At 44.5% G+C, this 554,378-nt stretch overlaps 13 protein-coding genes and 2 long non-coding RNA genes across 50 annotated transcripts; 9 read left to right on the top strand and 6 right to left on the bottom strand.

The window, feature by feature from the left end:
• Window positions 1–4,186: 4,186 nt before the first annotated feature.
• On the top strand, window positions 4,187–29,116 carry SAG (S-antigen visual arrestin). 2 transcript variants are annotated; one of them, XM_048864988.2, is made up of 16 exons: window positions 4,187–4,308; window positions 4,414–4,565; window positions 5,586–5,752; window positions 6,352–6,412; window positions 6,521–6,565; window positions 6,929–7,122; window positions 9,700–9,759; window positions 10,743–10,810; window positions 10,995–11,130; window positions 11,567–11,651; window positions 13,340–13,412; window positions 16,610–16,747; window positions 17,079–17,156; window positions 18,942–18,965; window positions 19,426–19,490; window positions 28,677–29,116. In XM_048864988.2, exons 3-16 carry the CDS (start codon window positions 5,642–5,644, stop codon window positions 28,880–28,882), a joined length of 1,344 nt encoding a protein of 447 aa, XP_048720945.1. In that variant the 5' UTR covers window positions 4,187–4,308; window positions 4,414–4,565; window positions 5,586–5,641; the 3' UTR covers window positions 28,883–29,116. The 2 variants fall into 2 exon arrangements, with proteins under 2 accessions (XP_048720945.1, XP_048720946.1); XM_048864989.2 differs by lacking the exon at window positions 18,942–18,965 and having other exon boundaries at window positions 4,188–4,308.
• A 7,350-nt stretch (window positions 29,117–36,466) lies between these two features.
• On the top strand, window positions 36,467–118,127 carry DGKD (diacylglycerol kinase delta). Of its 5 annotated transcripts, none has more exons than XM_048863914.2 (30): window positions 36,467–36,628; window positions 58,301–58,411; window positions 59,514–59,594; window positions 82,801–82,905; window positions 83,476–83,608; window positions 84,505–84,611; window positions 85,311–85,436; window positions 87,477–87,579; window positions 88,098–88,260; window positions 90,102–90,210; window positions 90,968–91,107; window positions 92,255–92,339; window positions 93,000–93,094; window positions 93,202–93,301; window positions 93,464–93,737; window positions 96,204–96,365; window positions 97,809–97,937; window positions 99,280–99,376; window positions 100,539–100,649; window positions 101,403–101,496; window positions 102,848–102,955; window positions 104,325–104,438; window positions 104,939–105,073; window positions 108,404–108,555; window positions 109,690–109,801; window positions 109,951–110,043; window positions 110,429–110,548; window positions 110,868–110,985; window positions 112,333–112,463; window positions 113,693–118,127. In XM_048863914.2, exons 2-30 carry the CDS (start codon window positions 58,319–58,321, stop codon window positions 113,780–113,782), a joined length of 3,480 nt encoding a protein of 1,159 aa, XP_048719871.1. In that variant the 5' UTR covers window positions 36,467–36,628; window positions 58,301–58,318; the 3' UTR covers window positions 113,783–118,127. The 5 variants fall into 5 exon arrangements, with proteins under 5 accessions (XP_048719871.1, XP_048719870.1, XP_048719875.1 ...); XM_048863913.2 differs by having other exon boundaries at window positions 36,468–36,628; window positions 101,400–101,496; XM_048863919.2 differs by lacking the exon at window positions 36,467–36,628 and adding an exon at window positions 57,408–57,426 and having other exon boundaries at window positions 101,400–101,496.
• Window positions 118,128–127,086: 8,959 nt separating this feature from the next.
• Window positions 127,087–146,375, top strand: LOC125643034 (vitamin K-dependent protein C-like). Its single transcript, XM_048865097.2, has 8 exons — window positions 127,087–127,863; window positions 130,134–130,294; window positions 132,075–132,099; window positions 132,739–132,849; window positions 133,627–133,770; window positions 142,845–142,954; window positions 143,977–144,094; window positions 145,709–146,375. Exons 1-8 carry the CDS (start codon window positions 127,794–127,796, stop codon window positions 146,275–146,277), a joined length of 1,308 nt encoding a protein of 435 aa, XP_048721054.1. The 5' UTR covers window positions 127,087–127,793; the 3' UTR covers window positions 146,278–146,375.
• A 5,984-nt stretch (window positions 146,376–152,359) lies between these two features.
• On the top strand, window positions 152,360–165,510 carry LOC125642799 (coagulation factor IX-like). The gene is made up of 7 exons (XM_048864606.2): window positions 152,360–152,548; window positions 156,271–156,295; window positions 156,471–156,584; window positions 158,975–159,109; window positions 159,791–160,458; window positions 163,075–163,192; window positions 164,865–165,510. Exons 1-7 carry the CDS (start codon window positions 152,360–152,362, stop codon window positions 165,437–165,439), a joined length of 1,824 nt encoding a protein of 607 aa, XP_048720563.2. The 3' UTR covers window positions 165,440–165,510.
• A 3,024-nt stretch (window positions 165,511–168,534) lies between these two features.
• Window positions 168,535–198,943, bottom strand: IWS1 (interacts with SUPT6H, CTD assembly factor 1). 3 transcript variants are annotated; one of them, XM_048863805.2, is made up of 15 exons: window positions 198,711–198,943; window positions 195,507–195,622; window positions 185,205–186,267; window positions 182,715–182,910; window positions 181,736–181,793; window positions 181,025–181,125; window positions 179,515–179,665; window positions 177,665–177,747; window positions 176,584–176,713; window positions 175,216–175,333; window positions 174,113–174,224; window positions 172,614–172,670; window positions 172,261–172,372; window positions 171,476–171,636; window positions 168,727–168,930 (listed from the first exon to the last, which is right to left on the bottom strand). In XM_048863805.2, exons 1-14 carry the CDS (start codon window positions 198,742–198,744, stop codon window positions 171,508–171,510), a joined length of 2,460 nt encoding a protein of 819 aa, XP_048719762.2. In that variant the 5' UTR covers window positions 198,745–198,943; the 3' UTR covers window positions 168,727–168,930; window positions 171,476–171,507. The 3 variants fall into 3 exon arrangements, with proteins under 3 accessions (XP_048719761.2, XP_048719763.2, XP_048719762.2); XM_048863804.2 differs by lacking the exon at window positions 171,476–171,636 and having other exon boundaries at window positions 168,535–168,930; window positions 198,711–198,941; XM_048863806.2 differs by lacking the exons at window positions 171,476–171,636; window positions 198,711–198,943 and adding an exon at window positions 190,960–190,987 and having other exon boundaries at window positions 168,535–168,930; window positions 195,507–195,609.
• Window positions 198,944–199,092: 149 nt separating this feature from the next.
• MYO7B (myosin VIIB) lies at window positions 199,093–296,299 on the top strand. 7 transcript variants are annotated; one of them, XM_075132260.1, is made up of 49 exons: window positions 199,093–199,602; window positions 217,092–217,134; window positions 219,219–219,332; window positions 220,724–220,876; window positions 222,547–222,731; window positions 223,858–223,979; window positions 225,633–225,775; window positions 225,870–225,983; window positions 228,763–228,916; window positions 230,506–230,582; window positions 230,945–231,064; window positions 231,300–231,442; window positions 232,777–232,987; window positions 236,172–236,307; window positions 236,575–236,735; window positions 243,021–243,158; window positions 246,222–246,374; window positions 246,927–247,025; window positions 247,565–247,659; window positions 248,975–249,059; window positions 249,578–249,796; window positions 251,116–251,223; window positions 252,369–252,548; window positions 254,584–254,793; window positions 256,021–256,191; window positions 259,232–259,312; window positions 261,964–262,091; window positions 264,138–264,264; window positions 265,751–265,870; window positions 266,555–266,728; window positions 267,678–267,905; window positions 268,386–268,553; window positions 269,334–269,451; window positions 269,558–269,684; window positions 270,265–270,434; window positions 271,015–271,199; window positions 273,125–273,252; window positions 273,847–274,004; window positions 274,803–274,956; window positions 278,912–279,067; window positions 284,501–284,606; window positions 285,100–285,213; window positions 287,068–287,155; window positions 288,341–288,447; window positions 288,773–288,958; window positions 290,141–290,257; window positions 291,158–291,295; window positions 292,439–292,558; window positions 294,415–296,299. In XM_075132260.1, exons 2-49 carry the CDS (start codon window positions 217,117–217,119, stop codon window positions 294,502–294,504), a joined length of 6,597 nt encoding a protein of 2,198 aa, XP_074988361.1. In that variant the 5' UTR covers window positions 199,093–199,602; window positions 217,092–217,116; the 3' UTR covers window positions 294,505–296,299. The 7 variants fall into 7 exon arrangements, with proteins under 7 accessions (XP_074988361.1, XP_048720699.2, XP_074988362.1 ...); XM_048864742.2 differs by having other exon boundaries at window positions 216,958–217,134; XM_075132261.1 differs by having other exon boundaries at window positions 199,094–199,602; window positions 216,958–217,134; window positions 291,212–291,295.
• A 1,044-nt stretch (window positions 296,300–297,343) lies between these two features.
• On the bottom strand, window positions 297,344–353,951 carry LIMS2 (LIM zinc finger domain containing 2). Of its 4 annotated transcripts, XM_048863534.2 has the most exons (11): window positions 353,731–353,951; window positions 336,610–336,831; window positions 328,255–328,414; window positions 325,528–325,594; window positions 325,083–325,203; window positions 308,762–308,911; window positions 307,987–308,137; window positions 306,137–306,229; window positions 304,891–304,939; window positions 304,643–304,718; window positions 297,344–301,531 (listed from the first exon to the last, which is right to left on the bottom strand). In XM_048863534.2, the coding sequence occupies exons 3-11, from the start codon at window positions 328,408–328,410 to the stop codon at window positions 301,384–301,386; spliced, it is 1,011 nt and encodes a 336-aa protein (XP_048719491.1). In that variant the 5' UTR covers window positions 328,411–328,414; window positions 336,610–336,831; window positions 353,731–353,951; the 3' UTR covers window positions 297,344–301,383. The 4 variants fall into 4 exon arrangements, with proteins under 4 accessions (XP_048719491.1, XP_048719490.1, XP_048719489.1 ...); XM_048863533.2 differs by lacking the exon at window positions 336,610–336,831 and having other exon boundaries at window positions 353,731–353,923; XM_048863532.2 differs by lacking the exons at window positions 336,610–336,831; window positions 353,731–353,951 and adding an exon at window positions 342,503–343,296.
• On the top strand, window positions 310,860–324,679 carry GPR17 (G protein-coupled receptor 17). 3 transcript variants are annotated; one of them, XR_012669912.1, is made up of 3 exons: window positions 310,860–311,259; window positions 315,340–315,468; window positions 317,070–317,256. XR_012669912.1 is itself a non-coding variant. In XM_048863536.2 (3 exons), the coding sequence occupies exon 3, from the start codon at window positions 321,751–321,753 to the stop codon at window positions 322,765–322,767; it is 1,017 nt and encodes a 338-aa protein (XP_048719493.1). In that variant the 5' UTR covers window positions 310,898–311,259; window positions 315,340–315,468; window positions 321,717–321,750; the 3' UTR covers window positions 322,768–324,679. The 3 variants fall into 3 exon arrangements, 2 of the variants coding, with proteins under 2 accessions (XP_048719493.1, XP_048719494.1); XM_048863536.2 differs by lacking the exon at window positions 317,070–317,256 and adding an exon at window positions 321,717–324,679 and having other exon boundaries at window positions 310,898–311,259; XM_048863537.2 differs by lacking the exons at window positions 315,340–315,468; window positions 317,070–317,256 and adding an exon at window positions 321,717–324,679 and having other exon boundaries at window positions 310,898–311,259.
• Window positions 353,952–363,260: 9,309 nt separating the features above from the next.
• On the top strand, window positions 363,261–366,726 carry SFT2D3 (SFT2 domain containing 3). Its single transcript, XM_048865122.2, has one exon. The coding sequence runs from the start codon at window positions 363,388–363,390 to the stop codon at window positions 364,030–364,032; it is 645 nt and encodes a 214-aa protein (XP_048721079.1). The 5' UTR covers window positions 363,261–363,387; the 3' UTR covers window positions 364,033–366,726.
• Window positions 366,727–371,712: 4,986 nt separating this feature from the next.
• Window positions 371,713–470,335, bottom strand: WDR33 (WD repeat domain 33). 6 transcript variants are annotated; one of them, XM_048865114.2, is made up of 22 exons: window positions 470,133–470,335; window positions 437,784–438,008; window positions 432,620–432,688; window positions 432,033–432,137; window positions 431,177–431,272; window positions 430,518–430,669; window positions 428,606–428,703; window positions 392,377–392,503; window positions 391,737–391,891; window positions 391,528–391,606; window positions 390,840–390,950; window positions 389,947–390,041; window positions 389,015–389,101; window positions 388,570–388,709; window positions 388,177–388,329; window positions 386,640–387,698; window positions 383,565–383,667; window positions 382,857–383,307; window positions 378,748–378,914; window positions 378,539–378,631; window positions 374,227–374,412; window positions 371,713–373,133 (listed from the first exon to the last, which is right to left on the bottom strand). In XM_048865114.2, the coding sequence occupies exons 2-22, from the start codon at window positions 437,985–437,987 to the stop codon at window positions 372,904–372,906; spliced, it is 3,960 nt and encodes a 1,319-aa protein (XP_048721071.1). In that variant the 5' UTR covers window positions 437,988–438,008; window positions 470,133–470,335; the 3' UTR covers window positions 371,713–372,903. The 6 variants fall into 6 exon arrangements, with proteins under 6 accessions (XP_048721071.1, XP_074988357.1, XP_048721073.1 ...); XM_075132256.1 differs by lacking the exon at window positions 382,857–383,307; XM_048865116.2 differs by lacking the exons at window positions 371,713–373,133; window positions 374,227–374,412; window positions 378,539–378,631; window positions 378,748–378,914 and adding an exon at window positions 380,434–382,762.
• Window positions 470,336–470,374: 39 nt separating this feature from the next.
• LOC142073190 (uncharacterized) lies at window positions 470,375–473,139 on the top strand. The gene is made up of 2 exons (XR_012669911.1): window positions 470,375–471,825; window positions 472,473–473,139. It is a non-coding gene; the product is annotated as an uncharacterized LOC142073190 (long non-coding RNA).
• A 4,014-nt stretch (window positions 473,140–477,153) lies between these two features.
• On the bottom strand, window positions 477,154–482,063 carry POLR2D (RNA polymerase II subunit D). The gene is made up of 4 exons (XM_048865123.2): window positions 481,904–482,063; window positions 479,812–479,992; window positions 478,261–478,356; window positions 477,154–477,773 (listed from the first exon to the last, which is right to left on the bottom strand). The coding sequence occupies exons 1-4, from the start codon at window positions 481,974–481,976 to the stop codon at window positions 477,695–477,697; spliced, it is 429 nt and encodes a 142-aa protein (XP_048721080.1). The 5' UTR covers window positions 481,977–482,063; the 3' UTR covers window positions 477,154–477,694.
• An 11,462-nt stretch (window positions 482,064–493,525) lies between these two features.
• AMMECR1L (AMMECR1 like) lies at window positions 493,526–511,631 on the bottom strand. Its single transcript, XM_048865210.2, has 8 exons — window positions 511,411–511,631; window positions 509,801–509,907; window positions 506,360–506,804; window positions 501,308–501,418; window positions 500,598–500,712; window positions 499,759–499,849; window positions 498,642–498,738; window positions 493,526–497,051 (listed from the first exon to the last, which is right to left on the bottom strand). The coding sequence occupies exons 3-8, from the start codon at window positions 506,764–506,766 to the stop codon at window positions 496,940–496,942; spliced, it is 933 nt and encodes a 310-aa protein (XP_048721167.1). The 5' UTR covers window positions 506,767–506,804; window positions 509,801–509,907; window positions 511,411–511,631; the 3' UTR covers window positions 493,526–496,939.
• Window positions 511,632–511,776: 145 nt separating this feature from the next.
• Window positions 511,777–516,668, top strand: LOC142073189 (uncharacterized). The gene is made up of 2 exons (XR_012669910.1): window positions 511,777–512,842; window positions 515,093–516,668. It is a non-coding gene; the product is annotated as an uncharacterized LOC142073189 (long non-coding RNA).
• A 533-nt stretch (window positions 516,669–517,201) lies between these two features.
• On the bottom strand, window positions 517,202–553,576 carry SAP130 (Sin3A associated protein 130). 13 transcript variants are annotated; one of them, XM_048865209.2, is made up of 21 exons: window positions 553,453–553,576; window positions 552,230–552,347; window positions 550,471–550,709; window positions 549,316–549,474; window positions 544,257–544,368; window positions 535,772–535,896; window positions 534,622–534,746; window positions 533,657–533,807; window positions 533,143–533,233; window positions 532,764–532,868; window positions 531,988–532,129; window positions 531,595–531,716; window positions 529,707–530,009; window positions 528,426–528,603; window positions 525,537–525,641; window positions 523,487–523,848; window positions 522,428–522,676; window positions 521,938–522,063; window positions 519,256–519,359; window positions 518,323–518,436; window positions 517,202–518,124 (listed from the first exon to the last, which is right to left on the bottom strand). In XM_048865209.2, the coding sequence occupies exons 2-21, from the start codon at window positions 552,339–552,341 to the stop codon at window positions 517,966–517,968; spliced, it is 3,183 nt and encodes a 1,060-aa protein (XP_048721166.1). In that variant the 5' UTR covers window positions 552,342–552,347; window positions 553,453–553,576; the 3' UTR covers window positions 517,202–517,965. The 13 variants fall into 13 exon arrangements, with proteins under 13 accessions (XP_048721166.1, XP_074988348.1, XP_074988347.1 ...); XM_075132247.1 differs by having other exon boundaries at window positions 522,428–522,673; XM_075132246.1 differs by having other exon boundaries at window positions 528,426–528,600.
• Window positions 553,577–554,378: the final 802 nt, after the last annotated feature.

Genomic DNA, 554,378 nt, shown 5'->3' with positions numbered 1-554,378 from the left:
GGGGGCTGGAGGAGGGGGGTGGGAAGAAGTGGAGCAAGGGGGACATCGGGGAAGGGGGTGGGACCTTGGGGCGGAGCGGGGTTGGAGCACCCACTGGAGGGAAAAGTCAGCGTCTGTGCTGGACAGATCTCTCCGGTGGGTATCTGTTGTCTGAGAGCCCGATTTACCTCGTATCAAGAACGTGGCCATGAAACTGAAGTTACAGGATCCAGTGTCACACTGTTTTAAAGCTTCTAGCATTGGGGACTGGCCATGTGGCAAGGCTTGAAAGGTTGATGTATACTTGGTGTGGGATGAATTACTGAATTCAAGAACTCCCCATCAGTTACTAGTTTCTCAGACACTTTCTGCTGTGAAATGTCTGTTCCTCCCTTATTGCTTGGATCATTACATTGCCCCTCAGTCTCCCAACATGGTCTTAAAAATGTGGATAAAGACTGTCTAGACTAGGGGTGGCCAACCTGTGGCTTCGGAGCCGCATGCGGCTCTTCAGAAGTTAATATGTGGCTCCTTGTATAGGCACCGACTCCGGGGCTGGAGCAACAGGTGCCAGCTTTCCGATGTGCCAGGTGGTGCTCACTGCTCAACCCCTGGCTCTGCCAGAGGCCCTGCCCCCACTCCACCCTTTCCCGCCCCCTCCCCTGAGCCTGCCGTGCCCTCGCTCCTCCCCCTCCTGCCCTCAGAGCCTCCTGCACCTGAAACAGCTGATAAGGAGGGGGAGGTGCTGATGGGCGGGGCTGCCGGTGCGTGGGATGCACTGGGAGCAGGGTGGTGAGCTGATGGGGGGGGGGGGGGGGCGCTGCTGACGTATTACTGTGGCTCTTCGGCAGTGTACACTGGTAAATTCTGGCTCCTTCTCAGGCTCAGGTTGGCCACCCCAGTCTATACACTCAACACTAAAGTAACTCCCTGTGCCAACACTGGAGTAATGGAGCAAAGCCTTCACCTCCTTTGGTTATATTGGACAAACTACTTGTACAGTTAAGAAGCTTCCTTGGCCAATCACCTCCTGTTTTGGTGTGGAAAGAAACTCCGCTGATGGTCCTGACTCTTAAAGGCAGAGCAAAGATGACAAAAACAGAGTTGCATTTCTACTGACAATTAAGGTAAAAGCCCCTTTGGATTTTAGAGGCACATTTTTCTTTCAGTCTGTTGTCCGCTCCCTGAAGCTTCCTGCAGTAAAGTGTGCATCTCCAGGTCCTTCTAAGAGGGCATCTGCCCAGTGCCCTGCTGACCTCAGGGGTATTGCAGATAAAGCAGATCGCTAAGTGATGAGTCAGTGCAATGAAAGATTACCAGGGGATTAACTCTACCCTAATAAGAACTGCAGGCTGTGGTGGGGAGGATCAGGAAGGGTTTAAGATATTATAATTTAAGTTGGCATATTTGTATTTTTCTACAACATACCCAGTAACTGGGTTTGAGGTTCTGATGCCAGAAAATGTTTTGCTTGTTGGATGCTACTAAGTAAATTAACATCAAACCCATATAAAAATGAGGTAAGAATAGGTCAAAACGTCTAAAATTCTAAAAAGATACACACCTCATAAACAACTATGTATCTGTAAATCAAGTGACCAACTCCACTCTTCTGCATTCCCCTTGTGTGCAAGTCCTGTTTAATTAGTTGAGGTTGTACCTCTGCTTTCTGTGTCGTGTGCACTCAGTTATCTTCCAAACAACTGCTATTTCCAAAGACAGGCCAAGAATTCTGGTCCAGTGAAGCAGACCTGACAGAGACAGTGACTGCTAATAGCCTCTCGCGTATCAGCTATACTTTCAGTTAACTCGGGAACAGACAGTTTGCCCTTGCTTTTCATTTTAGGGGGATCCTTAGTGGATTTTTCACCACTCTTATTACGGTGGCTTTAAAGAGCAGGATGTAGTGGGATCTACTTTGCTTTCTTGGAGAAATTTGTCATCTTCCAATTCAGACTCTGAAGACCAGGGAGGAGCCATTTCACATCCCTCTGAGGAGGCAGCTGCAGCTTTCTGGAGTCCTTTTGGAGGCTTAATGTCCTTACTCTTGCCTCTCTATTTGGGAGTCAGGTGAGTCCATGCCCAAGGGAAACTGACTATGGACCCAGTCAGGAAAGGAAAAATGTATATGAAATGGGCACTGCCATCAACAAAGAACAGCTCCCCTAGCCTGTAACCCTTTGCTGCAATGCCATGCTAGAAGAGGCAGCGTCTTCAGCAGAAATAACTGGGAGCAGGGAGGTGAAGAGAATCTTGAGTTGCTGGAAAGGGGGTGGAATTGGGTCTTCCTGTCACCGGGATTAGTCGATACCTCTGCTTGCCTTGCCTTTATCATCCTCTTTAGCAAGAAGTAGAGGAGCCAGACAGGGTTCTGTCAGATTCATGTTCTGCCTCCTTGCCAAGAGGGGGGATGACTGAGCTCCATGGTGCCCTCTTCCCCAAAAGCCTTGTGGTGGAGGCAGCAGAGGAGAAAGGGAGAGAACAAAGTTGGTGGGGAGAGTTGCCTGGTTCTCTGTTCTAGAAGGTGACAGGGTCTTCCCAGAGGTTCTGACTGCAGACTGGTTTTGCACTCCACCTGAAATGAACCCACAGGCTCTGAGAAACACTGCAGGAACAGAGCTACCAGCAAGTCCACTCATCCCCATCTGGCATTTCTTCTGGTTGAATAGGCTTTTCTGGTGGGTAGTTGCCTCCTCAGCTCAAACTTGAGTGAAATATGTCTGCTCTGCACACCACGCCACTGGAAATAAACAGCTGGCTCTGCCTTACTGGCACAGTTATGGGAGATTGTCTCCCTGGAATAGCTCTGCTCTCTTCAGACATACATGCTCCTAGAAGTATGTGGGAAGGGTGGAACCACCTCAGAGCTGTTCCTAAAATGTCCATCGTTGCAGTAGTGCACTCAGGTCTCATTCAGCATCAGGGCCTTGTGCTAGCTACTCCACAAAAGTAAATGAAGGCCCTGTCTCTGTTGTGAAGTGCTGGTGATCATTTCCCAACCCCACCACACCCTGAGTGCTGACCAGGGAAGCTCTCAACAAGAGTAGCTTGCTCCCAGCCTGTTCTGTGACAGAGTGGTGAGTGCTAGACCTGGGGAAACACCTCTGGTCTCTACCCTATAAATGTTTGCTCAAATAAAAATAGAATTGAGGGGTGCAGGCATTTTTACTTTCCCCAAATATTCTCATCAAGTTCTTATGGACAGGAGGGGTGGGATTTATCTAAAGGATTTGGTGGCACAGTCCCAGGTAAACCTCTTGGGCACTTGTGAAAATCCCACCTGTGGATGTTTGCAGCAGCTACTAACTCTAAGCAAATGTGGGTGAATATTCACAAACTTTGACTTTTTGAGTGCTTACTGGAACCCTGATTGCAAGAGTTTAATTCAGTTGGGGAATGGAAAGAAGGCCGGGGATCTCTCCAGTGAAAACTAACGTCCCATCAAAGTATCAAACACAGCTGCTTTTGAAATATTTACAAGCCATGAATTACCCACAAATTATTCACAAAAAGAACAGGAGGACTTGTGGCACCTTAGAGACTAACAAATTTATCTGAGCATAAACTTTCGTGGGCTACAGCTCACTTCATCAGAGGCATCTGATGAAGTGAGCTGTAGCTCACAAAAGCTTATGCTCAGATAAATTTGTTAGTCTCTAAGGTACCACAAGTCCTCCTGTTCTTTTTGCGGATACAGACTAACACAGCTGCTACTCTGAAACCACAAATTATTGTGTGAACAAAATCAAATTGAAATTCAAGAAAAGCAAAAGCTATTTTCAGACCCTTCATGAGCGGAAAAAAGCTAAATTGATCAAATTGCTCATCTCTATTGTACATCTTTAAACATGTATTGAGCATGTGTAATTTCCTCTTTATAAACCAATTGAAGAAAACAGTGGGTGGGCCACCAACATAAACTATTGTACAATGTGCCCGAGGGATATCAGTGACACAACAATAGATAAGCTTTGTGTTAACTCTACAGTTCAATTGTGGAAATAACATATCTAATGATAATGTACTTGCAACTCTTAGAATAGCTTGTATTTATAGAGATTTGTTCTAATGCTTGCAAGTTCAATGTCGCACAAATAGTCCTTTGTTTAGCTCCTTATTAGGCTGCATGATTTGCAGCCCCAATAGAGAAAGAGATGGAGAAAGAGCTTTAGAATAAAGCTGCTTTCCATAACCCTCCTGCTCCATATAAATCTGTACTGACTTTACACCCAATGAATCTGGTAGGATGGCACTGTAGACTCTTGAAGATCTGGGGTCCCGTAAGTAATAGCCAGCACTGCTGACCTAGCTGATCTGTTCTTAATCCAGGTACAATATTTGCTGCTTGAAGGGGATTGGTTTTTGAAAATCTGGGCATAAGAACCAGAAACCCATTTTCATTTCAGGCTACATATTGCCCTCCTTTTTCACCAGCAGGCTAGTGAGTCACTCCCACAGACAGGGAAGAGCTGCAGGACCTGGCTGCCTGGAAAATTTACCTTTGTTCAGTGGTTTAGAAGGAGTTATTTTATTGCTCTGGGAACTTTCTCCTCTGGTGGCTGCTGTGGAATTTGGAGCACTGCAAGGTATTTAAAGATACTGCTGTTTCTTTCCCTAGTTTCCTCTTTCTCAAATCCTCTGGCTCACGTGTTCCCCCGAGGAATTCCATACTACTCTTAGAAAAGCTGCTCCCACTTTGGCAAAGGTGGGGAATGTTTTAATTTTTCTCTCTTTAATCCTGGTCTTCCAAAATACTTCCTTCAATGAACTGATTCCAAAGGTGAAGAGAAGGACCAGCTTTTTCTTGGAGGGAGTCAGAAACTAATTTCTGAGTGTCTGTGTTGTGTAAGTTCCTAATAAATGTCATGCCATATTGTAAAGATTCACAGGGTAATGTAAGAAGCAGAAGTGGTTGAAAAATAGATGACATCTGCAAGCATTTTCGTTTTCTGTAATGCCCAGTTTAATTTTCAAAAGGATTTTTTTGAAACTGAACTTTCTGAGAAGTTGAAAGGTTTAAATTTTTGAAATAAATAATCCTATCATGTGACTAAGATCAATCAAAATAGGCAATACTGAAAAAGGGAAACTGAACCCCACCATGCACCTACTGAACAATCAAAAAGCTAAATAGTTTTGCTTTGAATTTTCTAACAAACTTTTAAAAAATGGAAACTTTGCAATTTTTTCTCCCTACTGTATGGGGTGGTTTGTTTTGTTTTTTTTGTTTTTGTTTTTTTAAAAAAAATCCAGTTTGAGTTAAAAGGTCAAATTTAAAAAAAAAAAATCTGATCAGGTGTTTCGCCTGCTTCTGCTTGTGCTTATTTATCTTACTCTCCACCCCCACCCCAAAAGCCATCTGTGTGAGAATTTAGCTTCATAACTCCCATTGGTAGCTTGAAAAGTGAACTTTTCATTTAAGCTTCCAATTTAATGCAGAGGGAAAGGGTAAAATAAAAGGGAAACCATCCCCTAGCACCAGAGTTGACTTGAGTTTTCAGAGGGAATAGTCTGTTTTAACCAACCAATGTAGTGCATTAAGATTTTGGATCCTATTCAACATGCCTATAATCTCATTCATCTTCTCTTTTTGACACTTGTTCAAGGATCTCTTGCTGTCAGAAGGCTTTGTTCTTTCCCAGTGTCCCACCCATCTGTGGAAATGAGCTGTGCTGAGTCTCATAAGGTGGCTACTCTTTCCTCAATTTCTCTGAAGAACGCCAGTCCCCCTCAATCACATGTTGTCTACAAGAAGATGTCCCGTGATAAAGCTGTAAGTAGCACAGTAATTGGCATGCATACCCACCAGGTTGAGCCATGGGTGGACAGGGCCACTGCCTTGCTTACCTGGGGATCTATTTATGGAACACTTGTCTTCACCCCACTTCTTTTGAAAATAATTTGATTTATACTCACGCCCTAGTGGTTGGCTATGTTACAGAATTGATAAAGTGGACTACCTGCATGTTAACATAATGACCGATCTTACATAGGATGGCAACGCCTCTCCCAACCACCTCATTGGACGTCTCTCTGTTAGCTGCCCAGATGTCTAAATCAAGACCGACTCGCCATCTTTCCAGTTTGAGGCAAAAGTCCTTCACTGCACAGCTCCTGTGCGGCAGACACAAGGAATTGTGTCGTGCTTTTGGAGTTTGGTCCTGCAACGTGCTGAGCCCTTTACCCTGATCCAGTTAAATACTGAAGCTCATGAATAGTCCTGATAATTTCAACGGAAACTACTCATGTGCTTAATTTTTTTTAAGCATATGCTTAAAAGTTATTTTGCTCAATTGGGCTAAAGTGCTCAGCTCTTGGCAGGATTGATGCCCTGGCTGGTCTTGCCCCATCTGCATTGTCTGCTTCCTACAGGTGACTATCTACCTGGGAAAACGAGACTTCATTGACCACATAGATGGTGTGGAACCTGTAGGTAAGTCCAGACACAAGCTCTTCTTATAGGTTTTTTTGACTTAATAAACCTCAATTATTTTCCCCCCATACTGCTTAACATTTACTATTTTCTATTTCTCCTTTCTAGATGGTGTCTTGTTAGTGGATCCCGAGATCATCAAGGGGAAGAAGGGTTTGATGTTTTAAATGATTTCAGAGTTTGCTACCTCTTCAGTGATCTCTCACTGCAAAGCAAGGATCTCTCCTGCTTTCAGGGCTCTAATTGGCTTACGCAAAATTCACCTCATCCTGGGGAGAGAACTTCCGGTTGTTGGACATGCTGTTTGAATATGGTCCAAGACTTCAGTCTCATTACAAAACAAACTTAAGATCTTTGCTATATTATGAATTGGAACCAGGGCCAGGGGGAGGGACACAACAGTGTTGTAACTGTTTTCCTGGACTCCATAATTGTAACACAGATGGTCTCTAAGTCTCAAAATCTCTGAATTGGCTGCTCACTGAAAGTGTAATCTACTGTGTATGTTCTTTCCAGTGTATGTGACTCTGACCTGTGCTTTCCGGTATGGCCAAGAAGACATTGATGTGATGGGTCTGACCTTCCGAAAGGATCTTTTTTTCTCTAGGATACAGTTGTATCCACCAGTGGAGAAATGGGAATCTCTCTCCCAATTGCAGGAATGTCTGATGAAGAAGCTGGGGAACAATGCTTACCCTTTTGTTTTAACAGTAAGTGGCTCACATGAGCCTCTGACCCACTTCTACTTGACTCTTATTATCCAGCCTGTCAGCACTCCATGATAATCTGAAGAGGAGATTAATGTTACCTAAAACTCTAACTTTGAGTCAGAGGTTAGATGGCAACCATTATTTACCACCCCAAGTGTGCTAAGGATTTAACAAACTGGAGGGGTTCTGACTGCGCACAAAAAAATTCCTTATACAGGGAACCATAATGACTTTATGACAATAAAAGCCCTTAATGTTTCCACCTATGTATCTCGCTCCCCTATTGCCAGAATATTTGCTTATACTACTGCCTTGTGTACTCATGAGGATGTGTCTATGCCTTGAGTTGTGGAACTGATTTGCAAAAAACCCTACGTTTTGCTGGAATAATTATTAAAATGAGTTAATACAATTATTGCTTATATTTGGGTAGCACCCAAAAGTCCAGCTGGGTTTAGTGGCCCCATTATGCTCGGCATTGTATAAGCACAGATCAGAGACAGCCCCCGAGGTCTTACAGTCTCAAGACACGCATGGTCAAGAATAGGGGATGTGGCTACAACACAGAAGCAAATGAATCTGGTGGCAAATTGGCCCAGCTTTATTAGTTGCAATGATTACAAATATTTTACTGGGGTGGGATATGAGAGAGAGGAAGGAAAGAAGGGAAGTGACCACTTGATACCTGCGTGGCTATGGGCAGCGGGCTGGATTTTGGACGTTCCACAGCAGACATGCGTCTTGAGGGGTATGGAAAAAGGTAAGGAAGTGGCTGTACGGCTTTTAGTGGGGAACTTTTCCTGTGCTTGTGGGGCAGCATATGAAAAAGCATGCGATTCAAAGAAGTTGGCCAGTGGAGGAAAAGGCTGGGAATGCTTGGAGAGGGAGGGCAAGGGTTGGCAGTGAGGTAGGCTTCTAGTTCTGTGAAGTGGGGTCAGACTGAGTTATGAAGAAGTTACGAGAAGTTTGTATTTGATGTGGAGGTGAGTCAGAGGCGGGCCTCAGAGGGCTGACATGGTCAGAGTGACTAGCCAAGAAGGCGATCTTAGCAGCAGCATTCTGAATAGAGTTGGGGGGAGCAGAGAATCCATGCCAGAAAGGAGAAGACTGCAGTAGTCAGGATGTGAAGTAATGTGGGCTTGGACAAGAGTTTTGGCTGTGTGGACAAGAGAAGGGGCTGGAGTTTGGAGATGCTGTGTGGAGAAAGCAGTCAGATGTAGAAATGGCCTGAATGTTGCTCCGGTGAGAGAGCAGAGTCGAAGGTGACACCCAGGTTACAGGCCTCAGTGGCAGTCAGATACTTAACCTGGCTGCTACCACTTCTTCTGTGGCCATTTTTCAGGATGCCCAGCTCCTTCCCTCTGCCTAGTCTGTCAGCACTTCTACCCCAGCCTTATCCTCCCACCTGCTATCTCCCCAGACACCATTGCTAGCCTGCTCCCAAGCTTCTTCATGCACGTCTGGCCCAGAGACTCCGTGAAGTCCCCTCAGAATGTCGCTGTGCAATCTTCTTCTACCAGCCTGTCTAGGTGCTTATACTGGTGCTTATCACTGTATCATCAGAACGTCTTAGATACCACTTTGATAGGTGCTATAGAAAACACTAACATGAGTAGATCTACAGCCCGTATGTCTGCTTCCTCTTCTTACCCCAGAGACATCCCGTCCCCTTCACTCTGCCTTAGAGACCATAGTATCTAGTGGAATCCCATTTAGAATCTGCCATATGCTGATACTGTAGCAAATAGGCTTTCAACTGTCTCTGCAAAGTCTAGGCTTGTGACATGTCTACTAACCATTCAAAGACAAAATGGAGACCTCCACCAAGCTCAGACTGTTGGGATTTCTAGAGTGGCACAGGTGGTAGAACTTCCAGGCCATGTCGTTCCAGCGGGGCAGAGCTGGAGCCTTTCATCACAAGCTCACGTCCTGCCCAGGCCAAAAGCGACTGAGCGCTCTTACTCTCTGCTGGCTGTTCTAGTGATCTCAGTCCAGTTCCCCATGGACAGATGTCCTCAAACACTATCTTTGGCCTCGTTAGTTCAGTCTCTGTGCCCATGTGACCCTTACATGAATCTACTATCTTTCACTCACTCCCCTGAAATGGAAGCAGAATTATCCCCTGGGTAGGGCACTGGACTGGAAGTCAGGAGTCCTGGGTTCTAATCCTGGGGCTCTGCTACCAATTTGTCTGACTTTGGGCAATCATTTCCCCTTTCTGATCCTTTGTTTCTCCTCCCACCCTTTGTCTTATCTATTTAAATTAGAAGTCCCTGCCCCATGGAGCTTACATGTGTGTAGTGCCTAGAACAATGGGGCCTCTCTCTCAGCTGGGCTCTCTAGGCACTATTGGAATACAATTAACAATGTCAGTGGTCCTCCAGTGCCTGGTTGGGGCACTTGGGCAGGGTAATGTGGGGACGCTTGCCTTGATGCTGCTCAGGCTTGTCTTTTATGGAGAACTAATGGGCTGTGCTGTCTCAGGCTGTCACTCATGCACCTATCACGAGCGCTGTATCATTTTAGGAGCAATAGAGTTGGGGATCTGGATAATTTTTCTGGTTTTTTTTTCCTCAGTTTCCAGACTATCTGCCCTGTTCAGTTTCCCTGCAACCAGCCCCTAATGATGTCGGGAAGGTGAGACCAACAGAGTTTCATATATTCAGTACTTCTACTGGGGAAGAAATTCCCAGGAAAGAGCAAGAGATGCATATTTGGCTCAAATATTTTGAGAGCAAGAACTAGGTAACACAGAAGTTGATGTACTTTCCATCACTGGAGATGTGGAATTGTGCCATCTTGTGAACCACCCAACAGGAAATAAGCCAGAGTGGGATGGAGTCAGAGGCATTTTGAGTATCCAGTCTCATTTAGTAACCGATCAATAGCAGTATAACAGTTGGGGGCGGAAAGCATTTCACTGAAACCTGAGACTCCATTTCCTTCAGAATACTACAGAAGATGGAGGTTGGCCACAAATGAAATAAGTGTGGTGTCAGACAAGCTTGTGTTAAATATTCACTCACATCACACACACTCTCACTCAAGTGTCTGAAATCTAATGCCTTTTTTTAGACCAAGTGCCAAGATCTCCCATTAATTTAAAATATATATGGCAGAAACTTGTGTTACGTGTTTGGGTAAAAAAACAAACCCTGTTAAGAGTAACTAGGTAACAAGAGCAGTTACTCAAGGATAATGCATTTTAAAATATTGGATACTTGTCCAAACAACTAGATTGGACTTATGAAAAAGTGATGCAGAAGGTGTTGGGCAGACACTGGAGGTCACAGGGATACATTGTATGTCTGCTTAACAATAGAAATATGTTAGCAAAAGGTTTCACAAATCTTTAAAGAGAGAACTAAATGGGACTGATGTTAGTCATTTTAGAAACACAGGACAGGTGGCTAATCTTTAAGAAACATGGGACATGTTGCTCGGAGTGAGTCGATAGCACTTGCCTCACTAGGAAACATAATAGGCTTGGAAGTGTCAGTTGTCAAGTTCAGGAAGATTTTTCCAAACCCTGGGTGTTACATCTGCAGAGTTTCTTGTATAGGAAGGCTGCTAACCACTTAACAAATTTCACAGCTTCTCTCTCTCTTTCTCTGTGGCAGTGCTGCGGGGTGGACTTTGAGGTGAAAGCTTTCTGTACAGAGAACGTGGAAGAGCGAATTCCCAAAAGGTAACAGAATGTGTGTGGAATCAGGACAGTCTCTTGGCGCTGGTTCAGCTCTGCTCTAGGTATTGGTGTTCAGATCCTTCCATTGGAAATGTTCTGAAAGGGATGTGAATGCAGGTGAACAACCACTCCAGTGAAGTAGGAGGGTCTGCTCTGTGTAACTGCAGTTCTGTTTGCTGCTCCTCAGGAATTTTGTACGCCTGTTGATCCGTAAAGTACAGTTTGCCCCAGAAGAACCAGGACCCCAACCTCAAGCTGAGACCACCTGGCAGTTTTTCATGTCCAGCAAGCCACTGCACCTGAGAGCACGTCTAAGTAAAGAGGTGAGCAGCCTGCCCCGGAGAGCTTCATCTGCTCATTGCTCAGAAGCAAATATCTCCTTCGCTGCCCCAAAACCCCCTCCCTGAGACATTCGCACCTGGATTCAGTTTGTTCTGACTTGCTCTAACATTCAAGTGCTTTGACACCATTTCTCTCAGTCGCTGCTGTCAGCAATAGCCGGGAATGGAGTGCGTGAGCTCTTTCACTGGTGCTCTGCTTCACAATTCGATAGTGACTGACTACTGAAGTCAGTGGAATGACTCCCATTGGTTTCAGTGGGCTTCGGCTCAGGCCGTAGGCACGGAGGCTGTATGTACCTGGAGTAGTTGATGCCCCATCATCAGTCCACAGGGGGACTAGAATTGTATTTTTTTTTAGATTGTACAAGCCCTTCTGCTAGGTTATGCGCCAAGTGCTGAGCCCATCTGACTCTTCCAGGTGTTTTACCATGGCGAGCCCATTCCTGTCACTGTCACCGTGACCAACAATACAGAGAAAACAGTGAAGAAGATCAGAGTGCTGGGTACGTTTTTGCTGTTGTCCTTAATCCCGTGGGGGCTACGCAGCGTGGGGTTTGTGTTTTCATCCTGTCGTCAGAGCTGGAACCTATTAGTGTCCCTCACTTAAACAGACGTGGGGTCACCCTGCTCCATCCCATTGCCCTGTCAGTGTCCCTATGCTGCTCCAATGCCTCTGCTGCCTTTCAGGCCCATCACTGATACAAGCAAAATGACAGCTGGCAAGAGGGTTCTTGTTATGGGAGACTGCCCATCTTAGAGCACTGAAGGGGTCCCCCCCTTCTCCCTGAGGAAGGGCAAAGGCAGGATATTGAGGTTCAGTTCCAGTACTGCTTGGCTTTAGGTGTTACCATAATACAAATTAAAGGCCACAACTAAAATTAAAACCCCATTGTATTGGGCCATCTACGAACACCTAGTGAGAGAGAGACACACAAAGGATAGGATAGGAAACAAAGGCGCAAGGAGGGCAAATGACTTGCCCAAGGCCAGGCAACGGGTCGGTGGCAGAGCTGGCAGTAGAAAGCAGGTCTCCAGAGTCCCAGTCCAGTGCTTTAAATCATGCTGCCTCCTGTGTGGGAAGGTGATGGGCTTAAATATGTGAGATGCAGAGGTTGCGTGAGCAGCAGGACACTTTGAGGTTGCCAACAGGGAATTGTCATTGAATGTGGTTATTTCTAGTGAGGTTATGTTGGGATCAGTTCTGGGCCTGGCACTGTTCAATGTTTTTATCAGTGATCCGGAAGTATGTATAACATCACTGCTGATAAAATTTGCAGACAACACACAGGTTGGCAGAATGGTAAATGGTGCAGACAGGGCAGTCCTACAGAGTGACTTGGTAAGCTGGGCCATTCAAACAAAATGTGTTTTCATACAGACAAATGCCATGTCGTTCATCAAGGAACAAAGAATTCAGGCCATACCTACAGAATAGGTGACTATATCCAGGGAAGCAGTGATTCTGTAAAGGAGTTTAGGGATCATAGTGGACAAGCAACTCAGCGTGATCTCCCAGTGCGATACTGCGACAAAAAAGATGAATCTGATCCTTGGCCGTATAAACGGGATGAGTGAGTAGGAAGAGGGTGGTGATTTTACCCCTGCATACAGCACTGGGGAGACTGATACTGGAACACTGCATCCAGTTCTAGTGTCACGTTTTAAAGAGGATGTTGAAAAATTGGGGAGGGTGCAGAAGATAGACACAAATGATATGAGGGCTGGGTAGAAAATGCCTTACAGTGAAAGACTTAAAGAACTCAATCTGTTTGTTATCCAAAAGATCAAGAGGTGATTGACTGTGATCTCCACAGGGAGAAAATACCATTTATCTAAAGCCAGACAAATTCAAATTAGAAATAAGGTGTAAATTTTTACCAGTGAGGATGATTAACCATTGGAACAAACTACTAAGGAAAGTGGTGAATTCTCCATCTTTTGATGGCTTCAGGGCCCTGTGCCTTTCTGGAATATGTGTTTTAGTCAAACATACATTATTGAACCCAATATGAGGGTAACTGGGTAAAATTCTAGAGCTTGTGTTATATGGGAGGTCTGTGAATTGTATGTGCCCTACCTGCTGTCCCTGTTTGTTCCTTCTTGAGAAGGGTAGTCGTTTACGTTGTTTATATGCTGTGTCTGTATCATTGATTCTGTCCCCTCACTCCTGTTTTTGTTCTCTCTCTCTTAGTGGAGCAAGTTGCCAATGTGGTTTTGTACTCAAGTGACTATTACACGAAGGCGGTAGCAATGGAGGAGGTGCAGTGAGTATCTGATTGTCCTGCTTTCCCTTCTCTACCCTACTCACTCATTTCCTTCGCTCCCTTTTTAAGTATCTTCTCTCACCAGAAATTAGAGGCTCTCAGCTATGGTCTGGAGCTAGTTTCCTGGTGCAGCCCTGCCACCCCTCAGACTAAGGGGACGCTGACAGAGGTCAGCTATCATGTTTTCGATGATCAGCCCCATTCTCTCTCTCTCTCTCTCCACCCCATGCCCTGGATGAAAACAGTTCACTTGATACACTGAGAATTCTCTTGCCCGCTGTAGTTTTGTTTGAAACAATGGAAAAGACACGAGATGGGCAGTGGCGTAGCCAGGTGCAAAAAACAGGGGGAGTGGAGATTAAAAAAAAATAAAATAAAAAGGCATCACCCCCGGTACTCACCCAGCAGCGCTCCAGGTCTTCAGTAGCACTTCGGCGTCGGGCCCTTCACTCGCTTGGGTCTTCGGCATTGAAGGACCCCCCCCAGCCACTGCAATGCCGCCGAAGACCGGAGCGAGTGAAGGGCCCAATGCCGAAGTGCTGCTGAAGACCCGGAGTGCCACCGGGTGAGTACCGGGGGTGGCGCCTTTTTTATCTCCGCTCCCCCCGACCCACCGCCGAAGACCCGGAGTGCCGCCGGGGGAGTAAAATGTAAAAGGCGCCAAGTAATTAAAAAGGCGCCACTTCTGCCCAGCTACATTCAGATGGGAGTCTCCTCTCCCACCAGCCAGGGACTGCCCCAGCCCTCCACTCAGGGATCTGAAAGACGGGATATTCCAATGCATAAGAACAGCCATACTGGGTCAGACCAATGGTCCACCTAGCCCAGTATCCTGTCTTCCAATAGTGGCCAGTGCCAGGTGCTTCAGAGGGAATGAACAGAACAGGTAATCACCAAGTGATCCATCCCTAGCTTCTGGCAAACAGAAGCAAGGGACACTCAGACCGTAGTGTTGCATCCCTGCCCATCCTGGCTAATAGCTATTGATGGACCTGTCCTCCAGGAACTTCTCTAGTTCTTTTTTGAACCCTGTTATAGTTTTGGCCTTCACAACATCCTCTGGCAACAAGTTCTATAGGTTGACTGTGATAAGAGCATAAATCCATCCCATCCATCTTTAAAGGAGTTTCAAAATGATAACTTGTAATTGTCACCCTGGGCTATGGCTGGCTTACAGATCACTCTTCTGAGAGTCACAACAGCTATGCCACATCCTGCACTGAAACTGCCAGACAATCCCATTCAAGGGGGCTGTTTTATTTTATTAAATTAGTTATAGGCTTTCAAAACTGTGGGGCACATCCCCAAAATACCTGCTTAACTGAATAACTTTAATTGAGCCTTCAGAATTGAGTGTCAGGTCAATGAAATGCATTAAATATATGCATTTATATATATATTTTAAAATAAATATTTTATTTTAAATAAATATAAATATTCTTAAAATAGCAGTCTGTATATATTTACCCGGTTTTCAATGTGTAGTTAAGATCACAGTAGCTGTGTAGCTATTACTAGTGAGTGAGATTTTATTAGACCAACAATTATAACATTCTAATAACATTCTAATAACATTCTAGCCTGAGCTAACCATAAAACAGTCCCTTCTAGTAGTGGGTGAATTTCCAGGAAAACAGGACTTGATTCTGCCTTTGGTTATGAATAAAGTTCCCAGAGAGGGCAGAAATGGGCCCACAGCTGCTATGTATATTGAGCTGTACCTTTTGTTTTTGATTCCGTATCTATTATTTTTATATCTATTGTTTAAAAAAAACAAACACCATGTTCGTGTCTTTAAGTAATTTTAAAATCCCCAAACCTAACAATCTGCACCAAGTCCACCAGTGTATCCTTGCCAGATAGCCCAGATAAAGTAACCAACTGGATCTTGGCGCACAGCCTGCTGACCTACCTAAATGCCAGTCCTTGGCCTGCTTGCCCGCTCAACCAGTGCTTGATGGGGGAAAAATGAGCTTTGCAGTCCTGAATTAGTGCTCCACTCTACACAAAACAGACTAACACATGAGTTGTGTAAGGCTCCAGGCTGTAAGCCTAAATGGTCTATTCAGTAATGTAGAAGGGGCTGGTACCAAGGGGGTAGAGGGCTGAGTAATTAAAGAGAAAAGCAGAGTTGTTGCCTTGAGTGATTTATCGATTTGATCTGAGATTAAATACTGTAACTTATTTTGCTTGTATTTCATTCACACTGGGAGCTTGTTTGTGGTTACTTTACATGATTGTGAGACTTAAGAAACTCCGTTTACTTTACTTATCCAATAGGTGACTTGTTGATGGCCTACATGGGGAGCGGTAGAAGGATCTCTAGTCTAGCTGAAAACCCACGGCAGAGAGTCTGAGTCCGGGTCAGCTGACTCAGACTAGGGCTACAGGGCTAAAAATAGCAGCGTAGACATTCCAGCTTGGGCTGGAGTCTGGGATATGAACCACCCCCCTCGCTTGCCAGGTTTCAGAGCCTCGGTTCCAGCACAAGTGGAAATTGCTATTTTTAGCCCCATAGCGCAAGTCTGAGACCGAGTCAGTTGACTCCGACTGAGACTCACTGCTGCAGGGTTTTTGTGGTTTTGTTTTTGCAGTGTAGACGTATCCACTGGTCCACAAGTTGCAATGGCTGGAAGTGGAAGCTAAACAAATTCAGGCTAGAAATAAAGATGCAAAATTTTAACAGTGAGGGTAACTAACCCTTGGAACAACTTACCAAGGAGGGTGGAGGATCCTCCTTCGCCTGAAGTCTTTCAATCAAGATTGGATGTGTTTCTAAAAGATATGGGGTAATGCCACCAGAAATCAATGGCTTGAAAAATAATTGGATGAAATTGAATTTCCTTTGTGTGGCAGGAGATCAGACTAGATCATAATGGTCCCTCTGGCCTTAATGTGTGAAAACCAGATAAATGATTATGGTATTGAAACCACTTGCTCAGTTTTCAGGAATGCTTTGAAGTTTGCTTTGCTAGTGTGCATTGGGTCTGGCCTGAATGTTGGATTTTCTGCTCTTGGTTGTAGATCAAGCCAGACATAGCTTTGTTTTTAAGGCTTTTTTTTTTCCTGGAAAGTATTGGGCAGTTGGTGCCTGGCTCTGCAATCATCTGTTCTGAAATTCCCATAACCAGATCTGTTCTTCAACTGAATGTGTTTCTCTCTCCTCCTCCTCCTCCCCCCCCCCCATCCACTCTAAGGGAGAAAGTGCAGCCAAATAGTACCATCACCAAGACATTGATACTTCTGCCCTTGCTGGCAAATAACCGTGACAAACGGGGCATAGCACTGGATGGAAAGTTAAAGGATGAAGACACAAACTTGGCTTCCAGTACCATGTGAGTCCTATTCTGAAGGGTACCAACCGATAGAGAGTACCAAAGAGGAAGGGAGGGTAGAGAGAGAATATCCTATAATATCACATTCAGTTTTGCATATAGGTCAAGTTGGAAGAGTGACTTATATTCATTCAGGCTGGGATCTATTTCACCTTGGTGTGTGCCCCAGGCTATATTTCCAGGTGTGGAAGGGTATCCACTGTCCCAAGGTCTCTCTCAATATGTTTAATACCTGAGAATGGGATGTGCTCACTTGGCTGCTTGATTCTAGCCATGTGCTGATAGTGCACTGTGTAGTTCCCACTCTGACTTTTCTTTTTCTTTCCTGTAGTATTAAGGATGGGATTGACAAGACGGTGCTGGGGATTCTGGTTGCCTACAAGGTGAAGGTGAAGCTCGTTGTCTCAGGGTAAGAGCAATGCACTTCGTATCTGTATAGACTAGAGATGGAAAATGTGCCTGTTTTGTAGAGGACAGTCCACAGTTAGGAGAAAGGGGTAGGGTGACCAGATGTCCCAATTTTATAGGGACAGTCCCGATTTTGGGGTCTTTTTCTTATATAGGCTCCTATTACCCCCCACCCCACCCCCCATGTCCTGATTTTTTACACTTGCTATCTGGTCCCCCTAAAAGGGGGTGCAGTTTAGAACATGCTGTCTTGAGGTTGGAAGCCTCTAGGCAATGTCATCTCACTTGGCCAGCCCTAAATTCTTCCCAATCTGTAAGGGGAGAACTTTCCTCAGATGCTAGATGCCCTTGCAGCTCAATTCTGAGTGTAGACTCCTCTCCGATTTTGAAAATGTGTTGTTTTTTTTATGCTGTAAGAATGCAAATAAAGCTTCAATCAAAAATGTACCTCCAAGTCTTCACTTGCCTACTGCACAAGGCTGAGATGCACACCCTTGGGCCCAAACATGCTGTGGTCCAGACCTTCTACCCACTGAGCTTACTGGGAAATTCTGGTGTTATCCCCCACTACTTAGCTTTATGGGGGACGTTCAGCTTCCTGATATCAGTGGCAATATGGAAGGGGACAAGAATAACTCTCAGCTGGTGGGAAGTGTTGATTTGCATTTGCATTCAGCATCACCGGATTCTCTGTGTCTCGATCTTGTTATAATCTAAATCAGGATCAATGGTTTGGCTTGTACTTGTGATAAAATAAGTGTTGCCTTGCATGGTCTCCTGGCTTGTGTTTTAATCCATCCTGTGGATTTAGGGGGCAGCTGTGAATGGAGCCTTGTGAACATTTGCTGTTTGAGGTTCAAAACCCCCTTCCCTCCATCCACAGGATGGATTTGACAAAGAAACACTTATTTATAAGTATCACCTAATCTGATTCTTTACCGTCTGATTTCTTATTCTTGCTTGCATAATTTCTTTGAAGCAGAGATGTTTATATTTGAGCATTGCATTGTGCGGGAGAAGAGAGAAAAGACATGGGAGGGTGTGGGGAAAGGACCAGTGGGAACTGAATTCAGTGGAGATGCTGCTATAACTCAGTGGTTCATAAACTCATCGAACTACTAAAGATCTGATGGACAACTCTCCTCTCATTCCAAATCCCACCACCCCTTTCCTACAGCAACTGCAGCACTTGATTATACCTCCCCCCACCTCCCCCCAAAAAAATATTGAGACGGTGTTAAGGAGATGAGGAAAATGAACTCTCTGCAATATAATGGGATGAGGCTTCCTGGTGGTGCCCACTCCGCCATTTGTGTGTGCTTTTTCTTTCCCACCCTAGTGATAGGATTTTATGTTAATATGGAATCTTTCTTCCGTGCCTGCAGTCCTTACTGCTCTAATTTCTCTAGCTCACTTTGGTTCACTCGTGATCATAGCTGAACTTACACAGAAGAAACACCCAGCCAAGATGGACATTAAGTAACGATGCAGGGTGCGGAGATGCGCTTTGGGTTTCTCTAATTTTATTGGCCTAAAGAACCTCTTGAAAGCCTTAGGATCCTGGACTGTGCTCCAGTAAGCAGGAAATATCTGTGTGGAAGCTTGGCAGATGGGCCACCTGGAAGTGCTCCAGACCATCAGAGACCCACCGTCTAGAGCCATTGTGCTAGATGACTGAAGAGAGAATAGGGCATGGCTGGTTAGCTGGAAGCTTTGTCTTGTTTGGATGTATTCATGGAGCAAAGGGCACATTACAAGCACGTTTTTTGTTTTTCTGTTTACTTAGCATGCTGGGAGATCTCACCTCCAGGTAAAGCTGCTACGTTTTCTGCCTTTCCAAACGACACAATCAAGGCCATGACACTTTGCCTCCTATCCCCACCCCCCGCATAAATTAAAAACCCCTTAACCTGTTAGGTCAAAGGACTCTGAATACTCCAGTGTGATAAAGATGTCTATGCTTTAGTTACGTGCACGGCCTCTAGAAAGGAGCAAAACAACTAATTTAGGACTAAGCGCAGGCCTTGTGCTAGAACCAATGGTAGAGGACAGCAATGGCTGCAGTTGGGTTTTGAGCAAGCAAATCTGAACTTGGTGGTTTTGGTTTTTGTGGGGGTGGGGAGCTTTGAATGTAGCTGAGTTTTAGAGATGGGTGGAACTGGACTTCACATCTAGTAGACATGGGTAGATCGTACTGGGGAGGTGTAGGCTTGACTAAAACAGGAGTTAATGGGCATGTAGGTATGATGCATTCTCTTCTCTCCCCAAAGTGAAGTCAGCACAGAGCTTCCATTCCGTCTCATGCACCCCAAGCCTGAGGAGCCGAACATAAGAGGTCAGTAATGCCACATTCCCTACCTTACACCATGTGTCGCAGTCTCTTGCATATTATGATGCCCGCTATGAATGCCTTGATTCCTGCTATAGGGGAAACCTCAAAATAACATCAGAATGGCCATACTGGGTCAGACCAATGGTCCATCTAGCCCAATATCCTGTCTTCCAACAATGGATAGTGCCCAATGCTTCACAGGGAATTAACAGAACAGGGCTGTTAATGAGTAATCCAATCTCTGTTGTCCAGTCCCAGCTTCTGGCAGTCAGAGGTTTAGCAACCCCCAGAGCATGGGGTTATGTCCATGACTATCTTGGCTAATAGCTATTGATGGACCTACCCTCCATAAACTTATCTAATTCTTTTTTGATCCCAGTTATACTTTTGGCATCACAACATCCCGGGGCATCAAGCTCCACAGGTTGACTGTGTGTTGGGTGAAGAAATACTTCCTTGTTCGTTTTTAAACCTGCCTCCTTTAATTTTCATTGAATGATCCCTGGTTCTTGTGTCAAGGGATGGGGTACATAACATGTCCCTATTCACTTTCTCCACATCAGTCATGATTTTATAGACCTCTATTGTATTAAACCCCTCCTCCCCCAGCAGAAGAATCTCTTCCCGAGCAGGGAAGAGACCTGAACTGAGTGTGCTGTGCCAGATAATCTCAAAACATATGTAATGGACAGGTGGGTGCTGAGGTAATATTATGTTAAACTCTATTATTCTCCCCCCACACCTTTCCTGCACTTCAGCTTTACCTTTTTGCTGAAGCACAGGTCAGAGTTCTGTCTCTTCCAAAATGTTCAGAAAGCATAACACAGAGTTAGACCTCAGGGCTATTGTATGTAAAACCTTGAATATAGTTAACAGTCTCTAGTCAGCTTCAAAGAGAGAGAGTATCATACAGTTTCTTAGTAATCAAACACTTAATACACACAAACATTGTAAATAGCATTTGGAATACTTATGAATAACTTTTAAACAAAAGCTATCGGATAGTAAAGTCATAACGCTTTGATATCTACTGTTGAAAAGTGCTGTATAAGAGCTAGATATTAGACAAACTTCTCCACTTTGTTACTTTTACACATTGAAATGCAAGATTGCAATATTTACATAACACTCACAATTCTCTGTTTTAGCCTGCACACACACACACACACGCATCCCCTCTGATTTTCTTTCAGAGATGATTTCTCAGGCTTTATAGTATGGCCATAATATGTAGTGTGTGTCACCTGGACTGTTCAGAGCTTGAGGAGAATGGCAGTCTCGCTCCGCTTTCCAAATGTGTCACAGCCTTGTCAGCAAACAAGTCTGGGATTCTTATAGCTAGCAGCATTCCAGTCCTTGGATTAATAGTTGACTGGTTTCAGTCGCTGGTAAAACAGAAATCTGTAGCCTGTATCCAGAGTGGTACAAGCCCTCAAAGCAGACACCATCTCTTGGTCAATCAGCTACTGAGCTCGCAGGGCTGTCTTCAACTCCTTTATTTATAACCTTTCTCCCATGAGCTCTGATTGGCTCAGCTCTCAGATGGCGCCTATGTGAGGAACCTGCAAACTGCTTGTCCTAAATGGAACCTTCCTATACCACTTCTGAAACAGGAACTGAGCCTATCTAATGACTGACACACCTTATTGTTGGATGCTTCTAGGCCCTTCTAGCTGAGTTGCCCTGCCCTCTGCATATGTGAAGAGACAGTATTCAAAGAAAAATCCCTTGCTCCTCCACTGCTTCTCTCCCTGTCTTTGGGCACATAAAATAAATAACTAAATGCCCAAAGCTAAAGCATGGGTTACGTGCAATCCTGCTGTGCCCAAGAACATAGCCATTGCTCTTGGGGATGGTGCAAGAACTACAGGACAAGTTTATCAAAGAGGTAAAGCCAAGTCAAATGAGCAAACCAACCCTGATGTACTGAAAGAAAAGGGTCAGAGGCGGGCAAAAGAGAAGGGTTCTGTAGAGATGGGCATTTTGTCCTAAACTGTAACCCCCACTTGAAAGGGACAGACATGAATCCTGTTGTCTTTAATTTGCTTTGAATTAGAGCAGGACATTGGTACCGAGGGAGAGAAGAAACAGATATCAGGGCACAGACTAAAGGTCCTATCCATGTTAATTTTGCCCTTGTTAGGAAGTGAAACTCAATTCCAGCTAACATGGCTCTGGATAGGGTGTAATGTTTCCCTAGCACTGTTCAAGGCTGGGTTGTGACCTGGTCTTAAAACAGTGATCTAATTTTTAAAAACATATTTGTACCAAAGCCATGCCCAGCCAAGGCAGCCAGCACACTGTGAACTAAAGGAGTTTCTAAAACTGTTTCTCAAACTAGATTTCCCTTTGATGGGAATCTTAAACTGCATGACAGAGAAGGAAAAAATGCCACACCAAATTCGTAGGCAGAACTATAACTAGCGAGACACCTAGTGGCCATAAAAGTATATGGCAGGATATGTTGAATAAATAAGACGGGAGCTCAGTATTATAACTCCATGATAAGAAGTTGAGCCACCAAATCAAAACAAAAAACTAAAGCATTTGAACTAAATGCTTGCTCCAAAGCAGTGTTAAGGAGACACATGGCTCCACAAAGATATGAGAAACCCAAAACTCCAGGCTTCGCACGTTGACTTCAGGGGAGGGAATGAGTAACAAACGGTTTGTTACTCCTCAAGCAAGCAGATTAAAGAAGACAGTGTTGCCAACTGTTGTGACTCTATCATCATGAGTGTTGTCATGTTTTGGAGTCTTTCTTAAAAGCCTCAATGGCTGGAATCAAGAGCACATGAGAATCTCACCTTTCATTTACAATATTTCTAACTGTCATGGCTGTAGAGAAAAGCTTGAAAATATTTGCAAGTATAACCTGAGGGCTCAAAGCAGGAGGCAAATCAAAAGAACCCAAAATCTCATGGATATCTTTTTTTTTTTTTTTTAATTGCATGATTTTTGGTGAGGGGCATGGTGTGATTTTTTTTTTTTTTGAACGCTTGCTGTCAGCAAAGCCCTCTTCTACTTCCCCACACTTCAGGCAGATAATTTTGGCAGAAGAATGTAGAGTATCAGGAGAAATGGAGGGCAGGCAGATATCACATCTAACCAGATGCAGAATGCTTCAAATTAGGACCACTTCCACGTTTTCAAGAAGTTGGCACATACACTCTCTCAATGCATGTGTGTATAAAATATAAAAATAGGACACCTTCTCGCACACACGTGGAGCAGGAGGGGGAGAAGACGTTATAAGGGACATTGTGCCAACCTTGTATTTGTAATAAACTTGCTAATTTTGGAAAATTTCCATTGCTGATCATCATTTCAATAGAATATCATAGGGGTTTTTAAACTAAAGATTGCTTTACAGAAATCAGAACTGTTTTTTTCCTTCTCCCCTCTTGATGTTTATAAGGGTCTTCCCAGCAAGGGAGAAACTGATTAACTTTGCAGAGGAAACAGTGGAAATGACTGGAGATCTTCAAGGGTAACATTTTTCAAATGTCTAAGTGATTAAGGAGCCAAAGTATCATTGAAAATCCATGGGATTTTTCAGCTTCAGTCATGTAGGGCACAATTTTTGAAAATGCCTAAGTCCCATTGTCTTAGGAGACCCTGAAAGCATTTTTGAAAGCAAAACAAAGCTCTTAAATCATCTAGGTACTTTTGTAAACGTTACCCATATTGCTATCAAATGCACAATGTAAACAAACAGGGGTTGGGGGTGGGAACACTTACTAACTTTTCAGTTCTAGTGACTTCAGTAGATATATTTTCAGACATAATTGGTTTTTTTTGTTTGTTTAGTTCACTATATTCCTTTTTAATTATTCCCCAAACACGTTTCCACAACTAAGGGTTTGTCTTCACCGCAGTGTTGGGTTAAGACATAACTTGTGTTATCCCTAACCCGCTTCCTGTCCACAAATACATCTGTAGCTCTAGTTAAAGGGTGCTTTAAACTCAAGCTAGCTGGCCCGTCTGGGTGTGGGTTGATGTTTGAGTGCGGCTAATGTTCAAGCTAATAATGCAGTGACCTGTTACAGGCTCCAGCTACTGTTTGCACAACTTTTCAGATGCTAAGCCAATTGCTTTGTGTAGCTTGCCTGTCATTTTGCACTGTGGCCATTCTTACTTGAGCTAGGCTAACTTGACTGTACTAATTCAGGCTAGATGTTGCAGTCAAGATGAGCCCTAAATGTAACAAACAGTGAGCACATCTGTATGTATACCATGGCTAACACTGGGAATCAAATCTGATTTGTTATAAAATAGAGCTCTAGGTGGACTTGAACTCCTGTGGACTGAGATGCTTGGGACTAGATTATCCGACTGGGAGACGGTAATACTTTGTCCTACTGTGCATGAGCTTTGGGCCTGATCCCAGCAAAGATACTTCTTTCTTGATACCTAATTTACTCCTGTAATTCAAATAGAATGGGAACTGAAGATTACAGGTTTGATTGATGCTGATAGCTGTGGTGTCTGTTTGTAGCTACAGTTCATTACATAAGCATGTGTGTGCACATGCCCGCATGTTCAAACACTCAGCAACCTAACAATGGAAGTAGGCCTGGTGCCTCTATGGGAAAACACTAATGCCAGAGCCATGGAATCTTCCTCTTACTTCAGTCCAGTCTCAGACAGAGTATAGATCTTTTTTTCTCTGCCTTTAAAAGGATACATTGGAAATTCAGGATTGCAAAACATCCCTCTCAAACACTCCTCCGCCACATGTTCTTACCAAAGAAGCAGCCCACATATCATTTGCTAAATCATAGCCATCTCCAACAGTTCATTTTTAGGTTATCATACAGATGAAAATAGCAGATTTCCTATAACTTAATAACAGGACAGACTTGCCAGTAATTGTGTGGGGAACCCTAAAAGCAGTTAATTGGGGGAAGAAATGCCTTCACTTCAAAAAGGAAAACACAATGAACAAAATAAAATCCCTTTGAAACCTGCATAGCAGATTTTGAAACACAACATGAGTGTCCCAAAATAGAGAATAAAACCTACCAAATTAAGATGGTAAACTAAAAATCTTTCCAGATCCTGCAGTTTCTGGCTTCCTGTGTTATCTCTAATCACTATTCCTGTTAGTCATTTCATGCTTTTGATTTGTAATAGTGATTCCACCAGTTTTTCACTGAACTCTGAGAAAAAAGATGTGCTTCGTTAGTTCCAAATTAGATGTTGTTTCATTAAGTGGATCAAAAGTTAATTGCATAGACTGAGCTATAGCAAACAGTGTTTAGGGAATCTTGAAGCACCAGGAGACAGACTAATTCTTTTAGCTGATTTGTGCAGCTCCTAAGAGGGCTAGATAAAGGTGTTTATGAGTGGGGACTTTGAGATCAGTTGTCATCCTCATCTTTTCTGTTCCCTTCATTATTGCTGATGAACTAAAAGTTACCAATTTGTCTGTTGTGCCTCCCTACTTACTTTGCTGTCTCTCTTTTGGGGGGGGGGGCAGGATGCAGTTGAGAAGCAGGAAGGAGATCACCTTATAAAGCCAAAAATATAGTGGGATTAAAATGCCAGAGGAGAAAATCATATTAAGATGCCCTCAGTGGGCTGGGCTAAACTAATGCCACCTCTATTTCCCCATCACCACCCAAAAAATCCACCCAGGATTATACAGGGTCAGAGTAAATAGAATGTATCCAGTATCAGCATGTTTACTTGTGCAGGGATGAATTGAGCCTAGGGAATCTCAAACAGGCAGGCAAAGTGTGAAGCAGAGGAAGCAGTCGAGGATTCGGTCTCTTTTCTCTCACCACATTTTCTACTGGTCCGTGCTGGCACAGCTCCATTGAAATAAATGGAGCTGTGCTGAGTTGCATCAGCAGATTTTGTCCCTTAAATGTGTGTGTACGTTATCTTTGAAGCATTTGTTACAACGCTGTTTTAAAAGTTAAAAGCGGAAGTGGAGGGCTATTGCTAACTATTGTCTCCTTTTTTTATTTCTGTGCCTGGAGGACGGACAGGAACTGATTACTACCTTTCCTTTCTCAGATTTCTGTATAGTCTGTGTCTGGGATTTCTCCTACAGTGTGTACACATTGGTTGCATCTCTTTAAATCTTATTTCACACCTGTAATACACTTAGCTACATTGTAACTTTCAAAAATTACTATTTTTGAAGACTTAAAAATACACTTGAAAAAAAATATAAACAGGCCCCGCCACCTCTCCCCAAAAGCTAGGAGAGGATAAAATCAGGCTTATAATAGAAATTACCATCTGTCCCAACTTTAATTCTATAGAGTCACTGCTCTGATTCTATAATGCAAGCTTATAGAAAACTTTCCACACCATGTGATGAAATACTATTTTCTGTCCTATGAGACAACCCCCCCCCCCCCCAAAAAAAAAAAAAAACCCCAAACCCAAAACCCTGAAAGGCCAAGTTGTATTTATTTAGACATTGGATAGTTGCAAGAAATTGCATAGCCTTGTTCAGGCTCTTGAGAACTTTAGCTACATGATAATTGTACATGAACTGCGAAGCAGAGAGAGACGTTGCATCGAGGCAAGAAGAGTGTTGGCCTCTAGCTAATGAGCCTGTGGGAAGAAAAGGCTGCTTTAAGCTAAAATTAGTATAATTGCGTCTTTCGGAGCATAATCGAACCTAGCACCGTGTCATGGGCGTTATGGTGCTGCATATAGCACAGCACCTACCTATGTAACTCGTCTCCTGACAAACTCTAAATCTGACTAAAACAGTGCGTGTTTCCCCCTACCCATTATACAAAAATTGACTGCATACTGCACTTATGGATACCACTAAGCTTCGCCCACATCAGTGATGTCATTGTTTCCTTAGTAACTATCATACTTCAAATGGGAGAAAAGGCAAAAGACTGTATTTAAAGAAAGAATGTTAACACCGTTGATTCAAAAGCAAAATGGTGTGTGATGGCACTTCTGAAAGTATTGCTCTAAATATTTAATTTCCAACTCATTTCAATTGAGCTTGGACCATTGGATAAGATTCCTACATCCCAGATTTCTTAATGGAGTCAATGGGTACAGTAAATGATCCTCTGAGTATGGAATACAAACACAGACCCGTGCTTTAAAAAAGGATCCACTAATTTTAGGCGGTTCTGTTTACGGGTGCTGGGTCTGACGCACTTTAAAGGCCTGGTTTTCAGAAGTGCTGAGAATCATCCATTCACTGACTTCAGCTGGAGTTGTGGGTGCTTAACGCCCCTGGGAGTCTAGAGCTCAGGGTCCTGAGTTTGGCACCAAGTTACTAAGACACCCAGAAACACTGACCTCTTCTGGGACAGTCTGGCCTAGCTGGCTGCAATTAAGCTCAGGGGAAGGGGTGGGTGATGCAGCTGTCACTGGGTGAGCTAAAAAGAAAAGGAGTACTTGTGGCACCTTAGAGACTAACCAATTTATTTGAGCATAAGCTTTCGTGAGCTAAAGTGACCAGAAAAGCAGACCCCAAAACCACCCCCCTCCACCACCACAACACAGTACACTCTGCTTAATCACTACTTTATGGAGAGACCTCTGAGGGCACCAAGTTAGCCAAAGGGAAGCAAGCGGCTAGGAATACTGCCTCACTGTGAAAGCGTAGGCTAAAATCCCATTATGTGAATGCATTTGGCTAGTGCCAAAGAGTTATGTGTAAGATTTAAGCAAGTGTAAAATTCTGAGCTCTGCTCTCTAAAATAAAAGCTGCCAAATAAAGAAAAGAGCTGAAATGTGGTCCCTACCACTTTGTCTTCTGTACAGCGATTTAATTGACTTAATGCTTATTAATGGCTTCTTCCCTGTTCAGGCTGGCTAGTTAAATAAGAGTGACAGACCAATTAAGAGAAATATCATGTCACAAAGCAGTATCACCTCTGCTTGGTGCTAATAGGTGAGCACGCCTTTCGCAGCAGTTGTTCCTAGCAAGCCAACGTGGGAAGTTCTTTTTTAGCTCCTTAGCCCCTTTGATGTCTGAGCTCTGCTGATGGAATATGTTGCAACTAAGAGCTTCAGTTCCATATTACTCTGTTTCAAGTAATTATACCGGAATAAAGTCTCTTATTCCGGACCGAGGGCAGATCTACACTATGGGGCACAGTCTAAGTTATGCAACTCCAGCTACGTTAATAGCTTAGGTTGACTTTTTGCAGTGTCTACACTGCACTGGGTCGACGGGAGAAACTCTCCCATTGACTTACCTACTGCTTCTCGTTCCGGTGGAGTGCTGGAGTTGACGGGAGAGCGAGCGGCGATCGATTTAGCGGGTCTTTGGCCCCCCGGTGGATTGATCGCTGCGCGTTGATCCCCTGGTAAGTGGAGACCAGCCCTGAGCGTCCACATGGGGAGTTATACCGGTATAGCCTTAGCTATGGTATAATTACTCTGCTGTATCTATGCCAGTCAGTTTCCACATGTAAACAGGCCCTAAAGTGATTTAATTTTGCTTCATCCGGGCACCAATATTTTATGCACTGAGATAAAGTTTATGACATAAGGCTTTTCTGGGTTGCTCCTCAAGCTCCAGGAAAAAAACACCACTTCCTGAACCAGTTATCTTTTTGTCTCTTCTTCTTTTGTGAGATTCCTGTTAGCTTTAGAGTAAACTCCTATTCTAACCCTCTGCTGTGTCTCCTCTTTCTTCTTTTATGCATGCTTGTAATTACAGTGATGGAGAGGTATGAAGCTTCTTTTTAATATTGTCCCGCTGGTCATCCCTCCTGGGGGATTAAAGCATCTGAAATTCCCCTAGTCTTGTCCAGAAACATAATGTAGAATGAGCAGGATAAGACTGATTCCACAGGTTAATTCTAGTAGTCTGTAAAAGCCCTTCCCATTTCCAAGGTGTCCAGCTGGAGACTATGCTATTCAGCCGGGAAGGACATGTTATAGCATTTAGTAAACTTCCATGGCTACTATCCTGACTAGTGTAGAAAACAGCTGTTGACTGCTGTCCTAGCTACCTCAACAGGGCTGGGCTGTAGGCATGTGATCCAAAGCCCATTGAAGTCAATGGAAAGACACCCATTGATTTCAGGGGGCTTTGGTTCAGGACTTAAGGCACCACTGGTGAAGTCGGAGGGCATTGCACGTAAAGGGAAGAGAGAAGTGACAATGAAGGGCTCCAAGTGGAAAACTGAGCTCAGTACTATGGGGGTATGCAGTTTTGAAAGGCCTGTCTTTCCTTCATTTCAGTGCCCAGGATGAAAACCTGGTATTTGAGGAGTTTTCTCGTCAACAGCTGCAAGATTTGGATGAAGATGAGAACAAGGCTGTTTCTCCAAATGATGAGTGACTGTGAGAACAGGCTTCTGGAGGAGCTACGGGGTCTGATGGTAGTTACAAACATGTTAGGATGTAGTTTTTTGTTTGTATTAAACTGCCAGGTATTGCTGTTGTAATGTGATCTCTCTAGGTGCGCTGTCAGCAGCAGGGATCGAACTCTGGAACAGTGGATCTAAAGCATGATCCTCTCCTGCCTGGACTAAAAGACCTGGCTTTGTTAGCCAAAGGATGTAGCAGACTCAAACTTCTGTGGTTCAGCCACTAGAGGTGAACAGAGAGGATGAGTCAATGTTTATTTACGATGCTACCAAATAAAAAGGATAGGTGGTTACACCACTTATTAAAGCCAAGCTGATGATGTGTCTGTAGTGTCTGAATTTTCTCCTAGTTTGCTTAGCCTAATGTTAGATCAAAGAGCCACTGACTCAAAAGTTCTGGTTATCCTGACCAACAAACTGCTTGTGTAATCTGAGCAAGGGGAGGAATGGTTTGAAGGGTTACCTAGCCAGTCCTTGGTGATCTGCCAGACCCCTTCAATGGCTTATAAGAAGCTGCTTTTTTTCTTTTCTTTTGATCACTTTTACATCTAAATTCTGTCAAGTTCATTGAATAAGATTTGCATTGTGGATCCAGCCCCTGTCATAAAGCATGCAGTTTGCTCCCCTTTCTGAAGGACTGCGATCTAGCACTAGCAAAATCTGATAATGTTTTGTGATCTCATGATTGTTGCTACAATCTTGTTTTTAAACTGACAACCAGAGCTGTGTCTCTAGTCAGCAGTATATTTTGTAAAACTTATTCTGCACTGCTTGTAATGCTGTGCCACACTGCTCATTTAACGAGGTGGAAAACAGCCACCTTAGTAAAGATGGATGAGCAATCTGCATTTTGCATTAAACCAGAGGTTTTACCCCATTGACCAAAACTCCTGCACACAAACAGGAATTGACATAACAGATCAGACCAGTAGTCCAGTACACTGTCTGACGGTGACTAGTATTGGATGCTTCCGAGGCAGGTACAATAAAACCCAAAGCTGGACAATTACGTAATAATTTTTCCCATGGGCAGGTTTCTTCCTAACATCCATCTGTTAGAGACTGGCTTGTGTGCCCTAAAGCGTGAGTGTATTCTTCCAAACTTTAGATTTTTTTAAAGATACTATCTGTTGTTTCTCTGCATGGTTTCATTATCCATATAACTGTCTAAACATTTCTTGAATCTTGCTGAACTCTTGGCCTCAGTGATAACTTGAGGCAATGAGTTCTACTGGCTAACTGCTTTGTGTGTATATATAGAAATATCCTTTTTGGTTCTAAATATGGTGCCTGTCAATTTAATCAAATGTCACTGTACCAGGGTGCCTTGCCCATTAAGAGCTCAAAGGTGAGGCCACCTAACCCCAGTTACTAAGAAAGCACACAGGAGCAAGGGTTACCTGATTCCCCTATAAAGAGCAACAAGAAGAAGCCAGGCTGCTAGTCCTGCACAGGGAGAGTGAGTTCGTTCCCAAGAAGAACAGACTGGCAGATAGAAGCTGCTGGAGTGAGCAGGTGTCGGCAGAGAAACCTGGGGAGCAGGGAAATGGACTGGAGAACTTTGTTGAATGTTTTGTTAATTTAACAAACCAGAACCAGAGAAGGGCTGTGAAGGGACAAAAGGGTTTGTGATTTACTGAAAAAGCCCCTTGAAGGGGGAAACTGAGGCATGGGGCTATCCCAGAGGCTAGGTGGGAGGTGCTTGGGAGACCGTCCAATGACAGTCTGCAATTTAATTTCTCCCTCCACCATGACCATGTCCTGTATGGTGATCTCAGATTCACTAATATGGATCTCTGCTTCCCACTCCAGGAATGGGAAGATAGCTGAACTAAAACCCAGATAACGGGGAAGACCCTGTGGAACAGCAGTGGAAACAGAGGCTGTTGAAGTCCTTTTCCTCATCAATAGGCAGTATTTTTCATGAAAGCCAGCTCTGAGTAGGCGTCATTCTCAACCTGATCCAAATACACTGTACGTGCTGGATGAGGTCAAAGTTGCCCTCTTCCTGGGTTTGGCTTTCTATGGTGGTGATAACAGAACGTAAACCTGCACTTCAGCTTTCTCCCCAAGCCAGGCTATTCCTAGGGCTTCCTGTGTGGCCTCCTTACATCTTCCCTTAGTTCCTTGAGCAGAGGTTGCTGCCATTGCTCATCTGTATTCTGGTGGAGTTAACAAGCCCATTTATCACAATAGCTCACAAAAGATCTGAGCAGCTTTGTGCAGGGTTCTAATGTGCTCTAACAGGCTGGGTTAAAAGAAGAGCCCAGGTACTCCTGTACCCCTACAGGATCAAATACACCTGCCATCCATGCATTATATAGGCAGGCTTTCCTGAGGCCTCTTGCGAGATTGCTGGAGAGTGTTTTATTTCTGTGTTGTCTAATGCTAACAACACTACTGAAGAATGGTGTGTAGAAAGACTGAGTCAGAAAAGCATAGCTTTAGATTGAAAAATACAATGCAACTTGGTGTCAGGAACCAGCTTTCACCCTGAGTAGGTGGGAGAGAGGAAAAGCAAACTGGTTGCTATTAATTAGTGGTGTCTGATATACAGGATGCTGATGTCAGAGCTGAAGGGAGGGCAGGAGACTAAGATTTTGCAAAATAAAGGAAAGTACCTATAGCAGGCTGCTTCTACTGTTGCTACCTTGGAAGAAAAGAAAAAACAGTGTTAATCTGTGTTGTTGTGCCTAGAAATTCAGTTAGATTGTAGTGGAAGAGTTTAGGAGTGGAAATGGCCGCAAGGGAATGACAGAGGTGGGTGACAGTCTTACTTATTTTTCAGTTAAAATGTGTCTGGCCACAGACAAAAGCCTGAATAGATGAGCACTTCATCCTTTCCTGAAGGACAACACTTTGATGCATTGGACTAAGAGGAGAAACACATTTTAGAGGCAAGAGCGTACTGAGCATGCTGTGTCTCCCCCCTCTCCTGGGAGACTGCACTCTAGTCTGAGGACTGTTACTATGTATGCACCAGCTGATCTCAATAGTTAGAATGGTGCAGAAGTAGAGAAGTACTCTAAGGTAGCCCAGACACAACCCCTCTAGGGCTCTATAGATCAAAGTCAACCTTTTGAGCCATACACAGGAGAAAATCAGTCAATGCTGCTAGCACAGCACACATGTAATCAACACAACCCTAGCTGAAGCTTAATTGCTTGTTAATTGTTGATGATGTGCATGGTGCTTTATGGAAACAGATAAAGAGTTCTTCCAAGGGAATCTTCAAACCTCCACAGAGAATAGTGTGATACTCCATTCTTGAGGGCACACAGGAATAGAGGGTTTGGACAAGGCTTTGGCCTACATGAGTAAACACTCTGGTTACTGCAGCTACCTGGAAACCAGGGGCAATTCTGGCATATCTTGGTGACAAATGTCAGGTGCATTCATTAACAGGCAAGAACTGATCTCTTCCTTGTCATATTCTCTAGAGATTGCTGCTCCCTCAACCCCAGCACTTCCTCACTCTTCTCTGAAATTATCTCCAGTCAATTCACTTTCCTCTAGAAGAGGTGGGAACGAAGAGACCCAATTGCTATCTCTGGCTCTGCGACTTACCTTCTTAGGCACCTTTCTGTGCCTCTGTTTCCCCTCCGACCCTTTGCTTGTCTTGTTTGTTTAGACTGTAAGTCTTTCAGGGGAGGGACAATCTTTTACTCTGTGTCTGAACACAATGGAGCCCTGTTCTCAGTTGGGGCCTCTAGGCATTACTGTATGATAAATATTAATTTATGCCCCTGTCTTAGTCACATGCTGTGTAAGCAAAAGTACCACTCCAGTTCAGTCTGATGAAGGAGCTGAGTGGTATCAATACACTACTTGTGTTGAAGACTACACAGTCTTGCAAGAGAGAGGCAAGCTCCTTGCAGAAACTTACACACAAGCTAGCATCTCACACATCAGTCAAGTAACTGTTTTGCCCAGTCTACCCGTGGAATTTCTCAACAGAAAGAACAAAGCCAGTGTAACTGTTCTACCTACTTCTCCCTCCCCTGCACAAAAACCTGCAGATTATCAAAAATCCTGAACAATCTCATTTGATTGTTTAATTTTTCCCCAAAGTCATTCATGCAGCCAATTTACAAAGCCATTCTCTTTTAGGTGGCAGTAATTCTTTGCTCCTGTATATTATTAATACTGCTGATTAAAAAATGTTGAAAGCCTGATGCCCCATTATTTTGAGCAAAACCTTATTTTGTAATAATGTGTATTTAAATTTAATGTTTTAAAACCATTCAGAACCCAGCACAGGTTACTCTCCCACCTTTGACTATATGGGAAATCATGCAGGGGTCTTGTTCAATAGGCTATAAAGATTGTGACCTTGTTATGCCGGGGGGGGGGGTGAACCCTAAAGATCAGCAGTTTTGTCTCAAGTTAGGGATGAGACAAATGTATGCCCCTATTCATTAAGCATGCCCTGCCAATAGAGCATAACCTAATGAATGTCCCTTGATGTCTGTTCAAGCTTTGTGTAGATGAGCGAGGGGCTGAGATGGCGGGGCTGAGCATGTTCTCTCAATTTTTCTTTGCAATTGCTGACAACCCAGTGCTGTATTCCCAATCAGTGGTCATATACAGATGCTTGTAGGTCCTGCACTGGAATTGGAAAGAGTAAAGCCTCCCTGGTCACCAGTAGTGGGTGGAAGCTGTAGGGAGGGTGAGAAATGTAGAAGCAGAAATGTGTATCATAGTGGGAGAATATGCTGTTTATTGGTTTAGTGAGTCAAAACACTGCCAACCTGATCAGCTCTGGAAGCAACAGATCTCAAGGCAATTTTTCTTCGATTCCCATCTGTCAGCACAATGGCAACAGTGGGGCCAAATGAAGGCTTTCCACCACTTTCTACCTTGTACCTGCTTCACAGCTTCATTCATCTTTCTGTTCTGTCATTCCAAACCATTGATGGGACTTTACTGGTCTTCGCCTTACATCTATCCTTTGTCTAAAAGGTACAGTTCTCTAAAAGGTGCCTAAACCTGGTTCCACTTTCTATTGTGTAGTGTTTCCAACTCGTGATTTTAGTGTAAGTTGCACACAGTATTTGGTGATTTTTCTTAGCACCTCAGTTCCTAGAATCTTCTGAGTAGGTAAAAATCTTTCATCTAAAAAAAATATTCTAGCCCCCATGCCTATGGAGAAAAGCTTGAAAACCAGAAAGTCAATAAAACCCCATTATTAGTTTAAAAAATATCTCATGAGCTTTAAGTCAATCATCGTATGTTAGGACCCGACTCGTGATTTTTGATTACTTAAGGCTGGAAATAGATATCAGGGTTGTGGACTCCAGAAGTTCAAAAACCATTAATTAGACCCCCCCCAACACAAGGGTTTTAAAAGATACTGTGGATTTTGATCTGGTTTGATATTCTGACCTTCCCCTGCCCACCCATGTGTGTGTGACTGTTAGTGTTGCCCACTTTCCAAACTGTAAAGAGTGTGGTCATTCTGGGCCTCGCAGAGTCTCCTCTTCCTTTTGCAGGCTGGGGAAGGGGGTTGCAGTTCCAGGGCTGCTCATCCCCCTCTGCCCCTTCCCAGGCTTGGTGTTGCAGGGACGGAGGGAGCAGGTTGACCCTCTTACCAACTCTCCTGATTTCTTCTTCCTGCATTAGGGGATTTCACCCAGCCCCTCCCACCTCCTGAGCAGCTTCAGCCCTCTCCTGTACTTCAGCCCTGCTGGGGGAGGGAGCCCCCTGATTGGCTGTCTGCCTCCCTGCCCTGCCTCCTGGGGAAGAGCAGCCAATCAGAGCTGTAGCAGAGGCCAGACTGAGCTCTACTCCATCCCTCCATGAGCTTGCACAGGAGTGCGGGGAGGAGGGAGAGAAAGAGTCCTGTAGCTTGGGGTGGTGCTGCCCCCTTCTCCCCCCTCCCCTCCTGTGAGCCACAGGTCATCTCCTCTGCTCCTCCCCCGCTACAATATCTGGGCTGGGCAGGGGCCAAGGTGAGTAGGGAACCTGCTGCAGCCCCCCGGCCTGGGGAGGTGGGTGAAGAGCCCCAGGAAGAGCAGAGGGGAGGCTGGGGAGATGAATTGAGGGGGCTGGGGAACAATGGGGAGTGAACTGAGGGGGCCAGTTGGATGGGGATGGCCTCTCCCTTTTGCACGCATATGGCATCTGGAAAGCAACATTCTATAGCTGCAGTTGTAGGTCCATAAGCCATTTCGAGGCCTCCCCTCTGACACTGTGGATATCATCCAGTTCGCCTTTGAATCCATATTTGGGGCACTGTGTTATAATGTGTTTGATGGTTTGGATGTTCACACCACAGTTGCATGGAGGGGAGTCTTTGATGTTCCACTTGTGCATCAAGTAGCAGCATCTTCCATACTTTGTTGGATGTGCTTCAGTGTGGTCCAAAGTCCGCGTGGCAAGTCAAAACTGGGCCAGCGCCTTGTTGGCTCAATAATAATGTGCTTATTTTGAATGGTAGGTGAGGTCCAGATGCTTTGCCATTCTCTGGTCAGATCTAGAGACATGAGGTGGTCACGTGTGGTTCATGATGGTTTTTGCAATTTCAGGTATTGTTGAGGTATGTTAGCCATAGCCTGCCAGATGGGAAGTACTGGGTAGTCTTCAAACCATTTAAGATCTCATCCCGTGGCTACATCTTGATGGATAGCTTGAGGTCTGATGTTTGCTAATATAGAAAGCCACTGTGTTGATTTTGAAGTTCCCATGATAATTTGCATGGTGTAATTCAGCTGCCCATCCACAAGATGGGTCTGGTACCTTCTTGCCCATACCAGTGCAGTGATGTCAAGAGGGCTTTTCCAATTCTCGGTCTCTATACTCATAGTTGTGGAGTAGCTCTGGTCTCTCTACAGTCCATCAAGGAGGCCCGGGGGGTGGTCTTCTGTGCGATGGAGATTGGGAACGCAGTGAAAGAGTCAAACGTCTTCGGCGCTGGGGGAACGTGGGAGATTGTATTGTTCAGTCTTAGTGAAAGGTTTCAGAGTAGCAGCCATGTTAGTCTGTATCCACAAAAAGAACAGGAGTACTTGTGGCATCTTAGAGACTAACATATTTATTTGAGCAAAAAATAAATAAAACATAAATTTGTTAGTCTCTAAGGTGCCCCAAGTCCTCCTTTTTTTAGTCATAGTGAAAGTGGCTCAGGCCAGTACGGCGCCGGTTTTGACTAGAGAACTGGGATCTGAATGCCACTGTGGGTCAGCACTGTGTGTGCTGGTGATGGGAAGTCATTGAGGATGGCCGGCTACGGGGGTATGGGTGTGCCTGTCTCATCCGTGGAGATGAAGGTCAGAGGCGGGGGGAAGGAGGGCTGCTCAGAGGGAGCGGGGGGCGAATGCGGGGGCTGAACGGAGGGGCTGGGGGTGAGAGCTCCTGAGGGGGGACAGATTCCCCTCAGCCAATGTGCGGGGGAGGGGTCAGTGCTGATGCCCCCCCCCCCCCCCCCCACGCGTTGAGCCCCCAGGAGACAGACCAGGGCACCACAGAAGCTTACCCGACGTGAGCACACGCGCTGGGCCTGCGCTCTTCTCGCAGCCCGCGATGTGGGGGTGGGAGGGGGGTCTCCCGGCTGGACCTTGCAGGCTCCGCCTCTGCCCGCCAGGGGGCGCGTCACAGACACGTTCGCGCCGGCCGCTAGGGGGCGCGGGGCGGCCCCGCGCCTCAGCCTGCAGCATGGCGGCGGCGGGCGCCTCGCGGCCCCAGGCCGGGGTCGCTGCTGCCGCTGCCGCTGCCGCCGCCGCCGCCGCGGCGGAGGAGTCGTCGGACAGCGAGCCGGAGCAGGAGCCGGGCTCGCCGCACAAGCTCATCCGCAAGGTCTCCACATCCGGCCAGATTCGCCAGAAGGTGCGTGCGGCGGGGGCGGGGGGCCCGCGGGCCGGGCCTCAGGCTGCCGCCGCGCTGGGCCGGCTCTGACCGAAGAGCCCGGAGCCCGGCCTCGGCACTGCCCCGGCTCCGCGACCCAGGCTGTGCCCCCGGTCAGGCTGTGCCCCTCATCCCCCTGGGTCAGGCTGTGCCCCTCCCCTCCCATAGCCCCTGGGTCAGACTGTGCCCCTCATCCTCCTGGGTCAGACTGTGGCCCTCCTCTCCCATAGCCCCTGGGTCAGACTGTGCCCCGCCACTCCCATAGCCCCTGGGTCAGACTGTGTCCCCTCCATATCTACTAGTCAGATTGTGTCCCTCATCCCCAATCAGACTGTGCCCCAACTCCTACAACCCCATGTCAGACTGTGCCCCCCACTCCCATGCCCCCAGTTAGACTGTGCCCCTCTGATTGTGCTCCTCACCCCCATACTTGCCAGTCAGACTGTGCCCCCATCAGATTGTGCATCTCATCTTGTCAGACTGTGCCCAGACTCCTACAACCCCGTGTCAGACTGTTCCCCACATCAGACTGTTCCCCACCGCCACTCCCAGGCCCCTTGTCAGACTGTGCCCTGCACTCCCCATACTCATGGGCCAGACAGACTCTGCCTCTTCCACATCCAGGTTCCCTAGCCAGACTGTGCCCCTCACTTCTCACATGCCCAAACCCACATCTGCTCCCGGTCAGACTGTGTCCCCCCCATCCCTCCACTCCAGCTCCCCCCACCCCCCGACTGTGCTTCTCCTTCCTCCATTCCCTCTCCCATCTCCACCTTGTTATATTTCCTTGATCAGGCTGCATCCCCTCATCTCCTGGTGGTGGTTGTGAGGGTGCTAGGCTGTCATTAGGCTCAGTGGCAGCATTTTGCCCGCTTTAGAAGAACTCTCATTGCACCTCTGCTATGGTGCCACCCCAAGGTAGAAGACATGGAGGCCCCCTTAGGTCAGGGATAAGAACAGTCCTAGGGGAGTGTTGATTCTTGTGTCGCAGCTGTTTGGCTTCTCCCTATAGCTTTGTGAAGTCCTCTTTGTTCCTTGAGGTTTTACATATTGTTTTACTGCCTAGAAATAACAGGGCAAACATCCTTTCACCCCTGCTGTTCTCTCCAGAGGGTCAGCACAGTACTGACTGGGATGTTGGAGGCTTGTTTGTGATGCAGGGTTTTTTTTCCTGGGGCTGGAGAGCAGATGTATCTTGTCAGAGCCATCTCATAAATAGTCTTCATGTACACCCAGTTCTGGTGATGACTCTGCCCCTGACGTTGTTGCCCTCTTCTCACATGTGGGCGTTCTCATCATTCTGCTCAAGATCATTACACTGGTCCCAGTTCTGAGCTTCTCCTCTTTTAGTGAAGGATAGTCATTTGTGAGGGCTCTTTAATCATCATTTCAGCACATATGCTGGAGTCTGGTGCTGGAGACCCTGTGTCACTTCTTCATTTGAAACCATTGAGACCAATGGTGTTCTTCTCAGTGTGGGGGAGATGGTTCTTTAGCTGTGACAATACAGGAGGAAGTCTACCAAACTTCAAAACCCTAAGCATTCTGAGCAGATCCCAGCCACGCTCTGCAAACAGGTGGTTATATTTCAGCTGTCAGTCTGTTTTAAAGATAACGGACTTTCTAGATCCTCTACTACACCTGAAGGGTTGGATGTTTGAAATTCTTCCCACAGAAGGCCGGATGAGCCCTGCGTTCTCTTAATAGTGCCTGCAGCTGGAATCCCCTGTGGATAGGGAGGAAGGATGCAGAAGTCACACTACTGGATATGGCTTTAGTATCTGTGCATTGTGGCAAGTAATAAAAACAAGGACAAAGCCTTTTACAATACTGGAATGGGAACCTTCCCCTCCCTAACCACAAGGCACTTGAGATACCAAGGTTATAGGTGCCTTTGCAGCAGTTCAGATAAAACTGAATTCTTCCCTACGTCCCTACTTAGTCACTTGTCATGTTTTACATCATTTCCTACGTCAGTGTGGCTGGAAAAAGTCTAAACCAGCTACTTGTGCTATGTGAACATAAACAAGGATTATAAACAGAAATTGTCTATAGCCATTAAGCCTCCCTTATTTTAATCTGCAGAAGACCTTTAGCTGCTAAACAATGTCAAGTTCTCCAAGCAACCCTGAATATTACAACATTAAGGATTGCTTCATTCTGCTGCTTTCCCTCATTTTATTTAATCATTTCTGCTTCATGCACTTCCCTTCTACATGCTGTGTCAGGATGTCCCAAGGAAGGGGGAGAAGAGCCAGACAAGACTGGTGTGTGGGGAGCCACAGTTGTGGCTAGTTTTATGAATAAGTCAGGCAGCCTGGAGATAAGGAGCTGTTTATTTTTACAAAGATGGACTTAAATTTTCCACTGGGCATTTTTAGTTATTGAATAATATAGGGCAGGCTACCAAAGGGTTCAGGAGCTCAGTACAACTCACAAAATGACAGATGAATGCTTCCAGTGCACCCTGAGGATGTATATCTCTGCTAACCACACCTTTAGCTGCAGTTGCCTCAAGGCTGTTCTTACAGTTGATTGTACAGCTAAATCATCTGAGGAGTTTATGGGGTTGTGGCCGGTAGGGGGCCTCTTCACCATAACATTGCAAGTGTGAGGCGTTTACAACTAAGCCTGCCAGTCAGTTCCTCTGCATTTACTTGTTCATTACAGTAAATATCAAATATTCCAGGGATATGTTTTGTTTCCTGTACTGCTGCATCTGCAAGATTGTTTTCCCCTTTCTTCAGATTAAAAAGGACTTCTGACTTACAGGTGTATAAACTTTCATTTCAACTATTTCCAAACCTGCATGATGATTAAGTGCTCTTGACTGAACTGTATACCCCTAGCCATAGCAAGTGTTGTTGGTTAGTTTAATGTGGTGTTGGTTGTGATTTTTAGTCTCAAATGCCAGGCCTGAAATAGACACATACTAGCTAGAAGCCATGAGAGAAAGCCACTCCGAAGGGTACAAGCATAGCAAATTGGTGAGAGAATCAATGCTGTCTTTCCCTCCTGCAGCTGCTGGAAATAAAAATAGGTCTAGAAGCAGGACCTTGTCTACGCTAGTCATTGCTAACACTGGTTCACTGAGACCTTTAGGATACCAGTAAGAAATAAACTAATCCTAGGTTGTTTCTACACTGCCACTTTCAGCGCTAAAACTTTTGTCCTTCAGGGGTGTGAAAAAACACACCCCTGACTGACAAAAGTTGTAGTGCTGATATATGCCAGTATTGACCGCGCTATGATAAAGCTCCCACTGCTCGTTCGGGGTGGGGTTTCTTTTTATCGCTGGGAGAGTTCTCCCCTGGCTATAAAGTGTGTCTACGCTGCCCACGTCACAGTGCTCCCGCGGCCGTGCTGTGACATACCCCTAGTGCACAGAGCTTAACAGTAACAGAAGCGGCACAAACCTTGTCTTCTGCTTCTAAGGACATGGCTACACTTGTGAGTTAGAGCGCATTAAAGCAGCCCCGGGCGCCATAACTCATGACGCGTCCACACTGGCAAGGCACGTAGGGCACCCGGACTCCGTGGCTGGAGTGCTCCTGGTAATTCTCCTTGATGAGAAGCATAATGCTTGATGCACCCTGGCTGGAGTGCTGCGGTGCCAGTGTGGACGCCCTGGTCTATTAATGCGCTCTGATTGGCCTCCAGAAGTGTCCCACAATACCTGTTCTAGCCACTCTGGTCATCACTTTGAACTCTACTGCCCTGCCCTCAGGTGACCAACCATCAGACCGGCCCTTTAAATTCTCTGGGAATTTTTAAAATCCCCTTCCTGTTTGGTCAGCAAGGCGTGGAGTGCTCTCAGTGAATCCTTCCAGGTGACCATGCCTCCACGTGCCAGGCAATCCCCAGTATGGAGCAATGGCGAGGTGCTGGACCTCATCAGTGTTTGGGGGGAGGAAGCTGTCCAGTCCCAGTTGCACTCCAGCTGTAGGAATTACGATACCTTTGGGTAGATATCAAGGGCCATGACAGGGACGCACTGTAGTGCGGGTTAAAGTGAAGGAGATGCAGAATGCCTACCACAAAGCCTGTGAGGCAAACCGCCAGTCCGGTGCCACCCCCATGACCTGCCGTTTCTACAAAGAGCTGGACGCAATACTTGGGGGTGACCCCACCTCCACTCCGAAGATCACCACGGACACTTCAGAGTCCTGTTCAACAAGGCAGGAGGAGGAGGAAAGCGGGAGCGAGAGTGCTGAGGAGGAGGGGGACAGCCCAGCATCCCTAGAGGCATGAAGCCGGGAGCTGTTCTCAAGCCAGGAGGAAGGTAGCCAGTTGCAGCGGCCAGCGCTTGGAGAAGAACAAACACCAGAGGAGGTGCCCGGTAAGTGGCTTTTATTTTGGGAAGGAAGTTGTTCGGTACGGGCTCTTGGGGCGAGGAGGGTTAGGGCTGCATGCATGCATAGATGCAGACTAGGGCGTTGATGTGCTCTCTCACATTGCGGTAATTGGCCTCAGTGATCTCTTCAAAGGTCTCATGCAGAAGCTGGGCAATCCGCTTGTGCAGGTTCCCTGGCAGAGTTACTGTGCTCCTTGTCCCAGTAAGACTAACACGTCCGCTCCACTGTGCCGTGAGGGGCAGAAGGACCACTGCTGCACACAAGCAAGCTGCATATGGGCCAGGGCGGAGGCAACATTGTCATAGAAGATCCTCCCTTGCTTCCCAGATCACCCTCAGCAGCGAGATATCTTCCAGGACAAACTCCTGTGAAAAATGTGGGGACAGTGTTCAGTATAGGGGCTCCCTGCAGCTGTTGGCTCTCCCTAAGGCACAGAACTCCAGAGAACAGTATGGTCATGAAACAATCAGTTGCCCTGTGCTTACTTACAATTTTGGGGCTCCTGTGGGTTATGTGCGCTCACTTTGGGCCGGGCAATTTCTGCTATTGTGTAGACTGTGCTTGTCTGCTTTAAGTATGGCTGAATCATTTCTCTGTCTGGTGTGAACAATGCTGCCTCTGTTAAGTGTTGCATTTTGGCTTTACAGATGCAACCTTGAGATCTCAGCCGTCCTTGTTATCAATGGCCGAAAGACTCCAAAGAATTAGGAAGCGGCCACGTAGAAGCAAAGAGGACATGCTGCATAAAGTAATGCAACAGTCCCTTAATGAAAATGAAAAAGCGCAGGAGTGGCGGGAGAGTGAAAGGAGGGTCTGCCAGCAGAATGTGGATTGCTGGCACCAAAGCATGGAACGCCTGCTAAGCATTATGGCGCGCCAAGCGGACTCAATATAGGCGCTCGTAGCAATGCAGGCGGAGCACTTCCGTGCCTTCCCCCCCCCTCAGCCCTTGTCCCAAAACTCTTCCCTTGTGCCCCCATATCACCTCCAACCCACTTTTCCCAACATCTGGGTTCTTATCGCCACCAGCTGCCTCCAACACCTGTAGCTTCACCACCCAGCACTGCAAACTATGACCCTTACTCACTGCATTCAACCCCATCACCATGCAGTATAGCCATCCTGAAGTGCAGCACTCATTGCACAGCACTCCAGACAGGAAGGCTGAGTATGGTAACAGGACATAGGCAAATCTGTGATTGTACCGTTCCCCACCCCACCCCTTTGCCCTTTCTGTTTCCCAAGCTGTTCTGTTTCTTTTCAATAAATTAATTTTCTTTTCAATAAATGGATTTTTTTGGCTTTGAAAACATTCTTTATTATTGTATTAAGTAAAAGATATCTTAACCCAGGAAAGCAACAGGCACTGCAAGTCAGTTTAGCAAACACAGATTCCTACTAACATTGGAACCACTGCACTTCACTCCTGTGCAGGGCACCAAACATTACTGGTGGCTTTCAGTCAAAATTGCTCCCTCAAGGCATCCCTATTCCTTGCAGCCCCACGCTGGGCCCCTCTAATAGCCCTGTTGAATCTCTGGCTGTTCAGATTCAGCCTCCAGGTGTTGAACCTCCAAGGTCCATGCCTTAGTGAATCTTTCACCCTTCCCTTCACAAATGTTATGGAGGTACATCTTCCCATACAGAGAGCGCCAGCGGCCCTTTAAACCACCAAAAGTACACTCCACAGTCATTCTGCACCAACTCAGCCTGTTCTTGAACCGCTCCTTGTTGCTGTCAAGGCTCTCTGTGTAGGGTTTCATGAGCCACAGCATTAAAGGGTAAGCCGTGGATCACAATGGGCATTTCGACTCCCGCTACAGTGATCTTCTGGTCTGGGAAGAAAGTCCCGGCTTGCAGCTTCCTGAATAGGTCTGTGCACCTTTCCAGACCAGCCTGCATTAATGTCACATGATGATCCACAAGCGCCTGGAGAACCATAGAGAAATACCCCTTCCAATTTATGTACTTGGAGGCTAGGTGGGCTGGTGCCAGAATTGGAATATACATGCCATCTATCGCCCCTCCGTAGTTAGGGAAACCCATTTGTGCAAAGCTAGCCGTAATGTCATGCACATTACCCAGAGTGACAGTTCTTCTGAGCAGGATGCGATTAATGGCCCTGCAAACTTGCATCAACACTTTTCCAGTGGTCGACTTTCCCACTCCAAACTGGTTAGCGACTGATAGGTAGTTGTCTGGAGTTGCCAGCTTCCAGATTGCAATAGCCATCCGCTTCTCCACCATCAGGGCAGCTCTCAATCTTGTGTCCTTGCACTGCAGGGTGGGGGTGAGCTCATCACACAGTCCCATGAAAGTGGCTTTTCTCATCCGAAAGTCTTGCAGCCACTGCTCGTCATCCCAGACTTCCATGGCGATGTGATCCCACCACTCAGTGCTTGTTTCCCGAACCCAAAAGCGGCGTTCCACTGCGGTGAACATGTTCATGAATGCCACAAGCAATCTTGTGTCATATGCGTTATGCAAATCGACATCATCATTGAATTCCTCACTGCCAGTTTGTAGCTTAAGGAGTAACTCAACTGCCATTCGTGACGTGCTGGTGAGACCCATCAGCATATTCCTCAGCCCTTCGGGATCCATTCCTGCAGACGAAAGGGAAGACAGAGTGTGCAGTACAAAAAAATTGAAAGATGGTGCCAAATGTGGACGGAAGCACAGAGATTGCTGGGATGAGAAGCGACGCATCATGGGGTGTTGGACAGGACCCAGAATGTCCCGCATCCTCCCCCCCCCCCTTCCCACAAGCCACAGCGCCAGAATGGGAAGAGGTGCTCTGTGGAATAGCTGCCCATAATGCACCGCTTCCAATGCTGCTGCAAGTGCCGCAAATGTGGCCATGCCAGTGCGCTAGCAGCTGAAAGTGTGAACACACTGCAGCGCTCTCCTAGAGCTGGTTTAACTCACAGCGCTCTACATCTGCAAGTGTAGCCATGCCCTAAGACACTCTCCAAAGAACAGAGGAGCGGGGGTTGGAGAGAGACTTCTCTTCACCTTTGTATGAGTTTTCAGAGCAGCTGGAGGAAACTGACAAGACATTGATAAGTTTCTCTGTTTCAGTGCATGATGGACAGCAGTGAAAGTGACCAAAAGAAGGTCATTTTAACTCCACTACTGTCACCCAGTGGGCAGAGAAAGATTCTTATTGACTTCTGGCAAGCAAATTTTTCAAGCTTTGTTCAACTGAGATAAGACATGGGGAAATGAAGCAGTTTACTACAGGTATCATATGTGGTATTATGGTAAGAAATAACACATTTCATCAATGTTCAGTGTAAAAGAAATATCTAACATTCTGGAGGATTGTGTGTTTGAAGAGTTTGTTGTTTAGCTCACTTACTGTTCTGTTTTTCTCCACTGCAGTGTGTAGAGCGGTGGTTCTCAAACTGGGGGTTGGGACCCCTCAGAGGGTCGTGAGATTATTACATGGTGGGTCGCAAGCTATCAACCTCCACCCCAAAGCCCGTTTTGTCTCCAGCATTTATAATGGTGTTAAATATATAAAAAGTGTTTTTCATTTATAAGGGGGGTCACGTTCAGAGGCTTGCTATGTGAAAGGGGTCACCAGTAAAAAAGTTTGAGAGCCACTGGTGTAGAGCACCTCTCAATACATTTGCCTTGTGGCCACCTACCAATAGGACTAGAAGAAAATCTTATAGAGGCATTTCATGTCAGAAACTGGAGTGGCTTCATGCCACAATCTAGGTAGGAACTAGGAACCATATATCTAAACAGCACATGTTTGTTATGAAGGATTTAGATTGGGATTAGTACTACAGTAAAACTAGTTTCAGAGTAGCAGCCGTGTTAGTCTGTATCCACAAAAAGAAAAGGAGTACTTGTGCCACCTTAGAGACTAATTTCAGAGGAACAGCCGTGTTAGTCTGTATTCGCAAAAAGAAAAGGAGTACTTGTGGCACCTTAGAGACTAACCAATTTATTTGAGCATGAGCCACAAGTACTCCTTTTCTTTTTTCTTAGAGACTAACAAATTTATTTGAGCATAAGCTTTCGTGAGCTACATCATTGCATCCGATGAAGTGAGCTTGCAACCTAAACCAGACAGCCTGAGCACAAATTTCTAAGAATGGGGAGCCAGTAACCTACGTGGATAACAGCACAGGTCAGGTCAATGCGTCACTCAGCACTGAGCAAGGAGAATAGAGCTCTTAGTACCTGTTTAATTGGTGTGACTGTAGCTATGCCCTTTAAATCAAGCGTACATTAGCTGTTACCCATGCCCTCCACCCGTTAGTTTGTTCATGTCCTTTAAGCTTCATCTGTACTGATGACTTTGGGGAAACATATCACTAATGCATTGCCCTTGGCACAAGCAATAAGAACTTGTCTTACTGCTGGAGATCTGTGAATGCTGTGTGAGAGTAACAGCTGTTACTTCCTTTAAAATAAAAAACAGAAACCCACACACACTTGCAGCTTTTTCATTCTTTCTAACTGTATTTCAGGTTCCAGGAACTAGAGAGCCAACATTAAACCTTTGTATAGTTTGAGGACAAAGATTTACTTAAGACTACATTGCCGAAAATTACATTTTGGAATAAATATACCCTCAAAAGTAGAGACAGTGTACTAAACACTACTTACATCTGCCTGTAGCTAATAATAAAAATCTAGTTTTTAAAAAAAGCTACCTCAGCCAGTTGCACAGTTTCCTTTTTACCAAAGCCTACAATTAACACCAGATTATAAATCAAAATCTTAAAAGCTTAACCCTACATCATCAGTTTAGAAAAGTTAGTAGCAAGTCATTTCATAGAGCAGGGTTAATTTTCTTTCTCTAATTACAAATCTAACTTGATTATTTCTAAAACAGAAGGTTCTACACCAGGTATCTAAAAGAAAATAGAAGTGAGATAATGGATTTTTGTAGTCCCTGTTTCTCTGAAAGTTTAGGCTCTATATACATTACATAGTATAATAGCAGCCACAGAAGTTTCAGAATGAAATGAAATTCAAGCAAAACATACTCCTCTCTATCCTTGCTTTATAAAAGTCTTTTTAGTTTCAACTTTATTTACTTTAAATATTTTAACTTTTCATATTAAATTATTAGTTGCCCTTTTTCTCCCTGAGAGGTTGCTGGTTCTTGTTTCACTATAAGAGTTTACGTAAAAGCTTTTGCAGAAGAATCCTCTCAGGACTTCAGCTTGTTTGTATGCCCTAATGGCTAATTATAATAATTGACAGGTTTCAGAGTAACAGCCGTGTTAGTCTGTATTTGCAAAAAGAAAAGGAGTACTTGTGGCACCTTAGAGACTAACCAATTTATTTGAGCATAAGCTTTCGTGAGCTACAGCTCACTTCATTGGATGCATTACCTTAGAGACTAACCAATTTATTTGAGCATAAGCTTTCGTGAGCTACAGCTCACTTCATTGGATGCATTTGCATCCAATGAAGTGAGCTGTAGCTCACGAAAGCTTATGCTCAAATAAATTGGTTAGTCTCTAAGGTGCCACAAGTACTCCTTTTCTTTTTATAATAGTTGATTAACCCATTGCTTTCAGATGACAGGTTTCAGAGTAGCAGCCCTGTTAGTCTAGTTTAGTCTCTCTGCAGTTTCACCAGTGAAACTTAATGAACTGGGGTCTCTCAAGTACAAATGTAGTGCCCTGATCACAGGCCGCCTTCCTCTTATATTGTTCACTCACTATTTCTTAGAAAGACTGTGCAGGAATGAGGTTTGGGTGGCTGGGAAGAGTCCATTGCTTTTAAAATTGCTATCTCATGAGGAAGGTCTATCTGCATTCTGCTTTTTTGAGATCTACAGGTCTTATTTTAAAAAATGTCTCAGTGATCAATATTTTGGGGTCCCTGGCTAAACCAATGTTCTCTTCTTCTGCTGGTACTGTGGATGCAAGTTAACAAATCAGAGCTATGTTGATTTCCCTTGAAGTTGCTGTTGCAGAGATCAAGGTGTTTTGAGGTGATCAGAGGTATTTTGAGCTTTCTGAAAGCGCATTACAAACAGTGAAAAATTTAAAAAAAATGTTTTAAAGGCAACTTGTAAGTAAATGAGAAAAAATGGACTTAAAAGCACAAGTTGATACATAAATACTGAACAGCTTTTGATAAAAACAGTTGTTACAAAGTAACAGAGATCAAAAATTTACAAGATCCTTTCAGTACTAAGTACATGTCTGAATTACACCTTACTCATGGGTGTAGTCTCATTGCAGTCAATAGGACAACTATGTGGAGTAAAATGAGCAGGATTTGGCCCTAAATCTATCAGCTACTGAAGAAGGCTGCTGCAATATTGAAGAAACCCTGGTGTGCAGTGAGGATGTTACACTAGTCTCCTTGCCCCTCCAGATACTTATTGAGGGGAATCAGAACTCCTGTCTCCCTCCCTCCTTGGGATATGACTCTTTTGTCTTTCCTCTATTCTAGTAGTTCTCAACTTTTTCACGTCACCATACCAGGACTTGCCCACTGACCCTTCCTTCCCACTTGGCCAAGACAGCCCCGCCCGCTCCTCTCTTATTTAGCAGAAGGGGAAGTGCTGGATGGTTGTGACTTTGAGGTCAAGAACCCTTGCTCTGTTCCTGGATGTGCTTTCGTCTTGTGTGTTCATTATTCCTGTATCAAAGGGAGCATGGAATGTTCCTGTGATCAATGCACTACTCATTCTAAAAGCGGGCAGAATGAGAGGAGTGACAGGCAGGCCTGGTGGAAAAAAGCATTCTTGGGCAATAATTTGACTTGCCTCTGATGAATGCATTTTTTGAGCCCTAGTAATGCAATCATGTTTTAGTGCTGGAGCTTTCCAGATTTGGTGCTGTAGGAGAACTAAGGTAATGTTGCCAGGTTGCAGTATAATAGAGGCAATGCAATTGTTTGTTAGTACTGGAGGTTCTTATATGCTTTGATAGTCATGTTCCAGAGCTGAAGTTTTCATGAGAGAGAGAGAGTGCACTTTGTTGCTGTGCTGCAGTGTTGTAGAGGTAATGGAGTTCTTGCAGCCTAATAACACAAGGAATGTTTTAGCATGTTTTATGTATTGTGTAAGATGGTCGAAGATACAATATATCTCATGTTTGATCTAAGTCTACATAGCTCACACTAAAGGATTAGGACCCTTTTAAATCTCTCTTCTATACACTAGTGTTCAGATAACATTTAAGCCACTGTTTTTGGCTTTAGACATGTCTCTACATGGATTTGAGCTCTTATCTTTCAGCTTTGCTGTAGCTGCTGGGTTGATCTGAACTTTATGTACATATATCCTCTGATAAATGTGTTTTGGAAAGATGCTTGGAGCCTGTGGAAGGTATAAAAGGGTTTAAGCAGTAGCACTACCAGGAGTTGTTCAGCTACTAACCCATCCTGTGTCAGGCTGTGGTGATGTGCTTTTCGTTCTCTTTGTTGTAAGAGGCTGACCGGAATATTCATCTATTTTAATGGCTTTGCTGGAAGCTCTCTGATTGGGCTTGTCTTATAAGGGAGCTGAGTGACTGATGTGTTGGCATGTAAGTTTTCCTTTCCCATACAGATGCAACATTTCCCATATTTCCTGACTGTTAATCTATTCCCATCTGATTTAAGAGCGCTGTCCCTCTGTGTCGGCGGGAGAGTGTCTTCTGCCAACATAGCGCTGTCCACACCAGCACTTTTGTCGATGAAACTTTTGTAAGTCGGGGATGTGTTGTTGTTTTTTTCACACCTCTGACCAACAGAAGTTTTACCGACAAAAGTGTTAGTGTAGACAAAGCCTAAGTGACTTGTTCAAGAGGTACAAGATGGGTGAGATAATAGCTCTTATTGGACCAACTTGTGTTGGTGAGAGAGACAAGCTTTCGAGCTGCACAGAGCTCTTTTCAGGTCTGGCATGGCATTCTGAGTGTCAAAGCTAAATGCAAGGTGGAACAGATTGTTTAGCATAAATAGTTAGCACACATTATAAAAAGAAAAGGAGTACTTGTGGCACCTTAGAGACTAACCAATTTATTTGAGCATAAGCTTTCGTGAGCTACAGCTCGCTTCATCGGAAAGCTTATGCGCAAATAAATTTGTTAGTCTCTAAGCTGCCACAAGTACTCCTTTTCTTTTTGCGAATTCAGACTAACACGGCTGCTACTCTGAAACCTGTCACATATTGTAAGTGACAATTCAAGGTAGAGTGACCTGTGAACACCTGTGCATTCATAGGACAAAACAAAACAAAAAGATGGGTTAGTGGGTTACAGATTGTTGTAATAAGCATGGGTGGCGGGTGGACACCCCCTTCAGGGAGGCTAGCCCCGTGGGCTCGCCCCTGAGCACCCCATTCCCCATGGCTGGAAAAGCCCTGGATCCACCGGAAACTCAAGTCTCCCCTTCCCCGCTGCTGGAGGAGCCCCATGCTGGCCCCAGCCGTGCCAGCTTGAGCAGCCCCAGACTGGCCCCAGCCGTCCCGGACTGGCCCCAGCATCCCGAGCCGCCCTGGACCGGCCCCAGCAGCCCCAACCCCTGGGCCAGCCCAGACAGCCCCGGGCTGGCCCAGCCCAAGACGTGCTGACCGGAGAATGGGAAGGGTGGCATGCCTCCCCCAGCCACCCAACAGAAGAATATTGAGCTTTTTATATGCGCCACACAGGTTTTGGGGGGACTGAGGAGGTGGTATCTGCTACTCAGTTTCCTGAGTTTATCAGTAATCTCTCTGGTAATAAGCCACATCTCAGTATAAGAACTGGGAACAGAGCTGAGGCGTCCTAACTGAGGGCATGTCTACAGTACAAAATTAAGTTGACCTAAGTTACATCGACTTACAGCCACCACAAAAATTAAACTGTGCATGTCCTCACTACGCTCCTTATGTCGGCAGTGCGCATGCTCGCCAGCAGTGTTTGTACCAATTTAACTATCAGTGTGGGGCATTGTGGGACGGCATATGAAAGGCAGCAACAGTCAATGTAAGCAACATACTGTCTACACTGAGACTGAGTTGATCTAACTACATCGACTGAAGCACTGTGCTCGCGGAGATGGCATTATTAATTCAGTGTAGTGAGCGAGCTACATTGGTGGGAGCTTCATTTTAGTATAGACAGAGTTAGGTTGATGTAAGCTGCCTTATGTCAACCTAACTCTGTAATGTAGATCAGTGTTCCCTTTAATTTTTTATGTCCATGTGTGGAATGAATTTTGTTATGTGCACCAATATGGAGGTGATGTGTGGTGGGGGTAGGGCCGAGGGGTTTGGAGTGTGGGAAAGGGGCTCAGGGCTGGGACAGAGGGTTGGTGTGCGGGGGGGGGTGAAGGCTCTGCGGGGGGCCAGGGATGAGGGGATAGGGGAGCAGGAGAGGGCTCAGGGTTGTGCTGGGGGGGGTGGGCTGGCTCTGGCTGGGGGTGCAGTCTCTGGGGTGGGGCCAGGGATGAGGGGATTGTGGTATGGGGGGGAGCTCAGGGCTAGGGCAGAGGGTTGGGATGTAGCGGGGTATGGGCTCTGGGGTGGGGCCGGGGGTGTGGGGGGGGGCTCAGGACTGGGGCAGAGGGTTGGGGTGCGCAGGGGTGTCACGTTATTGACTTGAACTGGGACCATATAGAACATGGTTGCAACCAAGGTCCCGTAGTGGCACCAAATCTTGTATAAAGGGGGTCAAATAAGGTGTTTAAGACAAGGTTATGGTTTGCTGGTTATGATTATGCAATCTGAATGCCAGTATTATTTTTGTATTTAAAGTTATAAGTATTGGCTCTATACTGTCTGTATTTCAAACTTGTGCTATGCTTCTGGGTGACACCCCAGACAAGTTGGTGGCAGCTCTACCTAGCCTGCTTGATGGCCCATTAAGGACCATCAGATATACAATTGACCCATTGAGAGAAGGCAGACATGCCTTGTGACTCTGCAAGGTATGGAGAGACATGCCTATGGACAGAACTTGAGGTTTTTCCATGCCATGCCTTGTCTTTGGAACAAAGAAAGAAAGACCACATGGCATGAGAATATAAAAAGCTGCTGCAGCTCCTCCATCTTGTCTTCATACCTCTGGAGGAACTTTGCTACACTGAAGCTTTGAACCAAGGACTGAAAGCTGTCCCAGCTGTGGATGTACTCCAGAGACTTGATTTGAACCTGCAGTTTATTCTATCACTGCTGCAAGCCTGAACCAAGAACTTTGCCATTACTGTATGTAATTGATTCCATTTAACCAATTCTAGCTCTCATCTAGATTTTTTTCCTTTTATGAATAAACCTTTAGATTTTAGATTCTAAAGGTTTGGCAACAGCATGATTTGTGGGTAAGATTTGATTTGTATATTGACCTGGGTTTGCAGCTTGGTCCTTTGGGATTGAGAGAACCTTTTTTCTTTTACTGGGGTATTGGTTTTCATAACCGTTCATCCCAATAACGAGTGGCACTGGTGGAGATACTGGGAAACTGGAGTGTCTAAGGGAATTGCTTGTGTGACTTGTGGTTAGCCAGTGGGGTGAGACCAAAATCTGCTCTGTTTGGCTGGCTTGGTTTGCCTTAGAGGTGGGAAAACCCCAGCCTTGGGCTGTAACTGCCCTGCTTGAAGCAGTTTGTCCTGAATTGGCACTCAGTTGGATCCTGCCAGGACCAGCATTGTTACAAGGTGGGTGGGCTCTGGGGTGGGGTCGGGGATGAGGGGTTTGGGATGCAGGCTGCCCCGGGGCTGCAGTGGGGAGAGAAGACTCCCCCAGCTTTCTCTAGCCACAGCAGTTCAGGGTCGGGTGAGAGGTGCCTCTTCCCGGCTGTGGCAGCTCTGGCTGGGCTGGGCTGGGCTGGGCTGGGAAAGTGGCACCTCTCCCTGGTTGCTGCAGCTCCAGTGGGGTGGGGCTGGGCAGGGCTGGGGGAGGGGAGCCTCTTCCCCCCTGCACGGCCCTTATAGCCTGCCATGCGGCCATGCAGCTCAGAAGGAACTTAGGTGTAGACCAGGGCTCGGTGTCCCTCCTTTAACCATTAGATCACATTTCTTTCTACTTTACTAATTTTCCATATGTGTGTTTAAGTGCCCAAAGCAGTATCTTTGATCATTTCTTTCATTTACCAGGTAGGTAAGGCTCACTTGTCTGAGGTACAACAAAGGCTCGCCTCTAGTTCTGCGGTATGATATCTGATTTTAATAATAGATTACATATTTTGGTTAGCAGCTCAGCCATCTCATGTTAGTTTCTTGAAAACTCTTGGCTGGATACAATCTAGTCCTAGTGGCAACAGCAATGAGACCATTGGAGAGGGAAGCTGGCAGAGGTAATCAGATTGTAGTAATCAGCTGTAGCTCACGAAAGCTCATGCTCAAATAAATTGGTTAGTCTCTAAGGTGCCACAAGTACTCCTTTTCTTTTTAGTAATCAGGTAGTAATCTGACAGCATTTTTCTTGACAAAATATTTGACTCATGCAGTGCATATTCATTATCTTAATGATTGGCTGAACTATGACTGTTGTTTTCAGCTGTAAAGGTGTCAAGCTTCCTAAAAACTCAGTTAAAGCAAGTGAATTTGCTCCTTTATAGACCATGTCTACACTAGGAATTTTATGAAGAAATACTACCCCATTGATACAGCTAAACTGGTGGGAACTTTTTAGTGAAATTCCCTAGTGTTGCCAAAGCTGACAAGAGATCAAAGAACCCTTGCTCAAGGGATTTCAGTTCTTACTCATCTTTTAACTATTATTCTTTTTATTTATTTACTTGTTTAGGACCAGCACCGTGGTTAAAGTTGCACAATACATAAAAATAAAGGCAGTCCATGCCCTGAAGCTCTTACATTCTAAAGACAAACACATGGAATATGCAGAAAAGTCCAGGTGTTGGGAGTACTTGTTTGGGTTGTGGGGTCTTCTAGCTGTCTAATCACATCCTTCAACATTGTATGTGAGGATATCTGCTTTGTATGTCATTATTTTAAACTGTCAGTCTGTTGCAGGAACATTCTTACATTGCCCCTAACTAAATCACCAGGGCTTACTTGATAAAACTAACAACAAATCAGGGTAAATTAAATATGAGGGAATACTCTGCCCTTCACACTTTATAGGCAGCCTGTGGAATCCTGCCACAAGATGTCAGAGAGCCAGATATTGTAGCTGGACTGAAAATAGAACCCAAATAATCTTATGACCAATGTAGTTATTCCTCAGAGGATACAAGTAATGAAATTCCATTTTACTTCAGAGCATCAGCTGATGACCACAGTGGCTTAAAAGGATTCCCCACAATGTACAGCACTGAACAATAGGCCACATTCTTTTTTCTTTTTTTCCCCCCTACCTTACTCGGAAACAGTTGGTTACTAACTACAGTTGTCTGGTCAGTGTAGATCAGTAGTTCTCAACCAGGGATATGTGTACTCCTGGGGGTAAGCAGAGTTCTTCCAGGGGGTACATCACCTCATCTAGATACTTGCTTAATTCAGTGGTTCTCAACCTCTTTACTATTGTGGGCTGCATATGTGGCCCACAATGTCAAATCCAATACTACCTCCATGGCCCTGAGGATGTCACATAGGCCGCAGCTCTGCTGACTGGGCTGCAAGTGGCTCACAGGCTGCAGGTTGAGAACCACTGCTGTAGATCCGTAGTTAACAAGCTTTTTAAAAAGTTCTGGTGTGTTTGTGATGGGGGAAAGAAATGATTACCTCAGCTTCTTAGGGCATGTCTACACTACAAATTTAAGTCAATCTATATTAGGTCAGCTTACAGCCAGTGGTTTTTCATGTCCACACTACCCTCCTTCTGTCGGTGATGCATGTCCTCACCAGGAGTGCTTTCACTGACTTAAGAGGAGCAGTGTGAGGGGCTGAGATCCTGGACTCTCAGCTCCTTGCGGAGCTCCTCATTGGGAGCCCAGCCCAGGCTCTCAACTCCACTTCTGCTGGGAGCCTGGGTACTGCTGCCAGGGCTCTCAGCTCCACATGGAGCTCCATACCAGGAGAACAGCTGCGTCCCCGCTCCCCACGGGGATCCTGGCAGCCATCCAGGCTCCAGGAGTAGGGAGCCTGGGTGACAGCCAGGCTCAGAGCTGGGAGCCTGGATCAGAGCCAGGAGTCCGGGGGGGAGAGGAGGAGCCAGGCTCTGGCTGGAGCCCCCCCCCCACCCTCCCTGAGGTAACAGCCCGAGCTGTGAGGTGGATGTGGGGTTCACACCAGAGAGCCTATGAGCCTTTCTTGTCAGTTTCACAGCTCCAGCACTTAGTTGTTCAATTGACAAGAATGACAGTAAACAGCCAATGTAAGTAACGCAACATCTGCATGGACTGTTGCGTTGCCCTAACTACACCAACATAAACCCTATGCCTCTCGTGGAGGTGGAGTTATTATGACGGTGTAGCAGGGCAGTTAGGTCAGCGGGAGCAAGGCTGTAGTGTGGACACGGTCACAATTGGGTCAACGTAAGCTGCCTTACATCGACCTAGCTCTGTAGCATAGACCAGGTGTTAGTTTATCTTCATTAAATGTCTTCTTGCTGACAGGGCGTGGCCCTCTCTCCAGCAAACTTTACTCACTGGCATTCCACTGTCAGTGGAGAGGGACTGTAAAATGAAAACAGTACAAAAAAAGCAGCAGTCTGAAAAGTTTTATAAAGTCATCTTGATCTTATCGCCAGCCCTTTCCGCCCAAACCCACCAAACTTTTTACTGAGCTGTCTGTTTGCCTATAAATAGAACAGCTCTCATGCAGAGATGGGCAGCGCTAAACCAGAGGCTCATTCTCTCCCGAGCCGTGTGTGTGAGAAAGAGCAAGAACCGTGTGGGGTTCTCGCTGGCCTTTCATGTCTGAGTTATGTAGCGCTGAGGTTTTCTGTAGTTATACACTAGAGTGACATAAACTGCTTCTTAAGGGGGGGGTGAGGTGACCACTCTGTAGGGTATTTTTTTCTTTTTTAAAAAAGAGCTTGATTTAAAGGAGGAGATGGAGGAGTGCACGTCTCTTGCAGAGGTGAGTGATGTCCATGGAGGTGAGGGAGCATCCTGATCAGATTGCGGGCGGGATGTGAGCAGCAGTACAGAAGGTAGAAGGAGTGAGCGGAACAAAATGGGATTTTGAGAAAAAGCAGAGATGCCGTTCTGTTACAGACTAACTTGTACTTTGACTGCAGGCTGGGGAAGAGTTCAAGCCAGCCAGGAAGCTGTGGGCTGAGCCTGGAAGGCTCAGATTCTGGCTGCTCTCAAAGCAGGTGTGTCTTAGAACAAGGAGCACTGGAAGAAGAGGTTGAAATAACCCACTTGGTGTGTTCTGGTTTCTGTTGGCATCATTTAAGCAGGCCTCCTGCTTGAGTGCTGACACTGGAATCTCTGGGATTTACTTCCAGGGATCCTTTAGATGATTAGTCTCATTCTCTCCCAGACACCAAACTCAGAGCCTGGCATTGTTTGGTATCTGTCCCGTCCCTGTCCCCGTCCTCCTGGACTGGAAAAGATTATTCCTTGTTTCTGTCAGAATCCCAAGAATCTCTCCCCTCTCGCCATCTTTCCATGCGCCCTCCCCCCCCCCTCTCCCTCCCTCCCTTCCCCACCCCCCCCAAATACTTCTGACCAAGAAGGACTGCAGAGGACTTTTGGCAAAGTCTGTCAGATGTTGCTCCCTTATCTGTCCATCTTAAGTATTTATATGGCCCCCAATATCTGAGCACCTTTCCATATTTAATGTATTTATCCTCACAACACCCCTGTGAGGCAGGGCAGTGCTATCCTCTTTTTACAGGTGGGGAACAACGAGACTAAGTTACTTGCCCAAGGTCACACAGGGAACTGTGGTGGGGCAGGCGATTAAATCCAGGTCTTGAAGGTCTTAGGCTAGCACCCTACTTCTAGATCACCCTTCCTCCTAAGCATCTAAAGATGGGAGTGATTCTAGCTACTCCCTCTCCTAGGGATGTCCAGCCCCTCTTGCAATGGGGGGGTCAGACCAGGGTCAGTAACTGAACACAGATTTCCTGCACAGCGCTACATAGCACCACCTCTAAGCCAGCCCTCCGGTCTTGTTTCTGAGCTTCTCTGTAGTGTACTGAGCTGATGAGGAGCCACGGCATTCAAACTGCCATGAAATTTTGAATAGTCCTGGTCTTTCTAATCTTGTGTATTCCTCCGGCATATATTGCCATTGTGACATGTGGAAGATGGATTTCCAGAATGTCTTTTGGCCCCCCTTTTTTAGGGAGCATGGAGCTGAGACGGAAGAGGGGTGCCTTCCTCATCAGTTAGGGCTTTGTCTTTAGTTTTACAATTTTTGGTTACTTTTAGTGCTCAAGAAAATACAGATTCTGGTCTTGCTGGCTGGAATGAGGTTAGGCACTGTCAGTGAATCAGCTAGTATCTCAATCAATAGCTGAGTCTGTTAGGGTGGAGCTGTTGAGGGAAAAGAGCACTAGTGGCCAGGCCTCAGCCTTGCGGGAGTACTTGGGCCTACAAGCCAGCATCTCCTGGTTTGTAGATAGTGGAGGATGGGCCTGTGGCAGAGTGGAGTTATGCTTGCCTGTACATTCTCCAGCTCGACATAGAAGCGCTGCAGCGGTACAGGCTGGGGTGGGGATTTAGATGGGCTTAGCGGTAGAGACACCTCTTCAACCTCAAATAGAGATGATGGGGAGGTATTGATGAGCTCGTTGGCAAGAAACCACTCTTCTCCTCTCCTTCCAGTGGTAGAAGGGCACTATTGAACACAGTGGTTGGGCTGGACGTATGGAGGAGCCCACTCTTGTCCCACAGGGTTTTCATTGAGAGTATTAAGAGCAGTGTGCTGCCACCCACCCCATTATCACTTTCTAGTTTGAGGTTAGCTTGACCCAAGGCTATGGAGGCGTGTACTGGGTCATACTGACGTTTCTTGTAGTCAGTACTCTCTTTCCAAGGGCTTTTTGAGAAAACTTGGGCTTTGCGTTTGGCAAAGGCCAGTTTGCAGAAAGTATTAAAATCTGCAGCTGTTTCAGAAAGCAAGGGCCCACATTACAGCTTTACACAGCAGATTAAGCACTTTAAAAAGCAACTTTAGTGCCCTTGTAAGGATTTGTAAAAAAAAAAGCATTAAATCCTTGGAACAATACAAGAGTATTTTTCCACCAGCTCTCTGATGTATTTCACATCAGTGTAGTAGCTTGTCAGCAACTATGCAGTGAGGGTAAGGTTTATGTCTTAATTGATACTCATCAGTTGACCTGACTCTTTAAGCCTGTGTTTCGCTGAGATCCCTAGTATGTTAAATGTGTGTCATTTTCCTAGCCTACAGTTAGAGAATAACCTGTCATACAGCATTACCAAAGCATTTGTTCTTTGTCTCTTACTTGGGTGTTATGCGATAGGACTCTGTCACTGACAGATTTGCGTTACTGGAGAATATGTTTCTGTTGGAGGAGAGGAAAGAGTTCTGGAGCATTGAGACCCCACACTATGGCTGTTGCTGTTCCGAAGCACTGGCAGCATATATGCACAGCCAGTAAGATAATGTTGAAATCTTGATGCTAAATTTTTTGCTTTTTTCTATTTTAAAGATAGAACCTGGAGGTTATTTTAATGTAGCTCTTGCTATCCGGGATCTGCCCTTTGCTGGAGTAACAGATGTATTTGTTGATGTAAGATGAAATGAATGTGGACTAAATATATCTGTGTAGCCTTCATATGCATAGTATGTGAATGAGTGTATGGGGTGTGTCTACGCTTGTGTGTCATTCTAGCTATGGAGCAATGAAAAAAAAACAGAGCAGTGTGCGTAGAGAGTTTTGGCAGTTCAGCCCTGGGAAATGGCAGCCAGCCAGAGAGCACTGAGGCAGTGCCAAGAATATCTGAAAAATGCCAAATGCTGAAGCTGGAGACTTTTCCTGCCTTGCTGTTGCTTCTCTCTTCACCCCTGTATGCCTGCAGATTACCTCCTGTACTAGTTAAATGCTGATGGCCTCACATGGCAGGAATGAACAGGCCTGGTGTAACCAGGTGTGTGTGTTCATAGTCACTCTAAGATCACAGGATTCTGATTGGACATGGCTGGAGTGTGATCCAGTGAGTATGGCTGTTATACATGCTGCATCACAGTTACACCTAGAGAAGATCACCTGAACATATCTAGGATCTGTATCCCTGTAAAATCATAACATCATAGTGTCAGGGCTTGAATGCCACCCCAGGATGTGTTACGTTTTCTGTTACAGTCCAAAACGTTGATAAAATCACCTGCTCAATTGAATGAATTTGTGAAGTGTTTCCAGCAGAGGGTGCTAAGAATATTGATATAAATCTGAGTAGTCGTCTTGTGGTGTGTATTGGAGAGGGTTGTGTGTAAATAAAATTTCACCCTGTATTTTCTTGGCTTCTAGACTGTCATAAAAGAGGGGATGCTGATGAAACAGACCAGCTCATTCCAGCGCTGGAAGAGGCGATATTTCAAACTGCGAGGACGAACACTCTACTACGCAAAAACTGCAAAGGTGAGGTGCTGAGTGTGCATCTGAGCCAGAGGAAAGGGCTGCTGGGAGGATGGAGGTGTGTGGGTGTATGTGAGCAGTGAGCCCTCGATCCAGGAGAGAGCAGCGGCCTTTGAGGTGTCTGTCCGTAGGCTTTATCACAACAGAAGCCTCCATTTACTCAGCTGCACAGTTTGAAATACCATGCTCCTTTGTGTTTAAAACACAATGGATTTTTGGGAATCCAGCAATGATGCTGTGTGTCAGACCTACCTCTCCATCCTCTATAGTTGGGACTGAGCTAAAACCCAATAGGAACTGAAGTAGGTGGGAGAAAATGTGGATGAAGGGAAGACCTGGGAAACCTAGAATTTGCCATATTAGTGATCTAGAGCAGTGGTTCTCAAAGGCGGTCCGCCGCTTGTGCAGGGAAAGCCCTTGCCGGGCCAGACTGGTTTGTTTATCTGCTGTGTCCGCAGGTTCGGCCGATCGTGGCGCCCACTGGCCGCGGTTTGCCACTCCAGGCCAATGGGGGCTGCAGGAAGAGCGGCCAGCACGTCCCTTGATCGCGCCGCTTCCCGCAGCCCCCATTGGCCTGGAGCGGTGAACCACGGCCAGTGGGATCCGCGATCAGCCGAACCTGTGTACGCGGCAGGTAAACCAGTGCGGTGCGGCCCGGCAGGGGCTTTCCCTGCACAAGCGGTGGACCGGCTTTGAGAACCACTGACCTAGAGCTCTGTGTAAGCTCAAAAGCTTGTCTCTCTCTAAAACAGAAGTTGGTCCAATAAAAGATATTACCTCACTCGCCTTGTCAGTATCTTGACTGACCGTAGCTATTCTTTAGGGTTTTTAATCTTACTCCTTCATAAGTACTACATTTACAGTAACAACGACAAAATGTAACTATGCCGTGAAAGTGATCCCTGAACGTTAACTGAGAAGGGAAGCTGGGGCAAATGTGGGCACTGGTGCATTCATGGAACTGTTCTTGTGAGTCCAATTTCATACTGTCAGTCCGAGACCCTTTCAAAACAGATCCCTACTGGAGAGTATGGGGCTGATATTTATATAGGAATCCCATTGGGGATGTTTCTTACACACCTGTTTTTTGTTGTTTTTTCCTCAGTCGATAATTTTTGATGAGGTTGATCTGACAGATGCCAGTGTGGCAGAATCTAGCACTAAGAATGTCAACAACAGCTTCACGGTAGGATTTATCAGACCACTTCCATCCTCCCTCCATTTCTCCTTCTCCTCACTTTCTAAATCTGAAGATTCTGTCTGGTTAGAAAAGCTCTCAGCTCCACTCATGGCGCCCTCACTGGGGGAAGTCTAACAGTGCTGTTCACCCATTGTTGAAATGGCAGCTGCTTTACTAACCAAGCCATAAGAAGATGCTGGAAGGTGGTACATGGTTTGGTTTGTGGCAGAGAGATTCCATTATTGCCTGCTGAGGGTTTCAGTGGTTTCTACCTTATGGTATACGCAACTGAATGTTCCTGTTTAATGCAGTGTATGATGAGTGCAGCATTATGGCTAGATTTTTGTGCAGAAAAGTCAAGAAATATAAATGTATGTTCCCCACAGCAATTGTAAATCATCCCCCTCCATACATGAAATATTTTGGATGACTGGGTATGCTGTTAAACCTATGTCTTTAAAGATACACTCTTGTTAAACACGTGTTTATTGGGCCTCTCTAATACTGTTCATTTATATAACAGGACAGCATAATTCCCTCTGCGGTAGGAATTATGGGTGAAGTTCTGTGGCATGTGCTTTGCAGGAGATCAGATTAAATGAACGTAGTGGTCCTTTACTGCCTTAGAATGTGTGAATCTATACATGTGCCATGGCCAAATTACAAATTGTAGATATAAACCCCTAGGGAGAGGAGGAACTAAAAGGGATCCTACAAGTTCACAAAGAGCTGCATACTGATGTGTATAGTGGGAGTAGAGCAAGATAAGAGATAGTTAAAGTAAGGTTGCAGAACTGGGGCTAGTTCTGTGTATGCCTTTGACAGAGGATCCTGGCAATAGGTATTAGCCTTATCCCAAGTTGTAGCCCTTTGATCAGATGGATCTGGACAAAGTGGCTATGGCATAAACCCTAGAATCTGGTTAAATTCCAGCATTTTCTCATAGAAGGCATCTTCCAGTCTGGTACTCAAAGGCTAAGAAAAGGCCTTGCTGAGTCTGAGAGTGAGTACCCACACTACTCTCCAGGGTCCAGTGATCTCTATACAGGACAGGAAATCAGGAACCCTTGAGTTCTAATCCCAGCACTGACACATATTCTCCCTGTGGCTGTGGGAAATCACCAATGCCTGCCTCAGCTTCCCCTTCTATAAATCAGAATAATTTTACAGGCAAAAACTCTAGTGAGGATTATTTACAATGTGTACAGTGCTCGGGTAATGCAAGCTTTGTAGATGTGCTAACATTGTTACTGTATTAGTTGTGGTAATTTGGGAACCTCTCTCATTTCTGCCAGGGGCAATGGATGTATTGTGGGGAGGCAAAGGGAAGCATCATGTTGCTTATACAACTTCCTGCATCTGAGCACAGCCGTGAAGGAGGAATCACTTCCAGGACAGAGGCACCAGGCCATGCTACTCCCCTGCCTTTCCTAGGGGGCTGAGAGAACAGGAGAATTAGATTGGTTCTCAGGAAACAGCAAATGGTGCTCAGTCTCTCTGGCTCCTGTTTCATGGCTGCTCAGGTAGTCTGTAGGAAAATATCTGGCCTCTGTGGCTTTCTGTCTGTTCTGTCTATCGAGATTTCATACATGGATTTGACTGTGGTCCACCCTGAGCTATAAAAACTACTCTGCTAATCAAAAGGTTCTGTAGTTGTTATACTGTTTGGTCTGCCACATCACTGCAGTCATTTCTTTGCATTCCTCAGAGCCCTACAATTTTCTCCAGTTCTGTTTGTGAGTGCTCTCTGATTTCCCTTCTGCATCTTCCCAGCTCTCTTTCCCTCCCAAATACAGAGTTTTTGATCCATATTAAAAGTGCACTTAAGAGAGAACTTTTTCCTGGTTTTTCAAAGCAAAGAGGTTCACTAATAAGTGTTGGTTTAGATCCGAGATATCAAACATCTAGTGTTACCTAACAAAGGCAGTTGTCCTTGCATTTCAGAGGTTCCGTTTGTCTTTACTGCTCTCACTTTCTTTAATGGAAAGTTTAATTTCTGACCTGGCAAAGACTGGCCCTTCTCTGAGAAAAGCAGCTCCAATGTCCAAGCAGTTGTGCTGCTTAATGGATAAATACTGCACTTTTCAGACTAGCAGTTGACTTAGTTCAGGAGATGGGTCCAACTCTTAGTTAGTATTGCCTCTGCTCCTAAATCTACTGACCACGTCACCTACCCTTAATACTTAAAAGGTTGCCATCTTCTTGAATTTAGTCAGGATGACCTGTTTCTTTACACTACATCTGGTCTCCAAGCTGGCTAGAGCTCAGCACCTTACTCTGTCCTCCTGTCTTACAAAGAGTGGTACAGTTAGAGGCACTAAAGAGTGGATCAGCTGTATGAGAGCTGCATGAATGACACTATTTGGTAGGAGGAAGCATGGGAGCTAATGAAGGAGATGGCAAGCAGGGAGGAGATGCAAAAAACACAGGGCAGGAGTGACTGGAGTAGGAGGAGAAGTTGGGGAAGAGGTTGTGAGGAAAGAGGGGACAGAACACTGGGAGGAAGGGAAACAAAGCAAGGAGGAAAAGAAGCAAGAAAGAGAGTGGAAGGAGTGATACCTGGTGTGAAGAGAAGCCACAGGATCAGGAGAGATCAGGCAGTCAGGAGAAGTACCTGAAGATTAAGGGCTTTGTCTACACCAACATTTAATTTACAGCAAGCTGGGATGTGAAACTACCCCCACATTAGCTTGCCACAGACTGTCTGTGTGGACCCTGCTGCAGTGCATTAACAGTTTGCTAATTCGCTTTGATCTAGTCATCTTTGAAATGGGACTAGATCAAAGTGAACTAACAAACTGTTAATGCACTGAAGCAGGGTCCACAAGGACACTTAGTCCATGGCAGACTATGGTGTAGATTTACATCCCAGCTCACTGCAAACTAAATGTTCATATAGACAAGCCCTAAGATAACTAGCACAACAGATCTTGGTTCCATTTTGGGAGGAGAGTGGCTTGATTTGGTTTTAGCCCAAGGAACATGTAGCACCTGTAAATCAGGGAAATGGGCAGAAGAAGGGAAGATGTTTTTAAATGCTGGGAATTGTAAAATGATACGTTTGGGGAGAGGCAATGAGAACAAAGAATGCTTGTGTGAATGGATTCGGATTAGATGCGGCAGAGATGATGTTTAGAAACACAATGCAGGTAGGATCACAGTGCTTGGCAGCAGCCCAGGGCCAACAGGGTGATCTGTTGCAGAAATAAAGGAATAAAATTCAGATATAAAGATATTGATAAGTCTTTTATATAAGACATTGGTAATATCTGGCAGCTGATTTCTTTGCTGTGGAGAGGTAGTTAAAAGGGAGAAATACAAGGATTTAGAGCAAGAAAAGGGTATAACATGATTTTATTTATTTACTTATCTTATTTAGATTTCTTTAGTGTACGTCTCCCAAGTTTGAACTGGAGATAGCAGTTAGGATGCGTATTTGAAAACATTCCAATCCCAGATTTGGCTGCTGAGCCATGTGGTGTGATGGGAGCAGTTAACAAATGCTTTTTAAAGGAAAGCCCAGGGCTGAAATAAAAAAATCTATTGTGTATTTCCTGAAGAGTAAAATGTACCTGACATAACAAGGGACGGACTAGATGGGCCATTGGATCTTTCCAGCCACAGATCCTGTGTCACTTTCAGCCAACAGCTCTGGAACTGGTTTTCCAGTTGTTTCTAGCAGACATTCTTCTCTGGCATCTGTCTGGACTTTCACCCAACTTCTGCTTCTAGTGACCTTTACGCAGATTTCAACATCAATTCATCGTCTCAGTTTACTCAGAGCCTTGCGATTCTGCATGAGAAAGTTCCCAGATGTTAGCTGTGGCAGACATGGTGTGTGTGGAGAGCCTTAGTGGTTTGATTCCCCTGTATTGATACGGTCCTGAAAGCTGCTGTTTGCAGCTGATGCACAGACACAGCACACAGCGGGGCTGCCAGTAGCCTTCCTCTTGACCCCTCCTCTGCTGTCAAAGTCTGCTTTGTTGAAGAGGTGGAGCTTGAACTCCTGGACGCCTCCATAAACTCCTCTCCACCCCCTCTCCGTTGGGATGTACCTCTCAGCTCTGGCATAAGACAGGAAACAGCATATTATTACACTCAGCACCTCCCTCCTGACTTCACTGCCAGCAGAAGCAAATCTGTCCCAGCTCCTCCTTAAGCACACAGCTAAACAGCTTGTGGTGAGGAGTGGAACAGAACTCCAAGAGAGTGGCTTCAGAGAGGAATAATCCTATTAATTTTATATCAAACAATCAATTTTGTTTGTTCTGAGATGGAGGAGACATGGTCAGGACCCTCTAGTTTAGAAAAGGATTGAATATGGGTCTTCAGCTTTAGGACCAGAAGAGTGAACGGGGTTTGTTGGACTGGACATCAACAAAGACATCACCTGCTCCTGAACAACCAGCCACCAGGAATACAGATTCTTTGGAGTAAGTGTATTTCAGGCTCTCTGGCTTGTAAAGTGAATTAATTATAGTCTCCTCTTCTGTGCTGATGCATATGTAAAAGTTATATAGAACTGTAATGGATGTGCAAAAGTGAGTTGTTGCCTGTGGTGCAGTTGGAAGTACATCCTATTTTGTAACTGATGAGTCCCCTGAACCAGGGTCACAGGGCAAGAAGAAGCATGGTAACTCAGGTTGGAGGACTACCTTACTCCAGTGGAGTATTCTCATTTTCTCTTATTGGTATGGGGAGAAGAGACGTAGATTTGCTGTAGATTTCAGAAAGACGTGTATGGAATTGCTTGCACTCACGAATGAGAGCATGTTTTTTCTTGTGAGAGGGAGAGTACATAGGACATTGTCCTTCTCCAGCCATTCCTCTCTGGAAGCATATGAGATAGTAACAAGAGGCAAATGTGGCTATCTTCTCGCTATTTTACACTATCTTCATCAGGCAAGTAAGATGACAGCACCTGCCTGGTGAAGTGGTATGGAAATGGATGTTTTACCCTGAAAGTGAATGTATCTGCTGTACTGTCCCAGAATAACCTGGACTCTGCCACTGCAGAGTAGCTGGTGTTAATGTTTTTGCTGAAGAAGCTTGCCCTTGAATGAAGGATTACTCAGAACTGTTGCAGCTAGCTATCAGGCTGGGAGTCAGCTCACAGTTTGTTGGCTCGTTAGCTGGGTGTCTGTAAGGCTGGAGCAAGAGGAACCAGGATCAAAGGTTACTTGAGCTGGTTTGAAATGTAAGCACCAAGGAAGAACATGTTGTTTGTTTTTATCAGGAGACGAAATATAGGAACTTCTGTTGTAAGCTCTTTGCAGGAAGTCAGACTCAGCCCTCGAGACCAGGGTCAGACGTGAGTGTGTCAGGATAGAGCAGAGAATTCCTTGTGGTCTGCAACTTCCTTGGACTCCCCAAGATGTCAGATCCTACTTCAATCCCTCCCTACACAGACAGGGTCATGAATAATGTGCTTCTGGGAATAACCAGTCTTGTTGTATATGGGAGGGGAATCTCCCATCTCCAATTCCTCAGCACACAGACAAGCTTAGGACAGTATGCTTCAGGGAGTAAGCTGGCTCTTCAGGGTAATGGGGATGAAGGCACAGAGCAGGGGAGGAGAGTTTCCCTATTCCAATACATACTCCATAACATACACAGTGACATGCTTCAGGACGCCACCAAACTTAGTGGGGAGGTTGCCCCCAACCCCACCACTCTACACAAACAGTGTGCATTAGGGAGGTATTGGGCTCTGGTACGGTGGGCATTGGAAAGGGACCAGCTGTATAGTCTCACAAACAGAGGGAGAGATTCCCCCATCTTCTCCCTGTCAAAGTATCTTCTATAAACAGGACAAGATCACAATGCAGTTTGAGTAACCAGGCTCCTGGATGGATTGTTGTCATTTCCACTCCTGCATGCATACACAATTTAAAAAATTGTACATACTCTGCTGATACATTTAATATCTATAGTAATATTGGTTGCTTTCAGATTTTCCTCTCTCTCAGAGTTATAAGAACTGAAAATAAGGCTGCAGACTAGAACTGCTGTCTTCATTTTAACTAACAAGAGTGTCACTGCTTTTCCCTCTCATTCAGTGCAGGCCTGTCCCCAGTTCCTATTATATTTGCTCCAGTTTCTAAATACTCTATTGCTTTAGTTATTTGCACACCAGTCCTCAGTAAAAAAAATTTCTGCTTGAGACAGGCCCTTGGTAAACAGACATTTCTGACTCAGTGCTAGCCTATGAAAAGAATCTTTTAGAAATCCTTTTCTTGTCTAGGATTCCAGGACTTTTAATCTGGTCTCTTGCTGGAACTGGTTGTTAGTCTGCTCACACAGGACATGCAGAAGTGGAGAGAAGCCATCTAAGTGAGGTCTTGTGGAGCATTGCATCAAATACAGAGGAAAGAGCGGAAAGGTCCGTATAAGAAGTTGCACTGCTGAGATTAGTGATTCTTCTTCAGATTACAAGAGCACCCAAAAATGTGCTAGGTGTTCTCAGACTGATGAAGATGCTGTTTGGAAGAGGTGAAATGTGACTACACATCTCTGACAAAGGGGGCACGATAGATAGGGAGTTGTAAAGTGAAGGAGAAAGCTTTGAGAATGTTTGTTTGTAAAGGGATTTTATTCCCCTACAAGGAAGTTGATTGGTATGGAATTAGCACCTGTTTCTGTCCGTGTGCCTGAACACTAGCAGCTTTTGTTTTCTACTTTGTTTGCTCTTTGGTAACCTTAGTGCATTATATCCTGTGTTTAATCTACCTTCCTGAGTGAGTTTACAAACTCTCTGCCTATCCCTGAACAGCAGGAAAAGGCAAGAAGATTCTGGGGGCACTAGAAGCCATTTCAGAACGTGGCAGATGTAATTTTGAACTGGAGTTGCAGTAGAAGAAAAGGGCTTCTTGTGCAGATGCATACTCTTGTCTACAACCAGGAAAAGGACCTGCTGCTGACAGTTATCAGCAAAGGATCTCCTCTCGTTCCCCCCTCTACTGATGTTCAAAATGGTTTAATGGCTATTGTAGACAGAACAAAACTATCCTGAACTCCGTGACGCTAAGTGTGGTGAGCCACTCGGTTTGTCATGCTTTCAGTAATGATGCTGAAAACAGTGTACTTCCTTTCGTGCTAACAGCTAACCTGTTTTCAACACTACTTACATGAGGGGTTGTGGGGAGCTATTGCTAACAGTAAACTGTCAGCAACAGATCATTTTCCTACTGTAGGCAAGGTCTTGTCCTGCTCAGTTGTAGATTTTATTAGCTGCTAGCCATGACAGGTATTACACCACCAAGACAGCAGCTATAATAAAGGGGAGCATTGACTTGTCCCTCAGTTCATGATTATTTGCTTCTGGGTGAATGACTTGGAAGCTTTCTCTGAAATGTCTTTAACTTCCCAACTGCACCTTTATTTCAGAATTATGTAGTTCCATTTGGGAACATTTTTTCTGAAAGGACTTTGTTCTGTGGAAGTACAAAGGGAAGAAAGGGCCTTTTCCCAGTGCTATATGGAATAAGTGTGTAGGCAGAGATTTTCACCATATGAACTGACTGAGTTTTTTACCCGCTGACCAGTGATGAGGACCTTTCGACACACTTCCTTTCTGATTATAGGAGTCCTGGAATCTACCCTTGTCTGTGCTCATTCCGCTGACTGCCAGGAACAGGAATGCCTCTTGTTTAGGAACAGAGCTTCTAGAGGCATTTAGGAATGTGACCCTGGGATGAAAGATGGTCATTTTCCCAGAGAATGCTCTGTCTTGTCAGCTTTCCCACTCCAGCATCAGGGAAGAAGATGAGACATCATGATGTAGAATAAACAAAAATTAAACTTTATCTGGAGACATGTTGTGCCAACAAATACTATCAAAGGCAGGGGGCTGGTGCATTTATTGCATGTAGGCCTAACAGTTCTGGTATATATCATAAGAGAAACACATCTAGTTAATTGAATCTAGTCCCAGAAAGTGCAACACAGTGTATTGTATTTATCCCTCTGTGCGCTAGTCTAGCCTGAAATCTGCCAATTCAGAGTTAAGTCTAAGAGCTGTGTAGAATCATAGAGGATTAGGGTTGGAAGAGACCTCAGGAGGTCATCTAGTCCAACTCCCTTCTCAAAGCAGGACCAACATCAACTAAATCATCCCAGCCAGGGCTTTGTCAAGCCGGGCCTTAAAAACCTCTAAGTCCAGGGTCATAGTACCAAGGATGCTGCAGGTTAGGATTCAGGTACCTAGGGAGAGCAGCTCCACAAAAAAATCTTATTGCTCAGACTTTAGCAGGGTCTTTAAAATATTAACTCATCTTTTATCAGATGGAAATGAAAGGTAGTTTCCATAAGTGGAAACTATCCAATTGTCAGGAAAAGCTGTTTTCACTATAAAAATAACTACATTTCTCTGTGAAAGTGGTGAGTTCTGTCTGGGATGAAGAATGTTCAGTGTGGCATCTGGAGTTGAGGGGAGAGGTATGGCAGAATTAGGCTGTGAATGCTATTTGGGAACATTCCCAAACATAGGTAGTTTCATAAAGCTCTAATTCACGGAACTCTCTTGGAGCACAGCACTGGATCATCAGGGTTTGGGTGCATTGGCAGAGCTGTGTGAAGGGTGCACTGTAAAGCAGGACAGAGGCACATTGACAGAGATGTGTGGAGGAAGCCATGCTTCAATCCCTCATCTTCTGAAGCATGAATATTTAACAGAATTCACCTCTTGCTTCCCAAAAGAGAGAGTCTTGCCTAAATTGTGCCATGTTATCCCAGCCTGTAGAATTGTGATCTTGGCCTCCAATTTAGTTGTCTAATTGACATTAATGAGATACACTGTGACAGTTTGGGGAAGCCGTTTATTTACAGCTTATGAATTCTGGCTGATTCATGAAATTGCTGTATCATTGAATAGCTCAGTGGATGTGGCGTCAGCCCTGTGCCATCAGGAATGGTGGCATGTTCCAGACCAGGGACAAGAATAGCTCCCATTCAGATGGGAGCACATTAGGACATTAGGATGGCCACACTGGATGTGAAAACAGTTGTTTCCAGCTTCTTTGCAGTGGGCTGGGGTTTGAAGCAGAGGATTTTCACAAGAAAAGGGAAACAATGAAACTTGGCATTAGTGCTAGTCTTTAAAAACCACAGAGGCTGAGAAAGAGGAACAAAAGGAGTGTGCTTGTGTAGCACAAAGATCCTTTTTGGACTGCAGGACCAGCCAAGGAAGAAGGAAGCTGGTTGCTGTGGGATAGGGGAGGAGAGCGAGATGCACACACTGCATGATTCAAAGGAAAAGCCGTGGGCAGGAGTGAGGATCCTGGACACCCTAGGTAATGGTGACCGAATCCCAAAGAGTGCTCGAGGGATGAGAAGACTGAGGCAGGGAAGGTAGTATAGATGTTATGTTGTTTTATTTGGCTCTGTAGATTTCTTGTGCTGTCTTGTCGCTATTGGGGTACTCTGGGGAGTATAGATCAGCTGGACCTTGAGGTCCCGTTTCTGTGAAGGAATGATGTAGTCTATGCCCGGGGAGTGTGCCGGCGAGGTCAAAGAAAGAGACAGTGCAGGGCACTTACTCAGAACAAAGGAAGCTTAAGAGCGCACAGGTCCAGTTCTGCAGTACCCAAACACAGCAGCCTACTGAGTTACCAGGGCTGTGACACATGCTCCTAATCTGAAGTGTAAATTGCTAATCCAAGGCTGAAGTTTATGCTTCTGCTTCCTTTTTCATTGCCTGCTCTATGAATTAACGTATTCATTGAAGGAACAGGAGTTCCTTTAGCCATGCTTAATCCACTTTATACCTTGGTTTAGCAGCATGTCAAGCAGAGAATCTGCCATACACCAGGGAACTCCTTATAGTCAGTCCCATCAATACTGTGCATTATGAGCTTTAGCAGCAGCGTGCTTGAAATATTTTAGTCCTGATGAGTTACTGGTCTTGCTGGTAAACATAACTAGCTGCTTTTAGGTTTGTCATTATTCACTTCACAACTGTAGCTGCTCCAGGAGCTGTAGCTGATAAGTGGCTGGACCACTGTAATATTAGAATCATAGAATATTAGGGTTGGAAGAGACCTCAGGAGGTCATCTAGTCCAATCCCCTTGCTCAAAGCAGAACCAACCTCAACTAAATCATCCCAGCCAGGGCTTTGACAAGCCAGGCCTTAAAAACCTCTAAGGATGGCGATTCCACCACCTCCCTAGGTAACCCATTCCAGTGCTTCACCACCCTCATAGTGAAATAGTGTTTCCTAATATCCAACCTAGACCTCCTGCACTGCAACTGGATACCACTGCTTCTTGTTCTGTCATCTGCCACTGCTGAGAACAGCCGAGCTCCATCCTCTTTGGAACCCCTTAAGGTAGTAAAGGCTGCTATCAAATCCCCCCTCACTCTTCTGCAGACTAAATAGCCCCAGTTCCCTCAGCCTCTCCTCGTAAGTCATGTGCCCCAACCCCCTAATCATTTTCATTGCCCTCTTTTGGATTCTCTCCAATTTGTCCACATCCCTTCTGTAGTGGGGGGACCAAAACTGGATACAATACTCCAGGTGTGGCCTCACCAGTGCAAATAGAGAGGAATAATCACTTCCCTCGATCTGCTGGCAATGCTCCTACTAATACAGTCCAATATGCCGTTGGCCTTCTTGGCAACAAGGGCGCACTGTTGACTCATATCCAGCTTCTCATCTACTATAATCCCCAGGTCCTTTTCTGCAGAACTGCTGCTTTGCCAGTCGGTCCCCAGCCTGTAGCGGTGCATGGGATTCTTCCTTCCTAAGTGCAGGACTCTGCACTTGTCCTTGTTCAATCTCATCAGATTTTTTTTGGCCCAATCCTCCAATTTGTCTAGGTCACTGTGGACCCTATCCCTAACCTCCAGCATATCTACCTCTCCCCCCAGTTTAGTGTCATCTGTAAACTTACTGAGGGTGCAATTCATCCCATCATCCAGATCATTAATAAAAATGTCGAACAAAACCGGCCCCAGGACAGACCCCTGGGACACTCCACTTGATACTGGCTGCCAACTAGACATTGAGCTGTTGATCACTACCCATTAAGCCCGACAATCTAGCCAGCTTTCTATCCACCTTATAGTCCACTCATCCAATCCATACTTCTTTAACTTGCTAGCAAGAATATTGTGGGAGACCGTGTCAAAAGCTTTGCTAAGGTCAAGATATATCACGTCCACCTCTTTCTCCATATCCACAGAGCCAGTTATCTCATCATAGAAGGCAATCAGGTTGGTCAGGCATGACTTGCCCTTGGTGAATCCATGTTGACTGTTTCTGATCACCTTCCTCTCCTCCAAGTGCTTCAAAATGGGATTCCATGATGATCTACTCCATGATTTTGCCAGGGACTGAAGTGAGGCTGACTGGTCTGTAGTTCCCTGGGTTCTCTTTCTTCCCTTTTTTAAATATGGGCACTATATTTGCCTTTTTCCAGTCGTCTGGGACCTATCCACATCCCTTCATTGAATGTCAGGGGTATGTGAGGAGGACAGCCTGGCCTACTATACAAAGCAAAGACACTAGCTGCCTCCTGTGCATGGACATTCACCTGAGCTGTGCTATTGCCGATCAAGTGAAGATCTTTACTTGCATCAGCATAACTTCCTTGCTCGCCGCCTCCACCGTTTATATTTTTTCTGGCTGCTGGTTCTCGATCCTCCAAGCAATAAGGAATTCTGCTCTCCCTTTGCACATTAAACCGCTAGCTATTTTGAATATGCTAGGAGCTCTTGGGGCTCATAAAATTGTGTGCAGGGCTGCATGTTTGAACAGGATGTAGCAAAAGGAAGCAGCCAAAATTATCAGGTCCTGTCATACGCCCACTCTTGGCTACCTTCAACGGTATATCGCACCAGGACAGCTATATTTAGCAGAATCATTTCATGTTCCTCTATCACTCCTTTTGTGTCTTTCACAACCAGCTCTGTGATTGGGCCAGAGTGTTAACTTGTTTTTCTGTCTCATGTGGTCACTGAGCTCACCAGATCCACTCTGATAGAGCAGAATCATACTGTGTTTGGCCAAAGTTGCCACTTCAGCTCTGAGAAGTTTCTGGGCAGCCAGGAAATACTGGGGAAGGACCCTAATGAAGAAGTCAATGGGTAAGGACTCCTTTGAGGGAAGCAAGGTCAGAGAAGGACGATTAGGCTTCACTCTCACTGCTGGGAGGAAATATTGAAGTGGCTCAGAATAAGAAAACACAAAAAAATTGAAATGTAGCAGGATTTCTTTTTACATTTTGGTCTAAGGCAGGGAATCCGTATTGGGTTAGCTTTCTAATCTGGAGGTTCACAGTTGTTCACTGGGGACTGACATCCAGGGGAGTCCAGTCTGTTTTTTAATGTGAAATTAGAGATTTTCCTCACTTGGCTCCATCATTTGCCAGCTGGCCTCACTCGAAAAGTCAGTTGAGTTAAACTGGTGATAACTTTGGACAGAGCAGAATCATGGTGACCTAACTGGTATCATCAGCCAGAAGGGAGATGGCAAACCTGGTTGGAGGATGGACTTCTTGGTGAAAAGGTACAGGAGATGATGCTGAGTCCTTGAGAAGTGTTAGGGTAGTGTCAGCATCTAGCCTCAGGGAAGCTATGGGTGTGGGCTCAGAGCTCAAGCTAGAGCCCCTACACTGCTGTTTTAGTGGCATAGCATGAGCCCAAGTCTGTACCCAGGTTCTGAGATTTGCTGCTGCTGATTTTAAAACCCAGTGTAGACGTACCATTTGGCACTGGCTTCAGTCAATGATTTTGAATAGGATGGCTTGAAGAACAGGTTTTCTGTGATGGGATTGAGATGCCTCAGCTGGAAGTGTCTGCAAAGACTCACTGGAGAATCTGTGAATCTTCTTGATTGCACAGGAGTAGTTGACCGAACTGCTATGATTCCATCAAGTGACACACTTATCGGGGTTTCTGTAGACAGTGTGATGACATTCTTTGTGGTATTGGTAAACTAAATTGAGTCCTGCCTGAAGTGAATAAGAGTTTCTCTCCCTCCAACATCCTTAAGCCTTTTCTGTCATTCCCATTCATTCTGATGACTCGAGAATGAATGGCACATTCCTTGCCACTACTGATTAACTCTGATGCCATGGTACCTTGGGCCTTAATAGGCAATTGCTTTATGTACCAGCAGTGTTGTTATAGACTGTCTTTTAATGCTAGCTAAGGGAGATGAATCTAGGCGTACAGTTCCCATTTTAGGGACCAAACCTGAGATTCATATGCCAGAAAGCTCCACAGCACTCGGGCTAAAAAGCAACCGCATCAGTATTTGGCATTCCCTTTTTAGGAAGAGCAAGCTGGTTTAATTTACATAATAGTTCACATCATGATAAACCTTTGAGCCACTTCAGGGTCTGACTACTCAGAGTTCTGCCAACCTCAAAATAGGCCAAAAAACACAAGGGTTATTAATAATCTCAGGATTCTGTTTGTTCTGTCTTCTGATTTTTTATTTTTTTAAACTGTGAGGCAATCCCCTCCCTCATTCAAAGTGAATCAGTCCCTTGTTTTTGTGCTATCCCATTATATGAGAACAAGAGGTCACTGGATGACATTACTGCATGGTAAATTTAGAACAAATAAAAGGAAATGCTATTCACATAGTGCGGCATCATCCTGTGGAATTTGCGTTCCAGGGTGTTAGTCAAAAACTGGAACTGGAATTTAAAAAAATAGTCGGACCATTAACATTTGTAGCGATGTCTGCCAAGAGAGGGGTAACCAAATCTCATACATCAGTGTGTTAGCTGATCACTGCCATGGTGAGAAATGGATGTATGTGATTCCCTGATTAGAAAGGTGCATTTTTTGGGGGTGGATGGCCACTGCCGCCTTTTGAAGAATCAGAAATTAGCCACTTCTGGCAGCAGGATATCAGGCTGGATAATCAGCAGTCTGATGCAGATTGGCACACTGTATGTCTTCTCTCCCTCCCTCCCCCCCATTAACAAGGAAGGGAGAGGCCTTTACCCTCCCTTCAGTGTGTTGTGGGGGGCAGTGGGGGCTGCTCTACACTTAAAACTTAGGGCATAGCTATGGCATTCAGGGGCATGAAAAATCCACAGCCCTGAGCACCACAGCTCTGCAGTCCTATCTCCCCAGTGTAGATGCAGTTAGGTCAACGGAAGTATTTTGTCAACCTAGTTATCATTGCTTGACGGGGTGGAGTTCCTACAATGACAGAAGAACCCCTGCCATTGCCATTGTGTGTCTGCACTACGGCGGTTACAGTGTCATAGCTGTGGTTCCGTAGCTATGTCACTGTAATCCCAGTAGTATAGACAAGCCATGTGTGTATGTGGCAAAGAGGAGGAGAGAGTGAGTTAGTGAGTTTCAGGTTGAAATGTCAAGCTTAAATGTGCACATACAAATGTTTGAGGATGGGGCCTTCCTCCCACTTGCCTTCTTGGACCCTTTTTTCCCCCCACACCACTCTCCTCTTCACACTTTCCTCAGTGGGGACAGTTTTTCCATCAAGTTCAGTGCTCCCTGTTCCACCAAGAGCAGTCCTGTGATTTGCCTACTCCCCCTGCCTGCGTGTTAGCACTGTAACACTATAAGTGCTGCAATGGCACTGTTGCGATGGAAGGAGGTTTTTCATCACTGTAGTAAATGCACCCCTTGAGAAGAGGAGGCTAGGTCAAGGGAAGAATTCTTCCACCAACCTAACAGTGTCTACAGCTGAACTACGTATCTTATGCATGTGAATTTTTCACACCCCAAGTGACATAGCTAGGTTGACCTAAGTTTTAGGTGTAGACCAGGTGGATGTTAGTAGATGATCATCATGTTAGTAGATGATCATTCAGGATTCTGGTGTACTAGGCAATGTAAGAGCAATTAGGTGCCTAATGAGTGGTATACGCCTTCCTGTAAGGTATCTGGCATTAGCCACTAGGAGAGACAGGTTACATATAGGACTAGATGAACCGTTGGCCTATTCTGATAGGGAAATACCTCTGTTGTGTTTTCTGGGTTCCTATTTGTCACCAATATTGTTTAAATATAATCTTGTTCACTGTTTCACAGCTGATAGTTATATCAAAACTAGGTCTTCATACTCCTTTTACAGGAATTATTAGACAAAGCTGCTACAGTTAAAATCTGTAACGAAGTTTTACAAAAATCTTGAATATCACCCGATTTCTACTTAAACTGGAAGTTGTCTTTGAGATTCTTGGTTTGGAAGCAAGCATTTTAGACTCATTCAGTCAGTTCACATTGCTGAGGACATCAAGAATCTCAAGATAAATGTGTCTCTGGAGCTGTTATTAAGTTGGGAATTTTGCTGTCTGAAATCTATTTACAACTTTGTCCTCACTTCTTGGCTTGTAGTTGTGTGCCAGACTTCTAGTTTCAGGTCTGTGATTTCTTGGCTAGCAGAATAAGATATGAAAATACCTTTAATTAATTAATTATTGTAGCATCTAGAAATCCCTGTCATGGACCAGGACCCCATATTGCTGGGTGCTATATAAACACAGAACCCAATTTTTTGTCTCCTAAGATGTAAATTTCTCTGTCCCAATGACAGGTTTCAGAGGAACAGCCGTGTTAGTCTGTATTCGCAAAAAGAAAAGGAGTACTTGTGGCACCTTAGAGACTAACCAATTTATTTGAGCATGAACTTTCGTGAGCTACAGCTCACTTCATCAGATGTATACCGTGGAAACTGCAGCAGACTTTATATACACACAGAGAATATGAAACAATACCTCCTCCCACCCCACTGTCCTGCTGGTAATAGCTTATCTAAAGTGATCAACAGGTGGGCCATTTCCAGCACAAATCCAGGTTTTCTCACCCTCCACCCCCCCACACAAATTCACTCTCCTGCTGGTGCTAGCCCATCCAAAGTGACAACTCTTTACATAATCAAGTCAGGCTATTTCCTGCATAGATCCAGGTTTTCTCACATCCCCCTAACCAATTTATTTGAGCATGAGCTTTTCGTGAGAAAACCTGGATCTATGCAGGAAATAGCCTGACTTGATTATGTAAAGAGTTGTCACTTTGGATGGGCTAGCACCAGCAGGAGAGTGAATTTGTGTGGGGGGGTGGAGGGTGAGAAAACCTGGATTTGTGCTGGAAATGGCCCACCTGTTGATCACTTTAGATAAGCTATTACCAGCAGGACAGTGGGGTGGGAGGAGGTATTGTTTCATATTCTCTGTGTGTATATAAAGTCTGCTGCAGTTTCCACGGTATACATCTGATGAAGTGAGCTGTAGCTCACGAAAGCTCATGCTCAAATAAATTGGTTAGTCTCTAAGGTGCCACAAGTACTCCTTTTCTTTCTGTCCCAATGCTGGCTTTTGGCATTTTATCATGGCTGCATTATATCACAGAATCATAGAATATCAGGGTTGGAAGGGACCTCAGGAGGTCCTCTAGTCCAACCCCCTGCTCAAAGCAGGACCAATCCCCAATTTTTGCCCCAGATCCCTAAATGGCCCCCTCAAGGATTGAACTCACAACCTGGGTTTAGCAGGCCACTGCTCAAACCACTGAGCTATCCCTCCCCCCAAAACGTTGGGGTTTTTTTGCAATGCCTCATGGGGCATGTACAGCATCACATGATGCAGGTTTCTCAATCCCATTGTTCCATGGGCATCCTACTAAATTGCCAGCTGCTTTTCAACTGAAGTTGGAGGGAGGGAGAGTGTGTGACAGGGAGCATGTGTGTATGGCAGGGGGACAGACAGTGTGTGTTGCGGGAGAGTGAGTGTGTTGGCATGCTGTCTCATAAATTCAGACAGCCGCCGGAAGCAACCTGTCCTGAGATGGGGGAGGAGGAAACCCCGACATCAGCCCCTGCCTCACACTCACGCTCACACACACTCTCACACACACACACTCTTCATTGGACCAGTTCTCTGTGGAGATGCAGGAAGTTTGAGACCCCAGAATTGAACCTTTACCAAAAGCAAAAACAACGAGGAGCCCTGTGACACCTTAAAGACTAACAGATTTATTTGGGCATAAGCTTTCGTGGGTAAAAAACCCACTTCTTCAGATGCATGGAGTGAAAATTACAGATACAGGCATAAATATATATTGGCACATGACGACAAGGGAGTTACCTTACAAGTGGAGAGGCCAATTGAAGGCCAATTTACTCATGTAGTCCACTCCCAATAATTGATGAGGAGGTGTCAATACCAAGAGAGGGAAAATTGCTTTTGTAGTGAGCCAGCCACTCTCAGTCCCTATTCAAGCCCAAATTGATGGTATTAAGTATGCAAATGAATTGTAGTTGAGCAGTTTCTCTTTGAAGTCTGTTTTTGAAGTATTTTTGTTGAAGTATGGCTACATTTAAATCTGTTATTGAGTGTCCAGGGAGATTGAAGTGTTCTCTTATTGGCTTTTGTATGTTACCATACCTGATGTCTGATTTGTGTCCATTTATCCTTTTACATAGAGACTGTCCGGTTTGGCCAATGTACATGGTAGAGAGGCATTGCTGGCACATGATGGTATATATCACATTAGTAGATCTGCAAGTGAATGAGCCTCTGATGGTGTGGCTGGGTCCTATGATGGTGTCGCTAGAGTAGATATGGGGACAGAGAAGGCAACGGGGTTTGTTACAGGGATTAGTTCCTGGGTTAGTGTTTCTGTGGTGTGGTGTGTAGTTGCTGGTGAGTATTTGCTTCCGGTTGGGGGGGCTGTCTGTTACCAGCAGCTTCAAAGTTTCTGTCTACTGGGCCAATATTTCAGATTCTTGTTCTTTTAAGAGGATACAAAAAAATTGATACTAGATATTTTGATGATACTGGATAGATTTCATGATTCTAAGGAAAGGAAGGAATAAAAGCAGCAGAATAAGGACAATGGATTTCAAAAAAGGTAGGATTCCAGGGGAAGAAAATCTAAGGGAAAAAGGAGTTCAGGAGAGCTTGCAGTTTTTCAAGGAGACAATATTAAAGGCAAAACTGTAAACTATCCCAGTGCAAACGAAAGGTAGACAGAATAGTGAGAAGCCAATATGGGACATAAAAGGCAATAAGAAGAGGTTCTTCAAGTACATTAGGAGCAAGAGAAAGATGAAGGAAAGTGTAGGTCTCCTTCTTAGCAGGAAAGGACAGCTAATAATGGATGACATCAAGAAGGCTGAGGTGTTTAATGCCTGTTTTGCTTCAGTCTTCACTAAGAAGGTTAACTGTGATCAGATACTTAACACAATTAATATTAACAACAAGGGGGAAGGAACAGGTTAAAGAATATTTAGGTAAGCTATATGTATTCAAATCAGCAGGGCCTGATAAAGTTCATCCTAGGTTACATAAAGAACCAGCTGAATCACTCATGGAACTTTTAGCAATTATCTTTGAGAACTTATAGAGGAAGGTGAAGTCCTAGAGGAATATACTGGGCATGTGTAGTCTTGAGAAAAGAAGACTGAGGTGGACCTGATAAATCTTCAAATACGTTAAGGGCTGTTATAAAGAGGATGGTGATCAGTTGTTTTCCACGTCCACCTTGGAAGGTAGGACAAGAAGTAATCTGTAGCAAGAGAGATAGATATTGGGAAAACTATCTAACTGTAAGGGTACTTAAGCTTTGGAATAGGCTTCCAAGGGAGGTTGTGAAACTCCTATCAGTGGAGGTTTTTAAGAACAAGTTGGATAAACACCTGTCAGGGATGGTTTAAATTTACTTGGTCTTAGAGCAGGGGACTGGACTTGATGACCTCTCAAGGTCCCTTCCAGCCTGACATTTCTGTGATTTTACTTTTTTTTTTTTAATTTAAAAAAGGAAAGAAACGTCCAAGTATTGCACTTCTCCAGCATGGGTGACTGTACCAGTCATGTCTTTACTTTCCACTCGTTTGAAAGGATGTTCATGGCAGTAAGGCTGCAAGTTTAATGTATGTAGAGTCAATATTTTATTATTTTTACAGTGGCCCCAGAAGTGTACAGGGTGCTTTACAGAATAAACAGGAAATAAGGTCCCTGCCCTGAAATCTGGCAGTTGCAAAGTGACAGAGGGATATTTTAAGATGTCTGTATCTTCTGCAGCTGTGGTGGAGATTACCCGTTCAGCTACTCTTGTGTCCATGCTCATCCTTGCATGTTTTATATGTGTGGTCTTTTATAAACTCCACACTGCTTCTAACAGCAGTCTGGAAATGGTGGCCAGCATTTCTGTAGTCTTAGGGTGTGTCTTCACAGCACAGTTAGTTCAAGTTGCAACTCATTTTTTACCTCTAACTTGACTACCATCCACATCCAAAACTGTCTATCTCGATGTAAGTGGTGTTTTAGGCTCAAGCTAACCGGCCTGTAAGGAATGGAAGGGGGCAGGAGGTAGGTGCAGGAGCAGATATGGGGTTTGTGGGGCCATGAGCCAGAGCAAGTAGGGGGCCCTCCCTACCCCTTCTGCCTGCAGCCCCCCTGCGGCCACCCCCACCGGCACTCCTGCTGGGGAGTAAGGTCGGGGCGCAGCATGGGGACTTGCCCTGCCCGCCTGGTGCTCCTGTGGGGGAAAACCCCATGCCCCAACCCTGCTCCCAGGCAGGAGCACCAAGTGGGTTGGGGCATGGGGGAACCTGTTTTTCTGTGGGCCCCCCAATTGGCTGGGGCTCTTGGGCATGGGCCCCGTCGGCCCAGTGGCTATTGTGCCACTGGGTAGGTGGGCTGTAGCTTCAGCTAGTAACGCAGTGAGGATGCAACAACTCAAGTTACAACTCCCCAGAAGCTAGTCAAATCAACATGTAACAAATGTTGTTTTGAAGCATAGTTGCTCTCAGTCTGGCTTGGCTAGCTGAACTGCAGCCGTTCAGCGAACAGTGCTGTGAAGACACACCCTCAAAAAGGTTTGAAGAATTTCTCTTGACAGTTACCTTCCTATCTATGGCAGGGTTCACTGTGGCCTAGGCTCCAGTTGGGGGCAAGAAGGAAGGCTCCTTTGGCTTTCTATTCTAGAGTCATCCTTAACAGACTGGGGTAATTAAAAAAAAAAACAAGGAGCCAAGGAAGGATTTGTCTTTAAAAATGAAGAATCACTTTAAACTAGGGCTCTGTTCTAACTAACACTTAAGCATTGCTTTAACTTACGTGAGTAGTCCCGTTCACATCAATGGGACTTTCTATGTGAATAAAGTTAAACTAGTGTTCAAGTATTTGCAAGATCAGGGTGTAAGTGAACAGATCAGATGGGGTGAGGCACAGGGATAGAGACATACACAAACGGGAGAGTGCTAGGAGAATGACAAACCAAGGTGGAAGAGCTGCACTGGTGGTTATGGGGCAGGGCATTTTAGTTTGTAACTGATTTGGGGACTACGTGGCTGTGTAGAGAACAGGCTCAGCCCCTAAAGGAGGAAAAATCTTTTATTTTTCTCTTGTGACCCCTTCTGGCTGGCTGAAGGAGGAGTGTTGACAGGTTAGAAAGAGAGCCACTTTTGCTCTTTTTTGGCCAGAAGGAAGGTTTTGCTGCAATGTGTTAAGGTGAGAGGAAGAAGCAGGTGTGGGGCCCCCAAAGAATCCATTTCCACCCACCAAAATAGGAAATGGGCCATAAAGAAAAAGGGAGAAGAGTGAAACAAGTAGAGTGGAGAGGGGGGAAATGCCAAGAACTACAACGAGAGTGAGTGGGAGGAAAAAAATGAGTGAAATCTGAAGGGCAGAGGATATTGCTTTAATATGGGAGGAGAAATATGTGTTTTTCCTCTAGCTCTTAATCTGCTTAATTCTGGGAGGAAATCCTTTTGCCCCATTTGAAAACATGGCTGGAGTTCTCCTTACAGGTCAATTTACCCTGGTTCTCAATTATAGCTAGTTGTATTCCTATCCAGGTGCCATGTTATTTAATTGTTTAATTTCACAGCACCAAAAAAAATTAACACTTTTTATATGCACGTTTGAAAAAAATGGAACCACTCTTGGTCAGTCTTTACTGAAATCACTAACCCTAGCCTGAGCCCCCTTAAGGGTTTCTTCTGGACCAGGTGTTATTGACCATTCCACTCTCTCAACAAGAGAGTTCTTGCAGAAATTAAATCTAAGATTTCACATTCTCTATACAGATGGTCCATGCTTAAATGTGACTGTTATTTCTTCCTCCAGTAATGATTTAGCCATTTGCAGGGATATACAGTATTAGGTTTTTCAGAATGTGACTTTGTCTAGTAAATTTTATGATTAAACATGGATAAAGCAGCAGCAAATGTGCTAGATTCACTGAACTTTTCCAGCTAAATCTTCTTTCTCTCCCATGCTGCTTTAGACACAGATGCTATTGTGAAAAGTCTCTAGGGCAAATTTGAGGGCTATATTGAATTACAGTTTTTTAGGTTTGTTATGGAGTAACATTAAAGTTGAGAGTAGCCCACAATTATCAGCTTGTTTTTGACATGCACACATTCCTTATCTTAACCCAAACAAAACCATTCTGTCAGGTGTGATCTTAGAATTTTTATGGAAAGTTTGAGGTAAATCAAATCAGGCTTTCTGGGGATAAGAGGGTTAAACAATATGATGATCTCAATTTTGGAATATTTTCCTAATTTTTAAACTTATTTTCACTTGTCCCAACTCCAAAATGGGTTGATTAATCTATAATCTGTTGGTTTTAGCAAGAATTTACATTTGGGAGTGCTGTTCTCAGAATGATTATTAAGAACAGTTTCTGCATACATTATGAGCATTGCAGAGTTTTGTGACGAAGTGGGGATTTTCTCTTGTTATGTAGTATGTGAGCTATGTGAGTCTTACTGTTTTGCATGAGTACTGTGTGCGTCTCAGTTTCCCTGTGTGCTATACCAATGCCTAGGTTGTGGGAATAAGGGTGTGTGACTTTGGCTGAGACCCTCTGGGGCAAGTGAGGGTGCTCCAGCTGTCTGCACCAGGTGCACTTCGTAACCTAAGACCCAGGAGGGGGATGCGACCAGGTGACTCTTTTGCCCAGGGAAGCGAGACAAAGACCAGGAGGAGGAACAACGGGGGTGTCGGAGGTCAGATCACTGGTAGCTGGGCAATCTGTTTGGGGAACTGAAAGAGGGGAAGTCCAGGGCGTCTGACCGGGGATTCCTCAAGATGGACGTGGCTGAAAGTCACTGATTTCTGTGCTAGCAAGCTGTGTTCTACGCTGTGTTCCTGTCAGCTAATAAGTCCTTAGTTTACATGCTGGCTGAGAGTCATCGCTGACTGGGGAGTTGAGGTGCAGGGCCCTCTGGCTTCCCCAGGAGCCCAACCCGGGCGGACTCGCTTTGGGAAGCGCACAATGTGGAAAGGGATGCTGAATGCTCTAAGGTCAGATCCAGGAAGGTCAAAGCTGTGTAAGCTTCTTGCCCTGGTGACAGTATGCTCAGAGAGAGGAGGCATGCTACACCAGAGTCCGTGACAAGTTTATAAACTCCATGTGGCCGCAAATCAGGTGGCCATGATGGAAGAAGCAGCAGGAGAGAAACCACATGGAGTGGAGGGCCTGGAACAGTTTATCAGTAAGAGTCAGACAGTCAGTTAGGTTGCTTTACAACTTTCACAGTCACTGATGTGATGAAAGTGTGCATTGTTGTAGTATAGGATCGTATCCTGGTTTTGAGGTTTTTTCCCCACTTAAGTAATTGAGAGTTACAGCCTTAACTCCAGTGTACCACATATTTTGCATAGGAATGTTAACTGGTAGAAGTCATGTTGCCATCTAAACAAAATAAAATAGAAATTGGTTTAATATTGTTCAAATTAATATGAAAAATTCCATCAAATGTTAATTTTTTTAAAAACCTCATGCAATATCCATGCAGTTAATATGTTGACATTGCTGTTGTATCATTGATTTCTGTATTGTGTTGTTCTTTGGATGGCTCTCCACTGCGATTCTGATGAAGTGAGCTGTAGCTCACGAAAGCTCATGCTCAAATAAATTGGTTAGTCTCTAAGGTGCCACAAGTACTCCTTTTCTTTTTGCGAATACAGACTAACACGGCTGTTCATCTGAAACCTCTCAAACTATAGTTATTAATGAATTCAGGAGTCAAAATAGGAACAAAAAACTCTTCATCTCTGTAAACCCCACGGAAAGAGAGCGTTGGCCTCAGAGCAAGCAATACCATTAAAGTGTCATTGATCTTTGCTCAGAGATACACAGCTGCTTTCTGTGGCTGTCCTCAGAAGCAGTGATATTTCATGTGATAAAGGTTGTTCTTATTCCATGTTCCCTGTTCTTCCTGTCTTCCTGACAGCCCTGGAACTCACCATAGTGATTTCTCTGTCCTGTCAGGTTATCACCCCGTGTCGGAAACTCATCCTCTGTGCGGATAACAGAAAAGAGATGGAAGATTGGATTGCAGCACTGAAAACTATACAGAACCGTGAGCATTTTGAGGTAATGGAAGAATCCTCTTATTTACCAGCTGTGTTTTGTGCAGTTCCTCCCAAATAGCATCTGTTTACGGGCTTGACCCAGTGCCAATTAATGGGTGTCATTTCATTGACTTCAGTGGGCATTGGATCAGATTTTATATACAAAACCTCCAAACTGCTGCCTGTTTACAACTCCCTCTTACAGTGACTTTTGTACTCTGTACACTCCCCTCTCGGTGAGTGTTAGAACACTTACCACAGGATAGGTAGGTACAGAACACATACCTCGCACCCCTGGTCTTCAACTGTTTGGTGTCAGCCTACTACCATTGCCCTGACTCGTCACACCTGCTCAGGATTCAGCCTACTGCAACTGCAGTGTATCCAGGTGCTTGGTCTGTAGCAACCTAACTCCTTGTCCTTCTGTGTGCTTAGCCTGCCTAGTGTGTTAACTGCACAAAGCCTGCCCTCTCCCTACCCCCCAGAAAAGATTGTGCTATTTTTGCCTTTTCTGTCTGTTATGTTTGAGTTTCTCTCTTAGGAAAACTCTCAAGCTCCACCTTAGGGTTTACTGTACTGTATTTATTTTAAGTCTACGCAGTACAGTATGGACCATTTCTCAGGGATGCATAACTGGTACGCCTGCTCACATGCTCGGCCAACGTATTGCAACGTGTGCCGGGAGGCATTATCTGGGGTCACGTCGCATGGACTCTCATGTGAAGGTAAAAGCACTTTATTGTCTCTCACTCAGGGCATATTGCCATGATAACTCACTACTGTATTCCAGAGATGGTTTAAAACAATGAAACTGTTGTTTACTGTCTACAAAATGGGCTAGAAGAAAAGTGACACCGAACACTCAGAAAGCTACAGAATATGTAAGAATGGAACTCTTATGGTCTTGATCCTGCATTCCTTTTGCTCTCAGATTCCTGTTGGCTTCCTGGGGAATTTTCTGGGTGCATAACGAATGCAGGATCTGGTCCTGAGAGGGTTGTAGGAAGATGACTGTGTGTGTAGTTTTAATGCTGGTTCTTATGTTGTTGGATCTGGCAGTGGTGTGGTGAAACACTTATTTTTGATCTGCCAAAATCATTGCTATAGAATATTAGAATTTTTCAAATCTGAAGTGTGAAAGTATCTATTTTTGAAGAATCAGATTGAAAGTGTATTTTGTATTATTCACAGCAGCAAGTGCATGTCAGTGTTTGAATCTCAGGAGGTTAATCTTTCTCAGCTTTGGTATAGGAGACATTCACAGCTTCTTGCGGCTCATACTTCTAGTGTGGAGAAGGTTACATCTGTGATTTGTAAAGGGGTGCAAGCATATTTTACTGTACATATCATGTCAGATTTAACAAAATGGGATAAATTAACCCATTTACAATCCAGCGGTGAAAATGAGGAGCAAGAGTTAGCAGCTAGAGCAAAATAGAGTTTTTTAACGAACTCAGTACATTAAGCTCTGATAGTTTTGCCATTGCTAACAAGGCAGAGGGTGCTCTCTTTTGGAGCAGACATTTGAAGCTCTGTGTTTCACTGCTTAGTCATCCTTTATGCTCATACTGTCACATCATGTGTTCAGTGGCAGGATTAATTTCTTTTTGTTCCTCTTTAGTATGCAAGTTTAAAGCTCACAAACGGTGCGCTGTCCGGGCAACCAACAACTGCAAATGGACGACACTGGCGTCTATTGGGAAGGATATAATTGAAGATGAAGATGGGGTATGTATTGGCCTAGACCATGTCCACTCTGGGTTGGAATAGCTGGAACTATAGAGTCTACTTTGCATATGTCCCTCCACACATGCTGCTTTTGAGACATCAGGGTGAAATTACTGGAAGCAGTTGAAGCCTTCTTTCCCCAAGTGCTGATGTGGAAAAATTAGATGGAACTGCATTGCCTGGGGCTGGCAAATACTCTGTACAATTAACTGTCCTGTGGAAACAACCAACTTTGTCTTTAAATGCAAATGGTATGTAAAGCCACTTGTTGTCAAAAAGTGATGTTCTTTATGAAAGAGCCTTCCGTTATTACGCATGTGTTATATTGATAGGATTCCCTGATGGCCAGAGACCTGTAGTTATGGACCATCAGAACATGGTGCTTTGAGGTTGAGTAGTTAAGGGTGAGGTTCCCTATGTCTCAGTCTTGGGAAAGGAAGGATGGTTAGGACTTGGAAGACCTGGATTCAAGTTCCTGCTCCACCACAGACTTCCTTTGTGACCTTGGGCAAATCACTTAGCCTGTCTGTGCCTCAGTCCCATGTAAGTGCTTAAGATAGATAAATAGGTATTTCCTAGAGAGTGCCCTTGCTGACCTCAAGCATCACATGTGTGCGTGTCTCATTGCTACACCATGTCTTATATTCTTAGAGTTGTAGTCTGGAATCTCACAGTGGTCCCTCTGTGGTTGGTTTGCAGATTTCAATGCCACACCAGTGGCTGGAAGGAAACCTCCCCGTGAGTGCCAAATGCATGGTGTGTGATAAAACATGTGGCAGCGTTTTGCGCTTACAAGACTGGCGCTGCCTCTGGTGCAAAGCCATGGTGAGCTGAGTGAACGTGGTGTACCTCTGTAATAGTGTCATCTCCTCACTGCTCAGTGTACACATGCCTGTGTGCTCTGTTACCGCCGTTTGTGTGAAGCGACAGTTCAGGCCAAGTTCTCATTCAAATGTATCCACGTTCTTCTCCATGTCATAGGTGGCCTGCAAAGGGTAAGAAGTAAGGCTTGTGCCTAGTTGCTTCACTGGGGTGTATATATAAGGCCTGAAAAGATTTTTCACACCAAAAATACTCTGGGATTTTTTTTCTGCCTGTGCGTTCCCTTAGAAATACCTGGATTGTGATGTCTGTCCATCGTCCTTTTACCAGAGGTCTTTCGTGAAGGAATCTACAGTGTATAGGGCATGTCCTTGGCCCTTAGCTGCAGTGGGTGGAGATGATGAATCTTTAACAAACCACTGTTTATAGCTGAGTAGGTATTAACAGAAACAAACAACAAAGCAGGGAGCTTTAAATCACTTCAATAAAAAACATTTCCCCTCCCAATTCAACAGGTTTCACTTGCTTAATATCTATGACATCATAAATCCTGCTAGTTTTCCAGTTGGTTATAGGGGTATTAAGGAAAAAAGGCAGTACATGAATTTCTCATGTTAATAAATAAATAAATAAATAAATAAAAGAAATTAAAAACAAAATAACCCTTATGCCGGGCCTTCTCTGTACGTCAGAAAGGAGCAAAAAGGTCATTAGCCTAATTTCTGTTTACCTGTGCAGGGCACTTTATCACCCTCCTTTCTTTCTTATCTTACCCCACACCACGTCAGTTGCACCTACATTGTGTATTCACCCTACTTCCTCCCATCTCTCTGCTTTTCCATTCTCTGTGTTCCTTCTTTCTCTGCTCCTTTTTCTTTCCCAACTTTTCATTTTATTCCTACTTTCTGTGTCCCCTCTTGGGCCAAAATGTTGAAAACTGGGTGCCTGAAGTGAGACTTCTAAATCCAGATTTAGGCACCTAACTGAGAGGCCTGATTTCCAAAAATGTTGAGCACCCAGCTGTTCTCACTGAGGTGTGTGAAGTTATACCAAGGATTAACTTGGCCCTGTGGGTCCCAACCTTGTTATCATGTGCTCTGAGTGCCAAGTGCCCATCTCAAAAGGAAAGGCAGCGTGTATAAACACTGAGGAAAGTTAGCAGAAGAGGTGAATGAATTGTGAACCCAGTTTGCTGCGTGGGGTGTATCTACACTGCAGCTAGGATTGATCTGCCTAGCCCAAGTAGACAGACTCTCATAGAATCATAGAATATCAGGGTTGGAAGGGACCTCAAAAGGTCATCTAGTCCAACCCCCTGCTTGAAGTAGGACCAATCCCCAATTTTTGCCCCAGATCCCTAAATGGCCCCCTCAAGGATTGAACTCACAACCCTGGGTTTAGCAGGCCAATGCTCAAACCACTGAGCTATCCCTCCCCCATTATCAGAGCTTGAGCTGGCGTGCTAAAAATAGAACTGTGGACATTGCGCTCCTGCAGAAACTTGGACTAGTCAAAAGAGCTCAAACCCAAGGGAACAATGCGCTTGAAAGCCCAAGCTGCAACATCTGCAGTGCTAATTTTAGCACACTAGCTCAAGCCCTGCTAGCGTGAGTCTTGCTCGCAGCTGCAGGGTAGACATACCCTGGGGTTTGTCTACTCAGGACACTGAGGAAAGTTAAGACAGTTAACTAAAGGTGTGAAGTTAATGTGCATAAGTGAAAATGCTTTAAACCTGTGTTTAATGTAGCTTATGAATTAAGGCAACTTTACTTCTGAATGAGTGTCCACATGGTTTTCATGCATTTTAATTTATGTTCATTAACTTCACACCTGTAGTTAAGTTGCCTAAGTCCTCATGTAGACAAGCCTTTAGACTGCTTTCTTTAAAATATCTTTGGTCACTTCATACTGTTGATTCCAATTTCTTTAGATGACCGCCCCCTTTCCTGGCTGTTTCAAGTCCTGTTTTCAAAGTGGGATGGGTTTCTGCATTGTGGAACAGGACCTAGAAGGAGCTGGCTGAATACAGTTTTATTATTTCAGGTACACACAACCTGTAAAGACTTGTTACCAACTAAGTGCCCCCTCGGCCTCTGTAAAGTATCTGTCATCCCTCCCACGGCTCTGAACAGCATTGATTCAGATGGTAAGTATCCACTAACATCTTCCCCTCTCTCTTTCAGTTACAGGCCTTTCAACTAGATCTTTTTACCCCAAGGCCCTGAACTGAATTCTGCTAAAATTTCAAGTAAATCCCAAACTGGAGGTTTTGACTGAACCATGGGAATGAATAACCTCATCAGCACTGAGTTCCTTGGGCTGTTTATTTTGATATTGCATTCAGTTTATTTGCTATTGGCCCAAAAGTTTGCTGCAGCTGTTGGTTGTTCATACGGCAAAATGCAAGTTTGGGAAGCTGGCAATTTGAGCATCTGGCTAGAAGAACTGCAACATTTGACCTCAAGATTGGTGGCAGGTGGTTCATGCTGGATTCAGTGCTGTGTCCATTTGGCATTTACTCTGCATATGTCAGCACCTCAGAGAAAGTATTAACTTCTTCATCCCTGTGCTTGGAGAACGTTACTCCTGGGTGTGAAGTTGTTTCTTTCTTTCCCCCTCCCCTAGTGCAGCTTCATCTTTTCTGTGTTCCTTCTTCCCACTCAGGGTTCTGGAAAGCCACTTGTCCCCCATCCTGCACAAGCCCCTTGCTGGTCTTTGTCAACTCAAAAAGTGGAGACAACCAGGGTGTAAAATTCCTAAGAAGATTCAAACAGCTGCTGAATCCGGCACAGGTCTTTGACCTTATGAATGGAGGACCTCACCTTGGGTAGGGAAATATTCTCCGAATGAGCAGATTCCTTGTAAATACCAAAAAAACCCCAGCAATGATTGACTCTTTGATTTGAAATCTCTTCTCTCCCCCCCCACACCCCACCCCCAAAAAAAAATCTAGCAAGGGTACTATTCCTCAGAGAGAACTGTATATATGCAGAATGTGGAAGGGCTTTCGCTAGCTGTTTTTGAGTTATTGATCAGCCAAAACCAGATCTTAATGTTGAAATGCATAATTTCCATTCTCTAATAACTGCAAAACAGCTGAAGGATTTCCCTGAGATTCCAGAAGCTCTTCTCTGGGAGGAGACCAAGCATGGAAAGCTTCAGCCCCAAAAAGCAAGTTATGTGAAGACAGGCTTCTAAGAGCCATCCTGATCTAACTGTTGTTCTTGCATTTGCTATGATGAGAAATGGGATTTTGTAGATGGCACTCGGATGCTGTCAAAGTGAGCTGTATAGAAATAGCTGCAAATAAAAATGATATCCACAGAATAAACTTTGACCTCCACCCTGACCACTAAGTCATTGCTCCTGGGCTGTTTCTAACATCTCGAGCCTCGTTCACATGGGTGAATGCCTTTTTAATGAAAAAAAGCCCATCACACGTGTTTCCTTTTCTATTCCCCCAATATGGCTTGAATAAAAGCAGGAATTTCCAACCATACTGAATTGGGGTCCAAGATACTGAATTGGGCATCCACTCCTGGACCATGACCATTTTAAAATCTAATAGCTCATGAACTATTGTAGCAACCATAGACATTTTGTTCACCTTAGCAGTTTGCAAGATATTGGACCTGAAACTGAAGCACCCTGATTGATGGAAAAGTTATATTAGATCATTTTTAGAGGGTTATAAAATTAAATAGTACTAGTTATTTCCTCTCTCTGCCTGTATGGTTGGATCTGTGGTATAAAGGCACACATTTTCAAAGGGGAGGGATATGAAAAATAGTATCAAATAATTTTCTCAAACTTTTAAAATGGCTTTTTTGTAGAAAAAGAAAGTGGCAACAACAAAATAAATGATGATGTGGTATAATGTTCATTGAGTAATTTCCAACTCATGCCAGTCAAACCGTGCACCACAACATGCCATCATTTATGACAGCATTTTCTCAATGCAGTGGTGATTGTTAACAGTAATATGATTTTTCTGTAGTGCTGTAACAAATTTATTTAGTACAGGCAATACCCTTGGAGGCTTTACAGTAAGAATCACAGACAGCTTTTAAAAAAGGTTGATTTTTAGGCCTAATATTCTGAACAGTGTCCATACTAGCCCAGATGAATGGGAAAGTTACACTTTTCTTGGTGATGAGTTGTTTTCCTGGTTGGAAATCAGACAAGGCAGCAGAGCAATGATTTACAGACTACTTTTGCGACAGAATTTTGAGGTTTAATCTCCTGTTCCTGAACTCTTACATGTACTGAATCCCCATTCTTGCAATCTTGCTTTAATTGGCATGGTTCTGAATATGGAGGCATTGAATTCAGAACAATCCAAGCCATGACAAATAACCTAACTGTATACAGAACATCAGAAATCTGCAGACAGGAATTAATTCATCAGATTATCAGCCGCCAAATATTTGTTTCCTCTGCTGTTGAGAGTAAAGTAGGCTGATGTATTAAAATAGCTGTATTTGTACTTCCTTTTTACAATGAAGAATTCAGATTTACCTGAAATCTAGCAGTGACTCGTGTTCATTGAAAAAACAGTCTAGTCAAAGCTACCAAGCAAAGTTTGTAACCCAGACTGAAATAGCTAATCACTCCTGTTTCTTTAGTAGCACATTATTCTTCCCATCTTTTTTTTTTTTTCTCCTGTAGTTTACGTTTATTCCAGAAATTTGACACTTTCCGGATTCTGGTTTGTGGTGGGGATGGAAGTGTTGGATGGGTTCTGTCCGAAATTGACAGCCTCAATCTTCACAAACAGGTACCTGCCCACAGGGCTTGTTCATGTGTAAGAATGAAGAACAGACAACCACGGGTGAAGAGGACTCTGATCAGACAGAAATACAGTTGTGCCAGGAGTGAAGCAACTAAAAGCTTCCCATAGCTGGTGCTACTGCTGAATGGGGCACCCCTCACAGTCAGTGCTCCTACACAGTTTCCTCCTGTGACAGCCAGCGATTGGAGTAGCTCTGAGCATTCGCTCGGTCTGTGCTCCTACACCATTCCCTACATAGATTTCTGCCAGGAGAAAGCTGGGACTAGCTCCCAAAAGGCCAGCGCTCCTATGCCAGTCCCTCTAATAATTCTAGGAGAGGATGTGAGTCCCTTTGGTATCAGAGTCCAGGAATAGCTAAATACTTTCCCAAAGTGAGTGTTATGTGTGCTGTGTTAATTCTGGAGATTTTCTCCTGGAGATCCCTGTGCCATTCCGTTAGGAAAGGCAATAGCACCCCCTGGTGTAAAATGAGAACATTTGAGCTCTGCCCAGCTGTTGAAAGGTTTTCTTTGTAGTGAATAGGTCAGGAGTATCACTGGAATCTATTCCCCTCTCAGTTCACAGCTTTTTCTGGTTGTGGTCAGCACTAGCTGGCATCCTCTTTATCTTATGACTAGTTTTCTCTCAGGGATTGATCTAGTTTGGGAATCAGTGAGGTTCTTCTCAGTGTTATTTTTGGATCAATGGGGCTTGTGTTTTCTCTTTTGGATATCCATATTGGTGGTCTTTTCTTCTGGTGCAGTGCCAGTTGGGAGTGCTGCCCCTGGGTACAGGAAATGACTTGGCCCGGGTGCTAGGATGGGGATCTGCATGTGATGACGACACCCAGCTACCACAGATCCTGGAGAAGTTGGAGAGGGCCAGTACCAAAATGCTGGACAGGTGAGTGTCAGCCCAACCACAACATCCATATCTCTGACTCAAGTTCTACCAACGGAGTGTGTGCTAAGCTCTGTTCTGAGACATCAGCCTCCCAGGACAGTCCTACCATTCCTGACTCTTATCTGCCTGAATTACTGTCTAGTTTCACCAATGGTTTCCTGTTATACTTCTGCCCCCAATTGTTATCAGGGCAAGGCATTCTTACATTGCTTATTATCCCTGCAGAATAATCATACCAAGGAGATATTGTGCAATATAGAAGTGACTAGTAACACGTGGCAGGAGAGAGGCCTCCCCTTACTGCCCAGCGTTACACATTCATCAATGATGATTGTAAAATGAGTTCAGTGGTTTCAACCTACTCCCAAACCACTACAAAGTTTGTTATGGATGATCAGAGGAGATCTAAGGCTGCAATAAACTCATAGTAGTTAGATATGGCAAGGATGTTATGTTATTTTGTACATCCGCTTCCCTATCCTGCGGTATAGTCTTGAGCATTATGTCATGTCTTGAAGTTGGGTGGTGGAGTTCGATAGCATAGTGAAATTGACAAGGTCCACAATCTCTGAACTCCAAAAATCTTCTCAGTGTAACTTGGCTGCATTACAGTCCGTGATTTTGACATCAGGTGTTCACTCAGGATTTGAAATAGCTATTTCATGTCTGAATCAAAAAGTAAAACTGAAAGCTGAAGTGGACATCTGTACTGCTAGTGTTTATTTCTAGATCAAGCTGACACTTAAAAAATATATCTGCAGCAGCCTTTGAGACTTGCGCCATGGAAATTCTCATGGCAAAACCTGCAGATTTTTTCTGTTAGAGAAGGTGGGGGTAACGAATAGGGAATACTAGGGACGTCGGGATGGAAAGGGATGTTTGTTTGGAGGGTATCACTCCTTCCCTTCCCCCAGTTCAAACCCCTTTACAAGTGACCTGCTGTGACACTAAGCACCCCTGTATGTGACACATGCATCTATAGGAATGCGGTCTTTTTTTTTTATTCTGAATGCACATGTGCATTGCCTTTCATTCAGGTCATATAAAGAGCCCTTTCATTCTGTCTTAGTCCCCGGTTGTTTGTATTTCTCATGACGAGGAGGCTATCAGCTTGGTAGTAATAGTTGCAATGGTTTCATTTCAATAGGTGGAGCATCATGGTGTATGAAACCAAACTCCCTCGTCAGTCATCGACTTGCACAGTCACTGAAGATTTCAGTGAGGATTCTGAGGTACTTAGCCAGCTGCAGAGGGCTGAAGACTGGGAGGGAATTCAGCTGTGGATGGGCTCAAACCAGACAAGGGAGCAGGCTATGGAGAAGAGAATTTAAATGAAGTGGGCTTGGGCTCTACATCAGAGGGGTGACCTGCTGTAGAGAAGGATGGGAATTGGACTGCCGAAAGCAATAGACTCCTAAGGAGGCATGATAGGAGATAGGGTGCTGCAGAAATGGGGACACTTCCGTATTAGGCAAGTGAAGGGCTGTAGAGGAAGACAGGTTGGGTTGGAAGTTATATTGGCTTTTCTGTACACTACCATACAAGGCAGCATGCTGTAGGGGCTGCTGAAAACTGCATGGCATTCTCAGAAGTCATAAAAACCAGTGTTTTCTATTCCCAAGTGGATGGTGCTGAGCCCCAATTCTGTGACAAGTTGACAAGCTGGTAGAAATTCGTTCCCTAATCAGACACTGGTCTGGCGTGACTGTGATCTGTACCATAGAGCTCTCAGAGGAAACCCAAAGAAAGTAGAGTGAATAGAAATCACAGCCCTGCACCTTGGGGTGCACTATGGGAAGCCCAAGTGTAACACAGCATATGGGAACCCTGGCCATGGGTCTAGGTACACCATGGGAACAGTAATCTAACAGCTTGTTTCTGGCTGTCGCCAGGTGCAGAAGATTCTCTTCTATGAAGATTCTGTGGCTGCTCATTTGTCCAAAATCTTGACTTCTGACCAACACTCTGTGGTCATCTCCTCAGCCAAGTGAGTATTTCCAGGAGAGCCCATTGAAGGGGATCAAAGGGAAAAAGTTACTCTGAGAATGGTGGGCAAACCTGTGAATGACTGTCTTGCCTGCCTTCTTTGCCTAGGGTGCTTTGTGAGACAGTGAAGGATTTCGTGGCTCGAGTAGGGAAGGCCTATGAGAAAGCGACGGAAAGCTTGGAGGAGTCAGAGGTCATGGCCAGGAAGGTATGTTGGGAAAAGAGCACTTCAATGTAGAAAGGAATGAGAGAAAACCACTCTGCTGTCAGAGAGACCCAGCTGGTGCGTGTACAGCAGCAATCCAACAGGCAGGGGGCTGCCCAGTTCCACTGGTATGGTCGTGCACAAACCTTCTGCTTTAACCTGCAGTGCTCTGTCCTGAAGGAGAAGCTGGACTCCCTTTTGAAGACATTAAATGACGAATCTCAAGCCTCTTCATCTCTATCAAACCCACCTCCCACCATTGCAGAGGAGACAGAAGATGGTGATGGATCTGGCAGTGCTTGTGATTCTTCTAGTGACCACTCCATGGGATCATCATGCACTGCCCGTCCCCAGATATTCCGGCCTAGAGAGCAGCTAATGTTGAGAGCCAACAGCCTGAAAAAAGCCATTCGTCAGATTATAGAGCATGCAGAAAAAGGTAAGAGGTGGGTAATTCTGCCTGCAGTTCATTATCTGCTCTTGGGACATGTACGTTGCCTTTCCTCCAGGGAGGAGCAAGATTCGTGATTTAACAGCAACATTCCTGATCTGTATGACAATCTTCCAGTAAGCCTGTATGCATTTTTTCCCATACAAAGAAGGGTTCCTACGGGATTGACCTTCCACCCCTAGGCCACCAGTTAGAAAATCTTTGCCATCATACGGCTGTTCAGTGCTATTCTCAATCTGGCCCTTGTTAAAGGGCCCACATCAAAGGCATATAGCAAGAGTCCTAGCCTCTCCATCTTCCTGTCGCACTGAAGGACCCGCCTCTTCGGTAAAGCATTCCCTAAAGAACCAGAACAAAACCAAACCTGGCAGCTGGGCACCTTCTCCATCTCTTCAGACTTAGCATTTCTCCTCTGTCGGTGGTGGGGACTGGCGTAAATCAGCACCGCCTGGACAGCGTTTGTCTTCCCCCTCAGGGTTTATTTATCAGTATAGCCAAGGCAGGCCTCAGGGCAGGCCCAAGGAGCACTTCTCCACTGAATAAAAGAAACAAATTCACAACACAAAATAAAAGGGGGATACCTTTCCTTGCCCCCTCTCTGCGGGTTGGGGGGTATTGTCCTGTTGTTGGCTTCAGGGTGCCAGGTTGGTTGTTTTCCCCCATAGAGGGGAGAGCAGCCTCTCACCCTGGAGAAGCCTTTCTCCCTGCTGCCACTGGCCGTGCCTCAGCTTGTCTCCCCCTCCGCTGCCCCCCAGAGGTTTTGAAAAGTCACAGGAAGCCCTTAATTGGATCCATGTGTCTCTAGTTGAGCTAAGGTAACCTCTATTCAGCTTGTAGGGAAGGGCCTTTATCATTCATGGGCTAATATACCTGCCTTCCATCATTCTCTTACAGCTCTCCAGCCTAACGTGGTCCCACAGCACACTCCAAGGTAGAAGGCAACAATTAAACCAAAGAGTAGAATGGCAAATTGGCTGGCCTGCTGTTTTCCGCAGTCCATGTACAATGTGTAAATACTTCCAGGGGAGGTGCTTTAGAAATACTTTAGATAGATTGGATCTAAAACCTAAAATCATGATTGGCTTTTAATTGGCACCTGGACTGACTGTTTCATACTCAGTAGGCCCACTGTGTGCTCACTGGCCCTTTGTGGCCCAGCTCCAGTGAGACACGCCAGCTTCTATGCCTGTGACCCATTCCCCTCTCGCTGCCTCCCCTCAGCTCCAAGTTCCAGTCTCTTCGAAAGTGTCAAGGAGGAAATCCTGGTTGAACTGAGAAGGACATATGTACTGGTGTATTACAGAAGGGAGAGAAAAGCATAAAAGTCAGAGATTTAAAGTCTCTGCACACTTAAATGAGTACAACCGTAAGCAACCTTAGACTTGGCAGTAAGCCTGAAGTTGCAAATCATTGAAATATTACCTGGATTTACAACAGTGTAATAGTCTGGCAGTGATCTCTGTCCTTTGTCAGAGGAATAAGAACGGATGGGGACAGGTTGTGTCTGTGAAAGAACAAGGCTGTTAGTTCCATCCAGAGGAGGTTTTGATTTCTACGAGTAATACATTACCATTTGATTTCACCATCCCGTGAACAAATGAGTTCCGTTGCCTTTTGTGAACGTATTTGCTTAAGTCCTCTGTGCCGTTTCATTTCCAAACACGCACATTTAATTCCTTCCTTCTTTTTTATTGGTTTGTGACCAAGCCCTCTTTTCTCCACATGATACTAGTGTTGGTGGCCATTTCAAATGGCCTATTTTATTGTCACGGTCTGGGCTGAGCAAACAGAAATCTGACATGCACATCAGTTAGCATCTTTCTGTTTGGCTAGCAATTCCAGGGAACACCTCATGCAAATAAAGGCAGGTCCTTTACTTGTAGCATAGCTCAAATGAGAAATAGGTCCTTAGGAAGTATAAATACGGTTATGGCAAGCATTAAAGTTGGGCAAATTTTTTCACAGCCCATCAAAGCTCTCTTGATGGTGGTCTCAGCAGAGAGACCAAGAAATGAGTGGGCCTGGAGACTGAAGTACCCTCACCCCAACAGCTGAGTCCTCCAGGTCAGAGCTGAGTCATGTTAAATGATGTGGAAAAGTCAGTCTGCATTGTCACGGCCATTCACTGATAGATGAATGCAGCACCGTCAGAACCCTCATCCTATTGTCATTTAAATCAGAGAGAGATTTGTCATTAACATCAATGGGAGTTGAATCAGGCTTATAATTTGGTATCTTTCATGAAAACTAATGTGTTGGGTTTTTCTTTAAGTAAGGAGTTCTGTGGATTGCCCCAGTCAAGACCCTGAGGCAACTCTTTGGATTAATTCTGGTGTGGGAATAGAATTTTGGGGGTAGTATTGTATTTCCTTGCTGTGTGCCAGCCTGCCCCCTTCCCTCTGTATTCTCATGACAGAGTTGTAAGATACATGTCTGATTTCTCTCTCTGTCCAGCTGTGGATGAGCAGAATGCCCAGACACAGGAGCAGGAGGGTTTCATCCTGGGGCTTTCCACTGCTGAGGAGGGAAAGGAGCTGAGGAACGAGGATAAAACCTCCCTGCAGCCATTGCACAGTGACAACTATGGAGTTCCCAAAGGGAGGAGTCATCGGAAAGGTACTAGTCACTGTCGGGCAGCCCAGGTTCCTGCAATTGGACAAGCACTAGGGCTCCCGTTTCCATAGGAGCTTTAGAATATTTCTGTGCCCATCCCTTCTTGGAACCTGTTTTCCTCCAGGGTGATAGTTCTGTAACCTCAGCTCAGAGGCCTCACATCTTCTCCATGCTTAAATCCTTTTGCCAAACAGTCTCCTTCCTGCTCAGAGAGGAACCTCTCTCAGATCTCTGAGGGTTTGGTCTTGATCTTAGTGTTCATTTTGTAACACCCAAGAGCTTCATTAGGCTTATTCTGACTGCAGCAGCCAGTCTTCTCAGTGCTGTCAGCTTGCCATGCTCTCAGGTGTCCACTCCACTTCCCTGACATTTTCTTACTGGACCCCTGCCTTCCTGCCACAGATACTAGAGCAGGGGTGGGCAAACTTTTTGGCCCGAGGGCCACATCGGGGTGCGAAACTGTATGGAGGGCCAGGTAGGGAAGGCTGTACCTCCCCAAACAGCCTGGCCCCCGCCCCCTCCCACTTCCCGCCCCCTGACTGCACCCCCTCAGAACCCCCAACCCATCCAACCCCCCCTGCTCCTTGTCCCCTGACCACCCCCTCCCGGAACCCCCTGCCCCTAACCGCCCCCCCACCCCCGGGACTCCACCCCCCATCAACCATCCCCTGCCCCCTCCCGAACCTCCACCCCATCCAACTATCCCCTGCTCCCTGTCCCGTGACTGCCCCCCGGGAACCCCTGCCCCTTATCCAACCCCCCGGCCCTCTTACTATGCTGCTCAGAGCATCATGACTGACAGATACACCACCCGGCCAGAGCTAGACACGCTGCCACTCTGCCCTGCAGGAGCGCGCAGCCCCACTGCCCAGAGCACTGCCTGTGCGGCGGCATGGCTGCGGGGAGGGGGGACAGTGGGGGAGGGGCTGGGGGCTAGCCTCCCTGGCCGGGAGCTATGGGGCCGGACAGGACGGTCCCGTGGGCCATAGTTTACCCACCTCTGTACTAGAGCAAGGAACCAGCTTATAATCACTGTTAAGTGAGAAAATTGTAAGAGAGCCCTATTCACTCTAAATACATTCAGAACTGAACTGTGTCTGTGGACTAGCCAATACCCATCATCTGTTTTCTTCTTCAACTGAAACCAGACCTCTCTCATCTCCATTCCTAGTATTAGTTCAAGGTATTTCTGTTCCTCACTGCTGGTACCAAGTGTTTGTGTGTCTGTCTGTTGCACTTGGGCCACACCTTTTTGTCTCTTCATGACTCTGGTTCTGTCTCTTTGTATAACTGTGCTTTGTATTGTCTGGAATGTGTTGATGTTGAGTGACTGGTAATTTTACCTTCTGTCCCCTGTTCCTTACTGCTTGTGCAGTGCTGGTGTTGTGCTTGTTTGAGCAATACACAATGTTTGTCAATTGCAGTGTTTTGTGTTGTATTTTGTAGTGTCCAAATCTCCTTGTGAAAGGCTAATAAACAAAGGAAGTTTGTCGCTGGGCAGCTCTGCATCTCTTCCTCCCCAGACAGGAAACCGGGACAACCTGCCAATGCTCAACACAAAGATCCTTTACTCGAGTGAGTGTCTCACCCACCCCTTCCCATTCAGGCAGCCTGCTGAGCTGGGGTAACAACAGCATAGCCTCAGCTCTCCAGCCGAGGGCATGAAATGTTTGTCTGATAGCCGTTCTTGTAGATAAACCGTTGCAAGAGCCAAGTTGGAGAGTAATCTGTTTGCAGGTTACTTTCCAACAGGCTTGAATAGTGAAGATGTTGGGAAAAGATTAGAATCACCCCCAGTTGAGACCAAGACACAGATTTAATGGCTGCAGTATAGAGACAGGATTTAGGTCTTGATGATTGCACAAAGGTAACAACCTCATAAGCTTAACAGGAGGTTGATGCAATGGTAAAATAAGTGTAAAATTCTCAATACAATGCTGGAGTCTGAGTTCAAGAGAGGCCTGAGAGTGAAGGGTGGTCCTTCCAAGTCAAGGCCGAAGTCACTGGCAGTACTTTCTGTCTCCCTTGTTCCCATCTCAGAGATCCTGCAGCTATTTCTATCCCTTGGTGTTCTTAACAGGTCACTCGCTGTTAACTTTAACCCCACAAATCCTGACTTGTTTGTTTACATTGGTGTGTTCTTGTCCAGAAAGAGTCGGGGTCACTTTCTCCCTGACTAAACCTGGCACGTTTTTGTTGCCAGCTGATAATGTGGGGAGCAAGATGCAAAAGCTCCTGAACAGAGTGGTGTGCAGCCTTGAACCGCACTTCTGTCCCCTCAGTCTAGTCAGGCAGAGACCCGGCTGCGCTCCTTGCCCCAGCAGCAGAAGAGAGCTATTGCAGTAAGATCACTTCTGTCCCGTCTTCCCCAGGCATGGACCCTACCACACCCAAACCAGCAGAGAGACTTATGCACTCCCTTCTCACCTCCTTTACAGCTCGATTGCTAACTGCATCTTGCTGGAGGGTAGAAGAATGCTCTGGGGCCCTCCTTGGTGCTGGGGGCTATACAAATGGAGACACATGGCCTTTTTAATTTGCCTTTTTCCTTTAAAAAAGAAAAGGCAAAAGTGGATTCCCCACCATAAAGGGGTGTGTGTGGAATCTCTTTTTTCCAGAAAGAGCCAAAAATAATGACAGCCCTTTTCTGGCCCATTGTAATGTTTTGATCCCAAGTAGAAGAATTAACACCTATGTTTGGACCCAGTGCTGGTTAGGGTTGAGCCCTGAAACTAGTACTTTTCAGATGTCTGATTTTATTGTTTTTCCAGTGGGGGTATATGTCTCTCATCTCTGTCCTCTTGGCTCTGGGAGTAAATAACAGTTCTTTGCCCAATGTTAACATGCTCTGTCCTCCATATTTAATAAACTCCATGAGATGCCCTACATACTATTCCCTCTTTATTTTCTCCCCCAGATATTCGTGCTGGTATGTCTGGTTCTCTGCCTGGGAGTTCTGTCATCAGCCGATTGTTGATCAGTGCAGATCCCTTTAACTCTGAGCCAGAAAACCTGTGAGTATGCAGAGGAGCTAGACGGGAATGCATGGTTCCAGATGAACCTCTGTGTCCCTACATTGTGGTGAGGGAAGAGGGTTGGTTTTGAGAGTTAATTGGGGACTTAGGCGGCGCCGGGAAGAAGAGATGTGTAAATCAGCCCTCCCATGCTGGATGTCAGTTATCAAGATGTATGGACCTGAGGAGTAAATGCAGAAGATATGTGGCTTCTAGTGAGAGAATCTAACCAAGGCCAGTCTCCTCCCAGGACCTGTGGATATGAGGGAGTGTCTCCCTCTCCCAGTTAGAGTGATATGGGCAAGGTCCAGCTAGCTGTTCAACAAGCTAGACCTGAATTCTCCAATAAGGTCCCTTCGATTCTGCAGCAGTCTGTAAAGTCTGCAGCAGCTTCATGCAAACACAAAAATGACACATTTTTCACTGACTGAGCTGTGAAAGTGACAAATGCAATGCCCCTATGGTGTTTGTCCCCAGAGTAAATCACATTCATTTGTCTGTGACCCTAAATTTTCGATCGGTGTGCTGCAGATGGTTGTATTGGCTATGTCTGACGAAGCTGTACGGAGGGAAAACTGAACGGTTCGGCTGTGGCTAACGGGATGTTTGGGCCTTTTGGTGTCCAGAAAGGGAGTGGGAAAGGGGTTGGAATTGTGAGATAAACCCATTTTTTGGATGTTTCCAATCAAATATTTAGCAATAAAATAGATAAGTATAGACATCTAAATCATCATCATTAGGTTCCACCCCACTGAGCTGAGCAGTTGACCACACTGAGTTATTGTTTCAGGCTCTGCTGAATCATGCAGATACCACCTTGTCAGTTACACTTTGCCCACATTTGTGAGATTTTCTTCACAGCCATAAGGGATAGAAATGTAACATTTTCCAAATGAAATCGTAGACTCTTGAGCTCAGTTCTGTGGCACAGGAGTGGATTCAACTGCAGAGTCCATGGTTAGGGATTATCAGAATTTACAGGTCCTTTGACCCCCACACAGTCTGTCCAGACTGCTCTTTATGAAGTTTCTTATGGAGTAGTCGAATCAGCTCTCACTAGAGTACAGAAGATCCTGCTGGCCTCCTCCTCTTTTTTTCAACCATTTGTGTGTCAGGAGATGTGGATCGCTTTAACAAAAATTGTTTTTCTTTAACTTGGCAGAGAGTGTTACACAGAGAAGTGTGTCATGAATAATTATTTTGGAATTGGATTGGATGCAAAGATCTCTCTGGACTTCAACAACAAACGTGATGAGCACCCAGAGAAGTGCAGGTAGGTCAGTTCTTTGGGAGGCAGATTTTGGTCTTTGTGGTCTACAGTGATTGCATCAGAAGTAATTACAGTTTATAATCTACTATGACACCTTGAAGCTGGTCATCTGAAACCGGCATGAGTAGTTTCACCTTGATTACTTCCTAATTCAAGACATTGTAGATAACATGGGAGATCCAAGTAGCTAGCTCTGATATGGATTGGATGCAGTGGTTCAGGCATTTACTTCATGACCTCACTAGTAGCCTTTCTCATATGGCTGCTTTTTAGCTTCGAAAGAATTGTGTCCCAACTCCAAATGCCATGGAACTCCATTCTAAGCCCGCACCCTGCCCTATATATCAGGCCTGTAGTTCTACGGTCTTCAGGATACCTGTATAAAGACAGGGTCCTTCAAACAACCTGCGGTTAATGGGTTTTCTCTGTCCTGAGCAACATTCAGCAACACCCTTAGCTCAGTGATGTGTGTGACTGATTGCATCTCCCTCTTGGGAGCATCTGCACATATTTCTGACAGCTCATGTTAGTGAATCATCCCTAATTCCTGTTTCATTTTTTTCCAAGGGCAGCCTCTTTTCAGAATACAAAGGATGGCAATTTCCAGTGCTGCTTTCTTCTGAAAGAGGAGGACTCCTATTTTTAGGGGGTTGGGAGGTATCATTGAAATAATCTTTTCTCACAATCAGACAGTAAATGACGGTGCTTCATGCTGACTGTTGTATCTCTTGTACCTTTGTTTGTCCCTCTAAGAAGTCGTACTAAAAACATGATGTGGTATGGAGTGCTCGGGACCAAGGAGCTGCTACACAGAACATACAAGAACTTGGAGCAAAAAGTCTTGCTGGAGGTGAGAAAGAAAATGTTGTTATGTGGTTAAATGTCTCCTTCTCCCATCCCAGTCAATTTTTATTTTTTTGCTTCTGATTGCGACATTTATTTTAGCATCATTTATCAGTCTTTAATTGAATACATGAAGCCCTTCCAGCATCTCCGTCAGTCACCTTGAATCTGACCCAACCTGTTGATTCCAGAGGAATATTTCCATTTTCAGTCCTTGGGATTCCCCACCCCGCTGCACTGTTAGCCTATATCAACCCTCAGCCTGATGAAAGTAGCCTTTGCTGGTACTAGGAAGATATTTCCATTCTTGTGATAGGAAATTACATTGTTTTAGAAAATGTTGACTAACACGCTGTTGAGCAAAGACCCTCAGCATAGGACAAGGGTTGTTGTGTTTGACATTGTATCTCCTGTAAACACCATTGTCCTTATCTATTCTGGTTGTCTAACATCGTATTAGTTAAGACATGTTCTACGGGGGTCAGATTGGGGAAGAAAATGGTGATATTTTTCCAGGCTTCCCCCAAAACATTAGCTCCATCCATATGAGTTGTCAAAATGCAACGCCACTCACAGCAAATTGTGCAGATGTTCAAAGTGAGATCGCAATGCCATTGGCTCCACCAGGCTCTCTCAGCTGGACCCCCCCCCCCCACACACACACACACCTTGGGGCTTAAATGTGTCCATGAGCTCTGCTACATTTCTAGAGCATGGCTCATGCTTGATTAGAGGGAAGAAGGGGTGGTATCTCCCAAACAGTACCTGCATATGTCACCAGAATGAAACAGCACTCACAGAAAATTGTGCCCCTTCCCCTTCTTTCTTACCTGAGGAATGAAGTAATTAATGTTGCCATTGAAACTGTCATCAATAGGCATTGAGAGTTAACATCTCAGTGAGATGAATGGGGCTCTTCTTCACCCCAAGAGCTATTATTCCTGTCTGCATCAAATACTCTTGGCTCATAGTTTTGCGTGCTATTTTTGCCACCATACTGGCTGGAGACTCGCTTTCTCTTTTTAAATAAAAGCTGAGATTCTGGAGAGCAAGCCAGTCACTGAGAGAAGTGCCGGGATAGCATATGGGCATGTACCAGCTATTTGAGCCCTGATGTTATACCATGATGTAATTTCCTGGTGTAGACAAGGCCAGTAGTCCTGGGAACTCATCCAGTTATGCAGGCAGTATGCTTCAGTGCCAGCCCAGTGAGTGTGCCCTCGACAGTATCTGGAAAATGTTCTGCTCTCTTCAGCAGTCTGCCTAGTGATGACTGAGTAATCTGGAGATGCTTTAAAATTGCTGCCTGCTAACATCAGCACAGCTATAAATGTGACATTATCTTCTATTCTGTGCAGTGTGATGGGCGTCCGATCCCTTTGCCCAGTCTTCAGGGGATCGCTGTACTCAACATTCCCAGCTATGCTGGAGGCACTAACTTCTGGGGAGGCACCAAAGAAGATGATGTGAGTATTCCTTGAAGGTGGCAAATGGGAATGCAACAAATTTCTTCAGTATTTACTGTTGAGTGCACCATTAGCACCTGAGATCTGACGGTTGGAACAAGAGCATATCTGGCTGAGGTTTCTCTGTGAAATGTGTGGGTACTGTGACAGGGCAAGGCCAGATGTCTATAGAAAAATAGTGGGAGATAGATATATTAGCTCCAGGCTAAACAAATCCCTGGTACCAGGTTAAGTGAAATGGAAGCTGCTCCAGGTCAATTAACACCCCTTGGGCCAATTAAGAACTTTCCAGAAGGCAGGGAGAATGCTAGGTTGATTGGGACACCTGAAGCCAATCAGGGGCTGGCTGAAACTAGTTAAAAGCCTCCCAGTTAGTCAGGTGGGTGTGCATGTCAGGAGCTGTGGGAGGAAGTTGCACTGTTGGAGAGACTGAATAGTACACACCATATCAGGCGTAAGGAAGGAGGCTCTGAGGTAAGGGTGAAGTGGAGCTTGAGGAAGTGAGGGCTGCTGTGGGGGAAGTAGCCCAGGGAATTGTACATGTCATGTTTCTAAAAGGTCAGCTACCATAGCTGATACTATTAGGGTCCCTGGGCTGGAGCCCGGAGTAGAGGGTGGGCCCGGGCTCCCCCCCACCTTTGCCCCTGATTAATCACTGAGACTGGGAGACAACAGAGATTGTGCAAGGAAGGATAACTTCTCCTCACCTCCCTTGCTGGCTTCTGATGAAAATGGCTCAGTAGACTGTGACCCTTGTCTCTAGAGAAAGAAGGGTTACATGGAGGGTCACAGTGAGCCTCTGAGGCTAGCGAAATCCGCCAGGAAACACGGGACCCACGGAAGCAAGGACAGAGCTTTGTCACAGTACCCAAAAGTCAAACTTCAGCAATTTGTCAGCCACAGGGGTTCAGACTGGAGTTAGATCTTATTCCAATCCTTCTGACTTTCATGAAACGCAATAGATGAGCTCTGAGATGCCACCCTGTTCCTCTCCACTCAAAAGGCCTGCTCTAAAGCCAATTTAAGCTAAGGGTAGTCTTTCCATAAACTTCAGTGGGCTTTGCATGAGGCACCAAAATTTTGACCTTCAAACAATGGAGATAATCAAGTGTAAGAATAATGTTGTATAGAGGCTTGTGTGCAGAAATGATCCTTTAGCTGCTTTTTGGAAGCCCACTGGGAATACTGCGGCTACGTTTTCTCCTTCCTGGATCACTTCAGAATCCACATTGTAGCATCATCGTTAATTATGTAGCGAATAAACAGCAAAAGAGAAAGTCACAAATGTCCATTCATGGGAGGGAAGGAAGCTTTTTCTAACACAGAGAAATATGTGAATTGAATTCTCTCTCCCCTTGTGTCTCCTTAGACATTTACAGCCCCTTCCTTTGATGACAAGATCTTGGAGGTGGTAGCCGTGTTTGGTAGCATGCAGATGGCAGTATCACGAGTGATTAATCTACAGCATCACCGGATTGCACAGGTATCTGTTGCTTTTGTGAGCTCCTTGGCTAACCTTATGCCTCCCCCACCCAGAACACTTGGTTTGAAGGCTGTGATGTGTTTCTGCTTGCTGTCAGTCCCAACAGGGCAGAGAATGCAAAGCCTGTGGCTCTTAGATTCCCCTAGTCCTGATGTGGGGGCCTGCAGGGATCAGGGCTAGTAGCTTCAGATGGTATCGAGCATGGGGTGGTTTTCCACTGTTTGCTGTGATCTGGATAGATTGTGGCAGTTGAAACACTGACTAGAACAGCAGTCCATCAGATAACCCAAGGCATGATGTACCAGATGCCAGGGCCCCAAGGGAGTTTGCCCTGCACAGGAAGAACTGTGTGTGTGAATCAGGTGGTCCAGCCCCACCAGCAGCAGTTAGAACAAGGCTGTCGGACACAGGGAAACGTTTTGAGAGGAAATGTATACAACGCCTCTTGTCTTTTGGTAACTTTTATTTTGGGACCCATTTAATACATTCATTTCTCGCAGTGCCGGACTGTGAAGATAGCAATCCTGGGAGATGAGGGAGTGCCTGTACAAGTGGACGGAGAAGCCTGGATTCAACCCCCTGGTTATATTTGGATTGTTCATAAGAACAGGGCACAGACGCTAACTAGAGACAGGGTAAGAGTAACCCTGCAGTACAGTACATGTACAAGAGAGACATTCTTTAACACCATATATACCCCAGAGAGGAATGCAATAACCTGAAAGACTGTAGAGAGACACATACATATCAGGTGTGCAGTATATACTCTTACATACACACACATACACTGTTAAAAGAATATTGGTAAGTTTTCAAAATCAAACATTCAGAAAACAGGAAATGCTAGAATTTAGATTGGCCATGCCACCTTACCTTGGCCCCCTTGTGTGTATGCATACTGTCTTTAATGACATGATCACATACTATTTTTTCTGCAGGACGCCTGCCTCATTCTGTGCACTGGATGCATGAGACTCAATTAATGAAGAGCTATTCAATGTTTTGTTTTCTCCTCGTTGTTCAGTGTGTGGTTCCAGGCCTTATTGGGCAAGCGAAGCAAGGTCCTACACTCAACTGAAAGGCATTTCTCTGTCTGTAACATGATAATATTTGAATGCTGCACCTGATCAATTCCAGAATTTGAGGGAATGTTCTAGGCATCATTGTCCAGAACACCAGTGATTTGGAGGAAAACTGGAAGGAGGAAATGAGCCCCTGGCATCTGGTTAGCAGACTCAGCAGTTTGAGCCAGCCAGCTCTGACACTGACTATAGACCATTGAGGCCAGCCATTGACACCTTCCAGCGTAAGAAAACTCCCCATGTGAGCTCTGCCCATCCTCTCAATAGGGATTAAAATTTTGACTTCCTGAATGTTTTCTATCCCTGATGAAAATAAAAGATATAAGAATGGGGGGATGGGGAGCACATAGAAGTCCTAGGCTGTGGGGAGAATGGGGGACCCTAGTATGGGGGAAAAGGCAATGGAGGGGGCAAACACATCCCCTGGTGTGGGGGGCACACAGTGCTCATGACATGGTGGGGAAGGGTGTGTTGGGAGAACCGGGGAATGACGGCACACAAAACCAGTGGGATGGGGGAAGGAGGAATGGGTTGCCCAGAGCCCCTGGCATGGGAAGACAGTGGGGGACAATGATAAGGGGGAAGGGGACAGTGAAGAAATGGGGGGCACACAGAACCTCTGGCAGGGGTGGAATGGGGGGCACATAGAGCCCCAGGCATGTGACAGATGGGGGGTGCACAGAGCCCCTGGCATTGTGGGGGAGAGAATGGGGGATTATGGTATGGGGGAGGGGAACATAGCGGACACACAAAGCCCCTGGCATATGGGGGCAAAAGTGGTTGCAGAGAGTCCCTTAAATAGAGGGAGAGGGGAGAGTGGCACACGGGGAGGCTCTGGGGAGAGTGGAAGAGTGCCTGGAGTCCCTGGTGTCTGTGATGATCTTGGCCTACAGCAGCAACAAAGTGGGTGACCCTTTTGTTCACTGCACACTACTCACACCCTGCTCTGAAGAGAGAAGTGTCAGTTTCCTCATGGGATTTTCTATGGTGCATACCACTTGAGAGCTCACAAACATTAATCATTCTATCTTCATAGCACCCCCTCAAGGTGAGAGGGTCTCATCCCTGTTTTACAGCTGGGAGCACAGGCATGGAGAGAGTACAGTCAAAAGTGTCCATTCATTTTGGGTGCCCAATTTGAGACACCTGGGGCCTGATTTTTCTTCAGACTGCTTAGCATTTGTAGCACTTTCTATGCTCAAAGCCCTGTTCCCACTGTCTTCAGTTGCAGTTCTGAGTGCTCAACCCTTCTGCAAAGCAGACTCCAAGGTACCAAGTTGGTCACTCAGAAAATGAGGAGAACACTGTTAGTGGTCATCTATGAAAAGTTTTGTTTAAGTGAGTTGCCCAGCATCAGCTAAGAACTCTGTGGCAAAGAGAGGGCTAGAATTCAGTTCTCCAGAGTGACATTCAGCTCCCTTAACTGTGAAACTGTCCTTTCTCTTCCTGCAGTCCCTTGTTTCATTCTGTACACACTTTCCAACTTCTGCAACAAATGAAGTAGGGGGCCTACAGACAAGTCTTCTTTTCTACACAATCCTGCGTCATTCCCAGAGCAGGCCCATCTTGTGCACTGAATGAAGCAGAGAAATGGTCCTGTGGAAAATTAGTATGTGATCATGTAATTAAAGGCTGTATCATAATACATATACACAAGGGAGGGCAAACTAAGGTGGTACAGGCAACCTTAATTCTAACTTCTGAATGCTTGACTTTTCATGTTCTTTTAACGTAGTTTTGTGTGTGTAATTTCCTGGGGTTTTTTTTGGTTTTTTTTTAAAAGCAAACTGGAAAAACTGTTCTAGTATTTGACACCTACATGAGTCATCAGCAGGGTTGGAAACTTCAGATTCATCACCTAGACCTCTGCCATTTGAGCTAACAGAGTAACTGATAGCAATAGTAGGTTGTCATCCTCTGTATGGACCAGCACGAGAGGGAGATGGACAGACAGTTTGGTAGTGGGTTTCATAGGTATTAGTTGACAGCAGAGAAACGGTGAAACTCCGTCTTGGGTTCCATTCCAGGCTCTGGATGGGAGTGTATTCTAGTGGGCCCTGACTCTTCTGCTCATTCTCCTGAACTTGATCCCTTCTGCCCAATCGCCTCCAACCTGTCCCAGGCCTGTCTCCAGCCTCCACCCTAGCCCCCTTGAATACCCTACCCCCTGAGGTCATGTTCTAGCCCCACATTTTTAGCCTTTTTCCATGCTGCCTTGCCAGCAAGGGTGGGGTCACTCCCTGCTCTCCATTCTGATGCCTGGCCCCAGGGAAAGCCCTGCTCATCCCCAAGTTGGAGTATGCCCAGTGTGGATGGAATCTTCAAGGACTTCACCTGTCAAGCTCTAGCAAGTTTCTACTGAGCATGCGCGAACTGTAGTTTTTAAAAGGCTTATAACTTGGCCAAATCTGTGTGGATTTTCATGGGGAAAGCCAAATGCCCGTTCCTTACATAAAGGCCACCCATTGCCAAATTTCAAGTCCCTGCTCCAAAGCATGAGGATGCTAAAGCTTCTCTAAGAAAAGGTGACCACAATTTTTTGACATTGCCAAAACAATGCCATTTTCCCCTGAACTCATTCTCAGGAACATCTGAACTGTTTGGACTGAAATTTTCCAACACAGAAAAAAAAGTAATGAGCCTGAGCCAAACGTCCAGCATGGGAAATTTCAGCCCAAATGTTTGTCACAGTTGTAGGCAACTGAAAACAGAAGGGTCTTATAACGGGGTGTGTCAAGCAACCTTCATAATTGGTGGTGCTGCCAGCCCTGCCTGTAATACAGGCACACATAGGCCCTGTGGGAAGGCTGGTGGAGTAAACGTTGAAATGCTTTCTCTGGGAGATTTGCAAGGTAATTTTGTGTGCATTTTCCTTGTTTGTAGGCATTTGAGAGCACCCTAAAGTCCTGGGAAGATAAACAGAAGTGTGAGTTGCCCCGGCCCTCCTCTTTCTCCCTGCACCCGGAGATCATGTCTGAAGAAGAATCCACCCAGATTAACCAGTTTGGTCAAGCAGCAGGAGCTCTGATTCATAGGTGAGACCCGCTTCTCTTTTCCTGGGGCTCACAGCCCTGCTCTGGCATCTTGTTCCTCTGGGCTCATGAGGCCCCCTCCTGGCTTCTGAGTGTGGTGCTCGTTGTCACACTCCCTTTCCTTCCAGAGCTGTCTGTCTTGTCCGATCACCTGCAGTGCTGTCTGTATCCTTGGAAATAGCCTAGAGCAATGTATAATTTCATCCGCTCACTGCACTACCGTAGCTGCACCAGAATTTAAATCTACAAAGTGAAGTTTTTTCAGTCACTGTGGACCAAATTCAGTCCTGGCACAAACAAGCACAGCTCCCTTTGTTCTTTCTTTCAGGCTGAGGTTAATTTTATATTTTTAAAGAACGTGGGGACTTAGATTCATCTGTTGTTCTAGCCCTAGATGTTGCCAGTGAATTTGTCAGAAATGAAACAGCTGCTTCTCAGGGAAGAAGCCCGACTTGCTGGGGACCTTTAACCCAGAGCCACAGCAGAGATTGGTGAAAGAGGACTTCCATACCAATCCGCACACTTGCACTCCTTTTGCAGGTGTCCTGCTCACTGCTCTTAGCATTTAGGAGAAAATGCACAGAGTGGAACACCACAGAAGTCTTCTGTGAACTACCCTGTGCATAGCGGCTGCTAAAATCACAACCTACGTGTAGTATAGGGCCATATTTTAAACTCTAGCCCTGAGTTGTGCTTTGCAAAAAAGAATGTGCACATGTGGAGTTGTGTGCACATGCCCTGCACTGGTGTAAGTAATTGCATGTGTATATTCATTTTCAGGCACAATTTAGTGCCAAAGCGTACAAATTAGTGTATTCTTTCAAAAATCCCTTTAGACATACAAGTACAGGTACTGCAATCAGCTCAGCTGTCCTTGGGCTGCTCTTTCTTGCTTATGACTTGGTAAAACGTGCCAGGGTTAGACTTGTGCTACTTTTATAAGATCATATAAAAAGGATGCCTCGTTTGCCTTGCCCTATCCATGGCAGATCACCTGGATGGGAACTGATCTGCCAGAGTTCAGATTACCTACACGAGCACTGCCATGCTGCTATGTCCATAGCCTCAGCACCCAGAATGGCATTGGAATAGAAAAGAATGAGGATCAGCTGACATGGTCTGTGTTTCTCTCCACAGCATTCGGGAAATAGCCCAGTCCTATCAAGACATGGAACAGGAACTTGCTCATGCAGTCAATGCCAGCTCCAAATCTATGGACAAAGTATATGCCAAATCCAAATCGACAGAGGTACTGCTAGGCAGCTTGTTTCTTAAGCTTTGCCGCAATTTTGTGACTGTTTTCTGCTTTGTTCTTGTTCGCTTCTCTGAGACTCCTTTCCCTCTAGCCATTTGACTGCTGTGTTTTCTGGCCCTTACACATGTTTGTTGTTGCCACAGGGTCTGAACTGCAGCCTGGTTGTAGAGATGGTGAATAATGTTAAAGCCCTGCATAGTGAGACAGAGCTTCTGCTGGCTGGCAAGATGGCACTGGTAAGGAAGGATAAACAGGAGGGAATGGCTTGGAGGTATTTTCCCTCAGTCTGTTCTCTTACTGTGGCCATGGCATGAAGACAAGATCTTGCTGGCCTCTGAACTCTTTTGGCTTTGTAACAAGTCAGTGCAAACTTTACCAGGGGGATTTAAACAAATTGTGCCATCCATTGCCTCCATAGTTTGGTAACGTTATGCATTATATAACAAGATCAGGCTGGTTAGCTCTGAGCTCTGGTTCCTTGAGAGGGAGGAAACTTAATATGGTCTAGAAGGGAATGTCTTGATATGTGGTTTCTTTAAAAATATCTTGAAGGAGATAACATGCTCTGCATTCCACTTCGTGGTTCTGAATGCTGTTTGCCTTTGGTTCTGTCTGATGCAGCAGCTGGATCCTCCACAGAAGGAGCAGCTCCTAGCAGCCCTGACAGACATGGACCTTCAGCTGAGGAAGCTAGCAGACATCCCTTGGCTATGGCAACTCATGGAGCCCAGCGATGAAGAGGTAATAACTCTCAAACACAGGAGCAAAACAGTTTCCCTAGGTGCTGTCCTCGTTAGTTAGCTCTGCTCATCTTGCTTCAGTGACTTCCTGTGGGTAGGTCACAGGTGTGAGACAGAATCAGTTCAGGAGAAAACTCCATGAAGTTACTGCCAGAGGTCCCTGGGTTGACATGGAGCTGACCATTTTTCTTCCCCTTCCTGACCATGAGATTGGAAGCTCTTTCCTCTCTACAAGGACTGAGCTGAACTAGGTACTAGGTTCATCAGATGGTATGGATTTGAGACGTAAGTTTCATTGATTTCCCTGTGTGTTTCTGCAGAACCAGATGCTGGATTATTCCAAACGCAGCCGCAGTGGCAAATTTCGGCTGGTGACCAAGTTTAAAAAGGAGAAAAACAACAAGAATAAGGAGACTCGTAGCAGCATGGGACTGCCTGGTACCAACTGGCTGTGTATTCACTCTGTGTGCCCCTACATCTCCTGTTTGTACACACACACTCTTCCCCTCCTCTGCCTGTGTCTCCATTTTGTGTCTTTCTCTTTCCTCTGTTTTTCCTTTCATGTACTTTTACTCACACATTACACTCACATTCTGTTTAGTGTGTTTCTTTTTCACTTAGCAAAGTAGCTTTTTTTCTGTGCGCTCTCTCTGAACCATAACACCCTGCACTGAGCGGATAGTCCCAAAGACTAACTGATGGCACCCTCCGAAGAGGTCCACCAAGACTTGGACTGTTCTCTGGAATATTTTGGGAGGGCTGCGGGAGTGGACTTGAGGGTCTTCGGCTTTTAGCTATCAAAATGACTGTGGGGCCCAAGTCCGCGTAACTCCAATCCTCCCATTGCTGATGCTCCCTGATGTGGTTAATGATGTTTCTCTCATTGATTCGCCCCCAGGGTTTAATCAAGTCTCATGTCTAATTGGCTGGGGATCCTGCATCACCACTGGTGCACCTTGAGCTCTAATCCTATTGGTCAGTATGATAAAAACTGGCCCATGAAATCAACAAATTGACTGGTATCAGAACACTTTCTCTCCAATTGTGTTAGTTGATTTTTGGTTTATATTCTACCTATGAAAACTCTCTACCACAAAAATTTGAGAGTACTACTTGTTCTGTGGGTATTGTCCTCTCCCATGGAATTGTGGGTCCTGTCACTCTTTCCTCCATGACCTCTCTTTCCGCTGGGATCGTGGGGACTTTTCTTTCTCTTATTTAGAGACTAGTCTGGAAGCTGGAGGTCCTCCTGTGTTCATTGCCAGTCCTCCCTCCCACATCAGAGGGAGATTTTACCATCTTGTCTAGAAAGCACTTGATGAGCCATGAACGTAGAAGGAACCTATGTAATGTAAGTGCCAGTATGCACTGTTTACTCAAAAAGAACAATAGAAAGTTAACCTGTGTCTGATTCTCTCCTAAACATTTTGCATGGCTGTTTTGTTTTTTAAATGGAGGGAAACTGAGTTTCTTATTAGACATGGTGGTAAAGTTTCAGTCACAGCAAGGTAGTGACTGGACATGGACATAAACAGACCCCCATGGTTCATTGCATCTAGTCTCTTCTTAAGAGAATGGCTCTGATTTTAATCTGACCTCCTTCTTTGTTTGGGATTGTAGCTCCTGTTGTCAGTCCTCCTCTCCCTCATTTGGGGTTGTGATGCTGCTTGACGTTCTCCCTTGGCTTTCCTTTTGGTTTTGGATACTGTTGGTGTTCTTTCTCACTCTCTCTTTCCTCTGGGCTTCTGGGTACTCAATGCACTCCTGCTTTTCCATCTCCGACAGTTCAGCTCTGGGGAACGGAGGAGGTTGCGGCCTGGCTTGAGCATCTCAGTCTTTGTGAGTATAAGGATATCTTCATCCGGCATGACGTCCGGGGCTCTGAGCTCCTGCATCTCGAACGGCGGGACCTCAAGGTACTTTCAAGATCAGCTCATCAGAAATAGCCAGCTGCATCTGCATGGCCTTCTGTGCTGAATGTGCTTGGAAATGGCCTGCATACCATCCATTCCCCGTGGCTTTGGCTAGATGAATGGGTTCATCATGGCCTCATTTTACTCTTTTCTCAGGTCACCTAATTAAAATGTATAGTAGGAAGCTAGCATAAATAGTCAGCCATTAGCCCATAGGGCAACAGTCCAACTCTTTCCCAGTTTCCTAAAGTTGTGGTCCAATCCAACACCCAAACTAGTCATTGTTGTTGAGAATCTCTTTATTTTGAAGCACTGTGGAGCAGAAGGATTTCAATGTTCAGCTCACTCTCACTCCTTTACAGAATCAGTCATGATTTGGGCTAGTTGGAGTTGAGTGTATGGCTATATTTGAGGGCCTGCAGATCATTGCATTTGCTTTTAAAAAGAAACAATCATAGTCTTAGATGAGACAGTTGGACAGAGACTTGTTACTTATATTGCTTGTTGAATAGCCAGTCATATCCTTAGAGAAGAGAAAACAGTACCGCAGACCCACTCTGCAAAACTTCACAGCGCTTCTCCCATCATCAGAAGAAGCTTTTTCTGGGAAGGGAAGTTATGAAGATCGGTGACTGATTATGTGACTTGCACGTGATACAAGAGTATTTGTGGCCCATGAGTTATGTGTGATAAATGAATGTCCATAGTATTTTAATTTGTGACTTGCCTTGTGTTCTGTGTGTACAGTGATTAATGTGATATACGAGTGATAATATGACTCCTGTGCATGATCTCTAACTATTTTCTGTGATTTCTGTGCATGGTATCTGAGTGTTCCTATAGTTATTCTGTGTGATCTGTGCCTAGTTGTGTTCTTTACCTATGTGTTTTGTGGCTGGCTGCTGACTTAGTTCCCTGGGATATATATAGTCCTTTCTGCACATGGTTTGATCTCCTGGCTAGCCATGTACTTTGCATCTGCGGCTGGCTACGTGGTTTGCAGTTGTAGCTAGTCCCGGCTTTATTCCAGTTCTGTGATTGTTGGTTACTTTGTCTTGCTCTGATAGGCATTCAATGCTTGGTTTAAGCATTCATATGACTGTAAGGCTTGTAATCTTTCTATATGGTTTCCTTCTGTTTTTCACGATCGACTGATTAGTTCGTAACTGTTGATTGGCTGCCTAGCTTTTTTTTTTCTGTGATCTAAGATGTGTTTTCCTCTTTTCTTCCAGGACCTGGGAGTGACCAAAGTGGGTCACATGAAGAGGATATTACACGGGATCAAGGAGCTGAGCCGGAATACTCTTGTCAGCGAGGTTTAGCCTCTGTTTTCACAGCCTGTGTCTACCATTCCCCCTAACTTCTGCACAGCATTCACCTCCCAGAGCAGCTATGCTCAAAACTGTTGCTGTTCAGAGTTCATATCAGCGAGTCATGGTGCTACCTTTTTTCATGTGGGGTACAGTTGCATCCAGAAAGAGGCACCTTATCTGTTGATGGGGGTGGAGCCTCCCAGAAGAGAACTCATCAACCATTTGAAAAACCCTGTCCTTTGACATGGAAAGTCTTAGTTCTGGTGACAATGCAGGACAACTGACAATTGCAACACAGCTACCTTTAGTGTGTGATTTCATCATATTGGAATTATTCAGGGCAAAAGATGTATTGGCCAGTCGTAGTCTTTTCAGATCCGAGACTCCCACTGGTCTGTATGTGACAGCTGTATCTGATAATGCTCAAATGGGGCAACGCTTGTCCTTTTGACCTAGTGGAGCCCCCTTCTGGATACATCCTTCAATTGCATGTGACCTGCAAGAGAAGCTCAAAGCCAGTGCAAGTCTTCCCTTGCAGTGATTCTCTCTGTGTCACTTATGCCTTGCAACAAACAATGCATGTGGTTACAGCCTTTTGCACCAGCCTACAGTCTCACCCTAGGCCTGTGTCTGTCATTCTTCTTCAGCCAATCATGGTGGTGCAGCCAAATTCACAGCCATTGCAGTTAGGTGAAAATTCCAGCCAGTCACAGAGGACATTCTCTGGCTAGCCCCTTATCCCTTGACAATAGAGCAAAAATAGTACAGGCAGTTCACTTATTAAATCACCCATTCAGGATTCTTTAGGAGACTTGGGGGGAAGAGCCACTCAGGGCAGGAGGGGTAAATTAGCCAAATGGAATCCAGAAACAATTCAACCTACCTTGTTAGCGGAGCAGCATGTCAGGCACCAGATTGGAGCCAGTTAGGAATGGCTTCTTTTCAGGTCAGTGCCACTTCCATGGCCACAAGTGAATGGACCTGTGGCTTTAATTTATATCCAAGGGCAAAAACACTCCCCTCTCTTGAAGGCTACGAAGCTATCATTGAAACTTACATCTTTTCCCCTATTTAAGTCTTTGCGCTGCTGTTCCCTCCCTGGTCTCTCTCAAGCTGCCTTGTTCCCTCACAACAGTGCTGGCGGATGCCAAAGGAAACAGGGTCACTTACTCTTCATGGTACTGTATCTGCTACTAAGAGAGCCATGTGCCTTGGAACATTGAGGGATTTTGTAGAAGCATCTGGGGTTAGTGTTACATGGCAGAGGAGTATCATGTTGAAAAGTGATGCCCCTTTGGCAACTAGCCTCTGATGCCAGCATGTGGAAGATGGGAAAATCAGCACTTCTGAATCAGAGGTTATAGACTGCTTCCAGATTTCTGTTTTATTGACTAACCTCCGTCAAGTGACTGGCGAAGCCCAAAGCCCAGCGGACCTAGTTCAGTTGATGTGATTATCATTGGGGAGAGGGCTTGCTGGCAGTTAGCACCAAAAAGCTGGAAAAAGGGGAGGACTTTTTCATTACATCTCTTGTATGTGTTTATTTTTTTAAATGAATGGCACTTGGCTGACCCTGCCTGTAGGCAGGGAAATGGGCACATACACAGTGGCACACAATTTAATTTCTGAGGGCAACTTATTTTTCCTGTTCTTCATAAGGCTTTTTTTAAAACTGCCTTAGCGCCGTATAGTTAACTGAACCTGCGGTGTCAGACATGATGTTTTATGTGATGGGAGACTATGAGCCAATTTCAGCCCTTGTGCAAACTCCTTTGAATTCAAGAGAATTACCCCAAGGGTTATTTGGGTCTTGTTTTCTCTCCAGTTCTTGTCTCCCTACACATCTCCGTTTCGAACAGAGGACATTGAGGTTTGCTTATGCAGAGTGGAGAGAAGGCTACACTTGCTTGATTCCCATAGCAAAACACCTGATATAAACCATTGTAGTGAGGGAGCAGAGAGAGGAAATTTTGCAGCTCTGCTCCAAGAGCTTTTCCCTCCTTACTCTTCACTAGCATCCCTTTCCACAGTGATTTTTTTTCTTTTTTAGTACAAAGCCCTCTTACTGCATTGGATCCCCTAATGTATTGAACAAGTAAGAATCATAGACAATTTTATTTCCCAAAGTTCTCTTCCAGCTGCTTTCATTTGCTTGTTTGGATGCTGATCAAGGCCTGTGTGAGTGTTAGGAAAACCCACTGGTAAGCAGAGCCGTGGGACATAATGAAGAATATTGCTGCACTTTTTCATTCTTACTGATGCCTGCTTCGTGGTATTTGCAAGTGTGTGTGTATTGGTAGTAGTGTATACACACACAGGTAGGAGAACACCGCAGGGAAGAGAAGTACCATGTGTGGAGGAAGATGCAGCAAGGAAAGAGGGGATTTCTCTCTTTTTGCTCAGGTTGTGAAAGAACCACAATTCTTGCTAGCTATGCTTCTTTAAAATTCTTGCTGACTGTGCTTCTTTAAGATGTCTCATGGTTAGAAGAACAGTGTGTGCTTACCATGCTTGCATTACTTAGTTCTGGATGGATTCAGTTCTTGCCTCAGTAGGATTCAGTTCTTGCCTCAATAGGAACAGTTCCTCTGTATTTTTTTTTTCCTAATCAGACTGATGGTGAGATCCTAGCAGGTCCCCTCCTGTCCAAACATACTACTTAGAACTACATCTTATCCTAGGAGTACTAAAGGTCACTGGTTTATCTGCTTTTGGCAATGTGTCCATTTAGTCAAGGAGTTAAACTCTGCACTCTTTATTTCCCTCTGTGTACCCCAATATATTTCTTTTCATTGGTGAATTTTCTGAATACGCTTATAGCAATGTCACTCTCCATTGCATTAGATATCCTCCAGCAGCATCCCATGGGGATGGAGACACACATTCTGCCTCCTTTTGAGAGTTAGAGAATGGGATCTTATATTTAACCGGAGTGCCTTTGGCTGTGCATGAGGTACATATCTAAAGAAAGGGTGTACCACAGTTCCACTGGGAATAATGCCATCTCTCTATAGCTCAGACCCTTGGTCTAAAATGGGAGCACTGGTGTCAAACATCAGTGAAAGATGTCTCCATGCCTTTGGTTGGTCAGACTGAGGTTCTAGCCTACCTATTCAGAGTTGTCCCTCTGGTATCTGATAAGCTTTTCTGTGGGAGAGAAAATGGCTTGGACAACTCAGGAAAACCAGACTGAAAAAAATGTCACTGCTGCTTGCCAAAAACAAAACTCTCCTGCTCTGTCAAGCAAAACACCCACTTGGGAGAAGTTAGAACTTCACAGGTCTCTTGTACAAGTTCAGTCTTGTAATTAAAATGCTACTAGTGTCAAGGCCTCAGGTCACCTTCTGCCTCGTCACTCCACTCTCCTGGCAATGATTTAGGAGGGGAGGAGCAGTGTTTTACTGTGGCAAATTGGGCATGTGGTTTCTGTTACCAGTAATGGAAGTTCAGTGCCTTGTTTACCAGACATTGCAGTGGAAATTTACTCCTTGGTGGCAGATCCTGCCCTGTCACCCTATTCAGCCCCATTCAGTTTTTGAGGTTGCATGCAGTATGAGTTAGAACAGGATTTGCCCACAAGCTGATCAGGAATGTCCTAGTGTGGGCCTCCTCGGGGAGGGAAGGGTTTTAATTTATAACATGGTCTTACCTGTTTTGCTGGAGTTCCTTTACAGTGTTTAGATTATAAGCGTTTGACCAAGAACAGCATGTGCCAGCTGTTCAGTGTAGGTGCATTGTGTTATTTATTCTGTTTAGCTCTAGTGGAGACTTGTGTTCTGTCAGACCATGAAGACTTGGTCAGTATAGATTTCAGTAGAGGGATCCCTTCTCTAGAAAAGCGCCTCTGCAGCTAGGAACCTCACAGACTGTACAGAACCGCTTAGTCCCAGAATTCCTTGGACTGCTCCCGACTCCTATCCAAAGCTTCTCTTGTTATTTTAGTATTATTTAAAGATGCATATATGAGCTGTGTGATAAAGTGAAAGACTGTTTACACAAAAAAAATTTGTATCTTCAGAAACGTGTACTGTAAAAAAGAAAGATGAAAAATAATATTGTTTATAAGGCTGTCAGCAGTAATCACGTGTCCGTATCGCTGCCTACCAACTGTTATTCCTCAGGGGTGTCCACACCATTCCTGTGATCCTGTCAAAACATAGGGAAGCACCTGGATCCCTGTACAGTTTTGGAAAGAAGGTTTTGTGCCTTAAGAATGGGATCTGCTCCCCTCCTATTTATTATCGTAATTTATACAGTGATTGCCATGGAAACGCCTCTTGTATTTTATGTACATAGTTTGCTGTTGATTGTTGTAAATAAGTTGTTCTTGTATATAAAGCTAACCTGTTTCTGATCTTCCGGAAAAGAATTCCTCTGTTGTTATCTTCATCATGCAAGTGGGCTACAACATCCACTTATTGCCTCTTTCCCAACAAGAAGCTCTGCTTTGGGACGACGATTTTATCCTGAATAGCATCAAAAGCTCAGAGGTTCAAAGCTGCTTCTGGGGTGGGGTGGGGTGGGAGGGAGTGGGGGCGTTATTATCAAGGAAGTGAAGAGATCATAGCTCTGATTGGTGTACATTAATTTATAGCTGTTCCTCATCACACTGGCTTAATCAATGTGTGCAGGAGGAAGTATTTATTTGAACTTTATTAGACAAGTTTCTATAGCCAGAAGTGTAAAGAGAAAAAAAATATTTCAAATGCATTGGTTCTAACACTGCAAATGCTACTGCATAGTTTCCATGCATATAAGACTAGGGTGACCAGATGTCCCAATATTTGGGGCTTTTTCTTATATAGGTGCCAATTACCCCCCACCCCCTGTCCCGATTTTTCACACTTGCTATCTGGTCACCCTATATAAGACCCACTGCTAGAATGGGCATAGATCCCCTTGGGAATTTGAGAGGAATTTAGGTCCCCTTTCAAGTGCCAGCTGTATTTATTTTTAGTGACTAAGAGAAATTCCAACACCTTCCTAAACATGAGAGGTTATTCCCCTCCTGTGATCTAGTATCTAGTATGCATCAAATTTTTTGAATTCTTAGCTGCTGTTGTAACTCTTATCTCCAAACTTGATCACACAGGCTCCTGGATCATCAGCATGTTACGGACACAGTTTCTAGACTCAGGAGATAAGTGAAAATGTATTTGTAAAGGAAGTAATATACTCTCTTCCCAGGAAATGTAGAAGTCAGTTGCAATCAAAAGTACACAGTGAATCTGTAAACTTCAAACCTAAAAGTTTAGAGGGATTTGAGTGAGAAATGCCATAGGCCACACTCTAACTCCATTCTCCTTCTAACTGTGTAATCAGATAATGATCAATGCGTTTGTAAGACTAAGAACCTTGCAACAAGTTATTCCTGACCTCAGGGCACAGTTCTTACAGTTTAACAACATTTCAAAGTAAGTGGAAACTCAGTAATATTTGTTTGAATAAATTATGAATATTTTCAGATGGAAAACAGAGCTTCACATGCAAGAATTACAGAGTGATGAAAGTTGCTGGAGCCCTTCCACTGAAAAGGAGGAATAATTTTAATGCATTGGGGATGTTAGAAATCCTAGCAGTTGTGTAGCCCTTGTGCTAAATAGAAATGGTTAGCCACCACATTATGTTGTATTCCATCCACTAACCTCCGAAGTCTTAACAACAGGGAAGAAAACGAAGATTTTAATATAAGTATGCACCCACTTACCCCCAGATCAGAATAGCATCCTAAGAGCCATTCTCTTCAGTGGAAATGCACCACTTACCCCAGGTCTGAGTCTAGGTCACTGTGCAGTAAATAGTGCTATAGAAAGAGCTATCAAAGAAGACAAACATCAGCAGAGATGAACCAGATGAGTTACCACTTAGCTAAACTATTAAGACAAACACATTTTTAGGTTAGTTCATCTCTTACTTTGGATTGCAGAAGCTTTATATCCATATCTCTGCCATGTGCAGCCGTGGTCACATCAGGGATAATGGGCCACTTTCAGCACTGCTCTGACTCCACTGATATGGCTGAACATGGCCCAGCGGATTTCTTCAGTGTGAACTGGGGAAGGCCCTTAATGTTCTGAAGCAACAATGGGTTTTCTGTCATTCAATCATCTCTACCCACCTCTCCTCATCCCACACACCTTCTCTCTCACTTGGTGTGAAAAATGGGGAGAGGGAAAGCCCTGGAGATCCTTCTTCACCCTGCAGTGTTGGCAGCATTGGAAGCAGACTGGTTTAGAGGGCACCAGAAGTGACTGAGGGAAGGGAAGTGGCTCCCCACATCCCAGCACTCAGAAGGGTGCTCTTCTATGAGAAAGGCATCTGCTGTGGGCAGTGTCCGCTGGCGTATTGTGTAGCCAGGCACCCATGTCTTAGTGGGAGCTCCAGTAGAAAGGCTTGAGGCCTTCATTCCCGAGTGGGCAGATGGAGGCAGTGCTGATAACAGCAGTTACGTTAGTGAGTTGGCATGGTGTATTTTCCCCATTGTAATTATACATTGCATTTCTCTAGCAGCTTCCAGCGAAAGAGTTCAAAAGATTTACAAACTTCCTAAGCAGCCTGCAAGGTAGGTAACTATTACTATCCCCACAACAAGTGGGCAGATGGGAGACATATCTACATGTGTGTGATTGGGTGCACTACTCACCACTGGACAGCACCTCCTCACTGTTCTAGGGATTCGCTCTGTGAGGCCAACACCCATTCTGTTGATTGCACCCCATATCTCTGTCTCTCCCAGTCTGCAGCCCCTCTCTCACCCCAGGAGCTGCTGCTGCCTCTTTGTGACTCGGTCCTCTGGCCAGGTCACTAAGCAGTGCCCCTTTCTGGGGTATCCAAGCGCTTCCGCACCAACAGTCTCAGGCAGCCTTCTCCAGCACTGCCCTGATGACCCAGTGACCAGCAGGGGAACCCCAGGCCCACTCCAGGTTCCAGTTCGGGACCCTATAACTGGCAACTGTGGTCTGCTTTCCCTGTTGCTTCTTCCCTGGACTACTTCTTACAGCTTCTAGTCCCTGTTCTCCCATGGTGTACCAGCTCAAACTTCCCTCCTCCCAGGGAGTGACTGCAGACTATTTCTCTGCAGCCCTTTCCTGGCGCCAGCTTCCTAACTTTATAAACCCAGCCCAACTCCTCTCTCAGCTCAACTTCATCTGCCAGTTAGGCCATAGCATGCCCTGGCATTCCTCCAGGTGCAGCCTATAGGTTAATTGGCCTAATTTAACCTGTTGGGCCTTGTGTGGCATGGGCACTCCATCACAATGGTGGGGGGAAAGACAGCAGGGAACCCATATTGGCTGACTCAGGACATACTGCATGACTCAGCATTTTCCTCAAGTGGCAAGAAGAGGAAGAGGGGGTGGTTTGTCAGGGAAATCTGGTGGTGGTTTTTAGCAGTGGGTCCATACAATGGATGACCAGTCTTGTGAGGGGATGAGTCAGGTTGGAGTGGATAGCTAAGTATCGGTGGTGTGGCTATTAGTCTCTTAGTTCTGTGCACTTGTTAATATCTATCAGCAGCTACAGCCTTGTAGAACAAATATCCATGAATCAACTGAGTGTGAGGCTGGGACTGGAGTGTCATATAACCAACTTACTCCCTGCACAGCATCTAAATGCTCTTCTTCTGGTATGAACATGAGTGCTAGAATCAAAGCCATGACCTGCTGGAGTTCTCAGCCACAAGAGAATGAACAATTTCTGCCCTGCCTCCCTACTAGGTACATTCTCTGAAGGGGCAGTCGTAGGATCCTGTGGACATGCTGCTCTGCTCCTGTATGAGCTGTATCAGCACTTGGCTTGTAAAAGTAACCTGTGAGGGGAAAGGTGTTCGTGCCTTTTGCTTGATCATGGGTAAAGAAGCCCTGAGAGGGCTGTGGGGTTTGTTGTACATTGCAAATTCAGGTCTTGTTTACAAGTACTGGACTGGGACTCAGGAGAGCTGGGTTCTACTCCTGCTCTGCCTCTGGCCCTCTGAGTGACCTTAGGCAAGTCACTTTCCCCCAGTTTCCTCATCTGTAAAATGGGGATAATGACATTGACATCTCATGTAAAACACTTTGAGATATGCTGATGGAAAGTGCTAAATAAGAACGAGCCATTATTATTACCCTGTACCTCCTTAGACTAGATGACTAGAACACAGGATACCAAGAAGAATCATGCAAGTGAAACCTGATTAATTGAGGGGGAAAGGGATTCTTAGACTGTTGAACATTTTTTATTTTACTCAAGTCCCTGAGTGTAGCGGGTGGTCACCCACTCCAGCTCCAAAGGGGTTAAAAGCCAGCCCTTGGAGGGATGGGGCTGGGAGCCTTAGGCTGGGCTGATTGGGAGACAGCCTCAGCTGTGGCCACGCCCCAAACAGTCTCAGCTGACCCTATAAAAGGGCTCTCCAGGGAAATCTTTAGTAAAAGGAGAAAGACTCTCTGTAGCTTCTGAGAGGGAGGGACCTGGCTGCAGGGACTTAAGTAGAGTACCTAGATTGGAGCAGGGCTGGGGAAGGGCCTGAGGAGCTGGGGAGCTCCAGCCAGGAATCCCCAGGCTGCGGCCTAGTATTAGGCCCAACAGGTACTGGGGTTGCAGGGGACAGCCCAAGGCTAGCCAGAGGCAGCAGGTACAAACCCAACCTTGCCTGTGATGAGTGGCTTATACTGCAGTCTGCCCGAGGGCACGGGGGCTAGCTGGTGACTGGCAGTAGCTGACGATGGAGGCGAGGTAGGGATAGAGGGTAGGGGTTCCCCGGGGAGGGGAGACCCTGCAAGTGAGGGGTTTCTGCCAGGGGGCAGCACCCTGGTGTACAAGGGGCACCGGGTCCGGGAGGGACATGGGGGCCCGGGGTAAGTGGGACACTGGCCTGCAGAGGGCACTCCAAGGCTGGAAGTAGAGCTAATTCCCAAGACACCAGCAGGAGGCGCTGCAGGGGTGAGTCCCACACGCTTACAGTGAGAAACGCTGAGACAGAAAAGATGTCTTTGGTAAAGATTCAGAATCCTACCCCTCCCATAAAGGACTGAGAGAGACTCTTGAGCCACATTTTGAGAACTCTCAGGAGTCCTCCAGAAAAACCAGGGAAGACCAGACTTGATATTCTTAGTGCAAAAGCACCGAAAGAAAAGGAAGTGTAAAGGAAAATAAACCTCTCAGCTCTCTTTATGCAACAGAGCCCGAACCCATCATTTGCCTTTGCAGATCAGCTTCGTGAAGGGATGGTTTTGAGCTGAGAAATCTTATGATCCATAATCCTTTTCACTTTACAGGATTGTTTTCCTCTGTGATGTCTATTTCTAATGCCTTTATCTATTTGTAATATCTTCTGAATGTGATCTCTCGCTACAGTATTATTTAATTTTTGCTGTGGATCCTCTCTTTCCTGTCAGTCTGCCAAAGATCCATATCTTTATTCCCCTTTATCTTCTTCTCATCCTGAGTTCAAACTTTAGTTAACCATCCTTCTGACCAAGAGGGACAGGAAATAGTTCGTTAGGAGCCCACCTGTATCATTTCTTGTGACTCAAGCCATTCTGTCTGGCCCTTGAGCTTGAGCAGTGTTGCCTACTCATCATGATTTTATCGCAGATCATGAAATATTTGGTGTGTTTTCTTAAATCTTCAGCTCCTGGGGGTCATGTGATTACCAATCAAATGCAGGTTTCCTTCACGGTAACACAGAGCACTGTCTATAGGCAATTAGTCCAGCTCCATGTACTATATTGCTGTTTGCTGAGTGGACAAACCTGATACAGTAGTTAAAGTAATACAATAGTATTATTTATAAGCCTCTGTTTTCATTTGCTCTTAACTTTCTGGACATTCCCCCACCCTAAATCCTCCATGTATAGTCTCAGCTGAAAGTTTTTGTTTTTTGAATGGAAACTTCGAGGAAAATCTTTGCTGGGACAGTTGAAAAAAATAACTTTTTCAACTTTTAACTGCCATTTTTTCACACAACTCCAAAAATGACTGATCCTTGAACCGTGAACCTTGGCATGCAAAGAGTGTTTGTTCTGGAGAATGCCCATGACTAGGTTCAGAAAAATTGAGTGAATAACCGTTATAAGCCATTGAAAAATCATGTCTGAGCATATTCAGTGGCCATCAAATGAATTTATTTTTTTGGGACCCAGTGAAGCCCCACCTCTTTCTGACGTGGCAATGACATGGTCTCTTATCTCAGACCCAGTAGGATGAGCTGCTGTGGGGACAATTAGCATGGACAGTCCCACCCAGCATGCTGCAGACCCTAGAAAAGCTGCCTTATGGTGACCTGCAAAGGGTGGGCATGGGGGGAATTGGTTTGTGTTCTCTTTTGGGTCGCTAGGATTCATGAAGAGGCATGGAAGGTTTTTCTGATTTATTTATTTAACATTAGAATTTCCAATTTTTTCCTGCCCTGGGCCAATATTCTGGCTGGAGAACTGGCAAAACGCCATCCCAAGAGCTGGCAGACTGAGCATGGGAGAGGGAAAGGTATTGCTGCTCAGACTGTTTAGAGGGGACACAAAAGGGATTTTCGAAACATGGGCTTGTGTCTCATTTTGCTGCTTTATGACACACACGTTTTTTTTTTTAAAAAAGCAAACCCTAAATCATAGAATTTTTTAGTGTCCCCCCCCCCCCACCACCATTTGTTTCCGTATGTTAGAAATAACAGGAATGTCAATCTGCTCTTCTCTGGTTGTACCCAAGGACTTCAAGGAAGGCTCGGAGAGGCTTACTGTGAGCGCTAGGGCCTTAGGTTCCAGGGGCAAGGGTGTTTGTCCTGAATGTTAATTAGCCATTGGAATGAAATAACTGTTAAGAAAACCCAAGAGTTTTAATCAGCCAGACTAAAAATCCCTTTCCCTCACTCCCGGTTTGGCTGGTGTTACTGTTTCACAAGGTCTGCAGCTGTAACAGGCTCCTGCAATCCAGACCGCATATGACTTTCTAACATAAAGCAGAAAAAAAATCTCTTACTATCCCTCCTTCCCCCTCTGGTCCCCCCAAAATAAAGGCAACCAACCAAAACCCTCTAAAGAAACTAACCCTTTCAGGTCACCTTTATACATTGGAAAGAAGAAAAAAAGTGCAAGCAACCCCTACTTATTAATCCACCAGTCACCACTAAGGATGGCTTCCAGCCACACCATGTGATTAAAACGCAGTTACTTTGTATCATTCCAGTATTTTCATAGGAGACTATGGTGGTTGTGCACCCAGCTGCCACTAAAATTAAATGAGATTTAGGCCTCTAACCTTCTTTGAAATATCCCACCCAAAGTGTTCCCCCCACTTCCCAGGTCATGCTTTACATGACCGTTTAAGCAGGCTGTCTTCTGGCTTTGCACGATCAATGGATAGGATGTGGTCAAAATTCAAACAGCAGAAATACTGAATTCAACATCATAAACCCAGATACCAAAAAGACAGTTGGAGAGATGTCCACACCAAATAAGTTGTGTTAAAATAAAAAAGGGCTATTTTTCAACTATCAGATTAATTAAACGCAAAACCAAAAAACCCTACGGTCATGCAATAGTACATGTAGTATATGCATCTGGCATATTTTTTGTAAGGTAGTACAGGTACCTTGATTTTTACCATGCTTTTCTCTTCCAACAAAGACCCACCCAACTTCTGGGTAATGTAGTCCAACAGGTACTTGATACACTGTTGTTTTTTGTTTGTATTATTGTAACACCTAGAAGCCCCAGTCATGGACCAGAACCCATCGTGCCAGATGCTGCACAAATGAACAAAGACAGTCAAGTATTAGAACTGTCACTACAAGGAGAGCCCAGAATGTTTTCAATGCTGATCCAGGGCCATTGAAATTAATCAGTCTTTCCATCAGAGGAGTCAGATCAGGAAATTGCACTTGTTACTGTGTCCCATTAGGGACAACAGAAATTTTGAAAAATCAGGGAATGCAAAGGTTAAGGTTCTGGCCGTAGGGTTAACTCAGCCCCTTGCCAGGTATGTGTTGTCTCTGTTGGTTTTGTGCAGCTATTGTTTGATGTTAAATGTATCCCATAAAATGGAAATTACAACTAAACAGTCTAGGCTTCCTTGAATGCCTCTAATGGTACTAACCATCCTGGCTATCTTTGCACCCTCTTTCTTGAGTCCTATGCAGACTAGACTTGCCACCTGACCAGGTTTTCCCAGGGTTGTCTCTTTTTGGACATAGCTGTTCCAGGCAACCTGTCCAGTGTTATCGGCTCAGGCTCATCCCAGATGTCCCAGGTTTCTGCATCTCAGAGGTGGCACACTAATGGCATCCTGGTTTTAGGTAGAGAAAGGCTCAGCTGAAAACTTTGGCCCCCTATCCTGCAGTCAGAGCTACACAGATGGACCCTTAAACCTGCCTGGAGTCCCAGTGAAGTCAGTGTAACTCTGCCCAGGTTCAACGGCCTGCTGCATGGATCCAATTGCAGGGCCAGGGCTTTTGTATCCCGATCTGAATCACCCCAAATACCAGGAGGATGTTTGGAGTTGGGATTTGGGATCAGACCCACTCAGATCTTAGGGATTCCTCCATCCCTTCTTGAGTCAGCAGAGTCTGCTTTCCCTTTGGTGGTCCCTGGGGACTGGAAGCTCCTCTCCCACTGTAGCCATCAGCCCCTTCCTCCCCACTTTTGAACCACAGCTGAACATGAACAGTTTTCAGAGGATTTTATTATTACAGCTACTGGTGCGACCACATCTGGGACCGTTTTGCTTCCCTTTTTGCATACTTAGGATCTCTCCACTGTTTTATAATACAGATTTTATTGGAAAGATGAAATACGACAGCGGGACAAACACATACAGTTACATGCAGTTTTCCTGGTCCCAGAGAGAAGATCAATCTCTCAAATTACCTAACCTAAATTGGAATAAAAATGATCATTTTTGGTCCTCCTGAAAGGAGGACATTTAAAAAAAAAACAGGGGTGATGGGTGTAGTATTGTGGTTCTGATTGTGTGTGTGTGTGTATTTTGTAATATATTTATTATGGAATTATAGCAAACATCTCGCTCCTGATCACATCAGTGAGGGTGAAGTGGGGAGGATGATGTGATGTTTAATCACAGAATGGGAGTTCCTAAGGGTGATGCTGGCACTGGCATGGGAATCTATGCATTCAGAGCTCTTCCTTCCAGGATGGCAGAAGTGCATGTTACGGCACTCTAGTGACCCCATGTGGCTATAAGGAGTCGGCGCTAGCCTCCTCAGCTCAAAAGGTGGTCCCGTTGTAGGGTGGGGACTGTCCAGGTGAGAAGAAAGTCGGAGAATACTAACGCACTTGCCCCCATGTAGAATAATACCGAGAACAAGACCCACCCAGTGTGGAGAAGGCAGTGGACCCTTATCTGCAGGCATTAGGATTCACCAAGAAGTAGGTTTCTCAGTTCTGCCATGGTTGCATTTACCACCATCAGCTTCAAGTGGATCTTACCTGTCAGTGGCAAAAAATAAAGCAACAGGAAGCCCAGACGTAAACAGCTCAGACCCCCAGAGGGGCCATTTTACTCATGTTCCTGGGAGCAGGGAATTGTCCCAGGAGCTGTACCCTATTTGTTGACTGACTGAAAGTAAGGCCCATGTGGCTTGAGTAAATATTTGAAGTTAGGGATTAACTAGCCTCCACCAGGGCTCATGGCAGAAGAGCAGAGAGCTGTGATTCAAACTGGTCGATCAGTAAGTGCTTCCAAAGTATTATACCCTGCTCGATTTAAGAGGGAGGCTTGTTTGGCAAATCCTGAATCTGGGAAGGGAAAAGGAGAAAGAAGACGTATGTGGGGACGCTGATGATGGTATGAAGGGAACTAGTGGAACTGTTAGGATGGACTTTAACGATCCACTGCTTTTGATTTGCACTCCGGCTGAGGAGCAAGTCGGCCTTTCAGGTGGGCTCCAGCTGCCTGGAAAACAAAGGAGGGAACAGTCTGATCTGCTGCCTAGCTAGAAATTCCTCCAGCTCGGGGAGTGCATTGGGCCCTGCCGGGGCATGCGCTTTCATTCCTCCCCTTTAATCCCCTAGGTGTGCCATTCTGCACTATGTGGAGGCTCTGTACTCTTTGGGTGTTGGTGGCTGCCTGCTCTGTGCACCGTGGACATGGGGCCTCAGGTAAGTTCCACTCAGAGTTTCTCCCTGTACTAACTAGTCTCCTTTGGTGCTATCCTGGTGCAGCTACCACTGTGGTATCCATGGGGAGAGCACTGTTGCAGAAAGGCCACTGCATTGCTGCCATCATGTGTAATCCTGCCCAGAGCAGGCTGAGATGACGTGGCAGTTAAAACCCTGAGTCCGGCATATGCTGCGATCCCCACCGCTGGCTGTGGTGGAGCTGCCCCAGGGACGGGGCAGCAGCCCAGTGACTGGTAACGCTGACAGAACAGCTATCCTAGTGCAAGGAGCCCTCACAGGGTCAGATAAGGCTCATCCTGCTGATAAAGGTAATGTCCTTCTGTGAGGGAACCCTGTCGATTTCAACCAGAGCCCTACTTCAGACCCTTCCCAGTCAAAGGCAAAACCAGACAAGAACCACAAACCTAACACTGCATGAAACTTACACAGAGAGGACACTGCATGTACACACACCAGTGTATGGCCCATGGAAAGCCATGTGAGAACATGGAGGACTCATGCCTGCTGCCTCTGTAATGCAGGTATAGGGTATGTCTACACAGCAACTAGATGTGCATGACTGGCCCAGGCCAGCTAATTGGGGTTCACGGGATGGACTGTGGGGCTGTTTCATTGCTTCAGGACCCTGTGAGGTGGGAGGGGGATCCAGCCCAAGCCTGGAAGTCTACACAGCAATGAAACAGCCCTGCAGCCCAACCCCCGCCAGTCTGAATCAGCTGGCACAGGCCAGCTGTTGGTTTTTCTCTGCTTTGTAAACATACCCACGTTGACCAGTGTGTCTTCACCTCCTGGCAGGTTAGTAAGCACAGCCCCACTCCATCCCCAAGTACTGTGCAAGACGCACCCACCCAGCAATACATGGCTGCTCAGACCATACTGGGAGGCCCCATGGCAATGAAGCCGCTGCCTCTGCTGCATCTCTCAGACTCCTGCAAAAGAACTAACAGAAAAGGGACCTTAGCACTATCACACAGATGTACAAGCCTACCACCCACCTGCCTGCTTAACTTCCCAGGCCGCTCCATTACCCAGCTCTCTCCCCCTGTGCCCTGTGACCCTGACTGTCTGAGAGGAGGTGGGAGGGATGGCTTGGCCTCACAGTCAAGTAGTATTTCCTGCCTCTGAAACCAGTTAGATCACTCCTATCTCAGCTTCTTACTAGAGAAACAAGGCGGGGGAGGTCATATCTGTTACTGGACCTTTGGTTGCTGAGGAAGAGAAGCTTTCAAGCTACACAGAGCTCTTCTTCATGCTGTTGTCTTCAGGACCCAAAGAAGAGCTCTGTGTAGCTCGAAAGCATGTCTCTTTCACCATCAGAAGTTGGTCCAATAAAAGACATTAACTCACCTGCTTTGTCTTTCTAATATCCTGAGACCAACACAGCGACAACAACACTAAGCTTCTTACTGTGAGGCAAATACGAAAAAGAATTGTTTAGTTGAAACAAGCAAGTAAACCGACTGCAACGAAACATCAACTAGGAATAGACCCCAGGCCTCTTGCCTTCTGGAGACCCTCCAGCCAAAGGAAGCTGTGCTTCTTGCAATATGCTCCAGGCCACCAGAGTCAGTTGGACAGTGCTCCAGCATGGCATCTGCAGTGGGTGGGTGCAGCACTGCTCCTCACGGCACATTCGTAGCAATTTGTGCAGGAGTGAACCCTCTTGAAACATCCACTGAAACAAGCCAGACCTGTGAACGGGTGAAAATGGAGGGGTACCAGTGCCATGCATTGTGGGATAGGTGCAACAGGCTAAAGGCCCTGCAATACTTGTAAGGCAGGACTGTGCATTGACAGGAGGCAGAACTATACTCAAAACAGGCTAATTAGTGCGACTGCAAAGCACTTGCTAATTACACTGTGCAGTCCCAGTGGTTCCATTACCAGTTATTCAGTTCCTTAATGGAAATGCCACGGGCCTGTCCTTCAGTCTGTTCTTGAATATTTCTACCCCAGCCGTCTTCCCACTGCCCACCTGAACATGTTCTCTGAGCAGTACCACACCAGGGCCAATGTTCTCTGGAAACTTCACGGATTCTATGTCCCTCTGGGTTTTTGAGTGTCCAGCTTCAGACCTTCTGGGCCTGACTTTTAGAGGTGCTCCTGTGCTCTTGGGCACCTCTAAAAACCAGGCAGAAGGTGTCTTAAGCTGGAGATAATAAATAAGTGAATATCTCTGAAAGGGGCTGCAAACTAAGATTTGGTGCCATGCATGAGCCCCGTGTTGGTTCTCCTCTCTCGGCTTCAAGTATTTTACAGCAGCAAAGATGCAAACCAAATCCTGAAAATCCAGAAGCGGGCAAACACTTTTCTGGAGGAGCTCAAGCCAGGCTCTTTGGAGCGAGAATGTATTGAGGAGCAGTGTGACCTGGAGGAGGCCCATGAGATATTTGAGACCAGGGAAACAACTGTAAGTCGTTCCCCTAAAGCTGGATGTGAGAATGAATTAACCAGTGAAACGCTGATTTTGGGAACGTATTCCCATCAGGAGCATCATGAAAGCGTCCCTTAAATATCCCTCCTCTCTCTTAGGGTCAGAGCCCCTGCTTGTGTGGATGTGCAGCACTCCACTGATAGCAATGGAGCTGTGTCGATTTACACCAGCGGAGGATCTGGCCCTTAGTCTCTATTTATTCATCGTGGGTCTGGTTGTAAAAACAAAAGCCAGCCCTGTCTCCCGTGTGTGTGCTGGCAGGTCTCCCCTGGCCATTGTAGTCTTTTCCTGTCTGCCTCCTGCCCCAGCTCTCCTGCAGCCAGCCTTTCCTAAAGCCATCTTCCTTTCCCCTGCCAGCCCCACGCACGGAGCCCGTCTGCCCCTGCTTGACTCCCTCCATTGGCTTCTTGTCTATTACCACAGCACATTCAGGCTCCTCTTCCCCTAAGAGGCCTTTGGAATCTTGCCCCACTGACATAGAATCATAGAATATCAGGGTTGGAAGGGACCCCAGAAGGTCATCTAGTCCAACCCCCTGCTCGAAGCAGGACCAATTCCCAGTTAAATCATCCCAGCCAGGGCTTTGTCAAGCCTGACCTTAAAAACCTCTAAGGAAGGAGATTCTACCACCTCGCTAGGTAACGCATTCCAGTGTTTCACCACCCTCTTAGTGAAAAAGTTTTTCCTAATATCCAATCTAAACCTCCCCCACTGCAACATCTTGCTATTTACTGTCACTTCTCTCTGAACTTTTCCTCTTTGCCCATTCCCAGCTTCTACATGTCATCCGGCAGCCTCTGCCAGGCGCCATCTCCTCTCTCTTCTTTCAAATCCCTCCTGACAGCTGCCTTTCATTTAAATCACTTTCTCCTTCTGTGTGCTCCTGCTTCCTGTACTATTCACCTCATCCAGGGTTCAGCGTATTATCTTGCTAGTATGGTAAGCTCTCTGGGGCAGAGACTGCCTCTAGCTGTGTGAATGCATGGCAGCGAGCATGGTGAGGCCCACATCTCAGTGTCCTGTGAGCTTTATTGGCAATAACACAAGGGAGACTGTATGGTAACAACATGTAGCCATTACCAAAGTGGGTGGGATTCGAGCCAATCACCTAGAAGAAGAGGTTTCACTGTCTGGTGAATGGTCTGTCTTTTTGCCTGGCTGGGCACTGCTTGTAATTGTACACCAGAAATACAGGGGACTTACCCAGTCAGCGGTTGCCTCCTGATAGCAAAGAAGCTGATGCAGATTGAGGGAGGTAAGGGGCACAGCTGGGCCCATCACTGAGATGGCTCGGTCCTCCCAGGCCCACCAGAATCAAACACACACCCAGGACCAGCCAGCATCAATGTCCCTGAGCTCTCAGTAGTATGTAAGATGTGTGTGCTGGGATGGGGGGCCAGTGAGGGGGTTGGCTACTGGCGGTGGTGTGTGTGGGGAAAAGGCTGGTTGGGATTGATGTGGTACAGTGTACTGGGCTGACGAGTGGTTGGGGGCAGGTGGGGAGGTGTGATGAGTGGAAGAGCGGGACCTGCACGAGGGAGGTGGTATGACTACTGTGCCTTGTGTTTGCAGCATCACATCCTAGCCTGCCACCCAGCCAGGTAATTGATTCTTATTACTGCTGTGTCAAAGGGAAGGACACTAGAGCTATTAGCTGGAGACCTGAATTGCACTCCTCCAAGGCAGAGAGACAGTTAAAGTTCATTCGTTAGAACAGTCTGCTTCCAGCCCTAACCCCTTTTATGTTTCTCCACAGCTAAACTTTTGGACTAAGTATGTTGGTAAGTAAGGCAAAGTTTCCAATTCCATGCCTCTCCCTCTCCCCCGCCCCCATGCAGCAGGTACCTCTTCATCCTTGCAGCCATGTTCTGTATATTAATTCTCTGTCATTCATTCCAGCTTTTACGTGTTTGCAAAGTCTGTGTTCTCATGTCACAGTGTGTATCCCCAGCTACCACATGGACTGTAGGGGCAGATTCCAAACACCTCTATGCCTGTTTCCGTATCCTCTCCTAGAGCCAAGCCGCTGGTCAAAGTTGATGGGGGATCATTCCTAATCCCAGTGATGACTGTAGACCTCCCTGGTGCACACAAAGGATGAACTCCACCATTGCTTCCTAGTTCTAAGAAAACCAACCCATGCCCCTCTGCACTCAGTGCCTGCTGCCCTCCTTCCTGCCCCCAGCACACATGCCCTACCGATGTAACTCAGAACCCATCATATTGTCCTTGTGCCTCTGGAGCAACTATACAACAGGCAAAAAAAAAAAAAAGCACCATAAAGCTCCATTGAGCTCGCAAAGCCCAGTTGCTGAGCTGATGTGGGATGGTTGGGACTGAAGAGGTCAGCTGTAGTTAATCTCTGGCCTGTGAGAGATGGTAGGTTTCATGATCTGGATTTCCCTGCATGTGTATTTCAGATGGAGATCAGTGTTTATCCAATCCTTGTTTCAATGGGACCTGTCTGGACAATATTGGACAATTTAACTGCATTTGCAACCAAGGCTGGGAGGGACGCCTGTGCCAACATGGTAAAGCTGGCTTCAATCCACCATTTTAATATTAGAAATAAAACTCGGGGGAAGGGGCGGGGAGTACCTCTGCCTGTATAGGGAAACCAACACTTCTGTCATTGCAGAACCTGTCTGCTTCTGATACTGTGTCTCTCTATTTCATGGCCTGCCAGGGGATTGTTGTTTTCTAAAATAGCATAAAACTGATCTATAATCATGGGAGAGGTCTAAGTCTCTCGCCAATGAAAATATTCCTGTAAAACAGGGTCTGCCACAACTGCTAAAGCTGTCAGCAAAACAAGAAAGGATGGATTTTGTTTGCAAGATAGTGAAAAAATGCCACAATCCAATGCAGAGATGAGCAAATTCTGAGCTGAACTATTGCAGCCTGAACTTGGAGGCTGGATCGTTTTAAAAGAGCTGATTTTCTTCCCCAGCGAACTGCTGACCAGTGTATGCAGTAGACTCATGCTCAGTGGCAAGGAAGAGAATTATCAGACCTTCAGTCTACTTCCCCAACACACTCCTTGGTATCATGCCCCTGGCCTCTCCCCCAGCACTCCCAGCGGCCAGCCGCATTCTCAATCTGCTACAAACGCCACAAAGTCAGAAGCAGAAGCTGGAATCCAAATCCATCAACTGCTATTCCCTCAAATCAAGACACTGGACAATTACTTCTCACAGTGCACCTATTCCAGTTTCAAAGGGGAACATCAAGTCCCACGCTGACCTTACCATCAGGTGACTCCTAAGCCTTCTAACCTTGCATCTCTTTTCCCCTTCCCTGTTTCGCAGAGGCCAACTACACCAACTGCTCCACTTACAATGGGGGATGTGAACATTTCTGTCATGAGGATCCGAAGCAGAGCCAGCGCCGCTATTGCAGCTGTGCCTCAGGGTATCAGCTGATGGACGACCATTCCAAGTGTGAGCCTGTTGGTAAGAAGGAAGGGTGGGGTGGGAGGACACCCACAATTCTGATTTTGTACAGTGTTCCTCAAACAAAAGAATGGGGGGCACATTTCAGAAAAGAAGTGGAAGAACCATATGCAACACAGTTTCTAATAGTTCCAGTGCATCTATCCCATGCAGAGTGATTTTCTCCTTGGGATTTTTCCACTTCTTCTTCAAGTGATGGTCCCTATTGTATTCCACCAACGGTTATACGCATGCACCATGCGACCCGAGCCAGAGATTTGGAAAGGAGTAATTATCCGTTGGTCCGTGCATTCTCCCTTGTTCTGCCTTATGGTTTCGTCTGAGGTGATAAAGGGAGGGATGTACTGTCCATGCCCTCAGTTCCTTCTCACTGCCGCATGGTCCAAGTCAGAGCCTCTCTTGTTCTCTCATCTCTTGTGATGCGCTTTCTAAAACACAGAAAAAAAACTGTTTTATACTTCTGTATGCTTAGTATTGTTGTTGTTTTGCAGTGGGTTAGTGATAGTTTTCAGGATTTTGGGATGCCATTTTAAAGGTCTCCCGCTTCCCCCCCACACACACACACCCTCCCCAGGCCTGAGTACTGGATTACGTCAAAGATACCAGGGTTCAAGATCTGCACCTCCTGCCCTCGCTCGTTCTCGGTCAGTGATGAGCACCAATGCTGCTCTACTGCTTGGGAGAAGCCCACATTGCATCGAGCCGTATGCAGGAAGGCCGGGCTCTCCACCTCAAGAAGCACTTTGTGGAAATCACAATGAGGCCACAGTTGGATCCAGACTGGGGAACTCCCCCTGTACGTGTGACGAAGTGGGACTGTTCTTAATGTTTCCTCTGAATAGTGTGGGGGTACCTCAGTTTCCCCCAGGCAGTTCTTAAGTATCTAGGGGGTGGAGTAAGGGTGTATGATCATTGCAGAGCCCTAGAGGGCAGGTGTGTGCAGGAGTCTGGACACCGAGAATGGCCGACACCCTGTTTCCTGGCAACTGATGCCCTGGGCCCTTCCCCCCCTGCAAGGTGAGAGCTGAAGGGTTGGAGAACAAAGGAATCAGGTGACCTCCTGGCCCGGGAAAGGAACAAAGCCCAGAGGAGGAGGGGCTGGAGGGAGTTTCAGTTTGGGGCTGGCTGGGACATGGAGTGAAGTGCAGACGTGGTTGTCTGGCTCACTGCCCCCCAAAATGGACCCAGCTGAGGGGTCCCGTTCTCTGCACCTGCAAGCTCTGTTTTAGACCATGTTCCTGTCGTCTAATAAACCTCCTGTTTTACTGGCTGGCTGAGAGTCACGTCTGACTGCGAAGTTGGGGTGCAGGACCCTCTGGCTTCCCCAGGAGCCCCGCCTGAGCGGACTCGCTGGGGGAAGCGCACGGAGGGGCAGAGGATGCTGAATGCTCCGAGGTCAGACCCAGGAAGGTGGAAGCTGTGTGAGCTGCGTGTCCTGAAGACAGGCTGCTCACAGAAAGGCGACTACCCCAGAGTCCTGACTGACTTCATGGGGAGCAGTTCCAGAGCATCGCCCAGGGACTCCGTGACAACTGGTGGCAGCGGTGGGATGTACTGCACCCCGTGGATGGTGCTTCCTGCAGTAAGTGACTGGGGAGCAGTAACACGAAGGGGGATTGCCGAGGACTAGGCCTGCTGAAGGCTCAGAGAGGAGCGGTTTCGGGGGGCGGTTAACCCCTGGGAGTGTGTGACCAGCGAGAAGGACTGTGCAGTAGCAGGGTTCCCCTGGGGATTGCAGCGAGCAGTCCAAGGGGCGGAGGAGCCTGCAGCTCGACCCTGGCAAAGAGGTGGTGACCTCGAGAAGGGCTGGCACACTAGGGGTTCTCCCTGGAAACCGTGGGGAGCTGAGAACACACGGGCCTGTGAGTCCACAACAACTTGGGAGGAGCGGAGTGATGGCCTGTCCCCGTCTCCTTAAGAAGGACATTGTAACCCTGTGCAAAAAGAGAGGGTTAAGCGTTGGAAAGTTCACCAAAGCAGAGTTAATTGTGCAGCTGGAGGAGGATGACTGCTCTAAGGAACAGATTCCTGACCCCAACTGGGGCTATAGCAGGATCTGGGAGCAGCTGGAGCGGGAGCCAGACATCGCCAAGACTCCTGTCTCCGACCAGACGAGGGTCTTCACGATCGGGTTCCCCATCGGGGGATCGAGACGGACGGGATTGGAGCTGAGTCTGAGAGAGCAAGAGGACTGTGAGAGACAGCGAGAGCCCGAGAAAGAGCTGCAGAAGCAGCAGCAGCATGAACTGGCGGTGGGGGAGCGGAGAGGCCTAGGGGACCCCTCAGGGGTGAGTGGGGATAGACCCCGGGGGGCCAGTTCCACAGGGAACCTCGAGACTAAATTGCTGCCCCTGGTTAAGGGGGGGGTGTGTGGATGCCCACCTCACTGCCTTTGAGCAGGCTGGCGATTTGAACCAAGGGGACCCTGCGGAAAAGCCCCGGTGTCTAGCTCCCTTGCTGGGTCCCAAGGCCATAGACTCCGTCAGCCAGATGGGTGGGGAGGTGGACAGGCTCCCACTCCTGACCCCAACCTATATGTCTGTGTGGAGTTTCCTGGGGCCAGGCCCCCCGGACCTCCAGTGGGAGCAGAAGGTGATGGTCAATGGGGAGACATTCTTGGGGTGGCCAAAGGGCATGGGCTGCATAAACCTTCCCACATGCGGCCTGCGAGTGCTATCGACCACCCCTGACCTAAGGGAGGGTGTGAAACTGGAAGGGCCTGGTGTAACTCCTACCAAGGAATGGGAGAGATGCTGGGGCATCCATGGGAACGTTGGTGGCTTCGAACTTCCCCAGGTCACCGGCTAAAGTGACCCCGCTCAGTTCGATCTCGAAGGGGGGAGAGATGTGACGAAGTGGGACTGTTCTTAATGTTTCCTCTGAATAGTGTGGGGGTACCTCAGTTTCCCCCAGGCAGTTCTTAAGTATCTAGGGGGTGGAGTAAGGGTGTATGATCATTGCAGAGCCCTAGAGGGCAGGTGTGTGCAGGAGTCTGGACACCGAGAATGGCCGACACCCTGTTTCCTGGCAACTGATGCCCTGGGCCCTTCCCCCCCTGCAAGGTGAGAGCTGAAGGGTTGGAGAACAAAGGAATCAGGTGACCTCCTGGCCCGGGAAAGGAACAAAGCCCAGAGGAGGAGGGGCTGGAGGGAGTTTCAGTTTGGGGCTGGCTGGGACATGGAGTGAAGTGCAGACGTGGTTGTCTGGCTCACTGCCCCCCAAAATGGACCCAGCTGAGGGGTCCCGTTCTCTGCACCTGCAAGCTCTGTTTTAGACCATGTTCCTGTCGTCTAATAAACCTCCTGTTTTACTGGCTGGCTGAGAGTCACGTCTGACTGCGAAGTTGGGGTGCAGGACCCTCTGGCTTCCCCAGGAGCCCCGCCTGAGCGGACTCGCTGGGGGAAGCGCACGGAGGGGCAGAGGATGCTGAATGCTCCGAGGTCAGACCCAGGAAGGTGGAAGCTGTGTGAGCTGCGTGTCCTGAAGACAGGCTGCTCACAGAAAGGCGACTACCCCAGAGTCCTGACTGACTTCATGGGGAGCAGTTCCAGAGCATCGCCCAGGGACTCCGTGACAGTACGTCAGCCTGAGCAGTTGAGGAGCACACCTCCTACCGCAGAGACCCAGTCTGGTTCTGTTGGTACCTAGTCATGAGGCAAAGAAGTATGTGCATAAGCATGGCAGTAAATCTTCCTCTAGGCCCAGGAAGGACACTGCCTCATCCACAAGTTCTAGTCACAGAAAACGGCATGTTTCATATCTCACAAGAATGACAAGAAATTGCACAGAACACTGGTCCTGTCCACCGAGCCGTGTACCCCTTCCAGATCAGCACCGCTGAAGTCAAAGGAACCCTCAGTTCAAAGGCAGGCCTCTGTTCCAGCTCCAGTTCTGACTGTGGAGTATATACTGTTGATGCCCAGGAGGCTTGAGTTGGCCCCCGAGCCTCATGAACTCTTGGCTTTGGAGGAGGTGACATTGCCACATCTTCAGGTTCAGTCTCCACCTAAGGGGGTGGGCTGTCCTACTTTGGACTTACCTCCTTCAGGCTGTGTTCCCACCCACTTCCCTACAGTTCCGCGATTTGAACCAGGCTCTGACTTTTTGGCATTGGAGGACTCGGACAAAGAGCAGGGTCCGCCCCTCCCGTACTGAAGTTTCTGACGAGTCAGTGGCAGTGCCCTTCCTATCCACAACAAAGAAGACTGGTACACCACTACTTGGGGCCCTCCACAGCAACCATCAAATCTGCCTTGTTGGCCATACTGGGGGCCCCAGCCCCAGTACCTACCTTCAGAACCTTCCCACTCAGCTTGAAAGGAGTCCCCCATCTTGCCTCTTCGACCATCATTGAGTAGGTGCTCAGAATTCCAATACTGGGAGGAAGAACCGCTTAGCCCAACTCCGACGGTACCACCAGAACTGGAGCAGTTCCCTTCCTTGTTCCTGGATGCACAGTGTCTTCGACTCCCTCCTTGTCCCCAGACTATCACCAGTTCCAGGACCTGTTAAACAAGATGGCTGAACACCTCCACATCCCACTGGAGGAGGTCCAGGACAAACTGCACCAGCTGCTTGACATCTTGCATGCCTCGGTACCGACCAGAGTAACTGACCATTCTGCAACCAGCCCAGACTGTCTAGCACACTCCAGCCACTTATGTACTCACCCCCAAGGAGGTGAAGAAGAGGTACTATATGCCCGCGAAGAGGTCTGAGTTTCTGTTCTCTCACCTCCCACCCAATTCCCTTGTCATGCAGGTGGCAATGGAGTGAACCTGGCAACAACACCCATGCTCTACCCTGGCAGACAAGGAGGACAAGTGACTGGATCTTCTGGATCACAAGGTCTTCTCCTCTGCCAGCCTTCAATTTGGAATCTCAAATTACTTGGACCTATTCGCTAAATATTACTTCCTTACCTCCGGAAAGTTGGTGGATTTTGCAGACAAGCTCCCCAAGAAAGATCATGCCTGCTTCCAGTCTATGTTACAGGAGGGGAAACTGGTCACGAGGACGACACTTCAGGCTGCAGTGGATGTGGCAAACACTTCTTCAGTGCACAATGGCTATGGGGATCGTCACGTGAAGCGCATGGTGGCTACTTCATCAGATTTCCCAAGGGAAGTCCAACACGCCACAGAGGACCTCCCTTTCGATGAGTCTAATCTCTTCAATGAGAGGACTGAGGATTCCCCTCTACTCCCTCAAGGACTCCAGAGCCACTGTACAATCACTGGGTATCTACATACCAGCACCCAAGCACAAGATCTACCACCTACGACCAACACAACGATTCAGAGCTTCTCAATCCTTCTATCAGTGGCCCAGTGAGCCTACTCACAAATGACAGAAGATCCAATAGCCCCATCCTCTCAGTTCATTGTCATAGCCTTCAGCATCTCATACTCAGTCTTTGCAGAAGTGATATTTCTGAATGAATCTTGTGACCCACCAACCACCTTGCCTCATGCCATACACTCAACCCACCCCCTTTGCGGGGCATCTAGCACTCTCTCACCAGCATGGAGTGCGATAACAATGGACAAGTGGGTCCTGGATGTCATTCAACGTGGCTATACGATTGAGTTCATGACACTACATCACCCTTGTCCTCCGGCCTCGCCTCAGGGATCACTCTTATGACAGTATCCTCGCCCTAGAAGTGGACTCCCTACTCCAAATGGGAGTGATAAAACCCGTTCCTATGACCTATTAGGGCACAAGGTTCTATTCCTTCTAGTTCCCAAGAAGAAGGGTGGGTGGAGACCGATCTTAGATCTCCGTCATCTCAACCACTTCATACACAAGTCAAAGTTTCATATTTTCACCCTAGCAGCCATCATACCTTCACTAGAAAAAGACATGTGGTTTATGGCTCTCGATATGCAGGATGCTTACTTTCATGTAGATATCCGTCCTACCCACAGACATTTCTTGAGATTCACAGCAGGCCTTCAATACTTCCAATACAGGTTTCTACCATTCAGACTTACCACTGCTCCACAGGCTTTCACTGAAGTTTTCTCTGTGATGGTGGCCCACCGTCAGCATCAAGGGGTTGTTATGTTACCTTATCTCAAAAACTGGTTGATAGCAGTGTGATCCAAAGGGGGACTTGAGCCTTGACCTCCATGCTGCTCACACTCCTCTCCTCCCTGCGGGTGAATGTAAACATCGAAAAATAGATTTTGGATCCTACACAGGCTCTTGAATTCATTGGGGCCTGCATCAGTGCAGTCTCAGCACATGCCTGCCTACCTACTGGAGGAAGGGTTCCAGACGCTACAAGAACTGATTACCAATGTGGTCTCTGGTCCTTCTGTTCCATCCAGGACTTGCCTTTCCCTTCTTGGTGGCCTGCATGTACATTACTGCCATCACTCACCTTCGCTTTCACTGCTTGCAGCTGTGGCTCCAGAAGGCCTATACTCCAATACACGGTATTATGGACTTCCTACTGACAGTTCCCCCTGGGATTCTTTCCTCTCTCCAATGGTGGAAGGACCCTGGTCAGATCTGCACCAGGATGCCCTTCCTCCTGTTCTCCCCAAGCACGACGATGATCACAGGCACGTCACTCATTGGATGGGGCACCCACATGGGTGAGCACATGATACAGGGGACTTGGAGTACTTGGGAATCCTGGATGCACATTAACATCCTGGAACTTTGGCCAATGCAGAGAGCATGTCGCACATTTCTCCCATCCATTCACTCCCATCATGTTCTCATCATGTCAGACAACACCACGTCAGACAACACCACCACCCTTTACTACATCAAGAAACAAGTGGGCACGAGGTCGTCAGCACTCTGTGTGGAAGCTGTTCATCTTCAGGATTGGTGTGTTACCCACAAGACACTGTTGTCGGCAGCATATCTTCCCAGGACTCAGGATGTAATTGCATACTCTCTCAGCAGGAAATTCACTGCTGACCATGAATGGGAGCTCTATGACACCAAGGCCACAGACATTTTCAACTACTGGGGGACTCTGACCATGGACCTCTTCACCTTCCACACCAACAGCAAATGCACTGGGGAGCAGGGGGGCACCTTGGCAACCTTTACCAAGAAGATACCCTAGTCATCTGCTGGTTGGACCAGGTCAATTATGCCTTTCCTCCCCTACTGCTCCTGCCGCATGTCCTACACAAGATCTGACAGGAGAGAGCAACAGTCATTCTGATCGCCTCATTCTAGTCTCACCAGTTTTTGTTTCTCCTCCTTCTCACATGTCAGCACATCCCCCATTTCCACTGCCAGCTTTCCTGGGACTCCTCACACAAAATGGCAGCAGGATCAGACATCCCAATTCGCGGACACTTCATCTACGAGCTTGGTTTTTGGATGGGCATTTTCGCTAGAGTGAGAATGTTTGTCTGCAATACAAGACATCTTCTCATGTAGCAGAAAAGACTCCATGAGGTGGTCCTATAGAGCCAAGTGGAAGCATTTCACCTCATGGGCCCAGCAGGGGGGTGTTTCCCCTAAGAATGTAGGCACTCCTCTTCTTCTGGACTACCTCCTGTCCCTGAAGGCATCAGGACTCACTCTCAACTCCATCAAGGTGCATGTAGCCACTATTGGTGCTCTCCACCCCCCTGTCTTTATCACCTCAGACAAACCAAATCTCCCCTTGACTACCAGGGTTTGGAAGGGCCTGCTCCAGACTTATCCAGCCGTTCACCCCATTGCTCCCCAACGGGACCTCAACCTTGTTGTCTGGGTGTTTGACGAAATCTCTATTTGAACCTATGGCTTCCTGCTCCCTGTCACTCCTTTCCATGAAGGTTGCCTTTCGGGTAGCTATTACTTCTGTAAGAAGGGTAGCTGAACTGGGGGCCATGATAGACTCTCCCTTTACCACGTTCCATAAGGACAAGATTTCCCTGCACTTGCATCCCAAGTTTCTGCCAAAGGTTGTATCCTGCTTTCATCTCAACCATCCTATACACTTACCTGCTTTCTTCCTGAAGCCTCACACCTCAATGGAGGAATGGCACCTTCGCTCCCTTGACATCTGCAGAGCCCTGGCCTTCTACTTGCAGAGGACAAGATCATTCAGGACGTCCCCTAGACTCTTTATCGCTCTAACAGAAGGGACTAAGGGGCAAACAATCTCCACTCTGACTATCTCGAAGTGGGTTTTGGGGTGCATTACACTCTGCTATCTGTTATTGGGACTGTCTCCACCCATTGGGGTATGAGCCCATTCCACGAGAGCCCATTCTACTACGGTCGTGCTTCATGACATACCACTTACAGACATATGTAGGGGGGCCATGTGGAGTTTGGTACATACCTTCTCTTCCCATTGCACCTTAGTGTGAGACTGGAACGGTTGCCTTGTTTGGCATGCCTGTTCTCCATTCCACGGTTCCAACATCTTCCTCCACTGTCCTCCTAACTAGGTACTACTTGTTAATCACCCTCAGTGGAATACAATAGAGACCATCACTTGAAGAAGAAGAGGAGGTTACTTACCTGTAACTGGAGGTTCTTTGAGATGTGTGGTCCCTATCTGTGTTTCAACGCACTCACCTTCCCCACTGCTGCAGATCTGTTCAATTTGCTGTGGAGAAGGAACTGAGGGCACGGTCAGTCTGTCCTGCCCTTTATCATCTCAGACAAAACCATAAGGTAGAGCAAGGGCACATGCATGGATCAACGAATACTACTGCTTTTAAAATCTCTGGCTCCGGACACATGGCGCATGTGTATAACCCTCAGTGGTACACAGATAGGGATCACACATCTTGAAGAACCTCCAGGTACAGGTAAATAAGCTCCTTTTATTGGAATTAGAAATCAATCATGTATCTCTGTGTTAGGAACTCCTCACATAGTCAAACTCCACCAGAGGATCGGGGAATTTCCCCCACAGCGAAACAATGAGGGAATGCAGAGAAGCCATTGAGAGCATCTCGCAGAAGCAAGGAGACAGGGTGAGGGTTTTTTGGAACAGTAGTGAGTTAGAGAGTTTCTTGTTTAATAAGCTGACTGTGATAAGTGATTGTGTTGAATTGGCTGGATTTTGCTGGTTGACCTCTGTGATTTATCTCTTGTAGTGGAGTTCCCCTGCGGAAGGGTGAAGGCAGATCACATGGAGCTCAAATCAGGTGTCCAAATTCGACTCATTTCAGGGAAAAGGGGAAGAAAAGGAGACAGCCCCTGGCAGGTGAGAGATAAATAATCTTTCGTGGTGGAGCTTTCAGTCTGTATCCAGAACTGCTTCGTATGCACAGGAAAGCACTTCGGTCACAAACGATGGGACTACCACGTGCTAAGCTTCCCCTTGCTTTAGACTTTCCAAGGCCAAGTCAAAAGTTGGAGCGCCGAAGCGAATGTAACTTTTGCTGTATTTTGTTAGCCTTACCACTCTTTGCCAAGCTACTAACCATTCCAATGCAAGCAGCATCAGGATGTACCTGCCTGTGGTGTCCCACCAAGCTGGGGACAGCCACTTCTCGAACGTATTGAATGCCTCCTGCAGCACACTCTGGCTACCGTAGTACCATCCCTCCCGGTAGCGTCTGAACGAAATCTTTGTTGGTTTAGGACAGCTTTGTTTTTATAAATGTAAAACAAGCCTTGCCAGGCATCGGTTAGAGTTACAGAGCATGCTTTAGTCTAACAGAATATACCAGAGCTCTACAGAGCATGCTGGGGGCTCTCAGAGGAAGGATCCGCCGTACGGACCCTACCAGGCCATTAGAGAAAGTGTTGTTCTGCCAGCCTGAGTCTCATGCACACTAAGATCCCTGTACACCACCGTGGCAGCACAAAGAGCTCTTAGCAAAAACGAGAATCAGCCCAAGACATTTTACTCACTTCAGCACACGGTGGTAGTTGGGCTAAACCGTCTCTTGCTTGAGTTGCGAGTCTCCAGAACTCAGAAGGACCAGAATGCTTCCAACTGCTGGTCCGCAGCATCTCCTGAGCAGTGAGCCCAGTCAGCAAGAAACATGAAAACTGATTTAGATGGAACGCTTAAAACCCAAACCTTCATTCCACGCGGACTGTAGATATCTTGTTAGGATGCTTCTGTCCACCAAACGAGGAACTTTGACCTCTGCTAATGTCACGTGCTCTGGCACCTGAAGGTGCAGTGTAGACGGCTGCATGGAGAAGGAATGTATCATATCCTACATGTCTGAGCTGGATCCTGTGGTGCTGTACTTCTCTATTTCTTTGTTTCAGACCATGCTGCTAGATGGCAGGGGAAAGTTTAAATGCGGAGGTGTTCTCATCCATCCCTCCTGGGTTCTAACGGCAGCACACTGCGTTGAGGACAAAGGGAGGTTCAAAGTAAGACTTGGTATGGAAAAAAGACCAGCCCCTGTGCTACCCTCTTTTAATATATTACATTCTAATTCAGGATCCTTTTGGGAGAAGGATGCCAGATTATAGAGGGAGCATGTCATTCTGCATGTAGAACTGGGTTGGCTAGGCAGCCCGTCATACCTAGCTGAGATTTACAAAATATATTAATAAACCCATCTGATTTCATTTGAGCAGCTAAGAGCCTGCCTAAGAACTAAGTGGGCTGATACATTGTGAGCACTCCTGCTCTGATTGTGATACAAAGTGATACAAAGTGCTCTGATTGTGATACTAAGTGGGCTGATGCATTGTGAGCACTCCTTTTCTGATCTACCACTCTGATCATGTCTTTGAGCCCCTTCACTGTCTCTCTTTTCTCCATTGCATCAAAGGCAATCTTCTTGTCCTTTCCTTTAAGGCCCTTCACAGTTTGGGCCCTCCCTGCTCATCTGCTGTTGTATCTCATTGTGTTGCCCCTAGCTGCCTCCACTCTGTGCCAACAGTGAAAAACTCTCTCGCATGCCCCTTCACTCTGTCTTCCATGTAGCCCTTTAGGTATGGAACTGTCCTCCTGGAACTGTCCATAAAGTCACTACACTGGGGTGATGAAGTTTCAAGTGGCCAATGGGTGTGCAGCACAATGACAATTGTTAAGTCTTAGGTGGTCATGGATTTCTTACAATACATATCCCAGCTTCTAGGATGGACTAGTCCAGAAAGTCAGTCCCTAATAGCATAGGCGCTGACTCTGTGGGTGCTCTGGGGCTGGAGCACCCATGGGGAAAAATTGGTGGGTGCTCTGCACCCACCGGCAGCTCCCCTCCCCGCCCCTGCTCACCTCTGCTATGCCTCCTTCCCTGAGCGTACCACCGCTCCGCTTCTCCCCCTAGCTCCCAGTGCTTGCCACGTGAAACAGCTGTTTTGTGACGGCAAGCACTGGGAGAGAGGGGGGAAGGGGCGTGCTCTGAGAAGAGGCGGGGCTGGCGCGGGGATTTGGGGAAGGGGTCCAATAGGAGCAGGGAGGGGGCAGAGTTGGGGTGGGGACTTTGGGGAAGGGGTTGGAATGGGGTGGGGCAGGGGCGGGGCGAAGCGCCCACCAGTGCCTGGAAAAGTTGGTGCCTATGCCTAATAGCCTTTATGTCAGGGAGTTCAACCAATCAGCCACTAACCACACGTCCAAGAACTCGTACAAGTGTATTGCTTTTGCTGTGCTATAAGCATGTTCCCCCCAACTGTTATGCTGGGTCCCACGAAAGTACCCCACAAGAAATTCTCTCCAGTTGTACAATTGCCATTGTAATATGGACACTCTAGGGTAACACAGAAGAGTTTCAGTGTCTTCATTGTGTTGATATATTTATGCAGTGCTGCATAATATGTGCATGGTACTTTATAGGTAAATCAAAAGATGATGTCCCTGCCCTGTGGAGTAAGGAGTGGGAGGCCAGTTAAATATAACCCTGTTAAGATAGAACAGGGTAACTTGAGCAAACTCATATTTTAAGAAAACAGGGACAAATCTGAGCACTCAATGTATTTTAGTCCTAATGTGGTTTGATGCAGGGGGTGGGGCTGTCAGGAGCCCAGTAACACCTCATTGCTCTTCCAGGGGAATACCACCGTCTGCGGAATGAGGAAACGGAGCAAACCATTACGGTTGACAAGCTAGTGAGCCATGAAAACTACAGCAAGGAGACCTCCGATAATGACATAGCCATGCTGCATCTGGCTCAGCCCATGATTTTCAACAAATTTGTGCTCCCTGTTTGTCTTCCCACCAAGAAACTAGCAGACCAAGAGCTGACGGCGAATGGGAAGCAGATGGTGGTGACTGGCTGGGGGAGCAAAAGTGACGTCTCCTCAAATTACTCTATTGTTCTCAGTTACATCGAAATTCCCATGGTCCCACGGAATGAGTGTGTCCAAGCTATGAGGCATGACATCTCTGAGAACATGCTGTGTGCAGGGATTATTGGAGACAAGCAGGATGCCTGTGGTGGGGACAGTGGAGGCCCCATGATCACTAAGTTCAAGAACACTTGGTTCCTAGTGGGACTGGTGAGCTGGGGAGAAGGTTGTGGGAAAATGGAGAAGTTTGGAGTCTACACCAAAGTCAGCCAATACCTGGAGTGGATCCACCAGCAAATTAAAACAATGGACAACTCATCTAAGGGCTGATTCTCATTAAGAGGAATTGGGACCATTGTGGCCATATGCTAATGACAATACACAGTACAATGTGCTGTCATGTCTTCTGGTATTAAAGCTAGAGTATATAAAGCAAGAATATGTTAACTGTGTGTACTCTTTTCCTTGCTATTTTCCCCATCTTAGGTAGTTATTTGTTTATTTGTAGGGACACCAGTTGTGACTCAGGGCCCCAGTGTGCTAAGTATTATACAATTACATGTCGACAAGATGGGACCTGACCCAAAGAGCTTGCAATCCGAGTATGAGACAAAATATATGATGTTATGCACCAGCCTGCAATTGACTTATCTAGTCACCTGAGCTGTTTGGGAGCTGAGGTGCAAGGTTGAGAATTTTTGTCCTTATGAGTTGAACAGTCCAGATGAACATAACAGTGATTCACATTCAAGCAATATAAGACTAAGGTGTACAAAGCAGCATAGGGAAATTGGAGAACTGACTCCTATTCGGCTGGGCACTTAAACCGCTTGGGTTAGTTTTGAAAAATCTCTAAATGTTCTATGCCTAACGTGTTTTCTTAAAATTAAAGTGTAAGTGGGAGTTTGGTTTTTCCATATGCCAGCTTAAGGGGAAATTATTTCAGTTTTAAAAGGCAAGATTTAAAGAGGTACTTTCTCACTAGGGAAACAGGAAATGATAGCATGGATAACTCTATCATCGTTAACCCAGGTTACGGTTTCAGTCTTACGTGGCACATTTACTAGTTTTTCACAATTTTCAGCTTGCTCCCTCACAGTCAATCCAGTCTTTCAACTCAGTGCTGTCATTATAACATTGCTGCATCCACTCGCTCATCCGTGTCTTCTCCCAGAGTTCACACTTCGTGAGCTCAGTGAGACTTCCCCTCAGACTCAGTTACTTGCAAATTCAGGCAACGATACTGCTCCCATCGGAGCCAATGGATATTCTGCTGTTGACTCTAAAAGGAGCAGGAGAAGAGCTTTAATTCCTAACTTTTACAACACGTCCAGATGAACGATGCACATATGATTCCCTTGTTTCGCAATTATCGGACAAAACCACACGTATTTTGTTAATGCCCCTTAGTTGGTGTAGAGATTGCAACCAGTTCTGTTACTTTATTTATAGATCTGTGTAATCAGTAAGAATCATAGATTCATAGATACTAAGGTCAGAAGGGACCATTATGATCATCTAGTCTGATCTCCTGCGCAATGCAGGCCACAGAATCTCACCCATCCACTCCTGAAAAACCTCACCTACATCTGAGCTATTGAAGTACTCAAATCATGGTTTAAAGACTTCAAGGAGCAGAGAATCCTCCAGCAAGTGACCTGTGCCCCATGCTACAGAGGAAGGTGAAAAACCTCCAGGGCCTCTTCCAATCTGCCCTGGAGGAAAATTCCTTCCCGACCCCAAATATGGCGATCAGCTAAACCCTGAGCACATGGGCAAGATTCACCAGCCAGATACCCAGGAAAGAATTTTCTATAGTAACTCAGATCCCACCCCATCTAACATCCCATCACAGGCCATTGGTCCTATTTACCATGAATATTTAAAGATCAATTAATTACCAAAATCATGTTATCCCATCATACCATCTCCTCCATAAACTTACTGAGTTTAATCTTAAAGCCAGATAGATCTTTTGCCCCCACTGCTTCCCTTGGAAGGCTATTCCAAAACTTCACTCCTCTGATGGTTAAAAACCTTTGTCTAATTTCAAGTCTAAACTTCCTGGTGGCCAGTTTGTATCCATTTGTTCTTGTGTCCACATTGGTACTGAGCTTAAATAATTCCTCTCCCTCTCCGGTATTTATCCCTCTGATATATTTATAGAGAGCAATCATATCTCCCCTCAACCTTCTTTTAGTTAGGCTAAACAAGCCAGGCTCCTTGAGTCTCCTTTCATAAGACAAGTTTTCCATTCCTCGGATCATCCTAGTAGCCATCACAAAATGGACTCATAGCCAAACTAAAATTAAACATAATCACATTTTTTAGGCTGTGCCTTCGTCCCTAAACCTGGTAAAATAAATGTTACTGCAGAGAGTAAAGATGAGCCTTCAAGAAATCAAACAATTCAGGCACTGTGGTAAATGATGATAGCATCTCACCCACCCTTCCCAGCTTGGATCAGGGAATGTGGTGATCCAATTGTAACGCACATGTTGTTGTAAGAAATCTAATCCCCATTCAGCAATACACTTTTTTTAATGCATGTAAGTAGTCGCATTGATTTCAGTGGGACTGCTCACATACTTAAAGTTAAGCATGTGCTTAAATGCTTACCTGAAGCAGGTCCAGTGGAATGCTAGGGAAGGGTAAGTGCTTGGTGCTGTCCTCTGAAACACACTCGCTCTTTTCGCAGTGTGTTTCGTTTGGGACTAGAATTAAGGCAGAAGGAGTAACAAAGGATATTAATGCAGGATTATGTTTCTTGATAGGAAAGCATTTGCAAGAAATTGAACCCCCGCGACCTTTGCACCTGAGAGTATTGGGGCTGCTACCTTCTGAGCTAGAGGGAAGGATCTGCCTTGTCTATTAATACTAACCTAGTCAAAGCTTCTAAGCCAAGGTTCCAACTAAAGGCAGCAAACATGAATAGCCATGGTTATCACAGAGCAACATTTGCCAGCAAATGGCTCCTCTGAATCCCGCTGCCCACACACAAATCTGAGGATCACCCATTGCAGTAAATATTTACAGAGCTGAAAGGTTCATGGGTCATTCAAACCAGGTGATACCAATGCACCGCCAAAATACGGGATTTCAGAAGCCCTCCCACAAAAGCATAAATGATACAACCAAAACCCTCCACAAGAAGCACGCTGCAGAGAAACAGCCTTTAGTGCAGGATTTAAAGATGGAACGAAACATTTTTGCTTTACAGTGCAAGTTGGCTCCATGGACGAAGGGCTTTGCTTTCTCTGTCAATATTTGTGATAGGTTAATGATCAACCTCTAGGCCCCCATCTCTGTCTTTGGTGTTCATCCAAATATTACTTCTAGTGCTCTAAAACGGTAAGTGTTTATAATTACAGCGCTTTCAAAATGTGAATGTATTCTGGGCCCTAGCTTTTAGAAGGGGCTGTCGGTGTCCCAAAGCAGTCCGCACTGACCCACTCGCAAGGTTCCCTGGTGTTTGATGACCGTGTGAAGAAATCCCGTCATCCCTTCTCAGAATCCTTACTGGCAGGTGTGTGTTGCTCTCCTGTGGGCTTGCATTGGTGGGTGGCTTGCTGTGTAAAAGTCTAGCATATGGATGTCACTTGACAAGCCCATCAGGAGCTCTGCAGCAGGCTTGACTAGCCAATGTGTTAACCAGATCTGGGTGTGAGGTTCGCCACAGAACTGGTTTCTGCTCAGTTTGGGTCTGATCCAAAGCCTGTTGAAATCAATCAGTGTCTTTCCATGGACTTGGCTCAGGTTCTTTATCCTCTGCAACTTTCCTACGCTCTTTCAGTCTGCGCACTTTGCCTTGTGAGCGGAGCATTTGGCTTCTTATCACAACGTGCATCATCAGTCACTTGGAGAGAGAATACAAATGAGGTCAGATGAATAAGACTAACAAAACCTAGTTTTTCTCTGCATTGCCGCCTCCTTTTTTCCCTTGAGTCCATTTTCCCTCTCTCTTTCACTATATGCTGCTCTCTGCTTGTTTTTGTCCAGGATCTGTCTACTTCATTCTCCTTTTCTCCCAGCAGGTGACCATCTGTAAACCAGAGGATTCTGCATGGCCACGAAAATGGCTAGAGGTTCCTTACTTGTGACATTTCTCTTACTAATGTGTTCCATCTACAGCAGCTGGTCAGTTTCATTTTCAGGTAGGAACTTCTGAACTACCTGTTAACTTCACTTTCTCCCACCGAGAGCCTGCATTTAAAATTACACTGCACCCATTTTCTGAGCACAGAATCTTGAAGGTTCAGTAGGCAAGAGGCACTTCTTGAAATGCACAGGAGAAAAATGAGAATTAATTTATGGTTATTCATGAACTCACCATATCTGGGCTTCCTACCTGAGGTCCAATAACCTCCTTGTGTTGCTGGACTTATGGGATCCAATGAGTTATGCACAGAGGACCAAAGTTGGGCACCTAAATCCGTGTTTTAGGAACCTGTGGTGATTTAATATTACTACTTTGCTCTTCTGTAGTGCTTTTCCTACGTAGCCCTCAAAGCGCTTCACAAAGGCAGGTATCATTAACCCCCTTTTGTAGAGCTGTAATGAGAAATGAAGTGACCTGCCAAAATACACAAGTCAGCTGGGAACAGAATGCAGGTCTCCTGACTCTCAGCCCAGTACATTATCCTCTGGACCCCACAATGCCTCCTGACAAAGGACCCAATCCTGCAACTTGAACGGCAAAGGAAACAAAAAGCCTCATGCATCTGATTGCAGGATCAGGGACATACGTCAGCATTTAAGTGCTTCAAATTGTATTTAAGTGGCTACCTTCAGACAGCTAGGTTGAAAATTTAGCCCAGAGAGACTCCCAGCTGAGACAAGCTTTGGACAGCTCCTCCTGGCTCAGTGAGCGGGAAGTTCCCTTTCACTCATCCAGTGAAACTGCTGATTACGATTCCTACGGTTTGGGGGATTTCTTTTAAGATGAGCTAATAATAACAATCCAATTTCTTTCGTTGGGTTCTAGGATTCCAGGGCTAGTCATTTACCTACTCAGGAATTGTATTATTGTCTGACACAGCAGAGGTGCAGTGATATGATTGCTTAGCTATAGGAGACTGAAAACTGCGTAACAACTTCTGATATTGGTCCCCCATTTCGCCAGGGCCACTGTTCAACAGGAGAGTGACAAGAGACCCTGTGAAATTCAGAAATGCCAAACCAAATGTTGGACATTTGATTGATAGTCTGTACAGAATGTTTTAGCCAAAATGGGAAGAGAGTGAAGGATAGGTGGGAAACTTTTCACAATGCTGCAGGAAGCCACGTGGTAGCAGTTTTCTTTTACGGTGTTGCCTATAGGCCCTGATGTTCTCACAATGGTGTGGAAGTAGATAAAGGGAATTTGGATGCAGGCCTCTGAAATGAGCGGGAGTCAGGCTAACTCTAGCTTTAATAACGCAAGATTTCTAGAAGCGGGGATTGTGCGAAGCGAGTGGGAAAAGTATTGCGAGAGAGGCTGTTGTGACCTCGTAGTAGATAAGAATAGAATGTAGACTATAAGAGAAATTGTTGAGAAAAATAAGATATCATGAAGGAATATGTATAACCAATATGCAGCTGGTGCTCATTATTGTCTGTAATAAAGGTATAAATGCTTCCTCTAATTGTTTATCTTTAGCGAGGCCTGCCTAGGTGGGGGAAACCCTGTGTCCTAGTGCGCACTCTCCCTCTGTGCAATTGCTTGAGAAAATAAAGTGTATCTGACTTGCTGCACCCAACCTGAGAGTGAGAACTGTGTTTTTCTCTGACAAAGGCGATTGTAAGCAATAGCTAAGCAGGTGGAGGTGATGTATTGTAGACTTTCCTCCACTGCTATGTTCTGTCAGAAGCTTTTTTTTTTTTGTCCAAAGTTGCTTTACACTGGAAGAAATGTTCTGCCAAAAAGCATTAGAACAGGGGAAGATGGGTATGCTTTATTGAGAGATATATTCAGGGTGTTCTCTTTCATTTCTTCCGAGTTTTCCGCTTCATCTCTGAGGTGACACAGCAGAGGGACTGAACGTTCTGTTTTTATATCTTGGACATAAAATATTTAGATAAATTTTATTTATTTCATTTGGACACAATAAATCCTTGATTAACTGAGACCTGCCTAACACTATGCCTGGTCATTAGCACAAATAAATGAACTTTAACCCAACGTCATGAATTTTGAGGCTGGCTCCTTTTATATGACGTAGTCTTTTAATCCACTGAAATATTATTCAGCTGATCACCACCTAGGGGAATACTGACTCTTCGTTGGGGCATAGACAATCTGAGTAAAGTTGTCCTTAAGTCTGTTTTGATTTTTTGAAAGTTGTCTCCTCCACTGTGTTGTTTCGCCAAGTTAAAGCATAAATTACTCATCTCTAGCCTAAAGATGAAGCTTTGGCTTCCTGTGACAGCATTAATGGTCGGATCCAATTTTGTTTTCATAGTGTTTGTGAGAAAAGAAGAAGCACACCAGGTGCTGAAGATCCGTAAACGCTCTAACCAGTTCCTGGAGGAGATTCACCCAGGGAACTTGGAGAGAGAATGCATTGAGGAAACCTGCTCCTTCGAGGAGGCAAAGGAGATTTTCCAATCGCAGGAGAAAACAGTGAGGCATTTCACTTCAGAAAAAGCAACGAGCAATAGCTGATCAGTGGGGAGATACAAGGAAGTGTTCTTACTCATTGATATGAGTAGGGCTCCGTGTTTGAGGTTGCAGAAGCCATGGATTCTGTGACTTTCCGTGACCTCTGTGACTTCTGCAGTGGCTGGTGTGACTGACCCGAGGGCTGCCCAAGCAGCTGGCTCTGGGGCCAGTTGCTCAGGTGGCCCCAGGGACAGCCACACCAGCCGCTGCTGTAGCAGCCCCACAGCCAGCCACTCAGGTGGCCCCCTAGCCAGATGCCCTGGAGCCGCTGCTGGGGCGGCCCCAGGGCCAGCCGTTGCTTGGGCAGCCCCGGGCGGCTGGCCCCAGGAAATGCCCACGCAGTGGCCGGTGCGGCTGGCCCCAGGGGTCGCCTGAGCAGCAGTCTTTGGGGCAGTCAGAGCAGCTGTTTCTCAGTGGACCCTGGCAGCTGGTGCTGCTGGCCCCACGCCCCCATTGCCAGTGGCCCCTGGGGCTCTGCTCCCCCACCCCCCAAATACGCCCTAGCAGCGGCTCCTTTAAGATTTAGTCAGGGGTATTTATAGTATGTCATGGACAGGTCACAGGCCATGAATTTTTGTTTATTGCTCGTGCTCTGTCCATGACTTTTACTAAAAATACCCATGACTGAATCGTTACCTTAGGTATGATTAGGCCCTACCAAATTCACGGTCCATATTGGTTAATTTCACAGTCATGGGATTTTAAAACTCATAAACTTCATGATTTCAGCTATTTAAATCTGAAATTTCACAGTGTTGTAATTTGTAGGGGTCCTGACACACAAACGAATTGAGGATGGGGGTTGCAAGGTTACTGTGGGGGGTTGTGGAACTGCTACCCTTACTTCTGTGCTGCTGCTCACGGTCAGGGCAGAGGGCTGGACATCTGGAGAGGGTCGGCCACTCCTGGAGCGGCTCTGCAGCCAACCGATTGGGCGGCCCCCCAGCCAGATGCCAGCAACAACACAGAAGTAAGGGTGGGTGGCATGGTATGGTATTGCCACACTTACTTGTGCGCTGCTGCTGGCAGGGGGCACTGCCTTCAGAGCTTGGCGTCCGGCCAACAGCTGCCACTCTCCGGCTACCCAGCTTTGAAGGCAGCGCAGAAGTAAGGGTGGCAACAGCATGATTCCCCATAAAATAATCTTGTGACCATCCCCCCGGAATTCCCTTTTGGGTCAGGACCCCCAATTTGAGAAACGCTAGTCTCCCCCATGAAATCTGTGTATTATAGGGTAAAAGCAGACAAAAGACCAGATTTCACGGTCGGAGACCAGATTTCATGGTCCGTGACACATTTTCCATGGCCGTGAATTTGGTAGGGTCCTACATATGATAACCCACAAGACCAAAGGCCACCAGAATGCTAGTGGTAGAAAAAAATTATGATTTTGATCATTATTATTCTCTAATTCCAAAAATGTAATTAAGCATAAAACAAACAACCCAGAAATTTATGTAACCTTAACAAGAGAGCACAGACAGGCTATGATGTCCTATTCCTCCATTTCTAAGGAACAGGAGTTTTTACTCAAGGTTTCAGATGAATTGCAAAGCATCGAATAAGGTGCCAAGAAGGCTGGTTGAGTAATTCAGTGCTACTGAAGCATGCCATGAAGGAAATCAAGATTTTCAAAGGCAACAGGTGATTTTTTGGATGTCCCACTTGAGACGTGTTGAAGGATGATTCTCAGTGGGTGGATGTGGAGCATTGTCAGGACATTGGGTCCCTTTAAAGTGCCTGAGGTTGGGTACTCAAAACTACGAATCAACTTTGAAAATCTTAGCCAATGTCAACACTGTCCTTGCTGATTCTGGAGATCCCACCAGCTTATTTCAGATGTGGGGGGTTGGGGAGGCCTCACCACCCCAGATATAGGAAATAAATAAAGGAGGTACAGGCTCTGTCAAGACCAGAAATGGGCAAGCTAGCACTTAACAAAGAGAAGTACAATTATTTTCAATCAGCTGACTGGGTGGTTACCTGTTAAACTCTTTAATAGAATCTTATTTGAGAGCCCCAGATGATAAATTAAGAGACTGGAACAGGGGTCGGCAACCTTTCAGAAGTGGTGTGCCGAGTCTTCATTTATTCACTTTAATTTAAGGTTTCGCGTGCCAGTAATATGTTTTAACGTTTTTAGAAGGTCTCTCTCTATAAGTCTACATATTATATAACTAAACTATTGTCACTTGTAAAGTAAACAAGGTTTTCAAAATGTTTAAGAAGCTTCATTTAAAATTAAATTAAAATGCTGATCTTACGCCGCCGGCCCGCTCAGACCGCTCCCAGCCTGGGGTTCCGTTCACCTAGGCCGGCAGCGGACTGAGTGAGGCCTGCAGCCAGGACCCTGGCTGGCGAGGGGCAGGCAGCCAGAACCCCGGACCGGCAGCAGGCTGAGAGGAGCCGGCGGCCAGGACCCCAGACCGGCAGTGGGCTGAGCGGCCCCACTCAGCCTGCTGCCATCTGGGATCATGGACCTGCCCACATAGAGCGGGTACGTACCTTCTCCCTGGTTCTAGCCCATTCTCTTCCTCTCTCTCTGCACTGAGCTGAGGGTGGGAGTGCACTGAGAACAGGACTGGGGGTGAAGGAGCAGGCTGGGGGTTGGGGTGTCGGGTCTGGCCAGGAGCTAGACTGAGGAAGGGGGCTCAGGGTTGGGGCAGGAGGTTTGGGTGTGGAGTGCTTACCTGTGCAGCTCCCATTTGGTGCAAGGGGTGCAGGTGGGAATGTGGGGGGGGGGGTGGGTGCAGAAGCTCCCGTTTGGTGCTCAGGATGGGGGTGGGAATGTGGCAGGTGCAAGAGTGAGGGCAGGGGACTGTGGGTGTGTGAGGAGGATGCAGGAGTTAGGGCTGAGGGCATGTGAGGGGGGTGCAGGAGTCAGGGCACTGGGTGGGGGGGGGGCTGGGTATGTGTGGGGGTGCTGGAGTCAGGGCTGGGGTTGTGGGGGGGTGCAGGGGTCAGGGCAGAGGGCTGGGGGTGTGGGCTAGGGTCATGGGGGTGCTCCCAGCCCCCTGCCCAGAGTGGCTCACGGCAGGTGGCTGGAGGGGATATGCCCTGATTCCACCCCCCTCCCCCAAGACCACATCCCCACTCTTCTCCGCCTTCTCCCTGGGCTGCGGCTCCTGCTCCCTTGCAAGGGCCATCAGCTGATCGGAGGCAGGGAGGGAGAGGAGGAGGGGCAGGAACCCAGCACATTGGTGGAAGAGGCTGGGGAGGGGGGAGCTTGCCTGCAAGGCGGGGGGGCGGAGAAGAGCAGGACAGGGCGGGCAGGATTTTTAATGGCATGCTGCTGCCAGTCTGGGGTCCCGGGCTAGAAGATCAGAAGTTTCAGTCTCTGAACACAGGAATTAGGACTCTCGGCTACTGGCAAGATAAAAAAGGAAAATCTTTGGAAAAATCCTTATGCCTTTCTATGTGGTATTTTCCAAAGCAAAAGCAAGAAAAATAATCTGTCACTCGCTACCTGGTTAGCTACTAGTTTAACCAGTTAACTGTCACTTTGGCCCAGTGGTTAACTGGCTAGCGAAAGAGGTGCTCTCAGCAGCTAAGGGTGAACCCACAGCCACAATATAGATTAGTTAAGGAAAAATGCTACAAGAACCATTATTTCCTAAAGTCAGTAGGTAATGTGTCTTGCCCTATTAACTAATGTTTTCCTCTCTTGTGATTATTTCTTGCAGATGGAGTTTTGGTTTGATTACAAAGGTAGGACCGGGGGAGATTTTTTTACCTGTTTCCTACTCTGCTGTTAGTTGCCACAAGTCAGTGTGGAGAGACGACCCAGACAGAATGTGTGTCCGCTTCCTCATGCCAGGCCTTTGCTAAGTCACGGAACTGTATGTGACAAGGTAGCACAATGTGCGTCTCTTCTTCCAAACAGATTTAAATCCCTGCAAAGAGAATCCCTGTAAGAACGGTGGCATCTGCAAACAGAAACACTACGATTATTTCTGTATCTGTCCCCCACTGTTCGGAGGAAAGAAGTGTGAAATAGGTGAGTGTGGAAATGCACATAGGCATTCTACTGAAGAAAGGATGAAGGGTGAAATTCACCCTAGGTCCTTGCGCTGGCTATCTGCGCAGGGCTGAATTTCACCTATAACGAAGACATTAATATTAACCCCATTGGTCTGATTGATACACAGCTCCTCCGGTGCCCTAATACCACAGAAACACAAGCTGTATCCCAGAGCTGCGTGCACTGGGGCTCCGGGATCTTAGTAATCAGCTTCATCAAATGCATCAGACCCGCTAGCCAAAGTTCAGTGTACAATACCAACATGTGCTAAGTTCCTGTTACGTGAGCCATTCGAGAACAAAATGGTGGCACTGTTGCCTTTAAAAAAAAAAAAAAAAACTTCTGATTCCTTCCCCTCTGAAACACCGTCTACAGTCTGCAAGAAAGAACATGGCAGGAAATTACTGCCCAGAATAACTAGAAGTGGGAACTAAGAAAAATTACGAATGACTCTTTCTTTGTCCATAATGATCTCCCCAATGAACTTACATTTGCCAAATGCATCTCATTACAGCTACGTTGCTATTATGTATTATCTTTTCAAGTGAATTGTCATAAACATAGAGATAAGGGCAGCTGTACTGAATCACTTTACCTGTAAGGGATTAAGAAGCTCAAATAACCTGGTTGGCACCTGACCAGAAGGGCCAATAAGGAAAGCAAATACTTTTAAATCAGGGTGAGGGGGTGGGAGGTTGTGTTTGTGCTCTCTTTGTTTTGTTCCCTCTCTGGATGGAGAGACAAGCCAAGCAGTGACAACATCTCCTTAAAACATACCTGGAATAATTCATCTAAAAATTACAGAAATTGTAAGTGAGGAAATGCGTTAGATTATCTTTTGTTTTAGCTTGTAAATTTTCCCTATGCTAAGAGCAGTTTTATTCCTGTTTTTTGTAACTGTGAAGTTGAGTCCAGAGGGGAGTCCTCTGTGTTTTAATTTTTATTACCCTGTAAAGTTACCTTCCATCCTGATTTTGCAGGTGTGATTCTTTTACTTTTTTCTTTATAATAAAGTTCTTCTTTTAAGAACCTGATAGGGCACTAAAATCAAAAGATAAAGGGTCTGGTCTGTACTTAAATTAAAGGCAATTGTTTGGTATATTATTCTCAAGTCTCCCCTGGAAAGGAGGTGAAGGGGTTCGGGGGAATAGGGACTCCAAATGACCCTTTCCTGAATTTTTGTGTGAATCACTTGGTGGTGGCAGCGATACTGTTCAAGAACAAGGGAAGGAATTTGTGCCTTGGGGAAGTTTTTAACCTAAACTGGTAGAATATAAGCTTAGGGGTCTTTCATGCGGGTCCCCACATCTGTACCCCAGAGTTCAAAGTGGGGAGGGAACCCTGACATGGTGGCAGAGGTATGTTTTCAGGAGACAATGTCCCTGCTTGGCTTCTCTCTCTGTCCAGATTTAAAAGTATCTTCTTTCCTTATTGGTCCTTCTGGTCAGTTGCAAACCAGGTTATTTGAGCTTCTTAACCCCTTACAGGTAAAGCAATTCAGTACAGCTGTCCTTATCTCTATGTTTATAACATGCACCAATATGTTCAGCACCTCCCAGAAACAAGTGAAGGCCTGCTCCCTGCCCCCAGGCGCTTACACATTCACCGCAGAAGGGAGATAGATAGTACTGTAAGCTCTTCAGGGCAGGGTGAATGGGAGCTGCGAAGCTGCTGCTGGGGGCAGCGCGCAGAGATTCCCTGAACGCCCCTCGCCTAGGGGCCACAGGGGTACATTGGTGACCTGGTGCTTGCGGCTTCAGCCCCAGGGGGGCGCACCGAGGCTCAGGGACCGGTGTCCGGCCTGCGGCGTGGAGACTTGCCACAGGCCAGATGAAAAGAAGCAGCGGGCCATATCTGGCCCGCGGGGCCCCCCTCAGCCTGAGGCCCTGAGCTGCAGCCCCTAAAGCCCCTGCGTTAATCCAGCCCTGCCTCTCACTCTGTCAGGATAACACCTAGCACAGTGGGGCCCCAATCCTCTTGCAGTGTCTAGGTGTTACTGTAATACAATAATAAACAGGCAAGGGGAGGGAAAGGGTTAAGACAGTGTGTGTCAAAATCACACACACATCTTGGCCGTTTAGTTTAATTGTGGGGTGTGGTTTTTCTTCTGTCCCGCCGCCCCCTCCTGCCAGTAGATCTAATAGCGTAGAGCTGTATTTCTTCTCTGCCGTCAGCTCCATGTGTTTGTTACAGCCCTGCTGCCGAGACGCTGATGTGCTACTGGGCCTTTTCCTCAAAATAAGTGAAGTTTCAGAGCGGTAGCCGTGTTAGTCTGTATCAGCAAAAACAACGAGGAGTCCTTGTGGCACCTTAGAGACTAACAAAGCTAACAATAAGCGAAGTGCTTCAATGTCTTTCCCCTGCAGAGAAGTTTGAATGCTGGTACAAGAATGGCGGCTGCTGGCAGTATTGCCAAGATACCGCACACTCCCTTCGTGTGGTGTGCTCCTGTGCAGAGGGTTATGCCCTGGGTGATGATGGAAAGAGGTGTACGCAATCAGGTAATGGCTCCGGGACTCTGAGTTACTTAGGCTGAAGAGCAGGACAGGTTTACAGCCACTGCCCTTCCCTCTTCACTGGGTTGCCCACTTGCCCTTGGACTGTCACATGCACCAATGAATCTATGGGAAAAACTGGTTGCTGTGATGTGGAATTGAAGTATACTCATTTACCCATGGAAACACCAGCAAGCCTGGAAAATCTGGCTTTTTCTCCACTCTGTTCGTTCCACTCCCTTTACTGAAGGCAAACCCTGATCTCAAAGCCCAAATATTCCCCTTGGACTTTCAGGCTCCGCCAACATTACCTCAGCAAGGAGGAATTCCTGGGCAAAGGAAAAGGAGATTACTCCGCACTGTGCCATGTAGTGCAGGGAGAACACCACTGACTCAGTGGACAGACAGGGAGCTTGGGGAGGTGCCAGACACAGCTGCTCACAGTACAATGAGTAAAAGCACTTGGCATGAGTAACGGGGTTCCTAGAGCCTAGGAACCAGTGGAGGCAATGTGTATGATCTATCAGGAGTTGATACCCATTGTACGTCTCTTCACGTGCATTTGGATGACGGGAAGGATTAATGGGTGGTCAATGGTTCATCTTCAGACAGCTGAAGAGGAGCAGAATTAGCTTAGGGATCAAAACTTGACACTGAAACCCAAAGGCTGTTTTTCTTATTTTTCAGCTCAGTTTCCCTGTGGGCTGATTAAAAGATCCATGCGTGCTTTGGAGGAAGTTGTCCCTGGGCTCACTGGGATGGCAGAGGGGCGAGCCCCCAGGTTCAACGGGAAGGTGAAGAGGGGTGCCCCCGGGCTCAATGAGTCGGCAGAGGGGGACGCCCCTGGGCTCAATGAGTCGGTGGAGGGGGGCACCCTCAAGCTCAACGGGATGGCAGAGGGGGCCACCCCCAGTCTCAATGAGTCAGCAGAGGGGGGCATTCCTGGGCTCAACCGGATGGCAGAGGGGGGCATCCCCAAACTCAATGAGTCAGCAGAGGGGGGCGCCCCCAGGCTCCATGAGTTGGTGGAGGGGGGTGCCCCCCAGCTCAATGGGTCAACAGAGTGGGAGGCCCCCAGGCTCAATGGGTCGGCAGAGGGGGGCACCCATGGGCTCAACCAGATGACAGAGGAGGGCACCCCCAAACTCAATGAAACAGCAAAGCAGGGTGCCCCTGGGCTCAATGGGTCGGCGGATGGGCAGAATGTGCATGATGGCCTCAATCAAACTGAAGCTGAAGGAAACCTGACAGATAGAGATCTACACAGCTGGACAAAAGTCTACCAAACTGCAGAGCATGATGATACCAGGATCACTGGGGGATCTTTCTGCCATCGTGGCCACTGTCCCTGGCAGGTAACATTTCTCTTGCATATTGATTCATTAACACCACATCTCCTTCCCTTATTGCTGCTCACTCTGTGCCCCAGCCAGGACCTCATCAAGGTTTTGCCAAGTATCCCTGTTCAGGGCCAAACAGAACCGCATAGATCCTCAGTGTATCTCCGCAGCTTCTTTTCTGGTGGCCCACACTGTAGTTACCTCATTCATTAGTGTACATGGGATCCTAAATATAGTCTATCTTATAGCTCCTCTTCTTGCAGTACAGCCAACCAATCGTCTTCAGTCTCCAACATGTCCTTCACCTTTGTTTACTTACTTACCCAATGGTCAGGGGCAAATATTCTCATGAATCAATGTTCAGATTTTAACTTCTACATCATCTGCTTGGTATGTGGCTGTGTTTCTGCTCCATGCATCCTGCCTAATAGGATCATCGTCTCTCATCAGCAGAAAAGGCACTTACTTTTTAGATACTGAGTTTTTCACAGACCTTTATATTCACTCATGATGCTTCTCTTTATTTCATTTTCCTATCTTATAACAGCATGTGGCAGTTAGCCCAGGGAGCAAGACTCCCAAGCCTTTCCTATCCATTGTGATTTTGGCCATATTTGTAATTAAAATGAGTTTGGCCTTCTCCATATTTGTTCTTCATCTGTATTTCTTATTTTACCCAGCAGTGTTCACTGCTTCTAGAACTTTCAGGTGTTTTTGGCAAGATGACAATGTCACCTGAAGTTCTTCTGGATCCCTTATTATTTTCAGAGCAATAGATTAGTCAAGAGGGTTTCCCTTTGAAGGTGTCTGGCAGTACGTTACAAATAGATGAAACGTTTCATTTAGTATTTCCTTGTCGACCTCTCTACTGCCAACCTGATCTCTTCACCCACTTTATCAAGCTGAAGTACCTCTTGATTAGTTAGGTACATATGATTTAACATACTTCCTTCTACTCTCATCTAAGGGCTTCCTCCAGCTCCCATTAAATCCAATGAAAATTGACTTCAGACTCTCTCATGGGCTTAAGGTTGCCTAACTCTCTTCCAGCAAAATAAAGTAATATATGATGGCTCATTGATCCATGAATGAAAAGTTGCATCTAAATCAATGTGGGAAGTCCAGAAAGGCTGTACTCCTTTCATTAGTTGATGGCTAAAGATTTTTTTCTGCTATTAACACTCAATTGATGCTCTATATTTAGTGAGCTGCAGCGTATTTTCCTTTTTCTGAATGCACACCATTGTTGTAGTGGTCTATCTTTACAATATTGTACCTTTGCTTTCTTTTGACCCTTTTGTGAATAATTTCCCTCCTAGGTCTAATACAGAATCCAAGGTAGTGCTATCCCTTGCTTCATTGTCCTTTGCCACTTTTGTGTTTACATTTTACTTTATATTTTAACAGTACAATAACCGGGCCTGAGTCTCGGCTCTTTTACACAGATGTAAGATGTAACTCCAGTGACTTGTGTGACATTACTTCTGTTCCAAAGCACTGTAAAAGAGTTCAGAATCAGGGCCAAAATTTATAAGCATCAAGCTCACAAAAGTCATGAAATACCAAACATTTAGGTTTAATGCTAATCTTTAATCTTGTTCACATATAGCTATGCCTTTAATGTGTAGTACCGCTTTATTTTATAGCTTGTTCCCTTTTTTATTTCTTTACAATACTGTATTTAAAAAGGGCATGAAAGTTTGTTGTTTTTCCCACCAAAAAGTCATTTCTTCCCCATCACCTCTTTAATTTTAACTTTAAAAATATGAGGAATATCAAATCTGGTTTCCTTTAGCTTTGGTGAAGGCCTTATTAACAATTTCAGGGAATGTGTGTTTTGATCTTTCTCAGCTTAAAGGGTTTATGGTGTTGAGTCTTTAGCAAAGCCAGCACTCCATTCAGGGTAGACAACACCTGAACATCTAATATTAAAAAGAGGGACCTGGGGAGATATCCGCCCCCTTGCCCCTCCCACTTTTACCCTTTATAGCTCATCCTGAAGTCCAATATCATTTTTCCTTGCCCTTTTTTTGTGTGTGGTTTTGCACAACTTTATAAATCTGGAGACCTGAGAGATGCTGGCTCGGTGGCTCCAATTCCCACTGACCTAAAATTGCGGGTGCTCAGGATCAGTTCCTCTTCATTATTTCTAATACTTCTGTTTCTTGTCTTGGCCTGTAACTTTTGCTCTTCTTGTGCAGCTTCATATTCAGCATTTTTTAAACTTGGCACTGTTTGGATATTATAGTCTTTTGGCACTGACCTTGCTTTCTTTTGTTCTAGCATCTTCCAAAGCTTTGCAGCCAGTGCTGGAGCTCACATTAGATTTGTTTTCCAAGACTGACATTTCCACTTTGGTTATCGCCTTCTGCTTGAATTTCTATCCTGGTCTGTTGATTATTCTGCTCTGTTCTTACAATCTTATCACTTTCCATAATTACACTCCTTAGACACATCATCCCTAGTGACATCACACTGATTAATTCCGAACACCCGTGTAGTATTTGGGATTTAGCCCTAATCATTTTCATCCTCTGCATCATAAAGTTAGTAGTAGTTTCTAGGGAACTACTACAGTACATTGAAATAAGTCCTGTTGAATGTGCTCTTGCTCTTGTTTTTTCACTGTAGGTATTTGTCCGAAATAGCAGGGGTTATGGTTTCTGTGGAGGGAGTTTAATCAGCAGCCGCTGGGTCGTCACTGCTGCCCACTGCCTTGAGATTGTTAAACCACATCATGTTACGATAGGTGAGTGAACTGGAAAAGTCTCCACGCTCCCGGAGGCGCTATGAAAGCATGAGTCTGCTCTGAAAAGTGACTAGAAAGGCATCGGGGGTGTTCCAGTTCCTTGACTCTCACTGCTCAGTTTATAAATAGAAAGATTTTTTTTTTCCAACTCCCAGCCCTGCAAACGCAGGCTCTGCTGTGACCATGGTAATAGAACCGGCTAGCAGGAACTGAGTTACTTTCAGCTTCAGGTTTCCGCAGTTAGCTGACAGGGCAAGCCTGTGGTTACCAGAGTCACTGATAAAACAAATCTCAGCCCAAGTTTGGCTGTTCGTAGGGTTTCCTGCAGGACCTTCTAGTGTGTGCACCTAGTTCCCTCTGAGCAGAACATCCTAGTTTCTCTTATGTTCTATCATGGTGGAAGTAACAAGTCACATCTGCCTCACCAAATCAGCAGAACTTACTTAGCAACTGTATGCAGGATTCTGATTCCCTTCAGCAGGAATGGGTGAACTGGATGATGAGGAAGAAAGTGGTTCTGTAGGTGAGGCACTGGACTGGGACAGGTGAGACTTGGGTTTAATTCCCAGCTTTGCCAAAGACTTCTTGGGCAAGTCACTTAATCCAGTGGTTCTCAAACTGTGGGTCGGGACCCCAGAGTGGGTCGTGGCCCTGTTTTAATTGAGTTGCCAGGGCTGGCTTAGACTTGCTGGGGCCTGGGGCCAAAGCCGAAGGGTTTCAGCCCTAGGTGGTGGGGCTCAGGTTACAGGCCCCCTGCCTGGGGCTGGAGCCCTTGGGCTTTGGCTTTGCACCTCCCCTCCCCCCACCCAGGGCAGAGTGGGCTCAGGCTTCAGTCCCCCGTCCTGGGGTCGTGTAGTAATTTTTGTTGGGGGTCACAGTGCAATGAAGTTTGAGAACCCCTGACTTAATCTATGCTGTGCCTCAATTCTTCCTATATAAAATGAGGATAGTACTTCCCTCCCTTACAGCATGTTATATGGATAAATCCACTACTGGTTGTATTAGGAGTCATGAAAATTCCTAATTAGAAGAGCCCTGTATCCCTCTGAAGAGTCAAGCCACCATACTAAGGCTAGTGAGTTTTTCTTTCCTCTTGAATTGGAATAATGTTTTCTTGGAGAAGAAACTGGTTACTGTGAATACCTGCAGCACTGAAAACTTTAATCAGTATCCTCTTCTCTTTATCTATCTATACACAACTAGACATAAAATAAGATGTGAAATTTCAAAGGACAAGTGACTTTCATTATCTACTTTGAGCAGGCTTGTGTCTCCATGCAAATTAACAAAAGGTCCAGTGTTCATTCTAATAAACCAGCTAGTTCTAGTTCCAACCAGCTTTGAGCCTGTTGTTAAATTATGGTGGGTGTTTTAAAATGCATCTAAATTCTTCATAAGCATGGTAGTACAGACCCAATAAACTCTCACACTAAACAATTTCAGATAGTGCCCCTGACCCTCTGCGGGTCATAGATCTTGTCATGCCAAATTATAAAGTAGTAGCAATGCTGGCTTTAGACTGTAACCTCCATATTTAGGTTCATGGGTGTTGTAACCTATTTTGATTTAATTTGGGAGGCTAAAGCATTAATCTACTACCATAGCTGCTCCCCCCATGAAACTCTTACACAAGGGATTTAGAATTCTTTAACATCTTTGTTTTCAATTGCAGGAGACTTTGACAAACACCAGAGAGAAGTGAAAGAACAAAAGATCGAAGTGCAACAGAGCTGGATACATCCACACTATGACTCAGATAACTATAATGGTGACATTGCTTTGCTCTACTTGAGCAGCGATGTTGTATTTAATGAGTATGTACTCCCCATTTGCCTTCCCAATCCTAACCTGGCAACCCTGCTGACTGTGGAAGGGACTAGGGGGATGGTGAGTGGATGGGGTTCCACACATCACAGGGGTCCTGGAACACGCTTCCTCATGAAAGTCAAGCTGCCCATAGTAAGCATGGAAACGTGTAGACAGTCAACAGCGAAGCTCATTACAGATAACATGTTCTGTGCAGGCTATGCTGCCAAAGCCCAGGATGCCTGTAAAGGAGACAGTGGAGGCCCCTTTGCTGTCTCTTACCACAACACTTGGTACCTGCTAGGGATAGTCAGTTGGGGTGAGGGCTGTGCTGAAGAAAGGAAATATGGTGCATATACGCGGGTAGCCAACTATGTACCATGGATAAAGGAGTTGGTTGAAAATCTAGCTGATGCAGGAGGATTTTTACCTTCATTCTAATGAGGACCATTTCTAAAACATCAGAAATGCTACCAGTAATAAAACTGGAAATTTTACAATAGCTTTAACTTAAAAAATGTAGTTTATTCAATATGAAGCTAAATATAGTCTATTCAGTATTCCTTGTTCTCCTAATAAATGTAATACAGTATTTGCTGCTCCTGAGACTTTTGTAATACAAACCACTGCCCTAGAAATGTTGAAAGTGGAGTGTTTAACAGCTTTAGGGATTGTGTTGTCTTTATTTTGCCATGGAAGGAAATAACTTTGTTCTCCAGCTATTCCACTCAAAGTACATTAACTGTTAAAAGACTCAGGACAGTTCACTATGTTGACAGTGGTGTAGGTGAGTTAATCACTTTACAGTATGATTGTTATCTGCAATGTGGAGGCTTCAGAATTCATCAAGTTGTCTAATGATAAGACAGAGGTGGAGTTTGAGTGAAGGAACCATATTAATATCATGTTAGCTTTATGGTAATCAGGAAAATAAGGTGAAAAACTTTAAATTGCCATTTTATTCTAAAGGGAGTTGAAACTTTTTATGTAGCAAAGGCCTGGACGTTTAACCCAGTAAGAAGGGAGAGGAACAAACAGAATATAGTAACTACGGTAGTGGAAAACTTAGAATTCCCAGTAGTAGCAATTATTCAAACTAACAACATGCAGTAAAGCAGGTTTAATCATCTTACTGCTCATGTGATGTCCTTTGATATTTCTTGCAAGGCATTTAAGCACATTAGACTCTAAACTACTGTCCAGCAGCAGTTACCTACAATGGATCAAAAACAGAACATATCCTGGAGCCAGCTTTTACTGTTGGTATTTCCCTTTTACACATTCTAGCAAAAACGATGTAAGAAAGGGAAAAAAGTGTCACTAGCACCATAGCGAAAGGCACTCCACCCCTAGACAATGGATCATTCTATGATTCTATAGGGTGTAACATTCAAGTTAGATGGTTGTTTGCAGCAGCTGATGCAAGATTAGTGGTTTTCTGAGTGAGTCTGATAGACTCGTGGGAGCAGGAGATGGGGTAAAAAAACCAGATGAGCTCTTTTATTGTGAAAATGTACGTGCTGTACACAATTGATTTTGCTGTCAGACATGAAATAGTGGTGAACAACCTTGGAAAACCCAGTAATGCTATGAGAAACAACTTTTCTAACAGTCTAAAAGCCAAAGGGGGCAGGGGGAAGAGGACCAAGTCAGCCCTCCCTCGGCAGGAGTTTAGCTTTCAGGGTTTCTTTTAAAAAATTGTCACAGCGTTTCACATAAAAATACAGGTGAAACAAAACATTACTTTAGAAGAAGATTGTTAATTCTGAAATCTCCTCTCACCCAGCAGGAATGTTACCACAGTATGTTAAAGAACTTCACACTCCTGTGTCCTTGGGTTCAAATATCATCAAACAGCACCCTTGTGCAGTATTTGAAAGTGATGGAGAAGAATTCCTTCCTCCTTTAATTTTTTTTAAGGCCTTATGAGACCAAACATTCAAATTTACTATTCAATTTTCAGAGTTACAAAAATAGGAGTACAAATTAATAGAAATCTGTGTCCCTTTGCCCACACTCCTCAAAGCATTCAACCTCTAATTGTCACTTGCTCGGGGGAGAATCAAATGCAACTTTAAAGATTATTTAATACCCACGAAAGTCTGTTCATTGCAGGAAAGGCAATCAACTCTTGGGGCAGTTAAGTGGAAGTACGTACAATCTGCAATTTTAAATTTCAACCCTCCCCTATGTGGGTAGTAGCAGACTGCTTCATTCAACCATGAAGCAAATACCCCTAAAGTACTGGCAAAAAACTCATGCATCAATGACACAGGAAAAATCCCAGCAGTTGAAAAAGGAAGTTCCAACACATAAGGGCCAAATTTAGCCCTGACACAAACTGTGCAACTTCATAGGTTTCCATAGAGTTGCATACACTTATGTAGCAGAAATGGAATTTGGCTGCACCTTTTCCAAGGAATTTTTAAACTAAATCTATTTTCAGCATCCCATAAGAAGGATGTAGTTGAACAGACTGTACAGAAAGCCATGCAAGTCAATGCAACAGTCTACAACTCAAATTCAAATAATAGGCTCTAGATCAGAGTCCATGGGTTTGCTTCTCTGTGACATTGTCAGGTACCTGCTACTTCTCACATCAGGCCTTCCTTTATTTTTTATGCCCATGGGCCAAGCTCAGTTTCAGAGGGAACAAACTTGAAGAGAAAGCATCCAGTGGCCAGGATCTCATTTTTTCCAACAGAAGCCACAGCATGCTAAGTGTTTTCTCCATACAAAAGGCAACCAAACTCCTGCCTCAGGAAACTCACTGTGTATCCACTCTGATTGCACAGAGATTTTTATGTGCTTACTTGGAAAGATCATTGTTTTCTCACTGAACTCCAAACCTCCTGCAGGGACCAGAACCCTCTCTCTCTCTCAGCCCCAGTTCTGCAGACACCAAGAACAGCTTCAGAGATTGAGGTACACAAGTCCACTCTAGTTTTTTTGCAGCAAAGAAGAAATAGCAGCATGATCATCTAAGGGTTTTATGGGCCATTTAGTAAAGAAAATATTGAGCACACTTGCTCTCCTAAAGATTCACCCTTATACCTCAGGTTTTAAGACCACAAAAGTAACCGAACTAAGGCCAATTTTCTTTCGTTAAGATGACATCGTACTTCACTGCTCATCAACTACAGCCATTTGCTCTGTATCATTCACCCTTAAAGATTTTGCCTTCATCTTTTATCAGTGATGACTAGCGATTTTTAAATGCTGTGCAATCTTAGGTCAACCAATCATTTTAGTCACTGGCAGTTTCAGCTCTACAAAGCCCCAAATTTTTAGACCTGCACACAAGTCTCATCTTCTTGGGGTCTAAACCATGTGATGAAAAATTACTAGGGGGAGACAGCTACAGCTCTCCAAAGGCAGAGTAGGTAATTAAACTAAACTAAAGGAAAAAATGGAAGAGCAAGATGGTATGAACAGAATTCACAATTACTAAGTGAATGCTTGTTCCTAGGTATTTACTGCCTTGGCCTGGATGTCCCCTCACCCCACCCCTTTGACCAATCAACAGACACCCCCCAAAAAACAGACGGATATTTTATTGTCTAAAGTGGGCAGCAGTACACAAGTATTTGATCTGTACAAAGGACACAACAGAACAAATTTAAATACAGTCAGGAGGAAAAAGTTCCAGGATTCACAATCCTCAGACAACATTTTATATCAGAAGCTGAACAAACAATTTAAAGATACACTAAAAAAACAATTTGTTAAAAAATTTCAAGGTCTCCAAAGAGTCTGTGGGTGCAGATCTCTCAGCAGAGATCAGAGTATTCTGTGAAGGGTCACAATGGCATCTTATTGCCTTCAATACTGATTTTCACTGCGTGGGCTGATCTGCTTTTTTTCCTGATATCTGTGAACTTCCGCATCTGTTTGTCCAGTCGACTTACCCCTTTCTTAGAGGTGCCTTGGTACTAAAAAAATAATTAAAAAACTTAGTTACCACTTAAAAAAACAAGAAAACCCAGAGCTTCAAGAAAGATGAAGCATGCATTCTTAAGTCTTCCAGCACCTGTTGCCCTGTAATGAGGGGTCTGATAAAGTTCCAGAAAAATTCCAAAAGGTTTTTTTGGGACAGAGGAATCCCACAAGTATATGCACTGCAAACACACACAGCACACAATAAAAGCTTTCAGAATAAGGAAAGTAAAGTGGCCACTTCATTGTCCACATGCTAGCTAAATGCACAATTTAGAATAGTTCTTAAAAACTGCATTAAACAATCTAGTGCAGAGGTTCTCACAACAAAATCTTAGGTGGCCTCAGAGTGTGGCCACCAACTCTTGCTGGTGGCCGCTCTGACAATTTTTCCTAAAATACTTTATTAACTTTAGGAAAAACAAATAAATATGCACATATATATGTCCAAATCATTGTAATCTATTTATGTAGGGTTTCTATTCCTTACTGGACCTAAACAGAATAGAAACACAAATAAGGTGCTTTGCCTGTTTTGCTTTTTTTGTTTAAGACTTTCTAGCTAGTAAGTCTGCCTTTGTGAAAAGTGATATCTGTGTATTTGTTAATATCACTTTTCACAGCAGACTTACTCATCCCCAGCAAGCTGGGGGACAAATTAAATCCTGGATGGGGAGGTAGGTAAGGAGGCAGGTGGGCCTGGATTGGGGGTGGAGGAGGCAGTGGGGGTCAGGGCAATGGGGAGGTGAGTCCAGGTCTGGAGCCCCGCTGCACGAGTGGGGGCTGGAGGAGGCAGCGGGAACTTGGGGCAACGTCAGGGTGAGCCTGGGGCCAGAGCCCAAAGCCCTGTGGCTGGGAGACAGAACCTGCTGCCCACCCACCACCCCAGGGCTGAAGCCCAAGCCCCACCACCCCCAGGAAGGTGGGGAAACTCACACTGGTCACCTGGCTCCAGAAGGGGGCAGGGACCAATCCCTGCTGGCGACCCTGGGGGAGAGGCTGCTGCTTTGCCCCCCATCACCCACCACCCAGGAGACTGTGGCCGCAAGAAAAGCCCCTGGTGACCGCATTTGAGAAAAGCTGATCTAGTGCCAGAAGTACATTTCATCACAGCTTCATAAACTGCAGGTTTCCTGGTGGTGGCTGATGTGAGGACATGACCACACTTGGTGATAATTGGTGATTCTACAGATCACTGTAATAGGCACCAACAAGACTGGAGAATACTGGGAAATGTAACTGAAAAGGAGAAAAAATGCCTGAGAAAAACTGACCACAAAGTATTACTATTACAAGTGTGCTTGCATTTCATTTCTCTATTTTGACTATTTGCAACCGTAAGGCTGAGATGCAGCAGCAGGTAAGTTATTTTGCACAAACAGACTATAAAGGCTCTGTACAACAGCAAGGCCCTTCCAGTCAATAAGCAAGATTTCCTGGAAGGGATGAGTATTCAGAATGTATTACAACACAACGTGCAGTAATAAAAAATTATGGAGACTCAGGAAAAGAAAAGGGTTTGGGAGATCTGATAGAAACATCTCTTCAGAAGCTCAGCTTTTACTCGCTGGGAATCCAAATGCTATTCAGTCCATAATCAGGTTCGGACTATTAGTAGGGTAGCAGCTCTCCAACTCCTGGATCCAGACAGACATTCTATCCACAATACAGAGAGAAAACTGATTCCCGACTGGAATTACATGCAGGGCTTCTCTGCTTTTTCATTTATTTTCTACAATAATTTTTTAAAAAGTGAAATCGGAAGCTCAAGAATGGCAGGGCTATTCCAGCATTATTTGCACGATCTTTTCTAGCCACCAATTTCTGCCATTCCTGCTCAAAGAACTGGAATATAGAAACTAAGTTGTCAAAAGAAATTCTGGTTAATATTTACTGGTTGTTCTCTCTCCACCACAGATTCTCAGCAGAGGATCAGTCTTCGCCCAGTCCTCAGAAGATTTTTTTGCCTTATACTGTCACTTACTCCTTAAGGCCTTGCAACACAAATAACTTGGGAGGCCAAAAAGGGTTGAAGGGTTTCTTCTTTTGGATCTTGTTCACACTACTAAAAACTCAGCCACAGAGGTTATTATGGAGTAGCAATGAGGTACTAAAGTAAGGGCTAAAAACGCTAGTTCTGTGTCATTTCCTCAGTAACTATCTGTTTAAATTAAATTGGAGGCTCTAATTAAAACATGAACATGTTTTACAATGCCACACCTGCTCATCTCAGATTACTCAAAGGTTGGTTCCTTTTTATTTAGATGCCTACCAAAGGTATTTTTGTAGGCAGGTATTTTAAATAATACCTGCCATCAGGGCATGTGGAAATTGTAATGGCAGGATCATGGCAGAAGTTATATGCTACATCAGATTATTTTCTGCATCAATTTGCACAATTGTAGGTCACAGTTCAGACATTACAGAGATTAAAAGAGACAAGCTTCCTATGTGCAGGTTAGTGAATTCACACTACTTCCATTGGATGTGCAGACTGCCAACTGGAGCACATGCACTGTTCATACCTCCCTTAAAAGATACCTCTAAAACTTGGGGAAGGCAGAGTGTCAGGGCTATAGGGGCATCCTGTTGCCTTCAATGCTGAATTTGATGGCCCGATGCACGTTGCTGAGTCGTTTCTGTTCAGCAAATCGTCTCTTGTGCTTTTCCAAGCGACTAATACCTTTTTTAACAGTCCCAGGCTAGAAACAACATCTCAATTAATGAAAGGAAGGAAAAATGATGACAGCAGAATTTAATGATCTCTCCTTCCTCTTACATTTGATTTGCCATATGCAGACACTGACATCTCTATGAATTAACCTGTACAAGATAAATGGATGAACCAAGGTGGAATTCATGGGCCTCATTTAGTGGCAGAATGTTAATACTTACCAAGTGTTTGATTCCTCATAGCTCTGGGAAAACCAACAGGAAGGCCAAGATACTAAAACTTGGGAGGGGGTAAGAGGTGTTATAGTAAGAGATGTTGACTCCAAGATGGTCTAGGAGCAATGGGTTTGCAGTCACAGCCTTAACCTGAATATAAATAGCTTGTTCCTCTCTGTCAGTTATTGATTTTCATTTGATGTTATATGAGATAAGGAACCATTTAATAGGATTTAGAGAGTCCACCTATGACCAGCACTTATGGTCCCTTAGACTACAATAGATGTTTAACAGTAAAGTGGTGCACAAGGACCAATGGCACCTGAAATAATATAGCAGTGATTAAAGGATCAATTGATTCTCAGTCTTAACCACAGAGTTTCTAGATACAGAATCAGCATAAGAGACTAATTTCTTCCCTTTGCTTTGTGGCTTACCCTGGAAGATTCCATTTCTACATTCCACTTGGGTCTGACCACATAATCCTTGTTGGAGGGCATTGGAACCCTTGCACGAGCACAAAATCCAGGATCACCAGGTCTAAGAGCTCTGCGGGAACAAAAGAAAGTATATATGTTAAACAGATCACTCTCACACAGAGATATACAATCAATACAATGTCTTCAATCAGCTGTATTTTCTGTCACCTTTAAAAACACAAAGCAACACCACTTCAAGCATCTGCATTTCCATTACAAAACAAACAGCTGCACTGAAGAGTCTACAGATAGTCTTGTCATCATTGCTAGGATGCTGCCCCAAAAAAAAAAAAAAGAGAGAGAGAACTTACTTTTCTTCTCCTGTTAACACCTTCTCCAGGTCTCTGCGAGGGGTCTGACCGCCAGAACTGTACAGACAAAGCAGAATGTTACAGCTGCAGACAAATACAGGGTTTCCTCCATAGGACAAAGACCACCTATCATATCAGCCTCTCCTCCATGTATTCAAAATATTTGAGGTTGCTCTGGAGATGTATCTATGAACTATACAAGAAAATAACTCCCCCCTCCCCCAATTAAAATAAGATCCAACAGCTCAAACAGAACACAAACCAACCTAAAGGAGTGCTACAAAGGCAAACCCCATAACTCTTGGGCAAATTCACTCCAAATAAAAAGGGACCAAGTCTATTTAAAAAAAGTCTTCACAGATACAAAAAGTTTGCAGAACAAAGGAGGAGGCCAAAACCATAAACAAGAGTAAGTCTGCAAAAACAAGTGGTGGCTTGTAACTTAGGCTGACCCAACTGCCAGATGATGGCAAAGCAAGAAGCAATTACTCAACTTCTTAGAGCCAAGATTATGAATAGCAATATTTACCAATACTAAGTCCTTCAACCATACTCTTTGGCATGCTGGCACTCAGTCTAGATCATGGAGAGCAGGCATAACCAACACCACTGCTACTCTCAAGGAACCAGAGCAACCACTTGGTGAATTTCAAGTAAAGAGTGCTATAGCAACACATTACAGGAATTAACCTGCATGGGATTCCTGGTTGTGATAGCAGCAACAGAACGATTATCACGTCTGTCTGAGAAAAGGAGTAGATTTTCTGGATAGATTAAAATAACAGCAACTTGACTACTGTCACACATGGGGCTTCATGCTGAGAGAATAGTCAGGAGGGCCCCAAACTTAGAAAGGAAAACCTCTGTTCATTATCCAGTGTAGAAAATCTTGCAACACATTTTAAATTGGACAAGGGTAAAGACAACAGCAATCTACTAAGGGGGAAGGATTGCTTAGAGCAGGGGTGGCCAACCTGAGCCTGAGAAGGAGTCAGAATTTACCAATGTACATTGCCAAAGAGCCACAATAATAAGTCAGCATCCCCACATCAACCCCACCGATCAGCACTTCCCTCTCTCTCCCTCCCTCCCCACACCTCCCGATCAGCTGTTTTGTGGCATGCAGGAGGCTGGGGGAGAAGGAGGAGGAGTGAGGGCATGGCAGGCTCAGGGGAGGGCATGGGAAGGGGTGGAGTGGGGGCAGGGCCTATGGCAGAGCAAGGGGTTAAGCACTGAGCACCCCCCTGCCACATTGGAAAGTTGGCACCTGTAGCTCCAGCCCTGGAGTCGGTGCGTATACAAGGAGCCACATATTAACTTCTGAAGAGCCACATGTGGCTCTGGAGCCACAGGATGCCACCCTGGCTTAGAGGAAGCCTGCAGGTTTCCCCTAACACTTCATCTAGCAAGTTATCTGATCTACCATATTGGTCAGATTTCCTAAACAGAGTCTCAGATTCACAACATTCTTTTTGTCCATCCATATTTACAACTCCTACCTGCTCAATCGCCTTCGCTGAGGCATCTGTTCCAAATCCCTCTGCTCCCTTTCCTCCCTTGTCATTCCTTTGTAGTTTGAGGTAAGGCCAAAGATGGGTCGAGACCATTCATCTGTAAAAAGAAACATTTCAATGCAGAAACAGTATCACTGGGCACCTACGTTTTACCGGCAGGGAAGTTCAATGGGTCTAAATGCAACTTGCAACACCTTAAGGCAAGTGTTTGTGCTGCTTGTCTTTTTAACAAATAGGGTTTTAACCACTTTTAGTGTCTCATATATGTCAGAACAAAGTGACTTCTGAAACCCAACCTATTTGATTATAAAGTGAGTTCTTGCCCATCTAGAGGGCTTTGGAAGAAGTATTTAGTGTCATGAGTGTCAAGGAATTACAACGCGTCATAGCAGATGTGGTTTCAGATAATTAAGTCTAAGATTTTGTCATGGATACTTCTAGTGAAAAAGTCACAGACAGGTCCTGGACAATAAAGAAAAATGTACAGAAACGGTGACCTGTCCCTGACTTACTAAAAATATCCATGATAAAATGGGAAGGGCCTTGGCAGCTGCGAGGTGGCTGGGAGCTGCGGGGTCCCCCCTGTCCTGCTGGCCGGAGGGGTGCGGGGTCCCCCAAGCCCTGCTGGGCGGAGAGGTGCGGAGAAGCGCGCTGCCACAGGTGGCGGGGTTGCCTCACAGCTCCTTGCCACTGTGGGAGGTGGCAGGACCATGCAGCTCCCAGCTGCCGGGGCTGAAGTCATGGAGGTCTTTGGGAGTCATGGATTCTGTGACTTCTGTGACCGCTGTGGCAAAATCTTAGCCTTAAAGATAAGGTATACCTGTTCTGCTCCATACAGACTATAACTTACAGTCCTTCAGGTTTTATAATAAAAACAAAGACTAAACGTAACACAATGTCTTGTCAGAGATTTGAACATGTAAAGCAATGTTATAGATATTAATCTACAATCATATAGATTCTCTTATATCACCAGTTCAATTTGCTCTACATAGAAGATAAAATCAGTGTGTGGAGGAAACAGAGGTTAAACGCTAAAATGAGACCTCCATGAGCAGACATGGTGTCGTAGGGGGAGATTTACGTACTGATTAGCTTCCCTGCCATGTCCTTGTTGGGTCTTGACTCCTTGGGGTGCTTGTAGAGGTACATCACAGCTCGCCCAATTCCACTGTGCTTCAGGGTCTCTTGGCTCACACTAGGCAGCTGGAGGACAGAAAGATATTCAGTAAACCAGGAATGATCTGATCTTATTGGGGCCAGATAGTAATAAAACTAAGCCCAATAGTTAGCTATACAAAACTGAAAGCAGAGTATATATATTGTTACTAACTTGCTATTGTCATCATAGCTATAAAAGCACTCCAGAGACCTTTTTTAATCAAACAGCAGTCTTGGAACTGCAGTCTACCTCTAAACAATTAAAGGTTGTTCTTATTTCTCTCGACATTTGGCATGTTAACTTACCCTGACAATTTTTCTTACAAATATTAACTTTGTTTCTTAAATAAAGTGGTCTGAAGTTCCTAAAAGAAAATACTCTTTTGTTAAGAACCCGCGATCATATTAATCTGGCTCTGAAGCAATAGTTTGTTGATCATGACAAAAAGATCTCTCTGTGGGTTGTTTCTCTCAGTTTTATGGCCAGGGATTAGTATAATTACTTGTTTAATAGAGTAAATAAGGGAAAAATTAAAAACAGTGATCAGGATTAAAGAACTGAAGTTTCCTAGCTGCCCTCATGCCAAGCTTTGTTCAGCCAGACAACATTTATATGAGATAGGAAAAATCTCTTACAGCAAACTCAACATTTGTTTCTGAGTTTGCTCCTCCCTAGGCCTCCCACTATGGTCAGTTGATAGCAGCATCCATACTGCATCTCACTACTACCTGCACATGCCATTTCCTGAAATGTATATTCTGGGTTAAAAGTTCATGAAGGCTCATCAGTAAGGCTGCAAATCTGTCACGGAGGTCAGGGAAGTGCAACAGCCGGTGCAGCTTGCCTGAGCTGCTCAGGCAGCCCCCTGGCCAGCCGCACCAACTGCTGCTAGGGCAGTCTCAGGCTACCGCGCCTGCGCGCCCACCCCCCTGTAGCAGCAGCAGTAGTTTGGGTGGAGGTGGGGGGGTCTCAGGGCTGGGGCGCGGAGGGGTGTGAGGGCTTGGGGTGGGTAGGGAGCCTGCCAGCCCCCTTCCCCCTCTCCTTCCTCCCCCACTGCAGCGGGGGTCCTGGGCCACCCCTTGCCCCAGAACACCCAAGTTTTAGTCAGGGGTATATAGTACAAGTCATGGACAGGTCACGGACCATGAACTTTTCTGTACTGCCCATGACCTGTCCATGACTTTTACTAAAAATACCCATGACTAAAACGTAGCCTTACTCATCACTAATGAACAGATTCAACATGCAGGGTGCAAGTCAGTCGAAGGCAAACAGCTAGGCACCAGCTTCTAACCTCTTGCAGGATCTTCAAGAGCTCCTCACGTATCTTTAGTGCTGGTAGACTCCGATCTGGAAGAGGGGAAAGCCACTCTTTGATGGCCGACATCACACCACTGTCAATGAAAGTTTCCTTAAGATCCTGTCTGGAAAGTTTAGAATAAAGGAAGGTCAGAGTTTCAGGAACAGCTATGTCCTACTTCAGAGAACTGCTGAATTCAAGCTCTAAAAAACACCTACTCCTCTTGCTGCACAGACACATCCACTTACAAGACTTGGGCCTTGCTCCTGGTTTCTCCACAACAGAGACTACTCTATAGTGGCTCCCGAATACAGGGAAAGTGACCCCTTCAACCTCCTCTTACTCCAAAACTTATGACATAAGCCAGTGGTTCTCAACCAGGGGTCCAGGGCCCACTGGGAAAGCCACGAGCTAGGTTTCAGGGGGTCTGCCAAGCAAGGCTGGCATTAGACTTGCTGGGGCCCAGGGCAGAAAGATGAAGCCCCGCCCTGAGCCCTGCCACCTGGGGCTGACACTGAAGCCTGAGCAACTAAGCTTTGCAGGGTCCCGTGGCATGTGGTCCCTGGCAACTGCCCTAATTGCTACCCCTGGCTTTTATATGGAGAAAAACAGCTGTTGTGGCACAGTGGGCCATGGAGTTTTTATAGTATATTGGGGGGCCCTAAGAAAGAAAAAGGTTGAGAACCCCTGACATAAGCTACAGAACTAAAGGAAATACTTGTTCCAAACAGCAACTGAGATCTATAAAACTACTCAAACTATTGAAAGAAATCAAAGCTATCAAGCATCTCAGCAAAGATTAAATAGGGGAAAGCCAGGCAGCCATTACTTCACAGCACGTGGTTTCTATACATTGTATCCTCAGCATGGCAACACATTTTAAATCATTTCAAGATAAGGGATTTTTTTTTTTAAATTATCTTTCTGAAAAGCCACTTAACTCCAGCACATTGTAGCTAGAACAGAAAGGAATCTGGTTTTTTTAGCACACACTCAGCATCACCAGAGAGTTAATATATGTAGCCTTCCCAATATTCCGCAGGAGAGTAAGTAACGGGGAGAATCAAACACTTACTTTTTAAGGTGCATAACTACAGTTGGTAGCAAAGTTAACTTTTTTAGTGCTGGTTTCTTCTGTGTATTCAGCTGTCTATCTTCCTGTGGGGAGTTCATGAAGAGAGAATTTCAAAGTAAGTCATTCAAAAGAAGAGTACAGTAGCAATAAACCCCAACTCTTCAGACATTCATAGCAAAATGATTTGCCTTTTCTTGCAGTAACATGGCTATCTGGGAAACGATATTAACCCTTGAAGGAGGACAATTCACTAATTGAGATGTACCCAAACCCCAGTTGTGGAGCAACTCTTGACTTCATGTGGCCGTAAAACCTGCTTTAAAGAAAGATTTCTCTAAGGAGTCTCAAACTTTGGTAGTCAACGTTTTCCTTAAAAGATGGTAAATATGAAAGGGGAAATTCCCAGAAAAATGAATCACTTTTTCTGCTTCAGTTCCATTGTAATTCCAGAACCTAATTTAGAGTTTTGTAACAAGTTCTGCACATTATACATGGGTAGCCAATCTCTAGAGCTATTTAATAAAAGACACAAAACGTCCTACTCAAATAATACATTAGTTATATAAAATGTAAGTATAAAGGCAACAAAAAACATAAGACAACACACATGTGTTCTATGTAAAGAGCTAATTTAACCTAGAAGTTTTGGGCAAAGCACAACACATTACATTACTAAATTTACCACCACCCAGACACATGCTTGGGTACTTCAGAAAACCAACAGAAAGATGTGGTCCCAGTTCCAAAGGGCTTATTATCAAAGGCTTTGATCCTAAAAAGATTTGTGCCAAGGGCCTGACTTCACACATGCAAAGAAATCCCATTACAGTCAACAGACCTGTGCCTTGGTCACCTCTCATGTTGACTAATACAACAACTTCCTTTCCCACCTCTTACTCTCAAGACTATCCAACATGCTGGAATTGAAAATCTTCTTTCCAATGTTCCAACCTTATCACTCCATTTGAGACACTTCACTGGCATCTTATCCTTACCATCAAGGCTCTACACAGATTTCTTCTACATTTCATTTCTCATCTTCCGGACTTTTCCCTCTCACGTCTGCACCTCCTGTTTCTTTCAGTCTCACTTTCTCAATGTGATTCACTGCCTTTTCCGCCATCTTGTAAGCCTAGAAAAGTCTCCTCCTTCTCATGTTTCAAACGACTTAATTCCTTCCCTAAAACTTCTTTGGTTACCTTTACAATCTCTACACTACATATCCTCCCTAGAGTACAACCTTACATAGATACTCAGAGCCAAAAATGGCAACAAAAATACACTAAATATGCATAATCTGCTTTCCTTGAGAAAGGATGCAGCCATCAGCTGTTCCTTTCCCATAATTCTGATGTGTTGCCATCATCTACCATGGTGTGCTGTTATTAGCAATGCTGTAGGTAATCTAAAGAAGGTTTCAACCCCAATAAGCTTATCTAGAAGAGCAAACACACAAATGGTGCTATATATTCAAGTAATGTTATAATAAAATTAACATCGATTGAAACTTGAGAAATACATTGAGTATCCAAGGTAGCAGACATAAAAAAAACAAGTAAATACATAAAACTCTAGACATAACTGGCTTAACAAAGTTAAACAATTTTTAGTAGTTAGACCATAAGCACCAGTTTTATTCTAATTTTCAACAGCAGAAAACTTTGAAATTCAGATAAGCAAAAGGATTCTTTGATGCAATAGTAAAGTATTTGGATATTGAAACTTTCAGCTGTTCGCAGCGTACTACTACTGAACATAAGATTGCTTCTTATATTATGCTGAAAACAATTACTTTCCCAGTGAGCAGAAAGGGAACTTAACCAATATTCCTGGCACATGAGAAAACTCACCTCTGCAGCTTCATTCATTTTAACAATCATAGCACTGACTACATCATCTGCATCACTAATAAATGTCCCACCATCACGGTTTCGTCTGCGCTTGCCACTCATGCTCTTCTTTCTTTGTAGCATCATCTCAAAATCCGACATGAAGTCCATACTGAAATGCAGGAAAAGAGTTTACTAAAAGTGTGATTAGGAGCCTTCCCCTTTCTTTTCTCTACCTGCAGGTAACAGTTTTGCACACTTTTATAATGCAATCCATCCAAGGATCTCCAAGTGCTCTACAAACACTGAACAAGCCTCATTATGTCCTTGTGAGGTAGACAATATCCATACCACATAGTGTGAAAAACTGGCAGAGAAAGAGGCTAAGTGATTTCCATGGTCTCACAGAAATCTTTGTGAAAACTGTATTAGCTTTCTTCTTCTGAAATACAGTTTTCCACTAAGCTTATGCATATTTCTCTCTCTCAAACTCCCAAGGAAGGGAGATATTATAAAAATTGTACTGTATTCTATGGGTTTGGTGTGGTTACATTTAGCAGGGTTTCTCACAGGATGGGTAAACAAAGATTGTGAGTGATAAGCGATCCAACATCGACAAAATCTACAGTAAGAACCTTACGATTGTTGAAACAACCAAAGAACATACACGTACAAAGTCCAGAGTTCAAATCTGCTAAGATTACAAGTGAAAGTAGGAATATTAACCTAGTCCTCACCACAAATTTTTGTCAGCCTTCTCAAGACACTACACAGCTATATTGGCCACTTTTGAACAGAAGATGCCATTTTTGAACAGAATGTAAATGGTATAGAACTGGATTCCTGTGAATTGTGGAAAGGCTACATTGGAGAGAGGTGTGTAGTCGATCCTTATCCTATGCACTGGTTTATAGTCAGGAAATAAATCCCATTTTGCTCACCTGCCCATAGCAGCAGTATGAAACTGACAAGGATCCATTTCACTCTGCTGTACTTGTAGGGGAAAGGCTCTATGCTGCAGCAGCTGCAACACAGATGTGGTGCTCTGTTACTAGAGGAGAAATATGCAAAAGCATAGGAAGGAAGAGGAAACATACTGATTGTATCTCCTTCAACACCTCATCACCTGAACTAGTAGAATATCACACCTATGCCTCCAATGTTCCTACATGTAGAACTTCACCAGTGGGCCATCAAAAACTGAGAATGAACTGATTAGATGTCAGTTTCACTCAGCTTCTGATGGGGAACTATCCTCCTCAGGAACAGCACATGTGGTCTGCTATGGGCTCAGAAGTCACTGACAAAAGCAGGTTAGAAAAGGAAAAGAAAGAGGAGCTGATTTGGTGGCCTAGTGGCAAAACATGTTACTTGAATGAGGTCCCTGGCCTTTCTAAGCCAGCAGGCAGCCCATTCAGCCTCTGAGGATCCCTGTCACATGAAATCACATGCTGGATGGTGGGAAGGGGGATATATAGTTGTCTGAAAGAAAATAAAATTAACCCATTGCCATGTCTACACATGGACTTACTGTTTCCCTCTTTTGATGTTGTCATCAGAGTCTGAATCATCTGCTGTCTCTTTCATCTCTGCCTCGGCTTTCTCTTCTTCCAAATCCTCCTGGTTAAAACCCTGGTGGTAAAGTCAGTGCAAGTCAATGTGGGGAGTTATTTTTGTATATTTACTCACATCTTCTCAATTTACACAATACATGCACTCTCTTTTTACTGTTCTCTTCTTCATGCTAGTCTCTAAACCCAGGCCAACGCTTTTCTCATCTACAACAAGGATTCTTACACAGACAGTACTCTCCAAACAGCAAGGGCTGACAAGACCACCTAATTCATGAACTGCCTCAATGAATCTGAGACAGACTCAGGGCTTGTCTACACATGAAAGTTATTCTGGAATAAGGTAAAGTGTGAATTTAAAGTGGAATAACTGCTCTGGATTAACACAACATACAGACAAGCTTCTAAAACAATGGGTAGCTATAATGCTGGCCAATGCTGTCTCATTGTTTCCTTGTGCTCCCCCATTGGTCTATCTGTATCCACCTGATGACCTGGCTTATACTTAAGATTGTAAACTGCTTCAGGCAAGGACTGTCTTTTTGTTCTATTTATACAGCACCTAGCACAATGGGGTCCTGGTCCATGACTGGGGTTCCTAGGCTCCTAAAATATAAATTAATAATAATAAAACTGAACCAGATCCATTGTCCAGGGGTTTACATACTTACTGTAAATTCCTCCTCCTCTTCATCACCAGATTCACCAAATATATCTGCAATCAGGTTCCTGCAAAAGTAATAGTAATATGCTTATATTCTCCATTTCTAACAGATAACCCAAGAATAATATGACAATGACTAGAACAAAGCTTGCTGGGCAATTACTAATGTAATTGTCGGAATATCAGAAACCTATAAAAAAACCTAACGTGATCTTCCTGTGGACATTCATACTGTTATTGGGACTCATCCCTTTTTATTTGAGGCAAACCCCACTGTTCATTAACCTATAACAGGGGCAGGCAAACTTTTTGGCCTGAGGGCCGCCTCAGGTTTCCAAAATTGTATGGAGGGCCAGTTAGGGGAGGCTGTGCCTCCCCCAAACAGCCAAGCATGGCCCAGCCCCCTATCCGACCCCCCCCACTTCTCGCCCCCTGATGGCCCCCCTGGGACTCCTGCTCCATCCAACCCCCCCGTTCCCTGACAGCCCCCCGGGGACCCCTGCCCTATCCACCCCCCCTGCTGTCGGTCCCCTGACCGCCCCCGGACCTCCCGCCCCTAACTGCCCCCCAACACACAATCCAACCTCCCCTCTCCTTCCTGACTGCCCCCCCCGGGGCCCCTGCCCCCATTCAACCCCCACCCTCTGACTGCCCCAACCCCTATCCACGCCCCTGACCACGCCCCAAACTCCCCTGCCCCCTTACCGCGCTGCCTGGAGCACCGGTGGCTGGCAGCGCCACTGCACCAGGACATGCAGCTGCGCCGTGCAGCACAGAGCACCGAGTCAGGCCGGGCTCTGCAGCCCCACCGCCCAGAGCATTGTGCCGGCGGCAGGCGAGGTGAGGCTGAGGGGGGACAATAGGGGAGGGGCCGGGGGCTAGCCTCCTGGGCCAGGAGCTTAGGGGCCGGGCAGGACGGTCCTGCAGGCCGTAGTTTGCCCACCTCTGCCCTATAGGAATTCACATTTAGAAAGAAACTTACTTACTCTTGTTCATTTCCTGATTCACTATCACTCCCAAAAAGATCCTTCTCTTCTTTTTTCTTTCCAGCGCTGTCCTTGCTCTCCTCCTCTTCTTCACTATCTGATGCTACAGCATTCTTTTTTCTTTTATCAGATTTCTCTGATGCATCGCTATCAGAGTCTTCCACATCTGAGATGATGCGTCCTTTCTTTGCAGCTTCTAACACACAGGAACATATTACAGGACACATAGTGACTAAGTTGGCTCAAAGACAAGTGGTCCTCCCAGCTAGCTACCTTGTGGCAAGAAAAACTACTAGACAAGGGAGAGAAATGGAAACTTCCCAATTCTTCTTTGACAGCACTCTTTTTTTTGGTGGCATTCCTAACCATGTCATCACTGATACTAATTTTTAAAACATAAGCTTCACTAAAAAGTATTTATATACTCCTGCATGTCTTCTCTAAAGGGAGGCTGTCATCTTCAAATCTAGCAAATTCAATAAATAAAGTGATTTTAGATGCTACACTTAACCTAGAGCCCTCCTGACAATTTTTGTAGTTTTACCATCATTTTCCTATTTTCAAAATTTTGTTTTTCTCTCTCCCATTGTGTGAAAAACCCACCCAGAGAGGAGGAAACTGTCTATACAAGGATAACAGTGAAAGTGACTTTATTCAAAGTGCTGTCAAATGCATGGAGTGAACACATTGCAAAAAAACCCAAAAAACTTTTCTCTAATCTCTTATAGTTCCAGTAAAGCTGTGTTACTTGTAAATTAGAAATAAAAATTAAGAGAACAGTACAATTTTTAGCAAATGTTCCTTTTGAGTACAGTTATCTAAAAACTGCTTGGTGGAGTTTCATATTTATTATCTCTCATTTAATCCTATGTGAAAGCTACTTAATTTTCAAGGAAAAAATTTTCTTTCTGCAAGTCTTGAACACTCAGTTTGGAGTCTAGAAGTTAGATTCTCTCTTGCTCATGTAACACCAACAATAAAAATTCTGTAAGAAGGTGCTGTTTTTACAAAGCCACTTTTCAGGGTAGAATCATTCTTGAAGAAAGTGTATGAAAAAAATATCAACTGGCATATTGTTTAGTGGTTCATAGATTAGCAGGCTACATACATCAAGAAAAGGAGTTGCTGCCCCCAGCAACTGCTCCTACATAGAACAGGGTTTCCAGAGAGATCAATCTGAAGACAGGGCGCTGTCAACCCCAGGCAGTTAGCTACTGTCATAAATATCAAGGGAAGGGTAAACCCCTTTGAAATCCCTCCTGGCCAGGGGAAAGCTCCTCTCACCTGTAAAGGGTTAAGAAGCTAAAGGTAACCTCGCTGGCACCTGACCAAAATGACCAATGAGGAGACAAGATACTTTCAAAAGCTGGGAGGAGGGAGAGAAACAAAGGGTCTGTGTGTCTGTCTATAGTCTGTCTTTGTCGGGGATAGACCAGGAATGGAGTCTTAGAACTTTTAGTAAGTAATCTAGCTAGGTATGTGTTAGATTATGATGTCTTTAAATGGCTGACAAAAGAATTGTGCTGAATAGAATAACTATTTCTGTCTGTGTATCTTTTTTGTAACTTAAGGTTTTGCGTAGAGGGGATCTCTATGTTTTTGAATCTAATTACCCTGTAGGATATCTACCATCCTGATTTTACGGGGGGGATTTCTTCATTTCTATTTACTTCTATTTTTATTAAAAGTCTTCTTGTAAGAAACTGAATGCTTTTTCATTGTTCTCAGATCCAAGGGTTTGGGTCTGTGGTCACCTATGCAAATTGGTGAGGCTTTTTATCCAACATTTCCCAGGAAAGGGGGGGTGCAAGTGTTGGGAGGATTGTTCATTGTTCTTAAGATCCAAGGGTCTGGGTCTGTAGTCACCTAGGCAAATTGGTGAGGCTTTTTACCAAACCTTGTCCAGGAAGTGGGGTGCAAGGTTTTGGGAAGTATTTTGGGGGGAAGGACGCGTCCAAACAGCTCTTCCCCAGTAACCAGTATTAGTTTGGTGGTGGTAGCGGCCAGTCCAAGGACAACGGGTGGAATATTTTGTACCTTGGGGAAGTTTTGACCTAAGCTGGTAAAGATAAGCTTAGGAGGTTTTTCATGCAGGTCCCCACATCTGTACCCTAGAGTTCAGAGTGGGGGAGGAACCTTGACAGCTACATTGAATTCCTATGTGAAAAATGGACACTGAAAATAAATATTCAAAAGACTTCTGAGTAAGTTCACACCTAACAATATAGGCTGAACATCTATTTTATCTGGGGATCTCAAGCAATATAGTTAATAAAGAGGTGGGAAAAGAAAATACGCTAGAATGAACTTTTCCAGCAAACGGTTTGGAAGCATTTAGTGTATACCTTCCCTCTCCAAGATATGTAGCCACAACTTATGAGTTTAAATTATTATTTAAACCAAAATTTGATCCTTGGAGAAAGAGCTAGTTATCCATTACCCAACTGTTGCTCATATAGTTCTGATGGAAGTAAGTTAGTATTTCCTTACGTGTTTTCTCCTCATCCTCGCTGTCAGAAAAGACTGCTGCTTTCCTCTTGACTCCCTTGTCCTCATCTCTCTCCTCATCTCCATCGCTGTCTGTTATTTTCCGTCTCTTAGGACCTTCCCCCTCACTGTCAGATGCATGAAATCCTTCTCCTGCCTGCTCGCTATCTGAACGCCGAGAGTCATTCTGCATTGCCTCTTTCCCATTCCCGTCACTGTCATCAGACTCTATTTTTTGTTTGCGTCTGGGAACATCTTCAATCTCAGAGTCACTTGCAGGATGTTTCTGAGGCTCTTCGTTCTCAGAGTCACTAGCATGAACTTTTTGGGGCTCCTCATTTTCGGAATCGCTGGCTGCATGTGTCGGGGGCTCCTCATTTTCGGAATCGCTGGCTGCATGTGTCGAGGGCTCCTCATTTTCGGAATCGCTGGCTGCATGTGTCGGGGGCTCCTCATTTTCAGAATCGCTGGCTGCATGTGTCGGGGGCTCCTCATTTTCAGAATCGCTGGCTGCATGTTTCGGGGGCTCCTCATTTTCAGAATCGCTGGCTGCATGTTTTGGGGGCTCCTCATTTTCGGAATCGCTAGCTGCATGTTTTGAGAGCTCCTCATTTTCAGAGTCACTAGCTGTATGTTTCAAGGGCTCCTCATTTTCAGAGTCACTAGCTGTATGTTTTGGGGGTTCCTCATTTTCAGAGTCACTAGCATGACCTTTTTGATGATCCTCATTTTCTGACTCACTATTCAGATTCTTATGGGGATCCTCATTTTCAGAATCGCTATTGTGAATTTTTTGAGGTTCTTCATTTTCAGAGTCACTTGCATGGTGATTTAAGGCATCCTCATTTTCAGAGTCACTTATATGATGAATTGGATGGTCCTCAATATCAGAATCACTGTCTTTGTCCCCATGAGCCCCTTCATTTTCTGAATCACTGGCATTGTGATTTGGAGGGTCCTCATTTTCAGAATCACTATCTTTTTGCCTTGGGGTGTCTTCATTTTCAGAGTCTGTCATGTGATGGCCTCTAGTTTCGCCATCATCTTCCCCATCACTTTGTTCATTCTGGAAAAGAAAAACAATCCCAGACAATTGTAAGTTAAGAAGCACAGTAACACAAAGAATAACTTTCCATTTGCTTAAGTGTGGCAACCTAAAAATATTTTAAACACAGAAATAAACAGACTATTATATCACAGCGCTCCTCCATCAAATGAGTCAAAGTGATGAAAACATTAAAAGAAGATCCGCATGAGAATTCTGTCCACTTTATTGTCCAATAATCTATTTAAGCCAAGATTTACAAAAATAGTGACTTTGAATACCAAGCCTGAGACACTTTAAGGGGCCTGATTATCAAAGGATGCACACACAGCACTTTCAGAAAATCAAGCTCATAAGGTGTTTTAGTTTGGGCTCCCAAATACTGAGCCATCCAAAATCACTAATCACCTTTGAAAATCTTGGCCTTAAGATTGTAAACTCCCAAAGAAGGGATTGTGTTGTTTGTATAGAATAACATAACATGTACAGTTACTGTTATTCTTTATATTATAACATATTGCAAAGGGGGAAAAATGGGTTTGTGCGTTGTTCTTTAGGGCTTGTCTACACTACAGGGGGAGATCAATCTAAGTTACACAACTTCAGCTATGTGAATAGCGTAGCTGAAGTCGACGTACTTAGATCTATTTACTGTGGGGTCCACACTATGCGATGTCGACTGGAGATGCTCTCCTGTTGACTCCCCTTGTGCTTCTCGTTCAGGTGGAGTACAGGAGTCAATGGGAGAGCGATTGGCGGTCCATTTAGCGTGTCTAGAGGCGCTAAATCGACCGCCGATGCATCGACGCTTCAAACCCCTGGTAAGTATAGACAAGCCCCTAGAATGTATAAAGAAGGCCTGAATTTTACTTTATTTTTAATCCTGCTTGCTGTGTTATATTAGAAATTCAGGTATTGTCTGCTCTGGAGAATTATGACTGGAGATCCACTGAATGGATATGTCAAGAGGGTGAAAGCTTAACAACAGAGAAGAGACTTTTAATCAAACTTTTAACAGTAGTTTCTGTTTATTTTTATTAACATGTTTAATTTCAATGACTAATGAACATTTTGGGGAAAGGACATCTTTTTTAAAAGATTCAACACCTCTGCTCTTTCAATGAAGCAGTGAGCTAACAATATGTCTCCTCAGATATCCAGGAGATCACTTAGCAAAAAACAAAGATGACCAAAGCTGACATTACTGATACTTAACTTAAGAAGTAAAACAAGCCATTTTTAAACCAATCCTATCAGGTCTTTTGTATGTCACAAATAAATGAAAAATGTCACACACCCAATTTTTTAAAAAAAAATCTTTTGAATATGAATGCTGGTAAGAAGGTCTAACGTTTTAATTGATCCTGGATGGAAAAAGAAAGTTTATATAATCCATTTTCCCACCAGGATAAAAACTGAATATTAAATTTTCCTGTTAAAAAACCCCACCATTATCATCCACGCCTTCAGAGAGACTTTTCAGTCTTCAATTCCCTAGATATTATCCAATTCAATAGTTCAGCATATCAAACTTCCAATGCCAGAATAAGCTTGTCCCCTCCCAAACAGAGAATATAGCACAGTAAAAATAACTCAGTTGTTCTTTCTACAGCACTGATTCAAGTGGGACATCTCCACTTCTCACTAAGTTTTTTTCTCTTGCCTAGTCTAAACTTTTTCTTCCTTAGCTTTAGGCTCCATGCTCTACCATCTTTACAAAATTACTAACTTCTCTCTTTTGTTTATTTACCATGAACATATTTATAGACATATCTCCCCCCACATCCTCACTTGGCTATGAGTTTAACTCCCTTGGGAAGCTGCATTCCTTATTCACCTATTTCTTCTATATGCATTTTTCCCCGCAACTGAGAATGGCATACAATATTTCAGATGCATTTACGTCAGAGTTAAACTGAAGAGCACTGTTAATTTCCAGTTTTACTTAAAATTCTCTCATGTACATACACTTGAAATTTGATCATGATTTTAGCAACTACTGTCTCCAGATTCATGATAGCTAAAAAAGCAATGCTGTTTACTATTCAGTCTTAGATCCCAGGTTTCAAGTGATGCATTTATTTCTAACTAGTCCAAAGATATTATCTGCTAAATTCCACCACAGCTGCAGACACAAGGAAGCAGCAAGATAGAACTACATGATCTTAAAGCATGCATGTGACCAAATGCATCTTCAAAATGTTACTGAATGTTACTCATGTAAAATCTCTCAGCACCACCACAAAAGCAAGCTAACATTCTCTCTTTTTTTTGGTTCTCTCTCCCTGTAACATTGGAGGCCATTTGAATCTCATGATGATGATGTTAATATTCTAAGTAGTTCCCAATTTCTATGTTTATAAGAAACTACAGTGCACAATTAGAGAATATATTAATTTTCAAAAAAAAAATTCATTATAAAGGTAGAAGAAAATCCTCCAGCAGCCTGGGACAAGTAGTTCTGCTTGACCACAGTACTAACCACCTCCCACAAGTCACTGCAGGTTCCCTCTGGAACTAGCTAATCATAACACTGATTCTCTTCCCCTCCACTGCAAGGTACCTCTTAAGTAATGTACTAGAAACATGTCAAGTACATCTACAGATTATTGCTGCACTTGGCATGCTTTCTCTCAACACATTATTGAACAGGAAGTTACAATCAAGAAGAAAGCTGCAGCTGAGGAAGAGAAAGGTTAAGAATACCTGTGACTGTCAGCGGTGTAATCAAGAATGTCAGGATGGAATCTACAGAGTGAATGCTGGTCAGTGCTGTAGGTTGGGAGGATTAGAGGAACTTCTGGTCACCTTCTGGTAGAAGAGCCTTGTACCTTCCCACCCACCCTCCTAAAGTTATTTTTTTTTTTTATTTAATTTCATTGAACTGTACATTATGAAACCAGGAATTGCTCATGCCAGCAGTAGCATGAGATTTTTCTGGGAAGGGAAACAGCAGCAGAGGTACAAATATTAATGTTTAAGTCCTTTATCTTACAATCTGCCAGGGCTGGAAACTCTTTGGGGGATATGTAATGAGAAAGTAAAACAATTTGATCCCTGAGTCAATAGCGTTAGCTGTAGGCAACTGGTTTATCTTTCAGAATACACTAGAAAGATCTTGGTAACTTGGTATTCATATTAGTTGGTAAGAAATCAAAACGGAACAATCACGCAGAGACATTAATAGCATATTTTAGAAATCACACTGCAATAGCAAATCATAGCAATTCCAGCAGCATTAATGTTGTTTCCATAGGATGCAACATATCTCTCTAAGCCTGTGACAGACTGACAGTAAGCATCAGGTCATTCCTGAGAATGAAGAGGAGCTAACATCCTATTCAGCCTATATGATGTTTGATGTAGGAATTGTCTTTAATTTTGTTTGTTGAGAGCTCAGCAACATGGGGCCTCACACAATCCTGATTAAAGCCTCTGGGCCCTACCTTCCTACAAATAAATAATAGGCACTCTAAAGACCTGTTTCAAAGAATACAATAGAAAACACACAAGTAACTATATGGGCTGAAAAGCATTTATGAATAAAACAGTTTATGAAAGTCCGTCTTGGAGTACATAGTTTATATGTGTAACATTAAGAATGTGACTTTGTAGAGATATTATTTTAGTTAAATAACTAAATATAATGAACTAGAAAATGAAGCAAGAAAGAAGGTTGGGATCTAAGCCTTGTGAGACAGTTATTTTACTAGTTCGTCTCTAAAAATTTGTTCAGAAGAAATTATGCAACACATGTGCATTTAATATCAGAAGTTTTCTATTTTTCTTTTCCAAATACTTAGTTCAAAGAAAAGATCAGACAATGTCAATGATAGGTAGGTCTCAGATAGTTGTTCCCCACCCTATTTTTTGCTCTAATTCCTTTGCTTTCTTTTCTTCCTTCTCTTTATCTATGAACTTTTTACTTGAGATGTCCTTAATTATATCTTTTTTTAGCTGAAAGAATTCAACAGCAGCAGACTTTAGTACAGTACACTGTAACAAATGTATTAAAATCAAATTTACAGTTTTAATCCTCTATGTAAAACATTAACAGATTAGTAAATAAAGTATTGGATCAATGCATAAAGTTAAAAAGTTAGCCACCCCGTATGATCCCATGAATTACTACACCAAAGTTTATATAATCATCAAATGGTGATCGGGCAATTAATTTTGATTTAAAAATCCAAGGTAAATAAAATGTTTTCCATAAAATCCTAGAATCCCAATTCTGCAACTGAATATGCAGAGATGGATCCTTACACCCACAGGGCCCCACTGCAGTCAGTAAGGCTCCATATGGGCCTGGTCACAGGATCTGGCCCCTTAAATCATACCAACACTGTAAATTTGATTTAATATGCATTACTGTACTAAAATTGTGTTATCTAATTCTATTTAGCTAAAACAGAACTGATAAGGACATCAAAGAAAACATTTATAGATAAAGTGGGATGGGGGAAGGAAAGCCAGGAAAGAATTGTAGAAAGGAAAAACCCCCACATACCTGAGACCCACAAACCTAAGACCTACATAAATAAATCCTCAAGAGCCCTCTTTTCTTTAAGTTAAGAACCTGGAAAAGAAATTTGAAAATTTAAAGAAGTTTAAAAAGTTAGTTTTTAAAAAAATCTAATTGAATTCTAATTTAGAGACGAAATAGTAATTAAAAAGACTTATCTGATTAGGCTTTCTCAAAGGTTTTAGTACCCTTGAATGTCATTCTTCCCACATTTTCCTATGGATGAAAAAAATAAGAGGACATAAGAAAACAAATTCAGAAAGGAGAATATGGTGAATCACTGAAAGTCATTCCTTTTGGGGGACGGTTCTAGTGTGTTCTAATTTAAACTACAACTCTAACCTTGACTTGTAGGAAATCTGGAAATTACTGTACCTTAAGATTTGGCATGCAAAGTTAACACTTTTTAAAATATATTTGTGGTTTTTAAGATTACCCAAATATCTATAAAATCTAGTGTTGGGGTCTTGTTTGAAATTAATTGGACTGATTATTTTATCCATTTTCAAATACAGAGGAGTCTCCAAACAAGCCAGAGTGTACCTACCCCTTACATCAGTGTCACCAACCGGTCGATCCTAGAGGATCTCCCTGTCGATCGTGATCTCCGGCGGTGCAATGTGGCTGCCTCTAAGGAAGACTCCCTGCCAACGCTGGACCCATGCCACTGCCAGAAGCGGCCAGTGCAGCTCTGCAGAACAGGGGTTTCCCTCTGCGTGCTGCTCCTGCCTGCAAGCACCACCCCCGCAGCTCCCATTGGCCAGGAGAGCCTTGCGGTGAGTGCTTGCAGAGAGGAGCAGTGCACAGAGCCACACCACTGCCCCCCCGGGGCCACAGGGGCGCATTGGCCCCTTTCAGGACAGTATGGAGCCGAGGTAGATAGGCAGCCTGCCTTAGCCTTGCTGTGCCCATTGCCAACCAGAAGCCGCCAGAGATAAGTGCTGCCTGGAGGGAGGCCGCACCCCAACCCCCATCCCTGAGCCAGCACCCCATACCCCCCCTGCACCCTGAACCCCACCCTGACCCCCCTTCCAGAGCCAGCACCCCAAGACCCCTCCTGCACCTCAACACTTTGCCCCAGCCCAGAGCCTCCTCCCAGAGCCAGCATCCTGCACCCCAACATTCTGAACCAGCCCTGACCCCCCTCCCAGAGCCAGCACCCTATACCCCATCCTGCAGCCCAACACTGCCCCAGCCCGCAGTCCCCTCATGCATCCAAACTCCCGCCCAGAGCCCACACCCTGCACACCCTCCTGAACCCCAACCCCCTGCCCCAGGTTCAGCCCAGAGCCCCCTCCCACACTGCGAACCCCTTGGCCCCAGCCCAGAGCCTGCTGAACTCCAACCCCCTGCCCCAGCCTGGTGAAAGTGAGTGAGGGTGGGGGAGAGCAAGCGACGGAAAGAGGGGGGGATGGAATGAGCGGGGTGGGGCTTTGGGGAAGGGGTGGGGCCTCTGGGAAGGTGCAGGGTAGATCCTGGGTTGCCCTTAGATTCCAAAAGTGATCTTGGGTGTAAAAAGGTTGGAGACCACTGCCTTACATACTACATATCCCTTACATACTGTCATGCACATGTACAACAAGGTCAGTTAAGAGTGATGATAGCTCCCTAATGTTAGTATTCTCAAATGTTTTTAATAGCAGTGAATATGTGAAAAAATTCTGTCTGTTAATGCAAAGGACAGTCTGAAAGCAATTGCTTGTGTATTTAAACCAGATCTCAAATGACCATAAATGCAGTATGTAACAGTAATGCCTCACAAGAATATACAAGAGTTTGAATGATTAACTCAACCCTCATACATCAGATGAAATGCTAATGGCCCCAAGTTGCCAATGTTATCTTCCCTGATCAGACTGGTAATTCTTTTGTTTTGCAATTCCTGTCATATTCTGAAACTATTCATTCCCTAAAACACTACCTGATCTCCATCCTGCACCTACTGAAGCAATCCCTCTGAGATCCTATCATCTCACTTATGCTAAGAAAATTGCTCCTACACAGGGTCACCCCTCAAGCTTCCCCAGTCCCACAGAAGACACCTAATCACATTTCTGATCTGGCTTCTTCTACTGCAAGAACTTACTTTTTTTCCATACAGGGCATTCTAAATTTAAAATTTGAATTTAAGTAAATTAAAAAAAATTATATTTCATGTTGTTAATAAAAATACTTTGTTCTATTTTCTCTTTCCAACATTTGGGGTTTTAATAAAATATAGCACAAATAGCTCTTCTGCGAGAACAAAATAGGCTTGCATGCTAAGCTACATAAAAGAGTGAAGGCTTTCAGTTTGTTACAGTGTACCACATTAAGAATTTAAACAGTTTGTACGGCGTAATATACATCCAGAGACAACCACGTCATGTAGTGTCAACCTGGAACACAGAACCAACTTACACAAGAAAGTTACTGCACACAAGCAGATATCCAAATTGTAATTAAGGCATTTCACAACAAGTGTGAATAGGTCCTTCTTCACATCATTGACTAGGAAAAGACAGAATTTCATAGGCCCAGATTATACCATATCATGATGGAAGCCACAGGAAGGTGAGAAAACTTTGCAAAGAAATCCTTGTTGAGATTCCTTCATAAATGTCCTGTCAGGTGATGGGGAGAGGGGAAGGGATGGGGAAATCCTCTGCAGCCCATGGTAAACTTACTCTTTAATCTGGTAGATCCCATGGGATGTGCATGAAAGCGCAGTATCCCTGCAGCAGTTCTGGCAGTGCTTCCCCCTCCACATCCCACTCCAAAACTCCAGTCATAGTACATTAAGTCCACCCCATCCCACTCCTGTACCATCCTGACTCTACCCCCTTTCCCGGTAAGGATTCCAGACTACATGAGGAACCATCCATACCATGAACTGCAAGGAGGAGAACAGAGGCACCTGTACTCTTCCCACATGGATGAGCTTTTTGACGTAGAAAAACATCACAACACACCCAAAATAGTGAAGATGTATTTTCCTCATGCCCTTTCTGTAATTTAATGTGTTTGTTCTGGGATTTTTTTCCCCAAGAAAATTTACTCCTGTACTGACAAACTTCAGCATAAACATGCAAAATTTTATGCTGAGCTACAAATCCCTGAAAAACAGCATTTATCATTTCAAATATATTTGACATTATTTGCAGCTATGTTCATGAGTTGTGATGTCTGTAAGGATATTTCTAAAGCATCCTTGCAAAACTATCATGAAACTTTTACTCCTAGGGGAATTTTGTGCCACTGCACGTGTGCAGAATTCATGTCCCACACAGATTTCTTTGCTTCCCTGCAGAAAATGACAGGGAAGCAAAGGGAAGCTACAAGAGTGGTCACAAGCCTCTCACCAACAGCACAGGCACACCGTTTTGGGCGCCCGGAACAGCCAGTGGAGATATAAATCACTGCCCGGGGGCGGGGGAGGAAAGGGGGGTAGGGGAGACAGACGGACACATGCTGGAGATGCCCTACCCTGCTCCAGGCTCAGCTGCTAGTCCCAGCTGGGCTGGGACAGGACAAGACTTTCTCTTGCCCTGCAAGGAGCGGCCAGGGCAGGGTCACACCCACCCCCGGAAACCTTTCCGGCTGCAGGAAGCTCTGCCCCTCCTCCCCTTGCTTTTTGCTGGCATCCCTCCTCAGCTGAAGGAGGAGGAGTCACTATATGGGGAACTGCTCTCCTGTCTGCCCAACCCCAGTGTATCCAGACCCCCCACATATCCAGACCCCCGCCGAGCCTCAGCTGCCTGTATCCAGAACTCCCCCACTGAGCCCCACCCTCCCTGCATCTGGATTCCCCCACCCCTACACCCAGGCCACCCCCTGCTGAGCCCCTCCCCTCGAACCTCTGCCTGGATCACCCTGAAGAGGCCCTTGCACCCAGACCTCCACCCCACAAAGCCCACTCCCCCAGCACCAGGATCCCTATGCATTCCCCCACACCCAGACCATCTCGCTGAATCCCAACCCCTTCACCTGGATCTCCTGCAGAGTCCCATTCCATCTGCACCCAGAACTCCCCCCTCCAGGCTGCCTGCACCCATATTGCCCCGCACAGAACTCTCTCGCTCCACACCTGAATCCCCTTACACTAATTGCCTCCAGACTTGGAGCCTGCTGGGCTGAGCCTGCTTGCCGCACACCTTGATCAGGAGCCAGGGCTGGGCGTGCGTGTGAGACTGTCCCTCTCGCTTACTGTCTTGGTGCAACTGGCGTGGAGGGGCAGGGCTCCAGGGTGTTCCTGGGGTAGGCCTGGCCCTTGCGCTATGTCAGGGTTGGATGCAGCCTCACTGCTAAGTCCGTATCCTGGGAAGGGGCGGGGAGGGGCTGCAAGGTGCTCTCCCACCTCTGTGCAGCCAGTGGCCTGTGCTCCCCACTGCCATGCTGGAGCCTCCACATTTATTTATTGACAAATAAAATATGCAGAATTTTGCAGAATTTTAAAATACGGTGTTCAGAATTTTTTTTTTTTGGGTGCAGAATTCCCTCAGGAGTAAACTTTACTAGCTCAAGCACAGAATCTATTCTTTTATCATGATAAGAAAACTATTATCCTACTCACTTGCTAAAAAATTACATCCCCTGGCTGTCTAGGCAAGTAAATTTTACAAGATTACTCTAAGGGTCTGGTTTAAGGAACCCAATATAAAATTAATCTCCATTAAGAGTAAGGCCCTCTCTCATTTAAACTCAGGCTACAGAAAGTCATGTTTTTATTTGATCAAACCAAACATTTCACTGGTACCTCTGAATGATGCCCTAAGCTTTCATTGTCTGATCCAGAATGCTGATCATTTACATCATCTTCAACGTCAGACCCTGAATCTCGCTCATCTTGTACTGGGGTGGCTCCACCATCATCTGCACCAAATTAAAAAAAAAGTAAGATTCATTAACATCTTTCAATATCTATAAAATATGAGCTTTTTGACATTTTTGCAAATCAGAGAACCAACAGGCAAGACTCTCAACCAGAACTTCCAGTTCCAGAATTAAAACAATAGATACTGTTAAAAGACAGAAAAATACATCAGCAAGTAGTGGATTTCAGAGCATACAACCAGAAGCTACAGTACACTACCAGTTAAATGACAAAAGAATAAAATTTGCTGCTTTTATAGCAGTGCCTTTATCGGTTGCGACTCCCATCATCTACATTCTTAAAATGAATCACTTTAGATTATCTCCAGAACAAAATTTATCAGGAAAATTTGAGGTAGAGGCAAATCCGCCACTGTGATCCTCACTACTCTTAGAGACACAGGCCATAGAAACTTACAGCATAACAATGTGACCAACAGGCTCATGTGATCATCAAAAATACTATGTGTATCATAAAATCAATCATTTAATATTCAGTCACACTTAAGTAGACCTGTCACAGACCTAATGATGTTAATTACCTGCATGCTTTAGGGCTGAACTGCAGTTTTTGTACTACAACAACTACTGTTTAGAAACAGATGTAGTTAAAATGGTAAAACTCCCATGACCAGAGCACAATCAGCCCATATGACAGCTGCAGCCCATATGACATCCTCAGGGCCACCCAAGTAGTATATATATCAGGGGTCTCAAACACACAGCCCGCGAGGTTCTTTTGTGTGGCCCGCCAAGCTCCCTGCGTCCCCCCGTCCTGGTGTATCTCCAGGCCAGGGGTGGACAAACTACAGCCCGCAGGCCGAATCCAGCCGCAGGATCGCCCCCTGGCTCCCCGTGGCGCACCGAACCCTGCACCCTGACCCCCTGCTGCACCCCGACCCCCTGCCCTGAGCCCCCTGCCGCACCCTGCACAATGACCCCCTGCTGCACCCCACACTCCCTGCCCTGAGCCCCCTGCCGTACCCTGCACCCCTCCTACACCCCCTGGGGGCTGGGAGGGGGTGGAGACTTCGGGGAAGGGGTTGGAATGGGGGTGGGGCAGGGGTGGGAAGAGGCGGAGTGGGGGCGGAGGCAGCGAAGGGGGGGGTGTCAGTGATGAGGCCATTGGGCCAATGCACTAGTCTTCATATGGCCCTCGTGGTCATTTGAGTTTGAGACCCCTGATATATATTGCATGGATGCAGCCCACATATAACACAGAGAGCTGCACATGCAGCCCACAATGGAAAATAGGTTGAGAACCGTTACTCTAGACTAACCACAATTATACTATATACACCAGTAGCTGCAGACACACTAGAGAGTTGTACCATACAAGAACTGCACAAAAGTGACATGTGGTCAAGCCCTCAACCATGGCTGTCTTAACAGCCAAAAAGGGTGCTTTCTTCCATTATATCAGCACAATCGAATTACTTTAACACAATTTCAAAGTCATCTTAATACTCATTAATATGCAGGCTAACACATTTGATAGCAAGTTAGTTGGTTGTGCTGTATCCTAGGGAGGAGTCTAGGACACAATATAGCCACCTAACTTCAAACATGCTGGCCTACACATTAGGTCCTGTCTATACTAGGAAAAAGGTGTCTTTTTAAAATGCAATAGTTAACGTATTTTAAGAGTCTAGCAGAGATAGGACAAGCTGTATTTTTAACAAGTATTAGTTCACCTCAACCAGCTAACGTGTTAGAACTACAACTTGCCCTGACTGCACCAGGATTTTAAAACATATAAGCTATCATCTTTTAGAAGCACCCCCATTTTTCCATGGCAGACATGCCATTAATGAGAATCTAGAGGAATTTTTAACTGTGTGAAAATAACCTGACCGAGCTGACATTTGAAAACCCTTCTTTTTTGCTCACCGAACCAGGACCTTAAATCATTTGAGCTGATCAAGCTATAGCCTGCTAGGCTTCATCTAGACTAAGATTAGAGATGTTAAGCATATTAGCCAACAGTGCTAATTAACAAGTTTTAAAAATCTATTATGGACAAGGCACAAGCTAAACTAGTTGAGTTAAATTCTAGTACCTACCATGTGTTAAAATGTGCTAATGTCAACGTTAAATCCTAGCTAATGCAAGACCTCTTGCTAGCTCAGCTGAGTTAACCTGGTTGAAGATGACATCCTCAATAACCTAGACAATCTACAATAATTCACCAGACAGTGTGATGTATGCATCATTTTGAGACTAAGATATCTTTGAAGACAGTTGTGGAGGTTCTATTAGATAAGTCAGAAACATCTACGTGTAATAAACAAATGGGATACTTTGTTTGGAAAGAACTTTTTGGGGGGTGGGAGAGAAAGCTTAATGACCTGATTCTCAGAGATCCTGAGCTTCCATAACTCCTCCTGATTTAAAAATGGTAAGTGATAGTAATGAGAACTTTACATAGTAATCGCTTTGGCTTTTGATAGCATCTCTCAACCACATGCTTAATTTGTCTCACCCATATTGGTCAACACCAAGCATGTCCATTTCCAAGCAATACAAAATAATCCGTCACCACTCAGCCTGTCACCCACGCACCTCGGCCCAAAACAGACCTGTTGCCGCTCAGCTCAACACCCCAGGCATCGCCTCCCAAAGACAACCCCAGCCTTTCACCCAGGCCCTCCCAGCCAGGACAGCCCTCATCAGCACCCAGGGTGTCACCCAGTTCCCCACCAAGGACAACCCTGTCAGCACCCCAGGGTGTCACCCAGCTTGTTGCCCCCAAGAGAGCCCCCCCGCATCAGCCTCCAGCCTGCCTCCCAGCCCCCCGGAGCCCGCCTGTCACCGAGGCGGAGCCCGCCTGTCACCGAGGCAGAGCCACGAGCGCACTCTTGGGACATGCCGCCCCTTACACCCCGCTCCTCTCTCCCCAGCCCAGGCGACCCCGCGCTCGGCCCACAGACAAGCCGTGCGGAGACAGGAGTCCAGCCCTCGGGTCGGAGGGGCCTGACCGCGCTGCCCGGGAAAAGGGGTGAGAATCTCTCCCCTGAAGGAGCTGCCCTGGGCCAGGAGCCGCCAGCCCAACCCTCCACCCCCCAAAACGGTGCCTCTCGCCCCGCACCTGACTGGTCCCCGCCGTAGTACTCCGCCTCCATCGCGGGCCTCCGGCCCCCGCCTCCCTCTCAGGGCTCGCAGGCTGCTGGTGGAGGGGGCGGGGCAGGGCCCCAACTTCGCGGCCTAGTACTGGGGACCTGCCGCTCCGACCCCCGCGCCGCGTACAATCAAATCCCTGGCGCTTCCTACTGCTGCGGGCCCAAAATGGCGCCTCCCCCACACCCTCACAGACAGCTCGCGCGCATGCGCTGCGACGACCAGTGGGGTCAGAGGGCAATGCACCACGCTGCTGTCGCGAGAGGTCAGGCAGAGAGAAGTCTCGCGGCGCTTTGGAGGCGCACGCGATACTCATTGCTAGCCGCGCCCAGCGACGAGGGGGCGCTCGCTCTGTCAGGGCCAACTCAGCGGGAGGGTGGAGTCGGGCTAGAGCCGCCTTCATCCACCCCCTTGAGCCTGGGCCTGGCGGAGACCAGGGCCCCACTGAGCGCCCCGGGAGCGGGTCGCCCCCAGGGAACAGGCAGGGGCCCACCCCAGCAGGCCCCTCAGGGGACAGTACAGGGCATGTCTGGCCCCCGGGTGCGGCCCGTGACAGCGAGCCCGGCCCCTCCTGTGTGTGACACGGAGCAGAGACCAAACTAACCCTGAACGACATAATCGGCATCGTTTATCTCTGTGGATGAATACATCGTTCTGTGACACACCCCAGCTCGCCCGTGTCCTATTGCCGTGATTCTCAACCAGGGGCCCCTAGCGATCTTCCCGGGGTACATCAACTCATCTAGCTGTTTGCCTGCTTTTACAACAGGCTGCATAAAAAAACACTACCGAAGTCCGTACAAACTAAAATTTCACAGGGACAATGGTTTGTTTATACTGCTCTATATACTATACACTGAAAGGTAAAGTACAGTATTTATATTCCGATTGATTGTTTAAATTATATGGTAAAAACGAGAAAGTCAGCAATGTCTCAATATTAGTGTGCTGTGACACTTCTATCTGATTTTGTAAGCAAGTAGTTTTGAAGTGAGGTGAAACTTGGGGGTATGTAAGACAAAGCAGACTCCTGAAAAGGATATAGTAGTCTGGAGAGGTTGAGAGCCACTGCCCTGTTGCACTAAAGGCTGCTAATATGAATAAGTAACGGGTGTATATGTATAAATGGCAAAATACCTCTGAGGTCAACCCAGGTTATGCACCTATGCAGCACTTAGATCCAAACAGGAAACAGCAGAAGGGTAATTAATATGCATTCTTCCATCCTCCAGTCCCATCCGAAACACCATATCCAAAGCGTGCCCAGGCTTGTAAGTGGAGTCTACCAACTACCTGGGACCATCCAGTGATTTTTACAGCAGCCCTGAAAATCTAAAGCAAAGCAAAAGAATCACCATCTGGGTGGGTGCTGGAAACCCAAGAATTATAGGCATTGATGAACTCACTTCCACTATAGCAGGGTTCTCAAACGGGGGGTCAGGACATGGGGGGTCACGAGCTTTCGGCTTCCACCCCAAACCCCGCTTTGCATCCAGCTTTTATAATGCTGTTAAATACATAAAAAAGTGTTTTTAATTTATAAAGGGGGGGGGGGTTGCACTCAGAGGATTGCTATTTGAAAGGGGTCACCAGTACAAAAGTTTGAGAACCACCGCACAATAGTATGGAATCTAATTAGCCCAGCAAGGGCCTCTGTAGTGGAGCAGGTTGACATGAACATCAACACCAATCCTATCCTATCATCGTCCTAGGCCTCACACATCAGATGGAGACACTCAGTTTTAAATAGATTTGAGGTTAGATGCACTCTGGCTCTCAGCAGCCTTGGTTATACTGCAGGGTGACCCCAAAACACTGCCAGTCCTGGATATTCCTCAGAAATGTATGTCTTTTACCGCCCAGCCCTCTCCGAGAAAGTATAAATGTTTTAAGTCCATTATTCCTTAAATGGGATAATATGCCCGCTTATTATCTCAAATAGTTATTCAGACACTTTAAACACACTGCATTAGAGAAAACAATAAAACAGGTTTATTATCTACAAAGAGATTTTAAGTAAGTAGAAGCAATGAGGTTATAGAAATGGTTACAAGAAAAATGAAGATAAAAGATAAAATGTTTACTAATGTCTAACAGATGTTTACTATGTATGTCAGATTCAAGCAAAGTTTCTCACCACATGCTTTCAGCAGTTTTACTGACCAAACGAAACCCTGTAGGTCAGGACCCCTCCCCCAGAGTCCAACGAATGCTTCCTTTGTCACTTCAGGTGCAGTGAATGTGATGGGCAGAGAGAGAGGTCCCTTGGGGTGCTTGTCCCTCCTTTTTATAGTTTCAGTCTCCCTCTTGAAAAACATTTCCAGCTGGGGACTAGGAGACAAAGAGTCTATGCAGACAGATGTTCCCTGCTGGCTTTTTCTCACCTGTTTGAGCTTTCTTTGTTTCCATCCCTGCTTAATGACTCTGTTTACTGTTTCAATCCAAATTAAGGCAAAAACAAAAGAATGTGTGGAGGACAGACCTGCCGACTTTTGCCTGCGCAGGGCCGTGGGGTTTGGAACATGTGATAACAACATCATACAGGGAAATCTTATAACTTCACATACAGTGTTGCCACACATTTTACCAGGACAGTAGTGACCAGCAAATTATGAGTTTTCAGTGATGCCTTACAAGACATGTCTTGTACAAAAATTATTACAATATAGGGTATAGGGTACAGTATAGGGTATGAAGAGGCATATGTTTTGTCACAGCCCCCTAGGAAACCTGTCATACAATGAGATGAGATTTCCTCTCCACTGGACAATGTTCTGGAAGCTTATACTATGGAGCTGGGCATTATGGACATGCCTAAGGAAGAGGTGAATGACTATTTTGCAGCATCTGTAGATTACCTGTAGTTGGTGCATTTATATCCATGAACATCCTCTGAGTTGAAGGGATGAATGTCTCTCAGGATACATCCTGCTCCTGCTGCCATACCACAGCTTGCCAGCTGTTGTGCCACTCTCTCATTGGCTGGTCAACAGATGTCCCTCCCTGCCCTTTGCAAAAAGCCACATGGACTTCTTCCTTCTCTGTGAGCAATCTGCATAGCTGCAGAAAAATTTGTCACTTCCAATGAGTTGCTACCTCACTGCATAGTTGTACGTCAATTCCAATAAGATATTAACTGTGTTACAGCTCTGTGTGTATAGTATTTGCATGCCTATTTGTGTGTGCATGTATGTTTGTGCCTTACAAGCTAGAGCTTGCCCCTCAATTGCCCGTAATATATGCTTCTAATGCTCTGTTGGCTGCATTCCAACGGGAAGGATGGAGAGACACTCAGACCATAATGGGATTGCACAGCAGGGGAGCATGACCTGCCTTCTAACAGCCAGAGTAAGAAGCCCCACATTGTGTGAGTGGAGGAGTGCAAGGCCACGGATCCAAAAGCCTCCTGGATCTGCTTTTCAGCCCAACAGCATGAAGTGGCTGGAGTGAAATAAACCTTCCCTAAGAGACAGGATGCTCAAGAAAATCAGGGGATGTATTTGAAAGTCCTTTGCTGGTATGTACTTTTCTTTTTCAGTCAGCTTTTCGTCTTTACAATGTGCCTTTAGACTTAACTACAGACATCAGTGATTTACAGCTACAAATCTGCTTAGGTAAAGGGAGGAGGTTAATGGGCAGTTACCAAAGGCTCAGGTTTCTGGATGAGCAGTAAGCGTTTAGTTGTTACACCCAGAGCCACAGCTCTTCAGAAACCCCAGAAATGTGATTGGGACTAACCTGAACCTATGCTCAGCATCTGGGATTCTGTGATATGGAAATGCTGAGGCCTGTGTGACTTATCCAAAGACAGAGAGGAAATGACAGCACTAGTGCCATGTGCTATTTAAACCCTCTGATCCAGAGAGAAATCTCTTAAGTAGGGAACTGCTGGGAAGAAACAGTTTCGTCAATGGATGTGCCTACTGATCTATTGTTCTCCAAAGCGGCAGGATTATTGTCACCTGGATTACACAGATTTTAACTTGTCACATTTCTGACCATTTATTCATCAATATTGACCAAACTGTCAAAATTATTACCATGTCTCTGCTTAACTTTGTCACCACAAATTACATCTATAAATGTGTCTGAGTACTGCAGAGTCCCATAATCATCAATGTGCTGAGCAATTAACATGTCCACTCACTGCAGGGCAGTCCTAGACAAATTCCTCTTGCCTCTCCACATCTGTTTACTAAACTGTGTGCAATCTCCCAAAGAACAACTTTCACACCCACTCATAGACATTTATACTGCAGGGTCCCTTAGCAAACAGCCCTCCCGCCACAATCCATGCTTTACAGAGCCCCTTGTAGGTGCTTCTCCTTGGTATGTCTGCACTTGAGCAGTCTGGCCTATGTTTTTTGTGATCCCTTTGTGCTATGCTTGCTGTGCTAATCCACAGTGGTGCTGCATCACACTTTCAGTATGTACTTCAGATTTATTATGATGACGACAACACTTCCTACAAGCGTGCAGTTTGTTTTCATAGGATCACTCAGTCTTGCATGGGCGGCAAGTAGCATAGGTAGAGGAAGGCTATGCCTCCCCAAACAGCCTTGTGTTGCCCTGTCCATGCTCTGCCCTGAAGCTCCCTCCTCTGCCTGCTTCAAGTTCTCTTCTTGCTGTTCTGTGGCCCAGAGCCTGGGGCATGCAGGCTGGGGCCAGTGTGCACAAGGCCGGGAGTTGGGTTCATGCCTTTCTGCCCGTCCGTCTTCCCAGGTCTGAGGGTGCTCGGGCTGTGCCGCCTGCCCAGCACTCCAGAGCTGTGGCCACTCCGGCCACACCACCTGCCCGGTACTCTGGGGCCACTCCGGCCATGCCACCTGCCCGGTGCTCCGGGGCTGGATCCGTGCTGCCCATCTGCCAGGGGCGCACTGGGCGGACTGGAGGCCGCGCGGCGGGTTGGTGGTGCTGCAGACAAGGGGAGGGGCAGGGCCTTAGGCAGGTTGGAGGGGTTGGGTATTAAAACCCAAACATAACAGAATGGATGGAATTTTATCACAAGATATGAAGCTGCAGTGCTTCAAATGTTTCTTGCTGTGGTTCTTTGAAAGATTGCACCTACAGTATAGGTATTTGAATGTGGAACTACCGTAAAACCCACCAGAGTGCATATATCATACAGCAAGGTCTTTCTGTTTTTATTAACTCCCCACCCTCCCAGAAATGCATCTGGGAAACTAGAAACTAGAATAAAAGGTATAAATATATTACAGTAGAGCTGTCACAGATGCTTAGGAATTCCAGTAAGTTACAGTTTACGAAGGGTATACAGAATAGTCAATAGCAAGGAAAGCTAAGGAATAGTTAATCCACCGCATGCAATGTTCTAGGCTATACACTCACATCTGTAGGACGACTGAACCTTCAGTGCTCATCCATGCTGTTTTGTATTTATCACTCATGTACAAAATTTGATGGCATTTATATAGTAGCTGGCCATTTGGCTTTTACAGTCAGGATAAATGCTGCTTAGTAAGAAACTTCAGTAACAACCCCCCCCCCCGAACTCCAGTTTGTCACCTAGGTAGCAGTTTATACAGCTTTAAAGCTAGTGAAAGAACGCATTCTAATATGAAACTTTGTATGTGAAAGTTCATTCTGGAGTGGGTCTCTAAATTGGTATTGACGTAGCTGTGGTGGATGCTAGAAAGAATATGGCAATAGTTATTTGACTAGGTCCAATGGCATGGGACTAAGTGCTAAACCAATTTGAATCTGGTCAAAATTCAGACATAGTACCTCAAATTACATGAGACCAGATCCTCAGCTGGTTTAAATCAGCATGGCTGCTTAGAGCTTCTCTAACTTATGTGGTCTAATAATGTTCCCAAGGGTCCTTTATGCTGGCTGGGGATCACCGGAATACAGGCTAATCTGGTGTAGTGCAACTGCCAGTGTGGAGCTTCCACACTGCCTATTTAGGGCAGCTCTGTGGTCCCTTAGTGCTTCAGCAGCACTGCAAAGGATTTCTTTCCACCAAGGCTAGGATCTGGCCTGTAGAATTTACTATAGACGAAGTGCAACACTTCAGCGCTCATCTCTTGATGAATAAATAAGTTGCAAAATTGTCTTGATGTAACCAACCTAAAGTAAAAGTGTTAGTTCTTCCAACTCTTTCCAGGTGTGTTTGTGCCATAATGGCCTTGCATGAGGCTCCAGTAGAGGACAGGCAATGCAGAACTCTTAGTACAGCATCTCTCATTCCTGACTGTCCAATTGCAGCTGATCGTTAGCTAGGTACTCCCTCTGTAGAATTCACTTTGTTTCAATACATTCTCAGCACAGATCATGGAAAATGTAAATTGTTCAGACTAATTTACCACCCCATTCTCATTCCCTGTTGATTGTAAACCCAATGTCTGACGTCAGCTGCTATGGGACTTCACCGGCAGATGATGGCAGACAGAAATGCTAGTACAACTTTAACAATTCCCTGTTTAAAGAGAAAGTTTTAATCGTGTGTATCCTTAGAGAGAGGCATCAGCATATTGATATACAGGGCAGACTCATCACCTTGAGATTGTACAGTCTTTACTAGTGTAATCATGACAGTCCTAACTTTTCTTGCATTTGCAACATTGTGGCAAATGACAATACTTATAATATTAACCTGGCAACTAGAGGCAGCTGCTGAAACATCCTGACTCGTAGGTTCTTGCTCTGGCTGGAGAAATCCTGAATCTGTCTCCAAAATTGCTCATGTCTGGGACACATCCCTTTTTCCTTCCCAGCTGTCATGCCTGCTACTGGAATAGTAACAGTACTCCCTGGAGTGCAGTGCTGGGTATAAGTCGCAAAGCCCAGATGCACCCAAACTCCAGTGGGAGGTGTCGGCATGAAGGTGCACCCCCCCGATTCTGATCAAGGATAGTCACTCTTTAGTTGCAGCCTCGCATCCCTTCCTCCCATGTTCCCCGCCCCAGCACAAGATTCCTCAGCACAGTTAGGAGACTGAGGCTTGCTTTCCATCCTAGGATGTTTGTGCTCCAGGGAGCAGACAAGGGACCCCACGGGGAACAAATGACCCCAAAGGAAGAGGACAGGCAGTCCCAGCCAGCAGGAGAACCTCTCCTCTGCCGGCCACTAAGAGAGGTACTGAGGAAGAGACACCTGCTACCCCACCTGGTTCCAGTGAGAGAAGTGCAATGGGAGTGGAAGGGGAGAAGAGCTCCCTGGATCCAGTGGGAGAAGCAGCCCTCTAGATCCCTCTTTCTCTAGTGAGGGAGGTCAGGGGGTGGATGGAGACCCACTCAACAGTGTCCCTTCCTCAGTGTGAGAAGCTGCCATGGGGACCAGAGAGCAGATGCTGAGTTCTAACAGTAACTTCCTCCATTTCCTCCACTGGCCACACAGAATACAGCAGGCAGCAATAAAGCAGCCAGCGTAGCCTAGGGCCCTGCTATTTCCCTCCAGCCTTACCATGGCATGCCCAGCCACCATTCTGTAGCTGTGGAGCGGGGCAAGAGAAGTAGGTGTCATGATCAGTGTAATCAGGGATGGCTTCATAAGCCAGGGAAGCTGTGAGTAGGTAGGCTGAGCCTCGGAGAGTCCCAGTGGGGCTGGAGAGACCCCATTAAGAGAGGGAGAATGTGCCATTCTGTTCACATCAGGAAAAAGAAGTTCTTAAATTCTGAAAACCTTTTGCCTGGTTACCCAACATAAACATCAACGATCTGGCTTTGGCAATGGACATAGGCTTGCATTGCAATAGTGCTACCCTTTGTGGTGCACATACTCTGTGGACTGATGGGGAGGGGAGCACAGAATGGGCACGTCGGTATCAGCTGTAGCACCAGCATAGTTCAGGCAGCTCAACTGTTCAAACCATCTGTGATCTAAAGGGCATTCTGCACATTGATCACGCTTCCCTTGTGGTATTTTACACATCTACATGTACCTCAACCTCACCAGCTCTCCCTGCGTGCCCAACCCCAAATGTATGTCCCCTGACCAGCAAGGTTTGCTAGTTTCCACACTGTCATGTGCCAGCAATGCCCCTCTGCCATGTACATTGGCCAGACCGGACAGTCTCTAAGCAAAAGGATAAATGGACACAAATCAGATGTCAAGAATTACAACATTCAAAAACCAGTTGGAGAACACTTCAACCTCCCTGGACACTCAATTACAGACCTAAAAGTCGCAATTATTCAACAAAAAAAACTTCAAAAACAGACTCCAGCGAGAAACAGCAGAACCGGAATTAATCTGGAAACTGGACACCATTAAATTAGGCTTGAATAAAGACTGGGAGTGGATGAGTCATTACACTAACTAAACACTATTTCCCCGTGCTAATTTTCCCCCTACTGTTACTCACACCTTCTTGTCAACTGTTTGAAATGGGCCATCCTAATTATCAGTACAAAAGTTTTTTTTCTCCTGCTGATAATAGCCCACCTTAATCAATTGGTCTTTTAAGAGCTGGTAATGGCAACCCGCATTTTTTCCATGTTCTCTGTATATATACCTTTGTACTGTATTTTCCACTACATGCATCTGATGAAGTGGGCTTTAGCCCACGAAAGCTTATGCTCAAATAAATTTGTTAGTCTCTAAGGTGCCACAAGTACTCCTCGTTCTTTCTGCTGATACAGACTAATATGGCTACCACTTTGAAAACTGCCATTTGTGACTCTCTTCATGATGAGCCATGCTCTCCCCTTGGTTGTCTTGTGTTTCCAGTGCTACTGGGAGCTTCCCACAGAGCTGGAAAAGGTCTCCTCCTAATGAAGTGTTACAGCTGTAGCTCCTCATCTCATGTCTCCAGCACAGCCCTGTTCCACCAGTGATTGGTTGAGGGTCAGACACAAAAGTCTGTAGCTGGTATAAACTGGTGGAGAGCAGGGCCTGGAACAGTTTCTACCTGGGGAAGGGTTGGTTTGTCTGAGCATCTCTCCAGCAGGTGCAGCAAAAAACAACCACCCATGGCTGTTGTTCTTGGTCTGTGGTAGCCCCCTGTCTGTGCTGGAATGTCCTCCACTGTTACCTCTGACCCCAGCAGCCATTTGCAAAGGTGGGCATCACTGTCCAGGGGCAATGCATTGGAGAGAAGCTTAGCTGTCCCCCAGTTTATGGGAAGGGGAGGGTGCATTGGCATTACTACTGGGATACTCTGTGTGGCCAATATTGATGGCTCCATCTTTCACTCCAGCCTCTGGCTAGCAGGAATCCAATTAATGTTAAGTCAAGCCCTCTCCAGCTTCTGAAAGCAGGAGCAGGACCATTAGCATGTTTTCTCTCTCTTTCCTCCACCTACCCCAAGCCTCTTGGCTGCTGTGAAGAAAGTTAGAAGGGGGAGACCACAGAACAGAGCTCCCTACTCCTCTGCTGGAAGCAGGAGAGCTCCCTCTTCTGCTCCAGCTGCTGCAGTGAGAGTTTTCCTCTCATTTCAAGCTATTTAACCAGTAGATGTGTGTCTGCTACTCTACCCACTCCCAGTTTCTTGGTTGTCATGATTTGGCAAGGAGCAGGGGTCTCTCCTCTACTCAACATTTCCCCCATTTCTTGGCTCCTGAGATGTGGGTTGACTCTGCTGCTTCTATTCCCTGACTCCATTTTGGGTCTTTTTCATCTATGAATAGCTCCAGCGCCTGTCTCTGCTGCTGCTCTGAGCAGTCCCAAGCAAAAGGCCTGATTCATATCACTTTTCAGAACCTTGTGGGCAGCACTAATAGCACCAGTGAAAACCAACAAGGCGCTGCTTGCTTTTCACTGTGCTGCAGCTTGGAAAAATGATGAGCAGCAACATGGGCACTGTTGCTGTCTGCAGCCTTAGGAAGGCAGCACAGAGGAAGTTGATGCCTTCTTTCTCCCATGCCCCCATTTACTGGGGAAAGTGCTCCACTGATCAGGGGAAGTGGCTGAGTGGATTTTTAAGCCCTGCATTTTTAATAACCAAAGTCCATCTCTGAAAAAGATTTTTTAAATTCAGAGGGGATTCTCCTTTCAGTCACACTTGTGTAAATCCGGAGTATTGTCCGTTGCGGCCATATAGATTTACACTGGTTTGAGAGGACATAAGATTCTGAGTCTTTAAGGTGTATATGGGAAGCTGTCCTCGTGGCTGGATGGACTGGAGCTCCTAAAGGCTGGATTCTCCTCAATGGCAGTCTTTGTCCTCTTGTATGATGGAACTCTATCTCTCTTCTAGCCAAGCCTCAGAAACTAGACACTTGACTTCCTTGCTCCTATTCTGGGGCTTTCTCCTCTTGTCACCAGAAGAGGAGGTACAGTAAGGCCTACAGGGAATCCAGTCCCTTGCAAAGAAGTACCACTGAGGAGTGTCAGTGGGGAAGAAGGCCCGGCAGATGGACCTGAGATCTTCCCCTCCCCCAGTTTGTATTCTACAGCCTCCTGAACTCCATCCCCAGCCCCTCACAAAGCCAAAGAACTGCCTAACCCCTTAATACACTTTTCTTCCTTTAGGCGCAGTGACTTCTGGGTGGAAATCAAAATGCCCCTTTTTGCATCTTGATTATGGGTAATGACAGCCTGAAAGGATTATTTTTCAGCCACGTCTTGACTTCTGCGTTGTTGCTGGAGGGCTCCTTGGCAGACTGGGGCGGTAGTGAGATGACATTTAATGAGACAAGAGATTGAAAACTGAGCAATCAAGAGGGCTCGGACTTTGAAATCAAACTGTTCACATTTCAGGGCGGGGCTGGAAGGAGGATAACACCTATCTAAACATCGGAATCCAGGGCCACTGAATCTTTCACAGGGATACTTGTTCTCCCAGGTGTTTGTCAGGCATTTGATTACATTGATATATAACAAAACAAGAGTGTTTTAAATAAACTGACTAAAAATCCCTTCCCCTTTACCAGGCTGCACAGGCATAAACCTCAGTTACTCCCTCACAGTGGCTGGTAAGGGATGTCTTGAGTTTATTTTCCATTCTTGAGCTCTGTGGCCTATGAAGCAGGAGAATCAGGCCCAAGCCTTTCCCTTTGGGATGCCTTTCAGGAGTCTGACAGGAGCCACATGCAGTGGAGAGGCTAAAGTTTAAAGCTCAGGCAAGCATTACGAATGAGAGCGATTGACCTCACCGGTGCCTGGAATCCCTGGTGTGGAAATGGAATAAATGCTGAACTGGGGGCAAAGTCCCATAATAAATAACTGTGAAAGGCACTTCAGTTACTTCCTCCTTTTTGCCACGGAGGGCTGACACGCAGGGCGGGATTCTCAATGGCTCCACCACCAACTTCATCTCCCTTTTCTTTCCCACTCTGCTATCCGTGAGAGAGAAGAAACACAGCAGAATCAGGCAAACAGCAAAATCTTCCGTGTGAACAGGTACCTCCCATCCTTTTCGGTACCATTCAGACTCTGATTTAGAGGGTTAGCTTGCTCAGGTGAGAAGAGCAGCAAAGACATGCACTGCAAAAAGCAATACAAGCAAGGAGTGGGGAGAGCATTTGCTATTAATACTGGGTAAAAGAAGAAATTTTACTCTTGAATTTGAATCTGAAATCCATAAAAATTAAGAGGCTTCCCAAGAAAATTCCTGATGAGACTCGAAGAGAGAAAGGGTAGATCATAACTAGATGCCACTGGAGAGGCAATTTTCATGTTGGTGTGGGGAAAGATTTCTGGGGAGGTAGGGAGTGGAAGTAGTTGCAGGAAGCGCAACTAAAAGATGGACAGAGGGAGCCCATTCAAACCAAGAAGTAAAAGGGAAGGAGAATAACTGTTGCACTTGTGTCCAAGATCATGAAAATGAGTTCCTGATAGTGCTGAATAAGCTAGGGTGTTATGATGTTACAGATCAGTTGGGGACCAGGACTGGTACAACTGGTAGCTGCAAGCTGTCATTTACTGAAGTTTATATTCATATTTTTCTGGATTCATGAGTTCTGCAGATTTGATAACTAGCTATAATTATTCCAGTTTATAATGGTTATAAACCTCTAGCAAATCAGTATTAGTGTTGCAATAGTGACTGGTATAGTTCAGGATGAGATTCCTCTTTGCATTCTGATTTCAGTTATGACATTTTAAAATCTTTTGAGCTGAAATGCACATTCTAGGCTTTGAACTATAACCTTCTTATTGGAAAAGTTGCATATATATAATAGTTAAGATAGACAAACATATTGTTGGGGAAGAGGAAATATTTTTCAGCTATTAAGGACATTTTTCAGACTTTTTCGGCATTTAAAAAAAGGAGCTTTCTAAACTTCAAACTTAGCATGTACTTAATGATGACGTGATCTGCCTTGTTTGGGGGATTAAATGTACTTTTGAAATAATAAAGGTGTAGCCTTTAGACATCATTTGCAAAGCAGGCACACTCCGTTATTTTCTTTGACTTCACAAAATGCTTCCAAGTACAGTTTTCCAAATATCTGTAGATGTAAATTTTATCGACTACGGTCTCAATTCTGCAACCACATACACACATCCTTAGCTAGATGCACTGTGAATAGCCCTTGGAAGTAACTGGGGCTATTTGCTGTGTGCAGAGTTAAGCATGCGCTTAAGGGGGGGCTTTGCAGTATCCACAGACCACATGGCTCATCCCTGCGCAGGCATCCCCATGCAGCCTATTGCTTTATATCGGGGGTGGCCAACCCTAGCCTGAGAAGGAGCCAAAGTTTACCAATGTACCTTGCCAAAGAGCCACAGTAATACATCAACAGCCCCACATCAGCGCCTCTCCCTCCCTCCCAATCAGCTGTTTTGTGGCATGCAGGAGGCTCTGGGGGGAAAGGGTGAGGAGCAAGGGCATGGCAGGCTCAGGGGAAGGTGCGGGAAGAGGTGGAGTGGGGGTGGGGCCTGCAGAGCCAGGGGTTGAGCAGTGAGCACCCCCTGGCACACTGGAAAGTTGGCACTTGTAGCTCCAGCCCCAGAGTCGATGCCTATACAAGGAGCCGCATATTAACTTCTGAAGAACCCCATGTGGCTCCAGAGCCACAGGTTGGTCACCCCAGCTTTATATGGTAGCTTTTATTGTCTCCAGCTATCTTACTCCATAAAGGGGCTTAATTGCGCCTTTCATTTATCTGGAAAGAAAGGTGGTTAGCACACCCATTGGCTTAACCGGGCCTGAGATTGATGGCAGCCATTAACAGCTTCTAGCATAATACTGTTCAAGGAATAGCAGTGAGTTGCTTGAAAGAAGGTGGTGGCACCTATCCTGATTTCTGTCATCGTAAAGGATCACAAAGCTTTCTTTTAACACTGAACAAGAATTATATTAGAATAAGGGGGAAAAAACAAAACAAAACAAAAAAGTATCATCCCTAAAGCTACATTCTCTCTGTTTCACTGTAGAGTTTCTGTGGCACCTTAGAGACTAACCAGTTTATTTGAACATAAGCTTTCGTGAGCTACAGCTCACTTCATCGGATGCATACTGTGGAAAATACAGTGAGGAGATTTATATACGCACAGAACATGAAAAAATGGGTGTTATCATACACACTGTAAGAAGAGTGATCACACTACAAAAGGTTCCCCTCCCCACCCCCGCTCTCCTGCTGGTAATAGCTCATCTTAAGTGATCAATCTGCTTACAGTGTGTATGATAACACCCATTTTTTCATGTTCTGTGTGTATATAAATCTCTTCACTGTATTTTCCACTGAATGCATCCGATGAAGTGAGCTGTAGCTCACAAAAGCTTATGCTCAAATAGATTGGTTAGTCTCTAAGGTGCCAAAAGTACTCCTTTTATTTTTATTTATGGCGAGTAGCACCTTATTCTGTGACTTCACTGGGGCTACTCCTGGAATACAACACCATTCAGCAAATGTAGAATTATCAGACTCTGGTTCTTAATGATATTTTGTAGTGCATATGCATGGTTCATTTTTGCTTAAACTTTCTAGAAAGATACATTTTGTGGAGCGAAGACCAAGCCAAAGAGCAGAATTTTTCAAATAGCACTGAGAAAGTGAAGTTTTAAGATTATGTTTACACTTCACTTAACGATGCCATAGCATGTACAACCAGACAAATGGGTTTTCTTTTGTTTCAGCTGAGGATGTTACAGGTAGGAAGTTTTGGAGTAGTTCGGGGTGAGCTCCAAAGATCAATTTTTGGTCCTGTGTTGTTTACTCGTTCTGTTAATGATTTACTTGAGGTGTGCCATCAAATCAATATTTACCTGAATGCAAATGATGCTGTATTTCCTGATTGAGCTCTAACCAAGCAGCAAGTTGACAAATCCTTTTGGGATGTATAAAAAAGTGGACTGTCCTCTAGCATGTACCTTTTTCCTCTCCTGCAGCCCCTCCTGATGGTCGATCTGATTCTCCTCTTCTCATGAGTTGGCCCTCCAGCCAGATCACTTTAAAGCAGTGGTTCTCAAACTTTTGTACTGGTGACCCCTTTCAGATACCAAGCCTCTGAGTGCGACCCCCCCCTTATAAATTAAAAACACTTTTTAATATATTAAACACCATTATAAATGCTGGCAGCAAAGCAGGATTTGGGGTGGAGGCTGACAGCTCATGATCCCCCATGTAATAACCTCATGACCCCTGAGGGGTCTTGACCCCAAGTTTGAGAACCCCTGTTTTAAAGCCTCTCCCTGTCCAGGGTATCAACATCCCAAACAGATCATGTCCCACACACTGTTGGTCATCCAGACATCTTCCACCTCTCCAGGGCTCCTCTTCCATTCCCTCCTCTCTCAGAGTAACAGCCCTAAGGTCTCTCCCTGGAGTCTTGTAACCAAACTTAAAAAGCAAAACACAAACTGCAACAAAAGAAATTTCTGTCCCCTCCCTTAGGCAGAAACTTTTAATCCATCTCAGGTCCTTCCAGCCCTCCATTCTTCTGCAGAACGCTGACTCTCAGGAGTTATCTTCCTCTAGTCTAGTCTCTACACGGGATCCTCCACTCCCATCTACCCACGAGGTTACCTGCCTGTCAGTTTGCCTTCTCTCAGGCTGACTCCAGGCATCTCCTTCACGCCTGCTGTCATCTCCTATCAGGGCATATCCCAGAGTGTAAACCTCCCTCCTGAAACACCTCTTTAGTTGAGCACCTCCTTGGGTTTCTTCCCTGGAAGCCCAGGTCCTGCCCTTTTGTCAGGGCTCATGGCCAGAGCGTATTCCAACCTGGTAGCTTCTCTGTATCTCTCCAGGTTCTACTCAGAGCAGGTCTGCAGAATTCTTTCCCTCTCTCACTTCAGCCACCTTCTGACCTGAGCTTCCTCTTCCTTTTTTTTTTTTTTTTAATAGAAACCATCCTGCTCCTCCTCAGCTGGGCTTCATCTTTGATTAGGCCTGTCCCATACTCCAGGTGCAATCAGGTGTGTTAATTGGCCTCTCAGGCCCACATTAACCCTATAATCACCTGAATAGGGTAAAACAACCCCTCACAGGATGATGTCCTGAGACAGCTTTTTTCAATAATTCATCCTAAGTGGCAGCAAAAATGGAATATAGTATTTTGGTTCTAGAGTCAGATGTTTCCAAATGGGAGAAAATATATTGCAAATATTTCATTAGTATAATAAACCCTGAAATGAAACATCTTCTTTCTAAGGGTGTCCTGGAACAACCAGAAAGAGGCAGCACCGGGATAGGGGAGCTCCTGTGGGTGGATTGAAAGGAGGTGAGAGAGAGTGTGGTTTTTCACACAGACACACAATGGTGAGAGACCTGTGAGAATGTGGGACCGAGGCTGGCATTTGGTGGATATTGTTAGGGACTAGAGAGGGTTCACAGGCAAAGGTGGCACTTGTAGCCTGCTCTGGAGGTCCCTTGTAGCCAGGGCTTAAATTCTCAAAGATTATTTACCAGAACCCCCCCATTCGGGGGTCCAGGCTTTAGCACCACAGGAGAAGCGGGGGCGCCGGGGCTTAAGGCTTCAGCCCTGCAAGAGGTGCTGGGCCTCTCACAGGTTTGAAAATATTTACCAGAGTTCTGCTATGCTGGGCTCCAGCTAAATTTACGCCCTGCCTTGTAGCAGTGGAACCCGTTCAATGTCTACCTGGGGGTTTGGGCAACATAGAGCTGGGAATATGATGGCCTGAGGATCGAATGGCTTCAGGTGACATTCCCACCCTGCTCCAAATAAAACCCATACATATAGGGCTTCCTAGGGTTCAGCTTCACAGGTAACTTGACTAATGAAAACAGAATATCCACCTCAACTTCAGCCTGCTGGATCCGAGGGCCTTCCTGTAATTTCCCCTACCTCCCTCTGACCAGAGGGTCAAGCTTCTCTCCCTTTCTACCCTGTCAGAGGTAACAAGCTATACATGCTGTGATGAGTCCGCAGAATTTACTTATCAGCTTTACTCAGGGGGTAGCTCCTGTTAATAGGGCTAATTTGTTGACCTAACAAAAAAGTGCCCCCAATCTCTGTGTGTGGTTGTAGATCTTGCCACCCTGTTCCAGTGGGCTTGGGTCCTGTTGTGGTGAACTGGGGGAGACTAAGCAAAAGAAAGCCGTTATTAAGCTTAGGTCAAGGCAAAATGGACTCCTCAGGTACACAGAGCATCAGCTGGCAGGGACATTGCTCTTTGACTCATGCTGTTTAGTATAGGATCAGGTTTCAGAGTAGCAGCCGTGTTAGTCTGTATTCGCAAAAAGAAAAGGAGTACTTGTGGCACCTTAGAGACTAACCAATTTATTTGAGCATAAGCTTTCGTGAGCTACAGCTCACTTCATCGGATGCATCGGATGCATCCGATGAAGTGAGCTGTAGCTCACGAAAGCTTATGCTCAAATAAATTGGTTAGTCTCTAAGGTGCCACAAGTACTCCTTTTTTTTTTTTTTTTTTTTGTATAAGATCAGTGACTAATAATACCACCCATGATCAAGTGATGGATGACACCCCCAACTTTGCATATGTAACTGCCTCGGCTGGTCCCTGGCTGCTCCCTCCCCTTTGTTTGCTGAGTCATCTTCGCAAACCAGATAATCTGTCCACCAAACGACTGTCAATTATGTTCATTGTTTTTTTATATGATTTGTGTAATGGAGGCTTGGGATCGAACTCTACCCATATCCCTAATTTCTGACGTAATGTAAGGAATGGAGAGTCCGGGCTGCATTAAGTTTTAGTTCCTCCAGCAATTGTTTCAGGAGATAACACAGACATCTGATCTTGGAAGTTGAAAAGCTTTAGAAGTTGAAAAGCCTTCCAGCTCATCTGCTAAACGGATGTATTTGGCCTCTGTAAGTCAGCGCTATTTTCTTGTGAATGATCTTAGAGATCCCAGATCATATTAAAATGTGGTTTGGGGTGTATTTTCTAGAGATGGTCCCAAACCAAAACACTCAAACTCTGGAAAACTTCAAACCTAGTTCTAAAGTCAGACTTTGCAGCCCAGACCCAGCTCAAACAGTTTCTGAAAAGCTTTGTCCATGATTTCCCTGTGCATATCGAAAGGACACTGGACTAAATCTCAGTGTAGCAAGTAAGGTAACCCACAGATCATGTTTATCCCTGAAATTGCTTCAAGAGTCCAATTGCAGGGAAAGGTGTATGCATTTGTGCTTATTTAGTCTGTGGTTCTTTGGTTGTCCCAGGTCTCATGGCCTAAATAATATAATCATTTATGTTAAAGCAAAGGGAGCAGATTCAATAGGGCCTGCACACTCAACAAACAAGGCAATCCTTTGGACTCTTGTCACCAACACTGTCCTCTCAACTGTGGCCTCAATGCTTTTGTTTGTTTTCTGGGGGATTCTCCACTTTGCAACTGGAACCCTCAAACACTCTTCATTTTCCCTCCTTCACAATCCTTCTCAAAGCCCTTCACTGCAGCCACAGATGAGGAAGGCTGTATATGGATCTCTGCTTTTATATGCGTGTTGTGCCAGACCTAGTGGGCAGACTGCATTGGGCAGCTTAGCAAGATAGAAAATAAATCTGGGTCACTGGGCTGACCACTCACGGGAATTGAGCCACTAGGTCACTGGACCAACTGAATGCAAATAACGGTATAGTTTACGTGATGTCTTGTTATTGGGGGTTAAATTTAAGTTTGACTCTCTGCCTATAAACTTTTTTGGCATTAGCTTAAGAGAATTCTGTTAAAAAAACAAACCAACAACATTCCACAGTGATGCCTTCTGTGTTAGTCTACCTCTTGGGTTATGTGGTAGAACTCAGGATAGCCTGTAAGTCAATCTGTGCATTGCGCTGTGTTGAGGATTCTTGCCTTCAGGTATATGGTTTATATTGTTTCCACATTTTGTGTATACTTTTAATGATCACTTTTCCTTTCTTTAATCCTATGCAGACTCATAAAGATATTACGTTTTTGGTTTTTAAGCGGAGAGTCCTGCCCGTGCCCCTCTTTTGACAGTGTTTTGATCTGTTCTTATCCCTGAGCTCTCCTGTAGTCTAAGTCTGTTCTTCTCTTCGTGAGCACAGGCTGTATGTGGGACTGTGAGGCAGGATGGTGGTTCTCAGAAAGGTAAGTCAGATGCTTTGCTCTGGTGTACTGGTTAGTCTAGAGCAGTGGTTCTCAACCAGGGATATGTGTACCCCTGAGGATACACACAGGTCTTCCAGGGGGTACATCAACTTATCTAGATATTTGCCTAGTTTTACCACAGGCTACATAAAAAGCACTAGTGAAGTCAGTACAAACTAAAATTCCATACAGACAATGACTTGTTTATACTGCTCTATATACTATACACTGAAATGTAAGCACAATATTTATATTCCAGTTGATTTATTTCATAACTATACGGTAAAAGTGAGACAGTAAGCAATGTCTCAGTAATAGTGTGTTGTGATACTTCTGTATCCTTATGTCTGATTTTGTAAGCAAGTAGTTTTTAAGTGAAGTGAAGGTTGGAGGTATGCAAGATAGATCAGACTCCTGAAAGGGGTACAGTAGTCTGGGAAGGTTGAGAACCACCGGTCTAGTGGGGGATGTTGCAGAAAGAGGTGAAAAGAAGTCCATGGGAACTTAACGCATTTCACTTCAGAAGTAAAAGCAACAAAGAGCCAATATCAACTAAGCATCAAACAACATCTTCCCAAACAAAATTACAGAGACACAACTGGTTCTGTTTATTGGGCATAATGGTTATTTTGGGCAAGCTTGTAGTATCCTTGCTCATGCTGAGTTGGTGCCTTACACCACGAGCACTTCCACTGAAACCAATGCAGCTCCTTGAGAGGTAAGGTTCCCTTCACCGTGAGTAAGGGTTCTGTTTGCAGATGGTATGCTCCACTGGCTGGTGCAGAATTTATTGCAATAGTGCTTTACAACTGTTTGTCTTTTAATGTAAACCAATAACATATTTTAAGAGGGAAAAAAACCAACGAGGTTTAAATTACTCCATGGTAGTAAATGTTTTGGAACCAACTTGGAATAATATGCAACAGAGCCAGATCCTCAACAGGTGTAGCTCCATTGAAGTGGATGGAGCTATGCCAGTTTCCCCAGCGGAGAATCTGGCCTATAGTCTTTATTCTACTTGCAGCCAAGTTTTGACCATTGGCATAAAACCGGTTAGGCCAGATGTGGCTGATCCTGTGTGGGCACATGGGATAGTGGAGGGGAAAGTGCAAAGGATCCCGCTCTACCTTGCAAGAGGCTGCAGTGATCTTGGTCTTTGCATTCTGTGGACGCAAGGGCTGGGGGAGTGTTAGCACCACTAGCCGTGCAAGATACTCCAAAGGGGATGTAGTGCAGGATGGAGGGATTCATCATGCCTGGCAAACAGCAGCCAGTGCTGTCTGGAGCATTAGCTATACCTCTCTAAAGGAAGTGTAGAGTCATCTCGGAGTATGCTTCCCTCCTGAGGCACCATAGGCATTCTGCCTGCCTGTTTGCTCTGTAGACAGAATACTGGCTGGAGCTGCCCCAGGTGTGGTCCTTCATTGATGCCAAGGTAGGAATTTTGCCTGAATAAGGAGTGCAGGATTTGTCCCCAGGGAAGGAGCTGATAAATGTGCTAATGTTTCCATGTGCAGATTATTCAATTGATCGTTGAGGGAATGTGCAATTAGAACTTACTATCACAAATCTCTGAAAATGACCAGGATGTCTAGTCAACCCATCAGCGTTATCTTGTCTGAAGATGCCCTCCTACCACTTTTCCAATACTGCTTTGTCTTTCAATGTTTTTAAGTAGCAGAAATAATAATAAATGCACATACAGACTATATCTCATTTGAGAATATCAAAGCACTTTGTGGACAGTCGCTGAGCCTCAGAACTTCTCTGTGACGTAATGTAGTTAGATAAGCAGTGTCATTGTTATAACTTCTGTGCCATTTCCGCCTATAAAATGGCTATCCCAAATGACTTGTCCAAAGTCACATAGCAGGTCAGTGGCAGAGCTGGGATTAGAACCTAGGAGTCCTGACTTCCTAACCTGCTTTAACCACTAGATAACGCTTCGTCCAGGCAATAGGCACTGGGCCAGTTAAGCAAATGTAAAAGAAATCCCAGTTATTAAAACCAGGAGATATATGCTAAGAGTTAGTTGGATCCTAGATGTAAAGCAGTACTTAACAGTAGCACTTCCTTCTCGCCAGGGTGATCATGTATGGCTGGAATCCTTGTCCAACAGTGAATACAATGTCCCTATTGGGGCAGTTGTGAAGATCTCTGACTCAGGACAGATCTTGGTGGAGGATGATGAAGGCAAGGTAGGCTACGTTATAACTTCCTCAGCAGAACATACTTAAGTTTTATGTAACATGGTGAAGAACAAGAGATGGGCCTGAACCAAGCCACAGATCTATTCCTGAACGTTTTGGAGTTCTAGGGTGAAATCCAGATCCCCTTTAAGTCAGCTGGGCCAGGATTTCACCCTTGGAATCTACACCCGGATACAGAACTGGCTGTTGTGGCTAGCCTCTTTCATTATAATGGGCCAAATCAAAATTCTGGATATCCAAACACCCTCTAACTTTAGTGGAGTTCAGAATCTGATCTGGATGTCATGATTCAGGGCCAGTCTAGTGTATGGCCCATCAGAACACTACAGAACTGCAAGAATCAGGCAGTAGTACTTGCCAGAGGCAAGACATGGGACTTGATGAGCCAATGGTCTGGTCCTATCTCCAAGCCTGTATTTCTGGGAGGTTATAGTCTCCGTGTAATCCACAGCAGCTGAATTTGCCACAGCGAGTACTTCTTGTCCCACATTTGCTGGAGAATTGTGCTCCAGCATCTAAGTTCTCATTCCATTTCTAGCCCTCATGATTGTGCAGAGAACACTGAGAATAAGAACTGAGCACAAACTGATGCAGTGTTGTGTTCCTGCACCTGCAGCTGGCTTGCAAGGATAGCTCTGGAAGGTGTGAATGGCTCCATTCATCTCAAGGGATTGTTGACTCTCAAACATAAAGATGACACTTTAAATGGCATACTGTTAACTGTTTCACTGCTGATCTTTTTTAAAAATCAGAAACATCCAATGCCTGTGCTTATCCTACAAGCCCAAGCTTCTTCCCACCCCTTCCTGATACCCAACGCCCAGCTGTCCCCATCCCAGCTCCCAAACCTCAGGTTTCCTCTCAACAGTTTTTACGATGCCGTTATGCTTTGTCAATACCCAAATCTGCAGCAAAACTGAAAATGTGGGGACAGCGTGAAATCACTAACTGAATTTAATATCAGGATGTGGGCTACTGAACTGATGGTTTTATTCCTTTCCATATTTCAATTAAAAACTTCCATATTTTTAATTTAAGTGTAGCTGCCACAGAAATTCCACTGGAGCATAAGAGAATCCAGGGCTGGCTCACCTAGGTCCAGCTTGCCACAGGATCTTGACTATATTCCTCACCTGTAATGTCCTATCTTGATTCAAGCATTGCATGCTGGGTCATAGTCTCAGTGGGCTGCACCTATGTATTAAAGATAAAGCTGCTGCAATCTGCTCTGGGTTATGCCAGCTAAACCCACACTGTGCTAGTGTGAGTTACACTCAGGTTTTCTCCACGGCAACATGGCTCCCTCCTTTGGATGCCCCTGAGCTAATGTACAAAATCCCAGATGATTAATTAAAAGCTGTTGTGTTGTTCTATTTAAGGAACATTGGATCACTGCCCGGAACATCAATGCTGTGCGTCCCATGCATCCCACCTCTGCACAAGGGGTGGAAGACATGATACGCCTCGGGGACCTGAATGAAGCAGGCATAGTGCATAACCTCCTTATCCGCCATCAGGAGCACAAAATCTATGTGAGTGCCAAGACAAATGGGCAAATCTCAGTCAAGAATAAGAAACGAAAAACAGCACACTTCTGTCAGGGGGACAATTTGTCAGCCAAGGGGCAGCCTCTGACACAAGGCAGCCTGGTTTCCTTTGCCAAATATTGGACTGAGAGAGCCTTAGTGTCTCAGCAGTTCTGAAATTCTCCCTTTTCTTCTCTATAACTGATCTCATCCTAGCACCTTGACTGCAAGGACAAGAGCGGGCACCAGACTTTGAAATCATGGAGTGACTCGACAGCGAGATGCATGGACAGCAAGAGAGCTGCCTTTTAGTTTTCTGCCTAAAGTGAAAGTTACCAGTGGTGACTCTCTGACTGTCAATCCAGACATTAAGACAGATATCAGGTCTGTGGTACAGCATGCAGTTAGGAAATCAACATACACTCTGCTAGGCTAATTTCAATATTCACCTGAGGAAATAAACTATTAGTCCAACCAGATGCTCTATTTGTTATTGTTGGCAATGGTATGATCTGGCTTGTCTTTAGGTTCAATTTGATCTTTATTTAATTGTGATGCAATGAAATACATTGAGAGGAATGTTGGTCTTGTGTTTAAGGCACTGCCTTGGGACTCAGGAGATGTGGTTTCATTTTCTGGCTTTGCCACAGACTTCGTGTGTAACCCTGGGTAACTTAACCCACTTAATTTCTCTGTGCCTTACTTCCCTATCTAGAAAACAAGGATATAGTTACTTAGTTTCTCCCACACTTTGCTCTGCTTGTCTGTTTGGATTGTAAACTTTACAGGGCAGGGGCTGTTTTACAACATGTTTATGCAGTGCCCAGGCAGTGCCAAATCAAGCCCTGATTTTAATAGGTGCTACACTACTATAGCAAATGTAACAATGTAAAGTAAATGTAACAATGTAACCATTACAATAATAAACCCTGGCAGTCATATTTTGAAGCTCTTGTATGTAATCATGTTGCATTTATATACTGTAATGCCTTTCATCCAAATGGATCCCATTTGGCACTTTATAAACTTTACCAAGTTTTGACACTATATACACACAGACACATTTCAGTGATAGGCAAAATAACTGGGGTATGCGCGCGCGCGCACACGCACACACACACACACACACACACACACACACTCTCTCTCTCTCTCTCTCTCTCTCTCTTATTTTGCCTACCCCTGAAGTGCAGCCACATCTGGGGTAGAATACAACAGCTGTTTAACATCACTTAGCAACATTTCACAACAGTTAATGGTAAGAAACGAAAAATACCATATCTGGTTGAGCTAACAGAGATTTTAACCACAGTGTAATTAACTGAGCTGGAATTTGGCCAGGCGATCATGGTTAGTATCTCTTCTTTTGCAAAAAGCACCAGTGGGATCCTTAATGGACCAGTATTGATCAGGAGCACAGCATTGTGTCTCATTTGAATGACCCTATGTCCAGTAGCATAGTGCCCAGTTCAATACTGATTCAGAGGGAAGAGTGCAATCTACTGAGTCATCAACCCACAAGTTTCTGCAGCACCCGGGGTTTTCCCTAAGAGTTCCTTATCCTTTCCCGAACCTGCTTAGCTTATGAGCTCTAACGAGAGCAGAGCCCAGGGTGGCTATGGCTGTGTTCTGCTGTGTCTGGATTTGATGTTATGGGTAACTCTCTCCTCTTTCAGACCTACACAGGCTCTATCTTGGTCGCAGTGAATCCATACCAGGTGTTGCCACTCTACACAATGGAACAGATCCAACTCTACAGTAACAAGCGAATTGGGGAGCTGCCTCCCCATGTCTTTGCCATCGCAGACAACTGTTATTTCAATATGAAGAGGAATAAGAGAGACCAGTGCTGTGTTATCAGGTAACTGGATGAGTGGGTGGGACTAGTGGTGGTAGGTTTACCACCGGGATTGGATAGAGAAGGGTTCCCAAAGTGTCTGGAGAGGTGACAATCTCTTCAGTCCTTTGGGGAGGCATAGATAACACCAGGGAAAATGAGAAGAGAACATTTGCTTTTTTGCTGTGTCATTTTCAGTTAGGACTCAGAAATATTTAGTCCTGAACGTGCATTTATGTATCCACGTGACTGTATAATGTGTGTCCAAGCATGTCAACTATGTTTGCCCAAATGGGTGCATACATAACATTTTCATGCACAGCTTCAGAGACAGGGCTGATTTCACCCTGCATATTTGTGCTGTAATTTTTGTATTTGGACCCTTACTGGAAATATTTTGCAAGAAAAAGGGATCAAGAGACTGCTCCCTTGCACATGTTTATATTTCCAAAACCCATCATTTCCCCTCCAAGCCCTCTGAGTGCAGCAGGACATTCTACACAAATAGTCTCTTTATAAATAGATGGAAAATGGGAAGCCTGAGTACATTGTCCATAGCAGGGAAGGTACCTTTTTTACCTTTGGAAGGTAGCCATTATGTTTGAAGATTGAATTTAACTTTCTGAAAGGAGAGATTGTCTCTGAGAAGGTTAATCTCCCCTCCTAAAACAAGACAAGAGAAACGTTATCTTTTTCCTACAAAGGTATTCCCTGTACTTGTTTTCTGTTCATATTTTGTGCAAGGAGCTGGATAATCTCAATGCAATGATGTCTCTTGCTAGCAGAGGAGATACTGGGAACACGAAGTTAACATACTAAAACCAGCACAGATAGTACAATAAGGTACTAAAGATGAAAGGCCAAATTTTCCCTCTTCTTCACGCTGGGGCCAATCCACTGGCATCAGTGAATTTGCACTTGTGTAACTGATGGAACAGTTTAGCCCTTAACATTTTAGTATGCAGAATAGCTTCAATTCAGTGAAAGAGACATTGAAAGGTAAGCCTCTTACTCTCTACATGAGACTCAGGACAGTCCCATAGTATGGAGAAGATCTGTGAATTTTTACCCTGGTCTGCCATTTTTTCCACTGTAGCAGAGAAAAAGAAACCGAGACACTGATTTACCACTTGTATGTTTTGGATTCCAGTGGAGAATCTGGAGCCGGGAAGACTGAAAGCACTAAGCTGATACTGCAGTTTTTAGCTGCTGTCAGTGGCCAGCATTCCTGGATTGAGCAGCAGATTCTGGAGGCCAACCCCATTCTGGAAGGTAGGTTATGTAGCCAAGACGCCTGATTCACCATAACACCAGTGATTTTGATGGATTTATGCCAGTGTAAAGCTGGAGTAATGCAGTAATGTCTCAGTGCCACTGTGCACTGTCTCAGTAATGTCTCAGTGCACAGCAGCTGAACTCCTTAAAGCCTCAATGATGTAGTGGTTGACCAAGGAATCTACAAGGAATTTTGGCAAAGTCTGCAGAGAGTTTTCCCCAAAATCTGTGTGGTTCATCTGAGATTTTGCCCCAGATCTGCAGGGTTTTTGACTCAACCCTATTCCCATATGTTAAAACTAGATATTCTAAGACACAGGGAGAGTCGTTCAGCATTTTTTAAAAGCTCGATCTATCGGTTTTATCCAAGAGAATATTAAGCAGTGACTTCATCATGGTGTATAAGTACCTACACATGGAAAAGTTTTCAGATTAGTCTTCAATCTAGCAGACACAGGCATAACAAGATCCAGCCATTAGCTAGAAGCTTAAGCTAGGTAAATTCAGGCTAGGAATAAGGTGCAAATTTTTAACAATGAGGGTAATTAACCATTGGAACAGGTTATTTGGAGCGATGGGTTCTTAAAATCAAGACTGGATGTCTTTCCAAACTATATGTTCTAGCTCAACCACAAGATATGGGCTTGATGGAGGGTGTAATCCAATGGCCTGTGTTATGCAGGAAGTCAGGCTAGATGATCAAAATGTTCCTTTCTGCTTTTAAAATATGTGACTGAATAGGATTTCTGGAGTGAGCTGCTCATGTTAGTTGAGTTTTACTGGATAGTCCTCTGCTTTGTAGATGAGAACTCTGTAAATGTTTCTTTCACCTGCATTTTTAGGACAAGTGCCAAGTGTCTCAATTTCCTGAGTCATTGAAAGGCAGTCTAATGATGGGCCTGGCTGCTTTGTGGCATTTCAGTGCCATGTGAGATGGCTAGTTTGCCTGCTCAATCCCTGTGTCTACCTCTGCAGACAAAAAAAAGGCTTGCATGGGCTCCTAAGTGAGTCCCGTACAGCATTCTCAGCTCAGGGAGAGTCTCCACAGGGATGAGGTCAGGGATTGCTTCCCTAGGGAGGCACAAAAGTTTCTGTGGGTGTGGGGCACTGAATTGGGAACCTGTGGCAAGGTTTTGATGGTTGGGGTTGGGAAGGGCTTATTCAAGGTGTGACAGGCTTGGTGTCAGGGTAGTGCTAGTCTAAGCAATTGTGGGAGGGATTTGGGAACAGGAAGGGGTCGTGCTGGGGAAAGATGGGGAAGTTATGGTGAGAGGTAGGCATGCACTTGCGCTAGTCTGTAGGAAGGTGTTTGGCTGAGGGAGACTGTATCTTCCCACAGGATCTTCCCACAGCTTTGCAGCCTCCCTGCTTCCCATGCAGAGAGATCTGGTGTCCCCTCCCTACCTACATGAGAAATTTACGCCCATTTGCTCTCATGCACAGCTGTCTGCCTCTCTGTTCAGCTGAGTGTAGGATGGAGTCTGGGGCCTGTCATTCCCAGTGTGAGTCAGATCACACAGCACTGGAATCTGGAGCTCACCAGGTGAAATGCCAGCAGCAAGACCAGGTAGTCTGAAAGTGAAGTTGCCATGCCCTAAGCAGGAGTAAACCCAGTGTCTGTCTCTGTCCTACACTTCTTCCCCTCACCAGCCTTTGGAAATGCCAAGACAATTCGAAACGACAACTCAAGCCGCTTTGGGAAATACATCGACATCCACTTCAACCAAAGCAGCGTGATCGAAGGAGCCCGGATAGAGCAGTTCCTTCTGGAGAAGTCCCGGGTTTGTCGGCAGGTAAGGGTTAATCTGGGAGTCAGTGCTAACTCTACTCCTGTTTTATGACACCGCACTGACAGGCCTGTCCCCTGGGGTACTTCTCTCATTCCAGGCTCCGGAGGAGAGGAACTATCACATATTTTACTGCATGCTAATGGGGATGAATCTGGAGCAGAAGAAGATGTTGAACCTGGGCACTGCTTCAGAGTACACCTACCTCACCATGGTAAGATGCACCTCCCTCTGCTGCCATCTCCTTGAGCACGGGGTTCCTCATGCTGGGCCGCTCTCACGTGTCACAGCAAAAGCAAGTGCAAGAGGGCTGGTTCTCACATAGAAATGGCCATGCCTAGAGTGAAAGAAGAATTAACAGTAAGGATGTTGTGGGCTCAGCTGCAGTGTCCTCTAAGCTTTTATTGTACAGTATCCATCACTGGGTGCAAGCTATGGCCATTAGAAGCTATCCATCAAGAGCAGCCTTAAGAAAGACCAATAGCATCTTCAGTTGGCTCCTCAGTGCCCGCCTTTGCACTGCAGTCCAGTTTCGGGTAACTGTCATTGATCTCCCAGCAGGGAGAACACAAGGCCTGGATGTATTTTTCAGAGAAAAGGAATTAACAGGTACAAAATGTTCCTTTATTTCACAGCTGAAGCAACACCAGTAGCCATGGTTCTTATCTGTAGTGGGCCTTGCAGAAATAACTCAGTAATGTGGTTCTCTCTCTAATCTGGGCTAGTTAATGTAAACTTCCCAGTCTGTGTTTATGTTTTCCAGAGAGTTTCCCTTGTTGGATGTGGGGATTCATCTTGCGGGAGACCGCTGAAAGTACTGAGTGGCTTAACAGCACCACCACCATTGACTTTCAGTGGGATTTGTGCTTCTACGCAGTTTTGGAAATCCCACCCCTAGTCTGGCCAAGTTCTTCACGCTAAAAACATGAGCTGAGCTGCTTTGCTCTGTGACTTGGACAAAAACGAGGAAAGGAGGAATTAGGGCCCAGTCCTGCCCCTGCTGAAGCCAGCAGGATTCATGCCACAAACTTCAGTGGGAGCAGGGTTGGGCACCCAAAAAAAAAAAAGCTGCTCAGGCTAGTGGAGGCTTTTGTAACCGTAGGCCTGAATGTTTACAGAAAGCTGTGGAACTCTGTGTTAAAGGATGGGAAGAATCTCATTAGCTAGAACATGCCTGCAGCTCCTCTCGGCCATTCGCATGCACTACTGCTATGGGCTCAAATGATGCTGCCCCTAAAGGAAAGTGCCCCGTGTGCCATTGGCCCAGCGAGTGGGAGCAGATTCCCCAGCTCGTTAATTATAGGAATGGAATGACTGAGGACAAAGTGATAACGTGGTCAGCGCTTATTACAGCAGTGCAAGCGCTGTGTATTCCATGAAGGGCTGAAGTCCTTTTAGCTCAGTGATGAGTGCTGTAAAATATTTAGATAGGCAAATTAGACCCTGCTCTCACGGTTTTTGTTTTGCTCAGCTATTGGTACGAATAGCTATTCTTAGTGCTATAAATAGAAAAGCACATAAGGACACTTCACTCTTCCTGCTGCCACAGCACTGCATTGCCCAGGACTCACTGACCCAGCAGACATGCCCTACAATATGGGCCAGCCCTTAATGAGTTATTTATATGGAAGGTAGCAAAGGGCAGAGCCCTGAGCTGTGCCAGGCAGACGATTGCTGGAGACCTTTCTCATGTTGTTTTTGGATTGTGCCACTCAGTGTCTTGTGCTAGATTCTAGTGTTCTGATTTTGCAAAGGTATTTTCTACCACTGTCCCAACCCTGCCTGTCTTTATTTCTCAAACTGGGGGTTACTGACTAGTGCCAGGGGATGTTTGTACAGGGCAGAGGAGAGCTACAACAGGGGCAGGGAAAGAGACGTGACCTCAAATCTGCCCTAAGAAACACTGCAAATGTATCCCATGGTGACAGATAAAGCAGTGGGTGGACTGCTGAAAGTTAGGTCTTCTCTTTCACTGCTCCAGAGCAGCCTTTAATGTAGCTGGTTGTTGAAGCAGCCCCTGGCCTAAGCTTCTCTCTCCTCTTCCCATGTTACTCAGCTCAGCCATGGAAGCATGTGCTGTTTGACCTCAGAGACCCACTAATGGATGGCTCATCCCACTACTGACAGAAAGGTGTGTAGCCAAGTGTTTGACTACACTCACGGTTCACTCATAAAAATATTCAGGAAAGCCAAATGCATTGTCTAAAGACAACACAGCACAACATGAAAAGGAAACATCTATTCTATACCCTTCTTCCAGAAAACCATTCTTATCCCACAGCATGTTCACCATACACAGTAGGTGTGGTTCAAAGAGCCATCCTCAAACTTCCTTCTGTTTATATTGTGCACGTGTGCCAGCTAACAGCCCCCTCTATTCACTTTAAGTCTAACCCACTTGTTAGCTAGGTTTGTCCTTGGTAGCTCTCTATACTTTCCCATATCTCGTTTTGAATGCTGCATTCCAAGTGCTGATGGGCCATGGAAGTACACCCTCCCTGTACTTGGCACACAGTTTATTCATGCATCTCTGCTTTGACACGTTTCCTATGTTCTAATGCCAAAGCTGACTTCAGTTTTGCAAAGTGGTGTACAAGGCTTGACATGGGTGAACAGAACTGTGGAAAGAGCATAAGCCATTTAGTTAACATAACTTCTCCCACCACCCATGTACATAATGTATATTATATTAGTATCATGCACATCATACCTATTCATGTGGTGTATACTATGCCTAACAGATGCATATTGGCTAACACCACTCCAAGCAATGTGTCACCTTCTTTTGAGTGGGAGCGAAGAAAGAAACTACCATGGAAAAGGGAAATTAAAAAATAAAATAAAATACAAGAGTTTGTATCTTGGGTCTGTATCGAGCAGCCCACGGGGCAGTTCTGTTATATATGTTTTGTTCTACAGCCTAGAGGCTGCTATGCTAGGTCTGTATTAGTACCCAGACGGTTCCCCTGTCCCATGAATGTGCTGTCATGCAGGGTGCCTGCACTTCTTGTGATGGCCGTAATGATGCAAAGGAATATGCTCACATCCGCTCTGCTATGAAGATCCTCATGTTCTCAGATTCTGAGCACTGGGACATCAGCAAGCTGCTGGCTGCTATTCTGCACCTGGGGAATGTCGAGTTTGAAGGTAAACACAGCACTGCTTGCAGCTAGGTCTTCCCTTCGTCTCAATGTTTAAAGTCTGTGGATCACTATCTGCCTTCTTGTCTAAAGGCCAGCTTGTGGCTGTCTGCCAAACAGATGTGGATGGCGAGTGGGGGTGTTGGAAGGGCAGCAGCTGCAGACAATAGAAGTACTGGTGGGTGAGCCAACTGAATTCTGTTCTGAGAGGTGACCCTGTTACTGTTTCCTGGGGGGAGGGGTGAGAAAGCCTGGATTTGTGCTGGAAATGGCCCACCTTGATTACCATGCACATTGTAGGGAGAGTGGTCACTTTGGATGAGCTATTACCAGCAGGAGAGTGAGTTTGTGTGTGTATGGGGGTGGGGGGGGTGAGAAAACCTGGATTTGTGCAGGAAATGGCCCACCTTGATTATCATACACATTGTGAAGAGAGTGGTTACTTTGGATGGGCTGTTACCAGCAGGAGAGTGAGTTTGTGTTGGGGGGGGGGCAGAGGGTGAGAAAACCTGGATTTGTGCTGGAAATGGCCCAACTTGACGATCACTTTAGATAAGCTATTACCAGCAGGACAGTGTGGTGGGAGGGGGTATTGTTTCATGGTCTCTGTGTGTATATAATGTCTTCTGCAGTTTCCACTGTATGCATCCGATGAAGTGAGCTATAGCTCACGAAAGCTCATGCTCAAATAAATTGGTTAGTCTCTAAGGTGCCACAAGTACTCCTTTTCTTTTTGCGAATACAGACTAACACGGCTGTTACTCTGAAACCTGTTACTATTCTCACTGTGAGACAAGGTTGGCAGGCCATAAAGAGGTCCCCTCACACGCACTGAGGCATTAAATAACACCGTGCCCTGGCACGAATGATAATGAAAAGGACTCTGTGTGCTAGGGGGAAAGGAGAGGCTGAGGGCACCTCTTCACTGGCAACGTTGTAGTCGTGGCAGAGCGCTGGCTTGTGTAGTCGTGGCAGAGCGCTGGGAGAGAGTTCTCCCAGCTCTCTAAACAAACCACCTCCACAAGGGGCGTAGCTACCAGCACTGGGAGTGCGGCTCCCAGCATTGGTGCACTGTCTACACTGCCACTTTACAGCACTGAAGCTTGCAGGGCTCAGGGGGGTGTTTTTTCACACCCCTGAGTGAAAAGGTTGCAGCGCTGTAAAGTGCCAGTGTAGACAAGCCCTGAGTCAGGGTTATGTGGAAACTCAGAATTCTCTGAGTTGGGTTTGATTCAAATTGCAGCCTTAGCATTGCACTGAATGCATTCTGTAGGTGACTCTTACGTCCTCTGTTCCGTGAGATCTGATTAATCTCTTAGCTTGGGAGCTTCTCAGGGCAATGGCTTTCTCACTGGGGCCAGGTCTACACTACAGACTGCCAGCAGAGCTATGCTGGTCAGCGGTGTGGATTAACTAAACTGCTAACACTCTGCTGGTGTGGACATGGCCTGTGTTTCTATACAGTGCTCTGCCCGAGATCCTGCTCCTGGCTTTGGATAGTACAGTAATACAAACAGTAACAATACAGCCATGCACCATAGTGGTAGTGACTTGTACTGTGTGTGTATACTGAGCTTTGCGGTTTCCTCTTCCCAGCTGCTGTGTATGATCATTTGGACTGCTCTGATGTGCTGGATTCTTCACACTTTTCTGTAGCAACCAAACTGCTTGAGGTACTGGATTCTCGTCTTCTCTCACTAGCTCTCTGGTTTGTTCCCCCTTCTGGGAGGGTGGATTGTTGGCACATGTGCTTCTGTTGAGGGATTGTTTATGGTGTTTTCCTTTTGTGCTGTGTCCCCTTGTCGCTGCTAATGCTCACAGTGTTGCCCCTCCAAACTGAGAGATCTTTCCCGATATAAGCCCCAGGAACAGCTATTTTTTTCTGTGACAGTAGGCCACAGTACCGGTCAGACAGCATGTCTCTGCTTTCCCCACTTCTATCTTAGTCTCTTTTTCCTGAGTCAGACTCTGCCCATCTTTGCCAGGTCTGCTTTATCTACATCGGATGACCCAGCTGCAATGATTATTCCTATAGGTGGACTCTGGAGAACTGCAAAACAGCCTTACAAACCACTCGATCATCATCCGAGGAGAGAGCGTGTCCATGCCCCTGAGCATTGTCCAGGCTGCTGATGGGAGAGACGCCTTTGTGAAGGTAAAGGAGTTCACCCCCTCCAAGTGTGCATTGCACTGATGTTTTTCAAAGAGTGGGAATGCTTTCAGAGCTGTGTCTACAGACTCTCTCAGGGCCTGGTTCTGCAAACACTTATCACTGGGCCCTAGATCTTGCTACACTGAGCGTGCATGTTGGCTTCATTCAGCACAGCAAGCACTAGGCCGACTAGGGTTTGCATTATTGGGCTCTTACCTCCTTTTTAACTCTTCCACAGGGGATCTATGGCCATCTCTTCTTGTGGATAGTAAATAAGATCAATGCTGCAATTTTCAGCCCACCTTCTCAGGATTCTAAAAGTTCCCGCAGGTCCATTGGGCTTCTGGACATCTTTGGTTTTGAAAACTTTAACACCAACAGGTAGGATGTTCCAGATTCATTTCCGTCAGGGAAGGTGACAAATAGCAGACATAAAGGTAGGGAACAAATGAATTAATTTGCTCATTCATTGTCGTCTTCGCGCTCAAAGTAAAGATAGTGTTTGCTTCCATCACTGAATTTTCCTAGCGATGATCATGATGCACATCCCTGTGCTGACTTTTCCTGCCACACAGATGCCATTACCTCTGCTGAGCTATGTTGCACGGGACAGGGGTTCTCCAACTTCATCATAGCATGAACCACATCTTAATGGAGATCATGTTGTGGATACCTCAGGTTCCTATTCCCTGCATGCTTTCCTCTTGCCCAGTCCTCTCCTGTACATGGTTTCAGGCGCTTGATTTCCCTGCTCCTGTGGACATGCTGCCCAGATGCCTCTTCCTCCCTGACATAATGCCGATTGTCTCTTTCCCATCTCTCCTGGACATTCCTCTCCCACTGGTGGCTTCAGGCCCCAAGAGCAGCTTCTGTTTCCTCTTAGATAGTAGTGGCCCCAATGGAGGCAGCTAGACTCGCTCTTCCTCCTTGTGTCCAGCTCCTTCTATGGGCACTGAGGCTCTTTGGCAGGGAACCAGCAGGACACAAGGAGGAGAGCCAGCACCATATAACCAGCCAGCTTTCCACAGACCATCAGCAAATGCTGTGCAGACCATGAACCACAGGTGGTCTGCATATTAATGTACCAAAGATGCTACACCTGGGAAAAAGCCCAGGGAGCATGTGATCAGTATCACATTTCTGTATGCTACCTTTAATGGAATATGTGATAAATCTGTCTATAGTATGATGGTGCCTAAAGGTCACAATCCAGATCAGGGCCTCATGGTGTGCAGACACACCAGCACACAAAATCCTTGCCCCCAATTATTTACAAGACCAGATGCAAGATGCGTGAGTGACAAACAAAAGGAGGGAAGGTGGCAGAGAGGACAAGAGTAAGAGGAATCCGATCACACACCTATACAGGTTAGCTAAGCACATACAGGCTAGCTAGGCACACAACCAGGAAGCTCCTATGGGTCTCTGTAAAAACAAAACAAAACATAAAATGAAACAATCTGTCCTGCCAGCTGCACACTATATGAAGAAGGAGTCCATTGCATGTGGGTTGTTGGGCATGGTGACATGTGCCCAGATAGAACAACATACACCAGGTGTGTTCGTTAACAGTATGAAATGGTATCACCTAAACTGTAACAGTGTTCCCTGTGTGCATGTATCAAATATAGAGTGTCAGATAATACTGTCCAGTGAAAGTGATGGTACCAGGTAACATGGAGATGACAGTGGGTCCTCATGCTGTTCCCCTGCAGCTTTGAGCAGCTCTGTATTAACTTTGCCAACGAGCACCTTCAGCAGTTCTTTGTCCGCCATGTCTTCAAGCTGGAGCAGGAGGAATACCTTGCTGAGCACATCTCCTGGAGCCACATTGACTTCACAGACAACCACCAGGCTTTGGAAGTGATTGCACTCAAACCCATGAACATTGTCTCCCTCATTGATGAGGAAAGCAAGTTCCCTAAGGTGAGAGCCTTATTCTATCTGGTCTCTTGGCTTCACACAGAGGGCAGCTGCCTAGGAAGCTCTTCTGGAGGGACTGTGAGCTGGTAAGACCCAGTGAGAGTCATTTCCCCACAGAAGTCCCTTCACTACCTTTAATGTCCTCTCCAGTTGCAACCCAAAGGGGAAAGTCCATGAGATTAAAACTCTTGTGCACACTGTAGATGGTTCCCTGGTTGACTGTGTGCTGGACTGTGCTTACAGCTGGGAGGAGTTGCTGCTCCGGAATTCTTCAGGGCCAGAATAATTTGTGGCCCTTATAGACTCATAGATTCCAAGGCCAGAAGAGATTACTGTAATCATCTAGTCTGACCTCCTGTATAGCACAGGCCATAGAACTTCCCTGAAATAATTCCTAGAGAAGATCTTTTAGAAAAATATCCAAACTTTATGTAAAAATTATCATTACAAGACAATTGAGAATCCATGACAACCTTTAGTAAATTGTTCCAATGGTAAATTACCTTAATTGTTAAAATGTATGCCTTATTTCCAGTCTGAATTTGTCTAGCTTCAACTTCCAGCCATTGGATCATGTTATACCTTTCTCTTTTAGATTGAAAAGCCCATTATTATATATTTGTTCCCCAGGTAGATACTTATAGACTGTAATCAAGTCACACCTTAATCTTTTCTTTGTTAAGATAAATAGTTGAGCTCTTTGCGTCTATCATTATACAGCATGTTTTCTAATCCTTTAATCATTCTTGTGGCTCTTCTCTGAACCCTCTCCAATTTATCAACATCCTTCTTGAATTGTGGACACTAGAACTGGACACAGTATTCCAGCAGTGGTCACCCCAGTGCCAAATATAGAGGTAAAATAACCTCTGTATTCCTTCTCAGTATTCCCCTGTTTATGCATTCCAGGGTCACATTAACTCTTTTGGCCACAGCGTTACACTGGGAGCTCATGTTTGGCTGATTATCCACCACAACCCCCAAAGCTTTTTCAGAGTCACTGCTTCCCAGGATAGAGAGTCCCCTATCCTGTAGATATGGCCTACATTCTTTGTTCCTAGAGGTATGCATTTACATTTAGCCAAATAAAAAGCATATTGTTTGCTTGCACGCAGTTTACTAAGCGATCCAGATCACTCTGAATCAGTGACCTGTCCTCTTCATTATTTACCACTCTCCCAATTTTTGTATCATCTGAAAACTTCAGCAGTGATGATTTTATGCTTTCTTTCAGGTCACTAATAAAAACATTAATGAGTGTAGGGCCAAGAACAAATCCATGCGGGACCCCTCTGGAAACTCACCCACTCAATGACAATTCCCCATTTACAATTACATTTTAAGACTTATCAGTTAGCCAGTTTTTAATCCATTTAATGTGTGCCATGTTAATTTTATATCGTTCCAGTTTTTTTAAACATGTCATGCCTTATAGAAATCTAAGTATATTATGTCAACCCTTTTACCTTTATCAACCAAATCTGTAATCTCATCAAAAAAGAAATCAAGTTAATCTGACAGGATCTATTTTCCATAAAGCCATGGTGATTTGCATTAATTATCTTACCTTCCTTTAATTCTTTATTAATCAAGTCCCATATCAGCTGCTCCATTATCTTGCCAGGGATTGCAGTCAGGCGACCAGCCTATAATTACCCAGGTCATTCCATTTAACCTTTTAAAAAAATGTTACATTAGCTTTCTTTCAGTCTTCTGGTTCCTCAGTTCTCCAAGACTTATTGAAAATCAACTTTCACAGTCCAGCAAGCTCTTCAACCAACTCTTCTAAAATTCTTGGATGCAAGTTATCTGAACCAGATTTTTAAAATGTCTAACTGTAGTAGCTTCTGTTTAACATCCTCCAGAGATGCTAGTGGAATGGGAAGAGTGTTATCATCACCATAGGATGAGACTATAGCATCTGTTTTCTCCCCAAATACAGAACAGACATATTTATTGAAGACTTCTGCCTTTTCTGTATTATTATTGATAATTCTACTATTTCCACATAGTAGTGGACCAATACCATTGTCAGGATTCTTTTTTATCCTATTATATTTAAAAGACTCCTTCCTATTGTCATGCTGGCCATAGCTGCCTCCTTGTGTCTCTTTGCTTCCCTTATCAATTTTCTACAAGTCCTAATTTCTGATTTATATTCATTACTATTAACATCCCCTTCCTTCCATTTGTTATAATATAACAGATATATGTATCTGCCTTCACTTCCACTCTAAACCAAGTTATTTTTTTAACCAGCCTTCACCCTCAGTTTTGGCTTTTTGGGCATCTAGTAAGGTAGTCTTAAATAATGCAGCTGTGCCAGGTGGTAAGAGCACAGAGGCTGGAGAGCATCCCCCATGCTCTCTGCATGCTCCAGGAAAGGGATAATCACAACTGCAGTCCCTGCACTCAGAAGAGCAAAGGGTTTGCTCCCCCTTTATTATCTCAAGGGCCCATGGCACTTCAAAGAACACAGCCCTGCCCATTCTACATGCTGTTTGCCACCCAAAGGAGGAGGAAGCTGTTGAGGCATCCCTTTAACAACAGGATTATCCTAGTGGTTCTTTTCCCCTCCCTGATTAATTGTAATGAAAACGATATGCTTAATGACAAGCACCCAGCTGACTGCCATTCAACCAAACTCATCTGTTGAGCTTCCCATAGATTGGCTATGCAGCAGAATCCTGTCTGTAACCTCCAGAGATGCATAAGGGCCAGGGGAAGGAGAGCAGTGCCAGCCTCATGGAGGGCCTCTGTGCCACTGAGCCTGTGCTGGGCAGGAAGGCTCAAAGAGGCCAGGGGAACATGCTCTCAAGCAACTCTTACTGCCTCTTGCACAGCTTTGGGGAGCCCCAAGCAGCTGCAGGTGACCACAGTGCAGTCAGCGGGGGTGACTCCCTGGCCCCAGGGTAGCAGGACACACTCACTGGTGCTGTGAAGTGCCAGTGGATACTCTATCTAGGCCCTGTCTTTGTATTTGAGAGTGCTAGGATGGTGCCCTACTGCTAGATCCAGCTCCTAACAACATTGTCCCTCCCTCCCACTCCAGCGCAATCACCCAATGCAGGTCCAGATTTAACCCTTTGTTATCTCGGAGCACTATTTTTTTTGCTCGCACTGTAGAGGCCAGTGCTTGCAGAGAGAATCTGCTTCACCCCTGGCTCTTGGTTGTGTTTGTTCCTAGGGCACTGATGCCACTCTGCTAAACAAAATCAATTCCCATCATGGCAAAAGCAAAATCTACATCCCACCGAGGAGCGTCCATGACACCAAATTTGGTATCAACCACTTTGCTGGGATTGTCTATTACCAGTCAAAAGGTGAGAACACTTCAAGTACAAGCATGGTCCTCCTCAGAAGCAAAGAGAGGAGAGTGCCTGTCCCCTGAGACAGCTGCCCCATGGGTCATTGTCATCTCCCTGCTGCTAGATTACACGCAGCCTCCTGCTTGCCAAGCAGAAGTAATGAAGGCAAGAGGATTCATTTAAATTGAGGTGCAAGTTACTGTAAATTAGGTTTATTTTTGAGTAGCAGCCTGGGACCAGAGCCAGCGCAGATGATGAGGTTATTTTATTTCTGACCCACAGGTTTCCTGGAGAAGAATCGTGACATGCTCAGCTCCAACATAATGCAATTGGTTTACTCTTCCAAAAACAAATTCCTGAGGCAGATCTTCCAGGTGGAAACAACTGTGGCTACCCTAGGCCGTGGAAGCATAAGACATCTCAGAGCTGAGCATACCCTCAAGGTTGGCTTTCTTCCACTTGATTACAAAAAGATCTGGAGTGTGCTTGATTATCTTCAGCCTTCTGAATGGTCTCACATTCTGTCTGCAGACGCTTCTGTCTTTCCCTTGAGCAATTTGTGCACTGGTAGAACAGCTTGCGTGATCAACTGGAGTCCTGAATTATTGCCATAAACTGCTGTGATGTCAACCCAAAACTCAGAGTAACAGGGGGCCTTAGGACTTCCTCTCCCTGAATGGCCCATGCGGAGGCTACATTCAGGCTTGCATCAAAGCATTTGAGCTGTGCTGCTCAGACAGCAAACTGACAAGTCTATATTGAGTCTGCCTCAGCTGTGCCTGGCTTTCTGTCTGAAGGTAGATGCCAGCTGAAATCGTCTAAGCGTGCACATGTTCATCACTATAGTATTTGAGTGCCTGTGTGTGTGTGTGTGTGTGTGAGTAGGTCTGAGTGGAGGTGGTATGGAGAAAATCATGACTAAAGGCATGCCTTGTAAACCCAGAAGCTCCTTTTAATTGAAGCAAGCCGTGACCAGGAGGCACCATGGTAGAGTGAATACAACTCTAGGAGCAGGCAGACAAGTGGCAATTCATTAAAAAATTCTCTATCTAAAGTCCCAGGATAGCTTGTTGGGAACCTCAGAACTTCATGTGGGATCATTTAAGAGTATCACAGGAAGTGATCTGGGAGTGGAACATTGTGCAATCCAGGCATTGTGCATGGGATCATTCAGATAGCCAATCCAGAATAAAATATGAGTCCTGTGAACTACAGCCTAAGATCCCTGTCCCAGATACTGTTATATTGGATAGCAAGGTTGTAATAGGGTGCACTCACCTCTCACGAGTGCCCCTGTTTGAGTGTGTGTTTTTTCTCAATTTTCTCCACTCATGGTGCCCCGTTGGCTACTGTAGTTGTCAGGCAGGTCTGGCCGAGTCTCTCACAGTCCATGTACAAAACCAAACAAATCCATTCTGGGGTACACAATCCAAAATGTCCCCCATGTCCTGCACCCTCCCTCAGTCTTTCACCAGCCCAACAGGGCCCATCACTGTACCCTCGCTTGGTCCAGCTAGGTTGCAAGGCTCCCACTCTGGAACTGAGCAGTGCCCTGAGGGCTTTTTTCCTGGGGTCACCTTGCCTCTACTTGAGTCCTCAGTGACCCCAGCTTTCCTGCTGAGCCACCCTTCTTGGACTCAGTTTGCTGACCACAGCTCCCCACTGAGTCAGTCCCAGTGCAGCCCTCTTCCCTGGGATGTCACAGCTCTAATTCCCTTCCTTAGGGTACAGCCACTTCCCTTAGTGGTTGGGCGGGGACCCGGTCCCACCCACTGCTCCGGGTCCCAACCCAGGGACCCTTTAATCCTTTTGCTGCATCCCTTTACTAATTGCTGCTCTATGTTTCCCTGGACCATTTCCCTATAGTCCGTCTTAGTTGAGTCGCAGCAGCCAGCCAGAAGCTGCTTCCTCACTCCCCCAGTCCCTGCCAGTAACTACCTGCTTGGTCCCAGCAGCCAGCCAGAAGCTATTCTCAGGCTCCCCCAGTCCCTGCCAGTAACTAATCCAGTGTTTCTCAAATGCGGCCACCAGGAGCTTTTCTTGCAGCCAGAGCCTCCCAGGGCTGTGATGGGGTGGGGGTGGGTGGCAAAATGGTGGCCCTTTCCCCTCTCTGTTGCTCCTGGATGCACTGCCTTGATGTTGATTGCTGGGACTGCCAGCAGGGGTTGGGCTCTGCCTCCTTCTGGAGACATCTGGAGCACAACACTGGAGGAGCAGGCAGCCAGTGAATTCCCCACCTTCCCAGGGCAGTGGGGCTCAGGTTTTGGGCCTCAGCTCTGGGGCGGTGGGGCAGCAGGTTCTGGCCGAGGAACTTTGGGCTCCAGCTCTGGACTCTGGCTGTGTAACAGCAGGTCCCAGGCTCTGGCCGTGGGGCTTCAGGCTCCAGTCCCCCGCTGCCTCCCACAACCCCTCACCCACCAAACCTCATTGCCTCTGACCCCTGCTGCCTCCCCTGACCCCACATCCAGGGCTTAATGTGTCCCTAGGCTTGGCAGGGCTGAGTAAGTCTGCTGTGAAACAAGATACTTGCATGTTTGTTAATATCATGTTTCACAACAGACTTACTAACTAGCAATAAATAAATTACAGTGATTTGGACGTGTGTGTGTGCATATTTAGTTGTTTTTCCTAAAGCTAATTAAGTATTTTAGGGGAAAGTGTGAGAGCGGTCATGAGCAAGCGTTGGTGGCCGCAGTCTGAGGCCATCAAAACATTTGTCCTGAGAACCCCTGAATTAATCTGTCCAGCCCCTGCAGCCAGCCAGGAGCACGTCTTGCTCTCCTAGGCCCTGCCAGCAGGTTAAACTCACTCTGTAATGGCCCTATAGCTCCTTTCATATGACCCTGCTGGGCCCTGATAGGCTGCTCCTTGCAGCCTCTTTCCTGATTGGCTGCTGCCCACGTAGCCTCTCTAGGCAACTTGGAGGACCCCCTCCATTGCCCTTTTCTGGGGTGGGGTGTGACAGAGCCACAAGGCAGCAGGGCCTACTCCACCCCATCACAAAGATATTTCCCTAAGTAAGAGACTGAGTAGTCTGTGTACTTGGCACTCTTATCGCAGTGCAGCCTACAAAAAGGGCATGGCTAAGCAGATTGCGAACTGATCATGGCCTTTCCCCCACTGTACAGTGCTCCTTGGATGGGCCTGAGGGACCTCATGTCTGCGCCTTCCAAAAGGCAATGTAAGCCACTCCTCATCACCCTCCCTCCACACCCCGCGAGGTTGGCTGCTTGCCTCTGGCCACTGACGCTAACTTAGCTCTGCCTCATGGCCCAGGTGCAGTGTGCGAGTCTTTAAAATTCACGATTGCAAAGTTACCTTAGAGACGTGTATCTAAGGGTGTAAAAATGGGGCAGGATTTTATTGTATGAAGTGAGAAGCAAAGAGTGGTTACCAACGTACCCAGCAAGAGTGGGGGAGGGCAGAGTTCAGTTTACATGCTTCTCCTTAACTGTCACATTTCTTAACTTTAGAGTGTTTAAGCAACCTCAGGTCTCAGAGTAGCAGCCGTGTTAGTCTATATCCGGAAAAAAGAACAGGAGTACTTGTGGCACCTTAGAGACTAACAAATTTATTAGAGCATAAGCTTTCATGAGCTACAGCATCCGATGAAGTGGACTGTAGCCCAGGAAAGCTTATGCTCAAATACATTTGTTCATCTCTAAGGTGCCACTCCTGTTCTTTTAAGCAACCTCAGCATTGCCTGAAGGTATTTTATCTTTTACTTTTCATATTAGGTAGGTTTCCTGCCTGGGGTGGATAGCAAATCATCCTCCTAGCTTGCTGTAATGCTTGTTATCTATCTGCTCCCCTGGCTCCATTTCCTGATTCTGTCCTCTGATGTCCTTTCTTCCTCCGTCTCTGTCCCGCTCTGGCTTTCTGCAATCCAGAGCATCGTCTGCCTCTGCTCAGGTAAATAGCTTGAGGGAAGATGGAAGTGAACAGTGGAATAAGCAGCAAAGGGCAAGCTGGAGTGGCATCTGTGTAGAGAATAACCTTGTGATTAAGAATTGGGTTTATTTGCACTGCTTTAGTGGTTTCTTGTCTCCTCAAAAAGCCTGTGTTATTTGAAACTTTTTCTTTGGAGCATGCATGGGAAATGCAATGGCTCATCTGTGAGGAAAGAGATGTTTTTCCAGTGGGGATGCATGGCTCAATTCAAAGCCCACGTACATGAGTGGAAAGACTCCCATTAACTTCCATGGGCTTTGTATCAGGCCCATACTTTGGAGCCTGGGAAGTAAAGGCTGTAGAGAGGAATGGTGGGTTAATGGCTCCATGGGACTTTGCTGTCCTGAGTTGATAGAACTGCTCCTCGAGATCACTGGGAGAGAAACCACAATCCTATTCCTGGCAACAACGTCCTTAATTGTGTAGCCACATGAGACCATCAGGATACAGGTGTCAGATCTCTCTGTGGCTGTCTTACTGACTTATTGAGGTAGAAGATGGACTGCTAAAATGTGGGAATATCCAATGTTAATTAGGCTCATGTACTGTAGTTATTTTAGCTGTTCTGATCAGATGCCTACTAGCTTTAAGTGAATAATCTGTGTTGTAGCTGCTCTAAGGCAGTGGTTTTCAAACTGTGGGTCATGACCCGGTACTGGGTTGCAGAATGTAAGGCACTGGGTCGCGGCGGCTCTGGTCAGCCCCACCGACCAGGCTGTTAAAAGTTCCATCAACGGTGCTGCCTGGATAAGGCAGGCTAGTCCCTACCTGTTCCAACACCATGCTGCACCCCAGAAGTGGCCAGCACCAGGTCCAGCTCCTAGGCGGGGGGGCCATGGGGTGATGCGTGCTGCCCCTGCCCCGAGCACCAGCTCCGCCCACCCATTGGCCGGGGGCGGTGTCTGCAGGCAAGAGCCACCCACCTACGAGCCAGACCTGCTGCTCGCCGCTTCTGGGTGCAGTGTGGTCAGTAGTGCCAGGGTAGGCAGGAAGCCTGCCTTAGCACCGCTGCTGACCGGGAGTCGCCGGAGGTAAGCCTGCGCCCCAACCCTGCACCCCAATCCTCTGCCCCAGCCCTGAGCCCCCCCAAACCCAGAGCCCCTTCCTGAACCCCAAACTCCTCATCCCTGGCTCCATCCCAGAGCCTGCACCCCCATTCCAGAGCCTTGACCCCCCCTTGCACCCCAACCCCCTACCCCATCCCAGAGTCCCCTCCCACACCCTGAACCGCTCATTCCCAGACCCACCCCACAGCCCTCACCCCCACACCCCAACCCTCTGCACCTGCCCTGAGCTCCTCCCACACCCCAAACCCCTCATCCTGAGTTCCGTTGGGTCATGGGTATCAACAATTTTCTTCAACTGGGTCACCAGAAAAATTTTTTGAAAACCACTGCTCTAAGGCACACTGAGGAAATATTTTCCAAAAGTACATGTGTTTGGCCACGGGAGGGCAGTGTTGATCCATAGGTAAAGCTGTGGAAGTGCTCAGTGTTAGATGTTGAAGTGTGAATGTTTAGAGAGGAATGACAATCAGAATGGATTTGCGTAAGTGTAATAGCAACATGGGCCAATGGAGTGTGTGGTTCCCCTGTGTCAAAGAAACCTTGTGTCACATAGTTATTAGCTCCTTGCTCTGAAGAAGCCCTGTACTAAAACAAAACAAAACAAAACAAACAAATGCAATAGAACCCTGCTGTAGGTAGGATAGGACAAGAAGCAATGGGCTTAAATTGCAGCAAGGGCAGTTTAGGTTGGACATTAGGAAAAACCTCCTAACTGTCAGAGTGGTTAAGCACTGGAATAAATTGCCTAGGGAGGTTGTAGAATCTCCATCATTGGGGATTTTTAAGAGCAGGTTGGACAAACACCTGTCAGGTGTTAGATAATACTTAGTCCTGCCTTGAGTGCAGGGGACTGGACTATATGACCTCTCAAGGTCCCTTCAGTTCTATGATTCTGATTTGCACAGAGTGTCACTGTAATGGAATGTGCAGTTTAAACACAATGGAAAGCTGAGATTAACTCCTACTACAATGCTCTGTCTAACAAAGAGTGTGGAAAATTCTGCTCCCACTTAGGCGGGTGAAAACTTGCAGTAACTAAAGTAAAGGTGTGTTTCCACTGGAGTTGCACCAGTGGAACAGAGAGCAGAATTCAGCACAGTTGCTATAAGCATAAGAACTCTGTATTTATGACCATATGCAGATCAGCTCTTAACTTTTCACTATGTATTCTGTGTATTTGTACCATTTCACTATTTACAATAGCAATAACGACCTTGGAGTTAGACTTCTGTAGCTAATGGCTGACTGGGAAGCCATGGGCCCTTAGCCTGGGCAGCTGGGCATGAACTGCCAGGTAATACCTAGCTTGGAGGTCAGTATTGCTTACGTACATGCTGTTTCCTATCAAGCTCACAAGCACACACATATTAATTACCATTGCAATAATAACCTGGTATATGCCAAGACAGGTCCTATAATATACCCAGAACTTGTCCGCAGAGAAGGATCCTGGCCCTTGGTACGCATGATGGGTAGGACTTTGCCACTCCCATACACACTGAGCAGCACTTTACTCATGTGAGTAATCCCAGTGAGTGCCGGGGGATTACTGGCATGAGTAAGTACAGCGTAGAGTAAGGATGGCAGATGGGTACAGAAACAGAAATTAGGGGCCTGGCAGAAAATGTGTTTCTCTTTCCAGGAACACGCAGCGACGTTATTAGTAGGCCCAAGGGAGATAAGAATCATGTATGTGCTTATTCTCTCCAGGGCTTGGATACCAACAAACGCCTGTCTACATTAGGTGGTCAATTCAAACAGTCTCTGGAGCAGCTGATGAAAATCCTGGGGAACTGCCAGCCGTACTTCATTCGCTGTATCAAACCCAATGACTACAAGAAGCCTTTGGTAATACTTCAAAAATACTAGATCAACGTCTTACCCGCAGTAATGTTTGTGTTTAGGGGGAAAGTGACTTAACAGAAATCCTCAGTTGCTGTATAGCATCTTGTATTTCCACCTTAACTAAGAATAGCTGGAGTTCTAAGGTGGCTGTAATAAAAAAGGCAACAGTATAGAGTGACTTTAATTTTAAATGGACCCTGCAAAAGGTTTTGGAGTGATGTATTGCAAAACCAGGAATGAGGAATATACTGAAACATGTTATAAAAGCCTCCCTTGTACCTAAAAAACAGATAATTGGGAGGGTTTTAACTAACAACAAATAGGGAAAGGGAAAAAAATATAACTATGGGGCCAAAAGTGATCATACTGAGAGACAAAGGTGCTGGTGTTTAAAGTGGAGAAGGGCCATCTGAGCAGAGTCACAAGGGAAGAGCGAAGGTCTTGCAGTTAAGACACTGGACTGGGACTCAGGAGATCAAGACCCGGTTCTGCCGTAGACTCCCTGTGTGACCTTGGGCAAGTAACTTCATCTGTCCATGCCTCAGTTCCTTCGTTTGAATTGGGGACAATAGCACTGCCTTACCTCAGCTGGTGTGCTAAGAGAATAAAAGAAAGTCAACAGAGGGGAAGTGCTCAAAGATTGCAGTGATGTGGCTATAGAAGAACCTAGATCAAATGGTATTAAGTTCTATGTTGCAAGGTGCAGCACCACCAAGGTACAATTACCTGCCAAGCTAGGAATTGATGATGGGATCGTCCTTACCAGAACCTCCCAAGCAGCCAAAGGACAGACTACATTTGAAATGCATTCTAGGGCTTTGTATTCATGATCTTGCATCTTTGCAAAAACCTGCATCAACCTGCTGTGGGCAACTAGGACCTGGCCCAAAGCCCACCAAGATCAGTGAGAGTCTTCCTAAGGACTTCAGTGGGCTTTGGACCAAGCCTCTAGTGACCAGTGTTTGCAGATGTAAATTCAGGGGGTGGATTGAGCTCCTTTGACAAATGTGTGTCCACCTTAGTTTTGGAAACAAAGGGCCAACTCCTCAGCTGCTATAAATCAGCACTGCTCCATTGAAGTCAATGGAGTGATGTCAGCTTGTATCTGCTGAGGATCTGGCTCAGAAACAGAGAAATACTAATTTTAAAAAAAGAATTGGCCATGTGTTGACTCACACGCTAGCTGCACTGTGGTTTCCTGAATAGAGCACATCATTTTGGATAGGCCGAGTCTTCTCTTGCAAACTGCCACGTGCTTTCAATTCCCATTGACTTCAGCGGGCATTAAGGATGCTCAGAACCCCATGAGAGGTGCTCAGTGCCTGGCCGAATTGAGCCCATAGAGTAGTCTAATCATATCAGACCAGATCCAACTCCCTTTTTAAGTTTGTGGGAAGACCCCCATTATTTCAGGGGGAGATAGACTGGGTCCTCACCTCCAACAGGGACAGGGCTCAGGTTGCAATGAAACAATAATGGAACGACTTTTCCATACTGCCGTGCAGACCAAGGCCCTGACCCTGCCAACTTATGCCCATGCTTACCTGTTAGTATGTGACTAGTCCCACGCAGGTCACTGAGACTACTTGCCTGCTTAAAGTGGGTCAGCCTAGGCAGGATCGGATCCTATGGCATAACTGATGTCACTTGGAGGGTGTATCCCTGTCTTTCATCCAGTAGCCCTGAAAAGTTACTGTGCACCTCTCAGCCAGCACATGTCCCACCACAGCAGATGTAGCCACAAGTAAGCATGCCAGTGCCAGTGGTATGTTTCTATTTTCTCAGTCTCTGTTTGATATGAACAGAAAAACAACTACAGAGGACTGTAGAAAAAAAAAAAAAGCACTCTGTCCACTCTCAACTGTTCAAAGTAGCTGGCAAATATCTCTTCACTGGTACCTGATGGTCTGTTCATATTTACAGCAGGCAAGGATTCTGAAATCCTGTCCTTTATCTGCCCACTGGGGCTGGCTGTCATTATTCAGGATGTGAGGAAGTTCACTTTTTAAAGTAACCTCTTTATAGCCCTGATCTTAACACTTCGCAGTTCATGAAATCCTGCCCTTCCCCTCCCTTAGTCTCTGTGGCTTGTAGAAAAGGCCCTTTAAGGGGTTACACTTTCCAAAGTGACAGTTTAAAAACAGACTATGCACAAAAACTATAGCACTAGACCACACTACGTGAGGCCTGAGGCTCCAGGGTCTTACCGCTTGTGCCATCACTGACACTTGTGCAAAGGGAGAGTACAACCCTATTGGGCTGATTCGGTAGCATTCAACAGCCACTTGTAGAGGTGTCAGTGACTAACAGGTGGAAGTCTGCAGTGAATCTGGCTTGGTTTGTGTCATCTTGGTTTCTTTCAGCCCTTGTGCTTGCGGTAGAGATGTTAAGCACTCTTGGTGGAAGTTTCAGGGATGTCCAGATTTTACATTTGCTTGCTCAGATTAGGTCTTGCCTTCATAATTACCCATTTCATACACCTGTCTGGCAATCTGAATGCCAAGGTATGGGATGTCCTATGTACATGCTCACCTTTGAGCACTGGGCCCACAGTATGATGGATTACTTTAAGGTGTGGATTTTTAAAGGACCTCACCCTAACCTCTAATTTTGTTCTTTTGATAAAATGCAGGCACAATTTTGCAGGTGTAGTTTCTGATCTGTAGATATCTGCTGGTTTGTGGGATCAGTTAGGAAGTCAGACCACTAAGTGTCACAAATGTTCCTGCATTTGCTACCTACAAAAGTATACCCACAATTTCTCATGGGTCTAAAAGTGCAGATCTGGAATTGGAAATGGCCTTTAAAAAAATCAGACCCAAAGTAAATAGATCATTTCTGCTGCTGGCGTGTGCAAATATGCAGCTCCACAGAAGTCCCTTTCTTACACCAGCAATGGATTTGATGCATTGACTTATATAAAAAAGGCAATTAAAAAAAGAGAGTAGTATCTCATTTTGAAACCATCCTGGTATCTGCGGGACGGAGTCAGCAGATGCTCTCTAAGGAATGTTACATGAACAATTTGTTTCTGTGATAAGTTTCTTCATGTGTCTGTCCTTTCAGTTGTTTGATCGGGAGCTGTGTATCCGACAGCTGCGCTATTCGGGAATGATGGAAACCATTCGGATTAGGAAGGCTGGCTACCCAATTCGCTACAGCTTTGCAGAGTTCTTTGAGAGATACAGAGTCCTGCTGCCAGTGTCCGCTCGAGAACAGGTGTGTCCACAGGAACTTGATTAATGCTAACTGGACTTTTCCTGATGGGGCACTGAGGGTAATATAGTCTCAGTTAGATTTTAAGCCTAAAATGGTCTCAGCTCACTGCTCACATGTACTGGATCACATGGCTAACCAGGGTTTAAATGCTTCTATTCTTCATGTTCCCTTTAGCTCATGCTTTTAGATCCAGTGGTCCTGGGTTCAGTTTCTGCAAACATCCCAACCAAGTGCATCATTCCAGATCTAAAGCACTTTCATTCTCTGCACCCTCATTTCTGAGATCTCTCTGTGCTGAGAAATTAACATGCCCCTGGCTTTGGATACCAGGACTTCTCAGAACAAAAACTAACATTCCTCTAGCTCTCAGTTCTGGAGCCGTTTAAACCTGAGCCATTTATACTCTTGGCACTCTCAATCCTAGGCCTCTCAGACCTCCTAAATTTCTGTTCTTTATGCTTTGAAATGCCAGGTCCATAGATGTTTAGATCCTGCAACTTCTGTATTTCTAACCAAGTCCCGATCAGTGACAATGATTTTTTCCCCTATCAGCTGCAGGATGATGCTCATCGGTGCTGCATTTACATTTCTGAGATGGTTCTAGGAAAAGATGAAGACTGGAAAATTGGAAGAACCAAGATTTTCCTCAAAGTAAGTAAAAAAGGCCATTTGCTACCTCTTAAGGTTAAAAAAAAAATGTGGGTGTGTCATCGGAAAGCTTGAATTCCCAGTTAAGGAGAACTAAGTCAGCAATCCTGAGTTCTAATGTGAATGCTATCCTCCTCTCCGAGTCCAGCTCTTTGGCTCTCTATACAATGTAGTTCAGTAGGTATCGTTGTGCCACCAAATGGCTCATCCCATAAGAGATTCACTCACCCACTCCCATTTCCCATTTGTGCAGAGGACCAGCGCACTGCACTTCATAACTCCCTGCTCAGGCCCTGAAGGTACAGAGCATGTTATAGTGTGGGCATACTGTACGCCTGCAGATGGCTACAAGCAAGAACAGTGTGGCCAGGTGCTGCATAAACTTCCTCCTCCAGTTCCGACAATGCACATTGATGCCAACTCGCAGCACACCTGCAAGTTCTGGGTCTCTTCAGCACAGATGCTGCCCTTTGTGTCAAGTTTCTGGTGGTTCTGTGTTGAAACCGTTAAATCAATGTATATTTGTGACCTCTTTTTAACAGGATTATCACGATATGGTATTGGAGGTGCAGCGAGACAAGGCGCTCACTGAAAAGGCCATTCTGATCCAGAAGGTGCTGAGGGGATTCAAGGACAGGTGAGTGCTTTTAAAGAGCACGAGAGTTCGTAGTTGTATAAATTCTCACAGACTATTCTCCTCCTTGGGGTGCAGTATAACATAAGTAAAGCACGGTCTATATCAATCCGCAGCTTTCATTGGCCTTCAATTAGACTCCTCAGGCACTCAGATAATATACTGATGGGGCCATATAAATAGATGGGCAAAGATTTTGCTCATAGATTTGTTATGTTTTCTGTTTCATTTTATCTTACAAAATCCAGTGGTGGTGTACATGGCACCCCGCATGTTTGTGAAAGAATGATCAATAAATCCGCCTGGAAGGAGGATTTGCATTTATCAGTTTTTAGTAAACAATGGGCTAAGTCTCAGTGCATGAAATTCCACTGCAGTCAGTGTCCTCTTTTAATCTGTTTTAACCCTATCTTAATTTTAATTTTAACCCTATTCAGTTCTTCTCCCTGCCAGTGTAGAATTGTTCCCTGTAGTTATGGTTCCTAATGTTTTGTCCAGTTCAGTTTAAAAAGACAATGTATGTCGAGTTTACTTACATACTAGCACACAGCCATCCTCAGCTGCTCAGATTCCTTAAAGGTTTGAGTTATCACTTAATCTAACTCTGGCCAATCAAAGTGTGTTTTAGGGAAGAGTTCTAACTGTGTTCGGGAATGCGTCCATCCGTGAATGTGTAATACGGGTGTCATCCACCCTGCATTTACTGGGAGAGTGATCACTGTAGGAAGTTTGCAAAACTCATCTGAATAAGCAAACATTATCAGTAAAAACTCGAGTTCTAAGCATATGGTGATCAGACACATAGGGTTAACTTATCTAGGTTTGATTTCTGGAAACTGGACTACGTTTTCAGCTGTCACATCTCCAGTGGATTTCACGGAGCTACTCCAGCAAAGCACGTGGCCTGGAGTTACTGCTGAGAACATTACTGGAGCATCATGGGTCAATCAATAGGGATTACTGGTACTTTCCCTAGACTCTCCTCCTCTCCATTAGCAAGTGGATACAGAGTGCATGTGACAGGATTTTGGATATCTTGTCTAATTCATTCTGCTGCTTTACTTGCGCTGAGAAGCAGGGTGAATCTCTCACTGGTGCTATGCAAGGGGTCAGGCTAGATGATCAGAATGGTCCCTCCTGGGCTTACCATCTGTTAGCATGGGGTGCAGGCGGACAGGATGTTGTGACTGAGAGGGCTAAGTATGGGCTAAGAGGGGAGAGCCACTGCTTCATTCCTGCCCCTCGCCCTGGTCTGTTGTATAAGATATGGCAGGACTGCCTAGCAGAGTAACCTATTTCTTCACCCATCTGCTTTTAGGAAGCAGTTTCTAAAACAGAGGCAGGCTGCTGTGAAGCTGCAGGCGGCTTGGAGGGGTTATTACGGCAGGAAGAATTTCCGACTGGTAAGCGAGTGGGGTCTGGCCTTGAGAGGGTGTGAATACTGTGCTGTACATGGCGGGAGTTCAGAGTGGCTGCTCAGCAATGAGAGAGAATGGGCAGTGGGGTGGTGTATGGAGAAGAGGGGTTAAGCCCAACAAGGAGCACCTTAACCCTTGTTGAACCCAAGACACACCCTCTTATTAGTAAAGCAGTTACCCCTACCTAATCCCAGGAAGGCCATTTTCTTCCATTCAGTTCTCTTCAGTCCTGTTCTCTCCTTCCTTTGCCTCTGTTTCCTGGGATTAATGTCATTCCCTACATTCAATAGGCCATGATCTTCAAAACCCACTTTAAAGAACACTGCACTGGCAGGAAATAAAGCATTCACTCCAGTGGTAATTTCCAGTAGCTGTGTCAGTTGTCCTGAGTCTTTGTCCAGGGTAGCTACAGAACTTGTTATCCTCTATCCAGCCCAACACAGTCCTGGCCTTGTTTGCATCAAGCCTAACTGCTTCCACTCATTCTTCTCCACGTTCTGCAGATCCTGCTGGGCTTCGAGCGCCTGCAGGCCCTCTTCCGGAGCCGGCTACTTGCTAAGCAGTATGAAACAGCCCGGGCCAGTGTGATTAAGTTTCAGGCCCTGTGCCGAGGTTACCTGATGCGTCAGAAGACGGCAGAGCAGATGAAGGCTGTGTGCGTTATACAGGCATATGCCAGGGGTATGTTTGCTCGTAGGAGTTTCCAGAGGATGAAGAGAGAGGTATGTGTGCACAGTCATCTCTGAAACATGATATTGCTTCTAGAATGCTTTGATAAGCATGGGGAGCAGCAAGCTTCTATAGGTAGCCAGTCCCCATTGTGATAACATAGTGTCCCCAGATGAGTTCTTAAGGCATCACCATAGAGTTGACTGTAGGATGTTCTCTTTGGTGTAGAATCCTAGAGTTAGCATGATGATGGTTCTCCAGGGTCTTGACAGGTATGAGAGCAGGGTCTTCAACATGCAGATCTCATGTCTGTCTGTCATCCGTGCTTATTAAATTAGGGGATTTGCAGAGGTGGGACAAAATCACTTGGGGAAATTGCAAAAAAAATAAAATGCATTTTGTTTTAAAAACCAAAGAGAGTTCAGGAATATTTCTGTGTGGGAGGCATGAAGGGAGAACAAAAATATCTTATATGATAATATGTTCCAGTAACTTCTGAAGAGGTAAATCAGTTTCTGTAACAGGGCCTGATATGGTCTTTTACAGAAATCAGACTGTATTGCTTTCTGGAATGAGATATACACTGCCATGGACAAAACTCCTTAATTATTATTCATATTTCAATAGCACCTAGGCACCCAGTCATGGGCCAGGTCCCCATTGTGCTAGGCACTGTACAAATACAACAAAGACTGTCTGCCTGTCTCCATCTATAGATTTTCTAACATGCCTATTATCAAATGTCATATACATAGATAGGAGATGGACTTCGACTTTGACCCCACTCTCCTCCAATTCTCTCATTCAGCCACTGCTCCTTGCCAAGGGCCAAATGCATACCTAGAGGGAAAGATTTGGTGTTTTCTCTTCTTCCTTCTCTCACTTATTCCCAAGCAAGATCATCAGGGCAACCCCTTCCCCACATCCTTCCTGGAGGAAGTGTTCAGGCTTAGAGTGAACTCAAAGTCAGTGCACTTTCTCTTACTGTCAGGGACCTCCTTACAAAAATTTGTAAAGGGGGCTGGGTGGCCAAATGAACCTTCAGTACTTGCCTCTTGCAGAAGACAGCAAGATCCCTTGTTGAGGAGCCCCAGTTAACCTCCTGGGCATTTCTTTCATTTGAATATCGGCCCCTTTTCAAACTATAGAATTGAAAAGGCAAAAGTTCTCTTCTGAAATAGTTTTCTTACATCCAAATGGTACTAGTTTATATGGGCCCTGTTGCCAAAGACAGCCAATCTACAGCTGAGCAGCCACTGAGGGATATTACTAAAATCTTGGGATGGCAGCCATCCCTGCTTCTCAGATGATGGTAGAATGTAGCCAGCAAAGCAGGGTAGAGATGTTCATAGAGTGTTACTGTTCCCTGCAGCACCAGCATAGACTAGAAGCCAGAAGGCTATGCTTAGAAGAGGAGAAGCGCCTCATCCAAATCGTCGGGCCAATGAGAGCAAAGCAAGAAGCCATGAAGCTAGAAAAGGTAGGAATCAGGATTTGGAGGGATGAATGCAGAATTCTCATGTGTGCTCACAGACACCCCACTCCACCAAACATACACACGTGGACTTGCTTAACTCTCCACACACACGCATATGCATTGGGCTGCATTTTCAAAAAGTAACAACATGCAGGAACAGTTGTGACCTCCCTTGTGTATGCAAAGAAAGAACTGTGCAAGCAAGTCAGACATGCTTATCTGCCTGCACATTTCCCCAGATTGCTCATGCAAGTCTATCTGCAGCAATGTACTGGCACATTTGTCCAGATTGCCCATGCCAATGTGTTACCAAATATTTAAAGTCACACTCTTCTCTTAAGAGTTTGGGATTCTGTGCTTTCCCTGTAGCAGCTATTGACACCACTGCCCCTTACAGTTGCATTGTTTTTAGGCTAAGATTTTTAAAACAAAACTAATTAATGAGCACCAACTGTCAGGCTCCTGGGCCATACGACTTTAGACTTCCAGTATTTAGAATCTTGGGCTTAGTTTCTTATCTCATCCGCTATTACGCATCAGTAAGTGAAGGAGAACTGACTTTCTGATATTTTCTTTTGTAATGTTCCATAATCCATCCAATATAATCTGTTGGTCATTTGGGATCTGAAACTATGTCCCCCCCTGCAGAAGCTTTGCTGTTTACAGGAACAGGTGGAAACATGGGAAGCTGTGGACTTCGTGGCCTTCTACAACTGCAGAAACAAAAGTGACTTTTTGTGAAGTTGGAAAAGAGAAAAATGTTGGGCCCAATTCTGATTTCATTTAACCCCAGTATTAGATTGGTGTGAATTACTGACTCCTGAATTATCCCAATGTGAGTGGGATCAGAGTCAGACTGCTGTTAATTTTGGCTTTATGCCCCACTTCCAGCATGTACTTCAATTTTTTATATCCAAGGCTGTGTCAATCCTGGATGTAGCTCTCCAGTGCAGATGCATCACTCCAGTGTGACTCACCAGTACAAGCACCATTTTGCGCTGGTGCATTGTGTCTACATTGGGAGTTTGCATATGTCGAGCTACATCTGTGTAGTTACATCAGTGTAAATGTCCCAAATCTAGATAAGCCTTCAGTTCTAGCTAAATACCCTTCTAGTTAATCTTAATGTGTCTTTTGTGTGTTTAAAGGAGCACCTGGCTATCCTGGAGAGGGAGGAGGAGGAGGAGAAGCAAAGGAAATGCAATGCTCTCTCCAACAAGCCACCACCTTATGATGTGATCAGCGATCAGGAAATGGTGGATAAAGTGTTTGGTTTTCTGCCTGCTGTGATTGGAGGCCAAGAAGGGCAGGCTCCTCTGGGATTTGAGGTAAAGAGCAGCAAAGACATGATGGGCCAGATTCATGCCTGGTGTAATGTCCTTGACTTTGCTGAAGTTGCACCAAGGATAAATTTGGCTCAGCCAGCTTCTATAAGGTGAAAACGTGAGCACTGGAAGAGACCAGAAGAGAAGAGCTAAGTGGATCCACTCTCGAGTCACATGATCTCATGCACTTGGCATCCTGGGGAAGCTCAGTAGTAGCTCAATTAGCATAAGCTTCTGTCTCGTACAGGGCTTGAGAGCTCTGAGCCTCCTGAGGTCACAGAATGCCAGTTCCTTTCCTCTGGCAGACCCTAGAAAACCCATGCCAGCCTCTTCATTCTGTATCAGTCTCTTTTATTCTGCTTCCAGGGCCCGTTTGTCTGTAATTTTCTTGTTAGTCTTTTACAGTACATTCGTGCATTTCTTGTGGATTTAGTAGCTTTCTGTTTGAAAACGAGAGTAAGGTTGAGAGTGGACCTGATATATAGAACTGTGTAGCCTGTGTGATAGCATCAGTTAGTGTTTTATCTGGGGACAGATCTTGTTTTACACACAGTACCTAGGTCATGGGGAGGATGTTCCAGAAATGTCCAACATATTATCCATGCCCAGTGAAACATGCCTTGGAGCCTCTCCAGCTTGATAATTTGTTGCCTTGGAAAGGAATGTAATTTGGCAGGACATGGGATCTGCTTCTGGATATCACCTTGAGCTGTCAGGTCCAGGGAGAAATTGCAAAGGATACTTCTAGCCACATGAAGGAAAGCTAAGGCCTGGTCTACACTAGAAAATTAGGTTGGTTTAACTACATGGGTATCGGGTGTGAAAAAATCCACACCCCTGAGAGGTGTCATTAAGGCAATCTAAATCCCCGTGTAGACAGCACTTCCCCTGACCTAGCTACCACCTCTCAGGGAGGTGGATTAGATATGCCAAGGGAGAACCCCTCCTACTGGCATAGGTGGTGTCTATACTGAGGTGCTAGAGTGGTGCAGCTGTGTCGCTGTAGTGTGTTAAGTGCAGGTAAGCCCTAAATCCTACTTAACAGGCATAGGACTCTCTCCCCAGCATTTTGTTGACAAATCTGATCGTTGCTGGGAGGCCAGACTGTGCTTTGAAGTCCCTAGTTCTGCAACATTGTTGAGGTTAGGTCCAGTCTTCTGCTGAGCGTCCTCTGCCTCAAGAAAGCCAATTTCATCTCTGCAAGAGGAAACATCAGGAGGACTTGAGGAAGTGCAGTCACTTGGGAGGGTTTAATGCTGGAAGGTCCTTCTTCCAACATGCTTTCTTAGCCTTGGGCTCCTTGGGGTTAGCTCTTCCAGGACCCATCAGTTGCCAAGTACCCCAGTCAGCTGATTGCTCAGGATAAAGTAATTTGCGGTCATTGCCATTCATTTCAGAGGATGAGGCTTCCAGGTTTCTGATGAGTGATGGAAGACTCCAGTGTTAGCTGCACCAACCGCCTTAGGTCACCAGTCTGAATGAAGCATGCTTGGGGTGCACTGTTTTGGAGATCCCTACAGTTCTTAATGTCATGAAGTTAAAGCACTTGAGGTTTCTGAAAGCTTCAGTGCTGAACCATGTAGGACACTGTCCCAAGGCTAAGTCTCTAGCACTGCAGGAGTACAGGGAACAGAGGAAAGACTTTGGAGTTGCAGAAGGGGTCTGTGGTCCCAGTGGAATGGAGTGGGAGGAGGCAGGTGGATTAGAATGAGCAGATAAATCTCTAGGTCAGTGTAGAGTGAGGGCTAGCAGGAAAGATAGGATAATGAGATAGAGCCTAGCTTTCCCAATGAGCAGACACCATAGTGTTTCCAGGCCACCTGGGATCCCAGGCTGAATGCACTTAGTGACAGTTAAATCTCCAAGAGCAGGACAGGCACAGCTCCCAGTGCCTACTGCTGGCTGATGGTAGTAGATATTAACTGAGAGGCACCTGGCTGGGACCCCAAAGGCTCTTTCTGGCAAAGCCGGGAGGCAGAAAATAACTATACAGGACATGAGGAGAAAGGAAATGGGCTCTTGTCTGTGTTCTGTGCAGGACTTGGAAGCAAAGGCAGGCAAGCTGGACGAGGTGGACCTGGACATGATTCCCATGAGCATGGAGCTGGAAGAGGAAGTTGATGACCTGGCAGAGTACACGTTTCCAAAGTTTGCAGCCACTTACTTCCAAGGATCCTCTACGCACATGCACATCCGGAGGCCGCTGCGTCACCCGCTGCTCTACCACGATGAGAAAGATGATGTCTTGGTATCATGTTCCTTCTTTGCAGTGCCCCTGCCTGCCTTTCCTCTCCTCCAACAGGCCTGTCATTCCCTGACCAGGGGCTGTGGGCAGGGGAGACTCTAGAGCCAGAGATACTCCTGAGCACTACAATGGAACTAGTAATTTCCATGTTCCCTGAAGGCTGCTCGCCTGCAAGTCTTTGCTTCCCACTGGCAGGTGCTGCTTACAGCCCAGTGCTGGCTGCGCAGGAGAGATTCCTGCCACTCACTCAGTCAGCTGACACAAGGTGCCCTGATGTAATCGCTTCTCCACCTTTATTCTACCAAGGAAAACACTCAGGGGTAGCCCTGGCCACTCCTGCTCAGGATAGGGGAGGGGAAGAAGGGGCTTTAGGCTTTCCCTTCACTTAGCTGCTGTTGGGGCTTCTGGTTTTTGAGGTGAAGTTGAGGGGGAGCGGAGGTCCATGCCTTCCCATCATCCTGCTGTTGCTGCTCCTGCTGAGGAATGAGGAGTTCTGGGATTCCCTTACTTAGCATAGGGCAGCCTTAGAAAACCAAGGTCCCCATCCTGCAAGAGATTTGATGTCACTCCCTTGCAGGTTTGGGTCCTAAGGGCTCTTGGGAAAGCTGAATGCTGGCTGCCAGTCACTGAGTAAGTTCAGACTCCAGCTCAGCTAATGTTTCTGTACCACTTGCCAGCCCCATCCTGCACCCTCCCCAATATTCAAAAAACTGCCTCACCACAGCAGCTGTTTGAGGGCTTTAGCAATAATACAGCTAGTCTAAGGGCTTGTCTACACTTAAACACTGTAGCACTTCAGTGAAGACACTACCTACTCTTACGGGAGGGGTTCTCCTGAGAGGTAGATCAGTGGGAGAACTGTCTCCATCAGGGGTTAGGTTGGTTTAACTGCAACGCTCAGGGGTGTGGATTTGTCCCATCCCTGAGCGATGTAGTTATATACCCTAATTTCCTACTTTCGACTGGACCTAACATTCCCTCCAGAGCCACCTGAAGCTTCACATGCTGTCCTTTCTGCATTGGGGATACACGAATATTGCTCATACATGACATGAGAGTATGGACACTTCCCATGTGAATGATATGGAGCACAGGATTTTACCTGCCTGAACAGTGGGGGCGGGAAACGAGAAGTCCTACCCGTATGTGCATGTGTGGCTCTCTATGAGCAGTGGGGAGCCTGGAGTTCTCCATATCTGTCTGACTCCGCATCAATCTCCTGCCTTTCAGGCTTCCTTGGCTGTGTGGAATATCATCCTACGGTTCATGGGCGAACTCCCAGAGCCAGCAATGTTTGCTAAGAACACCAACAGCAAGAGCAGCTCTGTGATGACGCAAATCTATGACACGCTTGGCAAGAAAAACCAGATCCAGCTAATGGTCCACAACACTCCAGAACTGGTAAGAGGGAGAAGCCTTTATTTTCAGACTCTTCCCCCTGCTATTGTGCTGCTGTTCTGAGTGGTGAGAACCACAAAGGAACACTTGAAGGCTTTAGCACTCCTGCATTTAACACATACCAATAGCCTTCTCTGCAGAAAGCCAGCCTCACTGGAGGAAACCGTAGCCAGTTCTGGCAGCCAAGGTGAAAACATTCACGTACCAGTAGCAGAGCTTAAACACTCTGCCCACTGGGTGGAGAGCCTCAATTTGAGACAACCCCTATGCATTATGGGCCAGATTTTCAAGCATTCAGCATCCTCACTGTGATGTGGATGGCCAGGTTTTCAAAAGAACTTTGCGCCCAATGGACTGAACACTGGAAAATCTGACCCTGTGTTTAAAGAGACTATTTAGAATATTTTTACTAGCAGTTTTAATAGCATCTTAGAATTTTTTTAACTAGTTATTGTAATTTTACTTCTTCCCAAGCGGTTATAGCTAGAAACAGCCTTTTTCTCCATCTTGAGCCTGTCTCGAGAGATCCCTATAGGAGTCATGTCGGCCCTCTGCAAGTGGCACCTACAGTATGGCTCGGCACAGGCAATGCAAGTGGAGAACAACCAACACTGGTAATAAGCTTTTTTCTCTTGAATTGAAGATGGCCTCAGCATTATTGGATGTAAGCACTCTAGCCCTCACAGATGAAAAGAGCAGCTTATGCTAGTGACCTACAAGAAAAGTTTGGGCACAGCAGTTGTGGTCTGCTCTGCATAAGAAATTACCTATTGTAAGGTTTTCTATAGAAGAGTCTCTCAACCTATCCAGACTACCCTGTATCCCTTTCAGGAGTCTGATTTGTCTTGCATACCTAACGTTTCACCTCACTTAAAAACTACTTGCTTACAAAAATCAGACATAAAAATACAAGGGTCACAGCCCACTGCTACTGAAAAATTGCTGACTTTTTTTTTAAGCCATACAATTATAAAATAAATTGCAATATAAATATTGTACCTACATTTCAATGTATAGTGTATAAAGCAATATAAACAAGCCATTGTATGAAATTTTAGTTTGTACTGACTTCACTAGTGCTTTTAATGTAGCCTGTTGTAAAATTAAGCAAATATCTAGATGAGGTGATGTACCCCCTGGAAGACCTCTGTGTACCCCCAGGGGTATGCATACCCCTGGTTGAGAACCACTCTCACATCAGAGTAGTGTCTAAGCAGTTAGATGAACCTTTGGTGACCTACAAGTGATAGAAGTAAGGGCTGTTTGCCATAACTTCCTCTTCACGTTCCTGTAGGAACTTGTACCTTTAATTATGGCTAAGCGAAATCATGCAGCTAGCAGTGCTTAGTTAGAGCCCCAGGGGACCAATAAGGGGGTCTGTCAATGGGTAGGCTTACTGCTGGTGCATCCTGTTGTGGCACAGCAGGCTCTCCTCAGTTGGTGCCCCTCTCTTCTTACTCCTCAGCCCCCTGTTGGGGTCAAGTATGGTCCCACCCCTTTTGGGGTAAACTCAGTCCCGAATGTCTACAGCCCAGCAGCTTCATGCCTGGTTTTCAGCCTGACTACGGGCTTGAGTCCTTTCAATTCTTTATCTCCAGGGCATTCACAAATTACCTTTGACAGGGGGCTGGTAGGGGAACCAAGGCTCTCCCTCTACTCTAGGCTCCAGCCTTGGGACCCTGTAATAAACATCAGGTCTGCCTCTTCAGACCCACTGCTTCCTGCCTGGGCTGCTTCCTCCCACAGCCTGTCTCTAGGCCATTCTACCAGCCCCTCCTCTGCAGATCCCAAAAGGAAAAGCCCCATAGTTGTGAGGAACAAGGTATATGTAAGAATCCCTTGCCAGGCCTACCTATCCCTAGGGAGGCTCTAATGCCTAGCAGAGTCAGTCACCCTCCAGCCCCAGCCAGGCCTTCCTTCAGGCAGTCCTTGGGTAGGCTCTGGCCCCACCAGGCCTTCTTTCAAGGGCTTAGCATAAGAGGCCTCTTCTCTTCCCAGCCAGCTCCTGACTGAGCTGGGCTACCCTTTTAACTCCTCCCTCCAGGCTTGGCACTGCTCCCAGGTGAAGTGGGACACGGCTAATTGAACCCACATGCTCTCATTAACTCCTTTCCACCTAGTGTGGGTTTTGTACTCCCTATCCCAGGGTCAAAGAGGGTCTTGCATTTAACATAGTCCTTGGAAGCCGCCCCTAGGGGAATGGAGCAAATGGAAGGTTGTGGCCTGGTTGGGGAGTGAATCCAGGACTGGCTGAGCTCACAGAGAACTAAAGTTAATGATGCAGATACCCTGCAATGTAAAACATCCTGATTTTTGCCTGGAAACTAGTTCAGAGTTCATCAGGGTGGCAGAGTCCTGATGAAGACACATTCTACTTCCATTGTTCAATACACAGTTTAAAATATTGCGAAGGAGATGGTGGAGGCTAATGGGATTTCAAAAGTGTCAAGCCCTGGCATAACTGTTCTATTTTGTTAGTCTCTAAGATGACACAAGTCCTCCTTTTCTTTTGATCTACTTTTGAAGTTAATGGTAAAACTCCGAGTGGGAGCAGAGTTAAGCCAATGCTGACCACTTCTGAAAATCACACCCTGAATGGCTGCTCCTAAGAATGTTACCTAGATTTTTCAGACCAAGCCATTGTACCTGAATTCCTGTTTGTGAACAGTTAACTGAATTGCTGAAGAACTATTGTGATCTCAAGATATTAATACTTTTCTATTCTTTTTTTAAAAAACCACATAGGCCCAGTAGAATGCAGAAAGAATGAAACACAATAGTTCAGGTCCTCAGCTGACACAAATCACAGTAGCTCCACTGAAGTCAATTGACACCAGCTAAGATTCTGGCACAGTATTTCTATAACACATTGTTAGAAAGCTGTCACTCCAGAGGCCCAGACACTGGAGAGAAGGTGCTTTGGTTGATGATTCCCTTCACATAGTTCAGCATTTTTCCCCCTGCTCTCCATTCCTTAATTCACTGGTCTCTACTGCGCTTTGGGCATTGAACTAGTTTTCTGTCATGACCGTGTCTATTTTAGGGAGACTACAGAAGAGATAACAGAGTCTCCAAGGGGATTTCCTCCGTGAAGCTGAAACGTTCCTCAAAGTTGACAGGAAAGGTAAGAGGCAGACATCAATGTAGCTTTCCCCATGTATCTTTGCCAGGCCTCCTGCCTCCCCATGCTGACAAGCACTATGGGCTGCCTGTCCCTGGGCTAAAAATTCTCTCCCCAGGCAGCTCCAGGGCCAGCTGTTCCCTGTGTATGGAACTCCTGCTCTGCTACTTTCCACTGAGGTTATTTATATCCTGACAGGTCCCCCTTCCTCCAGCCCTGCCAGCCCTTCCTGCTCCTGTTGAAGGGCGGCTCTTCTGCACAGTGAGCCCCGCATTATTAATAGTTGTATTATATAGGGTGCCTAAAGGCCTCGCTCTGGGCTCCATTGTGCTATGTGCTGCACAGATACAGTGAGTGTTCTACCTTCAACAGCTTACAGTCCTCCCCTGCCTCCTCTTAGGCAATTCCTCCAGAGCAGAGGCTGTGCGTCCTTTTCCACTCAGTGAGGAAATCTTTCCCTCCCATGCACCTTTGAACAATCCCCAGGCCCTATTGTGCTTACACTAGGTGGTTCAAATTTAGATTTTCTCCAGTCCTTTTCTGAAGGACAATCTCTCCCCCAGTTCTCGCTCAGAGATGTCTTAGCCTCTTCTAATCCTTGCAACTGGGAGATTCCAGGCTGAGCTTCCTACCCTTCCAGAGCAAGGACAGGCCTTTCTTGCACCAGGACATTGAACTAGAGCTGGTTGAAAAACAACAAATATCATAAAAATGTCCAAATTGTTTCTATTTTGCAGTGTTTAAAATGAACCCGTACCCATTTTTCACCACTTTTCTGATTGAAATTTGCATTGATAGTGTTACTGAAAATTGCCATTTACCAGTTTTCAGTAAATGAAAAAAAAATTGATATGTTTGATAGAAAATGTGGTGAAAAGCTTCACACACAAAATAAATGTAGAAAACCAAAGTTATTTGCACTATTTGTCATTGTTTGTGAAAAGACCATTTTTTCAAGAAAAAAAATTGAAAAATTTCAACCAACTTTATTGTTAACACTGTTCAGAAGGGAAGGACACCACCCCACCCCCAGACACACACAGTTTGGTATGACTAATACGAAGTCCTGTGTTCTATTTTCCCATTCCCAGTGTTCAGGCTTCAGATGAGAAGGTGATGCTAGTATTTCATTTTACTTATTTTAGACAAACTACTCTTTGAAAGAGAATGACTAGGGACAGCAGTCCTTAGGCCAGTCACAATGTCTGAACAGCTCTACTGAGCACATAACATAGTGTAGCGCATTGGCTTTGGGTGCATGAATGAAGAAAGGAGGCTGCTTGCTAGTGCATGGTTCACTGAAAGGATAAGGGACCTATCACTAACACCAGCTAGAAGAGTTCTGCTTTGGGGAGGGATAGCTCAGTGGTTTGAGCATTGGCCTGCTGAACCCAGGGTTGTGAGTTCAATCCTTGAGGGGGCCATTTAGGGATCTGGGGCAAAAATTGGGGATTGGTCCTGCTTTGAGCAGGGGGTTGGACTAGATGACCTCCTGAGGTCCCTTACAACCCTGATATTCTATGATTTGGCACTAGAGGGAAAGGTTTCTGCGGTGGAAAATGAAGGAGCAGCTTTCTGGCTCTTCAGAGATGTTCTTTAATAACTGTCTCAGTTGATGCAGAACATAGATCCTTTATATCTATCTAGATCAGGGGTGGGCACACTTTTTGGCTCGAGGGCCACATTGGGGTGCAAAACTGTATGGAGGGCCGGGTAGGGAAGGCTGTGCCTCCCCAAACAGCCTGGCCCCCCTCCCACTATCCGACACCTCCCACTTCCCGCCCCCTGACTGCCCCCCTCAGAACCCTTGATCCATCCAACCCCCCCTGCTCCTTGTCCCCTGACCGCCCCCTCCTGGGATCCCCGCTCCTAACTGCCCCCCCAGGACCCCACCCCCTATCCAACCCACCTGCTCCTTGTCCCCTGACTGCCCCCCAGAACCCCTTGCCCCTTATCCAACCCCCTGGCCCCGGCCCAGCGCCCTTACCATACTGCTCAGAGCAGCATGTCTGGCAGCCACACCATGCGGTTGGAGCCAGACACGCTGCCGCACTGCCCTGCATGAGTGCGCAGCGCCACTGCCCAGAACACTGCCCGCACGGCTGTGGGGGAGGGAGTAACAGCAGGGGAGGGGCCGGGGGCTAGCCTCCCGGGCCAGGAGCTCAGGGGCCGGGTAGGGTTGGTCCCGCGGGCCGGAGTTTGCCCACCTCTGGTCTAGATGTTTACAGAATACTCATCACTATAGTATATGAGTGCAACAGGGACTTCATGCTATTGCAGAGCCAAAGGTCACAGTAGAGCTAAGTAGAACCAGCTAGTCGATGAGGGTAATGCTGCAGCAATAAGAAAAGGAGTACTTGTGGCACCTTAGAGACTAACAAATTTATTTGAGCATAAGCTTTCGTGAGCTATAGTACTCCTTTTCTTTTGGTGAATAGAGACTAACACGGCTGCTACTCTGAAAGCTGCAGCAATAGATATTTTGGATTATTTTACATTGAAATAATGATGCTCTGGTCAGCTCTCAGCTGTCACTGGGTTATGCTGGGAATGTTTTGGCTGTAGAGATACAGTAGAGGCATCTATTCCTGGACCCAGTTGCAACTGACTAGTACAAAAGAAGAGCTACTGAGAATCCTGCCTTTCTGTTTCAGGTGGTGAGCCAGCTGAACAGTAGGGAGGAGCTAATCCAGGAGCAGAGCACAATCTTGGATAGACCGATGTCCAACCTTGAAAAAGTGCACTTCATTATCGGCAATGCAATCCTGCGCCCTGCCATCAGGTATGGAACTTGCACCTGTCATCAAAGGCCAGCCACCCACAGCTACAAAACCATCCAGAGCTCTCTTTCCAAATCCTGCTATCAACTCCCATTAACTGAGGAGTTGGGGCTCAATTCATCTCTGAGGAAGTCTGTCTGTCTGTCCAGAGTAACCAGCTACTCCCAAGAGGTTCTCTCACCACTGTCTGCTGGAACCGCCTTCCTCCCTGCCTGCCTGTCCTGCCATTTTTGATGAGATCAGTGTCCATCTTACTGGTTCTCTCACCTATATCAACCTCTATCGCTGAACATCTCAGGGGTATGCAGTAGGGCCTGCTTTTGTGCTGTGGCCTGCCAAAAGCTCAAATGTCCGATGCAACACCAGGTTTAGAAAATCTGACCTAAGAGGAAAGGTTGAAAGAATTGGGCATGTTTAGTCTAGCGAAGGGGGGGACATGCCAGGAGTTTCAAATATGTAAATGGCTGTTATAAAGAGAACTCCGATTAATTGTTCTCCATGTCCACCAAAAGCAGGCCAAGTAGTAATTGGCTTAATTAGCATCAAGGGGGATTTAAATTAGATGTCAGGAAAAACATTCTAACTCTGAATGGCGGTTAAGTACTGAATAGGCTTCCAAGGTACATTGTGGAATCCCCATCACCGGAGATATAAGAACACATTAGACAAACAGCTGCCAGGGATGGCCTAGGTTTACTTGGTCCTGCCTCAGCGCAGGAGGCTGGACTAGATGACCACACAAGGTCCTTTCCATCCCTACATTTCTATGTTTTTTATTATTCTTCTTCACCCTAACTTGGGCTGGGCTGTCTTGGGCTGGGCTGATCCTTTGACTTCAATCGACATACTCCTGGGACAGATCCTCAGCTGGTATAAATTATCTTCAATGGAGCTATTATAGTTTATGCTAGCTGAAAATTGGCCCCCAATGTCCTTGTTTCATACGCTTCCTGCCTATGATCCCAGTGGTTGGGCAGAGCTCCTCTGCCCTGTGTTCTGTGTCCATGTTTCTATCCAGGGAACTAAGTTATTTTAAGAGAGATTTTTAATGTTGCTTCTCTTTTCCCCACTGAAATGTTCATTAGTGCTTTTTGCCCATGCTTCCACTATGCTCTTGCTAGCTTGCATTTTCACAGGTTGCACACTGCCATACTAGTTAACTCCAACATTAGCCATGATTTCTCTGAAAGCTTATTTAAAATCCCAACTACTAGACTCTCTCCCTTGTGTTCTTTCATGATGCCAAGGTGACAACTATCCTGCTTGTTTATATAGAGCCATTCTAAAATAATCTACGCTTTCCCTGGGTCTCTGTCCATGGTGGTCAAAGCCTGCACATTCATGCCTGACGTTTCTGTAGACAATGGAGTGCTTGCCCCCTGGGAGCTGGACTGAAACTCCCAAACTCATTTCATATAAGCCACCAAAAGCTGTTGAATGGTAACAGCCTTTGGTCACAGTCAGACTGGACTGGACATAGAATATCAGGGTTGGAAGGGACCTCAGGAGGTCATCTAGTCCAATGTCCTGCTCAAAGCGGGACCAATCTCCAATTTTTACCCCAGATCCCTAAATGGTCCCCTCAAGGATTGAACTCACAACCCTGGGTTTAACAGGCCAATGCTCAAACCACTGAGCTATCCCTTTCCCCTTTGGACATACAACATCCATGGGGACAAGGCACTGTAGGATTAACTTCCTTGTGCAAGAGGCACTGAACTGAGATTCAGAACATCCTGGCTTCCTGTGTGACTTGGGCAAGTCAGTCACTCTCTCTGTGCCTCAGATCCCTACCTGTGAGATTGGATGATGATACAGTAATAGTTCCTACCTCCGAGCTATCGGGAGGCTGGATTTCTGAATGAGGGGGAGGTGCCTTGAGCACCGTGGAAAAGGAACTAAATAAAATATACTGAGCTGACACAGAGGTAATTTTAAAGAGCTGAAATGGTCAGTCTGAATGCTGCAGGGATCCATCAAGCCACAGTTTGACGGCATAATGTCCATCATTCTCTTTGACAGTGTGATCAGCATGTGTCTTGTTACAGAGATGAGATTTACTGCCAGATCTGCAAGCAGCTCTCTGGAAACAACAACAAGAGCAGTCGAGCTCGAGGCTGGATCCTCCTCTCGCTTTGCCTGGGCTGTTTCCCTCCCTCAGACAAGTTTGTGAAGGTATCGTGCCCTCATTTCCTGGACCAGGTCTGGGGGCTTGTTTGTTGTTGTATTTGGCTACAATATGTAGAATTAACTGGTTGCTATAGCGACTGGTGGTAGGATGGAGGCAGAAACTCCCCCACATCGTTACTCCCCCACATCAATACATAAATCTCCCGTATTGTACCCTTCACCCTCCTTCAGACGTAAATACATGAGCCAGAGACTCAGATGCTGCATAGACTTCAGTGCTCTGACTTCATTTGAGTTACTCCAGGTTGCTTCAGAAGCGCTATACCAATTTACACCTGCTGAGGATCTGACCCATACTATACATGTTACAGGCATTTGTAATGCGACGGGAGGGGAATAGTTAGAAGTAAAGATCAGTAGCAACTCCCTCACCACAGATTACTCTGCAAGTGTTCCTCCCCTCTCTCTCTGCAAAGCCAAAGACCCAGCCCAAACGGAATGTATGGGGCATGGCCAAGACGCGTACATCCCTGCTGTCATTCCATTGATGGCAGTGGGGCCTGATTCTGATCTCATCCACTTGCACAGTGGTGTAATTCCACTGCCTACTTCAATGGCGTTATTAGTGATTTAGGGGAGAGATCCAAATCAGGCCCAGTTACCGCAGGGATGAATTCAACACAACAGGCCTGATTCTGATCTCTTGCTGGTGCAACATAAGAGTAGCTCATTTGAAGTTAAATAAGTAAGTGAGATTGAGTCAGGTCTACTGGCTCCAAAAGTTTCTTTACAGCCCACAGTTGATTACAATGGAGCCTATTTTAGCATCCTGCTCTTCCAATGATTGGTCCCTGATCCTTCAGAGGAAGGTAAAACACCGTAATACCCCTGGCCAGTTGTTCCAGGCTGCATGTTGGAACGGAAATAGTGCCTTTCCTGATTTACAGGGATATGAGCACTCTGCCCCCTGAAGCATGAGGTTTGCAGGAGGCTTCTAGACTGACCTGTGGATTCAGATAACAGGCCAAATTTCCAGAGAGAGTCCTGAGGTCCATGTGCAATTAAGCACCCATGTTTGCATGTGTAGTTACTGCAATTCTGTGCAAACAGTAGGACTGCATGGACAAAGGATGCCCTTGGTATCATGCAGTCGCCAGGCAGGCGCCTGCATTTGCAATAATACTTCCATATCACAGAGTGAGCAATTGGCACAGATCTTACTCCCTGTTGAGGGTTTAGCTCTGCATATCACTACAGATCCTTCTAGTTCAAAATTCCTTGAACTTCATTGAATTGACATGCTAGTGTAAGCTCTGCAAGAGTTGAAGATTGATTTCTCCATAGAAATCTTAATGGATGACTAAGTAGTATGATTAGAAAATGCCAAGAAACCCAGTGCAATGCATTGGCAAGTTGGTTTGGGAAGAGCTATTATAGGATCAGGCTGATCTGATCTACTGGCCCTTGTGAGACACCAGTTCTTTAGCAACATCTGCATTTCCTAATTGTCTCTTATGTTTTGTACATCCAGTACCTGCTGAATTTCATCTGCAATGGGCCCACAGGCTACGCGCCGTATTGTGCTGAGCGGTTGAAGCGCACCTATACCAATGGAGCGCGGACTGAACCTCCCAGCTGGCTGGAGCTACAGGTAGTTTCTCTCTCATCAGCGGGTTCTCAGTTACATATCTGTGTGTTCATGTTGAATGGTATTTACTTGTCTTCACTGGCTGATCTTTCCAAGTCCAGGAACTGAAAGACAGTAAACCTGCTCTGGCTATGCTGTTAGACATGCCCAGTTGTAGTCACTCCTTGCCAGGTGGACTAACAAAATCAGGACTTTGTCATAATGCATCAGATCCATAAGATGGGTGACCAGTTGTGTGCTGCTGCATTTGCTGTCCTTTTGATGAAGCTGCAAGATGGGTGTGGAGCTGGTTTTTATTCTCTTTTCCTTTGTATGGGCCCTGCAGACTGAGGCCAGGCCTACACTAAAAAGTTAGGTCGACCCAGCTACATTGCTCAGGGGTGTGAAAAGTCCTCAAATGCAAGTATTCTTCTGTCAAACTAGATACTGCCTCTGGGGGAGATGGATTAACTACAGCAAGGGGAGAGCCTCTCCCATCGCTGTAGTGAGTGTCTACACTGATGCACTACCGCAGCATTTCTAGTGAAGACGTAACCTCACTTAATGAGCTGAGATCTCGAACGTGATTGTGATCATGGTGTAAAGTTGGTGCAGAGAGAGCTCTTAAATCTAAATGACTCCTCCATTCTCCTTGGGAAAGTGGGGTCTGCCTCTGATTCTTCTCATTCACTTAATTCTGGCTAACAGGCAACAAAGCAGAAGAAACCCATTGTATTTAATGTCACCTTGATGAATGGCCAAAGCATCACGGTTCCTGCAGATTCAGCCTCCATTGCCAAAGAGATCTGCCAGTTGGTAGCTGATAAAATGACGCTGAAGGACACGTTTGGTTTTTCACTCTACATTGCTGTGTATGACAAGGTAAAGTATTGAAATCCATCCTGAAATCCTCAAACTCCTCCCCAGGAATGGCCTCTAATAACCCTCCAGAAGCTCCTCCCAAGGGAATGACCTCGAATAGTCCTCCACAAGCTCCACACTGGGAATCTCCTCTAATATCTGTCCCACCTGGCTGAGGACTCCCTTACAGCACTGGTTCTACTCTCTTGCTTTTTGTCACTTCCAACGGCTGACAGTTCCCCTCCATTTGCCCTGCTCGGGCATTCTTGTTTTCCATCATAGATATTCCCCTCTCACTGCTGTCAGTACTTCTCAGCCCTACACAGGGGAGAGTTCCATTTTCCACGCTCCAAATCCTAGGAGCTGCTGATGCATTTTGCCATCAGTGGGCGCTTAACCCAAACTTTGGAACAGTTGCCTGCAGTCCCCATGAGGCACAGCCCTGTAATTCACATGCTGTCACTCTGCACATCCTTTCCCCCTATATTGTTATGCTAATGAAGTACTGGCTTAGAGCAGCATGTGGTCTGGGTGCTCAGAGTTGGGCTCTAAACTCAATGGGCTGAACTCAGAAGTGACACCATTGTGTAAAATAAACCACCAATGCAAGTGCAGGTAAGTGGGTGTATGCTAAACCCTGAGGGGGCAGAGGTGCATGGCTGTAGCAGGAAAAGCAAAAAGATGGGTGTATGATAAAGCAGTCCTACTCCTGGACCCCCGTACCTTTACCTTCCTGGTTGTTTTTCCAGACACCACCCTGCCCTTCCATGCCCTGGTGTGTAAGTTACACCCACTTACTAGTGTGTAACTTGCCCAGTCCCATCCAGGACCCCTCTGAACTAGCCCACCATATGAACTGATGTGTCTGGGACATCTTCGTTGTTAGCAGACAGGGGCGTGCTAGTCTATTGTCACTCACTAAATTACAAATCAGACCTTTCCCTGAAACGGATTATCCCTCTGCTCTTAGGTTTGGTCACTGGGTAGCGGCCGGGATCATGTCATGGATGCCATCTCCCAGTGCGAGCAGCTGGTGAAGGAGCAGGGTGCCCATGAACGCAACACCCCATGGCGCCTCTACTTTCGGAAAGAGATCTTCACTCCCTGGCACAACTCGAAGGAAGATCCAGTCAGCACGGAGCTCATTTACCACCAGATCATTCGCGGGATCCGGTTTGGAGAATACCGCTGTGAGAAGGTGGGGTTCCTGACTGCCCTTTGCATGGGGGCAGTAGGACATAGGGGCTTCCAAAGGGGATAAGCAGAGGAGGGCAGGCTGATGGAGGTGTGTCCAACCACCCTCTCAACAGGCACTTTTCCAAAAGACGGTGCCAGCAGCCTGGCCAGAGTATGATCTAAGGTAAGCTGCATCTGCCAGCTCACGTTGGATGCTACACACACGCCCTGAGGAGTTGCTTGGGTTCTATTTTAATATGGACTTGATTGTCCTGCTTGGCACTGTGACCGCATCCTAGGTCACTCTCTTCCTACTGTATTGCTGCCTACGGCAGCCATGCTGAGAGCAGAAAAATGACTGTTGCTATACTGACTCCAGACCGTGTAGTGTTGGATCAGAATACCCAGCTCTTGTATAGCATGTCTCGTCAGTAGATCTCAAAGGGTGGTAGGACTCAGCTATGACTTTCCAGGCTTCATTTAACTAGCTGAATTGTTGCAGGAGGAGGATTTGGTGGAAGTAGGAGCAAAATATTGCTACATTCAGTTTGGGGACTCCATCCACAATGAGCTGGTCCAGAAGCTACTCCAGGACTTCATCCCAGCCAAGCTGCTGAAGTCAAAGCCCCAGGAGAAGTGGGTGAGCCTCATAACGTATGCACATGCCAAGGTACGGACCTCGCATAACACTGTGAATTGATCTTGAGCCTCCAAGACCCTGTGTTAAGCTCCAGCTTCTACTTCTTTAATTAATGAATTCCATTTATAACATGCCCATTGGTGTGAGGTGTCCCAAGGAGCAGTAGTGAGAGGAGCACTGGCTGGTGCCTAAAGATTTGTCAGAGAGCAGTAAGAAGCATCTCCATGCATGTGCCCTGCATGGTTCATTAGGGAGGAGCAGGAAGAGGGGCCATGCTGTCTCCTCTGGGAGCAGAAAGAGGCAGTACAGTTTATTTCTGCAGCCACTCAGGGGGTTTCTTAAAGAGTCACCACTGGTGGCTGCTATGGCGATTGATTCAGAGTAGACGCAACATGGGATGGTTGGCGTTCATGCATATTACGCTCCCTGTTCTATTGGCAAGATGGATTATACTGATTAATTGTATTAGTATTTCTATGACACCCACTGTGTGTTAAACCCTTGACAGACAACTAAGGAGATGAGATCCCAGTCCAGGGGAGCTTAGAATCCAAATAGCTGCCTGTGCCATTAGCCGTGTCTGAATGGGACAGCTCGGGTCCATGGAGACTGCCTGGGGTTTGATTTTTTGCAGATGAAATTGGGCCCAATCCTGCAAATTGCTGAACTCCCTAAGAAGTCCAGGGAGTTGAGGACTCTCTGCACCTTGCAGCGTTGGTCCTGTTCCTTGTGTGTCTTTGGATGTTGCTCTTCAGTATGTGTACCCTGGATCTGCATAAAAGAAGCCATGGCCTTGTTTTTGTGTTGTAGGCCCCATACACACAGGACCGGCTTTCCCCTCAGAGCGTGAAGGAGCAGCTAGTGGATTTTGCCCGTTTTCAGTGGCCTTTGCTCTTTTCTAGGTTCTTTGAAGTCACCAGATTTTCAGGTAACATCAGCAGTGAGTGGGTAAGGGGATGGGTAAGGGGATAGGAACAGGATAAAGAGAGAAGGGCTGAACAATATCTATAAATGGGCTATTTCTGCCTTTCCAGGGCCCAGTCTGCCCAAGAACCACTTCATAGTAGCCATTAACTGGAAAGGGATCTGCTTCCTAGATGAGTCAGAAAAGCGGCTCCTCGATCTGTCCTTCCCAGAAATCACTGGAATACACACCAACAGGTTAGTCCCCTGGATTGGCATGATCCAGAGAAAACAGCTGCCTCTCAGCTTAGACTCAGCCAACGGCTCTCCATGGAGGATGGAGATTCTCTTCCCCTCGCTCGCCGAGAAAGGTGGTTGTTCTGAGTCTGGGTCAGCATCCATCCTTGGGACACGTTCAGAGAGTTTCTGAATGAATGAACTTCCCCAGTCAGTCCAGGGAAAGATCATCCTTCCAGGTCAGGACTGAGGTGCATTAGTGTGAGGGAAGCCTTACATTGAATTAATTCACTGCTCACTCCAGGAGACGGATGCTCCTCAGTGCCTAGAATGAGGTAACTTTGCGGAGACACATGGGGCAGCTGAACCAACATGTGATGCTCTCAAGAGAGAGTGAGCCAGAGTTTCACTCACTACTTTCGAGAAGTTGAGTCAGGAGCTCCTAACTCCTGTTAGTGCTAATGCATGCCCAGGAAGTTCCTGCCCCTGTGGGGAGGCTTTGCCTGCCTTGAGCTGCAGATAGAGGGCTGTGTATGGATGTAGCAAAAAGGTGATACAAGCTTTGCAGATGTTCCAGTAACAAACCACTCTGGATCCACAGGGCAGTGAAGTCTTTTGGGCAGAGCTGCACTCTCATCACGCTGCGGGCAGAGGAGTTTGTCCTGACGTCTGTCCACAGCATTGTCATCGCGGAGCTAGTGGTCCTGTTTCTGGAAGGACTGAAGAAGAGGTCCCAGTATGCTGTGGCCATGCAGGAGAGCAAGCAGCAAGGTTAGTCTGACAAGCCTTCTCTTGGGCAGGAAGAAGTCTTGTGACCCCCAGTAAGCACTCAAAAGAGCTAAAAGAGAAGCAGGAAAGCTCAAGGAGACAGAAACTTTACTCCAGGAAGAGTCAGTAATGATCACCACAATGAGCCAGCATGTCAGGCACCATGGTTCAGGCCTCCCTGAAATCAACAAATCGACCTTCCTTCCCCCTTCGCTGCTGTTTGCTTCTCTTGGACACTGCATAGTCCAGGAACTCCACCTGCCACATTCACTTAATTCTCATTCGTGAGCTCTTTTCCCTGCATCATTGGCAGTCTGAGGGACCATTCTGCTCCCATCACAATCAATGTAAGTTTTGCTATTGACCTCAGTGGGAGCAGGCACAGGCTGCCAGAGGAAGTGTCAGTGTTTGCTCTAAAAAGTGCTATTGTATGATCAGCCATTGTTACACAAATTGCTTCCTACTGGTAACTGAGCCCAGGCCTTGCAAACTCATTTTACTTGTCTTTATGATTGAAATCCCCTGTATTTTCTTCTGACATTATAAAGCCTGAATAGGATACTATAGCTCTCTTTGTTTCCAGGGGACCCTGCCATTCTGCCCTTCAAGAAGGGGGACTTGCTGATTCTGACCCAGGACAAAGGGCTGGAAGGAAATCATGGTGACTGGGCCTATGCTCAAAATGAAAGGACTGCCAAGATGGGGATTGTGTCTTTAGAAGCAATCTATATCATCCCTTCCATTGCAAAACCATCTAGCCAAGTGCTGGTAAGGAGCATGTGCTGGGGACACAGACAATAATAGAATGGTCTCCAGGCCTTGCAGACCCAGGGGTGAATGGCATGACAGTACTGAATGCGACTGTTCATTGGAATATGAGTGGTCCTCCCAACTTAGACCAGGTTGATGCCTTTCATAGGAGCAACAAATGAGTCAGAATTAATGCAAAAACAAAGACAAAACAAACAAAACCCTTAGTCCAACAGTGAGGATGAGATTTCAGTTGCACAAAAGGCATAAGTTTCCAGATGATGGCACATATAGCAGCCATAACTCCGTGCCCTCTGTCTTTGTATGACTTTATACAGTTAATGGTAACATAGGTGCTGACTTCCACTGTTCCCTGTGGGTGCTCGACCCCACCCCTGGCTCCCCGTGCCCCACCCCCATTCCACCCCTTTCTCCCAAGTCCCTGCCCCTGCCCGCCTCTTCTCCGCCTCCTCCCCTGAGCGTGCCGTGTCCCCGCTCCTCCCCCCTGGAAAGTCCGAAGTGCCGCCAAACAGCTGTTTGGCAGCGGAAAGTGCTGGGAGGTAGGCGGAGGAGCAGGGACGTGGAGAAGAGGCGGGGCAGGGGCGGGGACTTGTGTGTGCAGTTGAATTCCCAGACTTTTGTGCTGAATGTTGGATTAATGCCATGATTTGGGCTATTTCTGCCTTTTATAAAAAACCAAAACAAACCCCAAAGCCCCAGCGCATTTTTCGGAACTATTTGTTGCAAATACAGTCAGTGGATTTACTTAGTTGACGGGTCCCATCTTGCTGCAGGCTGGCTGATTGGAAATACAGGTCTACAAACAGATGGGAGCCGCTCCCATCTCAGAACATTGTGTTAAAGGAACACACCTAACAGGCACCGAGCACAAGTTTCACCCTAATCACCATCTTCCCACTGATGAATTGGCTATCCCAGTTTTAGAGAGTTGCTATATTTTGTACTGTACAAGAGGATTAAAGGGGACTGTTATGGGGCACACTTAACGCTGGGGCACCCGCTCCTGGCTGTTCTGGGGATTAGCTCCTTCCAGCACCCCCTTCTGCTGCTCGTTCACGTGCCCTGCCATCTTTGTCTGCAACTCAGGATGCTCTCTTCATGGCTTGCTCTTTGTGACTTGGCCCTCCAGCTAGGTTAATATGGGCCTCCCCTTCCAGGATAGCAGACTCCTATTGGACAACTGTCCCATGCAGGCTTTGTTCCACTGCCCAGCCTGTGCCACTTCCCCAGTGGCTGGTAGGGGAACCCAGGGAACCTATGTCTAGCAACTGTGGACTGCTTTTTCCAAGATCCTGTTGCTGTATTCCTGGACTCCTGCCTACATCTTCTGGCTTCTCCCTCTCTGGATTTACCAACCCAAACTCCCTCCTCCCAGGAAGTAACTACAGACTACTTAATTCCATAGCCCCAAACACACCTCCCTTCTCCGAGGCAGGGAGGAAGTAAGCACAGACTACTTCCCCTGAAGCCCCTTTCTGCTCCCCATTTCCTGGCTTTATACCAATCCCATCTGTTCCTTCTCAGCTGGGCTCCATTATCAACCAACCTTTCAATCCCTGGTTCCTCACCAGATGCAGTCTATCAGGTTAATTAACCTAATTTAACCTGCTCTGACTTGTGCACAGGAGGACTCCCCATCCCAGGGACCTACTGAAAGATGAATCAGACAAAAAGGAGGTGGATTTCTAATGAGTGCTGTGCTGGCATTAATCAAGACTGACTCCAGCACTTGCTGTCTGTGTTTGGGTCTACCTAAGAATGTAAATCGGCTGCTTTCTTGAGCCTCTGCAGATTCCCAACGCTATTGCAGCAGAGAATAATTGAGCGTGGTGTACAATGCCATTTGTGTGTATCCAGTGATAATAATGTCAAAATGTTTGCACAGAGCCCTGTAATAGTGTGAAGTCTCTGTGTATTTCCAGAGCTTGCTGATGATGTCACCCGATCAGAGGAGGTTGGCATCACTGAATTCCCGCACGGAGGAGGCGGAGGAAGAGGAAGTGAAAGTGAAGCCCTACACGCTTGAGGAGTTTTCCTATGAGTACTTCAGGTAAAGCTCCCTGTACCTGGAGAGACTGCTCAGAGCATGACTCTGGAAAAAGGGTTCATGTCTGACTGATTGAAACAAACCCTTTAACCCTATCATGGGGGTAGCAATGATTCCATGGCGGAACACACCTCTGAGCTACGTTTCCTCTTACTTGTAATGAAGCTGACAGTGGAGTGACTCCAACTAGGTGGAGATTCTGACCCAGGAACTCCTAGTGGCGCCTATCTGCAGGGTGGCCAGACTAGGATGGTCTGAACTGTAATTCTCTTCCTTCCACATAACACTATTTCTAGCTCCAGGATTTGCCATGTAACTAACACAGAACTGGGACATGCAGTGTCCTCTCGGGTCCCAGCAGAAGGAGGAAAAATAGTTTTTCAAAACCTCTGATGTCTTCTGTGCTTTCCTTCTGCTGATATCTACAAGGATGTGCGGTCACAGTGCATTCCCAGGCCCTGGCAGCCCCATCTACAGTACTAGCTCATCACTCTGGCATAGAGCATGGTCACAGATCAGTTTTCACAGTGCTAGCTTCCTGTTTAATGTTACTACTGATCTAACAGGTCAGAATGAACTATTTCTGTTTCCATTCAGGGTTCCTGAAAAGGAGTCCATCAGCAAGGCTGTCCTCCACAAATCTCGCGGGCGCAGCCAGCTGTGGGCACTCTCCAAGGAACCCCTGAAGCAGCCCTTACTGAGGAAGGTGTGTGCAGATCCAGAACTTCGGGACCTTGCTTGCCAGGCTTTCATTGATATCCTTTCATCTCCCCCTCAGCTGGGCGGAGCTGTGTTACTGGTAGGGCAATGGAAAAGCTGCCAGCAGTGATCCATGTCTGTTTCACTTCCTTTAGTCTCATATCCCAGCCATTGTAAATGGGGGGGAGGTAGCTATGTAGAGCACATGGGGTTAAGAGAGTGCCATCTTTCCCGCAAAGGGAAAAACTGCTCTACTCTACGGCTCAACAGCCCCACCATGGTCCACCACATAGGGTACATCCCGAGGGTCCATCCACCTAAGAGGATCTTGAGGTAGCTGCTGCTAGAATGCACATACAATTTGCCAGCAATTAAGTAATTCCGGTTAGAAAGCATGTGGCTTCCTGCATGATTCCAGAGCTTCTGAACTGTTGGGTGTCCTCCTGCAAGGGTCAGGCAGCTAAAGCCACAGGAGTCATGCAACTGAAAGGACGGTGCTTGTGGAGAAGGTACAAGGAACAGAACAGGGTTCCTCTCACCAATACACACCAGGAGTCTCCCAAGAACCCCTGTGGAATAATCCCAGGAGAGGCATTCTGGTAGAGAGGGTGACAAATCCATGCAGTTAATGGTGACTGTAAAAGCAAGCACAGGTCCTAACTTGGTGGTGGCTATGCTGGGAAGAGAAGGGGTAGGTTCCAGTGGGAGGCACAGCCAGGGGATATGACTGGGCCTCATGTATCTATTGCTTGACTGGCAATGAAGTGACGCCCAGCACCATGGCCAGGATTTGCCCCAAGTCTCTGCTGATTATGTGTCTGTCCCATGCGGACAGTCCTTAACTGTGCCTTCACCCATCATGAAGTTCATGGGGGACTACCCCTCAAAACAGGCACGGTCCTCCGTGGAGCTCACTGACCAGATATTTGTGGCAGCTATCCAGGAGGAGGTGCTGCGGGATGAGATCTATTGTCAGATCATGAAACAGCTGACCGAGAACAGCAACAGGTACCAGGCCCGTGTGCATCTGGCCCCATCCTCCAGTACATGACGGGTGATTCCAATCCAAGATCTGGGGAGCTGCAGCGAGCTGGAATTCTTGCAGCAGCTGTAGTGGGAGGGAATGTCTGCAGGAGCAGTACCCTATAAGAAGGGTGCGATGGGCACCCTCCCCTCTCAGCACTATTGGCTGGTGCTTGTGGGGAGCAGATGTGACTGTGGCCCCATCCCTTCTTGAGATGCTAGCACTGTCTGCAGGTTTACTCCCTCGGAGACTGTGGCTGTCTGTGCAGGGGAGTGAGAGGGGAGCCTTTTCCCCTCAGTGCTGGCTATGTAGCTGTGAATGGAGATATGTGGGTCTTGTGTGCCTTTATAACCATTATATTAGAGAATAGGTTGTCCCCCTCCGCCTTCCCATCCAGCCCCCCACCAAGTTTAGCTTCCCTGCTGTAAGGGTCATGTTAGCACACGGTTGTCACTGGATCTTCTGTTGGCTTCCCCTCATTCTGATTGTTATGTATTACTTTACAGCGCCTTGCAGAATAGATGAATGGCACAGGCTCCCTGCCCAAAGAGCTTGCAGTGGAGTCTCAGACAGGACTCAGGGCAACAAGACAGCAGAGTGGGGCAAGGTGGGAAGGATGGGTCACAGCACTAAGGTTTTGTCATGCTGACTCACTTTGTGGAGTCAGGACAGAAACAGGTCCTAAAGGAGTGAGGGGATTTGAATGAGGAGGGGTCTCCTGGTCCAGGGAGGACATTCCACGTGCAGGGAGCTGCAGGAAACAAGGTATGGAGAAGTCTGTGCAACAAAGCAGCAAGAGATTCACTGAGTCTGGCATCATTAGCAGAGCAGGGTGGGCAGAGGCAATACACCTGGGGCCAGACTGTCAAGAGAGCTCAGCTCCCATTTAGGCATCAGAGTTAGTGGCTAGGTTTTCCAAAGAGATCTACATGGTGAGCTGCTGGGGGCGGAGCAGGTTTGAGAACAAGGCCCCATGAGATGTGAAAGCAGCCCCCAAGCATAAGACCCAGCAGCTTCCTGTCCCAGAGAGAGTGGCTCAGGAGGCTGTTGTATAAAACAAATCAACAAGATTAATACATGTGAGAGCAACACATGGTTACATTCCTTGTCTGGCAGGGAGAGACTCTTACTGCTACTGTTTCCTCTAGTAGCAGTCAGCAATGATGGGTCAGAATCACGTTCCAGTGTGATAAGTGGAATGTACGAACATAGGCAAGAATAACCATTTCAGAACAAACAAATACACAGCATGCACTAGAGATGGTTTGCTATCTTGGGGCAGGGATTTGCCTACACCTCATTGTCATGTAAATAGCTTGTAAGTCTAAACTGTTTCTAGGTTAACATTTGGCCTCACAGTTATAACCACTGGTGACATTCCATGGATCACAGCCAGTACCACAGTGTTATTGTGGTTTCTAGAACTGCAGGCTGTCAAGACAACACATTACACCTAGACCCCGCACCATGGCAGTCCATCCAGGCAGGCTGGGCACAACTCCCTTCAGAGCTCATTGGTGCCACTTAGAACACTGCTCATAAAGGATTTAAAAATTACACAAGGCATAATGATCAAACCAGATCACTTTGGAAGGGAGCAAGGCAGCATGATCTAGTGGTTAGAGGATGAAACAGGCAGGTAGGAGTTCTAGGTTCTCTTCTTGACTGCATCTGGCTTGCAGCGTGACAATGAGCAAGTCTCTGAATCAAGCTGTGCCTCAGTTTCCCCATCTTTAAAATTGTAGTTAGAGTTACCTATTTCTCAGGGGTGTCGTATGGCTCAATCTCATAGAAAGGATTGCTATACAAGTGCAAAGTATTATTATTATTAATTATTTCACCAACAAACAGGGTTTGTCAGCCTGCAGCGTTGCATCAGTGCACCAGACAGAACTGACTCTTCCATCTGGGCATGTGCTTTACCATGATGGTGCTGCAAGTGGAATGGTGGTGTACTTTGCATACAAATAGCTGTATAATGGTGTAGGAGTGGGTGGCTGTCCCTCCCTGTCAATCTCAAAGGCCACACCCCCTCACTCTCAGGTCCCTCTCTAGGCAAGGATTATTGGGAGATTTAGCAGTCTCTAAAGCTCTGGCCCTCTAGGCAGGGCCAAGTGGCAGGTAGTCCAGGGCTCTGGCTGCAGGCAGGGCACCGTGCCACACAGCTAGGGGCTCATGCAGATGGCAGACAAATGCAGGCCTCTTGGCCTAAGATGGGGAAGTTACCACCCCTGGGATGGGGTTTCAGGGAGTAGGGGAACCCCAGCCCACCCTACTCCACTGGGTCAATGGGGATCCTACCGCAACACACTGACCAGTACTTAGGTAATACCACAACCAGAGTAGAGTCTGGTGTCCCTGAGCTACTTCCTACACTCTTCTCATGCTGTACCTGTGCGTTGGGGTTGTCCTCAGTCTCCCTGGGATACACTGCTAACGGCAGTCCCAGCAACTTCTCAGCATCCCTGGCATCAGGCAGTGCCTCTGGGTCCTCAGTGTTGTTAAGGTCTCTCTCAGGCTCGAGCCCCAGCAGCAAGCAAGAGGCATCCACCTCCTCCAGTGATTCCAGCCCAACTGAGCTAGAGGGCCCGCCCTTTATACTTCCTGTCCCACCCCTCTGCTTCTGGTGGGGCAGTTGTGGGTGTCCTGGCTCCATTCATGAGGGAATGGGCAGGGTTCCCTCCTTGTCAGTCTCAAAGACCACATTCTCTCATTACAAATGGTATTAATGCAGGATTTCTAATCATGATACCAGTGCAGTTCCTCCTTCATTCCACCACTTTAGCCCTAGTGATTATCCACTGTGTCACTGGGGTGGAAATAACAATCCCTAAAACATGGCTATTTGAGCATATTTTCATTGGAACAGCAAGGGAAACAAATGTTATATCCTTCCCAGACTGGTGCACTATGGACCAAATTCTGCCCTCATTTACATGGGTGTAAAGTCAGAAACATTTATTACTGAAGATTCTCCAGATTTATACTGGTGTAGCTGCAATCAAAATCTGGCCCTCAGAAAAGTGACTGTGTAAAAGGGTCAGATCTACTTCCTACACTGACCAAACTGGCTCATGACTTAGCAGTTCAGAGCCATCACTGTGACTGGAATCTGTTCTGCTTCTGGCCTCAGCAACAGAGTTCCAGCTGCAGAACCATTATTACTGGTGATGCTGCACAAGCCAGAAGACCCCACAGTGACTAACAGTTTGCAGGGCTGGAGATTAGATATACATGAATTGAGCAAATTTGATCGAGAGTCACTGGGAGATAATTATGGAACCCCATCATGCCATTTATACCATCCCTTTTCAGAGTAGAATTGTATGTTCAGAAAAATCAACTGCAAGGCGAGTGCCTGCAGAAGTGCTGGAACAATTTGTGTAGTGGGGGTGCTGAGAGCTACTGAACCAAACTGTAAACCCTGCGTATAATAGAAACTACTTCAAGCCAGGGGGTGCTGCAGCACCCCCAGCAGTCCTAGTTCCAGCACCTATGCATTCCTTTGTTATGGGCAATGGGGCGCAGCTGGCGGAAGATGAATGCAAACAATCTGCTACAAAAAATACTTAACACGATCCAAATAAATGTGAGTTGGTAGCACTGCATGAACATGAGCACCCAATGGCTTTGCAGGAGAAGGCCCCAGGGATTCAGCTGCCACAATAGTCTTGAAGCTGGAGCTCATTATTATTCATGAGATTTTCAACTGTCATGAATAATTCATCAGCCTGGATTTAGCATGATCTTCTCTGCCATTGTACAGCAATAGCCTGCTGGGTTCTGCATGCAGGCTCTGGTGATTTGCTCCTCTTACTGGGAGTGACACAGTGCTCTATTGTGGGGCCATATTTCTACACAGGGCTTCTCTTTTCTGTAGCTATTGCATGGTTTGAGGAGGATCCATCAGACACTAGCTCTGCTGTTTTGTGTTTGCAGGTACAGTGTGAACAGTGGCTGGCAGTTACTCTGGCTCTGCACCGGCCTCTTCCCTCCCAGCAAATCATTGCTGAAACATGCCCAGAAGTTCATCGAGACTCGTCAGAAAGAGACCCTGGCTCTGGACTGCAGCCGGAGAATTCAGAGGGTAATGAGGTAAACAACTGACAACCACACGAGCTCAAAAATCATGAGTCAGGCCCCCAACATCCTGAGATGGGGTTAAAAATCATAAGAGGTTGGGTTTTTTTAAATGACAATTTTGGGTTTTTTCTTTGCCTTCTGAATTCAGAGCCATTAGGGAGCACACAAGTCACATTCACAACCATGAGGGCTAGAAGCTTTTAAATGGAAGCTGAGATTCTCACAGAATCACATGACTCCAGGAGCTGAGGCTTTATGAAAAACACCAAATATTGTGAGACTTTTGATAAAATTGCAAGAGTGGACAACACTGAGATCCCCTTTTAGGATTCCCCGCATCATACAGGAATCATTCCACCCTTCACCTGGAAATGAGGATGTGTTTTGATTCTGTGGTATCCAGACAGTAAACTCAGTGTATGCCCCCTCCTCCTTTGCAGGTAAAATGTTGGGTTAAATTCATTATGCTGAGACTCCAGTGAAGCTGATGGAGTCACACAGTGTGTAAATATGGCTCTGTGAACCAGAACCGTGCTGAGAAAAGCAGCAACATCTGAGTGGGGCTCCTGGCAGCATACATCCTGCTCAGTAGAGACGCTAGATGCACCAGTATCTTGCACTCTGCCTGGTCATCTACACCAATGCAATTCTCATTCTCACTGGGTTGTGTTACAGTTACACCCATTCTGCACTGGTCTGAGTGACATGGGGGCAGAGCAATGGGGTATCAGGCTCACAATACCTCTGGTGTACTGACGGGGCAGGGTGCTTAGGTGTACAGCAGGTACAGAAATACTGCTCTGCAGCCAAAAGCTGATGCATTGTGAGGGGGAAGCAGGGCTAAGATCATGCCCTGCTTCACCCTGACATGCCCCTTAGCATGGAGCATTGTTGTCAGCATTGGTCTGCTTCCCTTAGTGCTCCAGAGCACTAGCAACCTAATGTGGACTGCCATGTGTGCATGCGTCTGTCCTCTGCCTCTCAGCCCCTCGGAAAAACCACAAGAGCTGAGAGCAAAGCCCACATACAACAAGCGGGAGGGATTGAAATCCTCTTTTGGTTGGTGTCATGAATGTGACGAGGGCCTATCACAGAAACTGAAGTGGCTGGTAGGATCATGTTAGCTGAGGGGGAAGGTCTCACTGGTTTCCTCTAGAGCTGCTCTGAGTTACTCGACCTGTCTCTGCAGTGAGTTGGTGCTGTGGCATCAGTGTCAATCAGGTCTATAGCTTGACACGTCTGCATTCCATGTTATATGAACATATGTAAGTTTAATTGTCATACTGTCTGGAGCGACTCATGACTGTGAGTGCCTACCTGAGGGCAGACTGTCAAAAGCAGGGCAAGACACCCCAATCTGATGTGATGTTCTATAATTAGATTACACCAAGCCAGTAACAAATGTGACCTCCTGGGTCACTATAACAGTCTTACCATGGAGTCTCTCCAGTCTATCTTGCCACCCGGACAAATTTAACTTAGTGATGAATGGTCACTTACACCAAAACAATCACACCACATTCAGGTTGCTTCCAGTCCCAAGAGACCAGTCACTGACCAACTGTGCCAACAGATCAACTGGTATCTAGATCCTACACCAAAGAGAACGCCTGTAGCCAATCCTGTAATAAACTAGCTAAAGGGTTATTAACTAGGAAAAAGAAATGAGTTATTTACAGGTTAAAGCAAGCAAATATATACACACCAATGAGTTACTGTCTAAATACAAGAGGGCCAGAGTTGTAACTTGTCAATTCAAAGTATCTTTCAGGGCGGACCCAAGATGCAGCCCTTGGGGAGCTCTGGCTTCCGTTTAGAGTTTCTGGCCTTGTCAGAATTCAAACAGCCAAAAAGATGAAAAATTTTCCTGTGACTTTATTTCCTTCATTCAGCTTCCAAGTCCTCAGGATGAGCTTCTGTGCACGTAGCATTTTCCAGATGCAATAGGGCCATTAACCAATCCTTTGTATTGCACGCTCCTGGATGGCCCATCTGATTTTGACAGTCCTTCTAGCTGGGCAGAGGGGAGAAAGGGGTTCACAAGCTCAGAGCAAATATTTTCGAAGTTGTAACACATTTCCTTATAGCACAGAATACTGACATTGCAAGTGAGATTAATGCATGCAGCAACTTACAAGCATTTCATAGAGTCTGAACACTAACTACATTCTTATATGACTATTTCCTATTTTGAGCAAAACAAACAGATAGGGGAACGAGTCTGGTCTCCAGCTATGCGTTTGTTACTTCTTAGCAAATGGCTGCGGCCTGGGCAAGAGCTGGCGCCTGGCCTGCCAGTGTCACAGACAGCTTCCCCCTTTCCCGGCTGGTGTGAGCTCCTTACGTGCTCCAGCCCCAGTTCATCCTGACCCTGGTTGTTCCAGCTGTTTGTTCCAAAGAGACTTTCTTCCTGACTGTTTCTCCCTTCCAGCTCGTCTTCCCCCCGTGTCTAGTCCCTTCCCCCTACCTTCCCTGGCCCAGACTCGGTCGGAATGCTAACTTGGCTGCTTTGCCCGCTCTCAGTGGGTGGCATTGTACAGTTAGGGGAAACGCCACTGCAAAGTGAATTTGCCTTTAAATTGCCTGATTGACACCAGGGCAGGAAAGCTATTCATTGCCTTGTCTTCTGAGGGACTGAAAGTCTCCTGCCTCCCCCCATAGTGTGCCGTCCTTCCCCAGGGCACTGCTCAGCTAGACAGAGTTTCTTTAGCGGGAAAAGCAGCTTTTTATTAAATGAAGATGGCCTCCATTAAGTTGCCCAGAGAGTGGGGTGGGAGGGGTACCAGAGCATGTATGTTTCAGAGGCTGTTTTTTCTCCTCATATTAAAGATGGCCAGACACTTCCTCCCTCCCTATGGCCTGTCTGCTCTGTCAGTGCTGATTCTTCTCCCACCAGCCCACAGGGAAGGTGGGCTTCCTAAGACTCCCCTAAACTCTGGGGAGGTGGAGCCAAACTGGGCTTCTGGGACTATCTCTGGTCCTCCAGGGCAGCATCTTCATGCCATGGCTCCTGGATGGGGAAAACCAGCACCGGCATCCCAGTGGGTGCTCGGGGTACCTTTCCTCCCCACCTAGGGTTACCATACATCCAGGTTTTCCCAAACATTGCCTCTTGTTTGATCCTCCACACTCTGTCTCAGTGCATTTTTCAAATAAGAGGTAATATCCGGGTGTTTTGCAGAGCAGACATGGTAGCTCAGAAAGAGCCTCCTCATTGGTCCTTCCCAGTGATGAGCTGCCAAAATCTTAACAACCGGTTCCCTCCTCACCCCATGAGGGGGTTGTGGCCCACCCCTGCCCCCTGGGACTCGTGCCCCATCAAACCCCCCACGTTCCTTGACACCCCCCCCTCCCCGGGACCCCTGCCCCGTCCATCCCCCTCCCCTGTCCCCTGACTGCCCCCAGAACTGGGCAGGAGGGTCTCGTGGGCCACCGTAGTGGGTGCCCACCCTGCCCCTAAGAGCCAGAGGTACCTGCTGGAAGGCGAGGTGGGGAGTCCCGGTGGTGTTTACCTGGGGCGGCTCCCAGGAAACATCCGACAGGTCCCTCTGGCTCCTAGGGGCAGGGTAGCGTAGCTAGGGGGGGAGCAGGGGGAGCGGCCACTCCCCCCACTGATCACATCAAAAGTGGCGCCTTAGGCACCGACTCCGTGCAGAGCACCCACCAGCAGTTCCCCGCCCTGCCCCGCGCCCGGCCCCAACTCACTTCACTTCTGCCTCCTCCCCTGAATGCGCCGCCCCGCTCTGCTTCTCCGCCCCCGGCTACCCATGAGTCAGCTGTTCGCGCGGGAAGCCTGGGAGGGCTGAAAAGCAAGCGGCGGCTTCGCCCTCAGGCCCAGGGAGGCAAAGGCAGAGGCGAGCTGGGGCGGGGAGTGGTTCCCCTGCACCCCCTGGGTTACCTGCTGTGGTGCGGGCGGCCCTCCTCACACACACCCCCCGCCCCAGCTCACCTCTGCTCCGCCTCCGCGGGCCTGAGGGCGAAGCCGCCGCTTGCTTCTCAGCCCTCCCAGGCTTCCCGCACGAACAGCTGATTTGCGGGAAGCCGGGGTGGGGGGGCGGAGAAGCAGAGAGGGGGCAACACATTCAGGGGAGGAGGCAGAGCGGAGGTGAGCTGGGGCTGGGCGCGGGAAGCTGCCCAGCCCTGGAGCACCCATGGAGTCGGCGCCTAAAACACCACTTTTGGCCGGTTGTTAAATTTAGAAGCCTTTTTAGAATTTAGAGCCCTCGCAGGACAACCGGTTCTAAAAGGGCTTCTAAATTTAACAACCGGTTCTAGCGAACCGGTGCGAACCGGCTCCAGCTCACCCCTGGTCCTGCCCCTTCATCCGCAACTGAGTGGTTCCTATCCACCCAGGCTCCAGCTCTCAGCAGGGAGGTGCTAACTAACGGCTGGTGCTGAGTCCCTGGGTCTGTACCAGCTGCCCTGCCACCATGACAGACAGCGATACTGCCCCCCCGCACCTCGAGAGAGGCCCCAGATACCCCTCCCAGTACTCACACTGAGAATGACTGAATCCTGGTGAGCTGAACAGGGTCACCTATCAACAGCAGTGCTGTTAAGCAAATGTTAGGTTCGGTTTTCCCCTCCCTAACGGAAATTCACATTACTAAATTAGAAGAAATGAGGTTATAAAAACAACCAAATAACTCTGTATGCTGGGTCAGAGGCGAGGCCAAATTCTTCTCTAAGTCACTGTGGGTCCCCCCCATCCCACGCCTCCCCATTGATCTGGCTGGCCACAGCAAGCCTGGTCTGCCCCACTTCTCCCCCTACCTGAGCTACTCCACAAAGTGCAGGAAACAGAGAAAATAGCAGCACCCTAAAATAATGGGCTAGCTTTGTCCCTCCTGTGCCTCTGTGGAGGTCTGGACTGAGTCAGACCCATCTCCCCTTACCTTAAAGTGTAGCTCTACCTGTAGTGTGACTGTGTGAAACTGGCATTGTGGAATACACTTCCACACCAACCCTGCTCAGTTGACAGGTAAAAACATAATGCTTCTAACAGCCCTTCCAAGCTGGGGGCTTGCTGGCACCTGCATCATCAGCTGTATTAAAGATTCTGCATCGGAATCTCAGTTAAAATTCTGTTGACAATACGTGAAGCGGAATAGAATCTAGCTCTCTCGCCATCTTCTCGCAAACAGGAGGAAAAAATTATGTTAGCCATTAAAGACAGGAGCTACAATGCTGAATACACACAAATGCCATTTTTATCTAGCCACTTTTCAGAGTAGAATGGCTTTTTAATGGATGTTCCAATCAACCCGCACATCCTTGCCCTGTTAATATATGTAACGTGCTTTAGGGCCCGAGGTGCAATGGGAACGTCTCCTTTTGCAAAGCCAGAGTGCTGGGGTCTCTGCGTCAGATTAATCTCACTCTGCAGCTCCCCAGGGGGATGAGTGAATGCCCAGCTCTGAAGTGCCTTGGGTTGTTGTTTTCCAGGAATGGCGCTCGGAAGTGGGCTCCCCATAACGTGGAGGTGGAGGCCATCCAGCAGAACATCACCAAGATCTCACACAAGGTTTGCTTCCCTAACAATACAGAGCAGGTGAGAACTCCCTCCTTCTCCTACCCTTGACTTCTTTGATTCATGTAGGGCCACTTTTCAATGGAATATGGTGCTGCTCTGTGCAGAACGGTGGCTGAATTGCACTCTTTGTTTGGTTCATAAGATCCACCTAGATCAGTGGTGGGCAACCTGCGGTCCACGGGCTGCACGCAGCCCATCAGGGTAATCCGCTGGCAGGTTACGAGACAGTTTGTTTACATTGACCATCTGCAGGCACGGCTGCCCACAGCTCCCAGTGACCGGGAATGGCGAACCGCGGCCACTGAGAGCTGCAGGGGGCCGTGCCTGCAGTCGGTCAATGTAAACAAACTGTCTGATGGCCCGCCAGCGGATTACTCTGATGGGCCACAGGTAGCTCACCACTGGCCTAGACCCACAGAGAGTTCTGAATTGTCAGCACAGCTGAATCCGTTGGCTCTAAGCACCCCTTTCTTCCCAGTCGCATTCCATCAGGGCTTCTGTTATGTTTTAGGTGTTTGAGGTGGGGACAAACACCAGAATCCGGAACCTGTGTCAGACCATTGCCTCCAAACTGCAGCTGAGCTCCTGGGAAGGATTCAGCCTCTTTGTCAAGATCGCAGACAAGGTAACTCTGCTCCGATGTGCTAGGATGGAGCGTGGCAGGGAAGCCTCCCTGAGGTAGCCCCCTTGGCTGCCAGGAGCCGGGGCCACAAATAAGGGAGCAGATTATTGCTACTTTCCCCTTTACTCTGGGGACATGAGCTGCAGAGACAAGAACTTCCAGGGCATAATGCTGCATCTTAATTCACAACTAACAGTTTCACTAATGACTTGGCTAATGGAGTGGAGAATATGCTAATAAAATTTGCAGATGACACCCAGCTGGGAAAGGTTGCAAGCGCTTTGGAGGATGGGATTAGAATTCACAGTGATCTTGACAAATTAGAGAATTGGTCTGAAATCAACAAGATGAAATTCAATAAAGCCAAGTGCAAAGTACTTCACTTTGGAAGGAAAAAAATCAAATGCACAGCTGAAAAATGGGGAATAGCTGGCTAGGCAGTGATACTGCTGAAAAGGGTAACAGAGGTAGCAGGGGATCACAAATTGAATATGAGTCAATGTGCAATTACAAAAAAGGCTAATATCATTGTGGGGCATATTAACCGAAGTGCCATATGTAAAACACAGGAGGTTTACTCCTGCTTTACTCAGCACTGTCCTGCTTTACTCAGCACTGGTGAGGCCTTAGCTGGAGTAGTGTCCAGTTCTGGGCACCACATTTTAGGGGACAAGTTGGAGAGATTCCAGAAGAGAACCAAAAAAAAAAAAATGATGAAAGGTTTAGAAAACCTGACCTATGAGGAAAGGCTAAAAAGACTGGGCATGTTTAGTCTGGAGCGAAGAGGATGGAGGGGGGAGCTGATAAGTCTTCAAATATATGAAGGGCTGTTATACAGAGGATGGTGATCAATTGTTCTCCATGTCCCCTGAAGGTAGTAATGGGCTTTCTCTGCAGCAAGGGAGATTGAGGTTAGATATTAGGAAAAACTCTCTAACTATAAGGATAGTTAAGCACTAGAATAGATTTCCAAAGGAGAATGTGCAAGCCCCCATCATTGGAGGTTTAAGAATAGGTTGGACAAACACCTATCAAGGATGGTCTGGGTTTACTTGGTCCTGCCTCAGCACAGGAGGCTGTCCTTGAAGGCCTTCCGATGTCCCTTCCAGCCCTATGTTTCCATGACTATATGAAGGTGCATGGTGGTTTGGGATCTGTGGTCTCTGTGGGTAACATCCCTATGTGAAGATGAGTAGTTGGGGACAGAAGGGGAGACTATTGAGGGCCACACTTGGCCCTTAGGCTGCTCCTTGGCCACCACTCCAGTATCAGGAGGGGAAAGATCACTTACTGCACACTGCTGGGTTCAGATCTTTTCCATGCTTAGGGTCGGACCCTGTGAGGTGTTGGCCTGTAACTCCAGTTGGCTTCCATTGTGATGGTGGGTGCTCAATACCTCCCTTGAATAAGCTTATCCCCCAAAAGCCCCTCCATCTCAAGCTGAAGCCAGGCTGTTGGCACTGGCAGTCCAGCAGGTGTTCCCTCTCCTTCTGGTGCCATTTGATCTTTGTGCACCAGGAGGAATAGATCGTCTGCAAAGCGCTGAGCTCCAGGAGAGAGGAGCCCTGTGTCTGCCAATACTGCAGCAGCAGGAGTTAGCTGAGAACAGGGTAGGCAGCTTCTATCTGTGTTAAGGGCAAGCAGCCAGGGAGGAGGGAAGAAAAGAATGGCAACAGAGTAAAACTCCAGGGAGGGAAGGACACTTCCATTAGCCTTCCTCCTACTCTCCCCCAAATCTCTCCTCTCATTTCCCTTTGCCTCTGATCCTTCCCCTCCATGTCTGTGCTCTCGTCCGTACTGTTGGCAGGGACTCTGGGTGATGCAATTTCCTTCCTCCCATTGCTCTGCGTCTTTCAGGTAATCAGTCAGAATGAAGCCGACTACTTCTTTGACTCCTTACGGCAGGTGACTGACTGGACTCGGAAGAACAAGCCAGGGAAAGATGGTAAGGAAAGGGATCTACTCTTGGTAGCTGTGTTCATCTTTGGCAGAGCAGTGGGTGCAAAGCAGGATCTATTCATCCTTTGTGAACGTCTGATTGGTGGACTGGTAAAACCCATTTCTGGCATGGTGTTCGTGTGCACCGTTGGTGTCGCTTGCCACGGTACTAGGAACCAGCTGACCTGGAGCAGCAAGGACAGGGCTGTTAAAGACTGTGTGGGGGGGGGGTAGCTGTGGCTGATGTTGATACATTTGAGTTTCTGCATCTGTAACGTGCTGACTCGTGGATCTGATGATTGCAAGTCACAGTCTGCGACTCGTGCATTGCCAGACCCGATGTCATCAGGTACACGCATCAAACATTACACAGACTCTCAATATAATTCAGTTCCTTGCTTCATTAGCAGCTTGTTACGTGGATTATTCTGGCAGCCAATTTAATATCTGAGCCCATGTTATCTTGTTGTATTGTTTAGGGAAAGCATTTATGGGGTTAAATCTGATTATAATTGTCCCCCTCCCCCACCTAAACTTGTAATTCGAAATTTGGGTTCAACTCAAATTCCACCCACTTTTCTTGCTAATTTCTCCAAAGAACTAGGGTCAAAATTGCCAAATGTGGCCACTGACTCTCAGTTGCTCATTTGGAGACACCTGGGAGACACCTGTTTGGAGACACCCATTGTCTGAAGCGCCGAGCAGCCAAGCCTGTTGAGTTGGAGTTACCAGGAGATGTGCCTGCTAGCACTTCGGAACATCAGGCCGGAGGGATCAAATACAGGCACCTAAAATCAGCATCTCCTCTCGCAAAGGCAGCTGCCAGTGAATGCTTGGTAGGAGAGGTGGCAGGAATTGCTCACTGTGATGGGCTAGGATCCTGGCATAACACACACAGCCACGAAGCTCTGGCGTTTCTTGCCGCTCCATGTGGGACAGTCATTCCCTTCCCTCCATCACATCAGCTTGCTCCCATTGTAAACCTACAGCGACTGACTGCAACAATAGCGGAGGCTTCATCTGCCAGTAACTTTAATGTTATTTCTAAAAATAAATCAAACCTACAAAGTACGGTAGCCCTGAGCCATGTGGACCCATCAGAACTGGGCCCAGGGGACAGAAGCATTGACTCAAAAGGGCTACAGTTCCTAAGAGGATGACGTGGGGAGCACTGACAATGTTGTTCCTGTAGGGGTTGCTGTGGCTGTGACTTACCAGGTGTACTTCATGAGGAAGCTATGGCTGACTGTAACTCCTGGGAAAGACCTGAAGGCTGACTCCATCTTTCATTACCACCAGGTAACTACATCTCTAGGGAATGGCCAGGAAGGGAACTTATATCATGCAGTGTGATCAGGGCGATACAGGGGAGAACCTGATTCTGCCAGAGTATTTATTTCTCCATCTCAGACAGGACAGCCACCATCATAGGTCCAGGGTCACACACAGATTTTAAAACACATAATCAATTTGGCATCTGTCAATATCAAGTTACCCTTCAGGGCTGGCCTTTTGCTGGGGGCTTGATCTGTGAGGCAAGCATCTCCATTTCACAGTCTCTGCCTGGCCTGGCCTGTATTGGCTCCAGACCATTCTGCACAGATTCACTGCTTGTGCCTTCCAGGAGCTGCCCAAGTATCTGCGAGGATATCACAAGTGCTCCAAAGAGGAAGCTGTCCAGATAGCAGGGCTGATTTATAAGGTCCGTTTTGACAAGGACCGATCACAGCAGGCAGCCATCCCCAAGATGCTGAAGGAGTTGGTGCCAGACAATCTGATCCGAGCGATGCCTCTGGAGGAGTGGAAGAAGGTAAAAGTCCCATCACATGTGCTTGAGGCAGCCAGCCGGTCCTGCACCTCACGCTGCTGCGGCTACTCTTTTACATGCCCAGCTCACGGAGAGCTAGCACAAGGACAGCTCCTCAAGCTGGGAGTCAGGCTGCCAGCTCAAAGTGCAGCCAGACCCTCTGTTCCTGTTTATAGCCAGATTTTGCATCCTCTCTAAAATAATCCTCTGACACGTGCGTATCTGCAGAGCTGCTAAGCTGAGCTGTGCAGTCCTCTTGGAGACCACCCCAGACCTCTCCATTTTCTGTGTCCACCATGGCTGGATGGACGGACAGACAAGGACACAGTTAGGAAATATCACTGGATTTGAGGGTTAACTTCATCCACATCAAAGCCGGTTCACATAACCAGCCTTTCATGGGTAGCCAGTTATCGTGTAGCAGCCAGAGGCAGTATACACACCTCTGCGCAATTCAGAACAAACAGGACAAAGACCCTTCTTCCCCACCAGGCAGAGAGAAGGGTTGGACAGATGCTTGGCAGGGAATCAGAGGGTGTATGCATTGACAGGAGGTGCCAGGGCACAGCTTGTCCTACACATTTGTATAGGACAGGTGAGACTTGCTCATGGAGGCAACAGTTCCCGTGTCTGACTCCCACCCTGACTCAGCCGCCCCTCTGGGGCACCCGCTTCTGCAGGGTCTCCTCCATCCCCCTAGAGAGAGGACAGACAGGAACTGTTAGGAGCTCCCCCTCCCTACATGAGCTTCACTTTCTCTGCCCCAGGCCCAGGGGAGGAGGAGAGCTGGGAGCCCTGGGTGGAGTTTTCCACTGTGCTGCCTGGAGGCCCAGCTGGGGAACCTGCTGGGCCAGGTGACCTTCACTCAGGCTCCCTCAGGCCTGGTGAGGAGCTACTGGTCTGGGAGGATCTTCAGTTCCCATTGCTGGAGTTCAGGGCAGGAACCTGTGTAAGAGGAGCTGCTCGGAGATTTCCACCTTCCTTCCTTATAGCAGCTGCAGGAGACCCCAGGGCTCCCTCTTCCTGCAGGCATAGGTGCCCCTTGCTGCCTTGGGGTGATGTGGCCAAGTGACTGATCCTGCAGTGTGATGGGTGAGTGCATGTCTGCAGGACAAACCCTGGGTGGGGGAAAGCCTGTCTCCACTCTCTCTCTCACTGGGGTGTACATGTCCCTTTTCTATACAGAATATCATCGGCGCCTACAGCAAACATGAGGGCAAAACGGTGGACGAGGCCAAGGTTGCCTTCTTGAAGCTGATCCACCGGTGGCCCACATTTGGGTCGGCTTTCTTCGAAGTGAAGGTGTGTCTAGGCGGCTTCTCATTCCGCGTGCACTAATGGTTCTGCCAGGGGAGCACCAGGTGGGGTGCTATCATCTGCCAAATGGGAAGCTATTCCAGCCCCTACCCCTCCTGCGAGAGAGGGGGAAGAGACTGTGAGAACACATTAGTGAGGGAAAGCAAAACTCATTTCCTTCCACGTGGCGAGGTTCGTGGTCCCTGCCCTCTCGTGGGAGCAAGTCAGTGGTCTAGTTCCAGCTCCTGGGGAAGCTCTGGCTCATGAGTCTCCTCTGTCCTGTTCACCACTCTCCTTGTCCAGTGAAAGATAATTGTCACAGGGGGCCATGGTGGCACAGGGAGAGGTGCCCCCTCAGGTATCCAGGGCCACTCCCCATGGGGGTGCTTGAACTGAACTCTTGTGTTTGGTAGGAACCAGTGCAGAGAGGAGCGTGTTCAGTGAATAGGGTTGGCTGCTGCATTATATATTCTTTGGAGCCCCTTTGTAGGTGCCTCCCTAACCTGAATGCAGTGTTCTGGGTCCTGCTGCCCTCAACCTAATGCAGCCAGATGCCATCTATTCCTTTCCTCCCCAGCAGCAGTGCACACTACTAACCTTTTCACGCCGCAGCCCCCCTCCAACGTCCCATCATCCCCCCAGCTTGGCTCTCAACTCATCTTGGTTTGTGCAGTGCCAGGAAGGGTGCGCCACAAACCAAAGTGAGAGAACTACTGCCTGATAGCCCAGAGCTAGCAAATGAGATCTGCCTTTAAACAGCTGTTGTGCGAGTCTTCAGTATGGTCTTAGAACAGTCACTCTTGGCAACGGTTACATGGCACTTTCCGAGCTTGTTGCCTCCGTGTTAATTTGATAGAGACAGTAAACAACAGTGGGGAAAGTTGAATGTCTCTCTGCGATTAATAGGAATCGTCATTCACGTCTCCACAAACACACTCTTATTTTGTTCCTGATCACCAGCAAACCTCCGAGCCAAATTTCCCAGACATCATACAGATTGCAGTCAACAAGCAAGGAGTCTCACTAATACACCCCAAGACCAAGGTAAGAGTCACTTCTCCAGTGCCTGGGGGATGCTGCAGTCTGGCTCTCTGGGAAATGCAGGCCACCTCACCTTGAGAGCTCTGACGAGGGATCCCCTCACTGGCTGGGCCCATTAAGGAACAAGGGATAGGACTTTCTACCTGGATCTTAGGAGGAGACAAACAGAGCCCCTATCCATTTGCTCTGGGAAACTGAAGGATGGGTGGTGCCCAAAATCACCGCTTGGGATTAGAGCTGCTGTTCCAAAATAATTCGGGCAATTGCTACAAGCAATCTCTGCCAGGGAAAGGAAAGGCCTCATGGCAGCTGTAAAGAGGAGTGGTGGCAAGAAGGATATGTAATGAGGAAGGAGCAATCCCCAACTGAAGGAGTTCGGCCAAGTGGATGGAGCAGATGGTAGGGAACCAGCTTTAGGGAATTAGTGGCAGGAAAGCTGAGTTGTCTACAGAACAGCAAATATCTAGGATGGAAAGAGACAGGTAATCAGGCTGTAAGCCTGTCAGTGTAGTTAGTTCTGTCAAGCCTGCAGAACAGGGCCATGTCTACACTGCAACAGAAGACCTGTGGCTGGCCCCGCGCAGGTGATTTGGGATGCAGGGCTATAAAATTGCATTGTAGATGCTTGGGCTGGAGCAAAGGCTCAGAGACCCCCATGTAGGGGAAGGGTCCCAGAGCCTGGGCTGCAGCCCAAACCCAAACATCTTCACCGCAACTTTATAGCCCCGCTGCCTGAGCCCAGTTCAGCTGACCTGGACCAGCTGCAATGTAAACATTCACAATAAGAATTTATAGGGTATGTCATCATGTTGCTTTTACAAAAAATAAAGCCACTGGTATATCCAATGGCTTAATGGCTACTAACGTAAGCAGCAGCATGGCATGGGAAAGGCTAACAGTGAACAACTGCCTTCCAGAAACCCAGAACCTCAGGGCTGAGCTGCTCTGTGCAGGTAGGGAGGGTTATGCTGTGCTGCTGTTTGGGGCATGAGCAGAATTCAACAGCTGTGTGACAGTCCCTAACAGAAGGCACTAGGAGATGAAAGGATACACTTGCCTTACTGGAGCGCTTTTTCTAACCCGGCACAATCTGTTTCCCTTCCAAACTGTTGCAGTTTGGTTATTTATGTCTCTTTCTACCTGCAGGACATCTTAACAGTTTACCCCTTTAATAAAATCTCCAACTGGAGCAGTGGGAGCACATACTTCCACATGACAATTGGGAACCTAGTGCGGGGAAGCCGGATTCTGTGCGAGACATCTCTGGTGAGGAGCCTCACTGTCCCTTCCATGTTCCCCTCCTCAGTTTTCCCTTTCTTCTTATGTCTATAAGCATCACAGATACCTGGTGTAAGGATGCTGATGTACATGAAAACAGCCAGATAAAGGATACAGTATAACAGGGCCAACTTTGTTCTGTCTCTTAGGCCACAAATTACAGAGACCTTTTGCTGGTTCAACACCCTGGGCTGTTCATTTACAGTTGCATCCCACCATCTTCACAGGATACCCAAGACCTTTCCCAAGCAGAGGAGAGCTAGCTCTCGCTCTCTCACCGCCTGCTTCCCCCCTGTGCTCTTCCTTCCTGTGCCCATTTGTGGGCTCTTGGCTAATGGCTTAATTGGCCTTTCTTCCCTGCCCTGCCCACAAATTAGCCACCGCCTTGCATAGTCAGCTCCAATCTACTTTGCCTGATTGGGGCAGCTGTGAAGAGCGCTGACTCAGGCCTTTATACCTAGCACTCTGTCACAAGCACACAGCTTCCTGCCATGACTGGCTTTAGGATTGATGGAGGCGACAAGAGCTCTCTTCCCACAGGAATTGTTCTTCCAGCTTTACTGACCAGCCGTCTTGCACGTCAGAAGCAGATTGCTGCTCTGTGGCACCAGCTGCAGTGGAAGAGCGAGTGATGGGTTGAAACCAAAGTGAAGGGAAAAAAGTAGTACTTGTCCCCGCTCTGCCGGCAAACCAAGCTTCCCCTCCCTGAGGCTCCACTCACCTAGCGCTCTGCAATACAATTACAGCCCCTTGCTTTTCACAAATATAAAATAAAATGAAAGAAAACCCCTCCTCCTGCAATGGCGGCTCCTGGCCCGGGGGCTGGGCCAAGCTCCCCACTTGCATTGTGACCTGATGCACAGAGTTGCAGTGATGCTCAGGTTTGGCCTAGTCAAGCCTCCACTGGGACCGGGGAGGGCAGCTGGGACAAATTTGAGTGAGTGGTATTGTGACCCCTGCCCAGGGCCTCCTGGTGAAAATGTCGTAACAAAAATCCTGAAAAGTGATTTATAAAAAGAATTATAAATAAAAAGAATTTCATGGGATTCTAAATATGATCTTCCTTTTCTGGCATGCTTTGATCAGCAGCAAAATGGTTAGCAGTGCTGAGATCTTGTCATTAGATTTCAGAGTCAATGAGCCACTTAAAATCAGTGGCTCTCAAACTCTTGTACTGGTGACCCTTTTCACGTAGCAAGCCTCTGAGTGCAACCCCCCACCCTTATAAATTAAACACACTTTTTAATATATTTAACACCATTATAAATGCTGGAGGCAAAGCAAGGTTTGGGGGGGAGGTTGACAGCTTGCAACCCCCCATGTAATAACCTCGTGATCCCCTGAGGGGTCCCAACCCCCAGTTTGAGAACCCTTGACTTAAATGAGTGGGGCAGTCTCATTTCTCCCAGAAGTCTTGTTTCAGGCTGTCTGCAAGACTCATAAACCAAGGCAGACGTGCCTTCCTAAGGGCTCGTATTGTTAAGGTTACCTTTGCAAACATAAGAACTAGTGACTTGTATATGAAAGCTGAGATTCTGAAACACAAGATGGCAGCCGACAGTGTAAAACATTGGTTTGCTGAACCACTACAGACCGACCCTGTTTGATCACTAGACCAGGGACCAAATGGCTTCCTGCACTGTAGGTAGCACTGCTTTCAATAGCGCTGCTGGGGTACCTGAGGACACACCAGCAGGAGCCATGGAAAAGAATGATCTGAACAATGTTAGGCACTGGGAGAGGAGGTACAGAGGGCACACAGCTTGGGGAATAACTCTCGATGCCAGCTGGCACCCTCTAGAGTCCTTTTCAAGAGACTAAGTTAAAGTTTCTCTCTTCTGCAGGGTTACAAAATGGATGACCTGTTGACATCCTATGTACAGCTGCTAATGAACGCTGTGAACAAGCAGAGGAATCCCCGCCTCCCTGCATGAGGGTAGAAGCCTGCGATTCATGCCTGTGCCAAACAGCCTCCATTTCATATCCCAGAGCAAAACCCATTTTAACACTGGTCCTGCCAATTAATCCTCTGATCATACCCACTCTTCAGTAAGCCACACTGGTGAAGTACCACTACGGGGGAAGCACGAATGAGGACACATTTTAAGCTCTCCTCGCCTAGACCCAGTGGACAAATTCAATATGGTTTATAAATGTCACAGCATTTTCCTGGATTTCAACCTGGGCACAGCCCTCAATTAATACATGAAAAAGCAGTCTGAAAACCTCTTCGGATCTACTATGGTGTCCTCCATTCTGACAGGGACCTGTCCCTCCAATTCCTTCCTTCTGGCAACGTAAGGGCACATCATTCAGTATACTCCCACCAACTACATAAGCTACCTGAGTCTCTGGCAAAGAGAGAGATAATGTTACTTTTTCAACACAACGGAGAGGTTCCAAGAGTGGAGGAAAAGCCAAAACATTTCAGCAAAGCGTTCAGTGGTAGGAACACAGAGAGAAATTCTTCAAAAAGGGAGGTGCTGCTTTTCTTCAGTCTTCTAGCATTAGAATACTTGCTGCCAGTCCCAGTAATAGCCACCCTATTCTGCAATTATGGGAGAAACTGCATCGTCCTGGACAGTTCAGGCTGGTAAGGTATACTGGGCTTTGCAGAAGGAAAGAACCGTTTCTGCTATAACATGGTTGTTGTCTGCTGTCTTGTTGCCTTAGAGAAATTGTGAGCTAGTTCACTTTCTTTTGTGTCCCCTTTGGTAGCTGCACCTGAGTGTCCCCCAGGCTTCCTTTCTCATAAGGAAACAGCAGAGTGCTCCCCACTATGCATGAACACACACTGATTCGGGCTGTTATTAAGGACTGATTCTGCACCCTTATACTGACATAGCTCCATCTATAAATACTACTCAATGTGAGTCAGGGTTACACAGGATTGATTCTATAACAGACCTCTTTTGAAAGTGTCATTTTCCTGCTCTATAGATGTGCTCCTAGCATGGAGTTATGTAGACATTCTTTCAGGAGACAGAATGCCAGTTGGTTCATTTTATTGGTTTTCATTTTTCTTGATCTTTCTCCGACTTCCTGTTTGGCAGACAGCTTGAATGGCAAAGCCTGTTTCAGAGTTTGTTCATCACATGCTCCTCCATAGCCACAACTCCTGTCAGCAAGAGAGAACTCTCTCACAATAAGAACTGCTCAGAGTTCAAAAAGCCTGGGAGGTAACCTTGCCCCTACACTACTTTCTAGTACTAGAAGAGCAAATACTTGTCCTTCCCAAATCAGAAGAGCCCTCCTGTGACCACAGTAGCATGTGGTGCTTTTAGTGCATTTACACCAAGTTCCTTGAGGCATGGTTTAACGGTGCTGGAAAAGCCGTGCTGTTGAATCTCTCGTTCTAGTTTGCCAATGTATGGACAATGGGCTTCATTGTCCCCTGGACGTGTGCGTGCAACACAGCCATTAATGGAAAGATTGTACATGCACTGCAGGGAGAATAGGGTCTCAATATCTCTATGCATCTAAATGAGTGCCACACTTTTCAGAATAGTTGATCTTTTTGTGACCAGTCAGATATTCCCAATGCAATGTCCATTGCCAGCAATGGATGCTTTGAGACTACCAATGTCAAGGTGTTAATGCTGGCATCATACTTTTGAATTCAATTTAATTAGATATAGTATCTGAGAAATGTTTTATACATTGACTCCGTACTGAAATCTTTGCAGCCAAACTATTCTGTTTCAGATAAATAAACTGTTGCAGATCAGTGATGACGATGTGGTTTCTTTCTTCCACAAGTCTGGTGAGTGCTCTCCCAACCTCAGTATAATCTGAAAACCTCTCCAATAACTTATACTACCTCTGCATTACTACAGCGTACCATTCACCACTGACATCTAGAGTCCAACCTAGCTACATGGCATGTGTCAGACACAACAGCAGTGCCTCCACACACTACAGCATTGATGAATACGTCACCCTTTAACCAGCACTGATGGAAAATGTTTCAGCAAAACATTCTTGTCATAGACTCACCTGCCTGGAGCGCCTCCTCATGGCAAGACACAGCACTGCAGCCCCTCCACCTCACCTTCCTCCTCCAGACTTTGGTGCTCTGTGTGGTGACTTAGTCCTCCAGCCAGGTCACACAAGAGTCCCATCCCTTCTTTGTAACAACGTCTCAACTCAAAACATACAGGAATGAAAATCCTGAGCTCAATCTTCTGCAGATTCTTCGCTCATCTCCCAGGCTCTGCAGAGTTCTTCACTCAATTACTGAGCAAGGCCTCCCAGGGCTTTCTCCCTGGAGGCCCAGCTTCTCCTGAGCGGTTAACTCTCAGGGCTTTTTCCCTGGAGTCTCTCTCTGCTCCCAGACCTGCTGTAGGAGTCTTCTTCTCTCCAACTGCCCTCTCCCTTCAGGGTCAATCCCAGGCTAGATACCTCCTGCAGGTCCCTCTGTAGTTCCTTTCCCAGAGAGGAAGTTCCAAACTCCTCCCTTCTGGATCTCCTCCCCCTATTGCTCTGCACTCCGTTCTTTATAGGAACCACCCAGCCTGGTTCTCCCCCACCTGGTCTAATCCTTAATTACCTGTCTCCCTTTCAGGTGCCACAGAACAGGCTAACTGTCCTTGCCAATGTGGGGTTTATAATATCATCACAATTCTGAAATAGGAATGTGTCCGATCCTTGGAGTTATTGAGTGATTCACCCTGGGTCATATCAGAGGTGTAGATCCAAAGGACTCAGGTTTTACTGTACAGTACGCATATACAACAGTTTTTATATTTTAATCTTTAGTGTGACGATTTAAAATGTATTGCAGTTAACTTTATTACAAGAACATACATAACAGGTGCAGATTATAATATTTTAGTCCAGCAGTCACAGATTTTGGTTAGATATCACAAACTCAGAAGTACAAAAGTACAAAACAAGAAATCCGCAGTCTGCAGAATACATGCCATGTAATAGGGAGTGGGCTTGTCCCTTTAGTATTAATACATTTCTTCATTCATTCTATAGAATCCTTAGCACTAAGAGTGCTTTACAAACTAAGAACTGAACACCTCTTAGAACAACTGCTTTAGTCACAGATTTATCTGCGAACCAATGCCTCCTCTGATATACGTTTCAAATGGACACTTAACCTCTTCAGTCCCAGCAGTCCGCATCATCCAATACAAAACATTTGGCATTGGAAACTCCGAGCATGGAAGGTTAAACAATTTTTGCTAATGCTGTGTGGATCACTGTGAGGGTAAGCACCAGGACCCAAATCTTAGAGAAAATATATAGCAGTTTGTTTTGTAATAAGGAAAGATATTAGGGAAGTGATTAATATTCCCCTTGAATAGGAGTAAGCTGCACATATCGCAGTTGCTAAAAGCATTTCCGTCTTCAAGTGTAGTCAGTGAGCATTAGTGATTTATTTTAAATATGTATATAAATATAGGTTTAAAACTGTGAAAGTATACAATGGACAGCAGCTTTCGGTAAGTAATACAAGGTTAGTCTTTTGAACCAAATTCATCATTGATATAACTGATATGCACTGAGGATAATGGAGTGACAGCAAGAATGAATTTGACTTTCTGAATTTAGAGCAAAGGTAAACGCACATATCTTAGTCTTAACATAGCTTTCTATGAAGGAGAGTCTCTCCTGACTCCAGCATTATGAAGAACACACAGGTATTAGCAAATCCATCATACCAAAAGACTCTACCCTAAAGAAGTCCACAGATCCTATCACATCTACTTTACATCCTATGCCATTTACTTTTTCAAAGGTGGAATCTGGGGGAAGATGAATGTTTCCAAGCTGTTGTGTAGTTATTTCCCAGAACTCTCTTGATTGCTCAGTCTCTCAAATCTGATATCGTAACTCTGTAGACAACCATGTGCTCTACAAAGCAGAACTCTAGTGAAAGATCTGTCAGATTAACAGTTTGAAAGAGACACTTTAAGACATTTGATTATCCATATATTATAAAGCTCAGGGTCAATGGGTGTCTTTTCCTTTAAGTAAAAGTACGAGCAAGCCCTGGCCTAATCTACTGAATTTCAAATATTAGGAAATAAGAGTCCTCACTGTATCTCTTCTCATAGTACAAAGATATTCACATTCGTCTTTACATGCACATGTTTAACCATGTATTTGCATTTTCCATTGCTAAACTCAAGAGTGGCCTCTGCAGGAAACACAGCTGACAAGATTTGAGCTGGTCTGGAAGACAACTACTGTCCATGAAGGACTCAATTTTTGCATATTAACAAGAACATATAATGCCATCTTCCCCGGAAATTCTTTTGAACTAGGACTGGTGAATCAGCTGAAAATACCCAGCTGCCCAGATTCAGCACTGGGCTCCTTCCTGTGACCAAGGGCATGGGGAAAGGAGCTGCATGCTCCAGGCTAGGAAGAATCAGCATAATGAATTGTGACTGCTCATGGGCCTGAGGTGCCTGTGCTTTAGTTCTTCAACCAAACTCTAGAGAGACTAAGCGACATAGTGGACTGGTCCCAGCAGTGGCCACTTAAGATTGCCTTCAGTTGAGCAGTTCCTTGTGCCCCTCCCTGAAGGATAGGCCAAGGGCTACAGAAGAACAAGAGCTGTCCTCAAGTGCTATTAAACTGTGACAAAAATAATACTGTCTAGGTTATTGTGCAGATTGATAGTCACGGTGGAAGACAGACAAGCTCTCTCATTAGATCAGAGAGTCCATCCCTTCGTAAGTGCTATAGCGGAAGCGGTGCACAGAAGGCGTTAAAATAGTTATGATAGCTTACTACAGCAGAAAGTAAAGCAGCCAAAGGCAGTTGGTATTAGGAAAGCAGCTAACTAACCAGGAGTCTTGCACAGGGAGTCCTTTCTGCACTAGCCTTTTCCCCTAACATTTCTCACCATTGCTATCTCTGGTACAGCTTCACTCGTGGCAGCAACAGCAAGTGCTCTAGTGTAGAGCAGCCACCAGCATTTTAGCCACTAGGTTGTGTGAGTTTGCTCTAAGCAGCATTAGACAACAGGGGATCTGTGTGGTGTTGCTTTACACCCGGGCTCATTGGCCCAGCTGTGGGTATAGCCTAAAGCTTATTGAGCTGGTAACCTATCCACTCTGCAGCAAGGGGACAGGCTAAATCACTCAAGTGTTGACAGTCCTCCAATGCTTTCCCACAATTCCTCTCCTGCACCCAGAACAGACAAGTTCTCCCATTATACACTGGGAAAGAATCAGAGAGTGGTTCAGCTTACTGCAGTGCTAGGAACCATGGGGTATCATGTGCCTCCGGAAATCCTAACATCTCAGACAGGTGACTGCAGCACCACTGAGTTAATAGTAACTTGGGTAGGGCTCTGCAGTGTGGCCTCTTACACGTGAGCTAGGCTAAGCAGGGCATCAATCACCCAAGTTAATGCTGCAGTGAAGACATGCCCAAGGAGGTTAAAACACCAGAAGCTGTTTAGTGCCCTGTCTACATAACAGCACCCACTGGTGCTACCACCAAAGAAGTTGCATCAGTAAAAGCAAAGGTGCAAAATGGTACCGTGGACACAGCTAGCGTCTTACTACAGGATTCCCAGATGTGAGTCTGAAGGCTCCTTTGGTTCACTCGAACGGTCCTAGAGCCCAGGCTCCAGCCGAACCCCAGAAGTCTACACTGTAATTAAACAGCCCCAAAGCCCAGGCCCCATTATCCCAAGTCAGCTGGTACAGGCCAGCCATGGGTTTCTAATTGCAGTGTAGACATACACTGAGAGTCACGGAAACTGAGCTGAGAAGGTAGTCTTTCCATTCAAACAAAGGGAAAAAGCTTGGCTCAGACTGAAGTTTTTAACAGTTACCAGATCTGCCAACTGGGTTTTGTTATGCCAAACAGTAACCACACCTCCAGTCATATTGCAGGTACTGTAGAGGGTAATGGCAGGTGTGTCAGTGGGTAGGGTATAATGTCACACTGGGCAATTTCAAGCCCTGGGAATCAGTGATCTAATGGAGAACTGGCAAGTAAACATTGAATATTAGTTCCTGGCATCCCCTGCCTTCACCCTCGCACTACATATCCCCCTTCAATTGTAAGGGAATTGAATACTTTTGAGAAGTATCAAACTGACAGCCTCAGAGAGTGAAACTTCTGTGCACTGCCCAGACACTATACTCCCACTCTGGCATAGAGTGAGGTGAGTAGGTAGCATAGATTCTGTGCCCATTCACTCCTTCCCTTGCCTAGAGAAAATGGCAACAAGGGTGTCAAGAAGGGCGATTGCTGCGGCAGTTTTGTGATGTGGATATTTGTTCACCGGGAATCTAGACACAGACCAGCTCATTTTGGACATACCAAACACTTATCAGATGGTGGTAATTTTGGGCCACATTCAGAACAATGTCCTATAGGTGAAAAGCTCTGTGTACAAGGCATTTAAGGAATCCTTGATACTTATAACTGGTGTTGAACAATCTGCACGTTTCACCATCTGATATTTAAACTACTGTTCTTTCCAGATTCCTCAGGCTACAGAAGAGAGAACTTCAGCTCCATGTAGAAACGATGAAGGACAGAAAAACAATGGTGTACATCTGATCAATGGCAGAATAATGCCAGTTAACTACCATACCCATTGCTCTGCCCCACCCCCTCAGCAGAGGCCAAACTCCCCATGCAGTCAATGTTAATTTGCAACTGCCTGAGTAAAGCGACATTCAGGGTGAAAGCTGCAGTGACAAAAACTGGAGGAGGTACTATTTGTCTGTGGTTTGTTTCAGACATTCTTAACAGCTCCCTTTGTGATTAGTAGCTGCTGCAAGTTGCAGTCTGTGAGGATAAGAGTGCAGTCAGCAGAATGACAGACCCGTTTAAGCAGAGTTTAAATCCACAGCTTTGGGATGCGATTTCTTGGAGGCCAGCTCAGACAGCTTTTTCAGACGTTTCTTCAGCTCCAGAGGGAATTTCTCATAGCATTTCTTGCACACAGGCTTCATGTCAAACTCCACAAACTTGTTCCTTTCAAAGAAACACTGAGCTATTAAAAACAGCACTTGCAAAACTACATTCATGGCTTAATGTTCAGTAATCGTGTGTGTGTGTGTGTGTGTGTGTGTGTGTGTGTGTGCGCGCGCTTGCTTTCTACTGAACGTATAAAACCCCTCATTTCAACACACACATGCCAATCTTGCCAGTATGTTCACATATCAGAATTTAATGCACACGTGTGGCAGTGTTCATACCAAGTTAGGTGCCCAGCTGTGTGAACACAGATACATATGGACTGATGACTGGAGATCAGGTCCACATGTTTACCAATTATGAAATGTCCATGGAACACTTTGTGATTGGCTCTTAGCAACACTTCTGCGTGGCTGCTTTCCAAAACTTGGGGGCAGCAGCTTTGCATTGGCAACAGGAAAACATTTTGATTCTTCACACTCCTCCCCTCTGTGCTGCCAAGTGCACCTCAGCCTGCTATGAATGCCCCTTACTAGCTAGTACCAGGGTGGAAGCACATTAATTTTCCCTGTACATCAATCCACAGTGCTTTTCTTCTGTTGCAGCTCAATGGCTTTCCTATGCTTGCTACTTCATAGAAATCATAGAATCGTAGAACTAGAAGGGATCTCGAGAGGTCATATAGTCCAGTCCCCTGCACTCAAGGCAGGACTAAGTATTATCTAGACCATCCCTGACAGGTATTTGTCCAACCTGCTCTTAAAAATCCCCAATGATGGAGATTCCACAACCTCCCTAGGCAATTTATTCCAGTGCTTAACCACTCTGACAGTTAGGAATTTTTTCCTAATGTCCAACCTAAACCACCCTTGCTGCAATTTAAGCCCATTGCTTCTTATCCTATCCTCAGAAGTTAAGAACCATTTTTCTCCCTCCTCCTTGTAACAACCTTTTATGTACTTGAAAACTGTCATCATGTCCCCCCTCAGTCTTCTCTTCTTCAGACTAAACAAACCCAATTTTTTCAATCTTCCCTCATAGGTCATGTTTTCTGGACCTTTAATCATTTTTGTTGCTCTTCTCTGGACTTTCTCCAATTTGCCCACATCTTTCCTGAAATGTGGCACCCAGAACTGGGCACAATACTCTAGTTGAGGCCTAATCAGCACAGAGTAGAGCGGAAGAATTACTTCTTGTGTCTTGCTTCCAATACTCCTGCTAATACATCCCAGAAGGATGTTCGCTTTTTTTTGCAACAGTGTTATAATGTTGACTCATATTTAACTTGTGATCCGCTATGACCCCCAGATCCCTTTCCGCAGTACTCCTTCCTAGGCAGTCATTTCCCATTTTGTATGTGTGCAAGTGATTGTCCCTTCCTAAGTGGAGTAGTTTGCATTTGTCCTTATTGAATTTCATCCTATTTACTTCAGACCATTTCTCCAGTTTGTCCAGATCATTTTGAATTTTAATCCTATCCTCCAAAGCACTTGCAACCCCTCCCAGCTTGGTATCGTCCGCAAATTTTATGAGTGTACTCTCTATGCCATTATCTAAATCATTGATGAAGATATTGAACAGAACTGGACCCTGAACCAATCACTGTGGGACCCCACTCATTATGCCCTTCCAGCATGACTGTGAACCACTGATAACCACTCTCTGGGAACGATTTTCCAACCAGTTATGCACCCACCTTATAGTAGCTCCATCTAGGTTGCATTTCCCTAGTTTGTTTATGAGAAGGTCATGTGAGACAGTATCAAAAGCCTTACTAAAGTCAAGATATACCACATCTACTGCTTCCCCCCTATTCATAAGGCTTGTTACACTGTCAAAGAAAGCTATCAGGTTTATTCTTGACAAATCCATGCTGACTGTTATTTATCACCTTATTATCTTTCAAATTCTCAACCAGTTCTTCCCTATTTGTCAAAATCAAATCTAGAACAACCTCCCCCCAGTAGCTTTCTCTTTCTCCAAAACATTCCAAGAACTTGTTGGATAATCTGTGCCCTGCTGTGTTATTTGGCTCCTTTACTACCCCACTCAGTTGCACAAGTGTCTCTCACAAGGCAGATAAGGACTCAAGCAGCCATGAACTTCAGTGGGTCACAATCAGACAGCGATCTAGCTATCACAAATGGTGACTGCAGCAGAATCAGGCAACTGCATTCATTTGGTTGGCAAAAATCAAGAAGTGCAATTTCACTAGCAGAGTCAGTGTCCCAGACACTCGAGTCACAATTAGTCTAGAACCAACTCAGTCTGAGACTTGCCATTCCTTATCCCCCAATAGCCTCATATTCCCAGACTTCCTGCCATTCAGCTTCCACCAAGTTTACTGTGGTTAATGTTGCTCCTTTAAGCAGCAGCAAGGGGAGTTCACTGCAAGGTGGCCCACTCCCAGGAATGTGCCCACCCTCCATTAATCCAGGGATGGGAAAAGAAGGGAAGGCTGTCTCTGAGATAAGCACAGACAAACTAATTTTCTAGATGCTTGAACTAACTTTGCCACTGTGTTTCCTAAGTCCCAGTTCTTACAAGTGACCTATAATATTATCTTAAAGCATGCCCTATATGTAGTATGCTTTTAATGCCTCAAACATTAAACACTATGCTGAGTGGGTACCTCTGGAATCATGCTGGCTGGTGCGACAGCCCTGGGATGTCCAATGCTGCATGTCAGTTACCAAACAGCCCAGTTGGAGCATGGAACTGGGGGCTCAGAGCAGTGTCATTTTATTATGGAGTGAGACTTCGCTAAGCGTTTTTAATCAGTATAAAAGAATAAAGAATTTAAAAACACTTTCCAAAACCCACATTCTATAATGAAAACACCATTTCCTTGAGCCCTAAGGGTCAGTTCCTTGATAACTGAGGCATGTTCGGCCATCAAAGCAGAGCTGGGGTGATATCAGAGGCCCTGAAACTAGGAAAGGGGCATTTAAAGTTAGTTTGTATTCATTGTCCCTGTGCCACTTACTATTTGGGGCATTTAGCACACAACTCTTTGAAAATGGGCTCAGTTACCTTTCAATAGGCTACCTTTCTAGGGGAAAGCTGTACGTACTGCAGGAGAGGATGCTACTCTACAGCTGCAGGTTGCCAGCACCATTCCCCCAGGCTGATGAAAGAGTTATCCTAGGTCTGCAAGTGTCTACTTACTTCAGTGTGAGCTTGATGTTGCAGGTGGAGCAGGAGAAGCAGTTCACACACCAAGCCTTGTTGAGAGCTGATACCACTGCACAAAATAAGAGAAAACAACCAGATTATCTAGTCTCAGAGTCCTATCCCAATTCAGTGAGCCAAGATGTAAAAAGAAACATTGGAACCTTGCAACTGCAGGACTGCAGCAGCTGCACTGAGAAACAGAATGGGAGAGTGACCCAAAATAAGGAGAGAACAAATCTTACCGTCCCCCTCGATCACGTGACTGCAGTTGTAGCAGACATCTCCGAAGAGCTGCATGCAGAAGGAATAAAATGGGAACTTATTTTACTGACTATGAAGGAGTCTGCCCATGCTCCCCAAATTAGACAGCTGGTGCAAACATCAAACTCCTGATGGATGCAGCAGCACCCTAAAATTCATTTACATCTCCTGAATAGCTTCTCATACACTTGCCCATTGGTCTATGGTCATTCAGAACTTGTATCCTCAAATCTTAGAAGTTTTTTTGTTGATGCCTCATATTCTTGGTACCATTATAACATGATCTCTGAGCCTGTATGCCTGGGAATTTGGGAGACAATGTCAATAGATCACAACACTGATCAAAGATAAATATCTCCTGATCATAGGCCATAAACATCGAGCAAAGAGTGCTATTTTAAAAGCAATTGATATTTAGCCTTTAACAACTCTACAAGGGAAATGCAGTATTTTGTCTGATGGAAATTGGTGTAGAGTCATGGCTGCTCATTGTATCTTTATGATAATGTTACCTTTGTGTCAGCTTACAGGACAGATCTTTTCTGTGCTTTAGCCAACTAGATGCCATGGCATTTATTTTAAACAATTACAAATAGGCTGGCTTCACATGGGTAATAGAATGTTTTCGATTCTTAACAAAAGGTTAGCCAAGCAGCCATCTGACTGGTTAACACTAATTTTATTTGGTATAATTACAGAAATTTTAATTTGTTTGCTGTGTTGTTATAGCTGTGTTGCTTCCAGGATACAAGACACAAGGTTTGTGAGGTAATACCTTGTATTGGACCAGCTGCTGTCGATGAAAGCTCTGTAGCGCTCGAAAGCTTGTCTCACCAACAGAAGTTGGTCCAATAGAAGATATCACCTCATGCACCTTGTGTCTCAGAAGTTTTAAGGGCAATCCAGGGACAGCAATTTTTTCTTTCAACAGGGAAGATCCCTGTCCCCATTACATTTTCATTCTCTAATCACTGCCACTTTCCTAGAATTATATGTCAACACATCTTCCACAGAAAACATTTTTCCTTTTTCAATTAGATTCCCCACCACCAGAGGTTACTGATATTTCTTAACAACTCACTCCAGATAACAATGCATTTCTGGTTATATGGTGCATGGGGAAAATGCTGTGCTTATTTCCCAAATTTCTCTAGGGGACATTCTTTCTCCTCAGCCCCTCAGCCGAGAGAGGTGCCTGCTGAACGGGTGTAGGACAGCAGTGCTTACCTGGTTGTAGTGAGTCTCGCAGTAAGCCAGTCCTTTTTTCTCATAGTGGCGATGCCCCAGAAATGGCTTCTCACATTTGGCACAAACAAAATGCTGCAAAAGTAAAAAGGCATTCAAGTGTCGTGGAAGGGCCTCCACAGCTAGAAGACATGCCCGGACGCGGCCCCGGAAATAAGCCAGTGGTTTGCACAAGAGTTTCAGATCTTTATACAAACACAGACAAGAAAACCCTGAAAGAACCTTGTGGGATGGTGATAGTGGGACGCTATGACAATGTAAATGACAGTCGAAGGAACAACGACACATCAGGGCTAGAAGACACACCTGCACTCTGGCTACACAACAGATTCTACCACTATTATCATCTGTTGAGCTGCACTGTACAAAAAAAATTGCTTGCAAGATTTGGAAGGTGAGATGTGTGACTCAAGAACCTCTTAATGCCAACTGGCAAAGGGATGCAAAGGAGTTACAGGAATCTCCTGATTTTGGTATGTACATTCTGGTTCAAAGAATGTCTCGTGAGGTCTCAAATGATAGCTGGTGCCCCACTGGTTATCAATATTGTTGTGAAATGTATGTACAGATACTATGTAAGGAGTTAAACACACACACACACACACAAAATATGTTCTGAAAGTCTCTGTGGGAGAGCTGGACACCATCAAAGGTGAAAAACAAGTTTTCTGTCAGATAAAAGATGTTTATTCATCTCTTTGTTTACATCTAAATTGAATATTGTCTCATTCACTACTGGTCACTTATCGCTAGTCAAAACTAAATGCAATGAAGGATTGTGCAGAATTTGGAGAAAGTCTAACAGGAAGAGAAAAGCAGTGGTGCTTAGGGGAGATGGGGGGAAGGAACCCTATCTAGAGATATACATCAAAGGTTTGCTCTACTATATTTGGGAGGCAAAGACGACATCCTGGCACCCTTCACTAAGGAGTAAAAGGACAGTGCTTCTGCTTCATGAAGAAGAGTTTTGGTTGAATATGCTGAAGAGAATTTTGGGTGAGAGAAGCTTCTTTAGACAAGACAGTAACTTGTTAATTAAAGTTAGTCTCTAGAAAGCAGGTTATGATTTTGTTTTACACATAACCATTTGTTTCCAATATTCTCTATTTCTTTGATAATATATTTATAGTGAAAACAAGAATATGTTTTCTAAGTGCTATGGTATTAAGCAAAGTGCTGGCTCGGAGTTGAATCTTACATGCTGGTGTGTATTGTTCCTTTGGGAAAAGCAGATCTGCTAATTCTGTGAGTGTCCCATGGATAAGGGACTGGATACTACAGGGACTCAGGAATCGGTGTGTGCCTATGGCTACCTGTACAGTGAGAAGGAGGACTGGAAGGTAGTGCTTGTGCTACCAGAGGCTGGTGGTTTCAGGGAGCTGATCCACCACAGGCAGACTCAAGCATGCTTCATGCTAAGGGCAGGTGGTGGTGAGGTACCTCACAACCTGGGTACCCCGGGAAGTGTCACAGCGATGTTACAGTTTGTTACTTGGAGCTGAAGGTAAGGACATAGAGAGGATGTACAGAACTTCAGTGGTAAATGCTATTTTGCAGACCCCAGAATCTTTGCAATGTAATGCAGAAATTTTAAAATAATTTTCCTGAGAGTAAATTAAACAATGGTATTGTTACTGTGCAAAAGATGAAGTGCAACATTCACAACTCTAGTGCATGTGACTTACCCAGATAAAGCTCACCTCAGGTGAATACAGTCTGAATTTGGCCTAAACAGGAATTGTGGGAATTTCTAATGTTCACCATAACAGCCTCCAACTTGCATTAGGCCTCTGGCAGTATGCATTCCACAGGCAGTTTCACGCTGATCTCACCTCAACATGCCATTGCTTCCCCAGAGCATTGACCACTCGTCCTTCGATAGGCCTGCGACAGGCTCCACAGATTGGGATACCCATCTTGTCATGGCAGGGCAGGCAATAGAGTTCCCCTTTCAGCTCCCTGGCCTCAGCAGTCAGCTCCTTCCTGAAAACAACACAAACAAGTGTTCTTGAAGCAACACCACTGACCCAAGCCCCAGCCAACAGCTGTTTCAAGATTAAACCTGACACTTACATGACCTTCCCTCCAGACGTGAATATCTAAGATGAAGCTGTGGAAGAATGAACTTCAAAGCCAGCTTCCATGCTTTGGCCCCCAGCTACGCTATAAACACAGGCATCCTGAATTATGCTTGTGAAACATGGCTGTGGTCAAACCCTGGTGGTTATCTAATAGGTCTTTCTGTCCACAAATGCAAGGCTAAATCACGTTTGGCCACAATGTTTAAACAAGGTTATTTTTGTAATGTAAACAGGACCTTTGAGAGTGGCTCATTTCCAGGAACTGTTCTCAAGCCCAGTAGACAATGGTGCCCAGTAAGCAATGCATGAAGGAAGGAGAACCCTATATAGCTGAACAGAAGAACTACAGTTCTATCATTTTGATTCCAACTCTTTTGATCTTTCACATACAGAACTTCTTGTCTGCCAGATAACTTAAAGGCTGCAAAGTGTAGCTGATGATTACAGAGTCCAGAAAGAGACTGCACTGTTGTCCATATAGTACATTCCCTGGTTTGTTGATGGAAGCTGGGAGAGGAGAACATACCCACAGTGGGTGCAGTTGAAGTGATCTGGATGGTAGGAGTCATTCCTGAACATCAGAGGCTGCTCATCGATTATCAGGTGGCACTTCTGACAGATATACTTGCCTAGCCCCTTGGCTTTCTCCCGGTTATGGCAAGGCCTGCACAGGTGCCTGGGTGAGAATTGGAAAGAAAGGGCAGCATCAGTAGAGTCTTTCTCCCAAAGATAGCAGCCACTGTTCTAGAGGATGGGAGTTAAACATCATCTAATGGTGCTAGTGCTAACCAAACCCTGAGGTAGCCTTTCAGAGTAGCAGCCGTGTTAGTCTGTATTTGCAAAAAGAAAAGGAGTACTTGTGGCACCTTAGAGACTAACCAGGTAGCCTTGTAACTCCAACTGCCCCATTCGGATACAGTTAGGTATTTCCTAAGCCTCCTTATGTGGCATTTCTTCTCTTCACTACAGGCGTCAACTGCAGTAAAAACAGTAGACAGTTTAGCTGTCTGTAATTGCAACTCAGCTTACAAACACAATGGGAGACGGCATGTGGGCCAGAATCACTATGCATGAAGCATCTGCTTTTGTATGTAGCAATAAGACACTCATAGGTGTGCATATCAGAGTAGTTAATAAGTGTCTTATCAGCACAGCAGAGAGCTTGTGTGCACATATGTACGTAAGTATGTCCCTACAAATCTATAAATGTGTTTGTGTTTACATAAATCTATGCACACAATCCTCTGACTGCTCTGTCGAAGGGAGCTCACTCTCAGTGCTCCTCTTGAAGGCATATTGCTAAAGTGCCTCCACCATGGCTGGATCCATTGGTCCTCACTAACCAGACAAACCAGAAAGCCTTTGAATCGTAGCCCTTCTACCCAAAAGCTCCCTATTAAGTTTAAGACAAACAAGGGAGTCTGTTCTCTGTGGTGCAAACTCTTAAAATTTTTCAAACTGCAACAGAAGCACGAGTCCTGATCGGGCCTGCAGCTGACATTGCTGGGAGTGAAGTCTGTGACAAAAGGGATAAGAGATAAACAGCTGTAAAGCTCAGAGCTCCTGTTTACACAGAGCCAATCAAAAGATGAGGAGCTGAATCAGTCAGTTTTGTGCCCAGTATTTAAAAGCTCTCATGGGGTGGTCTTTAGTTTAGTTCACCCATCAGCTGTCCTCCCAGCATTAGTGTTGTTTGCTGGGTGCGGAGGTTTGGCTAAATTGAACACATAGCAGGCAAATGGGGGAATAATCAATGCCTGTTTTCTCACTATTGTCCAACCTGACGAAAACATGCTTAGTTCCCCCTCACTACAGTCACATGTACATCCCTGGTTAAGATTTAACGGTATTCTCCCAAAGAGCCCATCAACTACAGTGAAAAACAGTAAAGGAAAGGTGGTGTCATGGCTAATGCAACAAACTGACTAGGAGTCAGAAGATCTGGGTTCTATTCCTGGCTCTCTCTGGGATTGCCTGTGGGACTTTGTGCAAGTCACTTAACCTCAGGTGTCCCATCTGTAAAATGAGGCTAAGAATACTTCCCTGTAGCACAGGGGTGTTGTGTGGCCTCAACCATCTATGATCCTCAGATGGAAAGCACCTGCATAAGCTGAAAGTATCATTATTATTTTCTCACTTTTTAAGTCCTCTCTTCTGTAATAGTTTCTTTCCAGGGCTGGAACCACTGTCTTCCCAGATGGAGCCACAGTCCCCACCAAAAGCAGACAGCGCCCCATTATAAGAGAGCATGCAGCTGTGCTCATCCCTGGATAAAGGCATCAGTTTTATTCAGCACTGTCAAATGGGGACTAATTATACAGGGCAGGACACTGGGACCCCTGCAGCAAGTGTCCTGAAAAAGACCCCTCTCATTCAGCTGAATAAGGGGCCTTCAACCCTTTGCACTGATAAACCATTATCAGCCCCTCCCCATTCACAAACCCTCTCTGCTGTCCCATAGACCCTCCTCTATTGCAAGCAAAGTGAAGTCTTGGAATCGCAGAGCTGTTGCCATAGCAGCCGCCCCTCTCACCCCAACTCCCACCATTATGGAATTATCCCATTCTCAAGCGTCCTGTTGTGTCTATTAATACCAGACTCCCCCCCTTCACAATACCCCTTTCCACCCCTCCAAAATAATCACAGAACTCCAAAGAGTCAGTGTAAAAGACTAGGGGGTTCAGAGAGACTTTAATAAGCAGAACAAACACTGAAATATTCAAAAATATAACAGCAGCAGCAGCCGTGGTTCCCCCCTTCCAAGGCTTCAGCTGGAATGAAAACTGCCTTTCATTGCAAGTTTGCCATCTCCTCTCCTCTGTTGTGTGAGCTGATAATGCACTATCAGAGCTAGCAGGACTCTATATAGAGGGGCTCTCTCTTCCACCCTCACTAAGTCTGAAACGGTCTGCTCCTTCTGAATCATATGACGCTTCCCCTTGATTCGCTGGCGTCAGAAGGAGCTCCCAGAGATTTACTCTAGAAGGACTTTACCCTCCACCTGCAGGACTGCGCCGTCAAGAGGTAAGAGAACTGGCTTTGGCTAGTAGAATAACGGGAGGCACTTTCCTGGTGGCTTTACGCTGTCGTAGCTGAGTCAGTGAGGGTGGTGGGAGATGTACAGAGCGGCTAATACACATAGTGTACGAGCTGTTAAACAAATAGAGTCTACAAAGAATTTCATTATAATCACTCTTGTCCCCTAAATTAGATTAGCTTTCCAAATGTCTCCATTTTCAGCCATTAGTACAGACAGGCATACACCACAAACATCACCCCATTACATTATTAATTTCCCAAGGGCAACAGAGTATTCTCAGATAGAGGGGAGTCAGCTCTGGAGGGAGTTTCATTCAGTGTTAAAAGATTTTCTGGGAAAGATGAAAGACCTTCCTGCTTGACAAAGTATTTCCACCATCATAAGCACTGATCATTTAAAACAAAACAGCTCATTCCCCAGGCAGAACCACCTTTAATGAAAAGAATGAGAGAAGAGCAGAAAACTGAACTCCACCAGAGACCTCATCATGCACTTCTAGCTGGGAAGCACTTAGTGTAGCAAAAACCAAGCTAGCTTGATTTCTTATTTAGGATGAGCTAGAAAGTTTTGCTTATTCTTCATCAAGCCTTTTATTAACAAATAGGTAGAGCACCTGTTGAAACAGTAATATGGTTGTATAAACTATTATAACTATCCAAGAGAGTATCAATGTAGTGTGGGTGTGGGAGACGGGGAGGGCCATAAAATATGGTTATATGCACACATTCTAAATGACTAACTACATCCCTGCTTACAAATCAGCTATGGGAAGCTTGGAATAATGGCTAACCCCAGAATAGAGCTCTATTCAGAAATCTGTAAATCACTAAATAGTCACACTACCCCAGCAGCGCAAGTCAAGTGGAATTCTGGGCTTGGGAACCAGACAATTAAAGAATTATTCTGCCTACAGATTCAGAACCTCTTGCATTGTAGAACAAACCCCGGATACTAAATCATTTTAAAAAGGAGATATGATTTCTAATTAGCTTCAAGCAAAAGCATTTGTACATGCTACAGTGACAAGTTTACTAGAGATTACAGAGTTATTCTACTGTGTACCACAATAGAGCAAAAATAAACAAAAAGCCTAATGCAAAATTTTGCACATTTATTTTGAATCAGTTTTAAAATAATAAAATAAAATAATAATAATAATGTGCTAAACCTTCTTTATGTGTTATTACCAAAGGCACAGAGTAAAGCCATCACTGGGTTTTCCACAGCTCTAGTGTTATTGTTATATGAACACTTAAAGCCACACATTTTTGAAAGTAGCATTTCAATTCTCAAAGCCAGCACAGCAATTAATTCTAGTGATACATAAACTTCTCCTGAGCTACTCAGATGCCAAGGACACCTTCATTTTCATGTCAACAATCAACACTAATGGCTACAAAAATTAAAGTATGTTAAAATAGCACAAGTTAAAACTCTTGGAGGATCATTTGAGTTTAGAGGCTAACTGAAAGAGTTTTGTAAAAAGAGCCATTTATTTTCTCCACACCTTCTGACAAATTAAAAAAAGAAAGAAAGAGGCCCTCACAGGTAACATATGTAACAGCAGCTTCCCCCCACAACGATACTGACTTTTGACAGACAAGTACATATGTGAGCTAGATCCATCAACATTTAATCAACTCCTGCAGCCGCAATCCCCAAGATGTTTCTCCTCCCTGTGACAACCCTACTGGACTTCTTGATATTCCTCACTCAACCCCCTGCAGTCCTGTGGTGCAATCCTGTCCCCACTGAAGTCAAAATAAGTTTTGCCATTGACTTCCACAGGGCTGGGATTTCATCATTGGTATCTTTACTATTCTGTGTCAGATACTGACAGAAAACTGAACTCAAACCCCAAAGATCATAGCTCAATGCACCACAGGAAGTCAGTTCTAACAGAATCTGATCACCACAGAGAATTTTAAGAACATGATAAAATGCATGTCACTCCAAGCCCCTTAATGTTGGGGCTGCAGATAGGGAGCAAACTGTTGCCCGGAGGAAGATTCCACCAAAGAGCTGGCTTACGGCAAATAAAATCCCTGTCTGGACTGTAGGATGACCCGATGCCAGCCTTTTAGACTCACATCCCTCTGCTGTTTCATTTTTAACAGGGTGATATAACTGAATATAAAACTAATGGCTAACCACAGTCTAATCTAATTCTTGCTATGAAGGATCATGCCTCCTTACACATTGTTTGTGGATGGAATTATTTAAATAAATGGAGTGGCAGAACAAAAAGTGTAAATTCAAAGAGTCACACAATGAGTATTAATGTGGATGTGCCCTGTCTTTCTATCAGCCATTAAATGGGTAGGTTTCCTCCTCCTTTAGTGTAAAATAGAAAAAATAAGAAAAATTCCTTCCAATAAGGATAACACATCTTTTAGCTTCCAATACCACTTTCATTTAGGGACTAAACTCACAAGGTTTTTTCCAAAGACACTAAGACCCAGAGTTTCAAAGAGACAAGTAACAGCAGCAAAGATGCGCACACTCCACAAACACTGTCTTTGCATGTGCACACCTAGGAAGCATGTACACAAAAAGAGGCAAGTCTCATAAGAATGGTCATACTGGGTCAGACCAAAGCTCCATCTAGCCCAGTATCCGGTCTTCCGACAGTGGCCAATGCCAGGTGCCCCAGAGGGAACAAACAGAACAGGTAACCATCAAGTGATCCATCCCTGTAGCCCATTCCCAGCTTCTGGCAAACAGAGGCTAGGACACCATAGAATCATAGAATATAAGGGTTGGAAGGGACCCCAGAAGGTCATCTAGTCCAACCCCCTGCTCGAAGCAGGACCAATTCCCAGTTAAATCATCTCAGCCAGGGCTTTGTCAAGCCTGACCTTAAAAACCTCTAAGGAAGGAGATTCTACCACCTCCCTAGGTAACGCATTCCAGTGTTTCACCACCCTCTTAGTGAAAAAGTTTTTCCTAATATCCAATCTAAACCTCCCCCACTGCAGCTTGAGACCATTATTCCTCGTTCTGTCATCTGATACCATTGAGAACAGTCTAGAGCCATCCTCTTTGGAACCCCCTTTCAGGTAGTTGAAAGCAGCTATCAAATCCCCCCTCATTCTTCTCTTCTGCAAGCTAAACAATCCCAGCTCCCTCAGCCTCTCCTCATAACTCATGTGTTCCAGACCCCTAATAATTTTTGCTGCCCATCCTGGCTAATCGCCATTGATGGACCTGTCCTCCATGAATTTATCTAGTTCTTTTTTGAACTCTGTTATAGTCTTGGCCTTCACAACATCCTCTAGCAAAAAGAGTTCCACAGGTTGACTGTGTGTTGTGTGAAGAAATACTTCCTTTTGTTTTAAACCTGCTGCCTATTAATTTCATTTGGTGACCCCTAGTTCTTGTGTTATGAGAAGGAGTAAATAATGCTTCCTTATTTATTTTCTCTACACCAGTCATGATTTTATAGATCTCAATCATATCCCCCTGCAGTTGTCTCTTTTCCAAGCTGAAAAGTCCCAGTCTTATTAATCTCTCCTCATACGAAAGCTGTTCCATACCCCTGATAATTTTTGTTGCCCTTTTCTGAACCTTTTCCAATTCCAATACATCTTTTTTAAGATGGGGCGACCACATCTGCATGCAGTATTCAAGATATGGGTGTACCATGGATTTATATAGAGGCAATATGATATTTTCTGTCTTATTATCTATCCCTTTCTTAATGATGCCCAACATTCTGTTCCCTTTTTTGACTGCCGCTGCACATTGAGTGGATGTTTTCAGAGAACTATCCACAATGACTCCAAGATCCCTTTCTTGAGTGGTAACAGCTAAGACCTCCTGAGGTTCCTTCCAACCCTGGTATTCTATGAAGTTTAGATCCCATCATTTTATATGTATAGTTGGGATTATATTTTCCAATGTGCATTACTTTGCATTTATAAAAAGTCTCCATTTTGCACATGTAAATGTGCATGCCTACTGTTACAGAATGCGCTGTGCTTTGAAAAACGTGGCCCATGGAACAGTGTTCCGCTCAAGCACTGATGCAGGCTGCCCTCATACTCTCATTTTTATTCTTTCAGTAATAAACAGGAACAACCACACAGCTGGTTGGAACACAAAGGACACTGCATTCCTACATCTCCAAGCTTCACAGCTCAGCTACACAGCATTTCAACACAGAGAAAGAGGGACCCACTGTGGCCAGATAGGTGAATTTCTATTTCTTAATTCTATCCATTCTCACTTCTGTTGATCTTCATCCTTCTTATCTGTCAACCAGCTTGGCAGTGGAAGGTTTCAGAGTGGAAGTCGTGTTAGTCTATATGAGCAAAAAGAACGAGGAGTACTTGTGGCACCTTAGAGACTAACAAATGTATTTGAGCATAAGCTTTCGTGGGCTAAAGCCCACTTCATCAGATGCATGTAGTGGAAAATACAGTAGGAACACACACACACACACAGAACATGAAAAAATGGGGGTTGCCATACCAACTCTAATGAGATGAATCAATTAAGGTGGGCTATTATCAGCAGGAGAAAAAAAACTTTTGTAGTGATAATCAGGATGGCCCATTTCAAACAGTTGACAAGAAGGTGTGAGTAACAGTAGAGGGAAAATTACCACGGGGAAATAGTTTTTAGTTTCTGTAATGACTCATCCACTCCCAGTCTTTATTCAAGCCTAATTTAATGGTGTCCAGTTTGCAAATTAATTCCAGTTCTGCAGTTTCTCATTGGAGTCTGTTTTTGAACTTTATTTGTTGAATAATTGCGACTTTTAGGTCTGTAATTGAGTGTCCAGGGAGGCTGAAGTGTTCTCCGACAGGTTTTTGAATGTTATAATTCTTGATGTCTGATTTGTGTCCATTTCTTCTTTTGCGTAGAGACTGTCTGGTCTCGCCAATGTACATGGCAGAGGGGCATTGCTAGCGCATGATGGCATATATCACATTGGTAGATGTGCAGGTGAATGAGCCCCTGATAGTGTGGCTGATGTGATTAGGTCTGATGATGGTGTCCCTTGAATAGACATGTGGACAGAGTTGGCAACGGGCTTTGTTGCAAGGATAGGTTCCTGGGTTAGTGTTTTTGTTGTGTGGTTGCTGGTGAGTATTTGCTTCAGGTTGGAGGGCTGTTGATTAGTCTCAGAGTTGGTATGGCAACCCCCATTTTTTCATGTTCTCTGTGTAGGTGTGTATATATCTCTTCCTACTGTATTTTCCACTGCATGCATCTGATGAAGCGAGCTTTAACCCACAAAAGTTTATGCTCAAATAAACTTGTTAGTCTCTAAGGTGCCACAAGTACTCCTCGTTCTCTTGGAAGTGGAAGAAGTCTGGTTCAGAGTACACCCACTTCTAGCCACCTATCTGAAAGACAGGTGTTTTCTTGGGATTCTGTTTCCAGTGTCTGTGTTACTGGAATTATTCCTCACCAGAAATTTCATCTCTTAAATGTTTCTGAGCAATAATCATAGTTCTGAGGGAAGATAGGGCATTACCCTCTGCTGCAGTCACTCGACTACTGCTGTATAATTTCAGGATGCAGCGAGGTTTTTGCCAGAGGCATCTTTGATAACATCAGCAACCATCTGAATGGTTTGTTAACTAGGGAAAGGGGGAACTGGCTGATCAGAAAGGAGGAAGCATCTATTTTCATATCTTCATTAACAGCAATGATGTGAAAGTCAAGAGTGTGAAAGTTTCGCACAGATAGGGGTTGGCTGGACAAAAGCCAGACTTCTACACCAAAAAGACATTCTCCTTTACTTGTGTGATCATTACTTAAGGAAAACACTCTTCTTTTCCAGATACTTTTCAGACCCAGTTCCACTTCACACTGCCTCTCTAGTCTCCAATACATCCAAGATCACTCCTGCTCCCCTTGTGAGCTTCCTTCCCTGACTAGTATTTCCTCCATCTATCCCAGCACCCTCTCCCTCCTATTTCTTCAGCTTCCTTTACTGCTTCCCCTTATACAAATATACTGTAGCATCCTGTACTACTCATAGGTGCCGACTTCTGCTCACGCCGGTGAGTGCTCAATGCCCCTCTGCCCCCAGCCCTGTTCTGACTCCACCCCTGCCCCGCCCCCATTCCAACCCCTTTCCCAAAGTCCCCGCCCCAACTCTGCCTCCTCCCTGCCCCTATTCTGACTCCTTCCCCAAATCCCGGCCCCGGCCCCAGCCCCGCTTCTTCCCCTGAGCGCGCCACGTTCCCGCTCCTCCCCCCTCTGTCCTGCAGCTTGCTACGCCACCAAACAGCTGGAGATAGGAGGTAGGCGGAGGAGCGGGGACGCGGTGCGTTCACGCGAGGAGGCAGAGCGGAGGTGAGGTGGAGTGGGGGTGGGGAGGAGAGTTTGGCTGCTGGTGGATGCAGAGCACCCACTAATTTTTCCCCGTGGGTGCTCCAGCCCCGGAGTACCCATGGAGTCAGCTCCTATGGTACTACTGGTCAAATACCACAACAGTATCAATGCAATGGCATTAAACACTCCCAGAATCTGGACAGTTATGACAGAATACTAGAGCCTTTTATTTTTAAATAAAAGGAAGAAAACCAGATACTTGATCCCCATTTTAAGCAAACAAGTAGGAATAATCAAGTTTTGCATAAGTCCTCAACTAGCTAAGTACAAGAGTTTAATGTGGTTTTGGTAAAAATGTGGCAGGTGCAAATAGGTTCCCCTATCAAAGAAAAACCTACAGGGGTTGATGCCATGATCCCTGGGATTGGTGGGGAGGAAGAAAAGTCCCAAAAGTTTTCTCTCAGTTTCCAACAGATCATTTGATTGCGCACGTGGGTTAGCATGCAGGTGGTTTGAACACAGATTTTTGGGATCTTCCAGACTCCAAGGCTGTCTACACAGAGCCTGTACTTCCATGGTGCCCCTTAGTCTCAAGTGAATCTCCCCCATAACCCAGTTAATACAGCAGCAGGTGAGTCATGCTGACATTCACTTTGTCCCTTTGCTGGCTGCTGCCCTGTATGTCCCAAATTACATTAGCCTACATTTTCAAGAGTAACTAGTGATCTTTGAGGTGTCAACTTGGGCTCACAAGGAGTTTCGATGTAGGGGATCAGGGCATCAACCCCTGCAGGTTTTCCTTTGGTAGGGGAACCCTTCCACTGCCTTCGCTGTGTCCCAGTGAAGCACATTCAGAGGGCCCCATGGACAAGGGGATGGTGCTGCAGACACATCTGACGACCCAACCCTCCCCACATCCCTCTGATAGTGGGAGATGTACAATAGACTCAACTCCATGCACAGATGTAGTTGAGGGAGGGATCCAGCTCACGGGTTTTGTCATATTTTCATTTTATAGACTGGGGACAGGTGAGGGGAATAATACAAAAGACTCAAAGCCAGAGTAAGAGTTACAGATTTGAATTCAAGATCTGTTGCATATCATAGAAAAGCTCTGGCTAAATGTCCACGAAAGGCTGGTCATTTTGCACTGCTGCTGTGGGCAACAATGAGAGTGACAAGAATAAGGTCAATTTCACTATGGTGCTGGTTAAGAAAGCTACAGGGTCAGTTGCAGCAGATATAGTTACTGGAGCTTTCAAGGAAGAGGAACATGCAGCGACTGAAAAAGGAGCAGAGTAGCAGAGAAATTCCCCTGGTAATAGCCAGGCAGCTGGGGAAGTCCAGTGCTTCTTCCTAAAGCAACTCAATAGTGTCTCACTGTCTGAATCACTTGAAGCAGAAGCCACTGCACTGTTTGGAAAAACTTTCTTCTGAATCCCAGCTCAGTAACAAAACCAACTCTGAATTTTCTGGTTAAAAAAATAACTAAAATAAATAAATAAAATAATTTCTGGCACCTGTTCCCAGACCTAGAGACATTTCTACCAGAGATGGATATATGAACTCTCCTCTCCCCATTCTCTCCAGCAATAAGCCAGATACTCTCAGAGGGTTTTTTTAAAAAACAGAGGATAACTGTGTCTCTAGTGAAGTTTCTGTATAAGGAGCTGTGACTGTGGTCCCAGGGCTGCCATTCTGAGATTGCTCAATTAGGGTAAATTGCAAAGAAGGGCGGACAATCTCCAAAACTGGTGGTCACTCCAAAACTTAGATCCACCAAGCCAACAACAAAACAGCTTCTATAATACCTTACTGGTTACCCAGAAGCCAAAAACACAGTTCCCTTAAAGCAACCCAGCCTTGGGCTCTCTCTCAGACAGCCAAGTCAAATATGATGAGGATTACTGAAAATCTTGTTCATCATATAAAAAGTTCTACAAGTCCCAGAGGATCGGACACATTACCTCCAAGGTCAATGAATATTTCAGATCTTACCCAAATACACGCTTACAGCCAATTATTATTAAGTAAACTAAGATTTATTAAAAAAAAGAAAAGAGAGAGTATTGGTTAAAAGATCATTATTCATACAGGTATGAATAGAGTTCTTAGGTCAGTTTTATAGTACAGATGGTGAGCTTAGAGTTGCAAAGCATCCTTTCCAGAATCACTTCATTAGGTTATAGTCCAATGTCCACATCCAATAACAGGGCTATCCAGAATGGCACTGGAGACCACAGTCTTTCAATTCAAACTTCCCAACAAAGCTTAAGCAGATCTGAGGTCCCAAGAGTTTTTATAGAGATTTTTGCAACCTCTTGACAGCACACAGTCCTTGGGTGAACAATAGGCTTTTGAAGTAATTTTCTATTTCCTAAGCAAATAAAATCATCCTACTGTATTTTCCACTGCATGGATCTGATGAAGTGGGCTTTAGCCCACGAAAGCTTATGCTCAAATACATTTGTTAGTCTCTAAGGTGCCACAAGTACTCCTGTTCTTTTTACGGATACAGACTAACACGGCTGCTACTCTGAAACCTAAGCATTACCAGTAATTAATTATTAATTAATCTATTAAGCAGTTCATAGACAATTTACTACAAACTTCAAAGACAAGTATAGGTTTCAGAGTAGCAGCCGTGTTAGTCTGTACCCAGAAAAAGAAAAGGAGTACTTGTGGCACCTTAGAGAGACTAACAAATTTATTTGAGCATAAGCTTTCGTGAGCTACAGCTCACTTCATCGGATGCATGCAGCAGAAAATACAGTGGGGAGATTTTATATACACAGAGAACATGAAACAATGGGTGTTACCACACACACTGTAAAGAGAGTGATCAGGTAAGGTGAGCTATTACCGAGGGGCGGGGGGACCACGACGACAAGGGAAGGAAAAAAAACCAAAAACCAAAAACCTTTTGTAGTGATAATCAAGGTGGGCCATTTCCAGCAGTTGACAAGAACGTGTGAGGAACCGTAGTGGGGGGGAATAAACATGGCAAAATAGTTTTACTTTGTATAATGACACATCCACTCCCAATCTTTATTCAAGCCTAAGTTAATTGTGTCCGGTTTGCAAACTAATTCCAATCAGCAGTCTCTCGTTGGAGTCTGTTTTTGAAGATTTGTTGTTGAAGAATTGCCACTTTTAGGTCTGTAATCAAGTGACCAAAGAGACTGAAGTGTTCTCCGAAAGGTTTTTGAATGTTATAATTCTTGACGTCTGATTTGTGTCCATTTATTCTTGTGTGTAGAGACTGTCCGGTTTGGCCAATGTACATGGCAGAGGGGCATTGCTGGCGCATGATGGCATATATCACATTGGTAGATGTGCAGGTGAACGAGCCTCTGATAGTGTGGCTGATGTGATTAGGCCCTGTGATGGTGTCCCCTGAATAGATATGTGGACAGGGTTGGAAACGGGCTTTGTTGCCAACTGAAGTATAGACAATGAAATTACTACACCCAAGTTTCATTTAAATGTTAATATTCCCTTTTGATCTCTGAATCAAAAGACAGGATTCATCTGTTTACATGGTTAACATCTAACAAGGTATAAGTAAACACATACAACTAGTATACTACCTCTAATTCTCTAACAATACAGATTTGCATTTCAAAGCTCTATGTTAGCTATTGCTAAGGAACAGCCCTAATTACCATTTATATACTTCTCTAATATGTCTTTAAAGGTTCAATTTGGATAATTTAGTCTGCAAGATGCTTAACCCTTTCTGGCCCTATGTCACAGGAGCTCTTTAAAACCTAGGACAAATATTACCAATATTTTGGCACCAGGCCAAAAAATCAGTCACTCTTGAGTGTATAGTGCCTATTTCCACTTTTCTGTTAACCTGGGATGTGGGTATTTATCACTTACTAAGTCTCAGAACATCTTGGAGATAAATTTACAGCTAGCTGATTGCATTACAATAATTTTCTTCAACAGACAGGAAAGGTCTGGAAAACTCAATTGAGAGGGAGGGGTTTATAATTTTAAAGTAGGTCAGACTCTGAGTTTATAAAAATTGGGCAGTGTCCTTTTAAGTACTTCTCTCGGCAAGCAAGAGACATGTTGACTGATTTCTAGACTGCCTCACCATTACCAAGGTTCTTTGTAAGATCGGTTTTCTTAATTTTTTTAGGTCCCTGGTTGGTGCCCCAGAGCTGTAGTGAGGAATGAATGGTCCAGCAGATCCCTCAAGCCTACTCCTCAACTCCTCCCTGGAAACTTCAGAACAATGTGGCAAAGAGACCCATACAGAGAACATCCTTTTTGCCACATTTTATCTCCTGGATTTCATCCTGGCTTTTGTTGGCAATACCCTGGCTCTTTGGCTCTTCATCCGGGACCAAAAGTCAGGCACTCCAGCCAATATTTTCCTGATGCATCTTGCTGTGGCCGACCTGTTTTTTGTGCTGGTTCTACCCACCCGGCTGGTATATCACTTTTCTGGCAATCACTGGCCATTTGGCGAGATCCCATGCAGACTCATTGGCTTCCTTTTCTATCTCAACATGTATGCCAGTATCTACTTCCTTATGTGCATCAGCGTTGACCGCTTCCTAGCCATCGTGCACCCTGTGAAGTCCATCAAACTCCGCAGGTCACTCTACGCCCACTTGGCATGTGCCTTTCTTTGGGTTATAGTTGCTGTCGCAATGGCACCTCTGTTGGTCAGTGTGCAGACAGCCGAGATGAACAACACGACTGTCTGCCTACAGCTCTACAGAGAGAAGGCATCACGCCATGCTCTCGTGTCGTTGGCAGTGGCATTCACCTTTCCATTTGTTACTACAGTGACCTGCTACTTATTGATTATCCGTAGCCTGAGGAGTGGCAACAGAATTGAGAAGCACCTGAAGGAAAAAGCCATCAAGATGATCATCGTTGTCCTAATGATCTTTCTGGTCTGCTTTGTACCCTATCACATCAATCGCTACATTTACATTCTCCATTATGATGGCACCAAGACTTCCTGTGAAACCCAGCGAGTCCTGGCACTCAGTAACCGCATCACTTCCTGCCTCACCAGCCTGAATGGCGCCCTTGACCCAGTGATGTATTTCTTTGTGGCTGAGAAGTTCCGTGAGGCCTTGTGCAGCTTGTTTTGTGGCAAAAGAGCTGCAATGATGCCTCCAAGTTATGAGGGGAAGACAAATGAGAGCTCACTAAGTGCTAAATCTGAATTGTGAGCAAGTGATCATATTTGCTGTCACTTCTGGGCACAACACAGCCAAGAGACTCTCTAGAGAGTAAAGGCAAGTGACCCCAAAGACAAAGATGTTATTCCCAGAGTCAGTATCATTCTTGCAATATCAAGGAGGAGAGTTCAGTTATTCTATGCAGCTACAACCAGCAAGAGCTCATCTCTGCCAGCAGACAGATTCTAATCTCAGTAAATCACAAGACATCTAAACATGAATGCAACAGCAGCAGCATCTGTTGCCCAATCCTGAAGCTGGGGCCTGAATATTTAGGGATGGAGGAAGGAAACAAGAATTTAATTAAATCATGATTTCTTCTTCTAAGAGTTTTATACTCAAGGCTCGTTCAAGCAAATGTTGGCCACCCTGAGAAACAGAACAACTGGAATTCAAGGCTAAGATTCAATGGGTGATTGCTCCCTGCCCAAAACACACACCGTCCCCTGAAATCCTATGTTGTGCCAGCCCAAGAGATTCAGTCCTGGAGTATCAGAGGAGAATAGTAGTGTCTCTAGATCTATTGTGAATGTTTGTAGAGAGTTGGGGAGATACAGTATGCGTGCTGAAGAGGGGAAAAGGGAAACCTGTGGCTGGAATAAATGGGAGACATCCTGATTCTCCAGGGATGTCAAGTTATTGTTGCCACAGACCTCTTGTCTATGCCCAGGATGTGGGCATGAGCAGTAAACATAATGCTAATATTTCAACCTGTCCTTGGGTTTGTGGGCCAAGGCCCCAGCAGCTGTCTTCAGTTACAGGCAGCATTTTCTGAACTAGCCTTGGGGTGTAGTCCTGTTTGAATGATCAGTCACCTTAATAATCTCAGGCTAAAATAAAAGGGAATGGAAAGAAGTTTCATGAAAATCAGTAAAGGGAATATCTTCCATTGGTTTATAAATGGTGAACCCTAAAACTCTGAATCCCTGTAAATATATTAGCCAAGAAGATGAAAAGTAGATGTGCTGAAAGTGTGAAACCCAGCCTGCTTGGGAAAAGCTCTTTAGAGTGTTTTATAATTATTTACATTCTGTCTCATGTGTTTTATTTGGTCTGAAAAACATTTCATTTGCTACATAGGATCACTAACCTAGTTTAGCTAAACTACCCTCACTGATAAATGCTGCACCCAATGGAACACATCTGGGTATCAAGACAAGAAGGGGAGGTAGGAGAAATCCCATGGTATAAAAGGAGAAGAGCAGAAGATTCCATTATGTCCACTAGGAACCTTGCTAAGCCAATCATATTTGCCTCTGAAGTGCTTAGATACGGCAGTGATGAGCACTATAGAAAGCCATATGATAGATCAATCTTATTTACATATTCTACCCATGTCACTGGGAAGGAGCTCTCTACGTCTCCAAGAGTTTAGATCCTAAATTATGAAATCAACAGCTTTTTATCTTCGTTAAGTTCTGGAATCCTGACTGCTTTCCCAGCCGGTACCCAGCACTGCTCAAAGGCACTGGACAATCAGAGACACAAGCCAAGGAGCCAAAAGGAAAATCCATTAACCGTAATTTTGGAAGCCTAGAGACTGGTGTTATATGGAGGATTACTTGAAAGGGAACTAATTATGGGAGGTTCCCTGGTGGACAGGATGAAGCAAATAATCCTCTTTCCTTTTTCCATGTTGATCATGTTAGCGGGTAGGAACATCAACTCAATGACTCTCCCAACCCCTGCTGGACAGAGGTATAACAGTCTGAAGTTAATCCACTATGCTTCAGAATTCAAAACTATCTGCCAAACTGTCTGTCTCTCTTCTTACTGGGATGTGCTTTTGTACAAGTTTCCTGTCCCGTTTGTATTAGTTTTGCAATTCATTTTTTTAAAACAAAAAACTTTTTGGACTTGTTTATACCTGTTACACATATATAAAATAAATAGTTTCAAAGGACCAGTGAAGAGATGGTCTTTATATTAACAGAGGCTCCCCCTCAGTCTCTCATTATGCCCAGGGTTCTCACTCAATCAGCGAATAGCCTGCGCAGAGACATCCCCCTTCATCTCTCACATGCAGGCCAGCATCACGACTGGAATCCTTTCCCTCTCCAGCCAGCCTCCTGCCCATTCGCCCAACTCTATCCACAGTCTATTGGCATTCTGCCTTCAGGCCCCTCCTCTACCCATATTTTGTTGGATAGTCAGTGTCCTGTCTATTGCCCTTTCTCTACTCATCTCTCACTTTCCAACCACTCAATCCTACTCCAGCCACTTTGTTTTGTTTTACTGTGCTAAACCTCCTGCTCCCACATCCACAATATACCGGGCAAAGCCCCTGTGGCTCTGCTCTCTCTTACCTGCCAGCATTTTTTACGAAGCCTAGGTCGGCAAGTGCCACATCACAGAGCTCACAACGGAAGCATTCTGGGTGCCAATTATTATTCATTGCCTTGATCACACGTCCAATAATGAACTCACCTTGGAAAGAAAAACACAACTCTTAGATGCAAACAGAACCAAATTTCAGCAAAAATCTCTCCCGCACATCCACCACCATTCCTTTTCAATGCCACAAGGCTCAGTATATTCTGACTTGCTGAAAATACCACTTCCTCCCAGAAGAGTACCAGAAGCACACCTTCATTCCTAACCACTGCCAGAGTAATTCTCTATTCCTGTCCAGAGAGCCTGATGCTTAGGATGACCCCAGGGTTAAAATTTTCATCCCCAGTGATCCTTTGCCCCATGACTTCTACTCAGGGAAGAGAAGAGACTAAATAGTTTTGCACATGGAGATCTTACCGCATTGCCCACAGCAGGGTGCAAACAGCATCTGGAAATCATGCTCACAATACTTTCGACCCTCAAACTGTTAACGAAACAAAGGAGAGAAAATCCTTAGTGAATCACAAACTGTTCACTGTAAAAATTCAGACTCTATTATTAGAGTTTGCAGTGGCAAACTTGTAAAGGTTGAGCAAGTGTTTCCATTTCCAACCCATTCTTCAGTTGCTTGTCATTGCCTTGAAAAAAAATCTTTCACTTTCCATACTTTTTCTCAACCCTATGGAGAATTTTCTTGGACAATGTAGCCAAATTAATGTGGGCAAAGATGCAGGGGAAAACCAAAACCCACACAAAACTCCACTGTTCCTGTAATTAGCTTTTCTTGTCATTTTCTTCTGGGTTTTCATACCTCAAAAGAGCTCAAATTTTACATGATTGTTTTCCACACAGAAAATGAAAAAGAGCTTAGCATTTTAAAAATTAGATAGTTTTCAAATTACATTTGTACATGTGCTGTATAAAATTTTACAGACAAGTTCACTAATTTTGGTTATCCAACTTGAGAAGCTTTGTGCCAAATTTTCCGAAGACCCAAGAACCCACTCATGCCCTTTTCCCATATGCAATGCTGAGCACTTTTTTTTTCTTTTCTCCCCTTCTCCCACCCCCCACTTTTCTTTAAAGAAAGAAAGAAAAACCGTGAAATTAAATACAGAAAATTAAGTTAGTGCAGTATTAGGGGTGAGAAACTGAACACACAAAAATCAGGAATTCAGAAGTGAAGATTCTGACAGAAACATTAAGCCCCAGCTTTTATTCTACCATTTAGGTATTTAAGTACCTGTCCTAATTTGTGCTTGCAAGTTAGGTACTTATCCAGCTCTATGCTAGTAGTTATGCTTACAACTTTATATGAACAAAACACAGGGACAATTTTAATATGTGTGAAACTGAGATCCATCTGAAAACTGGGCCCTAAAAGGATGCTTTCAGTCAAATGTGGCCAAAAATTTAGACTTTAAAAAACGTGCTTTTTAAATAAACAGGATGTGCATGCAATGTGGTCAAGTTAACATGGATATAGGAATCTTGTGTTATGAATTTCCCAACTTCTGCATGTATGGTTTTTAATTTAGTTTTATTTTCGAAATATGTATTTTTCTGTTCCACTGCATCCTAATTTTGCTTAATTTATGTTTAACCGGGATGAGGGGAAAATGACTTTCTAACACAACTCTGGATTTGTCAGTCAAGTCGATGATAAAGCTTAGGATCAAAAGAAATGAAAAACAACAAGATTAGAGAACTGAAATTCGCATCCCCACAAAGTCTCCCCATTACTGGTCAACTGGCCAGACAGATATCCCAAGGAGGAAGACAGCAGTACATTTAAATTTAAGGCTAGTTTAGAGTATGATCATTTCAAGGTTAAGAGACACAGAAGCCTACGGGGAGGGAAAAGGCTGAGGGGACTGCTGACAGCACAGGGCCCATCTGAGCTAATATGGAGACCGTGAAGCAATCTGACTGAGCCCCTCACTGGAAAGATAAGATTCTGCGGACAATCTCCCGCATCATCTGCCCCACCAACTTGGAGGAAAGAGCCAGGGGAAGAAGGTGGAAGAGGAATGAGTAACAAGTGTTTGTGCAGAACTGAAGGAATAATTGACAGTGATTTCCTGACAACATGAGGATGTGGGAACCTGAAATGTATCTTAGCCGTCACATGGCAATGGTAAAGATCACAGCGTCACTTTTCTCTCAACCTGAACAAGCAGCTATATTAAAATAAGGAAAATGGTAATATCCTACAGCTACAATGCTTCTTCCTATCCCAGACCCTCCTGCCTGGCTTCCTGCTATAGTTTTAAAGAAAAAGTTCCTGTATGCTCAGATCAGCCAAGGTCACGAAATAGAAGAAGATTGAAGGGGAACGTTGAAAAAGAGAAGATTGAACAAATTGGGTTTGTTTAGTCTGGAGAAGAGAAGACTCAGGGGAGACATAACAGTTTTCAAGTACATAAAAGTTTGTTGCGAGGAGGAGGGAGAAAAACTGTTCTTCTTAACCTCTGAGGATAGGACAAGAAGCAATGGGCTTCAATTGCAGCAAGGGCGGTTTAGGTTGGACATTAGGAAAATCTTCCTGTCAGAGTGGTTAAGCACTGGAATAAATTGCCTAGGGAGGTTGTGGAATCTCCATCATTGGGGATTTTTAAGAGCTGGTTGGACAAACACCTGTCAGGGATGGTCTAGATAATACTTAGTCCTGCCTTGAGTGCAGGGGACTGGACTAGACTAGATGACCTCTCGAGGTCCCTTCCAGTTCTATGATCTCATATCTGCAGGGAATTACAGTTATCTCCACTGATCTCCCAGTCAGCACACAGCATCTCACACTCTCATGTCATGTGGCACTGGACCATGAGCATTTCACCTTGACCTGACAAGGTAGCCCCTCAGTCCCCTCACTCCGGTGACAGAGGCCCCTGCTGCTTCAGATTTAGCAGTAATGTCTGACTCAGCCCTCTGAGAGGGCTAGTTACACTGGGAAGGAAAAGGCAGACAGAAACACTGATAGCAGGCAAAGAATGACACTTGAAGCTTTATCCTGTCAGATGTTGAGTGCTCTCAGTTTTCAAAGAGTTCAGTGAGAGCTACAGATACTCAGCATCTCCCAGGATCAGGTTTTTAAAAGGGGAAGTCAAGAAACTTTCTATAGCTTCACATAGGCAGTAATCTCACCTCATAGAAGAGTCCATCTGGGAACTGTCTGAAACACTGAGCACAGACAAAGCAGTTCTCATGATAGAGCTCCCCATTGCTATTCACGATCCTCTCCGATGGATCAAAGCGAGCCTGGCAGCGCTCACACACTGCATTTGCGAGGGCATCAGACATATTACTGAGAAGGAAATAAAGGTCAGTGTCAAAACATGGGCAATGTCACAGCTATCAAATGAATATGCATAAATCACACAAGTAACATTAGTGTCACCATCAGGGAGTTTCTTCTTGTTTTTCATCCCTTTTTGCACGAATAAGTACGATGAAAATAGTGCAGCATGCAGGGGAATGGAATCAACAAGTTATTCAGAATCAACATCCGATATTTGTTTACATCCGACACAGGCAGAGGTGACAGCCACATAGTAATTTGCAGAACTATATGATGGATTCATTTATCTTACACTTTTGACCACCTTGCCTGCCCTTTGTTCACAAATCCCCCTCTTACTTACTTATTCCAGACATCCTCCATTAAAACACAAAATAAATTAAAACCCCTGCAGAGAAATGTTTTCTCCTTTTCTCCTCCTATGCATAACTGCCCCACCCCCTTTCAACAAACATCACACTTGCCTGAGGCCTAGGATGGGAAAGCATGAGGCCAGGTGTTCTATGTATTAAAATGTCATAGCTTTAAAGTCCTATCTCTCATGTCCCTGCAGGGTTAGAAATGGCAACTTCAAAAAATGGGGAAGATTCCCAGTTTCCAAATGGGATCAGTTTTCTTTTAAAATCTCAAGTATCCACAGAGTATCTGAATTTAGAATGGTAACATTTTTAGGTATAGTAAAGCTATTTTATATTTTTGTAGATGTTTTTGTTGTTCCCTCTGAGCTCTGCATGATTGGAGTGATGGTAGCATTACAGGTTGATGCATATGAAAACCAAACCCAATTAATATTTTTAAGACACTCAAATATTTATAAAATAGCCTTCCTGTAGCATATGTTGTATATACAGAATACTTGAGGGGGTGGTATAAAAGGTTTAATCAACACTTGCATATGGCCTGCATACATTTCTTCTTCCTTTTCTTTCACTTTGTTTGTAATGCTAGTTCATCTTTTATTTTATGCATAGCATGAAGTAAAGACCACAGTGGTGGCTGTTCTATCTTTCCCTAAAGCAAGGGGTCAATCTCTGTGCTGCAGTAGACAGCTAGATTTCTTTTGTTAACATTATTCTGGGTCATCTTGTTTTCTGCAAATATTTATTGAAAACAAGAAATCAATACATGTACTCTAGTAGTGGCAGCTTCTCTTTCCTCTGACCAGTCAGAGGTGCCAGCAGAAAAACCAGACATGGAAGACAGAAGCCTGATTCTCCAATGCCTTGCGTCTTGTATAGTCATTTACAGTCCTGCAAAGTGAATATAAAATGGTTGTAAAATGTATCAAACTAGAATTCCCCACTCTCATTGGTGGAAACACTTTACATCCATTTTGCACAGGTATAAGCCAAAGGAGAACCAGGCCCAATGATTAGATTAGAATCAATAGTACTAATTTACAGACATTAAAATGGATTTTCTTTCCTCCCTGCAGTACAAATTGGCCTTTACACTTAGAATCTCACCAAAATTATGAATAGACAGGAAATCCTGTAACCTTGTGGCCCACAACTCATGGTTTACAGAAACGCCAGACATTTGCCTGAGCTCTGCTGGAGCAGCACAGGAACAGTCAATGTCAGTGTTTGTAGCAAAACCCAGAGGCCATCCTTGGGATTTGATCAATTCTGTTTCCAATCACAGCTTTGCTTCAGCTAAATCACAGGCCAGGAAGGTTCATAATGGCAGGATTTTATACAATAATTCCACCATCGAACACTCAAATCAACCTGGAAAAAATAAAAAAAACCACTTGGTCCCTGGGTTCAAAGGCTTAATCTTTCTAGACTACATGGAGAGGAGGGGTGGGAGGGAACAGCAAGGAGGAAGATAAACAATAAAAAAGGCAGAGAGTATTCTAAGTGTGAAGCTGTAATTACCGCTCCTCTCATTCATCTTCTGTATTATGGAAAGAGACTAGAGGGGTTGGGGGAAATGACAGCTTCTATGACTAGAGAGATAAGGTGGGTGAGATAATATCAAATCTCAAGAAGAGGTCTGTGTAGCTCAAAAGTTCTCTCTTTTACCAACAGAAGTTGGCCCAATAAAAGATATTACTTTACCTCACCCACCTTGTCTCTAATATCCTGGGACCAACACGGCTAACACTCTAAGCTTTATGACTCCGGTGACCAGATAGCAAGTATGAAAAATCAGGACAGAGTGTGGGGAGTAATAGGTGGCTATATAAGACAAAGCTCCAAATATCGGGACTATTCCTATAAAATTGGAACAACTGGTCACCCTATTTATGACTGTCAGAGATCCACGTATGATATGATACTCCCTATGTGCCCAACACTAAGCACAACGAAGCATGTTTCTGGTTTTTCTTGGTTACTAACTTTAAGTTATTAAAAAAATCTGCTACTTACATTTCCGTTTTAAATGTATTCTAGTTGCTCTCTCAGAAAGAGCATGGCTCCCCACCACCTTCCACTGACATTATACTGGGTCCTATTGCCCCAATACTGCAAGTATGGAACTGGCTGGCATTAGACAACTGTGTTCTGAGCCCTCAGCTTGCAATATGCACAGTTGTATTCCTGCGATGAGTAAAATGCAGATGATTTGGTCAGGTCTAGAGGGATAATTCCTACTCAGAACTATTTATCACGAGAGGTTTTAGGAAAAAAAAGTCACATGGGAGTGTCAGCAAAAAAAAAAAAAAAAAAAGATCATGGAAATTTAGGGTTTAATCTTTGAACCCAGTCATTCATGAAAGCAGGACTGTAAAGGCCCTTATTCAGGCAAGTAGGTTTGAGGACTGTAGAATTACGAACTGCCTTCAGTAAAAAAGCCTTATAACCCTGTAGGACAGTGTTTCCCAAACTTGGGACGTTGCTTGTTCAGGAAAAGCCCATGGCGGGCCGGGCCGGTTTGTTTACCTGCCGTGTCCGTAGGTTCGGCCGACTGTGGCTCCCACTGGCCACAGTTATCTGTGCCCGGCCCATGGGGGCTGCGGGAAGTGGTGCGGGCCAAGGGACTTACCGGCTGCGGCTTCCCGCAGCTCCCATTGGCCTGGAGCGGCGAACCGCGGCCAGTGGGAGCCGCAATCAGCTGAACCTGCAGACGCAGCAGATAAACAAACCAGCCCGGCGCGCCAGGGGCTTTCCCTGAACAAGCAGCGTCCCAAGTTTGGGAAACACTGCTGTAGGAAATTAGAGCTCTCACTGAGAGTCAAATGATCTGTTCTTTTGTGTGGCCACATTATTGTCCCCAACCTCTTTATACAGCCTGAAATGCAAGCTTGAAATGCAGCTCAGGATTTAACTTACAGCTGTCAAAGAAATTCATTCAGCTCACCCACTCACAAAAATGAGAAAATGTCACAAGTTATGGGATTTATTTTTATACACACAACACCCATGACGCTTACTGCAAAAGAGCAACTGTAGATACCATCAAACCCCGAACCCTATAAGACCATTCCAATGTCCCAACATCTCTGTTATTGCATTAGATTGTGAGGAGCAGCAAAGAGGGTGATTAGACTATATTACCTAGTTTAGCTGTTAAACACTTCTGGGATTTGGAAGAGAAAAAAATGTTAACTGATAAAAGTACTTAAGTTTAAAGAAACTGGCAACTGCAAACAAGATTTCCTTGAAAATTATAAGCCCGAGGACTGTGCAGATGTCATCATACTGGCCCAAGAGGTGCAAATATACAATTGATCTGTTCCTTAAAGATTAAACATAATAGGACCTAGTAATCTAGGGGGGAAAAAGTAAGTAAATGTCTGTATACAAAATTACATACTACATACACACCAAAATATATACCACACAAATATACCGTATGTCCAGCCCAGTGGCCTATTGGTAGTGCTCCCATGCAGGGAGTCTATGCTTAGTTGTTAGTCCCAAACTCTTACTCATCGGGTGGGAGTACCATAAAGCCAGTGTATTCTACGCACACGCACACACCCCAGAGGGAAGAAAAGAGAAGAAATATCTTGCAGTCTTTCCAATGCAACTCCTCCAGCCATCTAGAACCAATACTAATGGAAGTCTCTCTTCCAGTCCTAGCTGGCTAGGACATTGGCTATGATTAGGTTTGACAGAGTTTGATATTATAATTTCAAAAGATAATGTCAATGTTTATTTTTAAATATTTTTATTGATTTAAATGTTCACCACTGTGCAAAATTACGGGGTTTAAGTCCTTTTTTCAATTTTTATCAATTTAAATTTTCACAGTTATGGGAAATTGTAGGGAGGGGTCAATAGTTATTTAAATTACAGTAGATGCTCAGATTCAAAAAGTTAAAGCTTTGTAACTATTAAAACACAAATTATTAACATCACATGGAAAACTATACACAGTAAATATCCTTGAATCAAATTCTACTAAATTCTCATGTAGCATTTTTACTTTATCTATTGATAAATTTCTATTATTATTGATGGACTTTTTTGTCCATTTGTGTGTACAGTGAAATTTACATTTACTGATATTTACCAATAAAAATCAAATCCTTCCAAGCCTAGATATGATACAGGTCTCAGAACTGGGAGGGAGACAAAGCAGAGAAAATGTAAGGGGTGAAGATGTAAAAATCCTTATAATCCCTGCAGAGAGAGAGAAAAAGGACAATCCCTGTGCCAATGAGAGGCAAAAACAAAAACAAAAGTATGTAACCAGGAAAATAAAACTACTACAAAAAGTACAAAGAACTATACATAGTTTTACATAAGGTCAAACAAATATTCCCTACAGATTTCAGAGTAGCAGCCGTGTTAGTCTGTATCCGCAAAAAGAAAAGGAGTACTTGTGGCACCTTAGAGACTAACCAATTTATTTGAGCATGAGCTTTCGTGAGCTACAGCTCACTTCATCGGATGCATTCAGTGGAAAATACAGTGGGGAGATTTATATACACAGAGAACAGGATGTATCTGTATTTTCCACTGAATGCATCCGATGAAGTGAGCTATAGCTCACGAAAGCTTATGCTCAAATAAATTTGTTAGTCTCTAAGGTGCCACAAGTACTCCTTTTCTTATTCCCTACAGAGATCATCTGAAAATTTATCGGTTTTAAAGAATGCTAAACTATGTTTAAGTTCCACATGTTACAGAAAAACTTTCAGCCGATTCCACATATTACGGACCTCTGTTCCATTTTGGGCAGTCATGCCAGGGAATAAATGAATGAGTAACATGGCAGATGGAAATCCAGAGATCAGTTCCTAGAGCCATCCTGCAGTCCAAGAATAATTTTCCTAATACAGAGAAGAGCTCAGCTGGTCAAGCACATACAGTCTAAAGCCTACTCCTCTTCTCTTCCCTGCCCCACTCCACCCCTCTGGGAGACAATGAATTTGCAGATGCTTGGTGAACTTTCTTAGCCATTGAGGCCCCACCTACACTACATTTACAATGAGGGGTGCCTATGGATAACATGATTGTTCCTTGCCTCAGTTACAACACAGCTGAAATCTGTAGGGAACACAGGCTCCTGTGTACATTATACATTACAGCTGTGCTGCAACCAGGTCAGAGGACAATTGTATCATAAATGGGTTCCCTGATTTGTATCTGTAAGATAGAGAGGGCTTAATAACAATGGATCTTGCATAACCATGGGTTGAGTTCTATACTCTCTTTAGTTCTTCACTCCTGACACTTCTTTCAGTTTTACTTAACATATTTATTCCTTTGATCTCAAAAGAAAAAGAAAAAAAAAGGATTTAGTCTCACTTTTAACTTTAAAGCAATCTCATAACAGCCACAAGATGCTAAAGTACAACTCTTTTTCACTGAGTATACCCTCAAATAAGAAAAGCTACAATTATTCCAAGCAATTCAGTAATTTACTCTGTTGTACTCAGATATCAAACACAGATGTCCCCACTGTTTAAATAATAAGCTTGTAACACAAAGACAGGAAAGACTATTAAAACAAAATAAATGGCAAAACATCCTGAACTTCCAGCACCATGACCGAACGTGGCACGACAATGAGAGAGCAGAGCAGCACCTCAGCAGTGAATTATCCAGTCTTTCACCAGTTTGCGTAGTTTTCTCAGATAAATACACTAATACTCAAACTTTCTAGAAGCATGTCCTACTGGACACTAGCACTGCTCTAAACTCTAGTAAAACCTTCTGAACATATTTTATGTGAAGTGAAAATTACAGGCAGGAGCTCCAGGTGACATACAAGCTAAATCACTATCAGATTTAGCAATATTTTAGAGAGTCAGCAAATTGGGCTTCTCTCCCTCCAGAAGACGTGTCTGGGACTTCACACTATGAGAAGACGGTTAAAAAAAAACCCCAACAGTTGCGAGACTTTTCTGCTGCTCCTTCCTCTTTTCAAACATCTCCACCAAAAACCTCAGCAATGATGCAGAGTTGGTGACCCTGAATCGAGAAAGGGAGCAAGGTAAATAGCTGGCACTGCAAAGAAAGTACAAAGGACAACCTCAAATGAATGGATTAGTGGGAGACAGTATGCAGAATATGGATGCAAAAACAAGGAGGATAAGGCTAGTGAAAGATCAGTTGCAACATTTCTGATAAGACTACCAGTTTTATTCCCCTACTTTTGAAAACTCCTGCAATGGAATGAGTGTTATTATAGCTTTCAGAGTAACAGCCGTGTTAGTCTGTATTCGCAAAAAGAAAAGGAGTACTTGTGGCACCTTAGAGACTAACCAATTTATTTGAGCATGAGCTTTCGTGAGCTCCGATGAAGTGAGCTGTAGCTCACGAAAGCTCATGCTCAAATAAATTGGTTAGTCTCTAAGGTGCCACAAGTACTCCTTTTCTTTTTGTTATTATAGCATCACTCTCATGGTACTAGGGTACATAAGAGACATGGCTCAGCTGCAAATCCAAGAGGGATTTCTGTCACAAAACAGCACATGGCAGAAACTGAGTTTTGAAATAATGACTAGAGGTTTGGGGGGGGGCAACAAGAGTCCTGATGTATTGTCATGGGCCAAAACATTTTGCTTCACATCAGTCATTTCCCACCACTAGGTGGAGGCATTTGCTTCAGTGGTAAAGAAGGTTAATCTTCACCCTCTCTGCACTTGTCTGAAGAGTTTTAACTTGCTGATGGGCTGAATATTCAACAAGTGTTGAAAAAAGAGTGTGAGAAAGAGATGCTAAGATACCAGAGTGATGGATGCTACAAGAATCTGGAGAGAGAGGCACCACCCATACATTACAGAATTTTACAAAAAAAATTCCCCATAGGTTCTGCTCCACCAGTGGGAGCCGTTGGGTAGACAAGGCTCTGGAAGGTTCCATAGTTACACCACCATGTCAGTTAAAGTTGTAAGGCAATAAAAAGGCAGAAAAATAGGAAGCCATCTTTTCTTCACTAAAATTCCCACTGGCTCATCTGAATCAGTGGTAGAACTGATAGGGAAGATTTTTTTATGGAATTCCTTAGTGTAGACAAGGACACAGAAATTTGTACTGGGATACTCCTAGACTATGACTCACATTAACAGAACAACACAAAGAAAATAAGAGGAAATATCTCACTACTAAAAATCTCCCAACTCCCCTTAACATTTTTCCCCAAATCCTTATTGTCCAAAGTGATTTTTATCTGAAATGAAGCCAACGTGGTAACCAACAAAAGGTACTCTTTCTTTGAAAGGTACACTACCAGCTTGTGCAATTTTTGTAACAAGTAACTGTGACAGGTTCAATCACAGAGACCCTCTTGGGACTGTCACCTGATGTGCTGAGCCTACCTTGGAGCCCGTTTTCTCTGCCAGTTTGGGCCTCCAGAACCCTGCCTTGTTGAGCCAGACATGCCAGTCTGCTGCAACACAGACCCAGGGTCTGAACCATGCGCCCCAAAGCTGCAGACTTAACTGAAAACAGCTTAAGAAGTGCTCCTGTCTCCAGCACCCAGACCCCCAGCTACCAATGGGATCCAAACCCCAAATGAATCCATTTTACTCTGTATAAAGCTTATACAGGGTAAACTCAAACTATCCACCCTTTATAACACTGATAGAGAGTTATGCACAGCTGTTTGCTCCCCCAGGTATTACTTACTTACTCTGGGTTAATTAATAAGCAAAAGTGATTTCATTAAATATAAAAAGTAGGATTTAAGTGGTTCCAAGAAATAACAGACAGAACAAAGTAAGTTACCAAGCAAAATAAAACAAAACACGCAAGTCTAAGCCTAATACAGTAAGAAACTGATTACAGAGGAAATCTCACCCCCAGAGATGTTCCAGTAAGCTTCTTTCACAGCCTGGACTCCTTCCTAGTCTGGGTCCAGCAATCACTCACATCCCTGTAGTTACTGTCCTTTGTTCCAGTTTTTTTCAGGCATCTCTTGGGGATGAAAAGGCCATCTCTTGAGCCAGCTGAAGACAAAATGGACTAGCTTCCAGGGCCTTTTATATTCTCTCTCTTGTTAGCAGCAATCCCTTTGTTCTTCTGTGCAAAATCACAGCAATAAGATGGAGTTTGTAGCCACCTGGGCAAGTCACATGTTCATGAATGATTCAGCTTTTTGCAGGCCCATGCCACTGTTTACATGTTAGTTTGAACGTTCCCAGGAAAGCTCAGATGTGGATTGGCATCTCCCAAAGTCCATTGTCAGTTAAGTTTTTCTTGATTGGGCACTTACTGAAAATAGTCCTTTCTCAAGAAGCTGACCAAATGCTTCATTGAGGCTACATAGAATCAAACACATTGAGATACAACTACATAGCCAATATTCATAACTTCAAATAGAAAACTGATAAACACATACAGACTGCATAATCATAACCAGCAAACTACAACCTTTCCATAGAAACCCCACTTGACCTCCTCTGTACAAGATCTGGTGCAACCATAGGACCCTGGTTGCAAAAATGATCTATAACAACACAGTAACATTTAAGATTACTGGAATTGAGAGTAGAGAAAAATATTTCTTTGTTCAACATGTATACTAGACACACATTTGACAGCCCTGTATGTGTAGTTTTATTTTCCCCCAGCATAGTTAGTTTCCTCTTTTGCTTGAGCAGGAGTTTCACACAGCAACTGGAGAGAACAAACAAATTTAAACTCTCTTGTTTTGTATTTTTAAAACACTACTAGGTTTCAAGTTGACTGTGCTTCTTTTAGCATACCTGGCTCTCTCCCCTCCCTTCTGGCCTAACACCCAAATGGAACTGCACACATATTCTTATTCCTTCCCCTTAACCAGTGATCCATGTTCAGTCTGTCACTCCATCACCTCTCATCCACACTCAGATGGATAAAAATGAAGCAAGGTGTTCAGTGCAGTTCACAGCCATAACATGACAAATTAACAAGGGAGTCCAGGGTCTCTGGTTATCCCTTTGTCTGGCTGCTACAGTTATTAGTTATGTGAGGGGGCCAAAGCTTCAATAAAGCAAAAATAAAGGTTCAACTCCTCCTTTACACATTTCAGCAAGCTACAGGGAACACACTATCTGCATGGTTATCCCAAAGGAGAACTGCCACCACACACAGCTGTTTAAGACACATTGCAGCTATGGATGTGTCTTGGATTTCACACAGGAGTATCCTAGGCACATATAGCAGGTACTCCGTGTTCCTCTTCCACCCCTTTCTCAACACAGCAATATGCTTGGTGAATTTTCTGAAACGGCTTTAATTTACAGTATTCCCCTTAAACCAAGGAAGTGCCTTTTCAGTCTTCTTAAATAAATTTAATTTAACAGATTATATTTCTCATCTTCACAAAGGTATAACTAAAATACCCTCTTTATGTTTAAAATTCTTGTTTTTCCTGTTTCCATTTGGTAAATACTAATTCCTCCAACACACATACATTCCCTCTCCCCACTCAAATCTTTTGAAAGGACCTAAAATGACCATAGCTATGTTAGTTTAGTAGATTCTATAACATATATTTTAAAAAGTCATGCCCAAATATGCCTGTCATTCACCATCAACTGATATCAGCACAGCCTTGGGATTGTCATCATTTGCCTGAAGGAGCACTAAATATTGGGGCTTTTTATATTTTGGGGAAGGAAACCACACAAAGTATCCTTCAAAAAAGAATTCTCAGCAAGCAAACTGTAGACTTAAAAACAAAGCCATTTACAGCCCAGAAAGCAATTTCCCCCACAGATTATAATTAAGGCTGCATGTCTGTCATGGAATCTGTGACTTTCTGTGACCTCCATGACTTCTGCAGTAGCCACAGCAGCAGTTTGGGTGTGTGGGAGGGAGCTCAGGGCTGGGGCAAGGGGTTGGGGTGCGGGACGGCACTTACCTTTGGGGGGCTCCCCAGAAGCGGCCGGCATGTCCCTGCAGCTCCTAGGCAGAGGGGCCAGGGGGCTCAGCGTGCTGTCTGTGCCCACAGGCGTCGCCCCCGCAGCTCCCATTGGCTGCAGTTCTGCGGAGCCGGCACTTGTGGTGGGAGCAGCGCGTGGAGCACTCCTGGCCACCCCTCCCCTAGGAGCTGCAGGGACATGTTGTTTGGAGCTGGGTAGGGAGCCTGCCAGCCCCGTCAACCCTCCCCCAAACGCCCAGCAGCACCTACCCCCCTCCAGCACCAATGGTGCCCCCAGGCCACCCCCCCAGCACCCGTGGTGCCCCCAGGCCGCCCCTCCAGTGCACCCACGCCCCCCCCACCCCAAGTTTTAGTTACGAGTCTCTAGTAAAAGTCATGGACAGGTCACGGGCTGTGAATTTTTCTTTACTGCCCGTGACCTGTCCATGACTTTTACTAAAAATACTTGTGACTAAAATGTAGCCTTAATTATAATCTAGAACAGTGGTTCTCAAGCTTTCCAGACTACTGTATCACTTTCAGGAGTCTGATTTGTCTTCCATACCCCAAGTTTCACCTAACTTAAAAACTACTATCTTACAAAATCAGATATAAAAATACAAAACTGTCACAGCACACTTGTACTGAAAGATTGCTTACTTTCTTGTTTTTACCATATAATTATAAAATAAATGAACTGGAGTATAAATGTTGTATTTACATTTCAGTGTATAGTATATAGAGCAGTATAAACAAACCACTGTATGAAATTTTAGTTTAGTTTGTACTGACTTTGCTAGTGCTTTTTATGTAGCCTGCTGTAAAACTAGATAAATATCTAGATTATTTTATGTACTCCTTGGAAGACCTCAGTGTACCCCTGATTGAGAACCACTGCTCTTGAGTACCCCACTGATAAGAGGAAGTAAAGTCCTAAACCATAAATAGCTTTAGAGATCAAAAACAGCATTGTGAATTGCACTTGGAAGGCAACTGGAAACTAGTACAGACTATATGTCATAGGTATAATATGACCCCTGTGTGAGCTACCACTCAGTCAGCAAACATTCACATTGAAGACTATTCAGGAAGAATAGTGCACAAGGATAATCACATACAGAAAGCACTGCAGTAATCTAGTCTAGCATTGACAAAATTATAGATACTTATAGTGAATTCTGCATTGTAAAGTATATGGGGCTCAATCTCATTGTCAAACAAAGTCTTTTGAGGGAGGGAGCACTCTTGGCCACTGCTGCTATCTGGGCATCCAAAACAAGTCAATGAAATCAAAGTTCCTCAATTATAAACCTTACTTACAAATGGTAAACATACTTCACCCCCTTCAACCTAATGAGATATCAGCCCCAACACTTGCCATGTATGGTGTTTTTTCCTATCCACCAACATCATTGCAGTTATGTCTGTACGGAGCTTCAGAGACCAAGCTCCTAGGCCTTATCTACACTAAAGGGAAAAGTTGATCTAAGCTACACAATTTGAGTTACATGAATAGCATAACTCAAATTGACATCGCTTAGATCTACTTACTGTGGGGTCCACACTACGCAATGTCGACAGGAGACACTCTCCCGTCAACTCCCCTTACTCTTCTCGATCAGGTGGAGTACAGGAGTCGACGGGAGAGTGATTGGCGGTCGATTTAGCGGGTCTTCACTAGACCTGCTAAATCAACCGCCAATGCATCGATTGCCACAGCATTGATCCTTTGGTAAGTGTAGACAAGCCCTTAGTCAAGCTCCATTCTTGACAGACAATGGGAAAGACAAGTGACGAAAGCATCTGGGTCTAGGTGTTATCAGCATGCCAATGGTACTGCAGCCCAAACCATCTCGCTATCTCCAGTAGTGGCCTCACATATACATTTTACAGGCACAATGACGACAAAACCCAGCAATACTTCAAATGAGAAAGTTCTCATGCAGATAAGCAATATCCAAATACCAACCTCTTAACAAAATTGTCAGTTGTATTTTGATTTAATGACATACAAGAATAAAATCTATATTGTTCTCCTATATCTGTATTAGCTTTGTACTGCTGACACTTGTTACAATTTTTGCCTCTTGTGAAAGCTGTATTAATATGGGGAAAGATATAGAGTAAAAATGATACTATTTTAAAGTTTTGGGGTTTTTTAAACCATAAAAGTCAGGGCTTGAAAAATGTATTATTGCACACCTACTTGTTCAAAGACCAAGCCTACTAGCCACAGTGAAAAATACCTAGGCCTTCATCTAAACCACTCTAGCCATAACCCATGCAATTTACAGGAATAACACTGTGCACACTGTATTTATCTGTAACTTGTTACATTATGAAAATATATTAATTAGCAAAACGACTATCTTCTTACCCTTTCTGGCTTCAATTCACATTCTCTTTTATTTTCTATCATAGACCATGGCGTATTTTTTCTGCATCGTTTCAGTGTCTGTTTCCTTTTCACCTTCTTCCCAACCAACCCCTTACATCCTTTCCCCTCTCCTTTTCTGTACACTGTAATCTCTATCTCCTACATTGTTCCCCCACCATCTCTCTCTTTCAGTACTCTACTTCTCTTTTCTAACTTATCCTATCAGCCTCTCTCTCCATCTTACTTGCACACTCACCCCATCCACATCCTAATCACAGATACACACACTCACTCACCCCCACCCCTTTGAATATAAAGCTTGAAAAATTTGCCAGATACTTAACAGCCAGAGGGCTAAAAGGGGGCGGGACTAAACCAAGATGAAGGACCCAGCTTTCCAAGATGAGAAGCCAGGCCACTAACGAACAACTGGGAAACAGAAGGTACTAATATTGCTAGCAGGGTGCTGTAACTGGATTCTACTTGCGGCTCCATTTTATTCTTCACCACTTAGTAAGTGTCTGATAAATTTGAAGACTCAAACCACCTCTGGCTGCTGAAGCAGAGCATTCTCTCTCTTGCATACCACTGCCCTCTTCCCCAACCCAATAGCTCCTGTGTCCACCTCTGCTGCTCCTCAGAGCTCTCCCAAGCGGAACCAAAATAAAATTGACCTAATTCTTGTCAGTTTGACTAATACCACAGGGTTCTCATTAACATCTGTGAAAACTGACACAGCTGTCCTCAGTTTTTACTCTGCAGAATAGGAAATCTCTGGGTGGAAGCACAAGTACTGGAGCCATCTGGCTACAGTCCACAGAGCCTTGCATCCGACGAAGTGAGCTGTAGCTCACAAAAGTTTATGCTCAAATAAATTTGTTAGTCTCTAAAAGTGCCACAAGTCCTCCTTTTCTTTTCACAGAGCCTTAGTTTACCCTTCTTCAGTTTTCTTTACAAACAGGCAACCTAGAAGATTAACTCTCTCTTTGAATGAAAGCTTAGATTCAGCAGAAGTCAAAGAGCTCACCCAGGAAAGCTGGAAAACTTCTAAGTTATTTACAATATGTAAAATCAACTGCCTTGTTCTTAACAATATACGTGGAGAAATGTGCCTGAAATCAGACAATGCTAAAACCTTTTCAGCATTTAAAACAACTAGAAAATTTTACACTAGGTCCTTGTTCTAGCACAGTGCCTAAAACCCTCACTATTAGCAAGACCAGAAGCATTGTTGGGTCTGAAGATCCCTGTATGTTGCTTCAAATGAGAAAGGTTCGCCATTGTTGCTTTCCTGTTATTGTTACAAACTGAAAGCCTCCGTGCCAGGGAAACCTTTTCCTTCATAAACTATCCGGAAATAAAAATACACTAATCTGAGCCTGTCGACAGACACCGCCTGCTTCAAAAGAAATGTATGGAGCCTTAAGAAACATTCCAACAATCCCATTCCCTTTGTCTCAGAGACCTACCCAGGTATCCCAGCTGTTGCCCGTGTCTCGTCTTTCAGCAGTGACCCTGTGCCACTCAGCCGATCCTGCCGGCGTTGATAAAGCTTAGAGGACGCCAGCCCCCGAAGTCTCATGCCAGCCATAGCACCAAATACCACTGTGAAGGGGAGTGCAGAAAGACAACTGGAGAGAACAGAAGCACTGAAATTTCAGTGAGTCACCTTCCTTCTGGGAGTTTTGCTTAGTTCTCAGAAGTGCTAAATCAGGACAGACAGAATCCTGCCCAAGTGCTGCTTCTTACAAATTATCTGCCATTCTGTTACAATTCTAACAAACCAGATTTTTTCTTTCCGGTATGGCCCACTGAAGCCAGTGGGTAGGATCAGCACCAGAGATTAATTCTTTGTCAGATTTGCACACTGAATCTACACATGCTCCATTTTCCAAGAGATGAATTTAAAAATCTCATTCTTCAAGTAACTCATCCACTTAAACCAATAAAGCTCCTCAGTCAAACCAGAACAGAACAACAGTAGAAATGCAAAAGAGGTCAGTGATCTCCGAGCAAAGAACTCAGTCCTTTTCTGCAGACTAATATCAGATCCTGGCTACACTAAGTTTTGTCCCCTGAAAGATGGTGCATCATACAATATGAGAGATATGTACGATGTATGTACGATGTCGCAATCAGCAGAACCCTTCACTCCATGTTGATAAAGCATACCCCCAACAGCAAAAGCATGAAGATTCTTGCTCTCCAGATACACTGCAGTCTGCAAGAATTGCATTCCATGCAAGATCAGGAAGCTGAGAAAAAGAACATACTTTACATTCCAGCCTCCAGAGCACTCACTTTGCTGAGAACTGAGCAGGGTTTCAGTCAGGCGCCCACCCTTTACACCACTCCTGCCTCCCACCCTCTAGAGGAAGAGAGGATCACATTACACAAATGGCTCTAAAAAAAAAAAAAACAAGCAAAAAAAAATTCTGAGACTACAAAAGTCGATTCCTTAAAGGAACAAAAAAAACAAAGTAGAGGATGACAGGAACATCCAGGCTAGAATATCATCACATCAGAAGAAGCACAGTCCAAGAAAACCAATCCAAGGGCCATTATAATCTATGGTTTATTTATTTCACAATAAATGATGAAGAGAAAAAACAGGGGATTTTCAAGTCAGTAATGAAATATTACATATATCATATCTACAGTCTGAAAAGCTCTTGAAAAAATATGAGAGGATTCAGAGTAGCAGCCGTGTTAGTCTGTATTCGCAAAAAGAAAAGGAGTACTTGTGACACCTTAGAGACTAACAAATTTATCTGAGCATAAGCTTTCGTGAGCTACAGCTCACTTCATCGGATGCATTCAGTGGAAAATACAGTGGGGAGATTTATATACATAGAGAACATGAAACAATGGGTGTTACCATACACACTGTAACCAGAGTGATCACTTAAGGTGACCTATTACCAGCAGGAGAGTGGGGGTTGGGGTGGGGGGGAACCTTTTGCAGTGATAATCAAGGTGGGCCATTTCCAGCAGTTGACAAGAACTGCTAGAAATGGCCCACCTTGATTATCACTACAAAAGGTCTCCCCACCCCCGCTCTCCTGCTGGTAATAGCTCACCTTAAGTGATCACTCTGGCTACAGTGTGTATGGTAACACCCATTATTTCATGTTCTCTATGTATATAAATCTCCCCACTGTATTTTCCACTGAATGCATCCGATGAAGTGAGCTGTAGCTCACGAAAGCTTATGCTCAAATAAATTTGTCAGTCTCTAAGGTGCTACAAGTATTCCTTTTCTTTTTATAATGAGGGGAACGATTTTCATAACTGTTTAACAGGGAGTGACCAACAGTGGTCCCTTCTGACATTAAAATTTATGACAGAAATAGTTTATACTGTAATTGAAAAAAAAAACAACAAAAAACAGGCAGAGATGAAGAACATCATTGTTTCAAAGAGAAGAAAGCAGCAGCATCCTCACCTTCAGTTCCTCTTACCTTCCCTCAAGTGTTTCAGTCTGCCTGCAAAGAATTTTTTTTTAAATTGCACTTGTGTTTTTTTTATATTATTTTACTTCTTTATGGTGTATAATGAGGACCTGATTTTTTTTAATTTTCAAAATGGTGTTTCCTGCTTGCTTTTAACTTTAGAAATAGCAGGTATGCCAGCTCTAATCTTCCCTGGTATTGCTGAGGGATCTCCTAGGAATGTCTTGGAGGATCTATGTAGTTACAGCTGTTACCTTTAATTGAGGGTAAAAATGTGAAATAATTAACAAATGTGTTCTTTTTTCAAAATGTTAAAACCCACTTAGATTTAAGACTAATCAACATGTTTTAGAACAGTCTGAGTAAAAATCCCTTTCACACTATCACTATTTCTCTGGCACACCAGTCATCACAGTCTTTCACACTAGACAGGATCTGAACATCTAATGTAAAAAACAAATGTTGGTGGGGGAGAGAAGCTTTCAAAATGAACTAAACTGTTATTTAAATAATGTTTTTTAAAAAAGCTTTTGGGCTCTCTTTATACCTCACAGGCTAAAAAGAGCCCCAGCCCAGTTCTCCACCACCCCACATCTGCAGGTCACCGTCAAGAGACAGGACTGATGTCAAAACCTTATTAACAAATCACTGTCTGAGACTAAACTAAAAAGAAGGCTGCCACACTTCTCTTAGGCATAGATGAGTAGCTCCCAAGAGAAGCAGCTCAATGATGTCTGATAAATCTCTAAGGACTTTCCAGTGAGTTGAAATTTACTCGGCTAGCCTCAGAGGGCATGTTTAGATAGAAAGATAAAAATAAGATTTATTTAAAAATGCATTTTTCAACCCAAAAGACTAAGAGTAGTTGTTCGTAATTCAGACAGACAAGCTCTGCATTAGCGCTCGTTTGTGGTCAGAACTCTTCTTGTAATTACTGAGGCTTGCTATACACTACTAATTTATGCCAGTATAACTATGTCGCTCAGGGGTGTGGAAAATCCATATCTCTGACCAATGTAGTTAAATTGATATAACCCCAGTGTAGACAGTGCTATGTCAAGGTGAGAGCTTCTCCCTTCGACATAGCTTCCACCTCTCAGGTAGGTGGAGTACCTACACCAATGGGAGCAGCTCTTCCATCTGCATAGGTAACATCTTCACTGCTGCTGCAGCTCTGTAAGTATAGTCAAGCCCTGACATTTGTACTCCATCTTCCTGATCACACTCCAACTCATTTTACTTGCAATTATATCATAAAGAGAATCACCATGAAGAAAATCACATGCACAGTAATATCTCCCTTTCCTTGTTAATTAAAAAGAGTGTGGACAGATGCTGGCCTACCGAAATACTTTCATAGAAAGTAATATACTCCCTGCTTCTTATCTTAACTGGATTAGGGAGAATCAATGAGCATATCTGTAAATGCAGCTGCTCTTTTTCTTTTTTTTTTTTTGTTGACTGCAGGAAGTACAGAGGAGTATCCAAATCCCAATGGGGCTCAAGTAAAATGATGACAAAGATAATGTACTAATACTTATTATACTAATAACACAGACGCATGCACTAAGGACCTTTTCTTAGACCTTTCAGAGTAACAGCCGTGTTAGTCTGTATTCGCAAAAAGAAAAGGAGTACTTGTGGCACCTTAGAGACTAACCAATTTATTTGAGCATGAGCTTTCGTGAGCTACAGCTCACTTCATCGGATGCATACCGTGGAAACTGCAGCAGACTTTATATACACACAGAGACCATGAAACAATACCTCCTCCCACCCCACTGTCCTGCTGGTAATAGCTTATCTAAAGTGATCATCAGGTGGGCCATTTCCAGCACAAATCCAGGTTTTCTCACCCTCCACCCCCCCACACAAATTCACTCTCCTGCTGGTGCTAGCCCATCCAAAGTGACAACTCTTTACAGGACTTGATTATGTAAAGAGTTGTCACTTTAAATAAATTGGTTAGTCTCTAAGGTGCCACAAGTACTCCTTTTCTTTTTGCGAATACAGACTAACACGGCTGTTCCTCTGAAACCTGTCATAAAAATTATAAGGGAATACAGGGGTAAGAAGAGTACCTGAAACCATTTAACTTTTTTTTTTTTTTTTTTGAAAACTGACCAGATTTCTTGTATATGGTGTCCCTTTAAAGACAACCTTCATCAGGCAAATGGTATTCTTTGCTTTTGCTAGCCCTTTCAGAGGTTGCTTAAAACACACTTCATTATACTTTATATGTACATAGCGTTTTTCACCCGAGATTCTCAAACAACTTTACAAGTTTTAATTATGAGATTTCATGTTGCTTTAAACAAACTAAACTATAAAGAAAACAGGTTTCTCCAGTCTCTCTCTGTTCTAGTATATTAGGATGTTACTTGTAACAGTAGCTTGTATTTTCGGCCAGAAGCGATTTTTAAATTGACCATATCCTTTTAAACTTCACACTGTTCACAGATCGGAATTTGTGAACAAATCTGACTGCCACTGGTTAACTAAATGACTCCACTTCTCAATGCTGTGGTTTAGTAATCTATAAAATGATATAGCAACTAATTAGGATTATATTCATTTTACAGATTAGTAAACCAAGGCAATGAGAAGTGGAGTCATTTAGTTATCAGTGGCAGTCAAGATTATTAGTCACATATTCCAATTTACCCACCCCGTTATCTTTTTTCCTCTCATGATCCCAAATCCCAAAAATCTTTTGCATTCTCAGTTTCAGCCCAGACCCTCCCACACTGTAATAAATAATAAGTGTAATACTTAAAAATGCATTGTTCAATATACAACCAAAGCAGTCATTTACATTTGATACTTTCACATTAAAAACCACACTTATTTATATTATTGAAACATGTCGGAGGTCCTATTATAAACCAGGACTCTACTGTGCTAGGCACTGTACAAACAGACTGTCCCTGACCCAAAGAGATTACAGTTTAAGTAAAAGTACCATGTATACGTTCTTATTGTAATTTTAATTAATCGGACATCCCCCCTACTCAAGGGCATGGGGTAATTAAATAAACCTTATTATTGCAGCTAATTACATTCAGAAAGTTATCTTCACCACTAGAAGGGCTAGAACCATTTTTAACATGAAAATTCAGTTACTGGTTTTTTCCCTCTGCAATGCTTTCTTTTCTATCTGTCTTAGGTATTGATACAGCACCGATAATTATGGAACCTAGACAGCAAGTTCTTTTGTACCATCTTATTTGTGTTCTTTCTCCCTTTCTTTCCACTGTGTCAGCACTATCTCTTTCTCAGTCTGTTTAATTTCCTCTTTCTTCCAGTGCCACAGAACAAGATCATCCAATTTTTAAACCAAAAAGCCATTTATGGTATTTTCTTAGCTCCAGGTGTGTCCACACTGATCAGTACTATGTAGAAACTCAATTTTGGACCAGTTCATCCTGTTCTACAGTACTTGAATCCCAACAGCTCCAGAACTGAAAAAGATTGTAACTTGCCAGTACTGTATATTCCAAAGAGACTAACTACTATTTTGCAAATGTCATACAACACCTTGCCTTCAGTAGTAATGCAGTGTAGAGCAGAGGTTCTCAAACTGGGGGCAGAGCATGGAATGTATTCTGGGGGTGTATGAGAAACTTTGGGATAAAAAACCAAAAAACTTACTGTACACATTCAGAGCTGGGCAGCTGGATCTCTGAAGGCAGCCACCCAGTTCTGAAGGCAGCACCGCCACCAGCAGCAGAGAAATAGGGGGACAATACGATACCATGCCACCCTTAGTTCTGCGCTGCGGCTGGTGGCAGCACTGCCTTCAGAGGTGAGCACCAGGCCAGCTGTTGCCGCTCTGTACTCTGCCTTCAGAGCTGGGCAGCCAGAGAGCAGTAGCTGCTGGCTGGGCACCAGGGGCGGGGGAACTACTACAGACACAAAGAAGTGGAGGCATGATCAAATAACCCTTTGAAAACCACTACTCTAGAGCCAGGGCTGTGAAGTTGTTTGCTGGGGGTTGGAAATCTTTCCTGTGTTCACCCAGGACTCAATAATGCAAGGAGATGAGCAGACCTACTGACCTCTCACATGTTTAAAATTAAGCTTATTCACTTTGCTGGACTGGAGCCGGAGTGCTCAGCACATTGAAGGATCAAGTCCCAACTTCATTATTCTTTTACTGAGAAAAAACCCCAGTTAACACTGGACCATAATAAATATTTGTCTTTGAGAAATTGTTCTATGGCAGAGGGAGCAATGGAAGCCATGAAGTTATACATTTTCACAACTGACAAGTTTTCCAGGTTAATTTTTTTTCAAAACATTAAACAATAGGACACCCACATGTCTGCGCGCTTCACTATTTGGAGGTTCCTGCCAAAACCCACTCTATATAAGAAATCCAAGAAATTAGCCATTTGTATGATCTTTGAGAGGGGAAGAAGTTAAAAATCCTACATTATTTTAGGGAACTACACACATTACAGTAGCTTGTGTACTCTGCAATGTTCCACAAAGCCTTATGGTATAGGTCACATCATGGCACTGAAAACAATGTTGATGCCTTAAAAGGCAGGGCTCTGAATATGTACAAGACAATAGCACAAAAGGGTTTAATTAATGTATTACCATGATCACTGGATTTGGCAAACTGGATTGGATGGGCCAGGCCACCCAGAGAACCCTTGCTCTAGACAAATTTTTTGGTGGCCTCAGAGCGTGGCCACCAATTTTTGCTCTCACACTTTTCCCTAAAATACTTAATTAGCTTTAGGAAAAACAAATAAATATACATATATACACATGTCCAAATCATTGTAATTTATTTATTGCTAGTTAGTAAGTCTGTTATGAAAAAAGAAAAGGAGTACTTGTGGCACCTTAGAGACTATTCCGCCCCGGAGGAATAAACAAGGGGAAATAGTTTTACTTAGTACAATGACTCAACCACTCCCAGTCTCTATTCAAACCTAAATTAATTGTATCCAATTTGCAAATTAATTCCAATTCAGCAGTCTCTCGTTGGAGTCTGTTTTCGAAGTTTTTTTATTGAAGGTCTGTGTGTATATATAAAATCTCCTCACTGTACTTTCCACTTTATGCATCTGATGAAGTGAGCGGTAGCTCACGAAAGCTTATGCTCAAATAAATTGGTTAGTCTCTAACGTGCCACAAGTACTCCTTTTCTTTCGGCGAATACAGACTAACCTGGCTGCTACTCTGAAATCTGTTATGAAAAGTGATATTAACAAAGTATCACTTTTCACAGCAGACTTACTCAGCCCCGCCAAGCCTGGGGACAAATTAAGCCCTAGATGTGGGGGGCAGGGTGTCAGGGGAGGCAGTGGGAACATGGGGGTTGGTGGGTGGGGAGCTGGGAGAGGCAGCTGTGGGGCGGGAGGGGGAGGGTTTGGAACCTGAAACCCCATGGCCAGAGCCTGGAGCCTGCCGTCACACAGCCAGAGTCCAGAGTTGAAGCCTGAAGTCCCTCGGCCAGAACCTGCTTCCCCACCACCCCAGAGCTGAGGTCCAAAGCCTGAGCCCCACTGCCCCGGGAAGGTGGGGAATTTACTGGCTGCCTGCTCCTCCAGCTGCCCCAGAACCTGCTGCCCAGGTGTCTCCAGAGGGGGGCAGAGCCCAATCCCTGCTGGCAGTCCCAGCAATCAACATCAAGGCAGTGCATTCAGGAGGAAGGGGAGGGGAAGGGGCCACTATTTTGCCACCCACCCCATCACAGCCCAGGAGGCTGTGGCTGGAAGAAAAGCCCCTGGTGGCCAATGTTCCCTCTAATTTTTGACAGGCCGTGTGTGCAAAAAATTTCTTCTGTGCAAATTATTGTGCTTCTATGCAAATTTTTGTGCACGCGGTGTTTCGCCGTGTGCTCAGGGTTTAGGATCTGTGTGTGTCACACACGTGCACAGCTTAGAGGGAACAGTGCTGGTGGCTGCATTTGAGAAACACTGAAGAGTATCAGAGTAACAGCCATGTTAGTCTGTATTTGCAAAAAGAAAAGGAGTACTTGTGGCACCTTAGAGACTAACCAATTTATTTGAGCATAAGCTTTCGTGAGCTACAGCTCACTTCATCGGATGCATCCAGGTTTTCTCCCCCCGACCCCCCCCAAAAAAACCCACTCTCCTGTTGGTAATAGCTTATCTAAAGTGATCACTCTCCTTACAATGTGTATGATAATCAAGGTGGGCCATTTCCAGCACAAATACAGGATTTAACAAGAACGTCTGAGGAGGGAGGGGGGGTAGGAAAAAACAAGTGGAAATAGGTTACCTTGCATAATGACTTAGGCTTGAATAGAGACTGGGAGTGGCTAAGTCATTATGTTGCATCTGATGAAGTGAGCTGTAGCTCACGAAAGCTCATGCTCAAATAAATTGGTTAGTCTCTAAGGTGCCACAAGTACTCCTTTTCTTTTTGCTATTTCCCCTTGTTTTTTCCTACCCCCCCCCCCAGACATTCCTGTTAAACCCTGGATTTGTGCTGGAAATGGCCCAACTTGATTATCATACACATTGTAAGGAGAGCAATCACTTTAGATAAGCTATTACCAGCAGGAGAGTGGGGTGGGAGGAGGTATTTTTTCATGCTTTGTGTGTATATAAAAAGATCTTCTACACTTTCCACAGTATGCATCCGATGAAGTGAGCTGTAGCTCATGAAAGCTTATGCTCAAATAAATTGGTTAGTCTCTAAGGTGCCACAAGTACTCCTTTTCTTTTTACTGAAGAGTATGGCACTCCCCAGGTAACCCAAAAAAGAAACCCACAGAGTTTTTTCAAATAGCACAAAGTAACTTCCCTTTCCCCTAAACTTGAATGATCCTTGCCTCATGTGGAACATATCATTTTAAACATTATCACACACTGTACCTAAATGACACAATCAGCTTGGCTCATAGTCTAAATTCTTCCCAGATTTACCTCCTCTCTCCCCAACCCCATTCAAGAGCTGGACAGATGCTCACCAACAATGACAGAATTTCTAACACTTTGAGCTTAATCCTCTCCTAAGGAAGTGGAATATATACACAACATGACTGTGGTACATTCACATGTTACAAGAGCCAACACTGAGCCCACGAAGTAGCAGCAGCTGAGGTTCTGATAAAAAAAAAAATCCCATTCTGTAACAGACTGGAGCAGCTAATATATATACACCAAATACACCCACATAGCCACATCAGTCTATCATCATCCATTGTATAAAATGTGGGTAAATGTTCATAGTTTGGATATGAGCATGTGATAATTATTCACGATATTATTCTTTCCAGTATCTCCACAATGGGATAGGTACTCTACAAATCACAGAATGTGTATGGGGGTGGGGGGGATGTGAGAAAACCTGGATTTGTGCAGGAAATAGCCCGACTTGATTATGTAAAGAGTTGTCACTTTGGATGGGCTAGCACCAGCAGGAGAGTGAATTTGTGTGGGGGGGTGGAGGGTGAGAAAACCTGGATTTGTGCTGGAAATGGCCCACCTGATGATCACTTTAGATAAGCTATTACCAGCAGGACAGTGGGGTGGGAGGAGGTATTGTTTCATATTCTCTGTGTATATATAAAGTCTGCTGCAGTTTCCACGGTATGCATCCGATGAAGTGAGCTGTAGCTCACGAAAGCTCATGCTCAAATAAATTGGTTAGTCTCTAAGGTGCCACAAGCACTCCTTTTCTTTTTGCGAATACAGACTAACACGGCTGTTATTCTAAAACAGTCCAAGTTTACACTCATGGCTTTCTCTATTCTTTGTACTTAAAAAATAAATTTATCCAGACTCTCTTAACAGTTCTTAGCTGTGAAAAGAAGTGATGGTTAAAAACCACTGCAATATAGTAGGGCTAAGGACACGAGGATTCAGTACGAAATAATTCCCACAATGCACCATTTTAGAAGTTCATACTCATATTTAATGCTTTTCACCTTCAAAACACTTTGCAAAATAAGTAAGTTTTTCATTTTACAGAGGAGAAAATGCGGAAGACCGGCTACATAACTTGCCTAAATCCTCCCCAAATGTTAGAGCTAGGATTAGAACTACCAAGGGCTCAGGTTCTCATCTCATTTACACTAGTACAAATTTGCAGTAACTCTACTGACTGGTGACAGTGAGAGGGGTACTGGGCTCAAGATGTTCATCTGTCAGTTCTGTGCTCAGAACACCTACCTCCAAGACTCAGGGCCAACTGGGCAGAGCCAGCTGCCCAGACCCAGAGCAGAAAGGATCGCAGATGACAGCATTTTATTGGAGGAAAGAGAACTGTATGTATAAATAAGTAACAACTGTGAATTATATAACTGCAATTCAGTCTCAAGCTTCATAAACTGTGAGAGTAAAGCTCCAGTCACCGGAACCCCACCCTGGAATTAAAGCTAGCGCCAGTGTAGACACTGGGGCGGTAGTGCACACTTTACAAATATAAACACAAACCTTCAGCTCCCTCTCCTGCCCAGCTCTCCCGAATCCTGCACTTCTGATCCTTGCCTCATTCCTCTCCCCCTACCCTGCCCTCTTTCCCCACCCGCAGGGCATATTGAAGAACTGTGGTCCCATGAGCACACAGTACAGGGCGCATGTATCGTCTTAGAATCATAGAATATCAAGGTTGGAAGGGACCTCAGGAGGTCATCTAGTCCAACCCCTGCTCAAAGCAGGACCAATCCCCAATTTTTGCCCCAGATCCCTAAATGGCCCCCTCAAGGATTGAACTCACAACCCTAGGTTTAGCAGGCCAATGCTCAAACCACTGAGCCATCCCTCCCCCCTCTCCCGTTTCTGAAGAAGGCTCTCACCGACTGACACTCGCAATACTCCAAACGGGCCAGCCGTTTGCCAGAGGACAGAAAGGCACTGGGCTCCTCCACCCCTGAGTTTGGCCCCTCACCACCAAGCGCAGGCTGCGCTGCCTGGGTCCTGCCTGCGGGGCCGCCAGAGCCCCCCAGGAACGCAAGCGACCTCCCCCTGGCCGCCCCCCGGGAAACAGCCCAGCTCCCCGCGGGGCCAGGCGTTTACACAGGTGTAGCGCCGCTGACTTCCGCGCAGCTGTTTCGGAGTGACCCTGAGGGCAGGCGGGAAATCGGGGCCCGCTGGGCAGCTGGAGGGGGCGGCGAGCCAGGGCGCCCTCTGGCCCCTTCCCAGGCCCGGTCGCAGAGCCCCAGCCAGGCCGAGCCCCGCACACGCTTCCCCTGCCGCCCTCGGGTCCGCCCGGGGCGAGCGACCCCATTCCGGGGGGAGCGTCCCGCTCTCCATTACCTGCCCGTCATGGCGCCTCCTGGCCCGGCCGGGGCTCCCAGGGGCTCTGACGGGACCCAGCGCCTGACACCGGCCGGAGAACGAGAGAGAGCCGGCGGCCAGCCCTGGAGAGAAACCCCGCCCTGGCCGGCAGCGGCCTCCCTCTGCCTCTCCTGTAGTCCCCTGTGGGCGGGAGCCGCCGATCCGCTGGCTCCGGGGAGCGCCTCCAGCCCCGCACATACATTTCCTATAAAGGGAATGAAACGAGAGATGATGAAACGGCAGGGGCTGGACTCGCCTCCGCCACGGGAGAAACCGTCCAGGAATCAAACCAGGGGTCAACACCCCCCCATGATCACCCCCCCTCCAGGAGAAGAGGTGACACCGCCCAGGAACCAACCCACCCCCTAGGCTCCCCCCCGCTCTGGAGAAAAGAGGAGACGCACCCCAGGAACCAGTCCACCTCCCGGGATCAAACCTTCCCCAGGGAACAGGGGAGACACCCTTTAGGAACCACACCACCCCCAGGGATCAACTCCACCCCCCCAGGAAACATCCCCAGGAACCAGCCCACCCCCTGGGAACAACATCCCCCCCCCCCCCCAGGAGACACCTCCCTTGGAACCAAATGACCCTCCCAGATCAAACCCCTCCCCACCAGGGAGACACCTCCAGGAAACAAACCACCCCCAGGGATCAACTCCACACCCTGCCCCCCAGCCCGGGAGACATCCCCAGGAACCAGCCCACCTGCTGGGAACAACACCCCCTCCCCCCGAGACACCCTCCAGGAACCAAACCACCCTCAGGAACCAGCTTCCCCCCTGCCCCCCAGGGTGGCATCCCCAGGAACCTGCCCACACCCCGGGAACAATACCTCCCTGGGAGACACCTTCCAGGAACCAAACCATCTTCAGGGATCAATGCCCCCCCTCAGGGAGATACCCCCAGGAACCAGCCCACCTCCAGACAGAAGGGGACACACCCCAGGAACCAGGCCCCTCCCAGGATCGACACCCCCCAGGAACCAGCCCACCCCCAGGGATTGATATCCCCAGGAACCAGCCCTCCCTCCAGGGATCAACTGCCCTGGGGAGACACGCCCCAGGAACCAGCCCACCCCAGGGATCAACCCCCACCTAGGGGAGAAGGGGGGGTACCCACCAAAGATCAACCCACCCCCAGGGATAAACCCCCTTGGGGGGAGACATTCCTCTAGGGGAGAAGTGAGATAAACCCAGGAATCAAACTCCACTCCTGTGAGAGGAGAAACTGGGAACACAAAAATACAGCCAGCCCCAGGGATCAAACCAGTCCCCTGGCCCCCCTCAGTGAGGGGAGATGTGAGGAGAGTTCTCTCACCAGTCCCTGGGGAAACAGCAGCTCCCAGATCCAATTCCATGCAGCCTGATCAGATCTCTCTGCCCAGGCAAATATAGGCCACATCTCTGGGGGTCTTCCCACATGCACCCCAGGGTGCTAAGCACAGAATCACAGTTCCCAAACTGTGCTTCATGCCCATCATCTCCACTTAGTAGCTGAAGATCTCTTCCTGTGGTCCATGCACAGAAGGGGTTTGAGAACCTAGCAGTAGGAGGTTGACGTGTGAATCTGTGAGGGGATTTTGCCCTTCCAGAACTAAAAAGTTGGAAAACAGGCGGAGTCCATCAGCTGCCATAATCCTGGCTTCTCTCCTCCAAGAAGTAACCTGTTTCCCAAAGTCAACTGATTCTGTACAAAGAGAATTGCTGTGCTGACATGGGTAATGACAGAGGCTCCCCTCCAAAGTTGCAAGTTACTTGCAGGTCTCCTGACTCCATCTCGCAACTTTGAGAATCTGTGTGGAGAATGCTGATTTGATAGCATTTTACATTCACTTTCCATAGATGTAAGTGACTCCACACACTGTTTTCCCCAGGAATTGAAATTAGAGGGGGTGTTCGAATTTACAGGGAGGATTGGAAACTTACGAAACTGTCAACACAGCATGTAACTAGCTGACCACTGAGAGGAGGGATGGGGGAGTTCAGATGGGTGTAAGGAAATCAAGTCCACAGGATAAAGAGGAGACTGAGGGCATGTCTACACTACAAAATTATGTCGACCTAAGTATGTTGGCATACAGCTGATGCAGTAATTAAATCCCTTTTACATGTCCACACTACGCTCCTTGTGCCGTCAGTGCACGTCCTCATTAGCAGTGCTTGCATCGATGGAGAGAACAGTGCACCGTAGATACCTATTTCACTGTGCAACTCACCACCATCTATTGCAGGGTGTTTTGGGAAGGTTTTGCAATGCCCCATGGGGCTGAAATGAGTCTCAAAGGGGTGACTAGGAACATGATTTCAACGTCCCATAATGCAGTGTTCTCCATCCATAATTTTATCTGCATTCCATAACATTTTGCGCCTCTTTTCCAAATACCTGCAAACCCGTGCGTCCCTCCTCACTGTCCACCATCTGTGTCAGAAGCATGGATCCTGCACAGCTCTGCGCTATTGTGATGAGCGTTGCGAGAACAGGGCACCTGATCCTGCAGTATTTTTGTGGTGCCCCGGGAACATGACAATTCCTTAGAGACTAGATTGCTGTGGGACATAAAAAGAAACAATTCAAAGTTTTTGCCATTCATGGAGCAGCTGGAGATGGTGGAGCACTGGTTCTGGACCCAAGAAACAAGCATTGACTGGTGGGACCACACTATTATGCAGGTATGGGATGACGAGCAGTGGCTTTAGAACTTTCGGATGTACAAGGCCACATTCCTGGATGTGTGTGCGGAGCTCACCCCAGCCCTCCAGTGCAGTGACACCAAAATGACAGCTGCACTGACAGCGAAGAAGTGAGTGTTAATCGCTCTGTGGAAACTTGCAATGCCAGATTCCTAAGTCATCAGTCAGAAATCAATTTGGAGTTGGGAAATCCACATGGAAGTTGTTGTGATGCAAGTGTGGAGTGCCATTAATCACGACCTGTTATGAAGGACTGTGACTCTGGGCAATGTGCAGGATGTAGTGGATGTTTTGCAGCAATGGTGTTCCCAAACTGCAGTGGGGCAATAGCTGGCACGCATATCCCTATTTTAGCACCAAACCACCTTCCCACGGAGTACATCAACAGAAAGGGCTACTTTGCTATGGTCATACAAGCATTGGTGCATCACCGGGGGGACACTTTACTGACATCAATGTGGGCTGGTCAGAAAAGGCACATGACAAGCATATCTTTATATGTTCAGAAAGCTGCAAGCAGGGATTTTCTTTCCAGGCTGGTGGATTACCACTGAGGACATTAAAATGTCAATAGTGATCCTGGGAGACCCAGCCTACCCAGAGGCCAATTTACAGTAAATCTCAGGGTGCCCTGGCATGGGGCCCCCCAATGACAGGGGGCCTCAGGGCCAGGCAGCTGCAGGGGCAGAAGCTTGATCCTGCCAGCTGCTGGGGTCCTTCTGCAGGCTCCACACGCACTGGCAACCAAGCTCCTCCCCACCTCCTCACCCTGAGCGTGCAGCGTTCCCACCACTCCCCCTCCCAGCGCTTCCCCCACCGCCAAACAGCTGTTTGTTGGCACTCAGGTAGTTCCAGGAGGGAGGGGAAGGGCGGGGCTGCAGTGCGCTGGGGGAAGAGGCAGAGAAGCAGGGGCAGGGCCTTGGGGAAGTGGGTGGAATTGGGGCAGGGCGGAGCAAAGGTGGGGCCCCCGCATTCCCCCTACACATACCCCCCCAGTTCCCTGCTGTGAGCTACTCAGGGCTGGGAGCAACCCCACAACTGCAGAGCACTGCCCTGACTCCTGCACCCCCCACACACACCCTTAGCCCCCTGCCCTCCCTGACTCCTCCATCCTTCCACATCCCCACCCCCCATGCCCTGACTCCTGCATCCCCCACACATCCCCACCCTCAGCACCAAACGGGAGCTCCTGCACCTCCCCCCACCACATTCCCACCTGCACCCCTTACACCAAATGGGAGCTGCCTCAGATAAGCGCTCCACACCCCAACCCTGAGCCCCCTCCTGCATTCTAACTCCTAGCCAGACCCTGCACCCCAACCCCCAGCCCGCTCCTGCACCCTAACTGCCTCCCAGACCCTGCATCCCCAGCTCTGACTCCTGCACCCCCTCACACACACACAGCCCCCTGCCCTCCCTGACTCCTGCAGCCCCCTCACACACCCCCAGCCCTGACTCCTGCACCCCATCATACACACCCCAGCCCTGACTCCTGCACCCCATCATACACACCCCAGCCCTGACTCCTGTGCCCCTTCACACACCCCCAGCCCTAACTCCTGCACCCCCTCCCACACACACAGCCCCCTGCCCTCTCTACCTCCTGCAGCCCCCTCACACACCCCCAGCCCCCTGCCTCCTGCAGCCCCCTCACACACCCCCAGCCCTGACTCCTGCACCCCCTCTCACCCTCCCCAGCCCCCTACCCTCCCTGACTCTTGCCCCGCCCCCGGTTCCCCACCTGCACTCTTCACACCAAACGGGAGCTGCCCCAGGTGAGCACTCCACACCCCAACCCCCTGCCCCAGCCCTGAGCCCCCTCCCGCACCTTAACACCTGGCCAGACCCTGCACCCCAACCCCCAGCCTGGTCCTGCACCCTAACTTCCTCCCATAGCCTGCACCCTCATCCCTGAGCCCCCTCCCGCACCCTAAGTCCTGGCCAGACCCCGCACCCCAATTTTTTTTACATTTTTTTTTTAATAAAGCGCTCTTATCCAAAGCACTTTACAATAGTTAGCTAAAGGTACAAACAATATTTGGAAAGATCATTAAGTGGTCCGCCGAGACCCTCAAGTGATTTTCAAGTGGTCTGTGGAAAAATAAGTTAGACTACAAAAACAACCAACGTATCTCACTTTATTTTCATTTACTTTCTATTACTTATAGGAGGAGGATGAAGAACAAAAGAATGAAAAACGGGTGGGGGAGATAAGAGAAAATGTTCTTTTTCTTGGCTGGGTCCCAAGGAGGGGCCCCAAAAATAAATCTGAGCACAGGGCCCCACTAACTCTAAATCTGCCACTGAGCCTACCCTTTACTCCCTTTATCCACACAAGTTGTAAGCACTACATTCTCACTTCTCCTTGGGATTCATTGAGCATGGTGATAGTGCAGCCATGGTGACCATGGCCCTTGGTGGCTGGGGTGTTGGGGAAATAAGGGGGATACCTCACAGGCATGAGTATATGCAGACAGGGCAACTGAACTGAATACTGGCACCATTTTCTACAGGCACTGGTGATTTTAGCTGATATCTCACTCCTAAAGGTAATGGAGGCTGAAAGGAAACAGCTCCAGCTGCCGACTGGGGCCATATGCTGCTAGCCTGTGTGCTGCAATGGTGCGTGTTGAAATAATTTCTGGATGGAGCAGGAAAATATCATACCACAGTGGAAGAAATAAGGCAGCCCTCCACAGAAACCTTCGACAGATGATTGCAGGCTACTTCCATGAAAGTTTCCTCGAGATCTCTATGGAGGATTCATGGGACATCCCAGTGCACATACACAAACTGTTCCACAGGGCCCACTCTGCCTAGCTGAACAGGTGAATGAGAAGCAGACAGCAACTCTGCCTCTCTTGGTTATTTCACCTCTTCTAGCATAAGTAAAAAAGAGTAAATCAACAGATGTGTCCTGCTACTTTGGGGGTTCCACCCCTGCAATTTCAAAGCAAACTGCACATTTACTACAGGTTCCTTCCCCTGCATAATGCTCGTCTATGCTGGATTGTCTGGACTCCCCAGAACTCAAAAACAGGTCCTGGCTCACTGAACCCTGGATCCCCTGGTGACCTATTCCCCATACTTCGCCCCCTCTTCCCCCTCCTCACTGTTCACGGCAGAGGCCTGTGACTTGGGCACCTCCAAAGTATCCACGGGACTCTTGGGAGTGGTGGTGGGGTCTCATCCGAGGATGGCATGCAGTTCTCTGTAAAAGCAGCAGGTCTGAGTCTCCACAACAGAGTGATTGTTAGCCTCCCTTGCCTTCTGGTACCTCTGCTGCAGCTCCTTGGCTTTCACACAGCACTGGTGTTGGTCCCTTTTGTAGCCCTTCTCCTCCATTCCCTAAGCGATCTGCTTGTAGATGTCAACGTTTCTACGGCTGGATCAGAGCTGTGCCTGCACAGCCTCTTCTCCACACAAACCCAGAAGATCCAACTCCTCCTGTGTACTCCAGGCAGGAGCGCGTCTACAACATGGAGCCGGCGTGGTCAGCTTGGCAGTTGCTAGGCATGCTCTAGAGTCGTTAGATGAGCTCTCCAAGCCTGGCAAACAGGAAATGCAATTTCAAAATGTTGTGGGGCTTTAAAGGGGAGGCTTGGCTTCCTGGGTACCTGGCCGCTGGGCAGCGGAGATCAAAATGGTGACCAGAGAGGTCAAGATGGGACAGTTTGGGACACTTTCTAGAGGCCACTAACAGATGATGTAAGTAACAGAATGTCTACACTGACACTGCATAGATCTTACTATATCAATCTAAACGCTGTGCATAAGACCTAAGCTGTCTCGTGTCAACCTAACTACGTGTCTACACTAAAATTTCGCTCCTGCTGATGTAATTGCCTCACTACGTTGACTTAATAACTCCACCTCCACGAGAGGCATAAAGTCAAAATCAATGTAGTTAGGTTGATGCAGTGTCAGTACAGACAGTGCATTGCTTACACTGACTGTTACTGGCTCTTAGAAGCCATCCCACAATGCCTCTTACTGGCAGTACAATCGGTACAACTGCTCCTGGTGAGGCTGCACCCCTCTCCCTCCCACCCCCGATACAAGGAGTGGACACACAAAAGCGATTTAAGTACTGCGGCAGCTGTGTGCCAACCTAACTTAGGTCAACATAATTTTGTAGCATAAACATGCCCTCAGATTCATAGCATGCTGCTACTGAGGACGGAGGAAAACACTTACAGAAGACTCTTTTGCATGATGATTAGATTGTGTCTCAGTCTGTCAAGCTACCAAATAGGTGTTATCACTTAAGACAGATCAAACTACCCTTATTCTCTTGTACTAATGTTTGAGCTTTGCTTAGTGAGATAGAAATGTATTGCACCATGTTGTATCACGATGTGGTAATGCAATATCACAATGATCTGGCCAGGGGGAGGAGTTCCTGTCCAAATCCAATTTCTATTTTTTACTAATTCCCTGCAAGCTAATTAGGCAGGATTTGACACAGACATCAAAATAGGATTTTTCTGAAAAATTTCAGGCAGGTGATGGCAACTCTATGCTTGCTGAATTTCATGTTATGTAGACCTGTCTTGTTCCAATCATTTGGCAAAAACCTAGACTTCCACTGGTTAAACTAGGCTTTGATTGTTTCACCTGATTAATTATATGGGTGCAAAATGTGTCAGAACTTCCTTACTTCTGTTTAGCTTTAAGTTGATTCAGAATAGTTTTAAGTAGGTTTCATTATTAACTGCAATATGCCACTCCGACTGAAATAAGAATGTTCACACTGGTTTAATAGAACCAATTTAACTAAACAAGTGTAAGTCTGTGTATAGAAAAGCCCTTACACATTCAACCTATCTATTTTACGTACTTATATGGCCCGTTACCATAGTGTCTGAATATTGTGCAATATTTAATGTTTTAGCCTCACAATTTCCCTGTGAGATATGGATTACCCCATTATACAGATGGGGCCTGTGATGTTGTCTGATTAAAATATAATTATGCCAACCATTGTTGCTACCACTGTAATATAATTGCAACGAATCTGGTACGTAGTGTAATGTATGGCCAGAAAAGGTTAAGAAGCTTGCAGGCTAATTAACCCAGAGCCAACCTGTAGAGTCATGTTAGAAATGGTAATTAGGGTCATTCAATGCTAGATAGACTAGAACTTTGAAATGCAAACCCGGTAGGTAATGTGTCTGATCCTTTGGAACTGGCAGAACTTTTTTACATGATGAATAAGATTTTCATTAATAAAAAGAAAAGGAGTACTTGTGGCACCTTAGAGACTAACCAATTTATTTGAGCATGAGCTTTCGTGAGCTACAGCTCACTTCATCGGATGCATACTGTGGAAACTGCAGAAGACATTATATATACACAGAGACCATGAAACAATACCTCCTCCCACCCCACTCTCCTGCTGGTAATAGCTTATCTAAAGTGATCATCAAGTTGGGCCATTTCCAGCACAAATCCAGGTTTTCTCACCCTCCGCCCCCACAAACTCACTCTCCTGCTGGTAATAGCCTATCCAAAGTGACCACTCTCTTTAAAATGTGTATGATAATCAAGGTGGGCCATTTCCAGCACAAATCCAGGTTTTCTCACCCTCCGCCCCCCCCCCCCACATGTTTAGCATATCTGTCATGTAAATATCTTGCAATACTGGCTACAAAAGTGCCATGCGAACGCCTCTTCTTACTTTGAGGTGACACTGTAAATAAGAAGCAGGCAGCAGTATCTCCCATCAATGTAAACAAACTTGTTTGTCTGAGTGAGTGGATGACGAAGAAGTAGGACTGAGTGGACCTGTAGACTCTAAAGTTTTACATTGTTTTATTTGTAAATGCAGTTTGTTTGTACATAATTCTAAATTTGTAAGTTAAACTTTCACGATAAAGAGATTGCACTACAGTATTTGTATTAGGTGAACTGAAATTTTTTTTTTTTTGCTTTTATAATGCAAATATTTGCAATCACCAATAAATATAAAGTAAGCACTGTGCACTTGTATTCTGTGTTGTAATTGAAATCAATATTGAAAATGTAGAAAAACCATCCAAAAATATTTATTAAATTTTGATTAGTATTCTATTGTTATAAGTGCAATTAATCATGATTAATTTTTGAGTTAATCATGTGAGTTAACTGCAATTAATTGACAGCCCTAAAATTAAGATATCATAACAAGTGACTGAAATTTGATTACTTGAGCAGGGAAGAGATTTTCAGATGGTTTAAGTCTCTTTTTGTCTTCTTTGCTAACACTTCTTTAAGTCCAAGACCTAATGAACATTTGAGGAAAAGGATAACTTCATTAAAGGTTCAATACATCATCCCTTCAGTTAAGTTGTTAGAGCTCACAATAAACATCCCTGAGATTCCCAAGAAACCTTACAGCAAAATCCCTTAAGAGCAGACATACCAAACACAACACAAGCATAAATAATATTAAAAGAAAACAAAAACTCTTACAGGCCTCCTTGATCAATCCAAAATATATTGAAAAGAAGACAAACTTAATATAAAACTTTGCAGGTCATAATTAAAATCCCCCTTCATTCTGCCTTTTTCACGTGGCTAATGGACATCTCAGCTGTCCCAGTGGCAGCCCCTGATCCCTGAGCTGTTGAACCAGCTCAATTTCTACAACCTTCTTAAAGCTTGTAGCAGACACATTGATTCAGGTGTGGGGGAAAGGGGGGGGGGGTGGGGGCCGCAGGACTCAGCTCTGAGAACTATGGCCCTCCCCTAGTTCTACGCCCTTTCGTGACGCTCGGAAAAGTCACGTGACTGGTCGTCTCACGTGACAACGTAATCTCCCCGCCGGTCGAGCTCTGTGGAGACGCTCAGTAACCCGGATGTGGCTGCGCTTCCTTGAGGGCAGCGAAGAGCGACGGGTCCCATTGGCGCTGCCGTTCAGATCCGGGTCTTTCCCCGCCTGTTGCTACCCTCCCCCTCCGAGATGGCGGAGCTGAACCGGCAGTTGCAGGAGTACCTCGCTCAGTCGAAGGCCGGCCCCGGCCCAGCAGTCCCGAGCGCCTCGCGGCCGACGCCGGATGCAGCTGACGCCGGAGGGGGGACGTGGCTGGGCCGGCTGAGCCCCTTCTTCGCAGGCCGCTCCTCCTCCTCGCCGGCTGCCGGCTCGTGGCCCTGGGCGGCCGAGCCGGACCCCTGGCTGCCGGGGCTCTCGCGCTGGCAGCGGCTGGTGGGGAGCGGCCTGTGCCTGTTGCTGGCCGCGCTCTGCTTCGGCCTGGCCGCGCTCTACGCGCCGCTGCTGCTGCTCCGCGCCCGCAAGTTCGCGCTGCTCTGGTCGCTGGGCTCGGCCTTCGCTCTGGGCGCCGCCGGCTTCCTGCGGGGGCCGAGCCGCCTCCTGAGGGAGCCCAGCCGCGGCTCCGTGCTCTACCTCGGCGCCCTGGCCGGCACCCTCTACGCCGCGCTCGGCCTGCGCAGCACCCTGCTCACCGCGCTCGGGGCCGCCGCCCAACTCGCCGCCATCGCCGGCTGCCTGCTCGCCCTGCTGCCCGGGGGCCCCGCCGGCCTGCGCTACCTCGGCGGCCTCCTGGGCGGCTTCGTGCGCCGCCGCGTCTCCAAAAGCCTGCCCGTGTGAGGGCGCGGGGCGGCGTGCGCCGAGCAGACCCCGATGCGGGGTGAGCGCTGCGGACCCCGCCCCATCCCCGGGCTGGATCTTCGCTGCTGTCCCATGGGGCCGGTCGCCCGTCTCGGCTGCCCAGCAGGGCAGACGCGGCTCTCTGGCTGGGCAACGGCCTCTCTGAATACAGGGCCTTGGGCCAGCAGCAGCGCGGCCCCGGCTCGCACGGCTGCCTCCGAGGGACATGCGGCTCCGAGTCCCTAGCGGGGCGTGGGTGTCCTGTTGCTCGGGGGGGGGCAGGGGGTTACTGAGCGACCAAGCCGGGGCGGTTTTTCCCCCCGAAGGCAAGTTTTTCCTGCACAACCGGTGCGCTGTGGTGAGGGAGGAGGTACCTGGGAGCTGCGCTCTGTGCATGCGCCTCCTGAGGACGCGGACCTGTACAAAGACACTTGGCTGTAAGGCGCAGAAGCTACTTAGGAAAGTTCAGGAAAAACGACTCGAACTTGACAGTTAATGTGGACAACAGACAAGAAACCGACCAAAGGAGGGAAGATTTTTGCTTCTCCAAGGACCAGTGTTAATGGAGCTGTGGAACAATTTTTCTCCCTACCTATGAACAGTGCAACTAAAATCCTAAAGCTGCAACTGTGACTATATGTTGTTGTTGTTGTTTCTGTTTTGTTCTTTTACTGTATTCACGTGTAACATTTTTTTGTGCCATCATTCCCAGTCCTATCTCAGTATAGGCTTTGCCTTATCAGTGCAAAATGAACTTTGTAGCAGTATCCTGGAGTCTGTGTCCTGTTATGGGTGATAGGATGATCAGATTCCTACATAAAGTGTAGGACCACAGGGCTGATATTCACACTTTGAAGTGGCCTGTAAGAATACAGAGCCAAGCATATTGTCTATACTAAACTCTACCCATAGTATAATGCTTTTGTTATACTCCAGAGCCTTGCAGGATTCACTCCAGCTTGGGATGTACTGATGCCAGGTGCCTCCTAAAAACATCTGTTGTGTATAGATGGGTGTATCTATAGAGCTCCTGTTTTCGGAGCTTATTTACGGATGTTTTTAGCAATTTGAATTCTATGTAGATGTCCAATAATTTGGGGTGGGGGTGGGAGTTGGACTTTTTTTGTGTATATACTGTAATGAGTAATCTCTTTATTTTTCCCTATTGTGTTTTAATGTAATACTACTTCAGATAGCACTACTCAGAGTGCACTAAGGAACCTTTTATGTACCTAACAGATCTCACAGACCCTGCTATAATACACAGCATATGTACTTTAGAAATCACACACCTGTAGTCCGCATTACTGCTGTGTTGACTAGCCCTTGAACACAAGTTAACCATATCCTGTATTGATTGGATAAATACTGACCTTTTTTTTGTAGCAGGGGTTTTATTAGTTAAAACCTAAAATCAGAAGCTGTAGGTATATTACCACAAATGTTGTTTTGTGACATCTTTCCAATTGTAATCTGATAGAGTCAAAATGTAGTGATCAAATGTAATTGCAATAATCTTGGACTGGCTTATGATAGTCCAGTGAATGTTGAGATACCCATTCTATTTAACTGTCTTTTAAAAAAAAAAATCAACTGGTAACCTTCAAAATATTGAAAACAACATCCTTTAATAAGTAGCATTTATAGAGGTTGTGGATCACAGTCATATCCTTTGACAAGCAAGGGTATACCTCTTATGTAGGGAATCATGAAAAGAGTGAAAGCATATCATAAGAAATTTCAGTCAAATCATAGAGATCATTTTAGTTCTTTGCAGAATGGTGCTACACTAGCTTTTGCCTCCAGAGCTGCAGGGTCAGTTCCTGAAGTCCTTGCTCAAGCAAACTCCCTAGCCCCTTGGTTCTAGGAGTTGGGCAGTTAGTGCTTATTTAGCAGTGATGTTTGTAGCCTGACCTTGAGAAATAGATTGGCTAGTAGAGGCTGGGCATATTGCAGAAAACATGCTTCAGTATTATTGGATGCTACTTAGGAAGAGATTATCTTAATCTATTTAATATTTGCACAGAACTAAAGTAAATGAATGCTTAATTTAGCAAATTTTGTACAATATTTATAATTTTAATAAAATACATTTTTATACCAAAAGTGTTAATCTAGACATAAGCAGGTCTAGTTTTTTTTTTTTTAAACAGCACTGAATCTGTCTTCCTGTTTACTTTCACAGCAATATTTGGATTTAGGTCAGTGTAATATCAGATCGGTGTGAGACTGCTTCTAAACTAAACCTAGGTTAAAGTTCTTGGATGAGATTAAATTTTTTAAAAAGTAGGCTAAAACATTTAGGGCAAAAACTTAGTAAATCTCTCATACAGCTCTGTTAAAGGGTCTTATATAGAAGATGACAGAATCCTCCCACTACCAAAGGCTGGCCACAAGAATCTCCAACCACTAATCTTCCAAGGCTACAGGGTCACAGCAGAGCATAGTTCTATAACTAGCTATGGTTGGCCTAGTTCTGCCTCTTGGACATTTTCTTCCCCTCAAAAGCAGCAGAGCTCTTGTGGCTCTTCTGCATTATGGATTTAAAGATATTACCCTAAAGTTAACAAGAGTTTGTGTACCAATTGTGATCATATCAACATGGCTTGTCTTAAGGGAGCTCAAAGTTTTACTTTAGAATATAGGTTTTGGTCCTCTTAATTATATAAAGAAGGCTTGAATTTTTTAACATTTCTTATGTGTTTTCCCATTGTTGGGCTCAGGTGTATGGAGTGAGCTTTCCAGACCTTAACTAATGATAGAGGGGCTTCTGAGGGCATGGCTATACTTGCAGATGTAGAGCGCTTTGAGTTAAACCTGGCTTCGGAGAGCGCTTCAGTCTGTCCACACTGACAGCTGCAAGCGCACTGGTGTGGCCACATTTGCAGCGGCATTGGGAGAAGTGCATCATGGGCAGCTATCCCACAGCGCACCTCTTCCCATTCTGGTGCTGGGGCTTGTGGGAAGGGGGTACAGGGCATTCTGGGTCCTCTCCCAACACCCCGTAATGCATCGGTTTGCATCCCAGTAATCCCTGTACTTTTGTCCACATTTGGTGCCATCTTTCAACATTTTTTGTACTGGGTCCTCTGTCTTCCCTTTCAGTCTGTGGGAATGGAGCCCGAACTGCTGAGGAGTATGCTGATGAGTCTTGCCAGCACGTCACGTTTGGCAGTCAAGTTATTCCTTATGATCCAAAGTGACAGTGAGGGCTCAGATGATACTGACTCAAGTAACACACATGACACTAGTTTCCTTGTGGCATTCACGGACATGCTCACCATCTGTGGAACGCTGCTTTTGGGCTCACAAAACAAGCACGGAGTGGTGGGATCACATCGTCATCCAAGTCTGGGATGACGAGCAGTGGCTGCAGAACTTTTGGATGAGAAAAGCCACTTTCATAGGACTGTGTGATGAACTTGCTCCCACCCTGTGGCGCCAGGACACGAGATTGAGAGCTGCCCTGACGGTGGAGAAGTGGGTGGCTATTGCAGTCTGGACGCTGGCAACTCCAGGCAGCTATTAGTCAGTCACTAAGCAGTTTAGAATGGGAAAGTCACGCACTGGAATCATGTTGATGCAAGTTTGTGGGGCCGTTAATTGCATCCTGCTCAGAAAACCCATAACTCTGGATAGTGTTCATGACATTGTGGCTGGCTTTGCACAAATGGGTTTCCCTAACTGCGGAGGGGCGATAGATGGCATTCATATTCCAATTGCGGCACCAGCCCACCTAGCCTCCAAGTATGTTATTTGGAAGGGGTATTTCTCTATGGTTCTTCAGGCGCTTGTGGATCACTGTGGGCGTTTCATTGACATTAACGCAGGCTGGCCCAGAAAGGTGCATGATGCACGCATCTTTCAGAACACTGAACCGTTCAGGAAGCTGCAAGCCGGGTCTTTTTTCCCAGATCAGAAGATCACCATAGGGGACATCAAAATGCCCATTGTGATCCTTGGAGACACCGTTTACCCTTTAATGCTGGGGATCATGAAACCCTACAGAGGGAGCCTTGACAGCCGCAAGGAGTGGTTCAACAACAGGCTGAGCTGGTGCAGAATGACACTGGAGTGTGCTTTTGGCCATTTAAAGGGTTGCTGGCGCTCTCTGTATGGGAAGCTGGACCTGGCCGATGACAGCATCCCTGCAGTTATATCAGCGTGCTGTACCCTCCATAACATTTGTGAAGGGAAGGGTGAACAATTCACGCAGACGTGGAACTCTGAGGGTCAACACCACCTGGAGGCTGAATTTGAACAGCCAGAGAGCAGGGCTATTACAGGGGCCCAGCATGGGACTGCAAGGAATAGGTATGCCTTGAGGGAGCAATTTGAGGCTGAAAGCAACCAGTAATGGCTGGTGCCCTGAATGGGAGTAAAGTGCAGGGGTTCCAAGGTTAGTAGGAATCTCTGGTTGCTATGCTGACTTGCAGTGCCTGTTTCTTTCCTGGGCTAAAGTATCTTTTACTTTATGCAATAATAAAGAATGTTTTCAAAGCCAAAAAATCCGTTTATTGAAAAGAAACAACTGCTTGGGAAACAGAAAGGGCAAGGGGATGGGGTGGGGAACGGTACAATCACAGATTTGCCTATGTCCTGTTATCATCCTCGGCCTCCCTGTCTGGAGGGCCGTGCAATGAGTGCTGCACTTCAGGATGGCTATACTGCATGGTGATGGGGGTTGAGTGCAGTGGGTAAGGGTCGTAGTTTTCAGGGCTGGGTGGTGAAGCTACAGGTGTTGGAGACAGCTGGTGGTGATGATAACCCGGATGTTGGGGAAAGTGGGTTGGAGGTGACATGGGGCACAAGGGAAAGAGTTTTGGGAAAAGGGCTACAGGGGCAGGGGGGAATGGTAGTGCTCTGCCTGCATGGCTATGAGCGCCTGGATAGAGTCCGCTTGGCGCTCCATTATGCTTATCAGCCGATCTGTGCTTTGCTGTCGGAGCACTGCGTTTTTGTGCCGGCGCTCTTCATTCTGCTGGTGGACCCTTCTTTCACTGTCCCGCCGCTCTTGCACTGTTTGATTTTCATTATTTGAATGCTGCATTACTTCATGCAATATGTCTTCCTTGCTTCTATGTGGCCTCTTTCTGATTCTTTGGAGTCTTTCGGTCGGTGATAACACAGACGGCTGAGATCTCAAGGTTGCATCTGTAAAGGCAAAATGCAACACTTAACAGAGGCAGCATTGTTCACACCAGGCAGAGCAATGATTCCCCCATATTTAAGGACAAGTACAGTCTACACAATAGCATAATTTGCCCGTCCCAAAGCGAACGCACATAACCCACGGGAGCCCCGAAATGGTGAGTAAGCACAGGGTCAGGCGTGACTGATTGTTTCACGGCTGTACTGTCTTCTGTGTTTCTGTGTCTTGGGGAGAGCCAACAGCAGCAGGGGACCCCTATACTAAACGCTGTCCCCACATTTTCCACAGGAGTTCGTCCTGGAAGATATCTTGCTGCTGAGGGTGACCTGGGAAGCAAGGAAGGGTCTTCTACTGCAATGCAGCTTCCACCCTGGCCCATATGCCGCTTCCCTGTGTGCAGCAATGGTCTCCCTGCCCCTCACGTCACAGTGGCACAGTCAAGTTGTCCCAGTAAGGCTAAGGACCACAGTGGCTCTCCCGAGAAACCAGCGCAAGCGCATTGTCTAAGTTCTGGATGAGACCTTTGAAGAGATCACTAGGGCCGATTACCACAATGTGAGAGCGCACATCAACACCCTATTCTGCATCTAGGCATGCATGCTGCCCTAACCCTCCATGCCCCAAGAGCCCACACCGAATAACTTCTTCCCAAAATAAAAGCTGCTTACCGGGAACCTCCTCTGGTGTTTGTCCTTCCCCAAGCACTGGCTGCCGCAACTGGCTACCTTCCTCCTGGCTTGAGAACAGCTACTGGCTGCATGCATCTAGGGATTCCAGGGTGTCTTCCTCGGCCTCAGTACCCTTGCTCCCACTTTGCTTCTCCTCCTGCTGCCTGGGCTCTGAAGTGTCCATGGTGGTCCTCGGAATGGAGGTGGGGTCGCCCCCAAGTATCGTGTCCAGCAGGGGCAGCACAGGAATGGCTGCCTCCTGGGCTTTGTGGTAGGCATTCAGCAGCTCCTTCACTTTAATCCTGCACTGCAGTGCATCCAGGTCATGGCCCCTTTCCATCATGTCCCTTGATATCTGCCCAAAGGTATTGTAATTCCTACACCTGGTGTGCAGCTGGGACTGGACAGCTTCCTCCCCCCAAACACTGATGAGGTCCAGCACCTTGCCACTGCTTCATACTGGGGATTGCCTGGCATGTGGAGACATGGTCACCTGGAAGATTTGCTGAGAGCACTCCATGCCTGGCTGACCAAACAGGAAGGGGATTTTCAAAATTCCCAGAAAATTTTAAGGGTGGGTCTGATGGTTGGTCACCTGAGGGCAGGGCAGTAGAGTTCAAAGTGATGACCAGAGCGGCTAGAACAGGCACTGTGGGACACTTCTGGAGGCCGATCAGAGCACACTAACAGACCCAGGGCGTCCACCCTGGCACCACAGCGCTCCAGCGGGGGCACACAAAACTTATTCCACACGCTGAGGTGGAGTACCAGGAGCACTCTAGCCGGGGAGTCGGAGAGCTCTACGTGCCTGGGTAATGTGGACAGGTAGTGAGCTAGTGCACCCAGGGCTAATTTTATGCGCTCTAACTCGCAAGTGTAGCCACGCCCTGAGTTTCTCTTTTCTTCTAGCTGTTTGAATTCCAGTATTTATCTTCCGCATTATTACATCCTAACACAACTAGGATCTGCTTTGAGCTACAGAAATTAATTTACACAGATAAGCAAGAACCTTCATCAGAAGTCCCCATATAAAAATTTAACCTTTTCTTTCAAGCAAGAAGCCACTAGCCTGTATCAAGTGTGTCTCAGAAGAGTCTGCTAAACTGTTCTGTGCATGTCATTTCCTTAGGGCCACTTCTCTCTTCGGCCATAGTATAATAAACTTTATAAGCTTACTACTTTAAACATTCTGGAGCATTTCTTATGTCACTGTATTTGCAATAAAACAATTAGGCAGTGTTCCTATTCACTACCATGTGACTCAGTCCAAACCATTCTGTACAATAGAAGCATATATCTGAAGACTACAGCTGCTGAGAGCAGGAATGTGAAGATCATAGCAATTCTCCATTATCCATGCTTTGGTCTGTTTAAATAGAGTTCCTACAAATATCTCAAACCTTTCTTATACATAACCCAATTAGACCATGGTAGATGGCTTGGCAAAATGAGTGGGTGAAGGAGTGGCTGCCACAGCCCACACTCACATAGCAAGGATCAATTTACTCTTTCCTTAAGATTCCTTAAACAAGCTCCTTCCACGCTACACTTGCTTTTCCTTAATGTACTATTTACCCTAGATGGAACTGTTGATGAAGAGGCTTGTAAAAAAAAATTACTAATGGTATTTTGATCATCTTTTTCATATTTGCACTATCAACCACCTCCCACACTTGATCTTGTTTCTTAATGCTATGGGTGGGAAGCTTGATCCCAGGAAGAGGCTAGCTCTAGGTAATACTAATTTCTTAAATGAGGTTTAGGGTTTACTTAGGTAGCTATCTTAGAAATACTTTAGACAGACATCCTGGTGGATGAAGCCAGATAATCTCATATGTTATGGTGATAACTGAAACACCATAATTTGTAAACAACTTTATTATGAAATGCAAATAATTCAATGGAATAAACAATTAATTGTAATGTTGCAGTGGCACTAAACAAAATCCTGTGGAGAATACTAAAAAAAAAAATTCTTTAAAATCAGGGTGGCTCAATGGTTTGCCCTTTATAAATGTTCAGAATGCACCAGCTTGTAGTTTAGTGGCCATTCCTCATTTCTCTGCAGCGTGTTGTGTACTACAGTTCTGTAAAAAATTAAATACATCCCTGTTAATCAAGCTGCTGAATTTCTATCGCTTATGGTATAAAATTAATGCCATGGAGAACAAAGGACAGATCCCTTTGCAAGGCTTGAATCAATGAGGGTTAGCAGGAGCAGATGAAGACTGAATGTGCAAACTGTATTAGGACTCTTGCTCATATGATCTATAGTTCAAAAGAAGCTTTTCACAGCATTCCACATATGTCCTTTAAGGAAGGTAGGAGAGGGAGCATTGGTGTGGTTTGGGGTTTTTTGTGTGTGTATGTATGTATGCACTGGACTCAACTTCATCACAACAGATAACATTATTTAATAGCACATGAATGTTGCTAAAGGTGTAAAAATAAAAATTCTCAAAACATGATAAACCCCAAACTGATTGTATTAAGGCATTAGGAACTGAACTGTAGAGACTTCTAGAGCTAGTCCTATGGTGCCATGTACTTGACACATGGACATTCTATGGAAGATGGGGGGTTTTGTAGTTTCGTTGAGAGTAAAGATAAAGAATCACACACTGCACTGATTTTTTTTGTTAATTTTTGCGCAAATTACATTCTGTATTCATACAAAAACAACTTTTTTTCTGACAAACTGTACATATAGAAACAAGTTTCCATCTGGATGTGAACTGAAATCTGTGGAGGTGCTCCATGTCTCACAACACTAAAAAAAATTCCAGCTTTTATCTTTACAAAACAATGCAGGTAAAAGGTGAGGAGAAAGAGGTGGAGAGGATGAAATAGAAAGCCAGCTACCATGTTGCTGCTAGCAGCAGTCGCTTGATCTTAGGAGAAGATCCTTGTTAGGAACTAATGCACATTCAGTTATCCCAGTTAAGAGTCCAGATTTGCGGAGTTGCAGCAGTACTTTCTCTTGAGTCCACAATAGGTGTCTATTTAAATACTGTCCAATAAGGAGTGGGAATCATCCAATCATAGCCTCTTTTATCGGCCCCTTCCACCACCCCTGGATGCTCCTCGCCTTGACTGGCCAGAGTTCATGTTACTTCCTCTTCCCCAATTACTTCCACTCCTCCCTCCTCTGGAAGGGTTACTGCCTCCTGCAGGGCCTCCAAAACCTTCATCTCTGTGGAATCCATCATGATGGTCTCCCTCCAAAGAGCTAGACCTCCCAGACTTTGGCACTCTCTGTGAAGGTCCTGAGCTTCCTCGTCCTAAAATGGGAGAACATTTAGTTTTAGATTTTATCGTTTACCCATCCCTCTCAGGCTTTTGAGGGTTGCCCCAGGCTTAGACAAGTGTTTGGGCTCAATTCCCCTATGATACAATCCCTCAGATTATACAGAATGTGAAATTTGACATACTGGTCTCCAATTTTACATCTCTTCCCTCAGCACATAATTTTTCCTACCACATACAGATTTCATATCAATATGACAGTCCTTGAGAGGGGCAGCTAACAAGGCAATTCCTCTGGAGCTAAAGTACTGCCATACCTCATTGATCAGCAAGGACCTTGTTAAATAAGAGAACACTGGGAAATGGAGTGCACAGGCTCATAAACACTTGAGAGACCCTGAATAAAAGTATTCAAATCCAGATTCTCTCACTTGGCAGCAGTCCTATTTTGACCCGGTTTTGCACACTTCTCATTCTAAATAGGGTGTTGCCTAAACCCAGTAACAGCATCTGTTCAACCATTCGGGATGGTAATGAAGGGAATTAGAGTAGTGTCCCTGAAAGAGGTTTATCCTTCTTTAGCCAGTTCTGAGAGGGTGCAGTTGAGAGATACTATAGTCTACTGTGGGACGTAAGCATGACCTGCATCTTCTCCTGTTCCCAGGAAAGAGGACTGTCTGTTCCTCACAGCTCACTTTAGATATGACACCAAAGGCAAGAGAAAAACAGGACTCTTTCCCAAAACAGCAGGGGTAGTAATTTGAGGAAAAAATGCTTTGCCCACCTATCCCCTTAGCTAAGGCATAACTAAATATTTTTATTCCACTTTAACAAAAACTTTTGAGAGGCACAGCATGGTTGGTTCTGTACAAAACAGGAAAACATGATTCCTGTCTCAAAGCATTTACAACAGTGTTAGATAAATTCATCTTCAAATGACCTGCCCACCACAAGACTAATGGCAGCAGGGCCTGCATTTGAAAAGGCATTACTCAAATTTTCTTTATCAAACTAAACCTTAGTTCTGCTTTAGCACCTTGGCCTGCATGAGGAATTCTGCAGAAGTGCACTCTGTGAAAATAGTATAAAGCTATGTGAAGTTCTCAGTACCAGTTAGTTATCCCTTACCTTTGCCTCTCTCCTCTGGAGGTGCACCTGGAGCTTCCATTTCTCTGTGATCAGATGTCCCTGGTCCATCGTGCCAGGGACGTTTGCGTGGTGGCAGTGAGGCCATGTCCATACCCTGAAGTGAGGAAGAACGCTCTCGGCTGGCGGGAGACTGTCCATCATGAGGAGGGTGATCCTGACGGGAACCTGACCAGGAGGAGAAAAGACAAAGTCATGAGTAACATGCAGCTGATGGGCACAAGGAATCTAACATTCTTCCTCTGTGTAAAAAGAGACCAAAATAAATGTATATGCTTTCTACATTCTTTAGCAATTTCACACATGGCAAGGAATCTCTCTTACTGCCCTTGTTCAGAAAACACATGAACCAGTTCTTAACTTTTCAGAGTATCTGCTCTTTAAGGTGCACATATATACCTCTGTTCAATATTTCTAAAGATACCCCAAGAAAAAAATATATAATTAACAGACAAATAACTGCATCTTTATAGATGAATGAATGTATGAGTAGAAGGAAAGATAAACGTGTGCTGTCATAGAACACCAGACTAGTTGCAATTTCATATTTGTGGCAGAAAGACCAGGTGGTAGGAAACATGTGATGTGAAGTGAGCACATAAACTGAATTTAAACAAATGAGGGAATCAGGTTGAAAAGGAAGATTCTAAGGGCATATCTTCGCTCCCAACGTTAAAGCACTGCTGTGTAGTTGTGGCACAGTGCTAGGAGAAAGCGCTCCCAGCGCTTTAAAAAAACCCACCTTCACGAGGGGAGTTAGGTACCCGTGCTGGGAGCATGGCTCCCAGCGCTGGTGCATTGTCTACACTGGCACCTTACAGCGCTGAAACTTGCAGCGCTCAGGGGGATGTTTTTTCACACCCCTGAGCGAGAAAGTTGCAGCGCTGTAAAGTGCCAGTGTAGATAAGGCCTAAGGCAGAAGAGGCAGTGGACAGGCTTAAAAATATTCCTTTCAAAAGAAAACATCCTCAAATTTTAAAGAGGCAAAAATCAAGCACTGCTCAAGTCAGGACAGAACGCTCCAGAATGCCATTCTGGCACTTTTTTAGGGAGCTGGAATGATGTTCTGGTACTTCAGATAGTTGTAAAGTAAACCAATAATTATTCATGCTAAAAATATTGGAAAATAACCGCTAAAGCATGTGATGTTGTGGCTTGTCAAAATCATGTGTTCTGGCACTTCTTTTTTTAGGATTTGAGCACTGAAATCCAGGTGTGCAACTTTTCCTTCACTTGAGATTTGTATCATGATTTTTCCATTAGTTTTCTATGAAGTTCCAGTTGCAAGTTTCAACCTCATCGTGAATCCCCATTCATATTTTTTTGTTTAATCAACACTACCACCAATTCTGAAGCCAATAAACTGTCTACCATCATTGCAGCTGATAAACATTATCCAGTGGATAGGGAAGGTACCCCCAGTGATCCAGCTTCAGAAAAAGATTATCCTAGTATTAATACATGCCCAAAACATATGATCTGACAAAAAGACAAATGCACCAGCCATTCTATAACTGAATGAGGTCTAAAAGGATGATTGTGACAGGCAATATGGAATGGGCTCTATTGTAATGACTGGAAGATAGTTAATGTAACACCAATATTTAAGAAGGGCTCTAGAGGTGATCCTGGCAATTACAGACTGGTAAGTCTAACGTCAGTACCGGGCAAATTAGTTGAAACAATTTTATTCTTTACTGTCAGACACAAAGAAGAGCATAAATTGTTGTGCAAAAGTCAACATGGTTTCTGTAAAGGGAGATCATGTCTTACTAATCTAATAGAGTTCTTTGAGGGGGTCAACAAACATGTGGACAAGGGGGATCCAGTGGACACAGTGTACTTGGATTTCCAGAAAGCCTTTGACACCCTCACCAAAGGTTCTTATGTAAATTAAGTTGTCATGGGATAAGAGGGAAGATCCTTTCATGGATTGAGAACTGGTTAAAAGACAGGGAACAAAGGATAGGAATAAATGGTAAATTTTCGGAACGGAGAGGGGTAACTAGTGGTGTTCCCCAAGGGTCAGTCCTAGGACCAATCCTATTCAACTTATTCATAAATGATCTGGAGAAAGGGGTAAACAGTGAGGTGGCAAAGTTTGCAGACGATACTAAACTGCTCAAAATAGTTAAGACCAAAGCAGACTGTGAAGAACTTCAAAAAGATCTCATAAAACTAAGTGATTGGGCAACAAAATGGCAAATGAAATTTAATGTGGATAAATGTAAAGTAATGCACATTGGGAAAAATAACCCCAACTATATATACAGTATGATGGGAGCTAATTTAGCTACAAGAAAAGGAGTACTTGTGGCACCTTAGAGACTAACCAATTTATTTGAGCATGAGCTTTCGTGAGCTACAGCTCACTTCATCGGATGCATACCGTGGAAACCGCAGTAGACATTATATACACACAGAGACCATGAAACAATACCCCCTCCCACCACACTGTCCTGCTGGTAATAGCTTATCTAAAGTGATCATCAAGTTGGGCCATTTCCAGCACAAATCCAGGTTTTCTCACCCTCCGCCCCCCCCCCCCCCCCAACTCACTCTCCTGCTGGTAATAGCCCATCCAAAGTGACCACTCTCTTCACAATGTGTATGATAATCAAGGTGGGTCATTTCCAGCACAAATCCAGGTTCTCTCACTCCCTCACCCCCCTCCAAAAACCACACACACAAACTCACTCTCCTGCTGGTAATAGCTTATCAAAAGTGACCACTCTCCCTACAATGTGCATGATAATCAAGGTGGGCCATTTCCAGCACAAATCCAGGTTCTCACCCCCCCACCCCTATACACACACAAACTCACTCTCCTGCTGGTAACAGCTTATCTAAAGTGATCATTAAGTTGGGCCATTTCCAGCACAAATCCAGGTTTTCTCACCCTCCGCCCCCCCCACAAACTCACTCTCCTGCTGGTAATAGCCCATCCAAAGTGACCACTCTCTTCACAATGTGTATGATAATCAAGGTGGGCCATTTCCTGCACAAATCCAGGTTCTCTCACCCCCTCACCCCCCTCCAAAAACCACACACACAAACTCAATCTGAAACCTGTCAATTTAGCTGCAACTAATCAGGAGAAAGATCTTGGAGTCACCATGGATAGTTCTGTGAAGATGTCCACGCAGTGTGCAGCAGCAGTCAAAAAAGCAAATGGGATGTTAGGAATCATTAAAAAAGGGATAGAGAATAAGACGGAGAATATCTTATTGCCCTTATATAAATCCATGGTATGCCCACATCTTGAATACTGTGTACAGATGTGGTCCCCTCATCTCAAAAAAGACATACTGGCATTAGAAAAGGTTCAGAAAAGGGCAACTAAAATGATTAGGGGTTTGGAACGGGTCCCATATGAGGAAAGATTAAAGAGGCTAGGACTTTTCAGCTTGGAAAAGAGGAGACTAAGAGGGGGGATATGATAGAGGTATATAAAATCATGAGTGGTGTGGAGAAAGTGAGTAAGGAAAAGTTATTTACTTGTTCCCATAATGTAAGAACTAGGGGCCACCAAATGAAATTAATGGGTAGCAGGTTTAAAACAAATAAAAGGAAGTTCTTCTTCACTCAGCGCACAGTCAACCTGTGGAACTCCTTGCCTGAGGAGGTTGTGAAGGCTAGGACTATCATAGGGTTTAAAAGAGAACTGGATAAATTCATGGGGATTAAAAGTCCATTAATGGGTATTAGCCAGGATGGGTAAGGAATGGTGTCCCTAGCTTCTGTTTGTCAGAGGGTGGAGATGGATGACAGGGGAGAGATCACTTGATCATTACCTGTTAGGTTCACTCCCTCTGGGGCACCTGGCATTGGCCACTGTCGGTAGACAGGATACGGGGCTGGATGGACCTTTGGTCTGACCCAGTATGGCCATTATGATGTTCTTATGTACTTCAAACTAAACTCAGAACTCAAGGGACAGAGGGAGGCCAAGTTCAGTCTTTGATGGGACAGCTGCATATAGAGTCCATTACATGTTGAATAACTTTGGAAAACAGAAAAAGTAGCATCGTGTTGCTAATGGGGAAGGACTGAAGGAGAATGATCAGCAGAATGAGAGATGATAGAACTGTTCTGTAAATTCCTGCTTTAAGTAACAGCTACATAAGAGTAGTTACCAGCCATTTTCTAAAGACAGTGTCTAAAGATTTCCATCACTGGAAATGATGATTGGATATTTTTCCAGTTCAAACAAATTAATTAAAGATAGTTCTACAGCCTGTGTTATACAGGAGGTCAGACTAGACAATCACAATGGTAATACCCCAGTTTTCACCTGGTTCTCTGTTTCCATCCCAGGATTCTGGTTTCCGCCCTCCTTCAAAGCGGGGAAACTCATCTGGAGTGGGAAGTAGACCCTTTCGGCCTCCTGCAAAGTAAGAAACATAGGACATGAGACACTGTACTCATTAACTATATTAACAACTTCTGCGCTATCATCACTGACTTTCACATGGGTTTCAGTTTGGAAGAATGTTCACTTACCTCTTGGAGTACCTCGACCTCGCCCCCGACCACCATGATCTCTTCCTCTTGAGTTCTCATCTGACGAGTTAAAATTATCTTCTGGCCCAAAGTCTTCCGGACCAGGAAAACTATCCCTTCCCCTGGGTCCCCGCCCCTCATGTCTTGAGGGTGCTCCTCTTCTAAAGCTGCAAGAAAGAACACGGTACAAACGTGGTTTTTATGCAGAATTTAATCACTAATGAACTAAAGGGTCATTTTCAATTTAATAATTAAACTTGTGTCTGAAATGTTTACCTACTATTGTTACAACACCTATAATTATTAGCACTGGAAGAGATTAGTTGGGAAAAAAAAACTTCTTGTTTACTTTGTGCTTATTCATTTTCATTGTTTCCCCTCTTCAATTTCCTCCTGTTGTTTGTTCAGACTTTCACATAGGAACAAGGGAGAGAAAAACACTGGACTAGACTTCAGGTAGACATTGTCCATTTAATGAAAAATGAAAGGTTAGGGAGGGATGGTGGGTGTGGGTAAGGAGTGTTTCAAGTTCAGGGCCCCCCCCCCCTTTTTTTTTCTATCTGGGATAAGTGAAATTCCTAAAAATGTGATGTGCTGGCACTTGTATTTTTTTAAAAAGCCATTTCCTTAGTAATGAAACCACAAGTAAAAATACAAGTAACAAGAGAGAGTCATTCCATGGCTAGACAGAAGAATTTTAATTCCTGAATTTTACTCAATTTGGTTTCTTCGGCTGGCATAAAATTATCTTAAATTTATACAGCACCTTTTATCCCAAAGGGTCTCTGTAAGATTTACAAATTTAGCAACTGATTCTGGAGTGCAGCCACCTCTGTGGTGATGGCAACTGTTTAACAGTGCATAGCAATATACTGCAACATGAAGAACAGTTTATTCAGTTGAAATACTGGGGGATTTAGCCTGGCAGAATATAGTTATCCAAAATCATTTTGGTCAGGGCAGTGAAGTAACACTTCCTTGTAAGACGTACCAGGGGATCTTTAATGACCTGATGTGATCAGGACTTTGGTTTACATCTTATCTTAAAGAAGCACAATCACCATGCTGAGATATTAATTCAAAATTTCTTCAGAGAGAAGAGTGTCTCCTACTGCACCACTTCTTGTGGAATCTAGAGAGTCTTATCTAGACACTAGATAATTTTGCAAAAACAATGAGGAGTACTTGTGGCACCTTAGAGACTAACAAATTTATTTGAGCATAAGTTTTCGTGGGCTACAGCCCACTTCATCAGACGCATGGAGTGGAAATTTTGGTATTTACAACTCCTGGAATGTATGTAAAACACTGTGTCCTTGCACAAAGGTGTTTGTAATGTTTCGCACGTCTAAGTACAATTCCAACAGAGTGCACCAGCTCAGTTTGTTGTAACTGTTTCAGTGCACACCAGCTTAGAATAGCTTCTGTACCAGCATAAATGAAAAGTTTAGGTGGTGCAGCTACTCTAGGTTCAATTAGTGCTCACACTGCAGTTCCACAATACTCCTGGCCACCCTACTGTGACTGCTCTGACAACTCAGAGCATTGTCTCTGTCCACTGGTTCACACCCTTCCACCCCATCCCAATTCCATACCAGCCAAACTGCAGCAGAGGTGGTACTCAGACTGTCTTGGCTTTGTGCAACATCCCCTTCCCCCATCTCATTAAAGACACAGTGCATCCTATTACAAGCAAAGCTTTAAATACTTTTATTTAGGATTTTAACAACAGTAACCTTATAATTACAAATTTAAATATTTGTAACAGTAGTCATAACACAATACAATATTTTTGAACTTGGTGATACATTTTTTTTAAATTAACACAATAGATCTCCACCTGCAGGAAAAGACAAACACAATACAGAGATGAGGAAGCTGTGCCTGGATAGGTACAGCAGTGGTTGAAGGGAGTGCTGCGCATGGACAATGAACTATTTTACAGTAATTTAGATTATTAGGGCAGACAAACTGAACAGTTTCAGGAACAAATGGTTCCATAACATTTAGCAATACTATTTAACCTTGGAACAGCACAGTTCTCTAATGTAGACCAATCCTAAGTGTTCTTTAGAGGGTCTCCCATTTAAATACTGACTAGGTTGTCTGAAGCTGTTTAGCTTGTGAGTTCCTGTGATCACAAGACAAGGTCCTATGACAACCAGGATCAATGCCTTACTTCCTGTTTTTCAAGCAATTTAATGGCCAAAGAATTCAGTTTGGAGTTCTATCATCACTATGCTGGACACAGTCATAGCCCTTAATTTGGGCTCATAAACACCCTTTTTCAAATCACAGTCACATATGAAACCCTGACTGGTGTAAGGCTCAGTTTCTGTTTGACAAGTCTCAAATCTTCTTTCATGAGACACAGGAACTTAATTTACAGAACTACACACTGTGCAAAATAACAGGAAAAAAATAGGCAAGTCTCTGCAGCAGAAGCATCATGTTGATGTGCACAAGTGGAGTAGGAACAGGACAAGGATGAAAGGACAGAAAATCAGAGAGAGAGAGAGAGAGAGAGAGAGAGAGAGAGAGAGAAACACATACATACCACTCATACATAATCAAACCAATTATGGTGTTTAAACTCAAAACTAAGTGGAATGAGTGGTTTGGAATTCTTGGGATCACCCCATAAAATCTCCAGTATTTAATGTCTATTTCATCCCTTCACTTGCTCAAATAATTTAAGTTTGCTAATCATAATACTTCTTACAGTTCTATGATGATTGTCTCTAACCAATCTATCTGTAAAACTGCTCTCTTATTTTGATCCCTGGTACTGTGACAATAGAACCTTTCCCACTTCAAAGGTCAAACTTACAGGTCTGCAGTTTCCTGGACTCTTCTCTTGAGGCCTTTTTAAAATCAGAATGACACATTAGCTTCTTCCCAGTTCCCCGACCTTACTTCCAACAAAGGGTTAAAAAACCCCAGCTACAACTATAGTTTAATTTAGTCTGCTGCCTCTTTCAGAATTCTGTGATTTAGACCATTCAGCTCTGGAGTTCTCTGTTTTTAGTTACTCTAATTTATCTTTAAAGGTGTTCAGAGGTTACCTTTGTTTAATTATTGTTCATTTCTTTTCATACTCCTCACACAATAGGAAGGTACATCTTACAAGTTAGGTAGCAAGTAGCTAAAGGGAGAGATGTATAGATGTAAAGTAAAAGGAATCTAAGAAAATTATTTAAAAAGCCAACTAAAAGAGAGGATTGTACATTATGTGAAGAAAACAATAAGTTTTTACAAATATATATATGTGTATATATACATATGCAGTAGGTTAATGAGAGGTTTAAATCCTGGAAGCCAAATTCTGCTCTCAATTACACTAATGTAAATGTGGAGTAACTTCAATGTCAGTGAACTTCACAGACGTTTAAGGAGTTACTCCATATTTAGTGATTAACTAGAAGCAAAACTTTTCCCTTTGAGGTTTACTCAGGGCAACTTGGTGAGTGATGAGATGACTATTGCTAGGAAACTAGATTATTTCTGTTTGTGTTTTTCAACTGGTAGTGAGAAAGAAATATGTCAGAAAGCGAAATAAGACTTCTAAGAGCAAAAACATGAGAAAATAGTCTTGATAGTCCAACAGAGGGCGTATCCATGCCCCTTGTACTTGATAGTAGGCTCACTGTTCCTGCTCCCTAACTGTATATTACATCTCACTCAGATATACTCTGTACTCATGCTGTAGTTTGTGATTGGAGGCAAAGTATCAATCTCCATATCTAGTGTTCAAAAGTTTGTCGCTTTAATATGGAAATCTCTGACTTTCCAGTTTCCTGTTCACTCTTGTCAATATGATCTCAAATCTTCGGCCTGCATCACCCGATCTTCTCTACAGATTTCCTCCCTTCTCTTTACTTACTGTATACAGGCACTGAAGCTGTTGTGTGCAATGACCTTTTTCAAGTTCTCTTCTATTACTGAATGATTTTATGGACTCTATACTCAGGTACATTAGAGTTTTCATTTCCTTATTGGTTTCCAGTTTATAAATCTGAAATAGATAGACTCCTTATGAAAAGGAAACCAGGCAGGAAGATCCCCTCCAGTTACCTTTACCCAAAAGCACCGAATGAACTTGTTCTTACCTTTCATCCCGTCTTCCCCGGAATCTTGCATCCTCAGGTTCTCGTGGATATCTCTCATCAGAGGGTCTCCGTCCTTCCCAAGGCCCAGGAGGGCCACGATTTGGGCCCCCTCCCTCAAAGTCCCTGTGATCAGGGGGAAAGGGGGGCCCTGGGCCACCTCGTCTCCATTTCTCATCTTGTAGCAGTGGGCCACCTCGCCCCTCAAATTCACGCAACCGGTGGCCAAATCGCTTGTCTGGATGAAAATCATCTGGTCGATCAAAATCATCATGAAAATCTGGGTGAGGTCCTCGTCTATCAGGCAGGCCCCTGTTGTCCCTACCATCACCCCACTCCTGGCCACCTCGGAATGGCCCTCTCTCAGGACCATGATCTGGACCACCACTGTTTTGGTCATGCCTTCTTTCTGAGAGAGGGCCCATGTGATGGTTTGGTGGGCCACGGTTGTCACCTGAAGTGAAAGACACAGCAGATTTCTGTAATGTTTTCTAAAAACAGTCTAGGGAACTTTTTGGTTTTTACAATTCTATGAAAACATACATTGAAACACTAAGTAATTTGTTGGGAGGTTTTCCACCATATTCTTGCCAGTCCTGAGCATAATCCCCATGTGTATCTATCCCACATGCTGTGTTAGGGCCTCATACATCTAGAGGCACCTCACTAGATGTGACTCTCTTTGGAGGGTTACTTAAGATGTTTAGTTACCTTTATTAGGACCAGGTCCTTGGTTGTGAGGGGCGAGACGGCCTTGTCCTCCCTGCTGCCCCAGTCCTGGTATCAATGGTGGGGGACCTGGGTTCTGTCCTTCCTGCAAAACACAAGAGGCCATGTGGTTTCCATGTATCATACACAATATTAACTCTCAAAATTACAGCAAGAAGGCAGTAACAAATTTGATAAATGTTACATACACAGTGGACATCTTCATATATCTCCAAATGCTAAATACAGAAACATTCATAGATCTTGTAACCATTTGATTCTAATATCCAATATCTTCAAGTAATCAAATGGAGCTACTTGTAAAGTAAAGTGTGCTACTCAATGTGAATACCCGGGTGTGGGAGGGGGGATAATGAGTGAGAATGTATATACAGTATTTATACCTTCTACTGGTTTGAAAGGTAATTTAAAACTGAAATTTTCTTTAAAGCAGACATAAAAACATGTTCCAGGTTCAAAGTATTCAACCATTTAAAGCAGTAACAGTGTATTTACATTAAAATGTATTAACAAAACATCACTGACAGTGTTGTAATAATTGAAAGTGTCATCACTGACACACCAACTCAAAGAGGCACCAGACCCCGCCAGAACAGATGCAAAACCTATAGATATATTTCTGCTGCTACAATGATCAATACCCTCCACAACACACCTTTCGAGATCCCTGGGTCCTACACATGCCTATCACAACATGTGATATACCTCATCCAGTACATCAAATGCCTAACAACAAATATGTGGATGAAACCAGACAATCACTATGCTCTCGAATAAACTTACACAGAAAAATGATAAAAGACAAAAACACCAGACAAACACTACCAGAGGGTGAACACTTTTCACAAAGCGATCACCTCATAACTGATGCCTCAGTCTTCATAATTAAAGAAAATCCACACAATACCTTCAAAAGACGAGCCTAGGGACTTAAATTCATAACTCTGCTAGACACTGAAAATCATGCACTGAACAGATACACAGGTTTTATGGCTCAATCTGTAACTGACTGACCCTCCTTTGTCCTATGACTGCAAAGGTATTAATTGCCCACTTTATGTTAACTGGTCCTCTGAAATGTGTTAAGCTTAATTTATCTCACCTCATATTGAGCTGTGATACTCTGGTTACCTTTTCCAGACCTGAAAAAGAGCTCTGGGAAGCTTGAAAGATTCTCTTCCACTCACAGAAGTTGGTTCAATAAAAGCTACTACCTCACCCACACGGTGTCTCTCATATCCTGGGACCAACACGGCTATATCAACAACGCAAACAATGTCTAACATTAACATTTCTGAACTTCTCAGTGCTTAACTATGCAATGTTAACTGTTTTTGGTATTTATTCATACTGAAACACACATGCACACATGACTCCGCTTATTAGCAACCCCTCGGAGGACAGCAAAAGATTGCCATTATTCGACAGTTGCTAATAAGCGAAAGTCAGGTTTGTGAGGTTGCATCCAGAGATGGAAGTGCTGGGACATGCTGATACTGGGCCCCAGGATATTCTACGGGCAGGGCTGCAGTGGGGAGGGGGCTGCTGCCCAGACACTGGAGCTTTCCATGGAGAGTGGGGATGCTGGGGGGTCACGGGGCTGTATAGTACCTCTTCCTATGTTCTCCAGGCTGCATCCTGGTATGACATCTGGGGCATGGGCTTGACTTGCCCCAGCACCCCTGCTCCACATGGAAAGCAGGCAACTTTGCAGGGCTGCCAGCTAGGGAAGCTGGGACACAGCTACAGCCTGCAACCCCCCACGCCCAAATATATATGACACAGATGTACATACACTTTTTTTTTTTTAAATTAACACAAATATATTTACACACTCTGGGTTTGATCCAGCACCCACTGAAGTTAGTGGAAAAACTCACATTAGTTTCAATGGGAATTGGATCAGGCCCTCTACTTGCATTTTTTCTCCTGCAAACCAGCAAAGCTTCAAAGCCCTGGAAGCTCTGGCTCCTTTATTGGTTTTACCTCCACTCCCACATATACATAAAGAAGTACATGTGACCTGTCTGTGGCAATAAAAAAATCACGTCACAGACTGTGAAATCGGGTGAGAGTGGCGGCTGCTGACCAGGTGCCCAGCTCCGAAAGCAGCACCGCCGCCAGCAGCAGCACAGAAGTAAGGGTGGCAATACCATGCAGCCACTGCTCTCCTGTTTCCCAGCTTTAGACAGTGCTGCCCCCAGCAGCAGCGGAGAAGTAAGGGTGACAATAACGCTACCCCTAATAGGCCTGTGACCGCCTTTTGGGTCAGGGCCCACAGTTTGAGAAACGCCGTGGAGAAAGCACACATTTTTCATGGGTTGATCACAGCATAAATGGCAAATTTCACAGATGTGTTACACATCTGCAAAATTTGCTATATATGATCAACCTGTGAAAAATGTGTGCTTTCTCTGCAATTTAACTAGACCTCCCCCCAACAATAATTCATAGGGGGATTCAGGAACAGGCACAGTGTTTCAGACGAGTTAATTTTTTTTAACTGAGCAGTAAATCCATGCCAGTTTAACATTTAAAAAGAAGCTGTTTACTCATATGAAGACAAGTAAAAATCTACAAAAAAGGTTTGTGAAAAACACCACACTCATTTCTCAGAAATGGCTAGATGGAAGTTTACAAAACTTTTCCTCAAAAAATGCACCTGTACATCTGAGAATAAGCATCAGAAATTTGCTTAATTCAACATTTCTGAATTCTTTTCTCGGAGGCTACCTGTTTTCAAGAGTTCAGAAGTTAAGACTCTTCTGTCTTAATTAGATAACGGATTTATTTTGAGATTAAATATTTTCTTGCCAGAATTTAATTCTACATCAGTATTAGTAATCCTTCCTTCTCTATACCTTTATTATTGCTGTTTCAAGCTATGTAACTGGTTTTCATTTACTCATAGGTACTGGTGCTTCATTATTTTTCAAGGGCACTTACCCTTTGGAACCCCACCTCTTGCTACTTAGGGTTCATACTGTGTAACTGTAATACTCAGCATATCATTCGTACATTCCTAACACTTTCAGCATTATGCTGCCTCAGACATACCTGACTGAATGGGACACGAGGCCCATCACCAAGCAGAGGGGTTTTCTGCTGCTGGAAAGGTAGAGGGCCTTGGGGAGGATGTGACCCCCTTGAAGGATTCTGCTGTCCCGGAGGTCCCGACGGTCCTTGCATACTTCCTTGAGGCCCAACTAAAGAGTTCTTTGGAGGCCCCTGCTGGCCTTGTGCACCTGGCGGCCCACGTAATTCCTGTGGAGGTCCTAACATTGAACCTTGAGGTGGGGGTCCCTGTAGGCCCCTCATCTCCTGGGGACCATGTCCGAGTAAACCACCCTGCATGTGAGGTCCTCTCATTTCTTGCGGATGACCCATCATCATCCCTTGTGGAGCAGGTCCCTGATTATCACGGGGCCCTGGTGGACCCTGCATCCCTCTTGGATTAAGTCCCATCAAAGGCCCTTGAGATATAGGGCCCTGCATCCCTTGAGATCCTGGACCTCCTTGCATTCCATGAGGAAGAGGCGGCCCTTGCATTCCTCTTGGACCAGGTGGCCCCTGCATTCCTTGACCACCAGGGGGACCTTGAGGACCTAAGTGACCTTGCGGCCCTAAATGAGTCTGAGACCCAGGTGGACCTTGTGGTCCTAAGTGACCCTGTGGGCCAGAATTACCCGGTGGACCTGGTGGCCCTTGAGGCCCCATGGGCCCATGAGGTCCAGGATGTCTCTGCATTCCTTGATGCCCATGTAGATCCTGAGGCCTTGGTAGTCCTTGTGGAGGTCCCTGGGGACCCGCAGGTCCTTGTGGTCCCATGAAGCCTTGTGGACCTCCAGATCCTTGATGTAATGGAGGACCTTGGGGTCCCATTTGTCCCTGGGGTCCTCCAGGTCTGAACTGTCCCTGTGGACCAGGGGGTCCCATTTGAGGCATATTCATTGGCATCTGCTGAGGTGGAATGGGCTGCTGAAATCCTTGAGGCATCTGCGACATTGGGCCTTGTCCTGGGAAAGGCTGGGGTCCATGCAGAGGGCCTCCTGGAGGTGGTGCCTGCTGCTGGACTTGCTCAGCTTGCTTTTGTGCAAGTCTCTCAATCTTCAGTTGCTGTCAGAAAACAAATACACATGTAAACAGGCTGCACATACATGTATGTAGAACTACTGGAAAGCAGACAATCATTTCACTCTTGGGAACAAGGGAATTCTGAAAAAAGCTTTAACACATTTAACCTGACTGATATATAGAGATCCAGTTAAAAAGAATGAGAACTCAACAGGATAAAGTTAACTGAAATGCTGCCAACTCATCATCAGTGTCACAATAAGCCAACCTCATAGTTTGGTGGTCAGGTTCAGTATTTACTTGACCTTATTTAATTTTCAATTTATTCCAGCAATGCTTTTAAGTATACTCACCACTGCTACTTTAACAATTTTTAATGAAGTGCACCATATATTTCACCTAACTTCTGCTTTATTCTCTACAGTGATTAATTCTGCTTTTCACCACTTCCTCTTGTTGTCTTTTACCCAAGCACACTCACTTGGTTGGTACTTGCTACAATTTCACTTTCCTTACATACCTCCAAGAGCTGAGGGTTGGTGTACTGAAGTGCTGCCATTTCCTGCTCGATCTCGGCTTGTGTTTTCTTTTTCTCCTCCAGTTTAATATCCTCCTTTCTGTCATTCATCAGCTCAGGTGGAGCAGGGATAGGGACCTTATTCTGCATCCAAGCCTATAAGGGAAGTGAAGATATAAAATCAAAATACCTACTATCTTAGATAGTAACCTGGGATTGGAGGGATTCAGTCAAATATTTTATTCTCAAGTGTTCATGAACTGGACTGGTGTATTATTCTACACTGGATACTGATCTATAGAAGTTAGAATTTGGAGTGTTGTATCAGGTACAGGCTATTGATTGTTGGGCTAAAATCAATTTAGTCTGATGTATCATTGTGTATCATGTTCTTACCTGTTGAAATTGTGCTGGGATTGGTTTCGCATAGGGCACTTTTTTCTGTGGCACTTTCTTTTGGTCCTTTTGCATCACCTCCTCCATTCCCCAGTCCAGCCCTGGGATTGTCATCTCAATTTCATTTGACTCATCTTTCCCTTGAACGCGAGGAGAAACAGCACAGTCAGCATATAAAGGAGGATGAAGAAATCTTGTTAGTTTTCTGAGTCTCTACTTAAACCAGGGGACCAGGAAACCCTGTTCATTTCCCTCTTAACATTGAAAACATGCTAGTACACAGAATGTCAGAGAAGTTCAATGTGAAAGAAATACATAGCTGTTTAGTGCATTTCACTTTCTCTCCCCTCAGGCCCCCATGACAGATGAGAAGTATGAAAAATAGCCAACCAGTAGCTGAATAGCTTACGAAAATGAGCCTGCATGCATCATTTCTCCCTCTTACCCATCTGCTCTTGTTCCATGGCTAGTTTCAGTTGCTCAGGTATTCCCATCCCAGGAATCACTGCAAGGCTGTTGGGTTCAAGGTCATCTAGAGGTGGAAAACAAACAGACTGATTTCAGCAAGGATTTTAGATCAGTAATGTCTTTCCTGGAAGTTTGATTCCTACATATTTCACAGATGCTGGGGCACACTTTATCTCACTCATGAACTGCAAGATATTAAAATATGACCTAGAAATTCAGAGATGGAAAACCACCCAAAAGACTACAACAAGCATCCTTTCAGCAAAGCTGCATCTGTGAAAGAGACTGGGGAAAGAAACATGTTTTCAAATACAATTCCCTGTTGTACTTTAATAAATATAGATAAAAGGAAAAATTCATGGGAAATTTTGATCTAAAAAAATTCTGGGACACAGTGTAATCAATTATCTGAATGAAAAAGACAAACCCATGGGACAGGAGGGGAGATGGGAACCCTGAAAGACTTGACATTGCCAAGAAAAAGCCTTAAAAGAGGGAAAAGACTTAAGGTAAAGGCATTTTGAGTCCAGTTCAATAATTTAAAAGATTTTCCTGTGCTCTGTAGCTCAGGATTGTGGGAGATCTTGAAGTCACATGCTGAAGTTTTCAGGAGGCAGAACAAACTGGGGAGTTTCCCAGAGGGGGAGCCAAACCTCCTTCCTGTGATTGACAGAGCTGGCCTTACCTCTTGGAGCTGCAGAACAAAAAAACCTCATTGTTGGAATGGGGACCTAGATATAATGGAGAATGAGAGAGCATCCCACTAAAAAAATCCTCATCTACCCAGTCACCAATGCTATTATATTTCATCATGTCACCCAGAAACTGGATTAGAGCTGTAGCTAAGGGCTCTGGGCTTGCTCCTAACACCAACCCTCCATTCTTCTGAATTCATGGCAATAGCCTTACCATATTCCACGCCATCCTCTGACATTCCTGGCAGCAGGTTCAGGTTGTAACGATCTCTCATTTTATCTCCAGGCCGATTTCGAGTCCAGAATTTGCTGTCAAAATAAAATAAGAGTGTGATATTAACTTGCTGAAAGTGTTGGGAGATTCATTATTTTTAGTTGCCATATTCTCTCTTCCTACTTTTGCATTTTATCACAATATCTTGATTTAGATTTCCAAGGCCTTATTCATCAGGCTCCTATTTGGACCTAAACATCAGGTATGATTAATTCTCACATTCCAATATGTTCAAAAACACTTAACAGATAGTGGCTGTGAGAACTTAAGAACTCTCTGTATTGACAGACTGGACACAAGACTGCCCATTCCTCTTCAACAGCCCTTGCTATTCTTAGCAGGTACTGATGGGCTATCGTTCTTGTGACATGCACTTCTGTGCAGATTCACTCCGCTTATAAAATATAACTGTTGCACCATTTACAGTGTTTCCATCCTAGAAGGTGAGCACCCCTGTGGGGTGGAGGGTGACATCTGATTAGCACAAGACAAGTGGATGGGGCAAGTGTTGAGGAAGCCTTAAGAAGAAATATTTTCTGTCAAAGACAACAGAAAAACCTCTCAAAAGTTCCATATGATATTTTTGTGACCATGGAGATTTGGTAGGACCTCAAATTTTAAAGTTTCCTCCAAGAGGAATGAGAGGCTAGACTTTAATTCCACCCTATGCTGTAAAAAATCAGTGCTTTTCCAAACAGAACACCTTAGTTTCTCTGCATCTTTGCTTTCTTAGCTGGTTCAATAGAAAGAACAACCCCAATCTATCTCAGACTTTTCCCCAGTTTTTAAACTATGTGTGCCCCTGAAATCTTTGTTTAAATACTTGAAAATACCTAGTATGATCATTTGAGCCGGAGCAGAGAATGTGTCCAAGAGGATGCCAAGCCAGACTCCAGATCATTCCCTCATGAGCCATTTCCATTCCGCCAACCTCTTTCTCCACCCTGAAACATCACACGGTTATCACACAGAAGAATATCCTACTACAAACCCAGTATGAGGTTTTTTTTTTTTTTTTTAATTATTTTGCTACTCAGTTGCTCATGGCTTTCTATACTATGCTCATTTTAGGCCTCAGTTATTTTTCACTCATTTAGATTTGCTGTTCTGGGACACTCAGTGGAGCAATGTCCAATTCTTAAAAAAAAACAAAAAACAAAACCATAGTTACAGCATCACCAGCAGATGCTTTAGGATAGGCTCGGAATTTCATCCCTTTCATTACCACCTTCATTAGACTGAAATGGAAACTCTTCTATAAGGATTAGAATCCGTACAACTAATTACATCTTCACAAACAGATTTTCATATAAATGTATCTCTGAGGAAAAATTAAAAGTAGAAATATATCCCCAAACTACCATGTTCAGGCACTCAAAGATATACACGAGGCAAGGCTGTATTATATATGCACATATAACAACAGAGATTCAAGTGGTGACAATATAAGTTATGTTTACCATAATGATATCTAACACTGCGTGAACTAAATTGCTCCATGTTGATGAAAAAGGTACTTACCCAACATGCCAGAACAACAAAGAACCATCAGACCCTCCACTGGCAAAAAGCCCTTCATGAACAGGGTGCCAGGCCACAGCTGAAATGCAAAAATTCACAATCAGGAATCGCTAGTGAATGTTAAACTGTACCTCAAAGCCTTGAAAATGTGTGCCTTTAATCCCAATTCACTCATAATGACGGTAGTATGAAATGGAGTTCATTCTGACCTGTGGCCTCTTTCTTGTGACCCCTGAAAACTTGGAGCTCTTCTTTCAGGTTTCGGATGTCAAAGAGCTTGCAGAGGTGGTCACGAGATGCTGTAAGCAGCCAATTCCCATTCAGGTTCAACTTTACCTCCATCACTGTGTTTTTATGAGCGTGTCTGGAAGTAGAGGTAGAACAAGACTAACTGGCTAGAAGTCAGACATCCTCAATAGAATAACTTATGTGCTTCTATACAGAGGGCCTGGGTCTAAGTTTTAAGGTTGGCCTTTTGCTCCCTGTACGTATAGGACCTAGAGGTACACACAGAGACATGTTTCTTATTATGATGATAGTAACTTCTGCTGGTTTATCAGGCATAAGTTTAACTAGGTACCAGCAGTATCTCAAGAGAACTTGGGTGACATGAGACTTGTGAACAAGTGGAAAGACAACTTACACCAGGAAGGGATAAACAAGGTCTTCAGATCAAATTATGTCTACCCTCTAGATTTCCTGACCCGTCTAGACGGCCTGCCCCTATCGCAACTGTTACGTATGGTTGAAGAGACCTGGTCCTAGAGGGGGGCAACTGAAAACAGAATAAAATAATCAAGAGTCCAAGCAGTTTTGCCCCTTCTGACCTAACCTCAGGTCATAACTTACAGCGTGGCAAGACTCTGGCCAGTTTTTGGATCCCAAAACTTGATAGGCTGTTGGCTGTCTTTGCTTCCTGACACAACCAATCCCTTTGTTGGATGCCAGTCAACACACTTCACATCTGCCCCATGCCCTGTTGGGAATACAAAGTTGCTCATTTAGGGATTTCAGAGAAAACTAAAAATTTCATGAAATCGCTTATGTAATTTGTGACCTAAAATCCTGTCTAGCCCAAAATATATATAATGGGATGAAAAAAACATTACAGAGCATGGCGTGACCTTAAAGTCCATAATGCTATTTAATGACAGTGCTATTTTTAGTTTTCTGTATTGCATTACATTTCTTCTTACAAATCACTTGAAATAGGTTCCTTCTCAGCTTTCACGGTCTTTATTAGAAAACACAAAGCAGATTCCATCTATTTAATAACTGAAGTTTCAACTGGGCATATTTTTAGCCTTTGGTCCTAAACCATTGTGTAATGTTATGTTAAACATCTCAGAAGTGTCTGCCTTGTAGTGGTAACGCAAAGTACATGGTTACATATTACTTTGCTTTTGCAACTTTTTTAGGAATAAAGGCTCTATATGAATGTAAGCTATTAACACCCACTCCTGAAGTAGTGTTCCAGCCCCCACAGGAAATGATAATAGGCAAAAGAAATTAGACCAGACTGACTGACTAGGATTTTTTTTTTTAACGTGTTAATTTGGTTTGTCAAAGTCCCTTACACCAGCCCATATAACAACTCCACATTTTCCTAGCACCAAATGAAGATAGGAAAAAAGAAAAACATATGCCATCACTTCCCTATCATTAGATTGGCTGACCTTGCTCATTTAGATAATCTGTATTGCTTAGGAAATATATTAACTCTTAAATCAGACAAGAAAATGTTCTCAACTGTTATTCACAGCAATATGGTGAGGTGTCTGGGTTGGAATATAGGAATTTGGAGGAAAAAATAAAAAGGAAAGAATTATACTTTCTACAATATCTCTCTCTGCCAGCCCACTTAGTGGACATGCCAACAGTAATGTTCAGTACCATAAGAGAGAGCATCTGGGTAGTTAGGGGAAAAGTGAGCATGTGCTTTCTGAAGGCAGCTAGCAACTTACTTTCTAAGCTTTACAATTATTCTAAGATATGTAAACCATTCTCACATCAGATGTATGAACTTTCTGATTTTTGTTGAACTGGACAGAATGAGCAGAGAAAATTTTCTTGACTCAAGAGGAATGGAGAAACCACCCTGGGGAGGAAATAGGGAACAGCTTTAATCACTATCTTGTCCAGACAAGGAACACTGCAGGAAAGAGCCTGACCCTCCCCCCTCACTCTCCCAGCAGACTGAATTGACCTTACAATTTATAGGGCCACAAGCAAGAGCACTGTCCTCAAGCTGCCAGAGCTGAGAATCTGGTCACAAGTTGCCCCTACTACCAGAGGGGAGTCTTGTGGTGATGGTTTCCTCCCCACCGGATTCTGCTGGGAGAGGCAAATGAGGCAACATCTCTTTGAATATTTTATGTCTAGATCTTAGGTCCCAGGTGAACTGCATTCTAAACAAGGGTTTAACTGGAACAGTCCACTCTGTCAGAACCCAGAAGGCCCATACTATATTGTAGCCAAAAGGGGCCATGCCACCCAGAGATGTGTGCCCTGGGTAATTGAGGCAACTCAGGGTGACCCTTGGTGGATAGTCTCATCCTTTAACCATCAGAATAAAAGAGGACTTCAGCTCCAGAGGCAAGGATAGGCTGGACACAGAGGACTTGGACCGAGGTAATGACTGCTGAATAGTTAATGCTGGGGAGATCATGTATTGTATGAAAACATGCTCACAGCAATGAGTTCAAATACACCATCACAGAACCCAGAAAATGCAGAAACATGCAGGCCAGCTCCAAATTTGCTTAGAGTTGGGTTGGCCTCTCTTGTTCCTAAAATAACCAGACTGAGGGGAGGTCTTCACTACCCGCCGGATTGGCGAGTAGTGATCAATCTATCGGGGATCGATTTATCACGTCTCATCTAGACGCGATAAATTGATCCCTGAATGCGCTCCTTGTCGACTCTGGAACTGCGAGAGGCGGAGTTGACAGGGGAGAGGCAGCAGTCGACTCACTGCCCTCCTCATGGCCAGGTAAGTCGACCTAAGATACGCCAACTTCAGCTACGCTATTCGACCCCCCCAACCAAGTGTAGACTAGGGCTGAGTGAAGTAGGAATACTAAAAAGAGACAAAGGGCTATTTTCTCTTTGGTCAGTAGGGCTTGGGATCCTGAAATCTGGATATGCGACTAATAAATTCACGCTTTTCTTTGAAGATTTCATATGCGTTAAGCCATTTTCAAAAAAAAATTTCCCTCAAAAGACACACAGACAAAGGCAGCTTTAGATGCAAGATCATCAGCTCAAGTTCATAGTCACAACACCTGGAAGGTGATAACATATGGCCATACTGTGGGAAAAAGCTTGGATAATACCACAAATAAGTCTTTAAAAAGAGGCTATATGACAGAAGGAACAAGCCTCAATATCTTCCTTAGATGCCAATTTCTGTAATCATCTTACTAAGGTCCTGGCCATATAAGCCATGTACCACAGAGAACCCAAAACACTAGTATGCGACTCTAATATGAGTAGCTTGTCCTGCCAATTCAACAGGCACTGGCCCTCAAGAAGAGATGGTTTTGGAGTATCACAGGAAAGTCAGAATCTTAGGGACGAAGAGAACCACATCAGCCTTATCCCTTGAGAGGGCATAAAGCCACCTGAAGGATCTAAGGGATTGCAGTTTCTTCTTGGAAGCAGTCCAATCCATGCCCAACATGTCCTGGACCAGAGGAATAACTGGGAAAAACTTTTAATGGCTAGTCAAAATAGCCCCAACCTCACTACCTTCAGGAGCATAATCTTTTAGACTCTCAGTGCAGGTTACTTGCTTGGTTAGCAAAGTCAGACTTTGGAGGAAGCTGTTGGAAGGGATCCCCCCATTTGCCCTTAGCTACAACTTTCCCAGGATTGGCACCAATGAATGTGAGGAGACAAAATAAACTCTTTGCTATGACAGCCATATATTTGCAACTAGCTAATCTTGAGAGATGAGGAGGATTTGGGGAGAGGTGGGGGGAAAGTTTTTAAAAGAAAAATGTAAAAGCTAAAAATCTAGCTTAAATCACTCAGAAGAGAGGCATGCAAACAGTAAAACAACTGATCAGGGTCACTGAGACAGACTCCTTTACAGGGAATAAGGGCATACCTTGCTGTTTTCCTCAGTCTGCTGATAGGGAGATTTATGTAATATTGCCTGTGCTAACATAGAGGGTTGTGGAACAAAACTGTGTTTTTAATTTAAACACTGAAAGACAGTCCAGTGGTTAGGGTACTGGCCTAGGACTGGGGGAGACCTGGGTTCACGTTCCTGCTCTGCCACAGACTGCCTATGTGATCTTGGGTAAGTCACTTATCCTCTCTGTGTCTCAGTCCCCCATCTGTAAAAAAAATGTGAAGGAAAGCACTATAATCCCCAACACCTCTGTGAGGCACAGTTTTACATTAGAGTGTGAAGCACAAAGATATTATAGGTACCTAAGATAGACAGACAGACCTTGTGAAGGATTTTAGACTTGGTTAGCCTGTTCAAATCCTTGCATGGTGAGGTTCAATGTGTTAATATATTGTGCTTTTATGGAAAAGATGGATACTTTCAGACTTTAATTGCCCCCCTTCCCCAAAAAATGTTGACACATATAATAGGGAATATTAACAAACATACCCTCCTTCAAAAAGAAAAATACATAATTAATGTGGTAGAAGTGTTGTGAAATTTAATATTCATATTCTTACACAAATTTACATAATAAAAGGAGAAAATATATGCCAAAATGATCTGAAAATTGCTAAAGGGAGAATAAAAAACTTTGTATAATCTAAACACACTTAAAATTACGAATTAGTGTGGGAACATAAAATAGTCTAAAACCTGTTTTTACAAGGGCAAAAATCTGATACAGCTTGTTCAAATTTTATATTTTTTGTGTGTGAAAAATATTAAGCATTAGCTAATCCCTAAAGAAGCCTAGATGCAAAGCAGTTATTTCTATAAGAATGCTTTCTACAAGTGGAATAAAGGCCTGATCCATAACTCATAGCTGATTGAAGTAAAGGCCTTAGATGACCAGTTAAAACATTGGATTATTAAATATTCTTCCACCCACTACACTTTCAGGATTGTGTTTTTAAAAGGTGAAAACTGCAACAAACTATAACTAGATAGGCTTAACTGAAGTAGTGTCTGATTGGTCAAATACAGCATGTCACCAATGTGATTATTGAAAATTTAATGATTTCTCCTACCCCCTTTTGACTTTTTTTTGCAGATATGACTTATTGGACATTATACCAACATATGGCGTATTACCCATCTTTTATAACTATTTATAATGTGCCTATATATTTTGTATTACTTTATATATCTAAGTTATAAATGTGAAATATATGTATATTGCCTTCAGTTTATTACTGTGACCAATTGTTTGCTATTTCTCCCCCTCCCACACAAATTACAAACTTTAAAAAATGCATTTAAAAATGTTTTACACTTAAGGAGAGCTTTATACATATGACTTTTGCACATATTTCTATTTCTCCCCTCCCCCCCACACTTTAGTTCAATTTTAAAAAAATTATGTATATACCAGTGAATGTTTTCCTGAAGCATCTTATTTTATTGCTTATAACTAATGATCATAATCAAAATACATGCAATAGTGCATATATATTGTAAATACTGAACACTCAATTTCACAACATTTCAGTACTGTCATAACTGAAGAAATTTGTCACAAGGCAGTACAATTTATTTTACACTTTAAAGGAAGTTTCGGATTTTGTTTTTTCTTTAAATGGTAACTCTGCAAAAGCTCCATCTTGCAAGGTACCAAGTGTCCTCCATTCCCATTGAAATTAGTGATAGTTGAGGCCTCTCGGTCAGCACCTTGCAGCAGATATCCCCAAAAATACATAATTCCAAGAGAACTAAATCTCTTAGAAGAAAATGAACACACACAGTATGATTTCATTGCCTCACACTTAATTTATGAATAGTCTCCATAGTGTTAGAAACACCATAATGCTGTAGGAGCTGAATTCTAAGATGATTTACTGTACCAACACCACACTTGTTAGAGGTTTTCAGGATACTACTCTTTGTAACCTGGAGATTACTCCTTAATTTATTAGCTCAGCACTGTCAAGTAAGATTATGGGTTTTGTTACCAAGAGAACGCACCTCATATCTATCAAAAACCCTCTATTCTGAACAGGCATCTATTGTTTGGTAACATTGATTGATGGTATCAAATCAGTGAGGGGTGAGAATCTTTTAATTCCAGGAATTAAAAAAAGTCGTGCTCTCGCTCACTCTATTGCACCCATCATGTTCTATGAATGACCCTCCTCTTGGGAAGTGTGTCTGTGCTTCCCTCCGATCAAAGGCTCCAAATTGCAGAAATCTTCCTTCTGCAGCCCATTCAGCACAGTTTCTTTTAAAGTCTGGAAGGAGGTGCATAGAGAGCAACAGGAAATACCCCTTTTCCATCTTGAATGGGTTAAGAATATTGCCTCCAAAGCATCTCCAGATCTTGCCGACCTGATAAAGGATTATTTTATTTTATTTTTTTTTTAATTTGCCCATGGCATCCTTCCCTGGATGTGAGCTCTATACACTTGTGCACACAAATCCTGACATCCAGGCAGTTTGCTAGAGGATTTATTTGTCAATGGTGAATGTTTCTGTATCATCGCTATTTTAACATATCAATGTCACTTTCCTGATGCTAGCTTTGGTCTACATTTCTACTACAAATACCATTTTTCAGGGATTTATAATTGTGGTAAGTTTTCTTTCCACGTTGAAAGCTGTTACACAGGAACAGATTTTTTCCCATAAATTGTGTATTTTTGAGCTATGAAATATTAATAAAAAATGTTAATGAACATTAGTGAAACATGTCTATCTTGATAGAAGGGATGTTGCCCTGACCCCAGACTACTGGAGAGGATGATCTAATCATCACAAAGGTGAAAAATAAAACATCTTAAAAATTCAGTGTTTCTGTAATTCAGTTTAGAATTTGCACATCCTATTCCCAAGTGCTGATGCCCTGTACAAAAATCCTAACAGCGGCATACAGCATTCTATTGTCATGGAATTGCACTGGCCTTTTGGTCATCATAAGAAACTCTCTGGTTCTATTACAGGAGCTAAACAGTCCTGCAAATCTTTTTAATATTCTGTACATCTCAGAGATGGCTTCCCCTTTCAGCAGCACAGAAATTAAAGTTTATGGCTGTGCAGATGTGAGATTTAAGATTTGTGAAGACTATGATGAGAGTCTTTGTATATCATATATGGTTATTAGCAATGAAACAGTCATTGGGACGCTTTTTTCAAACTGGAATAATAAACCAAATATTTGGCAAAGTTTTCTATAAAACGTTCTATACATATATGACTGGAGTGAAAAAAGAAAATCCAGATATAGTCATGGAACAATGAGTCACTTAGTAACTGGCAGGATTGAGCTCTATGTAGGGTTCAACCCTGCCAATTGCTGTCCAGTCTCTAACAAAACACTTAAACGTGTTCTTAACCATAATGGGACTGCTCACATATTTAATGTTAAGTGAGTACGTAAGTACTTTACAAGATTGTAGCCTCTACAGAGGTACATAATTCAATGCCAGTGCTATCCTGCTTTGAACAGGGACAAAGAAGTTACCAGAGATTTAAAATATCTATCATTTCAGATATGTGCCATCATCCACAGAAACTCAGTTTTCTAAAGTGACGCTCTAGAGCAGTGCTTCAGTGGAGGTGACTACTCTTTTTCCAGTAAGAGGAAAAGTTAACAGGAAGAAATGAATGTGTTAAGCATTGAATATTTTAGAAGCTTGATGAAAATTCTTCTGTTCAACTTTAGCACCTGCCATAGAAGATAAAGGCACACCTATCATTTCACTTTAGACATAGGTACTTTTCCATCTATCCATAGCTTATCCTTGATGCTCATTACTCCCACTGGCCTAATATGGGGGGACAGATCAGAATGTGGTGAGATTCTGACGCTCTAGGATGGCGGTTCTCAGGACAAATTTTTTGGTGGCCTTACAGTGCGGCCACCAATTCTTGCTGGTGGCTGCTCTCACACTTTTCCCTAAAATACTTAATTAGCCTTAGGAAAAACTAATAAATATGCACATAGACACATCCAAATCATTGTAATTTATTTATTCCTAGTTAGTAAGTCTGTTGTGAAAAGTGATATTAACAAACATACAAGTATAACTTTTTACAGCTGACTTACTCAGCCCTGCCAAGCCTGGGGACAAATTAAACCCTGGATGAGGGCGTTAGGGGAGGCAGCAGGGGCCAGGAGCAATGGGGGTTGGTGGGAGGCAGCCGGGGCCTGGTGCCTGAAGCCCCATGGCTAGAGCCTGGGGCCTGCCGTCACACAGCCAGAGTCCAGAGCTAGAGCCCGAAGTCCCTCGGCCAGAACCTGCTGCCCCACCACCCCAGAACTGAGGCACAAAGCCTGAGCCCCACTTCCCTGGGAAGGTGGGGAATTCACTGGCTGCTTGCTCCTCTAGTGTTGTGCCCCAGGTGTCTCCAGAGGGGGGCAGAGCCCAACCCTTGCTGGCAGTCCCAGCAATCAACATCAAGGCAGTGCATCCAGGAGCAAGGGGGGGAGGGGGGCACTATTTTGTCACCCACCCCTACCCCATCACAGCCCAGAAGGCTGTGGCTGCAAGAAAAGCCCCCTGGTGGCCACATTTGAGAAACTCTGAGTCTAGAATATATATTGTAAAACTACATCTGTGAATAAATAGTTAAGCTGGACAACAGACAGTGCAACAGAAGTAGAGAAGTAATGGAAATTTCATTAGTAAGACATGGAATAATTGTTCTCAAAGTAACGAGAATGGTACATCAATAGTGTGATATGTATGTTTCAGTATTTCTAATTAAAAAATATAATTAAGTCATACATTCAGAATGATCACCAGTACTCATAACTCAATGTGTCAGTAGTATCAATTTATGACCATAAATACATTTCCATTTATGTCTATTGTCCTTTTACAGTGTAGAATTTCCTGAAATCCTACTGTAATTTAACCACTTCTTAGTCAAAATTGATGCACTAATGTCCTACTGCACAATTCAGTTAGATTACCATGTCTTGTAAAGAATAGTATGGTACAGGGTGCACAAGATGACACAGCAGAGGCAGTCAATTCCTATAATGGAATTGTGCACAGTATTTCCTATTCATAACCATCAAACAAAAAGGAAGCTCAGCTCCAGTTCCAATGAAATGCCACTGAAGTAGAGCAGCCAGACTGTACAGAGGGAAAAAGATATAGTTTAAAAGTGTTTGTGAAAATGGCATCTTCTTATTTAACCTATCTGCTTGTTGGGTGTTTTCCAGAAATGCCTGCTTGCTTTAACATTAATGCTACAGAGTCAATATATTCATGGAAGAGCAAGATGGATTCTATTCTGCCCTATCACAATTATCTTCTAAAATTCTGATTGCAGAATCTGTTACTATTTATCAGTACTAATTAGGTCCTGACAAAAAGGAAGTTAACCTCACATTTTGTGGTCCCCAATAGCTGTTTAAGTACTCATGGCTAAGCACACTTCCCTGATACAGGTTACTGTTAGCCAATGTACCTTTAAAGCAGCAACACGCTCACTGTTTATTGAAGAGAAAATGTTTATTTACAACAGTAATTTACATGAAAAGGTAAAATAAGAATAAAACATTATACAAGAAACATATTAAACAAACAACAGATATAAGGTATATAAATCCTCACGCAGCAGGACATAAGCCAGACACCACCTGACAGAAGTTAAGAAGCAGCTTTCCCTATAGGGAAATTATTCCATAATTGTCTATTATGAGTCTGCTTACAGCTTCCTCGGAAACATCTGATACTGGCCACTGTCATAGGACCTAATCTAGCATGCACTGACATCAACTGTTGACATCCATCAACTGTTCTTAGTGGGTGCTGGATCAGGCCTACAGACAGAACATTACACAAGATGGACCACTGGTCTGATCAGGTATACAACTTCTATATTCTTCCATAACCCATTTCCAAGAAATTATATAACAAAGGATAAGATGTCTTTTTAAGATAGAAGGATATATAATTTGGAAGACACAGAAAGAATAGTAACTTTGTCAATCAACAGTAGGGCCTTATGATTTCCACGGTTTTGTGGTTTCATAATAAGGTGCAGAATCAAGCTATGCAGCAGGATTTGGCTAATTTTTAAAAAAGTGAACATTCAAAGCTTCTATATTACAAAAAATTGAAGGTTGCCAGTCTTTGTGGTCGCAAAGCAAACCTTCCAAATGTAAATCAAATGTAAAATAAATTAATGCCCATTCTGAGTCTGCACAAAGCCTGAAAAAACAGCTCTCACAGACATTAACTGATTCCACTAATCTCAATGGAATGTCAAAATGAAATCTATATTTTATAACCAATATTTCACTTCTGTTCCCCAACATAGCAGAAGCACCCCTTTTACACATTACAAATCAAAAATCAGTAAATGGCCAAAATGTTAAAAAATGTTTAAAAAGTTAAAAAACCTAAAGTTAAGCTCCTATACCCATATTTAAGCACTTATATGAGTGACTTGATTATAAAAAAGGACTGATTATCCAGCAACTCTCATCAAATAGGTGCCTACATATGAATCTAGGATCTTAAGTTTAGGCACCTATTTTTAAAAATGTTGGTCAATGTCCTCATCTATCACCACTGGTTACCAAAACTTCCTGCTTTCTGATCCAACAGCTTCAGCAAAGCAGTTGTGCATGATTAAAAAATTGTGTGGCAATGAAAAACATGCAAAAGTTGTGATTTGCATTCAATGTAATACGAAAAATAAATAATGTAATGCATATTGCAAACTGTACTATGTAGGTTTAAAACAAAACAAAACTGTTTTTGAATTTACTTGAAACTGCCATAGAATTTAGTGTGACTCGACCAGAGAAATGAAGGGGGGAGAAGTGTGAAGAGGAGAGAAATCAGAGGGCTTGCTGTAGAATTTAGGACCAGCTTGCCAGAGAGCACAAGAATTTAGGATGGACTCCTTTAGACCAATGATATTAGCTATGAAGTGGTGATCCTTCCTCGTGGCAGTGGACTAAAGAACACATATCCATCCATGAAAACCACAGAAGTCAGATTCACCAAACATGGTCATTTTCAATAATTCCCTTCCCTTTACCCTCCGCAATAATATTCATTAAAGGTTATGGTGATGGTTGGTGGCAGTTTTGAAGGATCTGTGAACTCTAATTACCTGTATTATTCACTAATCAATGTGCTGAATAAGCAGCTATTATCACTCTGACCAGGCTGAATTTAGCTATCAACCCAGAGAACAGCTTTCTTGGGCCACAGCAGAAGATAACACATAAGAATAGTGTTTGACTCATGGATTGCACAAGATACTCTCTCCCCCAAGTCAACCCAGAATATTAAACAGGACCATCCTCTATGAAGGACTATCCAGACAGCTTGATTCTTCCTCACTAGGGCTAATAAGTTTCAAACAAATTCTCTGATTCAGAATGCACTATAGACCTCTACTTTTCTCACTTATCTTTCACTGGGACAAAAGGAGGCATCATCTTGATCACCCAGTCCACTTACCCAGAAACAAAAGCAAACCTTGTAGATTAGGGAGGACCAACTTGTAAAAAGTATCCCAGAGTGGAGAACCACCACCAGTTAGATCAGATGAGTAGTCAGAATGGGATCCAATGCAATTCACAGTAAATGGAGCCGTTGTGATTGTAAAGATAACTTACAAAATATTAAGCAAATGTAAATAAATGTGCTGACATCTGCCTGAATCTGCAGACAGCATGAAACAACTGTTGTCTTTTATTGTTCTCAATGGGGTATCAACATTGAAGCATAGATAATTTAAACTTTGTTAACTATTTCACTACATTCAAACCACATTAGAAATAAGAGGTTAATCATATTATGAGGATCTATAGAATCAACTGAGAGTGGTATATGAGCCCCATCAAATGGGAATCAAGCTGAGAGAGCCTAGTGGATCTCTGCTGGGAATATCAACCTTACCTGAGGAACTCAGCAAAGCACAAAAGGACATATTCTGAACATCTGTGCAATCTACTGGAAGAGGCATCTCAAGTGGGCAGCTTGCCTCCCCAAACTCAACCCAGTTGGGGCTAACAAAAATCTAGTGCTCAGCACTCCCAAATATTAGCTATCAGCAGGAGAAGCCATTTAGGGATTGGTAGGATGTTTTCATCTAGAACTAGTTTTATGATTTCCAGATACTGGAACCCCAAAGCCCACATACAGAAAGCTAGTCTGCTCCTCTCACAGATCCTCAAATTTATCTTAAAGACTCTTTACTTCCTCCTGACTGAGACTCCTTTAGACATTCAGTCCTTTAAGATGGCTGGCCTTCCTGGTAGTTACTGCATTCGCTAGGACTGGAGAACTTTGATCCCTGCTTGATAGTCACCTTTCATCATCCAGAAGATCAAGGCACTCCTCTAGACAATTCCCCGATTCTCCCAAAAAGAAATCTTCCACTTCTGTAACATCCAAGAAATTTATCCTCCCTCCATCATCATCCTCAGTTAAGCTTAAGTTAAGCTCTCCACAGGCTAGATGTTCTTAGGTGTTATAGAGAATACAACCTAACAGTGCAGAGGGGCAGGCTTCTAGTTCTCCCATTGCTCAGTGGATCCAGGCTAACCCCTTCAGGTCTGAAGACACATACAGTACCGTAGCTACTGGGCCAGACGGGAAATAGCTACTGTAGCAGACATCTGCTACACTGCAACATGGAGGTCATTATATAATTTTCTAAGAACTACAGCTTATACATAACAGCTGCAGCAGCCTTTGGACATTAACTCCTTAGCACAGTTGTCCAGTAGTTCAAGTATTCCCTTTTTTTCGTCCATATTGTCATGAGTGCTGATCCATGTAGGCCACAGGTCTAGAATGAAGGACCCAAAAAAGGGTATGTACCCCTAATCACATAGAGAGTTTGTGCTTATCACATTGACAATCTGTAGTCCTCCTTGACCTAATATTGCTGGACCCTTCGTCCTTTGGGTTTCACATCGTCAAATGTATATAATTCTTATTCTTTGATTTTTTTTTCTCACTAAATTTTTAGTAAAATAATTCAGATAGATAAGTAAGAATTAGACTGGAACATTCACACTAAAAAGCACGTGGGATCTTCTCTCATCAGGAAAGAAAAGTTTTGAAATGAATGGCCTGTCTACCTGTTCAAAGTGGAAAGAGGAATCAGTCCCATCAGTCTAGTTTGTCATTACTGACTAAGATGAAGCCAATTGTTATTCAGACACAGATTCCCTTCTTCCCGACCAAGAAACTGCAAAAAACATTTTCTATGACAGCCAATATACATTGTGCTTTCTGTCTAAACAATTCCATTGAAATTGTAAGTTCAAAAAGATGAGTTTAAGGAGGGAAAAATCACAACAGTCGTTTCTTTTAGAATAAACATTGCATGAACATTCATCCTTCACAGTAAGGTAAGGGGAAGAAGCAAAAATCAAAGTAATGCAGTTTGGCTATCACAGACTGCAGAAAAGGACCCATGTGTCACTATCAACCTCAGCCATAATGACTCAGACAACAAGTGGCTCATTAAAAAGCACTGGAGATCTGAGCCAAAATATAAAGGAAATTATTGTTGAGATTACCTAATCATAATAATTTGGTGAACACTGAAGGCAAACTAAGTAAGAAACAGAATCATGGAGATAAGCAGATGGTTGAAAAAGGTGGCACATTATTCTCACTATCCAATGTGGCTAGAATAAGTAGTATTGGCTTAAAATGCCTCAGGGGCAATACTCATTCTCCTAAGAAAAATTAAGCAGTGGAATAAGTTATAAAGAACAGAGTTTGGGGCAACCATTGCAACGGATATTGAAGATTATTATATGTATTTATCTGCCAGAGATGGTGTAAAAATAATTAAATACGTTGTACAACAGCATAATGGGGAGGGAGATATTGAATGTTTATAACAAAATTATTCTATGTTTAACAGAAGGTGGTGGTGTGGAGTGTTGGGTGGGTTTGTGTGTGTGTTTTGTTTGGTTTATTGATTTAAAGACATTAAAATGGCAAAATGTAGGACATAAAGGGTATGTCTTCACTACCCATCGGATCAGCGGGTAGTGATCGATCTATCGGGGACTGATTTATCACGTCTCATCTAGACGCGATAAATCAATCCCCAAATCAACGCCTGTACTCCACCTCAGCAGGAGGAGTAAGCGGAGTCGATGGGAGAGCCACCACAGTCAACTCATTGCCATGAGGACAGCCAGGTAAGTCGAACTAAGATACTTCGACTTCAGCTACGCAAATAGCTGAAGTTCAAATCTTAGTTCAAAACCACCACCCCCTGACCACCCAGCGTAGCCCAGGCCCAAGTATTTTGGAACAGAAATATTGAAACGTATAGTTTCTCTCCATGACTCAGTCTGTACTTGAACACAGATGCTGTTTTTGAACGTATATTGGTATAGTTACTGCACGCTATGGTATCACATGATTGTGTAGTATGTAGTGATTTTTGGAGAGCTGATAGCATGGAGGTTTTCATGAAAGTATCCCGAGAGTCCATTCCAGTTCTGGCTCTGCATCTGCCGCTTGTTTGCAGGGATCAGAATTAGAATTTAAATTACAACATGTATGAAAGATTTATGCCTAGAGGTAGAAAATGGGTTTTAATCACATTGTCATATAGGAAATGCCTGGCAAAAATCCTGGATGTCATTACATATGCCTAGATATATCACCAGAATGATACCTTCTAACATTTGAAAGAGAAGTTGCTGCAGTTAAAGTCTGTTGAGAGAGTAAACTTCTGTTGAGGAGTAATAGGAATATGTTCCCACCAAAAACGTTTAGTTATTATACTCAAAAGCAGATTCCTGAATCTAGAAAGCATATTTTAAAAATTTAGAAAAACAAAACAAAAAACACCTTCAGAGAATCTGGTACTCTTAATGAAGTGCATTAGTACCAGACATACAAAACGGACAGAGCTAAGGACATGGAGAAGAGGAGACACTCCCCGGTAAGGTACATTGAACTACTCAAAAAATGTGTGAAAAATCAGAAGAGGGCCCTCAGCACGTTGACAATGCTCCTAACACTTGCCAACCAAGGAGCAGAAATCCCCAGGTTGCACTCAAACTCTGATTTTACCCCTGGTACTAAGACACAAGAGCATGTGAACCATTAGGCCAATACAAAAACCCAAACCAACCAAAAAAACTGTAGCTATCACAGGAAATTACAGCTTTTTTTGGGGTGGGGATGGGGGGCTGGAGCAGTTTATTATTGTCTTTGATTGTGGTGTTCTGTTACATACCCTGGAGCCTAATCCTTCCCTTGTTAACCAAAAAAGAGTCAACGGCAGCTTTGAGTGTATAATGCTGGCTTAGGCCCCTGAAAGAGAATTCTACCATGCCTGTAACTACTCAGGGTCCTCATTTCTCCTATCAGTTCTTCTTAGAGAACCATTTTCCTCCTATATAGCCACTTCTCTGAAGACCACGATTACAAGAACTTTTTCCTGCAAGAGGAACTGATGTTTTATGTCATTTCATTCATAAACCAAACGAACTACCCTACTATGCTAACCCTTTAATGCCCTTTTAAAATATAGATCCTTATAATTTTTTATAATGTAAAAGAACATGATGTGTTCCATGCCACCCACCAACACTATAACTTAACATGTAGTCCTACATCTCTGTTGCCTGTTACCTCCCGCAACATCCCACTGTCATATTTAATCTAGTTTTGAAACAGTGGCCTCATGCACCAGTGCACCACCTTCAAGATCTGAGGATAGTTAGTTTAATTTAAAACAGTAATCCAGGTGAGCCTATCAGGCAAGTTAAGTTCCTTGGACAGTCTACCACTTAAGTAGAGCAGCATAGTGTGAACGTATTAGTAACTTCTCCAATGTGTAGATTACTGAACATCTGCTTAAGCTTATCCCACCCTACAGTTGTTACATAATTAATTTCATCACAAATTTTCTCAAGATAAAAGACTGAATAAGGAAAAACTAACGAACTACAAAAATACCTAGCTGATCTGAGGCAGCTTTGTAACAAACTTGCTTGGTATGGCAAACTTGTATTTATTGAATTCTGTATTTTACTTCTTTGTAATCATGAATCGCTATATAAATTAGCATGATCATATAAAAAATATGACAAAGCACTAACATTCACTGTGCTGAGGTGATGCAGCAAGAAGTTACTTGAGGGACATGGGGGAATATTAAATTTTTTCTCCACTGTGAAAAGTATTAGTCGTGCATCAAGAACATAAAAATAGATTTAAAAAGGATTCCCATCTCAGAAATCCATAGTCATGACAATGTGCTGACAATGAACTGAAACTGTGCTGAAATTTTTTTAAGGGAATTAGATAGAGTAGCTAAAAAAGACAATCCCTAATATTTGAGGGATTGTATATCCACAAATAGGAAAATAAGTAACTAAAATAAGGATGCAGGGGTACATAAATAAAAATTGACTGGGGAAAAAGTCCTGTCTTGAAACTAAAGCTGCAGACCTGAAATCTGCTTCAGATGAAAACACTTTACAGATACAGGTCATCTAAAGATTGCAGAAAAGATGCACTAACTCTAGGCAGAGAAAATTGTTATGTTTTTCTCTTGTAGGAATCTGTCCTTCAGTGTTATTCTGAAAAATCAAAAAGCTAATGTACTGATTCTATGAACGGAGGAAAAGGCCACTGAGCATCATTCCCACTTCTGAAGACTAATATAATTATGGATGCTCATTCTAACCCAAATTAAAGTATGACCAGAAAAAGATTGACTCATGGAAGAAAGTAACAGCACCTGTGTATAGCAAGATGGTAGCAGGAAAATCATAAATATGTGCCTCTGTTCCTCGGGCAAATCACGACAGGAGCTGAAAAATCATTTGCCACCCAACTCAAAAATATTACAATATTAATATTAATATATAAATATTATAGCTTCAAGTTTACATTTTAATTTTCTAAATATTTTGATTCATAGAGGCTATCCTGTAACTGGGGTATTGTAACCTTTAAAAAAATAAACCCCAAAACCGTGATATTTATAGACCCCTTTCAAAATCTTTTATTTTAAAGTGTCAGTTAAAATAGTTATTGCTTTCATACACAAAATACACTTTCATGAGATTATTCCATGCCCATGGACTACTTATGGAATTCCCATTACATAATAATTATTTATCTGATGTGAGTGGGCTGTGCTACAAATGGCACTGACTTGTGTCATAGAGAATATCAATACACACAAGACCAAGGTTTAAGGTTATATAATAAGGCTGAGAAATATTTAATTTTCAAAGTAACAGTCCCTCTCTATAGGCGACTGGGCAGCATGGTCATGTATATGCTCCATCAATACCCTAGTTTCTCCAGAGATAGTACATCCTAAAGCCTGACTGTGCCTCTACATTAGCAAGACTGTGCAAGAGAACACAACGGATTTTAAGTGTTACTACACAGTTTCTGCAGTATTGTGCATCATGGATAACGGCTACGCACCTTGCAAGCACAGGCAACACACTGGAATTTACTCCTGCTTTATCCCATGCAGAATCAAGGTTATGCAGTGTATGCAAACATTAAAAATGTAGAGAATTTTTTTTTTTTTAGATAAAGTGAATTATCTAACATACAGTTTTATGGTGAATGGCTCCTGGAAAAGAGATAAGCAAGAAAAAAAATTGCAAGAGGGGTGGTCTGTTTAAGAGACTGGTAATGAGATATACATGGCCTTTCATCACTAGAGGCCACTGGTTCAGATTGGTGGTGACCAGAAGTAGTTACTATCGGATATCTGCTTATTTAAAAATATGTGAACTGGTTGTCCCAGCAGAGTCACTAGCGTGTAGTTTGCTGCAAGAACTGGCGCCACTGCTGGGATTATCAACAAAGCACCATGGACTACCTTGGCATGAAGCCTGAACTATCTTTTCATTCCTATGTATGTTCCCTTCCCCTTCTAGGTCAGCACTGAAGAGCATAGTCACGGTGGTGAAAGAAAATTTGTATTGATTATGTTGCTTCTCCCCAATAAAGCATTTCCATTTCTAAGGCTAACAATCTGGCACTATACACATTAAATTCTCTTGATAAAATTTAAAAATCAAGGAAAAATTGCTTATTTTCAAATCAGTTACCTTACCATTTTTGTTTAAAAATATGCAAGAAGTCTCCTCTCTGCAAAGTGTGTATGTAACAAATATTACTGTTAATAGCAATTCTCTGCACCCTGACAGTACAAAAAAAAAAATCTTACAGCAAGAAGGCATTGTATATATAAGTTATTCATTACAAATACTGCTGTTTGTATTCTATTGGGAGGACAAAATTATTCATTTGGCCAATAAAACATTTCAAAACAGGGGTTAAAAAACCCTTATGATTTTATGGTGAACAAACAGTTTAGACAACCCTCAGCCCAAAATAATTAAGTGTTATAACTTGTTGGACGTTCCACTGATCTTCAAGTGAGAGGGGACAGAGTTCTGTAGAGACTTTACAGCTAGTGCAAAGCCAGCCTCAAGGGCCACAAAGAAACTCAATTAGTTCTGTCCCAGCCTCCCCATCTAAAGTCATAAGGAATCAACATCTTCAAGATGAAGCTGCATTCTGCACCCTATTGTTGGTAGGCTTTTACTATTCTTTGAAGTAAGGAGCCAGGCCCATTAGGTAAGGAAAATAGAATGAAAGAGTCGGGAAGGAAGTATATAACAGAAGAAAAAAGGTTTGGTATGTCCCCCACCCTTGCCAAGAAGGCTAATGGCATTTTGGGCTGTATAAGTAGGGGCACTGGCAGCAGATTGAAGGACGTGATCATTCCCCTCTGTTCAGCACTGGTGAGGCCTCATCTAGTGTACTGTGTCCAGTTTGAGGCACCACACTACAAGAAGGATGTGGAAAAATTGGAAAGGGTCCAGCGGAGGGCAACAAAAATGATTAGTGGGCTGGAGCACATGACTTATGAGGAAAGGCTGAGGGAACTGGGATTATTTAGTCTGCAGAAAAGAAGAATGAGGGGGGATTTGATAGCTGTTTTCAACTACCTGAAAGGGGGTTCCAAAGAGAATGGATCTAGGCTGTTCTCAGTGGTAGCAGATGACAGAACAAGGAATAATGGTCTCAAGTTGCAGTGGGTGAGGTTTAGTTTGCATATTAGGAAAACCTTTTTCACTAGGAGGGTGGTGAAGCACTGGAGCGGGTTACCTAGAGAGGTGGTGGAATCTCCTTAAAAACCTCTAAGGAAGGTCAGGCTTGACAAAGCCCTGGCTGGGATGATTCATTTGGGGATTGGTACTGCTTTAGCAGGGGGTTGGACTAGATGACCACCTGAGGTCCCTTCCAACTCTGATATTCTATGATTCTGTCCAGCCATAAAGAAAGTGAGGGTGTTAGCTCTGGACCTGCTTGTCACACCTCTGGGAGTTGTGACACAAGTTGAGAACCCATGATCTAGGAGTACATGTTCAATAACAGTATAAACCAGCTGGGCAAAGCCAGACTGGTCCATCTAAACTTAGAAGGAAATAAGGATAGGGAGGAAGGGGACTACCCAGTGTATGGGGAGGATTGTTCGTATGAACACGTAACTATGTCACATTCTATTCAAATTGTGCACGCTCTGGGGCATTGCCACAGCATGCAATTTCAGGATTCTACAATTTGAAAGTAGGTGGGGGGAGAGGGGTCAATAAGATGACTATCAGATCTGCTGGGTGTTTCCAATGCCAATATAAAGGCTCAATGGCTAACACACATCCTTCTATTGTTATGGTGCTCTCAGAGGGAGCTTAGCAGATATGGTAGTCTTTCCACTAGACCTTCCCATCCTGTTTATGTAAAATTTTGCATGTTCTGAGGAGTACAAAAGACTCTTCCACACTTCAGATCAGTGGTTCTCAACTCTGGTCCACCGCTTGTTCAGGGAAAGCCCCTGGTGGGCCGGGCCGGTTTGTTTCCCTGCTGCGTCTGCAGGTTTGGCCGATCATGGCTCCCACTGGCTGCAGTTCGCCACTCCAGGCCAATGGGGGCTGCAGAAAATGACGCAGGCCAAGAGATGTGCTAGCCGCCCTTCCCGCAGCCCCCAGTGTCCTGGAGCAGCGAACCGCGGCCAGTGGAGCCGCGATCGGCTGAACTTGCAGACGCAGCAGGTAAACAAACCGGCCCAGCGTGCCAGGGGCTTTCCCTGAACAAGCGGTGGACCAGAGTTGAGAACCACTGCTTTAGATGCATGCTTTGATTAGATCATATTCAAATCAAATGATTGTATGTTAAAATAATCCACAAGTGAGTGCATTACCCCTCTCCCAAGAACTCCATCAAGATCTTCCCAATCTCTTACCCAAGCACCCCCTGATCGCCAGGGTCTGGCGGAAGTGTGTATTTCCTTCAGACACTGATATGGTTAGCATAAAAAGAATCAAAACACAAGTTCCCGCTGTGATCATTTGAATGTTTGCTCCTTAGGTTGCATGTTCAAATGTACCTTTGTAAGTAATTAGAATAGTTAAATGCACTAGCACATTTCTTTGCTCTTAAAATAAAATGCAAGAACAAAGTTAAAGGAACAGTGATGTTAATTTAAACACAAAGGTCAGAAAATTCAAATGTTAAAGGTTCCCACAACAATATCAACCTTTGGAAATAGACCATTTAAAATCAGGTAAGGGCTTCTACGCATTTTAGAGTATCCGTGGTATAATGCATGAGGGGAAGCAAGAATGACAACTCTTTATGGGCTTTTTTTAGTTCCCCAGTATGCATGTTGTTTTGAAGGTATCCAATGACTTAGAAATCTTCTGTTTTCACTAGTCCGGAGGAGAAGACTTGCTCTCTGTCTATCAGGACCCATTACTCCATTTTAATATATGTCTTCATAGGTGAAGACATACCTGGGAACCTTTTAGTCTCCAACTGTGGGGATCTCCTATAAAGACTTACATTTAAACATGAAGTTACTTTGTTATTTACGGAAGGAAAAACAGCTTATAATATGAAAAAAAGTATAGCTAAGTATAGATCAGGACTTTAATTATAAAGTCCTATTTTCAGATGCTTACAAACTCCCTGAGAAATTCACCCATGGACTGAAATTCCTTTGTTTGGCCTCAGCCAAAAGACAGATATTTCCCCTGCAGAAAGTTTGAGGGAAAATCCCTGTTGAGGGAAAATCAGCTGTTTTCTGGAGTGAAAAAACATCCAGAATGTTGAGGGTTTTTTTACACCAATAATTCAAAGAGCAAGAAAAGCCTTCTAAACTGGGCATAAAAACGATCCTTATTTGGTTAAAAAAAAAGCTATAGAGAATTGAAAAAATTTATGAGCATGCTAAGGTTTTAGCAGATTGTTGTCCTCTTTATATCCTCATGATGTGGTATCCCAGAGAGACGACTACTGCCACTGATGGGAAAACATGAAGGACAAAGATTGTGAATGTCTTGTACATGGGTTCTCAACACAAAAGGTCACAAACAAGCGTAAGGGGGCTATGATCCTTCCATACTCTTAAATGGGAGGTTCTATTACCTCAGCAGAGGGGGTCTTGGTATGAAAACATTTGAAAGCCACCGTCTTAGCCAAACACATAGGACAATCCAAACTGTGCAACATTTTAAACAAATCTGTGAGCCTTCTACAGCTCCTTACAATGTATAAAGATAGCTTTAAACTTTTAAAGCATTTTTCACTTTAGCAAAAATCAGGGAACTCAAGACTTAATATTTACAATAACTTTTGGTGGGTTGATCAGAGATAGGAGACAGCAAAAACACTGAACCCTCAGTGCATTTTTCTCACCCTTTCGTCACCTCTCAGTTGAGCTTTGGAAAAGCTGCATTAAGTTATAGCCTATTTGGATGTCATCACCCCACTCCAGTCTTCTAAAGCAATGGGTTTCAAACTTTCCAGACTATTGTACCCCTTGGGGGGGGAGGAATAGCTCAGTGGTTTGAGCATTGGCCTGCTAAACCCAGAGTTGTGAGTTCAATCCTTGAGGGGGCCATTTAGGGAGGTGGGGCAAAAATTGGTCCTGCTTTGAGCAGGGGGTTGGACTAGATGACCTCCTGAGGTCCCTTCCAACCTTGATATTCTAGGATTCAGAATTCCGATTTGCCTTGCATACCAAAGTTTCACCTCACTTAAAAACTCTCCAGCTGCCCAGCTCTGAAGGCAGCGCTGCTCTCAGCAGCACCACAGAAGAAAGGGTGGCGATACCATAATGTGCCATCCTTACTTCTGTGCTGCCTTCAGAGCTGGAGAGCAGTGGCTTTTGGCGGGGGCATTCATGTTGTTTGTGGCACAGGAAGACTATTTTAAAAATCCTGCTTCCCCGCCCCTCCCCAATATCCACTCTCACCTGCTCTAGCATGGTTTGTTGAATTTTTATCCCTCTCCCGCTGTTGTGGCAGTGGGTCCTGTAGGACCCACAGGATCCCAGTCCTGCTGCAGGGCTCTAGAGCCTATTGTAAAACTAGGGAAATGGGATGAGTTGACAGACCCCCTAGAAGACCTATGTGTATCCCCAGGGGTACACATACCCCTGGTTGAGAACCACTGTTCTAAACAGATCTAATGTAGAAGACAAAGCTGGTTTTTAAGCTACATACATTCGGTAAAGACTCTTGGGGCTGTCAAAAGGCCAAATGGCAGGGCCTTAAATCGACAGTGCCCTTTGTTCACCAAGAATCTCAAACATTTTCTGTGGCCATGGAAAATTGATATATGAAAGTATGCATCCTTTAAATCAAGGGCGGCATACCAATCCCCTGGATCCAGAAACAGGATAATGGACCCCAAGGAGACTATGTGAAACTTAACTTCTTGAGAAATCAGTTGAGGCGGTGCAGGTCTAGGATGGGCCTGAGACTGCCCTTGGCCTTGGATATTAGAAAATAACGGAAGTAGAACCCTCTTCCCTTTAGATATTGTGGAACCTCGTCCACAGCGCCCATACTGAAAAGGGACTGAACTTCCTGCTGTAGCAGAAGCTTGTGAGAAGGGTCCCTGAAGAGGAACGGGGAAAGGGGGTGGGAGGGAGGGGTGGAGGTGAACTGAAGGGTGAATCTGACCACTGAGTTTAAGACCCAGTGGTCAGAGGTGACCTGTTCCCAGGTCTCAAGCAAGTGGCAAAGAGAATTAGAAAAAACAGGGGTAAACTGGATCACGTGAGAGTGGAATTGGTATGCTGTCCTCAACAAACCCATCAAAATGAATGCTTTGAGTCACCTGAATGACAAGGGGCCTGTTGAGAGGGCCCCACCAAGGAGGAAGGTGGATGTGGCCTGTGCCCAGAGCCTCTATTCCTTTGTCTCCTCTGGTTGCATCTCTGGTGAGAATAGAAACGGCCAAACTGCTGAGGCCTATATGGTCTCCTGGGCTGAGACTGGGACTGCAACCCCAGGAATTTCAGAGTTGCTTTGGTGTCCTTAACACCGAGGAGCCTAGCATCTGTTTGTCCCGAAAAAAAGCCAGGGCCTTTGAATAGTAGGTCTTGCACTGCTTGCTGGACCTCTTGTGGGAACCCTGACACTTGCAGCCACAAGCTCCTGTGCACAGTGATTGCTGTGGCCATAGACCTGGCTGCTCAGTCCATGGCGTCAAGTGCTGCCTGTAAGGAGGCTCTGGTAATTGTCTTGCCCTCCTCCACCAGGCCTGAGAACTCCTGCTGGTTCTCCTGGGGAAGCCTATCCTTAAACTTGGCCATCTCTTCCCACATGTTATAGTCATAGTGACCCAGCAATGCCTGCTGGTTCGCTATGCACAGTTGGAGTCTTCCTGTAGCATAAGTTTTCCTCCCCATAAGGTCCATCTTTATTGGCTCCTTTAGCTTTGGAGTTGACTCTGTGTTGCTTTGACAGTCCTCCTTGTTAGCAGCCGCTTTGACGACAGACCCAGGCAGGGGATGGAAAAATAAAAACTCTCATCCTTGACCAGCACAAAATACTTTCTCTCAGCCATGGGAGGGATGGATACTGGGTTTTGCCAGAGGATCTTTATTGGGCCCACAATGGAGCTGTGCAGGGGATGGCCACCCTTACTGGAGCTGTGACTGTTAGAATGTCCAGGAAGCCATCAGATGGTTCCCTAACGACCTCTGCCTGGAGACCCAAGTTAGATGCCACCCGCTTAGGTAAGTCCTGATGGGCTCTCAGGTCATCCTGGGGAGAAGATCCTGTAAGCATTACTTTGTCCTCTGGTGAGGTGGAGGAGGAGGCGGTATGAGCTGTTGTCTCAGCATCCAGGGGAATCTCCTCCTGGCCAGCTTGCAACTGCTGACCCCAGTACCCGCTTCAGTCCCGTGACGTGTTGCGGATTCAGTACCAGTACCGGGTCCAGCGTCAACAGCAGGGTTTGGCTCAGGAATCTCTTGGTGCTTCCCTGGCATTGCCCTTGTCTCCAACATTGCCGACTAGGAGCTCCTCGAACTAGTGCCATGGCCCAGGGGAAACCCCCATGGGTTCCAAAAGGGCCATTGGAATGATGCTGGTCCCCCCCAATGTCAGAGATGGGTGCAGGGAGTGATCATGGTGCTAATGCCTTGAGATGTCAGACCCCAAATCTGAACCCAAAGATGAGGAAGAGCTATATGATTAAGGTGACCACGGCCTTGCTGATCCTCCTGGTGCCGGGAAACGGTGCCGCGGGGACATCTCCAGTGAGGTAATAAGTGGAGGCTTTCCCCTAGAAGATGGGTCTTGAGAATGGCCTGAAAGTGGTGGGTTTGGACCTGCTCGGTGGCGCAGGCAGTGCCGCTTCAGGTGTCTTAGGGGGCCTCGGTACCAGCAGAGTCATCAAGTCTTTAACGGCAGCATATGCCTCTGGGTCGATGATATCACAGTCTTCTGTTCGGTGGTGGACAAGGGGGGTAATGCCTCACCCCTGTGTGTTTGCGGTGCTGGTGGCCAACGCTGGAGGCTGCTGCGGCGCTGGTGAGGGAGAGCGGCCCTGCATGGGTCTCGCTCTATTCCTATCTGCCCGCTTGTCCATCCTCGGTGCTGGGGAACTAGTCGTCTTCCAATGTCTTCTGTGCCTCTTCCTGGGCACGAGGGAGGAAGAGCGGTGCTGCAAACTCTTAGGGGCGGGCGGTGCGGTATGTACAGGTGCAGATGTACTCAGTGCTGAGTCAGACCTCGGCTCCAAGGCAGGCCTCGGTGCTGCCTCCATGAGGACGACTTTTAGTCTTGCTGCCTGGTCGTTTTGCGACTGCGGCTTGAAATTGCGGCAGAACTGGCAGGAATCTTTCCTGTGCCCCTCACCCAAACACTTAAGGCAACTTAAGTGCGGGTCACTGGTTGGCATAGGCTTTGCACAGGAAGAGCACTGCTTAAACCCCGGCGACCAAGGCATGCCCCAGTACCAAGGAGAGATGGACCCCCATTCCTGACACAGAGAGGAGTCCTAGTTACTACTCTAAACTATCTAAACTTAACACACTACGTAAACTCATAAAAACTATTTACAGAATTCTCAATTAGGAAACCACAAACACACTTTGCCAAGACAAAGTGGGGAGGGGTGGGGTGGGAACTCCAACAGCTGCCACAGGCGGTAAGTAGGAAATGAGGAGCAGAGACTTGGCGGGGGCCCTTTATACCAGCGCTGTGAGCGTGCGACACAAGGGGATGCCAGAGCTGACGGATACCACTAGGGGAAATATCTCCGAATGCTGTGCTCAGCGTGCTCGCACACATAAGTTGGAATGAACATGTGCAAGCACTCGAAGAAGAATATGCTGTTTCATACATACATTTCAGGGAGATTTCAATGTTTTTAACAGGAAGATTTCCGGAATGCAGGGTGGGCTCTCCAGCCATTTAGAGAGAGAGAGAAAGATAGAGACCGACCTAAACTGAAAGCATGATCTTTTCAACCCAAAAACCATTTTGCAAAAACATTTGTAAGGTTTTGGTTTCATTTCACACTGGAAAGAAAAAAAAGTCAGAACTTTGAAAGCTGTCGCAAACCAGAATTGTCATCCTTTAGCCAACTCTATTCACAACATAAAATACTGTCTGCATAAATTCTGTCCAAATGAACATTAACAGAGTAGCTCAGAACGGAAAGTGCATATTTCCTCTGGCCACAGCCACCTAAATCAAGATGCTCTTACTGGGCAGCGGAAGATGTAACTAGCTATGTCCTTGAGCAAAGTGCAGTCTTTTTTTTGCTCAAGAAAGAGCAGAGTTGTTAGGCATTTTCCCCACCTTCTATATCAGCCCATCCAGAAAAGGGTTCATGCACACAGTGCCTCTATTCATAGAGAATGAATGATCCAGGTACTTGTTAGCTTTGTCCCTTGAAGATACATGAACGAAATCAAAACCAGTAGTGTTAGCCAAACCTTGGAGAAACTGAAACAAAAGGCTAGAATCTCTAAGGCAGGGCCACTTATCTCCTGCAGAAATACACTTGGTCTGATGAGTTTCCAGACTCATATGTGGAAACTAATGCACATCAAAATGTCAACCCCCTTGATCCCACACAAGCTTTGAAAGGTGCACTGGTGGGGGAGATCCAGAAGTCAATGCTGTCACAGTAACTGACACTGACTGCATTGAAACCACAGGCATGGGTAGGTTCAATGCCAACATCAAATATCAAGATTGGCACCAAGTACGAAATAGATTAAGACACTCAGATTCTTCCATCAGCACCAAAAGCTCTGACCTACGTGACAAGGACAATACCAGTATCTTTGAACAAAGACAGTTGAACTTGAAATGATTCAAGCACTGATGCAAATATACACTGTTGCCATCTAGGGTCATCCAGTTCACTTCCTGTTACTGAGCACAAGTGGACTATGTGAAAGCTTTGATGCAAAGCTGCCTGAAGTGAAGTAGTGCGTCAAAAGATTGCTGGTTTTAACTTATCACCTCCTGCACATGGCACTCTGGTAGCTTCATTCAACAAGAAGTTGGAGACCAGGAACATGACTTAAGATATTTAAACCCTGACACAATGAGGCAAGTTCAAGCTGTTGAATATCACAGCCCACTTCACAGCAGCCAGGTTAGTGGGGCTGATGGATCCGAACAGTCGCTGGGTCTATATAGATGGTAGAGGCCAACACTAAGTACCATTTCTTTCTCACCTTAGGATATCTCCTCAAAGTGAAAGCCTAAGCACTCTGGACCATCTTCAAGGACTGCTCTAGTGGACACTTATAGGAGACACTTTAGATGTTTCTGCCATTGTTTAACAAACAGCTCTAGGTGAGGTGCCCATACAAGCATCTCACTCAGGAAATAATGCTCTTCTAAGAGCACAATGCAGCACTTATGCCTGTCCATGATGGACACTTTATGCTACATGCGCATTTCCCGAATTTGCTGAGCTTCCTTCCTTCCTATTGAGACAAAGACGATAACAAACTTGAAAGAGAAAGAGCTATAAAAGTAAAATAAAATGCTGCAGCAATGAAGAAAGCTTTGACCCAAGTAGTCAATGAAGTAATTCATATGTCACGTCACATAATGAGATATGGAATGCTAAAAGTTTGAAAAGCAAGACTCACACTGTTCCAACTGCTAAAGCATTCAAAGCATCTCAGAGAAGTTTAGCGCAAACCTCAAAAGGGGAATGTCCTGCAAAGCTAAAATGAAGGATCAAATGTATGTAAATAAAAACCACTGTGCATAGGCCATTAAAAACTGGTTCAACTGACCACATAAACATACGATTACCAAATTGATAGTCCAAACAAAAGGCAGGAAACAAATACCATGGAACCAGTGTGACAGGGCCAACTAGACCAAACACCACAAACAATTTTTTTTAAATATTAAATTTTATTGGGGCTGAGGATACACTTCTGTTCAAACCAAGCAAAATCTGCAGAGATGGAGCATGGATGGTGATCTGATGCATAGCTCTGACAAAGAGCTCTTTAGTGGACCTACGTCAAGAAAAATCTAATAAGGAAAGTTCTAGAAGGACCTGAGTCAACCCCAATTCTTCAGCAAGTTAGAGGGTGGGGCGGGGGTGAAAATGGATATTTGCTCAGTTATCAGCGACTCAGAAGGATAAAAATCATAGAGCTCAAATTCCCAGCCTGTCTCATGCTGGAAACACAAGAGCCAAAAGTAGAATTCCTTTAAAGTTGGCATTTTTGAAGAAATATATACAAATATTATTTAAACACCTCTGCAGAATACTGTGTGGGTAAATTTTAAATGTTACCATGAGAATCTTAACTTTCCATTTCTAACCCTGTTTAAATATGTAACCTTCATGTGATTTTTATAGTTAATTTATACCAAAAGCTGTATTTATTCACCTACTTTTCCCAACAGGATTGGGGATCATGTCATCATCAGTAGTATCTTTATACTACTGGGGGTGGGAGGAAAGGGTGTCCTGGAGGTTTCTTGTACTTCTCAAAAAGGAACAAACTGCTTATGAATATTTTATGCTATAAAGTAGCCTGGATGTATCACACAGAAGCTAAAGATCCAAAAGTGAATATATATTATAAATTCAACAAGAACAATTACAGCATATAGTTTTCATACTGAAAGACTGTGGGAATTTTAGTTCTTAAATTTTAAAATAAAAAAGTACTTTCCCTCCTATAAATTACCAAACTAATGCTGAATAATTAAAACAAAACATTTATTAAAAAGGATAGCCATGTCTTCCAAACAGGGTCAATCATAATACTTAAGTGACATGTGCAATAACTTTTTTGTACACAGATCCAATTAGGGTTGCCAACTCCCCAGGAATTAAAGATTAATCTTTAATTAAAGATGGTCATGTGATGAAACCTCCAGGAATACGTCCAACCAAAACTGGCAATCCTAGATCCAAATATAAGCCACATTTGGCCTAAAGATCAACACTTTGGCCCAGCACAGGATTGAAAGGATGTCTGCTAGGCAAAGAGGGTTGCATGAAGTTCCCTCTCATTTTCAAACACCCCCATATTTAGAAATGCAGGGACTTTCTCCATCCACAAAGCAAGAGCATGCAGATGCCACAGAATTCCTAGTCCAAGATCGAAGAATCAGGCTCTACTGTAACTATGCTCCAATGAGTTGTGCATTAAACATCTGCTGGAACACTGGGCAAGCCCATCATTATATAGCTTAAATGACAATTGGATAATACTTTTGTGTGGGTTTTTTGTTTTTAAACTAAGTGTAAATAAACTTAAAGTAGATACTATTTAAATTTTACATAGTGCAGCATAATAAGGATACATGGAATGATAGAATTGAAGGCTTTTCAGCTATTCAGTTCCTGTACTACATAATCTACCATTGTCAATCCCTGAGCCTGTGAAAATCTATATAGCAGCCATATGAACAGTGTCTATAGAAACAGAGCAATTCCGAGAAAATGTTTATAGAATGTTTCCAGAGAAGACTCCCCCGGAACTAGGTCAATCCTCCAAAGAAATTCCAGACACTTTAAAATTGAATTATATAGAAAGTTTCCAAAAGGTGTAAGATTAAAAAACTCATTCCTGAAAATCTGTTTGAATGATGAATTTGATCTTCAGCAGGAACAGTAATCTGGAAGCAAAAGCCACATCATTATCACAACAGCTATCAGTATTTGGGAGCAGAATTTACATACAGGATATAGGGTAACATACTTTCCAGTCCCCTCACTGTGTTTCCCTCTTGTGTGTTGCTGAAAGAGGATTAAAGGACTGTTTCAAATAAAAATATTTTTGAAAGGAAAAAAATATAAGACTTTGGGGTAGCTTACACAGTAGTTTCTACAAAAATGAGCAATTAAAAAAACAAAACAAAAGCATTTAAGAACTAAGAGAATCTTGTTCTGTATTGGTAGGTGAACTGGGTGTTGAGAGGAGACACTGTGAGCAAGAGTCAGAATGTATCGTTTTAAAATCAAATCAGTCTCCCTAAAATATAATTTAAGTTTAGAAGCTCCTTCACTGGAGGTTTTCAAAAAGAGGCCATACAGACATCTGTCTTGGATGGTTTAGACAAAACAAATCCTGCATCTTGGCAGAGAGGTAGTCTAGATGACCCTTGCAGTCCTCTTCTAACCCTATGGTTCTATGATTCTAAGTTGATCCTTATTTTTGTGATAATTAGCAGAATATTTGTATTGGCTAGCAATTCAACAGGGCTGGACTGATTATTTTATTAAAACTACAGGAGTGTTCTCTGGCTTACCTTCTGAACCAAAATGCTACAAAGATGGGTCACAAGAGCAGTGGAAATATATTTTTATAGAGCAAGCCAGTAAAGCCTCCAGAACTTCAAGATCCTAGCTCAGTACCAAAACCAGCTGAGGCTGTAAACAAACAGCCGCACAAGAACACCTGCACTCTAGAGCAGAGGTCCTCAAACTGTGGGGTGCACCTCAGTAGGGGGGCGCAAAGAACATTCAGGGAGGGCACAGCTGGGGCCTAGGCCATCTCCCATGGGAGGTGGAGAGGAAGCATCACCCAGCTCTGCTCCTGGCCCCAGCTGCTGTCCCATGTCTGGGACCCTGGCTACTGCCCCTGCACTTGGCCTCTAGCTATGGCCCCAGTCTCAGCTCCCTTACCCCATCCCCACCTCCCAGAGCCATGGCTCCGCTTCCCAGTTCAAAATTTCCATTTAACTGTAGGAGTTGAACCACCAATTAAGTTTGTCCAAATTCCAAAAAAGGGCATACTGTGCGCTTAGTGAAGACACTACCTATGCCAATAGGAGAGTTTCCATCAGCGTAGATATCCCACTGCCCCAAGAGGCATTAGCTATGTTGATGGGAGAAGCCCGCCCGTTGACATAGCACTGTCTACACCGGGGGTTAGGTTGATATAACTAGGTCACTCAGGGCTGTGGATTTTCCAACACTCCTAAGATAGATAAGTACTTTTATTATGTAGCAGAATCACAGAGGAGTAAACAGAAGCACACAGATGTTAGGAGGTTTGTCCAAAGCTATATAGCAAGTCAGTGTAGAACTGGGAACAAAACTCAAGAATCATTGTTCCCAACCCCATCTCAATATCTAGACTGCATTTCCTCCAAAAGCCAATAAGGAATGCTGCTGCCCTGTCGGGGAAATAAACCCAACCACATAAATGAAAGTCTTTCAGAAATTAAACTAAAAAGGATCAAAAACTTAGAATTAAGCTTCAAGAGATTTTACAACCCAAAGCAGATCCAGAAGCAGAATATATTGACTGGAAAAAGCTGAGTTCTTCAGAGTTGTTTCAGTAGGACTACTTATGGAATGAGGTGTTATGCAACAAAAGGGCAGCACACCCAGCCCCTTACTGTTTCCAAACTTGTGAGCATATGAAAACATTACTAAATGTTATCACTATTGCACTGAGTTCCAGTACACACACGTGCCAATGTTTTTTTGGTACGGGATGGGAACTCCCGGATTACTTTCTTATGCTCGACTGGGAAATTCAACTTCTCTCCCAGTCAAAGCAAAGGCATTAAAGATATGAGCAAAAGGCATTTCCTTATAGTAATTTATATAACTGGAAGAAACCATTGGCATGTGTGTGTACTGGAACTCAGTGCAATAGTTTATAAACTCTGAATAATCATACTAGAACAGAGTTTAAAAGAAACTATGGTGGCTTATAATCATTTACTATATGAAAAAGCCTTTGGCTAATACCTTGCCTTGGCAGGGAGAAAAATTGAATTTATCATTCTATTTCGTAGATGGATATAGGAGAGAAATCCAAGAATACCCATCCCCTTTTCAACTTTCCCTATCAATCTCTACATAACTGGCCTTCTGCACACTCAGGGGAAATGGGAGACTAAATTTACCCAAAATGATAATCAGAAGCTCTTGCTCTAAGACAATTAGACAGTATTAACACAGAAGGTTAGGTGCACCAGGAGTCTCTGAAAGCAGACGAGGATTTGAGGAATTTGTCACTGCAAGTTTTATGGAGATATGAATACAAGATTCACCAAGACCTGGCATAACAAAACACTATGAAAGCTTTTTTTAAAAAAAAAATTAGGAAAGCACAACATAGTAAGTCTGCATTTCTGCTATGTACTCAATGCTCTTGAATCTTTGTAAAGTTCATCTTATTACAATGCTTTTTCATGACTCTCACTCTCATTTCAGGAAGGGTGCCTGACAGATTTGCAACTTTAGGAGGAGCTGGATATTTCCTACACATTACAGTACTGCATTGCAACTGCAACCAAAAAGTTAAATATGAAAAAGGAGTTAAGTGTAGTGAACATGATTAAAAGTAAATTTAAAAAAACTAAGTTTGAAATGAGAATTGCTGTTCTGTTGGATGGTGAATTCTGATGAACCTTGTTACTAAGATAAGCTTTGGAATACATTTGCAGAGTACGTATGAAGTGCATATATACATTTCTCAGGCCAACACTAATGGGACTACTTACATCAAAAGTAGTGAGACCCAAGCAGAACACAACCCAGAATCAAACACAGCAAGGTGGCTCAATTTTTAATATAGTACAAAGGCAAAAGTGCTCAATCTATTGCCTTTCATTCTGGATATGGATTATAGCTCTGAAAGCTTTAGACCAGTGGAAAAGCTTTATTTTTCTTGTCTGCTTGTGGCTTTAAGGGTAAAAAGACTAGCGTTCAAAATAAATGACTGCATCCCCCAGTGCACAATTCTGAAGCAGTCTTTAAGCATTCCTGATAGGTTTTAGGTCAATTGCATTTTAGGCATCTTTCTCAAGAGTCCCTGTAACTGTATAATCTTGCTTAAAGAGAACTAGAATAAGAAGTTGATGAAAGTACTCAACGCTACTGCTTGTATTCATTATTTGCAATACTATGGTATGTTCTGGCAACGTAAGTGCAAAGCCCAGCAATAGCCATCCAGAATATTCCGAGTCTTCTTTGTATCAAAGACCAATAATTTAACTGGCCAACATATTTAGTAACAGAGTTGGACTTAAGCTCTTTCCAATGTTTGCAACTTAATTTCTTCCTGTTATATTACATAACTAATAACTGTATGTATTTTGTCTACTAGATACAATGGGGCAAATCTCTCTAAAGTACACAAGCACAATCCCACTGATTTCAATTGGTAGAAAAAGGAAGAAAATTTGGCCCAATATGAAATTTAATATTACTATCAATTGTGTTATATACAAAGGCTCTCTATTTCAGGTAGACCATTATATTATAACTAGTATATTTAAGAAAAATGGTGTATCCTAACCTATGATTTCTGTTCATACTGTTATGTGCAATTTAGAATGGCATGTTTACTACAAATGGGATTTAAAGACCTTCCTTGCCCCATTAGCTTGAGCCCAACATCCTGGGATTCAAGACCTCTCAGTAAAGTCAATGGCTAGCAACCTTAGTCTCCTAGAAAATAAAATGACACCAGAAGTTGATTACATATAATTTTTGCACACCCATTTCAGATGGAACAAGTGTTCCTACAAAAATGTGAACATGTAAGCTGCTACAGAGAAAAGAGGTGTTACAAGCACAAATCCTTGATTTGTGAGTCTTATAACAAAACCTTTAAACCAAAGACTTATTTTTGTGTCACCTGCCCTAACAGAAATGCCTTTAGAAAGGCCTAAAAAAAATACTCATGCAAGACTTAATTGACTTTCCACACAATTTTCTTTCCTCACTTGATAATTATCAAAAACTGCATAAAGCTGTTTATGTATAAACAAGGGCTTGACTCCAATCCAGTCTATTTTAACTTCCTACTCAATCCTGTCATGTTTTCGTATTGACAAATTTGTAACAACTATTACTGAGATGAAATGCTGTTTGTACCACTGTTCTTATTTCAAGTTTTCCAATGTGAAAGTCTCCTTCTTATCAGTGACCTACAAAGCAAAAAGCGCTTTTGTCCTTTTTACTTCTTTATGATGTAGATTAGAATATAAGCTTGAAACTTTTTTTAAAAACCAAATGAGTTTCGAATGTTAAAAAATAAAGTTGTCTCGTCTGCCCTGAAAGACTAAAATAATTGAAAAAATGGCACGACAATGGCATCAAAAGAATGAAAGCTGAGCAACTGAGAGGCTAAAAGGATTGAGTCAGGCTTTTTTCTTTTAATTCAGTCCTTTTTACAACTTAAAGCAAAATAAGGCACAAACAGGTCACCCTAACTTCTATATCTGTGTTATTCCATTTGGCAAATGCTAATTGCCCCCCATGTTCCTAATAAAACCAAAATAATAATGATTCTTTGACTACCTTCAGTGATGACAACATCTTTCTCTAGAATTCCTCAAACCCCCGTCTCCTCACCTCTTTCTCTCCTCCCCTACCGCAACTGAAGATCAGTCCACTGGCACCACTCCCAACCTGGCTAGAATTAGTCCCAAAGAGCAACATCAAGCATTTCCTCCCCTAATGGAGATAAACAAACTTGGCCACTTCTACAGTAAGCAAAAGCATCAAGTCAATGGAGTATCAACATCTTATACCAAAGATGAGCCTGATTTTGCTGCACTCTCTGTACCTGCTAATCTAGAAGCAAACTAGAAACGAGCTACAGCATCATGGTAGTGTATTGTGCAAGATCCTCAGGCTGGTTTTGAAATAGTTTGATTAGCTTGCTGCGGCAGAAAAGCAGGAAGAACTTGTTATTGACATTTGAGGTCTCAGAGAATGGATTTTTTTATGTACACTCTGACAATGAAGTGTTGGGAGTCTTCTATTTTTTATAAACAGATATTCAAAAGCTGGAGGATAGTGTAAAATTTTAAGAATAAAATTTTTGGCCTTAACTACATCAGAGCATTCCCTTAATTGTGCTGAACTTCAGTGGCATGAGTATTAACCAGAGTACTTGAAGAATGGTTTGTGAGAGAACAGGAAGTATATCATTATTCTTGATCAAATAGTATATACACAGACATAACTGGACAGGTCAAAAAGTGTGAGAGGTGTGTTGATATCAGTTAGTCGTAATGAAATCCTTTTAGGATTCTAATTTGCATACAGCCCACTGCAACTTTACTTGCTGAAAACCTTTAAGTAAATACAAATCTTTTAAGACAACCATCATGGTAGGGGGATGTGTATGTTCTAAAATCTGTACTTCATTGACAATTTTCCAGGCAATCATTCTAAATAATACTTTAAAACTTCAATATGTGGGCAGAAGATAAAGGAAAGTTTGGAGCAAGAAAGCCCATATTACATCTCTCTCTACTGAGGACATGTAACAGACTCTCATTGAGTTCCTTTAATCAGTTTTACAGCACAGGGCACCAAAAAATCCAGCTTGCACTCCTGAATGAAGAGATCGTATTTTCAACCACCTTTAGAAAGGTTTTGTTCCGCAAGCGAAAGTAAAGGTTCTCAAAAAAATCCATTTGCTCTATTATGTCAGGTGGTGAAGATCTGGCAATACTGCTGATTTACATAAAGTCAGTAAAAAAGGGGTGTATTGTACATACACTATATGGACAGTGACGGTACAAGCCCTATTCTCTTTATACAACTATTTTGCTATATATAAATATGATGGATTTCACACTGACAATTTTATAGTATATTTAAAAATTAAACTATACATAGAATGTATACACAATCCCAATCTTTGAGAAAATGAAACAGAAGGAAATACAGTACAAGTATCATTATATACTGGCCTGAAATTCTTAAGTAATTTGTTCCCTTGGCCTAAGAGACCTCCATGCAGAAGAACATAGATAAGGAAAGAGTAATGAAGTTAATGCAAGACCTACACAGTGGACTGAACTCTGCACTGATGCAATCACTCTTCTCTTATACAATCCAACTGAATAGTTAATGTGATTGCATGGAATATACATCAGCACAGAATTTGATCCTTTGTACAGCAGACAGCACAATGATCCCCAACATGATTGGTGCCTCTAGGGATAACTGTAATACCAACAATATGCCCTAGAAATCCGTTTGTCAACTCCTGAAAGGAACAGAAACTCCTGTAGTGATGTTTCTGATGGAAAAATCATGAAAGCAAGGCTATATCAAAATGCTAGGCTTCAACAGTAGTAAGGTTCAAAGGGAGAATATAACAGTAAAAATCAGAATAGAGAGTCCAAGAGAAGCAGGGAATATTCTCTTTTGTAAAAATGGTGCAAGTCCAAGCGTGATATACCAGGCTTTTAAAACCTCTGCATTGGCAAATGTCAAATGAGTTCAGGCACCTAGGCCAAGAGGTCCAGTGTTTTGTTAAAGTCATCTTCCTTGCAGACTGTCTGCATGCCAACATATCTCGTGACATGACAGCAGTGTTAATACAGCCCTTAATGATATTTCATCCTGTTACATCTACTATATCGTACTGGTCCAATATATGAACATTAGCAGATGAACTCAGAAAATTAAGTGGCATCTTCAGAAAGAAAGGAATAGTTTATATAGGCTATTGCTACTAAACAAGGTTGCAGAAAAAAGGTAGAAAGCTCCTGAACTCTATCTAGTGGAAAAGATTCAGAAGTGTCCTCTCATAGACACTACTACTGAACTGAGAAGCCAAGACATTTAATATGTGCAGTGTGTGGTGTGATCAAAACTTAGCGTTTTTTGTTCATCTAAATGTTATGTTCCACACAGCTAAATAGTAACTGACTTGCCTTAGAATAAATTAGAGTCAAATGAGTGTTTTCAAAGTTACGTCCCTGAAAAACATCACATTCTCCATCACAATGTGTGTACAGTGGAGCAAATGTTGTCACAGTTACTAAGCACTGATGAAAAATTGGGAATATATTTGCCTTCCTAACAGCTGCTTCTGCCAACAGCAGGATTAGGAAAGCATCTTTATATCCAGCTCCAAAATCTAAAGAGTTTAAACAGGCAGTAAACATGGGTAATGTAAATCTGAAAAGCTGTCTGGACACTGGGAGATATCAGAAACAGTGGCCAACTGAAATATCTGTTTTCCTGGAGGTATTATCTGTTTGGAGGATTTAAGGTAGGGATGTCATACGAAAAATGGAGACAAGCTGTTATTTCTGTATTGTGAACACTTAATTACAAAAAGGTTTTCCCCCTCTTGAAATATCCCAATCAGTACTATTTGCACACATACCTCGAAGAATTCTCTCCTCATGGCAACGTAGAAAGTCCCAGATTCTAACAGTGCCGTCGTCAGAGCATGTAGCAAATTTATTATCCGTGGGTGAGAAACTGTTACATGAAGACACACAGCAGGGGAAAGAAGTCAGCATTTAACAGAATATCTATGCTTCTCAGACAGGGCAAAATTAAACTGTAAGGTGTAATACATTGAAAGAGGCATTTTAACATAAGGGCCACTAATTAAACATAGTGTCTGCCATTTGACACATTTCCATCAGAAGACTTTGAATTTAAGTTTAGGATTTACTTCTGCTTTTCAATCCCCAGTCAAGTGGGAAAATCCACTTTAGCACTATCCTACCTATGACTGTACACAGCAGCACCTTCTCTGTGAGACCAGCAGCAACATGAAACTGACTTAATAGCAGCTGCAGCCCTAGACTTTCACACTGTTGATAGTGGTAAAGCGACACTGCAGAAGTACGGAGGGAGAGCACTAAGAGTAAATTTCCTCTTCAGCCACAGGTGCCTTGCAGCAAGACAAGCAAAATTAAGGGAAGGTGGGGAATAGGAAGAGGCTACTGCTACTAGCAATTGGACTGGTTGCTGAAAAATTCTTATATAAAACACATTCCACACATATGAAAAGGAACAGAGGGAAGTTTTTCCCTTCTGTGAAAAGAAGTTAGAATTCTACAGCCATGGAAGATGCTTCCAAATTTATCAATATTGCTAGATGAAAGCCATTGGGAAAAAGTGTGGGGTTATTTAGCCATGTGATTAAGGTCAGACCATCTCCAGCAACTGACAGGCAGCCACTTCCTTTCTGGTGCAGCAAAAGACCAAGGAAGAGTCTCTGTTCAGTTAATTCAACAGCAATCCCCTTGAAATCCTGGATCTTTATGATCGGGAAGGGGCCTACTGTTGGAGAAATTCAGTGTATGGACATGATACACTAAACCAATAACTGCATCCAATGTACGCATGTCTTGTAAATCAAACTCTGTCAAGAAATCCTGAATCTTATCAGAGGGGAAAGCGGTGACCTCAATAGAAAGTGTTTCTGTGGCAGTGAACCTCTTATCACCAAGGGGCAGCACCCCAATCTGAAAAAACACTGCTTTAGATTTATTTTGGGTCTGCAGCTCCTCTTCAGGTTTACTTTAAACATTTCTTCTCTTTACACACCTTACTAAAAGATTCATCCATATTTACTTTAGAAACATCTTTCATATACAACTTACTGAGAAAATATCACTTAAAACTCCATTTTTATATAAAATATACATTTGCACAACTGAGGCATCAACACTGAATCAGGAAAATGTCCTACAATCTTCTTTTCAATGGTCTGCTTACAGTTTCAAAGCTTAAGAACCCATTCAATGTTAACATTAGACTTCTGGATGTGGCAATCTGTGTGGGTCTTCAGCATTAGTGGAAACCTTGGCCTCACCAAGCCAAGCAGTTCTTCACTTTATTTAGCTTTTTTTATTATTATTATTATTTTGTGAGAACTATGCAGGTGTTTTGTTTCTGAAGGTTTTATATTTTATTCAGTTAGATTATTAAAGACTGAATTCTTTATTTGGAATGAAATTGTTGTCTTACACAGTCCGTATAAAAAGGAATAACTGATACACATCGTCACCATATATAAATGAAAAGAATACCAGTGCAAAATGCGGCAGAAAAATACATCTCTAACATATTGCAGAGGCAGATACTGGGACAATACTATTTCAGAAAGTAGCCAGCAAAACGGTGAGAATGTGGTAACAAAAGAAAATACTGTGTTTACTTGGTGCATGAAGTTTCCCAGAATCTGACAGAACCCATGCATCTCTGCACCCAGAATACACTCAGAGAACAGTCTAATTATGGAAATAGGTACTACAGAAAATGGTATATTGTGTATAAACCTGGCCTCTCTAATCGCCTCCTTATGTGCCTGGAACATCTTGACGTTGTTCATGTTGGACTGCCAGTATTTCACATATCCCCCGTGGTCTGCTGTCAGCATCCACATATCATTGTGCGACCAAGTCATGGCCCTTACAGGGCTGTCGTGAGCCTGAGGAGTCAAAAATAAAACTTCTAACAAATACGTTCAAATGTTACCTAACCCACATGAACGCAAAAGTCAGTGAGAACAAGTACATTTAACATTTATGACAATGGAATAAAAGAAATGGAGAGTATTTAGATCTGCAAGCTCCTCCGGGAGAGACTATTTTATGTATCTTGCACAGTGCAGTGCAAAATTTACTTGTGCAGAGCTAAATACTTGCACTTTGTCTCCAATACTTAAAACATAATAAATCCTCATCATATTCCCTTGAAAACAAGTCAGAAATATTATCTCTATAATTCAGACAGGGAGATGCAGCTGAAACCATTAAACAAATTGCCCAAGATTACAACAGGAGTCAGGGACTGTGCAGGATAAGTACTCAGGTATTCCCTAGTTCTCAGGGCTGAACTCAGTCCACTAGCCCATGATTAGCATGTGGAGATGCATGACTACAATATTCTTTACAATCTCTGAGAAAGATGCAGACAGCTTGCTGGATGTAGTTACCTGTAATATTGTTTCAAAATTGAAAGTCAATCCATTCCACAAGGTGAACTCTCCACTAGAAGCCCCAGTGACCAAGCGCCTCCCTTCAGGAGTCCACTGCAAGAGAAAAACTGAATTAGACTGTGTAGGCAGTGCCCAGCCACCTCTCCTGTATCCTTCAGCATTGTTAAAATAGAAATCCCTGCATGAGATTCTAAAGCATTTGGATTTATAAAGTGACTCTATACTGGAAGGTAGGAAGGAGGGGGGTGGAAATCAGATATAGGATAAAGGGCTTTTCATCTCTAGCTCACCAGTTCAAATCCAGCCCAAAACATTAGTGACCAAGAGTTATCAGAAGGTGGCTGTCCAGTCACCTATGTGAAATGAGTTTGATGGCTTCAATTTAATTCTAGTGAACAGGTGTCTTCATCAAACATGCCACTACTACTAGAATCCTGCCACCCTTGCAGGCAGGCTGGTAGATTGCAAGGATTGAACGTGCATGGTGACTGAACTACTCTCTTCGTTTGGGTTGGTTCCCTCAAGACAGTGTTGAGACACATTGGCACAAAAAAAGTTTTGAGAAAATTAGACTGAAGGTGAAATACATACAAACCAAATAATGAATAAATTGATTAATTGACCCAGAATCATTCCTAGGATCCTCTGTGAAAAAGGTGAGACATGTCCATCCAGATTTTGAAAAAGCCTTGGGGCACCCAAGACCTGGAATCCTGCATGATGGTTTTACTTAGAAACATTTCTAGTTGTATTATCTTGCCATTCTAATTTTATTAGAGACAAATATTTCTCTGTTAACTAATCAAGCCTGGGAACAAATCTTCTAGCCCATAATAATAGATATAATACTCACCCTGACAACAAACACCGGACATTTTACTTTATTGGTAGATGTCCTAACAAATTTTGTTGTTACAGCATTCATAGGGTTATTCAGCATTCCTATAGGAGGGACCAGCTGTAAGTGAGGAAAGAAAAGAATTTTAGCAACGTTTCAAACTGCATCTTGGGAAAGAAACAAAAAAAGTAGAGGCTCAGAAGGTTCATTTCTGGAAAAACAAGCGTTTGATTGTAGGAATGAATCAATTAAATATGTTGACAGTTTGAGATCGGCGGATACTATTTTCACCATCTCAGGAACGAACACACACACATATATCATCTCAAATGCAACTAACCTTTCAACATCTGAACTTTAGCAATTTCACTACACTAGAACAGGACTGAAAGAGTCCATTAACATTCAGGCTCTCTTCTTGGGACAAAAAGGGTCCGTTAGTGCAGGGGAACATAGCATGAAGATGCCCTCTAAGTCTTAGTCAACTCTCAAGGGCAAATAGAGAACTTTGGTATACAGAGGCAGAGTCTTACTTTTCAGGTAGAAGAGTTTTAGTGTCTACAATAAGAGCTTCAGAAGCATATATAAAGATTTGTACTTACATCATTATAATATCCTGCATCAGGCTGGATTGCCCGCATATCTCGCTGGTCTCTCTGCCATACTCTATTCTGGAAAGAAGAAAATAGCTCCTGGTTATTATTATTGCTGTATTCCAGTGTTATTGAACAAAAAGTAGGAACAATTGTACAGATTGCATGTTTGGAAGTTTCATTATTCACTGCGTAAGTTTCAGAACAAATCCAGTACAAAATTTTGGGCTTCAGGAAACTAGTATATTTTACATTACATAAGATGAAGGAGGATAGAGGTAGATTATAAGAAACATGTAAAGTCAAAAGAATGGATTAATTTATAACACAACACAGTGTCCAAAAGTGTGATTGGGGCGGTCATAAAAGTAAAGGGAAGGGTAACCACCTTTCTATATACAGTGCTATAAAATCCCTCCTGGCCAGAGGCAGAACCCTTTCACCTGTAAAGGGTTAAGAAGCTAAGATAACCTTGTTGGCACCTAACCAAAATGACCAATGAGGAGACAAGATGCTTTCAAAGCTGGAGGGGGGGAAACAAAGGGTGTCTGTCTGTGTGATGCTTTTGGCGGGAACAGATCAGGAATGCAGTCTCAGAACTTCTATTAGTAAGTAATCTAGCTAGAAATGCGTTAGATTTCCTTTTGTTTAATGGCTGGTAAAATAGCTGTGCTGGATGGAATGTATATTCCTGTTTTTGTGTCTTTTTGTAACTTAAGGTTTTGCTTAGATTCATAGATATTTAGGTCAGAAGGGACCATTATATGATCATCTAGTCCGACCTCCTGCACAACGCAGGCCACAGAATTTCACCCACCACTCCTGCGAAAAACCTCTCACCTATGTCTGAGCTACTGAAGTCGTCAAATCGTGGTTTAAAGACTTCAAGGAGCAGAGAATCCTCCAGCAAGTGACCCGTGCCCCATGCTACAGAGGAAGGCGAAAAACCTCCAGGGCCTCTTCCAATCTGCCCTGGAGGAAAATTCCTTCCTGACCACAAATATGGCGATCAGCTAAATTCTGATCATATGGGCAAGATTCATCAGCCAGACACTACAGAAAATTCTTTCCTGGGTAACTCAGATCCCACCCCATCTAATATCCCATCACAGGCCATTGGGCCTATTTACCATGAATATTTAATTACCAAAACCATGTTATCCCATCATACCATCTCCTCCATAAACTTATCGAGTTTAATCTTAAAGCCAGATAGATCTTTTGCCCCCACTGCTTCCCTTGGAAGGCTATTCCAAAACTTCACTCCTCTGATGGTTAGAAACCTTCGTCTAATTTCAAGTCTAAACTTCCCAATGGCCAGTTTATATCCATTTGTTCTTGTGTCCACATTGGTACTGAGCTTAAATAATTCCTCTCCCTCTCCGGTATTTATCCCTCTGATATATTTATAGAGAGCAATCATATCTCCCCTCAACCTTCTTTTAGTTAGGCTAAACAAGCCAAGCTCCTTGAGTCTCCTTTCATAAGACAAGTTTTCCATTCCTCGGATCATCCTAGTAGCCCTTCTCTGTACCTGTTCCAGTTTGAATTCATCCTTCTTAAACATGGGAGATCAGAACAGTACACAGTATTCCAGGTGAGGTCTCACCAGTGCCTTGTATAACGGTACTAAAACCTCCTTATCCCTACTGGAAATACCTCTCCTGATGCATCCCAAGACCGCATTAGCTTTTTTCACAGCCATATCACATTCATCGTCACATTCATGACGGCTCACAGTCATCCTATGATCAACCAATACTCCAAGGTCCTTCTCCTCCGTTACCTAGAGGGATTCTCTATGTTTTGAATCTGATTACCCTGTAAGGTATTTACCATCCTGATTTTACCGAGGTGATTCTTTTACCTTTTCTTTAATTAAAATTCTTCTTTTAAGAACCTGATTGATTTTTCATTGTTCTTAAGATCCAAGGGTTTGGGTCTGTGTTCACTTGTACAAATTGGTGAGGATTCCTATCAAGCCTTCCCCAGGAAAGGGGGTGTAGGGCTTGGGGGGATATTTTGGGGGAAGACGTCTCCAAGTGGGCTCTTTCCCTGTTCTTTGTTTAACATGCTTGCTGGTGGCAACATAGGGTTCAAGGACAAGGCAAGGTTTGTACCTTGGGGAAGTTTTTAACTTAAGCTGGTAAGAATAAGCTTAGGGGGGGGGTCTTTCATGCAGGTCCCCACATCTGTACCCTAGAGTTCAGAGTGGGGAAGGAACCTTGACAGGGGCCCATTGAATTTCATGTATTTATTCACTGAAAGTAAATGTTTTACTTAAAAATATTAGGAAGGCAGCGGTCCTGTGTTTAATGATGTTCTGCATTACTACAAGAGACACACAAGCCTGGTCTCTTGGTTTCTAGCCCAGAAAGAAATGTATACTCCTGCTCAGCCTCTTTAAGAGTTTTGGCTCTGCAGTGACCCCTCTACCTAATATGAGAGATGTGTTGATGGTCTCTAAAGTAAAGCGAGTTCCATCCAGTAGTACTTGCATAGAAAGGACATTTCTGTGGTCAGAGCACCAAGAGCAGACAGTGTAGTCAAAGGGATGGGGTTTGAAAGGCCAAAAGACAATAAAATTCACTTCCAGTATATATGGTATTCTATATTGCCAATCATAACAGTCTTCAATTATTAGACATGACAGGATTCACAGGTTGGCAAATTTAAGACTAGCACCCTACTTTAACTTGATATGGTGGGATCAATCAAGTTTTGACTGTGAATCAAAGTTTAAGCTAGAATTTTAGATAAATATTTTTGGCATGTAATTTCCTGACTGGGTGACTATGATGTGATAAAAACATGAAAGCCCATGCCACATCAGTTAAAATATCAGATCAGTTAAATATGGAGATCGGTTTTGAATCCCATGCCATCAAAAGTTAAGGTTCCAGGCTCAAACTGGCTCTAAATGTCACTAGGTGGGCACAGGAACCTGTTTTTCAACATATATACTTGTACATTTTAAAACATGTACCAACATTGCTATATAAGCAAGGGGTGTGAAAAACACACAAGCCCTACTTATACAGCTATGCTGACAAAACTCCTAGCATAGACGCAGCTATGCTGACAAATGATGGCTTCTGTCAGCATAGCTAACATCATTTTGGGAGGTGGTTTCCTATACCAGCAGAAAAATTCCTTATATTGGTGTATGCTGCATCTATATGAAACCGTTATGCCAGTATAAGCTCTGTTGTGTTTACAGTGCCACAGTTACCTCTAAGACGATTTTAAAAAAATACTTAAATACAAATTTGAACTAAACACAAGTGCGTGCAAAGTTTCAGGTAAAAAAAATCCTTAATTTCCCAGAAGTAAAAAGTGATACTGGACTACCAATGCGATGATTTTCTGTTTACCTCAGAGTCAGTTCTTATTAATTATGTGAGCTTTCAAAAGCAGCCCACTAGAACACTGCTATAAACTCATTTGTTCATTCTTAGATATTTTAAATATTACACCTTAGCATATCTTGAAATTACTAGCAGCCGCATCTATTTCCTTTTTGTTGTCAAACTATTACAACTGTGGGTTGGCTACAATGGAATGGACGCATACAATTCATTATAATGCTGTCTTTACAATTTGGCAGTTGAGGTTCTGCCAGCATTCCCATTATATATTTGGGGATTCACATTTTTCTCATAACATATTTCCTCCGAATTAATACTTGAACATGGCACACAAGGTCTCACCCTGGAAAAAAACATTTATAAAGAAACTTAAGAGACCAAGGGCGTGTCTACACTGGCAAGTTTCTGCGCAGTAAAGCAGCTTTTTGCGCTCAAACTTCAGATGTGTACACACTGCCAAGCCACTTTGTGCACAAAAACTCCTCAGTTGCAGCGATGCAAAAAAAAAAAAAAAAAAGTCGGAAGGCTATTTGCACAGAGGCTCCAGTGCTCTACTGCCAGTGTAGAAACTTGACTGCTTTCTGCACTGTAAATGGCCTCCAGAGCTGTCCCATAATGCCTCAAGTGACCGCTCTGCTCATTGCTTTGAACTCAGCTTCCCTGGAGACATGCACCCCTCCCCTTTCAAAGCACCGTTTCTGACAGCCGTTGTGTGCTGTGCTGATCTGCTCTGGGTCACAGCTCAGGGAAGGAGCCAGGGGCCGATGTCAGGGTTTTCCCGTCCCCCAGGAAAGGTTGCTTCCTGCCACTATCTGAACTTACAAGACAGCATACTGACACACACACTGTACCCCAAAAAAACACTGTCTCTTTCTCCTTCCCCTCTCCATACACACACACTCCGTTACACACTCTTTCCTACCCCCCACCCTTTTAGTTGAAAAGCAGCTGGCAATGTAGTAGGATGCCCATGGAACAATGGGATTGGGAAACCTGGATCATATGACACTGTGCCTGCCCCATGAGGCATTGTAAACCCTTCCCAAAGCATCCTGTGGCCAGTTGCACAGTGGGATAGCTAACACAATGCACTGCTGTCTTTGCCATTGCAAGAGCTGCTAATGTGGGGGTTTATTTCCAGCATTTTAATAGAAGTGGTATAACTTGTGGTGCAGAAACTTGACAGCATAGACATACCCCAAGTAATTTGGAAAGCCAAGTGGGTATTTTTTCTTGGAAAGAGATCTTCCACAGTATTTGGTTCAAAGTAGTCTCAGCAATTAGGACTGCACAAGGTGGTTCACAGACTTGTGGTATGAGTAGCATATATTAGTTTTCTTCATTCAAGGAGGCAGCTGAATAGAAAATGACAACTACTTTTCAGGTGCCCAATATGAACACTCAAGCTTTTTTTATTTATTATTTCTCCCTACAAAGAAAAAGCCACAAATTGACAAAGAATGATCATATGAATCTTAACATAATTAACGTACAATTTAGGTCAGCTTGAATGTCAAAACAAAGTAATAAGATATGCAATCTTGTCCCAAATCAGAATTCACAGAAAAGCTTTATATAACAGCAAATCTTCCACTTCAAATATGCACTAAAGGTTTATTGTTTTATTCAGAAGGAGCAACATCTATCCACACTTCACTGAATCTGTACATTTCTGAAAGAACACTGTCAATTATACATAATCCCCAATTACCCAAACTACTCTGTGAACATACCTGAAATTTGAATAATCAGAGTTTCAGAAAACACTATTCAGACTTCAAACACAGTAGACTAGCTAGACTTACCTCCAAATATTTAATTACAGAGGGATTATAGTCTATGGTTTTCCGGTTCACAGCTTTTCTCATCCGTTTCCCATCAAAGGTGAGCTGCTGCATTGCCTGCTGCTGTGCAAAATCAGGTCTCTTGTAGAACAGTTGCCGAGGTGCCTGATGCTGGAACCTCGGCATATGGAAAAACCGGGGTGGGGAGCCAATTTCTGTGGCCATGGCGATCTTGTTTCTAAAACACTAAAAGAGGTAAAATATTAGAGAAATGCTGCAATAAAGATATGTTTCTGCTCAAAGTGTTAAAAAAATAAGGAGTCTATCTGGAAATCATTTAACTTGCTCATATATACATGGTATATGAAAGTTTGCAAATCTATTATCTGAAGAGAGACAAACAGGCACTTCCTATTCTTGCTTTGCCTCTCAGCAAGTACCTAAGTCAAATCTGTAAATTACAACTTTCAACTTCATTCAGTAAAGTATGGTTTGCATCTAAGGCAGAGAGGAATTTTCTGCCAGGACCAGTCACTGCATCAACCGTTTGTCCATGTAGCAGCTCGACGCATGTTTCCCAGTGCAGACAGACATACATATGCTAGCTCAAGCAGAGCTAGCACATCTGTCTACCTATGCTCCTAAACAATCAAGACCAGAATAACTTGCTGAGACCAAGTTTTATATTTGCTTTTAAAGAGAAAATACAAGCCAAATTGTTGTACGTTTAGAGTCTTGAAATTGCCTAGCTGGAGAAAGTCAGTTTTAATTTCCTGATATTTCTAAGCAGTCTTAAAAGAAATACACTTTAAAAAAAATTAAACGTTACAGAAGTCCTTTGAAACAAGAAGAAAATCTTGTTTTTAAAACACAAGTATTGTGGATCCATTCCACAGTGAACTTTTTTTTTAAGTCCCGTAAAGATCGAGATATTTAATGTTTAAGATTTGAGACACAGCTGGGAAGAGACATTTAGATACAGAAATAGGATTATGCCACTATTAAGTCTGCTACTGTCCTAGTAAAAGCACAGCAATTCACTTTTGAAAACACACTACAATGTCACCACCTCAAATTCTCAGTTCAGAAGGGAGATTTTTCAATTGCGAGCCCTAACAATTTACCCTGGGTTCTGAAAAACCAATCTAGATTTCATACAAGAGTAGAAAATATGCTACAAGATCAAATTCTGCTTTCAACTACACAAATTATGCAAATACAGTTGCACAATTGAGGGTATAATCTTAAAACAGGATTTTATGCAGATATAACAGACATCAGAGTTTGGCTTACACTATCTTTTATCACCACTGATGATGCCTGTGTAGGAAAAACAGCTTGTCTTCAAGCTGCAAGGAAGACAGATTAACAGTGAAAAGTAAATAAGGTTTTTAAAATCCTCAGTTTTAATAATTTGTTTATAAAACAGAAATTTTACAGTATGATTTAAAGTGTTCCCATAAAGTCTGAAGAGAAATCTGCCACAGGAGTACATAAAGAAATAACATTTCAACTGCCAGATTTAATTTCACATGGTAAGTTTTGAACTCCACTAAATGAAAAAAAAAAATCTTCATATTTTACGAACAAACCTTAAGTTTGATAAGATTTACGCTTAATGTGTATAGGAAGACATCAAGATGTTGACAGTTTAAGTTTTTAAAATTTCTAGTTCTTAACCACTGGGATTCTTGAAACTTAAAAACATTTCTTTAGGAAGTCTCCCTGGCACATACATTTTCCATTATGGTATGAACATACTACATTATTATGTTAGGATTGCTCCCAGGTAAAGGATGACTGCTAACACTGATCTTGCATCTTCAAAGAAAACCAAACAAGTTTTGGGGAAAGAAGGACTGTCAAGTAGCCAAATACCCAAGAACTTTATTTTAAAAAGGTAAATTTGGGACCTATCAACCTTTACTGTGTCCAACAAGTTTTAAGATACCTCAGGGACAATGTGTTGAAAACTAAATCCTTGCAAACACATAAGTGATTTATAGTTAGACGACAATTCTATTGAGGATATATAAGAATATTTTAAAATATTCATATGGAATAGAATCTAACTTAGTCTTTGCAAATTTAAGTAGCAAAAAGTAGCATATGCTTATTTCTACAATTAGATTAAGCAAACATGACTGAATATATACTGGGACCAAAGGCATTGAAGAAGAATGTGCATTTTTAGAATTCGTATCAGAAGAAAACTGCATTTTGTGTTACAACTGAAAGCAAAAGAACACCTGCAGCATTGGGTACGTAGGTTCACTTGGGAATCGGTGGGAAATCAAATAAAAGCTTCTGCAGCATAACAAAATAGAGGACTCTTCAAAATCCAGGCATCTTATCTAAGGTAGCTAATAGGCAGTCTATGGGATACCACTAACAGCATGGATGTACATGGAAAAGTCCAAATCCTAAGTAATATGCTCAAAACCCACCTTTAACTATTTGGAAAAAAGAGAAAGGAGATGCTAGAACTTCCTCATCCTATCCCCCAAATATTGCCTTAATTTCTCCTGACAACACAGAAGGGAACAGAATAAACTGACTTAAGGTGGATCAGCTCACTCTTTCAGATTTTACATCTCTTAAACTGAGTTAACAGTACAAATTTCAAAGATCAGCTTTTTATTAATATCTCCAAGTACACCACCACCACACCACAAGTTTAGAAAATTTATGGCAATTCATGTGCATATTTAAAAACAAGTTGTTAATTTTTTTAAAAAGCAGGCAGATTTAATAAAAGTTGTCATTTTCTATACAGCTCTGAAGATAGTTGAATAGATGTCGCAGTACAGAAATGGAAAAAGTGAAAGAATTTCAGTGTAATATAAAATATTTTCCAGATCTCTTCTAAAATTCTCACCATAACGAACAAAATTCAAATATAAAGAAGTCATATACTTTTACTCCCCAGTAGTCAATGCAAAATCGAACTCCCAAGCTACAATCGCAAGAAAGTGGAAAAGAGGTCCACACACCTTCTGGGACTGCCCAAATATTTTTGTCAGAACTTTGCGGCGGGGCGGGGGGGAGACGGGGACACACGACTGCAATGTATACTTTGATAAAACCCAGCTTGTTTGCAGAAACACTCCCAATTTTATTCAGAACAAACAACAGCAATGAGAAAGCAGTTACAAATGTGACTAAACATAAAATATGAGATATGAAATGGATCACAGCTTGCATTAGACATTCCTAAAACCAGCATGAGGAGTGTATGGCTTTTATCTATGTTGCTGTAACACACAAACATCAAGCTAAGACTAAACTGTACTACATCTAGAAAGATGTAATTTTGGTATATACACCTAATTCCCTCCTTGCCTCCACCATCCTTCTCATATCTTGGTAGCCTAATCTCAGTGTTATCGTCAACTTTTTACTACTACATCTAGTCTTTTACTAATCCTATATCTTCTTCCTTTTTTATATTCCAAAAGCTGTTTCTTCACTCTCCTAATTATTAAAAACATTATCCATGTCCTTGTTATCTCTCACCTTAATTACGTGAGCCTTTCCACCTGTATAGCTACACATGCTTTACAGGTTTGCAAAAATATTTCACTACTTATTTTTGTATAAAACTAGCTATTAATAAACCTATTCATCTACAATATACCAAATACATTGTTTATACCCATTTAATACCATATTGAAAGTTTCTCTACATGTATAGGTATTTTACAGATAAATACAAAAACATTTCAGAAAAGGAACGGACAGTTTCTTTTTCTCAGTTCAGCAGTCAGATCATGAAACAATAGTCCCTCAGGAGAATCCAGTTCAAAGTGATCTAGAACATTACCTCTTTTAGGCACAAATACTGGTCACCTAATTTTCAAGCAGTCAGTATTTTACTAATCTTTTGCTAGGAGATGGGAATCCCTTGGCATCAAAGAGTAGTTCAGACAGAATATCCTAAACTTTAATAGTGTTGTTTGCACTTGCTGTAAATGCATAACAAAACTCTCACCTGTTGCCACCAGGACAGCTAGAAAAGAAGTAGAACTTTGTTTTGCCCTTGTTAAAATATTCTGTCAACCTTTTCTTTAACATTTCTAGCAGCCCATGCTTCAGAGCAGGGACATGAAATATGGCAGGGGGTAGCCCTTCCATCAGGATGTGTTTTTTGCTGTCTTTATGAAAAAACATCCTAATTTGAACATAAGCCTTTGAAAAGCTGTAGTTCACATGCACAGTTGAGATTTTAGCACCTAAAAAATCTTCAAAGATTCTGCCCTCACCAAGCAAGATCAAGCTTTTCACAACTCCTAACGTAGACCACACTACACATGAGCTATCTCCACAAAGCTACTGAGTGTGCTCCAGCCAAGGGGAACAGGGTCAAAGCTGGCTTTTCACCCTGTAATGAGTGCTCCAGAACAGGGCAGGAGGCTGATCTCTCCTGGGCTCTTGATGTCCCTTCACCACCACCACTCCCAAAGCAGTGACACCCAGGCAGCAGGAAAGAGGAAGCTGTCAGATTTGAAGGCAGAGGGGAGGAGTAGTAGTATATTGGTACAAGGAGTTTGGTGATACAGGAATTGGGAGGGGGCAGGAAGAGAAATTTTGGCTAGGAGACTGGGAACCGGGTGGGAGGGTAGGAGTGGATGAGCAAGACGACTGGGAGCCAGTTAGGGAAACATGAAGGGACTGGGAGTCAGTTGGCTGGGGGAAGGAAAAAACACATATCAGACAAGGAGACTGGGACTAGGAGCCAGGGGAAGGAGAACAGACAAGATCAGACAAAGACCTGGAGTGCAGGGGGAGAACTGGGACTGATTGGGCAAAGCAACTGGGACAATCAGCCAAGGAGAGGGTAGTGGGGAAGATGGAAGTTAGAGGAGAAGCCCAAGGAGGGAGCGAGCAGGGAAAGACACACTGGATGAGGAGCCCAGAGGGAAAGACTAGGACTGGCTGGGCAAGGAGATTAGGACTGACTAGGTGAGACTGGGACTAGCACAAGAGCCAGGGGTGAGAAGAGACATGTCTGGGACAGGTTGGAAAGGATGGAGTCAAGCTTGGAGGAAAGGGCAGAATAGTCTGTGTCTGCAAGAGAGCACTCCCTGAGAGCCTGAACCCAAGATGCCTAACCATCATCATCCCTCTGCTATCAGCAAATATCTGTGAAGCCCATTTGCAAAATGTGCCTCTCATTCACTCTCTAGAGCTGGCCCAAGGAGGAGGACACTACCACCACCACCAGTTACTCCACTGGCTCATCTGGCAGACTTCTGTGCAGGGAATCTAAAAGTTCCAACCCTGCTGTGCTGACCTGTGTAGGTGTCAATATGATGCCACAATGGAATGCTTGTGTTTGCTTTTTAAAAAAGTTGGAAACTTAATGTAGCTTTCATGTAAGGTAAAGAATATTATCAAAAAACAGCATGCCATTACATAATTGAAGACTGTATCATAATGCACACACACGAAGGGATCAAATTAAGGTTGCACTATTTTGGCCAAAACTACTAATCCTAATTAATTAATAAACTAAAGTAAACCAAAATAAACCACTCAAACAGATCTAAGAGTGTTCACACAGCCTCTTTTTGCAACAAATTGGCTAAATTTTTTTAAAATCACACCTTACATTGAATTGTTTGAACTCTCTCATGCAGACAAACCCTAACTCTTGAAAAGGAGACATCCCTGTTTATGCTTGATCTTATTACATTTTTTGAAATGGCTCCTGCAAAATTTAAAAAATCGGTTACCTACCTCTTTAACTGTTGTTCTCCGAGATATGTTGCCCATGTACATTCCAATTAGGTGTGTGCGTGCCACATGCATAGCAGCCGGAAAGATTTTCCCTTAGCAATACCTGTCAGTTCGGTTTGGCACCCCTTGGAGTCGTGCCTCCATGGCGCTGAATAGAGGGCCCTGCTGACTTGCCGGCACTTCAGTTCCTTCTTGATGGTTGCTCTGACAAAGGGGTAGGCAGGTGGGTATTGGAATGGACATGAGCAACATCTCGAAGAGGAACCATTATGTGAAGTAGGTAACCGTTTTTTCTTCGAGAGATTGCTCATGTCAATTCCAATTAGGTGATCACCAAGCCTAAATTTTGGAGGCCGGTTCAGAGTTCAAAAGGTTTGATGACTGTAGCACCACTCTACCAAAGGCTGCATCATCTCTAGCCTGCTGAGTAATGGCATAATGCGAGGTCCAAGTGTAGATTGAGGACCGTGTTGCAGCTCTGCAGATTTCCTGGGTTGGAACCTGGGCCAGGAATGCCACTGACGATGCCTGTGCCCTCGTGGAGTGTGCTGTAAGGGGAGGGGCAGGTATTTTCGCCAGATCGTAGCATGACCGGATACAGGACATAATCCATGATGAAATTCTTTGGGAGGAGACTGGAAGCCCCTTCATTCTGTCTGCTACTGCGACAAACAGCTGAATAGTGGCACCGTCCATTCGATATAGAAGGCTAACGCCCGGCGAACATACAACAAATGAAGTTTTTGCTCCCTGCTGCTTGCGTGTGGCTTGGGATAGAAAACTGAAAGAAAGACATCCTGGTTAACATGAAACTGAGACAACCATAGGAAGAAAAGCCAGATGCAGTCTAAGCTGAACCTTGTCCTGATAGAACACCGTATAAGGAGGCTCAGATGTTAGAGCCTTGAGCTCAGACACTCTCCTGGCCGAAGTTATCGCTACCAGGAATGCCCCTTTATATGATAGGTAAAGCAGAGAACACGTTCCAAGAGGTTCAAAGGGCGTCCCCATTAGCCTGGAAAGGACCAGGTTAAGGTTCCAGGCTGGGATCAGTTGTCATATGTGAGGGTATAGTCTGTCAAGACCTTTAAGAAAACTACCTACTATCAGGGTGGCAAAGACCGACTAGCCCTCCATGCCTGGATGGAAGACAGAAATGGCAGCCAAGTGGACCTTTACTGAAGACACAGAAAGCCTTTACCACTTTAGGTGGAGGAGGCAGTCCAATATCATGGGTATGGACAAGAGTGTTGGAGACAGGAGATATTGTGAAGACCAAATTGTGAATCTTTTCCATTTGGCTAGGTAGGTAGCCCTAGTGGACGGTTTCCTACTGCCAAGGAGGACTTCCCTGACTGGACCCTAACAAGCCAGCTCCATGGGTGTAGCCGTGGAGCTTCCACGCCATGAGGTGAAGTGAGTCGAGGTTCGGGTGCTGGAGTTGGCCGTAATCCTGAGTTATCAAGTCCAGGAGCAGCAGCAAGGTGACTGGGTTTTCCATGGACATTTGCAGGAGAGACGTGTATCAGTGCTGACAGGGTCAGGCAGGCTGTGGCTCCCAGTATCTCCAGAGCTTCATCTCTCCGAACTCTGAACAACACCTTGTGGGACAAGTGGTAAGGAACGCGGCCGTGATGGAGCCTGGGCTGTGATTCCAGAAAGAGCAGAACTGCAGGCACTTCCTGTTGTGTCACATGGCAAACAAGTCTACGTAGGGAATTCCCCATGGTTGGAAGATGTTGTTCACCATCCAGGCAGATGGACCACTCCCGGCTGTGAAAAGACCTGCTGAGATGGTCCGACAACTCGTTCTGAACTCCAGGGAGATAGGAAGCCTCCAGGTGTATTGAGTGAGCTATGCAAAAGTCCCACAGTTTGAGGACTTCCTGGCACAGGGAAGAGGAGCATGCTCCCCCCTGTCTGTTTTATATAAACATTGCTGTTGTATTATCCGACATGACCGAGACACACCTCCTTTCCAAGTGAGCTTGGAATATCTGGCATGCCAGATGGACTGCCCTCAACTCTCCAACGTTGATGTAAAGTGAGAGCTCCGCTTGGGACCTGAGGCCCTGAGTCCTGTGCTCCCAAAGGTATGCAGATCCAAGGAAGGGATAATGAAGGCCAAAGAGACCATGCAGAACTTCAGCTTCTTTATGAACTTGTTGAGGGTCTCGCTGATCTCGGACGGGCCTGAGACCCACCTTTGGCTTTCAGTATTAGGAAATACTGGGAATAGAACCCCTGGCCCTTCAGCTCCTGAGGGACCTCTTCTACTGCCCCCACCATTAGAAGTGTGCGCACCTCCTGCATGATCATAGATGTTGTGATCATAGAATATCGGGGTTGGAAGGGACCTCAGGAGATCATCTAGTCCAACCCCCTGCTCAAAGCAGGACCAATCTCCAATTTTTGGCCCAGATCCCTAAATGGCCCCCTCAAGGATTGAACTCACAACCCTGGGTTTAGCAGGCCACTGCTCAAACCACTGAGCTACCCCTTGTGAAAAAGATCCCTGAAGAGGGATACAGAAGGGGGAAGAAGGTGAACTGGAAAGACTATCTCCTTTCTACCATACGAAGTACCGAGTGATCTGATGTGATTCGGGCCCACACAGGGTAGAAATGGGGTAGTTGGCACGAGAAGGTAAGGAAGGATGGATCCAGAGTCTGGACTGATGCATTGCCCCCAGGCACACCTTCAAAAGTTCTGCTTTTGGCCTGAGGACTGCGTCATCTGCCCAGAGCCCTGAGCTGACAAGGGGGGGAGGCCTCCTTCTATTGTTCCTATAACGCCTCCTGGAAAACTCCTGCTTGTTCTGCTGGTGGTAGAAACGAGGCGGGGGTTACAGCTTAAAATGCTTCCACTGCATAACCGGAGTATGCAGGCCAAGGGACTTCTCTGCCTCCCATTTTTTAGGGTATAGGCCCCTTTGTGCTTGGTGCTCCCAGTCATTCGCCGCCACTACAACTAGGGAGTCTGGTGGGGGTGGGGAGTATAAAAATGTTCAAGCCCCTTAGAGGAAACAAAACATTTTTGTTCAGTCCTCTTCACTGTTGGTGATAAGGAAGCCGGGGCGGAGGGGGGGGGGGGGTCTGCCACAGCATCTTGGTGGTCTCCTGAATAGTTTTTATAAGTGGTAGGGCAATGCCAGAGAGACCAGAGTCTCAGTGACTTCTTCAACCTGGATCCTCAGGTTCTGGGCCACTCTGCCCAGTGGCTGCTGGAGTACCCTACTGTCCTCCAGCACAGGGGCTGTCGAAGTTCCTGCCACCGCCTCATCAGGCGAGGATGAGGACGAGACCCTAGCCAGGAGCGGGTCCTGCTCTCTGCCCTTGGGGGTGACGCGGTGCTGGGTCTTCATGTGCTACAAGTGGTGGGGCAGCCGGTGCAACTGGTCCTGCACAGAGATGCCATACGTACACAGGATGCCAAAGCCACCAACCTCTGTGAATAGGACCCTTGGCTTTGGCCCTGGCTCTGAAGGAATGTCCAGGGAGTGCAGAAAGGCCTGGGCTGGAGCCAGCCACAGCCCAGGCCTTAGAACCAGATGGAGCTGCTGTCTGCCTCTATTTGACCGGGACCGTCAACTGTGCCTGCGTCACCTCGAATGCCAGTATTCTGCCTCCGACTCTGAGGACTCACTGTAGGATGACCATGGGGGGCAACGCTCACCGGTGCGGCTCCCCTGTCCGTCTGTTGGCGGAGGGTACTGGCGACTAGTGCCGAGGGAATGTCGATCAGCACAGTACCATTGCCAACTTGCCTCTGGATGGCACCAAAGGTCTCGCAGGCGCCACTGAGACAGAGCTCGGTGTCCTGTCACGCCAAGGAGGGAAAGGTGGTGCTGTGAAGGCGATGAGCTCTCTGGCTGCCTCAAACATTTCCAGTGAGGAAGGCAACTCCAACTGCTCATTACCTCCCCAGAGAGGAGAGTGTTGGAGGCCCGGACTCAACTGGTCCTGTGGCGGAGCAGGAATTCAGTGGAGCCTTAGCAGGCGGTGCCGCGCTTACATGGCCTGACATGAGTCTCATGGCGCCGGATTCCTTCTGTCCTGGTCTGGGTGTGGAGGAGCACCCCCATGAGGTCTTTTCTTCTTGTGGGCACCAGGGACTGGGAATGGTGCCGCCCATTGCCCAGCACGGAGTCCCTATGTGGGGAACTTCGCCGGTGCCAAGGGTCTCTGTCAGAGTCCTTCCTTGGTGCAAACCCATTCCTGAGAGCTGGAGCACTACGCACCAATGCCGAGGTGCTCAGCATTGGCTCGGCTGACCCCGGGGACAGAGGCTAGCTTCTATGAGAAGGATCTTGAGGCAAGGATCCTTCTCCTTCTGAGTCGTAGGGCGAAATCCTCGGCAGATCTTGTAGGGGTCCTTTCGGTAAGCTTCCCCCAAACAGGATATGGGGAGAGAGGGGGAGGTCACTCCTGCGCACAGACCTGCCACACGCTTGCCACACTTCAATTATAAATACTTGGGATTTAAACCCCGGGGACCAAGGCATGCCCCAGTACCAGGGGAGAAGAGGGGGAGGGGAGTACCCCCAGATTAAATTCTCTATAGATCTAATCAAATTAATTACTAAACTACTACTACTAACACTATTAACTATTTACAGAAGTTGTCTGCCAAGGGACAGAGAAGGCTTGCCAAAGCAAGCCAAAAACCCAAGATTTCCGGATATCCGTCACAGGCGGTAAGAAGGAACTCAGATGGCGGTGGGTCGGCCCTATATTTAGCATCATGGAGGCATGGCTCCAGGGGTGCCTGAACGGACCCAACAGCTACTGCTAAGAGAAAATCTTTCTGGCTGCTGTGCACGTGGTGCTCGCATACCTAATTGGAATTTACATGAGCAATCTCTCGAAGAAGAAATCTTATTCCCCATGAAGTGTCATCACTGACAGATTAAACTGCCTTGTTTGCCTACTAGTCACCCATTTAAATTTCACTTCAGTTATAAATACTTGGGATAGTACTCTGCTTTTGCCAAATAGAAAGTTATGGTAGAGCAAGAGGCTGCACTGCAGGAGCACAACAGCCCAGTTACTCAGCTGAGCCCTAAACTCCCTCCTTTCTTCCACTGCTGCAGCGCTTGTAGTGACCTAGACATATGCCCTTTTCAGTTGCTCTTTTATCTGTCAGTGGGAGGGAAGAGAGAAGACAGGATTTAAAAAAGATCCCCCACAACCTTGCTGGGCTGTGTACTGTTTCTTTAAATCTGTCGCAGGAAACCAGACAGTAGAGGCTGGAGAAGGTTCTAGGCAGAAGCTCTAAAGCACAGAAAGTGGAATTACTAAACTATCTGTATTGCAGTAACACCTAAAAGCCTCAAGTCATGGACCAGGACACAACTGTGCTAGGCACTGTTCATACAGAACAAGACAACCATCTCGGCCCCAAAGAGGTTGCACTCAAAGTATAAGAGGACAATACTTGTAAGAATACTATTTTCTTTATGCTAAAAAAAGTTTTTAGAATCCTCAGTTTTAATAATTTGTTTATAAAACAAATTGCACACCTTTTAAAAAAAAAAAACCAACCCTTTCTGTGATTCTTCACATGTCAAGTAAGACAGTTGTCCTTGAAACTGAAAACAGTTTACACTTCTACTGTGACTTAACTACATTCTGGATGGAGGATCTATTTCCAGCTTATAAGGAGGTGTCCCTTTTAAATGTTTCCCTTGCCCCGTCCTTGCTTCTATAGCCAGGTCTACTCTAGAAACTTTTGCTAGTACAATAATGTCTGTTACAAGTGTGATTTTTGTTACACCATTTACATTCTTACAAGTGAACACTAGAGTACTTAAGAAACTAGCTGAAACAATCTTGGAACCGCTAACAATTATCTTTGAGAACTCATGGAAGACAGGGGAGATCCCAGAGGACTGGACAAGGGCGAAGTACATATCTTTAAAAAGGGCACAAAGAGGACCCAAGGAATTATAGCACAGTCAGCCTAATTTCAATATCTGGAAAGATTCTGGAACAAATTGTTAAACAATAAAGTTGTAATCACCTAGAAGATTATATGGTTAAAAGTAATAGCCAATATGAATTTGTCAAGAACAAGTCACACTGAACCAACATAACTTCCTTCGTTGACAGGATTAGTGGTCTAGTCAGTGGATAGTAGGGAAGCTGTAGACCTGATATATCTTGATTTTAACAAAGCTTCTGACAAAGTCCCACACATTATCATAAGCAAACGAGGGAAATGTAGTTTAGATGAAGTTAGTATATGATGGGTGCACAACTGGTTAAAAAAAAAAATCACACTCAGAGTAGCTATCAGTGGTTTGCTGTCAAACAAGGAAGACATATTGGGTGGGGAGAGTACATGCTGTTCAATATTTTCATTAATGACAGATAATAGAATGGAGAGTATGCTAATAAAATTTGCAGATGACACTAAATTGGGAGGAGTTACAAGCACTTTGGAGGACAGGATCAAAATTCAAAACAACCTTAAAAAACTTAAGAATCGGTCTGAATTCAACAAGATGAAATTCAATAAACCAACTGCAAAGTACTAAACTTAGGAAGGAAAAAAATCAAAAGGCACAACTGCGTAGGCAGTAATACTGCTGAAAAGAATCTGGATCACAAATTGAATATGAGTTAACAATGTGATCCAGTTGTGAAAAAGGTTAACATTCTGGGATGTATTAACAGGAATATTGTATTTAAGACTCCCAGCACTGGTGAGGCCTCACCTGGGTACTGGTATCCAGTTCTGGATACCACTTTAAGAAAGATGTGGAAAAATTGGAGAGAGAATCAAGAGGAAAGCAACAAAAATGATGAAAAGGTTTAGAAAACCTGATCTATAAGGAAAGGTTAAGAGACTGGGCATGTTTAGTTTTGAGAAAAACAAGTGTGTGTGGGGGGGAACCTTATAACAGTCTTAATGTAAGTTAAGAAGAGTTGTTATAAAGGGGATTGTGATCAATTGTTCTCCATGTTCATGGAAGGTATGACAAAAGACAGTTACCTTTTCTGTAATTGGTGTTGAGATGTTGCTCATGTCCATTCAACTTAGGTGTATGCGCTCGCCACATGCACCGATGCCAGAAGTTTTTCCCTCAGCAGTATCCGTAGGGGACTGGCTCCAGTGCCCCCTGGAATATTGCGCACATGCCGCAGTATATAGGGTGTCACTGGTTCCCCCTACCCTCAGTTCCTTCTTGCTGGAAACTCCAACAGTGGAGGCCGGAGCTGGACATTGTCCTTATGTACGGCAGTTCTGAGGTCAGGGTTTGCAGTTCGGAGACTTGCCTCGCTGACACAATCGCCACCAAGAAAGCTACCTTCCATGATAGGTGAGCTTGAGACCAAAGGCTCAAAGGGCGGGCCTGTGAGCCTGGACAGAACTAAGTTGAGATCTCATTGAGGGGCCGGGGTCTGGAATTGATGAAAGTCTCTCTCGTGGCCTCTGAGGAACCTAAACGTCACGGGACAACACTGTCTGCCCCTGGATTGGCAGATGAAAGGTCAAAATGGCCACCAGATGTACCTTGATAGAGGATTGTGCCAGGCCCTGGTTCCTCAAATCAAGCAGGTGGTTTAAGATCGACTGCACCGAACAATACGAAGGGGAGATGCCCTGTTCAGCAGCCCAGTGGGAGAACCTCGTCCACTTTACCAGGTAGGTGTGCCTAGTCAAGGGCTTTCTACTCTCGAGGAGAACCTTCTGGACCCCTTCTGAACAGGCCCATCCATCTGGGTTCAGCCACACAACATCTATGCCGTGAGGTGGAGGGACACGAGGTTGGGGTGCAAGTGTCGACCATGATCCTGGGACAGCAAGTCCAGTTGGTTCGGCAGGGGCCAGGAAGGGATCATTGACAAGCTTGATAGCGTCCCGAACCAGTGCTGGCAAGGCCACGCGGGGGCCATCATGATAACCTGCACAATGTCTCTCTTGATTTTTGCTAGGACCTTGATGATGAGTGGAATTGGAGGGAAACGCATACATCATGCTTCCTGCCCACAGCAGGAGGAAGGCGTCTGAGAGGGAGCCCTTGCCCAGGCCCCATCTGAAGCAAAACCTGTAGCACCTCCTGTTCTGCCTGGTGGCAAACAAATCCCACTTGGGGAGTTCCCCACCTATGGAAGATTATGCCAGCTACCTTCGGGTGGAGCACCCACTCGTGGTAAGAGGAGAAGTCCCTGCTTAGGTGATCTGATAGCGTGTTCTTGGCACCCGGAAGGTGACACACTTCTAAACAGATTGTGCGGTTGATGCAGAAGTCCCAGAGATGGAGTGCCTCTTGGAAGAGGGCCAAGGATCGTGCTCCCCCTTGTCTGTTGATACAGAACATCAAGGTTGTGTTATCCGTCAGGACTCGGACCACTCTGCCTGACAGGTGAGGTAGGAGGACCATGAATGCTCTGCACACTGCCCTGAGCTCTTTGACATTTACGTGTAGCGTCAATTTCTCTAGGGACCACATACCTTGGGTCTGGAGGGAGCCGAGGTGCGACCCAAGCCTAGGTCCGAGGCATCCGAAACCAACTCAACTGAGTGAGGAATGCTGACGAAGGGAACTCCTTCCAGGACTTTCCTGGAGTCGGTCCACCATCGCAGCAAGGTAAGCACCATCACAGGGATGGTGAAGACCTTTCAGGATTAAAAAGTAGTGGGAACAGAACCCCTTGCTCCTGTACTCTGGAGGAATGATCTCCACCGCACCTAGCTGCAGTAACCCCTCGAGACTCTTGTGAGAAGGGTCCCTAAAGATGGACGGGACATGGGAGTGGGAATGGGAATGAGGGGCAGAAAGTAACTGGAGGGTGTAACCCCACACCACCATACTGAGGATGTTATAGATGCCCACGCAGAGAGGAAAGGAGAAAGGCGGTTGGCAAAAATGAGGGAGGGAGAATCCTGGGAAGAATCCAGTATGTCACCCTTGGACGTACCCTCAAAACGAGCACTTGCCCGCCAGCTTATCACAGGTCGAGCTCGACTGAGAGGCCTGTGAAGGCTGTTGGCTAGGACGCTGGATTTCTTATGGGGAGGCTCCTGGTAGGGGTAGCTCCCCTGGCCCTGAGGCTGCTGCAGCTTAAACGCTTGCAGGCAGGACCGAACAGATACAGGCCCAGCGATTTAAGGGTCTATAGTCCATGGAGCTTATTGCATCAACTGATGAGCCTCTGTGGACAAGCCAGAGAGGAGCAGCCAGGATGCCCAGCGCATGGTGACAGTAGAGGCCATGGTTTGGGCGGCAGTGTCCGCTGCATCTGACACTGCCTGGAGCATTGCCCAGGCTGCAGTCGTGCCCTCCTCCATAATAGCCTGGAATGCCTTCCTAGAAGCCTCAGGAAGAGAGCCCTCGAACTTGGCCATGGCTTGCCACATGTTAAAATCATAGCATCCTAGGAGGGCCTGATGGTTGGCCACTCATAACCGGAGGCTAGAGGATGAATAAACGTTACGCCCAAACAAGTTTAACTTCTTGGGGTCTTTTTTCTTAGGGGTAGCCCGGGGTTGACCTTGTCGCTCCTTGTGGTTAACCGCTTCTACTAGAAGGGTTGGGAGAACTTAGACCTAGTAGAGCCCCATAACTAATGGGTGACTTTTGAAATTGTACAGAAATTTTTAATGGTGTGGTTTCTTCTGGTTTTATTTGTTTTGTTTTCTCTGTAATGCTTTTACCTTAGGAATAAATGTTCTTGCTGAGAAAGAGCTATGTGGTAACTTGTGACTGCTGGCAATACACTGTTCATAACCCTCAGGGAGAAAGCAACACACAAGAGCTCACCTTTAGGAAGACTGGCTTGCTCGGGTATTATAATGTAAGGCATTGAGCTGTGCAGCCTTAAATCCCCAGTCACTGAGTGGAACAAGGGTCCCTGCAGAGACAGGTGACAACTAAAGATCTGAGACCTGGCTGGGAACTCCTGGAATGGACCACTGAAGGTACTCCTCCTCTGTTAATCTGAAACTGTGACAAGTGAAAAGGAAATGGATAAGCTAAAATGGCAGTAGAACTGGACAGTGCCCAGATGCGAACTGTGCCTAATTAAAAACAAAAACAAAAAAAGCAGAACCACCAGTCTGAGCAGGGCAAATGAATGTTGACTGGGTAGTTCAGAGTTTTCTAAATAAAAAACGACCAACAATTCAAGGGGACAATGAGTACTTTATAGATTCAGAACATGTATGGTTAATGAAGAGTGCAAGGGTCAAAACCACTTTCCATAAGACAAACACAGCCAGAGGCTTCTAAACTCTAAGGGTATGGCTAAGACAGCAAAGAAAAACCCACGGCTGGCCTGTGCCAGCCAACTTGGGCTCATGGGGCTCTGGCTGCGGGGCTGTTTCACTGCTGTGTACACATCCGGGCTCATGCCTCAACTCTGGGACCCTCCAACCCTGCAGGGTCTTAGAGCCTGGGCTCCAATTTGAGCTCAGATATCTACACAGGAGTGAAACAGCCATGCAGCCTGAGCCACACAGGCCAGCCATGGGTTCTTCTTTGCTGTGTAGACATATCCTAAAAGGCTATAACAAAGTTCCTGCAGTTTTGCGCCTATGAAACTTAGGATAGCTCAACTCTGCCAGAGTTCAGGTGCTCCGCAGGAGCATAGCTTCAGTCCTCCTACAAGGAGGTGAAATTCCTGTCCCTCAATCCAAGCCTCTCTTCTGTACTTCTGCATACCTCCACGAGCAACCCAGCACTTGTTAAATGTTCTGCAGTCATCATTAGCTATTTTTAAACAAAGAAATAGCAAGACAAATAAATAAATTTAGAATTGAGAAACAAACAGTAACAAAATAAAGATTTATGCAGTTTTTAAAACTCAAGTTAGAAAGTTATTATGAAGAACATGGAAGATAGCTATTACTTTTATGAATAATATGATTTGATTAAATTTTTTTTTTACCTGAGGTCCAAGGCTTAACTCCTGCAGGAGCTCATTGCTCCTCTGCAGGAAGGCAGACAACTGTTTTAGATAACTCAAATCACCACTACTTCACTGACAGTACAGATGTCAAAATCTTTAAAGTTTTGCTCTTAACTATGCTGGACCTAATACCCCTACCTTGGGACAGGGAGTGAGTCAACAGGCCTAAAACCTGCAACAAAGAACTCTAGATGAGATGAAAACTGAGCTTGAGCTCATTAGAGGACATGCGATGTCAGGGAACTGTTAAAGAATGGAAGACTGACAGAGAGAGACAAACCCTGATGGATGGGTCTTAAAACAGCTAAGCCTCCCTAAGGTTTGGGGAAGCCATACGTGTGTAGTTTTGTTGTTTTGACACTTAACTCTGAATGTTACAGTCATATAGACTAATTTTGTTTTGAAAATACTGTTGAGTCATTGCATTTATCTACAGATCATGGCTCTCAAAGGGAAGTCTTTTGCAGGTGCCAAACCCAGGTGGACCAACTGAGGCATCGTGATTTGTAAAGAGGGGTGCTGTAGCCTGGAGTCCTGGTCCTTAAGCAGGAAAATTGGAGGATTCCACCCTGAGGAGTAAAGAATCAGGGCCTTTCACTTCAAAGGGTCCACTCAGGTGAGACAGAAGGCGGGTCAAAAGTGAAGCTAATCCTGTAACCATGAATTATAAATTTAGGCTCTAATTTGTTTTTTTAAAAATCCAGAATATAGAAATCCACAGTTAAGGTGCTTCAAACAAACTTAACTCTACCCCCATGGCCCCATGTAACTCATGCTGTACAGACAAGAGTAGTCACTGGAGATATGTGCAACCCACATCAATATAGACTCAGGTCCAGGGGAACACAGGACCCACCATATGGTCTCACCCTGCCCTGCAGCAGCTGCCGTAGGTCCACCAGGAATAGGCAAATGATTCTGCTCCCATAAGCTGACTCCCATCTGGGAGTTTTTGTTGCCTCCCCCAAACCACAGGACCCAGAAGTGGCCCCATTCTGAGCCTCTGGAAAGTAAGGCAGATTTAGAGATGGTTTGCTGGCTTCCCTCCAAAAGCAACTAATTGTGATATTAAGATGCTTGCCAGATTCTAGTTACACCTTCCCACAAGATGGCCAGAGCAGTGGACAAATAAGACGTAGAACTAAGGCTGATCTTAATTGTGTTTTCATGCTTTCAAATGTGTTTTTTTAAGTTAGGCAAAGTTAAATTTGTTTAACATTTCGGCTGTTAAAATTACAAAGTTCTTTAAGGTATTCCTCTCCATTACTAATACTTTCCCCTCAATCTTGACTTTTGCTTGGTGTTTGTCAAAGATTGTATTTCACTTGTACCGAAATCCTGTTTTACCTATGAGGGCAGGTTGCAATACCATGACAATCCAAACTGGAAGAAATAATATCCATGTTTCCACAGCAGGCTGGGTTACTGTGACACCCCACCCTGGGACCATCTTGGTCTTCAAAACAAACTTTAGGGCTGACCTTGGAACCACCTTATTAAGAGTGGAGAATCAAAAGGCAAGGTGCTTGATGGAAGAGGCCACACAAGCTTGCTAACCCTCCAAATAGATATGACCAAAAGTAATAAAGATTTTACAGTTAGAAAATTCAGGAACAATTACTTCTCTTAGTAGTTCAAAAAGGAATTAGTAAGAGTTTGCAATACTAGAGTGAGGTGCCATTTGTTCAATGAAATAACGCTGATTTCAGAAAAAGGGATGTCATAGTTGAAGCAGCAGTCTAGAACCAGAAGGGAAAGGATCCAAGTACTGAAACTTGTACTTTCAAGAAGGACAAGTTTAAACTTATGAAAACCATCTAGTCGGAAAGTACATAATGTCTTTTGTGCACAGACAGCCATGGTTTTGTCATTATCCTCTCACAGCACAAACATCAAAGTCCACCAAAGCCTCTTTAAACGTTTGACTGGTGGGAAGTTACCTGGATTTGAGAAAAAAAATCAACCAGCACAAAAGTAATCATGATTTAGGGTCCATGAGAAACTAACTTAATGAAATGGATATGCTGACAGTTGAAATAATTCCCATTCATCCGAATCCTGACTGTGGAAATAAGAGCCCTTCCATATAAACATATGAGCTCTACTGCAATGCTGAAGTGCTGGGGATCTGCTTAAGCTAGACCAGAGGTGGGCAAATTATGGCCTGCCTGGCCCGGGAGGCTAGCCCCAGCCCCTCCCCTGCAGCCACGCGGGCAGCACTCTGGGTGACAGGGCTGCGTGCTCATGCAGTGCAGCGCGGCAGCATGTCTGGCTCCGGCCGGGCAGTGCAGCTCCCAGACATGCTGCTCTGAGCAGCATGGTAAGGGGACCAGGGGTTGGATAAGGGGCAGGGAGTCCTGGGGGGCAGTCAGAAAGCAGGGGGCAGTTGGATAGCAGGTGGGATCCTGGGACGGGGAACAGGGGGCAGTTGGATAGGGCAGAGGTTTGGGGGCGGGCAGTCAGGGGATGGGGAGGGTTATATAGGGGGTGGAGTCCCAGGGAGGTGGTTAGGGGTGGAGGGTCCCGGGGAAGGGGGGAGGATAGGGGGCAGGGAGCCAGGCTGTTTGGGGAGGCACAGCCTTCCCTACCTGGCCCTCCATACAATTTCACACCCCGATGTGGCCCTCGAGCCCAAATAGTTTGCCCACCACTGAGCTAACTGTATCCCCATTCTCCTGCTCTGACAGACACCAAACTGCAGGGAGAGGGTGAAAATGGCCAGAAGAACTTGGAAAAGGAGTCCTCAGAGCAAATTTGATGAAGAAAATCTCTACCTGAGCACAGAGGCAGAAGCCTGGGGAGACACATCAGTGCAGTTCACCAGGCCTGCCTGTGAAAAATGCTGACAAAGCAGTCTACTCTACAAAGAAAATCCACAAGAGAAACCTGTTGCCTGAAGCAGACCAAATGCAGGAAAAAAAAATAGTACAGATGATTCACACAATAGAGAAGGAACCAGAATCATGCATTCAAACCTGTTTGGTTGTCCAAGACTTCAGCATGATTCAGACACACTTAGGATCCCACCCACACTATGAAACAGAATCATGTTTAACTATATCATGGTACAACAGTGTTGAAATAAAGTCCTTCAACAGAGCTGTTATTGCAGTGTTGACTGGGAGACATTCAAGACTTAACACAATGTTTTGGGGCTATTCCGGGGGGAGGAGGGGACGGGACACACCACATCTACAATTCTAATCATTCATTTTTTACTACTTCAGTTTAAGATGTCTCTTTTTTTGGGGGGGGGAGGAGGTTGAGGGAGAGGGGAGTATTCCAGACACTCTTCCAAGTTCATCAACCGCCAGATGGTGGGAATTTTACACATTTTGCTTTAGACATAAAAAGGCAGAGTCTGAAGTAAACCTTTGAAATCAAATTGCAGTATGCTACTTTTCACATTTAAAAAAATGCTACCCTTACAATAATTTATAAAAGGCCATACCATATCCATTTTCCCATACCAGCTTCAGTAATATTTAGCCCCACAGCAATATTTTAAAAGCATGTCGTCTTAAATCTCTGCATTACTAGTTTGCAGCATTGTGGAAAAAAGGTGTTTAAAAATAGAAGTTCAACGACTACATGAAGGTCTCAAAAACACAACCTTTACAAGACTCTTGACTTTGTTAAGCAGTCATTAACAATGTCTAAAGAGGGTTTTTTCTATAATGCCATCTTTAAGGAAAGTTTAATGCTAATATTACAAACAAAATCCATGATTCTGTAAGTTACTTCATGCAGACAGACCTCTGCCCACATGCAGAGCCCTAATGACTTCAAGGTGGTCTCCTCTATGGAGTTAACTGAAGGCCAAAATCATTTCCACAGTGCATGCATTAAGCACAACACAGGTGCTACACTTTGGTGAAATGCTTGTCAAACACACTGTATCTATTACCTCCCTTCAGGTGTTTCTATAGCAATTTCCAAATATGTTTTTCCTTACAGAAGACTCCAGCAGCAGGAGTCTGCAGAGAAAGACTTCACATTGTAGTGAAAAAAATCCATCCATCAAATTTATAAATTGATTACGATCCAGGGAGTAACGCAGCTACTCAACCTGTATACAGACAGCTGAACTATTAGTTTTCACATCGCTGTCAAAATTAACTGGCAATTTCCCCCCAAACAGAAGTCAAGCCTTATGAGTAGTGAAGTTAGCAAGTACGCCCACAGAACAGTTTCACATTAATATTAGCAGTCTTTATTAAAAAGATAAAACCACCACACAGACCTCCAAAAAGATACCCTCATCCTCCCACAGAACATACGCAGTAACCTGCGGTTCAATCTCAGTAAATACTAAGGAGAAGTAGTCTATTTACATAGGGAGGGCAGCTGATCAGAAGAGCAAATTCACTGTACCAACTCAGAAAAATAACCTGTTTCACTTACAAGCAGCATATTTGTCGTCCTCCCCCGTAAAATACTCTACACTACATTTTAATATTTGCCTGGGATCTTAGGACCCAGTTTTGCTAACCACAATGTGGTGCCATGGCACCAGGTAAAAGTAGCTGAAATTGACACATTTTTCTCCATAAGCTTTGGCAGGAAGTGAATAAACTTAACCGAGAAAAATACTCCCAAACATAAATTCTTGATAGACACAATGGACTAGCTAAAACATATTACAGTTTGAATTCTCTCGAACAGCTCCATATTTGACCAGCAACTGCCTAATGTACAGACATCCATGGATCTCTCTCATCAGCTTTCTCGTGAGTAGGTGTTTGGTTGGTTAATCCTAGGGATCTATTTGCTTTATACACCCATAAGATCTCTTAAATAGATTGTGTTTCCATTTTGAAGTGGTACATTGATCGATCCCAAATGTTTGTTTCATTCAAACCGGGTGGTGTAGACTGCCTAATTTCTTCTTTTTATTTAATACTAGAAATCAGGACAAGGATGTAACCTGTAATGGAGAATGTGATATTTCCAACATTGCAGTTTAGACACACTTCATGTTAGGAGCAATGGATGTTACAGTCCTTCTCAAAGGAAAGATTCAACTTCTGGGTTATTTCTGGGTAGCAGGTTTTTGGTTTTTTTCTGCTGAGAATAAAAGCAATAGCTTTAATTAAATGGTTCAGAAATCTTCTAAAATCAAAGTTAAATTAAGTAGTTCTATAGCTGTAGCCACAGAAATTCTCAAACTGGCCAAAGCTCCAGGTCATGCCCTCTCTGCCAATGACTAAAAGGTCTGGTTCTGCCTCCTGAGCTGGATACAGGCTGAAAATCCACTTTAAAGAATCTTTATACTTACCTGCTCAGAAACATTTGTCATGTGGTTTTAATGGCCTTGGGAAATCTAGATTACAATTTACGATGATGTGGTCTCAAGTCTGATTTTCCTAAGAGAAGTAACAACCTTCACGAATCCCAAGATGTTTCTCCATATGCTAAGTATTACTGATCCAAAAATGGACAAGCACCCCAGACTTCAAAATCAATACTGAGGCTTGTTTTGTGTGTGTCTGTGGACGCATCTACACTAGTATTTTCTTTGGAAATTTCCCTTGCACTATTACTGGTGCAGCTCATCAAAAGGTAGGAGAACTAGTGTAGGCAGGCTCACATTTTCTACTCCTACGTCATCTAATGCTGTTCTAATAAATTCTAGAAGACAACAGTAAAAAAACATTTGAGCCCACTTAGTATGCTAGAAGTGCTACCACCATTCCTACTACTCACACAGCTGCAGTACTGGTAGTGCAAAAAAATGCTAGTGTGTGGACCAGGTTTTGTGGGATAATCACTAGTAAGATTAGTGTTTCACACTGTTTTTGATCCCTTGACACTATCTCTAGCTCCAATATGCAGGGAATGTTGTAGAGGAGGAAATTAATCACAGCACATTGGTGAACTTAAAGCTCTGACATATGTTGGTTAATCATAAAGCAATACTGGTTAACTCCAAGACCAAATACATTGTCTTCATCGTCAAAAGATATTGCAGGAATATGTGGTCAGGGTGCCCATACTGAAGGACCAGAATTAAGATCTTCAATCATCATTCATGTCTGGTGAGTAAGGAGGTAAAAGAGTACACTAATCACCTCATTTTCAAGGCACAAGGTATATTCTAATCATATAATTACAAATTATGGTTTTTAAATTAAAGATACTATACATCTTTGAATGTCATTCAACATGCATTTAGATAGTGAACTAACTATCCCATGTGTCCTAAGCTAGTCAGACTGGACTTCCTAGGGGTAATATATGGTACCTTTTAGAGAAAGCAGCACAAGTTAAGTTATAGACATAGTGAAATAGTGTCAGACATGACTAAGAACTATTTTGAAGATGTAATCTATTCTTAATTTATGAATATTTAGTTAAAGATAAAACTCAGTTTTTTGATTTGTATTCTGGCTCAAGTTATTTCTAGAGTTTAGCCCATAGTTGGGCTAAACTAGATTTCCTTTGGCACAACTTGAGGAGAAAGATGTAGATAATCTTCCTCCACTAGAACTGGGTGCTGCATTAATCCAGGAAAGAATGAACTACTGCTGAGGTCCAAGAAACGTGTGTTGACAAATGAGTTTCCAAGCTCCAAGCAATTATGTTTCTAAACAGCACTGCTTCCGGCAATTCTGGGCCTGAAGTTTGTTCTAATGGCATTGCTGGCACCTTTGGATAAAACATTTGCTTTTTAAACACCCAACCTAGACACTGTCAATGCTTCTCAAAGGAGGAGTATTGTAATGCTTACATAAAATAAGTTCACTGGTCCATACTATGGTTGCCACACTAAATCCTTGTGTACAGCAGTACTGGAATTTAAACACCTTACAAAATTTAGATGGATACATAAAAGGATATTTCTGGGAAAGCATGATTTCTGTGAGCATCTGACAGTACATAAGAACTCTTCAAGATCACTTCTTGTTGTTCAAAGTCACAATTTACTGGTAGGCAAGTCATTATTGGTGTAACGACAAAAAGAAAAAAAAGGGAGACAGACCAAGATAAACTCACAGAAAATGAAAGAAAAGCTTACTTGTCACACCGGAAAACGTGAGCAATTATTTTGTGCAATTGTAAGACTGAAGCAAAGGAAATAGAAAGAATGCATTGCTGTTTTATTGAATGCTAAATTCAAAACCCAAATTTTATTTATAAACATGTTCCATAAATACACTCATGAACAACCACCGTATCTCTGAGGGTTCTAGAATCAAAAGCTGCTTCTTCTAGACTTCCCATAGGGATAAGAAGCTATACTGTTAAATTATAAGTAACATTCATAAGAATACATACATTTTGTATACTCCATACCACTCAGTGACTAGATTTAAACTTTATTAAACGGCATCAAATGATACAAAATGTATGAGGGTAATAATGTAGGTAGGTAGGTGGCAGAAACACTTAAGTAACACCTTATATAGTTCACTGAAATCATATAGTGGAAGCGCAAGTTCACAAATGTCTTGTGTAATCAACCCCCTCCCAAACCTTTGTAAGATCAGGAGTTCAACAGAGGATTTTCCCCAAATACAGGAAGACAGTTTCCCTAAGGAATGACAGGTTTAGTAGTAGAAGGGAGGTAACCACCAGCAGGGAGCTTCAATCCTGACAACTTCAAGATCTCTCCAGGCCTGAAGTCCTATAACATCTTTCTTTCCTACCTTCAATCAGCCTGCCTTGGAGATGTCAGCAAGCCATGTCTCTGAAAGCTCTGCTTCTGTCAGTAACCCTAAGGGACAGAGTTTGCCACCAGTTAAGTAGGCGTTTCTTATCTGCAAGCTCAGTAAATCAGGGACAGACTGTACTAACATTTCACAACATGCATGCTGTGATGCAGCATATTTACAGGCCTGATTCTTTAAATCAGACCCTTAAAAGAATAATACAGACTCCACACCTATTCAATCTTTGGTCTTACTTTTCAAGCCTCTACGAGGATCTCTTCTTTCTGTATCATTTGTCGTCCTCATTTAAGACATTTTGGGAAACAACTTGCAAGAAAAGTCTCGTACAAATTAGGTGTCCAATCCCAAGGGATTCAGACCACTGAATTTCCCACTATTGGGACTTCCAGGGTATTTCTCAAGATCCGATCACACAGCTCAGTGTTTAGCACGGATGCTTCTTCATTCCTCACCTTTATAACTATGACCACTTCTGTTTAATGAAGTAATAATTTTGAAAGCAAGGCAAGGGCAGTCAATGTTTAGAGAGAACTGGAACCAGACTGGGGCCGTGAAGAGCACAAAAAGCTATTCATAAATATTTAAATAAGATTTAACTTAATCACCTTAAAAAATTGCAACAATTACTTTTAACTTGGTTAAATATGTACTAAAATAGTGGTTCTCAACCAGGGATTCAGGGCCCCCTGGGGGGCTGTGAGCAGGTTTCAGGGGGGTGGGGTGTCACCAAGCAGGACCAGCATTACACTTACTGGGCCCCAGAGTAGAAAGCTGAACCCCACCACCCAGAATGGAAGCCAAAGCCTGAGCAATATACCTTTGCAGGAGCTCAGGCAATTGCCCTTCTTGCTACCTCCTAACACCAGCCCTGGCTTTTATATGCAGAAAACCAGTTATTGTGGCACAAGTAGGCCCTGGAGTTTAACAGTACGTTGGGGAGGGGGCCCTCAGAAAGAAAAAGGTTGAGAATCCCTGCAGTAAAATATACTAAAAGACATGTTATATGTTAACTAAGTCCACAATTAACTGTATCACAGCTATTATACTGATACTTCCCTGCAGATGCTCCAGTCTGATTTAAGCAAAAATTCTATTGTTTTTTAAATTTAGTTCACAAACATGGGAAAGAAGTGTTTAAAAAGTTAGTAATGTATTCCTTATAGTGAAATGTACTAATGAGAACATTACATTTAGTTTTCCTTTAGAGAACCACCATGAGACCATGACAAAATACTGACAAGCTCTTACAAACACATTATGGGTGAGGTAATACCTTTTATTGGACCAATTTCTGTTGGTGAAAGAGACTTTCAAGCCACACAGAGCTCTTCTTCAAGTCTGGAAAAGGTACTCCCATTTCACAGCCATGCAAGGTACAACAGATTGTTTAGTATAAGTACTTAGCACATATTACAGGCATGGCGAAACTGTGGCTCCTGAGCTACATGCGGCTCTTTTACTGTTGAAGTGCACCTCCTGGAGCCCCCCACGTACTCTCCCCCCCATTCTCCACCTACAACACTGGGCAGGGGGGGAGCTAGGGGCTTTAGCCCAGCAGGGGGACATCAGAGAAGAAGCCCCTCACCCTGGTAGACACCACCCCATGGGGTAGGTTGTGCATGTCTTGTGGCTCTTGAACTTCTGAAGATCATTGTATTCGGCTCGGAGGGTCTGTAAATTTGGCCATTCCTGACATATTGTAAGGGACCATTCAAGGTATCCGATGGAGTGAGCTGTAGCTCATGAAAGCTTATGCTCAAACAAATTTGTTAGTCTCTAAGGTGCCACAAGTCCTCCTTTTCTTTTTGTGCATTCAAGGTAAAATGGCCCTTGCACACCTTTGCACACATAGGACAAAAAGGGGGGGTAAGTGGGTTACAGTTCCATTTTGCATTTTGATGTGACAAAAGTTGGTACAATAAAATTCATTTCACCCACCTTGTCTCTCTAATATCCTGGGACCAACAAGGCTACAACTGCACTGCATACTAATGTATTATTAAATTTTGGAGCACACTTCTCCAAAACAAACTGAATGAAAAAAATATGTTCAGATTTAGTAACAGTACTGTATGGAAGGTTTATATCTGGATTAGAAAATGAAATGGAAGAAGATAAGAAAAGGAAATTCTCCTTCTGTATTGGGAAAAATATAGGTAGAGGTGGCTTGTTACAGTATAAACAAAACTAGAAACAGACACGAATGGGAAGATAAAATTTTATTTGTGGGTGGAAAAAACAAGAAAACTACTACTATTTTATATATCTGTGAATAAAATATTTTTATAAAATTATTTGACTCAAGTCCTGTGTGTACTACAGTTGAAACCATTTCAGGGATAACATTTCTCTTTGTAGCTAACAGCATAGTTTAGTCACATCTAAAAAACCTCTTGCCCACACACTATTTAAAGAAACTGTGGTAGAACTACCTGCCCAGCTACAAAACTGCTTAGAACTGCTGAAACGTTCCCAAAGTCTCCCCTGTATCTTTCTTTTGCGATCTCAATAAGATTCCATGAGAACATTCAGTCTTCAAATTTGCATTGATAAAGTTTGAGAAGTTCTTTAAACAAAGTATATTTAAGAGGTTTCTCAACATTAACATACTAGAGTTGAGATTTATTTTGTTTTATTTAATGACAGGTTTAGAGTAGCAGCCGTGTTAGTCTGTATCTGCAAAAAGAACAGGAGTACTTGTGGCACCTTAGAGACCAAAAAATTTATTAGAGCATAAGCTTTTGTGGGCTATAGCCACTTCATCGGATGCATAGAATGGAACATATAGTAAGAAGATTGTGTGTGTATATATACACACATACATACATACACAAGGTGGAAGTTGCCATACAAACTGTAAGAGGCTAATTCATTAAGAAAAGGAGTACCTGTGGCACCTTAGAGACTAACTCCTTTTCTTTTTGTGGATACAGACTAACATGGCTGCTACTCTGAAAATAATTCATTAAGATGAGCTATTATCAGCAGGAGAAAAAAAACTTTAGTGACAATCAAGATGGCCCATTTAGACAGTTGACAAGAAGGTGTGAGGATCTTAACATAGGGAAATAGATTCAGTATGTGTAATGACCCAGCCACTCCCAGTCTCTATTCAAACCCAAGTTAATGGTATCTAGTTTGCATATTAATTCAAGCTCAGCAGTTTCTCGTTGGAGTCTGTTTTTGAAGCGTTTCTGTTGCAAAATTGCCACCCTTAAATCTTTTACAGGGTGGCCAGAGAGGTTGAAGTGTTCTCCTACCAGTTTTTGAATGTTATGATTCCTCACGTCAGATTTGTGTCCATTTCTTCTTTTGCGTAGAGACTGCCCGGTTTGGCCAATGTACATGGCAGAGGGGCATTGCTGGCACATATCACATTGGTAGATGTGCAGGTGAACGAGCCTCTGATAGTGTGACTAATGTGATTAAGTCCTATGATGGTGTCACTTGAATAAATATGTGGACAGAGTTGGCATCAGGCTTTGTTGCAAGGATAGGTTCCTGGGTTAGTGTTCCAAAAACTACCTGGGCAGGTAGTTCTTTCACAGTTTCTTTAAATACTGTGTGGACAAGAGGTTTTTGGAACACTAACCCAGAAACTTATCCTTGCAACAAAGCGCAATGCCAACTCTGTCCACATATTTATTCAAGTGACACATCATAGGACCTAATCACATTAGCCACGCCATCAGGGGCTCGTTCACTTGCACATCTACCAATGCGATATATGCCATCATGCGCCAGCAATGCCCCTCTGCCATGTACACTGACCAAACCGGACAGTCTCTACGCAAAAGAAGAAATGGACACAAATCTGACACGAGGAATCATAACATTCAAAAACTGGTAGGAGAACACTTCAACCTCTTTGGTCACCCAGTAAAAGATTTAAGGGTGGCAATTTTGCAACAGAAACGCTTCAAAAACAGACTCCAACGAGAAACTGCTGAGCTTAAATTAATAGGCAAATTAGATACCATTAACTTGGGTTTGAATAGAGACTGGGAGTGGCTGGGTCATTACACATATTGAATCTATTTCCCCATGTTAAGTATCCTCACACCTTCTTGTCAACTGTCTAAATGGACTATCTTGATTATCACTACAAAAGTTTTTTTCTCTTGCTGATAATAGCTCATCTTAATGAATTAGCCTCTTACAGTTTGTATGGCAACTTCCACCTTCTGTGTATGTGTGCACGCGTGTGTGTGTACGTATGTGTGTATATTTATATTTTCTTACTATATGTTCCATTCTATGCATCTGATGAAGTGGGCTGTAGCCCACAAAAGCTTATGCTCTAATAAATCTGTTAGTCTCTAAAGTGCCACAAGTATGCCTGTTTTTTGTTTTATTCAAATTATTACTGTATTACCCTCATTTTCCCCACTTGGCAGATTACAAGACATCTTTTAATGGACAAGCATCTGAAACAGTGAAATTTGGTTTTATTTTTAAGTTACGTGTTTTTTCCAACACCAAGATATACAGCCTTTAATTAAAATACTGGGCTTTTCAAAGGAGCCTAAGAGTTAGGAAAAGGTGGGCACCCTGCTCTCTTAGGTTCCTTTGAAAATCCCAGTGTGAGTGTAAGGTCTATATCCAAAACTTAGGTTGATCTAGCTATGTCACTCAGCAGTGTGAAAAATTCTCACACCAGAGACACATAATTGAGCTGTCCTGAGCTCAGGAATAGACACCACTAGATCGACAGAAGAATTATTATTCTGTTAACCTAGCTACAGCCTCTCAAGGGGGTGGATTAACTACAGCAACAGAAAAACCCCTTCTGTTGCGGTAGCAAGTGTCTATGCTATGGTGCTACAGCAGCTCATCTGCAGCGCTGTAGCATCAGTAGTGTAGACATACACAGAGTCACTAGATCTACATCATTTCCTATATAGGCCAGAGTGTATTTGTAGTCAGTTTCCATTGTGGATGTGTAGACTTCCTTCAGATCTGTACTGCTCCTATTTAAGTAATTGCTACACAGAAACAATATAGGGAAAGCAGGTAAACTGACTGGCTTATAACAGCCAGGATAAAATTCCACCCGGCAAGGGATGGAGGCAGCGCAGAAGCACACCCCTAATTACATGGGTTCATCCAGTCTGTTCTGATGTTGGACTCTCAGGCTGTCAAACCCTTGCAGCTGCACAGGAACAGACCAAATTGCGAAAGATTGCTATGGCCGACTGTTCGACTAAGCGTTGAAGTAGTAGTTAACTGACCACTGTTAGTATTGTTAGTTTTAAAGCATAAAATGAGTCTTTTGTAAGCTGTAGTACCACTTTGCATTTACACAGGGCTTTAAAAATGTTAATCATAACCATCTGAGCTAGATATGGTATTATACCCATCTGAGAAAAGGGACAGTTGCTCAGGGACATACAGTAAGTCAATAGTAGCAAACCCAGGATTGAAACATAGGGATCCCAGATGTGCTTGAAAATGAACAAAGATTTTCAAATCAGTAGGTCACAGGTGGCATTCAAAGAACAAAAATATTAGGCTGGTGACAGGTTTTGCTTCTCGTACCTGTATAGACCTGAAATATTTGTCCCATTCCTTGCTTTCCCTCCTTCCCCAAAAGGTGCACGTTTCTGCTATAACATTAGACATTCAGGTTTCATCTCATCCCACCACAACCCTCAATCTACCAATATGCACCTCTGTGCTGTAATTTCATGTCACAAATGCAAAAATGCTGCATACAGCAATTTATGTTAAAGAACGTCTGATATTAGCAATGGTAAAGTTAAACAACAGATGAGAATCTAGTCAGCAGGAAAGGAGGAGATATGCTGCACACACATGCTATGTCCCCATGTAATACACTACACGTTTCACAACTGGACTACAACTGCAAACAGATTAGGATGTGGAATGTAGGTTGAATCAGAATTGGCATTCAAATAAATTTTGAATAGTTTTATAAACCCAGGAGTAAGAAGAGCATAATGTTGGGTTTCACACTACTCTGAATCCTTGTCAACACTAGGTGACTCTTCATATATAATGAATACATATTAAAAATACATAAAGCACACAAAAAGTTTTCAGGACAGTAAAATAAACCAATTTTGTTTGTGATCCAACCCTTAAGCACTCGTTAGGGTAGGGAAGAGGGGAAAAACTAAATCAAGTCATGTTAAAACTTTGCTAAAGGTTAAAATCTTACCTGCTCTACCAATCAGTTTGATTAAAACTGAACATTGTTAAAGTCCAATTTCATTGCTGATGTTTACTTTTTGCACTAACCTTGGACAATGAAAATAAACTAGCAGGTTTCACTTGCCAGTTTTCATGTACTAGCACAATACTTCAGTATCTGAACTCAAACAACTGCAAGGGAGATTTTAAATCTCAACAAAACCTGATTTTTGTATATTTCATGAACATATTCAATATTTCTAACATTACTTAGCTTTGTAAAAAAACTCTTATAACTTGCAAGTATAAATTTTAAATTCCTGCACTAAAAAGTGACTGACCCACATAATTAAAACTTTAAAGATACACTGTAAGTATTCTATTGTCCAATTTTTTTTAGCTTCCAGCATTCAAAAACAGAGTTTGGAAAATTTACCAGCTATACAAAAGACAGCTAAACCAAACCACTGTAAGTGCGTGAACTCAAATTAACACTCAGTATACCATTAGCTTACAGTGGTATTTATTAGAAAATCAACAAAAGTGTATATATTTGAATACAAGATCAATTACTAAAATGCAGGATTAATCTTGCAACTGTTTTTTTTTTTTTTTTTAGTAAAAAACGTTGTGAAATGATAAATAGCAAGAATTAACTTTAATTAGTTGTGACTCATTCTCATACAAGCATGTGTTTAATTTGTTTGACAGTATCTAACAAGTTGTTGTTCAGTAAACTCACTTAAAGATGACATGCGGTCCACAGATTAATAAGGCTCAGTGTTCATATGCCAGAGATTCAGAAATTATTTGTCAGAAGGGTTAAAATACTCTTATATTTTTAATATAATCTGTCCAATAAAGAAATACAATCTAGTAGGACTGGAGATGAAAAACTGTTCACACTCTTGAATCTCTCCCTTCAAAGAGTTATTTAGTCAGAAAGTATTTTCCAGCATCAAAACTTCAGCTTTAGAAAGCAGAAATGGTAGACAGTGATCTGCTTCAGCTCTCCCCATTGTTAGAAAAATACCCTCCAGGATCATACTTTTGATTAGGAAATTAATTCAGGGTTCGGTTAAATACAAAAAAGTAGGGTGTAGGACTACTTACCTACATTAGACTTTGTAATACAGTTAATATGGTCAGATAAGACATAGTATACAAATACAGAATAGTATCACTTACAAGGAATGTAGGGCTACTTAATGCTAGCAAAAAGGAGTATATCAAGCCGTAAGTTACATATCAAAAGAGAAATACCATCTAATTCCTGAAGAAACAAAAATTTAAGGTTTTCTCTCTGTCTAAAATGTTGAGTTCTGATTTTAGTGGGTTAAGTTTTTTTGCTATGCAAAGAATAAGTTTGCATCTGTAAATCCACAGGGATGGATCATATTGCAATTAAGTCTAATGTACTCTGCAAAATAAACTTATATCAATCGCCAGCCGTACATGGTTCCATTTATGCCATATGGCCGAGGCCAAACAGCACAGACAACACTCAACAGGCATGGGGTCTCCTAACCCACAGGCAGCAGGAGGAAAAGCAAGATGAAGCAGAAACTTCTGTCCAGGGGCGATGGGGCCACCCGCCCTCCTCTCCCCACGAGCTCTCGTGCTACTACCAGGCCCCCATCACAGCCTCCAGCTGGCTCTCCAGGAGCCCGCTCCAGGCCCTGGGGTTCCCGTACCCTACGGGCCTCAAACCCAAGCCCCCACTGACCTCTCAAGGCTCCGCGCTCTCTTTCCCCATCTCCGGAGCTCCTCCCTCCCCTCCCCGACCCAGGCGCTAGGCCCCCTTCTCCCCGGCCTGAAAATGGCGGAGGAGCCACACCGCCTGGCCACACTGCACCGCCCCAGGCGGCCCGTCACTTAGCTGCACTCACCGTCCGACTGTTCTCTTATTCCCGCCACCGGACCCCGCTGCCGCGCCGCTCTCTACACTCCCCCTAGCCCGGAAGCCGCTGCCTCACGAGCCCTCACCGCGACCGCCCGCCATCTTTTCCCCTCCAACGACCGGGGCGGTGCACGCGCTCTACGTCAGTACGCTCCAAGGCGCCGTGGAGGACCTGGCCGAGGACAGGGACGCAGCGGCAGCCAAGACCGCCTCTGCGCAAGCGCAAGGGGAGCCCAGTTGTAAATGGTGCGGGTCCGTGCAGTTGATACAGGGGCGACCCGACATGGACAGAGCTGCAAGTGGGCGCGCATGCGTACAGAGAAGTAACATGGACTACGCTGTACTCTTGGGGTTCTTAAACGCCGGTGCACTGAGATCCCCTTCTGACAACAAAAAGTACTATAGGACCCCAGGAGGCGGTACGAAGCCTGAGCCTGCGCCAACCCCACCACCCCAGGTGGGGTCGGGGGGACAAAACCAAAGCTTTAGGGCAGGGCTTCAGTCCCAGGCCGGGGGCACGTAACCTGAGGGCCTCAGGCTTCAGCTTCGGCCCCAGGCTGTGAATAAGTCTAAGATAGCCCTGGTGACCTCTTTAAAATAGGGTTGCCACTCACTTTTTTTTTTTTTTGGGGGGGGGGGTGTCACAATCCACAGTTTGAGGACTGCTGAAATCTGTTCCTGCACTTAGGAGTCCTGGCTCAGAAGGAAGGAACTACTCCTCCCACCCCCATACCTGCCAGTGTTCTCTGACTGGTGTGAGGAGGGGGGAATCACCTGAATCTGAGGGCGTGGCGCATTAAAGGAGCCCTGGGCGCACTAGCTCACTACCCCTCCATATTACCCAGGCACGTAGAGCGCTCTGACTCCGCAGCTAGAGCACTCCTGGTACTCCACCTCGGCGAGTGGAATAACATTTTGTGCGCCCCCGCTGGAACGCCAAGGTGCCAGTGTGGACGCCCTGGTCTGTTAGTGCGCTCTGATCGGCCTCCAGAAGCGTCCCACAATGCCTGTTCTAGCCACTCTGGTCATCACTTTGAACTCTACTGCCCTGCCCTCAGGTGACCAACCATCAGACCCACCCTTAAAATTTTCTGGGAATTTTGAAAATCCCCTTCCTGTTTGCTCAGCCAGGCATGGAGTGCTCTCAGCAAATCTTTCCAGGTGACCATGCTTCCACGCGCCAGGCAATCCCCAGTATGGAGCAATGGCAAGGTGCTGGACCTCATCAGTGTTTGGGGGGAGGAAGCTGTCCAGTCCCAGCTGCGCTCCAGCCGTAGGAATTATGATACCTTCGGGCAGATATCAAGGGACATGATGGAAAGGAGCCATGACTGGGACGCACTGCAGTGCAGGATTAATGTGAAGGAACTGCAGAATGCCTACCGCAAAGCCCGCAAGACAAACAGCCGCTCCGGTGCTGCCCCTGCAACCTGCCGTTTCTACAAAGAGCTGAATGCGATACTTGGGGGCGACCCCACCTCCATTCCGAGGATCACCATGGACACTTCAGAGCCCAGTGCAACAAGGCAGGAAGAGGAGCAAAGCAGGAGCAAGGGTGCCGGAGAAAGACACCCCGGAATCCCTAGATGCATGCAACCAGGAGCTATTCTTTAGCCAGGAGGAAGGTAGCCAGTCATGGCGGCTGGTGCTTGCGGAAGGACAAACACCAGATCAAGTGCCCGGTAAGTGGCTTTTATTTTGGGAAGGAAGTTATTTGGTGCGGGCTCTTGGGGTGAGGAGGGTTAGGGCTACATGCATGCCTAGATGCAGAATAGGGCGTTGATGTGCTCTCTCACATTGCAGTAATTGGCCCCAGTGATCTCTTCAGAGGTCTCATCCAGAACTTGCCCAGGTTTCTCGGGAGAGCCACTGTGGTCCTTGTCCAAGTAAGGCTAACTTGTCTGTGCCACTGTGCCATGAGGGGCAGGGGGACCATTGCTGCACACAGGCAAGCTGCATATGGGCCAGGATGGAAGTCGCATTGAAGTAGAAGACCCTCCCTTGCTTCCCAGGTCACCATCAGCAGCGAGATATCTTCCAGGATGAACTCCTGTGGAAAGTGTGGGGACAGCATTCAGTATAGTGGCCCCTGCAGCTGTTGGCGCGCCCCAAGTTACAGAAACCCAGAGGACAGTACAGCCATGAAACAATCAGTCATGCTTGACCCTGTGCACCATTTTGGGGCTCCCGTGGGTTGTGCATGCTTGCTTTGGGATGGGCAAATTATGCTATTGTGTAGACTGTGCTTGCCCTTAAGTACAGGGGAATCATTGCTCTGTCTGATGTGAACAATGCTGCCTCTGTTAAGTGTTGCATTTTGCCTTTACAGATGCAACCTAGAGATCTCAGCCGTCCGTGTTATCACTGGCCGAAAGACTCCAAAGAATCAGAAAGAGGCCACGTAGAAGCAAGGAAGACATGTTGCATGAAGTAATGCGGCATTCAAGTAATGAAAATCAAAAAGTGCAGGAGTGTGGGACAGTGAAAGGAGGATCTGCCAGCAGAATGTGAAGCGCGGGCACAAAAGCGCGGTGCTCTGGCAGCAAAGCATGGATCGGCTGATAAGCATAATGGAGCGCCAAGTGGACTCTATTCAGGCGCTCGTAGCCATGCAGGCAGAGCACTACTGTGGCCCCCCCCCCCCCCCGCAACCCTTGTCCCAAAACTCTTTCCCTTGTGCCCCCATGTCACCTCCAACCCACTTTCCCCAACATCCGGGTTCTTACCGCCACCAGCTGCATCCAACACCTGTAGCTTCACCACCCAGCCCTGAAAACTACGACCCTTACCCACTTCACTCAACCCCCATCACCATGCAGTATAGCCATCCTGAAGTGCAGCACTCATTGCACAGCACTCTAGACAGGAAGGCTGAGTATGATAAGAGGACATACGCAAATCTGTGATTGTACTGTTCCCCACCCCACCCCTTTGCCCTTTCTGTTTCCCAAGCAGTTGTGTTTCTTTTCAATAAATGGATTTTTTGGCTTTGAAAACATTCTTTATTATTGCATAAAGTAAAAGATACCTTAGCCCAGGAAAGAAACAGACACTGCAAGTCAGCGTAGCAACCAGAGATTCCTACTAACATTGGAACCACTGCACTTCACTCTCATGCAGGGCACCAGACATTACTGGTGGCTTTCAGTCTCAAATTGCTCCCTCAAGGCATCCCTAATCCTTGCAGCCCCGCGCTGGGCCCCTCTAATAGCCCTGCTCTCTGGCTGTTCAAATTCAGCCTCCAGGTGTTGAACCTCCGAGTTCCATGTCTGAGTGAATCGTACACCCTTCCCTTCACAAATGTTATGGAGGGGATATAACTGCAGGGATGCTGTCATCGGCCAGGTCCAGCTTCCCATACAAAGAGCGCCAGCGGTCCTTTAAAGGGCCAAAAGCACACTGCACAGTAATTCTGTACCTGCTCAGCTTTTTGTTGAACCACTCCTTGCTGTCAAGGTTCCCTGTGTAGGGTCTCATGAGCCACAGCATTAAAGGATAAGCGGGGTCTCCAAGGATCACAATGGGCATTTCAGCTTCCCCTACTGTGATCTTCTGGTCTGGGAAAAAAGTCCCGGCTTACAGCTTCCTGAACAGGCCAATGTTCCGAAAGATGTGTGCATCATGCACCTTTCTGGGCCAGCCTGCGTTAATGTCAAACGCACAAGGGATCCACAAGTGCCTGGAGAACCATAGAGAAATATCCCTTCTGATTAACATACTCGGAGGCTAGGTGGGCTGGTGCCAGAATTGGAATATGCGTGCCATCTATCGCCCCTCCGCAGTTAGGGAAACCCTTAGTGTAAAGCCAGCCACAATGTCATGCACATTACCCAGAGTCAGAGTTCTTCTGAGCAGGATGCGATTAATGGCCCTGCAAACTTGCATCAACACGATTCCAACGGTCGACTTTCCCACTCCAAACTGCTTAGCAGATGATCAGTAGCTGTCTGGAATTGCCACCTTCCAGATTGCAAGCCACCTGCTTCTCCACTGTCAGGGCAGCTCTCAATCTTGTGTCCTTGCGCTGCAGGGTGAGGGCAAGCTCATCACACACTCCCATGAAAGTGGCTTTTCTCATCCAAAAGTTCTGCAGCCACTGCTCATCATCCCAGACTTGCAAGACAATGTGATCCCACCACTCAGTGCTTGTTTCCCGAGCCCAAAAGCAGCGTCCCACGGTGGTGAGCATGTCCGTGAATGCCACAAGCAAACTTGTGTCGTATGCGTTACTCAAGTCTATATCATCTTCAGAGCCCTCACTGTCAATTTGGATCATTTGGATCATAAGGAATAACTCAACTGCCAAACGTGATGTGCTGGTGAGACTCGTCAGCATACTCCTCAACAGTTTGGGCTCCATTCCTGCAGACCGAAAGGGAAGACAGAGTGCGCAGGACAAAAAACGTTGAAAGATGGCGCCAGATGTGGACGGAAGCACAGGGATTGCTAGGATACGAACCGATGCATCACGGGGAGTTGGGACAGGACCCAGAATGCCCTGCCCCCCCACCCCTTTCCCACAAGCCACAGTGCCAGAATGGGACGAGGTGCTCTGTGGGATAGCTGCCCACAATGCACCGCTCCCAATGCCGCTGCAAGTGCTGCAAATGCGGCCACGCCAGTGTACTTGCAGCTGTCAGTGTAGACAGACTGCAGCGCTTTCCCTACTGTGCTCTTTGAAGGTGAGTTTAACTCAAAGCGCTCTACATCTGTAAGTGTAGCCATGCCCTGAAAATACTACTGAGCAGCTGGGACAGAGCTGACTAACTGGGGAAGGGTAGTAACCAGCAGCTTGAGATCATACCAAGAGAATTCCACAGCCATGGGACATAAATCCTAAATTAACATCCCTCTCCCCCATCTACCAGTGCATGCAACCCAAACATTTCAGCCTTCAGGGAATGAAAATTATCATAATGAACGAACTTGACTTCACATTGATTTCCATTGTCCCAGCCAAGGCAGATGCTAAAAGTAAAAAAGGCCAAAAGATAAAATATAAACTGTAGTTTTAGAATTGCCAGTTTTAATATCTAAGGCATTATTAGTAACAGCTAAGAATGCACTACTTTAAAATAAGGGGATTTTTAAAGTATTCATTTTAAGATGTAAGCAGCTATGGGAAGCAGTAATATATAGGTTTGAGGACCAGCAGAGAGAATCCCCTTCCACATCCTGGGATTTTTGGCATCTTAACCTGTTTTTTGTTTCTATTTTTACTTTCCCTACTGCATGGTTGCTTTGGTTGTTTAAGTTAAACTGTATTGAGCAATTTTTTAAACTCCTGATAAATGTAGAACAACTTATCTGCCAAATAGATTGGCAGGAGCGTAGAATAGCAGCTCAGTGAGCAACCCTGCCCTGGGAGGTAAAAATATTACACAGAAATTAACAAATCAGAAGTCCATCTCTAGTCCAGTATTTGGTGCCTCATACTGTCCAGAAATGCATAAGACTATTCATTATTCATATAGATGTATAATTATTTTAGATATGTTACTAAGCTCCTGACTGGCTACAGGATCTTGTGGAAACAAGCTCTACAGCTTGTATATAAAAAGCTATTCACTTTATCATTTTCTTCTGCATAGTAAAGTTTTAAAACTGTATTAAGTCAATGTTCAGTTGTAAACTTTTGAAAGAACAACCATAACATTTTGTTCAGAGTTACGAACAACTTCCATTCCCAAGGTGTTTGTAACTCTGAGGTTTTACTATACTATATTTTCCCTTCTTGACCATCAACTCCACACTGAACAGACATTTTTAATGAGCTGTCCACATACGTAGCCCAGTCTTTTTCTCAAGCAGTTACAAATTATTTAGGAACTAGTAATACATTTGAGTAATTCAAATTATTCTTTCCAAGGTGCAATGAATTCATCTTTTCATCTCGCTAATTTAAGGGGTCACAAACCTTCTACAATAAAATAGCCCTGAATAATGTTCATATTTTGAGAACACCCTTACTATACAGTATTAGCAACCCCTTTATTACATGCTTAGTAGTTCAGTTCTATCATACAAAAGCAGTTCACGGAGGTTTCTAAGAGGCCTTCTTCCCACCATCTTGTCTGTTTTATTGCTTCCGATCTTCTTTGAAAAGTGGTAGCTGTAATTTATTATGGATTTCAATGTTTGGTAGTTATCTATTAGCAGAGGACGATGTAAGCCTTGTGGGATCAGATTCAGCTCATTAAAGCGGTTAGATTTATTCTCTAAAGCCTGCCATCTTATTTTTAAATATCAACAAGAGACAACTATCACACCTAATCATACAAATTTAAAAGAAAACAAGTCAAAGAAGCCAAATAATCTAGCTAGGGCTTCCTTACCACCAAAAGTAATGAGGCTAGGAGGTAAGGGTTCTGATATGAAGTTCTTATTAAAACACCTCAATTTGTTTTTTAAAGATCAGTATTTTCATGTAGTTGAGGCAGTCACAGAAATCTCCTGTGAGGCAGAGTATAAAAGACTTGTTTGATGACAGCTGCAGCTAGAGATTGAATCTAAGATTTAAACGAGGTGGATGTAGCTAATAAAATACAGGACCTCATCCCGTGTTACCTTTTCTTATAATTCTGACCCAATTAAAGTTACTGTGGAAATCAGAAAGGTATGTTTGGTTTATTAGATTCCAGGAGACATAATGATATTAAAAGGAATAAGTTATGTTACTGCTGCTGAGTCAATAGGTGTCACTCAAGGTAACTCAGGCAGCTATTATAAAGCAGCATGATCTTTCAACACTATGGATTTGGATGTCAAGTTTCCAATCATAGCCTAATAAGAGTATCATATTTCTCTCCCTCCCAAAATATGTGTATACAATTCTGCTCATTTATATTCATTTGTATTAATAATCACAACTGATGTTTGGATCAAGAATACTATCTTCCTTCCTCTCTCCCCAGAGACTGTTCCCTCCTTCCAGGTCAAAGTGTTTCTCAATAGGACTTAAATAATTAAAGTTGGAGTGAATCAGATAATATTTACAAAGTATAGGAACATAATAAGAAACATCACATTTTAATTCAAACTGAACAAATATACACTCTTGAAGGAGGAAAAAAATATTTTCTTAAAAAAAACATTTCAAAAGACACTCAGAATCTTATTAGCCCTGATTCTACAAACTATTAGGATTTCCAACAACCAGTGGGAACAAAATTTCTCCACCTTAGGTAACTGGAGTTCATAAGAAAGAAGAATCACACCACGCTTATCCTAGACCCTGTAATGTAAAACACTTTGAAGATTCCCCTGGTAGGGACAGAGAGTTGGGGGAAACAGGTACCGAAACCACCGAGACAGGAGTTTACAAGATTCCATGGCTCTCACTGCAAATGAGTCTTTGTCAAGTTTACAGTTTCCAACAAGTCAAAGAGTGGTCCCCAGTTTAAACATGTCTGTGCGGGACCCAAGGCTGAAGTACTGTGCATCAAGAACTCTCTTTACTCTGTCCTGGAGCTAGCTAGATTGGACTGGTGTGCACAGAAACATTTGAAATTCTCTGATCTTTCTTTTCATAATAAGGGCTAGTAATTAGCCCTAGTACTGGAAGCTTCGTTTGGTCTGAATGTCATCAAGAATCTGCTGTAGCTCCTCATCTTCAAACCGGCCCTCTAGGCTGCAAGATAAGAACAGTAATGATAGAAACAAGCCTCTTCCCTGTGCTTTCATTTTTAATATCCAGAATTTCCTCATGTTTCTACACCAGTGCCTCAGACATTTTTGGTACCATCTGGCATTGCATGATTTATCCAAAATCTCCACCTCCTCCTGTGTTATAATACACAGACAACTCTGAAGCCCCATGTTATAGCTCTCATGTGCCTCCACACTGAATTATGCAAATCAGATATCTTTCTCCCTCCACCTTTTCACTGATCAGTTTCAGGACATGACATTAAAAGGGTACAACACTCAGGAATGGGCAGGGCCAGGCATAAACACAGTTATCTGATTGGCATCATGTAGAATTGTACCTTTTAGGCCAGCCCACTGTGGCTGTGAAATACTGGATACAAAGAGGAAACAATAGGTCAGCTCAGTTTTCCCCTTATTCCTGCATCACAGAACCCATAAATCATAAAACACAGGACATAAATTCTCACCTGGGAATCAAAGCCTTGGCCTCCTCAGCTGTCTCAGGACACAAATTAGCCAAACACGCCAATTCAAATTTATGGAGCTTTTTCTGGAGCAACAAACTGCAGAAAGAGAAGATGGTGAGAATATAGGAAAAATGGAATAAAAAAAGCAGAGGAAAGGAAAAGAATGTAAAAGAAACTGAACTGATGACATGGTGCTGACAGATCTGTGAACAAGGAATGAGGATGAGAAAAAGGGCAGCATAAGTTGTATTTATTTTATTATTAATACAACCCCATTACTGCTAGTAAGAACAAAAAAATTACACACAATAACCCCAGGAGCCCCTCCCCCCCCAAAGAAAAAAGGGCTAGAAAAGTCCCTTGCATCTACCACAATCTGCTGTCATATAAATATTTGTACCAAAACAGCTCTGGAGGCCCTACCTCGGGCCTCTTGTTACCCACTCTACTACAGGGGTTCTCAACCTGGGTGTCATGACCCTTCAGGGGGTCACAAGGTTATTACATGGGGGTTCATGAGCTGTCAGCTTCCACCCCCAAACCCTGCTTCGCCTCTGGCATTTAAAATAGTGTTAAATATAAAAAAGTGTTTTTAATTTAGAAGGGGGGCGAGTCGCGCTCAGAGGCTTGCTTTGTGAAAGAGGTCACCAAAGCAAAAAAGTTTGAGAACCACTGCTCTAACAGAACCTCACCAAGTCTCTCACTTCCCCAGAAAAACATGACTGAGATCTCTAGAGCAGCGGTTCTCAACCTGTGGACTGCATGCAGCCCAACTAGGACACAGCTGCAGCCCAGCTGTGTGCTAAAAATAATTTCAAAATTTGCCACACTGGTCAGGCAGGGGGTGGGGTTGGCTGAGGGGGAGAAAGAGTAAGGCAGCCTGCAGGAGCGCTCCTGCCAGCAGGGGCCTAGTGAGTGCTGCAGGGAGGCAGGGGGCAGGAAAATGGGTCTGTAGCTAGGTTTGGGGTGGGGGGCCTCTGGGTAGTGTGGGGTGCTCAGATCTAGAGTTTTGCTGGGGTGCTACAGCACCCACAGGCTTTACGTGGGGCTCCGCTGCAAGGGTCAGGTCTGGCTGCCTGGTCCCATGCAGGGGTCCAGGTCCAGCTGTAGGCCAGCTGGCCCCGCACAGAACGGGTCCCAGGTTCCGGCTGCCTGGTCCCGCACAGCAGGGTCCGGGTCCGGCCGCCTGTCCCCATGCAGTGGGGTTTCAGGGTCAGGCTTCGGCTGCGAAGGGGGGTGTCCCGCGTTCCAATCGCCTGCGTGGGGGTCCGGCATCTGGCCCTGCTGCAGGATCCAGCTGCCCAGTCCCATGCAGGGGTCCAGGCTACCCGGCCCAGCACCCAGGACTCTGCTTCTGGCCCCATTTTGAGCAGGGGTGCCAGGTATAGGGGATTGTTGGGAGTTCTCAGCCTGTGGTTGAGAACCACTGCTCTACAGCAACCCTGCTCCTGGGAATAACAATAACTACCATGTTTCAACTTCATAATACAGCACACATATTACATACTAAATTCCCCAATAAAATCATCTTTCCTTGACTCTCCCACTCACCTGCGGACGCTGGCAATGGTCTCCCGGTTTTTGAAGCGGCTGAAGCGAGCCGTGTAGTTCAGAGTTTTCATGAAGACTTCCGAAAGCTCCTGCTCATCCTCAGCACTCTCATTCTGTTGTTTACGATGCTCAAGAAGCATGTGCACTTCTGAATTTAGAAGCGTCTCAGCAGTTTCAAATTCTGTATGCGAGTATCAGTGTGAGAGAAAGATAAGTACAACAACAAAGAAGCCAATTTCTATATGCTTTGTTTCGTGCTTGGATATAGCTTTGGGGAGAAGAAAAATGAACCACAGGTTCAGCTTTGACTGTGAAAATCCTGTACTCCATGACCTGGAAGCCATTCCTAATGAGACTGTAACTATAATTCCTCCAAGGCCACACAACTGGATTTACAATAGTGAATAGCACTCCAGTTATTTTTAACTTTCTGATCATACACACTTAAATTACCAGCCCTATCTTTTGAGCTAATCATATTTTTGTAATTAATATTACTCACTTGACACAAAGGTCCAAAATAAAAGCAAATATTAAAGGGGTAAAACTGAAAAGGCTTTTTAAAAATTGGATTTGTAACTTGTTTTAAAATAAGCTTGTTTTACTACTTGTTTTTTATCTCAGAAAAATCAGGAATGGCAAGTGTGATCTTCTGCGGTTTTGCCGGAGAGCTTCTGGGAGGTCTTAGGGATGTTTACTTCTAGCACCTTAATTAAAGGAGGAGGATGCAGAATCCTCCTTAACAAAGCCTTAACAAAGGCTTCCTTTATTAGAAATGTTATTTAGTCATTGAAATTAAATAGCCATTAATAAAAACAAAGTTTTAAACAGTCTGACTAAAAATTCTTTCCCCTCTCCATAGATCAACTTCTCTCTCTCAGCTCTTGGTCTGTAACCACTTCACCAGTTTGCTTGTCATCAAGAGTGACTACCAGAATAGACAGGACATGAATTTCTAATGCTAAAAAGCAAGTAGATTGCAAATATTTTGGGTCTCCATTTACATCAGAAAAGCAAAAAAGAGAATAAACCCAATTTTTTCCCTTTTCAGGACACCTTTAAGGAACAAATATAGCTATTCAAATATTAGTATCTTTTTCAGATTCAGAATATTTTCAGCAGAACCCACTGGGCAGTTGTAATCCCTGTTTCAAACCTTAACAGTTGGTTTCCAAAACAAAAAAATAATAATAATTTGAAAACATTCTCACAGGCAGCAATACCTTTGTGTCATGGACCACAGAGAAGAAAAAATAGAGTTCCTCACATCAAACCCAGGGATCATTTAATTGTGCCAGCTTGATACAGATCAGGGTTTTTTACATAAAGCTCTTTGTGGTAGAGACTGCCTCTCTGTCCTGTATTTGCACAGCATGGTACAATCAATACTAATAATACTCCTTTATACACTGAAAAGCATTATATAATGTCATTTAAAGAACACTTCAAAGATGTACTGGTTCTGCTGGAATCAGATGGCTGGCTACAACAATGATGATTGAGCAATTGTCACAGCTATCAGAGATTCCATAATTTTTTCTTTTTGAAATTACCCTGATTTTTGATATATGGGGATTTATAATGATCAACAGCTCGGGAAATGTGACTGAGCTCCCAAGTTAAACTCTGGGTCAGACAAGGGCCAGGAGGCCAAAACTCTGCAGCCAGATAAAGAATTACACCAGGAGCTTCATGTTTGGAGCTTTAATTCCCCAGAAGGCCAGGCACAGCACAGGTTCAAACCCCAATTTGCAGCCGGATTGTACTGATACGGTTGGGTGCAGTCAAGTGGCCCCCGATTTCCAGACTCTTCTTTCCCCCGGGAACTGTTCCTTTTATTTACAGGGAAACAGATACAGGAATGGGGGGAGGTAACTTGGGGTTCAACAAGCTGGAGAAGGCCATGTTTTCCCCTTGCGCCCCATCCCCCCGCTCGGTGGAGTCTCCCCCTCCTACTCCCCGGACCCCCCCATGTGCCCCCCCAGCTCCGGAGGGGCAGAATCTCCCTCTCCTGATCTCCACTCGTCCCCGCCAGCTCCCGGGGGAATCTCCCTCTCCTGCTTCCCGGGCTCCGTCCCCCGGCCCCGCGCACCTTTGGGGAAGACGAGCTGCGAGGCGTCCTCCTCCACGTCCGCGACCCGGGCCTCGCCGCCTCCGGCCGCCATCGCTCCAGCCGGCACCGGCTTCCCCGCCGGAAGCGAAGGCAGCCGCGAGCCCCCGCCCTCCTCCTGCCTCGCGGCTGCGCGCCCAGAGCCCGGAGTTCCGAGGCTCCCGCCGGGGGGCGCCGACGGGCGGAGCGGGCGCAGCCTCCTGGGAGAGCCGGCGTCTCCCTCCCGCCCTTCCCCCAAGCCGGGCTGAGCGGGGCCAGGCCCCAGTTTGGGTCCAGGGCAAAAAGGTCCCTCAGCGTGTGTGGTGCGGCCTAGCCCCGGCCGCCATCTGCTGGGTGGTAGGCCCGGGCCCCTCAGGGCTGGGCTGGTCCAGAGGCAGGACAGAACTAACTCATTGCCAGTAGGGATGGCATGGGCAGGCCGAGTAGGGCCAGCTCCCCTGCCGCTGGACAATTTGGAACCAGGCCTTGGTGCAACCCCATCTGCAAGACATCAAGTTCTCGCCCCCCTCCAGCTCACTGCAGAGAGGACATTTCATGTTATTGGCCTCAAAACTCAGCATGGAGCCTGTGTGATCTTGTGTGGAAACTGCAAAGGAATCTTTCTCCTCCCTCGGCCAGAGCAATGACTAGTAGCTCTCTCAGCCCGTATGACTACTCCATATAAGCAACTAACTAACCCAGACACAGATCCACACAACTGTTGCTTCTTTTGGCAGTCACTTACATCCTACGGGGCAGAAATAACTGAGTGTACCAAAGACAACCTCTCAAAAAAAGCAAATCCCCACTACTTTTCTTGACATAGTTTGGTTCAGTTGCATAGGAAAAGGTCTTGTAATGCATTTGCTGGACCCACCACCCTTCTTGGTTGGTAAAAGCCACCAGTGAATCTATTAATCCACTTTTGACTAAGGTGAGAGGCAATGCTTTCAGTTACGGATATGTGCATTTGTCTGACCCTCTGGCTCAGGATCATGTTGATAATCTAACCACCTCTTGCTTATTTCTAATATCTCCTTCCAGGGCAAGATTATTGAGAAGATGCTAAGGAGCCAGTTGTAGCATCGTTTGGTATCTACCAGTATTTTAGACTATTTCCAGTTATGGCAGAGCTGGATATAGTATGCAGATACTAATGGTTATATTGATGATCTAACATCCATACCCATAGACCACATTGCATGTATCAATAGTCTCTGGCAGTTGGTTGGGAGATGCTGCCTGCCTGTCATAGGGTTGTCAACCCTCGGGGGTTGTCCGGGAGTCTCCAGGAATTAAAGATTGTCCTGTGATGAAATCTCCAGGAATACATCCAACCAAAATTGGCAACTGTAGCCTGTCCCTCCATTTGATGGTGAAATTCTCAGGGACTAGAAGGCAAGGTATTCTCAATGGTGGGTCTTAGGTTTTGGGACTCTCTAACATCAGAAATCAGGTTGACACAGAGACTGGGTACTAGTAAATTGTATTGCAAGACATAGTCTTACCACAAGTCTTCCTCCAATAGCAGAGCTAGAGAGTGGACCAGCTACATTCTACAGGAAAGCAAACATCCTAAGAAAGCCCACTATGAACAGCAGGTTTAATAGGGGAGTAGAAAAGAATTTAAGATTTTTTCATGGATAGAATTTTCATTTACATCAGTGGGGCCTAGACCCTACAGTGATAGGTGTGTTAGAAATAGAGCTAGCTATCTTACTGACAAATACTTAATAGTGGTAGAAAGATGGAAAAGGTTAGACAAACGTGTCAGGGATGGTCTGGACATACTTAATCCTGCCTCTGTGTGGCAGAATGAACAAAATGACCTGTTGAGGTCTCTTCTAGCTCTACATTTCTATGACAGCAAACAGAATGGCTTAATCCCACCAAGAATGTTTCTAAACTGATTTACACATTTTATCAGAGGTGGGCAAGCTACGGCCCGCAGGACCGACCTGCCCAGCCTCTGAGCTCCTGGCCAGGGAGGCTAGCCCCTGGCCCCTTCCCCACTGTCCCCCTTCCTCCGCAGCCTCAGCACGACGCATTGCCAGTGCTCTGGCCCACCACTCCTGCAGGGCAGTGTGGCAGTGGCGTGGCTGGGTAGCAGGGCGTTGCTGCTCTGAGCAGTATGCGGGGGGAGGTTGGATAAGGGGCAAGAGTTGTCGGGGGGGCAATCAGGGAACAGGGGGTGTTGGATAGGCATGGGAATTCCGACAGAGCTGTTGGGGTGGGGGTGTGGATAAGGGTCAGGGCAGTCGGGGGGGGGTTGGATAGTTGTGGAAGTCCCGGGGGTGGGCTGTCTGGGGGCAGGGGGGGTTGGATAGGTGGGTGGGGTCCCGGGGGGCAGTTAGGGACGGGAGTGTGGATAGGTGTCAAGGCACTCAGGGGACAGGGAGAAAGGGGGGTTGGATAAGGGGTGGGGTCCCCGGGGGGGAGGCGGTTAGGGCACAAGGAGCACTGGATGGGTTGGGGATTCCGAGGGGGGCAGAAAGTGGGAGAGGGTGGATAGGGGGCAGGGGCCAGGCTGTTTGGGGAGGCACAGCCTTCCCTACCCGGCCCTCCATACAGTTTCTCAATGCCGATGTGGCTCTCAGGCCAAAAATTTTGCCCACCCCTGCATTATATGCTCTATAAAGGATCTTACTCCTGCGGGAATTCTGCACTACTGCGCATGCTCAGAATTTATGTCCCCCGCCCATTTCTTTGCTTCCCTGCAGAAAAATGACTTTCTGACAGGGAAGCAAAGGGAAGCCACAAGAGAGGTTATGAGTAGGCGACAGAACATGAGGAATTTCGTATCCAAGTAAAGCTAGAGAAACATTTTACCTTCTTAAAATTCTAAACTACCCAAGTTGGAGTTTAACTAGTTCACTGTGATTAATACCCCAAATTTTGTGGGGGAAATGCCTTGTGATGTTAAATTACCAGTAGTCAGGACCTTGATTTTAAGCTTCCTCAAAAAATGGAATCTCTTTACACAATGTCCCCTATTCCATGCCATGCCAGTTCAATGCCACAAGGGTGACAGAAGAGTGCCACCAAAAGATACCTAACAACTTTCTGGCACAGTTTTGTCTTTCCTGGAGCCCTTCCATTTAAATACCTACCCAACCTAATCCTGTTTAGTTTGCAAGATCTGATGAGATTGCTGCCCATGCTGTTATGACTTCATATGATTGTAACACAACCTTTTTAAAAAAAAAATAAAAGAATGGGTTGCTGTAATTTCTAAAGAATCAGAAGATTTAACTGTTCACCTGTATAAAAATGCGCTGCTTCCTACAGAATAGTAAGAGCAAAGTATTTAAAACTTGAAAAAGGGTAGGCTGTAAAGTTATGAATGGACCAACTCTAAATGTTTAAAGCGTTCCATCTGGATAAATGGATGAGGTGGAGAAACTGATTGGAAACTAGTTCAGATTGCTAAACAGTACAGGAAGGAAGACTGAATTAAAACACTGAAGGGAACATCTTGCAAATTAGACAATCTCTATTAAGTTTACAATGAAACAAGAAAAGATTCAATGCCAGTTTGATCAGCGAAGCTTTTAGAACGCACTTGGAATCACGGCGACTTCTCAGATAACCAATCTGCCAAGAGCACCAATCTTCTCAGAATAGTAGGTAGCTCATGTAGTTATGAATTTTGAATGGTTCTTGTCTGTGTGTCCTCTCCACTGAGCTATGTGGAAAAACAATTAACAGAAAGCCAGACACTTGTAAAGGTGTCTAGCTACAGCTGAAGAGGCTATAATGATAGGACCAAAGTGATAAGAATATTCTCAAGAGCAGCTTGCCTTTTTATTCTTGTAGGCTCCAATAAATATATTTCAAAATTAGATCAGTAAGTGTTGTACATCCTGTGAAGCAAATCAAAACTGATTCAACAAAAGAGGACAGGTGGCTCATCTTTAACATGTGCTATTTAGGGGAAAAAATACCAGTTACTGTAACAGTGGGTCTTAGGAATGGATTTAAAAATATTTGTAGCAAAGAGATGATGGTTAGAAAGAATGTCAGATAAAAGTGAGATTTCATATTCATTTGGAGGTCATATGCTAAAACAGAAACATATTCAAGGAAGTTAAAGAACTTACCAAATATAATTTACCAGTGAACTCACTGTTCCTATTGTTGGGACTTTGAGTGGAAAAAAACCCAGCTGATACGGACTGCTTTCAGAGACAGGATATTGAACTATATGGACCACTGGTCTGATCCAATATGGGCAATTCCTAGCTTCCTAACGTTTGAAACAAATTAGTAACCCACTTAGTAGCAACTAGCTGTGCTACCACATCTCACTGGAAGAAAAAAGGATCATCCAGTAGTATCCTGGCTTAATACAATTTGGGAAGTGTTGGTGACAGGAAAACTCCCTTATCAAAATAAACCAAAACACAGAAATTATTTTGAAAAGTGGTTTCCTTTTGTTGAATTCACAGGTAAAAATCTCACCACTCTAGAAGTCAAGCCCAAAGTTACTTGGTTTTTGTTCAGTAATTAGTGACAAATAGCAATTATGATGATCTTGTTTAATAAATGCCATTTGGTATTGTTATTGTTATGAAAACATTACCTTCTTAAAAGCAAAAACAACAGAGAGGGAAAAATAAGACGATGACAATATCTAATTCTTACAGATCTCTTTTTATCAGGTCAGCAACATATTAGTAAGGCTTTTGATGACAACACATGACAGTCTCATAAGCAAACTAGGGAAAGATGGTCTAGATTAAATTATTATAAAGTAGGTATGCAACTGGTTGAAAAAACATACTCAGAATAGTTATCAATGGTTAGCTGTCAAACTGAGAGGACGTATCTAGTGAGGTCCCAAGGGGTCTTTTCTGGGTCTAGTGCAGTTTAATATTTTAATTAATGACTTAAATAATGGAGTGGAGAATGCCTATAAAATTTCTGGATGATGTCAAGCTGGATGGGGTTGCAAGCCCTTTGGAGGACAGGATTAGAATTTAAAATCACCTTGATAAATTGGAGAATTGGTCAACAAGATAAAATTCAGTAAAGACAAGTGTAAAGTACTAAACTTGAGAGAAAAATCAAATATTCAGTTACAAATCAGGGAATTACTGGCTAGATGGTAGTATTACTGAAAAGGATCTGGAGGTTATAGTGAATATTGATTACGAGTCAAACATGATACAGTTGCTGAAAAGGCTAATATTCTGGGGTGTATTAACAGAAGTGTTGTATGAAAGACACAGGAGGTAATTGTCCCACTCTACTCAGTACAGGTGAGGCCTCAGCTAGAGTACTATCTCCAGTGCTGGACACCACACTGTAGGAAAGATATAGACCATTTGGAGAGTTCAGAGGAAAGCAACACAAATGATAAAAGATTTAGAAAACCTGAAACTAAAAAAACTGGCATGTTTACTCTTGGGAAAAGGAGACTGAGGGGGCTTCAATAACTAATAACAGGCTTCAAATATGGTAAGAATTATTTTAAAGAGAATGGTGATCACTTTTTCTCCAGAAAGACCAGAAAATTAGAGAGAAAAAGGGAGCAAGGAAGCACCAGATAGCCACAGAACCACTTATAGCATAGCCCTAAGAAAAAGCTAATAGCTTTGAGTTCACTTACTGACTTGAAAGACGACTTGGAGCTGCAAGCAAAAACTGTTTGATTCCTCCTGCGTTCAAGGAAACAGGACTGTGTACATTCTTTGTAAATAAGGATTGCCTCAAAGAAATACTTGAGTGATAAATTTCTCCTTTTAACAGAAACAACCCACAGGGCCCCACATTTTGGGTAACAGCTCATATATATATATATATAAACAAACAGTTTTTCTGGATACTAACACCTAGCTCATTTTCATTTTCATATTTCACAGCATTTTATAAGAGTTAACTACTACCACTACGCTCTCACTTGACTGATCTCCACCATTAGGATGGGTGAGCCCTTAACCTGCTGGTAAATTAATGCTGCTAGTTTGAGGGTGCATTACACTTGCCCCAGTTTCTCAGATAGTTGCATAGCTGGGTAGCTTCACAAACTAGACTGTCCAAGCCCTGCCTGGCTGTTGCACTGGAGCCTGTGCCTGGTACTAAGATCAGAGCTGGGAGAGAGCAGGAAAATAGATTCGACTGTAAGGGCTTGCTCGGATTGCATCTGGGGATCAGAGGCTTATTTCACAATATTCAGCAGCACTGAAGGAAAGTGGAGAGAAATGTTCCATGTATGCCACTAGCTTCACACCTTGGGGGAAAAGCCGGAAAAAGTGATTCTTATGTCAACTTGATACTGGATGTGGAACAAAGGATCAGATTGTAGGCCTGGCTGACATGAGTAATTAGACATGGGTGAGGCCTTATTTCTTAGAAGACACGATGAGAGAGGTAACTGGATTAGCAGGCTGGAAACAGAATGTCTGTACTAGCTAAAATTAGGGGGAACACTTAGGGAGCCATTTACAATGGGCAGGATAATGTATATAACAAGTCCAGAACGTAAAGATAAAGAATAAGTCATACATGGACAGTGTGTGGACAGAGTGCGCTGTACAGGGATTGATTCTTACAAAGTAAACAAGTCAATCCCAAAACACATAATGTATAGTAAATGCAATGTAATATGTGAATGTATATAAAAGGAAGCTTGCTATGTAACTTTGGATATGTGGTTTGCCTTATACCACCCTCTACACTTGAGCCTAATCAACTTAAATGTAGGTTAATTGTATTCCAACAAATAAACCGCAGGGACAAGTTTGAAGCTGAGCTGAATTTTTGGGAACCAAGTGAATAAAGTCTGAGGCTACCGAGTGGATAAGGTCTCAAAAGCCACCCAACATACTGGTGCTGTGACTTGCTGCTCATCTGGAGCAGATAAAGGACACATCCCTTAGTGTGAACACTGCAGCCATTGAGGGAAATGGCATTGGATGGGATTATGGGTTTAAATATGAAGAAATTAACACCATGCAGGAGAAGAAGGTTAAATCTAAGAGTGGACTCTGTGGACTCCCCAGAGAAGTATTAGGGGGAGACTGGAATTGGATGAAAAAGGAACTCCAGAGCGTAGAACTAGACAGGCAAAAAAGAATGCTTGGCAGAGCACAGCAGAGGGCTGTTGAATGCCTTTGACATTTAAAAAAAAAATGTAGGACCCATTGGCAGCCATGAAAAAAAATAGTATCTACGTTTTTTTTACCCTACGCAAAGAAAGCTCAAATCAAGGCACTAGAGTCACAATGATTATTTCAGGTGGCTAAAACTTTACAAACAAAATGTGCCTCCTTAAGAAATAAATGTAAAAAGCATAAAAAGCAAATAAAAAAAAGCTAAAGAAAACATGTCAAAAGCAACCATCCTTCATGGACTGTATTTAACGTAGGACAGCTTTGCAGGTAAAGTGTACGGAGTTAAAAAATAAGTGCAAAAACCATAAATAAGCTTAATGCCACCAAAAAGATTTGCCTGACAAACGTGTCACTTTAAAACAAAAAGTTAAAAAAAGCATTTGCACAAATGAACATTGCAGCGTTTGGAGGTAAACAGTTGGGGGGGTTGTGGAAATGTTAAAATTAAGGCATTCAAGAAGAGGAATGCTCAGTTTAATAATGGAACTCACTTATGGCAGTATAATAATAAAACCCTTAATAATAAAACAAATGATGCAAAGGGAAGGTCTGGTGGTGACAACTTCCACCATTATGTGCTTCATCTCCAGAGAAGCCATTAAAGACCTTTTGAGAAAAATGGCCTTTCCCGAGAAATGTGTCTGTAAATAATCAATTGTGCTGGCTGCTGCAGGCAAAATGACAATCTAATTTAAATTACTGGACTATAAACAATTTAATCAAAATCACTAAAAATTACATGGGGATTTCTATATGACTTAATTGCTTCCGAGTATACTAGTAAAAACAACCTGGGTACACTTGTATAAAAAAATAATTAAAAACAACACAATGGGCATTGATCAGCTCAAACAACAAATTGTAAAAAAAGGAAAACACGCCTAGTAAGTTACAAAGGAAATACTGCCTGTCCAAAACAGAAAAAAATTAGTGTAAACAATCAGCTTCCTAAAGCCTGAAATAGCTGAAACACAAAAGGAAAGCAAGGCAGTGAAAACAGCAGTAAAACAAGACGTGGTTAGAACACAGCGCTTATTATAGCCCAAGCCAAAAAAAATTCTCGCCTGTAAAAAAAAAAACTTATTCAAAGTTTAAATATACAAATAAAAATTTGAGTTTAAAATGTAAACAACTTAAGTATCATCTGCTCATAACTTACAATTTACAGAAGGAAAACTTCAGAAATGTAAAATCATTTTAGGAAAGGAAGATTAACAGGCTCAGCTGGCAAGGCTAAGCCAAACAAGTTTAAAATATTTATTTGGTCTCTTAATTAGGATGACAAGATGTCCCATTTTTATAGGGGCAGTCCCTTTTTGGGACTCTCTTATATAGGCACCTATTATCCCCCACCCCATCCTGTTTTTCCACAGTTGCTATCTGGTCACCCTACTCTTAATAAACCGTTTACAACATAGCAAGGGACTGCAGAATGTAAAAAACACACTTATTTTAAAAGAAATGTTTAAAAGGAGGTGCAAAATCAATTAGCTTTTAAAAAAGTCCACTAAAAATCTATCTGAATCTTTCATTCAAAGCTGACAGACACTTTGGGCAGCAGCCAACACCTCCCGACACTCTTAACTTTATTAGTTAACCCTTCAGGTGCTTCAATGCTTTTCAAAATTTAACCATTTTTTGTAAATTAAGTCATAATGTTAAAGTTAAATTAATAAATAAAAATAAGGTGGCCAAAACGAAAATAGTGGAAAAAACCCCCAAATCCCTTTTTTGAATAATAAAACAGCAGCTGAAAAAGCTGAAACCCCCCCAAACAAAAAAAACCCCACAAAACCAAAACCCACAACAACAGCGCACCTCCAGAGCTACACCAAAAATATGGCCACAAAAAAAGCAATGTTATAAACACTAAGCTTTACGATGGCTCCAGGCAATCATACAGTCACTTTGATGGGGATATATAGAAATGAAGTACAAAACACACAATTCCAATAGCTAATATAACAAATTAAAAGTAAAAGTTAAGTTGTAAAAGAAGTGTGTATTCCTATGGAACGTTCTGTGTGTACAGTTTAAAAATGTAACACAAATGTAAATAAAACATACTACTTAATTAAAATTCTATTAGGACTCCAAAGAAAAGCCACAATAAGTGGTTTTCTTTTTCAAATAGCTGTGTGCTTTAAAAGCAAATGCCAACCCAGCACAAATAAATATATCAGTAAATATTAGAAGTAAAAGCTATTAATCCTATTAAAAATCCTATTAAAAAGTGCCATCCAAACTCTGTTTTAATAAGTTATTAATTGTGAACAATAAAGCTAATTTAAATGGTCCAATGGCCATTAAAAAAACCTGACAAAACTGTCAGTCATTAAAATCCTATCCAAAAGTTCAGTTTAATTGTAGGTGTAAAATAAATGTTACTAAGAAAACAAAAACTATAGAGTAAAATTTTGTAAATACATTAAAAAAGATTAAAAAGTCCTAAAACTAAAAACAAGTCCAAATAGTTTTGGATTAAAATGTATTTAAAACATTGTAAACAAATATTCAATTGATTGTGCCAGTGTTATGAAGTTTTACCAGTCTGCAGTTACCTAAAAAATTGTGTCCACTAAAATTTGGTAAAGTTATAAACGGTTTTAAAGAAACTTTTAGACAAAAATGCTACTTTAAAATGCACAAAACTGCTAAGATAAGGGGCAACTAAATTGAAAAAAGTGTATAGAATTAGCACAAAAAATGCAACAGTTTAAAATCAGTATGTTACTCTAAAACCAAGCTGATATAAAAATGCTCTTGAAACATACCCAAGCATTTCAGTAAAAAAATAGCAAAAGTACAGCATCCACTAAATAAGTAAAACCAAAACATAATTAATAGAACTTTAACGGTATATAATACACATAGTTGTAATTGCTTTTTAATGTAGTGTATAGCATTAAGTCAGTGCAGTCTAATAATATCATGTATCGTATGTAAATGATACATGCTGTATAATGTAAAAGCAGCCTTAAGAAAACGTGCTCTCTTATCATCAAAGAAAAGATTGCATCTGGAGATGACAGGTTTATTTCACAATATCCAGCAGCTATGAAGGAAAATGGAGAGAAATGCTGCATGCATGCCACTTATCACACTGGGAAGAGCCTTAGGTGAAAAGATGGACAAAGTGATTCTTACATCAACTTCATACTTGACATGGTACAAAGGATCCAATAAGGATGCAGAGCACATAAAATACATGATGAATAAGTCAACCTATTCCAACTCCTTTGTAAACAGGAAGGATATTGAGCTCATCTTAATGTATTCTTAGCTTATTTTTTCTTTATACTATTTAAGTTGGCCTCAGAAGGTGACTTTACACAAACACACATAATAATATAACCAAGGCCTCATGAATACCATAATTTTATGGCTGCAGAATTTACCCTTAGAGGCAGCTGGAAATTTTGGCCACAGAAATTTCACCCCCTGAAAATTCACCTGCTAGCTTTTCTGTCTTTAGCACCCAGTCGGAACATTTTGCTAAAAAACAATATTTTCCCTGGTTGCATTTCCTCCTCCACAAGGAGGAGTCCAGTTTTCAGTGTACATGCTCCTGGCAAGTGCCAACCCTGAAGCTTGAAGAGCAGGAGCTTCTCAGGCAGTTTTCTTTGATTAGGATAAAACAGTTTGGAGGTCCTTCTCCTTCCCTCAAAGAAATAAATCACTAACCATTCAATAACCATTCCCACCTAGACCTCTCTCCTTTCACCTACTCTCACTCTTCTTACACTTCTCCTCACTGCTACCCCCTAGAACATAGAAAATGGAAATATATAATTAATACTATTATGTAGTCACTGGATCCTGTCTTGAGCAACCACTTGAGTGACTGTTCAACGGAAAAGCTCTAATAAAGGTGGAGAATAATTATTTTCAGTCTCAATGGGGATTTTGAGGGTCATCTGAAGACGGGATGTTGAATAGAAGTAGGTTTCAGAGTAGCAGCTGTGTTAGTCTGTATTCGCAAAAAGAAAAGGAGTACTTGTGGCACCGTAGAGTATTCCATTTTTAAAACACTTGCAGCAGCTTGAGCTGCATACACAAATTCAGAATTTCCAAGATATCAAAAAATTCAGCATTTGTGTACTGGTGAAGTCATGAGGCCTTTGCACAGAATACACAGGAATTTAAGAATAAGCCTTTGTACTCTCAGAGATATCTACTTAACTATAATTCCATAAATTAGTTCTGCTGCCAACTACAGGAATGTGGCCTTTTCTCTGTAATGTAGTTGTATGTCATTCTTAATGTGATAAACATTCATGTGACTTTTTTTTAAACTTCCTCACACATCTCAAGTTGCTTTCTTCCTTCACAGCTGGCTGTTTGATAATCTATTACCCTCCTCCAAAAACCAGACTGGAAATTCAAGTTCATTAACAGACCTTATATTCATACAACATGTTCACCTTTCAAGGTGAGATAGCATCTTATTCTACCTCAAGATTCAGAGAGAGAAAGAAAGAGAGAGAAAAGATGAGACAGAACAAAAGCATCTTGATCCATTATGATTTATTCTCTACAATACTTCATTAGAGGATAGAGTTCAATGATTTACACTCAGAAGTTATATAGCTAGGAGGCAACCAAGTGTAATACAAATAATTGGTCTGACATCTCTGCACTGAATGTCAAAAGAAGTCTCCTTGCTTTAAGAAAAGAAAAGAAAATTAAACCAAAAAATGAAACATGTAGGTTCCAGAATACAAACAGAAAACAGCACTAAATCTGTGAAGACTGCAGATGTTAACGTATTATGAAAAACAGGTAATCCTGTGCCAAAGTTAAAATGAACTTTCAGGATTTCTTAGACGTTTTTGTTCTTATAAACTGTAGCTATGTGTGATATTTTGACCATAAAACTTTTCAGACTGAAATGGCCTCTATAGAGATTGGATGTTTAACATTATGAAAAAGAAAAGTTTAAGAACCTCACAGTGAAAACATTCCAACACTGACAACTCCAGTGATCAAAGACATTCTCCGGTGATTACTGTAAAACAAGACAATGCATAACTGCAGCAAGGTAACTTCCCAGGAATGGTTATCATGAGAATAAACCCTTCTGGACCAAAAGGCACTCAGCTAAGGATGAGCCAAATCCAAACCAGCTGACTATTGCTGGGACCCTCCAAAGAGCAGATTTTACCTGCTATACATCTGAGGGCTACAGCAACTGAAGGGAACCCTGCAGAGACAATCTTTAATCCTAGTGGTCACCATTTATTTTGGTTGCCCACTTCTTGTCAGGCAACTGAAAAGCCGTATGTTTCATTTCAGACTTGTCTCATCCTTATGCATACCTGCCATCTAATGATTCAGAAATAGGATTATTTCCTGAGAACCACTGTCCCTGCCAGAGATTTTTCTGAGATGATGTGACTACTGGCATGCTTTTCAATTGATTTCTAACTGGACCCCACTTGGAACTGATTCTGAGAGTGCCCAGTTCTCAGACAGCAGACTGGTGTTTCTTGGGTCTGCTTGCTCTTCCACTCACAGCACCAAGACAAGAACACAGTCCATCTTTAACAGAGACATTTTTATTTATAGACTGGGGGGGGGGGGGGTTTGGAAGTGGGAGGGGTAAGGCTTCCCCACTCCAGAGCCATTCAGCCCACTTCCATCTAATGCAACCAGGTCACTCAGTCCTAAAGTTCTGTTCTTAAAATGGCAGCTAACCCACCCCCTCCGCTATTAAAATCCAATCCAATCCAATCCAGAGAACACAATACACTTTCAAAGACACAGATCAGAGCAAACATTTGAAAAATAAACTATAGAGTTGTGTAGCCTGGCACTATATGCCTGCATGACCTGTCTCGCTAGTGTGCCCAGGGGTGAACAGCCTGGCACTATATACCTGCATGATCAGTCTCACTGAGCATGCTCAGGGGTGAAGTTTTAGCACCAATTGTTTCGCTTTTTTAAATCTTTAAAAATCAAATTCTAACATAGAACACTTGAACAGTAACGAGTGTAGCCCTATGTATCAGTACTGATTGACGGCGGAGGTGAATGGTATGTCCAGACCGGACCCTGCCCCCTCCCACATCAGTTCACGGCACCTAGGAGAGTAATTACAAATCACTCTAGTTTGTAACAAGACTGATTTATTCTCAGCAGCAGGAAATTGTGAAACAATCCCTTAATCTTCAAACTTGTTTCATCTACATCACAAGGGAAATGTGGTAATTCATAAGAATGACCCAGTACAGAAGCAAGGCTGGGACAATATTGCACAGATATCCAAAATAGGACCCCCTCCTTTTCCTCACATCTACATTCCCCCAAGAGCCGCACAACATGACACTGACAAGCAAAACTGCAAGGTTTTGTTCACTTCTTCAGAAGAATTAGAAGGAACAGCATGCTCAGTTTTGAGGTTTCTTACAGACCCACTTCCCACACAAGGAGAGAACTTGTGTAAATTTCTGGCTGGGAATATCAGACTGTTTAAAAAGCCAGCATTACCACACATATTTTAGAGGATATATGCAATCAAATATCCATTAGACCATTATGCTCTTAATCTGTGTTTTCTTTGACCATCCTTGCCTATTACCAAGATATTTGTAAGAAGCTTGTATAATCATTTTATAGCCCCTGCTGATTAATTTAGAGGTGCCATAATCCAGTATTCAGGACATCATTCAGGGACTAGGGTAGGAGGAGTATGCAGACTGGATAAGAAGATGCTTCCATTTAGTAGCAAAATATCTTGTGTAATCAGCAATGATGGGTGAGGAAACACAAAATGCACAGGAGTTTAATAGGGTTTGGGTAAAACTGGTATTTAAAAAAAATTACTTGGTGTGGCAATGACTAAACTGTGTTAGACAATGATTTACAAGGAAACCTACATAGCTTTACTCTGTGGACCTGCCTTGAACTGGAACATCAACAACTCTCATATCAGATCAATAGTCACCCTAGAGAAAGTGGCTGTCCTGTTGAAAGGAATGTCTCGGAGAGTGCTTGCTTGACTTAAACAACTTTCAGGCACTAAATTCATTTGTATGACTGCAATCAATGCCCTGCAAGAGCCCCCTCCCATTCCCCAATCCGTCGTAGGCTCTACCACCAGTGTCTAAAGCAGTAAGGAAGCCTAGTTGTAATTGAGAGGAGATCTTCCAAGCAGACTCAAGTACCTCACCATTTCTGTTCAATAGCAGGCTACATCATAAAACACTGTTTAAACCAGCAAACTGAATATGAACCAGAAGAGGAGGGCTGGAGAATTCAACTGAGAGTGGAATCTGAGAATTAAAGCCTTCTGGGGTTTGTTTAAGCAATGGTTTCATTTGTAATACCATCCAAAGGGTGTTCACATCTTTAAAAGGTTTCCATCCAGCAGGAGGGGGTGCTATCCAGATGTTCAACCCTCCCCTTAACATGATGTCCACCTGTGATGTTTGGGGACTGTAATCAGATCTTGATACACAACAAATACCAGATTAAAAAAAGAATTTAAAATAACCTAAAAATGTTTTGTTGGACTCCGTTGCCCAGACTGCCAGAGGAACGCTCCTACTTGATCTGGGGGGCTTTCAAAATTAACAATTCAAGTTTCCAGAGTGTAGGACATACAAGGATACAGCAATATGAAAGTGGCACTTGCACTCCCAGAGGTCTTCTGCACCTCACTGCAATTCCTAGTTATGGAGCCCCAATCCAACTAAACCCCCATTTTGAGGGAAGGCTGAGATAAGGCTTGGGCCCCTGAAGTTCTGTCACACTCACATCATTCCCCCCAGGTCAGCTGGAAGGCAGACTTGGCAACGGAAGCTAGCATCATAAAATGGTGCAGTAATAGAAGTAACTGGACCAAGAAGAGGAGGCATCTGCCCCAATGATGTCATAGCCGTTGGTGGCAACTGGGGGGCGAGACTGGTCATGCAGCCTTGTGTCAGGAGTAATGATTGTAGAGGGGCGGGGCATGAAGAGTGCCATTCTGGAAACAATGCTGACGGGAAGCCATATATTCTGCATAACTGATTGTCACCTTCTCACTGCGGTACCTGGGAGGAAACAGGAAATAACAGGTTGTAACTACAACACAATATTCATCAGCAAAAATATCAAGTGTGTACTTATTATCTTAATTTATATAGCATCACAACGGTTGAGCAACCTCACACAGAGCAAGATGGGCTCTGTGCCTGAAAAAATGTAAATTGTGAGATTGGAGTGAAAGGCTGAAGAAGGGCTTTGTGTCTCTATCCATCCATCCTATAAGCAATGCCCATCATTTTTCAAAGTTGGGTGCCTAAAAGCAGGTACCTAAACAAATATTTAAACACGTGATCAACATGACCAGATTTCCAACATGAGACCTCTCAGATGTCAATGAGTATTCAGCACCTTTGAGAATCAGGCCACTTTGATGCAGTTGCCTAAATATGAATTTAGGTACCTAACTTAAGGCATCCAAGCTTGTAAGGTTTGGCCCATGATTCAAGAGAGGACACAAGTGACCTGCGCTAGCTCAGCACGAAAGACTGACAAAGGTATTTGTTGCTATAAACAGAACACTGTTTATGTCAGCTGGAACACTGGCAACAAGCTGCCAGTTTACATTCGTTACGCATGTCCACTTTGAGAAAAGGTGTGAGTTGTTTGCCATAAGCAGAGGAGTTAAACTTTTAGGGAAACAGTAGAATATTATTTTCAAGTGTTATTAATCCTGATGTGAATTTAATTTTTAATATACTTGAAACATTTATGAAATGACTAATGAAGCTTCAAAGTAAAGGAGGGTTTCCTGAAGAGTGTACATAGCTACTCTGTGTTCTACCATCAGAATCCAAAAAATCTGAGGGTCCATTTTTTGGAAACTTGTGAATTTCTACAACAGATCAGGGTTTGCTTCCATGCACAGCATTTTACATATGTACACAACAGCTGAAGGCAAGTCCATATTATCCCTGGTTTTAATGAATCTTCACCCCATCCCTTCCTCTGTTACTATACCACATTTCCACTTCCTTGCTTAGGATGAGAGCTGACATGATAAATGATGCTGTTACAAGACAAGAAGCAGAAGTCCCCATTTTTACCCTACACACCCATATCCTGCAGACACTGCTTCCTCCTAGCAGACACAAAGGGAATAGAACCAACAGTGCAGTTGGGAGCATGGATAGGTGGGCAATTCTGAAAACCAGCCAACTTTAAGGCTGGTTCCACTTTAAAAGAGCTTCACCTTCCCTCACAGATATGCCATCTAACTGAGTAATATATGGACTAGGAGGGATCCATTGAGAAGAAACATCTACCGTATGTTAGCTTAGTGAGATCTATTTCTTTTAATCTTTCACCTTGACAAATGTCAAGTAAATTTAGAGGTGGTAAAGTTTCGTTTGGAATTTGCTTACTTGGAGGTGCCCAGCTCCATAACTTCTGGATGAAGTGAACATATTACACTGTGTTGCAATATAAGCTCTCTACCTCATGGATAACATTTGCGATGCTGGCCTTCACCCTACACCTCTCATCTGAATATGGCATATCAATACTGGTATCAAAGGCAAGCAGAAGATGGAGTAATTGTTTTTGAAACCAATAATATACTATCCGATTAAGTTAAAACTACAAAGCTGTCAGCTTACCTGGTGAGTTTAATTGTTTTCCTAAAGTCATTGGTAATCGGGGCCTTAAATCCACCTTTCCTGAGCAAGGAGTCTATGGTCTGGATCTGATCCCAGTCTGTTGAGAAGTAACAGCAAGGGGGATTATTACTTTAGTATACAGCCACATTGCAAAGAAAAGAGAGAGACAAACAGGGCTGTAGAAAACCAGAAAAACCAGTGCTGACAAAAAACAGAACATACAGCAGGTTACAGACTGAGCCTTATAAACACACTGAGTGAGTTGGACATGCATGGTCTCATACTTGCACACTTATCTACACACACTCCAACCCTTCTAAAATCCTAGGGGAACTGTAACTCTTGAAATATAGCAGCTTAGTGTTCTTCTGGGAAGGTCTCCGCCCTGCTACTGCTGCATGGACCGCTGACCCATTTCTCCATGTACCACTCAAGTTAGTTGTCTAAATCTTAAAATAATATCTAGCTCTTACAGAGTCGAATTTGGACCAGCCTGATGGTCTGGTGACAGCACAGTGCACTAGTGTGTGAGAGATCAGAATTAAAATTCCTACCTTGGTCTTTTGCCCCAGGGCCAGCAGGATGTGACAACTCAACTCTGCAATGTGGAGGAAAGGAGGCAATATTTTGTGCAGTTACAATAGTGGCCATTGCTAGTTGAGTGGGAATTGTGCTCAAAGGGTGCCTGGCTCCTGCCCTCATCTAGAGGAAGCTACATTAGCAAGAATGAGGAGGAAAGGGTCTCTCCTATTGGAATGCTGGTGCTGTGTGGCCTGCAGATATCCTTGGTGGTGGGAGAAACGCCAAAGAGGAAACATGCAACACCGAATAAAGCTGAAAGGTCCAAACTTCAAGATCCTCCACCGTTTAAGTCCGGGATCCTTTCCACCCTAAAGGACTCAATTGTGTGTGTACATGGGAGGGGGAAGAAGGGCCAGATGAAAGCTAGACAGCAGTGGTGTGGAGTGTCTATTAGCCACATAATGTGTGGTGTGTTTGTGGCTCTAATGGAACGCCTTTCACAGCTATTGCAATCTAGACCCACAATCCTTAACTTTAAGTATGCCAGTTCTGTGACAAGATAAACTGCCATATATGGCAGCCATCTGAAACCCACCTTGTTCCTTAGCAACCTCAGGTAAGTACGTGGCTGTACGTTTGACACCTTTCTCATTGATGAACTCTATTCTGATCCCATGGATCCCAACCTACAAATGGAAATGAAAAGCCAAGTGAGAAGTATTTGCTGGGATTGAATCCCTGACTGACTTATCTTCATCAAAGCACAATGCATCACTGCACCAGTCTGGCCACATTCCTGCCACGGTAAAGGACCGTCTCTCTCTCCCAGACCAGCCTAACCAAAGGCTTCCCCAGATGGGCAAATGGCCCCCTGCCTTTTCTTCCAGGCCAGCACAACCAGTCTTCCTGCCTCCTCTCCTGGGCCAAACTAGGCCACAGACTTCTAACAGGGCAAAGAGCTTCCCATCTCCTCTCCTGGGCCAGCCAGGCCATGAGTTCCTGTAGAGGAAGAGTCACACCAGCAGACTACACCCACAAGCCAAAATCTTCGGCAAGTTCCCCTTCTTTATTTATCCTTATAAAATGAATGCATTTCCATGTACTGTATCCCTAGTGTTCTGGCACCAATTGGCTCCTTAGGACCTAAACTATATCCTCATATTCCACCAAATTGTCTCTAGATTCCCATAAAACCAGCCACATCCTCACTCCTTTAACCCTCCAATCAGATCCCTTCCCAACCACAACAGGACTATTCGTCCATCACTTAACTGGTCTCTTTCCTGTCTCCTCTTGTTTTCCATCCCCAGTTCCTCTGAGCCCAGTTATAACATCCATACACCCTTGTAATGAAGGAGACACATTACCATGTACTAACCCGAACCCGAATGGAACGAGAGAGTGATGCAGAGTTCCAAATGCACCTGTTCTCACCTCCCAGTCCAGGTAGTCACTGGCATCCTCAAAGTTAGTGAGGAGGGAGACAGAGCAGAAAAGTTTAGGTAGCTCCTCACGGGTCAGGGGGGGAAATCGGCTGTCCTTAAGTGCACTACAGAGGGACAGAAACACATGGCCTAAAACCAGACACTGCATCAACATTTCAGACGCACACAGAGTCATTACATTTAAAACCTGCCTGAGATTACAGAAAACAATTTCTCCAGTCACAAAAGGCGAAGGACATTGTAAGTAATCCTACCCTGTTATCTTCATATTATGTATCCAGAGACCTCAACATGGTTCACTAGAAGATACAACAGAGCTTCTCTGGATTTGTAAAGAAATAATCGCTTTGGCAAGAGAATTGAAACTGAATTAACCACCAAAACGTGCAGGCTGCGGGCACATTCAGCATGTAAATAAGTTTGAAATTACCTTTAAAAAAATTAAGAGGTCAAGCAAAATCCAGATGTCACAGATAACAGAAGACTCAGCTGTTGCAGAGATGGTCCATAAGGTCCCTGGTATGTCACGTTTTTCAACTATCGTGCAGTTCTGAATGTTTCTTTTATTATGAAATGTATAAAATTATACAGATTTATAAATCTAATAAAGTTTCTCTGATGCGTTGAATCCTCTTTAAAAACAGAGGTCTTTAGCAAGTTAGGCTGGTCTCAGAATAACTTCATTTTCAGTGTTATTACCTGGTTAATGTGTATTCCCTGAGTCCTGAATGAAGATTCATGGCTGAGAAGGTTCCAATGCAGCCACGAAGCCGCTTGTCTCGCCCCGTCTTCCACGTCACAAAAAGGGGACTGAAAAGGCAAAACACACACACACTAGCCTCAAAGAATCCCAGCCTTGGGGGAGACCAGCAAAGTGTGAAAAAGCAAGTGTGTGCTAACTCTGATAAGCATCAGTGTGCCATCTGTTACCCAGTAATTTTTTGTTAAAGGCATTCCCCTCCCACCCCCACTTTTCACACTACAGCTCAGTATCTATTACCTTTTCCCATGAGCAGCAGAGTTGCTTAACCCCATAGGTTGCCTCTCTGTGCAAGTCTCTGAATTCTTGGTATTGTCCACTAGTTTATACACAAATCCACAACAAATTAACATAGGTGAAACAAACACCTATATATTTATAGCATGCCTTTAAAACTGAAGGACGCCGAAGTGCTGTACAAAAAGCACACATTTAGGGTTGTGAAAAAAAGCTTTTCTTCAGGAAAAAAACAAACCTAGATTTTTCTGGGTTATGTCCATGTTCTGACATCTGGGTCAATTCTCCAGGGCTAGGAAAGTTTTTTTCCTTACTCCTTTTGCCTACGTTTAATTTGATTAATATTTATGTCTCCTGCTGAACAGACATTCTTGACTGAGCAAGAACAAAATACTACATCATCCCACCCTCTTACACAGTTTTACTGCAATTTTTCACACCCTTCTCTCCCAAGAATTTACATGAACATATTTGCAGGGTTTTTGGTTTTTTGGGTTTTTTTGGGGTGGGGGTGGGTTGGTATGAGAAACCATAGGCTCTAATTTCAATCTGTGAATTGAATTAACTCCTAACTTTTTTAGAACAGGAAAGTGATGAGATTGTCAAGGTTTTCATTAGGCCCAGATGGGAAGCCTGGAGGGGGGAGTGGAACAGGAATGGGTGGAGTCATTGGTGGCTGGAGAGGAGGTTGTGATCAGTGGGTGGAATAGTCTCATTAGCTGCTGGAGAAGGGAAAGAGTTTGTGAAGGGCTGAGAGGAGGTATAAGGTCGTGAACCATTAGGGGGTTTGCTAGAATCTATAAATGTCTAGAAAGTTGGGCAGGGCATCTGACAATGTGGAGCTACACATAAAGCTAGGTAGCTAACCTTATTTTTCCAGGCTTCACAGTACTGAATTCAATTGTTGGTCACTTTTAATTCTAACCAGAATAAATGAGAAAGGTGTTAAATTAATGCTTCAAAACAAGTGATTAGTTGATACCAAACATCAGTGTACAAATTTCTCAGATTGAGTATGTCTAAAGATGAAAAGTGGTAGAAGAGAAGCAAGAGTATGGATGGAAGTAATGAAAGCAATTTTTCTAAAGAAAAATCTAAACACTGTCAAGAGTTGTGAATGAATAAAGTTAAAAAGGATTCATTCTCATCTCAAAAAAATGCAGAAAATTGGCTTTTTTTAAATTTTCAAAAGGTGCCATTGGAAGAAACTTTGTCTACTGAAGTGGAAGAGCAGACTCCTGATGAATTTATTGAACCTCTACATGAGACATTTTCAATTACCAAAACCACTACGATATTTTGCTTGGGGCACAAAAATAAATGAAAATGTGAGCACTTCTCAAGTGCAGTCAGGTAAACTTCTGATGTATGGGTGTTTACAACACTACTTAAAATCCAGTGAGGAAAGCGACACCCAATAACATCCCTGAGCAAAAATGGAATTGCCATATTGGATCAGAGAAGTCACCATTAGTTCAGTTTCCTACCACTGACAGTGGCCAGTACCAGATACAGTCCCAGAGGAAGGAGCAAGAAAGACTCAAGTGGCAATTATGGAATTATCTGCCCAAATAGGAAGTTGAAAAATTCTTCCACAACCATTAGCAATATGATGGTTGTTTGAATGCAAAGAAACACAGGATTAATGGTTTGAGCAATGCTTGGTGGAACTCTCAGAAGAGTGCATCTCTACATTTTCATCCAGCTCCTGCATACTGAAACTGGCAATGGGCATGTGGAAAAACATAATACACATTTCACATAACAGACATAACTAAACTCACAAAAAGAGGTTTTCGAGGAACTTAGACTCCCGAGGAACCTTACTACCATAGAGTCGGTGGAAATTTGGCTTGATCTAGTAAATACTGGAACCACACAAGGACAAATAAAAAAAAATAAATCAGAAACGCTCTGGAACTCTTCCTTTACTTAGGTAACATGACACTGATCCCAAATAGAAAGGTCACAGGCTGAGCCCAGAAAAAGAGGGAGAGCCTGAAACATGGCTGATGGAACATAATCCTGAGTTAGTTCCTTCTTTTCTAGGATTGAAATTGAAGATGCATATTTCTACCCAAAATCTATGTTGTCAATGAACTGCGTTGCCACTTTTTTGCATCAATATGATGGAAATATAATCACAGAGGGCAGGATAGTTGAATTCAGAATGGTGTCAATTTTCAGAAGACCAGCATACCTGATGCTGTACAGCCAGCATCCATTGTGCTGGTTTTTAGCACATTCACATTGCTTTGTTCAAAACTTCTTAAAATAATTGTTGATGTTGAAAAAGGATATAATCTATAAAAGTATCCTGGTACCAGAGGACAAACAAAATATAGCTAGGTTTCGCTAATTAGCAAACTAGGAACTTGATCATGGTATTTTTGTTGTTTTCCTACTTCTAGGATTATAAGCTTTTTCATTTTATAACAAGTGCATCTACTTTACCATTTGTCTAGCATACCTGTCTGTCCACCTGACCTGGTCACCATTAGTGCATAACTTTGTCTCCCTTGTCTATACCTCTTAATTATAAGTTAACAGAGAGAAAAGGACACCATTGCAAATTAATTCTGTATTTTGGTCTAATTGCTTTGAGCACTTGACACCACTTAGTTTTATATAGTCTATTACACTTCTGTCTCATGCCCCAGCATGACAACATCATATGCCCATGCTCTTCCTAAGGGCCTGAGAGAGAGAGTTTGCTAGTAGCAGCAAAGCTAAAGAAGGAACAGCAAGCACTTGCACTGAGTAAAGGGAAGGAAGAGATAGGCCCACAGATGTGATGTTCTGCTCTCTTTAGGACCTTTATAAGTATCACCTTAGGAACAGAAAAATCCTTATTTAAAAAGAGCAATTTTAAAAACTCGAGATGTACTATCAAAATCTTGAATTATTTAAAAGTGTTCTGTGATAGTGTGTGTGAAAGAGGTTATACAAAATAAAGTTGCATTATTGACTTGGGAATAGACAAAACAATACAGCTCATCTTCCTGTTCCAAGCAGCAAGCAACAAACAGTGAGCAGATGAATATATCCTTTTCTAAAAGAAACCCTGTGATCCCAGGGAATGACAAGGACCCATTCAGCTGGAAATATTTAGATTTGGATTTTACTGGCAACTATTTTATAGTCTAGCCTAGACCATTTCTCTGCTCAAATGTATTTATAATACTAGATAACACAGCCTACAGTAGTGTACAGCATGCAGCCAGAATCCTCATGTGATGACAACTGTACAGATACACAACCTATGTCATGTGGATGCCACATATTGATAACTAAATGGGGGTGGAAGCTTCCAGTCTATTTAATAAGTCTATAACAAGCTTAGCTATTGACAAAGGTGGATGTACTTTTACCTGAATTTTACATTAATGTAAATTAATTAAAAAATTAAAAATTAAAGCGATTTATTTTTATCCACTTTTGGTGGTGGCTCATCTGTGCCACAACCCCTCTTTAAGGAGTCCCACAGGGTTCAATTCTCAGCCCACTGTTCTTTTCTATCTCCTTCTTTGTCATCTTTGACACCTGTAATGTCTTGTCATCCATGCTCTCTGCTTGTCTTGACTAAGTAAACTTGGGGGTTCCTCTCAACTTCCTCAGCTAAACCTCACTGTTTTTGATACAATATCAGACAGCGCTTCACCTAAGTTCAACTCTGTGAGGAAATGCTTGAGGAGTATCCTCACAGAACTAATCCATCTCCTTTTTCTCCTAGACACCTTCTTTGTTCATAGCCTGGGCATCATCCTTGAACCAGGACTCTCCATCTCTTCTGTAGCTGCATATCTGCCTAACGCCATCTCCACAACACTGCCCATTTACACCATTGCTTTCATTCCTCCAAATCTTCATTATCTCACTTTGACTATTGCAACTCTCTGCATGTGTGAGAGGATTGGCAAAAGAATCAGCATTTGTCTCACCCACATCCTCAACCAACTTCAGCTGGCTCATCCTTTATTTCAGGATGGATCCCTTGTTTTCAATAACCTTACACTGATTTGCTTCAACCTACCACTGACATAATTGATTGTCCTACCACTCACCAAGCAGTAGCCTCATCCCTTCACAAAATCAGCACGATAGGCATGAAGGTTAGTTTCACTGCAGTACCTGCCACATGATGTTGGCTCCCTATCCCATCCTCAAATTTACCATCTTATTTTAAATGTCTTCTGAAAAGCTCCATATCACTTCTGTTTCTCTTAATCTACTTTAACCCTTTTGCATGAAAGGCATTATACAAGTTAAAGCTGCATTGTGTTATAATGAGGGTGATTACTATATAATTAAGTTCTTTCAGCAAGGAATCAAATCACAGTAGAGGGAAGTTAGGGATGCTTTATCATAAACTGGGATTGTACATCTTGGTAAGGGATATATTGCATTACCTAGCCCATTAGATAGGGAGCTGAAGCTTCTGGGTAAGCCTATTGCTCTTCCCACAAAGAGTTTCCAAGCTTAACATTTGCCCTCTATTAGCATGACAAATAGAAATGTTATTCTCTAAATGCCTACTCATGTCCAACAACAAATCAGATGAGAGTTTTACTCCCTGCTTATGGTCAGTCTTTTTGTTTTTGATTTTAGATCATCCTACAAGCCACACAATACCCCCCTTGTGTTCCTGAACACTAGTTTGCCTGTTTTCCAAAAATCCCTTCTCCCTCCCCAACAAGTCAGAGCCCTGGGTGCTGGACTGTCAGGTTTCTTCCTGCACATATGGGTTTACTCACTAGGGATCATTGGTAAATCGAGGAAGTCGTGGCTGAGGGAAACCATAGAGATGACAGTAGAGTACGTCAAAGCAGTAGCAGCACATCTCCGCTGTCACTACAAGGTTCTTGGTACTGTTGGCAGTTCCATTAGGCCGAGAAAGTGGGCTCAGAGCTCCTGAAGTGGGATTCATTCGAGTAATTGGGGAATTTGCAGGGCCCAAAGTTAAGTCAGATATGTTCTCCCGTCCATTGCTCCCATCTGCATGCTGGTGGTTCTGAAGATGACCTGAACTTGAGCCTGGCACAGTTGTAGCCTGATTCCCGTGACTGTGTGTTCCACTCCCAGACAATTTGGGTTTCTTTACCCCACAACAGCCTGCTGCCAACTTGGGCTCAAGTGGAGGAACACAGCGTCTTTTTCCCATCCTGATTCAGCACTTGCTGCCTGGAGCACTGCAGAACCCTGGCAAAAAAAGCAATATAAAAGATTGTTACACTTGGTAAAAAAAGCAAGAGAGTCTTCCTCTCCCCTATTAAGATATCAGACAGGTTCATTTTGGGAGGAGAAATGGCAGAGCAACACACTGACAGATACAAAACAACACCCAATGCACTGTACGGAGAACGATTGTTTCATTGCAGAGTGAAAATGTATATAAGCCACTATCTCCACCTGATCACACTAATAACGTGATTGGTGGGGCTTACTGTATATTTTAGAAATAGAAGTAGGAAAATCAATACAAGAAAAATCATTTGGCCTTCAAGCAGGAAGTGAAATAGAAAAAAAAGTGCTGGGATTCTAGTCACATCCCACTTGGCACTCTTCACTCCCTTGGGGCTCATTCTTTCACCTACTGGCTACTGCCTCTCCCTTAATGACTGTTAGCCCTTCATGTGGTGGGTTCCCCCTCCCCCACTCTCCTAAAGGATGTGGTCCACAGATCTTTTCTTGCAAGTTTCTTGAGAGCAAGGCTGTTGGCTTTCCTCCCCTTGATTCAACTCAGGCCTGGTCAATATATGTCAAGAAGAAAAGGAAGCTGCCACCATAAACTGCTGTTTTATAAAAAGAAGCCACTACTGCAGACTCCAGCACACCAGGACTAGAACCACCAGCTGAAGGAAGCTGATAGTGTTTGCACACATCAAGTGCAAGCAATACAAACTCAAACCAGAGCTCATGGACAGGAAGGACTGTAGGTGGATATGTACCAGGGTAGGGAGTAGCTTTAAGCACAGCGTATACCCAGCATAAGAGAAGGAAACGGACTACCAGCCATGGGGGAGGGGGTACAATTTACCATGGTCACAAGATGTAGGGAGGAAAAACAGAGTGCAGACTCATGCACCCTGGGAAGGGGCAGATTTAATGTAGGCACAGAGATTAATGTGTGCAAGAGGGTCAGGAAATGATTGAGGGTCAGCATGCACAATGGGTAAGAATCTATGTAGATAAGTACATGGTCCCAACACCATAATATCCAAGCATATCAAATTTGAATGTGTTTGTCCTCACAACAACCCTGTGAGGTAGGGCAGTATCAGCCCCAGTTTTCATAATGGGGAACTAAGGCATGGAGAGTCTAAGTGATTTACCCAAGGTCACAAAGGAAGCGTAGCAGAGCCAGAATCAAACCCAGGTCTCTATTTGGCAGGCCAATGTTTTGACCACTGGACCATTCTTCCAACTTCCAAATATTCAAGTGGTCAGTGAAATGAGTGCACACACAGGCTGGGAGGAAAAGAACCAATTTTGTAGATAGCTGGTTAGACTGTTTTTGCAGGTAAATTCCCTTTCCTACAACTAAGAGCAATTTGAGCTCTAAGGAGTTACTTTAGCTGCCACAGGACTGTTGTGCAATCCCAAAACGGATCATGATTGGTTCGGGATGTTTGTGAGTTGCTCTCTCTCGCTCTGGACTACTTCCATTTAAAGTGTTTAGGAACATCAGGACATTTAAAACAGAAGGGACATAGAACAGGAAACTATAGCATAAGGAACAATTCTTCAGTGGCTTCAGGGGATAGATAGATGACTTAATTCTTTCCTCTCTTCCTTCATGCCCAAATACAAATGAAAAATATTAGATGGAAATTTGACAAAATGATCTCTGAAACAATTAAGTGTTTAAGTTTCATATACTTAGACTTCAGTGTTAACAGCTGTTGAGATGAACCCCTCTGCAATATTGCTGTATTGCCTTCATGAAAACAGTGCATTTGTTCACTGTTTTTGCAAATAATTTTTTTTTTTAAATAAAAATTTAAGCTCTGAGCATGTATCGTTACACAGAGAAAGAAATAGCATGGAAAGGAGGTCTTCCATGTTCTCATCTCTTCAGAGGCTCTGTATTAGGTAGAACCATCCTGCTAGCAACAGAGAGCTGCACACATCAAATGACTGACTCCTGCATCAGCCAAAGTGCATCACTTATGAGCTACTAATGACTCCTTCCACTCATCCTATACCCCAACCTTCACAACAGCCAACCTTCAGTTCAATCAACGTGTTACTACCACAAAGATCAAACGTCAACTCTTCATTTTTGTTACCATAGGACTATAATTCATTATATGGCAATAGAAACAACGGCTCCAATCAGCAAAGATGGTCATTTTTGTAGTAACATTCTTGGGTCTTATGAACAAGCGCTGTGATTTATTTTCCATTTTGATATGGATAGGGCAAGAGATATGGTTCTACATGCTTTAAACAAAGTCAAGTGAATGAGTTTAATGCTCATGAAACTAAGGGACTAAATTGCACAGGTATGTGATGTGCCATCTTTCCCATACAACTATGCCAATACACCTCCATCCTGACCTGCAACAGCCCAATATTGCAGTCCAAGTTTGGTTTTCAGCAGTGACCACTCATCCTCCCCAATTGCTTTGTGAACAAATGACGACTAGAGTGACACCAAGATTATTTTCACTTGTGACCTAATCTAGGATTTGACTGAGTAGAGATGAAGGCACTAGCTTTCTTCAAAGCAAGAGCTGCCTTGTAATGTGTTTGTAAGGCACACGGGAGCCTCAAACTGGACACGAATGTAACACAAATGAACCAAGTCACACCACACACCTCTCACTTTATCACTCTTAAATTCACCACATACATGTCCATTTACGTATTAGACTACATCTTTTGAGAGGAGCAGAAAGACTAACAGTGCATGCTCAAGAAACACTTGTTTCAGAGATTGGGCACGAGAATCTTGAGGTTTCCAGCCATTTAAACAACATATCCCTTAAAAGCATGACACTTGGTCATCCTGCCACAATGTTAATTTATGATGCAGAGTTGACAAAACATGAAAGCCCTTTCAGTTTATCCAGCAAGGTAACTTTAGCACCCTGGGGGGCTGGCAGATGGTAGCCCAGAGAGAAACAATTATAGTAAAGTGCAAAGAAATAGGAGCGTACTATGTCGTTGTATTAGCATGAGGTCATACTTACCGAAAACAGAAAGCTTGTATTGCCAAGAGAGCAGCAGCCTGTGGGGGAAGCTACTTTATATCAGGAATGAATTCTCTTTTCTCAGGTCCCATTCCTATTCCCCAAATCTGAAAGGGAGGATTTCAGGGATTGTGTTATAGATGAGGCTGAAGTTATAAAATGGTCATTACATGAAGACAAGAATTGTACACAAAGATTCATGGAAGCTAGTGACTGGAGAGGAGACCACTCCTAACCACCAGGCCTAGGCAACATATGGGAAGAGGTGGATCAAGTGAAGCAGCTAACAAAGGCTGGGTATCTATCAATCATCACATTCCCTGGACCACTTACATATGCTGCTCTCTGGGTATAATATAAACTCATTCAGAAGTCAGCATACAATGACCAGATACTTTAGTGGAGGCACTGTTTTTGATACAATATCAGACAGCGCTTCACCTTAATTAAACTCTGCCCTGGACGAGGAACTGCCTTCCCATCCTTCAGGAAAGGGCAAGACACCCACAGAGCAACCAGGTGCTTTCAATAAACTCCAATTACTCTAAATTCCCCACATTTTATGTCTTGGGGTATCTGCAAGGACTGGCAGGGGTGGGGTGGAGATGGGGCAGGTGACTGGGTGCACGTGCAGTGAGACACACAGGGGAGGGCAGGAGGAACTGGCAGGGGAGAAGCTGGCCTGAGAGGCAATATAGCACATGTGGGGGAGGGAAAGAGACGACTGGACAAGTGAGGAGGAAGCAGGTGGTGTGAGGGGTTTAGGTGGCTAGAGATGACCAGGCAAGCGGGGAGGGAGGTGACCAGGTGGGGGATGATGGGGCAGCAGGTGATCAGTTAGGAGGGCAAGAAGTGGCCACTGGGGCCTAAGGGGATAGGATAACCAGATGTCCCAATTTTATAGGGACAATCCCGATATTTGAGGCTTTTTTTTTATATAGGGGGTATTAACCCACACACCCTGTCCCGATTTTTCACACTTGCTATCTGGTCACCCTATAAGGGGAGGAAGGTGATTGGGCAGGTGATGGGGCAAAAGATGACCAGACGGGGGAAGAGAGCAAGAGGTGAGTGGGCGGGAGCAGGAGATGTAAGGACAGGGGAAAAGAAGGCGACAGGGCAGGAGGTGACCAGGAGGGGGGAAAGGAGGAGCCAGAGCAAGAGGTGACCAGGCAGGGGCAGGAGATGTAAGGGCAGGGGGAAAGGAGAGGATAGGACAACAAGTGACTAGGAGGATGGTGGAAGGAGGTGATAGGGCAGCAAGTAACGTGGGGGGGGGGGAGGCGGAGGAGACAGGGCAGGGGCTGGTGGGTCAGCAGTAGGAGACCAGCGGGGGTTGGGGGAGAAGGTGACTGGGGAGGTGATGAGGCAGGAGGTGAGCGGGGCGGGGGCAGCGAGGCTGCTTCTCGCCAACAGGCGGCACCCGAGGCCGCTAAACTTTCCGGGACGGGGGCGAGCGGGGCTGCCCAGTCACCGCCCCCCCGTCTCCGCCGTCCCGGTTCAGGGCGGGGATTTAACCTCCACCGCCCCGCGCGCAGGGAGGGGGCCCGGCTCCCCCGAGCACAGAGACCGCTGTGGGTGGATGCGGGCCTGGCCGGGGACTTGCCCACCTTCTGCTCCGGCGCCGGAGGCTGCTTCTCTGCCGTCTCAGCCCAGCCGCCGCCGCCTCCCCTCCGCCGCCTCCTCCCGCTTCATGGAGCCATGGGCTGGGCAGGGGCTCCCCGGAGAAGCGGGTCCGGCGGGGCGGGGGGGGCCGCACAGCGAAGCCGGGACGAGGAATCCCACAAGCCGCCGTGCAGAGGGGCTGGAGGACTGGAAGGGAGCGAGGCAGCACCCAGGTCCTCCCCTATCCCAGAAGCCTCCTCCCTGACAGTGAGGTAATAGGGGAAGAATGTGCACAGTCCGCCAGCCTCCCATCGGCCCCGCGGCCGTGGCCGGACCATAGAGAAGAAGGGATAGTCTTCCACAAAGAAACCATAGATGCCGAATACTTCCGCTTCATATCATGTGACCCCAACCACAGGTCGCGCCTTTCTTATCATGTGAGAAATCGCACGTGACTCTTTCAACACGAATGGGTTAAAATGGCTCTTCCTCTCCCCCTCCCTTCCCGATTGCGTAAGAACCGTTGGCTTGGGCCATTGGCTGATGGAAGGGCCTGACTCACGCGGTGTAAATTCTGCTCTCTCATTGGATAATGGACACGGTCAGAGGAGCGCCCGCGGCAGGGGGCGGAGAAGGGCATGCGCACCAGAACTGTGGGGTGGGCGGGGGTGTCTGCTTCGTGATGTGTAGGCGGGCGGCTCAGAGTCCGCTGTGTGGGAGGGGGCTGGGACAGGCTCCACGCCACAGTCCCGACTCTCCTGTAGACGAGGCTATTCCGCAAAGCGGCGCCCTCAGCTAAATGGCTCGTGTCTCTGGCGGGGGTCGGGAGCCGGCTCGTGCCGGGGCTCCTCTACACGAACCGCTTCTGACTGGCTGAAGCCAGCGCCAGCCGTATGGGTGGGGCCGGTACCCCAGAGCGGGCATCTCGGGGCGAGCTGTGGCCGCGCGTCCTGGGGGGTGGTGGTGGTGGTGGTGCCGGTGCCTTCTCAACGGCGGCTCGCAGAGGCACAGCAGCGACTGGTGACTGTGCAGCCGTCCTGGGACTCCTTTATTCCTGCTGGTCTTAGCACTTGGGCATGGCCATTGGCCACACTATACAATTATGTTGGCCTCGCTTTTGTGGCTGCACCCTGTGTTCTTAAGACTGGCCCTACTAGGTCAGAGCAAAGGTCCATCGAGCCCAGCAGCCTGTCTTCCGACAGCGGCCAATGCCAGGTGCCCCAGAGGGAATGAACAAAACACCTAATCATCAAGTGATCCAGCCTGTTGCCTATTCCTAGCTTCTGGCAAACAGGGGCTAGGGACACCAGCCTTGCCCATCCTGGCTAATAGCCATTGATGGACCTATCCTCCATGAATTTATCTAGTTCTTTTTTGAACCCTGGTATAGTCTTGACCTTGACGACATCCTCAGGCAAGGAGTTCCACTGGTTGACGGTATGTTGTGTGAAAAAATACTTCCTTTTGTTTGTTGTAAACCTGCTGCCTATTAATTTCATTTGGTGACGTCAAGTTCTTGTGTTATGAAAAGGAGTAAATAACACTTCCTTATTTCCTTTCTCCACCCAGGTCACGATTTTATAGACCTCTATCATATCCCCGTTAGTCATTTCTTTTCCAAGCTAAAAAGTCCTACTCTTACTAACTATTCGTATGGAAGCTGTGCCATACATCTTATTATTTTTGTTGCCCTTTTCGGAACCTTTTCCAATTCCACTTAAGTGCAATTAATCGACAACCCTAGTTTTGAGTTTTTTTAATGAAACAGCTAACTCATATGATTAACTCCTAAAAAATCGTGATAAAAAAATCAATCACGATTAATCGTACTGTTAATAGATTACCAACTGACATTTATTAAATATTTTTGGATTTTTTCTGCATTTTCAAATATATCAATTTCAATTACAAACACAATACAAAGGGTACAGTGCTTACTTTATATTGTTGCAAATATTTGCACTGTAAAAATTATAGCATTTTTCATCTCATACAAGTACTGTAGTGCAATCTCTATTATGAAAGTGCAACTTACAAATTAGGGGTTTTTTTGTTACATAACTGCACTCAAAAACAAAACAATGTAAAACATTAGAGCCTACACCTCCACTCAGTCCTACTTCTTGTTCAGGCAATCCCTAAGAGAAACAAGTTTGTTTACATTTACAGGAGATAATGCTGCCTGCTTCTTGTTTACAATGTCACCAGAAAGTGAGACCAGGCATTTGTATGGTCCTGTTGTAGCTGGCATCGCAAGATATTTACATGCCAGATGTGTTAAAGATTCATATGTCTCTTCATACTTTTGCCATCATTCCAGAGGACATGCTTCCGTGCTGATGATGCTAATTAAAAAAAATGCATTAATTAAATCTGTGACTGAACTCCTTAGGGGAGAACTGTATTTCTCCTGTTCTGTTTTACGCACATTCTGCCATATATTTCATGTTATAGCAGTCTTGGATGATGACCCAGCACATGGTGTTCATTTTAAGAACACTTTAACTGCAAATTTGACAAAAATGCAAAAATGGTAGCAATGTGAGATTTCTATTGACAGCTAGAGCACTCGACCCAAGGTTTAAGAATCTGAAGTGCCTTCCAAAATCTGTTAAGATGGGGTGTGGAGCATGCTTTCAGAAGTCTTAAAAGAACAAACACTGATGCAGACACTACAGAATCCAAGCTACCAAAAAAGAAAATCAGCCTTCTGCTGGTGGTATCTGACTCAGGTGATGAAAATGAACATGCATCTGTCTGCTCTGCTTTGGATAGTTATCGAGCAGAACCCATCATCAGCATGGACACACATCCTCTGGAATGGTGGTTGAAGCATTAAGGGACATATGAATCTTTAGCACCTCTAGCATCTAAATATCTTGCAACACCAGCTACAACAGTGCCATGCGAATGCCTGTTCTCACTTTCAGGTGACATTGTAAACAAGAACCAGGAAGCATTATTTTCTGCAAATGTAAACAAACTTGTTTGTCTGAGCAATTGGCTGAACAAGAAGTAGGACTGATTGGACTTGTAAGCTCTGAAGTTTTACACTGTTATTTTTGAATGCAGGTTTTTTGTACATAATTCTACATTTGTAAGTTCAACTTTCATGATAAAGAAATTGCACTACATGTATTAGGTGAATTGAAAAATACTGTTTTTTGTTTTTTACAATGCAAATATTTGTAATAAAAAATAAAGTGAGCACTGTACACTTTGTATTCTGTGTTGTAATTGAAATCAATGTACTTGAAAATGTAAACCTCCAAAAATATTCAAATAAATGGTATTCTATTGATTAACAGCATGATTAAAAAACAATCTCTATTAATCGCTTGACTGCTCTACTCAAAATATCAATTTATTTAGGAAACTGAATAAAAATAGGAGCTTAATAGCACAGATACACTGACTGACCCTCTCACCTCTGAAGACTGGTTAATGTGGGAAGTGTGTGGTTAGATGTTAAGTGGGGTGCATCACACTTACAGGTAGAGGCTGTAGGGCATGAAAGCTAGAATACTTTGAATATAAGGGACTTCCTATGATGTATAATGGTGGCAAACACTAGGTATTGCTACAGGAGAGATGGGAGCATAAAATGACAAGTCAAAAACTAAATCCTTGTTCTAGTTGGTGATGTTAGGAAAAATCTGTTAATCTCTGCATTCTTTCACCTCACAGCAGTGTTGTGAAGAATGAGCGTCAGATGTAGAAGATTTGGAACTGTATAGTAGAAATAAAGAATGCATTGGCCTTGACCTTTCACCGAGAGAGTTTGACAATATGCAATCCAGAAGCATTTTGGAATTAAAAAATAGTAACACTGAAACACACCCAAAACCAAATTTAATTTAGGAACTCCCAAGCATTTGGAGGAGAAATGGGGCTGTTGGTTTCACAGTAATTTGTTAGCTGCCTCAAGCTACAGGAGCTGCAAGTCAGGCGAGATGAATTGATAAAGCTGTGTAGGGAAATCTTGCACAAGAATTACTGGCTCTGCCAGCATTGTATTACACTTTCCAGCACTCCAGATCTTGCCCAAAATGTTAAATCTACTTACATTTCTTCAGGTTACCAGAAGGGGTAATTTATCCAAAGAGGAGGCAAAATGCTGTGAGGAGGAATGCTGCTGTTTCAAGCAACAACAACAAAATGGTCTGAGCCCAGGCTTTATCCCCAGTACAGCATCCCACATGCCCAAATTCAAAGAGCTGAGTCCAGATGCATCCTCCAAGTGTGCAAATCAGTGTGTGGTACAAATTGGCATAGCTCTTTTGAAGACAATGGAGTGCCACCATTTTGCAGTAGCTGAAGGACTGGGCCAAGATTGATGCAGAGAAAAGTTAGAGATACATTTGTCAAGTTACAGGCAAACAAAATTTCAGAACTCTTTTTAAAAATCATTTGAGCACAAATGATCCTTATCTGCTCTATGTTACTACCTAAAACTAGTCATTTCCTCAGCACTAAATGAACTCTGAAGTTGCCTGTATTTCATTTCAGTGTTTAAGGAATTTCAGCCTTCCATCCAAAAAATGAAGGTATTGTATATCAATCCCAATTATTACAGAAACCATTTAGGCTTAGATGATGTCCTAGTTGAAAGGATTACATGAAGAATAGCTTTTTGGAATAAAACAGCAAAGCATTTAAGAGCAAGACCTATAAAACCATACATAATGTTCATGTAAAAATCATTTCTGATCATGACAAATGATTTGGTCAGAAAACCATTTACTGCTGCAGGCTGGCAGTTATCAGCCTGAAAGGGGAATTTAAGCTTGCTCCTGTGGGAGATAAAATTGAGTATTTCTAACCTTCTGTAACACCTGTGCTCAGCTGAGCAGATTCATTCTTCATGGAGTCTATATTACTTTATGCCAAACAGTGTTTTGACAACATTATGTGCATTTCCCAGCATTCAAGATAGCCCTTTCCTGAACCACAAGCAACAAAACGGATAAGTGAAAGTGATTTGATCCCACAGCTTGCCTTCCACATTTTGTAGTATGAAAAATTAGTTCCTTTTATTTCTTTGCAGAATTAAATTTTTACAAGCCTTTAAGTACATATTTTAGAAGTTTTTCAATGGCATTTTACTGACATTTCCACTCTCCCCTTGGCAGTCCCCCGAAAGTTAAGTTCCCACACCACAATTTAAGTTGTTCCATATTAGCCAAAATTACTGTAACATTATCGGAAATACATTATGGAGATGTATATTTATTTTCTAAATAAAACTAGAGTCAGATCGGAATGAGATTGTTGTCTTGGCAGATGGGTCTGAAATATGGTGCATATGAAAGAAGCAGCATGCTCACCTTGTTATAATGAATTTTATTCATATTCAGTGCTTCCAATCTTTTTATGCTACGGAATGAAATATCAGCTTTTTTGGATTAATTTCAGATGGTCAGAAAAGTACATTGAGTTTCCAGTGACCATTAGCCACCTGAAGATTAGAACTCCAAATGAAAACTAAATTACTTCCTAAAGGAAGCTGGTGTCATAAAAGTTTGTGTGTATTGTTCATAGTTACTCAGAATTAATAACTCTTCATTAGTGGACTAGTTTGGCAACCCTTATGGAAACTTAGGATAAAACAGAAAACCACACTTGCACCTATATAGGCTGAAACCCCAATGAACTATCTTTTCTGACAGCAGCAGAAGAGGTAGATTTCTTTTTCCAAAATCCAGGTTCTCCTTCCTGCAACGTCTTTCAGGAGATGAGTTTCTTTTAGGGCTTATGGGTTGTGTATTTTCTATAGCATAAAAATATACAAACAGCTCGGGTACAAAAGTCTCCAAGTCCTTTATTAAGGTTTACAGGATGTATGTGGTACATACAATTAACAGCATCACACCAGCTACAAGAAGTACTGTGTTGGAAGATAAGTACTTCAAAACAAGTATCTGAGAGCACCAACATGAACACACACAGAACAGATACTACAAAATCACTTTGAAATGGTTCTTTAAAAAAAAAATTGACAGCTAGGACTTCAGAACCAGGAGATTCTAAATGGGGCAGATCTAGTGCAATGGCACTGGTTTAAGAAGGCTACTACAGACACTGGAAAGTCAGCAAAACTGGAAGGGTGGGGAGGTAACTGGAAATGGTGTCATTTTTAATGGTTTGAAAAGGTCCTGGCAGTCTGAGCCAATACTTTCAGATCAAATTCTTGAGGTCTCCTGCAGGAATCCATGGAGAAACCTGTAAGTTACCTCTAAACTCTAAAATGAAAAGGAGACTGTGCATGACACTCTGCATTATGAGTACCAATTAGTGGGCACTGACATGTCAGGAGGGTTAAACAAATGTGACTTCAAAGAGTTTAAAAGGGATGAGCCTGACAGAAAAATATTTGTTCATTATGACAGATCCAGGCCAATCCCTCCAGGTCACTGGGCTCCACACATCCATCTGTGTTCTCCAGAACTCATCCTTTTTAGTCAGATGCTCTACTTAAAAATAAACCCAAAATAAAAAAAAGACTGAACAACTCCATTCTGTACACATTCTCCATTTCCACAGTCCTTATTCTTCTGGCTCTAGACCTTCTCTTTTCGCTTTAATTTGGACACTTTCTTGACAGTTCCATTCTTGTTTAAGAGCTTCAGAACACGTTCCTTGTGATCCAAGACCTTCAGCATGGAGTCTCGGGCCTCACTGATCTGATCCATCACAAGTTTACACCTCTGCATATTCCCCTGAAATACACACACCACTGTCATTAAGAGCAGAACTCTCAGTCATTTCCAAGTCTGTAAGTCACCTTGGAATAATCACACTTGAAATACACTAACATTTTTTCCCCCTTGGTAGTTCTTACTAACTGCACCATAGGCAGCAATAGAGTGAGTGTGTAATTAAGGGTAAAGTAGATATACTGAGCCATCAACTTTTACCTGTATCAGTTCATTTATTCGATGTAAGTCATCATCAGTTGCTGCCTTTTTCTTGGGGATTATCCCTTCCTGCAGAGAGGTGAGGCGCTCATACACGTCATGCTCCAGGTTAGTCTAGAAGACATGAGACCATAGTGAGAATGCCCATCACTAGAATGCACAACATTCCTCCATATTAAGAAAATTATACACAAACAAGTGAGGCTATTCTGCTCCTCCCTCAGCTACGCATGTTGCTTATTCATGAGATGGAGCCTTTGAAGTGGAGTGGTGTTATTCTTCGTACTAACATCCTATAAAAGAATTGCTCCACTTCTGAATGAGCATGGATCCTAACCAGTGCTGTCTAGAATGCGGAGATGCACTCTGACCCTTGCCCCTGAAACAGATACTTTGAAGAATTCAGAGAAGTACAAATTGCATCCCCACATCTGAATCCAGAGCAGCCCTGATCCTTCTGAAATGCAGAGCTGCTTCCCTTATTTCCCTCAATACTATTCTGGGAATGCAGAGGTTTGGGGGAGTTTGATGCTAGAATGCAGAGCACCTACCTCACCCCCAACCCAAAAGAGAAACATCCAAGAATGCAGAGCAGTGCTGCCTCGTATCAGCAGCACCATCCTAAACAGACACGTCTTCAGACCTGTGCATCAGAGAGAGGGAGTTGCCAGTTTTGAGCATCTGAACAGAATGCATCAGCTCTTATGTCTGAATCCAAACCTCCGCTTCTTTGAAGTTCAGAACCACATGCAACACATTCCTGATAACTGGAGAGCATATGGCCAGCTCCCCACAGACCAAACGGTGAGATACTCCAGTGACTGATGTGTTTTTCTAATTCGTGATGCTTTCAAAAGAGCTAATGTTCATCTAGGAGTACTCCTACTTTCTCCATGTTGTAGGACGCTCAACTGGTAAGCCCCATTCACTTACCAACTGCAGTAACTGTGCTGCGCAGAGATGGACTTTCCAACCTTGCGCACGGCAGGATACTCCTTTCTGATTGGCAATCTCCTGCAGCATAGCCTTCTTCTCTTCTAAAACCAAAGAACACAAACTTGATGTGTCTAACGTAGAAACAAAGGACAGTTATGATACTGTAAGATTTTTTTCCCCTCACATGCTCCAGTAAGAACTGAACACAGGTCAGTTGGTCAGGACAGCAATATTCACTCAGGTACCAGATATCTCAAGATCTCACACATACGTAGAGGTAGGGGCAGCAGAACCGGATGGGGGGGGGGGAGGGGTGACGGGACAATAGTAAGGGTTAGTGCTCCCACTATGGACATAGCGTGGAGGCTGGTCTATGTTTCTGCCTCTACAACATTTCCTCTGTACCTGCAGAGGAGAAGACAGGGCAGCCCAGCCCTGCTCCTCCTCTGGTCCAACTCCCTCAGCGCTTGGGAGAGGAGGCAGCTGGAGTGGGGAAGGGGCAGAATCATAATTCTGGGGCTGGGGGAAGACTGTTTTCTCTTCAGGGCAGGAGCCAGTTGTGTAAAAGCAGCAGCCAGGGGAGGGAGCTGGACAGACAACTGCTCTGGGTGCCTGCCCAGACTGTGCTGCTTCCTCAGCCTGCCATCTCCCAGGCCAAGATGAGTGCCTACCCCACCACCTTTCCTCACTCCCGCCGCTGTCTGAGTCCCTCTGTGCCCCAGGCTCCTCAGCACACACCCCAAGGCCCAAACCTCAGTCCACCCATTCAATGCAAACTTCTCCTGCCTCCCTGTGGAGGGGCTGCACATCTGGACAGACATACAGAGAGAGAGGAAAAAATTCAGTGTTGATTTTTCCTGTCTTGAAACTGCAGACCTCAAAGATCTGTGTGGAGACTGAAGATTTGTCTCACACCTATCCACAGGTACAAGTCTGCTCCTCTTATGGACGTGCTTATACAGCAGCTACAAACATAATCAGATATACACTGGCCTCAAAATCCCTTGGATAGTCAGTCTCTAGTTCCCTAAGGTTAGAGATAGATGCTAAAAACGGAAACATTGGTCAGTTGACAAGTCTAGTTATTCTGAAACCAGGAGTACGGTAGTTTTCCTTTAACTCTGCATGTTTATTTGCTGATCTGCAAAGCATGCATGTCAGAATGCTGCAGTGTACATCTACTTTTAGCAGATTTTCAGTAGTAGGTTTCTCCTGTTGCTGACAGAACATATTGTTCAACAGACACATGCCAAAACAGTTTTTTATCATTTGTAATATTACTCCTAAGGGCATTCTGCGCCAAAAAATATTTTAAAATTCTGCAAATTTTATTTGTCAAATAAATGTGGAGGCTCCAGCATGGCATTGGGGAGCACAGGCCACTGGCTGCACAGAGGTGGGAGATCACTGTGTAGCTCCCCCCAGGACACGGACTCAGTGGTGAGGCTGCATCCAACCCTGACACAGTGCAAGGACCAGGCCTGCCCCAGAAACACCCTAGGGTCCTGCCCCTCTGTGCCAGGTGCACCAGCTGTGGGCAGGCAGGCTCAGCAAGGCAGGATCCAAGTGTGGAAGGGCTTAGTGTGGGGAGATCCAGGTGTGGGTTGAAAGGGTTCTGTGTGGGGCAATCTGGGTGCAGGTGGCTCAATGGGCGATCCAGGCACGGGGGGATCTAAATGCACAGGGGCTTGTTGGGGGGTTCTGGGTGCAATGGTAATAGGACTCTGCAGGGGAAACCAGGTGAAGGTGGTTGGGGCTCAGCAACAGGGGGTGTGGATGTGGGGGGCTCAATGGGGTGGGGATCCAGGTGCAGCAGGTTGGGGATCGGAAGGGTGGGAATCTTGGTGCGGGTGGCTCGTTGGGGTGGTCCAGGTGCAGGGGGAGTGAGGTTTGTCAGGGAGGTTCTGGGTGCAGGGGTGTAGTGAGGCTCAGCAGGAGGGTCTGGATGCATGGGGATTGGGCAGATGGGGGAGCAGCTCCCTGTACAGTGATCCCTCCCCCTTCAGCTGAGGTACAATGGGTGCAGGAAGTGGGGGGAGGAGAGTTTGAAAAGCTTCCTATAGCCAAGGGAGAACTCTGGAGTGGGTCTGACATGGCCCTAGATGCCATGCAGGGAAAGAGGAAGTCCCATCCTCCCCAGCCCAGCTGGGACTAGGAGCTGAGCCAGGTGCAGGGTAGGAGCCACCAGCTGGGTCTTCCCCAGTCCCTCCCCCTGCCCCACAGTGATTTACCTCTCTGCTAGCTGGGTAGGGTCGTATGACTGCTCTTGTGGATTCCCTTTGCTTCCCTGTCAGAAAGCTATTGCTCTGCAGGGAAGCAAAGAAATCTGTGGGGACATATATTCTGCGCATGCGCAGTGGCGCAGAATTTCCCCAGAAGTATAATATGCTGGTTACTCTTGGTGTGTATTACTTCCCTCTGGTGGGTGGAAGGTCAGGCCTGTTTAAGTGTGACTGCCTCCCTCTACTGTCAGGAGGTCTGACAAGAGATAGCATCATTGCTAGCTAGTAGAAGTTTTCCTTTAGTTCACAAGATGAACATATCTGAACAGGAAACAAGTTCTATTTGCCACACTACAGTTACTTAACTCCTTTGTCTATATGACTACAACCACTCAAAAGACAACTGTTCCCAGCATTATGCATGGGCAACAGGAAATTCCATAAAAAGTAAACTGACCTTTCACTCTGACATCACTGTATCTCTGAAAGTGGTGATAGGCAGCTTTCCAGGGGTTGCGATAGTGACGGAGCAGTGTGATAGGGGGTCTTGGACGCACAGGGACGTACCTGACACCTTCTTCATCTAAGAAAGAGCCAAGAGAAACAATTGTGACCTGTTAAAGAATGTCTGCAGTTTCAACTAGAAGAGACTGGCATAATCCAGTGATTTAAGCAGAAGACCAGGAAGCAGCTCAGGTGCCAATTCCCCCTGGGATTGAATGAGTCACTTAACATTTTACAGGTGGTGAAACTGAGATGGAGCATGTGAGAAACAGACATTTTGAAAACCACAATGGAAGGGCTAACTATTGATTCATAGCTCAGGTTTCTTGTTTAACAGAAGTCTCATTATTGTAGAGGCAGGGAACAAAGGACTCTAATTTGGTGGAAAAGAGAAGAGCAGATATTTGAGCAGAGAAAGCAGTTACCATCAGAGACGCCATTACCTATGTACTCTTTTGGAGGAGACTTGCGCTTCTCTGCTTTCACCAGCAGACTTTTGGCAGTGGATTTCTCATCATCAGTGCTATTAGTCTCCATCATGTCGCCTTCCTCTGTGGAGATTACATGCTGCTGCTTCCGGGGTTTTTTCCTTGGGGAGGCACCAGGTGGCAAGTCGTTCGGGGGCATGGAAAGGTTGTTGGCCAGCAATGCAAGAGATGGAGACATGGTATTTGTAGTCAACGGAGGAACTGCTAAGATAGAAACAGGAAGAGAAATGTTTAAGAGCCTGACAGCCACAAAGAGAGAGCAACTTTATGTCAGCTAGTGTGAAAGTGACAAGCTAATACTATCTAAGTGCCGTCAGGGTGATACCTATCCTGAAAACAATTTCATGTCACTGGGGGAAAGAAGAGGTAATGAACAGAACGTACTAGCTGTCCAAGGAAAAGGAACTTTAATGTTATTTGCATGGTGAAGGAAGAAATCTATGTTTAAGGGTTTTTATATCAGTTTTGTATGATTGAAGTCGGATTTTACTGCTCTGCTGCTACCTCAGTCTCACATCCTCCCCAGACATATGGGGTAGCCAAACAATTGTACAAGAAAATCCAAGGAACTAGGCTCAACTTTTAAATGGAAGGGTTCAGTGGCTGCTCTGCAAACTCTTACATTTAAGATGGACAGTTCATAGTCACTGGCATTACAATGCTCTCCCCTGCTATGACTAAAACTGATCTCAAACCCATTTATCTAGAAAGATTCCTTGCTTAGGGATCAACAGGACTCATTTTCCATTCCAGTTGTCACTGGGACATCAGAACTTCATACCCATTCATGTCACTGAAAACAAGATTCAAACAAGTTTGTAGACTCTGGACTTACACTGAAACAAAAACAGGAACAAGATAATCTTTAGGAATTATTTAAAATTACTCTGACAGCAACCATATGATTGGCATGCTGTACCACTGTCCAAGGGAGTTTCAGGTTGGCTTTGGTGAAGCCCTTACCATCACTCCCCAAAAAAGGAGTGACTGCAGTTACTTTAATCAGAAGCCTACCTGAGACTGGTCGCATTATGTCCATAGGTTCCACTTCCTCTTTGATTTTTATCTCTGGTGCTGGGGGTCCCAATACTGTGGAGAGGGCCCCACTCATAGTGGATGGAGGTGGAGGAGCAGCTATAATTGTGTTCGAAGTGGCTGGAGCAGCTGAAACTGCTCCTGGAATGGTTGACAGAGGTGCTGTCGGCTGAGAAGGTGGACTAGCTGCTGCAATAATTGTTGGAATGGCAGATGGAGGCTGCTGAGAGGTAGGTGGGACTGCAATGGTGGGCTGCTCGCTGGTTTGATTGGACACTGCCTCCACAGACACAGTGACTGGAGTAGCCATAGAGACATGGATTTCTGGTTTAGGCTTGGCACTAAAACATAAAAACTAGTATTAGTTTATCCACTCAACATCTTAAGTGCTGCTGCCATGACTTTCTACCGCAGACAAGGCCTGTAAAGTTAATGAACTGGGCTTTGGAGCTAGCTCCTTCAGAAAACCCATTTTTTTTCTGCCCCAGTACATGATGTTTACCTCAGTAATGTGGAATACTTTGTGGAATGTTTACCTCACAATGTTCATCCCTAACTCAGTGACAGCCAGATAGTTTACACTGATCTCACAAGTGATCAGGAGATTGATTTCTTGTGCTATTTCACCAAGAGCTCTTTCTTAGAAGTAAGATAGGTTTTGGTATCATTCTCCTTCCCGTAATATAAGAACATAAGAATGGCTATACTGGGTCAGACCAAAGGTCCATATAGCTCAGTATCCTGTCTTCTGACAGTGGCCAATGCCAGGTGCCCCGGAGGGAATGAACAGAAGAGGTAATCATGAAGTGATCCATCCCCTGTCGCCCATTCCCAGCTTCTGACAAACAGAGGCTAGGGATACCATCCCTGCTAATAGCCATTGATATATATTTAGCAAACTCATGACTAGGTCTAAATTAAAAAAAAAAAAAAAAAAAATCTATGGCAGGGGAGGTGATGGAAAGAGGTGATACAGGTTCTTCTCTGATCTTGATCATGAAATTGGCAAGGCGGTTCTCTCTGAACCCTCTGCAGCATTCATTTCCAGGCATTGTGAACTACGAGCTCTCAGACCTTTGCTTTACTTTTAGACAGAATGCCAGGAATTTTTTTCGTTGTGCATTATCAGTGGTGATTGCTGAGCCTGTCTTCTATAAGCATAATGATACCAACACTAGTCAGCTCCCTTCAGCAGGGAGCTAACAGATACTTATCTGGCTAGCCAAATGGAAAACACTTTAGTATCTGTGAAGAATGAATTTTCTATTCATCAAACCCAAACAGAAATATTATGAAGCCCTTCCTTTTAAATAAACATTTGATGAAACAATCCATCTTAAAATAATTAACTCGCAGTGCTCTAAAAGGGTAAATGCAATAAGATACTGATCTGATAATGAGATCTTTTAAGGCAGGGGTGGCCAACCTGAGCCTGAGAAGGACCCAGATTTTACCAACGTACACTGCAAAGAGCCACAGTAATATGTCAGCAGCCCCGCCAATCAGCACCTCCCCCTCCCTCCCCGCACCTCCTGATCAGCTGTTTCAGGTGCATGAGGTTCTGGGGGCGGGAGGGGGAGGAGCGAGGGCATGGCAGGCTCAGGGGAGGGGGCAGGAAGGGGTGGAGTGGGGGCAGGGCCTGTGACAGAGCCAGGGGTTGAGCAGTGAGCACCACCTGGCCCATTGGAAAGTTGACGCCTGTGGCTCCAGCCCCAGAGTCGCTGCCTATACAAGGAGCCGCATATTAACTTCTGAAGAGCTGCATGTGGCTCCGGAGCCACAGGTTGGTCACCCCTGTTTTAAGGGATTAGGATCTTGTGCCAATTACAGAACAATTACAGTAGTTAAAAATACAACTCTGGTGTAATACAATCATTCCTTTATGTTTCTATTTTACTTCACATTGAATTTGTGTCATGTTTACATGACATCTTTGACACACCCTTCTCTCCTTAACCTAAATTCAGTTGGCTTTGATCCATTATACAGGACGTGCTGTCATGCAGAATTTGCTGTCTGAAATCCTTACCCAGCAGGTCTGGGTGATCCAGATGTGCTCCGCATAGAGCTCTCCACACGGGTGCTAGCTACTTCAGAAGGCTGAGGGGGGATCAGACTTTTCCGGACTGCCAGTCTGGAAGACACAGATAAGCTTGGAACTGCTGCCGCTCAGGTACGTTGCCCTTAGAAACCTGAACGCCAATGAAGGCAGAAGAAAGACTGTATCTCTTGCTGCCACAAGTGGAATAGGTTTTGTCTTCCTGTGCTAGTTGCATTGCACTCCTAAGGTGGTGATGGATTAATAAACTTGTGAGCAGATAAACAGGATTCGCTTCTAGTATTTCTTCAAACAAGGCTTCATATTTTATTTCCCTGAAAGGGTAAGTCCAAGCTATCAGTCTGCTCTCACCCAATTTGAGGACTTCTCCACAGAGCGCCAAGGATCCTTAACAATTTTACTTTCAGCTTGCCCACCATGACTGTGTTGAGACCACCAGCCTCCAACTATGTAGAATGGGCTGTCTACCAGCACTGGGTGGTGCCAGCCATTCTTCCATTACTGTCCCAAGGCTCAGCAACCACCCTGACCTGAGAGGGCTCTCAGCTATGAGCTTACGAAGCAGAATTCTGCAGGCTGAATGTGCATTTATCACAGGGCAGCATAATGTTATATTGGTCAACTAGTGAGTCTGGCAAACACAAGAGTCTATCACTATAAAATACTTGAATATTCCCATAAGGTTTAATTCTGAGACTATCCAACCCCACACAAAAAAAACCCACAGACCATTCTAGGAAACAACAGATCTTTAAATGTGACCTACATAGAAAGAGAAAATTGGGCTACTGGCCCCCTTTTTTTTGTTTGATTTATATTTTAAAAAAGCATGACATTTCTCTGTTTTATAAAAACATTAAGAACGGCCATATTGGGTCAGACCAATGGTCCACCTAGCCCCGTATCCTGTCTTCCAACCGTGGCCAATGCCAGGTGCTTCAGAGGAAATGAACAGAACAGGTAATCATCAAGTCGCCCATTCCCAGCTTCTGGCAAAAGTTGAAGGCTAGGGACACTTCAAGAGCATGGTTTTTCATCCCTGCCCATCCTGGCTGATAACAATTGATGGACCTATGCTAAGACTTACAAACTGATGAGTGAATCACACACCTCATTTGGAACCAGAAGTATGCAACCCCCCACCCCCAAAAGGAAAAAAAAAAAAAAAAAAAAGGCAAGTATGTTAAACGTAAACTACAACAAAATAAAGGGAGAGCAGCCTTTTTCTTCATAGTAAAGTTTCAAAGCTGTATTAAGTCAATGTTCAGTTGTAAATTTTGGAAAGAACAACCATAATGTTTTGTCCAGAGTTACGAACAACCTCCATTCCCAAGCTGTTTACAACTTTGAGGTTCTACTGTACTTCCTTTTGTTTGTTTTAAACCTGCTGTCTATTAATTTCATTTGGTGACCCTTAGTTTTTGTGTTATGAGGAGTAAATAACACTTCCTTATTTACTTTCTCCACACTAGTATGATTTTATAGACCTCGATCATATCCCCCTTTAGTCATCTCTTTTCCAAGCTGAAAAGTCCCAATATTAATAATCTCTCCTCATGTGGAAGCTGTTCCATAGCCCTAATAAATTTTGTTGTCCTTTTCTGTACCTATTCCAATTCCAATATATTTTTTTGAGATGGGGCGACTAGATCCACACGCAGTATTCAAGATGTGGGTGTACCATGGATTTATATAGAGATAATATGATCTTTCTCTGTCTTATTATCTATCCCTTTCCTAATGATTCTCAACATTCTGTTTTTTTTGACTGCTGCTGCACATTGAGTGGATGGTTTCAGAGAACTATCCACAATGACTCCAAGATCTCTTTCTTGAATGGTAACAGCTAATCTAAACCCCATCATTTTATATGTATAGTTAGGATTAAGTTTTCCAATGTGCATTACTTTGCATTTGACCTTAAATATCAAGTATGTCAAGTCTAGTCTTGGAGGACTCATTGGAAGTCTCAAAAGTTGAAGGCAAAATGTTCAGCCCTCAATGAGTTATTGAATCTAAGAGTTCTTCCCTTACCTATTTATTCAAGCATTTGAATTAAGCAGGAGTTTTAAACAGTCTAAGTTAAAGCTATGTTCCTCTCTTTGCTAAGCAGGTTTCACTTTCATGTCATTTGTGTGTTACAATCTTAGTCCTTCTCCATTCGTCCATAAAGTGTTCCAGTAAGAACAGGGCAGACAAAACCTGAATTTTAAAAAACTTTTTTTTAAAACATGAAGCAGAAAGAAAGTGCTCAAATATTTAGTTTCCCCTTGCAGGTCACATTTCAAGCTGGAGTCAAATTGTCCTACCCATCCCATTAGTGACAACAGGTATGACTCAGTCATCTGCTCTAAAACAGGATAGACAAAAATGTAGCCTGGATGAAGTGTGTATTTCAAAGAGATGGGCATCTTACTTGCATCCTGCACTGGTTAAATTTTCCACCCTCACTGAAGCACAGATGTTTCTTCTATTTGGGCTAGATGACTGGTGCCTAACACTATTACACAGGAGGGCCCCATCAACCTAAGCACAACTGTGTGTGGGCCAAACAGATTCTACATATTTTAATAGGATTTAAAGTCACCTGTATTGATTTATATTTTAAGTTCAGCTTGTTTTGTATTTATTTAGATAGGTTGTTTCTATGTACAGTATTGTCTATTTACACGCTGTGTAAACTACAATGATGTGAACATGATGACCAAACGCTAAGGACTTGGTCATTAGCATATTGCACGGGAGCAGGCCGCAGGTCTTACGAAATGCTCTGGTGGGCCGTCTACAGCCTGCAGGTTGGGCACCCCTGGACTAGCCCAAGCAGAAGAGCCATTACATGCCAAGTCAAGTCCTACTCACCCATCTGCGGCGGGTTTCTTCCGGAGGATGCTTGGGCGTGGGGATGAGCCCTGGGCTGGTGCACTGGCGCTGGCGCTCTGGCTGTGAGTTTGTACCACTGTGGTTGCTGCTGGAGCTGCACTGAATGTGTTGCTAATAGGATTGGCCACAATGGTGGCTCCGTCTGCCAAGACCACTGCTGGGAAGGACAAAAGGGACACGAAAGTAAAGGAGGAAGAGACAGAACAGAACAAAGAGAAGATGGGAAAAGCAGCAGTTATTAAAAGAAACACTTGATGGGAAAGTAGGTATTCATATACTTGCTCCCCAAGCTCTCTCCTAGTTTTGAAGCGTAGTGCTGTACAAAGCAATTTAATAACATCCTTCTCTAGGGGAGATGGAAGGCATCACCTGCCTAACCACTGTTGATAGGTAAGACTAGCATTCCAAGAGAAATGGAAGGGGCAGAGCTCGCCAGGGAAGAATGTATCACTATATGCATAAGAATTGCATGTCTGTGGCAATGCCTATTATTTGTAAATAAGGCACTGTCTCATAGGGCCGTGTCCTAATTTTCTGCTAGGTGTGTTTGGCCATCTCAGCTCACCATTGATTCATGACATTTAGACAGGTGAGAAGTAGATACTGGACAACATTTGCTTGCCAGCCAGCTCTGGGAGAGGCTAGAGTGATCTCTGAGATGCTAAATGCCGTTTCCTCAGAAAGTCTTCAGGATAGCTGGACTGACGTTTTTCCTCGCATAAGGGATTTTCCTGCGGTAGTCCAGGTGGTGAAAGTATTTTGCAGTCACTTTTCAAAGTGTGACTGTAACGGGTTTCATGTCTTGGGCAATTTATAGGCAACGTATCCTACCTGTGAGAACAGCTAGCCATTCCTGAGAAGAGTCATCCACGTGCAGAGAAGGTCTGTTAAGTTCTTCAGCTGCAGTGGCATTTCCAGCTTTAGTCATAACATCATCAGACCAATACTAACTTAAAAAACCAAATCACTAAAATCTACTTGCAACCTGATCATGTAGTTTTGGCTCGTAAATAATGGAACAAAAACAAATCTACGGAGAGAGTGCATATTAGTGTATATAATGTCTGCTATTGTATTACCACTGTAGCTTTATAAAGGTTTGTACTATATAAATACTATTTCTCATCAGGGTGTGGCTTTCCAGAGAGTTAGACTAGCTAAAATACTTCAGTTGATCAAGAAGCTGGAGGTGAATTCAAGGCTCAGTTGCTCCCTTGAACTGAGCCCATACATAGCACGGACCTGGTTGGCTAAAGTTACCTGAAGTCTTTGTTTCTGTTTGTGGCTGCTGAGCATTGATTGGTGCAGGCTGGAGTCCCTGTGTGCCGATTGGTGCAGCTGGGTGGATCCCCTGTGTTCCAATTGGTGCTGGCTGGATCCCCTGTGCACCGATAGGTGCTGGCTGGATCCCCTGTGCACCGATAGGTGCTGGCTGGATCCCCTGGATGTGACGGGCATGAGATGCATCTACAGTCATCAGCTGCATGGGATTGAGGTGCACAGTGGAGGCCACTCCTACGCCAGTCTGAGCTGTGATGGCAGAGTTGGGGGCCTGAGCTGAAACTGAGAACAGTAACATGAACATTGATTATTTCCACCCCAATAGACTACTTCATTTTCCTATGGTGCATAAAGAGGGGTTCTACACACTATTTGGATTTTTATTTAAGATGAAGCAATTTGCTTAACAGTCTGCAATCCCCTTGCTACTGCTGAAGATAACAGAATTTGAATAAGATTTTTCCTGTCACAAACTAACTCTCCAGACTGCTGAGAGCCATAAATTCAGATGCCTTAATTTTGCATTTACAATGTCTGTCTGTTGCTACAAGATATTATAACTTAATTGCAACACCAATTAGAAGGTGGGATACAACAGGAAGAAGGGAGCAAAGCCTGTGTTTTTGAAAGAATACTGTCAAGTTGTTCTTTAACTCACAAGTTTAAAAATTAGCTGTTGGAATCCTGCAACTGAAGTCTGTATACTACCCCTGACAGTTTGGTCTCTACTTTTGCCACTGACATGTCATTGAAGAGTCCTTTGAGTGTCAAGACACAAAATGTTTTCATTTTTTGAAAAAAGAAAAGAATAGCACTGAAGCATTTATTTTAAAAACACAGGCTTGCAAACTGGTAACAGTAGATCAAGTTTTGAGCCTACTAATATAAATTAAAAAAGAAAAATATCTGTGATAGTTTACAAAAGAAGAGAGAGGAGTAGAATCCAAGTGTGGAAAGCTTTTAAAATATGGCCTAATTTAAATTTTCTCTAATCCTAAATCCTTTACACTACAACTGGGTGAACTGGTTTGTTCTTAAGCCGAACCCATTATGCAACACCCGCAATGCAGTGGAATTTAACCATTATGCAGAATGGTGCTCCAAAATATAAGCTTTCTTTTTAAAGAGAGATATATTTGTAGCCCTCATGATTGCGATGTTAACCATGATGACAAGAACTGACATAATGTTGTATTTTTGAGTCTGCAGCTGCTTGAATCAATAGTCAGACAGATGTGAACTGCCCCATTCTCCTGAATGAAATGTTAACTCTGAAGCCTGAACCCTAATTTATACAGTTAACTTTCACTACTGATCATTTCATGAAAAAGAGCCCACTAATGTACTTATCTCACCATTCTAAAATGCCTCCTCAAGGTGTCAAACACCCCTGCTATAAAAGGCCTCCAGATTCTCACTTTGCATCTCACCTTCCATGATGCACTTATGTATTGTTAACAATACATAAATGTAACAGCACACTGAAAACTGGAAGTGGGGGACAGTGAACAGCATATTGAAGTAATATCACAATAAATAACCCAGGGGCTACTGTACTGAGTTTAGTGACATCTTAGGCCAGAACAACTCCCAGTTATGGGGACCCACAACTTCATCAGCAAAACTGTGTATGTTTGTAAGGTAAAAGCAGTGGGAATATTACAAAATTAAATTGGCTTATCAGAATATGGAGGATGGGAGACCCGTCAAAGAGATTTGGGTCTGGATAAACACCCAAACTCGTTTAGCAGAATCTCTGTGAACCAGTACCCTGAACTGCACTGAACACTTGTACCAGTCAGGCCTAGCATACACTTATTGCTACTCCAAGACTGCTCTAAAAGTCACTTGCATGGCAACTCCTTACCAGGGTATTGGCGGATGGTGGACACAGAGCTGGTGATGGGGGTATAAGTGTGTGCAGCCAAAGGGTAGGCAGAAGGCGGGTACGTTGGTAAGAAGTACTGGAACTGGACTGGCATCGACTGCCTACAGATAAGATACAGCAAGTGTCAGACAAATCATTACAACTTGCATCCACCTCTTCAACCCAAGTGCTCAGACCACTCTCTAATCTTTGCAACCTCCCTCAGCAAGAGTATCAACTAGCCTCGACTATTCTAGAGATCCTTTTCAGCTAGCTAAATTCAGAAACCTCAGACACCCTTAAGTGTTAGCTATCATGTCAATTCATGCATATGATAAGCCTCTAGCAGAGAAGCAGCCAGGAGCTCTACTTAAAAAATTCTTTCCCACCTACCGGTTGTCACTTCTTGTTTCCATGGCAACTGGGTTTGGAGATGCTCGGTGTCCAGGTATGGGAATGAGATTACTCCTCTCTGATGTATAATCAGACTGGATTCGAGGAGAAGTATGCGTGATTTGCTGAGGAACCACTTTAGCTGCATAATGAAAAGCAAGTAGCCAACGAACAGCCAAAACGAAGAAGAGAGCAGATGCAGAAAAGGAGAGTTTGAAATCCAGATGATTAAACTTTCTTCTCCTCAGTGAAAATGAACAAGTCTTTTTATTTCACTAACAGGGCAGAATCAGAGAAGGAATGGAAACTCTTATTCATTTGTAATGTGTGCCCCTTGGGCTCTAAGTGGACATATAAAATACACAATATCAAATTAAGTGACCTCAATCCCTGAATAATCTTAACTCTCCATGATCAATTTACTCCTTCATTGAGGAAGACATTTATATCCCTTAGTAGGTATATCCTCAATACATCATACTACATGGTATGGAGTTCCAGGAGGCTCAAGTTTGTTTGGAATAAAGACTCATGTGAGGAGGCCAATAGTTAACTAGACTAACCAAGTGCTTCCAGAACTCTCCCTGCATCATTTAAAAATATATTTGGGCTCATTAAATCTACTGGTTTGTTTCTCCCAACTTGGATTGATTTTTTTGTTATTTCTCTTGTTTAATGTGCTAGTAATATATAGCTGCCCCAGACCATTCTGGATGAATGAGTAAAGAGATGTCAGCTGAATTACACCCATTCCATCAGAAGCTGAAATCACTCACCAACTGGGATGTTTGAGGTGGTCACAGCAGTGGCATGGGAAGAGTGAGAGGGCATTGTCATGGTGACAATTGTACTTGTAGGAGCTTGGGTATGAGACACAGAACCTGAAAGACAGAGAGTGACACTAGAGATTTCTATACAGCTGCATCACCCTAATATCCATATCCTAAACACAGAGAGAGAACTAGAGAACAAGCACCAGGAACTTTCTATCTAAGCATTTCCTCCCCCACGGACTTGCCAACAAAAACGGTTCACATCCTAACTAGGGACAGGATCTCTGATGACTGTTTGCAGATCGAAGATGTTCTGCCACCCCTTGTACCTCTCATCATCGTGGAGAAGGGATGCTCTCACTACTGAGCTGTGAATACTCACCAGCTGTGGTTGCTGAGGCAATAGTATTGGTTGCCAAAATGGGTGCCACGGTTGCTGCCGCCACCGGAGTACCAGTACTAAAAATGGTTTTCTAGAGAAAAGAAAGTTTCACAGCAAGAGAAATGTACAGATACATTTTACATTTTATTTGTTTTAAAATCATATTGTAGCTATTCCTCAGAGAACAGGACACCAGGTTTCTAGCCTAACTTTGAACCCTGTTCATCACTTACTCTGGGTCATCAAGATGTGGTTCAAAGAAAGAAAAAAAACATGGGATAAGGCTGTAAAAACCAATTGTGGGCCACGATTTTCTCCCGACACACACCCTTTCCCCCCACAGCTGACTGCCCACACATACACCTGCCCCTTGTCCATACACCACTTGCACTGATCACACCAAAACCAAAGGTGAACAACTGTGCCCATAACTTTTGAACCAAAAAAAAATCACAACTTTCTCACACCCTGAACTGTGGAAGAAACTACACTGATCTCATCTCATGCGATTTACCTGAGTCATGGTGTGGAGCTGCTGTTTTGGTGTACCTATGGCTGGGTGAGATGGCAGTGTGATCCGAGTTGCTGTGTCCCGTGGCTGCGCAGGACGCGGAATACTAATAGCTGCAGAAGGTGGGTGCTGCTGGAGAGACAGAGTGTGCCGACTGGGAAAAGAAAGAAAGGACGTTCAGAGAAGCAACCTTTGTTTAATATCCAGACAGTTAAACAAGGCATACTGTCTCCCCCCATACTGGCAAGTAGGGACATCAGACTCCACTTGTCTTTTCTTTGAGGGCTACACTACTATCAAATCCACGTTAACACAATTTGCAGAAGTGACTGCTGTATAATTCTTATTCTGCATCTTCCACAGGTGGGAACACACAGATTCCTCAGTATCTAGAGATACCAACATGAGCAAAACAAGCTAATTGCAATTTCTAACCCTCCTCCCCACGAGATATTTTGAATAGTCCAACACTAATATGCCATTTTCTACAGCAACTTCTGCTAGAAGAGGATGCGACTGAATTAGCCAGGTGCTGCCCTGACAGACCAGTAAACCCAATTCCTTGGGAAACAAATTGGTCAATGAGCTCCTGTTTAGCTGTTTATCTCTCTTGGAAAAGAAAACAATATTTAGCATTTACAGTGTTTTTCCTTCACAGAGCTGCAAGCATTTCACAAAGATGGGTAAGCATTATTTTCCTTGTCTTACAGATGAACCCACTCAGACAAAGGTTAAGTGATGTGCCTAAAGTCACACAGCAAGTCACTGGCAGACCAGAGGAAAGAATCCATGTCTCCTGACTCACTCATGTGCTGTATCAATTGGACCTCAGCAGAGAAATCTCTTCAACTCCTATACAGTATTTCTGACATTCACAGGGGTATCAGCCTCCTCTGCTCCCCTTCCTGCGGTCTATATGAATGTCAGGAATCTTGGGGTTCCCCAAGACACTTTCCTTATGTGTTTACCTCAGGATTGATTCCGTAGCATGTGCTGCTGTTGTAGTAATAACTGGAGACTGAGCTCTTGTGGTGGAACCTGGTGCTATTACAGCAGGAGGGATGGTGCTCGATGTCGTCACAGGAGGACGAGACTGTAAAGACAACAGAATAATAAAAGTAAGTCACAATGGTGCAAATGAGAAAGTATCTGGGAAATATTTTGATAAAGCCAAATTTCCTAGATCTCAGTATAAAATACTGGCACTTGGAGATGTTCCCAGTCTATAAAACTCTTTTGTGAACTCCTAAGAAGCTCTGGCCTGGTTTTCAGAGCAGAAGCATCAGAGGTAGTTGATGATCAAAAGCAGTTAAAAGACCAGATATTATGGAAACTGTTCCAATGATTCAGCGCTTCCATATGCTATTAGAAAATATGTTTTTTATTTTGATGCTTTCCATTCATGACTACCAAACGTTATCTATACTATACACAGTTATGCAAATGTGGTTACATTTGAACATAACTATAAAAATATGCAAAAAGAAAAGGAGTACTTGTGGCACCTTAGAGACTAACCTTAGAGACTAACTAAATTGGTTAGTCTCTAAGGTGCCACAAGTACTCCTTTTCTTTTTGCGAATACAGACTAACACGGCTGTTACTCTGAAACCTATAAAAATATGCACAACATTATATGGAATCAGACATCCACATGAGCATGCACCCCTTCACCATCTCATTTTAAATATATAGATTTCCTGGTCCAGTATTTAGCTTCTATCACCCTGATCAAACTGATTTAAAAGTCTGAGCATAAAGTAACAGCACAAACTCAAGCCAGGCCTTTTTGGACTTAAATAAAGTTTTCACGCACATTCAAAATTAGGACTCCTCCAGAATTTAATCAGTTTGTAGACAGTTTAAAGGTCTAATCTCCAGCTCATAGTTAGCCTACAAAAAAAGGCCTGTAAAGCTTTCTGAATGATGCTGCCAATGCCAGCTTCATAAGGCTGGGGTGTCTAAGTAACAAAAACAGAAGGGATGGTTGCCAATGGCAACAGCCCAGTAAATAAAGGCTGCTAATCTTACATTCTGGGTGGATTCCCCCTACAAGTCAGAAAGATCTCTGAATGAACAGTAATAGAGTGTCTGCAATACAGCATGATTGCCGCTTGCCTGGATTGGTTGATGAATGATGTGCTGAACAGCTGGCTGAGCTGTTGCTGCATTTGGCAACTGTGAAGCTGGCCTCAGAACTGTGGTTACTTTAGAGCTGGACATCACAGCAGCTGCTGCCGCACCTGAGGAACAAATCACGTGTGTTATTGCAAAACATATCAAAATGACTGAATTACCAATATACAGAGAGGCATGTAAAATTAAAAAGGTCATAAAGGAGTTTTTAAACTAAGGGCTGGGAGAAAGCCGACGGGTGCAGAGGAGCATGTGGTTCGAGCAGACACATCCCTTAGTGGATTTATTAAAGGGGATTCTCTATATCCTAGTAAAGAGGAGAGGACAGAAGTGGATAAACTACAAATGGGAATTGAAGAGAAACAGTCAAATGAAAAAGAGTCCCATTGATTTACATCACTTGAAGGCAGACAACTAAATACTGACAAATTTTGTAATTGCCTGTATACAGATACTAGAAGTCTAAATACTAAGATGTGTGAACTTGAGTGACTGGTATTAAATGAGGCTATTGATATAATAGGCATCACAGAAACTTGGTGAAATAATGATAATCAATTGGACACAGTAATACCCAGGGTACAAAATATACAGGAAAGACAGAGTAGGTTGTGCTGCTGGGGGAGGGCATTACATGTGAAAGAAAGCATACAGTCAAATATAGTAAAAATGTTAAACGAATCACACTGTAGAAATCTCTATGGACAGAAATTGCATGCTTGAATAGTTAAAAGCATAGCACTAAGAATACACTACCGACCACCTGAACAAGATGACGACAGTGATTGTGAAATGCTCAGGGAGATGAGAGAGGCTACAAAAACAGAAAACTCAAAAATAATGGGGGATTTCAACTATCTCCAAACTGACTGGGTACATGTCTCCTCATGACAAGATACAGAGATACAATTTCTAGACACAATTAATGACTGCTTCTTGGAACAGCTAGTTCTGGAACCCACAAGGGGAGAGGCAATGCTTGATTTTGTCCCAAGTGGCAAGAGGTGATTATAATTGAACCGCTCCGTAACAGCGACCATAATATAAATTTAATTTAATATCCTGGGGCGGGGGGAAGGGGGCACACACACCAAAGAACCCTACCTCAGTAGCATTTAATTTCAAAAAGGGGAACTACACAAAAATGAGAAAGCTAGTTAAACAGAAATAAAAGGAACAGTCACAAACAAACAAACAGTCCTGCCTGTAAGCTGCATGGAAACTTAAAAAACACCACACACCACAGAGGCTCAAACTGTGTGTATACCCCAAATAGAAAAAACAGTAAGAGAAGAGGGAAAAAAGTCACCATGGCTAAACAGAGTAAAAGAAGCGGTTAAAGACAAAAAGAGTCCCTTTAAAAATCTGATGTCAAATCCTACTGAAGAAAATAGAAAGCAGCATAAACTCTGGCAAGTAAAATTAAAATGTCTAGTTAGGCAGGCTGAAAAGGAATTTGAAGAGCAACTAGCAGACTAGAAGACACAAAAACTTTATTTCAAGTACACCAGAAGCAGGAAACCTGCCAAACAATCAGTGGAGCCACTGGACAATTGAAGCACTAAAAAAGGACACAAGGAAGACAAGGCCATTGAGGAGAAGCTAAATGAATTCCTTACATTGGTTTTCACTGCAGATAGGAATAAATGGTCAGTTTTCACAGTGGAGAGAGGTAAACAGCAGAATTCCCCAAGGATTTGTATTGGGACCTGTGCTGTTCAACATATTCATAAATGATCTGGAAAAAGGGGTAAACAGGGAGGTGGCAAAGTTTGCAGACGATATAAAATTACTCAAGATAGTAAAAGTCCACAGCTGATTTCTAAGAGTTACAAAGGGATCTCACAAAACTGGATGACCGGGCAACAAAATGGCAGATGAAATTCACTGCAGATAAATGCACAATAACGCACACTGGAAAACATAATCCCAACTATACACACAAAACGATGGGGTCTAAATTAGCTGTTACAACTCAAGAAAGAGATCATGGACTCGTGGATAGTTCTCTGAAAACATTTGCTCAATATACAGCAGCAGTCAAAAAAGCTAACAATGTTAGGAACATTAGGAAACAGAGATGTTGAGACAGAAAATATCATAATACCAATATATAAACCCATAGTACGCTCACACCTTGAATACTGTATGCAGTTCTGGTTGCCCGATCTCAAAAAAGATATATTAGAATTGGAAAAAGTACAGAGAAGGGCAACAAAAATGATCAGAGGCATGGAATAGCTTGCATATGAGGAGAGATTAAAAACTCTAGGACTGTTCAGTTAGAAAAGAGACGACTAGGGAAGGATTGATAGAGGTCAATAAAATCATGAATTGTGTGGAGAAAGTAAAAAAGAAAGTGTTTTTACTTCTTCATATAACATGAGAACCAAGGGTGACACGATTAAATTAATAGGCAGCAGGTTTAAACAAACATAAGGAAGTACTTCTTCACATAATGCACAGTCAATCTGTGCAACTCATTGCTGGGGATGCTGTGAAGGCCCAAACGAAAACTGATTTAAAAAAAGAATTAGGTAAGTTCATGGAGAATAAGTCCACCAATGGCAATTAGCCAAGATGGTCAGGGATGCAACACCATGCTTTGGGTGTGCCCAAGCCTCTGACTGCCAGAAACTGGGTCTAGATGACAGGGAGTGGATCACTTGATAACTGCCCTGTTCTGGAGCATCTGGCACCAGCCACTGTCGGAGAACAGGATACTGGGCTAGACAGACCACTGGTCTGAGCCACTATGGCCATTATGATGTTCTTATTTTATATTTCTCGTTTTCATTCTAGTGATGCAACTTCAAAATTAGGGCTAAAAATGATGATACTCAAGAGATACAGAAAGGATTTTTTGGCCTTTATTGCTAATTCCAAAAAAAACAAACAATCTGCTTTGTTGGATCTTTTTCTGCGCTGTTAAGGAGGATGAAAGGCCCAGAGAAGGAGAGCAGTCAACAGGAACAGACGGAAACCTTCCCATAGTTGGGACTCTCCTTCCAGATGATATTGGGGTATCCCCTCGCACTGGGGTTACCTCTCAGGGGGAGGGAACTCCAGTCATTAGGAAAAGGCAGGTGTTAGTAATGGGAGATTTGATCATTAGAAACATAGATAGCTGGGTTTGTGATGACCGGGAGAACCGTATGGTGACTTGCCTGTCTGGTGTGAAGGTTGCGGATCTCTCGAGGCATCTAGATAGACTTATGTATAGTGCTGGGGAGGAGCCGGTGGTCATGGTACATGTAGGTATCAATGACATAGGAAAGGGTAGGAAAGACGTCCTGGAGGCCAAATTTAGGCTGCTAGGAGAGAGACTGAAATCTAGGACCTCTATGGTGGCATTCTTAGAAATGCTTCCAGTGCCATACGCAGGGCCAGGTAGGCAGGCAGAGCTTCAGAGTCTCAATGTGTGGATGAGACGATGGTGTAGAGAGGAGGGGTTTAGATTTATTACGAACTGGGGAAACTTTTGGGATAGGGAGAGCCGATACAGGAAGGATGGGCTCCACCTAAACCAAAGTGGATCCAGACTGCTGGCACTTAACATTAAAAAGGTTGCAAAGCAGTTTTTAAACTAAGAGATGGGGGAAAGCCGACTGCTGCAGAGGTGCACGTGGATCGGACAGAGAATTCTTTTAGAGGAGAGTCTATTGCTAGAGATTCTCTAGGTTCTAGTCAGGAGGAGAGGATGGAAGAGGATAAAGTATGGGCCAGATCAGAGGAGAAACATTCACATAAAGAATCCGACACATCAGAAAAGGGCAGACAAATAAACAGTGACAAGTTTTTAAAGTGCTTGAACACAAATGCTAGAAGTCTAAATAGTAAGATGGGTGAACTAGAGTGTCTCGTGTTAAAGGAGGATATTGATATAATAGGCACCACAGAAACCTGGCAGAGTGAGAACAATCAGTGGGACACAATCATTCCGGGGTACAAAATATATTGGAAGGACAGAACAGGTCATGCCGGGGGGAGTGGCACTACCTGTGAAAGAAAATGTAGAATCAAATGAAATAAAAATCTTAAATGAATCCACATGTTCCATAGAATCTCTATGGATAGTAATTCCATGCTCTAATAAGAATATAACAGTAGGGATCTATTATCGACCACCTGACCAGGACAGTGATAGTGACGATGAAATGCTAAGGGAGATTAGAGAGGCTATCAAAATAAAAAACTCAATAATAGTGGGGGATTTCAATTATCCCCATATTGACTGGATACAAGTCATCTCAGGATGAAATGCAGAGACAAAATTTCTCAATACTTTGAATGACTGCTTCTTGGAGCAGCTGGTACAGGAACCCCACAACGGGAGAGGCAACTCTCGATTTAGTCCTGAGTGGAGCACAGGATCTGGTCCAAGAGGTAACTATAAGAGGACCGCTTGGAAACAGTGACCATAATATAATAACATTTAACATTCCTCGGGAATGATGGGAAGAATACCTCAACAGCCCAACACTGTGGCATTTAGTTTCAGAAAGGGGAACTATGCAAAAATGAGAAAGATAATTAAACAGAAATTAAAAGGTACAGTGACCAGAGTGAAATCCCTGCAAGCTGCATGGACACTTTTCAAAGACATCATAACATAGGCTCAACTTAAATGTATACCCCAAATTAAAAAACACAGTAAAAGAACTAAAAGAGAGCCACCGTGGCTTAACAACCACGTAAAAGAAGCAGTGAGAGATAAAAAGGCATCTTTTAACAAGTGGAAGTCAAATCCTAGTGAGGTAAATAGAAAGGAGCATAAACACTGCCAAATTAAATGTAAAAATGTAATAAGGAAAGCCAAAAAGGAGTTTGAAGAACAGCTAGCCAAAAACTCAAAAGGTAACAACAAAATGTTTTTTAAGTACATCACAAGCAGGAAGCCTGCCAAACAACCAGTGGGGCCCCTGGACGATCGAGATACAAAAGGAGCACTTAAAGATGATCAAGTCATCACAGAGAAACTAAATGAATTCTTTGCTTCAGTCTTCATGGCTGAGGATGTTAGGGAGATTCCCAACCTGAGCCGTCTTTTGTAGGTGACAAATCTGAGGAATTGTCACAGATTGAAGTGTCACTAGAGGAGGTTTTGGAATTAACTGAGCAACTTAACAGTAACAAGTCACCGGGACCAGATGGCATTCACCCAAGAGTTCTGAAAGAACTCAAATGTGAAACTGCGGAACTATTAACTATGGTTTGTAACCTGTCCTTTAAATCAGCTACTGTTCCCAGTGACTGGAAGACAGCTAATGTAACGCCAATATTTAAGAAGGGCTCTAGAAGTGATCCTGGCAATTACAGACCGGTAAGTCAGTACTGGGCAAATTAGTTAAAACAATAGTAAAGAACATAAATTGTTGTGCAAAAGTCAACATGGTTTCTGTAAAGGGAGATCATGTCTTACTAATCTATTAGAGTTCTTTGAGGGGGTCAACAAATGTGGACAAGGGGGATCCAGCGGACATAATGTACTTAGATTTTCAAGAAAGCCTTTGACAAGGTCCCTCCCCAAAGGCTCTTACGTAAATTAAGTTGTCATGGGATAAGAGGGAAGATCCTTTCATGGATTGAGAACTGGTTAAAAGACAGGGAACAAAGGGTAGGAATAAATGGTAAACTTTCAGAATGGAGAGGGGTAACTAGTGGTGTTCCCCAAGGGTCAGTCCTAGGACCAATCCTGTTCAACTTATTCATAAATGATCTGGAGAAAGGGGTAAACAGTGAGGTGGCAAAGTTTGCAGATGATACTAAATTGCTCAAGATAGTTAAGACCAAAGCAGATTGTGAAGAACTTCAAAAAGATCTCTCAAAACTAAGTGATTGGGCAACAAAATGGCAAATTAAATTTAATGTGGATAAATGTAAAGTAATGCACATTGGAAAAAATAACCGCAACTATACATACAATATGACGGGGACTAATTTAGTTACAACTGATCAGGAGAAAGATGTTGGAGTCATCGTGGATAGTTCTCTGAAGACATCCATGCAGTGCGCAGCGGCAGTCAAAAAAGCAAATGAGATGTTAGGAATTGTTAAAAAAAGGGATAGAGAATAAGACAAGAGAATATCTTATTGCCCTTATATAAATCCATGGTACGCCCACATCTTGAATACTGCGTACAGATGTGATCCCCTCATCTTAAAAAAGATATACTGGCATTAGAAAACGTTCAGAAAAGGGCAACTAAAATGATGAGGGGTGTGGAATGGGTCCCATATGAGGAGAGATTAAAGAGGCTAAGACTTTTCAACTTGGAAAAGAGGAGACTAAGGGGGGATATGATAGAGGTATATAAAATCATGAGTGGTGTGGAAAAAGTGAATAAGGAAAAGTTATTTACTTTTTCCCATAATATAGAAACTAAAGGCCACCAAATGAAATCAGTGGGTAGCAGGTTTAAAACAAATAACCGGAAGTTCTTCTTCACACAGAGCACAGTCAACCTGTGGAACTCCTTGCCTGAGGAGGTTGTGAAGGCTAGGACTATAACAGGGTTTAAAAGAGAACTGGATAAATTCATGGGGATTAAAAGTTAATGGCTATTAGCCAGAATGGGTAAGGAATGGTGTCCCTAGCCTCTGTTTGTCAGAGGGTGGAGATGGATGGCAGGAGAGGGATCACTCGATCATTACCTGTTAGGTTCACTCCCTCTGGGGCACCTGGCATTGGCCACAGGATACTGGGCTGGATGGACCTTTGGTCTGACCCAGTATGACTATTCTTATGTTCCAATTTCTTACATTTAATAATGTTATTTTATAAATCTGATCTTTTTCAATTCCAAACTATTGAAATAAGTGAGTAGGAGTAACTGAAATACCCTGCATATTAGATGAATGTGTAAAAAGTGGTCTAGCAATTGTAGTAATCTATCTGCATCTGCTGAAGTACAGAGGAAAGATGGATGCACAATAAATGGAATCTATCTTTTAAAACACCACAGCAAAATGCCTGGTATCAGTTCAGTAATCTGTCTACTGTTTGCTGTGCCAAAATGATCAGACATCTACAGTGTGAAAAAACTGCTTTTCCGAATCTAGTTATCACCCAAAACATCAAGCATTTCAACAGCAATTTTAGCTCACCGAAAAATCAACTGTTTGTGTTTACAAGAGGATCACAAACATAATGATTCACTCCAAATATTATGCAGTCAAATAATTTGATGGAAAACATACCATTTCTACAGATTTTGCTCAATATTATCTAGAATGAGTAATTTAACATGAAGAAAATACGAACAAGTCATTGCAAACAGACAGACTAAAAATAAAATAAGTATTAAATGAAAATACAAAGAGCAATTGATGTTAAAGTGGGTTCCCCACAAGGCACAAATAGACACAAATTAAACGCTCAAAAAACGATGACAAAAATGGGTACATGCAATTTCTTCCATATGGGCTGTAAAAGACTGCAAATACAGCTACACACTCTTTCCCAAATACTTTGGTGAAATACAGTTTTTCTCATGCAAAATATTGCATGCACAAATATAGGATCACTGAAAGTGCAGCATGCCCAGAGTGCATGTTCTTTAGAGCTGTATACCTGTTTGTGAATGAAAATCACTATTAAGAGTATAGAGCAGTATTTTTTAAAAATGAGCTTAAAGTAAGTTTTAGATTTCTTTCTTGAGCAACTGCATAATATTGTGATCTAAACATACCGATGTTCCATGCAAGTACAGAGGACAAGGAGATGGAAAAAAACTTTGGTAGGTGTTTTTTTGTATCAATCTGATTTTACCTAAGACTGGAAGCCCAATTCATAGACCTTAAGGATAAGCCTGCTATCAGAAGCCTGATAGACTTAAATTATCCCTCAAACAGCAATCATGCTAGCTGACCTAGTCTCTCCTCTTAAAGTGACTGATGTTCTGCTTTACAACCTACAGAAAGAGAGCCTGAAACCCAACAGCCAAAATCAGGGGAGAAGAGACAAAAGCCTACACAGCTAGAACAGTTATCTCAGACACAAGTCTGAATGTGGGCCACTCAATACAATAATACACTTTACTGCAGAATAGGAATGATATTGTGGCGGATGGGTAGGAAAGGAGACAGACTGCAAGGCATAGTAAGCAACCAGGAGCGAGCAGTGAATAAGCCATGACATTTTGCACAATAGACCTACCTAAACTAGGCCATGTTTTCTAAAGTACCCCACTGTTTTTCCAGCAGCGTTCAAACAGAAGAGGTGCTGGTGGCTGCCAGCATACTAAGCACCATCATGTACACCTGCACTAGGCAGTTTTAGAAAATATAACACTTAAAATGCCAGCAGCTATCTGGAATCCTATTTACATTAGCATTCTTACCGCTGGAGTGATACCCGCATTAACAATAGTGGGAAATTTTAAGGGAAAAAAGAAACTAGTGTAGATGCAGCCTTCCTGAGCAGGTGTGAAAAACGAGTCATTTTTACAGGCCATGTTGACTTCACCTCGGGGTAAGTGAGAAGCTCCAATGTGTAAAGGGGGACCAGGAGCACTACTTCGGATGATAGACATCTGAAGATTTGTTGCCATGATATGCTGCACGTTACTGGAATGTCCCTGCAGGGAAAAAAGAGGATTCCATGAGAAATGTTGCCCAGAGAAAAAGATCACATTTGCAGGTAATTGCCCATGTAAAAGGTTAAAGGCAGCAACAAACCACATTTAACAGTTTTGTGGAAAAACACCAGTATGCAGAGACATTATAAATGAGGGGGGGGTACAGACAAACATTTCTGTAGGATGAAGCTGCAGCCTCCTTCCATTTTCAATGAAAACTCTCCAACACACATCTACTCAGGCAAGTATGTGTCAGTTACCAATTTCTCTTTCTCTCCAAGTCACTGTCCCATTTCAATTCGGCAGGTGGCATTTCTGCATCTATTGATCTCTTTAGACAGTTCATATCACTCCATTCAGTAGAATTAATAGAAAGATGGGAGACTAGGAAGAACTGCAACATATTAAATTAACTCCCCATATTTCACTTGTAACTGCCTTTCCAGGCATATTTAGGAACATCACTTAAAAGGCAATAATTGGTGTGAATCCCTAGTAGGTAGAAACACCTACCCTAAAAATTCGTGAACAATACTTGCTAACCAGTTACAAATAAAGTTTAGTAGGTATCACACTTATGTTACATTATGTTTCATTAAACACTTTATGTTAACCTAATGGTATTTCACTTGCTAGAGCTGAAAACTGGTTTTGGCAAATGAGCTTTGAAACGCAAGTTTCAGGAGCATGCTTTTGTGTTAACTCCTTGACAGGTTTCAGAGTAGCAGCCGTATTAGTCTGTATCCGCAAAAAGGAGTACTTGTGGCACCTTAGAGACTAACAAATTTATTTGCGCATAAGCTTTCATGAGCTACAGCTCACTTCATTGGATGCATACAGTGGAAAATACAGTGGGGAGATTTTATATACAAAGAGAATATGAAACAATGGGTGTTACCATACAGACTGTAACAAGAGTGGTCAGGAAAGGTGAGCTATTACCAGCAGGAGAGTGTGGGGTGGGGGAACCTTTTGTAGTGATAATCAAGGTGGGCCATTTCCAGCAGTTGACAAGAACAGTAGGAGGGGAATAAACAAAGGGAAATAGTTTTGCTTTGTGTAATGACACATCCACTCCCAGTCTTTATTCAAGCCTAAGTTAATTGTATCCAGTTTGCAAAAAATTCCAATTCAGCAGTCTCTCATTGGAGTCTGTTTTTGAAGTTTTTTTTGTTGAAGAATTGCCACTTTTAGGTCTGTAATCGAGTGACCAAAGAGATTGAAGTGTTCTCCGACTGGTTTTTGAATGTTATAATTCTTGACGTCTGATTTGTGTCCATTTATTCTTTTACGTAGAGACTGTCCAGTCTGGCCAATGTACATGGCAGAGGGGCATTGCTGGCACATGATGGCATATATCACATTGGTAGATGCGCAGGTGAACGAGCCTCTGATAGTGTGGCTGATGTGATTAGACCCTATGATGTTGTCCCCTGAATAGATATGTGGACACAGTTGGCAACGGGCTTTGTTGCAAGGACAGGTTCCTGGGTTAGTGTTTTTGTCATGTGGTGTGTGGTTGCTGGTGAGTATTTCAGGTTGGGGGGCTGTCTGTAAGGAAGGACTGGCCTGTCTCCCAAGATCTGTGAGAGTGATGGGTCGTCCTTCAGGATAGGTTGTAGATCCTTGATGATGCGCTGGAGAGGTTTTAGTTGGGGGCTGAAGGTGACGGCTAGTGGCGTTGTTATTTTCTTTGTTGGGCCTGTCCTGTAGTAGATAACTTCTGCGTACTCTTCTGGCTCTGTCAATCTGTTTCTCCACTTCAGCAGGTGGGTATTGTAGTTGTAAGAACGCTTGATAGAGATCTTGTAGGTGTTTGTCTCTGTCTGAGGGGTTGGAGCAAATGCGGTTGTATCACAGTGCTTGGCTGTAGACAATGGATCGTGTGGTGTGGTCAGGGTGAAAGCTGGAGGCATGTAGGTAAGTAAAGCGGTCACTAGGTTTCTGGTATAGGGTGGTGTTTATGTGACTTTTGCTTATTAGCATCGTAGGGTCCAGGAAGTGGAGCTCTTGTGTGGACTGGTCCAGGCTGAGGTTGATGGTGAGATGGAAATTGTTGAAATCATGGTGGAATTCCTCAAGGGCTTCTTTTTCATGGGTCCAGATGATGAAGATGTCATCAGTGTAGTGCAACTAGAGTAGGGGCGTTAGGGGACGAGAGCTTAGGAAGCGTTGTTCTAAGTCAGCCAAAAAAGGTTGGCATACTGTGGGGCCATGCAGGTACCCATAGCAGTGCCGTTGATTTGAAGGTATACATTGTCCCCAAATGTGAAATAGTTATGGGTGAGGACAAAGTCACAGAGTTCAGCCACCAGGTTTTCCGTGACATTATCGGGGATACTGTTCCTGACGGCTTGTAGTCCATCTTTGTGTGGAATGTTGGCGTACAGGGCTTCTACATCCATAGTGACCAGGATGGTGTTTTCAGGAAGATCACCGATGGATTGTAGTTTCTTCAGGAAGTCATTGGTGTCTCGAAGATAGCTGGGATGCTGGTAGTGTAGGGCCTGAGGAGGGAGTCTACATAGCCAGACAATCCTGCTGTCAGGGTGCCAATGCCTGAGATGATGGGGCGCCCAGGATTTCCAGGTTTATGGATCTTGGGTAGAAGATAGAATACCCCTGGTCGGGGTTCTAGGGGTGTGTCTGTGCGGATTTGTTCTTGTGCTTTTTCAGGGACTTTCTTGAGCAGTTGGTGTAGTTTCTTTTGGTAACCCTCAGTGGAATCAGAGGGTAATGGCTTGTAGAAAGTGGTGTTGGAGAGCTGCCTAGCAGCCTCTTGTTCATATTCCAACCTATTCAAAATGACGACAGCACCTCCTTTGTCAGCCTTTTTGATTATGATGTCAGAGTTGTTTCTGAGGCTGTGGATGGCACTGTGTTCTGCACAGCTGAGGTTATGGGCGAAGTGATGTTGCTTTTCCACAATTTCAGCCCGTGCACGTCGGCAGAAGCACTCTATGTAGAAGTCCAGTCTGTTGTTTCGACCTTCAGGAGGAGTCCACCCAGAATCTCTCTTTTTGTAGTGTTGGTAGGAAGGTCTCTGTGGGTTAATATGTTGTTCAGAGGTGTGTTGGAAATATTCCTTGAGTTGGAGATGTCGAAAATAGGATTCTAGGTCGCCAAAGAACTGTATCATGCTCGTGAGGATGGAGGGGCAGAAGGAGAGGCCCCGAGATAGGACAGATTCTTCTGCTGGGCTAAGAGAATAGTTGGATAGATTAAGAATATTCCTGGGTGGGTTAAGAGAACCACTGTTGTGGCCCCTTGTGGCATGTAGTAGTTTAGATAGTTTAGTGTCCTTTTTCTTTTGTAGAGAAAAAGAAAGAGAAAAAGAAAGAGAAAAAGTCTCTACATAAAAGAATAAATGGACACAAATCAGACGTCAAGAATTATAACATTCAAAAACCAGTCGGAGAACACTTCAATCTCTTTGGTCACTCGATTACAGACCTAAAAGTGGCAATTCTTCAACAAAAAAAACTTCAAAAACAGACTCCAACGAGAGACTGCTGAATTGGAGTTAATTTGCAAACTGGATACAATTAACTTAGGCTTGAATAAAGACTGGGAGTGGACGTGTCATTACACAAAGCAAAACTATTTCCCTTTGTTTATTCCCCTCCTACTGTTCTTGTCAACTGCTGGAAATGGCCCACCTTGATTATCACTACAAAAGGTTCCCCCACCCCACACTCTCCTGCTGGTAATAGCTCACCTTTCCTGACCACTCTTGTTACAGTCTGTATGGTAACACCCATTGTTTCGTGTTCTCTGTGTATATAAAATCTCCCCACTGTATTTTCCACTGTATGCATCCAATGAAGTGAGCTGTAGCTCATGAAAGCTTATGCTCAAATAAATTTGTTAGTCTCTAAAGTGCCACATCAACTCTTTGACAAGCATTCACACCAAAGCCTTGCCTACGCTCAGAGCTTTCAGAAGTTCTCCTCTACTGGTCTGGTGTGGGACAGCACTGGTGGGGCTACAAAAAGCAGAACTAGTGTAAACCAGTTGCTTACCAATACAACAACTGGACTTGCTTTGAGTAGAGTTAGACAACAAGGTGATTTAAAAAAAAAAAATCAAACAAACAGCATCCATTTATACTAGCATGTCCATTGGTTGAGCAGCAACAGTGGGAGAGTTTAAGAAAATGCTTATTATTTCAGTCTGCTTGCGGGTCAGTATGCTACCACCTTGTATGTTCTGTCAAATGGAGTCTCAAAACTAAAACTAGTAGCTTTCTAAAAGAGTAAAATGATAGCTTCACCTTTGCAGAAGGGATTGTGCTTTGTTCTGAAGAATGAGCCTAAATCAGCAGATTTCTACAGATTTATTTGGCCCCAGCTTATCAGATGGACCAAAGGAGATGCAACTGTCACCTGCCTAGGGCAGTGGTGGGCAATCTGCACGCATCAGGGTAATCTGCTGGCAGGCCGCCAGACAATTTGTTTACATTTGCATGGCTGCCCGCAGCTCCCAGTGGCCACAGTTCACCATTCCCAGTCAATGGGAGCTGTGGGAAGTGGCAAGGGCCACAGGGACGTGCTGGCCGCTGCTTCTCGCAGCTCCCATTGGCCAGAAACAGAGAACCACGGCCACAGGGTGCTGCGTGTGGCCGTGCAAATGTAAACAAACTGGCAGCCCGCCAGCGGATTACCCTGATGGGCCACAGGTTGCCCACCACTGGCCTCGGGTTTTAATGGGGTGGGGCCCTACGGCCCTTGCTTCATCTCCCTACTCAGCTGCATTTTTCTTATACATTGCTGGGGATGTCTGCTCTCAACTCCACACACTCTTGGTGGTTACTAATACTTTGGGGAGCAATGATGGAATAGTTCATCCCCCTCTCAAGGTTTCCCTGCTCTACTGATGGTTTCTGGACAGAGGAACTTCCAGCCAACATCCCATTTTAGTAAATAACAAGGGAGGGAAAAAGGAAACCTGTTGTCCACTGATTGTTGCCACAGGAATAGCTGAGGCTTGTGGGATACTGTTTTCCATGGTAACAGTAACCTGCCCAGGAACCTTGGTGGGAGCTGACATTGTAGAGGGTGGAGCAGGAGCAATGGGCCGGCTGGGCATGGTGGGCTTCACAGGAGGCTGCAAGAAACAAAAAAATAGTGACAATTCAATCCAAGGAAGTAGAGATCTCTCCTAAAAAAATCACAGCCTGGTGAGGTTTGCATCAATAGCGCTAGCAGGATGTGTGTGTTTTCAGGGGAAGGGAAGAAGCATGGGTCCCTTTCAGGTGAGAGAAACTGGAAGGAAGCAACTCTTCATAATGTCTCCTTGTGAACATTACTTAGCACAGCAGAACCCCAATCACACCTAGACACTCTGGGAGATACCACAGAACAAACAAACATCACAAATACAGCCGAAAAGCCAAACAAGAAAGACATCAGTATCCTGATTTACTTTTTAAAAAGACCTTTCATCTCCCTTTTCTCTTCCCTTCTTAACCTTTAGATTTTCTGCATGATACTTCTTCTGCCAATTAGATCTTAGATCATGTTTAGTTAAGGCTTAGATGGAAAAAGAGAAAATGGCTGTAATCAACCCTTTGCTCAAGTTACAACCATCCCTTACAAAGGTCCCCTTTTTGTGTCTTCTTAACCCCATCCTCACAAAAAGGATTCTGCCCAGCTATAGGAATTGCCTAGTTTGTGCATGATTCTTCATAACTTCGTTTTAATGCTCTATTTATATGTACAAGTGAGTATCTCACTGACATTCTTTCCTCCCTCTTCCAGGAAGGAATAGGGGGTTGTAAAATTGATTTAGATCATCCTTAATCTAAGAAATAAAGTAAGCGGAAAGGCCACAAAATGCTACCTAGGGGCTGTAAGGTTCCCAATCTGCCATCTGGAGTAGGGGCATCACACCAAAGAGGCACATATTCACAGAAAAAGAGCACAGAAAAAGAGCTGAATAAATAAATTAGGTAATTTATAGAAAAGAACATTTTAAGTCAAGAGAAGGTAAATGAAACACAACTTTGAAATTAGCCTAGAGTTGTTTGACTGCACTGGGAAAGTATTAACTCCTCTGGTGGCTTATTTTCACTATCAACTCAGTCATGAGCCACCTCTTTACCTTCATAAGTCCCTCTGAAAAGGAAAGTGGCACTGCTGGAGTCAGATGTGCCGGCGGAGCGGTCACTGTAACTGCAGCACCAGATTGGACCGTATGGTGCTGTGCCAACATCTGAACCTGTGGGTATGGCCGAACAACCACTGGTTCCTGTTTCTCTTCACGAGACTGTAGAGAGCCACCAGGGCCCATGTGCTCTCTGGGAGCAACTTCTGACTCTCGATTAGATTCATCACTCACTGCTGAGGAAAGAAAAAAGAAAAGAAGAGGATAAAAATGGGTAAGAAGTATGGACTCTTGCCCACAAGCCTAGAAATGGAGTGCAAAATGCATACATACAAAGGCAGTTTGTTTAAAACCTCCTGAACAAGAGACATTCACTACTCCTGGTATGAAAAACCTGCTCGAAAAACAAAAGTCTCCAGAATGTCATCAATCCTCCTGCAAAGCGTGCTCTGCATTCCTCTTAGAGCCCTAAGGATTATCCCCACACATCCTGGTCTAACCCAAGTCACAATCGTCTTTCTTAAAATAAACCTCTAATTGTAGCCTCTCTTTAAAGTGAATAATTAAATTTAAATGAATAAAATAAGCTGATCAAGACCATCACGCAAATGACTAAGGCCTCATGACATGGATTCAATTTAATTTTTTATTAAAGACTTCACTAAATGCAAGATTGTCCAACCACTTCATCTAATTAAAAATAAGAATAAAGCATCAAAGCAAAAAACTATAACAATCAAAACACAAAGCTGCCACAATGACAATGATAATTAGACTAAAATTGGAATTTCTGTTTTATTTCCATCTCATAAATTCATATGAGCACAAGAAGCTCAGCTGTAAACTGTATTTAAACACTAGTTATTATTAGGCAATCAAAACCTATGTAGAATTTGTTTTATACTTACTGTACAACTCTCAGAATCTCCTACCATAATTATGCATTTGATTACTAAAAACATACTTCCTTCCATCTTACTCTGTAAGATCAGATTGACTTACTGCTGGAGGCATCAGTAATGTGGCAATTCTCACTACTCAGGCCCTGATCCTGCAATGAGCTCCAGGTCGGGGCAGGCATCTGGTAGCACAGACCTCATTGCAGAATTGGGACCTAAGACATCAAACACCAGTCAAGAGTTATGGAGATAATGAAACAGTAACAGGTATTTCTAAAGTGGGTTTGAAAACTATCGGACATATAGTCTTATTTAGCAAATAATTAAAGGAACATTGACAAATCAATTGTTTTTTTAAAATCCACTTTCTGACAGTGTCCCTTTAATACATCAGCCAATCATACAGTTCTATTTATAGGTGATCATGGTCCATGTTTACTTCTGTGTGGTTTGCTCTGAAGCCGCTCCCTATAGTTCCCACCTACCTGTGATTTCTTTGCATTCTCCCCTCCCCAACTAGAATGTCCTACACCAACTATAATTTACTTTTTAGATAATTTCTAAACAGGGGCTTGTGGTCAAAATGTTTTTGCTAACATTGTTTTCCTAAGGCAACTTGCACATTCCCAGCCCACACTGATCCAGTACGACATGTGGGGAGTGGAAGAAGAGCTTCTTACAATTCTTCAAATTAATATACCTAATTATATCAGAGTTTGAGTCATGTCTGTCCTTGATGTGTTTAAATATCCACAATCATTTCAATAAAATTCTGCAGAGCACGCAGAAAATTGTCTCAAAATTCCTCAGAATGAAGCTGTTTGGCAGGAAGAATGAAACTCCAATAGCTGTCTTACCTGTGGTTGTTGGGTTTATCAGCCCTGTAGATCCACTGGTGGAAATTGGGGGTGGAGCTTGTCCTAGTCCCGCAGGAAGGGCTCCAGAACGGGGAAACTGCTGAGAACTCATTCCCACCTGCACAAGACAAGGAATATTTTAAAGCAACATAATCCTAGCAATATGTTCAACTAACTATGCTAGAGCTGACCCGGATGAGATTTGATCCCTCCCATGTCATCCAGGGTCTGAGGTGACAATTTGTAACACGGGACAATTGGAGAATGACTATGAATTTTAATGGGGAAAAAAAAATCTGGTTTGAAAGCAGACACGTTCTCGCTTGGGAATGGAAGCCGGAGAGCGGTACACACCGGGTGCCCGACGTTTCCACAGTCTGATCCCCCGCAGCGCGGAGTTCAGCTGGGCTATGGATGAGAGAGACCAGATTTGGGAGGGCGAGGGGATGTTTCTCAGAGGGGCACTACCCGGGAAACGTGAGCAATGCTCTATACACAGCAAGCGTGACCCCGGGGCTGCGCGGCAGCAGCTCGGAACATCTGCTTTACCCAGCCCCCAGCTCCGAGAGAGGGAGACCCCGGGCACCCCCCGGCCTGCAGCGGGGACCAGCCCTGCGCAACGGGCCAGAGGGGCTGTTACAGCAGGGACCACCATAAACCGGCTACTCGCGCCTCCGCTGATTGGATGGAGTAGCGCAGGGACCACCATAAACCGGCTACTCGCGCCTCCGCTGATTGGATGGAGTAGCGCAGACGGCATCACTAGTCCTGCGCCAATCCAGGATCACGCTGGGCCATGAGCCAATTAAACGCAGAGCAAGGCTAGTACTCTCAACCAATCGGGAGCCCGTCCTATTGATGACCTCACGAGAGAACTAGCCAATGGGATAAGAACCTACGGGCCAATAGGGAGCAATTCTCCACGGCAGATTCCGCCCCCTATTGCTGTGAGGGACGCGCAGAGCCCGGATGTTCACAAGCAATAAAGCGCAGCGGCCAGCAACAAACCATTTGTACCCGCAGGGCAGCTTGAAACAAACGCGGGTAGCCCCCCGCTAACGCCCGCGGGGGAAGCAGCTCTTGGCCCCCGAGAAACCGCAGCCGGGTCTCCTTTCAGCCTCCCGCGATCCTCTCCTGCCGGGTCCGCTCCAGTCGCCCGGACTCCGGCTCCGAAACCCCTTTTCGGCCGCACCGCGCGCGGAGGTGTCCCTGAGCTGGCCTACCTGCTGCCCTGCGCGCGATGCGGCCTCGCGCAGCTGCTTGCGGACTTGTTTCACCCGCTGCCACCGATGCTCTCTTTCCACCGCCGCGGCCACCCTCCGCCTGATTGGCTCCGGTTGGTCCCGCCCACAGCGGCGTTGTCCCGCCTAGTCTGCGCAGGGATAGGCTAAAACGGCTTCGCGAAGGGGTTTCTGGGAAACGTAGTTCAAACCGAGGGGGCCACAGATACAATCCTGCTAGAATACGGAAGAAGGCGGGGCCTGATTTTGCGCAATGATTGGCCAGGACAGTGGCGACGCTGGGCCCTGACGGAAATATAATTTGCATCCAGGGTAGTAATAAGGTAATCTCGCGAGATGTGCTTTGCGTGGAGGTGTAGAGAGCCTAGAACCAGGTTCCCTGTATCGCTGAGCCTTCTTGCGGGTTGCAGCCCTGTGCCCGGCGGTGGGGCTTTGGCTTCACTTCGAGCCCGGGCAGTGGTTCACCCGGGTTCCCATAGCTGCACGAGACCGCCTTGGCAGGCACAGCGGATATAGCTTCATACCTGAAGCGAGCTCTTATTTTGCCCGGCAGATACCAAGCTGTAAGCAGCTGCTCAAACAGTTATTTTTTCATAATCTTATTAACGTTTTTAAAAGTTCATATAAACAAAATAGCATTTCAATAAAACAATCACCTCTGCATAATCCCTAATTTTACCATACAAACCCTTTAGGACTCAACAGAGAAATGTGAACTACTTTGCAATAAGGAGTATAGCGTGTATAGGGGAAGGCTGTGGGAATGGGAGCTTGTTAGGTTGGGTTTGGAGGAGAGAGGAATGTAGATAATAATAGGACCTTAGCTCTTTTCATCAGTAGACTTGAAAGTGATCAGTGTCCTTATGCCCATTTTACAGATGAGGAAATTGAGGTACAGAGATGAAGTG

The sequence above is a fragment of the Caretta caretta genome, chromosome 9, assembly GCF_965140235.1.
Source record: "Caretta caretta isolate rCarCar2 chromosome 9, rCarCar1.hap1, whole genome shotgun sequence".
NCBI lineage: Eukaryota > Metazoa > Chordata > Testudines > Cheloniidae > Caretta > Caretta caretta.
The sequence above is the reverse complement of the archived record's forward strand: the minus strand, read 5'-3'. Positions and strand labels throughout refer to the sequence as shown.

Excerpts from the sequence above, each read along its gene's own strand:
- SAG (XM_048864988.2), top strand. The coding sequence starts at position 5,642 with ATGAGCTGTGCTGAGTCTCATAAGGTGGCTACTCTTTCCTCAATTTCT. Across the intron at positions 6,413-6,520 it reads AGATGGTGTGGAACCTGTAG|ATGGTGTCTTGTTAGTGGAT; the intron begins GTAAGTCCAGAC and ends TCTCCTTTCTAG. Across the intron at positions 13,413-16,609 it reads GTAGCAATGGAGGAGGTGCA|GGAGAAAGTGCAGCCAAATA; the intron begins GTGAGTATCTGA and ends ATCCACTCTAAG.
- DGKD (XM_048863913.2), top strand. The coding sequence starts at position 58,319 with ATGCTGATGAAACAGACCAGCTCATTCCAGCGCTGGAAGAGGCGATAT. Across the intron at positions 99,377-100,538 it reads AACTCTGAGCCAGAAAACCT|AGAGTGTTACACAGAGAAGT; the intron begins GTGAGTATGCAG and ends TTAACTTGGCAG. Across the intron at positions 112,464-113,692 it reads TCGAACGGCGGGACCTCAAG|GACCTGGGAGTGACCAAAGT; the intron begins GTACTTTCAAGA and ends CTTTTCTTCCAG.
- LOC125643034 (XM_048865097.2), top strand. The coding sequence starts at position 127,794 with ATGTGGAGGCTCTGTACTCTTTGGGTGTTGGTGGCTGCCTGCTCTGTG. Across the intron at positions 127,864-130,133 it reads CCGTGGACATGGGGCCTCAG|TATTTTACAGCAGCAAAGAT; the intron begins GTAAGTTCCACT and ends CTCGGCTTCAAG. Across the intron at positions 132,850-133,626 it reads GGGACGCCTGTGCCAACATG|AGGCCAACTACACCAACTGC; the intron begins GTAAAGCTGGCT and ends CCTGTTTCGCAG.
- LOC125642799 (XM_048864606.2), top strand. The coding sequence starts at position 152,360 with ATGGTCGGATCCAATTTTGTTTTCATAGTGTTTGTGAGAAAAGAAGAA. Across the intron at positions 152,549-156,270 it reads TCCAATCGCAGGAGAAAACA|ATGGAGTTTTGGTTTGATTA; the intron begins GTGAGGCATTTC and ends TATTTCTTGCAG. Across the intron at positions 163,193-164,864 it reads ACCACATCATGTTACGATAG|GAGACTTTGACAAACACCAG; the intron begins GTGAGTGAACTG and ends TTTCAATTGCAG.
- IWS1 (XM_048863804.2), bottom strand. The coding sequence starts at position 198,744 with ATGGAGGCGGAGTACTACGGCGGGGACCAGTCAG. Across the intron at positions 177,748-179,514 it reads AAATGAATGAAGCTGCAGAG|GAAGATAGACAGCTGAATAC; the intron begins GTGAGTTTTCTC and ends AACTCCCCACAG. Across the intron at positions 175,334-176,583 it reads TCTTGAAGATCCTGCAAGAG|CTGCCTAGTGTGAGCCAAGA; the intron begins GTTAGAAGCTGG and ends TCTGTCCTCCAG.
- MYO7B (XM_075132260.1), top strand. Across the intron at positions 274,005-274,802 it reads TGCTTGCCAGGCTTTCATTG|CCATCATGAAGTTCATGGGG; the intron begins ATATCCTTTCAT and ends CTGTGCCTTCAC. Across the intron at positions 274,957-278,911 it reads CTGACCGAGAACAGCAACAG|GTACAGTGTGAACAGTGGCT; the intron begins GTACCAGGCCCG and ends TTGTGTTTGCAG.
- GPR17 (XM_048863537.2), top strand. The coding sequence starts at position 321,751 with ATGAATGGTCCAGCAGATCCCTCAAGCCTACTCCTCAACTCCTCCCTG.
- LIMS2 (XM_048863532.2), bottom strand. The coding sequence starts at position 342,624 with ATGGCTGGCATGAGACTTCGGGGGCTGGCGTCCTCTAAGCTTTATCAA. Across the intron at positions 308,138-308,761 it reads TTCAACTGCACCCACTGTGG|GAAGGAGCTGACTGCTGAGG; the intron begins GTATGTTCTCCT and ends TGTTGTTTTCAG. Across the intron at positions 301,532-304,642 it reads AACATCAAGCTCACACTGAA|GAACAAGTTTGTGGAGTTTG; the intron begins GTAAGTAGACAC and ends TTTCTTTGAAAG.
- SFT2D3 (XM_048865122.2), top strand. The coding sequence starts at position 363,388 with ATGGCGGAGCTGAACCGGCAGTTGCAGGAGTACCTCGCTCAGTCGAAG.
- WDR33 (XM_048865114.2), bottom strand. The coding sequence starts at position 437,987 with ATGGCCACAGAAATTGGCTCCCCACCCCGGTTTTTCCATATGCCGAGG. Across the intron at positions 391,607-391,736 it reads TCACAAGAAAGAGGCCACAG|CTGTGGCCTGGCACCCTGTT; the intron begins GTCAGAATGAAC and ends TTTGCATTTCAG. Across the intron at positions 373,134-374,226 it reads TCCAGAGGAGAGAGGCAAAG|GACGAGGAAGCTCAGGACCT; the intron begins GTAAGGGATAAC and ends CTCCCATTTTAG.
- POLR2D (XM_048865123.2), bottom strand. The coding sequence starts at position 481,976 with ATGGCGGCCGGAGGCGGCGAGGCCCGGGTCGCGGACGTGGAGGAGGAC. Across the intron at positions 479,993-481,903 it reads GCAGCTCGTCTTCCCCAAAG|AATTTGAAACTGCTGAGACG; the intron begins GTGCGCGGGGCC and ends ACTCGCATACAG. Across the intron at positions 477,774-478,260 it reads GCCAAGGCTTTGATTCCCAG|CCTAGAGGGCCGGTTTGAAG; the intron begins GTGAGAATTTAT and ends CTTATCTTGCAG.
- AMMECR1L (XM_048865210.2), bottom strand. The coding sequence starts at position 506,766 with ATGGGAAAAAGACGCTGTGTTCCTCCACTTGAGCCCAAGTTGGCAGCA. Across the intron at positions 501,419-506,359 it reads CGATTTACCAATGATCCCTA|TCCCCTTTTTGTGACGTGGA; the intron begins GTGAGTAAACCC and ends TTGCCTTTTCAG. Across the intron at positions 499,850-500,597 it reads GTGACTACCTGGACTGGGAG|GTTGGGATCCATGGGATCAG; the intron begins GTGAGAACAGGT and ends TTCCATTTGTAG.
- SAP130 (XM_048865209.2), bottom strand. The coding sequence starts at position 552,341 with ATGAGTTCTCAGCAGTTTCCCCGTTCTGGAGCCCTTCCTGCGGGACTA. Across the intron at positions 522,677-523,486 it reads CATAATGCGACCAGTCTCAG|CAGTTCCTCCGTTGACTACA; the intron begins GTAGGCTTCTGA and ends TTTCTATCTTAG. Across the intron at positions 518,437-519,255 it reads CAGCACAGTTACTGCAGTTG|ACTAACCTGGAGCATGACGT; the intron begins GTAAGTGAATGG and ends CATGTCTTCTAG.